Genomic DNA, 576,716 nt, shown 5'->3' on the forward strand with positions numbered 1-576,716 from the left:
CTATCTCAAACTCCCTCAGAGTCAGTCGCTTCTCCAAGCAACAAGTTGGTGGTAGATCTCTTTCTTCGGATTGTGCCTCTCTCTGGAACAGCCTCCCTGCCTCCCTGAAATTTGAGGAGAATCGTCTTCAATACTGGAAGCACCTTAATTTCCACTGGTTACCTGGTCACCCTCTGATCTCGGGCCCAGGGCGCTTCCCATGGCAGTAGCACTCCTGCACTGCCTTCCCGGCTTCCCCGGCACTTGGGGACTGGTTCTGTATCCCTACAGTCTCACCACCAGCACTTGACACCTCATGGCTGCACTTTGGGCCGTACTTTTACGTACTATATATCTTTATTTATTTTGTTTGGTTCTTATCCCATGTACTGCACTGTCCTCTTCCCCTTCTCCCTCGCACTTCTCCTCCTTCCCCTTCCTATGCACTTGCGCGATCTGAATGACACCTGGCCTAGTAGGATCAGTGTCTGTCCTCCCTTGTTCCCCCTCCCATGCCTCATCACGCCTTGAAACACTTGTGTATAGGCACGTTATAAATGCCATATCATATCATATCATATTCTCTGCAAGCAGGACACAGAGGTGTAAATACCACCTTAGGTACCTTACGCCGATATTTCTGGTGGCCACAAATGCCCAATGACGTCAAATAGTAAGTTTCAGCCTGTCAGGTTTGTGCCCAGAACAAGTCAGCTCATAAAAGGCCGGCTGGGATTTTACATCAGCCTGACCTCCCAGATTGTCCATGGGAAATGATTGCCTCCGACTTCATAGTAGACCTCCCACCATCGAGAGGCTGCACAGCTATAATGGTTACTGTTGATCTCTTCGCAAGGATGGCACACTCTTCTCCACTAGAAAAACTGCCTTCTGCCACACAGACGGCCATGGTTTTTCTGACAGATATCTTCGGTTTACATGGACTACTGTCAGGATTCGCCCCTGGATGTTATGGAGTACATGGTGACTCTAACTTGATTTAGTTCCCATTCAGGTCTAGTCCTCACTCAAGATGGCGCCCTTTCCTTTAAATCAGGACCACGCCCTTTCTCAGCGCGTTGTATCGGTTTCTTCTCAGCCGACTTCAACGCTGCTGCGCTTTTGGCTGAGTTTTTGCCCTCCTTTGGATCCTTCCTGGTCGCCTGCATTCCTTCCTGAATTCCTCTGCGTTCTGCTGTGCTTGCTCCCATTGTTCGTTATTTCCTTTCTTCCGTCTCTGTTTATCTATCGCTGTCTCCCCCTACGCCCCACCTGTGTCCTAGCCTTCATTGTTTTCTTTGCACCTTAACCCTACGCTGTCTTGTGTAATTCACTCTTGTGGTGTCATCGGCTCGTTTAGCCGCTCTGATTTCCTTTTTCCCTTTGTGGTTGCAGTATTGCTTTTACTTTCCCCACGCCACGGCTCTTGGTCTCCGCGCGTGGTCGCAGAGCTGCTTTCACTTTAACTGCGGCCGCGGCTTTGTTGCCCTCACTCCCCCCGGTTTCAACTGTTTACCAGGTATGTGGGACTCTGCTATTACCTCCTAGTCTGACTCATTCTCGCTCCCTTTTACCTCTCTGTTCTTACGTTCTCTTCCTGGAGCCTCTTCTATACCCATCTTTCCAGACATCTGTACTACTCTCCCGGATTCTACGGAATATCAGGAATCCTGTCTATGAACTGCCTCTAGACTGTCTCATACTTCAGAGGACTGATCACCCTTTCCAATACCTAAGCCTTCTGCAACTTCCGGCAGATCCAGCCCAAGGAAAGGATATTATCTGCACTACCAGGGTTTTTTCCGCCTATCGGGCTTTTTCCCTGTGATTCTGGGGGTTGGCTCCTCGGGGTTCCCCTTAGACAAGTTCCCACTCCTGTCAAGGTGGCCTCTGAGGAAGCCAGGCCTTATTTACACAACAAGAAGAAGAAACCTTACCAAACAAGGTTGACTACTGAACCCAAGAAATCCCGAAGAAAGCCGACCCTGGAAGCCAAGGACAGTTCATCAGAAGGCTCAGGTGAGGAGGAGGTTGGGAAGGAAGGGACCTCACCTGGCAGTCTTGACAACTACTGACAACCATTATCTCGGATCGAGGTACCCAATATGTTTCCAAGTTCTGGATAAGTTAAGTAAAATGCTGGGAATCCAAAGAGCTTTGTCATCTGGATACCATTGTCATGCTGAGAACCTGGTGTCTGCAGAAGCTGCTGAATCCCCGACAATCCACCCAAAATGTGGCACTCTGAGCTGACATATATATATAACTGCTCAGTTTACCTCACTTTCAGGGGAAAGGGGGAAGGGACAAAGAAACAAACACCAGGCTGGAAGCTATCAACTCGCTGGTTCTTCACCTGTAGTTAAAACATAAACATGCAATACACCTCATTACTCATGGGTTACTATACTAACCTTAAACTCTATATCCTTTACCAAAATAGTTTAAAAACCATACCTGGTACTTCTCTTCAGAATGCCCAGAGAAGTGATAAGCAGACAAGACTTCCTTACATGTGGACCAGAATCTTATAGATCATTCAGCCTTCTCAGTAGGTCCATGAATGTAATTTAACTTTGTAGTTATCTACTGAGTGAGGAACTTCTTGAGTGGGGACCTCATAAGGTGTACTCTCGCGACCCGTATGTTAGTGCTATTAAGGTTGGCAATGGTTTTCTTATTTTATTATTTTATTCTTGTGTTGCAAGGATGTAGGTCAACACGGAGACATAGAGTCCCTCAGCTCCGTTTGTAAAGTAAGCAGTAGTTTGTTTGTGCCTACACCTCTTTGCGCCAAATTTCTGTTGTAAATGAATAAAAGTACGTAGTCAAGTTTCTTCAAGTATATTTTCTTAATTTATTTGATATATGTTCTGCCCATATGGATGACACGTGTTTCGGCGTTTCATTGGCGCCTTTTTCAAATCCGGGCTGAATGCAAGCGTAACAGGTAATAAAACAAAACACAAAATATAACATATGAAATAGCATTTTAGCTTATTTTGTAACACATTTAGTAGTTAGAATAGTGACTTAGGCTGTGTAGTATATCCTTTTAGCATTCTCAAATTGCATGAACACCTAAAAGTGCAGCACCTCTTAGTTACCTCAAATGGTTAAAACTAAATCCATTACAGTGACTATGTTAGTTTTTTAAAATTAAATTTGTGCAATCCGAAAAAGTAGTAAGTATGGGATGGCATGGACCTAACAATTTTTGGCTGTCAGAAAAGCAAGTAAATTTGTTTTCTTACCCTTATTGAATGTAGTGCGAATCTCCCTTTCCTTATTTCCGGGAATTAGTTTTTAGTTGAAGTGTATCACGGTAGTTCCAGGGTTAAATCCCACCTAGAACAAATTTGGTTGTACTATTATGCTAACATTAGCCTTTTAACCTTCTATCGGATTGATTCTTTGTGCATGATTCCATGGCATATATTTAGACACATTTTAAACTCTAGTAAGCATGACTATTAACATCTTTCTCATTGCATTTATGTAAAAAGTGCTATTCATATTTGCAATCCTCCAATCGCATTACATATCCTTGGTCTCATGCATTCTGTTACTCTAGCGGTCACTAGGAATTACTTTTTCAGTTACAATGACTGGTAACCGATTTGCTCCCCATTTGTGTTTACCAAAACACCCTTTCGCGTGCGTTTGAAATCCCAACCAAAATATATTTTGTTTATGCTACTCGGCATCAAGCGTGCTGAATTCTACATTGAGCATGCTTGTAGCGGTGGTCTTTCCACCCCTTAAAAGTGCTTACCTACAAAATTCTCTTGCTCATGCCTCAAGCATCGGGGGTCCTGTTTTGTTTCTGGCAAATCCTTGTTCATAAAGAGTTACAGATTGCTAGTCCCTCTTTCCTTTTGTTCATTTACAAAATTCGGCGGCCATACTTTGGGCTGAGTTTTAGTACGTAAGTCCTTTTTTCCTTTTTGATGTTTAAAATGATCTGTTGCATTTGTGTTTAGTGTAACATTGATTTGAATTTAGACTTCCGTATTTATCTTGCACGGCTGATCTGTTACTTATTATTATGTCCAAATTTACAAAAATTAAAGTTAAAGGAGTAACTAATTTTTTCACTATGTTTATTAGTATTTTATTCCTTCCCCCCCGCAATCTCTTTATATTATGTATACCTAAGACAGTTTCCTGTTGGGAATGGTGCATTATGGTAATGTTAGTTTTCTTCATTGACCATTATTTTCTCACTATATTTTATTAGCATTCTTTTCACAATTTCAGAATAGTGCATTGCGGTACCTGTGGTTTGATGTTAATTTCGCCTCTCTCATCTGTTTAACTTTCATCTGATTAGCGGTTTCGCCCATATATAGGATCTCCCCATGTGTATATCTGAAGCATATGTTTTAACATTGCAGTATTCAATAATATTTTTCTATGCAACAAATTATAATTGAACAAAATAGAAACAGGAAAAAAACATTTTTGTAATTAATAAAAAAATTTGCAATATTCATAACGAGTCCTGTAAATTATCATTTTTTTGGTTTTGTTTCTGCTATTTCTCTGCTACTTCTCCAGCATCACAAAAAGTGAATCATTTCATTGTCTGAATTTAATCCATGTTCCAATGTTTGAAAATGACAGATTAATCTGGCTTCTTCTTGCCTTAAGCAAAGTTCTTGATTTCCTCCTCGTTTGCCCATTTTGATTCTTTTCAGTCCAATAAATCTAATTTCTTTTTTATTATGCATTTGGTGTTGGTTTTGCCAATGAACAGATAACGGGAGGTTTTTGTCTTGACTTCCTATGGCTGAAATATGTTTTCTAATTTTAGTTCTTAACTCCCGAATGGTGCTCCCAATGTAGAGCAGATTACAGACACATATCACTGCGTAGACCACATGTTTGGATCTACAATTAATTTGTTCCCTAATCTTTGTTTTGACACCTTCTTGGTTCGTAAAAGTAACTGTTTCTTGTAGTGCATAGTGGCACATCGAACAGAAGCCACATTTCCTGAAACCTGACTGTGGTTGTCGTAACCATGTTTGTGATCTTGTTTCTTCTTCTTCCTCTTCGGACATCATAGAAGGACTCAACATGTTTTTCAGAGTTCTGGCTTTCCTATAAATTATTGTTGGATAATCTTGTATGTGTTTCTCGATATGTGGGTCTAGTTTTAATAGATACCAGTTCTTTTTTAGGACTTTTTTAATTTCTTTGTTGTTTGGACAATATGCCGTAATAAAATGAATAGTACCATCTGGTTGTGTACTTTTGCTGCTTTGAGATAATGTTGATTGTCTGGTCATGTTTTTGGCTTTCATTTTTGCAGTCAATTAAAACTGCAAAAATGAAAGCCAAAAACATGACCAGACAATCAACATGATCTCAAAGCAGCAAAAGTACACAACCAGATGATGCTATTAATTTATTACGGCATATTGTGCAAACAACAAAGAAATTAAAAAAGTCCTAAAAAAGAACTGGTATCTATTAAAACTAGACCCACATATCGAGAAACACATACAAGATTATCCAACAATAATTTATAGGAAAGCCAGAACTCTGAAAAACATGTTGAGTCCTTCTATGATGTCCGAAGAGGAAGAAGAAGAAACAAGATCACAAACATGGTTACGACAACCACAGTCAGGTTTCAGGAAATGTGGCTTCTGTTCGATGTGCCACTATGCACTACAAGAAACAGTTACTTTTACGAACCAAGAAGGTGTCAAAACAAAGATTAGGGAACAAATTAATTGTAGATCCAAACATGTGGTCTACGCAGTGATATGTGTCTGTAATCTGCTCTACATTGGGAGCACCATTCGGGAGTTAAGAACTAGAATTAGAGAACATATTTCAGCCATAGGAAGTCCAGACAAAAACCTCCCGTTATCTGTTCATTGGCAAAACCAACACCAAATGCATAATAAAAAAGACATTAGATTTATTGGACTGAAAAGAATCAAAATGGGCAAACGAGGAGGAAATCAAGAACTTTGCTTAAGGCAAGAAGAAGCCAGATTAATCTGTCATTTTCAAACATTGGAACATGGATTAAATTCAGACAATGAAATGATTCACTTTTTGTGATGCTGGAGAAGTAGCAGAGAAATAGCAGAAACAAAACCAAAAATAATTTACAGGACTCTTGTTATGAATATTGCAAATGTTTTTATTAATTACAAAAATGTTTTTTTCCTGTTTTCTATTTTGTTCAATTATAATTTGTTGCATAGAAAAATATTATTGAATACTGCAATGTTAAAACATATGCTTCAGATATACACATGGGGAGATCCTATATATGGGCGAAACCGCTAATCAGATGAAAGTTAAACAGAGGAGAGAGGCGAAATTTACATCAAACCACAGGTACCACAATGCACCATTCTGAAATTGTGAAAAGAATGCTAATAAAATATAGTGAGAAAATAATGGTCAATGAAGAAAACTAAAGTTACCATGATGCACCATTCCCAACAGGAAACTCTCTTAGGTATACATAATATAAAGAGATTGAGGGGGGGGGGGGGGGAATACTAATAAACATAGTGAAAAAATTAGTTACTCCTTTAACTTTAATTTTTGTAAATTTGGACATAATAATAAGTAACAGATCAGCCGCGCAAGATAAATACGGAAGTCTAAATTCAAATCAATGTTACACTAAAGACAAATGCAACAGATCATTTTAAACATCAAAAAGGAAAAAAGGACTTACGTACTAAAACTCAGCCCAAAGTATGGCTGCCGAATTTTGTAAATGAACAAAAGGAAAGAGGGACTAGCAATCTGTAACTCTTTATGAACAAGGATTTGCCAGAACCAAAACAGGACCCCCGATGCTTGAGGCATGAGCAAGAGAATTTTGTAGGTAAGCGCTTTTAAGGGGTGGAAAGACCACCGCTACAAGCATGCTCAATGAAGAATTCAGCACGCTTGATGCCGAGTAGCATAAACAAAATATATTTTGGTTGGGATTTCAAACTCACGCAAATAGGGTGTTTTGGTAAACACAAATGGGGAGCAAATCGGTTACCAGTCATTGTAACTGAAAAAGTAATTCCTAGTGACCGCTAGAGTAACAGAATGCATGAGACCCAGGATATGTAATGCGATTGGAGGATTGCAAATATGAATAGCACTTTTTACATAAATGCAATGAGAAAGATGTTACTAGTCATGCTTACTAGAGTTTAAAATGTGTCTAAATATATGCCAGGGAATCATGCACAAAGAATCAATCCGATAGAAGGTTAAAAGGCTAATGTTAGCATAATAGAACAACCAAATGTGTTCTAGGTGGGATTTAACCCTGGAACTACCGTGATACACTTCAACTAAAAACTAATTCCCGGAAATAAGGAAAGGGAGATTCGCACTACATTCAATAAGGGTAAGAAAACAAATTTACTTGCTTTTCTGACAGCCAAAAATTGTTAGGTCCATGCCATCCCATACTTACTACTTTTTCGGATTGCACAAATTTAATTTTAAAAAACTAACATAGTCACTGTAATGGATTTAGTTTTAACCATTTGAGGTAACTAAGAGGTGCTGCACTTTTAGGTGTTCATGCAATTTGAGAATGCTAAAAGGATATACTACACAGCCTAAGTCACTATTCTAACTACTAAATGTGTTACAAAATAAGCTAAAATGCTATTTCATATGTTATATTTTGTGTTTTGTTTTATTACATGTTACGCTTGCATTCAGCCCGGATTTGAAAAAGGCGCCAATGAAACGCCGAAACACGTGTCATCCATATGGGCAGAACGTATATCAAATAAATTAAGAAAATATACTTGAAGAAACTTGACTACGTACTTTTATTCATTTACAACAGAAATTTGGCGCAAAGAGGTGTAGGCACAAACAAACTACTGCTTACTTTACAAACGGAGCTGAGGGACTCTATGTCTCCGTGTTGACCTACATCCTTGCGACACAAGAATAAAATAAGAAAACCATTGCCAACCTTAATAGCACTAACATACGGGTCGCGAGAGTACACCTTATAAGATCCCCACTCAAGAAGTTCCTCACTCAGTAGATTGTTACTAGGGGATACAGTACCACGCAGACCAATTTGGGAAAACGAATTCAAAAAATGGCAGAATACATGGAGAATAGAGAAGAAGAAGCAAACAAACTTTTCTCTGCCAAAGGGAATAACACCCATGCTTTCACTTCAAGTTTTCCGAAAAGAGAGGACCTCAGATATAAATTTGTAAAACTAGAGAGGGCCTCTCGCAAAGAAATTGATAAGTATTGGGAAATAATCTCTCTGAAAAATTATGTATCAAAGGACCAGATCCCAAGAGGACTTCGCATTTTGATCTTTCCAGATTTCAGTAAAGACGATGATAAAGATTTGGCTAACAATTGGGAAACAAACCTCAATCAATGTTCAAAACACATGTTAGAAATGCTAATTGAGCATGCACAGAGAGAACACAGACGAATAACTGATCAAATTGAAAATATAAAAAAGGAAATTAAAGAGGCAAAAGCCTTAGAAGTGACTAAAGAAAAGAACTTTTTGAAAATGCATGAAATTCTCAAAGAATATCAAGACGAGATAAAATTGAGAAAATTCTATCGTGATGACAGAGATTACCAAGAGGATAGAGTATACACTTTCCAAGAGAAATATAATAAAATCAAACCAACATCAAGAGAGACTACTCCCAACACTTCACCGTCCAGTTCAGAGGCAGAGGAAGAACCCGAAAATGAGAATGACGTGGAAACAGTATTAGGAACTGCAAAACCGAAGGGACAAGGATTTCTAAATCAAATCAAAAGATACAAACAAGGAAACAGAAACATTCAGACGAAACAAGTCCGTTTTCAGATCAGCAAAGCACCAGACACCTCACAGAAACGAGTCGGAGAAGAGGTAAGAGAGGATCAGGAGGACCCAGAACATCCAGACGGCTCAGACGCCTATCGACGATTAACACGGGCGGCGTCGAAAGAAGCTGCCAAAAAACAACAGAAATAAATAACTTGGTGATGAACATATCGAACCAAATACTAACTGAAGATGAAATTAATGTATTGAACAAAGGCCTATCATTCGCCCCGACAACTGAGTTTGAACCCATAGAAATACATGTGGATCTTTTCAAATTTGTTCGGAAATTAAAACTTAAAAATTTTTTTGCGACTCAAGTTAAAAAAAGGAAAAAAACATCTGAAACCATAACTAGAAGTGATATAACCATAGAAGAACTAAGCGGTATTCACCTATTACGATCCCTACAAGAACCAGGAGACTATCCAATACATCAAACCATTCATGAGTTAGAAATACAGCCAACTCCTTTTTCCATGAAAGAATTGAAACCCAAATCCAGGTTCACACCCCAGCTATCACCAGATAACATGGTGGACGCATTTTACAGAGCCGTCACACAAGATTTATACTACTTAAGAAAAAGACCACAAATAAAAAACAAGACTAATCTCAAAAATCTCACAGCAAATGAAATTCTTGCCATAAGAAAAGTACAATCAAATCATCAATTGGTTATCAAAGAAGCGGACAAAGGTGGCAACATTATAATAATGAATAGAGTGGATTACATAAAGATGGCTATGAACCACTTGGAAAATCCAGAATGTTATGAGAAATTAATAGGAAATCCAATACCGAAAATAACACAAGATTTGACAAGCCTTATTAATGCCTGGCACCAGCAAGGACTAATAACTGATGAAGAGCAGACACACCTACGGGTAAATAAACCTACAATTCCAACCATATACTTTCTTCCGAAAGTTCACAAGAAATATGACACTATCCCAGAAGGAAGGCCTATTGTAAGTGGCATAGGGTGGGCGACAGAACCTATAGCGGAATATATTGACAATATAATAAGACCTGAAGTACCTAAAATACTGGCATATCTGAAAGACACAACAGATGCCATTAAAATTGTAGAAGAAATTCAGTGGCAAGATACATACTTATTAGCAACATGGGACGTCAAGGCTCTATATACATCTATTAAATACGAATTGGCCCTGGAGGCAATGGACTATACTTTCAAAAATAGATCTGCGTCATTTTTCAACTCTGCATGCATGCTTAAAGAAATGCTCATGACAACTTTAGAGAATAATGTTTTCATTTTCAATAATCAGTTTTTTCGACAAATACGTGGAGTCGCAATGGGCGTTAAATATGCCCCAGCCCTTGCCAACATTGTAATGGGAATGTTCGAAGACCTACACATATACCAAATACCTGAGTTCAAGAACAAAATAATCAAATGGCTAAGGTACATCGATGATGTACTAATTATTTGGAACGGTACACCGGAAGAACTGGAGTCTTTACTAAACCAAGCAAATAACAATGAATTTGGCCTAGAATTTATTGGGCAAAGCAGCAAAACGGAAATTAACTTTTTGGATCTAACCATCTTTGTATCCACAGGACAATTACACACAAAAACATTCAGAAAAGAGACGGAAGTCAATTCAACATTGTATGCGACTAGCTGCCACCATAAACCGGTTATCTACAACATTCCGAAAGGAGAGTTCATTAGAGCACGACGTAATTGCACAGAATTATCAGATTTTGAGAGTGAATGTCAACTGTTATCAGACAGATTTAAGGCCAGAGGATACTAACAAAAATCAATTAAAACTGCAAAAATGAAAGCCAAAAACATGACCAGATAATCAACATTATCTCAAAGCAGCAAAAGTACACAACCAGATGATACTATTCATTTTATTACGGCATATTGTCCAAACAACAAAGAAATTAAAAAAGTCCTAAAAAAGAACGGGTATCTATTAAAACTAGACCCACATATCGAGAAACACATACAAGATTATCCAACAATAATTTATAGGAAAGCCAGAACTCTGAAAAACATGTTGAGTCCTTCTATGATGTCCGAAGAGGAAGAAGAAGAAACAAGATCACAAACATGGTTACGACAACCACAGTCAGGTTTCAGGAAATGTGGCTTCTGTTCGATGTGCCACTATGCACTACAAGAAACAGTTACTTTTACGAACCAAGGTGTCAAAACAAAGATTAGGGAACAAATTAATTGTAGATCCAAACATGTGGTCTACGCAGTGATATGTGTCTGTAATCTGCTCTACATTGGGAGCACCATTCGGGAGTTAAGAACTAGAATTAGAGAACATATTTCAGCCATAGGAAGTCAAGACAAAAACCTCCCGTTATCTGTTCATTGGAAAAACCAACACCAAATGCATAATAAAAAAGACATTAGATTTATTGGACTGAAAAGAATCAAAATGGGCAAACGAGGAGGAAATCAAGAACTTTGCTTAAGGTAAGAAGAAGCCGGATTAATCTGTCATTTTCAAACATTGGAACATGGATTAAATTCAGACAATGAAATGATTCACTTTTTGTGATGCTGGAGAAGTAGCAGAGAAATAGCAGAAACAAAACCAAAAAAATGATAATTTACAGGACTCTTGTTATGAATATTGCAAATGTTTTTATTAATTACAAAAATGTTTTTTTCCTGTTTTCTATTTTGTTCAATTATAATTTGTTGCATAGAAAAATATTATTGAATACTGCAATGTTAAAACATATGCTTCAGATATACACATGGGGAGATCCTATATATGGGCGAAACCGCTAATCAGATGAAAGTTAAACAGATGAGAGAGGCGAAATTAACATCAAACCACAGGTACCACAATGCACTATTCTGAAATTGTGAAAAGAATGTGCACTGTTAAAGCATATGTTTTAGATATACACATGGGGAGATCCTATATGGGCGAAACCGCTAATCAGATGAAAGTTAAACAGGAGAGAGGCGAAATTTACATCAAACCACAGGTACCACAATGCACCATTCTGAAATTGTGAAAAGAATGCTAATAAAATATAGTGAGAAAATAATGGTCAATGAAGAAAACTAAAGTTACCATAATGCACCATTCCCAACAGGAAACTGCCTTAGGTATACATAATATAAAGAGATTGCGGGGGGGGGAAGGAATAAAATACTAATAAACATAGTGAAAAAATTAGTTACTCCTTTAACTTTAATTTTTGTAAATTTGGACATAATAATAAGTAACAGATCAGCCGCGCAAGATAAATACGGAAGTCTAAATTCAAATCAATGTTACACTAAACACAAATGCAACAGATCATTTTAAACATCAAAAAGGAAAAAAGGACTTACGTACTAAAACTCAGCCCAAAGTATGGCCGCCGAATTTTGTAAATGAACAAAAGGAAAGAGGGACTAGCAATCTGTAACTCTTTATGAACAAGGATTTGCCAGAACCAAAACAGGACCCCCGATGCTTGAGGCATGAGCAAGAGAATTTTGTAGGTAAGCGCTTTTAAGGGGTGGAAAGACCATCGCTACAAGCATGCTCAATGTAGAATTCAGCACGCTTGATGCCGAGTAGCATAAACAAAATATATTTTGGTTGGGATTTCAAACTCACGCGAAAGGGTGTTTTGGTAAACACAAATGGGGAGCAAATCGGTTACCAGTCATTGTAACTGAAAAAGTAATTCCTAGTGACCGCTAGAGTAACAGAATGCATGAGACCAAGGATATGTAATGCGATTGGAGGATTGCAAATATGAATAGCACTTTTTACATAAATGCAATGAGAAAGATGTTACTAGTCATGCTTACTAGAGTTTAAAATGTGTCTAAATATATGCCAGGGAATCATGCACAAAGAATCAATCCGATAGAAGGTTAAAAGGCTAATGTTAGCATAATAGAACAACCAAATTTGTTCTAGGTGGGATTTAACCCTGGAACTACCGTGATACACTTCAACTAAAAACTAATTCCCGGAAATAAGGAAAAGGAGATTCGCACTACATTCAATAAGGGTAAGAAAACAAATTTACATGCTTTTCTGACAGCCAAAAATTGTTAGGTCCATGCCATCCCATACTTACTTCTTTTTCGGATTGCACAAATTTAATTTTAAAAAACTAACATAGTCACTGTAATGGATTTAGTTTTAACCATTTGAGGTAACTAAGAGGTGCTGCACTTTTAGGTGTTCATGCAATTTGAGAATGCTAAAAGGATATACTACACAGCCTAAGTCACTATTCTAACTACTAAATGTGTTACAAAATAAGCTAAAATGCTATTTCATATGTTATATTTTGTATTTTGTGTTTTGTTTTATTACATGTTACGCTTGCATTCAGCCCGGATTTGAAAAAGGCGCCAATGAAACGCCGAAACACGTGTCATCCATATGGGCAGAACATATATCAAATAAATTAAGAAAATATACTTGAAGAAACTTGACTACGTACTTTTATTCATTTACAACAGAAATTTGGCGCAAAGAGGTGTAGGCACAAGCAAACTACTGCTAACTTTGTAATTAGTCTGCTCAACCCTAAGATTCTTGAACAAGGTCTTCAAATAAGTTTAAGGAAGTTCTTTTAAGTTCTTGTATTTGTTTTTCATATTTTCTTTGTAGAGTGTCTTTTACTCAGGAACGAATTTAACTTGCGATGGAATCTTCATGTGGAAAGCCAGCACACGTGCTAAAATCCAAAACCGCGGGAAAAAAATCACACGCGCTTTTCTCCAAGTCGCGGGAAATTCGCACACGCGCTGACAATCCAAATCGCCGGAAAAGAAACACACGCGCTTTTCTCCAAGTCGCGGGAAATACGCACATGCGCTGACAATCCTATTCGCGGGTAAAACGCACTCGCGCTAAAGTCCAAGACGCAATAAAAAATTACACGTGCTTTTCTCCAAGTCGCGGGAAATACGCACACGCGCTGACAATCCAATTCGCGGGTAAAACACACTTGCGCTAAAGTCCAAGACGCGATAAAAAATTACACGCGCTAAAGTCCAACTCACGAATAAATACGCACACGTGCAAAAAACCAAATCGCGGGAAATAGCACACACGCTTTATTTTATCACGCAGAAAAAACCCTCGTGTAAACGAACAATAAACGCGAGTCCAAAGTTCACACTCGCACTTCACTCTCACGCGCTGAGACACACGCGCGGGCTCAAAGTAACGGGAAAAAACTCACGCGCTAGTTTGAATTGACACGTAGCGATAAAAACAAACGTACGCGCTTCAATCTTTTTAGATACAGATTTGCGATTTCAATCCCTTAAATAAATATAACCTTTTTACAAAGTTCAACAAAACTGGAAAGTCACTTATCTTGTGATTGAGACTTGAAAACTTCTTTTCTCAGAAAATTGGAAGTTTCTGACTCCTGTCCTGTGTCTCCACCAAACTCCATACACGACTCCTGTTATACTTTCAGATTTTCCGCTCAACTGCTAGAAACTTGTCACCCTTGACCAAGTTAAGCAGGAGCTACAAGGCACACGACCTCTCAGCTGGGCAAGGACGATGAAAGGCAGTTTAGAATGTTCATTGTCCTCCCTATAAACAATCTCCAGCCAATTAGAATTTAGACTGAGAACCTCCATCTTGGCTTGGGGCAATTTCCATAGACTGCAATGAAGGTTAAGGGCAAAATTGGCTGTTTAAAAATATAACCCATAATAACTTCCTAAAACCTTTCTATACTAAATATGTGTCTCCCCTGACCCAATGTAAATGAGTATATGATACTGTATGTAAAGAATATGTCACTCCAACCTGACAGTACCTGACAACCATCCACAAACCAAATGGCATCACTGAAAGAACAGATCAAACTCTGGAACAGTACCTTCGATGCTTTTCTGCACAAGTACATAACGACTGGTCCATTCTTTTGCCTATAGCAGAATTTGCTTATAACAATTCTGTTCATTCATCTCTTAACACTTCTTCGTTTCATTGTACCTATGGTTTCCACCCATCCGTGTTTCCCTCTTCAGATACCAGAATCTCAAATGTTCCTTCAGTCGATCAATGGCTCCATGATCTTCGTTCCACACAAAAAAGAAAGTCAGATACATCTAAAGAAAGCCCGACTAGCCATGAAACAATTTGCAGATAAAAATGAAAGCCTGGTCCTTTGTATTCTATTGGAGATAAGGTTTTGCTCTCCGTTAAATACTTACCCAAACATTTATCTCCTACGAAATGTTCACCTCGATTCTTCGGACCATTTACCATTCAATGGATAATTAACCCAGTGGCTTATTGAATATCTCTGCCTGCTACTTGGAAGAGGATTCATCCCGTCTTTCATACCTCTTTTCTAAAACCATACAGGTCTTCGCTTTCCGCTGCTGTATCTGTTCCGTCCCCGGGTCTTTCTGATGATCAGCACCTGGAATATGAGGTTTCCCGGATTTGTGACTCAGATTTCGACGGAGTTGACTTCACTACCTGGTTGAATGGAAAGGGTATCCCCACCCAGTGAAAGGACTTGGGAACCCTTAGGGAACATCAACGTCTCTCTACTTCTGCAGCGGTTCCATCACATGCACCCGGGTTAGCCGGGTGGAGCCGCTTATCGGAGGGGGCATACTGTCAAGGTTCAGAATCTGTGGACCGTTTAGTCTTCCTAGCGCCTCTCTCCCTGATTGTGGCATTCTGTGACTGCTCCCAACATGGCGGCTGCAAGTGCCATGCAACAGTCCAGCCTTTCAGAAGTCTGTGTCACTTCTACTTCCGCTTCCTGCTCTGGTTTGCCAAATACTAGCCTTGTGGAAGCCATTGTTGCATCTCAACGCTAGGATTTCTACCTAGCTCAGTGCTCCGGTACTTATTTCCTGGTTTTTGTCCCTCGTCCTGTCAGCCTGTTGTCCCTTGTCTTCCCATCTCCTTCCTTTCTCCTCTTTCCTGGCTCCCATTCTGTGCCTACCTTGCTCCGGTTGATTCCGTTGCCTGCTTACCTCTCTCTGCTGTTTTTTCCGATGTGCTCTTGTCTCTTTGTGCTGGCTCTCCAATCCTGCTTGTTACTTGATCTGTTACTCCCTGAAAGCTCCTATTTGATCCTGGATTCCACGCTGATCATTCGATTCCACGCTGATCATTCGATTCCACGCTACTCATCTCAACTAAAGAAAACATACCAACCACATTGAACTAGAGTTTTTTTCTGTTTTGTGGGGATTTTTCCTGTAATTCTTGGCAGTCTCTCCAGGGGGTATTCTGCTGGTATCCTTTTTCTGGAACTGGCAGGGTGGCTTCAGGAGAGGCTCGTCCCTATCTCCAGGACTCCCGGGCCCTGCGCAAGGCACGAAGCACTCCATCTTCAACCAGTTCCACCCGTCAGAAACATCAGATGAACCCTTCAACCCAGTAGTCCGACATTAAGAAGAGTATTCTCTGAATTTTTAAAAATGTAGCTCATGATTTAGAAGCAAGAGAAGTTGGTGCTGTTAGCGCCAAGGAAACCCTTGTTGGTTTAGGGTATTAGATTACTTCTGGTGATGGTTTCTTTATCTGAGATCAACCAGAATCCAGGTCTGCTGCCTTGTACACGATTGTATCTGCAATTTCATTGTGTACCACCTCTATTGAATGAATATTATGATGAGAAACAACACTGGTCACTTTGAGATCAGCATCCAAGAGGAATAAGATGTTCGTATTTAATACTTGTGAATGAGCTTTGGTTTCAACAGTTGTGTTTTTTTCCAAAAATGGGAGTATAGATGGATTTTTCTTTTTTTTTATTCTAATCACTTTTTTTATTACACTGAATTGAGGAAATTATCTTGTTGGCATTTTTCTTCTTGAATTTTGTTTGTTCTTTAGTTTTGGAGAGGATTTGTCTTATGGAATATTGTCAGAATGTGCATCTCCATGTAAGACCATTATTACGTTGGATTCAGTTTTCAATGATCTCAGAAACGTTGTGGAACTGCATTTCTTTGATTGTTGGGACTTAATTATCTTCTCCAAACATTTCCTTTTCTTCTGTTTTTAAGGTGACGGGAGTTAATTTGTATGCAACCTGATTGTTGTGGGGGCCTCACCTTCTTGAAGTTGAGGAGATAAAGTAGACAAATTCACATCAATCTGGTTCACAATCACTGGTCATTTGTCATCCACTGTAGAACCCTGGACAGCCTTGTTTGGACAAGAAAGATTCACTTGAAAAAGTAGAGCGAGCCAAAGATTCCAAGTCTCTTGTTGGCCCGCCTATTTCAATCAAGGAGATGTTTGATGGATTTTTTACAGTCATTTTGGTTGCGGGCTACCCCACTAACAGCTCAAGGTGACGCAAACATTTTCCAAAGTATGACATTTTGGACTCATGTTGAATATCGTCAAAGAGCTGGACTCTGGTTTTGAAGATGTGTTACCCTCTGTACCTGCAAAGACCATGGTAGAGTTGTTTTGGGAGGGTAAACATATTGAGGGAGACCAATTAAAGATGTATGGAGTTTTCAAGAGATTGCTATCTGAATTTGGGGCCCCTTCTTTCTCCATAACTTTGCAGAATTGTAAGGAGTCCTCATCAAAGTCGAGCTGTGTGACATTTCCCTTGTTAGAATTGCCCACCAGAGATTCTGAGATCGGAGTCGGATCTGGAGAATTAACAAGACTATTAGAAAGCACATTATGTTACAATTTGAAGTTCTGGCCACGAAGTTAAGTATTGGAGTTTGATTAGAACAAAATAAAACTAGAATAAAATACAAACAATACTAACACAGAGAGGTTTATATACCACTGTACAAAATATAAGATGTTCATCCAAGCACTATGTGCTTGAGAATTCCTCACCCTTGTAACATTATGGACATGGCATTCATGTGCTGGCATCAAGACCACTTATGAATGACAAGGATACACATAGAGGCAAAAAGACAGCCGCAGCTCATGTTCCTGTATCGGTTCCATCTCAGAAAGAGCTTGGAGTTCAAACAGTGTTGTTGAAACAGCCGTCTTGGGTGAGAGAGAAACAAGAGCAAAATTTTGAGGTGTCCCTTGCAAGTACATAGATGGTGCTTTTCCATCACCATTAGTTTTGCTTCATAGGTGGCTGCTTGGCAGCATCTAGTGAGGCTATATAATTGTGTCTTGCGGGTGGCACTTTAGCATTTATGGCACATAGTTGGAACTCTGGTGGCTCCTAGTGAGGATACATAGGTTTGGCCCCCAAATGCTGCGTTAGTGCCACCATTCATTTTGGCTTACATGTGGTGCCTTATTTGCACTTAGTAACACTACATCGTTTTGACTCACACCAGGCACTGAAGTATCACCTTTCGTTTCAGCTCCTAGATAGCACTTAGGCACCAAACAGAGTCAGGGGTATTCCCAAAGATATAATTGATGTGGAATGAAAGGGACAGTGCATGTTGAAAGACACAGGGGAGGTGGCTGGAATCGAGAGAGTGCAATTCTTTTCAGGGATGTTGCTTCTTTGTTCATGCAGGCCACCACCCTGGTCTGTTTGCCTGGGACCTAGGAGGGGGTCTCCTGAGATGGAGGAACCCCCTTCAGTAAAACCAAACTATTGGCTTTGCCACCGTTTGTTTTCAAAAGAAATAACAACATGGCTATGACAGGAAGTCTTATTTAAAAAAGTAAGCAGAACAAATACTTTGTATGCATAAATTAATTTCATAAGTGTAATGAACAAGTACAATGTGGAATCCTGAAAACACAGTGGACCTCATTATAGGTATGACAGTGAAGTAAAATTGAAGGTAAAGTACAGTAATTCTGTTACTGCCACTTCAACGCTGCATTACCACACCACACATTATCAGTTGATGAGTAACTAATACGAGGTGGCACTCTCCACCTCAGATTGATGCTAATCAAATGAGTACCGCTACACTGAATATGTAACCAAGTAAACTTAAACTATGTAGCTCTAACTAATGTGTATATAATATGTAATCTGTTGTTTTTCTTTTATATGTATGTACCTTGAATGCCACCAAAGTATATTTAAGATGTCTGTAACTACGCCGTGATACCTCAGGGTTTGGGCGTAAAACAACTGCAATAAATACATAAATGAAATAAACTGTATCATAGGTTTGGCGGTAGACTGGAGGGTTTGCCTCGAGAATTTTGCTGGAGGTACATCTGCATCTTTACTCCCAAAACTCAGCGACTGCAGTACATTGTATTTGCACTCATAGTAAATCCATTGAAAATCCCCATTGGACCCTATGGACTCAGAATATGGGGATTTACAGTGCCATAGCACCACTTGTAATCACGTGGTAAATCCACAGGACTGCTAGCAGAAACAGTAAACATGTTTGGCAGTAAATCGGCTTGTAACAATGCTCAATGTTCGACTGTTCACACCAGACCCATGAGCGGGGCTCCCTTTCAACATCATCATTTTTCCTGACACTGTAACTGATTTTACATTACCCGTTATCAAAGTTTTATGACTTGTGCAAAATATTAAGCGCTAGCAGATAATTTCCTGGAGAATATTTTTTTATCCTTTTCACGATTTCCAGTCTGTCTGAAGAGGGATATCTATCAGCCAGAAGTTATGACCAACAAGGCCAAAAGAAGTCCTAAACTGAAGGGGTGGTGCCTGAGGCCCTGAAATTATCAGACATAGTTCAGCTTTTAAAAAAGTCCTCTTTACACCCTGATGTGTTTAGTAATTTCCAATCGGTTGCTGTGCTTCCATGGGAAAACAAGATTTTAGAAAAAATTGTTAAAGGCCAATTTCAGCAATTTGTGGAAGGAAACACCTTGCTAGACGAACGCCAATTGGGGTTCCGACAAAATTATGAGACTGAAAACTGCCTTGGTCCCAGGGTGGGATGAAATTTTGCCCAATGCAGATAAAAAATCCCATGCTGTACTTGTTCATCATCATGTTTATTCGGATATGCATGAACAATCCATAAAAACAGTACGCAGTAAAAAAATATCTTAAAATGAATACACAATAAGATAAACATCCATTAAAAAACACAACAAGTAATAACATCTAAAAAAGATTATTGGTACAATTCATTGAGTAGTGTTTGTTGACTCGTTTCAGGGTACCATACTCATCAAACATTTCCTTTGATATAATGCTTTTTTCAGAAATGAAAGTAGCGACCAGTACCAAACAAAACCCTGTTCCTGCAATAAAGGTCGTATAAGCCACCTTCTGGCCTGAGCACAGACAGGGCAAAAAACGATCTGGCGCGCTAGGTCTCATAGGGAGCACTACATACCGGACCGGATCGGTCCCCTCCTACCCTGGACCATCCTGCCACCATGGCTCTAAGATGGATAAAGTTAAACCTTGCCCTGGATACCAGGACACGCCTGCAGGGAATTGTGCCCACAGCAAATAACAATGTACGCCCAAGGTCATTGGGGTCATCAGACCACGATTTCTGGGTTTTGCAATTTCGGATTCTTCTCTATCTAGTCTTACAGATTCAAATGGACATACTGTCCAATGATTTCTCTCTCTCCTGGGGAGTGTACTGCTTGGAAGGTACAAATGCGTGGTATTAATTCCCCATATTTTAATATTGCGCAGCCATGGGATCTTATCTCCCGGATTCATACCCAGTAGAAAGATTATCAGTTTGTGCGTTAAGGTGGCTTTGACATTGCCCCATAACCTCAGCCAGTGTAATACCAGGTGCAACAAGATCGTATCCCCAATTAGTGTGCAGTCTAGCTCCACGGGTACCCCAAAATTTGGAGCTGAGGTGGGCAACCCCAGCAAATTCTTGAAAAATTGATTTTCCAGTGTCTGGACCGCAACCATATTTGAGTCACCCTACAGTTGTATCCCAAATCTTGCCACCAATGCTGCTTTTTCCCTTGTATAACTGCAATAATGGAGCAATTGGTTTGTCTTTCAACCTAGACATAGCCCTAGACACCCCTGTACTTGTAATGTTAGATCTGTCCTCTTTCTTTGACACCGTGGACCATTATATTCGTCTTTCACGTTTATGGAATCCAATGGGCACCTCGCAGGTTGCTTTGAGGTGGGTCCACTCATCTCTAAATGCACTTATGCAACACGTAAATGATGAGACCATGGTTGTCCTTCAAGTAACAGGGGTTCCTCAGGGTTCCCCTCCATCACCACTATTGTTTAACATTTTGTGGTAGATCAGACATAGGAGACTAATAAGAGGACATGGTTCAACATTGTTTTTGTTTTTATTGAGAAAAGTAACCGTCTGTACATCCCATTTTTATACCGGTGTCTCGCTTCTAAAAAACAACAAATGGGTGCTCATCAGGATGTCTTCCAAAAATAATTTCTGTCCTCAGCCCAAACCTAACCTACTCTAGCCTAACCTCTGTCCTACCACTATGAAGAAAAGAAAGTTGAAGTTTTAACACACACTGGGATTACTTCCCCTCTTTACTGAGTTTAGGCTAGTTTTCTGACCCCCACCAAAGAGCTCTTAGATGTTCCTTCAATATGATAAGGATTGTCCAAATACCAACCAAAACAAAGTGTCTTTTGGTTTACCTTATTGGATTATCATACAATTCTGGTCAAGTTTTTCTTTATCTCTCCTCCTCGAAAAGCTCCTCCAGAGGAATTCCTTGTCACAGAGGAAACACGATTCACAGTTATTCCTTGTCAAACAGTTAACCTTCTCAGCCTCTTATAGGCAGAGAAATTTGGGTAGTCCGGGTTGCTATACTCTGTCCTAGAGTCACAGGTTCTTCGGCTCCGGTTGAGATATGGGCCTGCTCTGCCCGATTTATTTACCAGTTTTTTTTAACTCCTCCTTGGGTATTCATCTGTTTGGCACGACATGGCTTTTGGCACCGTTTAGGCGGGTCTGCTGCCTTGTTTCTCTCAACCTCTCCTGGGGTACCCCAGTGCTCAAGAAAAAAGAAGAAAAACTTGTTTCCTAAAGCACATCTATGAAGGCAGTGTTCTCAGTAAGTCTTTGATACATGAATTATGATAATTGAGGCTGCAGGTAATAACATCCCTGGCACATGTGGTGAAAATCAAATGTGACCTATATTAGTAACCTAGAATTACAGATAGTCCTGTCCCCTGCACACCGGTTAAACTGTTATCAGTCAGAAACTTGAAAGTGAATTTTAAAAGTTTGAAAGTTATTTTACAAGTTGAAATTGTTGTAGTAAGTAACCTTCTGTAAATTCAATCCAATTAAGAGTATGTGCCTTATCAAAGAAAATAATTATTAAAAAGTTTTGCTTGGTACTTGCAGAAGGGGCGGGACTTCGATTAAAGTTCCAGAGAGGGATGGGCTTACGTTTAAGACCCTGACAGAGCGTGCCAGTATATGATCAGTTCAGTGAGTGGTTTTATGTAAACTTCACCCAGGATACAAGAATCAGAAATCTACGTGGAGTTGGCTCGCCTGAGTTGAGAGCAGTCTACGGCAGTCCCCGCCGTGCTCGCAGTCTGTCCACAGTTGCTGCTATTTCAAGGGAGGAGCTGTTAAAACCCCTCACCTAACGCGAAGCGGCACGCAGAGTTGGCTCACCTGAGTTAAGAGCAGTCTACGGCAGTCCGCGGCAGTTACGGCCGTTATGGCCACCCCAGAGACTCTGGAATTATCCACACTGGCACGCCAAAGAGGGACCCACGTACAATCGGCCCTACCATCAACTCCCCTCGGCCGTGTACTACGCAGTCAGTACACCCGCCTGGAGCACCTCGAGCGGCGGAACAAAAAAGGAAAAGGAAACCTTCGACCCCATCGAAAATCAAGAAAGGGGGAGATTACACACCGATCATCATCTTCCTCGCTGTCCGCGTGAAGCCTGTCGGACGCCCCCTCCTCCCGGCGGCGGCACGGACAATTTCAGACGGTGAGGAGGGGAGCGCTGGGCTCCCCGCCCAGGACCTTGGAGCGGAGCACCTGACTGATGAAGTTTTCAATCAAGCTCCCTCTTCTACCCCGTCCATCTTGCACCCTAATTTCTGCGCAAACGTACCTGAGTGCATCACGGGGAGCGGCTTGATGACGACCTGGTGACGAGTCCTTCCGACCGGACCGCCTCCGCTGCGGTGAGTGGGATCGCTCCTGACGGTGCGGAAGGGCGCCGCCGGTCTGACCCCAGCGGCCCGGTCCCGGACAAACCACAGAGTGCTGATAACTCATCAGAGCCACCCGTACTGGAATTGCACGAAGAGCGAGGCATTCATACACCATCAGTACAAATTGTACACCAAGAAAATGAAATGACTCAGCATCGTGTTTAAACAGAAAAAACACCATTCATGTGGAATTGCATTTAAAGCCAAGTTCTTTGAAACCAGTTGACTATGACGAAAACACAGAGGCTCTTTTTGTCCAACTACCACACCCGCCTCCAAGTCCATCAGCACCAGAGAGGTTGGCAGGTCTACCGGCCTCAACATCATCGGGGGTGCAGTCCGCACTCCCCGCTGAAGTGACAGTACCATCAGTCCACCTGAAAAGACCGCCAAGCGAGCCTTACGCCCACCAAAGACAAATTGCTTTAGCAATATTGAAAAAGAAAGCCCTGCACCAAAAGAAACCACGCGAACATGGCGCACAAACGAGCGCAAAGCACCACCAAAGGAAACATCGAGCAACCACTAAGAAAACTGAGCCTGGGAAAATCTTACTTCCTAAACCCTTAATGTCCCATGCGCTAAAAGACTTCTTCGCCAGGCAGACAAAGAGAAAATTTGAGACTGAGGCGGAGCTCTCAGAAGCAGAACTACTGGACGCGGTGGCATAAATTCCCTCTGCCCCCAAGCAAAGAAAAACACTGGACGTCAACTTAGTGAACCTATCTTTAGACTGCCCACATCCTCCTCCAGCAAAATTGTTGGACGAATTGCGTAAACCCGACCATCCACATCTGAATCCTTTAAACGTGACCGTACAAGAGGCAGCTCTAGCTTCATCTTTAGCCTCCGTTGAGACGCCCGCTACACAACCAGTAGGAACTATTCATCCGGAACTAGACAAACGCAACCTATCAAGTACCATTATTTCGGATGAAGTACTTCGAAGAAACAATACGAATCTAACCATCTTAAGTCCTCGGCTCCCACAGAAAAGACAAAAACCGAACACAATCGACCAGGACTTATCGCTGTCACCAAAACAAAAGTACCCTCACAGAAGTACCTCCACTCCTGTAAGCGATAGATGTTTTGACAAGTTTTCACCAAATCAAGATCACGGGTCAAAAGGAAAGACCCCCCGACATGTTTGCAATGATGTCAGCAATTACGGTGGGCTTGACCCCCTTTGTAAAGCTATACGAATCAATCAACAATTCGATGAAAGACTTGTTCGCAATATCAGTCACGACAAATTCAAAAGTGATCTTCCTGGACGGTTTCATCACCGCACTTGACCACAAAAACATCGAGCGAGAACGCCTTTGGGAACAAAGAATGACCCGCCTAGAAGACCAAATAAGACACCAACGGGAAAAATAGTCGAGAAACGCAAACGATTTCTACAACTGAGCTAACAAAGATATGCGGTGACCAAAAAGACCATGAAACGTGGCCACAGGAAACGTGGCTCAACCTAGTAAAAAAACTGAACCTTGCGTCAACAACGAGAGGAACAAAACAAAGAAAGTGGCAACTAAACTCGCAAACATTTTCAGTTGTACCAAATCAGGTTCCGCTTCACAACCTAAAACAGTGCCACTTCATGGTGAGGTATTGAGCATACCGAAAGATGCACCAACGCAGGCGAATCAAACAATAATTGAGTTGGACAATTCACATACATTACTTCACACTCTCTGGTAGACTCATCCTTAATGAATCTAACAGTGCACTTGGACCAGGAGGAAGCCATCGATTCACATTCTATTTTGAACCATCCTCCAACTTTAATATCAAAAAATGCTCTTACCTCCTCTTCCACAATGGGTCTCATAAAAGTGACCTTGACATCACCTAGATCAGTCACACCGACCTTAACAAACTCGGTGCAAGACCCACTCCCCGAAGAAGTGTCTGGTAATAAACAACCTATAGACGCTGATAAGCCGATCCATTGTGAAAACAACCTTCGGTTAATCAACAAAGAACACATCCAAACAACGACCCAAACAAACTTGAAAGATCATAAAAGATCAAACCATACAATGCTTCATGCCTATAGCCAGAGACAAAACCGGCTTTTCAAAATGGAACTATCAGTAGGAAAGAATTTCCTAATTTTGAACAGAAAAACAGTCTTAACCACATTGGCCGAAGTGCCCAGCTTGACCCACCTGTCTACTACAGACTTTGGGCCTCATTACAGGGATGGCGGAGAACCATGGCGCTATTAGCGCCATGGTTCATGCCGGTAAAATACCGGCACCGCCTTGGCGGAAAGGGGAATTACCGCCCCATTCCAAGGTTGGCGGGGCGGTAATTCCCCCTTCCACCATTGCCCTTCCCCATTCCCATTTTTGCCCCATAGGGCATAATGGGAATGGGGAAGGCGCTAATTAGGGTACCGCAAATTGCGGTACCGTAATTAGCTCCCTGGGTCCCTTTGCGGGTTGGTTTTTAACGCCTGCAAAAAGCAGGCGTTAAATTCCCCAACCCGCAAAGGGACCTCGTAGTAAGGCGGTAAGAATTTACCGGTACCGGTAAAATACCGGTACCGGTAAATCCTTACCGCCATCCGTGTAATGAGGCCCTTTGTCTTAATCGAGCCTTATCATAGGCAAAAAAAGCCAAAGCATATTTACACGTGAAGAGTCTACCACATGAGCCAACTAAAGACACACTTGAAGCACTGAAACAACTCGGCTTTGGTCTTTTAGAAATGCAACTCTCCCAAGCTTCTCTAGCAACAGGTTCAACAACAAATAAGACAAATGTATCAAGTGAAAGCTACAAGCGAAATGCTCAAGCCCAAAATAATAACAAACGTCGAAGTCACCCAATAGAAACGGGTGAATATCATCAGGAAAGACCTCAACACACTCCACGTGTTAGGATAGGCAGAGCTCATCCATTCAGAACCGAAGACGGGGAAAATTGTAACAAAAGACGTCTTAGGTTAGACAGAACCCACGTAGAAGAGTCTCTCTCTAAACACAAAGAATCTCCGGAGCGATTCCAGAGACGAGCCCCAACAGGCCCATGGTCCTGGCTAAAAAAAGTTCTAAAGTCCAACCCTCAAAACTAGCAACGAAGCAGCAAAGACCTTCGACCTACGGACCACGTATCCCAACTATCAATTGAAGACGCCTGCCAACCTATCTCAATGTGCTCTTGGAACATGAGGGGCCATGATCACCTGCTAAATCCTGAAACTCAAGACCTAGCAAAATTCGACATAATATGTCTTCAAGAGACCTAGCTGAGGGAAAAGCCAGTCCTAGACGGATACAACACCGAAATATCACCAGCGATGAAAGGCATCTTAGGCAGACCGTCGCCAGGCCTTCTAACCTCAATCCGCATCGGGTCTGGAATTACCGTAAAAGCAAAGATAGCTGAAACCTACGGTGTGCTAGCTCTCCAAATGGAGTGGTGCCACCCAAAGGCAACTTTGAAGGGAAACCGAAAGTCAAATCTCGCTATCATAAATACTTATTGGAATCCTCAAAGATCCACCAACAAGGAATTCTGTGATAAAATTATGGACTTACTAGATAAATTCACAGCGGAATTGCGCACGGACCACATAATCATTTGCGGTAATTTGAACGCCAAGTGCAACTTATTCTGTCGCACTTTACCCACTACAGCAGCAATCGTGAGAGGAGATCTCTGGTTAAACCTGATGGACGCCAGAAACTTCCACAATGTGGCAAGGGTACGGGGCCAACTTCCTTCTTTCCCTTCATGGGAGCGAGTCTCTTCAACAGCGACACTCGATTACATTTTTATATCCCACGCCTTACTACCACACGTAAACTCATTAGAGGTACACAAAATGAAAGAAAGCGACCACAACCTCGTGGCAATGGCTTTCGAATCCACAAACGTCCAGAGGCCGATTTACACAGCCAACGTGGAACTGGCAACTAACCAAACGCAGGTGCAACTGACAGCAACAAACATCAGAGACCTAACGGAAAAATATGACGAAGATCGGAGAAACTGCAGTGGTGGCCTTATAAGGCCGAACTACCTTCCTCTTCTCCTACCACATAGGCAAAAACAAAAGAACTTCAGTGCCTCAACAAAAACTGACCATCACGAATATGACGAATTACTAGTGCAAAAAAGAAGAGAGCTGAGAAAGCTAAGGCGTACGTGTAGAACAAACAACAACAATATCCATAAACATCTGTTGAGCTCTGCCACGAGAGCTTACAGATCCTGGCTAAGACAATGGAGGGCAGCAACCTACCAAAAAGACGCAGAACAAATGCTGAAAACCTTATCCTCGAAGAGTGTAGGAGATTTCTGGGCTTTCATAAAAAAACAAAGGCCATTACACCGACAACCAACTCTCCAACTCTATACCTGAGTCAACTTGGATATCCTTCTATTCGGCGCAATTTGCCCCTATCTGTTCGCCAGCAAGCTCGGCCACATACCCTAACGAAACACCATGGGTAAACTTAGCAGTCCAAGAAGAAGTTACATCAGCAATCTCATGGTCTGACCAACATAGACCTGAAGCAACATCCAATCGAATGGTCCTTCCTGATAACCAAAATCTTCGAGGACTGCAGAATCACCAAACAAATTCCCGCAACATGGACTGAGGCGGTCATTGTCCCTATTTTCAAAAAAGGAAGCACAGATAACCCGGCAAACTATCGGCCAGTAGCCCTTTTAGACATCATGGGAAAAATATTCGCAACTCTACTCCTTTCAATATTCCAAAAGTGGGCAAGAACCTCTCCATCAACAGACCACTTTCAAACAGGATTCCTAAAGTCTGCCAGTACTAGCATCAACATCATGATCCTGAATATCATCAAGGAAAATATAAAAAAAATGGTGCACCGAAAGTCTTTCTAGCGTTTATTGATTTATCCTAAGCTTTCGACAAAGTAAGTCGGCAAAGACTATGGTCCAAACTGACCAACTTGAACTGTCCAACAGAAATCATGGATCCAATAATTGCTTTACATACAGACACAACCATTCGAGTCCGTTTAAACCGACAAGGCATGCTATCTGAAAATTTCAAATCAGAACGAGGAGTCAAACAAGGCTGCCCACTAGCCCCGGCCCTGTTTATCGCCTTCTTGGTGACTTCCAGTACACTCAACCATCGGTTAGAGCATTTCCACCTAAAGCAGGAAACACTCCAGTATCCAGACTGCTTTATGCAGACGACGTGATTTTGATGGACCAAACACAAATAGGTCTTCAGCGTCAGCTGACAAACCTGGCTAAATATATATCTTCAAATGATTTGGAAATAAACACTGAGAAATCCAAAATCTTGATCCTGGAAAACAATCGCTCGAAATCCAGTTATTGCGGTACCCGGTTCTTAAACAACGCAAAGATCAAGGCAGTTACAAACATAAAATACTTGGGCATAATGATTGATGAACTAAGATCCGAGAAATCAACGTACATGGCCCTTTGGACCAAAATAAAAACGCTGACCACACAAACAAGACTAATCGACCGCAAATATGGAAAATTCTCCCTTATACCGGCGATCCAGTTTTACAGTCAAAAGGTGGTCCCTTCACTAATTTATGGAATGGACGTGGCTCTCAACATCCAAGATTCAATAGGGCCGAAACTGGAAGGTTACCTTTGGAAAGCGGTCCTGGGCCTGTCCAAATCTTCGTCCATCTCAGCTATAACAGGCAAACTCGGCGTACTTTCGCTGATGGCCTCAATAGAACAAAGTCAAATGAGAACACTGAGGAAAATCATAAACCCAGATACACTTCCCATCTATAAAATGAACCAGGAAGAACTCTGCCTTGGCCGCTGCAAAGCTCAGATTTCTTGGGAACAGAAACTCATGGCAAAACTGAAAGATCTGGCCTGCACCCAAGAGGATCTAATACACAACCCTGGAAAAATCAAAACCAAAGTGGCGCAAGAAGACTGGATTAACACTGGCAATTTGGCAACTGCAAACAAACTTCTCGGCCAACTACCACCTACTACAAATAAACAGAACCTTCCGTTGAACTATTGTATCAAATTCCCAAACAAGACTCTGCAAAAACTCTTTATAAGAACAAGATTAAACCTGATGCCAACCCAAGAAATTCGGGCTATTCGAACCCGAACCACAATTAAAACCTGCAGACTTTGTTTGAACTCGGAAATGGTAGAAACAACAAGACAACTGCTCTTGAACTGTCCTAAAATGGACTACTTGCGCGAAGCCTTCTTACTACCACTATTCCACGATGCACCTCTGAGAGAAGAACTTACATGGTGGTACAGACTGATTGCAGGCGAAAAGACGAAATGGGCCCTAGTCACAGTCAAGGTGCTCGACGCGGCTTTAAAAAAGGCTACTGAGTCTAAAATCAAACCTATTTTAGGCTGATCTCAGGACTAACAACCCACGTTGCCATACTTTACTAACGTGACACTTCATTTTCATCTTGTAAAAATCAATTCTTATTATATTGGTTATAATCAAGTAAATAAAAAAAATAAAAAAATAAAGCTTGTTGCTGAAAAATTCAATCAAGTTTACAAATTTGTATTCCATCAATTTATTCTTGTAGATGTTCTGCTCAGCGCGTTTCGTGACAATTCTATTCCCTTCATCCGGAGCGAAATTTAATTGCTAAATAATCCAACATATGGATAAAATAGTTATATGGATTAAATATTATTCAAACATATTACAATCGCTCTTTAGTAAACAATAGTAAATGCAGACTTTTTAAAGGACAAGTATCCATATTTATGAGTAATGTTAATTCAACTTGTCATATTTGTATAACTATCTAATGGAATATTCAGGAAGGGTACATGATGCTTTCCTAGGTCAAAATTGTAAGTGTTGTGGATCAATCAATCCTTCTCTAAAGGTATCTGTAGGAATATAAATTATTGTTTAACTGAAGTAAGACTTGGAAAATACTTCAAATAGAAAATCTGTGTAGGGAATTAAATAAACAAAAATATGTTACCTCTTAATCCAATCTGGTAGTCACATTGATGATAAAATATCTTCAATATACCTCTGAAAAGAGTTTTAGTTATTTAATAGGACACTGATATGAATAGAATACTATCTCCAATTTAAAATACACCAATCTTTCTGTTTTAAGTATTTTGCAAGTCTTACTTCATTTGGCCTCCACAAATAAACCACAAAGAAAGGTTGTCAAGCAGACCAGGCCATAGTTTGCCAAGAATCTCTTCCTTATTCAGCATGACCAAAGATCCACACCATGTTTGGGTATGTAAATAGTTTAAAATTGAACCAGAGTATATGAACTGCAGAACATGTATAAAACTGTTTAATATCCTTCTTGAAATGTAGCAGAATCGTTTTTTGTATCATCATTTGAATGTCAAGGATACCGCTCAGTATATCATATTAACTTTTTTAACTTTTTTTATTAATTGGATATAGTTTATAAATAAACTTTACACATATAATACAGAAAAGAAAAGAAAACAACATATATAAAATAAATATACTACTTATCACAAACGTCATTACGTTACAAATCATCCACATTAAAATCTTCAAAGGAAGATAAGATTCTAATCAAAATATCAACAATTTATTAAAATTAACTAATAATCTAGACTTCATCATAGTCAAAAAGAAATGAATGTTAACTGACTTAACCCCAGAGAATATCAATTGTCTGTAGCTAGAGTTCTTCAAATTAAGATCCCTAGAAGGTTTTCAATAACTAACAATACATTGTACATTGCAATAAAGACCTTGATGCGAGTAGTATTGATACTGTGCCAACAAAAGTCTGCCTACGCTATATTTTCTTCATGATGTACGTATCTGCCATACTGGTTATTATATATTTGTACCATATTGGAGCACTTTGTCAATGCATGTTTCCCAGTCTCAGTATGTTCTTCTTTCTTGCATATTCGGCAGAAACGTTCAGTGAGCGGCAGCTGATTCATTATTCCAGTAATTGCTAGTACCGGCAAGTGGTTTAGTCTAATTAATAATATGAAGCGTCTTAACTTAACTGCCGGGCATAAATTTCAATACAGCTGCAATGTTTAAAAAAGTATACAGCATATATGACACATAATGATAACTCCTCAGTCTTTCAAGATAGGCGTAATTTTCCAACCAATCCCCATAGATCAGCTTTTTTTGATAGGGCATTTTTTGCTGCTAAAAAAGAAACCCCCACCTCGTGAACTCCAACCAATCTCGTTGAGGTAGTTAATTATGTTGTTTTTTTAGCTTTGTGCTCCCTGATCCGTCCCGGTTGTCCTTTCTCAAAGATAACAAGAGTTGATTATCCTTAGGGTCCAACATATTCAGGTACAATTCTTCCCTTTTCTTAAGCATATATCATATTAGCACATTGAAATAGTCATTGACCTCTTTTCAGCCACTCAGACTGTACGAAACATAGTCAATTGGGGTCATTACAAGTTAGGAGGTAACCATGCGGCTATTAGCAGCATGGTTACCGCCTTACCGGGTACCGGGTTCCTTGAATGAGGAATTACCGGGCCATTCCGACCTTGGAGGGCCTGGTAATTCCTCACTCAAGGAACCCATCCCCATTCGAGCCCCCATAGGGCTCAATGGGAATGGGGAGGGAGCTAACAACGGGTCCGTTATTAACAGGCCTGTTAGCACCCTGGTCTGCTCGTGGGACCCGCTAAGGGCGCCTGGTATAACCAGGCGTCCTTAGCAGATTCCCGCAAGCAGACTCGTAATGCAGCGGTAAGGGGTTGACGGCTCTGGCACCTTTACCGGCGCCGTTAACCCCTTACCGCCACACTCGTAATGACCCCCAATAACTTCTGTAATTGACTGCATTCCTGAGATCTGGGTTCAAAACAGTCAGGAACTGAACAGAAAGCTTATGTCCGCATTTAAAAAACAGCAATACAATGTTGGCGCAAGATTTCTTTAAATATGACGAGCCAACCTCACTTAACATGGTAAAGTAAAAGTAAAAATATGGGGCAAAGTTTTTTTTAAAGAAACCACGTTCACTTTAACATTGAACCTAATGTAAGCTCTGCTTAAAATGATCCCATTTCAACCAAGGTTACAATTGTATGCTTACCTTATAAAGACAATTTACGTATTTAAACATAACAAAACCACATTTCATGTAATATGTTTTGTGGGCTATAATCAATATTAAACAAACACGCTTTACTTGGCCACCCCAACTCTAAATCCTGTATTGCTATTACCAGCATATGGTAACAGCCTTATAGACCTCGGGAGGAGGAGTTATGGCTTGGGATAATGACCCATCACTAAGTTACAGCCCGAGGCAAAGTAACAGAAATGAAGCCCTTTCTTGTTGTACTAACCATCGAGGTTCACTCTGGGACACACAGTGCAAACTTTTCTCAAGTGGGCTGGTGTAGTGCAGCTTTAAAAATGGAACAGTTCAGTTTCTAAATTAAGTCGAGGATTAGTTAGCACATGTGTCAGCAATGGAAGATATGTGGTGAAACGGATACAACGGCCATTTTTAATGAACCATGCAAAAGGATTTACTGCTATCAGAGCACAACACACAAAAGCCGGCCTGTTTGCTTCACTGCATGACTGACCAGGTAAGTTTTACACTTAAAAACAAACCAAATATATGGAAGAGAACAAATGTACATAGTCCTGTCAAGGAGTAATGAGCGATTAACCCTGTTAAATGACACTAACACGTTCTGAACCATGCTCTCTAAAAAGAAAATAGTTATTGGATTTGCTGTTTCTACGGTGAAGGGGTACACAGTTAATTTGTTTCAAGGTTCATATGCGATTAAGTAACCCCTACTGTTACAATGCCAGACACCCCTTGGGCAGTGCGCAACTTTCGTTGGTATGGTTTTGTAGCTCATCTTTTGATTAGCCGCCGATTATTCTGCTTCGGGAGCAAGAAAGCTTGCATCCCCAGCTCTCACGTTGTTCCTCTTCTGTCCAAGTGAAGTTTGAATTGCAGAGATCAAGGTTGTTCCGGCTCTATGAGAGTGGAGCTTGCACTGCTAAGGCCCATGCTGTACCTGTACTTTGTAAGGGGAAACTGCTGAAACACGAGGGGGTAGGGGAGCTTTCACTGGTTCAGCAGATTGTAAACTCTTCTAAGAGAGTCTAGCATCAGTACTGCTAGTCATGCTGAACTGATCTGGGTAAGAGGGAGCTTGCATTTCCGAGGCCCGCAGAGATCTGTTGGATGATGGGCAAGGTTGCACTAAGGCTGACCTGTGGGTATGTGTTTTGCCGGGGTTTCTTGCGGGTGCATTGCTGCTGCCCATCGGGCACCATTTGCTTTTGAGGAAATGTTTCATGGAAACTGCTCAAGCTGACCAGTACCAGTGCTGTGCTTTTGAGGTTACCCCTCAGTGCTGGTGTCCATGCTGTGTCTGCTTTATGTGTGAGGAAGAGGCAGGTTGAGTTGCTCAGCGCATGGCCCAGCCTACATAGGGGGGCGCTAAAGAGACAGCCGGCATAGTGGCCCACCCGTCTGGCTCCCTGCGCCCGGCTCGCCTCCTCTCTCCTGAAGGAGGCAGAAGGGGCGTGGCCCCAGGGATCAGCTGGAGCCAGCTGGCCCTGAGGAGGCACATAAAATGGGCCCAGCTGCAGGAGTTCACCCTCTTTGCAGCGTGGGTATCAGCAGTAGCAGGATCATCGTTCCGATCTGAGGAAGGGAGCTTCTTCAGGCATTCCAGCCATCACAGGTATGAGTGAAGTTGAGGGGGTCAGTCGCGGGAGACGCCCACCATCACCAGGAGGCCTTTATGGCGACTGGCGCTTCCTCCAGGGTGTGGAGGCTTCGGGCTCCAGGTGGCTGCAGGGGCAACTGTGGCTGCAGTACTTTGGTATGCGGTTTTGTTGCGTCAGGGAGGATGGTGGATCGCTCACGGGATCGGATTGAGGATCTCTCGGGTGGCGTCCCTGCACAGCCTTAATGAGGAGTTCCTGGGCTGCGGCTGCTAGCAGGGTTGCCAGCAGTTCATGGCGCGATGCTGGTTGCCAGCGGTGGATGGCGCACAATGGCTGCTAGAGTTGGTTGGAGCTCATAAGCTGAAGAACAGCTAGACATGTGGGACACAAAATCTATTTGTACTTATCATACTAAAAAATAATACATCACCCAAAGACTTGTTTTGTGATGGCAATAAAAAGGCTGTGTTTTTTTTATTATACATAATACTAATAAACATAACTGAGTATTATGGATATTCCCTAAACAAACAGGTGTCCAGGGTCTTATTAGTTCTGTACTTTTGGGCACTTGGGCCAGAAACCGGAAGTTGCCCTTCCTTGCTCACAGGGTGCCCCTAGCGGGAGCTCACAGGTCTGTGTATTTGGGACCTGTAAATTGGCTGGTACAGCACTCATGTGGTTTATAGTGATAGCATTGAATGCAAAAGCATTGAAAAAAATGCATCGAAAAAATGAAATTTTTCATTTTTTTTTAATGGGGGGGTCCCCCTAACCCCCGTTTTTGTACCCCTTAAAACCCATTATAATAAAAATAAAACCTTTACCTTTAACCTTTAAAGAAATGTATTTTTTCGATGCTTTTGCATTCAATGCTTTGTATTCGATGGAATCACTGGATACCCACTCCTGTGCCTGATGGCAGATTCCTTCCAGACCCATGCCGCCATCTCTGTTCCACGAATTGTCAGACGTCCATTGTCCTGTGCTAGCCCAAATGCACCTTCTTCAAGGGCAGTTAGGATCTGGGCAAAGAAGTAGTGTTCTGGTTATGCAGAATATGTTGCACTCCGAACTGAGTGTTATTTATGCAGAGTTGCTCCAGCAGCCCTGCATTTATAGTAAAAATATGGCCTGTGGCCATGCATATGTCTGCTGGCTCTGGGCACCAATGGACCGGCCGACGTGACAGCCGCTTCACACCTAGGTGTGTGGCTTCCTATCTCCCTCCATCCTATTTCCTATTTGTTCTCTTCCCCTTTGAAAGGCGTGGGGAGATGCTGGGGGGTTTGGTGCGGGCACCCACTGCCCATTAGCACCTTTTGGCTCCCCTCCTAAGCCCATTGTTTCAGACTACACCTGAGAGCCAGCAGAGGAAAGAATGGCGTAAGGAGGCTTCTTGCTTTTCTGCCACCAATTCAGCTGATTGGTCAATGCCGAACGGCATTTTCCTTGCTTCTTTTTGGGAACCAGTACCAGGGGTTAGCAGATGAATTTGCTGAAAGGTGGGTCTCCCCAGGGTCCACTTATCCTACCCATCTATAATTAGATTTTTGCTCTTACTGCTTCTGTAGTGTTCTACGTACACTGTTATTTCTGCAGAGCTACTCCAGCAGCCCTGCATATATAGTGAAAATATGGCCTGGGGCCATGCATATGTCTGCTGGCTCTGGGCACCAACTGGCCGGAAGATGCCGACAGCCACTTCACAACTATGTGTGTGGCTTCCTGCCTCCCCCCCATCTTATTGCCTATTTCTTCTCTTCCCCTTTGAAGGGGCGTATGGGGAAGAGATGCTGGGGGTTTTGGTGTGGGTGCTCACTGCCCATTAGGACCTTTTGGCAACCCCTCCCCAGCCCATTGTTTCAGCAGAGGAAAGAAGGGGGGGGGAGCGGCTTACCTTTCTGCCACCTGCCTCCCTCCTTCCCCCTCAGTGTCCCAGCAGTCAGCTCCCCTAGCTTAAGGGCCTGTGCCATTTAGCTGCATGGGGTGCCCCCATCCCACGGCACCGGACTTATAATATGATATATGATATGGCATTTATAACGCACCTATACACAGGTGTTTCAAGGTGCGACGAGGCAAGGGAGGGGAACAGAGGGAAGACAGATAACGATCCTACTAGGCCAGGTGTCATTCAGATCGCGCAAGTGCATGGGAAGGGGGAGAAGTGCAGGGTGGGAAGGGGGAAGAGGACAGTGCAGTACATGGGATAAGAAAATAATAACAATAGGTAAAGTACGGCCAGCAGGTGGCAAGTGCAAGGGTAAGTGCAGACAACAGGTGTCAAGTGGGGGGTCCCTCCAAACAGTGGTAACACTTTCTCATGCCACCCACAATCTGCTTCATGGAAGTCCGCCATACCATTTGCCCGTAGAACTGCATTACGCTTCTGTTGGTAGTTGCCATGGAGACGCTGGTTCTCGAAACACGGATTGCAGCGCACACCGTTGAGCATGAGCCGTGGTCAGCGTCAAGTGACTTTATTTTCATTTAAGCTCCGCCTTCACTGAAGGTCGATGCTTCTGATTGTTTCACGGAGCTACCTTGTATCACGCATTTCTTGAAACTCGTTCTCTGTGTACCGACTTCGTTCTTGTTATACGGACCTTACCCTATCTCATGCCTGAACTAGTCTGTATATCCTGGTCTTCGATGCTGCTTTGTTTCACTGACTTCTTTGCCTCTTGCTTTGCACCGGGACGCTAGAACCCCTCGGACTTCTTTTCCCGGATTGCCTTCGCCTCTCATTCTGTCATTGTCGAATACACTTTTCCCGTTTGGACTGCTGGTTGCTCTACCCCTCTAACCCGCCATCTGTTTCCCACTTCCACCCAAATACAGTGCACGGACTAGAGACTGTCGCATGTGCATTTCCTTACCTGATCCAGATGTCCTCATGCCTGCGGGATAGTCTTCCTGGAGTTCTACAGACTGCAAGAAGGATCTTCACCATCCTCTTCTATCCACACCTGTGGTAAGAACCATCCCCTGTTGCCATCTTTTTCCTCCTTTGTTAGTGTTTTGCCACACTTACCTGGGTTTGTTTTTTACAGGGGACTGTACATATTTAAGAAAAACAAGGGCATAGGCTGCCCCACCTGTCTACCACTGGCCGGCGGTAGAAGCAGCACACATTTAAAACCTCATACAATGGCTGTTTTCATTTGTTTTTTTCACAGTGTGGGTTAGTATACAAGTTGACTTAGAATGTGGTCGTGATGACCAAACATCTGTCTAGTCTTGACTAGACAGATGTTCGGTCATGAAAATGAAAACAGCCATTGTATGAGGTTTTGAAAACACCGTAAATAGGGTGCTTCTTCAGTAACAAAAGGTTACGCTAATAGTCCTGCAAGGCTATTTTTAAACCACATGAAAAATAAAATGTTTTAATGTGTTACATACAAATTGGGTGTTGCTCTCTTATGTACATGTCATACGTGATGATGTGTTAAATGTGTGCTGCTTCTACCGCCGGTCAGTGTTAGACAGATGGGGTAGCCTATGTCCTTGTTTTTCTTAAATTGTTATATTTTCCTCATGACATAGGTCCCCCTTATTAAAAAAAGAGGATAAAATACCCCTCTATATTGAAAACGTCCAAGGGGACTGTACATATCCATATCAACAAGGCGCACTACAGGTATCCCTTTCTTGCATATATACCAGGTGAGAATCTTGGGTAGCCGCCACAGTATTGTCTCACATGTATTGTACCAGTGCTGATATTGATTTATTGTCCTTTCTTTTGCAGCCGATGGTGCTCCATTTGTGTCCTCACATCTTTCGATTAATTGAACCCTCTGCTGGTAATATTTAGCTTATCAGAGGGTTACTTTAGTAGGAAGAATTCTTCTCCTACACTACGTGTGCAACTACCAGTATCAGTATTACGGCATTTCCATTGGTACGGTAGGGGCTACTCTGACAGAGGGCAGCCTAGTAACGATTGCTCCATTACTGCCAGGGAGGTCTTCATTGGCTTGGCACATTCCAAAGCAGGTAAAGGAGTGCATTTGGGCAGAGGAGTATTTTTATTTGTTTTCATTATTGTCGCTGGAGGCAGTGGGTCTCGACATTCAAATAACCGAGGAGGACGATAGGAAGAGGCAGAAAGGGTATAGGCTGGAGAAGACGATTGAAAACTGGATCAAGGCATTTTCCTTGTTAGCTGCTGTAATAATGGAGACGTTCCCTGTACAGGGAAGTACAGGGACACAATTGTGGATGATCACAGGTGGTATGGTTCAACAGGTTGGGTTGATTATGCCTGTGATTTCAGGTCCAAGATGGCTCAGGTCCCTGGAATGACATGGGATCGAATGGACATGGAAAGTTGGGTAGCATTCACGGGGGGGTGGAGGGAGAGAGGTCCAGTCCGCCGAGGAGGGTAAAACACCCTGGCAGGCTTGGCACAGTAAATTTGAAGAGGAGAATAAAGAGCTGGCAGCCCTTTCGCCAGGGCAGGCAGGTCGTAAGGGGTAAGAGTGGCTAGCATGGTGCCGGCAGGAGGAGGGAATAGATCCTGCACACTCTTTAATCGAGGTTACTGCCACTGGGGCTCGAATTGCAGGTCTTCCCCCAAATATGGAAAATGTAGAGGGGGCGGGGGGGGGGGAACACACATTCACAGCATACCACAAGGCCCAAAGGTCCCAGAGGGGCATTGGACAGCCCAGTGGGGCACGATTAGGGGTGGCTGGTAAAGGGCACATCCCCAGTTAACAGGACTGAGCTTCACATATTATTAAATGATTACCAGAGGGAGGAGCATGAATTATTGTACAAGGGATTTTGAGACGGGTTCCGAATTCCTCATGAGGGGCCCTTGACAGTGAAGATGGCACAGAAATTGCCATAGGCAGACAAAGTACCGGGCATTGTTACTGAAAAAAATGAAGAGAGAGAAAGATCTTAGGAGGCGGAGAGCCTTTTTGCGACACCCCTCTTGAAAATGTCATTAAATCCCTGCTACGAGTGGTTCCTAAAAAAAAGGAACAAGGGAAGTACAGACTGATCCACCATTTGTCTTACCCAAAGTGAGAGTCAATGAATGACCAGCTGGACCCTGAATACTGGCCAGTGACACATGCTTCCTTTGACTAGGCGGTGGATTTGGTAGAGGAAGCGGGGAAGGGAACACTGCTGGTGAAAGTGGACATAGAATCAGCATTCAGACTGCTGCCAGTTCACCCAGAAAGTTTTCACCTGTTGGGGTTTCAGTGGCAGGGACATTTCTATTTCGGCAGATGCATGCCCATGGGCTATGCAGGGTCATGTACATTATTCAAGCAATTCAGCTTGTTCCTGGAGTGGGCTGCACACAGGAGGGGGCAGAGGTGGTGCACTACTTGGACTATTTCTCTTTGTAGGGAGGGAGGGGTCCGGGAAGTGCGCTGCCACACTGGCCTCATTTCAAAACTTGATGGGAAAGTTGAACATACCACTGGCCCAGGAAAAGACTCATGGCCCAGGAGAAGTGATCACATTTCTGGGCATTGCAACACCATAAAAGGTGCTTGCAGGTTACCCAGAGATAAGGTGGAGGAGCTGATGGCCGAGATTGACAATAATTTAGCGAAAGACAGGACCACCCTTGGAAAAAGTGCAGCAACTGCTAGGCAAACTTAATTTCGCAGGCAGTGTGTTTGCTAGGAGGTTGGCAATAGCAACAGCGGGTGTCGCCTTGAAGCATCATCACATCACGTTAATTACACCCATCAAATAAGACCTGCGCATGTGGCTAAATTTCCTGCAGGGGTTCAATGGCATAAGGTTATGGAAGGCCCCGTGCGCCACCAGCCGGGAAATACAAATGTATTCAATGCGTCATGTAAGGAAGGTTTCAGGGATCATTTTGGATCCAGAATGGTGTGCACAGAAGTGGCCTACACAAAGGCAAAAGATTGGGTAACATTATGGCTGTCAAACTCTTCCCAATCGTGATAGCCCTCCTGTTGCGGCAAGTTGAGTTGTGCAACAGGAGGGTGCATTTTTGGTCAGATAAGAGAGCAGTAGTGCAGGCTATTCATTTACAATCTGCCTCATGCCCGGTGACCATGGGTTGGTTAAGGAAGGTAGTTGAGGTTTGTTTGTACCAAAATATCGAGGTTAGGCCATGCCATGTTCAATGTTCATGGTGCTCGCTGCTCTTAAAGAATCGGGGAAATTGGAAGGACCAAGGAAAGACTGTTGCATGCCCATTGATTTTGGAGTACTGGTGAGGTTAATGGGGGCGCTGCAGGGGTTATGCTTCAATTGATTTGAAGTAGCACTTTTCGGGGCCGTGTTTGCAGTGGCATTTTTTGGGGCGTTCTGAGTGAGCGAACTTGTCGCAACAGAAAAGAAGATTAAATCTGGCAGGGCCCTTGCACCGGGGGAGGTGTGTTTCACCAAGTTGGGTGTGAGAATATGATTAAGAAGGTCCAAAACAGATCAGAAGAGGAAAGGGAGGTGGATAGATTTGTACCATGCATCGGACCAGGAGAGTTGCCTCACCAGGCTTCTTTCACGCTATATGGAGGCTAGGCCACGCGGGGGGGGGGATACATGCTAGCACACAAGGATGGGTACCAACGAACACAGTTTCAGAAGGTGCTGGTATGGTCATTAGGTAAGGTGGGATGCCACGGGGGAGGTTGGTCCTCGCATGGCTTCAGAATAGGGGCAGCCATGACAGCATTGCAGCAGGGAATGTCCCGAGCAGCGATAAAGTGGGATGATGGAAATCCGACCGGTACAAAATATACATCAGACCAGGGGTGCCAGACGCGAACGTGCTGGCCCCTCAGTAGGTGGTTCACAGGTGAACAAAAGGAACGTGGTGCAGCTCTGGAAGGGGGAGCACACAAATGTACATGGGATTTGTGAGAATCATGTGTGTGCAGTAATTTTGAAGAGATCCTTTTTAAGTGGAGAATTAGTAAATGTTGTTTGCACCAGCAGGCCGCACAGTATGAGTCATTGGCCACTGCATCACACAAGCACAGTTCAGAGCGCAACAATGGCCGCATAGAGGTGGCAGCATGGGACTGAGGAGCACCAAGGTGGTGTGGCTGGGCACACCGGGCATGCATTGCACCCCTGTGTGCGCAGGCAGCTGGAAAGGATGGCAGCACCAAGAGTACTCATAGTACGCCACAGGGGAAATTAATTTGCAGACCTCGGTAGAGGTTCTTACTAAGGAACATGCAGGAGGGGGATCAAGATCTTGGGGACGACGCTCCCAAAGACAGATTTGTTTGCTCAGAGGTAGTGCCACGAAGAGTGTTGTGAGGTGCAAGGTCCATTGTGGCCATGGAAACATCTAGGAAATGGGTGAACAAGAACATGGAGAGGTTTGTAAGTGATTTCAATCTAGCACTTCACCTAAGTCAATGCCTAGCGTGTAATGCACAACTGAAACCCTTATTTATTTGTGTTTAAAAGTTCTTTTATTCTGAACGATGTACCACTTATATCATGCCCCTCTCTTGGAACCCCCCCCCCCTCGGTCACACTGAACCAGGAATCAGGCTGGTTTGCAAAGTTAAAATATTTATTTATGTATTCACAATATAATCACACTATGTTTAATGGTTATACAATGATCACCAATGGGGTGAGGTAACACTAAGCAATCTCTTTAATTACAAGGAGTAATAGTGAGCAAAACAATCTAGCACAGAAAGAATACTTTTGTGTATGTTCAGATCAAATGACAATGTGGTTACTATTTTCCCCCTGCACACCCCTCAAACCTCCAACAAGCAATGAAAAGAGATAGAAGGAGAGATAGCAGGTATTCAGGAATGCAGAATTCAAACAAAATGCCAATCCCAATTTCCCCCCAGCAACACGAGAGAGAAACAGAATTGATTGGCAAACCTTCAAAATGGTTTTAAAGTTATCTCAGAATGGTATTTGGGTCTGGAAAGCTGTGGATGTGAGCTACAAGCAGAAGTTGAAATTTCTTTTCTAGCATGAAAATTGAGAAAGGTATGGGCGTTTTAGTGGAGGTTGTTTTTCTGAGATAGGCACAAGAACAGGAAAACAGGGAAACGCTTTCAAAAGACAAACGGGGTATTTTATACTGATTATGACTATAAACAACGAGAATGCCACACATGAATCTCCGTCAATCCTGGCCAGGGACCCTTCATATGGTAGATAATCAATTTCTTTTTGGGATTCAATTTATTTATTTATTCACAATACAAATGATTTATGATTTTAGAAAATAATTGAGAGAAACTACGCGCAAGAAAAGCTCTGACAATTCAACAATACTCCTAACACTACCGGTTCTGAATATAAGAGAGAATGGGTTTAATACAGGGATTCCTATGGACAGTACATAGGCTAGTGACGCAGTCCTATTCTATAGATACTCACTATATGTTTTGAATGGAACCGTCAGTGATTCTGGTCCGTCAAGATTTCTGGTCAAGAATTCTGGTTCTGGGACAGACTGCTGGGCACACCAGATTGGACTGGGTCTGCAATGGTTCTGGTCACAGCTCGGCACAGGACTGGATCGGGCATGCAATGGTTCTCTGGTCACAGCACAGCACACCTGGATGGGATCTTTTGGTTCTGGTAAGGATTCTTTTAGCAGGAAAGCAGTTACAGCACAGCCCGGCTGTTTCTTTTGTTCCCCTTGGATTTCTGGGGTTCTGGAATTTCAAGGCCTAGTTGAATATGGTTCAACTAATGGAATGGGCCTTTCTGCTTGCCAAGTTTCTGGAGTCTGGAGCATGGAGTCTGGATGGTTCTCCTTCAGGGTGCTTCGCCAGGATCAGGATAAGGGTGAATCTGTGTGTCCTTCTAAGTCCTCAACTTTCCCTATTTATGCATATGATAAAGGGGGTGTGTGCTGGTTTATCCTAAGCTCGCCCCTTTAGGCAGGCGATAAGCTAGAGTTTCTTCTCTCCCTTGATTGGAGAAGAAAACAGGGCGTCACCATGATGATGTGGGTTTATGAGTCAGAGGATCCTCCCCTTGTCCCTTTGAACATAAAATCTACTTCTAGTAAAATACATATTTACATGTGTGTAATCTCTATAACAATCATATATACAGTTTACATATTTTGTGTAGCATCCACTTCTCCAATCCCCATCGTTGTAGGATCTTGTGTCTGCTTTTGACAGAATTCTGCCCTTTTTGTCCGGAACACAATATCCAGTTCATCAGAAAATTTGTTCAAATGTGTGCATTGCATATGGGCATAAGAGTATGAAGTTTCGTGCTTTTGGCATGAATACATTTGGGTAAAACCATATTTTCCGCTACTACTTCCCACAGCATCCCACAGAGTTCTGGCATCTCTTAAACCGTGCATCCAAAAATCACATTAACAAATCTGTTGACATATTTTTCACAATTTTGCACAGTAATTTATCAGTCTTTTTAAAAATGTACTTTTGCCTTTGTTAAACAGCACATGATAGTTTGTCCCCACCTCCTTCTCCTTCTGGCAGCTCAGAAGCAATCTCCGCCCCCTTCCTTCTGGGAGAGGCCGTTTATGACTCTTCACACTCTGCATATCCTTTCAGCCAGAGGAAGTCCATTGTCCTCTTCCCCTGCAGCCCAAGCTCTCCTCCCCTGATCTAATCATCACAGAGGTGTGATTTCCTGGTGGAGCAGAAGGGAGATGCCTGGCCTTTGTGGTGGGAAGCTGTGGACTGGTTTGATTGTTTTTGGGCAGGCTCAATTTAAATGTCATTCTGTTACAATTTTTTACTTGGTTTAAAACAAACTTGCAATTTTCAAAACAAGCATCTAGAACACTTATTCCAGCTTCTAAACCATGGGATTTAAATAGCTACAACCTAGGTTACTCTTAATAACAGGTCACATAGTTTTCAGACATTTGATTTCAGTTGCACAAGTTTAAATCTTCTGAGGCAAGCTACTGACAGCTGTTATACAGGCGGCCGCACCCAGCTTTTGACAGATTTCACAGGCAGGAACATTTTTGCTGTGAATATTTTGATGAAAAATTCAGCTTTTCAGGACATTGTCTGTTCATAATGATTTCTTGAATGAAGTGACTTGTAACACCCAGCAAGAATATCGGCTGTTTTATGGTGTTTTGGACCGGCATTCTGCAGTTTCAGCAACCAAGAAAAAGATTTCAAAGCAAGATTCAGGATTTCTTTCAGTAAAGCACTGCTTTTCATGCACACTCCATTTTTACATGTTGGGCAGCCCAGTGACATGTTTCAGCAGTGAGGTCTCTGTTCCACCACTGATAACATGCATGGTAGATTTGGCAGCCATCTTTTCTTGTTGCAAAGCGTGATTTCCATACGTTTTGGCGCGCATAGGGGTTTTGCTGCCATTTTGATAATTCTGGCACCATCAGCACACAGTGATGAAACAGGGCAGTGCAGAAGTGGGTTGATACATCCCACAAACCCCCCCCTCACGACTCTTAAGTTTGACTGCCCGTCAAGGGGAAGTCGGGAGATATGGGATGTAAATCTTTCTTTTTGGTTCAAGTGGAAACATTTGTCTGCTTCTCCCATCAGTGCTGGATCGACAGGTTCTCCTCGCCGGTTCCGGATGGGAGTATGAAGTGATACCCCAGGCCCCTTGCGTCTTTCCTTCCGGTCCCCGAGTGGTCCTCCTTGGTACTTGCAATTCTTGGTTTCAGTGCTAGAAGACAAAACAGAGCATGTTTGTGGACATTTCCCCACCACTATTCATGTAGTGGGGCAGATGCATACATTTGACATAATTGACAATCCTTCCCGCCTGTAATTAATACTGATTTTAACATGTGGAATGGTTTTTAATAGTTGGGATTTTCTAGGGGTCCGGAATGTCCCCCTCTGGGTTTCCAGATGGCTCCTCTAGTTGCTGCAGAGTATGCCTAGGATGGCAACACTTCAGCTGGTTGATGTGGATCCACTTATCTTCCCCTTCTGCCAAACTGCCTTTGAGGATATGGATTTTGTAGGCGACTGGTGAGATTCTGTCTACAATTTCAAAAGGACCCCGCCAGCTAGGAAGAAATTTGCGCTGTTTGGCCTGGTTCCTTCGAAAATTGTACAAGTAGACCCGGTCTCCTACTTGGTATTCTTTTCTAGTTGTCTTAAGGTCATAGTGGGTCTTCATACTGTCTGCATATCCTTCTAGATTTCGCTGAGCATAGGCAAAAGCATGTTGAAGGTGTTTTCTCAGATTCTCAACATAACCATGAGTTGTGGAGGCATTTATCAAGGTCTGCTCTTGGGTTCTGTAGAGCAGATGCTGGGGAAGCACCATCCTTCGTCCAGTCATCAGCTCAAATGGTGACATTTCTGTTGCAGAAGAAGGGGTAGCTCAGATGGCCATCAGGACAAGAGGTAATCGAATGTCCCAACTTGGCCCAGAATCTGCCACAAACTTTTTTAATATGCTCACAATTGTCTTTTTGTATCTCTCAACTCCACCACTAGAGGATGCGGTAGGCAATGTGTAGTATCCTTTTGACCCCAAGTATCTCCCACATCTTTGTCATCACTACGCTAGTGAAGTGGCTACCTCGATCTGACTCAATCCTTTGGGGTAGTCCAAAACGCGAGATGATGTGGTTGATCATCAGGGCAGCTGCTGTTTCTGTTTTGCAATTTGGGGCCGGGAGACATTCCACCCATTTAGCGAACAAGCATGTCACAGTCAACATGTACTTGTTCCCCCTAGAGGAGCGAATCACGGGCCCGATAAAATTGACTTGTAAATCTGACCAAGGCAGGCAGTGTCATCCCCCTCGTTTGGAGGGGAGCGCAGTGTGCGAATGATGTTGGCTGAAACGTGAGTGCCCATCTTTGCAAGGCCCAAGGAGACAGGCCTGCTCCCAGCTTGAGGGTGAACCTCCTGGGAAGCACAGGCTTTTATTGGCAAGGTGGACTCCTCTACAGTGAGCCCACAGAAGGAGACCATAGTAGGTTGGTGGTTCCCCTTCATGTAAGAACCTTCCTCTTGCAGCTGGTGCATGAAGTCCCCCTTGCTGGTCACCTTGGCATCAAGAGAACCAAGCAAAGGTTAGCCATGCAACTATATTGGCCCAAGATGGGAGTGCAAGTAGAAAGACACTGCAGGAGTTGTGCCACATGCCAGTTATCTGGGAAAAGTGGCACAACAATCCAAGCTCCTTTGGTACCACTCCCAATTATGGGCGTACCATTTGAAAGGGTAGGGATTGACATAGGTGGTCCTCTTGACCACAAAGATCCTCAGGCAGTAGGATTTTCCTGGTGCTGGTCGACCATGCCACCAGGTATCCTGAGGTCATCCCATTGAAAACTAACTGCCAGGTCAGTTGCAGAAGCTTTACTTGACATATTCACTAGGGTTGGCTTCCCTAAAGAGGTTGTGTCTGATAGGGGCATCCAAGTATATGCAATCCATGTGGAAGGAGTGTGGGGTTACCTTTACATTTTCCTCAGCATATCACATCCAAACCAATAGCTTGGTTGAGAGGTTTAACAGAACCCTCAAACGCATGAAATAGCCCCAGAGGAGAAAATGGGATCTCCTTTTCCCATGCTTGTTGTTTGCATACAGAAGTGCTTCAAGAGGGGGTTGGCTTCAGCCCCTTTGAGCTTCTTTTTGGTCACCCTATAAGGGGACCCTTGGCTATAGTCAAGGAGGGGTGGGAGATGCCTACTCCCCCTAAAACTACCAATCATGTGGACTGCGGTACCCTCATAGAGAGAAGAGGTGCTTTACGACCCCTGCGTGTAGTCGCCATTCGTGTTCCTCTGGTAAAGGATCTCTGCTCAGTCAGCCAGAGTTGAGGTCGCCTGGAACATGGCGAGACGATAGGAATATCTTTTGTTTGAGTGCGCATCTCCAAATTTGTTGCACAAGCTTTGACAGATTTAGAGAACGTGTACCCCCCTGTTTGTTGATGTAAAATATTGCTGTAGTGCTGTTGGTTAGGACTTGCACCGATTGCTTCGCTAAGTGAAATTCGAATTCCTGAAGAGCCTTGAACACTGCCAGTATTTCCAGCAGATTGATGTGGTTCTGTGCCGCTGCATGAGACCACAGACCCGGAGCTGTGTGATGATGGTAATGAGCCCGGACCCGGCGAGTGAGGAGTCTGTCGTGACAATAGCTTGCACCTCTGGATCGTGGAAGGGTTTTCTCTTCAATAGATTTCATCTTGTCCACCAGCAAAGATTTTTGTACTAGTGTTGGCGAAACGACCACTAGATCGTCCCACTGATCACTTCCCCCGAGACCACTGTTTCGCCAACCACTCCTGCATGGATCGCAGGCATGCGTGAGGTACCAGGTACATGCAAGATGCCATCATGCCTAGCAAACGCATTGCTTTGCGTACGCTTATATGGCAGATGGCTTGATAATGCAGTATTTGTAGTAACATGTTTTGGATTCTTTCCTCTAAAGGAACGACCAACCCCTCTGTGTTTATAACAGCTCCTAGGAACGGTTTGGTTGTGCATGGCACTAGGCTTGATTTTTCTTGATGGAGAAGTCCAATTGAAAGGGAAGGTTGATAGTTCTTTGAATGTTTTGTCTGCAAATTAGGGGAGACTCCCCTGTAATCAGCCAGTCGTCCAGTCAACGGTACACTGGGATTGCCTACGTGCGCAGGTGTGCTGCCACTATTGCCAATACCTTCGTGAATACCCTTAGAGCAGATGCTATTCCGAAGGGCAGCACCTTGAACTGGTGGTGCTGGTTCATTATCTTGAAACGCAAGAATCTTCTGTGCGCTGGGAACATTGAAATATGAAAATAAGCATCTTTCATATTCCGTGTTGCCATGTAATCCCCTTTTTTAGCAGAGGGATTACCTCTTGTAGCATAGTCATGCAGAACTTTTGTGGCTTGACATTTGTTTGCACGACACAAATCTAATATTGGGCGCATTGTTAGATCTTTCTTTGGCACAAGGAAAGTTGAATAAATACCCTCGTTTACCTTGTTGGCCGGGACGATTTCTATGGCGTCCTTTTGGAGCAGCATGACCATTTCCCTCGAGGAGGATGCATTGGTCTTCTTTGGAGTGGGTTTTCTGGCATTGGGGCCGATTCCGAGGGTTGCTCGAGAAGTACTATACAATATCCGCCCACTACGGTGGACAGCACCCATCTGTCAGCGGTCATTCCCTGAAGTGGGATGCCACTGCTTCTGGGGTGGGGTACCACCTCTGGAGGAGGGACCCCTAACCCGACCGCCTGATCCTCTCCGGTAATTGAGAGGCTTGACCTGGATTGTTCCCCCAGGCCATTCCCCGATTTTGATTATAGGAACCCCTCTGGGAAAATTGTCCACGTGTGTGACGGAAATTGCTGTTTCCTCATTGGCCAGGTTTATTGGTCAATTGGCCCAATGATTTGAATGTATCATATTCTTCCTTGGCTGCCTTCAAGGCATCCTTGACGGCCTTGCCAAAGAGTACATTGGGCTTGACGGGCATGTTAATGAGAGTAGCCTGTGTCTCTGGCTTAAACCCGGATTGGCGTAACCAAGCGCAACACTTAATATGATTCTGCCGGCATTGTCTGCAGCATCAAGACCGCTCTTTAGCAGGCACCTTGACCCTGCCCTCCCTTCTGCAGCCACAAGTGCTAATTGAGTCTTGACAGGTTCCAGGGCTGACGAGAGTAACGCTGAGACTTTGTCCCATTTATGGCAGTTGTAACTTGCTAATAAGGTAGAGTTATCAGCAATCCTCGACTGGAATACAGCAGAAGAGGCCACCTTCCTGCCTATTGTGTACAGACTCTTACTTTGTCTAGGGGAGCCTCAGAGGAGGCTAGAGGAGTATCTGCTCTTTTCCTTGTTGTATTAACAACGAGCGAGTCAGGCTTTAGCTGCCCTCTAATGTACAGCGGGTCTGATGGTGCAGGTTTGAAAAGTTTTTCTATGCGTGGGTTCACCGGCCTCGTCTGATGGTGTCTCCAGCGAGGGTTGTACCTTTCGATGGACAGACTTTAGTAGTGGAATAAACTGAGTTACAGCCTTTTTATCTCCCAAGATTTCGTCAACGAAATCCTTGTCCTGTGGATTCTTTTGGGTAGATATTTGGCAATGCTCAGCCACTTTGATAAGTACCTCGTTCAGAAGAGGCCGATTATCTTTGGGTGAATCTATAACAGGGGTTTTGGGGGGCCTTGATCAACTGAGGAGCCCATGATGTACATGTCTGTATCTGGGTCACCTTCATCCTCCTCATTATCCCTATAATAAGGGTCTGCGGCTTCTTGGTCATACAGGTCTTCATGATCAGTGTCCGGGTCATATAGGTCAATTATAGTGGGAACTTGCAGGGAGAGACCTTTTAGCAGGGGATTCAACAGGGTTCTGCAACCCAGAGGCCGCTGTTGTGGGAGGGGTGGAGTGAAAACTTGTGAAGTAGTTTAGGGTCTTTCTCATAAAAATTTGCCATGAAAGAGTTCATTTTCATGACCCTATCTACATCTTCAGCTGACCATTGGGCAGAACTAGGTATGACCATAGGTTGAGGTGGGAGACCTAAATCTTCTGGAGTGGGTGGGATTACAGTAGAAGGTGAAGCCTTTTTCTTTAAGGCTGAAGACAGGGAATCCGTTGTCTGAGGTTCCTTACTCTTCGGAGGGGACCTATCCTCCTGTGTTTTATCCCTATGAGGGGTCTTTGAGGAGGGCTTTTTAGGCTCCCTTGACTTTACAAGGCCTTCTGGTACGTGCTTCTTAACTGAGCTAGTCCGGCCTGTATGGGCTTTTTTACCACTATTGATGCAGAATGTCGAATCTCGGCTACGGTCAGATCCGCAGTCTCGTCAGCAGACTCACGATCTTCGGGAATGTTTTTATCCGCAACGTCTGTTCTGTCTTTAGACAGTTGGGGCCGGTCATGTGGCGATCTCAATCTGAACTGCCCAGAGGACAGCGTTTCAACGGACCTCTCCCTAGACATTGCCGTTTGCTCGACACGTGTGTCTAGTCTCGGCGGTGGGTTGTATCTGGTGATGGGGGGGTGGGGGAAGAGGGTTTAGTGAGAGCACTTTCGCAGCTGGTGTTATTCCCCATAACATAGCCGCCGGCCTGACTGTTGGGGCCGGGTGCCTACGCTTGGGAAACCGAAGTAACCTCGTCGCCTTTGGATACTGCAGCGTTACTGCCGTCGCTGATTGCACCCTCCACTTCCATGGCCTCGAGTTGCCTGCCGTGGTGGGCCCAGCGTTTAGTTAAGTGGTCCTTCAATGTCTTGGGTTTGAAGAGTCTATACGCTTGACAGGAACCCTCGACGTGGTCCCGTGGGGCGTTTGTCAACCCATAGGAACTTTTTGTTGCACTTAGGGTACAATTTAAAGGGGGTCCGTTCCATAACGGAATGACACATCAGCTAGGCGAGTGTAGTGTATGAAAAGGGGTGTATACATTCTAAAATGTCCTCCCCCCCTCTCCCTACTGTGTTGGCCGAAGCCCAGAGCAGCCTTCCAAGGCCGGAACAGATCAATCGATGGGAGTCTTCAACGGTCGCTTCTTTTCTCCACCGCTGTCGGATGGTCTCAATAGTCGGTGGATATAAAGGATAGTAAGAAAAACTATTGTTAATTGTATAATAATAAATGGCGATAAGCCAAAAGGGAATCTCCACGAAATAGTGACACACCCTCAGATGGTTCTTCGCCTTGCAGGGTAGATTCCTCAGCTTTGTTTCAATCGCACCCCAAACCTCCTGTTCGCTCTGCAGCAGGTGGTTAGCAAGGCTGGATGTACCCTTAAATTCAGGAAGTGAGTTTGATATCCTGCCCGCAAAAGATGATCTTAAAAAAATATGCACAACAAGCTCCAGTGTCCCAGCATAGTCTCTGTAAACAGGTGTTTGGAATCATCCACAGCAAAGCCACCTTCACTTTTTAAAACACATCCTGGAGTGCTGGGCTCTCCCTGCTGCCAATGACTGCCCATCACCTCAGGCCCCGAGCGGGCACTCCAATGCCATGAATTTTGTTGTCACTTCATACCTTTCCAGCACCAGGGAGGGACGAGTCTGCATTAAACAGAGCACCAAGGGGATGCCTCACTCCTCTCAAGCACTCCAGAAAGGTCAGCATTAAAAGTTCATCAGTCCACTTCCATATGGCTTGGGGCTATAATGGCCACACGCCATCATCATCCTCTTTACAAACATGACCTAAGTGAAGCCTTCAGCTAGGATACTCAGTGACACTACAGCCTCAGGATTTGATTTCATTAAGGTGGTAACTGGAATTTCTGGAGGTCTGCAAAGGGGAAGACCCCATGCTGCTCCTTGATGAACTGTGGTTCCCAGAGGCCAGCGAAGGAATACTTGTGCTTGCTCACTCTTTCCATAAAGCAATATGGCCCTAAGGGGGCTGTTGCTCCACCTTGCTGTCCCTGTCTAAATGTCCTCCAGTTTCACACCAGGTCTGGCTAGATCCAATTAGCCAGGCCACCCGTGAGTGACCCTTCCACTGCTTCACTCCAGAATTCCACTTTGTCACCACACTGTAGAACACTCCAAATGTTGCCATTTTATGGCTTAAGTCTGTAAATATGAAAACTAACATTCATATCCATACATTCTCTGGAGTAAAAGCACTACTTCAACAGTGCATGTGTGCGTTTGTTTCCTTTTTTTCTTGCAACCATCGCATTGTAACCTCCAAAATACCAGGCTCATTTGAAGCCAGGGGTTTCATAGGTTTGTCAGGTTCAATCATTGACGGACTAAGCAAGGACTGAGTAGTGAGTGAACGAAAACTATTTTGTCCAGCACGAGTAAAAGGTGGGTCTCGTCAGTTTTGAGGACATCCATTAGGGGATGAAAGAAGTATAAAGCGTTGTTGTACAGCACATGGGATCAGTGCATTGGAGGATATGAAAAGAGCACAAGATAACTTCAGAGTAGTGGGTTATGAAGCAGATGAACTCATTCAAGTATGGGCCTTGTTTGTCCAAAGGTTTATAGGCAGACCTTGTAAATAAAATAACACGGTTTTGGAGCATCAAGTGGTCAGAATACAGTTATTTGAGGATTTCAAATGTCTGCCACTGGATCGTTCACGTGTGAAAAATGTGCTTCAATAGTTAAAGGAGGGAATGCATCATCTTTCAAGAGGCAGTGTATGCTTCACTGTGAGGTTTGTAGAGGCTACACTGCACATTTGCTTTAGTAAATTGTGTTTTTTTTCTCTCCAGGTACTGAAACAAAAAAGGGAAGATGCGCTAACGTGGTGGCTATGTACTAGATTACATTTGATGGAGACAGGATGTTGTAGTGGGAAACATTTTGGCACTCTCAATGTCACCATAATAGACTTCAGCAACTGGAGGTTATTTTTTACTGAAGAACATGCATTGGATATGCACATATGTAAAGCGCTCTTAGGAACAAGAATATATAAGGATTAACAAGTTACTTTCTTACCTGGTAGCGTTCTTTCGATGGAATACGTCGTCGGAACATCCCACATCTATGACAGGTAATCACCACAGCTGTGCTGCTTCGGAACATTTTTTGGCATCTGCGTTGATGTCGATACGCTGTCGTCGAGTGCCTCCGTCGAGCCGATGTCACCGGATGTTATAAGTAGGACACCCGTAGCCTCCGTTGTAGTTTTTTCCCACAACGTGTGGCACCAATCTTCTGCCAGAATGACTGCAGCTTTCGTTTCAGCAAGGATTTCTGTAATCGCATAAGAAATTATGTAGAGTGGCAGGTAGGGAGGGAGCGATGTGGAATATGTCGTCGAACATCCCATCGAAAGAACGTTACCAGGTAAGAAAGTAACTTGTTCTTCGAAGGGATTGGTTCCTCCGACGTATTCCACATCTATGACAAGACTCCCAAAGCAGTACCAACGTAAGGACGTGGGAAAGAATTTAGAATTTTAGAGTGCCCAATTAAATTGCAGAATAGAGGACCGCCTTGCCAAAGGCCAGATCTTGCCCATGGATAGAATCCAAGGAGTAGTGTTTGACAAAAGTATGGGCAGAGGCCCATGTGGCTGCTTCACAAATGTTACAAATGGGAACACCCCTCTGCAGGGCAGTAGAGCCAGCCACACCCCTAGTAGAATGGGCCCGTAAACCTACCGGAGGGTCCTTACCCACCAAGCGGTAACATTCAGAAATTGTCAAGATAATCCATCTAGACAAAGTCTGTAAGAGCTTGTCCCAAACGCCTTCCAGCGTATCCAATAAAGAGCTGATTGTCCACTCTGACCCGGGACATGCATGAGATGTAGAAACTTAAAGCTCACCTAGGATCCAACCTATGGAGCCTCTCCTCTTCCTTACCAGGATGCAGAGGAGGATAGAACGCTAGAAGAACAACCTTCTGGTTTAAAAGAAACTCCGACAACTTTCGGAAGAAAAGAGCGACGAACCCCAAGGGCAACCCTGTCCTTATGGAACACCGTGAAGGGTGGCTTAACAGAAAGTCCCTGCAACTCACTCACTCTGCGAGCGGAAGTGACCAACTAAAAATACAGTTCAAGGTCAACAGTCTCAAAGGACAAGAATGTAAAGGCTCACTCCGATGAGGAATTTTAGAACCAGATTCAAATCCCAACCGGGCACCTGGAAAGGTGACGGTGGAAACACATTAGTGAACCCTTTGAGAAACTGGGAAATCAAAGGAATCTTAAAATAAGAACACTCCTCAGACGAGCGCTTAAATATGGACAGCGCCGCCAGGTAACCCTTAATGGTACCCACTTGCAGGCCCTTGTGGGCTTAAGAAAGCAAAAAAGACAGAACCACAGGAATGGCACATTAAAAAGGATCCACATTCTTAACCCTGCAACACTGGCAGAACATTCTCCAACGGCAAAGGGACTTTGTTGCGGGCCTTCTGGCCGAAAGAAGCACCTCCTCCACGTCTTCAGGAATGTCCCAATCCTTATACCTCAACCTTTCAGAAGCCAAGCATGAAGGTTGAGGGACTTGACCTCTGGATGGAGAACCGGACCCCCCTCCCGTGAGAGCAGATCGTCTCTGTAGGGAAGACGGCGTGGAGGGCAGATGGACATGTCGAGAAGGTCCGGGTACCACGTTCTTCGGGCCCATGCCGGAGCAATGAGGATCATCCGGGAACCAAACCTCTGCAAACTCTGCAGCACTTGTGGAATGACGGGTACTGGAGGAAACACATACAGCAGTGGGAAGGACCACTCCACTACGAATGCATCTCCCCCCCCACCCCCCCCGAGGCTCCTCTTGGAGGAAATTCCTGCGAGTAGAATCTTTTGCACTTCCGGTTGGCACTGGTGGCGAAGAGATCCACTTGTGGGGTCCCCCAAATGGCGAAGAGCTCCAGGAGAATCTCCTGAGCCAGCTCCCACTCGTGAGACCGTGCTATGCCTGCACAGAGCGTCCGCCGCCACGTTTTCGTCTCCGGCCAGATGAACTGCCGAGATTGAAATGTCCTGCTAGATGGCCCAGAACCAGAGCTGCATCGCCTCTCTGCACAGAGGGAGACCCTGCCCCCCCACTTTTGTTGAGGTAGTGCATGGCCACTGTGTTGTCCGTCAGAATCAGGACATTCTTCCACCCGCACAGACGGCAGAAAAGCCTTCAGGGCTAGCCTGATGGCCCTCGGCTCCAACAGATTGATATGGAGTCTGGACTCCGGAGACCAACGACCGCTGACTCAACTCGTTGGCATGAGCTCCCCATCCCGTGAGGGACGTGCCCGTCACAATAGTTACCTCCAGCCAGGGTAGCCAAAATGGAGCCCAACACCCCCTCTCCATCAGATTACCTTTGACGGACCACCACAGAAGATCCTGGGCGACTGAGGGCGGCACCTGAACGGGGTCCAACATCCTGCCAGAGGACTGCGACCACTGGAGCTTGAAAGCCCATTGCAGAGATCGCATCCGCAACCTGGCCTCTGGCACCAGAAAAATGCAGGATGCCATGAGGCCGAGCAACCTCAAGAACTCGAACGCCGGGAGACTCTGGCATGCTGAAACTTGTGCACCATCTGCAGAATGCGATGAGCCCTCACCTGGGGAGGCAAACACTGCCCCAGGGATGTGTCGAGCACTGCTCCGATGTACTGGAGCCGCTGAGTTGGCGTCAAGTGGGACTTCTTTAAGTTGAGGGATAAGCCCAGCTTGTGAAGGGAGTAGCAGGTGACGGGACAGATTATCCAGGACTTGCTCGGGAGAGCGCGCCCTGATCAACCAATCTTCCCGGTAGGGGCAGACGTGAATCCCCCCCCCTTTCCTGAGATACGCTGCCACCACCACCATGAGCTTGGTGAAGACCCTCGGGGCGGAGGTCAATCCGAACAGCAGGACCCTAAAATGAAAATGCGAGTCGCCAACCGCGAACCTCAGGTACTCCTTGTGCTTGGGATGAATCGGCACATGAAAATAAGCGTCCTTAACCAATCCTGAAGTTGAAGGGCCTGGAGGCCTTGAGAGAGTAACCATCTTGAACTTGTCCTTCCTGAGGAGCTTGTTCAAACCACGCAAGTCCATGAACGATCTCAATCCCTCGTCCTTTTTCGGGATCGAAAAATATGGGGAATACCAACCCTTGTTCCTCTCCGCTACAGGCACCAGTTTTATGGCGCCTTTCTCCAGCATGGATTTGATTTCCTGTGCAAGGAGCGGATCCGGACTCTTCAAAGAGATTCCCCAGTGGATTGTCGCGAGGCCTCTGCCGGAAAGGAAGACAGTAGCCGTTGGCTATGATCTCCAGAACCCACACATCTGAAGTAATGGCACGCCATTCAACAAGATGCTGCGCCACCCTTCCCCCAACCGACGAACCATGGGACACGGCCTCATGACTGAGCTGAGGCGGCTGCGGAAGTGCCTGAGGGCAAAGAGGCAACTGCCTGAGCGGCCTTGGCATCTAGAGTACCTTGTTTTCCACCTCTGGCACTCCTATGGTGGCCCCTTTGACTTGCAGCACCCCTCGATCTACCAAAGGAAGAGTAGTATCAAAAGGAGCCTCCCCTCCATTGCTGTCCCCTAGGACGAAAAGGCAGAGGTTGGCGAACTGTAGCGCTCAACGACTTCGCTGCAGCTTTGGCGGTCTGCAACCTCAAGGCTCTCGTCAGCCTTGCTGCCAAAAAGATGTTTACCATCAAAGGGCATGTTGAGAAGCCGGGCTTGTACGTCAGGAGCAAACCCAGACTTCCGCAACCACGCAAATCTGCGCATTATGGTGCTCACCACCATGGACCGGCGACAGAATATGCCATGTCCAGACCCGACTGAACGGATTCACACATGGCATCCGTGCCATCCTGAACAAGAGCAAGAAAACCATCCTGTTCCTCCTCTTCGGGAATATGTTCAGCCGCCAAAGACACACAATTCCACAGAGTGCGAGTGAAACGTTCTAAGGCACATACGGAGTTGGCTGCCTGTAAAGCCATACCCCCTGAAGAAAACACTTTCTTCGCCCACCATCAAAACGCTTGTCGTCCCTATCAGGAGGGATGGTAGGGTATGATGCCTGGTTTGCTGGGGCCGTAGCACCACCAAACTCTCCGGAGTGGGGTGCGTAGTCAAGTAGCAGGGGTCGCTACTGGCTGGATGGTATTTTTTTTGGCAAAGACTTGCTCACTGCCAGGAGACTCTCCCGAGCAGTCACGCTTCTCTGTAAAGCCATATGAAATGGGAGCACCGTGTCAGTGGGTGGACCTTGGTCAAGGATATCCGTCAGGTCATCCTGCAGAAAATCCACTGGTGGTGCAGACCACACCAAGTACTCCGTCACCCTCGACATGAGTCGCCTGTACGAAGATTCGGCATGCGTACCAGGCTCAGGCCTCCCAAAGTCAACCTCCGGGGAGGTATCAAGACCACTGGCGTCGTGCAAAGACCAACGCAGGTCTTCCAACTGGCTATGACCAGATAACAGGTCATCAGGAACCTCATTAGGAACCAAACCTTCCTCAGACCCTTCCTCCACCCCCGAAATATAATCCAGATGCTGGAACAAATCCCTGGAAGAGGGCACAGAAAAAGGCTCAAATACAGGCCTTACCGACTTCTTCAGGGCCTTCCTCGGTGTTTCCACCGACACACGGGGTACCTCCGGTACAGCCTCCACAAAAGGCGTAGAGGGAGACGACGGATTCGGTGTCGACGTTGAGCGTGGTGCCAATGGCTTCGACACAGGCCTCGAGGGCGGAGCCCCGAGCGTGTCCTTTGACGGCCTCAGCGCCGATGGCATCGATGACTTCCTCGGAGGCAGAGCCTCAAGAGAGTCCCTCAACTGACATGGCGCCGATGGCATCGCCGTCTTCTTAGAAACTCTCACAGGATCCACCGGTCTCGAGGGCATCGAGGACCGGGAGCAGGCATGGCTAGAGCAATCCACCTTGTCCGATCGGGACATCGAAGGCTCCCGATAATCGCGCCGACCACCCGACCCCGAAGGCGTGCGAACGGTGGCCCTAACACATTCCCTGCTGGCTTCTTTTGAAGGCGTGGACAGAACGGAGCCCTGCGATTGGAAAATCGCCATCATCTCAGTACGAAATGCATCCCATTCCGCAGGAGAAGAATGCTTGTTGGGACAAGCAACCCGCCGACGGGCAGAGTCCTCGGATGAGGAAGGCAACCGGTGACGGCGCTTCCGCGAGTGCCTCGAAGAGGCAGAGGAATGGTGGGACCCACTCCGGGACCGAGACCCCCTGGACTTGTGCCGACAACATGGAGTCGCCTCTCAAATAGTCGGTCGAAAGCCCAGCGGATTTCGACTTTCGGGGCTTGGACACCCTACCGACAGAAAGCTTCTTCTTCCACTCCAGCAAGGCCTTCAATGTTAACGACTGGCAATCGTCACAATCATCCGTGGCGTGGTCCTCACCGAAGCACCAGAGGCAGGCGTGCGGGTCTGTCAGCGACATCTTGGAATCGCAGTCCCGACACTTCTTGAAACCCGGCCGCGGGGTAGAAGAACACAAAGACATGATATCTTCACAAACAAACAGTTCGAAGAACCGATACAAGTACTCAGAAGAACCGAGGCGCACCGAGATCTCCGAAGCGAACACGTTCGCGGAAAAAACGAAACTGAGGCTATGGGCGTTGTGCGTCCTACTTATAACATCCGGTGACGTCGGCTCGACGGAGGCCCTCGACAACAGCGTATTGACGCAGGACGCAGAAAATTTTTCCGAAGCAGCACAGCTGTGGTGATTACCTGTCATAGATGTAGAATACGTCGGAGGAACCAATCCCTTCGAAACAGTGTTACCAATTCTTTGCAACAAAAACACTTAAGCTAATAGGAATCGTTACATAATTTCAAACCTCATTTTGTGATCTTGTTTTTCAAAATAAAATGAGAAAATAAAAAGCACAACTTTTATACAAAGCTAGGTCCTTTACTTCCAATGTAACAAGAACAATATGAAAAAAATCAGCATTTTTTTTATACAATGTTCAAAAATAAATACAAATAAAATAAGATATTCATGTATTTGGTACAATGACCAAGTATTACACTATATGCAGCTATTGCTAAGACAATAAAAACATAAACGTGGCTCCACTAACAAAATGTAACTTAATACTCCTGAAAAGTGCCTAGCTATCAATCTACATATAAATTACAATGAACAAATGGTTGCTACGGTTGACATTATTATAATGATCAATCATTACTTCTTCAGTTGACAGCCTCATTGAGTTGTACATGAAAATTAAAGGGGCACTCTAGCCAACAGTTTAAGTTGACGACCCCACCTTCTCCCCCAAACCACACAGTCGTCTCGACTCTGGAGCCTAAATAAATATCACTTATGAAAGGATGTGCCATTTCACAACCTTGGAACGTTTACAGCTGGGTCATCTGTACAACATTTTAGTATCCTTTCTTTATGTTTTGGATGATGGGTGATATGCAAGTGGGTGGTATCAAACTTCCAACACGGAAGCAAATGCCATGCATAACGTCCAAACATAAAAAGCTTTCACCAAGGAGACACAGTAAGCATTTTTTAAGAGCATGTTTTATCTTCTCGTAGCCTTTGAATAAAAGGCCCGGGACTGGCCGAATGCCTGGATGAATAAATGGTGGCTGCAGTTTCTGTTGAACAGGAAATATTACAAATTAATGCTAAATACAATCTTATGTTCAAACACTGAAATAACTAACATAATTCCAAATCCCAGAAGGATTCCAGCATTCTGTAACAGGAAATATCCCCAGCGGCTACAGCCATGATCGCTGGCATCATTATGTAACATCTCAGGTACCTGAGTGGAAAAAAAGAAAACAAAAAATGAAACAGATATTCTTGCCATTTCTTTTATATACATTTTAAAAGTGTTCAAATATTTGTTTACAATGATATACACTGGGGAATTGTCTACATTTCTCGATAGTTTGCATTTTAAATCTTCACCTAGTTGAAAAAGTTTCCTTCAAAGATTTCATGGTACCCTTAACACACCAATTTACAAGAAAGCAATTGTAATAGATTGAAGGGCCAACTTCTGCCTTAGCATGATTAGGTAAAGCACGTTGCTTGAACAGTTGATCCAGCGTGGCTTTAAAAAGTGTATGTGAAGAATCCAGGAAGATGGTCACCTCTCCTGAAGGGGGAGCCATCCCCTTGGGACTGGGAGGTGAGCCTGCTACTCTTAACACCTCCTAAGGGACAGAGTAGGGATTCCTATGAAGGAGGCTCCCTCTTAGGAGACAGGAAGACCCCAGAGAGGGGCACACGTCGCCATCCCTCCCCCCGAGACCAACACCTTTATGAGGTGTGTAGGGGCTAGAATGTAAGATAGCCCTCTACTCCCTTTAACAATGGCTATCTGAGCTTTTGATGCAACCTATGCACTGTTTCCATGTGAGACCGCAAAAAGGGGAATTAACCAGCCACCTAGAGGAGAGTCATGGAAGAATCAATCAGGAGAGTGTCTGAACTGAGTCTGCAGATTAGACCTGTGCTCAGTGTAATGAACCCATGGTGGCAACAGTAAAGACAGACACAGGTGATCACAGTTCAAGGGTGTTTATTTAACTATGTGCAGGTTAGAGAAAACGCCTAATCTAAATCTAAGATGGGAGCAAGCTACGACCAACAAAAAAAAAAAAAAATAAGGCAGTCCTAGTGGCGTCATGTCAAATAAAAGGGCCTATACTAAAACAAACTATTGCCAATCCTTCCAACTAAATACAAAAAGAGTGCAGGATAGGATTCACAAGAAAGAAGTGTTTACAAATGATGTCAGGATGTGGTAGCCGGGGTCTCCCTACCCCACGTTTTGAGCACGGGACAAGGCGGGACTCCTGTGCACAGCACACGCTCAAGCTTTCCCAGCACGAGACAACAGTTCCTTTCTCACCTATCAAGACCATCGGTGGTTAAGTCCCTTTCTATAAAAAGTCTCTTGCCTCCAAGAACTGGTATGTTCAAAGTAACAAACAAAAAGTTACTTTCCATATGTACGTTGGGTGATGACTTTTCACACCTGGATCCCCTCTCTTCCGGGCTCAGATCCACAAAGGTTTCTAGCGATATCAGGAACTTTGGTGGTTATGTTTGTTGCATCCGAGGGCCTGATTGGTACAAAATAATAAAAGCACCTTTCTGCTTGCTCTAGGGTGATGGTTCTTCACCCCTGGGTCTCCCTCTTCAAGGCTCATACCCCTCTCGAACGTCAGCCTCCCTCCGTCAGGATGACTATGGCTAGCATTCAAAAAGATAACATCTGCTACATTTGCATGTCGTTGGGGGATGGCTTTTCACCCCTGGATCACCCTGTTCCGGGCTCAGACCCTTCTGGAAAGTTTGATTCCCTCTGTCAGGTTCACTACGGCTTGGTGTCCAAAACAATTTCACCTTTCGCATTCACAAGTCTTAATGTCTTTTTAAACAATCCACTGTGGGCATCCCTCTGTCAGGTTCAATCTTGTCAACACAAAGTTCATTGGAGCCGCATGCTTTGCCCCTTTGTCGGCATCCCTCCGTCAGGTTCATGTTTGCCAGCGTCTCAGTTTCTTCTAATCTCTTACTATGCAGGATTCACTTCCCTTGGTTTTCCAATGGTTTGTCAGTCAAAGACTTTCGACTGTACAGGGGATTTTGCTAGAACTCTGTATGACCACTTTGACCTTTTCTTGCGGCTTTCCCAAAGCCTTCTAGTATTGGCCTCAACACTAGGGAAATGAACCAGAGTCTCTTGAATGAGCACCCACGTGGTGCTGGACCCCTCTGTAGCTGGTTTTACCCTTAGAAGTTAACGGTTCTTTGATTTCCACTCTACAGTTCGGTTTCTTATCGGTTCTCCCCTCGACTCACCGGCTGGGATGAACCGCTTGGATCTTCTGGTCTATGGAGTCAAGTATGGTAGCAGGCGTCTCTCCCTGTCCTGATTTTCAGTGTAGGAGGGCTTTAGGTACCGTTAAAATCTGCTGCAACACACAGTGGCTATTGTTCATGGTTTTACGATGGGATAGCTGTCTCGTTGTGCGATTTGCCTTGCTCGTAGTGTGCTCTCGTGCTCCAGCTGTTATACTTGTGGGAAGGGAAAGGGCTGTCAGGTGTGTGTGTGCGTGGTTCTGGTCAATTGCCTGACCCTTATGTTGGGACATGTCAGGTAAACTGTTCTAGTAGTCTGTTGTGTCTTTCGTGGTGTAAGAAAGTGTTTGTGTCGGAAAATGGGGGCGGGGAGGGCTAGAGTCCGAGTATCCTACATGGCAGGATGGGGAAAAGGTTATAAGAAGGGGGATACCACGTCTCACCGTGTCCCACTTCCACTCCCCGAAGAACCCCCATCCAGTTGATCCACCTGCACTGGTCCACCCCCAGGAACTGGATCCAATGGCGATGGCTGTGTCCTGGCCACCTGGATGACAGATCCCTGGTAACTAGTAAGTGAGACACCTTCAGGTGTCTCACATCAGGCACCCATAGGAAGTGTGGTCGGCAGGAGAGATGAAACACCAGATGTGGCTTGCTGGCCAGCAGCGCACACAAAGTGTAGCAATTCAGAGCAGACAAGTGGCTAGACAGCCTGGAGGGGCGGCGAGAACAAGGAAGAAGTACCTCGGAAGGCCAAGACAAGCAAAGTCGAAGGAGGATATCCAGTGATATAATTGCTGGAAACATTGAGGCCTACTATTATTTTTTTTAAAGGCAGTATCCAACACTTTACCCAAATATTCTAGGACTGGAGTTTGTTTATATAATTGCATCAGTCCTAAAATATGTTGGGGAGGGTGTTTAGTGCCTTTAAAAAAATATATATCAAGTCTCCCTCAATATTTCCAGCGAGTACATCACATACAGCCACGAGAAGCTGCCTATACGTCCCCGCAGCAAGAAGATTCGAAGATAGCCAACGGAAAGTCCAGCTGATGAGTGGAGTAAGTGGCTCTGCGGCAAGAGGAGCGCTGAGCAGATGCCAAACCCATCCCAAGGAACACTTCAGCCCAATCAGGTACAATTTGTCTCCAGTGCAACAGGAGGCGGACATCAAAGAGAAGAGCTCCAGAGTGGGGAGAGAAAGAAGCCCTGGAGTGAGGAGAGCGAGAAGTGAACCTGAAAGAGGGGAAATTGAGAATAAGGAAAGCCCCAAGGTGGGGCAAGACTGAAAGACACCCAGAGTGGTAAGCGAAGCCCCAATGTTGAGAGAGACAAAGAAACCCAGACTCAGGACAGAGAAGGAAAGCTCTAAGGGGGGGGAGCGAGGAGATGAATGAACCAAAGAGACGGGAGTGGAAAGGAAAGAAGCTCAGATAGTGAGGAGCCACAAAGAGGCCTAGCTGGAATCCTGGGACGGCACTCCAACATGAGATGATCTGTGTGATTGGAACGATAAAAACCTAGGCAAGGAACACATGCTGCAGGCAAGTAAACCTGCTCTTCTGAAAAGTTCATTATAAATACTGCATTTAGGTACAGAGTTTCCCTTAAAACACCACCCCTCACAGGGGCCTGTCAAATCCAGGCCAGCAATCACATTAGGGAATTAGGGACAAAGGGTCAGTCCAACTGTTCGGCTCCTGAATATGCCACTCCACACAAACAACCCCCTCAGGATGTGATATGGCCAGCCCCATGGCCATAAACTGGTGCAAACAAGTAAAATCCAATATGGAGGCTGTCCCGTGGGCTCACAAAAAGCCCATGTATGCAGAGGAATACAGGCATCCCCACTCGGATAAAACAGTGCACTGAAGGAAAGTGTGGTGGGTCGGAAGGAGTCGGACACTCGGAAGACACTATTCCATTTCTTTTAATGAAAATTATAAATCGAAGGCCTAACGTTCCCCCATCACTAAAGGGAGTGCCCTACCTATCTAAAAAAAACTAAAAAGGTGCTTGTCCATTGTCAAAGTTCAAAGGAAAATATTTCCTCCGTCCAAACTACCCTACGTCACCCTGCAACTAATGGTAACTAACTTAAATAGGACAAGGGAATGATTCATCTTCACCTGGCCGCTCCTGCTGAAAGGGTACAGAAGAAGGCAACACTGTTAGGGTGCAGAAGAAGGCAACTGATCAGGAGGTGAGTCATGGTGGTTTGGCAAAGACTTATTGAAATCAAAACATAGCTATCCATAACTTAGAGAGGTTTCCCTGCCTCCAAATAAAAACGAAAGGGCTGTCAGAATGTCTAACTAAAGAAAGCACTGTCCTAAGACAAAACCGTATCTCTGTCCCTTACACTACAACTAGAGTCTCTCACCAGGAGAATTATTCCCTTCTCCTGGTGTCTTAAAAGAAAGCCTTTTCTGGACTCCAATCGATACCAGGAGGAAGGACTTTCTTACCCTGACTTCTCTGGTAATGTTCAAGCTGGACCCAGGGAAAAGCATCCCCTTTCCCCTTGATTTCAGTAAAGTTTCAATTATGTCCAGGGGGAATGACTCCCTTGCCCTGGATATTAGTTTCAACAAAGGTTTCAGTGAAGGACAGGGGGAATGGCTGCCTTCCCAAGTCTTCTTGGGTAACTTTCACAACAGTTCCATGCTCTCCTTAGACAGTCAGTGATATTTTCTTTACCACGTTTTGGATGCTCACCTTTTATTTTATTTGGGTCCCAGACCCGGTTCGCTCCTCCTTTGTCAGGCCCACTTTGTACACACCCCTACCAAGTACTGCCACGAGGAGGATGACTTGTATGCTCCTATCAGTTATTGTGGTTTGGTTCACAGACCCACATTTCTATTCTTTTATCGTCATCCATCCTTGTCATTACATCTCCACTGTAAGGTGTTTCTCAATCTTGTCCCGCTTCCTGGGTTTGGTAACTGGCGCAGTCACGTGCTTAAGAGGGAGGTCCAGGGCATGGGTTCCGCAATCTGCAGCATTTCCAGTGTTCCAGCGTGAGAAGCAACGTTTTGCCGGCCTGCCCCACCCACTACCAGGCTGCCTCCCGTGAAGGTGAAGCCCGTGGCAGGTCAAGGTCACGGGTATTAGCTACCCGCAGTCTGTTGCATTTCCAGTATTCCGGCGTGAGAAGCAACGTTTTGCCGTCCTACCCTGCACACTACCTGCCATTACCATAAAACACCTGGGCCTCCTCCCGTGAGGGTGAAGCCCACGGGAAGTCAAGTATGCGGGTGTCAGCTACCTGCAGTCTGCATTTAAAGTGCTCGGGTGTGAGAAGCAACGTTTTGATGGCCTGCCCCGCCCACTGCCATAAAAACCTGGGCCTCCTCCCACGCAGTTGAAGCCAGGGAGGCTGCTGGGTGTGGGAGCAGCCTGTGTGAGGAATGTGAGCGATCCAGTAGCTGTGCTGAGTGGAGCAGTAACACTTTGCTGCGTTGGGCTCACTTCACTTACTCTGGCCTTACAGCTTTTGGAGCCCAGTTTCTAATTTCCAGCAGCGGCCCAGGCCGGCCCTCGTGACCCAAACTGAACAAACTTGATTAATTTTGGACTCCTGGTTTTTTCCGAGGTTACTATCTCGTAGACCAGACAGAGCCGATGGTAAGGAGACGGATTAGGGCTGCCCCACAAGCTACTGGAGCGTGCCTCAGCCAAGCCCAAGGTTGCTTTTTTGCCTTCCGCTTCCTGATTTTTGCACTGAATTGAACCAGGACCCAAGCTCAATGCCTTATGAGCTTTGACTCTGAAGATATTATTTGGAAAACATTTGTGATTGTCATTTTCTTGATAACTTGCTCATTTGGTAGAATTTTCTAACTTTCTATTTTTCACATCAGTTGTTAACTTGCCTATATATACTTATATAAAAGTTATTGGGAAGGTTTTGCTTTGCTTTCCAATTTCTATCTTGCTGTGGGGTACTTAACTAGCCTATGCTACAATAGCAGTGAGTGAGCCCTCAGCAGTGATTTGAAATGGGGCCAACAGTGAATAAGGCCTCAAGAATCTCAGCGGCAGGATTGGCCTGGTATTCATATACCCATTGATCGCCGAGTAGTACATGCAGGCCTAGATGCCATTGACTGCCCCTGGAAGCATGGCCTGTCCAAGACACGCCGTCATCAATTTGATATCATGGAATATTGCACGGGCTGCCAAACACCTCAGAGATAGTGCTTGGGTACATTCTATGGAGGGATTGGATGTCATTGGCCCACAAGAAACATGGGCCATGGACGAGCACTATCTAGGGGTAAGCTTCATTTGCTGTTCGAGCTAAAAAGGGTCCAAAAGGGGAGAACGTATGTGGGATTAGTTACTAAGGTTAAGGCCTTCATGAATGGGGAGATTAGAGATTAGAAAATACTCCCCTGCTTTGCAGCAGCTGGCAATCAGCACGCCTGAGAACCGTCGCATCTTATTGTTCAATCTCTTTAACAGGCCGAAAGAAAGATTACACCCAAACGCTATATTGAAGCTCATAGAATGTCAAGCTAGCTGGTAACAGAGTGGTGGTTACTGTTCTGAGATACTTATGGGGATCTCAATATGCAGCTGGAACCCATAAAATAACTTGGGGGGACTCTGGGAAGACCAGGATGCTGCATTAGATATTCCCTAAGTAGTTGCAAACCCGCAAGCTAGAATCCCCAAAATTGTAATTGAGTCTCTGAGAATCCTACATAATCTGGGACTGAGGGCATGTAATGGTCGGTTCACATCCAACCAGTCTGCAAAACATACTTACCATGGCCCAAATGGGAGTTTGAGAACCGATCACTTCTTGGATCTCGCCCAGGATTGGGGACAAGTCCAGGTGGTTGAGCGTTTGGAAAGTGATAGTGATCATAGGCCCCTGGTTTTCTCCTGGCTGGGCCCAACCAAGGAGGAAACCAGGTGCTCCATTACTCTAGCTGAAGTTGCGATCACTGGATGGTGGGATGTATGGACAGAGCACGTTAGTCACTACGGTGAGTGACTTATAATTAGTCTTACGGCCCATCCCCTTTCCTCCATACTGTATGGGCGATTACAACTGAATGTAGCCCCTAGGAGGTGACCCTTCTTAAGAAAATAAGTTCCTTAATACTGCCTGCTCGCATGCCGTGCCGGACCTGGAGCCGGCATCCAAACAGCAGTGCTTACAAAAGGCAGAGGCCCATGTGGCCGCCCTGCAAATGAACTACCACGGAACGCGTCTTATGGAATGCAACTGCCATGGCCCCAGCTCTGACAGCATGGGCATGCATGTTTGCCGGAAGCGGCTTGTGTTGCCCCTCATATGCCTCCTTAATGGCTGCCACCCCCTTCATCCTGCTATGGAGGCCTTGGAAGCCGGATTTCCAGGCCTTGACCCGCCAAAGGTGATAAATAGAGCTTCAGATTTGCAGAGGCTCTCGGGCCTGTCCAGATAGAACTTTAGCGCTCTCCTAACATCTAGACAATGCAGAACCCTCGGAGCATAGCCCTTTGGGTCTGCAAAGCAAGTGGGCAGTACTATCTCCTCATTTCGGTGGAATGCCGAGACTACCTTAGTAAGTAACGCGGGATTCGTGCTGAGGACCACCTTGTCCCTGTGAAAGGTAGAGTATGGCTCAGTGGCCACTAGAGCTTGGATCTCATGTACACGACGTGCAGACTTAAGACCGACCCAAAAAGGCTGTCTTCATGGTGACCAGCCTGATGGCTGCGGACGCCATAGGCTCAAAAGGTTTATGCACCAAGGTGCCCAACACTATAATGAGGTCCCACACAGGGTGTGGCTTCTTGATGGGCGGCTAGAGCCTAGCGAGTCCCGTCAAATGTCCTTTAACCACCGAATTGGCGGACAAAACTCCTCCTCCGAATTCCGGTGGGCTCTGATGGCTGCTAGATAGGTGCGGCATGTGTCTATTCTGCACAAGAGTGTGCCAAGTGTGCAAAGGAAGGTAACATCGTCCAGTGAGCAAGTGAGAGGATCTGCCCCCTTGGACTCAGCCCAGAGGCAAAACCTACTCCACTCGCTTTTGTACTGGCTCCTAGCAGCATCGCTCCTGGCACCCTGAATGATGTCTCGTTTAGCCTGCGAGAGGCGCCGATGCTTCAGAGCGACCTGTTCAGGAACCACGCTGCAAGGGCTAACTTCTGTGGGGCAGGCTGTGTCCCCCTGTTGTGACAGTAGATGAGCTGGGCCCAGCGGAAGGTGCATCAGGTTGGTCCGACAGGCTGAGTAGCTCTGAGAACCATGGCCTCGCCGGCCACCACAGAACTATTAGACTGCTGCGGAGGGGGCGGAACTCTCTTATCTTGCGTATCCCCCAGTTTACCAGTGGAGTGCGAGGGAAGGCATAGGCATTCATGCTGTTCCACTGAACCTGTAACGCATCGCCCAGTGACCTAGACCCTGTCCCTGCCAGTATGCGAACTGAGGGCACTTTCTTTTGAACCAGGTGGCAAAGAGGTCCACCTGAGGATGACCCCATCTGTTGAAAGTCTGCTGAAAGACCTGGGCATTCAACTGCCATTTGTAATTGTCCGCCCCCAGCCTGCTGAGCTTATCTGCCTCCAGGTTTGAGTCCCCCGTAAGGTGGATCGCCGTCAGGTGAATATTCTCCAGGGCCCATTCCCAGATGCTGACCGCAAGGGTGCATGGCAGGGGGAGTGGGGGTCCTGGTACCACCCTGCTTGTTGAGGTATTACATGCTGGTTGAGTCGTCTGTCTGAATAAGGACCACTTTGTCGCTTATGAGTGGTAGGAAGGCCTTCAGCTCCAACTCATTGATATCTGCTTCTTTTTCCTGTCGGGACCAAACTCTGTGGACACTGGTTGTCCAGGGTAGATCCCCAGCCCTCCAGGGACGAATCCATGGGGATGGTAACCAGCGGTGCTTGTTGACGGAAGGGCCTGCCTATCCTCACATCACAGTCCGTGCTCCACCAGACTAGGTCCTGGTGTAGGAAGGGAGGAATGCTAACAAGTGCCACCTGCTGTAGTCACCTCTCTGCTGAGAAAGTGACCCCTGGCCCGCCTGATGGATGTGATCTTGTCCTCAGAGGGGAAAAATTTCCTCAGATGCCTTATCCTAGATGAGGCCCAGAAACATTAAGATTCTGCATCGGTTCCAGTTGAGACTTCTTGAGTTGAGATTGTTGGAGAATCCAAAGTCATGTAGTGTGTTTATGAGGGCGGAGGATGTGTGATGGACCGCCTCTGGGGATCTCGCCCTGACGAGCCAGTCGTCTAGGTATGGGAAGACATGTGACCTTGGGCCCTGAGAAGGGGTGCCACTGCGTTCACAAGTCTGGTAAAGACCCTTGGGGCTGAAGTGAGGCCCAAGGGTAGAATGTTGTACTGAAAATGGAAACCCATGATCCTGAACCTCATTAAGGACCGGTTGGGCTGCCAAATCAGGATGTGTAATAAGAGTCCTTCAGATCCATGGAGCACATCCAGTCTCCCCTGCACAGTGTCTCAAAAATAAGTGCTGGGGTAACCACCTTGAACCTTCGAAGTGGGAGGGAAAGGTTCACGGTGGAAAGGTCCAACACAACTCAGGCCAGCCTGGTCCTTTTCGTCTATGGCAATAATCCTGAAGTACAAGCCATAACCCCACTGGCAGGCTGGGATTTCTTCCATTACCTGGCTCTCTCCGAGCGATCAAATTTCAGCCAACAGAGTTGCTGTCCCAATCTGTGGGAGTGGAGGGGAGAGGAAGGGACAGGTAGGTGGTAGCCCATGGAAATTAAGGATCCAGGGATCGGTGAACCTTGCGCACCAATTGTGTGGGTGGAGAGCAAGCCTGCCCCCCCCCCCCCACCGGCGACACGTGGATCCGGAGGGGAGTGTCCTGCCTTCTTTCCCTCTGAAGGGGACTGAAATAAGCCACGATTCCCCTTCTTGTGGCGGTGTTGGCTCAGAGAGCGGTCGGGCTGCCTGGACCGTCGTTCTTGGAAGCCCCAACCCCTGTCGGAACGCTGGTGCATCTGCCTGCAGGTCTTGGGCGTGTACTTTGTAAGGATGGATAACGACTGAGGAATGAAGGAGGTTGCTACCCTCAAAATGGAAGGTCCAATACGAGATCCTGGACGTCTGGGTTAAACTTGATAGCCTGGAGCCAGGCCGCTCTCATATCTGTGGTAATAAGGTGGCACAGCCTGAGGAATAGATATGCCAGACTATGGACGCCATGATTTTCTTCACAGGCTGGTGGGGTGGCATGCGATATTGACTGAGTCGCGGCTGGCTGCTGGGGCTTGTGCATACTCTGCCTAGATGGTTGCTGGGGGGTACCTGCCTTGCGATGTAGAAGGATAAGCAGTAAGCCATGTACCTGGTTGAGACCAGTCCCACCTGGCATCTCGATCTCCTACCTGTTCCCCCAAAAAGAGTTTGTGTCTGATGAGCAGCCATCTTGTCTGGCGCAGCAGCCATCTCGTCAAGCTGCATGCCTCGTGCCTGCGTCATGGTGCCTGGCTTGCTGGGACCGGCCTCCTCCGGGACTCTTGGCAATGGATTTTGACTACCGTGGACTCAGGACAAGACCTGGTAGGCGTAGAGCCCTCGGCCGAAGCGCCGGTAGTGCTGCATAGATGCGCCCCTCAGACATTTTTCTGCTGTTGGGGCGTAGCCCCTCGGGTGGAAGCCCGGTAAAAGAAACTTGCGGTCCCTCAGCACCGTCTACAGGCGTATCTAGCGACCCCTCGGCCTGGTGGCCGGTATCTGAATGAGCATCGGTACGTGCGCTAGTGCGAGAACCTAACGGTCCCTCCCACTCAGATGTATCGTAGGAAAGGAATCGTCCTTGCGGGGTGCAATGGAAAACAGCAGCTGTGTCTTTGGCCTTGACTTGTGCTTGACAAAGTTCTTCAAGTCCTATGTAGGCGACTTCTCAAAGAGCTCCCTCCACCTTGCTAACCTGTTCTTCAGAGCTTGCAGTTTAATCGCGTTGCACCGAGTACAGCCCTCCCAGCGTCGTGGGAAGAGCCCCTCGCAGTCTGGATACCTGCTGAAGCCCAAGGAAGAAAACATGAGGACCGAGTACCTGTTTAAAGATTAGAAGAAAAAGATAAGAGTCCAGGGAAGAGCGCGTAGAATTACAAGGCCGAAGCCAAACCCAGGACCGCTGGTGGTAGTAGTCCACTCCTGTCGACGCGGAAAAGTAGGATTGGGAGTGAGAGTCAGGGGAACGCATGCTCCCAGGGTGCACCCCCACATGCGCCTCTAAATTTAAAGGGGAAGATTGTTTTCTGGTGAAAAAAGTTCCATCTCCCATCCCTAGGAGTAACGCCCATACAGTATGGAGGAAAGGGGACGGGACGCAAGATTATGGCTTTGATGTTGCAATATGCTAAGGGAGGGGATTGCAAAAAATTCTGTGTCTTTCCCTGATAGAGACTTCAAAGGTGACGTTATGGTACAAGCTTGCATTTCCCCCAATGTGTGGTATACCCACTTAGAGGCTATGTATCATTCCCCATGTGCGATTGGAAGAGAAGAGTCAGTATCTCAGACTACTGATGATCCCCTGGGAACAACCAATTTGGTACTTAATTTGGGTAAGGTAGAAGAGGCTAGAAGAGGCACCAAGGTCTAAAGCTGCTGGGAAGGCCCCTGGCAACATCCAGATTTGTTCAAAAGTAAGCCTGTAATCTGGGTGCTGATATGGACCAAGATTTTCATTTCAATTCTGGCCACTGGTGCGATGCCAGCCACATGGGATGGTGCAGTAATTGTTCCAATCTTCATGAAGTGGGATAGGGCTGTACCGTAAATGACCACCCTATCTTCCTCTTTGACGCAGCAGGCAACAATTTTGCCAAATCCATTCTGAAGCACCTACAAGCAAGGGTTGATGGAGCCTTGCCACTGAATCATCTTCAAGCAGGCTTCCAGGTGGGCATAAGCACGGTGGATCAGAGCTTTAGGTTCCATATGATTCATCAGAAACCTATACCAACAACCAAATCTAGGTTGTATGTGGTGTTCGTGGAACTGAAGACTAGACACTTTGGGCCAGGAGCATTCCAGAAAACCGTTTGACGCCTATACATCAATTGTACTCCAATAAGACTGCAGTTGTCCGATTGAGTCTGGAGGGGAATGAAACCAAAACCCTGTGGGTTGAAAGGGGGTGCACCAAGGATGCATTTTGTCCCCCCCCCCCAATTATTCTTTATCTAAATAGACTCCATTATCAATGGACTTCTGGCAGGTAACTCAGATCCACCTAGACTTGGAAGCAATAGGGTCCCTGCCCTTCTTTTCATGGCCGACGCTGTGTTGTCCATATTCCTGATGGGATTACTTTGAGAGCAAGTGTGATGACCTTGGGCTGGAGATCAACACTGGCAAGACCAAGTCGTTGATCTTCATTGCAAGGAATCCTAGAGATAGGGGTCTGAATGTCATGTACTGTATTGCAACACGTACAATGGTATGACTACTTGGGTACTCGCTTTTCATCAGGGGGTGGGATGGGTGGTTGGTACAGCTTTTGAAGGCAGAGACCACGTTTGAGAAAACCAATAGGGCTTTGAAAAAAGTTATTTTAGACATGGCGGAGGAGCAGTCAAGCTAGTCCATGCAGCGTACCATGCTCATGCAAGGCATCCACCATCTTTGGGTCTGAGGTTTGGGGCTGTGAAATTTCTGCTTCTCACAGTGGTCGAGAGTACATTTCTCAAGAATACTTATTTGTTCCACAAAGCACTCCCACAACAGCATTAAAGATGGAGGGTGATATAGGCCCCATAGGTGATGAAGTGGAAATTAGACTTGTTTTTTTACTGGACACAGTGAGTAGAGCACTTGCTTTGACATCCGTGCAGGGCTTGCTAACGCAGGTTCGAATCCCGGCAGGGCCAAACTCAGCCTTTCATCGATAAATGAGCACCACACACTGTGGGTAATAATAAGCAGCGCTCAGATACCCGAGGGTTCTCAGCGCTATCTAAATGCCAAATCAAATCGTAGCTGTACTTGGCAAGGGAGTGAATCAAAAGGGCTCAATAGTTTGTATTTTATTGAATTTATAGAGCGCCTTTCGCCATAGGTGCTGAACAATAAAAAAAACTTTAATTCATAAAGGAGATAAACCACAGAATTTGAAACGAGTGAAGATAAGAGATTTTTGAGGTTAGTTTGAAAGATATGAAGCAGAATTAAGTGAGAGGAAGAGTGTTCCAGAGTTTGGGAGCCTGAAGAGTAAAAGAATGGAAAAGACACAAAGCTCAAGGGAGGCTTAGGAACCGTTGGAAAGATATACATTCTGAAATTGTAAAGGGCGCACGTGGACATAGAACGAAAGTAAGGTGGAAATATGGAGAGGGTGGCGGGCGGGTGTGCCAGACCAGACGTGCATTTGAAAACAATTGCGAGAAAGTGATAAAGAATAACCAATTCAAATGGAATTAATGAAATTGAGAGTAAGGGAGGGTGTGATGGAAGACCAAGGGGCTAAAGAGAAAAGGAGACGAATAGAGGAATTGAAAATGGAGCGAAGAGGAAGAAAGTGGGAAGCAGGGAGACCAAGCAATAAGGAGTAGCAGGGGGTGAAAGCTAAGCAGAGATTTGCTACTTTAGATATAAAGTAGTTTGCAAAATCAGAAGACGATGGGGTCGAGAATGCAGAGGGATCAGGGGCTTTAGTAGAAAGTATATTGTGAAGGAGCTCGTGGAGGCGACAAGGATGGTGTGATAAAGAAAGTGAGTGCTGAGAAATGGGATTTCTTAGCAATAAGTAAAGCACAGTCAAAAGGGAAGAGTTCAGCTTAGAGAGCCTAGTGAGGTGATGAGGAGAGCAATGCTTTTTCCATAGCCGCTCGGCTTTACACACACTACGGTGAAGGGAGATGAGACCTGGAGAGAGCCATTGCTGTGAGATTTTGCGAGTCGGAGAGCAAAGGGAAAGGTGAGTCAAGGACTGATGGCACAGAAGAGTGTAGAATGTTGGCAGTTAAGTCGGGAGAAAAGCAAGATGGAAGGAAGAGAAGAGCTCAAAGAGGAGAGAAATATGGCACATCAAAAGAATAAAGATTACGAGTAAAGGTAGTCTAGGAAGAGACCTGGAGGGTGGGAGGGGCAACCGAGAAGGAAATAAGTAGATGATCGGAAGCGTAGAAAGGGTGAGGGGGTGAAGAGAAAATTAAGTCTAGACAAGAACCAGACTGATGAGGGAGAAGAAAAGTTGTGCAAGTGGTAAGAGTCAGCGAGTTGAGAGCAGCAAGGGGAATGAGAAATTAGCGCAGAGATTAAAATCCCAAAGAAAGGAGATTGGGTTTGGGGGATTTGGGGGGAGGGGGGGGGGAGAATAGATCAAAATGTTCGAGAAAATCAGTAAGTGGACCAGGGGGGCGATAAACTATAAGAGAGGAGACGGGGAAAGGGTTAGAGAAGGAAGAAAAGTGATATTCAAAGGAAGGAAAGCTAGGGAGATTAGGACTGGGAGGTAGAGTCCAGGAGGAATTAAAGAGAATACCTGCGCCCCCACGCCTATGTGGGTGGGGGCTATTCAGAAAGAAGTAGAGGCAGAATGAAAGGAAGCGGGAGTAAAGGAGTTATCCAGGATGATCCAGGTTTTGGTTAGGCAAAGAAAGTGAACATTAGAGCAACAAAATAAGTAAAAAAATGGTGTCATTTATTGCAAACGGAGCAAACGTTTAAAAGACCAAAGTGGAATTGGGTGTGAGCATCGGAAGAAATGCAAGGACAGGGAAAAGTGGAATCATTGCGTAAGCGAGAAGAGGATAGTTGGGGAGAAGTGCAATAGGTTATCCTTGATGGGATAGGAGAGGGCATGAAGATGAAGAGGAGTGAAGAGATAAGTAAATGAGTGAATGGCTAGTTGGGGCATGATCTGCCATGAGCAGGAGTGAATAAGGTCACCCTTTGAGTGCGATGCCCAGGGCTATAGGTGTCCAAGAAGGCACTTGGTAAAATAGCTGTTGAAAACCTTTATTCAGCAAGAGCCATCTGGTACAAATACGACATACTTAAAACACATGAATACAAAACCAGTATAGAATTCCATAAAAACAAATTAAGTGATTAAAAGTACTAATGCAAAAAGCAGATAGAATTCAGTTTGCCAAAATTAGCAACTTTTTCCTCTTATGCCATGCCCGTCAAATATACAAGGAAACAAAAAATACAATGCTACATTTTCAACAGGTTTACAGTGGTACGTAGCCCCCCCTAGTTGTGCTCACCCTAAGAAGAATAAGCAATGGAACCAAATAGTGTCTCATAAGCTCTTTCAGGCCTGGGCAAGAGGAAAAAGTGCACCAGATTTTCATTCATGTCCTGGATAGAAGGAACAATGGGCACTGCTCTAGGAGCATGTTCCGTGCTGGTCTTTTGGAAACTCGCCTTAGACCTTTTTCTCGCAATAAAAAGTGTGTTGTTGGGAGGAATAGTGGACAAGTATGACGGTTCTTCCAAGACTCTCCGTGCCTTCCTTGATTCGTGTCTAGTTCACTTCACCTTCAAACCCTACTATTTCTCCACTCCTAGAGCAAAGGTGGGTTTTATGATCTCACACCTCACTGGAAATGCATTGACTTGGGCAACCCCCCTGGTCAATTCAGGCGATGCCCTCTTGGATGACTATGATGGCTTTGTGAGAGCCCTTAAGGAAATGTTTGATCACCCAGAACAAGTGTACAGTGCTCAAGAGAGACTACTCTAGTTTCAACAAGGGTCCCGGGATATGCTCACCTATGTTACTCGTTTCAAACAACTTGGTAAGGAAGCAGACTGGTCTCCAGAAGCTAGTTTTACTCTCTTCCGCAGCGGTCTGAACGAAGAAATAAAAGATGAGCTAGCAAGGGTGGCCTGCCCAAGTTCCTTCCAGGCTCTTATGGACCTATCCTTACAGATAGATTTCCGAATCCAAGAAAGAAGAGCCGAGAAAAAGAAGTCTAAGGCGAGTTTCCAAAAGACCAGCACGGAACATGCTCCTAGAGCAGTGCCTATTGTTCCTTCTACCCAGGACCCCAAAACTATGCAATGAGGAGCCTTCCATGGACCCATTACCCCTCAAGAAAGGATGCGACGGATCCATACTGGTCTGTGCATGTATTGCGCCTCCGATAAACATCGGGTGAGAGAATGTCCTATTGCTCCTCCACGGCGTTCGGGAAACGCCAGCTCCCAATCCTAGATGGAGCACAGTGTCGGGAAAGATGTTTGCTCCACTTCAATTCCATCCTTGAACTCTCTTGGACTAAATAACCTTGTGGTTCTTCAGGCCTTTCTATCGCTTTCCAAGACAGAATCCTACCCCATCCTGGCATTAGTTGACTGCGGAGCCATGGCCGTATTTCTAGATCAAGATTGGGTCACTGCTCACAACATTCCACATGAAAGCCGAGTAACAATGCAACCAGTAGAGGCCATTGATGGAAGGCCTCTTTCCTCAGGACCCATTACCCTTCAGACTAAAGAGATTCTACTTTCTATTAATCACCTTCAAGAGAGGATCAAATTTGACCTCATTAAATCAGCCCATTATCCGATGGTTCTTGGAATGCCCTGGCTACAAAGGCACAATCCTTACATCAATTGGGCAGCCGGCTCACTGTTTCTTGGATCTGAATATTGTATGGCTCACTGCCTATCCCTGGATACTGTACCAAAGCCTTCTGAAGACTTTCAAGAGAACCAACAAAGTCCAGTCACCGTTTCTAACATCATCCAGATTCCCAGAGCCTACCAAGCCTTTTCTGATGTCTTTTCGACCGCTATAGTTCAAGCTCTACCTCCTCACAGACCAGAGGATTGTGCCATCGATACCAAGCCCTCTGCAGTGATTCCTTTTGGCAGAATGCTTATATTATCTAAACCTGAAAAGAGGGTTCACCTGGATACTAACATGGAAAATGGTACCATACACCCGTCCAAATCTCCAGCGGGCGCTTCATTGTTCTTCGTTCCAAAGAAAGATACCAAGGAACTCAGACCATGTTTGGACTACCGTGGTCTAAATCAGTGTGCTCTCAAGGACCGTTCTCCCTTACCCCTCATCTCGGATATCCTAGAAGCAGTCAGAGGTGCAGTAATCTTTACTAAATTAGACCTAAGGGGTGCTTACCATCTCATTCGTATAAAAGAAGGTGACGAATGGAAAATAGCCTTTAGAACCCCCTTCGACCATTTTGAATACCTAGTCATGCCCTTCGTACTTGCTAATGCCCCAACAGTTTTTCAACGTTTCATGGATAGGGTGTTCTCGGATATGCTATTCCTCTTAGTCATCGTCTACCTGGATGATATCTTGATCTACTCCAAGGACCTTCTAAAGCATGAAGAGCATGTTAAGGCAGTCCTACAACGATCACGTCACTTCTGTTCATTACCTAGGATTTGTCCTTAGTCCAGAAGGAATTGGAATGGATCCTTCAATACGTAAAGGCCATACTATCTTGGCCGGCTCCCACTTCCATGAAACAAATTCAATCCTTCCTGGGACTTGCTAATTTTTACCGAAAGTTCATACCGTCCTTTTCTGAAATTGTTCAACCGATCATTTCTCTCTTGAAGAAAGATACCACATTTCTTGGGTCCGCAGCCCAAGACAAGGCATTCCAACGATTAAAGACAGAGTTCACTCAAGCCCCCACCTAGCTCAACCCGACATTAACCGACCATTCCTAGTGGAGACGGATGCCTCCAACTACGCCATAGGAGCAGTCCTAAAACAGGAATATGAGGACAAATTGGAGCACCCCATTGCTTACCTTTCACGAACTCTGACTCCCAGTGAGACTCATTATTCCGTCTTGGAAAAGGAGCTGTTAGCCATCTGCCAAGCCTTTACAGAGTGGTGACATCTACTCCTGGGAGCTAGGCATCCAGTCCAGGTCCGTACGGACCATCGAAATCTTCAAGTTATACAATCCTTGGAGTGTAGGAACAGTCAGGCCCGTTGGGCCTTCTTCTTTGCCCAGTATCAGTTCCACATCCATCATGTCCCTGGATCACAGAATATAATTGCTGATGCCCTTTCCAGACGTCCCGACTATGAAAACCCTGAGGATCGGACCTTTCCAAAAATGTTTCCCCACACAATCTTTGTTGCCCAAGCACTCACATTCCTGGAGAATATACAAGGCCAAACTCGACTTTCAGACCTCTGGAAGGAGCACAAGAGAAATAACAGATGGAATCTCACAGCAAAGGACGGATATTTATTCAAGGACAATCGCCTAGTTATTCCCACTCCTGGACTGAGACAAAGAATCACAAGGCTATGTCATGATACCTTACATTTGGGACATCGTGGAATTACCAATACTCTCCATTTAGTACAAAGACAGTTTTGGTGGCCGAAGTTGAAGGATGACATTAGGATCCATGTCCAAACATGCGCCGTTTGCAATCAGAACAAACATAAGAAGCCGACCGGACTCCTACTCCAACCAGCAATACCAACAAGACCCTGGGAATTCATCGCCACTGACTTTATCGTGGAATTACCACCCTCTAGAGGCTACACAACAATCATGGTCACCATTGACTTTTTTTACTCATATGGCTCATTTTACACCCTTATCCAAACTACCTTCCTCATCAGATCTTGCCGGAATTTTCCTGGAACACATATTCCGACTTCATGGGCTGCCTTCCAAAATCCCCCAGTACATCTCAGTTTTGGAAGCAAGTGTGTCGTATTCTAGGAATCCAACGTGCCTTATCCTCTTGCTACCACCCACAAACCAATGGAGCCACGGAGCGTGTCAACCAGACTCTTGAACAATACCTACATTGTTTTGCCACCAAAGTTCAGGACTATTGGTCACTCCTAATACCTATGGGCGAGTTTGCTTATAACAATTCAGATCACTCAGCTATCAAGACCAGTCCCTTCTGTAGTCAAGGATTCCATCCATCTGTCCTACCCTCCGTACTCCCATATCCTACCCCAGTACCTGCAGTAGACTCCAGGATCGAAAACCTCATCACAGTCCATAAGGAGGTTAAAGAAAACCTAGAAAGGGCCCGAAAAGATGTCAAACGTTATGCTGACTCTAAGAGAAGACCTGGACCTCCCAATTCAGTAGGAGATAAGGTTTGGTTATCCTCAAAGCTCCTTCCTAGACACCTGCGTCCTAATAAACTGGCTCCCAGATACTACGGTCCCTTTTCCATACAAGAAATCATCAACCCAGTGGCCTTTCGACTTCGGTTACCTGAATCTTGGAAAAGGATTCATCCAGTCTTTCACACTTCTCTGCTAAAACCATACATTCAGTCATCCCGAACAGCTCCTAGATCTACCCCCGTTATTGTAAAAGATCAACTGGAATACGAGGTTTCCAGTATTTGTTACTCAAGATATCGACGAGGTCAACTACAATATCTGGTTGAGTGGAAAGGTTACCTTTCCAGTGAGCGTATGTAGGGAACCAGTGTCAAACGAATGCGCCCAGATTGGTTTGCCGATTTCATCTGATCCATTCGGGCAAACCCGGAGGAGTTGGTTTTCAGAGGAGGCATACTGTCATGAACCGTCATCTACGTCCTTTCTGGTCCTCCTGGTCCCTGACTCGCAGAGGATTGCATGCAGAATTCCTTCCAACATGGCCGCTCGGAACGGAACGCTTCGGATCAGTCTATGCGTTCTACGCTGCTGATCCTACAAGAGACATGCCCCCGCGGCTCTGCGCGTCTCACCGCTACCGCTACCTGTAGTGGGATGTGCTTTGCCAGAGTTCGACCGGGGCTCTCGCTTGATTCCTTGTTCCCAGCTCCTTGATTCCCTGTCCTATTCCTACCCTCTCCAATCTCCTGGAAAACCTTCTGCGCTCAAGTCACGGTCCTCCGTGCCTCCAAGCGTAACTTGTTTGCTCCCGGGTGTTACCCTGGACTTTCTGAACGCTCCTGGAAACTGAACCGCTATCCTCACGCTGGACGCCGAAGATGAGCGTTCGGGTCTATACAAATCCCAGAACGTAAAAAAGAAGAAATCCCAGAAGGTCGCAAGTACTCAACAAAAACAGGTGAGACGGGGAGAGACTTGTCACACATATACCATTACATGTGTTGGTGTAGGGAGTTTCTCATAGGAATGAAAGTTCTTGTCCCTAAAGGAGGAGTCGTAGGCTGGTGGCAGTTTTTAATCCCATCCTGTTGGGTGGGGGGAATTTGTCGAGTGGCAGATTCAGAAGCCACAGGAACCCCTTTGTCCCTTTCACTCATTCCCTAATGTGATTGATGGCCTGGATTTGGTGGGCCCGTGTGAGGGTTGGTATTGAAGGGGAAACTGTACATAAACTCAGTCTTTGCTGAACTTCGGAAAAACAGGTCCACTTAGCTGCTGGGGAAGTTCCAGTTTTCACACTCACTACTACATTTTGAGAGAGGCTTGGCTTTCTTCTTTGGTGGTGTTCTCACCCCCAACTTAAGGTTATGGGTCGTACAACACTCACAAGAGGCCTTAAAACAATAGAAAAATAAAACGCCTTAACATTGGTTAACTCCTTGGGAGCCACATTCAGATTGAATGGGAGCACCATGACTGATAATGCAGACTTTCAATGGCAAAATGGAGGTCATGGCCAGGAGATAGTCTTTTGAAACAGAGGTAAGTCTTCATTAGGTCAAAAGATGCTGACCCATCAAACATGGAGATCTGCAAGTTCTTGATCTACCTTGAATTGTATTGCTTGCACAGGATCATTTATCGAATACAGCTTTCACACAGTGCAATTGAAAATAAAAGGCAATCCGTCATATTCCCCTGTATGTGAATTCCTTGTTGACGCCGATTCTAGCATTGGGCTGACCATACAAAGCTTAAGGGTTTTCATAAATCCTGTATTGATCTCCAACTGTTGCAAGATTTTCCACACAGGTCCAATCAAGTTGGTCACATACTTTTTCAACCATCAAAGGGGGCAATGCTGTGACCCTTTCTGCCAGGTTACTGTCCTATACACCCATTGTGTTTGTATGACTGACAGATCCTTGGCGACACAGTATTAGCAAGCACTTTTGCATATCATTTAGCATCATCATTTTATAAGGTGATCGTTCTGTAAAAAGTACACAATGTTCCCTCTTAAAAAGATAAGGACCCAGCGTGTTGCTTGAGCCCAGGTTTCAGGTGCATTTAGTTTTCCTGTATTTGATTAAACAGGATGGTCATGATTTCAATTAGCTTAGTTTTGAAAGCTTTATAAAATTCAGTACCTTTAATATCCGACAAGTTCAGGCCTAATGGGGAGGGGGAGTGGGGGGTCGAGGTGTTGCATTCAGAGGAAAGACTGTCCCTTTCTGATGATATAGGTGCTTCCACCCCCTTTTCATATTCATATATGATACATTACTCACTGTAATCTTATATCTGATGCTTGTATCTGCTTAGATTCAGATGCTGTGCATAGGCCGGCATCTAGTGGAAGCTGCAGAGTATTACAGTTGTTTTTGAAACTCGAAAAGGGACGTCGACAGGGGGTGCCAGTAATACTATCCCTAGTGTGACATCCACTGTACCCATGGTCCTTCACACATTGAGGTCCCTCAGATTGTTTTGTTTCCAACATGAGGTAGCATGAAGTGTAGCGAGAGTACCGGTGTATTAAAGCAGATATGTATCAGATAAAGCTCAGGTAAACATCTATGCACCTTCTACTCCAAGGGGAGGAAGGGTGGGCGCATGTGAATCCAAGCAGCTACAAGCATCAGAAATATGATTACAGTGAGTAATGTATCCCTTCTGAGGCTTGTGGAATCTGCTTAATCACATACAATGCATAGATTAGCCAGCAGTGTTAGGAGAAGGTGGTGGGTTGTGAGAAGGTCCAGCGGCAAATAGATGTTTTAGAACCGCTTGTCCCACCTGTGTATCTGCTTTAGAATGAGTGTCAATGCAGTAGTGCTGAGTAAGTGTGTACTGAGCTCCATGTAGCTACTTTGCAAATATTGTCCAGCAGGACGTTTGCAATAAAGGCCAAAGTAGCTCCTGTACCCCTTGTGGAGTGAGCTCTTAGTGTGAAAGCCAGTGTTTTGCTTGATAAAGAGTAACAGAGCTGTATGCATCTGACTATCCATCTGGAGAGGGCATTCATGGAGATGCAGTCTCCTTCTCTACCTGGTGCTACAAATACAAACAGTTGATCTGTTTTCCTGAGCGGTCTGGTCTTGTTTACATAGTAAAAGGACCGCCCTCCATACATCTAGTCTATGTAGTTCTCTCAGCTGAGCTGGTTGGGTTCTGAAAGAAGGCCGGTAGCTCAATGGATTGGTTTACGTGAAATTTGGAAATTAATTTAGGTGAAAACCTAGGATGTGTTCGTAAAACCAGTTTGTCCTTGTGGATGACAAAGAATGGGTCTTGCACTGACAATGCTTGAAGTTCACCAACTTCTTATGGATTTAATAGCCACCAAGAAGGCGGTCTTATATGTGAGGTGTTTAAGACTTTAATAATGCATAGGCTCAAAGGGAGGTCCCATGAGCTTTTCAAGTACTACATGGAGGTCCCAGCCTGGCAGTGGGTTAGAACTAGGAGGGCAGAGTCTCTTTACTCCCTCCATGAATGTCTTAAAGACGGGAATCTTCCACCATGATACCTTATTTTGAGAGGTGGTGTAAGCTGATAAGGCCGCCAGGTGAACCTTTACAGAGTTAAATACTAACCCCGAGTATAGAAATTGGAGCATATATTGAAGAATGTGGAATGGAGTACATTCTATGGTGTTTATTTGTTTAGACTGGCACCAAATTACAAATCTTTTCCACTTGTCAAGATAAAGGTATTTGGTTTGAGCCTCCTTGAGGACATATATACACCTTTGTGGTAGATTTAGATGTCCAAACTCTGACTACCAAGTTCATTGACTGAGGTTGCGGGTGTAATGTTATTCCCCGTGTTGGGTCATCAAATTGGTCTGGCCCGGGAGTTTGATGGGATCACACATCGAAAGTTTGCGCAGATGTGGATATCATAGTTGTCTTGCACACATGGGAGCAACTAGGATGAGCGTAATTTGTTCTCTGGTAATCATGTTTACCACCCTGTTCATTAGAGGAGTTGGGGTGGAGGGGTGCGGGGGGAGCGTATGCAAATTTCCCTGACCAACTCATACATAGGGCGTTCACCTTGGAGTCTGGTTGGGGAAACCTGGACACAAAGTCTGGGCATTGCTGGTTTTCTCTTGTAGTGAACAAGTCTAGCATGGGGGTAATCCCCACTGTGAGAAAATGTGATCTACGACGCTTGTGTCGAGTCCCCATTCGGTCTCTTCTGGAAGGGGATCTCTGCTAGGGTGTTGAGTTCCCCTGGAAAATGTTGGGAGTTAAAAACATCCCCCGTTTGATTGCCCATTTCCAAATTTTCTGTACTAGCTTTGACAGATTGGAAAATGGGTGCCCCCCTGCTTGTTGATGTAGAACATTGCAGTGGTGCTGTCTGTTAGGATCTGTACCAACTGATTTGTCAACTGTGCTTAGAATGCTTTAAGCGCATTGAATACGGCTAGAAATTCTAGCAGGTTATTAATATAGTTCTGTGCAATGATGCAAGTCCACAGACCATGCGCTATGAGATGAAGGTGATGTGCCCCCACCCGGAGAGTGATGCATCTGTTGTAACTACGGCTTGCACCGCCGGATCATGGAAGGGTTTTCCCTTTAACAGATTCTTCTTTGTCCACCAGGAAAAAGCTTGTACTAGTGTTGGCGAAAAGACCACTAGATCGTCCCACTGAACGCTGGCCTGAGAACACGGTTACCACTCCTGCATCGGGCGCATTTGCAAACATGCGTGTGGTACCAGGTAAATGCAAGATGCCATCATGCTGAGCAAACGCATTGCTCTGCGTACGCTTATCTGGTGACCGGCTTGATACTGGGGTATTTGCAGTAGCATGTTTTGGATGCTTTCCTTTGATGGAAAGACTAGCCCTTCTTCCATGTTTGACAGCTCCTAGGAACTTTTTGGTCTTGTTTGGTACAAGGCTTGATTCTTTTCTTGTTTATTGAGAAATTCAATTGGAAAAGAAGGTTTATTGTTCTTTGAGTATTTTTCCTGCAAATTTGGGGTGACTCCCCTGCAATCAGCCAGTCGCCCAGGTAGGGGTACACTGGGACTGCCTCCCTGTGCAGGTGCGCTGTCACCACCGCCAGTACCTTGGTGAATACCCTTGGAGCGGATGCTATCCCGAAGGGTAGCACCTTGAATTGGTAGTGCTATCTTGAAACGTAAGAATCTCCTGTGCACTGGGAACATTGAAATATGAAAATAGGCATCTTTCATATTCAAGGTCGCCATGTACCCCCCCACTTTAGCAGTGGGATTACCTCTTGTAGCGTTGTCATGCAGAATTTGTGTGGCTTGACATAGGTGTTTGCAGGGCGCAGGTCTAATACTCCGCGCATGGTTAGATCTTTCTTTAGCACAAGGAAGTAGGTTGAATAGATACCCTTGTTAACCTGGTTTGCTGGGACAATTTCGATGGCGTCCTTAAGCAGCAGAGTTTCGACTTCTTCTAGAAGGATGCGTTGCTCCTCCTTTGTTGGGGAATTTTTGATGCGGGAGTGGTTTGAGGGTTGCTGCATTAACTCCATGAAATAACCGCCTGCCATGGTTGATGGCACCCACTTGCGTAAGGCGATTCCCTCCCATGCGTGGGTGAAGTGTGTTATATGCCATCCTACTGGAGAGGCATCGGAGGGGACCTGAAGCGGGTGGTCATTGTTTTGGAGGTGTTGCTCCACCTCTAGAAGTGGAGGACCTCCCCGGGCAGCGAGACCTACGCTGGCCTCTTTGGAAGCCTCGAGAGGCTCGTCCTCGATTGGAACCCCAGAATGAGCTTTGATTGTCGCTATATCCGGAAGCCCTCTGCGAATTCTGTCCTCGAAACCGACGAAAATAGTTTCCGCCTCTCTGGCCGGATGGTTTATTAGCGGGCTGGCATAAAGACTTAAGAGTGGCATACTCCTCCTTAGCACTCTTCAACGCATCCTCAACCGCCTTGCCGAACAAGACATTAGGTTCGATAGGCATATTGAGTAGCGTTGCCTGCATCTCTAATTTGAACCCCGATTGACATAGCTACGCATGGCATTTTGTAAGTGTCCTTTCAACGATGATCCTACCAGCATTGTCTGCCGCATCAAAGGTATTCTTTAGGATGCAGTTCGACAACGCCTTTCCTTCTGCTACTGTTTGAGACAGTTGGGACGTCAGAGGTTCTAGGGCTGAAGCGATTAAAGTTGCAACCTTCTCCCAGTTGTGGCAGTTATAACTTGCCAGCAAAGTGGTTTTTTTGGCAATTCTCGTTTGAAAAGCAGATGAGGTGGCCACTTTCCTCCCTAGAGTGTAAAGCTTCTTGCTCCTTATCGGTGGGGTGCTTCCGATGAGGCTGGTGGCGTTCCTGCACTTTTCCGTTTTTGTGGTCACTACCAGTGAATCTGGTTTCAACTGGCCCCTGATGTACAGTGGGTCTGTGGGCGCAGGGTGGAACATTTTCTCAATACGCAGGTTCACTACCCGCATTTGACTTGGAGTTTCTAGAGAGGGTTGAATTCTCCTTTGTACAGATTGAAGAATGGGTATAAATTGGGTAACAGCTTTTTTGGCCCCCAATAAGTCCTCTACAAAATCTGTGTCCAATTGCTTTTCCTGGGTTCGAATCTGGAAATGCTCTTATGAGCATATCATTATATCGAAGTTGGTTGTCCAGCGGTGAGTCGGCCACCGGTCGGTCTAAGTGATCAGGAGAGGGTAACAAACATTTTCTTCATCCTCGTCATAGTATTCATCCACCTCTTCTAGGGTATCGACATCCTCAGAGTCTGTATTTGGATCATAGAGATCCATTTGGACTGGTCTTGTTGAGGGGTAATTAAAAGGGTGTCTGGACGTGGCCTTTTTGCTGGGGTTTGTGAAGACGTGGCGCCACTAGTGGGTGGCGTGTTTTGTAAGCTTTGCATAGCCTGGGCATTTATCTCAAAAATGTTTGCCATTAATGTCATGCGTCTCACTCTATCAATGTCTTCAGAGGATCATTGAGAGGAGCTTGGTATAGTCACATGGGTGTGTGGTATCATTTGAGTAGGCTGCCCCTTGTTTTTCATGGCTGCTGCTATAGTATCCTCCCCTTGGGAAACACTCGCTTTCTCTTTTCTTATGTGGTGTACTAATCTTTTCCCTATTGGAATAGTAAGGAGAGTTTCTGGGACATGGTTTTGCACCAGATGGGCTATTTTCGAAGTCTTGGTGCTTTTTGCTGATTTCGACGTTAATGAGGAATGTCGAATTTCGGCAGACGGGAGGTCCGAAGCTGCGTCTTCCGACGCTCGGCTTTTGGCTGCTGTACTGGACACTGCGCCTGCGTCGCCTTTGTCTTGTGACTTTGGGGGCCTGTCGTGCGGAGATCGTGATCTCGAGTCCCCAGAGCACAGGGAACTAGTGGACCTACCCCTAAACGCTGTGCAGACGTTGTCGTCAACTCTCGGCCTTTGGGTATGTGCTTTGTATGGGCTGACTTGTGTGTGCTGCTGCCGCTGGGTGTCGTTCCTGTAACAGCAATGCCGGCCTGTCTGATGGGGTTCAGGGGCTAGTACACGAGAAAATCGGTAGGCTCCCCATCACCACCTTCGTCCAAAAAGACACCGATGTTGCCGTCGCTGGAGGCACCCTCCACGTCCATGGTGGCCTCGGCCTGCATGCCGTAGTGGGCCCAATGTTTGTTTGTTCGGTCCTTTAGGGTCTTTGGTTTGAAGAGCTGACAAGCTCTACAGTGGCACTCGTCGTGGTCCCTCTGGAGACAGGTTGCACACCCGGTGCTGGTCTTTCCAGGGGAACTTTTTGCTGCAACTGGGGCAAAATTTAAATGGTGTATTTCCCATAATTGGATGGAAGGGCAAGTAGGCGGAAATCGAGAGGGAAAAAAGGGGAATATGCATTCTCTTAGTGGCCTAAGAAATGCCCCCCCACCCCACTCTCTACTGTTCCAAGACCGAAGGGGGTGTCGTTGAGTCAAGATCTTTGTCAGACGACGAAGATGATCATTGAAGGTCAATAAAGGACAGAAAGTAACTAGCTCTAATAACATTATTAATTAATGGCGTTAGCCGAAATGGTACTCTTCGTTTTAGCGTCCGACAATGATGGTGGAAAGACAACAATCTGAGGGACCTCGAAGCGTGAAGGACTATGGGTACAGTGGACGTCACACTAGGGATAGTATTACTGGCACGCCCCGTCGACGTCCCTTCGAGTTTCGAAAACAACAACTAATGCTCTGCAGTTTCCACTAGATCTCGGCGGTATGTGCTTCTTAAGTGAGCTAGTCCGGCCTGTAAGGGCTTTTTTACCGCTACTGATGCAGAACATCGAATCTCGGCTACGGTCAGATCTGAAGTCTCGTCAGCTGACTCACGATCTTCAGGAATGTTTTTATGCGCGACATCTGTTCTGTCTTTCGACAGTTGGGGCCTGTCATGTGGCGATCTCGAGTGCCCAGAGGACAGCGATTCAATGGACCACTCCCTAGACATCACACGTTGCTGTGTGTCGAGTCTCGGTGGTGGGTTGTGTTTGGTGGGGGGGAAGGGGGCGTAGTGAGAGCTCTTTCACCGCAGGTATTCTCCCCATAACATGGCCGCCAGGCCGGTCTGTTGGGGTCGGGGGACTATGCTTGGGAAACCGAAATAACCCTGTCGCCTTTGCCGTCCGATATCGCGACGTTACTACCGTCGCTGAATGCACCCTCCACTTCCATGGCCTCAAGTTGCCTGGCGTGGTGGGCCCAGCGTTTAGTTAAGTGGTCCTTCAATGTCTTGGGTTTGAAGAGTCTACAAGATCAACAGGAACCCTCGACGTGGTCCGGAGGGAGACACAGGTTACACACAAGATGTTTGTCGACCCACAGGAACTTTTTGTTGCACTTAGGGCACAATTTAAAGGGGGTCCTTTCCATAATGGAATGACATGGCGCTAAGCGAGTGTAGTGTACGAAAAGGGGTATATACATTCTAAAATGTCCTCCCCCTCTCTCCCTACTGTGTGGGCCGAAGCCTGGAAAGGCCTCCCAAGGCCGGAACGGATCCGTCGACGGGAGTCTTCAACAGTCATTTTTCTTTACTGATGTCGGATGGTCTCGATAGTCAGACATAAAGGATAGTAAGAAAAACTATTGTTAATTGTATAATAAATGGCGATAAGCCGAAAGGGAACTCTGCGAAATAGCGTCCGTCTACGATGACGGAAAAAAACAATCTGAGGGACCTCGACACATGAAGGACCATGGGTACAGTAGGCATCACACTAGGGATAGTATTACTGGCACGCCCCGTCAACATCCCTTTCAGTTGTAATACCCTGCAGCTACCACTGGATGTCGGCCTACGCATAGCATGCGATCTAAGCAGATTCCACAAGCCTCAGAAATATATACAGGTATTAAACACTAAACCAATCCCCACACATATATATGGGTTGTAAAAGTGGGAGGAGGGGGGGTTAAGTTTTAAAAAAGGTCGACATGGTCAGGCATGGTCCACTTTGTACGACTGTGTGGGGTGTGCAAGGAAGGAGGACGTGGGATGGCATGAAAATTGAGGTAAAAAGGCAGTTGGCAGGGGGACGGCATCTGGCTACTGGGGTGCTGCTGAGGTGGAGGGAGGTATAGAGGTATGGGGGCTAGGCCCTCCCCCCCATTGAGAGGTGACATGGGGGTGGGATGCATTTCAGGCAGAGCCACTCCACCCCCATGACAGGTGGCATGAGGGTCGAAGAGGGTATGCGGACAGAGCACCCTAAACCAGGGAGAGGAAACCAGCAGAATGCATTTGGCAAAGAATTGAGGTCAGTGGGTGGGATTCTAAGAGTCTGGTGTGTGGACTCTGGTTTCAGGGTGTTGCGCTTTGGCACAACTACATAGAACAGTTCTTAATGGTAGCATTTGCTCCCTGTGTTGCTGTTAAAATGAATTACTAGAATCTGGCCTGGTGGATAGATTTTAAAAGGCCACCCTAGTCACAGTGAACAGGGAACTCTGAGATTTGCCAAAATCCAAATCAAGGTAAACGCAGAGAGCAATCAAGGCTATTCTCAGAGTACGAGTGGGGCAAGGGGTACACAAAGTGAAGCACACAATTCAATGCAGACAGGGATATAATAAAAAAACATTTATTCTAGGCCTTTGCACACACTAGAAAATGAAACTAGCAGGTGATTTCATATAATACACAATAATAAAAACATGCATTTACCATGGGTTCATAAAATGCATTTAAAGGACACTAAACGGCAAGTAAATGAATGCAGTAGAGAGGGAACCAAGTCACAAGTGAATTTCCCCAACTTCAGCTGTCCAATCCAAGTAGTATGGGTCCGTATGTCCAAAAGTCACAGTAGCCACAAGGATTCTCCTCAAAATTTAAGTTATAATTGTACTTTTGTTGGCGAGTTCAAAAAAGATATTCAACAAGGTTACTAGGTAAATTGTGTTCTTATCTTTCAGATGGTACTATCCAGGTTTGACGACCAAAAGGCAAGGCAATGGAATGTTGGATAAAAAGGGACTGGTTCCCAATGCTAGCCTATGGAGGACAGGGAGAGACCAATGCTTTGTGTTTACTTAAATCCCCCCCATTTTCCCAGATGACTTGATGGGTCGACTGGGAGTTGCTGGAGGTTGGAATTCCTACTGTTTGTTCCGGTGAGAGGTGCCCAGGAGCTGTGGGTGCAACGATTCTTCAGGCCAGGTCCAGATGCAAGATGCAGTCCCAGCCGATCAAGAAATGCAAGTTTCACTGATGCTTGAACTGTGGTATCCTGAAGAGGCCTGCGACTGCCACTGCACACAGACGGCAGGCGTCCTTCCAGTTGTGGTTGAAGATTCTCTAGGACGGGATCCCTTGAGGCTGGGACACTGAAATTGGCAGGGAAGGCGAATTGTACCACAAACTAGCGACCACCGAAATTACAGATGCAACTGCAGCACGTCAATGCTTCTGGTGAGGTAGCCCACAAGAGAACCTGTCAGTTCACTGGGTGGTCCAGGGACACTTTCAGTGAAGCCCGCTCAGGAGTAAAGGGCGCGACCGTTTCTGCTGTTCGGCTGGGACCCTGTTTATTGCTGCACTTCGTTTCCATGATCCCCTGAACTTACCACCTTATCAGGAAGAAACCGCTCCGACTCGCGTGAGTCTGTCAGCAGGAGCTGGCAGCAGTTCGAAGCGAGCGGCTCATTATTTCGAATCCCCATGTGACATCCGTCACGTGACTACTTTGGCCCCAACTCCAGGAAGTCCTTCTCCATAAAGGCAGAACAGCGCGACTCTTGCGGCGTGAAGCCCGCTCAGGAGTAAAGGGCGCGACTGTTTCCGGCAGGTCCTGGCGGTTCGCCGGTAAGTGCTGGGAGACTATAACTTAAAAATTGTTCAGTGTTCAGCTGCATAAAACCAAACAAGGAGAGTGGTATGGCATATCGTCCCTGTATCCACCCATCCTTAAATTAAAGTCAGATCAACCAAAAAAAAAAAATAACTTCAAACTAACATGAAGTTAGTGACGGCTACCCAGAGCGTCAAGGATAGCTGTCCGCTCCCAGGAGCCCCCTTATCGAACATCATCGATGAACCGGGACGTATACTACGAAGCGGCCTCTTAACAATAAAAAGCCCGTCTGAAATGACCACCACACACCCCATTGCAACATTGTCACCCCTAATCCTCCCTCTTCGATCCCCACAAAGATACAATCTACCTACTTGTGACATCGCATGCTCATCGGATACGCCTGGTCCTTCTGGGGAGCTAGACGGGAGCACATCTGGCTGCAGCGCCGCCTTGCCAGCGGCTGCCGGTGGAGGGGCAGGAAAAGGGTGCACGAATCCAGAATCAGGGGGGGGCGACGGGTGGTGAGAGGTTTATTGCAAGAGGAGAAGACCTCACAGATCCCGGGCTCACGTTCATCTGTGGACCAAGAAGAGGCACGACGAGACAAGACGGAGGAGGAGAAAGAGGCAATACCGGTCGGGCCCGCCAGAGTTCCACAGATAAACTCTGTATCTGTCACCATAAAGAATCATGAGACAGAGACCGGCGAAAAACACAGCCGGACCACGGATGACCTGAAACAAAAAAAACTCAATCCCTTGAATACAGCTAACTCACTACAACAAACCTTCCTCACAGAATAAAGTTTAAAAAACTCATCAGACCATACCTCTTCCAAAAACCAAAAAGAGAACACCACATGTCCACCCATTCTTAAAAGGCTGATCCAAACAGAGAGACACCCAGTGACAGCCAGGGCAGATCTATCAAGCCCTGAATTGAATATAACTGATTGGAGAGAAAACTATTCAATGAACGGAACCATATCATACTTGACAGATCAAGATGGACAGGAAACAGACGACACCAACATCTTGAGAGAACACAACTGGGCCCAACTACAAACATACCCAGTCAAAGACCCAAGTAACAAGATCTCGTCCCAAAAGGATTTGAATCTCTCACGAGTCGATCAGAACGACAACACGGGAAAAGAAAATACTCAGGAACCAAAAACCAAAGAACTTGAAAATAATCGAAACTCAAAAAAAAAACAGAAGTCAGCACTCCTGACGTTACTTTTTCATCAACTCCAATCTCCAAATCCACGCTGAAACTACACCAAATAAAAAAAAACCAAGGTAAAATGATGCCCCAGACCAACAACCCGATTGGAAGATTCTTTGAGAAGTTAGGGAAAACTCCCATTACGAATCGATTTGAACTTTCTGATATGGAAATATTAGAGGGAATCCCTCCATCCCCTCAAAGAATCCCATTCAATCAAATACCAGCAACGCACTCCCTTGAAATAGGAACTTCGACACCCCAATTACGATGGCACTTCGGCCAAAATGAGACCCTTCAAGATAAACCGGAAAAATCAAAACTGGACATTGAAACTTGCACAAGTTCAAAGAAATCGATTCAAAATAAGGAACACGAAAGTATTTTGGAAACCAAAGTGTCATTTAAAGAAAATGAGAACAATCGGAAACCGAGACAAAATCCAAAAACCCAATGCACGAACAACAAGGAGGTAATCACACTGACAGAAGAGATTTAAAAAAAAAAAACGCAACTGAAGAAACTAGAAAACCAAACCAAGAAACAACAACAATTGAGGCAAAAAAGAGCCATGAGAACATACAGAAACCGAATACCATCCGTGTAAGAAGCCAAGAAGAAATACAGCTGGCAGAGGCTATACCAAACTACAAAAACATGATTAGGCGTAGAGAATCGAATTCAGATCTGAAACCTATTTGTCAGCAAAGAAAAGATTCCTTGGTGGTTGCTCTGCGACCACTCTATTCGACCCCAAACAAAACTAAACCGGGACAAGAAACCACAAAAACAAAAGAAAAAAAACTCACCTGGAAAAAAGCCGGATTTACAACTAGTGATGTCAGCAGTGACAGTTGGTCTAGCACCATTTGGAAAATTATATGAGACTGTTAACGACACATTGAAGGACCACACTTCAATATTAGCATCTGTAAACTCGAAGCTGACCCACTTGGAAGGATACATTTTGGCCCTCGAATCGTGGAAGGCTAGTACAAGAAACCAAGGAACACAAACGGACAAAATAGATCAATTAAAGAAAAAAATCAATGAATAACAGCACTCAAACTATCCTGACGAAAACAAGTGAGACCAGTAACGGAAAAGAGCCACCAGAAGCACTAGAAAAGCATATCGAGAGACCAGCACAAAAGTGCAACAAAGACAAACCCAAGGGAGACACACGAGAATCAACCAGCATAAAAAAACATGAACCCAAGTGACAAGCTGAATGAAACTGAGACATTGACAAAAAGTGAAAGGAAAGCCGATCACTCCAAAATTCCACCAGAACTGGAAAATTCCAACGTACAACAGGCCCAGAAGAAAGTGGAAAAAACAACCAAAACAAATGAACTAATGACAAAATGGATAACCGTCACAGACAAAAAACCAACTAAGAAAGAAAACAGTAATATTCAGAAAAATCAAAACGAAGAAGAACTCAATCAGGAGCTAGATGAGAGTATGAATGATATATCTAACATCAGCACTTACTCAATTGAAAATTCTGAGTGTGAAATACCTCGATCTATGGCAAAAGAAAGGTATCATTTGCGGAAAACGAACCGCCAACACAAAACCGAAGGGAAAATCAATATAAAAGCCAAACGAGAAATGCAGAACAAAAAAGAGAAAATTTAGAGGATTCAGAACACAAAAAAGATCGGATCACCCCAGAAAGAAAAACGCTGTTCCGTCTATCAAAAACAAAGCTAAACAAATATGATTACAGACAAGGAGCCAATGAGGAAGCTCATCCAAAGTACAGCAAAAGAATGTTCGAAAATGAGAGACAAGAAGAAAAAACAAAAAGAAGTGATAGACGATAAGAAACTTCCTTGACCCCCATAGGACAAAAGGGCAAGGCAAGCGAGATAAGAACACAAAGAGGTTTGGTTATCGAGACATACAACAGTAGAAGAAGAGACAAATCTTCAGATAAGAGAAATAGGTCTAATCAAAGACCCTCGGTCCAGCCCCCACAGCAAAACTGAACTAGAAATTTGGCGATATTTAATCACAAAAGTAACTCGACCCGAACGCTAAAACTAGAAAAAAGATCCAGCTCAGAAGAAAAAATCATCCTGAATAGAAGAGCCATGTTGAAGCTCCTGGACAAACTCACAAATGGAGATCAAATCAAAAGCATAGACCTAAACATAGTAGAATTTGCGCATAAAGGACGGACAGACAGCATCTTCCTACATATTATGTCCCAATCTGTAAAAAAAACTCATGCTTCAGATGACAAAAGAATTTTCAAACCGGGGTTATCTCCTGCGAGAAACACTAGAAGAGAGGACAAAAGAGCCAAAAAACGAACAAAACAAAACAAAGGCACAGTTATGAAGACAAAATAAGTGAAACCAAGGACTGGATAAAAAATACTCCGAACAGAAAGTATGACCTGAAAGAAAAAATAAAATACCCTTCAAGCACGATGAATTATGAACATACGAGAAAAGCAGACAGAGAAACAACCAGTAAACTTTAAGGGTCCAAGCTCGACAGAAATTATAAAATAAATGAGAAAAGAAAAATCAAGAGAAGATCGCCACATTAAAAGACACTGGAACGACGACGATGAGGACACAGAAAAAATCAAAACCAGAAAAATAAATGGCCCTATCAGGCCGCAGGAGGGTACAGGAAAAGAAAAAAAACACAGAGAAACAACCTCAACCCAGATCTGATTAGATCTAGCGGAAAAAAGCTCAAAAAGATGGGCATGGCTCCCTCAGGCACTAACGCGCTATACTGGAAAATAGCACTCAAAGGGTTTCCCTTCAGGTGAAGAAAGGGATCAAACAAAGATGGCAAATGCTCTATGCAACAAAGAGCAAACAATCACTATCGGATCATGGAATACTAGAGGCCACATTCATCTGACAGAACCCGGTGAGATACACCCTTGGCGGATTCGACCTACTAAGCCTACAAGAAACTTGGCTGCAGTTGCCGCCCAGCATGGACGGTTACGAGATCCAACTGTCTCCTGCCCAGAAAGGCGAAAAAGGTCTCCCAACATTGGGCCTTTTAACGGCCATCTGTACGGGCGGATCTCTTCGAATAGCCCACAACCTGGTATCAGACACACTAATCCAAGCGATTGTCCTAGAATGGGCAAAAGAAGAAAACGCAACAAGAAAAAAGAACAAAGATCTTATCCTGTTGCTGAACATCTATTGGAACCCGGCCATAATCCATACGTCCGCTTTCTTAAACTTTGGCTACAACAACATTCGACGTGGACCACATTTTAATATGTGGAGTTTTGAACTCGACTTGCCCAATGGTAGACGATGTAAAAACTCTAGGAAATAAAACAAACCCCTGCTCAAAATCAACAGCAAGAGGCCTCGCATGGGCGGAGCTGATGGAATCCCGCGATTTGTATAATCTAAATTCCCGAGAAACAACCAGACCTAGGATTCCAACCTGGAAGGGGGAAGGAAATGCAAGTACCATCGATTACATTTTCGTATCCAGGGATTTATATCAACTAATCAAAAGCTTTGAGATAGTAGTATCCACCGAGAGTGACCACAACTTACTCAAAGCGACATGGCATGCCAACAAACGCCCGCAACTTAACATGTCAACCAAGATGGCTCTAAATGCCTAAGGAAACCGACTAAAAATCACAAAAGATGGCATTGACTCGATCACAGAGACCTACAAACAAAAAGAGATAGGAGGCAACAACAACAACACATTGAAAAACTTGGACTACTGCCTGCTGCTCACCCCTTTCCTACATCCTAGGCATGTAAAGAAAACATAAAAAAACCATCGTCACAAATACAACGAGGAAATTCGCTCAAAGAAATCTGAGTTACGAAAATCATTAAGGAAAGCCAAAAAATACCCCACACAGTTAAACTTAGACTCTGCAAACAAACAAAAAAGAAAGTACAAATCGTGGCTTCAAACAATCCGAAGAAAATGGTACCAAGAAGACGCAGAGACCATGCTTAGAGCAGTCTGCAAAAGGAACTCGAACGACTTTTGGACTCTACTATCAGGTCCAGTAAAAACAAGTACCAACAATGTCCCTGAAGACAGATGGCTAAAACACTTCAAACTTATTTGAAGAACCAGAGCCATCGGAAAAAAGACCACTAAAACACGCAAAAAGTAAATGGATGGCATGTACGGAGGAAGAGATTCGAAAGAAAGTCAGTAAATTGAATAACTCCCGTGCACCAGGTCCGGATGGGATCACAAACTTACACCTCAAACAGGAGGTGGAAACTTGGGCCCCGTTAATAGCTGAAATCTTTAAAAGATGTAGGACAACACGATCTATCCCGGCTACATGGCAAACAGCTAACATCGTTCCAATCTACAAAAAAGGGCTGAAGGATGACCCAGGAAACTACAGACCTAACGCCCTATTGGACGTGCTGGGCAAACTCTTCGGATCCCTGGTGCTAGAGAAACTCCAAGACTGGCAGAAAGTGGCAAAGACAGCAGATCCACTGCAAACAGGCTTTGAAAAAAATCTAGGCAACGCGGTCAACATTATGATCACCAGTATTCTGAAGGCCAGAGTCTTCGAGGGCTACCCAACAATTTTCATAGCTTCGATCGACCTGGTACAAGCCTTCGACCGTGTAAACAGGAGAAAACTATGGAGCAAACTGGAAAAACAAAGGTGTCCAACTTCACTCCTCAACCCTATCAAAGCGCTGTATAGTAACACCTCAATCAGAGTTCGCCTGAACGAAGCTGGGCTACTATCAGAAAGTATACAAACAGCAAGAGGAGTCAAACAAGAATGCCCTCTGGCTCCGGCCCTCTATAAGGCGTACATGGCTGACATAGTGGATGCAGAAATTGACGCACGCTCCTTTCCTCCAAAAATAGCGTCGAAAGTTACAAGACTGCTCTATGCGGACGATATCCTTCTGTTGGATCAAACATCAATCGGACTGCAGCGTCAACTAGACAGTCTTGTAAGCTACTTGAAGAATGATTTAGATCTGAACACTGCAAAAACTAAAATTATGATCTTGGAAAAATCAACTAGGCCAACTAAAAGATCACAATGGTTTGCTAACTCAGAGAAGCTGGAGACAGTGAAAACCTTCACATACTATCTCGCAGCCAAATAGAACTATCGATGCAAGAACACCTTATCCTAAAGATGAAAACATTGGCTGCACAAGCAACACTCTTGGAAAGGAAATTTGGAAAATTCACCATCCTCCCGGTACTAAAATTCTTCAAAGCCAAAGTCACTCCAGCACTAACTTACGGGGCTGAAGCAATGTCACATCTTCCTCCTACACTGTGGACAAAATTGGAAGGCACTTTTTGGCGCAAAGTCTTACGACTACCCAATTCAACCCCAACAGCAGTAATCCGAAGAGAACTATGTCTTCAATCACTGGAATCAGTAGTAGTCAGAAACGGTCTCTTGTTCCTGGCAAAAATTCTAAGAACTCCACGGCCAACTATTCTGGACATCATCTACCAAGAAATGACGAACCAAAAAAACAACATGATGACAAAAATGGTACAAAAATCTACTAGATCAGTCAGAAAAAAATCGGATGTTCGGAATGGGAGATAGAACGCACCCCAGAGAAAATCAAGAAAAAATTAAAAATCCATGATTGGATCGAGACCTTGGAAAAAGCAGAGAAGCACACATCACAGAGTCATCATACAATCAACATACAAAGTATAGACGAGACAAGGAATTACTTAAAACAATTCCCGGACAAACCTCTGCGTATAATCTTCCTGAGAGCACGTCTGAACATTCTAAAGACTAAAGAAATGTTATGCCTCAGAAAACAGGTTCAAGATAAAAACTGTCGGTACTGTGACACCCTAGAAATCGAAACAGTGCGACACCTACTCCTTCACTGTCTGGGTACAAACAGTCTCAGAACGACCTACTTACGATCACACAAAATGAAACATCTTACCACCAGTGACGAAGATTGGTGGAACATGCTAATGAGTGGAGAATCCACAACATTGACAGTAGCAACAGCCAAATTCTTCGAAGGTCTAAAACTGGAAGAAAAACCAAGCCGAGAGTAAACAAAGAAAAAAAATGAAAAACAAGGATTATAAAGAAATAAGCACAGAAAGGGGAGATTTTTAATTTCACCAAATCATGGATTCACAATGAAAACGTCCGTAAAACACAAGCCAAAAGAAAGATTTTATAAAAATTGTAAAACAAATGCAATAAATAAATAAATAAAATGCTTCTGGTGAGGTAGCCCACAAGAGAGCCTGTCAGTTCACTGGGTGGTCCAGGGATACTTTCAAAGGCTCAAGATGGCTGGGTCCTCAAGAAGGCATTGAGACTATTTGGTCCCGAAAGTCCAAGGGCTGACTCAGGGTCTTCGGGATCAGGTTGTTCAACAGGGATTCACCAGGCCTCCTCAGGAGCCTTCTTCGATCCTCAGTCGGCTGTTCAGCTACAAGAGATTCTTGGCTCCAAAGCTGATCTGAAGAAAAGGTTTCAGGAGTCCACTTATCCAAAATCCACGCTGGAAGCACACCAATATTAAGGATCTATCGCAGGGCTGAGGGCTGGCTGGGATCTGTCTCTCGCTGTGCTGAGGTGACCTTCCCCAGTATGATGCAACAGGGCGATGGCTGTGCCCCTTGTGAGCCAACGACTTGTTGTCGGCCTGTGTCATGATTTGAGGGGGCTGAAAGGGCTCTGGCCCACTGTGAAGGGACATACGACCGTTGAGGTAACATTGTGGGCCGCAAGGTTTGTTACATGCTGGCTGGCTAGAAGCATGTCACAGTAAGTAAACAGGCCTACCAATAAGTGACGGTTATGCGCAGTATGCAAATCCAAACATAATCACAAGCACCAGAAATAGGTTTACAGTATACGGTGCAACAACGTTGCCTCCCTGGAACGTCTGGCGGCCACGAGCCAGGCAGCCAGGTGCCCAGCGCAACGAGTTACAGAAAAATACCTGTACCATAATACCCCTCAGGAACAAAAACAAAACCAGGACCGGATCCGAGATGTCGATTTATGGACTGGGGGCAAGAGTAACCTGGCAAAATACCCATTCCTGTCACTTGAGGCAGAGAAGACATCAGAAAACCTGTCAAGAGCCCAAACAGTGAAATTGTACTCAAACTACCCTCAGATGTACTTCATCTCCCACAATGCCATTCTCGTCAAACCAGAAAACCCAGAATGGATTGGGGAAATTAAATGATACCTTCAAGGACAGTAAGGCTGTGGGGGAAGCCAAGCACTCAAAGCCCCCCTAAACACTTGCTTTCCCAGCAGCAATGTAGAAGGATATCCTCCACACAAGCAGCCTGTTCAGCTTGCCTATGCACAAAGTTTGTCACCATTTCTAGGTTTTGCCCAGCCCCTTTAGCCTGATTCCAACTAGCACGAAGTGAGGCAGCCCAGCCAATCCCAACATTCACACCTTTTAGACTCGTAGCTCAAGGCCATCAGCCTTAGTACCAATCATGGGGAGGGGGAATGCAAACCAAGCAGCTCAGTTCAGTGTGGTGGCTGACAGGAGCAGGTGCCTCCCATTTGGAAAAAGCTGGAGAGAGAAGATTGCTCAAGTGGAGAGGTGCTGAACAGACTGAAAAAAAAACATGCAGCAGAGGTGTTCTGAAAAGTGGCAGTAATTAAGAAGAGGAGGTGATCTCTACAGAAGACAAGTGACTATAGTTAATGGGGTGAGAAAAGGAGGTAGCAAAACCAGGAGTGGAAGTCGGTAGCAGCAACAGAGGAAAGGAAGGAGGAAGTAAGACCCAGAGTGGAGTGACAAGAGACAAGAGCAGAGGGGAGGGGGAGGAGAGGAGGAACTGAAACATGGGATGGAGTTGAAGGAAGAAGTAACTATGACCCTCAGTGGAAGGAGGCGACAACAGGCCAAGGTGGTAATTAGGAGGCAATGATGGATCAGCAGGATGAAAAGGGGCAAGCGAAATTGGAACTAAGGTATTGAAAATAGGTGAAGATCCAGAAACAGTAGTGGGAGGTCCTACACAGGTCTAACCGGTGAGAGGAGGTTCCAGTGGGTGTCAAGGAGCTGAGTGACAGTTTAGGAAAGAGGTGGAAAGGAGTAAATTGCTTACCTGTAACTCCTGTTCTCCAGCATTGGCCTCTTTCATAGATTCACATGCTGTGAATATTCCCCGATGTAAGGCTGTGAATCCTCGGTTACCTCTTGTTTTCCTTATAGAATGCACAGGTCTGTTGTGTATGCTCTATCCCCCTCATTATTGGATGATTTCAGTCCCATTCAATGTGGCATCGAGTAGTTAGTCCCTCCCTTAGAACCACTCTTCTGATGACTGTTCTTCCCATTCTTGCTTCTGCTGCTGTGTTTTGCCCTCCTCAGCAGTAGTGCTTAGTAAATGTGTGCAGTACTGCAGGTTGCTGCTTGGCCTATGATACAAGTCATTTATAACGCGCCTGTAAATGAAATACAAGTACACAAGTCTTTCTAGGTGTGACAAGGCAAGGGAGGGAAGACAGAGGGAGGACAAGACAAACTATCTTACTAGGCCTGGTCTCATTCAGATCGTGCAAGTGCAAGAACTAGAAGTGCAAGGGGAAAGGGGGGGAAGTGCAAGGGAGAGGGGAGGGGAAAACAGTGCAGCAATGCTCTGAGTAAGTGCCGCCGAGGCAACGCGGCTCTGGGTAGTGCAAGGAGGACAAGGGACTGCAGGGTTACAGTCCCTGAGTGTGTGGTAGGCCCAGAGGCAGTGCAAGGGTGACTGATCAAGAAAGAGCCTGGTACCCAGTGCAGGGGAGGGAGAGAAAGAAAGCAAGAGAAGAGGAAAGTTTTAGAGCTGCTCAGGGACTTCGGGTGGTCCGGCTCAAGTTTGAGAGGGGCATGGAGGCCGTTCCGGACAGAGGCACCTGCAGAGGAGAGGGATCTACCCCCCACTCTCTGCCTGGAGAAGCGACTAACCCCTAGAGAGTTGGAGGTAGCCCAGCGAAGGGCTATATGTCCATTAGGGAAATTCCAGACCACAGGCTGCTGAAGCTCTTGTGGAATGAGCATTAGCAGCTCTTGTTAACGGCTTATTCGCTTTTGCGTGTTAACACAAAATTGTTGATTAAATACACCTGAAAATTCCATGCTTAGAGTTTGCCTTCTCTTTATTTGAAGGTCCGAAGTCTACAAAAAGCTGCGTGGAACTTCTGGAAGACTCAGTTCTGTCCAGATAAAACATTATTGCTCTTTTTATGTCCAGGGAGCGCAACACAATTTCTGCAGGTGAGTTTTGAAAAAAGGCAGGCATGGTTGAGTTCTTGTGAAATTCTGTTGGGACATTGGTGAAGTGTGGGTTGGTCATAAGCATCGCCTTGTCTGTGAAACCGTACATACAGTTCCTTTATTGCTAGTGCTTGTAGTTCAGAGAACCTTCTGGAGTATGGGACAGCTACCAAGAATGCCACCTTACATGATAGATACGCGGTTCGTAGTAGTTAGCTGCTCAAACTAAGCTTTCATAAGTCCCTCCAGATCAGTATTTAAGCTCCTCTGGCACTGCCTTCCTGGTTGGCGGGAATGATCGAAACAGCCCCCACAGGAAATGCTTAGGCCTGTTGCTGAGTAATGGTGTACGCCTCCTCTTTCGGGTGTACCTGGAGATGGCTGCTAGGTGTACTTTAATGGACGAATGTGAGAATCCCCCCCTTTGGGCAAAGACAGCAGGTATGGGGGGGGGATCAGCTCTGGGCGAACAGTGTGGTTAGATATCACGATGTTGCGTACACCACGTACACTTCCACTTGAGATCATATGAGCAGTTGGTGGAGGGTGCTCTTGCTGCGCTAGGGATAACCTTGCATTCTTGTGTTCTGCTTAGACATCAAATTCTGCGAGTCAGGAGCCATGCGGTCCACTTGAGGGACTGTGGTTCACGGTGGAGTATTTTCCCTTGGTTTTGTAGTCTGATGGGCTGGCGCTTTGACAGTTGTAGCAGGTCCGAGTACCAAGTCTGGCTTGGCCAGTCTGAAGCAATTAGGATGACTTGACAAGGATACACTTTCACCTTTTTGCACTGTCTGGAGTATTATCGTCATTGTAGAAAAAGCAAAGAGATCCATCCATGGGAAGGAGAAGGTGTCCCCCCCATCAACCCTTCCTGTGCAGTTCTGCTTCGGAATCGTGCACACTTTTATTTGGTGGCGAACAGGTCCATGGACAGGGCACCACACTATGCGAATAATCTCTGGAGTTTGTTGTCCTCCATCTCCTACTCATGACATTGCGTTGATGCTCTGCGGAGGCTGTCTGCCAGAGTTCTGGATTCCCAGGAGGTGGAATGTCTGCTGGAAGATGTGGTTGGCAAAGGCCCAGTGTCATACTCTATGTGCTTCCTGGGATAGGGTTGCTGACCTGGTTGACAGATCTAATACATGGTGGTCTTATTGTCTGTGTGAATCCCGAGTGTAGACCACTGCAACACTATCCGGAACGACCGATGGGTCCATTGGATTTCCCTGAACTCTAGAATATTTAAGCAGTGTCAACTCTTCTGCCGCCTAGAGATACTTGACGTGAAGGAGGTTCCCCCAGCCTGACAGGGAGGCATCTGTGACCAGTGTATTAGCTCCTGCAAGTGACTCTTCCTCTTCTCCCGCCCATGACGTTGTGGCTGCGGTCCCACTGTTGGAGTATGCATGTGTGTTGTGGGTAACCTGTATCTTGTCTTCCCAAGACCACGGGGTCTGGGACCACAAACTGGTGATTAACTCTTGCAGGGGCTGCATATGGAGTCTGCAGTTGGGTATGAGCGGAACGCATGAGGACCTTGAAGAGAGGGTCCCTGGAATGGCTCTCATGTAACTCGCTGTTCGGTTCTGCACCGACTGCACCAATGTATCCTACATATGCAAAGAGATTCTCTCCAACTTTCTAACCGTATCCAATTGACGCTTCGAGGACACAGGTGCCTCAATATTGGATTAAACTGACTGATGACAAAGTCCTGCCGTGATGACGTCACTAGCGACAACACGACATAGCATTAGTCATGAAGCAAATGTGCACTCCTGCATGAAGATACAGACACACACAAGTATACATGAAGAACATGCTTATACCTTCCGAAGATAGAGGACAGATACATTTACATACTGTCAAAAAGCTTTTCTTTTCCTTTAGCCAAATGCAGAAACGCAAAAAAGCCAAACCTATGTGGACCAAGCTTGCAACCGCTTTATTCCAACTAATCATAAGGAGCTATAGGAACCTAAGGAACTTTTAGCGCTCTATCACGACTAACCTCTAAGAAGATATTAGAACACAGAGAAACCATAGAATGACTAGTGAACACACATGAGACCACAGGCCTCATTTACATGGAGTGCGAGATGCAGGCTCTGCAGCACGAAGCACAGAGATGGTGTTCGCAGCCAAGGACAAGTGCAGGTGGGAAATTCCTCACTCCAGAGGCAGTGAGCCACCTGCGAGAACTCAAAATAAAATCCTCATATTTGCAGATAGGCGGGCTTAGTTTTGTAGTCATCGCATACATGACCCAGCAGGGCCGAACAATGGCCATTTACTCATGGTGAGAAAGGAAGCAGTTCCCAGCGAAGCAGAGGAGATGGATACATGCGCTGCACACCAAAACTGCAACCTGCACACACTCTCTCCGGCTAGGTGATCAGACCAGTGACAACAATGGGAACACAGCTTTTCCCCCATTATCTTGAAAAGGTACACCGAGCACGGAACAGGGTCCCAGGCCTTGGAGGACCCACTTTAGCCAATCCAGATGCTCCGATCATAGGGTGGTGCAGAATGTTGCACAGGCCAATGGTCTTCGTGCGACCCTGCAACAAAGTAATAGACTCGAGCTAACCCTTTGGGATGTCTTAGGTTTTGAGATGGAATTGATGTTTGTGACGTCACCAGGGTACAAAACCGGGCGATACAGGCTTAGGAGCTGCGATTGACAAAGATTTGTGATTTCCTGTTGATCCCGGTCTATTTGAAAATAAAAGACAGAAAACATTGCCCCATGACCCCATCTTCCGTTTTGGCCAGGGTAGGGTTGCTCACACAGCCCGTGGGCATTGAGGCACTGTTACAGGAATTTTGTTTTTAGTGCCTAGTAGTTAGTCTTAGCTGCGCGTTTATAACACGCTTAAATACCCAGAGGTTTCTAAGCGCGGACCCGGGGATCGAACCTGTGTTGCTTCATGTCGTCTTGCTTCCAAGGCGAGCACGTTGCAGCTGAGCTATCCTCCCGGGACTCTGCTGGTTTGTGACATTATTGATCCGAATCCTCCCCAGCCCCCCGGCATAGTACAAGTAGTAGCAAAGGACGCGTGGCTATGATTGATCGGCACAATGCCGCCTCATCCCGTCACAACACTTGGAAAGCTGCGAGCTGACCCACAGAGACGAGAAAGACACGAGGTGTACACTGAAGAGGTCCTTGGGTACTGCTTTTGAGAAATTCCTGCCTGCTTTCCGTGGGACTCCCAGCAGACTGGAAGGGTGGAGTGGCAGGTTGGGGGGGGGGAGGGAAAGAGTCGGTAGCTGATCACCGACTGAAAGCATAGACGCAACCATACAGCACACAGGGGAAGGTGCGGACCGTTGTTGGTTGGTGCTGGGCACTTTGGGGGTGATCAGAAGTGGAGGTGGATGATATTGGTTTGCGGCTAGGGAATATTCAATCTTGGGGCAATCCGTTTTGGCAGCTGGCCTAGACTATTGGCTTAAGGGTACGGATGACCCAAGTTATGTAAATAGTGGATTCCCTGTGGGTTGGGCGTTGTAGCTAGAGTCATGGATGATGGTATTACCGTGTATACGACTTAGCAGGTGAAGCTAGCTTGTATCGCGGAAAGTGCTCTTCTGGTTAAGTCTCGCAGAGGCGTTTTATTTACAAGGCGACGCTGTAGGTACAGATTGAACACGTGGATTATTGGTTTCCCCCGTTAGGGGGCAGGAAGTCGGCCATGTATAGCTTTGTCTTTGTTGGGGTGTTAGCACGATTGGGAAATGTTTTGGTAAACACATTGGAGGGGCAGGTATCAGAAATGTCCCTTTCTCCTGTATTGTAGAGTTGATGTTACCAGGTTGTCGTTTGGACTTGGAGCGCATGAGAAGTGTAGAGCTTCTTGGTTGGTTGTGAACAATGATCAGGGTTTGAAAATGTTGTCGTGCTTTTAAGAACTGTTGGTTGCGCCGTCGAGGCAGCCAATTGCAGAGGGGCGCTGCGCGGAGCACTCCCGAGGTAGTGGTTGGGAGCCAGAGAGGCTGGTGATTTTTGTAGCAGGGAGAGCCATTTTGACGTTTGATGTTAAAGTGAAATAAAGCAAGTGTATTTGGTAAAGGTGGAAGTGTTCAAAACCCTAACTTGGGGTCAAGTAAGTATTGAGATAATGTATTCAAGTAAAAGGTATGAGGGACAGCCCTACAACTTGTTTAAGTCCCTTGCATGCTATAAGGATAAGATTTGTAAATAAAGCGCGGAATGGACACGACGCACAGAGGAGAAATTGCCAAAGCCATGGGTAAAAGAGGGGAGCTTCTCCAAATGTGTGCAGCAACCATTACATGCGTATATACACGAGGCTTATAAAGGAAAGAAGTTATGTAAACAAATGGCAATATTGGAGCTACGGAAGATGTTTCAGGATGAGGGGGACTTGGCGTGGCAACACTAGATGCTAAGCCAGCAAGAGGTCGTAGGTGATATGCTCTTGGCCGCTCCTCCCCCTCCCAAACACAAAAGCAAAGGCGCAGCAGAGTGGGCCCAGGGATTATACCCAGCGAGGGAGTTAAGCGCATCAGGAGGTTATACCAATCCCAGATTCGCCCCTCCAGCATATAGCAAAGGGGAGCGCAAACCGCAGGCGGCGAAGGCAAGGAGCGTAGCGAGATTCAGGCACGCTTGAAAGAAAACTATGCAGGGAAAGGGGTGGAAAGCGCTGAGGGAGAGGTACCGATAGTTTCGAACGAGTGGGTAGGCGGCGTAAGGAAGGAAAGGTATCAAACAGTGAAGACAGACAAGTGATCACAGTTCAAGGGTGTTTATTGAAATTCAATGGGTTGGTAAAACGCCTAAAAGGGCCTACACTAAGCAACCTATTGCCAATCCTTACTTAAATAAAAAATGGTGTGGGATAACGTACGAAAAAAAGTGTTCAAGAAATGATGTCGGTATAGTGCAGCAGTTAGCTTTCCTTCCCCCATGTTTTCAGCACGGGGCAAGGCGGCACGTGCAGGCTTCGCACACTCTAGCTCCTTGGCCACGAGGTAACAGTTCAACAGAGAGGCATCAGCGCCTTCCGACAAATTCTCTCTTGCAATGAGTCTCTTAATGCAGAGGGCCTGATGCAGCCAACAAAAATACAAAAGTTCCTTTAATTGTCAAGGTTTCACTTTCACAAGTTCACACCTGGTCGCCCTCCTTCAGAATTGGACCATGGATCCCCCTCGTCCGAGCCCCTCTTGATACCAGAATCGAAGATTTTTGAATGTGCGATGGGTTTTGCTTAAGCTGTCGCTGGACCACTTCGATTCACTTCACACAATTTACACTTCATATTGATCTTCTGCTTTTGTTTCCTTTTGTTAAATATACCACACAGAGACCTTCGATTGATCACATCCACAGGACCAGACCACTGTCAAGGTTATTGTATCTTTTCTTCTAATGTTCAAATATTCACCAGCAATTTAGCTTTACTCGCGTCCTTCACCCGTGTTTAACAATGTTCCTTCCAGCGCTCCCTTTACAATGTTTCCGCTTGCAACCTTGACTTCAACACAGACCGGTCTCCCCAACTTGTCCTAGATGAGGAATGATCTATGAGACCACATGTTTTACATTCAATCGTCCTGTAGCCTTATTACCAAGCGAATACATTATATTTGCCCATTTCTTACTGCCAATAACTGTACGCTGCTTGCTGCTGCACTAGTTAATTGCAGACTTGACTACTGCAATAGTCTCCTAGAGGGTACCACACATCTGAACATTCAAGTCCTGCAGGTTGCACAGAAAAATGCTATTTGGGCCATTCAGGGCCGGTCCAAATGTGCGCACGTTTCAGATGCTAGAAGGGCACTTCATTGGTTGCCTATACAACACAGGAACACCCACAATATCCTGACACTGTCCTGCAAGTGTCACTCAAATACCTGCCCAACATAATTTATAGATCGAGTATAGCCCCAAGTAGGGGGAAGGAAGCTTCGCTCCTCCGCCCATCCTACATTCATCCAGCCCAGATACAAGCTGGTGAGCTTCAGAGGGACTTCCTTTGAAACTCAGGCTCCGCTGCAGTGGAACCTACTTCCTGGGCATATACGCTTGGCTGATAATCTGGTGCTTTTCAAGAAGGAAATAAAATACTACCTGTTCAACCTCAACCCAGGCTGAACTTAGTCTGTTCACCCGATCTCCACTGCCTGATTTCTGACCCAGTCTTGTCTTTTGTGCGCCCTGAGGTCCATGGGCGTGTGGCGCATTATAAAAATTAAAATAAATAAACTCACTGGCTGTGTTCTCCGTCGCTTCTTTATTCTTGGAGCAAAAGGACGATAACAGTGTCTGCTGCTCCTCCCCGCCTTCGTCAGCTACGCGAGAGGACCCTCAATATCTGACACAATGCAGGATTATTTAGCCTGGTTTCCTGGTCTCACGTTTTCTGCCTTGAAGTTTCTTGAAAGTAACGGCTTCCTGTCAACAAGGTCAAGGGTGTTGACCCTCACAAACTCTTGTGCTTGGCTGTCTTTCTCCCCTCGTTCAACTATCAACTCAAAACTGCTGTACCTTCGTGTGCTTTGCCTCGCTCAGTGTGCCCTCATGCTTCCTTGTGGGGAAGTGTAATGGAAGTAAGGTGTGAGCGATTGTCGATGACTGCCTGACCTCACCTGACCATAGTATTGGGACAGGTCATGTATATGGCTCGGGGCTGAGTCTGAAGCGAAGCGTGTGGCATATTTGGAGGATATCCTAGACATAGATACCCCATCCAGAGTGCGTAATTATGCCCGAACTATGGTACTAAAGGAAGAGTACAATGCGTTACCAGTTACAAGGTAATGTGCCACGAGAAGACAAGGAGTTGTGGGTAAAATGGGGGTGTTCTATATCCCCCTCGGATGCCCTGTGGCATTAGGAAAGCACAGCCAAACTAGTGATGCCATTGTCATTAGTACACACTGCACTGACACAACTACACCATCCTACCCACATGGGGAAGGATGTACTTGCGGCTCACATTGGAGAAGACGGTTTGTCCCAATTTGGCAGAACAAGTTGCAGAATTTATGACCAGCTGCATTGTCTGTAAATGTTTCACAGCAGGCCATACATTAAAGTTAGTTATGGGAGCCATACCTCGCCCACTGGGTCCATTCCAAAACCTTTATGTCGACTACGCTGACATGCTCCAAGTAATCCGGGGCTACCGCTACATGATAGTGGTTGTGTGCCCATTTCCCCCCCCGATGTATCGAAGCTGGTCCTTCCCATCTTAATGCCCTTAAAGCTGCAAAATTCCTGGTTAGGGACATTTTCCCAAGATGGGGTGTATGTGAGGTCCTGCGGTCTGACAACAGACCTCACTTCGCCAATTAAATGTTTCACCATATTGAAACCCTATTAGCGGTCTAACACAAGTTCTCCTGTGCGTATCACCCGCAAGCGAACAGTGCGTTATAGTGCCTCAACAGGCTGCCTAAGGAGACAATTGAAAAACTAAAAGCAACCCTAAACAAAGGTTGGCTCTATTGTTGGCCTTTAGCTTTGCTCGCATTGTGCAATAAACCAGGGTCCGACCACCACTTAACGCTGCATGAGGTGGTTACCGGGTGGCGCATGTGACTTCTCCTGGCTCCTCCGACTAGGGCATTAACTGATGCAGAAAATGTGTAATGTATTGGGGGAAGGAAATTTACGATGTCACTGCTGCCTTGATGGCTAGTGCATCTTATTTCTCGCCAAATGCAGGCACAACGGGAGAGGTCCAAGAAGAGCGAAGAAGATAGCAGTAAAGAGATCAAGGAAAAACATCTTAAGCCAGCACAGCTCTATCCAGGGGACACGTCTGAAATTTCATCAGAAAATGGAACAAGCCCAGATTTACAGGTTCTCACACTGTAGAGGAAGTGATTGACAGAGCTATAAAGATACGGGGAGAGAAAGTTTGGAATTTCTTCGGGGATGTGAAACCCTGTCAAGAAGAGGCCTTTCCTAGCAGGGGACCAACTTCGTGCGAGAGGAATAACAAAGCATCCAGCCAAAAAAACAATCACAACCCGACTAACTTCAACCAAGGATCACACGCTCTAGAGCAAGAGAGATGGCGAAAGTACTTCCTACACATCCATAGTAAGGGGACACAGCCATTAATCGTGAAAGTGGTGACTGCTGTTTGTGTTACATGATTCCCAGGATCCCCAGCCCATAACCCATCAGGATCAATTTGTCCATTTTGTTGGAAGGCAACGACAAAGAAGACCATCTCCCAGTTTATTCTTTTGTGCCTTATTGAGCCACTTGGCCCAAACACATCCACGAGTTTGCTGAGGAAGTCCGAGTAATTGAGATCCTTTGTGACCCTAGAGTACACATTGCGTGGGAACGGTTATTTTTGTTAATCGCACTCGTACAATATTACACCCGCGGAGCTTGAGCGAATACGTACAAACAATATAACCACGCATTTCAAGGGAATTTCAGGCGGTTCATCATCACACTTGAAACTACACAAGAGTCTGAAGCGGAGTAAGCTATGGGTACCCTTATTAAAGATGTGAGAGTGGTGATGTGTGCTCTTTTCTCTCTCCATCTTTACCCTCATTTTTTGGCAAAGATTACTTTTTGTAGAATGGCAAGCTGTGACCCCTACTTACGTGGCCCCAGTTACGGCTACCATGTCAGGTGATAAGCACTGCCAAACCAGCAAAGAGAGATATGCGCTGTGCCGATTTAGATGTACGAGCCGTTGATTCTTAGCGGATACAGCTAGTGTTTCTAACATGTGGTACAAACACATGACCAAGGTAGGAAAACAAACGACTGAAGAGAGCCGCTACATCTGCTCCCCCATTCCATATGCCATGAGTGCCTCCAGAACGTTTGTAGCAAATGAAATACCAGCAGAAAGAGCACAGTGTCATGCACCTTTCAATGTGCACCAGAAGGGGAAGATTCCAAGGGGAAAGAGCAACCTTAAGGTGGATGTCTAAGACAATCAATCCCTATGAAGAGAACTACATAAAGACCCTAGACATGGACGATTCACGGGAAAGAGATCAGGCACTAGAATACATAACCGAAGGTCCACAAAAGGGGAGAACAAAAAACAATCACATGGAAAGAATGACCCTGTCCCAAGAGAGGACCAGCACAAATAGGGGGGGGGGGGGGGAAGAACCAGGATGCTGGAAAAGACCACAGATGCTAGTGTATGATCAAGTATACACAGGGGCAGATGGAAAGAAGGGGTGGTGGGGAGCAAGGCACATATGCTCCAAACAGTTCCAGTTCTTCTAGTAAAAGAAGAAGGACAAATGCTTAAAAGAATGGGAAGCAAGTGCAAAGTTACTAACATGGGTAGACAATGAAGCTGGGCCCATGCCCATAGCGCCAATCAAAGGAGCAGCATTAAGTTTCCAGAACGATGGCCCAGTGAAGGTTGGAGAAAAAGAATGCAAGGAGACAATGAAAGTTACAGGCATGAAAGTTGCAATGGCAGTATGAATGGATCACTATTGGGCCTGCGGATCAAAGGCGGATGAGAAGTTACCACCCAGCTGGGGAGGAGAGTGCTCACTGGTGCACATCAACATACCAGCACTGGTAGTGTCACAGAAGGACATGAAGGTCGATGGGTTTCCTAAAATGGACTGACATAAGGAAGAAGAGATCCGTAAAGCAAACTATATATCATCAAAAATGGAGTACTCTCTGGATGAGATACCACCCGAGCATAGGCTTTTCAGCAAAGCGGAAATCATTTTTGCATCCATTGTTCCTGCAGCGCAGACCAACACAAACGCAAAATGGCTCCAGATCACGAGGTGGGAGCGGATGCAGACCAACTCAACAGGCAAGGGGTTCAATGCAATTAAAGAAGAGTAAAAATGGCATTCAAAAGCATGAAGTAAGGTCCAGGACATTGCGCCTTATTTCAGTTTTAATTTATATTTATTCTCATTTTACAATTTTTTCCAAAAAAGTGCCCTTGTTTAATTACACATGTTTCGGCCACTGAAGGCCTTTTTCAAATTAGGGCTCATTTGTCAAACCACAATGGGGCTCATTGACTTCTTATTCATGAAAATATAATGGGTTAGATCCTGTGGAACAGTGAAGCCGATGCGTGTGATTTTCGCTACCTGCTAAATAGCAACGGGATGTAACCCATTATATTTTCCATGAATAAGAAGTCAATGAGCCCCATTGTGGTTTAACATATGAGCCCTAATTTGAAAAAGGCCTTCAGTGGCCGAAACACGTAATTAAACAAGGGCACTTTTTTGAAAAAAATTGTAAAATGAGAATAAATATAAATTAAAACTGAAATAAGGTGCAATGTCCTGGACCTTCCTTCTTGCTTTTGCATGCCATTTTTACTATTTTTGACGGCTTTATCTGTGGCTTACCGTCGGTCTAGTGATTTGCGACAGAAAAAATCTCAAGGAATAGAGAACTGTTGTATTCCAATTAAGTTTGAAGGAGTCGCCCAACAGACCAGCTGGAACTACAAGCCCAGCTTTTTTGTCCCAATTAAAGAAGAGCTCCGAGCAGTGAGGTTGATGGTGCTCCAAAATAGGTATGTTCTGGACATCCGGACAGCCATGGAAGGAGGGGGTCTACGCCAAAAATCGGGTCTTCTTGCTGTAAATTCATTCAACAAATGATGTGGACAACAGGACACTCACTGAAGCAGTCACCAGATTATCAGAGATGCATGCCAAAATGGAAGCAGAGACGGATTCTGCAGGCAAAGATGAAGGTTGGCTATCATACATCTTCTCATGGATAGCCAATGGATTGAAGGTTTTAGTTGCAGCATTAGTACTAGTGTTGCGGACCTTTTGCGTCATTACGATATGCATCAATCAATGCAAAAAGAATCGAAAAGACTGCAGGGATGGAAGTACTGGTAGACACAAGTTCCGACGATGACAAGATAATAGTAGCTCGAGAGGGCCTGAAAGCACAGAACAGATTGTCCTCTGTTCCTGACTGGGGTAATGTTTGAGGACCCCTATGACACCAGAGAATATTGGGGAAAATGGGTTTTGTGCAACCCTGGAGGAGATTGCGTTGTGACAAGGAGCTTGTATGACCATGCAAGATTCTATGGACACCTGGGGGAGTGACGAAGATTTGGCTCCCGAAATTGAAGCTGAACAAGTTTGGCGGAGTGATCGACAGGTCGACCAGAGGGAGGACTGGAGAGAGGGTTCCTGGAATGGCCCTCATGTTTCCTATGCAAATGTCAACCCGCAGAATGAAGAACGAAAGATAACTCGCTGTTTGGTTCTGCATCAATATATCCTACATATGCAAAGAGCCATTATCTCAGATGACTTTTCAAACCATATCCAATTGACTGCTTCGAGGAGCCGGTGCTTCACCGATTGATCAAACCGATTGATGACAAAGTCCAGTCGTGATGACGTCACTAATGACAACACGAAATAGTAGCGTTAGTCATGAAGCAAATGTGCACTCCTGCATGAAGATACGCAGACACACAAGTATACATGATGAACATGCTTATACCTTCAGTAGATAGAGGACAGATACATCTACATACTGTCAAAAAAGGTTTTCTTTTCTTTTAGCCAAATGCAGGAATGGAAGAAAGCCAATCATAGGTGGACCAAGCTTGCAATCACTTTATTGCAACTAATCATAAGGAGCTACGGGAACCTAAGGAACCTATAGGGCTCTATCGCGACTAACCTCTAAGAAGATATTAAAACGCATAGGGAAACCATAGAATGACTGTAGTGAATATACATAACACCACAGGCCTCTAATACATGGAGGGAGAGATGCAGGCTCTGCAGCACGAAACACAGATGTGTTCGCAGCCAAGGAAAAGGGCGGGTGGTAAATTCTTGATTCCCGAGGCAGTGAGCCACCGGCGAGAATTCAGAGTAAAATCTTCCTAATTGCAGACAGGAGGGCTTCGTTTTGTTATCGGACACATGACCCAACAGGGCCAAACAATGGCTATTTACTTGTGGTGCAGGAAGCAGTTCCCAGCGAAGCAGAGAAGATTGATACATGCGTTGCCCACGAAAACTGCAACCTGCAGGCACTCTCAGGTTAGGTGATCAGACAAGTGGCAACAATGGGGAAACATAGCTCTTCCCATTACCTTGAAAAGGTACACCGAGCGCTGTGAACAGAACACGGTCGCAGGCCTGGGAGGACCTGCTTTAGCCAATCCAGACGCTCTGATCATGCGGTGGCGTATAAGGAATTAGCCATATTGATCGGTGGAAAAAAAATGTATCGATCAAAATGGTACATTTGACCGATTTCAGTCAGTACCATTAGATCGATTTTTCAAAACACTGAACACAGAGGAGGGGTGTCCCCTCCTCCATGTTCAGTATTTTTGGATTTCAGAGGTACAGGGGTGTCCCCAGCTTCCTTAATATTGGATGCGGGGGACAAAAAAAAATATATATAAGAAATAAAGAAAAGAGAGACCCTGCGCACAGTCCCAAACACATACCACACACCCTTGACGGGCATGTAGCTGACTATGTTGAACTTCTGGACAGAAGTGTGGAACAGAGCCCTCCTTGCTTCTTTAGCAATACGCCATTAATCGGTTTAAATCCGGGTTCGTAGGGGTCAACAGCAATATTTATGCTGTGGTTTGAACCAACGGTTCACCTTCCTTTAGAATGGACAGGGCCTCTTTTCTCTTCTGGCAGGTGTTCTAGAATTGGGGGCCATTTCATGCCACATCTCCCTATTGTATCCTGCTATTATGGTCCGGGAGTTTGCCGCCTTGATGGTAGTAGCCCTGATAGTCAACACCTTTTATCCAAAAGGTGTCAACTTTCCAGCCCTCGTACTCCTGTTGGCACTGCATTTTTGTGTTTGCGACTGCTTTTCTTCCTGCTGCCGCCGATACAACCAACTCAGCAGTAGATTGAGAAGAGAAACACTTCGGTGTAGAATCTGGAGTTTTAAACTGCTTTTCCGGTCTACCTTTAATGGCTGGTTCAGTAAACGGACGTTTCATACGGAGTAGACCCCTCTTCCCAGACATGGCCTAGGATGGGAATGGATACCATTGATTTTCTCTTTGGACGGAATGAGACCAAACTCCTGGCATGCCCTGATGGTCATGGCATGGAACGCCCCCATTTCATCTCGAGGGGAGTGCTTAGGCGCTTCCACAGGAGGCTTGTCCACTGGTGTGTCATCAATATCCCAATCGTCACCTCTTGGTGGGGAGCCGGTAGTTGCAGTAGTCCATGTGGATCATCGGGTCTGTGTATGGAAGCTCACCTTAATGTTCCTCCGCCTGAGATGGGGAGTGCCCTGGCAGTGATCTTGGTGCTGTTGACAGAGACCTATGAGCCCTAGGTATTGTGCGTTTGGCTAAAGCTTTCCGATGGGGTTGACTGGGAGAAGTAGATCTCCTAGAATCCCTTGATGCGACAGGCGACGTTTACCTCCTTGGTGACCTGAACCACCTTGGTAGCAATGCTGAAGCGCCTTGTGGTGCCATCGGGTGTGCTGGTGGTAGCCTTGTGTTGAGCTGTGACAACAGACTCTGCAAAGAATACCTGAAGTGACAACACCTGGGAGTTGAGTAGGGATTGGCCTGGCATTGGAATTGGTTGTACCAGGGGTTGTCTTCGCCCTAAGACACTTAGAGCTGGAGTAGAAGGTACCCTTGGAAGCTCCTGAGGCTTGTGTATTTGTGGAGGCTGTGCGGGTCGCAGCAGCCTTGGTTGTGCCTGCTCCTCCAGAACGACCGACTCCTCAGAGTCTGAAAAGACCGGTGACTGTCCCCGTTGAAAGTCTGAATCTATCCGATGTTGTAATATTTCATCAGGCATGACAGGAGAGTAGGTGATGGGTGAAACTGGTGACCCAATTGATTATACCTCTGCCTGTACGTCCACCCAACCAATAATACTGGTTTTTAGTACAGTGGTTGTCTGTGGATCTGATGGTTTGCAGCCATCTAGATCTGCTTTCTGCTGAAGAGCTTTTTCCCTTTCTACAGGTTTATTTGGTGTAGTGGTCGACAATGTAGTCTATGAACGATTTGTCACCTGGGTGGACTGTTTCCATGGAAGAGTGCTGTCGAGAGAGATTGCGACTTTGTTGTGGAAGAGTTTAATGTTGTTGCCGGAGGCGATTTCATTGTTGAGAGCAAGGTCACCAGGTTTTTCGTGGACAATTTTGACATGGACGGTTTTACGGTTGTCAGCGTATGTTTTGTGGACATCTTAGTGGTGGTAGATGACAGATGTCGTTGATAGAGGTACTGACGTAGATCTCCCCCCCCCACAGCCCCCTCACCCACTCGACAACCAAGATTGGGACAGCTGACATAAGACACATCGTTTTTCTCTAGATATTTATGGACAGGGGTCTCACATTTACTTTAATGTGGATCATCAAGCTCAAAATGTATATTCCTTTCTCTGTCCATCATATCTTTGTGCCACACGTTTCTGGCCTGCTCTTCTATTGGCAAAGCATGTGGACAACATCACAAGATGTCCTCACCAGGATAGGAAATTAGGATAGTTGGCATCAGTTATCTGTTCACAGTATCTCCAAGTATTTGATATTTTGGTAGTAGCCCAAAGTTAGGATTAGAAATTAAAAAATGCACCAATACAAAATAGATTGAAGTAAATGTCTTCTCTGAATACATGGGTGCTCAGAAACGTGTACTAGAGTTTGAGTGATAAATATGGTCTGTGATTAAAGGCAGGTGACAAGATATTTGATAAAAAAGACCATTTCATTTAGAGTATTTAAGCAGTCCACAATACCATACTTACCATGTCAACAAGAGCTACGTACAAAAACAATCCAGCAGTAAGTGCAAATATCCACATTGAAACATTTTCTGCATAGTGCCCAATAAGAATGCCTGTTATCATGCCGAGATACGCAAGCATGGCTGAAAGTCCATTATAAAGCAGAGCTTGCCTGACTGTCATACCAGCAGTGAGCAGGATGGCAAAATCCCCTAAAAAGAAAAAAGTACACTTTAGAGGACAATAACATTTCCTTCTATGGTCACAGACTAACCCACCCACTTACAACTGCAAATGGTAACATTTAGATACTGGGGCCTTTTTGGCCCAGACTAACAGACAGATAACGGCCTGGTAGTCTTCAACCCCATGCCAAGAAAACTCCATGTGCTTCACTTTAATTGCAGTGGACACCACACAAAAATCATGCACCCTTGTGAGAAAAAGAGTAGAACAAGTTACTTTCTTACCTGGTAACGTTCTTTCGATTGGGATGTTCCGACAACATATTGCACATCTATGACAGGTAATCACCACAGCTGTGCCGCTTCGGAAAATGTTCGGCGTCTGCGTCGATGACTTCGATACGCTGTTCGAGGGCCTCTGTCGAGCAAACGTCACCGGATGTTATAAGTAGGACGCAGGACGCCGTAGCCTCAGTTGTATTTTTTTCCCAGAACGTGTGGCATCAATCTTCTGCCAGAATGACTACAGAAAGCCTTGCGGAAACGAAAGCTGCAATCGGATAAGAAATTCTGTAGAGTGGCAGGTAGGGAGGGAGCAATGTGGAATAAGTCGTCGGAACATCCCATCGAAAGAACGTTACCAGGTAAGAAAGTAACTTGTTCTTCAAAGGGATTGGTTCCTCCGACATATTCAACATCTATGACAAGACTCCCAAAGCAGTACCAACGTAAGGAGGTGGGAAAGAATTTAGAATTTTAGAATGCTTAATTAAATTGCAGACTAGTGGACCGCCTTGCCAAATGCCAAATCTTGCCCATGGATAGAATCCAAGGAGAAGTGTTTGACAAAAGTATGGACAAAGGCCCATGTGGCTGCTTCACAAATGTTACGAATGGGAACACCCCTCTGCAAAGCAGTAGAAGCAGCCACACCTCTAGTAGAATGGGCCCCTAAGCCTACCGGAGGGTCCTTACCCGCCAAGCAGTAACATTCAGAAATTGTTAAGATAATCCATCTAGTAGACAAAGTCTGCTTAGTAACAGCTTGTCCCAAACGCCTTCCAGCATCCTACAAAGAGTTTGTCGTCCACTCTGACCTGGGACATGTGTGAGATGTAGAAACTTAAAGCTCTCCTAGGATCCAACCTATGGAGCCTCTCCTCTTCCTTACCAAGATGCAGAGGAAGATAGAAGGCCAGAAGAACAACCTTCTGGATTAAATGAAATTCCGTCACAACTTTCGGAAGAAAAGAGGGACGAACCCTAAGGACAACCCTGTCCTTATGGAACACTGAAGGGTGGCTTAACGGAAAGTGCCTGCAACTCACTCACTCTGCGAGCGGAAGTGACCGCAACTAAAAATACAGTTTAAGGTCAGCAGTCTCAAAGGACAAGAATGTAAAGGCTCAAACGGAGCTCCCATTAGGAATTTTAGAACCAGGTTCAAATCCCAACAGGGCACCTGGAAAGGTGACGGTGGGAACACATTAGTGAGCCCTTTGAGAAACTGAGAAATCAAAAAGGAATCTTAAAATAAGAACACTCCTCAGACGAGCGCTTAAATATGGACAGCGCCGCCAGGTAACCTTTAATGGTACCCACTTGCAGGCCCTTGTGGGCCAACGAAAGCAAAAAAGACAGAACCACAGGAATGGCACATGAAAAAAGATCCACATTCTTAACCCTGCACCAGTCGCAAAACTTTCTCCAACGGCAACAGTACAGGGACTTCGTTGCAGACCTTCTGGCCGAAAGCAACACCTCCATCACGTCTTCAGGAAGGTCCCAATCCTTATACCTCAACCTTCCAGAAGCCAAGCATGAAGGTTGAGGGACTTGACCTCTGGATGGAGAACCTGACCACCCCCCCTCCCGTGAGAGCAGATCGTCTCGGTAGTTAAGAAGGTGTGGCGGGCAGATGGACATGTCTAGAAGGTCTGTATACCACTTCCTCCTGGCCCATGCCGGAGCAATGAGGATCATCCGGGAACCGAACCTCTAACCGCCGCAGCACTTGCGGAAAGACGGGGACTGGAGGAAACTCGTACAGCAGTGGGAAGGACCACTCCACTACTAACGCGTCCCCCAAGCCTCCTCTTGGAGGAAATTCCCACGAGCAGAACCTTTCGCACTTCCGGTTGACACTGGTGGCAAAGAGATCCACTTGTGGGGTCCCCCAAAGGGCGAAGATCTCCAGGAGAATCTCCTGAGCCAGCTCCCACTCATGAGAGACCGTGCTTTGCCTGCTCACAGCGTCTGCCGCCACGTTTTCGTCTCCGGCCAGATGAACTGCCGAGATCGAAATTTCCTGCTGGATGGCCCAGAACCAGAGCTGCATCGCCTCTCTGCACAGAGGGAGAGACCCTGCCCCCCCTTTTGTTGCGGTAGTGCATGGCCACTGTGTTGTCCGTCAGGATCAGGAAATTCTTCCCTCGTACAGAAGGCAGAAAAGCCTTCAGGGCTAGCCTGATGGCCCTCAGCTCCAACAGATTGATATGGAGTCTGGACTGTCAACTCGTTGGCATGAGCTCCCCATCCCGTGAGGGACGCGTCATCACCAGGGTAGCCAAAATGGAGCCACCCCCCCTTCAACAGATTGCCTTCAGCGGCTGACCACAGAAGATCCTGGGCAACTGAGGGCAGCACCTGAACGGGGTCCGACATCCTGCCAGAGGACTTATCACTGGAGCATGAGAGCCCATTGCAGAGATCTCATCCGCAACCTGGCCTCTAGCACTAGAAGAATGCAGGATGCCATGAGGCCGAGTAACCTCAAGAACTCGAACGCCGGGAGACTCTGGGCATATTGAAACTTGTGCACCATCTGCAGAATGTGATGAGCCCTCACCTGGGGAGGCGAACACTGCTCCAGAGATGTGTCGAGCACTGCCCAGATGCACTGGAGCCGCTGGGTAGGTGTCAAGTGGGACTTCTTTAAGTTGAGGGAGAAGCCCAGCTTGTGAAGGGAGTGACAGGTGACTGACAGATTATCCAGGACATGCTCGGGAGAGCGCGCCCTGATCAACAATCGTCTAGGTATGGGGTAGACGTGAATCCCCCTTTTCTGAGATACACTGCCACCATCACCATGAGCTTGGTGAAGACCCTCGGGGTGGAGGTCAATCCGAACGGCATGACCCGAAACTGAAAATGCGAGTCGCCAACCGCAAACCTCAGCTACTTCTTGTGCTTGGGATGAATCGGCACATGAAAATAAGCGTCCAAGAGGTCGAGAGACCCCAACCAGTCCTGAAGTTGAAGGGCCTGGAGGACTTGAGAGGAACCATCTTGAACTTGTCCTTCCTGAGGAGCTTGTTCAAACCACGCAAGTCCATGATGGGTCTCAATCCCCCGTCTTTCTTTGGGATTAAAAAAAATAAAGGGAATACCATCCCTTGTTCCTCTCCGCGACAGACACCAGTTCTATGGCGCCTTTCTCCAGCAGGGATTTGATTTCCTGCGCAAGGAGCGGATCCGGACTCTTCAAAGAGACATTCCCTGGTGGATTGTCATGAGGCCTCTGCCGTAAAGGAAGACAGTAGCCGTGGGCTATGATCTCCAGAACCCACACATCTGAAGTAATGGCACGCCATTCTACAAGATGCTGCGCCAGCCTTCCCCCAACCGGCGAACCATGGGACATGGCCTCATGACTGAGCTGAAGCAGTTGCAGCATTGCCTGAGGGTAAAGAGGCAACTGCCCGGGCAGCCTTGGCACCTCGAGTACCTTGTTTTCCACCTCTGGTACTCCTACGGTGGCCCCTTTGACTTGCAGCTCCTCTCGATCTACCAAAGGAAGAGTAGTATCGAAAGGAACCTCCCCTCCATTGCTGTCCCCTAGGATGAAAAGGCAGAGGTTGGCAAACTGCAGCGCTCAACGACTCGCTGCAGCTTTGGAGGTCTGCAACCTCTCAAGGCTCTCGTCAGCCTTGCTGCCAAAAAGATGTTCTCCATCAAAGAGCATGTTGAGAAGCCGGGCTTGTACATCAGGAGCAAACCCCGACTTCCGCAACCACGCAAATCTGCGCATTACGGTGCTCGCCGCCATGGACCGGCTGACACAATCTGCCAGGTCCAGACCCGACTGAACGGATTCACACATGGCATCCTTGCCATCCTGAACAAGAGCAAGAAAGCCATCCCGTTCCTCCCCTTCGGGAATATGTTCAGCCGCATTTCCACAGACTGAGTGAAACGTGCTAAGGCACACACAGAGTTGGCTGCCTGTAAAGCCATACCCCCTGAAGAAAACACTTTCTTCGCCCAGCCATCAAAACGCTTGTACGGTACGACGCCTGCTTTGCTGGGGCCGTAGCCGCCTGCACCACCAAACTCTCCGGAGTGGGGTGCGTGGTCAAGTAGCAGGGGTCACTACTGGCTGGACGGTATTTTTTCAGCAAAGACTTGCTCACTGCCTGGAGACTCTCCGGAGCAGTCCAAGCCGCTGCCACCCTTCTTTGCAAGGCCAGTTGGTGGACCTTGGTCCAAAATATCTGTCAGGTCATCCTGCAGAAAATCCACTGGTGGCGCAGACCACCCCAAGTACTCAGTCACCCTTGACATGAGGGCTACCTAACAACCTCCATAGAGGTGTCCAGACCACTGGCATCGTGCAAAGACTGACGCAGGTCTTCCAACTGGCTATGACCAGATAAGAGGTCGTCAGGAACCTCATCAGGAACCAAACCTTCCTCAGACCCTTCATCCACCTCAGAAATATAAGCAAGAGGCTGGAATAAATCCCTGGATTAGGGCACAGAAAAAGGCACAACCACGTTTTTCGACTTGGCCAGAGCCTTCCTCGGGGTTTCCACCGGACTCCGCGGCACCTCTGATAAAGCCTCCTCGAAAGGCGGCGAGGGTGTCAACGTCGAGCAGGGCACTGATGGCTTCGACACAGGCCTCGAGGGCGGTGCCCCGAGCATGTCCTTAGATGGCCTCTGTGCCAATGGCATCAATGGATTCCTCGAAGGCGGAGTCTCGAGAGAGTCCTTCGACGGCCTTGGCGCCGAAGGAGTCGACATCTTCTTCAAAGACCTCACAGGCTCTACCGGTCTCAAGGGCGTCGAGGACCGGGACCTGGAGCAGGAATGGCTAGAGAGATCCACCTTGTCCGACCGGGACCTCGAAGGTTCCCGGTGATCGTGCCGACCGCTCGAGGCTGTAACACATTCGCTGCCAGTGTCTTTCGGCGGCGCGGACAGAACTGGGCCCTGCGACTGAAAAATCACCATCTCCTTACGAAATGAATCACATTCCGCAGGAGTGGAATGCTTGTTGGGACAAGCAACCCGCCAACGGGCGGAGTCCTCGGATGAGGAAGGCGAATGGTGACAACGCTTCCGTGAGTGCCTCGAAGAGGCAGAGGAATGGCGGGACCCACTCTGGGACCAAGACCCCTGGGACTTACGCCGACGATGCAGAGAGTCGCCCCTCGAATCGTCGGTCGAAAGCCCAGTGGATTTCGACTTTCAGGGCTTGGACGCCCTAGCGACAGAAAGCTTCTTACGCTTCCACAAGGCCTTCGATGTCAACGACTGGCACTCGTCACAATCGTCCATAGCGTGGTCCTCACTGAGGCACCAGAGGCAGGCGTCGTGCGGGTCCGTCAGTGACATATTGGAACCGCAGTCCCAACACTTCTTGAAACCCGGCCGTGGGGTAGAAGACGAAGACATCAGGAAATCTTCACAAACAGGTTTGAAGAACCGATGGAATAACTCAGAAGAACAGAGGTGCGCCGAGCTCTCCGAAGCGAACACATGCGCGGAAAAAACGGAACTGAGGCTACGGGCGTTGTGCGTCCTACTTATAACATCTGGTGACGTAGGCCCTCGAGGACAGCGTATCGACGTAGGACGCAGACGCCAAAAAATTTCCAAAGCAGCACAGCTGTGGCGATTACCTGTCATAGATGTGGAATACGTTGGAGGAACCAATCCCTTTGAATTGAAGTTACTGTTTAAATGAGGTTTCAAACCCTTTCTGCAGCCCCAAAATCCCCACATGCCTATTTAATAGAGCATTTAACTTTTTTTCACGAATGTGCATGGCAAAAACATTGCTCAGAAGTGGTATCTATGAACACTAGATCAAAGTTCTGCAAGTGCCACAGCAGAAAATCAATAGAAGTCACAGATTGTAAATGCGAGACTGAATTGAAAACCAGGACACCATGTGCCTTCGTTTTTCAGCCTATTTTGGATTTTTTAACAAAGTAATCTCCACAAATAAGATCTTGTCCACCACAAAGAATCATGCAGCCTTATTTTAGACACATTCCCATGACGGAAAGCATAGAGGACAGTCAAACAAAGTGGCATTCATCAAACCTTTAAACTCCTTTGCTCTCTAAAGGATAAGTTGCTGCAATAGAAACAAAAGAACTGGAATTACAAAATTAATGATCAACTTGATGGTGTGATGAATCCTTTCCTTTCATAGGATGCAATCTAATCGATTACCAATAATTAACTGACCATCTTGCCAAATCTTTGAATTCTCTACCCTTCAAATTGACTTTTGTGCTCACTAAACATTAATCAGTGAACATTTGCTGACACTAGAACACAGATTAGGTGAGACTGGCACAAGCTTGGGAGCAAAGTGGATAAAACCATAATGAACAATTGGGAAAAGGGAGTAGGAAAAATACAAGTACATAATACAAACGACCTCAGTCTGCTCTTCCAGTAGCGTCAACATTCCAGTGTTCAATCATTAGTGATCATGTTCCTTCCTAAACATCCTTGAGAATGGGTCTCTTGCAACAAATTAACTTCCGTTGGTTCGCCAAACAACCCATTCGCATAAGGCCAAAAGCCAACTAGGTGGCCAAAATGATGCTAAAAAACCATTTATTGCATTCATTATTGCGGTTCTAAACAGCACAAAGTGATACTGATGTGGCCATTATCAGCAGCTTCCATATTTAGTGATAAGGATTCAATTGGTGAAAAGTGTTAATCATTAAATGAAATCACCTTGATGAACTATCATACAGAAGATCATTGTATCAAGTTGACAATTGGAATTTCATCTGTACACACAGCCCAAAGTACAACCGCAAGATGATTTTAGTGTGGCAAGCAGAGGCCAGCTAATGCACGTTGACACATGCACCAACAAGATTGCAGTTCACTCTCAGATACACATCAGACATGCATGCATAAAGCAATGTCAGAACAAAAAGGTCCACATCAACGATAGGAAGAGTAAAACTAATTTCAGCAATTTAAGAGCATTTCATAGCCCCATTTTAACTGTACTTTTTAATGCAAAAACAGAAATGAAACATGGCAAGAACAGTTGAAGAGTGGTAGCCTGAAAAACAGTAAAAGTTCTTCTGAAGGGGCCCAAAGAATCGGACACCAACATGGTTTGTCCGATACCACACGTTCAATGGGAGTCCTTGGTCGCTAATAATGTTAAGGCTTTATGGAATAGTGTGATTGAGCCCCACCATATTTACAATATAACTAATCTGGAGAAGTGGTTTGGATTAATCATTTTCAAGATCTGCAGGTACGGTTTCCGCTTCAAAATCTGTTTGTATGTGTTTTCCTAGGATGAGAGAGGTTGATGTGGCAGTTCTTATTCGGTCCTTCAACATAAGCAGCTCAAATGTTTTGAGCTTCCCTCCTGACACCAACATTGTTTGTCCGATACCACACGTTCAATGGGAGTCCTTGTCGCTAATAATGTTAAGACTTTATGGAATAGTGTGATACTAGAAGAGCCCCACCATATTTGCAAGATAACTGATCTGCAGAAGTGGTTTGGATTAATCATTTTCAAGATCTGCAGGTACGGTTTCCGCTTGAACATCTGTTTGTATGTGTTTTCCTAGGATGAGAGAGGTTGATGTGGCAGTTCTTATTCTGTCCTTCAACATAAGCAGCTCAAATGTTTTGAGCTTCCCTCCCACGAGCAGCTCAAGGTAGCAGAAAAAGTATACTATGTTTTGACTTACTGAATACTACAAATGGGCGATAACAAATTCAGCTGAGCCACTCAGTAACTTTTCGTTTGGTGTACATTTTGGAGAGCACTCGCGTATTAGAAATTAAGTGCCAATGATGTGAATGGTAACTATTGGAACACTTCTGCAAGCAAACTATAGGTAAAAAATGAAATTTAGAACATATATCCATATATGCTATGTTACCCTCTTTTATACCGCGCTATTCATTTGTCCTAGTTATATTATAGAATGAAATCTCATTTAAAATAAGGAAAATTATAGTTTCATATGAAATGCAAACTGCTAATTACATTTAAAGTAATGATCCAACAACTAGCTATAAGCTTTTCCAAGTAGGTCTTCTATTGAACGCGATCATATCTTTTATAAGTTGGATATCTCATAATCGACATTTGATCTTCCATTTGTAATTAACTTCTGGTTTTCATTTCCAGTGACATTACTAGGAATATGGAGTATCACATTTAGAATTGGATCTCAATATCATGTAAATTGATAATTCATATCCATACACTAACCAAATGTTCAATCTGTCCACATTTACGAGCATTACAGGGAATCTTACACAATGGCCATCTATTTGGCCCATTAAGGGCCAAGCCCTGCCTCTCCAATACCAAAGCCACAAGTTAAGAAGCCCCCCTTACATATGGCCTCCTCCCCCCAATATGAGCCTTATAAACAAAAGGGAGGTATAAGGAGGTTGAACTAATAAGCTGCATGTCAATCCCCCACTTCCAAAAAATATAGAGCGACTTACAATTTCGACCAGCCCCTGAATAGTTTGGAGTCCTCATACATGTCTGTGGCGTAATGAGCACCAGTTCAGAGGGGCAGTTAGAGTGCACAGGAGCAAATTGAAACCTTATGACGGGCTAAGGCGGTAGTACCGATACTATAATTAAGCAGCACTGGCAAAGGTGGTGAAGAGCACCAATAAAGGAACGATGACTATTCTTTAGGACAATAATGAGCCTGACAGGTGCCCAGTGTCACTCCCAAAAGGACTCAACTGAGTAGATAACAAAAGTGGTGCTTGTATGCATGTAATGTGCACCCTCAGGAAGGTACAAAGAGACTCAAAGATCCAGCAAGGTAGCCAAGCCAGGGTGAAGGAGATCCAGGTTTTGTCAAATAGTTATTGAAAAGTTCATGCTATTTAAACAAAGTAAATTGTACACATGATGGTAAGCCATACAGAAAAAGTGGAACTTAGAGGGAAAGAATGTGGAAAGGGTTGGTGGCGAAAGTCGCATGCAAAAAGCAAAGAGGCCAAATAAAGGGAAATTAAATAGGTAATATGGGGAAATCATACAAAATATGTCCAACAAAAACTGTTGCTGACTATGTGTTCATCAGTTAGGGTTCAAAGTTCATATTAAATGAATTTATCGGTTCCAAACTTTTACTGTAATTAGAGAAGGGGCAAGAAAGGTGCGAGGGCAGTTTAAAAAAGCTGAAATGCAGATAAGGGAGTGTGAATCTTTTTTTTATTAAAGCCATTTGAGTTGTCACTGCATAAAATGGTTTCACAGGAAATCATCCAATTTCACTTGTCCGGTTTATAAGAAAACCGTTGTAATTCTCTTTGTATGTAGGCTAAACATACCATGTACATGGAGAAGGGAATTGGCTGCTTCCAAATTGCAGTGATGACTTGTCCTGCTGATTAAAAATGTGTGATGTGTTCACAAGGGAGTGGGTCACTTTGCCATAGGAAAGATTCTGATGTAAAGGAATTTGCATCCAGTTCACTAGTTTTTCCCTGCTTTTCTTTTAAAACAAAATATGTTATAGCAACCACTATGCCACCTTTGTGTCAGTCTCGTACTTTTGCACCCTTAAACTTCGCTGGACAAATGTAAGATAGCCTGATAAAGGTCAAAGACATTCTGAAAGGCTTTGATAGAGCACAGATTAAATATATTTTTTTTCCCAGATATGGTTTGGTTTTGGTTAGCATGAGGCTGAATTTCTTGAGAAAGGCTTTAGACTCCACCCAGTTAGTGCAGAAGGTGCAGAGAAGGTATTCTGTGTCTAATAGACATTGGGCAGATGTGTTTCCATTAATCAGCTAGTCATCTAAATAGGGTACACATAGATGGCTAGCTATTTAGTAAATTAACTTATGGCACATTTCATCATAAATGGGATTACTTTGAAACTGAATGGTTTGCACGTGCCTAAAAAACAAAGATTTTCTGTGCCTGGGTACAACAGAATATGAAAAGCATCTGAGATCTATGGTGGTCATATAGGATATCATATGATATAAGGCATTTATAACACCCCTATACACAAATGCCTGTATCAAGAGAATGAGAACTTAAATTGTCATCTTTGCACAGCTGTCCAGATCCCGAAGGGGATGCAGTGTGCAGAATAATAGGTTGAATAGATTAACCTGCATCTTTGTATGCAAGATGAGCTCTATATTTTCTCCCATTTCTAGCAGAAAACGAAAATGTTTTAATCTTATGATTTTTGGTGCAGTTCCTGTGGCTGGTTTACACATTTCATACAGTAGCATTCTTGAACCGTATATGGCACCCACTCGTCCTTGATGTTCTCACAATTATAATAGCAGAATCGCAGTCTTCCTCCTAACGCGGTTCTGTGGTTGGAGGAAATCTTTACTGAGCCACTGCTTAAAGTGGTTAGTATTCCTGTGCCACTTCTCTTGTTCTTTGCCTGACCGATGGGGTGTAAAATGGTGTGCCCTGCTGCCACCCTGGCAGACCTCAGAGGATTGGGAGAAACACTGCTGATAGCTTTGGGTCAAAGATTAAAGGTATTTGTCCCCTTTCTCCGTTTTGACAATCCTACACTTATGAAAATAGCATGAACTCTGCAGTCTGTTTCCTTTGTAACATTATCTAGTATTTATACCCACTTCTTTCCCCAACAGTGCCTAGACATGAAATGGCTTATGAAGATTCTGCACTGATGATTCTAGTCTCAAATAAACAAACCATGAATGTCTACAATTGTCAACTCTGTAGATTCTTGCCTGCCTGGTGTCGCTGCAGCTCCACGACCAGTCACAGCCATGGCGTTTCATGCGATTCGCACCTACGATACAACTGTTTTTGCTCTTACTTCCTCAGAGTGGAACTTTCCTGACCCAAACCTCATTTACTACAATCCTAACTAATCAGAAATGCTGTACAATTTGCATAATCTGCTGCAGAGGTGATGACCTTTGTCCCATTGTGCACCACTCCCTGCTCGGTCTGGTGAAGTGGAAGACGTGGCAATTACTAACCTCATTCAACTATTATGGGGTCTGGCACAGGATGGCTAGTTATTACAGAATTATGTGGTGCAGGCTTGGCACTTTTCTAATCTGGGGTAAATAGACCTTTCAGGTTTTGGTATAAGTTTTGATTCCATCCATAATTTGTGTGATTCGAGCAACTATTGGGTAAGGAGGGATTGCTTGCTCTTGGAGTACCACATGCTTCCAATAGGAAATATCGCTCTCCTCACCCTGCATTGCTCTATACATCTGGACGCAGTGCTATTGAGAGCACCATAGCAGTTTGTCCAATTGTCAGGGGAGAAAAATATCCTATTGGGTGTTCCCTTTCCTTTGGAGAATGCATAAAGCATTTCTCTCAGACTTGTTGCTAGTCTTCCAATTATTTCAGCAACTGGCTCTACATTGAAAATCCCACAGTACCTTTAACTACAATTCAGGAATCAAACCAACACCATAGGAATTACAAAAGGTCTTTTATATTGCCAAGAGCCCTTACTCTCAAATTTGAGGTTATCCATAGCCACTTAAAATGACAGTTTCTACTGTGTTTGACACGCTAAACTGAATTCTAGAATGACGTCTCAGTCAGGGTCATAGGCTTTGGCAGGTATCTTAGATCTTGCATTATTGTTTCCTACTCCAACTACTGTTATTATTGATGTTCTTGGAGGATGAAACTTGCCTCCATGCATATGTCAAAATCAAAGTTTCATAGCATTTGTGCCCTTGTTGAAAAAAGGGATGGCTTATTTTTTGGCAAAACTGAATGACAATGCATTACTTACCGTAAAAGCATTTCTGATGGTTGTATCTGCTTAGATTCACATGCTGTGCATAGGTCCGACATCCAGTGGTCACTGCGGAGTATTGCATTTTGTTTTTCGTAGTCGAAAAGGGGACGTCGACAAGGCGTGTCTGTAACACTATCCATATAGTGACGTGCGTTGTACCCACAATCCCTCACGCGTCGAGGTCCCTCTGTATTTTTTCTGCCCTGAGGGAGCCTTCTATACGTGAGTACAGAAAAGAGAGAGATGTAGAAAGATGTCTATGTTCCTTCCATTCGAGCGGGAAGGAAGGGTGGGCGCATGTGAATCTAAGCAGATACAACCATCAGAAATGCTTTTACGATAAGTAATGCATTGTCTTCTGATGTTTGTTAATCTGCTTAGAATCACATGCTGTGCATAGACTAGCGAGCAGTCCCCGGAGTTGGCGGTTATGAGAAGGAACAGTAGAGAAAAGATGTCTTAATACTGCCTGTCCCACCTGGGAGTCAGATCTAGAGTGTGCATCTAGACAGTAGTGTTTTGTAAAGGTGTGCACAGATCTCCAGGTAGCCGCTTTGCAGATGGACTCAAGGGGAACATTTGCAATGAACTCTATGGAAGCCCCAGTGCCTCGAGTGGAATGTGCTCTTGGCTTGAATGGTAGTTCTCTCTTAGCAAGAGTGTAACAGAGAGTGATGCACTGAACAATCCATCTAGATACTGCATCTCCTTCTCTTCCTGCTGCCACCGAGACAAAGAACTGATTAGTCTTTCTCAGTGGTCTGGTTCTTTCCATGTAGAACATGACAGCTCTGCGTACATCTAGTGTATGCAGACTTTTTTCTCCCAAACTGGAAGGGTTTTGAAAGAACGTTGGTAGTTCTATTGACTGGTTTACATGGAATTTCGAGATGAATTTTGGTGCAAACCTTGGGTGTGTGCGTAGAACCACCTTATCCTTGTGAACTGTTACGAAGGGGTCTAGAACAGAAAGAGCCTGTAGTTCACTTACTCTCCTAATGGAGGTGATAGCTATTAGGAAAGCAGTCTTAAGAGTGAGGTCTTTAAGAGTTGCCTTGTGCATGGGTTCAAAAGGAGGGCCCATGAGTCTAGAAAGTACCACATTTAAGTCCCATCCGGGAGCTGGGTTAGCTATCGGAGGGTGTATTCTCTTTACCCCCTCCATGAAGGCCTTGATAACTGGTATCTTCCACCACGACACTAAGTTGGGAAGTGGTGTATGCAGAAAGTGCCGCCAGGTGGACTTTAATGGAATTGAACACTAGACCTGAATCCAGTAAATGGGTCAAGTACAGAACAATGTTTGTGGGAGAGCAGTCAACAGGGTTGATGCTCTTACCTCTACACCAGATGACAAATCTTTTCCACTTGCTAGAATAGCAGTGGCGAGTATTAGGTTTTCTGGCTTCCCTGAGGATGTCCATACATCTCTGCGGGAGTTGTAGATGTCCAAATTCTATGATCTCAGGAGCCAGGCTGCTAAGTTCATGGTCTGAGGGCATGGATGCAGTGTCCTGCCCTTGTCCTGTGACAGCATGTTGTACGGGCAGGGAAGTTTCACTGGGGGAGATAAGGACATCTCCATCAAGTGAGCGAACCATGGCTGCCGGGCCCACATTGGGGCCACTAGTATCATGGTAACCTGCTCCTGGTGCATCTTGTGCACCACCCTGTTGAGAAGGGGAGTCGGGGGAAAGGCGTAAACAAATTTCCCTGACCATTGAATCGACAGACCGTTCCCCTTGGATTGGTTCTGGGGGTACTTGGAGGCGTAACTTTGGCATTGTGAGTTCTCCAGAGTTGCGAACAGGTCTATTTCCGGGAATCCCCATTGCTTGAAGACGTCTATGACGATGTCTTTGTGCAATTGCCATTCGTACTCTTCGGGCAGGGGGAAGTCTCTGCTGAGTTCATCTGCTAGCAGATTGAGTTCCCCTAGTACGTGTTGTGACAGTAGGAACATGTGTTTGAGAGCCCACTTCCATATATTCTGGGACAGCTTGGACAGTCCTGGAGAGTGGGTTCCCCCCTGCTTGTTGATGTAGTACATGGCTGTGGTGCTGTCTGTAAGGACCATCACTGTTTTCCCTTGTAGGTGTTCCTGGAAGGCTTTTAGTGCTTTGAACACCGCCAGTAGCTCCAGTAGGTTTATGTGCTTGGATGCTACGTTCGGAGTCCACACTCCGTGAGCAGTTTGATGGGATAGGTGAGGCCCCCATCCTGTGAGGGATGCGTCCGTGGTTAGAGTGGCCTCCACCGCGGGTGTGGCAAAGGGTTTGCCCATTATCAGGTTTTCCTTTGTCCACCACCGTAGCGAGAGAACCAAGGCTTGCGAGACCACCACTAGATCGTCCCATTGTCCGCTGGCCTGACACCACTGGCTGTTGAGCCACTCTTGCATTGGGCGCATGCGCAGGCGCACGTGAGGTACCAAATAAATACACAACGCCATCATACCTAGCAATTGCATCGCTTTGCGCACCGTCACCTCTCGACCTGCCACATATTGGGGGATCTGAAACAGCATGTTTTGGACCCTCTCGTTGGAGGGGAAGACGAGGCCGTCCTTTGTTCGAATTAGAGCCCCTAGGAATTGTTTGGCTTGGCTGGGGTCTAAGCTGGACTTCTTCTCGTTGATGGAGAAGCCCAGTTGGAACAAAAGGTCTACAGTCTTTTGGGTGTTTGAGAAGCATGTCTCGTAAGAATCCCCTGTTATGAGCCAGTCGTCGAGGTAAGGGTATACTGGGATGGATAACCTGCGCAGGTGGGCCGCTGCCACTGCCAGTACTTTCGTGAATACCCTTGGTGCAGATGCTATGCCGAAGGGTAGCACGCTGAACTGGTAGTGTTTGCCCTCTATCATGAACCCGAGGTATTTTCTGTGCGCTGGCAACATTAAAATATGAAAGTATGCATCTTTCATGTCCAGTGTTGTCATGTAATCTCCCTGTGATAGCAGTGGGATCACTTCCTGTAAGGTCACCATACGAAACTTCTGGGGTTTGACAAACTTGTTCGCTGGGCGCAGATCTAATACAGGGCGCATGGTTAGATCCTTTTTGGGTACAAGGAAGTACACTGAATAAATACCTTCCATTACCTGAGATAGAGGCACGACCTCTATGGCTCCTTTTTCCAGCAGTTGGTCCACTTCTTGGAGAAGGATGGCGAGGTGTTCTGGTGTCATGCGGCGTCCCCTCGGGGGTCTGTATGTTGGGGAACTGTTGAACTCTATACAGTAGCCGCGGGCTACGGTGGAAAGTACCCAGCGGTCTGATGTTATTCCCTCCCATGCTGGAAGAAAGGATCTTAACCGGCCCCCGACCGGCGTTGCATGGGAGGGGACGCAAATGTTCGCGTCACTTGGTGGTCTTGTTGGCTTGGGAGCCTCTGGGGGTGGAACCCCGGCCTCTTCCTTTGCCACGACGTTGACCCCTCTGATTGTACTGGCCGCTATTACTCTGGTAGTTGCTGGCAGAGTACTGTTGTTGGTTTTGTTGCTGGCGTTGTCCACGAAAAAAGCGCTTATTACCAAATCCCCGCCTATTAGGGGGTTTAGAAATTTGGTCTAAGGTCTTTATTGTATCAAATTCTTTCTTGGCGTTCTCCAGCGCGTCATCCACTGCTCTCCCAAAGAGGTCGGACTCCTCTATGGGTTTATTAATAAGGGACGCTTGTGTTTCCGCCTTAAATCCGGAATTGCGAAGCCAGACGTGACGCTTCAGTAAAATTCCTTGCACCAAAGAGCGGCCAGCCGTCTCTGCTGCATCAAGGGTATTATTGACGATGCTTTGATTGACCAGAGAGCCCTCGTTAACTGTAGCCAGTAAACGAGTCCTTAGGGGTTCGGGAGCTTCTTCGATGTCCTGTCTCAGCTTAGCCCATTGAGCATCGGCGTAGCTTGCCAATAGGGTATTATTATTGGCGATTCTGGTAGAGAATGCTGCAGAGGTGGTGATTCTCTTGGCTAGGGCATACAGCTTCTTCCCCTCTTTATCTGGGGGTGCCTCGCTAGTAGATAGTGGGACTCCTGCCCTTTTCCTGGTGTTGGTCACGACCAGGGAGTCCGGGATTGAGTGACCCTTAATATATAATGGGTCTGATTAAGAGGGAGAGAAGAGTTTCTCAATCCTCGGATTGACCCCTCTCACCAACGCAGGAGTGGAAAGAGAAGGTGTAATACGTCTCTTAACTGAGGCGAGGATAGGTATAACCTGACTAGTGGGGGGGTTTTCTTTGATAATCCTCTCCACAAAATCGGTGTCTGGGGTGACGTCCCCAGTTTCGATTTCGAAATGTGCTGCTGCCTTCTTCAGCAGTGCATTGAAGGTGGGTTGATCATCGACAGGCGAAGGGTTCCTGACTGGTGTAGTTTCAGTAGACCTGATGACTATACTGCTACTACCTGTGTCAGTCGACCTAGCCGGTGGCTGCCAGGGATTTTGGTCGCCCTCGCCTGTGTCTTCATGGAATCCTTCCTCACATAGGTTAGTTTCCTCGTGAAAACCTTCCTCTTCTTGTTGGTCCTCAACATAGGTGAACTCATCTTCCTCTTGGCAGGTGTCTTCCTCAGTGGGATTGTAAGAGTTTATGTCCTCCTGTATGGGGTTATAAAACTTCTGGTATTTAGCCCTTGGACTCTCAAGGGGTGCCTCCCTTGGTCTCTTGGGTGGCCTGTCTTCTGGGATGGACATGAACCTATCTAGTTTGTCCATACAGGTCTGGAACCTTTCAAAGGTCCACTGAGGTCGGCCAGGACGGTCTGGGAAAGAAAAGAGAATTTCTTCCTCCTGTAATTGTCTGGTTCTGTCCCATAACGTCGAAGAAAGAGAGCCTCTGCCTTCTGAGTAGCCTTCTTGCTGGCTAGGGCCTTCTGTCGGCGTCGGGAACTGGCCTGATCTGTTTTCCAGTGCCTTCGGCGTATCTTTGGCCTTGTGCGCGGTTTTCGGCGTTTCACTCGCCGTACGTCTTTGGCCGTCCTTAGATGCTATGCGCGCGAGGCTTTAGGCGATCATTCTCTCTTCCGAGGGATCGGTCGCCGTCGCGCTATGGAGCATCGAGCCTTTGCTTGTCGAGTCCTTGGTCGTCGAGTCCTTGTTGGCAACGTGAGCGCTCTTGTGATGCCCTTATTTTTAGAGTGCCCAGTCGCCTGTCGGTGGAGGGGAGGGCTGACGACCCTTACGGTCGGTGGAAGACGTCGGTGGGCCTGGCGTCCCCGTTGGCGCTATGGCTGTCTTCGACGAATGTGTGCCTGGGGGTATGTGCTTTGGTGTTTTTCTGTGTGCGTCCTTGTCGCCGGGGTGTTCATCCCCATAAAATGGGCGTGAGCCGGGCTTGTCGGGTCCGGGGACGGACGTCGAGGAGCATGAACGCTCCTTTGAGAGGTCTACAGCCTCCATTATGGGGGCCGTGTAGTCTCTGTCCTTGTCACACTCGGCGGCAGCGGGCGAGGAGTCAGGCCTAGACATGGCGTAGGCCGCCCACCATTTGACCCTGCGGTCCTTTAGAGTTTTGGGCTTTAGTAATTTACAGGCCGCACAGCCGTCCTCCTGGTGATCGAGGGGTAAGCAACGGTTGCACCGTTTGTGCTTATCCTTCCAGGTATATTTACCCTTGCAAAGCGGGCAAAACCTAAATGGCATCCTCTCCATAGCGGAGGGTAATAGGTGTGACTACGACCTCGAAAGAGAGGGAGAGGAAAGAGAAAGGCATTCTTAAAGAAAAGAAATACCACAAAGCCCCACTCTACCTACTGTGTATGGCCGGTGAGGCCAGGCCACGTGTTCGGCAGCGCAGAAGGATCTCCTCCGCTCGTCCTTCCGTCGAAGATCTTGCTCGTCGAAGAAACGGCTCTGCGTCGAGGGAGGGATCTACGTTATTGATATTAATAACAAACGACCAAAGGTCGAAGAAACTATTTGGCAGTGTCTCTCGAGGAGCTCCGCATAAAGGCGACCAGTAGCTGGGCGGATAAAAAACAATCAGAGGGACCTCGACGCATGAGGGATTGTGGGTACAACGCATGTCACTATAGGGATAGTGTTACAGACACGCCTTGTCGACTTCCCCTTTTCGACTACGAAAAACAAAATGCAATACTCCGCAGTGACCACTGGATGTCGGACCTATGCACAGCATGTGATTCTAAGCAGATTAGCAAACATCAGAAACAAGATTTTCGCAGACTTCGATGCTGAAGCATCTCAAATGTGTTTTGACCCCAAAGACATCAGTACCATCAGTTGTTTAAGTTTGCCACGTTTTAAAGAAGAGTGTGCACATGTGGGGACCTTAAGGGAGACCGCTAGCCAGGGGCTGGAGGTCCTCACCTTCGGAGCTTTTTTGTGCTTTCATATTCAGGCCTCCCATTTTTCAGAAGTCCTGATGGACTCAAGTTCTTTAGGTTGCATAGTCTAATACCCCTTGTGTCCTCATCTTACTTGATCTTTCTTCTGACTGACATGGTCAACCATGCCATCCTGCTCAACCGTCTCTGTGATAAACTGGGTATCACCGATCAGGCCCTGGCTTGGCTGACCTCTTTCTTCTCTGATCGACCCTCCCAGGTCCAACTTGGGTCCTTCCTCTCTATCTCTACCTGTGGTGTTCCCCATGGGTCTAACCTCTCTCCCTGGCTGTTCAACCAATACCTGGCACTTCTTGCCCACCGCATTGCCGCTCTGTGCCCCAACGTGCAGTGCTATGCGGACGACTCAGTTCATTTTCAGGCTCCCTTCTGACACCTTCTCTCATCTCCGACTGTCCGCTATCCAGGAGTGGTGTGCCACCAATGATCTCTGCCTTCACGCCAGTAAGATTCTCCTCATCGGCACACCTGCTCCCTCCTTTCCTATCGCTCTCTGGCCAGCCTCCCTTGCCCTCTTCCTTCTACCACCTTTGAGGCTAAAAACCTCGGGGTCATCATCAACTCTACACACTCCTTCTCTCCTCACATCTTGGAGGTCTCCAAGAAGTCACAGTACCAGCTGCACCTCAGAGGTATTTTTCCTCTCCTTCCCCCAGAAGCTCACTGTCTCCAGAGCTCTTGATCTCTCTAGCCTGGACTACTGCAACAGCATCTTTCTTAATCTGCCTGCTTCTACTCTCCACCCTCTGCAACTCATCCAGGAAAGGACTGCAAGACTGGTCCTTGGCCTTAAACCCAGGGATTGTATCTCTCCATGTGAAATCTCTGCACTGGCTCCCAGGATTAAGTTTAAAACTTTCTGCATTGTCCACAAGGCCTTCTGGGGCCTCAATACATTCGAAACTCTTCCTAAATATCTTCCTTCTCGAGCTCTTCGCTCATTGCTCATCCGCTTCAAACTCCCTCAGGGTTAGTTGCTTCTGATCTCTTTCTTCGGCTGGGGCCTCCCTCTTAACTGCCTTGCTGAAACTTGAGAACCATCTCCCGTTCCGGAAGCACCTCAAAAACCTCAACTTTGCTTCTGCTTTCTCTCCTCCTCTCCCCTGCTGAACTCCTGGCTGAAACTGCACTGGTCACCTGGCTACCCTCCGATCTCGGGCCCAGGTCCCCTCCCCCACCAGTTGCACACCTGTACTGCCTCCCTGGCATCCACCGCACTTGGGGACTCTGTTCTGTAACCCTACAGTCCCCTCCAAGCACTTGACACCTAATGTCTGCACTTACCCTTGCAACCAGCTGGATGCACTTTTACTTATTGCTTTTATTATTCTATTTATTTTATTGTCGATCCCTTCCTATTGCGCCTAGACTGAGGATGTCTTCTGGTATTATCTCAGTAAGAGGACAAAGGATGACAAGATCCCTTAAATGCGGCCTGCACTGAGGGTTCATCATGGAATGGGGAATACCGAGTCTCACCAAAAGACATCCTCTCCTCAATCCCCAAGGACCCCAGGTGATCATCCCCCTCACCTCTACCCCCCCCAAGGTCAGGATACAAAAGTGATGGCCTTTCTCTGGACACCTGAGAAGAGTATCCAAGGGGAGTAGGTGCGAGGAGGACTCCTGTTTCTCACAAAGGGTACTTTGCCTTCAGATAGAATAAGACAGCAGCAGCGGATTACAAGGGTGGTACATCCCCAAGAGGCTCCATTTCAGCTTACACTTGAGGTATCCGTAATGAGACATGGCTCGAATATATATAATAAACATACACATTTAATAACTATGTAAACAGAAATCTAGGCATACAATAGGCACTTTAACACACCCACAGACACAGTCCCATGTTTGGGATTGGTAGATAGGACTGGCGAAATTCATAGGGGGCTTGGTGCCACTATCCACTCTGGAGTGCCTGCAGGAGGACAATCGAGGATCCCTCAAGTTACATCTGCAGCCTACAGTGTTCGTCCAGTCTCCCTGGCCTGGTCATACCACCCCCAAAAACCGCTAGGTTTAACCCAAGCTAGTGATACCTGCATGTCCTTGAGAATTCTACTAGTTAACAGACTCTTGTACAACAATGACACTGCTCCCTAAAGAGGGCTTGCCCCCCCCCCCTCCGAGTAAACAAGACATCACAAAATATAATGGCAGCATCAAGAGACCGCTCGTCTCTTCAGCCTTGGACAATCACAAATGCAATAATGGTTTGAATTATTGAAGGCGCAAGAGACAATCACTACCGTCCCTCTTCAAGCATGGAAGAAATATGGCCATCTGCTATAAAGCAAACTGGCAACTCCAGTAACAAGGAGGGTGTGAGCATCAAAAAATGGCAGCTGGGCCTCTTGAAGGTACGATCCCTGTATCTGCTTGATCCAATCAGGAGCCAGAAGGAAAAGTAGTCTAATGTAGAGAACCAATCGCTGCGCTCAAGGTTCTGACGCACGAGCATAGTTATGAGTTTGATAGCCCTGGGAAGCAGGTCTGCAATGGCATGATGGCGCCTGGTGCTCAATCCTATGCGAGGGAACTTGAGAAATGAAGGCAGCTGTAGCTCACAGCAGTGAGAGGAAAGCAGAGAAAGTGGCAGAGCGGGCAGGAGGGGAAGTAAGGAGAAGCAGCAGAGCAAAGAGAAGAGTAAGTAGTCAAAGAATGAGGGAGGTAGATGTATGGGGAGAGAAGGCATGGGGAGGAAGAGGAAAAAAAAGTGAAAGGGAGAAGGGAGAACAAATGCCTAGAGAGCGGAGGGACAGAAGGGAGAAGGAGAAAGAAGGTAAAGTAAACAGTGAATCAGGAAGGAAAAGGAGAGCAGAGCATTTGGGCAGAAGGAGGAAGGAAAGGAAAAGGATGAGAAGTCCAGAACCCTGAAGAGTACAAGTTTGAGAGAAAAGTAGAGGGCTGAAGAAAGAATGCAAGACAGAGTAAGGGAGGGTGAGAGAAAACACGAGGGAGAACAAGTAGAAGGAAGAGGATTGAAAGCTAAGGAGGGAGTTTAAGTGTCCCATTGGGGCGGAGAATCGAGAAGGAAATCAAACAAGTTGGAGCTCAAAGAAGGGGAGAAAATAGCTATGTCAGGAAACAGGAGGGATGTCCAGTGGCACCACATGGATAGGCTGCCCAATAATCCAGCACCAAGGGAACGGTGGTAGAATCAGTCTTCAGCAATCCGGGGCCTGTGCCACACCCTGTCCTAGCCCACTGAGGTTTGGATCCACTATATCCAGGTGTGGCACTGTGGAAGGGATCATCTGTGGACTGACCACTCTGCCAAGAAAGGAAAGACATGCAGGGGATACTAGAAGTCCACAAATGATTTGACTTTCATTTGACTACCTAGGGTAGGATCCCAATGTAGACGAGGATGACAGATGGAATTTGGTTCTTAAGGCAGCCGGAGTTGCTAATCGTAGGAGTCTTAGATTGTTCCCCAATTTTTCAGTCCACTGTAAATCTTAGTATTTGTTAAAAAAGCAATTTGAACCAAAATCCCAGTCTCCACACACAGGGAGAGAGTGTGAGTGTGTGGTAGCAGAACATCTCACCAGCGTGTCCAATAGTGGCATGAAGCGTTTTACAACCTACCACTAGGTATGCTTGGTATTCTGTAAAGATAGCGCTCCTGTGACCTATTCTCACCCTGCCTTTGGTATTTTAGCTTCACTGTAATGGGAGGATGGTTGGCAGGTAACTGCCCAGTCACCAAATATAGAAACCACCGCACTCCCGTCCCCCCGCACCCTCACAATCCCAGATTCCTGGTGCTAATGCAACACCCCAAAAAGGGGGTAAGAATGCATTCACATGGGTTGGTTAGACACGTATAAAAGGTGCATTTAAACAATTTCTTGAGCAGCAATGGTGATAAATCTTCTGTCATACCTAACTCATGTGGTAGTTCATGGCAGAAAACAGCCACTGAAGTGCTTAAACCACTTGATACTCCTTCAGTAAATGCAGCTCCTGAAAGACAAAAGAGATTGACATCAGTTAACAGATTGGGACCAATAAATCCTAAAAAGTATCTGTTGGCCAATTCAAGATACCGTCACTTCTAAACATGATGAAGGGACCTCTTGTTGCTATCCCTCATTAGTAGACAGAGCAAAATAAAAAGCAGCAACTACTATTGCCAGTTCCAGAATGATTTAAGCATTCAAGAAACGCTGAAGTCTACTTTATAGAGCTGGTTTCTTTCCCTAATAAATGACATTGATCTTTGAAGTTTTTCATCTTCAAGCAGTCTGTTTTTAAGAGCTAGATTAGACTTCGCTAGGGAACCTGAAACACTGATTGCCAAAAGACAATAGACAATTCGAGAACAATGGACTGTATCTAGGGAGAGGACTAATGTAAAACAGATACATGGTGCCTCAATTAATTAAGTTCAAAGATTGAAATTGCCACGAGAAATGCTGGCCAGAAGCTAAATACAAGCCATATCTTCCCATTCTAGACCTACCCCCAAACCAACTTTGGTGATACTCAGATTTCTTCAGGTTCACTGCCTTCTATCCAATTCTAGGATAACAAGCCTCTGGATCAAGCCAGTACTCATACAGCGGTCATAAATTGGGACAGACAGTTGGTCAAGAAAAAGTAATTTAGGGACAGGACTGTATGCCTTTGTGACCCTATGAGGACAGACGGGTGGAGGGGACTCAGAACATGTAGGTTAACTTAACCCCCTCACTCAGATTTCTCCAGAGACCAACGCTGGTGTTACAGTAATTCTTGGGGCACAATAATCTGCGCTTGGTCTGGTAGCGTAAGGCCCATAAGGCCCAGGGGTTGTGGGCGCAAGGGGTCACTTTCAGAGAGGGGGATTTAGTTTTGGTCAGTAGAAGTGCTTAGGAATTAGTTCCAGACAGTTTCCAGCAGAACACCCAAATGATGAATGAGGATTTCTGTGGGGCAGACCACCTCTAAAAGGTTGAAGGATGTTGCATCCGGAAGTCACCAAGGTCAGGCGACGACAGGTAATCTTCAATGGATGAACAAATGAGCAAGCTCAGCAAAGCTTTCGTTCATACAAGGAGGCTAAAAACGCAGGAGCAGGTGTCTTTACACAAGTTGAAGAACATCCAAGATACAAGAGCGGCAATGGCTGCAGCGAGGTGCCTTGGAGAGAGCTGGTCAGTCGGCCGGTTGGTCCAAGGACACTTTTGAAGGTTCTGAAGGTTCTGAAGGCGTAGACCCTCGAGCAGGTGTCAAGCCACGTCTTCTTGAGATCAGGAGCAGGGCTTCACCAGGACAACACTGCTGGTCAGCTGCAAGGGTAGTCATAAGGTTGGCAGCTGGGTGCACTTATTCGTAGAGGGACAGCTCCAATGATCTGTCAATTAGCTGCAGAAGCCCTCGTTGCATCCAACCTTTGGGCTGGGAGCATGCACAATCCCACCAGTGGCAAGGATCTGCACCAAACAAGTAGTGGCTATCCAATCATGGATAGCCACTGGTCATATCTGCCTAGCAGCAGAAATTCATGCACCAGGGATGTGGATTGGGACCAGACAGTGCCAGCTTCCTCCACACAGGGACGGACGGACGGACGGACGGACGCGCGCACACACATTTCCCTGTGAAAGGGATCCCCAAAACAAGGCATTCCTGACCGCAGAACGCAGGAAGAAGGCCAAAGATCGACATGGCCAAATAACAACCTTGTGGCACAGCCATGTTAGGGCACTATCCACCTTTAGCAGCCATTTGCGGTAAATGCAAAAGTAAAATCTTTCTAAAACCGTCAATATTAATGCTGCCACCAGCTGTTTTAGCACATTGTAAAAGTAACCAAAAAGCCATTATATAAAAGGATGATACAAAGTATCCTAACTGCAATTCACAGCAAAGAGTTGTATGCAATTGTAACAATATCAAGAAATTCACAAAAGAAGACAGTCTCCAAGTACTGATACTCTTAGGAACTAATCCATTATGAGCAAACATACAAGGGAAGTAAAGCAGAAGGCTTTACTTGCCTCCAAAAATTCATGGCACAGTTCAAACAAGCAAAAAGAAAGGTTGTCCCATAGAAATAAGCTTGTAGGAGGAAAGCAGCAAAAACATCTTTCCTAACACCGATTCTAGGAGCCAGATGTAGAGGCTGTGTAGACAACGGTCATGTCTCAGCCGTCCCCAATATCACCTAAGATCCTAACATCGCTCCTTAAAAGTGGGCATGAGAGAAAGGTTAAACAAACTCCAAAGGAAGAAATCATAGCTCAAATTTAACAAAATAGCATGGCTCCACAGTTGAACGATTGTCCCAGTAGATATCCAATGCAATCCACCCAATTCTCTACCCATGAGTCTTTAAAATCAACTTTCTCAGACAGAACAATTTAAGCAGATGAAGATAACAAAACATGGAACTTAAACTCTGGCTTCACAAATATGAAAACTATTCGGGAGCAGGTCTTTCAGCAAGCGAGATGCACAATCTGTCCATGGCTGCCACGAGTTCTATGGGAGCCTGGCTGGTCGAGGGACGTAGGGTGGACGGAGGCAAAGTAAGAGTTCCATAACTCACTGTGGAATGAAAATGCCGCTCAAAGCGCGAATGGAGCAAAGGACTAGTCATAGTTGCTTCACATTTATCAGCCCAAGACTCGCCAAGGCCATTGCAGCACTTTGCATTTATTTTAAGTAACGGGCTGTTGTACATTTGTGTGTTCTTGGAGTTAAATTTGTTTGCTGACCATTGTTTGTGGATTCAATGTGGACCCAACTCTAATGTCTGTGCGTCCCTTGAGCAGAGATCCCATGTGCTAGAGTACAAAGCTTTCCCGATTTAGCCGTAAATCTGGTTGATAGGCCACTGCTCAATGAAGCCAACGACAACAACCAATAATCCTCAACTTTATTACTAAATAAAATAAAAAGGTACACAATCAATTACCCCCTAGTCGCTGTCTCACCTCCCTAGCTGAGACTCTATTCCACCTCTGCTTCTTCTAAGATTGGTTGACCATTGGTAGAACTACTGTAATGCCATATGTTGCCATAGGGAGGCCTAAACTGCAATTGCCTTATCTGATTGAGACAGTCAGGGACTTCCTAGCGGACCAATCTGCTTGTCCTGGCGGCCTTCCGATGGCCGCCCCGTAACCTCCGCACTCACCAGTGTGTCCCCATGGTCTGAACCACCTATCCCTCTGCCTCCCTCTACATTTTCAGTTGATCATTCCTGGTCACTCCCTTCTCACTAAGTTTCCGGGTTTTCTCCCTCTCCCGTTTCCACTCTTCTGATCCCATCCGCTTCCCACCAAATCTCACTTCTCCTGACACTACCCTGGTTTTGCCCTCATTCCTCCTCCTGCCACTCACTTCCCCTATTCCTAACCCACCTCCAATGGTCTCCAAAATCACTTCCGACCACTGTCATTTGCATCCGATTGGCAACCCTTGCTTACCCCAAACACTGTACATAATGTTAATATAAATACTCACTCCTTCAAGTTATCCTCCAGCTGCTACACCCACCTCTCTGGTCCGTTGGTTCTCCCGCTCCTTCACTGCAACCTCACCCGTACACCTCAGACTCTCAACTGAGATGGCTAGCTTTTTTGATATCTCAGTCTTTGTCAAAGTCCCTTAGCTACAATTTGATCCCTACATCAGCTACTCCCCTGGGCCAATCTCCATCTGCTCTACACACTGCAGGCCGGGACTTCCCTTGGAAGTCTTCAAAAGCACATTCTGCCCCTCTCCAGTCTCAATTTTCCTGCAGCCAACCATGTGATCAGAAGATTTGCTTGCTTTTGGATTTTCTCCTGTCCTTTGTGAGTCTCTGTTCAAACAGGGTTTAGGGATTGTTTGAGTCTCCCCTGTAGTCCCTTGACCGATCCAGTTTTCCTGCTGTTGCCCTACTGCTCCTCTGTACCGAGTCTGGGGTTGATGTCAAAGCTATTACAGATTGACCATAGACAAATCAACCTGCCATGGAGCTCTCCCTTTTCTCTTACCAATCTCACTTTCAAGGTTGTGTCCCTCTCCCAGCTACCTTTGTGCGTGCCACTTTCTCAGTTTTCACTCCATCAGCTTCTGATCGGCTTGCCTGCAAAACAGCCCTTCAACAATTGCAAGAATGATCCCAACTGCCTACCATCTCCCCACACACATTCTCACCCATCTCGATTGCAGAAACCTCACACCTCTAGTGATTTACTTCATACTATTGACAATCTCCGGAGTTCCTTCTCCGCTCTGCCAATACTGTTCTTCAGGTACACACAGTTACCAATCCAAGCTCGGTTGTTTTATACATAAAGTGATAGACATTGGTAAATTCTCCAGTCTGACCAAGAGATGGGTTAATTGCAGACATGCACATTAAAGTCTTTTATCCAAAGTTAAGCGAATCCGGAAGATCAACTCATGAACGGATAAATCATTGCCCAAATATAAGCAATTATTCCTTGGAAAACCACAATCGGGACCTCTTCCCTGGTCACAGCTGCAGTTCTTTTAATAACACTGGACTAGATTGCTCATCTCAGGTTTCAAAATATCCACTAGCTAGTGGTTAGTGATCATGGACTCTTTAAGGTATGGTGTCTGTGTACATGTGGATAATTGAGGGGGCGAGCGACTATGCCTGGCTAGTAATTTAGAATTTACCCAAGGCTTCTCGTCTGACCGTACATCACAAAGATGATGCACTATATTACACTTTGAAATCTCTCTGTGGCAAGTCATAGATTGGATAAACCAGTTGCCATTTTAAGGATAGGATCACTGAACATCAAACATTTGCAACATTTATAGATGTTACATGGAAATGAGTTCTTCTGTTAACCAACAGTGGTTTTAAGGCATTGAAAACGTTTCTGCCCATCCACAAAGATAGTATTGGATGAATGCATCTTCGACAGCAAGAGACTTATTCGTTCTACAATTCATGCTCCTGCAAACCGATAGGTCTCAATGAGACAATTGCCTGGAATGTTTGTTTTTAGTGAATTTGCAGAGTTAAACTTGTATGCTTTTCTGGCATTAGCACACATTTGAAAATAATATTAGTTTTTATGGTCAAATGCACTTTATTTTATTTTGAGTGAATTACTTGGTTTTGAGGTAAATCCAAGAGAATCTCAGTTAATCATACAAATATGAAGGCCACCAGGGGGCGCACAGGCAATGGCAGCCTGAATACGCCGCTCCCGCCGTAACTGGGCTACGCAGAGGGATTGAGCCCCCCCCCGCTCCCCCCCACGGGACATTTACGGTCCGCGGAACCCGTGAACCTCGGGTGCCCCCCGGGGTGAAAGAGCGGCATCTGGGGACCCCCGGGTGCCCGAGAACGAGCTCTGCGGCCCAAAGGGAGGAGCCCCGGAGAGCCCCAGGCAGAGTCCTGACCATCGAGGGAGGAGGGGGGGGTGCGCGCGGGCGGCCCGGACTCGCTGGTGCGCCCGACCCCCTCATCACCCCGATCACGGAGCGCGCCGGCGCCCCGGCGGAGAACCCGCCGGCGACACCCCCGCAGCACAAGAGCAAGGAACCGGCGCGGAGGGGGAAGTCCCCGTGGAAGAGCCGGATGATACGCGGGCCGCGACCCGCTTAAGGAAAAGCGGCCTGCCTGCGCTCCCGAAATAGGACCCCAGGGGACCCATGGCAGGGCATGGAGGGGCGAGTCGGCCCTGCCCCCCCCCTGCCGAGCCAAAAGGAAAAAAAAAAAAATTTTAAAAAAAAAAAATTTAAAAAAGGGGGGAAAGAAGTAAGAAAGAGGAGGGGAAAAATGTCCCCAGTTCTAAAATTGAAATAGAACATTTGGAGGAGAGTATCCTTGAGCACATCACTTCCCCAGGTGGTGGCCCCTGGGTTCTTTCCCAGGGCGAGTGCCCGCCTGGGGGCTCTCACTGGAGGAATCACGCCTGAGAGCCCTCCAACAGACCGCTATCGACATCCATAGCCGTTCCCCCCCCCCCAACCCTAAGAACTGCTGACCAAAGATAGAGGACACAAGGGGGGAGGGGGTGTGAGGCCCCCACCAGAGGTCTGGTGGGGCGTGTGCCCGCCCACGGGTGGCCCCCCACGAAGGGCCATACCAGAAGGAGAGAGCGCTCTCCCCGACCGGGCTCTGTCCCTTGCCCCTAGGGGCGCACCAGCGGAGGGGAGAAGTAGGAGGACCGAATGAGTTGGCGCCATACCCTCCAGGAGTACCGCTATCAAGACACCAGAAGGGAGAACAGCGACCCGGACCGACGGACCGGCATGTCCCAATCCGAGACCCCACCCCCGCCCGCCCTCACCATGGAAAAGGGCTTTGCCTCGGTCCTGCAGGAGATTAGGGACATGCGGGCAGACATTGCCCAGAAAATGGAAAACATGAACCGCAGAGTGGACAAAGTCGAGGATAGACTGTCACAATTAGAGTCCAACCAGTCCTCAGCAGCGACCCAGGAGCTGGACACGACCCTGAGACTATCGGCCCTGGAAAAGAGAGACGAGGAGAGGGCAAGACAAATGGACGACTTTGAAAACAGAGAGCGGAGGAACAACCTCAGAATCTTTGGGGTGCCGGAGTCGGAGGGGGAGACGGAAAGAGACCTGACCCGGGTGGTGAGGGACATCATTACCCTCTTCCCGGATGAGATGACAACCGAACCGACGTTTGATCGGATCCATAGAGCAGGGGGAAGAGCTGGGAGCCCCCGGTCAATTCTGGTCCGCTTCCACTATTACACTGAGAAAGCGAAGGTTCTAGAGGAGGCCAGGAAGTCCCGAGAGATATCCTACAACAAGGCACAGGTGTCCATTTTCCAGGACCTCTCATCATACACGCTGGCCAAGCGTAGGATGTGTCGTCCGCTGACCCAGAAGCTGAAAACGAAGGGGGTGCGCTACAGATGGGGTACCCCTTTTCCCTCATGTTCGAATACGAAGGCCAACGAGTGAACCTGATTTCAGAGGAGGATATAAGGAGAGCCATACAGGAATACGCAACAGACCCGACCCCGCGGAGGGAACCCTCCGGGTTCGCCGCGGATGAAGCCGGTGCGCGCCGGTCACGAGGAGAGAGGAGAAAAAAGACAGGCCCACGGAAATTTCAAAAATTGAACCCACCGTCTCCATCGACGGACAGGAATGACACGGAACCCGGCCAGGGTGGAGCGGGACTGTCGGACCCGGGGGAGGGAGGGTGCTGAAGCATCTCACGGCAGGCGACAACAGTCTCGGGGGAACTGTGTAAAGATCTCACCACGGGGACTCAGCATCTGTTCCGGCCCGAAGACGAGCCGAACTCCAGGACCATGGGGTCCGAACTAATGTGGATCCTCCTGGAACAGCAAGTATGAGAGTTGCATTGGGGGAGGGGGGGGGGGCTCATGGAGGTTTTCATTTGGATATTCACCCAGCAGGAGGCGGTAGGCTGGTGGTCCGGCCAGTTACCAACAATGGTAGAACTGTTTGGCTGGACGCCGGGGTGGGGGGAGTGGGTTAAGGGGTTTGTTGATGTGGTTACGTTCACAGGGGGGACCAGGGGGCAGTTGGGGATAGGTTTAAGGACCACCTGGGGGGGGGGGGGAGGGAGGGGAAGGGAAACGGGGGATCAGAGGATAACACGAAAAGAGCTGGACAAGGAAAGTGCCACGAGTCAGCTATCCTGTAGCTGGTTAATCAGACAATGGCTGATGATCTGCCTACCCTGGGCGTGGGCTCCCTTAACGTGAGGGGGCTGAACACCCCCACCAAAAGATCCCTGGTCTGTAGGGAATTCAGGAGGGCTAAACTAGATGTGTTTTTCCTTCAGGAGACGCACTGGGCGAGGGGGAAAAGAACCGAGGCTACGGGGGGGTGGGGGGGGATTGGGGAAGTCCTCAGCGCCTCCCACAAGACCAAGAAAAGGGGGGTGGCCATAGTGCTAGCGAGGGACATTGGCTTTGAAGTAGAAGCCTCACTGAAAGACCCAGAGGGTCGGTACCTGTTGATGAGGGGCTCCCCCTTAACACTTGCAGTTGTGTACAGCCCCAATGAAGGCCAGGCGCAATTTTGGGAGGGAGTGAAGAACAGATTGAAATTATTCGTGCGCGGGTTGATGGTGGTGGGGGGGACTTTAACATGGTCCTGGACCCGAAAGTTGATAGGAAACGCTTGGAATCCCAACCCACCAGGGCTGCATTTGAAATTATTTCCAAAGGGTCAACACAGAGCTGGGCCTAGTGGACACCATTCCGACCCCCAGGGCAGAACACCTCTCCTTCACATACTATTCTGCAATCCACACATCATACTCCCGAATAGACTACATCCTGGTAGACGAGTCCCTGCGCCCATACGTCTCTGGCTATGAGGTTGACCCGGTCCCTTGGTCCGACCATGACCTGGTCCGTACCACCACTATAGGGGAATGGCGAGGTGGCAGAAAAGGGCGATGAAGTGCAACAACTCCCTGCTGAAGGACGATGTCCTGGCGCAGGAAGTGCAGGACGCCATTTCAGAATACTTCGAGCTGAACGACAATGGCGAGGTGGGTGCGCATGTGTTGTGGGACGCCTTCAAGGCGACCTTACGCGGGGTTCTCATAAGAATGGGGGCTCAGAAAAAAAGGGAGAGGGAGGCCCAAGAAAAATCCCTTAGGGGAAAGATCGCACAGCTCCAGCCGGGAGGCCCCCCGGAGGCACCCTTGGCCATGGAACAGATCACTGCCCTAGAAAATTACAAACTTCAATTGAAGGTTCTCTTGTTGCACAAAACTGAGCGCAACCTCCAGCTAGTGAAACAAAAATACTATGAGAAGGGGGACAGAGCCGATAAAATTCTGGCCTGGAAGCTCAGAGAGGTCCAGAGAGGTCCAGAGAAGCAGAATGGTGAGGGCAATCAGGAACGAACGGGGCTCACTAGACCATAGCACCCCAGACATAGGAGCGGATTTTCGACGTTACTATGAACAACTATATTCGTCAGAATATGCCGGGGAAGACACTCAGATTGAGGAGTTCCTGGACTCCATCCAGATCCCGTCCCTGACGGGCGAAATGGCAGAAGGTCTAGAGGGCAGGGTCACAGAGGAGGAGGTGGAGAATGCAATCAGTGGGATGAAGGGGGGAACGTCCTCGGGGGAAGATGGGTTCTCAGTATACTTCTACAAGAGGTTCCGGTCCATTTTGGCCACACACCTGGCGAGGGAGTTCAATGCAGTACTGGAGGGGGGCGCCCTGCCGGAAACGATGAGAGCCATCATAGTGGTATTGCCCAAGGAAGGAAAAGACCCCACTGACTGCTCCTCCTACCGTCCGATCTCTCTTCTAAATATAGATGTTAAGATCCTAGCTAAGGTGATGGGTAAACGGTTGGAGGGGATAATGCCCAAGCTAGTACACGGGGATCAAGTGGGGTTCGTGAGGGGCAGGCAGGGCTCGGATAATATCAGGAAGACTATAGACCTAATCCACTATGCCCAGGAATCAGATCTAGAGGCTAGTTTGCTTTCCTTGGACTCCGAGAAGGCATTCGACAGGGTCGAGTGGAGGTACATGCAACTCCTCCTCCGTCGAATGGGCTTTGGGCCTCACGTCAGGACCTGGGTCTCTGCCCTCTATGGAGCCCCAACAGCGAGAGTACAGGTGAACGGTGAACTCTCCGATTCATTCCCCCTTACGAGGGGAACACGACAGGGGTGCCCACTCTCTCCGTTAATCTACGTCCTGACGATGGAACCTCTGGCCATAGCAGTCCGGGCCCACCCCGACATCAAAGGGATCAAAAGGGGAGAAGTAGAGTTCAAGCTCTCCCTGTTCGCTGACGATATCCTGGCGTACTTGGTGGAGCCTAGCTCCTCGCCCCCCCCCCCCTCCTGCGTCTGATGACAGCCTTCGGGCAGTTCTCAGGACTAAAAATAAATGCAGCAAAGTCAAAGCTCCTACCCATGAGGGTCCAGGACCCGTGGCTGGACCCCCGGGACAGGTGTGCGGGGATTACGGTGGGGAAGGATTCCATTAGGTACTTGGGGGTGACCCTGACTAGAGATCTCTCGAGATTGGCCCCGGTGAACTATGGGCCTATCATGGCGGGGGTCACGTCTGACTTGAGGAGATGGGGTGATATGATTCTGTCCTGGTATGGGCGCATGACAGCGATAAAGATGAACATACTGCCGAGATTACTATATTTGTTCACCGCGCTCCCAACGGAGGTCCCCGCCCAGTTGCTTCATGATCTACAAGGGAGGACCCCGAGGATAGGAAAGGCCACCCTAACATTACCCAGAGAGGAGGGCGAGTTCGGACTACTGGACTTTCTCCTTTACTACCGGGCCGCCCAGCTGCGGGTCTTGCTGGAGCACATGGAGGGGATGGGCACCTACTGGTCATACCTGGAGGACATGGACGCCCACCCTCTGAAAGTGCGCGACCTCCTGTGGCTGCCGCGTAGACTCATCCCTAGCAAACTGAAAGCCCACCCAACCCTGGGAATACTTTGGACAATCTGGAGGAAGGGACCCACAACCTCATACCTCACGACGTGGCCCTCTCCAATGTCTTCGCTCTGGGGCCACCCGCTCAAACTAGGTAGCAGGGGATTCAGGAGTGCCCAGTCCTGGTCGGATGGGGGTCTGGAATGGGCGGGACAACTGTTCAAAGAGGGCGAGTTCCTCGAATACGAGGCCCTGCGAGATGCACTGGGGCGGGAGTCCCTTTCAATCTTTGAATATCTGCGCCTGAAAGGCATCCTTTGTGACCAAACATGGGGCCAGAACCTACGGAGACAGCTGACCCCCTTTGAAAAGTTCCTGGACACGGCCACGTCAAGGAAGGGGGCGGTCTCCAAAATGTACCAAATACTGAACACTGTTAACTTGGAGGGGAGAAGAGGGTTTCGAGGGTTTTGGGACGACCTGGCAGGAGAACCACTCACGGAGGAGGCGTGGTCCAAAGTCTTTAAGATAGCATTTCACGGGAACCTATTTACATCGGACATGGAGCACAACTTCAAGATTCTACAGGGCTGGCACAGGGACCCGTTGAAACTGTCCAAGATGTTCTCAGGAGTGTCCCCCAGATGCCCAAGGGGTTGTGGCCAAGTGGGGTCGAGGGGTCATATGTGGTGGTTCTGCCCCAAGGTGCAGGGGTTCTGGGAGAAGGTACGGGGGTGGATGGCCGAGGTCACCGAGGAACTAATCCCACTCAACCCCCTAACGATGTTGCTGGGCCTCCCCCCGGAGGACACTGAACTGTATAGGTACCCAAGAATGTGGGAGACGATGTTGCGAGCGGGCAGAGTGGCCCTGGCACAAAGGTGGAAGAGCCCAGAGACCCCACCTAAAGAAGACTGGCTTAAGAAACTCAAAAACATGTTCTTAATGGACAAACTGACGGCCATGGTAAATAACGAATTGAGCACCTTTCAGGCTAACTGGTATGGGGTCTACGGGGCATGGGGATGGGACCCCCACTGACAATATGAGAACACTCTGGCAGGATGGTGGGGGGGGGGGGTCTGGAATGCTCTACTCAGGGATGAAGGAGTAGCCCAGGACCCGGGAGACAGCGGATCTCACCCAGTCAATTTGGACGCGAGAGTATAGCATATCTCTGTGGCAATGTACAATGAGCAACGACGACAGCTCCAGCGGTTCGACTTTTGATGTGACACTGATCTGGGGGGGAGGGGTGGAGTTGGTGAGGGGGGAGAGGGGGAGGGGGAACCTGGGGGTTTGATAACAATGTTAAAAGTGATACCTACAACGCTCCCAGCGTTGCCGTTTGTATTTTTCTTCTAAAAACTGCCAATAAAACCAAAGTTTCAAAAAAAAAAATCATACAAATATGGAATTTGTGTGTAGCCAAATCATGTAATTGCAAGCTACATTTGTGAAAATCCCGAAGTATTTTTGGTTAATTCATTGATCATGGTTTGACCAGTGTTACAATATATTTTTACAGCTCGGTTTAATAGGCACATGGCCGAGGCACGCCTGTGTGCTCTTGGGGGTTTATGGTCTTTCCATCGAAAAAGTTTCCCAACAAAAGTTTTTCCATCAAAACTTTAGCAACAATTCTTTTTCCAATCGAATGCATTTTTAGCAATTTATTTTTGGGGTGGGGCAATCAACCCCCCTCACTGTTTTTTACCTTTAAAACCCCACCCCAAACAAAATGAACCCTTTATCCCACACATACATACATTCGATGGAAAAAAATGCGTTGCAAAACTGTAGATGGAAAACGTTTTGTTGGAAACGTTTTCGATGGAAAGACTGGATACCTTCCTGGGGATACTGAGGAGGTTCAGGGCATGTGTCACAGAGACAATAACTCATGTGATGGTGCCTGGTAATACAAGAAGCCTCCTGCATGGTGTCAAGTCCGGTGACTAGATCCAGTGAAAATCTTTTGTGGCGGCAAAAACATGGCCTTGTGACAGCAAGATCTTGACACGTCTTGCGCCTGAACACAGACATGGATGCACAATCATGTGGTCAGCTTGAGGAAGAGTGCTTTTTTCGTACTGCTGCCTCCTTGTTTAGGGGGTATGCCACCTCAGACCAGGATGCAGGTAAAGAGATTGTCTCTGCAGGAACGGTATCCTAACATTTAACCTGTAAGGCTACAGATGTAAAGAAGGGAAAACAAAGGTGTGTCATCTGTTCTTTTTCTGTTCCTGTGATGTAACTTCTACATGCAAGAGCTTGGAACTGACCTGCCCAGCCCCGGAAGAACAATACAACAGATCAACACATTCCATGTGCGTGAGGCTTAGCACAAAGGTGTGAACATTAACACCCAAGTTGGACATTTTCAATAGGAGTGCATGACTCACAAACGCTCATTCAAGACTTTTTTTTTAATTCTCTTTATTGAATTTTCCAACAACATTAGCAATCCCCATAACTCCCCCCTCCCCCAGGTGCTGTTCCAAAGTCTCCATAGCTCCCTGTCACCACCAAGTGTCTAGTCGGGGTTATTCCAGGTCCAGAAGTCTTAGACGTTGCGGGCGCCATCCAATCCTGAAATCGTCTGAGAAAGGAAAGGACCTCACCCCACTTGCCCGCAAATTTTTGTTTTGTGTTGTTCACTGCATAGGAGGCCCATATCGCTACTATCTCCCACACTTTACGCAGCCAGTCTTGAAACGTTGGTCTGATCAAACTCTTCCATTTTTGGGCTACGATTGTCATTGCTGCCAGAGTGAGCATCACCCTTGCTCTTTCCCTGCCCCTCGAGCCCGTCGGCCCTTCTGCTGGCCTCAAGCGTAGTAGTGACCATTCTGGTGGTATGCCTCCCTCTGCCCCAAACACTTGTTCCATCGCCTGCTTGATGTCTCCCCAGAACGGAACTATTTTTGGGCATCGCCACCAAATGTGTTCTGCTGTGCCCTCCTGGGCGCATCCCCTCCAGCAAGTTCCCGATGAGTCCGGGTAGATCTTGCGTAGCCGAGCTGGGGTATAGTGCCACCCATATAATATCTTATACCAGGCCTCCCGGGTTTGTGAGGCTCTCGCTAGTTTGGGGATTTTCCTCCAAAGATTTTCCCACTCTGTCTTCTCCATTTCCCTGCCCAGAATTTTTCCCACCTTCCCATGTATGCCCATTGTGGCCTCGGGGTAGCCTCATCCAAGATCTTGTAAAGCTACGAAATAAGGCCTTTTGAGCAGTCATTGGTGATCAGGAATTTTTCAAAAGGGGTCAGTGACCTAGTGGCCGCCTCTTTATTTATGGGGTGTAGAAGCCAGTGTCGAAGTTGTGAGTATCTCAGTCGTTCGCCCTCCCCCAGTGCAAAATCCTTTTTACAATCTACAAAAGAACTGATCACCCCTCCTATAAACATGTCCCGCATCCAACGGCAACCCCCCTCCCGCCAGTTCCGGAATGCCCCTTTTTCCAACCCAGAGGTGAAGTTTTTATTATTGAAGATAGGGGTGAAAGGAGACAGGAAGGTTGTAATTTACTTCCGTTGGACCAGTCTGTCCCAATTATCTGCCACTAGTTTAGTGATCGAGCTAAGGTACATATGGCCCGGGCAGTGCTGTCTGGGTAGCCACAGAACCTCTCCCAGTTCGTGTTGCGTAACCTCTCTATCCATCTGAACCCAGTGTTTTCCTTCCCCCTCCCTCAGCCATTCCCTGATCACCCTTAGTTGGGTTGCTTCGTAGTATTGACGGAAGTTGGGAAGAGCTAGTCTTCCCCCCCCCCTTTTCTTGGGGCCATAAATTGCATCCTACTCACCGTTGCCCTTTTTCCCTCCCATATGAAGTCGTTTGTTATTACCTGGAGCTCCCTGAAGAAGCTAGCTGGGACTGCTTGAGGGATAGCTTGGAAGAGGTAAAGCAGCCTCGGCAGGGTAACCATTTTAAGTGCCTCTAGCCTCCCCAACCAGGAGATCCGCAAATTCCCCCACTTGCGGAGATCTTTCTTAATTCTTTGCAGGAGTGGGGGGTAGTTTGCTGCGTACCATCCGCTCAAAGCCGGAGTGATTCTCACCCCCAGGTACGTGATTCCCCCCGGGCGCCAGGCAAAGGGCGTCATCCCCTTTAGCTCCTCCCTTGCCAATGTTAGGTCCATCAATTCGGACTTGTGCATGTTAATGCGTAGTCCGGATGCTTCCCCAAAGTCTTCTAGCAATAACCTAGCTTGTGTGCTCGACTCTATGGGATTGGTCAGGGCGAGCAACATGTCTGCAAAGGCCGCCACCTTGTGGTGCCTGCCTCCAAACGGCATTCCCTGTATTCCTTCCGATTCCCGTATTGCCTGTAGGAGGGGCTCAAGGTAAATTGCATATAGCAGGGGTGATAGGGGACATCCCTGTTTTGTTCCTCTTTGGAGTTGGAATGGTCTAGTTAGAAACCAGTTTACCACCACCGTCGCTTGTGGGCCCTGATAGTTCGCCTTGACCATCTGTAAATAAGCGCCTCCCAACCCCATCTTTTCCATGGTTTTAAAGAGGAAGGACCACTCCACCCAGTCAAACGCTTTTTCAGCATCTAGGGATAGGAGTGTTGCCGGTGTGCAAGTCTTTTCCACCAGGTGGGCCACCCTTCTGATATTATCCGCTGTCTGCCTCCCCTTTACGAATCCCGCCTGGTCCTGATGGATCAAATCCGTGAGGAGCCCCTCGAGCCTGTTCGCCAGGATCTTAGTGTAGATCTTTGCGTCTACGTTAATGAGCGCTATTGGCCTATAGGAGGATCTTTCAAGGGGGTACTTGCCCTCCTTCAGAATCAGGGAGATCTTGGCTTCTTTCATGGACAGGGTGATTTGCCCACTGTCCAAAAAGGAGTTGAAAAGGTAGGTCAGGTGTGGGACCAGCACGCCCGCATAGGTCTTATAAAAGAAAGCAGTGTACCCATCGGGGCCAGGGGCCTTACCCACGGGCAGCTTCCGAATAACCCCCCTCACCTCCTCCTCCGTTATCTTTTGTTGTAGACCAATCTGGGCATCCCCCTCGATTTTACGTAAGTTAACCCTTTCCAGGAATTTCTCTTGAGCTTGGCCGCAGGGGTGCTGTGAAGCATATAAGGTCTCGTAAAAAACGGCCATGGCCTCTTGGATGTCTTCTATTCGGGTAACCCTTTCCCCTTTTTCTGAGTTTAGCGCCGTGATCGAGTTTCTAGAGGCCGCTCCCCGAAGGAGGCGGGCTAGCAGGGCATCCGCCTTATTCCCTCTTGCATAGAATTTCTGCCTCACAAAGAGCATGGCCCCCTCTGCTTTTTTGGTCCTAAGGATCTCCAGTTGTCCCATTGCCCTCCTATAGCCCTTCTGGTTAATCCTGCTGGGGTTCGCCGCTACCCTGCCTCTCGCTTCCACAACTTCCGCTTCCAGCCGGGACTCCAAGGCCTGTAGCTGTTTTTTGTCTCTGTGCCCTAGCTGCTATAATTTCCCCCCTCAGTGTGGCCTTAAATGCGTCCCATCTTGTATCTTCCCTCGTGTCCCCTCTCTTGTTATTGTCGAAGAACTCTCTCATCTTGCCCTCCATCTCCTCTCTTACCACAGGGTCCCTCAGCAGATGTTCCGGGTATTTCCAGCCCCACAGCTCCCTTCTCCTCTTTTCGAGTTCCAGCTGCATTGACAATATTTTATGTTCTGCTATTCCCATGGGCCCAACCTCTCTCTCTTTTACCTTACCCAAAAGGTTGGCCGAGATCCAGATGTAGTCAATTCTGGACTGGGTCCCATGGACTTCAGAAAGGAATGTGTAGCCCTCCTCATCCCCCCTCAATTCCCTGCAGACATCCCTCAGCCCTATGCTCTCCACTTTGTCCCGGAGTACCGCTGAGGCTACTGCGCCTCCCCCATGGCTTTTGGTCCCTCCTGACCGGTCTTTAATCTTGTTCCAATCTATATTCAGGTCCCCCATTATGATTATCTGGCCTCTTGCCCAGCCACCTATTTTCCCCATGAGATCACAGAGGAAGGGGTCTTGTCCTGTGTTGGGGGCGCATAAATCACCCCTATCCTGTACGATTCTTCCACAATTGTGCCTTTTACCACAATAAACCTTCCCTCTTTGTCCCTTAGGGTGTCTTCTAAGCGGAAGTTCACCGTCCCCCTGATGGCCAGCGCCACCCCCTCCCCCGATTTTGGGGGGACCAGATGCCTGAAACACCTGATCAAACCCTCTTAGCCTTAAGCGACCCTGGTCCTTGCGAAGCAGGTGTGTCTCTTGTAACCCCAGAAAGTTTGGTTTTCCCCGCTTCGTAAATTGTTCCAGCTTTTTCCTTTTCAGTGGGGTATTTAGGCCCCTAACGTTGTGCGTTACCCACTTGAATTGTAGTTCGACAATTGACCCCGCCGTTCAAGACCCTCCGACAGTTCTCCACTCCCACTCCTTTGCCCCATGCCTGTTGCCCGGGTGCGTGGGCCACTTCTAGTTCGTCCCTCGTGCAGCACCTGAGGATCTCCCCCCCCCCTGTCCCCTGATGACCTTAAAACTTGGTCCTCCCGCGTCCCCCCCCCAAACAAGGCTTCCTCGCCCTTGATGATCCCATGATGTTTGCTCTTAGCACCCTCTCCCCTCCTGGTTTACAAAAATGCCTGTGTGTCCACCACCCCCTGAACTTATTTAAGTACGCGATTAGATCTCCTCTGGTCCGGCTCACTACACCGCCGCTGGTTCCGCATCAGTTCCCTTCCCAGGGGACCTCCGCCGCACGGGCCTTCTCCTTTTCCCCTCCCCGACCAGCGACCATTCCCATGGCCTGGCTCGGGCACTGCTCTTCACCTCAGAGGGGCCGCTCGGGCCCGCCATCCTCGATTCCTCGACCAGTTCTTGGTTCAGTTCAAGTTGGAGCAGGTCCGCACCTTCCTGCATCGTGGTTATCCGCTTCTGAGAACCAGCCCAATCGAATACAAGTCGAAATGGGAAGGTCCACTTATATCTGATCCCCTTTTCTTTGAACTTCAGGGTAAGGGGGCTCCATTGTCGCCTCTTGTGCAGGGAGCAGCTGGCGAGATCCTGGTACAGCTCGATACGTTGGTCATTAAAGGATATCGGCCCTTTTTGTCTAGCGGTCTTGAGTACTGCCTCTTTTTGAGCGTATCTTGTAAATGCTGCCAACACGTCTCGTGGCCTAGACTTCGGGTTCCTATTGAGGGAACCCACTCTGTGAACCCTGTCCAGTTCGATTAGATCCGGTGAGGACTCGCCCAATAGTTCCGCGAAGATTCCTTGAATCGTTTCCTTCAGGTCCCTATCTTGCACAGTCTCCGGCAGGAGCTTCAACCTGATGTTGATCCGTCAAGACCTGTTTTCCATGTCTTCCATTCGTATTTCCAGGTTCCGCGTCGCCATGTCGAGCCTCTCGATAGCTTCGCTGTTCTCCGTGGTCTCTCTGCCTATCTCCTGCAGGTTTTTTTTAGACTATGTCTGTTCTCTCCCCCAGTTGGCCCACTTGCTGCTTGATTTCGGCCAGCGCTTGGTTAATGTCGGATCTTATTAGTTGAAATTGCTCTTGAAAGGTTTTCCCCAAAGATGCTTGGAATGAGAGCAGCTCCCCGTGCAGGTCCTGGCGTGAGATTTGGGCGGACGCTTCCAGGGCCTCGCCGTGCTCCGGCTCCGTACTTCCCCTCTGTATGGCCCTGCGTTCCTCGGTTGCATCCTTGCTTGCCCAGAGGGCCATGATGGGGCCTGAGGCGTCCGGATGCGACTGGCAGCCCTTATTGGCCTTGCCCTTGTTTTTAGCCACCATATTTGTAGCTCGGAGGTCGGGGGATCCTCCCCAGTCCTGCCTTCCCAGGGAGTATCCCCGCCCGGTTCTGAGTTCCTTGCCTCGCTGTTCCCGACCAGGCCCGAGTCCCCGGCCTTGCCGTGCTTGACGCTGCCTGCCGGGGTTACGTGTAGTAGGGCAGTGCCTCCGTGAGGCCGCGCGGGACACCGCCGCACCAGTCCTGCAGCCTGGCGCAAATGTCGCCCGGGCCCCGCTCCCTTCGCCGCTCACCGCACTGCTTCGGTAGTGTCCTCTCGCCGCCCGGGGCTGTGCTCCACTTCGCAGGTCCGGAGTTCACCACCGCTCCAGAAGGCTTGCGCGGGCCCCCCGATCCGAGGCTCCTCCGCTGCTGGGCCGATATCAGGTCCACCGGTGCGTCCCGGGGGTGCCTCCTTTCCCGGGGTCTCCTCCTCCTCCCCGGCTCAGGCGGCTATGTCGCCCTCCCGGCGTGAGGACGGGACAGGGCTGCGATCTCGCCTCGCCTGGAGCGCCCCCTCTCCCGCTCCGCCCAGTAGGCCTGAAGCGTCTCCCTTCGCCCGCGGCCCTCTGGCGTGCACTGCAGTATTTTCCCCTGCTCCTGCTGGGCGAAATGGCAGCTACGAGTGGTCGGGGTGCGGGAGGGCGCCGGCCGCTGTTATCCTGAATTCCTCGGCTCACAAGGGATGGTGGAACCGCTTAAATGAGTTGGAGGCTCTGGAGCGCCGTCGACACACGTCTACCTGGTGTCGGCGGCCATCTTGGAATCTCCATTCAAGACATTTTTAAAAGGACATTTCTTAAATCACTAAAGGGTCTGCTAGATTTCACAATTTTTTTTTCCTCCAAAATAAACATTTTATTCAAGTATTAATCAGTGACAACAAGAAAAAGAAATTAAACAATAGACATCGGAGTTAGTGCATGATTGTGGTGTAATAGTTCATTGCAGTGGAAGGAATAGATAATAGGAGAGGGAATTTAGTATGCAACTCATTCATAGCAGTGTTTGGGCGGGAAAATGGCGAGCGGGGGAAAATCTTTATACTGGACTAGTCCGCATCCATGCGAAGTTCAGTTCAGCCAGCGGACGCTAGGCGGCTTTAGTGTAAGGGCCGGGTAACGGTCTGCGTAGTCCATGAATGGGGCCCAAGTGTTCTGGAAGGGATTGAGGTTGCCCAGGCGAATTGCAATGATTTTTTCCGCAGTGACAATGTCCCAACACTTGGCCCACCATAGCGGGATAGAGGGGCCCTCGTGGTGCTTCCAGAGACGAGCGAGGGCAATTTTGGCCGCCAATAATAGATGAGTGCAAAGGCGAGCAGCGTTTCCCGACATCGGCACATCCACCTTCCCCCGGGTCACCCAGCAAAATTATTCTGGGGTCCCACGGGATGTTCAGGCCTGTTATTGCTCGGACATGCGTCAGGACCCCCTTCCAATAGTGCGCCACCTTAGGGCAGTCCCATAGGAGGTGGAAAAGCGAGCCCTCTTGCGTGCACCCCCTCCAACAGTTCGGTGAGGGCCTTGCGCCCGCTTTATGCAGTTGGGTTGATGTAATATAGTACCCGAAGCATACATTATATCCCCCTTCCCTATTGGTAACACATTGGGTACTTTTATGGAGTCTTGACCAAATTGTGTCCCAGACATCAGGCTCCAGTGAGCGGCCCAAGTCCCTCTCCCAATCCAGCATGTACCTTTCCTTTGCTTCAGGTTTAGCTTTTTCTAGGAGTTTGTAGAGGGTGGAGATCTTACCTCTTGGAGGGGATGCGGTCAGTGATAGTTTGAGGGGAGTTAGGTCCCTGGAGCCACGTTCTCTGACGGAGCGTTGTGAGATCCAGTGCCGGATCTGAGTATACCGGAATCGTTCCTCCTCGGTGATATTGAACTTCGCCTTGCAGTCCTCAAAGATAAGCTGCTTCCTTTAGGAAGTCTGAAATTTTGTGGAGGCCGCCCTCCGGCCACTTGGCAAAGCTACGGATGCAAAGGCCAGGGGACAAGCCCCGGTTACTCCAGATAGGGGTTAGTGGGCCCAGTGAGGTTTTGATTCCCCATTTTTTGTTTGCAGCTTTCCAACTGTCTACTGTGTTACAAGTTGCTGGAAGCGGAGACATTGCTGGTGGGGTTTTCTGAGATTGGATGTGAGGCAGGTCAGAAAGGGGGGGGGGCGATTTACACCATGCTTCCTCCAATTGCAGCCAGGCTGGGCGATCTACTGAGCGGGTCCAAGTGTAAGCGTGCGCGTCGATATCTAGAGATGTCAGGGACCACCAGACCACCAACTTGTCGGCTGCGGATCATAATTTTCCTGGCAATGCGAGGTCTCCCCCCCCACATACATTTCATGATATCCCGTTGTAGAGAGGCAAGATCCGCTTCGGAATGCGAATTGGGAGCGTGTGGCAATGGTATAGCACTCTGGGGAGTAAATTCCTTTTTACCGCGGCGGCCCGGCCCAGCCATGAGATTTCTTGTTTGTCCCACCGTTTCAGATCTACGCGTAGTGATTTAAATAGCTGAGGGAAGTTGTGTTTGTAGATTAGTAGGCTGGATTTGGGGATCTGGACGCCCAGGTATTCCAGTGAGGTGTTAGCCCATGGGATTGGAAACTCTGGACATAAGGTGTTTCCCTTGCGCCTTGGGAGGTTGATCGGAAGGACAGAGGACTTGTGATAGTTCACCCTGAACCCAGAGCATGCTCCAAACGCTTCTAGTTCGAGTAGGGGCTGCAGCGAGCTGGCTGGGTCAGTGATGGTGAAAAGTACATTGGTATAGAGCGCAACCTTGTGTTCAGTCCTGCCCACCACCATGACCCACTTGATGTTAGGATTGAGACGGATTCTTGCTGCGAATGGCTCCATCGAGAGGGTGAACACCAAGGGAAATAGCGGGCACCCCTGGCGAGTCCCCCTGGACATAGGGATGCTCGTCGATTTCCTCCCATTGACTCGGAGTTGCGTTGATGGGTGTACATAACATGCCATTAACCAGGTTATAAAGTTGTGACCTAGGCCCATATGGGAGAGGGTGTACCGGATGAAGTCCCAGTTCACTAGATCAAACGCTTCATGTGCTTTGAGAGAGATTACCAAGTGCCTAGCTTTCATCCTGTTCGCGGACTCGATGATATGGAGTGTACGCCCGATATAGTGTGTCCCTCTGCCCGGGATAAAGCCTGTCTGGTCTTTGTGAATTAGCTCGGGAAGAATCCTAGCCAGTCTGGCCCCTAGAACCTTTGAGTAGATTTTCCCATCAGTATTCATTAGGGCGATTGGCCTATAAGAGGCCGCTTGCTCAGGGTCCTTTCCCGGCTTCTGCAGTAAGATGGTAGTTGATTCGGCCATAGTGTGCGTTACCTTTTTGCTAGATAGAAAGGAGTTGAATAGCAATACTAGTTGCGGGGTCAGAATGTGAGCGAATGATTTATAAAACTTGGGCGTTAGCCCATCAGGGCCTGGGGCGGTGTTCTTAAGCGATTTAATGGCATCTAGAATTTCCTCTGCGGAGATCGGGGCTTCCAGGGAGCTTGGGGGGGGGGGGGGGGGGGGAAGAGACTGTGGGGGTATGAAAAGATTCAAAATAACGCTGTTGTTGGACTCTAATCTCTTGAGATGTGGGTGGACCTTGCATGACCGCTTTATGGTGGACCAGCAGGATTTCAATTATGTCTGAGGTGGCAAATTTACTTATCCCATCAGACCCCTTAAGACTTGTGATGTTGTTTCTAGTGTGAGTTTTTCGTAATTTGTACGCTAGCAGCCGGTTCGCCTTATTGCTTTTGTGATAATAAAATTGTTTCGTGTATGCCAGCGCCTTCGCAGTGCGGTCGGCCAAGTGCATCTCCAGAGCCCTCCTCGCCTTTAGTTCCCTGTCCGCCTTTCTAGAATATTGGGTTTTTAGATCTTTTTTCTAGGGAAGAAAGTTTGGACTCTAGAGATTGTGTGAGGAGTTTGGAGACTCGAAATTGTTCAGAGGCAGCGCTAATAAATACCCCTCTTATAACGGGTTTCATGGTCTCCCATAACAGCTCAATTGGGGTTTCGGGGTTCAGGTTTTCTTTAAAGTAGTTGACCAATGAGTCTTCTGCCTCGCCCCTGATCATCTGGTCCAATAACAAGGAATCGTTGAGCTTCCAGAATCTAGGAGGGGGGTCTGGGCCTCCCGAGATAGAGAGGTCTGCCGAGACTGGTGCATGGTCAGACACTGTCCTTGTATGGATTTCGATGTTGCTAAAGCAAGGGAATAAGGTACTGGAGGCCAGTAACACATCGATTCGGGAATAACCTCCGTGTGCGTTTGAAAAGAACGTGTAGTCATGTGTGTCAGGATTGGCTACCCTCCTTAAGTCAACCGTGCCCGATTCCCTGAGAAGTCTAGCAAATGTAAGGGCTCAGGAGAAGTCGGGGTTGGATGGGGGTAGGGACTTGTCCTTTATGGGGTCAGGAACTAAGTTAAAGTCTTCACCGACTAGGAGATGTCCTGAGGTCAAAGTTAGGAGCGGGGGGTGGGGCGGGGGGGGCTCGGCTTGGGGGAGTAGCTCAGCTTTTAATTTGTCCTGATTTGCATTTGGGGCATAGATCCCAGCGATTGTGATTGGTTGGTCTGCAATATGACCCTGGATGAGAAGGTATCTGCCCGATGGGTCTTTTTTAACCGTGGGGTTGGATAAAGGGAATTTGTCACTTAAAAAGAACCGCCACCCCTCGCTTCTTCTCCCCACCAGAGGCAAAAAAGCCCCGTTTGAAGCGCTTGAATTTAATCGGTGTTCGTTAGCTGGCAGGAGATGGGTCTCCTGGAGAATTACTATATCTCCGTTTAGAGCTGCCAGCCTGTGCTCCACCCATTTGCGCTTACTGGGGGAATTAAGACCTTGGACATTCCAGGTCAGGATGCGGACCTCTCTAGTGTTTTTAGGGTCTATTACTTCAGGGCGCATAGCATGAATTGTGCAGGCAAGCTATGCAAGGGCTGCAGGGTTGTGGAACCTTCACGAGTGAGCATGGTATTGTGCTGCAATTACCGATGTCTACTAATAAAACTATAACCATTAACTGGGGATTTTGGGGAGTTGAACAGTTCTTTAAACCCAAAACTGCCCCCACCCACCCCAAAACTGTGGGAATGAGACCATAAAGCTCATTCGTGGGGTTACTGGCGGACCCCGCCGCCGGGAGTTGCATCCCACTAAATGAACAGAGAAGCCACCCGGGTCATGGAATAACGGATCCAGGGGCTGTGTAGAGCATATGGGCCTGGGGGTGTGTACTAGAATGCGTGCGCCTATTGCTGTTCCCCTGGGTATTGGATGTTATCACAGTATCTCCCGTGTAAGATGTGGGGAAGCTGGATAGCTAATGAAAATCGTGGGTTTGCGGGGGATCACCAAGAGAAGAAGACCTTAGTCTGGAGAGTCGACAACCGAAGGACGAGCAGAGACCTCCAATCAGTCCGGGTTATGCTGCTTCCGGGGGCCCCGGGGCCTGCGCCGCCCACCAGCCTGGGACCAGTGGTTGGATATGGGCAAGCCGGGCTGGGATTGAGAGCAGGTAGCATGATCAGAGTCCTCGTCTGCGGGTTTTGTTCCTAGGAATTGGCTTGCCTCCTTGAGGTTCCGGATTTTCCTGCGCACCCCCTCCCACTCGAAGCACAGAGATGTGGGGTGGTCCCATCGATATTGAACTTTCTTTTCCTGAAGCCATTCTGTAAGGTTACGAAGGGCTCTCCTTTTTTGAAGGGTTATGCTCGCCAGGTCTTGGAATAGTGCAATGTTTGCTCCTCTAAAAGTGATTTGTTTTGATGATCTGGCCTCTCTCATTTCCTCTTTAACCCTGAAGAAGTGGAACCGGGCGAGAACATCAGGAGGGGAGGATGAAGCTTGCCTAGGTGCCGTACGGTGGACTCTGTCGATCTCCAGCGGGGCACTGTCAGGGAGGGTTATAATGAACCTGAGCAGGTCTTTAACGAAGCTCTCGAGATCTGCGTTAGTGATTGAGGTGGGGATCCCGCGGATACAGATGTTGCGCCAGAGCAGTTCTCGCTGTCCTCCTGTGAGTTCGAGTGCGTCACATCTGGCTTCCAGGGTTGCGATTCTGTTTAGGCCACACTCTAGTTCGAAAGCGTTGTCACAAAGGCCATTCTCCACCTCCTCTGTACGCTTTTCCACCTCCTCCACCCTTCTGTCAAGAGATGCGATCTTCTTGGTGATTTCCTCCGTGCCCTTGTGGATCTCCTTGGTAAGGGCTGCTAGAAGGTCTTTTAAGTCTGTTTTGGTGGCGAAATGCTCGGCCTGCGGTTGCTCCGGTGAAGGAAGAGCGTTGGGTGTCGCGGTATCGGTCTGGTAGGTTTTGCCCGCCTTGTTCTGGCCAGAGTTGGACATCATTACTGCAATATCTGCTTGTTTCACCGATTTACCACTCTTTGGCATGGTCCTGCCGAGTGGTGGGAGTAGGGGAAGAGCAGCTGCTGCTGTACCGCCGAATCCAGTCAGATCCCGGGTCCAGCCCCGCCAGACAGGTTCAGTATCGGGGGGGAGAGTGGCGAGCCTCCCTCCGTTGATGGTCAGTTCAGACCGGCATGGGCGATGGGGATGAGTACAGAGTGGTTTTGTGAGCTGCCCGGCGATTTGTTCTTTGCAGGACCGGTGGGCTAGACTCTGCCGGCGGGGTAGAGAAGCATTGGGCGGATTGAATGGAGCCAGGTTGGAGGCGCAAGAGGAGCAGAGGTGAGGAAAGCCTGATCGAGGGCTGCTGTGGGCGGGCAAGGGTGCTGCTTTTAGATGAAGGAATGCTCCGACGTAGATCTAGATTTTCGGGGGCGCTCCACGCGGGTCCCGGCTCCAGCAATGCATGCAGGGTCCACTGGGGCGACGTGCAGAGGGTTCTAGGCGGGTACACTGGGGTCCGGATAGGAGGGTGGAGTGCCGAGGCCACTCCGAGCGTTGGGGAAGAGCTTTCACCGGTGTTAATCCGAGCCCTTGAATCCCAGGCGTCGCTGGCATGAAGCGGGTGTTCTCCAACCAGACACGGCCGAGGCGGAAGGTGCTCTTACCCAGAGAAAACGTTTACGAGGGGGTCCCCGCTTTGTGGTCCGCTGGATTGCCTCCCGGTTGGGGGGGCGCGCCCTCGATGAGCTAGAGGTCGTTCCGTTCAGCTATACTTCGGGTCCCGCTGGCAGTCGCCGGAGTCCTCCGCGGGGCGATGATGTGTCCGGGTTGGGGAGGAGGCTCCGTCCGATGGGACTTTTCCTGGTGCCTCGCCAGAAAAGTTGGTGTCGGCGTTGCCTGGTGGGGAATGAGAGCAGGAATTCCCCCAGGCTCGGGGCCCACGGGGGTGCAGAAGATGAAGCAGAGGGGTGCCCGTCCCCCACCGAGGCCTTAAGTGCTACGGGCGCCATTTTAGATTTTCCGACGCATGTCCGACGGGAGCGAACACGGCTCACCAGGCTTTCAGATGGCATATAATCGCTGCCAACTCCACTCGATCGATGCAGCAGAACTTCATAATGCTGTAGATTCTAAGATCGACTCGGTGGGAGCCCCAGACCGTGGGGAATTCACTCCGACGAAAGGGCCGTCCAGGAGCACCTAAGGAGCCATGCCGCACGGTCGGCTCCCGGCCACGCCCCCAGATTTCACAATTTTAAGCGGGAGATTAATACTCTATAAAAATGAAGACAACCATACCTTACTTTTTTTATTACAATGATTAAAGGTAACACATGCAAACAAAGGAGTATTCAGAAAACCGACATCACACATCAACACCGTACCAATAGCCCTGAACCAAAAGCATTCTTCTTACCCAACCATTTACCTCCACTCTAAACCAAGCTCATCCTCGTCTCGCCCACCTATTATTCACATAACCAATCCTCACACAGCAGAAATGCCTAAAAACACAATCACACCATCACCCTCTAGTATCATCACACCCCTTACACAAGCAGATTAGCAGGTCCTAGAAACACTGACCGCAAATGATCTACCTTTGGGGTCATCCCTCGGGCTAGCGGACATGCTCCAAGGCTCTCCCGGACAATACTCCGCTAGAATCATACTGCCACTCAAGTCTCAGGTACTTTTGGCTTGCACATATCAAAACTAGGATGTTTGCATCTGCCCCTTATTCTATCCCACTGACAGTTCCCCTGCATTATGGATGGAACAGATGGAGCGGGTGAAACACATGGAGCGGATCGAATGAATAGGAAGGCTGGAATGGATGGAAACGATGAAATGGGTCTACGGAATGGATGGAGTAGTTCTTGTGGATGAAGGATTGAGTGGATGGAAGGACTAGTAAATTAAATGGTGAACTAGACGAAATGGATGAACAGAAAGTGGAATGAACGGAAAGAGTGAATAAAAACGGATAGAATAGATGGTACAGATGGAGTGCTCGATCTCAAGCGCCTTACTGATAACCACCATACCACACTACCACGCTTACTCTTACATACCACCACTCAACTAAACACAGAAACTATGACACATTCGGTATAGCTGTTCTCATACTAACACTTGCCACATACTCATCATCCCAATTAAAACACAGCTAGCTGAGCACACACTGCATGTTTCCTCAGGCCTAACGCAGCCAGAAATCTGTATGGGTGTCAAACCTCCAGAATGAACACATATACCCAACCTCCCAACCACCACACCTACCGCTAAGAAGCAGCTATCATGCAACTGCCACACCGGCTGCACACATATCCGGTGCACCCATGCACCTTACGACTCTCTCTCCCTCTCTCAACTGACTTGAACTACGGTTCCCGAGGGCGTTCAACCTACCAGCGCTTTGAGATCATACCAATGATACATAAGGCGCTATATAAATGCAAAGTAACATAACATAATAAAGCCACATGCAGCGGGAGGGCCAAAATATACAGGACCATTTTACATTTGACTGAATACATCTGGAGTAACGAACCAAAGTTTGAGAACCTGCAGCTTGGCCCTGCCTACATACTTCGATAATGCCAGCCTATGGTTCTACTAATTAAGGCTATGAAAAATGTGTCCAATACTCACCTATTGCTAGCCCATCACTGAAGTTGTGCAAACCATCACCCATGATTACCATCCAGGCCAATGTGGTAATGCCGGCATCTTTCAGTTCTTCCCGCGAGTAGCGCTGGCTATGGCTATGTGGATGGTGGTTTTGATGGTGATGATGATGAAGTATATGATGATAGTCATGATGGTGATGAAGGTGGTCATCTGACTGGCCCAGTGTGTCATGAAAATGTGAATGGCACTTGTTCTCGCATCCTCTGGATACATATTCATTGTAGTTTTCTTCTGCATGAGCCTGTGCGATCATGAATTCTTCTTCCTCTTCCTCTAGGGCAATAGGTTGCGGTGCATGCAGATGAGAAGGATCCCCCATCTCAGGTCCTGGGAAACCTTCAAGTTCTTGAGAAAAAAATGCATCATCAATATTTGTAAAGGTACACAATCAAGTTAAACAAAATGGAAACCAACATTTTCAGAAATATTCTGGGGTAAGATTACAGGGTTAGAAATGTAGGTGAGCTTGGAGATTTTTAGCTCCTGCGTACAGCCTAAAAGAGCCTGGTGAACTTGACGCCAACAGCTACCAAGAGCTACATTTGAATCCCCAACTGATGCCGAACAAACACAACTATGTGAATTTATCTCTGTGGATTTGGGAAAATCTATACATGAACATTAGGACACATCTATATGACATTTAAAGCATAGGGGTTGTAAGACATGCATTACTTACCGGAATAGCATTTCTGATGATTGTATCTGCTTAGTTCAAATGATGCGCATATAGTCTAGTGGCAATCGCAGAGTATTGCATCTTGTCTTTCGAGGATCGAAAGGGGGACGTCAACATGGGTGTGCTTGTAACACTATCCCTTACCTGTCGAGGTCCCTCTGATTGTGTTCTTTCTGCCATGAAGGAGCCTTATGACTATTGAGTACAGAGAGAAAGGAGTAAGATGTCTATGTTCCTTCTACTCCAAGAGGGGAGGAAGGGTGGGCGCATGTGAAACTAAGCAGATCCTATCATCAGAAATGCTATTACGGTAAGTAATGCATGTGAATCTGCTTAGAATCACATGCTGTGCATAGACTAGCCAGCAGGACCCAGAGACGGAGTTGGGATGTGCGAAGGAAACTTAGTAAAGAGATATCTTAGTACTGCTTGTCCCACCTGAGAATCTGACCTAGAGTGAGTATCCAGGCAGTAGTGTCTTGTAAAGGTTTGTACAGAAACCCAGGTTGCTGCTTTACAAATGGACTCAAGGAACATTTACAATGAATGGTACGGAAGGCCCAGTGCCCCGAGTAGAGTGTGCTCTAGGCTTGCAGGGCAGATCTCTCTTGGCAAGAGTGTAGCACAGAGTGATGCAGTTTACAATCAACTTTGAAATATCTGATTTAGAGACAGAGTCCCCTTCTCTACCAGCTGCCACTGAAACGAAAAACTGGTTCCTTTTTTTTTTGAGTGTTTTAGAGTTTTCCATATAATATATGACTGCTCTCCTCAAGTGTGTGGAGGCTTTTTTCTGCCACGTTAGTGGGGTTCTGGAAGGAAGTGGGTAGTTCTATTGATTGGTTTACATGAAACTGAAATGAATTTAGGCGCAAACCGTGGGTGAGTGCGCAGAACCACCTTATCTTTGTGAATTGTGACAAATAGGTCTTGAACGGAAAGGGCCTTTAGTTTACCAACTCTTCTTATTGATGTGACTGCACCAGGAAAGCAGTCTTGTAACTGAGTGCTTTACGGCTACCCTTATGCATAGGTTCAAAGGGAGGTCCCATTTGTGTTGTTAGAACCACATTCAGGTCCCATTCGGGAGCTTGGTTGGAAATGGGGGATCAAGTCTTTTAACCCCCTCCATAAATGCCTTGATTACTGGGATTTTCCACCACAAAACCCTTTTCTGGGACATAGTGTAAGTTTAAAGTGCAGTTAAATGAACCTTCCAAGGAATTAAAAACCAGACCAGAGTCTAGCAGGTGAGTCAAATACAGGACAATATGTGTCTGTGAGCAGTCTATAGGATTGATGCCCTTGGAATTGCACCAGATGACGAAGCGATTCCATTTGTTGGAGAAGCAATGTCTGGTGTTAGACTTTCTTGCTTCTCTAAGTAGCTCCATGCATCTTTGAGGAAGTTGGAGATGTCCGAACTCTGACCTCAGGAGCCAGGATGCTAAGTTGAGTGTGCAGGCATGGATGGAGTGTTTCCCCCCCTTCCCCCTGTACTGTGATAGTCTGTTGTATGGGCATTGTAACTTCCCTGCAGGGGAGACTGACATTGCCATCAGATGAGAGAAACAGGGTTGGCGGGCCCACATAGGGGCCACCAGAATCTTTGTGACTGGTTCCTGGTGCATCTTGTGCACCATCTTGTTGATTAGGGTAGACCGGGGAGAAAAGCGTAAACAAATTTCCCTGACCATGTTATCCAGAGACCGTTCCCCTTGGAGTGGTTCTGCGGGTGCCTGGAGGTGTAATCTGGGCATTGTGCGTTCTCCAGAGTTGCGAACAAGTCGATCTCTGGGAAGCCCCAGTCTGCAAAGATGTTGAGAACAATGTCTTTGTGCAATCGCCACTTGTACAATATGAGTAGTGGGAAGTCTCTGCTGAGCATGTCCGCCAGAAGATTGAGTTCCCCTGGAATGTGTTCCGACAGGAGGAACATCTTGTGCTTGAGAGCCCCATTTCCATATTTTCGGAGACAGTTTGTATAGCCCCGGAGAGCGAGTGTCCCCCTGCTTGTTCAGGTAATACATGGCTGGTGTAATGTCTGCGAGGACTAGGACAGCTTTTCCCTAAAGGCCAACTGGACTTTGAATACTGCTAGCAATTCCAACAGGTTTATGTGGTTGGATGCTACTGCTGGGAATCAAACGCTGTGCACTGTATGATTAAGCTTGTGAACCCTCCGACACAGTGACGTGCCCGTGGTGAGAGTGGCTGTGGGGGTGGTGAAGGTTTTCCCCTATAAGAGGTTTTCCCCTTGACCACCACTGCAGAGAGAATGAGGGCTGCCGAGACAACCACTAGATTGTCCCATTGACCGCTGCCCTGACATTGAACCCTTTCGGAGGGGAAGACCAGGCCGTCTTTGGTCTGCATTAGAGCCCCCAGAAATTGCTGGACTTGGCTGGGGTCTAGGCTCGACTTTTCCTCATTGATCGAGAATCCCAGACTGAAGAGGAGATCCATCATCTTCTGTTATTTGATATACAGGTTCCGTTTGAATACCCGGTTATTAGCCAGTCGTCGAGGTAAGGATAGGCTGGAATGGACTGCCCGCACAGGTGAGCCGCTACTACTGCTAGTACCTTCCTAAACACCCTTGGGACTGAGGCAATGCCGAAGGAAAGGACCTTGAACTGAACTGATGAGATCCTTTTTGGGTACAAGGAAGAACACTGAATAAATGCCCTTGTTTACTTGTAGAAAGGGGACGATTTCTATGGTGCCCTTTTCTTGAAGGATCTGCACCTCGTATATCAGAATTTTCAGGTGTTTCGGTGAAAGGCGTCTGGATGTTGGTGGATACTATGGAGGTCAATACAATAACCGTGGGCAACTGTGTTGAGCACCCACTGGTCTGAAGTGACCCCCTCCCATGCGTGAAGGAAAGAGGTTATACATCCCCCCCGAGCAGGGAGGCATGGGAGGGGACCCGGACTGGCAAGTCATTTTTGAGCGGAGGCCAGGGAGCCTTTTCGGGTGGAGTTCCTACCCCTGCCTTTGCCCCTTTGTTGGCCCCTTTGTTGGTATGGACATGTGGCAGTGGTGCATTGTCCACAAAACCGTGATGCACTCCCTGTCCCATAATGGTTGTGGGGGGAGGGAACGTGAGAAGGATTGCCCCCGAAAGGAACGGCGAGAGTTACCTCCTCGCTGTTGATCGGGTCTTGCTGTTATTTGATTCAGCGACTTAAGAGTCTCATGCTCCTTTGCTGTTTCTAAGGCATCATCTACTGCCTTCTCAAACAAATTAGTCTCCTCCACTGGTTTGTTTATGAGGGATGTCTGCGTCTCAGGCTTAAAGCCTGGCCCGCTGGTTCAGCTGCATTTAAGGTGTTCTTCAGGATATTTTGGATGACCTGCCTCCCTTCCGAGACATCCGCCAGCAAGCGTGATCATACTGGTTCCGGGACATCTTGTAGGCTCTCCAGAAGTAAGTTCCATTGTATGTCACTATAACTTGCCAGCAGTGTAGTGTTATTGGAAATTCTAGTGGAATATGCAGCTGACAGTGATGTGCTTTCCAAGGGCGTACAACGTTTTACAGTATTTGTCTGGTGGCGCCTCTGCTGTCGACAACGCAGCCCTCTTTCTGGTAGTAGTGACTACCAGGGAGTCTGGGTACAGCGGGTCTAAAGGGGAGAAGCAAAAAAGCTACTACTCAAGGGTTGACCGCTCTTGTAAGAATTGGGGACAACAATGAGGGTGCGAGGTGCTTCTTGGAGTTAAGCAATGTTATCGCCCGACTTGTGGGGGGGTTTCTCTTAAAATGTCTTCCAAAAAGTCTGTGTCCTGTACTGCCTCTTGTGCGACAATTTGAAAATGGTCTGCAGCCCTCTTCAGGATTGCTTTGAAAGCCATTTGGTAGTCAATAGGTGAGGCTCGCCTCTGAGGAGGCAAGGAGGGAGGGTCTAGATAAAGGGCGCCTGGATCTGGAGTTTAGTGGGGGAAAGCCATGATGTTCCTGACCCCAGTCTGGGCACTGGTCTGGTGCCTCCTCAAAAGGATTTTCTTACTGACCACAGGTGTCCTCAGAGTTCTTCCGGTTCTGTTCTGAATTCTAAAACCTCTTCCTGGGGAAATGTACAGGAAAGTTTGTTCTTCTGAAAGAGTAAGGCAGGAATCCTCCTCCCTAGGTTTTTTTGGAGATATACATTTCTCAGAAAAGTCAAACTTTGAAAGTTTGTCCATATAACTTTCAAACCTAATTCTGGTCAAGAGGGGTATGGAGGAGGGGGCTCTTCTGGAGGACAGGGGTCCTTAATAGGTCGAGAAGTATCAGCCAATCAGCCATAGCCTTAGAGAAAGGCAGTGAACCTTCTGAATACACCGACGTTTGCCCGGGTCTTTAGCTTTATTTGCCGCCGAAACAATGGCCGCCGAGACTCTCGCATAGCTCCGGCGGATCAGGGAGTGCTTTTGATGTGCCTGTAGGCTTTGTCGAGATTTGTGGTGCCGCAGAAACCCTTAGCGCCAACACACTCTTATGAGGCACCTCAGTGCTCTTATGAGGGGCCTCAGCGCTCGCGTTTGGTGGCAACGCCCTTATGGGTGGAATGCCCAGACGCATGCTGTGACGACGGTTGTGGTGAGGCCGGCCGATCATGAGGATCGGTGGGCTTCGTCGAAACTTTTGACGGGCCCGTTGGCGTCTGTTGCTTCCTAGATGTATCCGTCGAGGAAGCTTGTGGGATTGTGCGTTTTTCCTTTTGTGGTGCAGGTGTGCCCCTGTCGCCGGGATGAAGTCTCCCCATAGCAGCACCGGTGGCCTGCCGGTCTGGACCAGAGATGGGTACTTGGGAATCCAATGGTTCCGCGGGAAGGTCAATGGCCTCCACATCTGAGCCATGGCTGCCGCTTGTATCCTCGTCACTCGGGGCGCCTGCACCAACGGGGAACCACTCTCGGCCTGCACGGCATAGCCCGCCAACAGCTTTGTCTGCCGATCTTTTAACATCTTTGGATGAAAAAGTTGTCAAGACTTGCAGGATCGCTCGTCGTGATCACAAGGTAGACACTTGTTACACCTTCGGTGAGTGTCCTTCCACAGGTATTTGCACAACTTAAAGGGAGTCCTCTCCATAGTGGCGGTAAAGGGCAACAGCAAGACCATAAGGGAAAAGAGGAGGGAAAAAGAAATGCATTCAGAAAGAATCAGACCCCTGGACCCCACTCTCCCTACTGTATAGGCCTGGTCGGAGGGGCAAGCCACGCGGTCGACTGTCGACCGAAGCACCAGCCGCTGAAACCCATAGGAGTCTTCGGCGTAGGGTCCAGAAGTAGTCGTCGATGATGAAAGGTCGAAGACTAAACGACCAACGGTTGTGGACAAAGAAGTTATAATTTTGCAATGTTCGAGCTCCGCATAGGGCTACCAGCTAGCTGGGCGGAAAAAAACAAATCTGAGCAACGCAACGCCTGAGGGATTTTGGGTACACTACACGCCAGGGATAGTGTTACAAGCACACCCATGCCGACCTCCCCTTTCGATCCTCGAAAGACAAGATGCAATACTCTGCGATAACCACTAGGTCAGACTATATGCACAGCATGCGATTCTAAGCAGATTCACAAGCATCAGAAATGATGGATACAATTATAGGTTTGCATTTTATGTGTGTGGAAGGTAGATTTGCAGAACACTAGGTACTAGCTCCTGGCGATTGCTGGATACCCAGGAGCTACTTGTAACTCCTGATTATCCAACCCTATTTTCGAGCCCCCGGGATTGATTGGTCGAGCACATGCTGCAGAGATGTACGCATGTATATAATGTGAAGGCATCATAAAGTAAGACACAGATAACACTTTTCCACAAAAAGCTTCATCTTACTTGATTTGTCAGGATGGTGTAAGGCCTAACTTGCCCTATACGAAGGTGGGATTTCCTTACCTCAAGAAAACTAAGGATAGTCAAAGTCAGTAATTTCAAATAAAAAGTCTTCGTCCAAACCCTAAGATTACCCTCACTACTAAATCTAGACAATGTGTATGGATGTTGGAAACAAAGTAAATGGTGTTCAAAAGTAAAGTTCTGAGCTTCTTCCAGCCCTTTAGCTTCACAAAGTTCAAGATAGTTCCAAAAAAGAAAAAGGTCTCTGGGATCCCTTCCCCAAGAGTTCAGCACAGTTCAACAGTTCCTCAAAACACTTCGATCTTAGTGGGCCACTCGGTCTAGGCGTAATTGTCAAACCATACGTCCACACATTACAGGTCACACAACCGATAACCCTGTGCACTTTGTTGTACCTATGTATCGTTTAGGCCTTAGTTAACACAGGTCACTTCCTCTCTCAACATGTAGTCTTGTGGACTCTTGTTTCTCACATCCACACTTGGTGTGCCCTTTTCTTGAACATCCTTTTGGCTTAGCCACAACTTGTATTTCATTCAGTTCACTCCGTGAGGGTTTATCCTTTATACCCACTTGCCTTCACTTCATTCAAAATTGATTACAATGGATTCATCATGGACTTTGCTTTGGTTTCTCTTCATACTCTATATATCCTTTAATGAATTCAGTGTTCAATAATGCTCTTGCATCCTTCAAAAAGGTCCTTCCTTGACTTTTGTAAAAACACTCTTCATATCGTTCAAAATTTCTACAGTTGCTTTGTAACCCGCTTTGTAACATGCTTGCGGTTCTCAGACATCTCATTTGACCTTCCATAATATATGTAACAAGATTCTGTACGTTCGGATTTCAAATCCCTTAGTTTTCCAGCCCTGTAGCGCTCCGGCATGAGTATTCCAGTTTTCTGCATTCGGCCAGCGTTTGCTCCTCCTTCGAGCTTCTCGTTTCACTTCTGTGTTGCGTCATACCACCCAGCGAGCCCACTCGCAGTCTCGGTCAAGTGGCAACCTTGCTCTTGCGCAGCAAGTGCTGTTGTAGCGGTTGCCAGCATCTTGGAGCCTTTGAAGTACCCCAGCCTATGCCCTGGATGACAGGGAGGAAGTAGGGCAGGAGTCTGGACCCTCTCACGGCCAATCGTGGCCCTGGCGTCCCTTCCGCTCTGCTGCTTGACCCGGCTTTCTTCCAACCGCTTTCTCTCCAAGCATGCTCCTGCTCAACATGTTGCGTCCTTTGCCAGCAGCTTCCCCCTTCTCGGCTTTCCACCTTTATACACCTGTGTATTTTGTGAAACTGATTAGTGGGACATGCCTGTCTGCTGCAGTTGAACTCCTCTGCAGTCCTCTTCCTCGTCCCAGTACCAAAGTGGTGTGAAGGCCGAGAAGTGTGCATAACACCTAGTTGTTTCCTCCTCACCCCAGTCTTATGAAAAAAAGACTGTGGGACATTTTGTTCAGAATAAAGAGTCAAGGGCTGACAATAGCCCAAAAAGGCTGGGGAAACACTGGATTCACTTGGACAATAGAAAGTGGTCCCATGTTTTACAAAAAAGGAAGGCGATTTCTTTTACTTGTTCTCTTCCTCATTGAAGTACAACTATGGTATCTGAGGGTTACTGTGAAAGGGCACAAAGCAATGAGGTTGACAATAACCCACAAGAGCTATTGGGGCAGAGGGTTCGCAAAAAGGGAATAAGGGATACCATGTCTCACCCAAATATGCCCACTCCCCAAGTTCCTTCCACCCAGAACGATGGCCTTTCCCTGGCCACCTGAGAGGAAGATTCTCAGGGAGTAGAACCGAGGATGCCCTCCGGCTCCTCACAATAAACAGCAGATTGCTGAATGTTACCATGGTGGCAACCACTCCCCAAAACAGTACCATGTGGGAAATACACTTCCAGTTGGGGCATTTGCTATGGAACAAACGTAAGTAAAACTAACAAATAAATGATGTGCATTCCTCTTTTTTTACAACCTACTGGACGAGTCCTCCAGGCTAATTCTGAAATATACAAGCCAGACACTGCTATAGGGTATACCCAGAAGATAAGGAAAACGTTCTTGGGGTCTGTTTCTGCAAGTGTGATTAAAGAGATTCAAGCTTCCACTCCCAGTGTCCCTCCTAAAACTTCTGCAAAGGAGGTCCTCTTTGGGCTCTTAGTCTACAGCTTGCCTAACTTCCTTGCATAGCAATGAAAGAATAAACAAACAGAACTTACCTTTAGCTTTTAGACCCTTCATTTAATACAGGCAGTGAGTCGCCTTGAGAGTAACTAATGAGGATGAGAGTCAGACAGCCATTTCATAATCCCAGATAAATATGGGCCTTACAGGAAGGTCTTAATTTATTGAACATCTGTATGGCACCTATACAGCACAAAGTGTTTCCAGGTGCCACATAACAAGAGGGGGTTGGGGGTGGGGTATAAGAGAAACAACAAAAACAGTCCGACCAGGCCTTTTGATATTCGGATCGTGCAAGTGCAATGTCAAGAAGTGCAAGGGAGGTGGGGGGTGGGGCAGGTCAGGCCTAGGGAGGGGGAAGAGGAAGAAGTGCAGGAGGGAGGGGCCCCAAGGGGCAGGATAAGTGCTAAAGGGTTCCAGGAGGGCAGGAGCCATGGGGAGCAGGGGTAGGGGTAAGAGTGCGAGGGCAGGAAGGGCTATAGAGGCTCATAAGGAAACACAGGTGTTCAGTTGTAACAGCAGTTGGAGTCTAGCAGGGAAGGAGCGGCAAGATGGAAGAGAAAAGGAAGGTCTTGCGAAGCTTCCAGAATTTAAGGAGATCCTGCTCAAGAAGGAGAGGGGCAGGGTGGGTGTTCCAAAGTGAGGCACCTGTCGAAGAGATATCTACCCACCATTCTCTGCTTGGAGATACGTCTGATCTGCAGAGTTGGAACTAGAGGACCGAAGGACTATAGCCAGGAGGTATTTAGGGAGAGAAAGTTCAATGTAGCAGGGTCCCAGGCCCCAGAAAGCCTTGTGGATAATGCAGAGGGTCTTGAATTTGATCCTTGCAACCACCCGGAGCCAGTGGAGAGATTTTAGGGATGGAGAGAAGTGGTCCCTGGGCTTGAGGCCAAGTATATGTCTCACAGTCAGATTCTGGATGGGCAGAGTGCAGAAAGAGATAGATTAAGGAAGAGGCTGTTGCAGTAAACAAGCCTAGAAAGAACCAGAGCTCTGGAGAAATTGGGGGAAGGTGAGGAAAGGGAGAATGCCCCTGAGCAGGTGAAGCCGATAGTGTGCCTTCTTGGCAAGGTCAGCGATATGAGGAGGTAAGGAGAATGAGGAGTCCAAGATGACACCCAAGTTTTTAGCCTCACATGAGGGTAGGGGGAGGGGGCCCAAGGAGGGAATGAGGGAGTAGGAGTCCCAATGAGGAGGATCTCAGTCTTACTAAGGTAGAGATCATTAGCCTGAAAGGCAATCAGACAGTTGGGAATGAGAGAGGAAGAGGAGGGAAGCTCAAAGGACAGCTGTGTGCCCTCAGCAAGGCACAGGAAATAAGGAGAGAAGGTGGAGATCAATTGGGCAAGAGGAGCAAGGTATATGTTGAAAAGACACAGCGAGAGGATAGAGCCCTGAGGGACGCCGCTATGTGAGAGTGAAGTAGAGGAGAGAAAGGGGCCCAGTTGAACTTGGGAGGGCCAATCGAGAGGAAAGAGGTTAACCAGTCCTTTGCCCAGTCTGTTATGCCGAGGGTATCACAAAGCCGATTTAGGAGGATGGAATGATTGACCGTCTCAAAGGCAGAGGACAGATAGAGGAGAATAAGGGTGGAAGGAGAATTTGAGTCAAGGTCTCAAAGCAGGTCATAACAGGTGTTCAGTAGACCAGTGTCCGTGCCTCTGGCTGCTCTGAAGCCAGAAAAGTGGTCATGAAGGCAACCAACAGATTCAGTGTGATTGATTAGTTGGGAGGTGACCAACTTCTCTAGGAGTAGGCCCAGGAAGGGGGTAGTGGAGATAGGTCAGTAGTTATCCAGGCAGGAATGTTCAGCAGCCAGCTTTTTTTTTTTAGGAGGGGATGCACAAGGGAGTGCTTGAGAGTGAAGGGAAAGAGCCAGTGGCAAATCAGAGGTTGCAGGACTCCGCTAAGGAGGGAGCGAGAGGCGATGTTGTTCTTGATCGTTCTAGAGGCGCAGGGAAGCATCTGTTTGGAGGAGACTTTCTTTCTCTGCCTTTCCCTTGTTCTCCCCAGATGAGGTTTCTAGACAAGTGTGTTCTATGCAAGTCTCGTCAAAACAGGTTCAACCCTGTTCCTCCAAATCCATCAAGGACCACATCGACTTCCTGGCTCCTGCCCAGGCCAACTTTTGCAACCACTCCTTCGCCACTGGAGTCTGGCCCACCCCCTCCCCCCGAAGCACTCCCTTGTGCACACTCTTCTTAAGAAACCCTTGCCGACCCATCCTGCCCATCTAACTATTGCCCAATCTCCATCAGTCCTTTCCTGGGCAAACTCTTGGAAAAGCAGTTAATCTAATCTTCACACTGAATCTGTTGGTTGTCTCCATGATCATCAGTCTGGCTTCATGGCTGCCTGAAGCACGGAAACTGCTCTCCTAAACATCTGTGAAGACCTGCTCTCCAATCTTGATTCCAACATACCCTATGTCCTTGTCCTCATCTTACTTGATCTCTCCTCTACCTTTGACACGGTCAACCATGCCATCCTGCTCAACCGTCTCTGTGATAACTTGGATATGACCGGTCAGGCCCTGGCATGGCCGACTTTTCCTTTCTGACCGACCCTCCCAGGTTCAATTTGGGTCCTTCCTCTCCCTCTACCTCTGGTGTTCCCCAGGGGTCTAACCTCCCTCTCTCTCTCTCTCTCTCTCTCTCTAGCTGTTCAACCAATACCTGGCACTTCTTGCCCACAGTATTGCCAGGCTCTGCCCCAACTTCCAGTGCTATGCGGATGACACCGCTAATTTTCAGGCTACCTCAGCCACCCTCTCTCATCTCTGTCCAGGAGTGGTGTGCCGCCAATGAGCTCTGCCTTAATGCCAGTAAGACTGAGATTCTCCTCATCGGCACACCTGCTCGCTCCTTTCCTGTCACTCTCTGGCCGGCCTCTCTTGGCCCTCTTCCTGCTCCCACCTGTAAGGCTAAAAACCTCAGGGTCATCTTTGACTCCACTCTCCTTCTCTCCTCACATCTCCGATGCCTCCAAGAAGTCACACTACCAGCTGCACCTCCTCGGAGGTATTTTTTCTTTCCTCTCCTTCCCCCAGAAGCTCACTGTCTCCAGAGCTCTGGTTCTCTCTAAGGTGGACTATTGCAACAGCCTCTTTCCAAATCTGCCAGCTTCTACTCTCCGCCCTCTGCAACCCATCCAGAACAGGATGGAGGGACTGGTCCTTGGCCTCAAGCCCAGGGATCATATTTCTCCAGTAGTGGCGTGATACGATCCCTGGGCTTGAGGCCAAGGGCAAGTCTCTGCACTGGCTCACAGTGGCTACAAGGATTAAGTTCAAAACCCTCTGCATTGTCCACAAGGCCTTCTGGGGCTCAATACCTTCAACTCTTTTTCTAAATATATTCCTTCTCGAGCTCTTCGCTCATCCGCCTCCAACTCCCTCAGGGTCAGGTTTCTCCAAGCAATGAGTTGGTGGTAGATCTCCTTCAGCTGGGGCCGTCCTCTGGAACAGCCTCCGTGAAACTTGAGGATAATCATGTCCGGTTCCGGAAGCACCTCAAAACCTCGCTCATTGCTTCTGCTTTTTCTCCTCCTCTCCCCTGCTGACCTCCTGGATGAACTGAATCTGCACTGGTTACCTGGCCGCCCTCTGATCTTGGGCTCAGCCCCCCGCCCCCGCAAGTGACACACACCTGCACTGCCTTCCTGGCAACCCCCGCACTTGGGGACTGTTTTCTGTATCCCTAGAGTCACATTACCAGCACTTGACACCTGATGTCTGCACTTGCACTTGCCACCTGCTGGCCGTACCTTTTACTTATTGTTATTTATTCTATTATCCCATGTACTGCACTATCCCCACCCCATTGTCCCCCCGCTCTTCCCCCCCTTCCCATGCACTTGCGCTATCTGAACGACACCTGGCCTAGTAGGATCGTTGTCCGTCTCCCCTCTGTTCCCCCTCCCTTGCCTCGTCGCGCCTTGAAACACTTGTATATAGGCGCGTTATAAATGCCATATATAACAGAGCAGACTGTCTTGGTGACCTCATCTGGTGTTATGGGTCAGAAGGAGGAGAGTAGGGGAAGCGTGGGTCCAGGGGTGGCCTGCATGCAAGTGGGTTGCAAGGAAGGGGTCTAGAGGAGAGAGGACAGGATGTCCCGAGATCTGGTTGTGAAATGGGTGGGCCAACACCATGCAGAGGGCGCGAGCAGGAAGAGGAGAGGTGGAGACTGCAGTAGGATTGGCAAGTTCCTTGCCAATTTTGAAAAGCTCAGCCGTGTTTGTGGCCCCAGAGATGCAGGATTGGATATGGAAGCGAATAGAGAGTCTATTGCCTTTGGAGAAGGCGTCAGGCCAGTTTGTCAAAAGATGCGCTAGAAGCTAGACACTTCTGTTCCGCAACTTTGCACTTGTGTTCCAACGAGACAAAGTGAGAGTTGTCCAAACTATTGCACTTGGAAGTAGGCTTCAAGAGGTTCCTCATGGCAGAGGCAAGTAGGTCAAGGGTGTTTGAGATGGAGCGGAGAAGGCAGCCATGGAGTAGGACGTGCTTCCTGAGCAGCTCCGGAGGATCCGACATATGATCTGTGAAAACTACCTACAAAAACGCGCTACTGGTTCCAGGATTGATTATACATGCATGGGAACGTGTGTTCTGCTCACTGTGTAAAGACCGAGTGAATCGTGTGTGTGGAAATCTGGAGGAATTGCTCGGCGAACGACGGTGGCTGCTCGGTCCATTGTCACACAAGATGGCCGACAACAAAGGAAACGTAACTGAAGCACCCGGAGCGGCAGAATAGAGACGGCAGCCGCGGGAAAAGAATGATGATGGCGATGTGGAGACAGAGCGAAACCCCCCCGGCGGTAAGCCTTGTGTCACGTTGGCCTGCGTGCTGACTTGGAAGGCAAGAGCCCGGGGGTAGCGGGGGTGCGAACAGATAGGCCGCGCCACGATAGACATATGATGCAATCGCTCGGCATCGATGAGCAGAAAGCCGCGGTGAGAGGCGGCGGACGGTGCGACTGCTTGAAGAGTACTACAATAGCTGATAAGGGTGGAAAAGACGGTTGGGGAGGCACGCGGACGCTGAATCGAGACAGTGAGGCCCAACGGTGGCCACAGAATGTCGGCGCGAGGGGCCGTGAGCAAGAACAAGAATAAGCAATCCACAATGGACATTTTTGCCAAAGCGCAACATTCTCCTGCAGCCATCGCGCCCAAAGGCTCGATGGCACGAGCGGAGGGCACCACAGTGGCTGATAACCATCAGATTTTAGAGGCCATCTTGGAGCTGAAAGACTCTTCGGGGGTTGCGATGTCAGACCTGCACACTTCCCTGGAGGCTAAAATAGATGCAGTGGGCATAGAAGTCTCCCTGCTGAGGCAAGATGTCAGGGGACTGGCGGAACGAACAAGCAGCCTGGAAGGTGCGGTGAAAACCAACACGGACACCAGCACTAACAACCCAAAGGAGATCTATGTTCTCAAACAGGTAGCTAACTTGGAGTCTCGAGCGGAGGAAGCAGAAGGGAGAGCAAGGAGGAACAATATTCGCGTGGTGGGCTTGCCGGAGGGACAGGACCTGACAGACTACGTTGAGAACCTACTCCTACAAGGAATTGGGGCTGGCAAACTCTCGCAGGGATTTGCAGTGGAGCGTGCACATAGAGCCCTTATAAGGAAGCCGAGACCAGGGGCCCCTCCCCGGGCTATAATCGTCAAAATATTGAACTACAAAGACCGTGAGTAAATACTGGAGTACTTCCGAAAAGGTGGAAAAATAGAAAAAGGGCCTCGAGCACCATCACGGCGTATCCGGACTACACTATGTTGGTCCAGAGGCAACGGTACAGCTATGTGGAAATCAAAAGGCTGCGCGCGGCTGGGATGAAATATATGCTTCTGTACCCCGCGAAATTGAAGGTGGTGCACAAGAGCAAAATGTATTTTTTTGACACTCCGGAAGAAGCAACGACGTGGCTGGATCTGCAGGGCTGCCCGGAACGAGACACGGAAGAGACCCAAGAGGGACGAGATGTGACTGGGATACGGTATGCATACTGTTAAGGCGTCGAGTGAGCACCCCAGGGGTGCCTAGATGAAGAACAATGGGCAGGGCTGTAGGAGGCTGATATTCTGATAAAATACCGCTGATTATAACGGACTTGAAGGACTGGAATATAGTAGCGTGTACATATATGCAAATTGTATAGCAATGTGTAGTTAACCCGAAGCGACATAGGAGCGGCAAGGCGAAAGCACCCTACCCCCCCGAATTATAGTTGTAGTAGTAGTAGGATGGCCACTAGGGCGGCCTCACCCTGCAGAGCTTCGAGTACAGGCGAGAGCCAGAAAGAGCTAGATGCGGGGGAGCCCGAGATCCAGGGATGGAGCTGGGCAACAGTTGGGGGGTGTGATGTTGGGGAAGGGACCGGAGGTGGGAGGGGGAACGGGAAGTTTGCTGTGTTTTTGGTTAAAGGGCATTTAGAATGGGATGCGAGCCTATACAGATTGGATTGGAATTCAAAGTCAGACTGCACCTGGGGGACGAGGAACGGAACTGGTATAGGCCATGGGGGACCTTAAGATACTTACATGGAACGTGCGGGGGCTCAACAGCTACTTAAAAAGGAACAAAGTTATGTTGTGCCTGCGCAGGCAGAAAATAGATATTGCATTGCTGCAGGAAACCCACCTTACACGAGAGAGGATGGACACGATCGCTGGGAAGTGGAAAGGAGTGTTGGTGGGCTCATCGTACTCTGCTTATGCAAGAGGAGTGCTTATTTGGGTGGCGCCACATGTCCCTTTACAGCGATTGCAAGTGGTGGCTGAGACAGAGGGAAGGATGGTTATGCTGAGGGGACTGGTGGAGAACAGGGAGATAAGCATTGTTAACACGTATGCCCCGAACCAGAACACAGCGGCGTACATTAGAACATTGAGTGCGAATTTGAGCGTATGCGTAGGAAGCGCGATGATCTGGGGCGGGGACTTCAACTGCGCATTGAACCAGAGGGTGGACAGATCGGATGGGAAGATGGATAGACCGGCCCCTGCAACCAGGGCGTTACAGACATTGCTGGATGACTTTGGTTTGGAGGATGCATGGAGAGTGAGGCACCCCCAGGAAAGGCAATATTCACATTATTCTGCCCCACAGCAGTTACGGGGTTGGATTAGGTCTTCGCATCACCCGAAATGATAGCGGAGATCGCACAAATAGAGTTCAAGGCCAGGGTCCTTTCGGACCACTCGCCCCCGATTCTCGCATGGCAATACTGCCCCCCGAGAGCGAGGATCCCGACATGGTGCCTACGAGCGGAAGCGTTGTGAGACCCCTTTTTTTAGGGAGGACCTGAGGGAGGAGATTGTAAATTATTTTGAAACAAATACTGGGAGCGTGGATTCCTCAGGAACACTATGGGAGGCCTTTAAAGTTGTCATGAGGGGGGTAGCCATAGCGAAATCCAAGGGCCTACAAGGTGGGGTTTTAGCTGAACTGCAGGAGACGTTAGAAAAATTAGAAGAGGCCTTAAGGGGCGGAGACGATACAGCAGAGAAGCTAGAATTTACACTTAGGCTACAGCAAAAATGTGCATAATATTGGGAGAGATTGTGTAACCTTAATTATAAAAAAATACGGATAGACAGCACGCGGGAGACTTTTGGCGTGGTTATATAAAAGAGTGAGACCCCCCCCGCCCACCCCCCCCAAGAGTCACAATCAGGACTATAGAAAGAGAAGACGTTAGCGCAGAGGACACCCAGGAGGGAGTAATCAAGCGGTTGTGGATTATTATAAGGTATTATACGGAGATGACAGGGAAAGTAGTCGCGCTATGATTGAAGAAACGCTTGAGGACATGGGGTTACCCAAGATAAGCGAGGAGGAGAGAGAGGAACTAGACACCCCGATCACCTTGGAAGAATTAGGGGAGGTGGTGAGGCAGCTGCCTACTAGTAAAACCCCAGGGACAGATGGACTCCCAAGTGAGTTTTACAAAGTATACATGGAAGAGGCCCCCCCCCACTCTTAAGAGATGTTAAACGAAGCGTTCGAGACGGGACGCTTACCGGAGTCACAGAGAGGCCGTCATAATACTGCTCCCCAAACCTAACAAACCTGGGCACAGCTGTGGTTCCTATAGACCCTTGTCAATGCTGAATCAAGACGGCAAGATATTAACTGCTGTCTTAGCAAATCGACTGAAGGTTATTGGCAAATTAATACACCCGGATCAAACGGGCTATGTCCCTCATAGAAACATTACCAATAATCATAGGCGACTCCAGAGAATCAGAGTATGGCAGAGAAAGATGAGGAAATGGCAATTGTGTCTTTGGATGCAATCAAGGCCTTTGACTCCGTTAAATGGACATGGCTGCTTGCAGGCCTGAAGCACTACGGGTTAGGGCCTGGATATGTAAGGTGGGCGAAAATTTTATATAGCAAACCGCTGGCTAGACTTAGGACAGGATCTGTGATATCGGAAAGGTGGCAGCTCAGCAGGGGTACTAAACAGGGATGCCCGTGGTCTCCAATGCTCTACATACTGGCCCTGGAACCTCTAGCAATATATCCGAGGCAGCAATATGACACCATAGGCATCGAGGTGAAAGGGGAGCGGCATCTGATCTCCCTATATGCAGATGACATGCTGCTGTATTTGCGATTCCCAGAAGAAACTCTCCAGTACATCCTAGAAGTGCTGGAGAGCTACGCTGTGCTGTTCGGTATAGCAGTGAACCCCCAGAAGTCCAGCATGTTCCCATTAGGGGGGTACATGGGAATTCCAGCAGAGCGGCTACCTGTATTGCAAGTGCCGTGGGTGGTTAGCACATTTCGGTACCTGGGGATAGATATATACCACACCGTGGAGGAAGAGCATAGGTGCAATACAGAAGTAGCCACTAAAAAAATTGAGAAGTGCATGCAATTTTGGGCAAAGCTGCCCTTGGCGATGATGGGGCGGGGAGAAATGTTAAAGATGGTGGTCCTGCCAAGTCTCCTACACTACTTCGGGAACATACCGTACCAGATTGCTAAGAAGTTCTTCACCAAATTGAACTTCATGTGTAGGGACTTTTTGTGGCATGGCACGCGAAATAGAGTGGCGTTAAGGAAGCTACAGAACTTCCATGACAAAGCAGGGAATGCACCTTTTTATTTGAAAGAGATGTGGGTACCCAGGGCGGAAATGGTGGGGCGCCCTAAAATGATGCTACTGGGGTGGAAGGTGTGGCACAGGGCATGTCAAATGATGGAGAACCCGTCCCCATGCTCACCGCAGATACCACTGGTTGCATTGACGGGGGCAGACGCGCAGCTATGAATGATACTCAGGAACCACTGGGAACCGGCTAGGGTGGCAACAATGGGTGATATTTGGCGGGAGGGCTCTGGTATTACTTTTGAGGGGCTGCGGGAAGAAACTGGGTTCACGAGTGCCAGTATATTACGTATCATAGAGTGGTACAGAGGATTAAGAGAACATGGCCTGAAACTGTGTTGGAGGAAGAATCAGATGCCACCATAGACGTGATATATGACATAGCTGAGGGGGGGTCGGGGGGTCATGAGATTTCCAGATTGTATGAAATGCTGATGTCTAAAGTGGGGAAGGAGGTCACGCAGTTGAGACTAGACTGGGAAATGGAGGTTGGAGCCCCGATGGGAGACGGGATGTGGGAACGGGTGCAGGGGTATCATAAGGTGTCTAGAAACGCGAGGCTGAAACAGATTCAGCTGTACATAATGCACAGGGCATATATGATGCCTTGGAGGATATCGATGTTTGAAAATGCAGGACGGCAGGCATGCCCCAAGTGTGATGAGGAGAACGCGGGTATGGTGCATATGTTCTGGTCACGCCCGATCATGGAGGTTTTCTGGAGGGGAGTGAAAGGGAAACTGGAAGGAAAAGGGGTCAAGATTGTAGTGGATACAGTGTGGGCCTGTCTGCTGGGGGGGGGTCCCCAGACCACAGAAGCTCAGGCACGTGAGTAGGCCGAGGGATCTGGCTTATGTGCTTGCAAAGAGGAGGATTGCCATGGGATGGAAGTCATGCCATGCGCCAAAGGTAGAGGTGTGGTGGAGAGATTTGCAAAAATGGGCAGAAGCCGAAACCATGGCATGGCGAGAAGCGAGTAGCACACGGGGAGGGGGGGGGGGTGAGATCGAGTCCCTGATGGCCTGGAAATCACTGATAGCCTAACTGTTTGGGTCATTAGATGACCCGGCGGAGATTGTAGAAGAGGAAAACGAACCACAAGATGCGGAAACTGAAGGTTTAACGCAATAGACTCGTAGAGAGGGGTGGTATAAGGGAAGTAGTGGTTAGAAGTTAAGAAAGTGTAATGAAACTGTTGGAACATGCACTGTTTGTTTGGTTGTTTTTATAATTCAATAAAATGTTTTAAAAAAAATAGTGGGGGGGTGTGAAGGAGGCGGCAAATGCAGCTACAGACACTCACTTGGAGACTGGCAGTGCGGGTGGAGGCTTAGCCAGGGAGCCCAGGAGCTCCAGACGGTAGGACAGCATGGTCAGACCAGGAAAGGGGCATAGTGAGAGGGTTAGAGATATCAGTTAAGATTAGCGCATCCAAGTATGCCTGGCTGAGTGGGCTGGGCCAGAGGGAAGAATGGTGAGAGTCGCAGAGGTTGCAAGAGTAGAGTGGCCTCATCAGGTGACTCAAGATGGATATTGAAGTCTCCAAGCGGAAAGCTTAGAGGACGTCATCAGAAGAGAGCAGGCAAGTTCGGCCCACTCAGAGAGGAAGGGGGTGATTGGCCCAGGAGTATATGGTAGCAAATGTGAGTGAGAGGTTAGGAGAGACACGATGCTTGCAGACAAGATATTCAAAGGAGGAGCCGGATTGAATGAGTATGATGGGAGCAGGGACCCATTCAGAGAAGACAAGGGCCACTGCGCCTCCAGACCGATTAAGCCTGGGCTTGGAGAGGATCTTGTAACCCTCTGGAAGGAGTGTCAGAGTCAGTGACAGAGCTGGCATTGAATCACAGCTCAGTGGGAGCATGGACGTCAAGGTCAAAGTCTTCAAGGAAATGAGTGTGAAGGGGAACAGATGGCAGGCCAGGTGGGTGTTGGGGAAACTGGGGCGAGGGCAGGAGCGGTTGGGAGCGGTGCTCCTCTACTTTTTTTTTTATTAAGTTTTACTGTTCCTATACTTTTATTTTGAATAGGAACCTATCCTGAATGGTTTTGTTTTAAATTAAGAGTAGGAAGCAGTTGACGGTTGCCCTTCAGTGCACTGCACTGGACATCCTCTTAATCAGCAAGCACATTGGTTTGTGGGTTTGTATTGTGCATGGAAGGGGGCGTGGCAATGGGGTTTATGGGGAGCATGGGCAGGCCAGCAGAGAACATAGTTCCACTACTTCTTTTCCTACACTTCGACCACTGTTTGGAAACATACACCCTAATAGAAGCTCAGCTGGGCTTCTGGTCGATTTGAAATACTGAGTTTGCTTTAAAATCCCCCTTTAATGACCTCAACTAGGTAACCAACCAACACTGGAGCTGGAATCCCAATTTCCCCCAAAATATTAGCAGCTTGCCCTGATAGAATATGCATGTATACCCTTCACGGGAAGAGTGCTTCTGACGCTTGTTGCAGTAAACCCAGTAACCAACAACCTTGCTATGGTTGCATTAGATGCCGGACAGCCAGCATTTTGACCACCAGCATCAGTTAGCTTTGTGGTTCTATCAAGAACAGAATTTTGACACCGTCCTAAAGTCTAGGCAGAGACTGCAAATTTTGGAAAAAGGTGGGAAGAAGGGACTTACTCACTGATGAATAAGGAAGAGACCACATTCACAAGGAAGGCCAGGTGAGTCCTCAAAACATACTACGTATGGTGGAGGGTGAGAAGACCTGAAATTTGCTTAACAGCCAACACTTGGGCCACTTTCCAAGAGAGGAAATGCAGGTTCATCCAATGCCAACTTGTCAATCAAAAGCAGACCGAGGACCCATACTGATTGCAGCTTTGACTGGAGGATATATAGTATTTATTTGGTATTTATAATTCACCTATACAACAACTGGTGTTTCAAGGTGCAACAAGACAACGGAGTATGGGGGGTGAGGTGGGAAGTAACAGGGAGGAAATAACAAAAAAGGTCCCACAAGGCCTGGTGACATTCGGATCGTGCAGTGCATTAGCAAGTACAACACGGAACAGAATAACAAAACTGGTCCTACTAATCCATGAGGCATTCGGATCGGGCAAGTGCAGTAACAAGTACAAGGGAGTGTAGGGGAAGTGCCAGTCAGAGCGGAGCATGCTATTGCCATTTATTGATTTTATTTTTATTTAGCATTTATAGCAGCGCCTAAGACCCTGAGGTATCAAGGCGCTAGTTAGTTACATTAAGTTCAAATTGTCAAGCTATAGGAAGCATGCTTTGGCAGAGCCACGCCCCATGGTATGTGGGCTACATCAAATAGACAGGTACAAGTAAGTAATGTGCAACATTAAGATGGGTGCACAAAATGGGAAAGCCTCCCATCATGATACGGGGGGCCTACATCAAATAGGCAGGAATATTAGATAGTACATTGCAGGGCTGAGTGTAAATCCAGCATAGAGCTGCTAGGTTACATCAGGAGGGTTGCAAACATAGGGAGTCATGTAGTCCGCATAATACTGCTAGGTCACATAAGGGAAGGTGCAGCACAGGCAATGGGGGTTGCAGGCAAAAAGTCAGAAAATGGTGGGTTTCAGTCAACGGGGTAAAGGCAAAATAGCACAGGGCTGAGAAAAGACAATCCAGTGGTTACAGCTCACCACTTGTTATGGGGCAACTTCTGTGTATAAACAAGACATCATTTGTTGACAGCAGCAAAGGGAGGGGGAACTGGCAGTGCTTCCTCTGGATAGTGAATGAGTGAGTAGCGCAGGGGGTGACAATATGGGAATCCAGCCACATCGATATCGTTAGCTGGGTCTAGTTGAGCAGCTTGAAGTGGCAAGGACAGGCGAGCAGGCTATAGGCCATTTGTAGTGAACAGGGAATGCAATGTCCCTGGTAGCCACTGGTTGCCACGGCTGCACCTGGAGATAGCGGAGTAATCAAGAGGGGTAGGGAATAAAAGGAGAGAAGGCACTGGATTATTTGTACTGTTGCGTGTGGACGTAGCAGGCTGATCCAAGGGGCAATAGTGTTGTGCTCAAGACCATAGGGTGTTATAGTGACAGTTAAGGTGACAATGCCAGAGCAACAGGCGGGCAGCTTGCCATGAGCAGCTGCGAGGGAATAGTATAGTAGGAAGGGAGAATAAACTAGGTAGGTGAAGGCACAGGAAACAGAAGGCCGCCTTACCTTACGATGTGAAGATAATCCAGAGCAGCACCTCTGATAGAAAGGGACCCTCATGTAGGGTAATGGTGGTGTTAACACAGGACCAACTAAGGCAACATAAGAGTGGAGGGTGGCTCCGCCCACACCCAGACAGGTCCAGAAATGGTAGGCAGAGACCCTTATAGGTGGCCCTTGGAGGGGGTCCGACATCACCTGTCGGGTCCTGGGCTTCAGGCAGGATATTCAAGCCGTAGCCTATCTGCCTTCTGCAGAGGCAGGCTAATTTAGTGTGCAGGTCTTTGGGTCGCAACAGCGGCTATCTTAGAGAGCGCTCACCGCTCTTAAGTAAGATGGAGCCCAGCAAGGGCTCATCAGCTGCAAGCCAGGATGCTCATTCGGGGGCACCAGATCTTCAGCAGGCCCAGACAGGGTAGGCAGAGGGTGGCCAGCATCAGGGCAGTGAGGGGTAGGTAATACATGTAGACTTTTAAAAGCCTCCTAATCACAGGAATGGATCTGGAGGGAAAGGACACAGCTATGCTAGGCACCAATGACTGCCAGGTAAGAGCAGCAGGAATCATTTGCAAAAAACTGCAAAGCACCAGATGAAGAACAATGCACAGTCTACAGAACATGAAAACTAATCACGCATTGATCTGCCTTTCCAGGGCACAATAGCAGAACTATATCCACTAGCTCTTGTACTGCAAGCGGGTGGATTGTTTCCTCGCCATCTGTACAATAGCTGTGGTCAGCAGAAATGCCCAAGTGTTCCTTCATTTACTTAGCTGCCAGGTTCCTGAATAATTGACAATTGGCGGGTCCTCGTGTTCAGAAAAAGTCAGGATCAGAGGCCGCAGATGGTATCTCATTGCGACGAGTGGTAAACCTGAACGCTTGCACTGCGAGCCACCGAAGGGCTCTCACCAGCTGTCTCACGCGCTTCCTGGAGGAGGCGGAGCTGGGTTGGTCACGTGACCTGGCACGTGACTTTTTGCTGCTAGAAAACACCGAGGCCACCAGCAGAGCGGTGGATCTCATTGCGACGAGTGGTAAACCTGAACGCTTGCACTGCGAGCCACCGAAGGGCTCTCACCAGCTGTCTCACGCGCTTCCTGGAGGAGGCGAAGCTGGGTTGGTCACGTGACCTGGCACGTGACTTTTTGCTGCTAGAAAACACCGAGGCCACCAGCAGAGCGGTGTATCTCATTGCGACGTGTGGTAAACCTGAACGCCTGCACTGCGAGCCACCGAAGGGCTCTCACCAGCTGTCTCACGCGCTTCCTGGAGGAGGCGGAGCTGGGTTGGTCACGTGACCTGGCACGTGACTTTTTGCTGCTAGAAAACACTGAGGCCACTACCCTTGCGGCGCTAAGCCCGACAGGTGCAAAGGGCGCCGGCTGTTCGGCGCTGACGGCGTGACCAGGAGTCTGCGGAGGGGTAACCTCATTGATCCTGGCCTGAATACAAAGCGCACCATACCCTGCGTCATCAGAATATATTATAACGGTACAGCAAAGGTATACATACTTGTCATCAGAGGAGCTGCAGCAACTGCCCATTTAACATCGCAGCGGCAACCGTGAACCACAAAGACATTCTACAGATTTAGACGCACGTGGTAAGTAGACACGGCGTAAGTAATTGATCTCTATACCGCATCTCCAGCGCTGTGTATGGATGAAGACATGCGCTTGCGAAGCTCCAAACAAGGGGAAGAGTGCCAAATCAACGAGGACATAAGGCCCGTTATAAAGCACGTCCCACGTCCTCATACCCCATGCACACCCAGTCCACAAGTGACGAGAGTGGGGGATGCCATCACCAGCTCCACCACCCCCCAAAAAACGGTAAACTGAGTGCCATCCCCATTGATACAGCATGCTCAGGGGTGGCTAAGGAAACGACCAGGGGGGGGGGGGGGGGGTATGGGGGGTGGGGGAGGAGAACCAGGTCACAGCTGAGATTACACGAATCAAAGCGCTTTCTGTGGCAACACACGGAGCAGTGAAACTGGCCGAGTCGCAGTCTCCCGGAGGGAAGACTAGACAAAACCTTACCTGCAACCCTGCGCACGCCAAGAAGCGCGACATAGACTCTATTGCTGCACTGGGCACGAGCAGTAATGCTCTTACGCAGTCGAACTGGAGCACAGAGTCCTCGTCAACCAGTGATGAGTGTAATGAATCCAGTCTTGAGCGCACAAAGCCGCAGCGAAATAAAGAAGACAAGTCTATTTCAGTACCAACACACAACACGAGGGCTCAAGTTCACGCCCACAGTGACGCCGACAATGCACAAGTCCCGTCAGATCAGATAGGGTCACTGCCAGAACTGCAAACAAGCACCTGTGCAGTCAACAAACTATCAAATGCTCACAATTGTAAAAAGAGATCGAGAGACAAATGCACAAAAAGCATTAAAAAAAGCTACCACAAGCTAGAAAACAACAAGCTATCAGAAGCGGCACGATCAAAAATGTAACATATACAAAACTTCGGAAAAATCATTCTTTGCAAATGTTGACTGATTTTTTTGAAATTCAGCCACAAGCAAAAACTAACATGTGCGACGAAATCTCTGACGCAGAAATGCTCGCAGCAGAGACTGACTTGCTACCCCCGGCAAAACAAAGAAAATTCGATCATAAAAGCAGAGTCATCCCAGATTTGTCAACAACGCTAGACCCTCAATCTGCAGACGCAGCGGTGCCGCAAATCATGGAAAAGCCAGATGCGCCAAACAACGTAGAAATAGCACAGAAATTGCCAGCCCAAAGTGGAACTCAACCAATGAGTAATGTCCAGGACCAGCACAATATGGAAAAACAAAATAAAGATGAGCATCAAAAGGTAAAAGGTCGGATTTTGGCTGAAAACACCATACCGACCAGTGATATCATACCCATAAGGGTTAATTCTATCAGGATTCCTCTGCTAAAAGAATCATTTCTAACAGAAACCCCGTTAGAACAAATTGACGGAGTACCAAGGAAAACAAACTTACTCCATCCCCCTGGCGACGACAACAGTGGGAATTCTAATGAAGGTGATCGACAACACCCCATAACCCATAATGACCTAATAGAAGCAGGCATCAGCATCGTAAAATCTAATGCCTCAACAGATGCACAAGTACAGGAGTCCAAGAAAGTAGCTGCCGAACTCACGACATCCACAGACGGATATGCAGAACAAGAGCACTCATTTGCGAATCCTAATGTTTCCGCGAAAAAAACTACGATCCCCAAAGGCAGGCGGACGTCGGCAGCAAAGGAAACCACATCTAATCTACATGGACCGAACGCAAGTCGACTATCGACAAATAACGCCACGTCGCCCTCGAATAAAGGAAAAGTAAGTCTCTCAACACAAACACCAAGTAAACGGTATTCTGCTTCTGGGCTAACGCACTACGAATGCACGAGTCAGCAACCAGTATACGCAGCACAAGAGGCGACCACAAAGAAAACAGATCTCCAAGGCATAATGTCAGTTATAACCATTGCCTTGAACCCCTTCTGTAAACTTTATGAAACAATGCACGAAACGGTGAAAGATCAGCAAGTGGTTCTAGCCATGATCCTCACAAAAGTGCTGTATTTGGAGACCTACATAACAGCAAAGGAAAACGCTGTAGGGCCAAAAGACAAGTTGGATCCACAAGTCCCATATTCAAAAAATAAAGGTGCACCACTGCATCATCATGCCCAAAAGCAAACAAGGAAAGAACACACTGCACACGAAATTGGAACACAAACCAACATAGTCATTGATCTTACAGAAGAAAAGCGCGTCATCGGCATGCGGGCAACGCAGACAATAGTGCAAAATCAAACTGACAAATGCAATTACAGGGGGAAGTCGCCCCTAAACTCAACAGGTCAGGCTCCCAAAATACTGCTAGTCCTAGACAAGGTACCTGCAAGTAACCAGGTTGAAAAGGACAAAAATGAATTAACATTCTATTTTCGAATCGACCAATTGCAAAGACAAACTGAGTCTTGAAAGTACATTGGCAAATGCAAACAGCAATTCGACTACGAAAAAGAACACCAAGGTGCGACAAAAAAGTACCCTTAACAGTGATAGCTCAAACAGAAGACAAGCACCGGTAAAAATACCTCCCACCGACTAAAAAAAAAAGTCAGAAGTTTACTAATGATAATGTAAACCCCTCAAAACTGAATGAAACAAATGAAAAACAAAACGCCAGAGGCAACTCAGCGGCAAGAAACTATTCAACTGATTCAGATTCAGTAGATGCACTATTAGATCTCCGCGTCTATCCTGCTGACGACTCAGGCTCAAACATAACACTGGAGCAAATCACAAAAGACAAGGCAAGAGGGTATTACACAAATCAAGACATTTCCGCAACCCTGGGAGGAAATAATAAAGACCCAAAGGAGCGCGACTTTGAAACCCTGGAAGAAAGGCGTAATCGCCTGGCATATCACTTTAAAACTAATGAGGCAGAAAAGTGCACGAGGAAAGCAAATAACACAACGAAAACGCCAGACAAAGAAACTACTCATAAGAGATCTAAAATTGATAATCACAGACCCGAGATGGACAAGAGACACAGGAGAGGGAAAGAAAAGATACTTAGGCAAAACAACGAAACTTGTGAGAAACAAAAGAAATTAGAACCATCACCCCAAGATTCACGCTTGATCTTCTGTGGCGATCAAAATAATACATACGACAGAAACACAACGAAAAAGCATCACGGGAGAGATGCAGACAGTAGAACAGACGAAAAAGAAAAAAATAGACCAAGATCCCGCACTCAGCTAAACCACAGGACTAGGGAACAAACTCCTAGAGACATGTACCGTAATTCAAATAAACATACAAAGTATAGGTGGCTAATAAGGATGACACAAAGACGCTCTAATACTGATGATAACATCTTAAAGAGAAGAACTGTCATGACCATATTTAGCAAAATTGGCAATTTACGTGAAATTCACACTGCAGATATAAAAATCGTGGAGCCATGGCATGACAGGTCAGGAGCAACCACCTTACTTCATGTAAATTCGAACATGGTACACATAAGAATCCTAAAACAAAAACTTGACATTTACAAACAGGGATTCCACATTGAAGATGCCTCGGTCCGTCAGCAACATAAAAGTCTAGACGCTCTATCCCGCAGACAGCAAAGTGCATCAAAAGACAGACATGGGAACCCCATGTACAGGGCTCCCATAAATCAAAAGGTGGAACGAGAGCATCAGAAAAAGTCAAATTCCAAAAAAAACAGTCAACCTAGATTCACAACCAAGCAAGGCTCAAAATGATACACATAAGGATGAGCAACAAAATTCAGAACACAACCTGGTATCGTATTATTCAAGAGAGAGAAGTCGGGACAGAAAAGAACAAAGATCAGACAACAGACATAAATCAAACAATAAAACGGAACACAATCAAAGATCCCATTATTCAAGGGAGAGAGGTCGGAAAAGAAAAGAGCAAAGATCAGACAACAGTCGTAAACCAACTAACAATGCGGTCTCGCAAACATTAGAGCTGCAGAAGAGCGCACAAACAAAGAAAGACACAACTCGAAATATCAAAACAGGACTATGGGCTTGGTTGCCGAAAGTGCTCGCTAACCATCGTACTCAATAGCCATCCATGAATGGAGGCCCATCAACATGCGACATACCAAAGGAAGGGCCAACACGACTCACCCTCTGCTCCTGGAACACCCGAGGCCACTCCCACCTGACGATGGCAGGTGGGCCAAACCTAGGGGAATACGACATCATTTGCCTCCAGGAAACGTGGCTTCAACAAACACCAGTATTGGAAGGATATCAAATTATCCTAGTTCCGGCCATTAGAGGAAGCAAGGGGCGTCCATCCTCAGGTTTGATGATAGCCTGCCGCAATGGAACAAGAACCCAAATTGAGAAAATCTTACTGACAAATCAATCTCTGCTAGCAGTCGTGATATCTGTGCAAGATCTGACCAAGCTAAAATCAGAATCTAGAAATGTCGTCATAGCTAACGGATACTGGAACCCAGCGGCAATCACAACAAAAAGATTCATCGAACTATGTGAGAACTTGCTTGGCACAGCAATGATTGATTACCCTGCAGCAGATGTCATAATGTGTGGCGACCTAAAAGCCACTTGCAAGGAGGCAAAGAAACCAACGGCAGCACAATAGGCATCAGCACAAAGAGGGAAAGAATGGCTAAAGTTTTGCGAGCCACATGGCCTTCATAACGTAGATGATACATTTCCAGCATCAGACAGGCCACCCACGTGGGAGCGTCCACCCGCGACAGCCACTATTGATTATATATTTGCATCGCAGTCATTATTACCAATCATTGAATCTTTCACGGTACGTCGCACATCCAAGAGCGACCACAATTTACTCGAAACAACTTGGTCTCTAAAAAGTAAAAAAAACATGCACTACACCACTCAAATGGTAACTAACGCACAAGGCTTAAGGCTAAAAATAAAGGCCTCAGACATCTGCGAAGTAACAAACAAGTATACCAAAAATAGACATCCAGACGACAACAATGGAATAGATTATCAACCATTACTGACTCCCTACATGCATCACAAGCGGGGAAACGGATCAGTTTCTGATCAAAGCACCAAGCATGTTTTTAACAAGGAATTGGTTGAGACAAGGCGCAATTACAGAAAAGCGATAAGAGCAGTTCGCAGGACCACGAATACAGACATACCAAACGCCATCAAAGATATAAAAAAAAGGTATAGGGACTGGGTCAAATTTCATCGGCACAAATTATATCAAGCGGATGCCGAGAAGATAACCAAAACTCTCGTCACTAACAGCCGAGATTTCTGGTCTCTAATAAGGGACACAGATAAAACATCAGACAATCAGATCTTAAATAATTTAAACCAGGTAACTTGGGTAAAGCATTTTACCAAAGTTTTCCAATCGGCCATCAGTACACCAGCCAAAGAGCAACAAGTAAATAGAGCAACTTGGGTCAATTTAGAACAAGAAGATGACATCCTCAACATCATCAAAAAACTAAAAAACTACAGAGCCCCAGGGCCAGACGGCATTTCAAATGCAGAGTTAAAATGTCATCCCAAAGAGTGGGCAAGCCTAATGAGTGCCATATTTCGGCGGTGCACCGAAACTCAATCTATACCACACTCTTGGACTAAAGCCATAATCATCCCAATTTACAAAAAAGGCAACATGAACAATCCCGAGAATTTTCGCCTGATTGCCTTATTGGATGTAATGGGCAAGGTATATGCCTCACTCCTTATGACCAAATTTCTAAAATGGGCAGCAGGAGCCAAGTGCAACGACCCCTTCCAAGCAGGTTTTAAGAAAAGCGCAGGCACAACCTGTAACATCTTAGCATGTAGCACGCTGAAAGCAAAATCACCACAAAGCAAGTGCCATCTATTTGTCGTATACATTGATTTTACTCAAGCCTTTGACCGGGTGGAAAGACTGACACTATGGGATAAATTAAAAGCGTGGCATTGCCCCGAGGAGCTACTCGCACCTATCCAAGCCTTACATCGTGACACCTCAATGAAAGTTCGTCTGAACCGTGATGGAATACTATCAGAAGAAATCCACAGCGAACGAGGTGTAAAACAAGGGTGCCCGTTAGCATCGGCCCTCTTCTTGACATACATCGGCGACATCAACTGCATAAATGATACAATCAGAGCCTTTCCACCAAAGCTGGGGCAAACGCAGATCGGACATCTTTTGTACGCCGATTACTTAACAATATTCGATCAGACGGAAATAGGTCTGCAGCGGAAACTTGATGCTCTTCAAATATACGCCATAAAGAATCATTTGGAAATCAACAGGAGTAAAACAAAGGTTATGATCCTTCAAAATAGTGAAAACAAAAAAAAAAAAAAAACAACAAAGAAACAACTTTAAATGGCATCTGGGACAAATCAATCTCGGGAGCGTTACACAATTTAAATACTTAGGAGTGATTATGGACAGCTCTCAAAGAGAAACAGCCATGCAGGCAGAACTTTATGCAAAAACTAAAAAACTAGCTGCCCAAGCCAAATTTGTGGATGGCAAATTCGGAAAATTCTCCTTAGTACCAACAATCAATTTTTATCAAATGAAAGTTGTACCGACAATTACGTATGGCGCAGAAGCAATGCCCACCATACCAACAGGATTGTGGTCCAAATTGGAAGCGCTGTTTTGGCGCACAGTATTACATCTTCCATCTTCAGTATCAGGGTCAGCTATTAGGCGTGAATTGAGCCTATTATCGCTAGAATGCACAGTCCTCTGCAACTCCATCATGCTGTATAGAAAATGTCGAATGGCACACAATAACGAAGTCTTCACATTACTAAAATGCGAAATGGACAGTAGAAAATGTAAAATGCTAAATGAGTGGCAGGATAAAAACCAATTGATTCTGAAGAACATCGCATCTGAAGATCAAGAGCTCAAACAATCCATGCAGAATACTAAAAAAATTGAAAGACAACGATTGGGCGCTGACAATAGAAAACGCCGCCAAATTGAAACTCACTCTGCATCTTCCCGGTAACGTGTTAAAAAGGAACGAGTTACAAAGATATGTAAATCAATGCCCAAGCAGATACATACGAAATGCAATCCTGCGAGCACGGCTGAACTTATACAAAACAAAGGAGATTCTACATATTCGAGGAAAGCAGCAACAAACCGATGCCGCTTCTGTGAAAACAATCCTGACCCTCCAAAAGAAACACTAAGGCATTTGATTATGAGCTGCTCAGCCACAACTATCATCAGGCTACAATATCTATCACCTATGGCAGGTTTTGACATCTTGGCAGAAGAAAAGACATGGTGGTGTCGACTAATAGGAGGCGAAAAAACTACATTGCAAATTGCAATGGCACAAATAATTTGATACATCGAAATCAATCTACTAAATGAAAATGACAAGCAATAAACAAAGCATTATGTAGAAAATCACCTGTTCCGTCATCAACCGGTTGAAATGGATGAAGTGATAGCAAAGATTAATGCTTGTTCGAGCCCAACAACTTTAATAACAAAAAATGAGAAAAGCCTTGGCAAAGTCCTGCCATGAGAAAACGATCTGATGATGATGACGAAAGAACTTATACTTTGTATTGTAAAATCTTATTTTTTGATTAAACAATAAAAAAAAAATAAAAAAAAATTGACAATCTCGGGGATGCATGTAGGATTCCGTCTTGCTGTTCGTGAAGGAGATTGTGACAGTCCAATAACCAAATGGGCTCCTCTGTGCAGTCTCATTACGTCTTAGAACCAAAACCAGGCTTGCTAGAATAGGGCAATCTGAGAGTTCAAGCTTTCTGTAAACTATGCAAAAACTGAGAATCATGAGAACTGGAGCAAATGCATAACGAGGCGTCCCTTGCCAGTCTAAAAGGAGCGCATGCATCAGCTATTCCTGAACTTCCCTATCACAAAAGGCAAAGCGGTGGCACTTGTGGTTGTTGGACAGATCAGACCGTCACCTTAGGTGCCAGTAGACAGTGGAAACATATGGCCCGGTTGACCTCAAATTTGTTGTTTGAATGCGTGAGTCTGCTCAGCCGGTTGGTTTCTCTGTTGAGGACTCCTTAGAAGTGGACAACTTGGAAGGGGATTCCTTGGGAAAGGGCACACTCCCAAATGGAGACTGCCTTACAGAAAGGACTTGATTTATTATATAAACATTGTGTTTTAAATGAAACATTGGGTTTAACTGTGCCTTGCGCTAACCAAAGGACATATGCATTCAGTTCTCAACGTGGCTCCCCAACCAACTATGGATGAGTGAGTTGTGACACACTGCGTGGGTAAATCCCTCTAACGGAACACTCCCACCTCCCCAACCCCTAGGCCATATTGTCAGGATCAATGCACTACTGCAGGTCTTCCAATAGACAATCAGTATTTGAAATGTGGTTAGCATGCCTCCCTGCAGAGCGGTTCCATGAATCAGACATTTGAAGCAACAGCCTAATTTTCAGGTGGGCCAAGTGCACACATCATACAGACTGCCATGAGTCAAAAATCCAGAATCGCAGACAAAGCCCAGGAAGGTGAGCCTCTGAGTAGGTATGAAGGTCGACTCTTGAAATTGGAGAAACTTGTATTGAAAGTGGCAATTTGCTATGGAGTACATGAGGAATTTCTAATGTGACATTGGAGGTATGCATCTTTCAGACTCGCTGTACAGAATCAGTCCTTGTGCAGAGCTCACAGTAGTCATGGTCACCTTGAATCTTTCGAAAGGAAGAGATTGAAAGATGTCCAAAATAACCTGTAGGCTAGTCTGCTGCATAGAAGACCGTAAATAAAATGCCCAGCCAATTCAGATTGAAAGAACTTTCTCTATAGCACCCATCAGAGGGTGGATGTTCGCAAAGAAGTGGAGTCAAATTGGACAGGGGAGGAATGTGAAGGTGGAAGCCCATGGCTGCTGCTAAGCAGACAGATCCTGCGAGATGGAGTGCCAGCATGCAAAAAGTAGGGACATCCTTACCCCTCACAGGACAGAAGTGAACCAAAGTCTCCCGGCCATTGTATTTCTGATTAGCTTTAGAGGAAGAGGAAGGCCAATTTCCTTCTGTGATTACTCGAGAGGGAATCAGGGTTTCTAAACCTCCTCCGTTGGTAGCCATGAAACCCACAGAAGGCTCTTTGCCGCAGGCATAGGCATAATGTAGCAAGTCTGGGAGCATTTGTAGACCCGCTTTGGTAGAACTGCTTGAAATGTACCAGTTCGTGTAGAGGTTATGCGCCTGTTCAATCCCTCAGCCTAGAGACATAGAAGAGAAGTTGACCATCAAAAGTCAAGTCCAGCATTCGATCCTGAACCTTACTGGTGAATTTGGTAGAATGTATCCATGCAACCCTCATCAGCGGCCAAGGGCATACCTCTAGTTGATGGGTCTATATGATGGACTGAGGTTTCAATCATGTTCTCAGAAATAGCTTATCCTCTGCCAGACTAGACTTGAAAGCTTGCTGCTTGGAAGAAAGATTGAAAGTCACCCAACTAGGTACACAGCTTTTGATTTTTTAATGCCAGATGACTTATCTTAGGTGGAGAGCGGTAATAGGATAAACCTCTCAACCATAAGTACCCAAAGGTTTGTTGTCATCCCTGATGAGCCCCAGACCCCGCTGGCTTAGCATGTAGAGATGCCGCTGCCACAACAGCCAACTGGGGGTAGTGAATAAACGGTCAGGCATGTTTTCAGAAGCAAGGTCTGTAGCAGGCATCTAGCCTCTTATTTGTCCAGAGCAAAGTGTGGGGCGTTTGCCATAGCTTTGTAGCTTCAGCCAAGATGACCTTTTGAATTCTAAATCCCAATCTGTTTAAGGACTGCAGAGCTAACAATTCCGAAAGCTCCCCCCCAACCTCCTGCCCATTTCCTGCTTAGGCTATTTTTTGAGCTGGGGCCCAGGAATTCTACCAGTCCACCCATCTGGTCAAAAACCGATTTGACTGTGTGGGATGTCCTTGTCCGCCTCATCACTTCAGGTATCATTGTTAGGAAAGATTTACCTTAGGTGTAATTTTCCCTCCATTTATGGATCCATCAAAGTTTGTTTTTGTTTGGTTAACCTAACATGACTTTTCCAGTGGCGCACAGCCTTCAGCTCTGCTTCTCTGTGCTTTTGCTCATCCGTTATGGGGAAACGGACACGCACTTCAGACTGTCACTACTGTTTCCCTTAGTCTTTGTTGCTATTTCTTGGTAACTTTATGTGTCGAGTACCTTACAGTACCGCGCATAGGGTTCTTTTTGTTTTATGGCCCTAGACACCCTCCAAGGATTTTTTTTTTTGGTGATTGTACAAGCATGCCTAGGACGAACTGGTGGCAGTTTACTTTTATAGTATTTTTACATCTTTTTAACAAACCATATCGTGTTTGGCTCAAGACTCTGGCCAGTGCCGAAAATGGCCTTGCCACGAAATCTTAGGTTCTTTGGACATTTTGTACCTTCCCCTTCCCCCAGGTAGTGCAGACCCAGGAATTCCTTATTTGGGCATGAGGTCTCCTGCAAAAACTGCAACTTTCGCAGGCTCCTGCACGTCATGTGTGCTAGAGCCCAGAAAGAGTATTGGGACTGTCTGGCCAAACCACACTACTGGTGCCAGTAGGTCATGCATTACTTACCGTAAAAGCATTGCTGATGATTGTATCTGCTTAGATTCACATGCTGTGCATATAGTCCGACATCCAGTGGTAACCGCAGAGTATTGCATCTCGTCTTTCGAGAATCGAAAGGGGACCTTGACATGGGCGTGCCTGTAACGCTACGTGTAGTTTTCCCAAAATCCCTCACGTGTCGAGGTCCCTCAGATTGTATTTTTTTGGCCGTGAGGGATCCTTATGACAATCGTGAGTTAGTACAGAAAAGAGTAAAAAGCAGTAGACGTCTATGTTCCTTCCATCCGAGCGGGGAGGAAGGGTGGGCACATGCGAATCTAAGCAGATACAATCAGAAATGTTTTTACGGTAAGAAACGCATGTCTTCTGATGCTTGTTAATCTGCTTAGAATCACATGAGGTTCATAGGCTATCAACCAGTACCCAGAGTTGGAGGTGGGTTGTGAGAAGGAACAGTAGTGAAAAGATGTCTTAGTACTGGTTGTGCCACCTGATAATTAGACCTAGAATGAGTGTCTAGGCAATAGTGTTTTGTAAAGGTGTGTACAGAACTCCAGGTTGCCGCTTTGCAAATGGACTCTAGGGGAACATTTACAATGAATGCAATGGAATCCCCCATGCCTCGAGTACAGTGTGCTCTAGGCTTTAAGGGCAGTTCTCTCTTAAAAATCAGAGTGTGATGCATTTGACAATCCACCTTGAGATAGTAGCTTTGGAGACAGGGACTCCCCCTCTACCCGCTACCACTGAAACGAAAAACTGGTTTGTCTTTCTTAGTGGTCGAGTTCTTTCAAGTAAAACATGACTGCCCTGCGTACATCATGTGTATGCAGGCTTCTTTCCGCCACGTTTGAGGGGTTCTGGAAGAATGTTGGTAGTTCTATGGACTGGTTCACATGGAACTTTGAAATGAATGTAGGCGCAACCCTAGGGTGAGTGCGCAGAACCATGTTATCTCTGAACTGTCAAAGGGGTCTAGAACTGAGAGGGCCTGTAGTTCACCGACTCTTCTTATGGAAGTGATAGCTATTAAGAAGGCAGTCTTGTAGGTAAGATCTGAGACTTGCTTTATGCATGGACTCGAAAGGAGACGCCATAAGTCTAGTCAATACCACATTTAGGTCCCATCCGGGAGCCGGGTAAGAAATGGGGGGATGAATTCTCTTTACTCCCTCCATGAAAGCCTTAATAACTGGTATCTTCCACCACTCAACACCTTCTGTTGTGACGTAGTGTAGGCTAACAGAGCAGTTAAGTGAACCTTTCACGAGTCAAAAACCAGGTCGGAGTCTAGTAAATGAGTCAGGTACAATACAATGTGGGTAGGAGAGCAGCCAATGAGGTTGATGCTCTTGGAATTGCACCAGATGACAAAGCGCTTCCACTTACTGGAGTAGCAATATCAGGTGTTGGGTTTCCTTGCCTCGCAAAGTATGTCAATGCATCTCTGAGGGAGTTGGAGGTGCCCGAACTCTGACCTCAGGAGCTAGGCCGCCAAGTTCAGAGTTTGCGGGCATGGGTGAAGTGTTTCTCCCTTGTCCTGAGATAACATGTTGTATGGGCAAGGTAGTTTCACTGGGGGAGAGACATGAGCGAACCAGGCTTGGCGGGCCCACATGAGTGCCAACAATATCTTGTTGAGTTGGGGAGTCGGGAGGGGGGCGTAAACAAATTTCCCTGACCATGTGATCCAGAGTCCGTTCCCCTTGACCGGTTCTGGGGGTACCTGGAGGTGTAATCTTGGCATGGAGTTGGGTCGATCTCTGGGAAGCCCCAAAAATGTTGGAGATAATGTCTTTGTGTAATCAACATTCGTACTCCATGGGTAGCGGGAAATCTCTGCCAGAAGATGAAGTTCCCCTGGAACACGTGACAATAGGAACATGGGATTGAGAGCCCATTTCCAAATGTTCTGGGACAGTTTGGACAGCCCTGGAGAGTGAATGCCCCCTTGTTTGTTCAGATAGTACATGGCTGTGGTGCTGTCTGTAAGGATCAGGACAAGTCTTTCCCTGCAGCTGTGTCTGAAAGACTTTCAGACCTTTGAATTTTGCTAACAGCTCCAACAGATTTATGCGGTTAGTTGCTACTTCTGGGGACCAAAAGCTGTGTGCAGTCTGCTGAAGCAGATGAGCCCCCCCCCCCCGCAACCTGTGAGCGATGCGTCCGTCATGAGAGTGGCTTCTACTGCGGGGGTGGTGAAGGACTTTCCCTTCAGGAGGTTTTCCCTTGACCACCACTGCAGAGAGAGAACGAGGGCGGCGAGTCAACCACTAGATCGTCCCATCGTCTGCTGGTCTGAAACCACTGGCTGTTCAGCCACTCTTGCATTGGACGCATGCGCAACCGCGCGTGAGGAACCAAATAAATGCAGGACGCCATCATTCCTAACAGTCGCATGGCCTTGTGTACCATCACCTCCCAAATGGCTACATATTGGAGGGATTTGAAACATATTTTGGACCCTCTCATTGGAGGGGGAAATCGAGGCCGTCCTTTGTTCGAATTAGAGCCCCTAGGAACTGCTTGACTTGACTGGGGCCTAAACTGGATTTCTTCTTGATGGAGAACCCCAGTCTGAATAAGAGGTCTATCGTCCGAGTGTTTGACAGGCATGTTCCGTAGGAATCCCAAGTTATAAGCCAGTTGTCGAGGTAAGGATAAACTGGGATGGATAGCCTGCGCACGTGTGCTGCTGCCACTGCCACAAGTACCTTCGTAAATACTCTCGGTGTTGGGGCAATGACGAAGGGAAGTACTTTGAACTAATCCATCACGAATCTGAAGCATTTTATGTGCGCTGGCAAAATTGAAATATGGCAGTAAGCATCTTTCATGTCCAATGTTGCCATGTAGTCTCCCTGTGTGAGCAGGGGAATTACTTCCTGCAGAGCGACCATATGAAACCTTTGAGGTTTGACTAATTTGTTTGCTGGGCGCATGGTGAGATCCGTTTTGGGTACAAGGAAGTACACTGAATAAATACCCTTGTTTACCTGTAGAAGAGGTACGACTTCTACGGCGCCCTTTTCCTGCAGGATCTCGATCTCTTGCAGCAGGATGCGCAGGTGTTCCGGAGTTGGGAGCCTTGATCGTGGAGGTCTGTATTGGGGGGGTCTGGCAGAATTCTATGCAGTACCCGTGGGCAACAGTCTTGAGTACCCACTGGTCCGTTATCCCCTCCCATGCTTGAAGAAATGATGTTAGCCGGCCCCCGACCGGGGAGGCATGGGAGGGGACCTGGATGAGCTGGTCATGTCTGACCCGAGGCTGGGGAGCCTCTAGCAGTGGAATTCCGGCCCCTTCCTTTTCCACATCATTGACCTCTTGGGTGGCATAGCTGGTACCCTGAGGCGAGGATCAGTTATTTCCAGAGCCATATTGGTTGTGAGGGGCTAACATCATTTCTTCAAGCATGGTAGGGGATAACAGACCAGTGGTGTATATAAATAAATGTATCCCATTGTTATAAATTGAATCGATTCTTTGTGTTTTCTTTGTGTCTTAATGTTATTTGGTAGTAAGATAGGTGTATGTTATTAGCAGTAATCTAGGAGTAAGTAACCACAGTGCACATAGGGCCTGATACGAATGCAGTCAAGGGGGGGGTATAGTGATCCATAACCCCCTAGGAGATTGTGAAGACCGGAGAGCGTGCTTGCCCAAAAATGGGGGGCAACACGACGGTCAGGGGTTTGATTTTTTCAGACTTCCAAAATGAAAGGGACACTCGGATCTTCACTGAATGCGGACCGATAGAGATAGATGTTTTGCAGCTGGTCTGCTGGCACAAGAGTCGAAGTTTGAACATCTTGTGCAACTGTGTAATTGTTTTTTGTTTTTCTGTTAGTTCGTTCGTGGGAATAGGGATTTTTGTTTTTGTTTCATGTTTTGTCTGTCTTGGTTATGTTATTGTCTTAGAGCATATTGTTTTGCAATTTCATTCGTCGTAGGAAGGGGAGCGTAATTGTTTGACCTTGGTAGCCAGAATTGGTTGACATTAGTTGACAAATGTTTGATGAATAAATGTATATTTAATTCACCGAGTGAGAGAAAGTTTTTTTTTCTTGAAGACACTCGAATAATTGAAACTGCAGAATGAGCTCATTTCTTAGTGACCTGAAGGCAGTAAGAAATCGGCTTAAAAATACACTTGCTTCTTGGGAGGTATCACAGGGATCAACTGTATTGAAGGTGAAAAGTGTAGCTACAGAAGGGAGCCCACATTTTGTTGATTTGCACTCAGTAATATATTGTCTCAGAGATGTGATTAGTAACTGGGAAAATGTCCCATTAAAAGCATCAGACCCATTGAATTCAATTTCATCAGCAGTGATGGGCAGGAATATAGCGTATGTTGTTCATGGGGAGAAAAAGTTACCTCGGAACAATGGAAGAGATTTGACAGACATGTGCAGTCTGCCTAGAGAATTGGCTAGAGGAATGCATAGAGAGTTTGCCTATGAAGATCTGAGGCTTTGTGAAACTGTCATTAGAGAGACGCCTGCATGAACAGAGTTATGTGCATGAAGGTAGTTATGTGCAGATCTTTGATTTGAATATTGACAGTTTTTGCAGCAGTGGTAACATCAGCACTTTGCCTACGTTTTCGAGTTAGAAAAAAATATTGGCCAATGACCTAGATATTTTGAGAACTGTACAAGACAACATAGATAAAAGGAATCGTGCTAAATTTGGATGTTTTGAGAGCTTGTATGCCTGGAATTTTTGTAGTTTGAATGTGTGCATGGAAAGCATGTTTGTTGACATTGGAGCACGCGCGGGACTGGCAGACTGTATTTGAAGCACGAGTTAGCATTGCATGTGTGAATGTGAATTGTATTGTATATGAGAGAGGTTTTTTGAATGAAACAGATTTGATTTTTCAACATGGAATAATTCAGCTTTGTGAATTCTTAATGAAGAAAAATCGGGAGAGTTGTGACATTTAGAGGACATGGAAGTGGCACAGCAGGAGTGAAATTGAATGCAGTGGTGACATTTTTGAATGTGCATTTCAAAGTGAAATGTCTGAAGTGGTGTCTAGTCAAATGGTCGACAGACGAAAGATCGAATTTTTTTTTTAAGTTATATATATTTTTGTAGGTTTTCGTTTAGGGAAAAAAAAGGGGTTTTTAGCCAAAAAAAAGGGGGGGTTTGGGTGGACCCCCCGAAAAAAAAAAGTGAAAAAAATAAAAAATTCGATCATTTGACCTGTCGACCTTTTGGTGTCGACCATTTAGATTCAACCAATTGACCTACAACCGTCTGAAGTATGTGAAATTGATTGTTTTGTTTTGAAAAGGATAGGGATGGAATGGCAGGAGTCATGCATTAAGCATGCATGCATTATGATGCAGGAGAGACAGGCACAACAGTAGTTATATGCACTGACACATTGATAGAACACAGAGTGAGATAGAATGGATTTGTCTTTGAGAGACATGGGAAAGAGTGTAGGACTAGCAGAGATGTGCACTTCAATGCACAATGAGAAATGCCGTTTTATTTTTGTTTTTGAAAAACACCCGAAACTGAGTAAGACGGATTCTTGCACTTTTGTTTTTCTTTGCATGAAATCTGGAGAGACCTTGACTAGACCGAGATCGCACAGACCGAGATCGCATTAATGACCAGACGAGATGGCATCGGCGCATGAAATGACCAGACCATGAGACAGCAGCATGACGCCTGAGAGCAGCATGTTCAGATGACCGAAATGACCAGAACTTGTTGACCGTCTGTTCGAGATCAATGATGGCTGACACCTTGTGACTTTGCATGACTGTTTTGAAGCAGACGCAGAAAGAGACTGGCTTTTGTCACAGTGCAATGTGACTTTGCTTCATGGCTGTTTGTTTGCAGTAATGTGAGACATTGGTATCTGACACTTACGCTTTGCAGCAGCACTTTTGGGGAATGCCGACCGACCGACCGACCAACTTGAGGCCTTAGGGTGTTGCCTTGTCCAATGGCTATGCTCTGAGAATGTACCCAGAAAATCTGCTTGCTACCCAGACTGAAGAGACTTTGTGGCATGACACCTATTGCCATGAGATGTGAAGAGAGTGACCGACGATGCAGAGAGAAACTTGCAGCATCCTGTGCCAAGTGATGAGAGAGAAGAGCAGTGAGAAATTGTTCAGCAGTGCAGCAGCATTGGAGGGAAGAGAAGAAATTCGAATTGCTTCATGAGCAGCTTTTGTAATCTGCAGCGAGAAGAGAATCCATTTGAATGCCTTTTGCACCAGACAAGTTTGTACCTGGCCTGAGCGGCAATGAGCAGGAAGACACGCTCTGAAAGCATTTCTTGCCTGATCCACGTTTGAAAGCAGTGAAGCTTTGTTCTCTTGAGTGAAGGAGATTAGCATATGGTGCTTTGAAAGCATTTGCACTTGCATTTAACGCTGGCTGTCCCTCATTTGAAGAGCATGGGACTGGCGGGCATGAAATGAAATGGCATGGCAACAGCAGGACAACAGCATGACCTGGCAAGAGAGGAGAGAATTTGAACCTACTAGAGATGGGCCTATGGAGAAGGGCCACACTGTGTCCAGAGGAGAGTAACCACCTGCATGTCTTGCAAACACTCTGAATGAGTGCACCTGTCGACTTTGTTCATGAAGTGAAGGGAAAAAGGGAGCGTAAGCATTGATTGGCATCAATTGAAAGTCCTGACACGCGGTTTTCCCTGTGCTACCTTTGAAGTGAAGGGCATATGTTGATCACCCCATGGGGACGAGTGGGGCTCATATGGTACCCGACGCTTGCTCCTTGATGGAGCTCTGTGGGAAAATCTCATGCTGCCATATATCAAGCAGGCCAACCTGAATTGCCTTGTACACGTTTCTGCTGCCTGAACATTGATTGCCTGAACAATATTGGCTTGAACACTTTGCTGCTTCACACTTTGCTGTTGTGGAGAACCCTTTGCAACCTGCAACCTGAACTTTGACCTTTTGCCGAACACTGATATGCTCGTTGTGAACACTTGCTTTGTTGACATTGCATCTTTGTTGACATTTCTTGGCTGAACCTTTTGCATCAGAATTGATTTGTACTGAATTTGTACTGTGCACGGTTGTGAGGACACATACCTCATGTGACTTGGAAATACCTTGGACTGGAATATATGACCAATACACTGCATGTATACACTGATATGTATGCATTGATCTATGGAATGTTTGTCCTGTTTGGCTACTGACATCTGTAATGACCTTTGACACCTGTGAAAGTGATTGGCATATTTTGTGCTTGACACATTGAAATGGAAACACCTGTATGCACAGTACTTATGTATTGATTCTATGCATTGCATTTTCGTTTTCGCTTGTAGAGACACTTTCACACCTTTGGCTTGTATTTTATTTAAACTTCTTTTTATTCATTTAGCGTGGCAGCAAAAAAACAGGCGAACATCGCCAGGCAAGTACAATACGAATACAAAAATACACAGTATAGGCAAGCAGGAGTTACATCGCAAATGAACACAGTCATTGGGCACTTTTATAACATGCGCAAGATGTCAGAAAGCTATGATCGGGGCGAGAGCCCGGGTCGGTGGGGCGAGGCGGCTAGAGGAGATGTGGCCTGTGTCGTATTCAGGTCTGACATATAAGATCGGAATCTGAGCCAGTTATTCCTGGGCTTAGAGTGGGTAGGTTGTAGGTGAGACCAGGCTTCCTCGGAGTCCGAGGCCCACGTGACCGCTCTTAGCCATTGGGCGTGCGTGAGAGGCGAGGGGCGAAGCCAGCACAGTAGGATGGATTGTACAGCGAGAAGCATGCAGAGGCCAGCTAGTTTTTTGGAGTTCCGGGGGAGGCCCGGGAGGTCATGGAAGCGGCATACCACCGGGGAGGGACTGATGAGATGGTCGAGCATAGCAGACACCGTCAAGCAGACTGCCTCCCAAAACTGTGAAAGATGGGGACAGGACTAAATCATATGAATTTAATCGGCAGCATCCAGGCCGCACTTAGGGCAGCTAGAGGGGTGATCACTGGACATGTGGTGCAATCTGATCGGAGTGTAGTGGAACCTATGTAGGACTATCAGTTTGAAGCGGGAGTTGAAAGACACCCGGTGTATGGGTTCCCACAAGTGTGCCCAGCGCTCATCAGACATTTCAACACCAAGGTCCGCCTCCCACGCCCGCCTCAATTTAGTGAATTCTAGAATAGATCTGGACTGCAGCATAGTGTATAGTCTAGATATTTTACCTCTAGTGGGTGAGGGGGAGGCGAGTTCCTCGATGAGAGGATCGACCGGTGGTAAAGCCGGGAACATCGGATAATTACGTTTGAGGATCCTGCGAAGGGATGAGTATTGGAGCCATATGCACTGGCCTCTCCTTAAGGACAGTGGGAGGTCAGGCCATTCAACAAATATACCCTGATCAAACACATCGCGCAGCAACTCATATCCGCCTCGGCCCAACGTCGGACCATGGCCGGTGGCACCCGTGGGACCCCCGGTAGGAAGTTCCAGAGAGGGAGGTTACCATGAAAGGTGTAAACAGTACCGGACAATTTCCATGTTTTGACAATGCCAGGGATGCGCAGGCGACCGGGCTCTGTGAGTCCAGCGCCAGAGGGGCCGGTTGTATCACCAAGGAGCGAATGTCACGGTCGCAGACAGCAAGTTTCTCGAGTCTAACATGGGGGGGAGGGGGGTCCGTTGCGTTAAACCAATGGGATGTATATTGGATTTGGGATACCAGCCAGTATTTAAGGAAGTCAGGGGCACCAAAGCCCCATAACCCATAGGGGTAGACAAGGTATCCAGTTTAAAACAGACCGCACCCGAATGCCAAAGGAAGGAATTGACCGTGCGGGTCAGTTCCTGGAAGAAACCACCCCCCCTGGCCACAGGAGGATGTTGGTGAACTTGTAGAGTAGCTGGGGCAACACCACCATTTTCAGTAGATCTATCCTGCCTGCGAGGGATATCGGGAGTTTGCCCCAGACTAGAACCCTAGATGCCAAATGTGTGAGATGCTTTTGGTAGTTCTCGTTGAAAGTCAGCGCTCGATGGCGCGTTCTCGATCCCCAGGTAGGTGAAAGTAGACTGGGCCCATTTGAACCCCTGGGTGTCAGGAAGGGGGAGGGGGGAGTGCATTCTGTAAGGGGGAAAAGTGTAGATTTCGAGCAATTCACCTTAAGGCCCGAAATTCGGCCAAAATGTATGACGTCTTCCAGTATTGGGGGTAAGTTGATGGAGGAAGAGCGTATAAACAGCAGAGCATCATCGGCATATAGGGACACTACGTCCGCCTGGCCCGCAGTGCGGAGTCTCTATGTGCGTGGAATTGGCGGAGCATATCAGCGAAGGGCTCTATTGCTATGGCGAAGATCAAGGGAGAGAAGGGGCAACCCTGTCTCGTCCCCCTGGCGATCCCAAAGAGGGGGGGAGCAGCGGTCGCCGGTGCGGACCCTAGCCACAGGATCAGAGTAGAGCAATTTAACCCAGGAGAGAAAAGAAGGACCAAATTTACAGCTCTCAAAGACCCGCCACAAATACCTCCATGAAACCGAGTCAAACGCTTTTTGCATGTCGAGTGTGGCCGCCACCGCATGTGTCTCGGGGTTTATTCTATTAATTATATTAAAGAGACGCCTAAGGTTCAGAGAGGTAGAGCGACCGGGGATGAAGCCCCCCTGATCCGGATGGATGATAGATGGCAAGAAGGGAGCCAACCGGAGTGCTAGTGCCTTAGCGTATATTTTGACATCGCAATTTATAAGTGAGAGCGGACGGTACGAGCCGCATTGTGAGGGGGATTTACCAGATTTAAGTAATACCGTAATTGTGGCTTCGCGAAGTGAAGGGGGAAATACACAGGCTTCAACCGATTCCTCCCAGAGAGCAATCAGGTGAGGGAGCAATAGTAGTTTATAGCGCTTATAAAATTCAACTGGGATACCATCCGAGCCAGGGGCCCTCCCCGAGGATAAGGAGTCAACCGCATCAGAGAGCTCCTCAAGCGTAAGTGGGGAATCAAGGGAACCCGCGGCCTGCGATTTTACAGAGCCTGCGTTTGTCTCAAAGAACTCCTCAATGGATAGCTCGAGTTCAGAACAAAACTCCGGGTCCAGAAGGGAAAGAGGCTTCAGCCTCCAACGTCAAGTACGGCTGGGATCCGGCCCACAGTCTATGGTGATGGCCACAGGAGAGTGGTCAGACAGGGTCCTGGGGAGAATCATTAACTGTATGACATTCTTAACTAGTACGTTGGAGATCATCCATCTGTCAATACGGGAATAAGAATCGTGGACCGAAGAGTAGAAAGAATAAACACGGGAATCCGGGTAAAAGAACCTCCATGCATCAACCATGGCGAGACGGGGCAGGGACGATAGTGCAGCATAGGCTGCTCTAGAAAGTTGACGAGGTTTGGACCCAGATCTGTCGAGTTACATCAAAAATTGTGTTAAAATCCCCCCCCCCCCAGAGGATGGGAACAAGGGGGAAGCCATCGAGAAGGGACGAGACCTGTACATAAAAATCTGGATCATCTATATTGGGACCATAAATGTTCAGCAGGACTATCTCCTTATTTTGAAGCATAGCATGAAGCAGTATATATCTGCCTTGAGGGTCTATGTGTGAGGAGATGAGAGTGAATTTGAGACTCTTATGAATGAGGGTCATGACCCCCACTGCTTTGGGAAGAGAAATCAGTGGAGAATCTGTGGGGGCCCCATGATTTGGCGAATCTCATACAGTGTTCCGTGCGGGCATGTGTCTCCTGTAAAAAAAGAACCTTGAATCCATGACGCTCAGCTTGCAGCTGTAGCTGCCTCATCTTTTTATAATTACCCAACCCCCGAACATTCCAGATCATAAAAGTCAGGTCACTCCCAGACATTGATACGGGGGCGAGTATATAAACAAAAATACCAATAACCAATGGGCCAGTTTAGCAGCCCTGCAGTAACAGCCATTGAGTACCACCTCGCGGTCCGTAATTGCTGCCAGCGCCAAGCTTTTTGTAACATAACCCCCAACATGTCCCGCCCCCCCACATCCCACCCCCAAACAGAGGGATGACAATCCCAAAACCCCACAACCAAAACCAAACCAAAGGCATCAGCGCCTGGGGGCCTGTAGGCCGGATTGGCCGCGTCTCTCCGGGCAGCGGCAGGTCCAAGTGAAATAAAAGGTGCCAACAGTGAGAGCTTGCACGTAACTTGGGCGGAGATGTTGCACATGTTGACGTGGCACATATTCGTAACAGTGAACAATCTGAACAGGTTACAGAATAGAAACCCAGTGTGACTCCAGTACAGGAAGGTGGCCGGGCTTGGGCCCTCCCCGACCGGGCTGATGGGTAGCTGTAGGGCCTTGAACAAGGGGGGGGGGGGGGGGGGGGGGATCAGCCTGGGAAATGTTCGTCCAGGAACTTAAGAGGCCTCTCCTGGAAGAGTGAAGAAGAACACCCGGTTGGCATGCGAAGTTTGGCGAGGTAGAGCATGGCGTATTTAATTGAGTGATCACGCAGCCTGCGCTTTACCGGCAGGAAAGTCTTGCGTTCACGCTGGACGGCCATCGAGAAGTCCGGGTAAAGGTGGATCCTTGCGCCACCCAGTAAGAGCTCACCCTTGAGCCTCGCAGCCCCGAGGAGGGCATCGCGGTCACAAAAATTCAGCACACGGGCTATGATGGGCCGAGGAGGAGCGCCAGGTCTGGGTTTAGCCGTTAAGGCTCGGTGTGCACGCTCTATGGAGAATTGCGGGGAAAGTTTGGGTGAATCAAGGAGCGTCAGTAGTGTGTGTTCAACGAAATCTTCGATTGATTCATGAACCTCATTCTCGGGAACGCCGATAATATGGAGGTTATTGCGCCTTGATCGGGATTCCAAATCCTCGTCGTTCTTCTCCACGTCAAGGACTCGGTTGGAAAGAGCGGTGACCTCAGAGCGCAGGGCACTCGATGCATCCTCAGCGGAGCCCACCCTTGTCTCGACCTCCGCCACCCGGCTATCCGTCCTCTCAGTATGGGCCTTGATAGAGGATATAGTGCCGTTCATGTCATCTAGTTTTGAGTGGAGTGCGGTGAAGCCCTCCCGAATGAAGTCCATCATGTTTTGAGACTCCGGAGCTGTGGCGGATGATTACGCCGTGGGAGCCTGCTCGGTGGTTTCCTCTGGTGATCTCACCGGCGTCTTCGCAAACATATTGATGGAGCTCTGTTTCCTTGCGGCCCCCTTGGTCATCCTGACGATGTTGGAGTTCCAATGGAGTAAGGGGGAAATCCCAGCAGCTCAAGAAAGAGAGGTGTGGGGACCTCAGGCCGTGCGACACGCAGGGCAGGATGCAAGGCGTGATGTGGAGCAGGTAATTTTTGGGGAGGGGGGTGTGGGGGGGGGGGGGGGGGGTCAGAGACTGGACCCGTATATGTGAGGCCTGTTGCCGCCGGTGGACCCTGCGGAGGTGCAGCCCGCCGGCAGTGCGGAAGGCGCAATCCGGAGAGTTCAGATATAGATGACACAGGGGCTAAAAGTGGTGGTGTGCGGTGGCCGCTGTGAGAGCTGTGATCAAGATATGGTAGTGCAAGCGAGCCTGTAGGAGGGATAGGGAAGAGCACCAACCGGCCCTATATCCTTCCGATGAAATGGACAGGCTGAGGCTCAAAAGCAGCAATGTGGGATGAACCAAACCCCGAGATTCCTCAGGCCAGGAGCCCCCCCCCCCCCCCCCCCCCCCCCCAAAGTAGGTGTGATGTGGGTGGCTGGCGTGGCCCAGAGCACCCCAAGTCAATTACCGGATTACCGGCCAATCTACAGAGCAGAGGGACACCCGGGTGATGCAGCTCCAGGGCAGAGCCGACTGTGTTAGGTGAGAGCACCAGCATCCAACGTGTGCCCCTTATGTTACAGAGGCGGGCACTGCCAGCACTCGGGCCGCGGAGTGAGGCGGCCCCCCCTCTCCATGCACCACGTACCTTATTGGGCAAGGGGCCCTGTGGTGTATGTCGGCGGGGGGAGCGCGGCACCAGGCGTGCACGGGTGCGCCGCAGCTCGACCCCCTCGCCGAAGTATCCTTGAGGGGGGGGTCCCAGCAGTCGGCGCCCCGGCGAGCAGGATCGCGGTCCAGGAAGGGCCGGCCGCAGCAGCGTTGAGGACGTCTTCCGAGGCGGCGTCGAATCGCGCCGCAGCCGTATGTGCTGCCACTCCGCAGCTGAAGAGCGCAGGGTCAGGGCTCCGGGGGAGGCCACCTCAATCAATGAGCCTCGGCAGGGGTGGGTGGGGGTCCACGCTGGAGCGAGTAGTGGCACCGGCGAGCAGAGAGGCCCGGCACGTCCCACAGCCGGAGCAGGACACTGGCGCGAAGCCGCCTCGCCGGTGGGGGAGGGGCGGAGAGATGTCAGGATCTCAGGGTCCCCGGCACCGTTTCGTGTCAGGGTTCGGGCCAGATGAACCCCGGATCATCCGCAGTCCAGTTGTGCCCTCTGAGGTCGGGTATAAATGCAGGAAGGTGCCGCAAAAAGGATCCTGTGACCTGCCTGCCGCGGAGAGTCACATTCAAGCGGCCATCTTGTTCGGCGCTCAACAGCGCCCCCCTCCCCCCCACACATTTGGCTTGTAGACACTTTTGAATTCTGACTTTTTGCTCGACTTTTGACATTTGGCTATGTTATTCTGATTTCTGACACATTTGCAGCTTTGCATTTGATATTTTAGCTTGCCACGGAAAGAGTGAAATGCCTTGCATTTTGAAAGAAGGGTTTTTTGCATCATGAAATATATGCTTTTTTCCTTCAGTAACTTTGCTTGGTATTAGCATACCACGATTGCTATGCTAGGTTTTGTTATGTTTTGATTTATTTAATGATAAAAGGGAGGATTGTGGAATTGTTATTATTAGAAATTATAAGACTGGTGGTCGGTCAAAAAAACCGAAAACAAAATATCGAATCACAAAAATATCGAAACCAAAATCTCGGGGGAAAAAAAAAAAAAAATCGCGAATTATTTATTTATTTATTTATATGTATTTGTGGGTTCAGTTAAGTATAAAAAAGGGTAAAATAAAAAAAAAAAGGGGGGTGGGGGGAACCCGCCCATTTTGAAATAAAAACGTATTAAAAAAAAAATTCGAGATTTTTGTTTGATATTTTGGATTCGAGATTTTTGTTTGATATTTTGTTCGGTTTTTTCACTATAAACCCATAAGACTATCTGTAGAGAACCATTACCCATTATTAAACTCACTGTTCGAGAATCATTAGAATTACCATTGCCTACATTGTTGCTATGGAATCATTCCATTATTGCTATTCCATTATTGCATTCTATTTAGCTATCCATAGTACATTGCTCAAGTAGACACTGTCCACATATTAGACTGTCACCTTTGTATGCATTTGCAGATTTGCTTATAGATTGATATGTATGCATATAGTGCTTGCCATTAGAAGAGAAACATGCTGCCACTTTGCCATTTGAAACAGAATGGCACTTGCATATATTTGAAGTGCCATGTAGTGTTTTAGAGACACCGTATATTTGACACGTAAAGATGTTTTGTGATATGCTATGCATTTATGTTTGCATTAGAAATAGCGCTTAGGCTGAGAGAGAAAATGCATTGCTTGCACCACACACACACTGTCATATTTGAAATGCACGTAAAGCCATTCACACATTGTTATGCTTTGTAGAGATATGTTTGGTATGTCATGTATGTATGTATGTTGAGTCACTTAAGAATGAGTCTGCATTATGTAGTGCTTGTATTGTGAGAAATCGTAAACGCTAGAAAGCATTAGGCTGGCATTTGAATCCATTTGCTGATGGAGAAAGACACTGAGCTCAGTGCAGAGAAAGGTTATGGTACACTGTTCGTAAACATTGGCAGAGAGGGAGAGATAATATGACTCTTGTCCGAGAAGGGAAGTTTATCAGCTTGGCTGGTGTGCTTCGCGGAGAGACTGCAAAGGTGGGGGCTGCGCCAAGGGAGTGACATGGAGAGAGTGCTTTTGTATGAGGGACGGGCCCTAAAAGTGCATTTTGTAATGCAGAGAGAGCCTACAGTGAAGGAGAGAATGGGTATGAAGAGTGAATAGATGGAATCAACAGACACAGAAGGCAGAGAGATATGAGGTCATGCTGACAGCACACGTAGTAACAGGACATGCCGAAACAAGTAACACGCAAGGAGACAGGCAGGCATTTTGCTAAACGCTGAGGGAGAGACATCCTTAGACATTCTGTGCGTCATTGGAGACTATAACCAGGAGGGCTGGAGAGAAAGGAGGGAGAGAGTTGTTGGAGGAGCTGAGGAGAGCTACGGAGTTCGGGGGAGTTCGAGAGAGTTGGACAGTTGGCTGGAGCTGGTGCTTGGTGCAGCAGACTGATGTGCCTTGATGAGATCGATGAGGCAGAGAGCGAGCTTGGCAGTTGGCAGTCTTGAGGCCTGCCACTGACTGAGGCCTGGCTGGAAAGACAGCAGAATGGGAAGTATGGGTTTGGCCTAGGCTTAAATTGATAAGGACACACACACACACACACAGGTTTGGGTGAAGGGGAAACTAGACAGGGATTGTCTAGAGCGTGGATGGTGTGGATTTACCCATGGAGGTGATGGATGCTAGCGCTTGCATTAGATTGCATTAGAACCACACACTCGCAGCACAGGCTTATAGTTATTGCATAGTAGCTTTGCACCAGAAGTATAAAAGGTGCAAATTAGACATAGCATTAGAACTGCCTGCATTGTTATGCATTATGCTTAGCTGTGTGTATATAAATACATGTATCCCATTGTTATAAATTGAATCCATTCTTTGTGTTTTCTTTGTGTCTTAATGTTATTTGTTATTGCCCACGGTAGTAACATAGGTGTAAGATGGGTGTATTTTATTAGCAGTAATCTAGGAGTAAGTAACCACAGTGCACATAGGGCCTGATACGAATGCAGTCAAGAGGGGGTATAGTGATCCATAATTGGAGATTGTCAAAGATTGTCTGAAGACCGGAGAGCGTGCTTGCCCAAAAAGGGGGGGGGGAGGGCAACGTGACGGTTAGGGGTTTGGTTTTTTCAGACTGACAAGATAAGGGGCTCTGCATCCATCCTAGGTCGATCACCTGAAGTTCACACCGAAATACAGAAGGCGCCAAGTATCCTGAAACGTTAAAGCAGACCTGTGGAACTGCCTGAGACATGCTGGAAGGTTTGGGACCCTGAGCCCACTGTTGTCTCATCGGACCCCTGTTTTTGCATCGATTACTGCAACAGCGCTTTGACCCCTTGTAAATTGTGGGAACAACTTTTCAGCATCGCCAGAGTACCCTCCAATAGAGCCTCTTTCTGAAGTGTTCCTGGGCCATCCTGTGAACGGACTAGCTCGAACCTGTGGGTATCGCCATCCCGTGGTCCTGGGCCCTCTCCTGCCAAAATTCAAGCCCCAAGAGTGCACCATGCCGTGAGCATTTGCCGTCGCCCTGCTGCAGCGATGGTCGTTGTAGGAGCCTTGCCTGCCTGCCTGCCCTCACTGTGCGCTGATATGTGCTGCACTGGTATAGTCCTCGTTTCTTCATCGAGAGCCGAGAAAAGGCTACTGATGTGTAACTGCAGGCGTTGTACCTACAAGCGACCTGGTCTAGACTGGCAAGGTTTGGCCCGGACTCTGTCTAGGGTTGGTGAGTATTTGCATCATTTACCGGTGGCCCCCTTGCACAGGCAATTTTTCTTTATGCACTAGAAACTCTAAAAAAAAAAAGGACACTCACCTTAGCTGGGCTAGCCTGTGCTCCCTAGCTGTTCCCGAAACTAGATAGTTGCTCTGCCTGCAAGGGTAGACCCATCCCAAATAGTAGGACACTGTTCTTCATCACCTCAAGCCCCTTCCTGAACTTCTACAGCTCCCTGAAGAGGACCCGCTTTCTCTCTCACGCACCGCCGCAGGTTTTCAACACACTACTGTACTTTTGAACATAAGGTTCCCTACTTCGTAGGGCAGGACTACTTAAGTTAGGGATCGATTCTGAAGAATTTCTTAGTGCTATATTTGTGTAACCCCCCCCCCCAGCCCCTTTCTGTTACAGGTTGTGGCTGTGTTTTCCCCCTTTACCTCATTAGGCGAAACATAAGGGATACATTACGCACTGTAATCTTATTTCTGATGCCATCTGCTTAGATTCAGTCTATGCAGAGGCCAACATCTAGTCCAGAAGGTTCCACTAAACTAGGGTGGCTTCTTAAACTTCCGCTCACCAGGTCAGAGTTTACAAATCCATCTCAACACCTTCCCCAGACTTCTATGGGATACCCATTCTTTTGGCTTTGTTTATACTCTGTTCCTGTCTTTTGGAGACAAGTAAACCAGTCTGCTTTAATTCCCTTGCCTTTTCTCATTGTTATAGGGAAACAGATTAGGCCATAAGACTATCAGTGTGACGAAACGCAGGGTTGTCACTTCTCCAAAGAGAGGAGCTTTTCCTTGTGAGGCTAGGGAGGTGAGCCCCCTACGCAACATTCTCCCTGGGGTAAACTGAACCTCACAGGGAGAGACTCCCTTCCCGTTAACAAGCTCCCTGAAACCCTTTCTGTTGAACCATCAACAACATCTATGCTTCAGAGAAGTCCATCAGAATAAGCTACTGTCTGTTTCTGTAATGTTATTTCTAACATTCATTTGGAAGCAGTGTCTGACAAAGCCACTGAGGGAAAGAAGAGAGATGGGCGAGTAATACAGATTGCTCCCTGTTCTAAAGTGAATCCAACTGTGATCAAGGAGCCCGGACGAGTAAGAGATTAAAGAGAGAAAAACTTTGATGTAACACTGGGGAAGATATAAAAATAGAAGAGGGATTGTACATAGAGAGTGAAGTCCGGGAGGTTCGAACCTGGGAAGAGCTGTGAGCTGTTGAGAATTTAGAGCGCATAGTGGGGAGGACCTGCCAGTGCGTGTACCGAAGAGGCACTTGGAAAACAGAGGTCTGTGATGTGCTAGGGAAAAGAAACACGAACAAAGGAGGAGAACTGAGTAAGCAGCAGCGTGACCTGGATGAGGTGGACTGTCACTCCAGAAAAAGTGCCGTCGGAAAAAAATCACAGGTAACCCCAAGGGCTCGTTTAGTCCAACGGCACCTTGGCCATGAAGGAAGGGTGCGCCCGCAGCACCACCCGTGTCTCGTGGAAAGTCAAGTAAGGTGGTTTACAGGATAGGGCCTGGATCTCACCCACTTGTCGCACAGAGGTGATGGCCATGAGAAAAGCGGTCTTCCACGACAAACTTGAGTGGGCCAGAATGCATAGACTCTAACAGAGCTCCCATGAACCTAAGTACCACATTTAGTTCCCACGTCGGGAACGGAGCGTACACCGGCAGGAACGAGCGGAATAGTCCCTTGATGAATTCCTTGACTAACCAGTGCGACCACAAAGAGGGTCGTCCTGGGGATATGGTGTAGCAGGAGATAGCCGCCAGATGAACCTCGGAGGCGTGAGCCAGCACCGATTTTGCCAACGACAGCAAATATTGAAGTACCCGAGGCACTGTGACCCTCAGAGGGTCGATCTTCTGGGACCGGCACCAAATTGTGAACCTCTTCCATTTGAGTCCGTAGCATTTCAAAGTAGATGACGCCCTGGCCTTGGCGAGCCCCTCCTTGCAGCCTGCTGGAAGATCGTAACCCCCGAACTCTAATGCTGCAGGAGCCAGGCCTTCAGGTTCAGAGATCCTGGGTCATGGTGCAGAATTGCACCTCCTTCCCTGGTGAGAGGATCCGTGACCACTGGCAGCTTGACTGGAGGGGACGCCCACATGCCGAGAAGGTCCGGGTACCTGATCTGCCTCAGCCACGATGGTGCGATGAGTATCCTGCACCGGCACAGTCCGGGTTGATTGATGACTCAAAGCAACAGCAATGGTGGGAACGCATACAGAAACAGGCCGTCCCAGGGGAAGGAGAATAGGTCTAACGCTTACCTTGACTCCTTGGGAGCGTAATGCCTTCTGGGCCTGTAGACCTGTTACCTGGGCACTTTTAGGATTCCCTTTCTGTATAAGCAAATACAACAACAGAACTGCTTTCTGAGAAGTTACTGTATAACTGTGCTTTTGGTAATCCCTCCCTTCTCACCTGTGTTTATCTTTTGTGGAGCTCTTAATCCTGTTATTCTTCAGGGGCACGTTGGAATGAAGAAACTTGGAAGGCTGAGGTGTTCAATAGAATCTTGCCTTTATAAGGTCTTGTTTTTCCAGAATTTGTCTTGGGTAAGTATCTGGAGAAAATACTACAGTCTTTTAGATTTGGAATAGTCTACAGTGGAGAGATCTCCCTTTCTAATATTTCCCTTTTTCTTGCAGGAGAGTAATGGCTGCGGGATCACTGTAGATGGAAATCCATGAAGACCTACAATTTGTTCTAGGAACACCTTTGCTACGACTGATAAAGTAGGAAGCCCCTTGAGGGCAATGAAATGCACCCTTTTGGAAAACAAGTCTACCACTACAAGGATTGTGTTATAACCCGAACAAGGGGGCAGCTCCGTAAAGGTCCATAGAAATGGTATGCCATGGTGCTGGTGGGACAGGTGACAGTTGAAGCAGTTCTGCTCGTCTCCGCTTTGAGCTTTTGTTTTGAGCCCAAATACCACAACCTTCTTGAATGCTAAACTTGCTTCCTCTTGACTTCCAAGCCTCGAACTCTGAAGTGATCATGTTCATGAGAATTTGTGCCTTCAAGTCTTCTGAAGATCCAGTGACTCCCAGCACCTTCTCTTCTGGAATTATATTTACAGGATCTGCTGTACTTTGGATCTCTTTGGTCTCTCCAATCCTTGACAAGGCATCCGCTTTGCCATTACGTACCCCTGGGCGATAAGTGCTAACAAAATTGTATTACACAAAATACGCCCAACGGAGGTGTCGGGATGACTGAGCCTTTGAATTGCGTAAATATTGCAGGTTTCGATAATCTGTGAAAACTGACAGTATGCCGGGCTCCTAATAAATGGTGTCTCCATTCTTTGAAAGCGTGTTTTATTGCTAGCAATTCATTATCTGTGATGCTGTAATTTAATTCTGTTGTTGAAAACTTCCTGGACCAGAATATAATAATATAATATAATGCAGTTATCCGGTTTCAGTATCTTTCTGGGATAATACAGCTCCCATTGCAGCACTGGACGCATCAGTTTCCACTACAAATGGTAGTTCGGGTTGTGGGTGTCTTAAAATGGGAGCAATGGTACATTTTTCTTTTAATGTCTGGAAGGTCTCTTCTGCTTCCTTGGTCCAGGAGAATGTCTTTCGCAGTAGCAAGGTTATTGGATGGACTAGTCGTGAAAATCATGCAACAAAGCCTTTGTAAAAAAATGTGCAAATCCTAAAAAGCTTTGGACTCCTTTCACTGACGTTGGGGGAAGGCCAATTCAGAACTGCGTCAACTTTTCAGTTATCCATTTGGATTCCCATAAGTGACAGGATGAATCCCAGAAATTCCACCGAGATCGCATGAAAGGAGCATTTCTCTAGTTTGACAAATAGCTTGTGTTTTGTCGCAGTTTCTGAAGTACTGCTCTTACATGGGTTATGTGTTCTTGGACTGAGTTTGAATAGATGAGAATGTCGTCAAGGTACACTACAGCGGCGTTGCATAGGCCAAAGGACATGACTTGGTACTCATTAGCCGTATTTAGCGCGGAAGGCAGTCTTCCATTCATCTCCTTCTTTGATTCTCACTAAGTGGTAAGCTCCTCGAAGGTCTAGTTTAGTAAACATTTTGCCATTCTTAACTTGATCCATTAACACTGGAATGAGTGGAAGGCGGTACCGGTTCTTGACTGATCTGGATGAGGACAAGGTAGTCTATGCAAGTACAAAAAGGTGCCCTTCCTTCTTGGGAAGGGCACAAAAAAACCCCGATGAGACGCCATTGGGGACTTAGAGAGCCGAATAAAACCATTGGCAAGGCAATTACCCAAATAAGTCTTCAAATTTATATTTTCTTGTTCAGTTGGGGCATAAATTCTGCTGCATGGGGTTTTGAACCAGGGATCAAATACATTTGACAATCATATGGCTGATTAGGAGGCAACACGTTAGCCTTTTCTTCTAATACTTCTTGAAAATCTTGATACTCCGGTGGAAGGGTTCCCATTAACCTTAAGGTGGGTTTTTCTCTTAAAATGACTTGAACTTCTTTTTCAAAGGTTCCGTCTTGAACATAGCAGGAATACCTGCATTCCTCAGTAAAAACTAAGGTTTTGGCACGCCAATCAATCTGTGGATTATTTATTTATATAGCGCGCAAGCAGCCCAGGGGCATTGAGGCGCTGTTACTTGCAATAACTTGGTTACAGGGTACGGGCATGATAGCGGTTGTTGACATTATGAATACTACAAAACTTCATACTGTTACAGATATTGCATTTGGTCATATATTACAACTTATATGATAGGTATTCGTGCTGGTGTGTCGGGCCTTATGTGAAGAGGGTAGTTTTCAGAGTTTTTACGGAAGGTGGTGAGGGAGGCCTCACCTCGGATAGTGGGAGGTAGGGCGTTCCAGTGAGTGGGTGCGAGATAAGTGAAGCTGGATCCGCCCGCTCCGACTCTTTTTACTAGTGGCACAGAGAGCATGTTGGTGTATGGTGATCTGGTTGGCCTGGTAGTGGAGACAGGGTGTATCCTTTGTGAGAGGTAGGCAGGAGCAGTGAGGTGAATGCACTTGTGGGTCAGTGTCAGGGCTTTGAATGTTTCTCTAGCCAAAGAATTCCTAAAATCACTTTAAACTGTGGAGCACTAATAAGGTCAAACAAGATCTTTTCTCAATGTCCCTCCTGGCAAAGCAAGGTCCAAACTTCAGTACACTGCGTCACTGGTCCGGATATTAGTGGAGTACCATCTACTGCGCTGACATTTTCTATCACAGCCTTTGGGTGCATACCAATACCCATTTTGCCTGCAAGTTCGTAATCCATGTAGTTCCCAATCGCACCACTGTCCACATATGCTTCCAGAGCATATATCTTGGAAGGTTGAAGGTCGCTACCTAAGATGACTGGAACAACGAAATTAGAGATCTGTATTTCCTTCTTCTGGCTGGGCTTTTGGATTTTTTCCAGATGTTCATTTTCTGTGATTTTCCTCTCCGCCTCGTCTACTGCTCCCACTGGTTTCTATGGTGGTTTCACTGGACAGTTTCGCAAATGATCACCCGCCGAACCACAATAGAGACATAAATTATGTTGTCTTCTTTTGTCTCTCTCTCTTCCTTCCTTCACATGGAACACTCAACACCTAACTGCATTGGCTCAGGGTGACTCGTCATTGGACGAGTTTCATAGTCTTTTGAACAAACAGAGTGATCTGGTCTCTGATCTGGCCCGATCAGAGCGCCGGTTCTGCAATCAGTGAGCCAGCTGTACTGTTATGGCAAAGCCTGTAGGAGGATTCACTGCATGTGCTAATATATCTTTTGAGTAATCCTCGATAAAAGTGTGGTTCTCATCTCCTCTGGGCCAATTGGTCTCTGCCACTAATCGATTAAAGGACGCTATATAGGCCAATAATTCTTGGCGTGTGCTGCAAACTCATCTCAGAACAGGTTATCATGCCATGTTCTTTCTGGAGAGGAGCGCCTGCAACCTTTTTTGCAACAATTCTTGGTTACCTTGGCGTAAAGAGAGCAGCTCATTATCAAAGCCCTGTCCCTGAGCAGGATGAGCAAAGAGTTTCTCTAACTCCTGCCGAAAACCAAGGAAATTCCCCAGTAATGGATTATCTCGATAAACTAAGGGTGTGGAGCAGTCAGCAGCATGTCCACCCAGATATGATAAACACAAATGCCACCTTGACTTGATCTGAAGGAAAAACCCTGTGTCTACACAGAAAGAATAAATTACATTGGTTAATAAAAAATCCAAATCGCCTTGGATCCCCTGTAAATCTCTCTGGGGCTGCTAGTGAAATGTTCCCGGGTAAAACTACCTGTAGGAGAGGAATGGGAGTGGAAATTTGACCTTGTGGAACCGCACTAGGAAATGGTGCTTGTCCCACTTGGGACTGTAGGAACTGGCGACCCAATTCATCAGTGCGCTCTCCGTTAACCACCAACTCTGAGTTGTTTCAGACCTAGCGGCATGGACTTCTGCCCTCAACTCTCCCAAAATCTGGGATAAAAATTCCTGTGTCCTCCATTACGCTCAGGTGGAGTATTTTAAGTACTGGCTTCACGTTCTGTAATGCTTACCTGGACTCCTCCGAAGCGTAATGCCTTCATAACATAGTCTGCATAACATTTTGGGTCAAGTTAACAATAATAACGATATTTTGTATTCTTATGTTGGTATGTTATATTCACTTGTCTTTTTATTTTTTCTCTTTTTTGTATATTTGTGTACAATTGTTGAATATTATTTGTGTATTGTTTTAAGGATACTAATGGAAATTGTTTTATTATCTGTAAAGTTTGAATTTACTTTCAATCTGTATCACATTAAAGAATAATAAATAAATAAATAAATGCCTTCTCTGCCTGTGGACCCGTTACATGGGCACTTTTAGGATTCCTTCTCTGTATAAACAACAAATATAACAATAGAACTGCTATAATACCCGATTTCTGAGTAGTAACTGTATAACTGTGCTTTTGGTAATGCCTCCCTTCTCACCCGTGTATGTTTTGTGTATGTTTTATGTTTTGTGTAGCTCTCCATCCTGTTCTACAGGGGCGCGTTGGAATGAAGAAACTAACTTGGAAGGCTGAGGTGTTCAATAGACTTGCCTTTATAATGTCTTGCTTTTCCAGAATTTGTCTTGGGGAAGTTTCTGGAGAAAATACTATAGTCTTTTAGATTTGGAATAGTCCCTACGTTGGAGGGATCGCTCCTAATATTTCCCCTTTTTCTTGCAGGTTCTCGGAATTCAGAGAGTCTAATTGCTGTGGGATGACTGCGACGTTACTCGGGATTGAGAAACGTTCAACTAGCACAAGTTGGTCTATGCGGAGTAACTGCAGCCTTTTGGGGAAGAGCGCAGCAACAACTGAGCGGTGAAAACTTGAAGAAACTTCAGGTACGTAAACTTATTTAAACTTTTCTTATTTTCTATTAAGTTTGTTCGTTAACTAAATACCTTCTTTGTATGCAGGTTTTTGGAAAGCTGAGGCAAATATACCTTCGGACGGAAGATGCGGTGGCTGCTGGGGGGGCAGGGGGAGACTTCTGAATGAAGGTACTGCGAACGATGAATGCTGCTTGAAGATGCTGCAGCTGTGAGAACTTCTTGACAGACGATGCTGCGGCTACGAACGAACAAAGCGGACTGAATGGAGATACCGAACCGAAGTTAAGTCTTTTCAATAACTATGGAATTCTGTTTCTTCTGTGACAACTAATGTCGCCAATATTTCCTTTGACAGGTTCTGTGAGGAGAGACACTGGTAGCGTTACCCGCTGTCAGCGGAGAGGACATGAAGCAAGCACTCCAGTGGAGGCAGGGCTTAAGTAGCTCCCTCTGCGTGCTGCAAGTTAGCAATGGATCTGGCAGCGGCCATGTTTAGTGTACGAGACCACTGTAAGCACTAAGACTATAGGAGCAAATGCTATGAATGGTACAAATGTCATGTTTGACAGGGTTGTACCTTCTCCTGCATGCCTGAATGGGAACTGTGCTCACTTACTGGGATCATGACAGCATCCCCCATGCTCCCCGGTTGGGGAAACCTGCTGGCGAACCTCCGGCACTTGGTGTTTGTCACCATCGCAAACAGATCGATCTGGGGGTTTGCCCCATCTGTCGAACAGGTTGTCCACTTGGTCCTGCCGAAGTTCCCACTCGTGGCAAGAGCATAGCTCCCTACTGAGGGAGTCGGCAACAGTGTTCTTTACTCCTTCCAGGTGGAATGGAATGAGGAAAATCCCCTGGGCAATGGCCCAGTGCCACAAGTCCTGCGCCACCCTGGAGAGCGCCGGGGATCTGGTGCACCCATGCTTCCGAATGTCCTGCTTCTGGATGTAAAACCTTGTGGTGGTATTGTCCGTGAAGACCGTCACCACTTTGCCCTTGAGGGACGGTAAAAATGACTTGAGCGGCCAAAACACCACCCGTAGTTCCAGTACGTTTATGTGTAGCGTCTTCTCTTCCGGCAGCCACCAGCCTCTGGCGTTGAGACGTTCGGTGTGGGCTCTCCAACCTTCCAGAGACGCATCCATCATGACGGTTTCCTGGTACTGGGGTCTCTGGAAATCCATGCCCCCCCAGCAATATTGGAGCGTATTCCCCACCACCTGGATCGCTCGTCAGAACTCCTCGTCGAACATGACCCTGTCCTGGAAGCTTCCGGACACCTGGACCCAACGGGCATCCAGGAACTCCTATAGAGGCTGCATCCGTAACCTGCCAAGTCGAATCAGGTAAATGCACCACGACATGCCGAGCAGCGAATGGATGGTCCTCACCGTGGCAATCTTCAGTGCCAACAGCCGTTGCACGTTGCCCAGGATGGCCGATATCCTTTCCTCCGACAGTGACGCCAGGCACAACACTGTGTGGAGCTTGGATCCCAGGAAAAGTGCGTCCGGTGATGGAGTTAAGCAAGACTTTGCATAGTTCACTGAGAACCCCAGATCCATCAGCAGACGGGCGGTCCACTCCATGTGTTCGACGGCGGCATCCCTTGACTTGGCCCGGATGAGCCAGTCGTCCAGGTAGGGATAAATGTGGATCCCTTGCATTCGCAGATGGGCCGCCACTGGTGCATCCAACGATGACAGAAAATCCCCCTCCTCCAGCAGGCCGAGCACGTGCTGCAGAGCGACAATGCAGAACTGTCACCGTAGGTCGGGAATGGGCATCCAGCCCCAAATCTTTCTTACAAGGTAGTACCTTGAGTAAACTCAGGAGCCCGGGAGTCGCTGTGGAACCAGCTCTATCGCCCCTTTCTGTAACATGGCCGAACCTCCAGCAGCAGCTGAGGGATGTGGTTTTCCTGCCGGGCCACCAGTGGTATTCGCAGACACTTTCGTTGGAATTCTAAGGTGTGTCCATGGGCGAGAGCATCCAGCACCAATCTGTCGGTGGAGATTTGTCTCCCACACGCCGACGGAATTCACCAGCTGACCTCTCACCGGGGTGCTTGGGTGGGGGGGCCACGACGCTCTGGCTGGTTCAATCTTGCTTGGAGGTAGACTGGCCACCTTGCGGTTCCCGATAATGTCCTGGAACTCCGGTCTAAAGTTGGTGGCCTTGAGCTAGCTAGGACGGCGAACACAAACTTAATTTCCAATCTGGTGGAACCCCTTGTCCGCGATGTCCAGGGCCACTGTGATGGCGTGGTCCAACACCATCTCATTTTCCTGAAGGATCTCCAAAGACGGAGAGGAAGTCCAGCAGCGGAGCCAGCTTAAACCACAGCTCCCGGTCGTATCTGTCCACGATCGCGAGGGATGTCAGTAGCCTTGACACTTGTCGCTGTAGAGTAGATAACCTTCCTATCCATCGAATCCAACTTCTTCCCTCGTTGTCCGCAGGGGTGAAGGAAGCCAAGCTCAACGACTTCTTCCTGGCGGCCACCGAGACAACCGGCAGCCGAGACCGTAAGCACTTGTCTGGCACCCTGTACTAATTCTCCAGCCAGTCTCTCTTTGCTGCGGCTGTGGAGGTATTCTTCAGCAGCGCCAACCCTTCGTCCCAAACATCGTCCAGGAGTGGGACCAAAAGGATGGTCTTCCTCTTCGCCTCCCAGCATGGATATAAGAAGCCTTCCTTCTTTTCCTCCGGCGTGAGCTGGAAAAGCTCTGATGCTCGGGCAATAAATCGCGTGGAAAGATCCTATCTCACCCGGCAGATCCGTGCCAGATGTCGCCGTGTCCGACTCAGTCTCCGTTGGGGGTGGGGAGTGTGGGGGGGGGGGGAAGGACAGTGGAGAGGGGGTCCGATGGGTGGTACGGAGGCATAGGAACCCTCTTCTTGGCTGGCGGTTTCCCCGGTGTCAACGGAGTGGCCGGTACTGGTGGTGCAGGAGGTGTCGCTGGCATCGTCCTCTGCATCTCAGACACTATTGTGTGTAGAGTCAAGAGGATGTCCAGTGAAAGGTCTCTAGGTGACATCCAGGATGTAGGAGCGCTGGGGTCCAGCTGTTGTCGGGGACCCTGTGGGCCCACCCCTACAGCCTTCGAAAACAAAGCCGCCACCACCACCACCACCACCACGAGGGAGGGTGCCGGTTTCACATGGTACACTTGGGCCTTCACAGAGAGGCTGGTTCTTATGTCCGGTTTGTCCTTTCCCTTCCTGGCTGCGTCAGTCACTTTGTCCTGCTTGGCCTTCTCCTTCGTGGCCTTGTCAGACCCCTTGTCTACCTTGGCCTTCTCTGTTGAGGGCGGGTCGGACACTGCACCCTGCCTGGCCTTCTCCTGCTTGGCCTTCTTCGGAGTCTCTCTCTTTCAACTTCCCTAGGGTAGTGGACTTCCTCTTGGACGACGATCCAGAGTGATGGCCATGCCATGAGGCTTTTGCTGGTCCTTTTGCTGCGTTGTTCTTTGGCCTGCAGAGGTCAGAAAATGTCATATGGAAAGCCTGTTCCTGGAGAAAGCTGCGGTTTTTGCAGGCAGATCGGAGTTTTATATGTGGTGTGATCAGGGATGTGGGGGACAGGACTGTCTGGTCAGAGTGCACATCCAGGAACTTCAATGTCTGTTGCTGCACAGATGTGGTGGCCAGTGGTTATCCAGTATGATTGAATGGTGCAGATCCATACAATTGGTTTCCAGTTCAAATTGTGGGGGACTCCTGCCAGTCATTCCCCAGCTCACCGTTGGTGCCAAGTCAACTACAAAGGAGCAGTTGACCGACCCTTGCATCTGACCGACACCAGTGAAGCTCTGGTTAAGTCCTGCTCCTCTGCCTGATAAAGAATACTCGTGTTCCATCGACCACTGGATCAGTAGGAATAAACGGTCGTAACCCTCGTTTAAGGATCTATGCCTTCTGAAGTGTAGACTGCTTTCCGCTAGGCCAACTCGCAGCAGCTGGCGCCGTTCCGAGGCTGCATCCTTGGAACTTAAAGGATCTTAAGTGTGTACAGCAAGATGCCTGCTCCTGCATTTTCAGCCTTCTTGCATCCACGGAAGCTATGCAGGACCTGCTCCTTGGTTCGTCCCTGGAAGATCCAAGGTCTCTGCCTGATCATTGTGACTCCCATAGCAACTCATCTTCCCATCCCGATGTGCGTCTAATTGGCTGATAGGTCCAGTCATAGGAGGCACATGTAGTAAAGCTGGGTATCACAGACATAAGCGGGAGGGCCATGAAATGGTGTGAGGTTGGAGGGGGGGGGGGGAGGGTGGGATATGGGAAAGTTGAGGCAGCGTATGACTAAAGCGAAAATACTGCTGCTGGTTTAGACGTGTACGGTTCCATTGAGCAGTAATAGACGGATGGCAGAGGCTGGTTGCAGGCGTACAAATGGGCTGGGCATGCCCGGCACGGACACACCCTTGTGTATGACCATTTGTAAAGGGATTTATTTTTGGTGGTGAAAACTAGGGTCTGGTCCCATCGCCATAGGAGAGGCTCCAAGAGTATGGAGGAAAGAGGATGTCTCAGAAGTATGTACCAAAGAGGTCATCCAAACCCTTCCAAATGTTCAAAAATCAAGTCCGTCATTGAGAGCCCACAAGTGAGAGCCTACAACTTTGCTGCAGGATAGAACTTAAAAAGCAGAAAGGCTATGCCACCTGTGTCTCTACATCTAGAGTGCCCTTTTGTAGATCTTATGGCAGGCGCTTACCAAATAAATTCCATGACCACCTATTGAAGACTGAAAAAATGCCACTCGGAATAGCTGCAGGCAGAGTTAGAAACGAATACAGAAGGCATGTTCATTTTAACAGACTATATACCCTAGCCATGTTCAAGGCATAACCTACCAGGTTATGCCATGATCGAAGCAGTTGGCGGCAAACAAAGTCAGTGTGTTAGTAATGTAAATTCAGCGATATTTGATCCTGAAGTCTGTCCATCGAAAAGGAGTAGTGGAGCAAATCGACTACCCCACTTCTGCCAGCAAGTTAATATCTAGTACTTATCTAAAGCCACTTCAAACCGGAGACATGAATGAAAGTCTGTCAGAGGTTGGAGGAGCAAGAGGATTTAAGATTTAGGATTAGTGATTGTGAGGCTGTTGCCAGCAAACAGTGTAATCTTATTTTCATTAACCCTATATTTGAGGCCCGATAATGATTTTGTTTAGGGAATTTTAGTTGCCAAGGGTCCTACCTCCAAAACAACAAGTAGGGGGGCTAGTGAACACCCCCACCTTGATATGATAATTTATAATGCGCCTGTACACAGTGTTTCTAGGCGCGACAAGACAAGGAAGGGGAGACAAAGGGAGGACAGAACGATCTTACTAGGCCGTGTCATTCAGGTCATGCAAGGGGAGGGGATAGCAGAAGTGCCAAGGGAGGGGGAGGGGGACTTGTGCAGTAGGGCAGAGCTTAGGTGGCCAGCTCCGAGTAAGTACAAGGAGGAAGGGGACTGTTGGGTTGCAGATACAGTGCCTAAGTGCTTTGTAAGCCCAGAGGCAGTGCGTGGGGCTTCTGGTCGTGAGGGAGCCTGGAGCCCATTAGGGTTCAGAAGGTGGCCAGGTGACCAGGTGACCAGATGGCACAACAGGCAAGTACATGCACTTAGGATCGCATATACTAATTATGCTGACATACTCAGGTGCTCCTTCCTTTAACAGGCTCATATCACCAAGACGCCACAGCCCTCAGGCAAATCTACACCACCATCCAAGCCTGGATGGCCACTAACGGTTTATGCCTTAACGGGGACAAGAAAGATTCTTATTCTTGGCCAAAAGTCCACTCTAGCCAAGCTAGACTTTCTCTATTCCAACTTCAATATTGACAACTGCATCATTCCAGTCCTATCCTCTGTCAAAACCCTAGGGGTTCACATTGATGCTACATTATCTATGAACAAGCAAGTCAGCGCTATTACCTCTGCCTCCGCCTTCAGTACTAAACTCATCAATGCCATCAAACCATTCTTAACCAAGGATAACTGTCTCAATAGCTAGAGCCACCATAGGGGCAAAGCTTGACTACTTTAATGCGCTCTCAGCCGGCACGTCATTAAAAAATGTAAAAAGAATCCAAATCACCCAAAATAACTCACCAAGAGCAGCCCTAAGCATTCCAAAAAGAGACCACATCTCACAAGCAAGACAGTCTGCTCACTGGCTCCCAGTCAAAGAACGCATCACATTCAAGATTCTCACGACAACACATAAATGCATCCACCGTACAGCTCCGCCCTATCTCTCAAACACACTCCACAGATCAATCTCTACCAGGCCTACCAGAATCTGCTACACCAACCAACTCACTGTTCCGCACATTAACAGGGCCAAAGCAGGAGGAATAGGCTTCCCATATTTAGCCCCAAAGCTCTGGAATGCGCTCCCCACTTCCCTCAGAGCAGAAACGTCTCTCCCTACCTTTAGAAAAAAACCTTAAAACTGCTCTTTAACTAATCGCTCGCTACTACTTGTTTTACAAACTGTCCTATGCAATTGTACATTAATTTTGCCTGCATGTGTTTCTTTTGTGTAACCAAGTTCTGATCACTCTCTGTAACAAGTGCCACGATTCCCCCGGGCTGCTGCGCGCTCTACAAATACGAATAAATAATACATCAGCAAGGGAGAGAGTGAGAAACTTTGTCACCCTATCCTCCTAGATAAGGACAAGGACGAGGATTGGAAGCCATTGCCTACCTCTTGTGCTGTTGAAGGTTATTAGCCGTCTCTGTGTCAAGAAAAGCAGACTAAACAATGCTCACTTAGTTATACACATTTAACTACCTTGAATTTCACAGTTGATGCACACAAACACGGGGTGCGGATTGAACCAATGTGTTTAACACAGATTAAAAGATTCTTCAGTGGTCAATCACTACTCTCCAAACTATACTCCCTGAAATACAACACCTACAAACGCCGTGCTAGACCGGCACAAGCTGCACATTTTAAAGAATTAACAGACCCATGTATGAACGGTTTGAACATAACACGATAAGCAATCAACGTGCCATGTGCATAAATAACTAGGAAACACTAAGACGCTAGGCAGAGGACACCACGCTGACAAACCCAATTAGGAAGACCATAACACATTTATACATCAGAAATATACAATCTGTGGCAAGGCACCACCCAAGACTCCGGAACCAGGGGATGTAGGGCCTAGATCAGCAACACTGCAATATATGGCACTAATTAATGAACATTCAACAATCATTGTTTACAGGGTAAGATAAATAAGGGATGGCAAGGTTAACGGGCAATGTGGGCAGGGACCTACAGGAGGATAAGGGGGGGGGGCGGTGAGGGGTTGATCGCCCTGATAGTAGGAAGGGACAGAGCAACCAATATGCAACACTGCCATAAGTGGTAAAGGAATAAATGCTATGTTCATACTCAATCTTTACTAAAGTGCTGTCTCATTTGCCCACCTATTTCAATTATGTTGTTTGGTGTTTAATAAAAAGATTTAACAAACACAACCAAAACAATGATTCTTCAGTGGTTGACATGCATTGCATCTTCTGATACAGAAGTGTACATGGTACCGCAGGAGATGAGAGAAGGAAAGGGACAGATGAAAAAAAAGAAACCCAAAATTCTCACATTTAATGCATTATTTTGGGATGGCGTTATACCAGAGCACAGCAATTTAAAAGCAATGCCAATAACAAAATAATGCATGTTCGCAAAAGCAAGAAAAAATGGTTTAAAACTTTCCCGAAATTAGGAGGGAATTTTTCAACAGCTTGAATATTTAAGGTGTTATGAATTGTAAACATGGCAAGTTCCATACACGCTGAAATGAAGATTACATAAGCCTTTATTCACACAAAAGAAATTATGTATTTCGGTTAGGCTTGAATCAGGCAATATTAAAAAATATACACTTTACATGATAACAGATTTGTAAAACTTACGGACAGAAACATCTGTATCCAACTTTTCTTCATCATTTGAGGGATGAGATTCACAGTTTGTCAGTTGCTTTTTAACTTGTAAATCATCATCATTTTCAGTTTTCTTTTGATGCTGAAAAAAATAAAATCCATGTGTTCACCAAAAACAAACCCAATAATTTGACAGAATCCAAAAAGTACACAGGGATGTAAACAGCTTTAAGCAGGGTGGTTTAGTAACTCACCACAAGTTAAGCCCAGACTAGTAGTTAAGAAAAATGTGAACACTTAGCAGCAGGCATTTGTTATAGTGTTGCAATCTTTTAGCATGTGAAGGTCTTCAGCTTATACAGAATGTTCTGTATCTTGAGTTCCTGGAATAACTTATTTGTATCTGCTAGATCATGTTAACTTGCCAGTATACTGGGTATGTAATTAAACTACAAAAGGACCTTAAAAAAAAAAAAAAGTCAAATGCAGAATGATCTACGTGTTAAAGTGCAACATAAAAAGTTACCGTAGAGGCACTGTACTCCTAATATACAGGCCCCTTTCTAAAACATACTATCTGGCTGCAGGAGACAATGGCATTAACTTGGAGAGCAGACGCTGGGCACATGTACAGACATGCCTCCAAAACAGGACCTCCCATGCCCTTTGTTTCTGCTCTAAAACGCAGTCAATTAATCGGTGGGAGTACTGAGCTCTTATTAGAGAAGATGTAGAGAAGACTTTCTGGAGGAAATGGTACTGTCGGAGTTACATTACTTGCTACAATTAGTAACTTACTTATTCCGCCAAACTATTGTGAAATCACACTACATAACGGGAGAATAGCAAACAAACACTTTAAAAGAAAGCTTGCATGAGTACCGGGCTAGGATTCAACTAAAAGAACAATTACTTACCCATTGGTAATTTTCCTTCCGATGGATGTTTCCTAAAGATTCCCCATTGCCCTTCCAACATGCCCCTCTTGGCTGATAGCTAGGACACCTTCATTAGGTTCTGTGGTCCCTTAGCAATACGGCACAAGGGGTAAAGAAGTAAACTGAAGTAATGGGCACAGATCCTCCAAATATACTGGCCCGATGTAATGTCTGGCGCAGGGGTGCATTCAGCATAGCAGACGCGGAGCTGCGCTATTCCCCCCGATGGCAGAAAAGTTTCTGAAGATCAGCTGCGCTGTAGATAGAATATCTTAGATGAGGAATGTGTGGGAGAAAGGGAGTATCCATTATAAATGTTCTACAGAACAACATGATCACTAGGCACCTGCCCTGGAATACAGTAATTATGATAGGAGGAGTGAAACGTAGACCAAGTCGCCAGGGACATGCCTACGGAAAGCTATTGATGCCAAAGGCCATGCAAACCTTTTGAGGCACAGCATCATTCCTGCAGCACTACAAAATACAAAAGGCTTTTACCATTCCGGCCTCCTTGGTTTAAAAACACACTGATCTCTCTTCATCTCTTCTGGCACGCCATGACGATTCAAAAAGCGACTTATAATTCTGTGACCGTCAGAAGCAGGGTACCAGTGTAAAGAGACGACAAACCCAGGGCCCCACCTGAGACAAGGGCAAGAACTGTCTGGTACACGACACCTGGAGGAAACCAACAAGGATGTACAGTGGTGTCAGAACACCCACATTCTACTGGCAAGCACCATCCCAGGAACAGTGGCACAAAACCCCAAGGCGGGGTGAGAAACATGAGACTCCAAGGAGGTGTCCAATAAAAGAAACCACAAGGCAGAGTGAGAGACTGAAGACCACAAAACTCGGAGAGAGAAACCTGGCCCAAAGACACGGTGAAAGACATTCATGGGACAGTCTTGAACAATACAGGAGATAAGCTGGTAAACTTGGTCAAGCTCCTGGCTCAGCCTTTACAAAGGGGCGAGGGGACTATTGAAAAAGACCTACAAAGTCAAGGGTCAGAAGGCAACCACCAGTCACTTGCTTAGGGCTTGGACCAAACTGTATTTTTGTTGAGTTTATGGAATTCTAAGTGGTAGGGTCAGAACTTTGGTAGCAAAGGATTCAGGACTGAGGATTTGATTTTTGAAACAGGCATCCTAACGAACACCCTTTTAAAATTTCTCTTTATAGAATAGGTGCAAGCACCTTCGAGATGGGGACAGCCTGGGTTTCTGGTGATTTAACAAAGAACATTTCGAAAACAAGGCCCCCCCATGTCTGTCTCCTGGCTTTGATCTAGCATAGTTTACCAACTGTGCCAAGGTAATAGTTGTTCAGAGTAAGATGTTCCAAGAAGCTAAAGACACTGCCTGGGAAAAAAAGAAATGTATTATTACATGGTTATTCCAGTAGCCGTAAAATTGGTAGTGCGTGGAAAATCTCATGCGTTTAATGAACATAACGCACAGCATAAATTAGGTTTACAAAAATTGATTAGCAGAGTTTGCCAACTAAAACATTCTTGATTAGCAATGTTAACGTCCTAGCTGGAGACTACGTGCGTAATATGGTTTTTACAGCTAGCTAACAACTTCAGGTGAAGATGACCCTTGACTAACTGGTATCAACTGTTTTCAATAGTGTTAAAAAAACCTGGGCAGAGCTAGGAAGGCCCAAGCACAGCATTCCAGTCCTGCGTGCCCATGAAATCAATATTTATTGCTATTGTCACTCCGAGCTGCCATCTAGAATGTGGATTTTTTTTTTTGCATTTTTAAAAAAAAAAACAGTCTCAGTTCCCTTAAAAAGAAATTACACTTCTCTGCGATTGGAAAGAACTATTTTCAGGACTAAGTCAAGGAAGTGCGCAATTGAGAGGTTGGGGTGAAATCGAGGTGTTTCACTGCAGTGGAGACTTAGCCTGCAGCACCACCTCTGAAGGCTGGGAAGAGGCGCAGCAGGCCAGCCTAATATGCGGGTGACTACTTGCGGGCTCAGCTTGCATTTCTGCCTAGAGAATGGCCAGCTCTCTCTCACAGGTGCTAATATATAATGCAATCAATCAGAGCAAAGCGGGCTCTGGAGGCCAACTACAGGGTATGGTATTGGAGTAGGTATGTAGCTCTAGACACTGGATGAACATTTTTTTGCATTCACATCTAGTTAGCTTTGAGTATTCATTATGGAAGAGGAAAGAAAGTAGACTAGGCAGAGTGGAGGGCGTAGCTGAAAGATCTGGGCAAACTAGGTTGAATATTGTATTTTGCCAACATCTCACTTTCAGGATAGCTGCTAGAATGCAAACAGGGTGGTAAGAGAGCATGTAAAGGATCAGCACATGGGCTGAGCACCAGTTGCATGCAACTAGCAGATCACAGAAAAAGGTTTTCCCCATCAGTATTTGGCCGTGTGATCATGTTCATTTTCAAAAGTGTTCACACGTCAATATGATGCGTCTTTCCCTAGAAAATGAAATATAGTTTACAATATCCCAACCTAAACTTTACTGAATCCCATTGAGATAATGCAGTGTTTTACAGTAGCAGTACTGTAATAATGCATTATTTAAAAACTTACATTTTATAAATGGAATTGCCAGACTGCCTTTTAAAAACAAAACATACTGCCAAACGGAATATAGTTTGATTAAAAGTATGAACAAGATTGCTTCTGAAAAATGTCTTAGCTAGCACTCCCACGCAGACCTAATCCAAGTGTCAATTTAATTAGCAAACCTATTGAATTACATAGCAAATTGCTATGCAACACTGCTTATTTTATACCTTGCATTGATGTCATTCATTTTCTGGGGGGAGGGCGTGTAATGTCATGAGCTATGGTTTTGCAACTCAGTGTAAAGTCCATCGTTCAGTGGCCCCTTGTAGACATTGAGATCATTTAAAGATTAGTAGTCCCGATAATAGGCGATTTAAAATTAGTTTGCTAATCTATGGGAATGGCAACTGCGGGAGTACATTGCACAATTCTGTTTTATTGCAGGGTGCAGGGGGAGCCGGAGGATTAAAGCCCCATCTTTGGCGGGACCGGCGCACATAAGTAGTGGCAAGCTGGGCCCCAGCGAGTCTTCCGGGAGAAGCCCTGACATGGCTCCCCAGAGCGCAGGGGCAGGAACAGGAATTGGGCCCGATTGCAGAGGGATCAGCTCCAGGAGCAGGGAGGAGGACTGCGTCCCAGGGTTCAGGGGAAGTCCAAGAAAGAGGACCCTTTTTGGATGGGTAGCTACTAAGTAGGAGGCAGAGTTCTGCCCTGGGGGCTGGAGATGGCGCTGTACCAGCAGGTGATGTTAAGATGAGAATCACGGGAATGCTGCGTACCTGTATTTCTGGATGGTCTCGACGGGGCAGCCAGGCTGACGGGAAGACTTGGTGACACAAGCAACCAGCCCTTCCTCCACCCTGAATGGGAACTGGGTGGAAGATGGACCGATTCCCAATGCCACAACCAGATTGCAGAGATGGCAGTTCTGCACAGCGTTGACAGAAGAAGTGGTTGGAGGGAATCCTTGAAGAGAAGTTAGGAGTCCCAAGGTGTGGAAGGCCACACCCACAGCTGGCAATGGGTGCTGAGAAGCTGAGTCCAAAGGTGTGGGAGGCCACACCCGTAGCAGGCAATGGGTGTTGAGAAGCAGAGTCCAAAGGTGTGGGAGGCCACACCCGTAGCAGGCGATGGGTGCTGAGAAGCAGAGTCCAAAGGTGTGGGAGGCCACACCCGTAGCTGGCAATGGGTGTTGAGAAGCAGAGTCCAAAGGTGTGGGAGGCCACACCCGTAGCAGGCGATGGGTGCTGAGAAGCAGAGTCCAAAGGTGTGGGAGGCCACACCCGTAGCTGGCAATGGGTGTTGAGAAGCAGAGTCCAAAGGTGTGGGAGGCCACACCCGTAGCAGGCAATGGGTGTTGAGAAGCAGAGTCCCAAGGTGTGGGAGGCCACACCCGTAGCAAGCAATGGGTGCTGAGAAGCAGAATCCAAAGGTGTGGGAGGCCACACCTGTAGCAGGCAGTGAAAGCTGGGAGGTAAAGAATCCAAAATGGCACAGGAGAACCAGGAAAATAGCCAGGCCAAGGGAAGAGAGGAAGGAGGACAGGGAACCAGGGCTAACAAGAGAGGAAACCAGGAGGGGATGAAGCTGGACCAGAGAATGAAGCCAGGAAGAACCCCGGCCACAGGAGGGAAAAAACCGGCAGTAGGAGAAGGTAAGGACTGGAGGATCAGGGAAACAAGGTAAGCGTTAACTGACAGAGCGGGAGAAGGCGAGGACACGATCCGGAACAGAACGCGTTGAGACGCGATCTGCTCCCGACCGCGTCTCTCCCTTTATGGGCCGCCGGCGCCTGCGAGGCCTGGAGCGCAAGCCCGATGGTTGCCAGGCGCCGGCGGCCCCAGAATGAGGCTTGAGCAGCAAGCTGCTCCACGCCTCGGCGGCCGCCCCCACGGCGCATGCGCGGGACCGTAATCGCGGTCCCCGATGCAAGCGCCGCGGAGCTGCCGCCCCTGTCCCTGGAGCTCTCCCCCCGGCGCCTCCCCAAACGCGGAAGCGCGGGTAGAGGCGCCAGGGAGGGGGAGCGCGAACAGTGAACCCCGGTCTCCTGGTAAGTGTGACACTATACCCCCTCCTAGGAAGATCCGGAGCCCCAGGCTTCCAGGGAAACCGCCGATAGAATTCGCGCACAAGGCGCGGAGCGTGCACATGCCGAGAGGGTTCCCAAGTGCGATCACAGGCCGGGTACCCCTTCCAATCCACTAGGAAATGGAGCACCCCCCTGCGATAGCGGGCATCACAGATCTCCTGAACCTCAAATTCGGGAACCCCCTGTACTAGAACTGGGGCTGGACAAACACTGGAGCGACCATAAGGATCTGCCACATAGGGTTTCAGGAGGGAAACATGAAAAACAGGATGAACGTGCCATGAACGAGGCAGCTGGAGACGAAAAGCTACAGAGGATAGACGTTTGACAATCCTAAATGGGCCAAAGTATCGGGGAGCTAACTTAACAGGTAGATTGCGGAGAGGCAGATTCCTAGAGGACAGCCAAACCCTATCACCAACCTGGAAATCGGGTTCCATCCGCCTCCCACGGTCAGCCTGAACCTTCATGCGGTCACGAGCGGCCGTCAAAGAGGCACGCGCCAATTCATGCTGTTGTTGGATTGTGGAGACCAAGGCGTCAGCGGAAGGAACCGTACTGGTTGGTACAGGGTGGAAAGGAATCAGCTTAGGATGTTGTCCCATAGAACAACGAAAGGGGCTGGTTCCGATGGACGAATGAAAAGAATTATTGTAGGAGACCTCAGCTAGGTCTAAATAGGTACTCCAATTGGTTTGTGTGGCATTAGCAAAACTACGGAGATAGGCTTCCAAGGTCTGATTAGTTCTCTCCGTGAGACCATTGGTCTGTGGATGATATCCCGAGCTTAAAGCCCTATGAATGCCGAGATGACCACAAACCTTACCCCAAAAGGAAGAGAGAAACTGAGACCCTCGATCTGAAATGATCTTCTCAGGAAGACCATGTAAACGGTAGATTTCGTGAAGAAAAGCAGTGGCCATCTGGACCGCAGTGGGAATCTTTTTAAAAGGAATGAAATGGGCATACTTTGTAAAACAGTCCACTACGACCATAATACATGTATGTCCTGCAGAAGGGGGAAGATCGACAATAAAGTTGGTAGCAATCGAGTGCCAGGGGTATGGTGGTAATTCAGTAGGAGAGAGCAGCCCTAAAGGATGTTGTCTGGGAACCTTGGATTGGGCACAGATGGGACAGGCCGGTACATACTTCCGAACTTCCTCAGCCCAACCAGGCCACCAAAACTGTCGTGATAGTAACTCTTGTGTAGCACGAATTCCGCGATGACCTCCAATGGGGGAATCATGAACACCATGCAGAATGCCATCGCGAATATCCCCTTTAGGGATGTATAGTCTCTTCCGAAAGAACAAGAGGCCATGACTTTCAGACATAGAGGGCCGTTGGAGCAAGACTGACCTCCAAGGATCAGACCGGGTAGCATCAGATATCGACTTTAAGAGTGGCGATACCGTCGACAGAAAACGATGAGAAGGAATCAGAGGTTGAATCTGACTGGAGGTATCTTCGTTCTTCTCTCTCTCCAAGGACCGAGACAAGGCATCTGCTCTTACATTCGAGGATCCGGAGATGTAAGTAATATGGAACACAAACGGAGAAAAGAAGAAGGCCCACCGAGCCTGTCTGGGTGTCCGACATTGTAAAGAGCGTAAATACTGTAGGTTTCGATGATCTGTACGGACCTCAACCGTAAAAAAGGGGTCCCAACAGATGGTGTCTCCATTCCTCGAAAGCTATCTTGATGGCCAATAGCTCCTTCTCAATAACTGCGTAGTTCCTCTCACTAGGATTTAGCTTGCGAGAGAAGTAAGCCACGGGATGTTCGATTGACGTAGCAGGATCCTTTTGTAACAGTACAGCTCCAACAGCAAAGTCCGAAGCGTCTGCTTCAACGATGAAGGGCAATTCATCCTGTGGGTGGCGTAAGATCGGGGCAGCCATAAAGGCTGATTTCAGAGCGTTAAAGGCTTGCGAAGCAGAATCATCCCACAGAAAAGTTATCTTGCTGCTTGTCAATCTCGTAAGAGGTGCTGAGATTTCAGAGAAGCGTGGAATGAATTGCCTGTAAAAATTGGCAAATCCCAAAAAGCGTTGCAGAGATCTTACGTCATGTGGTAGCTGCCACTCTTGAATTGCCTTTACCTTCTTGGAATCCATCTCAATACCGGACTGACTTATCACAAACCCTAGGAATTCGATCCTGGATTGATGGAAAGAACACTTTTCCGCCTTGACAAACAGATGATTATGGAGCAGCCGATCGAGAACCTCTCGTACATGACTTATGTGTTCCTCCTTAGATCGGGAAAAGATCAAGATGTCATCCAGATAGATCCAGACAGAGATTCCGATTATGTCCCCAAAGATATGATCCATGAGCCGTTGGAAAATCGCCGGGGCATTGCACAGACCAAAAGGCATAACCCTATATTCGAAATGCCCAAAAGGAGTCTTAAATGCCGTCTTCCATTCGTCTCCACACTTGATTCGGACCAGATGATATGCCCCTCGAAGATCTAGCTTAGTAAAAATCTGAGCCTGATGTAGGGTCTCTAAGATACTTCGAATCAGTGGTAATGGGTACCGATCCTTGATGGTGATATCGTTTAAGAGCCGGTAATCCACACAGGGTCTTAAGGAACCTTCCTTCTTCTTTACGAAAAATAGAGGAAACCCAGCGGGAGACTTGGATGGTACGATGTACCCCTTACTCAAGCAGTCCGATAAATAATCCTGTAATACTCGTCTCTCTTCCCGAGACAACGCGTATAGCCTGCCATGCGGAATCTCAACTCCCGGAGACAATTCTATGGCACAATCGAACGACCGATGAGGTGGCAGAGGTATATTACTTGGTTCGGCAAACACTTGTTCGAAGTCAGCATACTCAGGAGGGATCAGCAATGCAGAACAAAGGTGAGTCCCCTTGTCTCGGAGTTCCAGATTAGTTGAAGAAGCCTGAGTCTGGACAGGCAAGCTGCATCTCGAGGTACAAGAGGTGGAGGAGAAGGTCAAGGTATGAGTCCTCCAATTAATAACAGGATTGTGATGCTGGAGCCAAGGTAGCCCCAAGACCAACTTGTAGGTAGGTGACCTGATGACGTCCAAAGCAAGCCTCTCCACATGATCGGCGATCCTAAGTCTTAGTCCGATAGTATGCAGACGAACTGGTCCAGAGGACAAAGGAGTACCATCAATAACCTCCACAGGAAGGACTGAGTGTCTGGGCAAAAGAGGGATTTTATGAGTGCTAGCAAAATCCTCATCAATGTAATTGCCCGATGCTCCACTATCCAACAATCCAAACACTTCAAGTGTCCGGCCGGGCAGTTGAATCTGAATCTTCAAGGTTAATAAAACAGCTGGTTGCATGGGAAGAAGAATCGAGCAAAAGGCGGAAAGGTCTGAAAAAGGGGTGAGACCTGTCGTTGCCTCTCCTCCACACGACAGGTCCTCTAGTTTCCCGACTTCTTCTTTTGAGGCCGTAAAGGACACATTCCCAAATAGTGTCCGGCGGCTCCACAATACAGACATAATCGTAATGTTCTTCTCCTCCTTCTTTCTTCCTCTGATAATGGCCCTCTCACAGCACCCAACTGCATAGGTTCTGGTCCAGAGTCTGTCGAACCAAAGGCGCCGGCGGGAAGACTGGCCGTTCTGGGAGTGACTCTCTCTAGTCGACGTCTCTCGGTCTTTCGTTCGGTTAGTCTCTGGTCTATGCGAAGCACCTGGTTAATTAAGAGTTGGAGACTTTCAGGTTCAGGGATGTGGAGTAGTTCGTCCTTATATTCCTCCCTAAGCCCCCGGCGAAACAGGGTCTTTTGCGTAACTTCGGGCCATTGAGAATCCGTAGCCAGCAGGCGGAAGCGACTGATATATGTTATTATGTGTGAGCTGCCCTGTTTGATGTCCATTAACTGATTCTGCGCAGCGGCAGCCAAGTTTGGTGTCTGAAAGACCTCCAGAAATGCCTTCTCGAAAGCAGCAAAATCGTTAAGAATGGGACTGTTGGTAGCCACAAAAGGTGTCGCCCAGGCTAGGGCGTTTCCAGTTAAGTTTCCCAAGATATAACCGATCTTGGCCTTATCATTATTAAAATAGGTTGACCTGAAAAGGAAATGGATACGACAGTGGTTGCAAAATTCCGCCACTCGACGCGGGTCTCCATCGAACCTGATTGGGGCAGTATGGGCCAATGAACTTTCGGCCTGTGGAGCACCTCCGGTCCCTTGAGTTACCATCTGTCGTAGGACTTGATTTTCTTGATGAAGAGCAGTCATCTCTGCCCTGAGGGCTTGCAACTCACTACGCAGGTCCTGCGTGTCCTCCATATCCAAATCGGAAGGAAGGCGTCTCAATCTGTTAAGATGAGAATCACGGGAATGCTGCGTACCTGTATTTCTGGATGGTCTCGACGGGGCAGCCAGGCTGACGGGAAGACTTGGTGACACAAGCAACCAGCCCTTCCTCCACCCTGAATGGGAACTGGGTGGAAGATGGACCGATTCCCAATGCCACAACCAGATTGCAGAGATGGCAGTTCTGCACAGCGTTGACAGAAGAAGTGGTTGGAGGGAATCCTTGAAGAGAAGTTAGGAGTCCCAAGGTGTGGAAGGCCACACCCACAGCTGGCAATGGGTGCTGAGAAGCTGAGTCCAAAGGTGTGGGAGGCCACACCCGTAGCAGGCAATGGGTGTTGAGAAGCAGAGTCCAAAGGTGTGGGAGGCCACACCCGTAGCAGGCGATGGGTGCTGAGAAGCAGAGTCCAAAGGTGTGGGAGGCCACACCCGTAGCTGGCAATGGGTGTTGAGAAGCAGAGTCCAAAGGTGTGGGAGGCCACACCCGTAGCAGGCGATGGGTGCTGAGAAGCAGAGTCCAAAGGTGTGGGAGGCCACACCCGTAGCTGGCAATGGGTGTTGAGAAGCAGAGTCCAAAGGTGTGGGAGGCCACACCCGTAGCAGGCAATGGGTGTTGAGAAGCAGAGTCCAAAGGTGTGGGAGGCCACACCCGTAGCAGGCAATGGGTGTTGAGAAGCAGAGTCCCAAGGTGTGGGAGGCCACACCCGTAGCAAGCAATGGGTGCTGAGAAGCAGAATCCAAAGGTGTGGGAGGCCACACCTGTAGCAGGCAGTGAAAGCTGGGAGGTAAAGAATCCAAAATGGCACAGGAGAACCAGGAAAATAGCCAGGCCAAGGGAAGAGAGGAAGGAGGACAGGGAACCAGGGCTAACAAGAGAGGAAACCAGGAGGGGATGAAGCTGGACCAGAGAATGAAGCCAGGAAGAACCCCGGCCACAGGAGGGAAAAAACCGGCAGTAGGAGAAGGTAAGGACTGGAGGATCAGGGAAACAAGGTAAGCGTTAACTGACAGAGCGGGAGAAGGCGAGGACACGATCCGGAACAGAACGCGTTGAGACGCGATCTGCTCCCGACCGCGTCTCTCCCTTTATGGGCCGCCGGCGCCTGCGAGGCCTGGAGCGCAAGCCCGATGGTTGCCAGGCGCCGGCGGCCCCAGAATGAGGCTTGAGCAGCAAGCTGCTCCACGCCTCGGCGGCCGCCCCCACGGCACATGCGCGGGACCGTAATCGCGGTCCCCGATGCAAGCGCCGCGGAGCTGCCGCCCCTGTCCCTGGAGCTCTCCCCCTGGCGCCTCCCCAAACGCGGAAGCGCGGGTAGAGGCGCCAGGGAGGGGGAGCGCGAACAGTGAACCCCGGTCTCCTGGTAAGCGTGACACTTGAAAGAAAATCCTGGCAATACTGGGAAATTGATGTGGAAAGCCAACGCTGTACCCTGGTCCTCCGTGAGATGTAATGAAGAGCTAGCCCACTGGGAGGAATGTGATGCTACTCTACGTTTTTTTTAAAAGTTAGAATGGCAATAGAAAAAAAAAAAAAGAGACGCTGCTGTGAGTTTGGGAAATGGATGTGAATTTGACATGAACAAGGAGGACTGTTTGCCTGACTACACGTCACTCCCGTGTCTTGTGCACTCATAGCAATGGGGAGCCGTTTTAAATGGTGTCCTTCTCACAAGGTAATTGCAGGCTTTGAAGTTATGGGAGCCCGACAGCACCGTACTGTGCTTATCGTGCACATCATGTTTTTGGCTGGCTGGCGATTTATGAGCCTTTCGTGGCGAGGTCTCCTGGGAAGTGAACGACTATGAAGCTCTGCATAGCCCTGCTAAGCAGTAGTGACTGATGTCACATGCAGCAGGGGGAGATGGTGAAGCATAGAATGTTCTTTGGAATGTGCTATGGTTAGAGCTTTGTATTATAAGTGCTGTTTGCCCAGAGGATGTAAAAGGGAAAGTACTTTAAGGAATCTGACGTTTGGCAAGCCACGTGTCTTAGAAGGAAGGAAGCAAAATATGTGTGCAGCTATATTAAGGGAGGAATGAACAATGCTTACAACTTGGAAACCCTATGATACGAATCTGATCCAAGAGACATGGTTTGTTTAGGTGCCAAATGCTGTGGTCTCTGCTTGGCAAAAGAGACATTTACGGTGTATTGTGATGCTGGCATGCCGCTCCGTCTCAGTTAGTGAGGCGACAGGTAGCGGCCAACAAATAAGGTGATATTTTTAGGTTATGACAGTATGGTGGGGTATAGGCTTGCGCAGAGTGTAACAGCCATAATGTTGGGTAGTTTGGAACTTTAATATACCTATTTAAAACGGACGGAGCATTTTTGCATGTGCAGGATGGTGAGTGCCTTCGTGCGCTGTGAATCTGTAGAATGGGGGCACTGCGAGGATGCAAATGAGTTTGTGTTTATAGAAATATACATGCATCTTAAACAGCACTGTTCTGTTATGTAAATGGGTACGTGAAACGGTGACAATATAGTGTGGTAATATGTTGTATTGAAGGGTATTTAGCATAATTCTTTTGAGGAATTGCAGGTTGAGTGCTAAGCACCATGGCACATGGACACTAATGTGCATAAATCGTTGCCGTTAGTGTAAGATGGGTGGTATGTGTATGAGTGTGATAGCTTTAATCATTTTGAGGATTTTCAGCTATATTGCACATGTCAGTAGAGCCTGTGTAAATGGCTATGGACTCATAGGTTCGCTTAAGAGCCTACAAATGGCTATGGACGTTTTAGTTCATAAAATGTTAGTTTTGGGGATTTTACTTACTATGAGCAACATGGTTTTGTACTCAAATGTGCACAACGCAAATGTTTTCAATGCGGTTTATGCATTGTTTACAGCATATGGTTGCAGCATTCTATGATTTTGGAATGCAGGTTATGATGAATCTGACTCAGATAGGTTGGAGAGAGTCAGTGAGTGTTGGGTATTGGGTGAACTCACGTTCAGCATGGAAGTGTTGCAGTGTGAAATGCATGGTTTGAATTGTTTGGGTGATGTCGGTGGGGTATATAGTTTTCCTTACATTGTTTTGGTTTGGTTTGGTTTGGTTTGGGTAGTTACCCGTCGTGGTAAAAGTTGAACACCATGCGATTGTTCTAGAGTGAGGTAGCGCCTCGACTCTTTCATTAAGGATGTTAGGATTTTCTAATTTCATGTGAGGGGATTGGTCTGGTTATAGGGGTTACCTGATTCCGGTAAAGGTTGAACAGCGATGAGGTTGTTCTGTGAGGGAGGTAGCGCCTCCTCTAGGATTTTTTTTTATCCTTCTCATCACATTGGACAGTAGGTAGCTGGTGGTAAAGGGGTAGCTGGGGACGCCTGGTAATGACCCGTCGGTATGGAGTGTGGTAAATCCTGAGTTGATGAGTACATTGTTTTCTATGTTACTTGTGGTATTTATTGTGGATTTCGTTGTATCCATGGGTTCAACAGCTTGTTTTGGGTTAGGATGTTTTCCTTGCTATAAGACCGTTGAGTTTTTACCAGTCATTGATGTTGGCATTGGAAGTGCGTGGCCACTGCTCCCAATGGATTTGGAAGGTTTGCACAATCTGGTCTGGTGTAATGCGTGTGGCGTTGAGTCCATGGGTGTTTGTGGTCTCAGTTATGTTTTGTGTTTCCACTTTGTGAATCCCTGTTGGAGTGAGGTTGCGATCGTCTTTCTGGAGGCTTTGAGGTCTCAGTTCTCTAGAGTGGCAGTCTAGAGGCCTGCTGGGGTTCCAGAGTGGCAGCCTGGACACCTGCGTTGTTGTAGGCGGGGGCAGGTGGTAGGAGGTGTAGCAGTCTTGTGGCAGGAACAGGCAGATGGATGACAGTATTTTTGTTATTGGTACATGGAATGTAGTTTGTCAGGGTGTGATGTTTTGATGGTTGGGTTTGGCCGTGGAAGTGTCCGTCTGCCAGTTGAGTGTTACGTGTGCGTATATCTTGGAAGGTGGTAGTTGTGTTGTTCTGGTATGTGACTTGTTCTGTGCATGTATGGTTTAGTAAAGAAGGGAGGTGTGTTGTATTGTGCCTGTCTGAGGTGAGGTAGCTTGAGATGTCATGTGGAATGTTTATGTGTGGATGATGGAATATTCTGAGTGAGTGTTCTGTGTAGAGGCGGTTACAGCTGGCTGATGGGAGTCGGTGTTGTCACAGCTTATGTCCTTTATGTCTTCATGTGGATATGTAACTAAGAACTTGGAAATAAACTTACCTGAAGAAATCTTAAAGAGCCTGGAACCTGCCTTTTAACACTTTCCTCTTTTGTAATTACAGCATTTCTCTTCACATTTGAGATTGACGGATAGGAATTTATTGAATAGATAAGAAATAATTGAGCTCACCTTGCAGCGTGCAAAGGCTCAGTTTTGAATGTAGCACTTACTGGAAAAATTGGAAACAAGCACAAGAGTGGAGCTAGCTCTGCACGTCTGGGTATCGCATGGGGTTGGGAAAATATTTCAATTTTGTTGCTTTGCCTCCATAGACATCAAAGGGACACCCCACTTTCTGCCAACGTCCTGAACCTTTCCTAACTTTTGGAGGTAAATTTAGACTTTTTGCTTCACTTCCCTTGCGAATCTAGTCTGTTTTGGGGGCACTGATCTGTCCCTATGGCTACAAGTACAGGAGAACTCTATTCTCCATAGTAAAATTCTTCATTTATTTTTTCCCTACACAATCCCCTTCTGTGAAGTGCAGTAGAGAAACTTTGTCTCCAATTTTGTTTTTGATAAGTGTATGATTACTTGCATGATGTGTCGAGGATGGGCTAGTGCACTTTTGCATTTTAACCAGAATGGCATTTAGAGTACCGTACACTCTAAAATGGCAGTGCCTTAAGAATTTCTCCTGTTCTTTGGCCATCTTCTAATTGACATTCCTCCTGCCCTGGCCTGGCTGAATTTTCCATATATAGTAAGCCCTTTCCCAGGGAACGCTCCAGCCTTTGTGGGCAAAGTGACAGCTTGAATGTGGCCGGATGTGGGGATTAGTTCTGTCTGGATCAAATCCACATCCAAGCCAGAATGCCTGGCCGATGTAGTCAGAGGTTGGCCAGGATTGGAAAGCCCCTGCCAAGTTTGAATGTAACTCTAGCTGGTTCCAAAATAGGGCCGGTGGATGGGGGAGGCTCCTACAGCCATTCAACAGATCGTAGGAGCCAAAACGCCGAAGTACAGCAGCCTGCTAAATAGCAGGACCTCGTTGAAAGTTAGCCAGCAGCACTTTTTTAACTTGCCTAGCAAGGCCCTGCCTCTCTACAGATCTCCTAATATCTTAATCTATGCTTCTACCACTGGACCATTGAACCAAATAGTGCCTTCCTCTGCTCAAAGATCCAGCTGCTCGAAGAGCTCAAAAAGAATCCTGTGTCATCCGGCGAGCTACCCAGTTGTCCTTAGCTTCAACAATCGCTATTCCGAGTTGAGCCATGGGACCCTGAAGATCCTCAGTTTATGGCACAAGAAGCATTTCCCTGAAGTTGCAGCTCTCCACCATGTGGGTCGTGCAGGACCAGTTTTTGTTTCTGCCACTAAGGTCACTTTTTGCCCAGGTAAAAGGGAAAGAGACACTGTGTGGCAAGAGGATGACACACTGGCTGCCTAACCAGGACGACTAAGCGGGGAGAGGAATGTATTTTTTTTTTTAATTGTGTATTTGGTTTAAAGAAAAAAAAAAAAAAAAGCATAGTTCAGACGAACAAGTTACTTTCTTACCTGGTAACGTTCTTTCGATGGGATGAACGACGGATTTCATATCTATGACAGGTAATGTCCACAGCTGTGCTGCTTCGGAAAATCTTTGGCGTCTGCGTCCATGACGTCAATGCTCCGTCCCCGAGGACCTCGGCCGACGTCACCCGATGTGATAAGTAGGACGCACGACGCCCATAGCCTCAGTTATAGTTTTTTTCCCAGAACGTGTGCCACCAGTTTTCTGCCAGTCAGACACACAAGGCCTTGCGGAACGCAAGCTGCAATCGCAAAAGAAATTCTGCAGCGGGGAAGGCAGGGAGGGAGCGATATGGAATACGTCGTCGGACCATCCCATCGAAAGAACGTTACCAGGTAAGAAAGTAACTTGTTCTTCGAGGGGATTGGGTCCTCCGACGTATTCCATATCTATGACAGACTCCCAAAGCAGTACCAAGCAAGGAGGTGGGAAAGAATTTAGAATACAAATTTAGCATGCCCAATCAAATTGCGGAATAGAGAACTGCCTTGCCAAAGATCTTGTCCTCTGATGGAATCGAGGGAATAGTGACGTACAAAAGTATGTACTGAAGCCCAGGTGGCTGCACCACAGATGTGACGAATATGAACTCCCCTCTGCAGGGCAGTAGACTGAGCCACTCCTCTGGTAGAATGGGCCCGCAAGCCAGCCGGAGGGTCCTTACCCGCCAAGCGGTAACATTCGGAGATAGCTAAAATAATCCAACGAGACAGTCTGTTTCGTCACAGCTTGTCCCAAACGCTTTCCAGCGTAACCAATGAAAAGTTGATCGTCCACTCTGACCCGGGACATGCGCGAGATATAAAAGCTCAACGCTCTCCTAGGATCAAGCCTATGGAGCCTCTCCTCTTCCTTACCAGGATGTGGAGGAGGATAGAACGCCGGAAGAACAACCTTCTGGCTCAAATGAAATTCCGAAACCACCTTCGGAAGAAAAGAAGGACGAACTCTAAGGACAACCCTGTCCTTGTGAAACACAGTGAACGGTGGCTTAACTGAAAGTGCCCGTAACTCACTCACTCTGCGAGCGAAAGTAACCACAACTAAAAACACAGTTTTCAGAGTTAACAGCCTCAAAGGGCAAGAATATATTGGCTCAAACCGAGCACCCGTAAGAAACTTAAGAACAAGGTTCAAATCCCAACCTGGCACCAAAAAAGGTGACGGAGGGAATACATTAGTGAGCCCTTTCAAAAACTGCGAAATTAAAGGAATCCTAAAATAGGAACACTCTTCAGACGAGCGCTTAAATATGGACAGCGCCGCCAGGTAACCTTTAATGGTCCCCACTTGCAAGCCCCTGTGGGCCAAAGAAAGCAAAAAAGACAAAACCATGGGAATGTCGCATTCAAAAAGGATCCACATTCCGAACTCTGCACCAGTCGCAGAACTTTCTCCAACGGCAACGGTACAGAGACTTTGTTGCCGGCCGCCTGCCCGAGAAGAACACCTCCATCACGTCTTCAGGGAGGTCCCAATCCTTATACCTCAACCTTTCAGAAGCCAACCGTGAAGATTGAGGGATCTGACCTCTGGATGGAGAACCTGACCCCCCCCCTCCCAGGAGAGCAGATAGTCTCGGTAGGGAAGACGACGTGGAGGGCAGATGGACAAGTCTAGAAGGTCCGGATACCACGTCCTCCGGGCCCACGCTGGAGCAATGCGGATCATCCAGGAACCGAACCTCTGCAACAATTGCGGGATGACGGGGACTGGAGGAAACGCGTACAGCAGTGGGAATGACCACTCCACCACGAATGCGTCTCCTAAGGCTCCTTTTGGAGGAAATTCCCGCGAGCAAAACCTTTCGCACTTCCGGTTGACACTGGAGGCGAAGAGATCCACTTGAGGGGTCCCCCAAAGGGCGAAGATCTCCAGGAGAATCTCCTGAGCCAGCTCCCACTCGTGAGAGATCGTGCTCTGCCTGCTCAGAGCGTCCGCCGTCTCGTTGTCTCCGGCCAGATGAACTGCCGAGATCGAAACTTCCTGCTGGATGGCCAAGAACTCGAGCTGCATCGCCTCCCCGCACAGCGGAAGTGACCCTGCCCCCCCCCCCCTTTTTGTTGAGGTAGTGCATGGCCACCGTGTTGTCCGTCAGAATCAGGACACTCTTCCCGCGCAGAGTTGGCAGAAAAGCCTTCAGGGCAAGCCTGACGGCCCTCAGCTCCAACAGATTGATATGGAGTCTGGACTCCGACGGAGACCAACGACGGCTTACTGTCAGCTCGTTGGCATGAGCTCCCCATCCCGTGAGGGATGCGCCCGTCATGATCGTCACCTCCGGCCAGGGCAGCCAAAATGGGGCACCCTTCGTCAGATTGCCCTCGACGGCCCACCACAGAAGGTCCCGGGCTACCGAGGGCGGCACCTGAACAGGGTCCGACAGCCTGCCGGAGGACAGACCACTGGAGCTTGAGTGCCCACTGCAAAGATCTCATCCGCAGACGAGCCTCTGGCACCAGAAGAATGCAAGATGCCATGAGGCCGAGCAGTCTCAAGAACTCGGACGCTGGGAGAGTCTGGGCAAACTGAAACTTGTGCACCATCTGCTGAATGTGAAGACCCCTCACCTGAGGAGGAAAACACTGCCCCAGGGACGTGTCGAGCACTGCTCCGATGTACTGGAGCCGCTGCGTTGGTGACTTCTTTAAATTGAGGGAGAAGCCCAGCCTGTGAAGGGAGTGGCAGGTGACGGACAGATGATCCAGGACTTGCTCGGGAGAGCTCCCCCTGATCAACCAATCGTCCAGGTAGGGGTAGACGTGAATCCCCCCTTTCCTGAGATGCGCTGCCACCACCACCATGAGCTTGGTGAAAACCCCCGGGGCGGAGGTCAATCCGAACGGCAGGACCCGAAACTGAAAGTGCAAGTCGCGAACCTCAGGTACTTCTTGTGCTTGGGATGGATCGGCACATGGAAGTAAGCATCCTTGAGGTCGAGAGACACCAACCAGTCCTGAAGTTGAAGGGCCTGGAGGACTTGAGAAAGAGTCAGCATCTTGAACTTGTCCTTCCTGAAGAGTTTGTTCAAACTGCACAAGTCCATGATGGGTCTCAATCCCCCCGTCTTTCTATGAAATCAAAAAATAAGGGGAATATCATCCCTTGTTCCTCTCCGCGACAGGCACCAGTTATATGGCACCTTTCTCCAACAGGGCTTGAATTTCCTGCGCAAGGAGCGGATCCGGACTGTTCAAAGAGAGGTTCCCTGGTGGATTGTCGTGAGGCCTCTGCCGAAAAAGGAAGACAGTAGCCGTGGGTTATGATCTCCAGAACCCACACATCCGAAGTAATGGCTTGCCACTCTACAAGATGCTGCGCCAGCCTTCCCCCAACCGGCGAACCATGGGACCTGGCCTCATGACTGAGTTGTAGCGGCTGCGGCGTTGCCTGAGGGCAAAGAGGCAACTGCCCGAGCGGCCTTGGCACCTCGAGTACCTTTGTTTCCACCTCTGGCACTCTTACAATGGCTTCTTTGACTGCTAGCTCCTCTCGCTTTACTGAAGGACGAGTAATAGCGAAAGGAACCTCCCCTCCATTGCTGTCCCCTAGGACGAAAAGGCGGAGGTTGGCGAACTGCAGCGCCCAACGACTTCGCTGCAGCTTTGGAGGTCTGCAACCTCTCAAGGCTCTCGTCAGCCTTGCTGCCAAAAAGGTGTTCACCGTCAAAGGGCATGTTGAGGAGCCGGGACTGCACATCAGGAGCGAACCCAGACTTCCTCAACCATGCAAACCTGCGCATTACGGTGCTCGCCGCCATGGACCGGCTGACACAATCCGCCAAGTCCAAACCCGACTGAACGGCCTCACACATGGCATCCTTGCCATCCTGAACCATAGCAAGGAAACCATCCCGTTCGTCCCCTTCGGGAATATGATCAGCCGCTAATGCAACACAGTTCCACAGAGTGTGTGTGAAACGAGACAAGGCACATATGAAGTTGGCCGCCTGAAGCGCCATACCCCCAGAAGAAAACACTTTCTTCGCCCAGCCGTCAAAACGTTTGTCGTCCCTATCCGGAGGGATGGTAGGATACGACGCCTGCTTTGCCGGGGCCGTAGCCGCCTGCACCACCAAACTCTCCGGGGTGGGGTGCCTAGACAAGTAGCAGGGGTCGCTACTGGCTGGATGGTATTTTCGCAACAAAGACTTGCCCACTGCCGGGAGACTCTCCGGAGCAGTCCAAGCCGCCGCCGCCACCCTTCTCTGAAAAGCCATATGAAAAGGCAAAACCAGGTCAGTGGGTGGACCTAGATCAAGGATGTCCGTGAGATCATCCTGAACGAACTCCCCTGGGAGAGCTGACCAACCCAAGCACTCGGTAACCCGAGACATAAGGCGCCGATTTGACGAATCGGCATGAGTGCCAGGCTCCAGCCGACAAAACTCCACCTCTGGAGAGGTGTCCAGTCCACTGGCATCATGCAGTGACTGCCTCAGGTCATCAAACTGACTATGGCCCGAGATAAGGTCATCCGGAACCGTAACCGGAACCAGGCCGCCATCAGAGCCTTCATCACCCTCTGAAATGTACTCCATGCGGGGAGAGGAAGACCTCTTCCGACCAAAGCAGTGCCGGACCTTAGCCATAGCCTTTTTAGGGGCAAACCCCGTGCCACGGGGCCCCTCCGACACCACCGCCTCGAAAGGCGTCGAGGGCGCCGAGCGAGTCCGCGCCGGCAGAAAAGGCGTCGACGTCACCTGCAACGCCTCCAGCATCTGCGGCGCCGACACAGTCCTCGAAGCCGGAGCTCCGAGCGTGTCTCTCGACAACCTGGGCGCTGACGACCCCCTCGAAGATGGAACCTCGAGAGAAATCATTGACCTCGGCACCACAGGCGTCAACATCTTCTTCGAAGACGGCACAGGATCATGCGGTCTCGAGCGCGTCGAGGACCGGGACCTGGAAGGGGCATGGCGAGAACGGCTACCCTTGTCCGAGCGGAACCTCTCCCGCGAGCCGTGCCGACCACCCGAGCCCGAAGGCGTATGAGCGGTGTCTCTCGACCTGTGCCGACCGACCCCACTCGGAGGCGCAGACGGACCGGTGCCCTGCGATTCCAGAATCGCTAGCATCTGCTTCCCGAAGGAAGCCCATTCCTCCGGTGTCGCTTGCATGGAGGGATAAGCGACCCGCCAAAGGGCGGAGTCCTCGGAAGAGGAAGGGGAAAGCGACCTATGCCGGCGCTTCCTGGAATGCCTAGAAGAAGCGGAGGAGTGGCGAGACCGACTCCTGGAAGGAGACCCACCGGACTTCCGATGACGACGCGGAGTCACCCCTCGAGTCATCGGTCGAAAGCCCCGCAGACCTCGACTTCCGGGGCTTAGACACCCGACCTACCGACAGTTTCTTCTTGCGTTCTCGCAAGGCCTTCGCAGTGAGCGACTGGCAGTCAACACAGTCGTCCGTATCGTGGGCCTCCCCGAGGCACCAGAGGCAGGCGTCGTGCGAGTCTGTGACCGACATCTTGGACCCACAGTCCCCGCAGTTTTGAAGCCCGGACGCAGGGTCGAAGATGAGAAAGACATTGCCACGAACAGGTCTTCACACCAACCGAACAGGTTCAACGAACCGAGAAAGAAAACAGCAACTCCAACGAGTCGAGGCGTACCGAGATTCACGAAGCGGACACATTTGCAGAAAAAGCGGAACTGAGGCTATGGGCGTTGTGCGTCCTACTTATCACATCGGGTGACGTGGGAGGAGGTCCTCGGGGATGGCGCATCGACGTCATCAACGCAGGACGCAGATGCCAAAGATTTTCCAAAGCAGCACAGCTGTGGACATTACCTGTCATAGATATGGAATACGTCGGAGGACCCAATCCCCTCGAAAAACTGAATACATTATCAAGCATAAAAATCATAAAAATGATGTGATGAACAATTCATCGTTCAAACAATCAATGATCATAAAACAATTTCTTATATAATTCCACTAAATAAATCAAAGGCAAACACCAAATCTAGTTTCACCTATTTCTCACCAAGCCAAGTTTAGCAAATCTCCAGTACTCAGAGGTTTAAATAGTCGCTTTATGTTATCCCGACCTAGTAGCCCAAGTGCCTCCCTCCATACATAGTAGGCAGACGCGTAATCACCAAAGATTCTGCCCCATAGATTGTACCCCAAAACTGATCCGTAGTGATGGATTACGCCTTAACAGACCCCTCACCGCCCTTTTTTACTTCAGCATGGGGCAAGAAGTTATAAGGTGGCGGCTGGTTTCTACAGAGCACCTGCACAGACAGCAAAGTCTCTTTGTATGGAATTTTAGTCCAGCCACCAACATATTCATAGGTGGGAAGTGGAATAAAGCGCAACTAGATAATGAGCCTCAGTCTAGTCAAATAGGTAAATGGGGTATTTAAATTGAACCCTCACAAACTGTATTCGATATTATTTTGTCTCATACAACTTGCCTATGTTAGATGCTCTGTCCCAGTTTCTGGCTTTATTTTTTTTTTTATTTTAATAGTGCACAAGCCTTTAGGGGCTTCCAGCACCAAAGCCAGTGGTAGATCTAGGTTTACAAAATGGCTTAAACAGAGCTTTGGAAATCACGTAGAAAGCAATTACAACAATCTTCCTGCAAATGCTGGCAATCGGATCCAGTAGGGTGCCGAAATCTCTGTGGAAATGCCTCAACAGAAAAAAGCTTGCATCTTTGGACGAGCCAAAAGAATCGAAGTGAAGGTAGACCAAATTCAGCTCTTAACGCCTCCATGGGTACTGTATTCAGTACGCCCAGCAAAGAGCAAAGGATCTTCCCCTCCAGTCACTCAAGCCAGGTCACATGGCAGGTGGACAATGCCTCAAGACCATAGAAAGCCCCTGGAATAATACTGGTGCGATAGATGGCCACAAATCCTTGTACATTAGCGCTGCCCTTCTTAGTCACAAACGTTTTTATGGACATCTACTTTTCAAAAATGTAGGGATAATAATCTCACCTTAAGTGTAGGTCGGGATTTAATTAGGACACCTAAATAATTATAACCATTAACCACCTACAAGGAGGAACGATCCAAATTCCAGTTTAAGTTCAATTTACTAGTCGCTATTCCGCCCAACAGCATTATCTTAGTTTTGGGATTATTTATTGTCATAGTTATTAGCTGAAAATTTGTGAAGGGCGTCAATAGAACCATGCAGACAGATGGGGTATAATCCAACAGCACGGTATTGTCCTCAAACTAACCAGGACGTCGGTTTCCCGCGGTTAGGGGAGTTTTCTTGACTTCATAAAACTATCCCAATGGTATACAGGTCTGTACTACTCATGGAACATTAGTAGAGTGGCAGAGCAGTCAGGCTTATCATAAGAGGAAGATGTGAGCTGTAGATATTACATTGAACCTAGTTAGCTCACGTAATAAAACACAGGAATACATGTAAACACTTTTCAAAGGCCACTGCTTAGATGGTAATTGCTTGCGGTCACAACTGTTACAGCGTTTGAAACCAATGACAGTTCTGCCATATTATCGGTTATACGAAGCACTCGCGCACAGACAAAAGATATACAGCAATATATTTAGTTAGCAAAACCATACAAGATAAAGTCTTTCAGGAAGAAAAAAGGTTGGTTAGTATTTCTTTAGCAGAGCTTAAAACCGATTCCTAAACCTAGCTAAAAAGGTAGTTCAGAGAGGGCTCAAAGTCTTACGAAGCGGGGCGAGGGGGGGTGGGCAGCTGTTGAGAGGAGACAAGATGGCCATGTAATCTAACGGCTCCGCAGCCTGCTTAGCGTCCACGGCAATGATTACTGAAATGTTCCTCAGAGCTGTGTGAGGGGCTCCTCTGACCGGTGTCCGACTCGGAACTGTGGCGGTGTTCGGACTGCACCGTGCAGACGGCCCATGTGCCTGCCAGCTTCTGATGTGAAGACCCGGCTGGGTGTAGTGGAGCCTGCAACGGATTTTTCCTTGCTCACGTGACTGGACTGCTGCTGATGGAGGCTGCTGCCAAGGTGGGGGGGGGGGGGGGGGGGAGGGGTGGACCCCTGCTGCCGCCTACCCGCATAACACCCTTGTTCCCCCTCGACTCTTCTGAGTGCTGTTCTGCTTCCAGGCTCCCTGGCTGGGGGACGCGGACTGCCTGTGGGCAGCTGCACATGCAGCGAGTGCTGGCCCTGTAGTGCCCCCCCCCCTTCTCTGGGCAGTGCGGCCGCCTTGGCCCCGACAGCTACGTGTTCACCCCTGGCACCACAGTCATCGGAGGCTGTACAGGAGTGTGGGGTGAGAGCTGCAGTGAAGGACATACAGCCTAACGGCCAGAATCTCTGGCCCACAAATTACTGAAGGCGGCACCCTGTGGAGACTGGAGCGCTGCTGTGGCTCCGGAACCCAGGCGGCAGAGGACTGTTGCGGGCCGCGACCAACATTAACAAAATCCTATACCACTGAGAGATGTGCCCAGTAAGCTTTGCTGCCCCCCCCCCCCTCTCTCCCTGATAACATACTTAACCATACCACGTACCCTTGTTGATCCGCTCACTTATGGATTGTTACTGGAGACACTGTGACCCCTGTTGTGAACTAACAGCTCGGAGGACTGGCTGGCTGATACTGTGGAGAACTGCCGCAACCCGGTTCTGCACCTGGCTGACTTGCTGCGGCGGCCCTTGGCTGGACCCTGGCTCTATAGCTGGTTAGTAACGCCGACGACTGAAGGCCATCCAGCTCTGATTGGAGTGCTTGGGAGGGGCGGCGGATAGGATAGTCTTATCTGGGAATATACACAGCCTCCAGTTACCTACTCTATTAGAGAGATTCCCTGAGCTGCTGCCACATTACTAAACACTGGACCAATAGGCGGCAGTCCTCAGAGTTAATGAATCGATATTAGCACATACGAGTCCAGCCCCAGGAGAAATACTTCCGGTACGTCCTTACCTGCAATCAGCCAAGCCATCTGAGGTGCTTGCTGTCTGAACCCCTGATGGGTACGCCACAGAACACAATGCTATGAGACTCCCTTCACAATAGCAAATGACCTTGCTCCTCAAAGGGCGGAGTGCCACGACCCAGGGGACCTAAATATCCTTGTACATTGCTGCACTCAACACATCTTCCCAGCGGTCTCCGACGACCCTGTGGAAGATTGGGTACCTCGCACTGAGCTGGGGCAACGGCTCAACACTTCTGTACCCATTCTTGGAATTCCTACTCCTCTCCCCTCCCCTGAAGGGCTAGCTACATTGCTGAAACGCCTGTGGTGCTACTCTTTGTTGGTTGTATAGATCCACCATGACTAAAAGGGGGTAGTAAGAAACTAAGCTCCATGAATAGGTTTACGAAGGCTAACCCCAAAGAACCTAGGGGCACTGATGAACCCACATCCGATGCAACCCCCTCGAGCAGTGAGGAACCTACTGAGATACAGAAAATTATGGATTACATGCGTGAGGGAATCACAACCCCCAACACAAAGCTGGACGATATGAGCGGGACAATCAGCGCTATTAAAGGCCCGGATGCAGAAGACGGACACTACAGTAACCAGGGTCGAGTCCAGAGTCGGTGTGGCCGAGGATGATATTAGAACACTTTGGTCTGACCTCACTATGCTCACCAAGCAGGTACAGGAGGTCAACAAGAAATACAAAGATTTGGAGTTGATGTTCCGGCATAATATACGCATTATTGGCGTACCAGAAACGACGGAGGATTTTGTGGAGCGCACTCTATCCTTACTTGATGGTCCCAAACTGTCACCTCACTTTGCGATTGAGCAAGCACACCGCTCACCTATGACGAAGCCCAGACCTGGTGCCCCTCCACACCCTATTATCGCTAGGGTGTTAAATTAGCAGATAGGGATGCATTGCTGCGTGCCGCCAGAGCCAAGGTGGCATCAGGTTTCAAATGCTCAACACAGGTTGTTGGGACATCAGTCGATTACAATGTTACATGACACTATGATAGCATCAGCGACGCTTGGGCCAATGCTGGTCTGGGCTCTTCCAACTTCTGGGATTTGAACATGGCTGATGCTATAAACATTTATGAGCTCGAATATAAAAGGGGGCTGGGTAACTATGCCAAGATGTGCAGGCTTCAACTACATGTAGAACAGCAAAAGGCGCAAATCCCCCCTCCCCCCCCCCCCCATCAGTAGCCAAGCGAATAGCCTCAGATATCCTTTATTACAAAATTTGTTAATAAATATCTTACATCAGGGGTAGTACCAACGATCCTGAAGAAATCTGGTTACGCCATTGCTATAAAAAAATAAAAAGAAAAAAAAAGAAAAAAATAAATAAAGTTTAGATCCTAGGAATTTCCATAACTACAGACGAGTAGCAGGACAGTCATGGCCATCCAAAATCTTGGAAAAAATTGTGACGGCCCAGCTGCAGGAACATGTGGATCGAGAAAATCTGTTGGATCCGTTGCAGTCTGGTTTCCGACCAGGCTTTGGTACGGAGAGAGCATTGCTGACAGTATGGGATGATTTGTTGGAGACAGCGGTTATGTCGGACCTGTCCGCTGCCTTTGATAAGGTGGATCATGGGACTCTACTGAAACGATTGAGAAAAGTGGGTGGGGGAGTTAGCCCTTCATTGGTTTGAATAATTTCTCTCTAAAAGAGAACAAAGAGTCCGACTTGGAGATTTCCTGTCAGACTCAGTACTACTAAACTGTGGGGATCCTCCCTTTCCCCGCTGCTCTTTAATTTAGATGTTAAACTACTTATGGACACCCTTAGGAAGCATGGCATACATTTCCATACCTGTGCAGATGACACTCCGGTGTTCATGAGGATACATAATTTAGAGGAGACATGAGAAAGTTGAACAGTGCCTGCAGGAAATACAGACTTGGATGTGTGCCAATCAGTTATTGCTAAATACCAGCAAAACAGAAGTGACTATTTGCTTCCAAATACCACCTGCAGAGGGAGCAATTACAGTCCCCATGCCTCCTGGGGACACAGCTGAATGTTTCTAATAAAATTAAGAACTTGGGCTGTGTCTGGGAGGATAACATGGGAAGTGGAGCTCAGGTTAGCGTGAAGGTACAGGCAGCATTTCACTCACTACGCCTGCTGAAACATATGCTACCATTTATTGCGAACGATGATCGAGCAGTGGTTATTGGTACTCATCAACTCGCGACTAGACTATGGAAATGCACTTCTTTCGGGCATACCAGCCTATCAGCTGCGTAGACTGCAGGTGGCTCAAAATGCAGCAGTCAGGCTGGTACATGGGGTATATAAAAAAAAAAAAACTATCTGCCCCAACCTCTCATCTAAGGAGAGCCCTACATTGGTTGGCAATAAAGGAGAGAATTGAGTTTAAGGTTCTTTGCCTGGTCTACAAGTGTGTCAACAAGACAGGGCCAAGATATTTATCAGACAAAATTAGTAGGCATGCCCCTACCAGACAGTTGCTCTCAGCTGATCACAATCTGCTTCAGATACCACGTATGTGAGGGGATGATTACCCTAATCCATAGATTACTATCACTTCAATACACTCCCAAAGACACTTGCATTGATCCACTGGGGCAGTATGTGCTGCTCTATGGAATGCTCATTGGTCGGGAGGTGTTATTGCTGAACATATATTGACCCAACACAGACGAGTTTTACACACAACCGACTGACATTCTGGGCAGGTATCCCTTGGTCCTGATCCCTGGTGGGGTTGGGGGTTAGATTTCAACACCATTCTCAATCTCCAGTTACTCAGATCCGTTAGCAGGGCCAGATTTCCTTCCAGAGCGGCTTGCATGGTCCTAGATGTAATGGACTGGCTGGTCTTGGGCATGTTGGCGCATGGCGGTTGCTGCATCCGCAGTCTCGGGACTACACGTTCTACTCCACTGTGCATGACTCCCAATCCAGAATAGATCTGTGGCTAGTATTGGGAGGCCGATAAATTGCATAACCAATACTGATATACTCCAGAGAACGTACTCTGACCACTCTCCAATAACTCTGTCCCTTGCCTGGGTGGACTGGCAGCTCATGGGCAGCTCCAGGAGGTTTAAGCCCCAATCCCTCCTTGATCTGGTATTGAAGGCTGAACTGGGAGAACGTGTACAAGACTATTTTAGAATTAACACTGGCTCAGTGGACTCTCTAGCTGTCCTCTGGGGCACTTTTAAAGCATACATACGGGGCATGGCCAAAGAGGCTGGTATCCTAAAAGCAATACGAAGAAATATCTGCATTCGTGAGAACGCTGTGCAGCGACTTGAGATATTTATGCACAGGACCCACAGGTTATAACTCTGGGAGTCATCAGGGAAGCCCTAGATAGTTTCAGGGAAGCTGCGGAGGGGGAGCATAGATTCCTTGACAACCCACTAACTGCTAGACAATATGGGGAAGGTGAGAGACCGGGGTCCCTGTTGGTCAAACTCGTGCGTCAGGAAGAGGGCGGGTGTCACATCTCAGTCATTGAAGATCCGGATGGTAAATTGGTCCACGCTGCAGGCGATGTAACGCGACATTCTGTGCCTTCTATGCAAAGATGTATACACGCAGCGACAAAGCTCAAGTCACTGACGCAGAGGCATTCCTGGATGGACTACCTCCGTCTGTCCCGTCTGATGAAAGTAGGAATTGCGGAGATCGCCTTAGCCATTGATGCCTTACCACCCAATAAGGCCCCCGGACTGGACGGGCTGACCATCAATTTCAACTACAAAGGTCTCCTTGCCCCTCACCTCTCCACCCTGTGGGACAAGTCATGCCTTAAGAAAGAGCTGCACCCCCACGCTGATGGAGGCAGTAATAACGGTGCTGCTTGAGCCCGGGAAACTGGCCGCACAGTGTGGCTCCCATCGCCCTTTATCATTGATTAACAGCAACATTTAAATATTTGCCATGGTGCTCGCCCCTTTGGTTGGCCCCATATAGGGTCCACTCGATAAATCCTGACGAGCCAGGCTTCTTGCCTGGCTGCTACATGGCCCTAAACCGGCGGAGTTTATTCAACGTCCTATCCCAGATCGACCCCGGGGCGAGTGCAGTTGCGGCCATGTTAGACATACAGAAGGCGTTTGACTGTGTCCTGGCGGATTCTATGGGCAGTGATGTAGAGGTGCAATTTTGGGCCACGCTTTGTGTCCTGGATACAGCTGCTTTATACCAAACCCGTTGCATGTGTGCAGACAAATGGTCTACTCCCACCCCAGTTTGATATCTGTAGAGGGACCAGGCAGGGCTGCCCTCTGTCCCCTCTTATTTTTGCACTTGCCATGGAACCCTTTGCTGACTTAATGCGACAAACATTCTCAAAAGGGGGATAAGGCTCATTGGGGCACCTGAGATGATCTCCCTTTACGCAGACGATGCGCTACTGTATATAAAGGGATCCAGAGCGTAATCTTGCGCCTATCATTCAAGATGTTGCACACTATGGGTCAGTCTCCGGCCTTCGAGTAAATTGGGCTAAATCGGAGGTTTTTCCACTGTAGCCCCAAACAGATCTGATGGGATTCCTGTGGGCACCAGAGGAGCTAAAATGGCTCTAGACTTCGAGCTATATTGACTTGCAGCGCACATACTGGACAGCCGACGCTCCCCCTGCTAGGCACATGAAGATGTAGAGATTGGCGGCTGGATCGAGGGAGCTGCACTCACTCTTACCCCCCTTGAGGGGCGACTGTTATATCCGGCCCTGCATACATCACAGCTCTGGCCTGAGACAAAAATCAGGAGACGGATTGATAAGACCCCCACCCATTCCATCAAGCCTTACCACTTTGGAACTACGTTCCAGGATTTCCTCGAATTAGTAGGGCAGCAGTAACCGCTTGGGCAGCGAAGGGCTACACTACATTGGGCGACATATACGAACAGGGTTTACTTATTAGTTGGGCACCCCTTTGTGGGCGTCTGGGAAGACTTCCGTCAGGATGGCTACAGTACGCTGGCCTGAGGCGCGTGATTAAGAAGAGATGGCCTGAATTACCCACACAACCCCTGGATGATCCCCTAGTGGCGACCGTGAACAGTACAATACACCCCTGACTAAACTTTGTGACCTGGAGCAGAGACCTTGGTATAGAACTACCTGAGGAGAAGTGGAATAAATTGTATGTTGATAGCAATGCAAAGTGTAATATTATTATGGCTCCGACCTGCTATACTTATCAAACAGTGGCTTTCTGCCATGGTAACGCTAAAGGACGGTGTCAAGAAATCAAAAATACAGACCTGGCAGACAGGTAGTCTCCTCTTAACTGTAAAGATGCAGCAGACAGCTCTGGGGGCCTGGCTGGGGCGAACAGGCGATGAAGGAGCCAAGGGAGGTGCCCTGGCCTGAACCAGCACCTCTGGCAAGCCTGCCCTGGAGCTCCTTGCTAGGAGTGCTTCCTAGTATGGTGAATCAATCAGGGTTTGGGGAGAGGGGCATGGGGAAGGAAGGAAGGAATGGGGGGGGGGGGGAGGGTGAAGAGGGAGTCTTAAGCACTTGGATGGTGCGGCAAAGCTAAAGGCCCAGCTGGTATGGGAAGTAACCGCTTACCTATGGAAAACCTAGCCAAGGAGCTTATTACACGAGCGCAGAGGTAGTAAGAGCGTCCCTCAAGCAGACATCTGAGGCAGTGCTGCTTCCTACTATGCTGAAGCAATAAGGGGTCATGTTGGCGGGAGTGGGGTGGGGAGATGGGCAGGGGGAAGGAATGGGAGAGGGGAAGTCTGAAGAGTGTGGATGGCACCACCGTCTTCACACTCACTTTCTCAGTTTCCTTTCCACCCACAGACCATGGTCTGGCTGTTACCCTGGATGGGGGGGGGGGGGGTCACAATTCCCTTCCATTCGGAGGAGCCATCGAGGGTGAAGACCACTAAAGTGGTTATATGTGCAGTATAAAAGACGTAATGTATAAATATTTGAAACAAAACAACCTTATATTTTCATTTATCCTACACTCAAAGAGTAGAACTAGCAGTAGCAGACCGATTCCTCAAAAGAAGAGACTAGCTTTCATCTAGAATGCAAGTCGCCTGTAGAAACGCAATTTGAAGGTCAGAGAAACCGGTTTGCTTTTAACAGTGACATTCCGGCACTAGACATTGAACCACAAACTTACTAGAGGCATAAATGCATGTTTTCAGGGGTGTACAGCATAGTTCAATGTTTGACAAACTGGATGAAACAATTGCTTTCAACATCATTGTAATGATTGATAAAAAGGTGCTCGATACAAACTAAACAAGGGTCTAGGGAAAAAAAGGCAAACAGCTGGGTTAAGTACAGAGGAAGAGCCCACAAAATAAAAGTTGTATTTTAGCAATAGCAGTAATTTAAAAGTAAAGAATTAGGCATACAATATTGTTAGATGTTTCAGCTGCAGTGCATCCCAATTAGGAGTCTAATGGAGAGCAAAAGTCACTCAAGCGAAAACGCATTCGTACCTTTTGCTTCTTGTCTTTATATTGCTTGACCAATGTGATCAAATGCTCAACAAGAAACATGAAATACAGGCCTGCAAGCGCGGTCAGGCCCTTCCAAGTTGCATCTAAATGAGCAGGGGATTCCTCAAATGCACTGCCATGAATATGGGCGTGTGCATGAAACGGTTCTGTATGATGCCGTTTTGCATGAGACTAAGGGAGAAAAGTAACAGTTAATAACACAATTAATAGCCAGTGAAAAAAAAGATAAATTGCGCACAGGTAAATCAAGCACACATTGAGGGAGCAACAATATTAAAAGAAGGTTACACCCATACATGTTTCAGAAAGCCCATCTCCATATTGCACACCCTCACCCTGAAACAGTTAACCCAATAATTAAGTTATGCGGAGGGGATAACTGCATAAAGATTATCAAAAAAACAGATTTGTCAGCAGTTACTTGCTACTGTACAGTCATTGACTGCAGCAGACTGGTACCCCAAACATCGTTGAAACGAAAGTAGTACACAAGGAAGGCATGACATTTACATTACCCACCCTCTTCCCCTCGCCTGCCCTCTCCAAACATCCTTCCTGAAGCCTTTCTTCAAGTTGTTACAGGTTTTAGGCTACAAAATGTGCCAAAATATCTCAGTCTAAAATTAAATAGACAAAACACAGAATTCTAGAGTGACAATCTCAGCAAAAATGCCAAAGCCCAAACAGCATGACCTTCACAGCAGGATTTCACAAATAGGACCGTCTGACGAAGCGCTAGATGCCAAACATTGCTTCATCTGAGCTGACATCACAATTATTCCCCATCACACAGAAAGGTTTGTGCTGTTTCAACCCTTTTCATGGTGTACCATTATAGCCATATTTTGACAGCCAAAGTCAGCCTCGGACCAATGGAAAGTCCGAGAAAGATTCTTGACACATCAAATCTGGGCCAAAAACACGGCTTACCCTCAAAACAAAATTCCGGATGAAAATCATTCCTATTCTGACTTATGGCTTTGAGCTCAATATTAGGATAGATTGGAAGGCAGTCGCTAAGACTCAAAAGGTTTTATAATTAGATATTTGTGGCACTTAAGAGTTGAATTGGCAGTAATCTTTCCAAGGGTTCTGTTACGAATTCAGGGAATTCACCAGATTCCCCTAGGGGTAGCCATCCACCTGTGAGGCTGCAGAAGTGAGCCTGCTTAGCAAGACCCTCCCCCAGGGGTCTGGGAAAGTGGGACCTCGCTGGGATGGACTCCCCTCTACGGGACAAGTACTCCAATTCCTAGACGGAACTCCCTATGAAAAATACTCTCTGCATATATGAGAGTAGAAAAGACTGCAGTTGCTTTAGTTTTATATTCAAACCTTATTACTTCCATATCATTGGCTTATAATGCTGGAATCCCGTTGAATTCAGCAGCTGACAAAAAACAGCACGCTTCTTTGAAGTATGGCAGCGAGAATAAAGAGATCAGGAATCTTGAATGGAGGAGGAAGAATTCTAGGCAGAGGCGGGCCTCTGGCATGAGAACGTCCTGGAATGGCGTATCCATGCTACACTGCATACAGAGCCAGCGATCGCGTGGAGAACCGAGGAGAGGAAAGCTAAATGCTGGAAGGCCAGCACCGAGAAGGGCGACAGAAACGGAGACAGTGAAGATCAGTCTTACCTGGTGGCATGACCGTGCTGCAGCCACAATGCATCGGGATCCGTGAACAGATGAGCCCAGGGGACAACAGAGTAATGAATCCTCTATTAGTGTAGTGTAGAGCGAATAAACTGGCAGGGGACGGACCAGCTTACCTGGAGTGACCACGGTGCAACCGTGGTAATTCTGGGCCCGCAAACCGACACCAAGAGCAGGGAACAAAAGGAGAAACTACCCTCCTGCTCTTGATGCAAGGATCACCAAAACGGAAAGGAGAAGAGACATGTATGAGCCAGAAACGCTATCCTGCTGAAGCATACTTAAGGCAGAGAAGGTACAACGGTTGCCGAGGAGGAGGGAGGCGGGGAGTTACACAGAGAGAAATAAGTAATCCAAAAGGACCAGAGGGGCCTGGAGAGCCCTAAAGAGGAGACAATGATCCAAGAAGGGAACCTACAGGGTTTAATCAATCTATACAAGGCACAATATTAGGGTGGTGGGGAGGGGGGGTAAATTGGTGGAAACGGAAAAGGTATAATCCCTCCCCTTCAAGAATATGAGACATTTAATTTTTGTAAAGAGTTGCACATTTTCCTGAGGAATTTAAAAAAAGAGACTTAAAAACCTTTTTTGTTAACTATTAAGAATGATCATTTGTCCTAAGGTTCTGACTCGTTATGCTGTTTGTCCTAAAGTGGTAGGGCCAGATTTGGACTGAGGACTACTTTTGACAATTGATCAGCACCTTTACTTTGGAGGTAGGGAAAATCCCTTGTAGCAATAGGGACAGTTAGGCATTTTTTCCTTTTGAATTAAAATAAAGACCCTTGAAATGTTAACCTGCAGTCAGACTCCTCCTGGTTCGCCACAGTTCAGATAATGAAAATCTGATTTATGCTCTTTGCCAGGGTGTTTTTATGCTTGATCAGAATCTTATGACACTGTAGTGTGTGTGTGTAGGACTCTAATGTTTCCCTTACAAATACAGATTTTATAAAAACATTGAATGTGTCTTTGGAGTAGGACGGTGTAGGATTTTTTAGGAAAGTTATTGCCTAAAAATAGAGCTGTGGGACAGAGATTGTGATCACCTACTCTTAGAAATCAAACATTCACTATCAGATTATTTTTTTTTGTGTCCTGCATGAACATAACTGCAGGTTTATTGCAATAAATGCTACAGTTAGGAAATGGCTAGACACTCTGATGCGCTTGTTTAAATTTACTTCTTAACATGGGCAGACTAGGTGTAAGAAAATCCCCCGGAAAAGAATATCTATAAAGGAGTAGGCTGTATTGAATCTCGGCGGCATTTATATGTAGAGTGAGAAACTGCCCCTTTGAGAATGCAATTAGTCAATCTCTTTTACAAAAGACTTTAGATTAATCACTGGGGAGGCTTTTTTGGCAGCAACTTTATGGTTCTGAAGTTTCTATCATTGCTACAAGTTCTGGAGGTTTTCGTAAGTGCTACATTTGTGAATCTTGTATGCTTATTGCTCCTTTTGATTCTTTGTAGAGTTTAATATTTGCATAATCAAGGATTTTATGAAATAGTACTTTATATATGAATGTTGTACTTTTAAAAAATAATGTGGGCCATTAGGTTGAAACAGCCTCAAAGTAGAAATGACCGAACCTACTACAAGTACTAGAAGGTTTGTGTAGTGTACAACCACAAAGGGGCCCGAAAACAAAACGGCTAAATAAAAACCAAGCATTGGAAAATGCCTGGCTTTCAAATGTAGGGGTTAAAACAGGCATACTGGCTTTGCCATTGCTGGCAATAACATCAGCCACGATGGATTGCGAGCAAAGATTTATATCAAGTCATCCAATTCATTATGCCTGCATTTAACCACACAAACAGTGGCAGCCAAAGACTTTACTAATAATAATGGTCACAACATAAACTATGTAATGCAGCACAAAGGTATAAAAACACATCAATGTTTGCAAGCAGCATGGAAATAAAATTGGCTCCAAACAGCTCCCTAGTCAAATTTAACAGTTCCACCAAACGGCTACCACTGCAACAAAGCTTTCCCAGCGATCCACTCGTTCTGCATTGCAGAGCAGCCCTTTTACACTATGGTCTCTCCAATGATCTTATTCAGGCACTCTGGAAGAGAGCTAAAACTTCCTCTACCCGGATCAAAAATAAAAAATTAAACACAGGAATCATAAACAGCTAAAAAAAGATGCTACAGAAACGACCCTACACAAAGTATCAGTTACAGCAAATAAATGGACTCATCAGGCCTTAAAACATTGCTCTATATAAACCTTAAAAGCTCAACAATGGCATACTAATGGACTGCCCACACCCACCTCTTACTGAAAGTATTGGCAGAAAAACCTGGCAATTCAGATTGGTTATGTTTGGGGTAGAGCACTCAGCCTGAAAAAAGAAAACAACCCAGATGGTCTGAATTTTAACTACCAAAGCAGCCAAGGTGTACAACCAAAATCCAGCATCTACAGATCACACTCCAAACCAAACATACAGGCACTAGTTCCACTGCACATTCCTTAACTACAGTCCGCACAAGGCAATCATATTGCACTAGATGACAACCGCAGAACACTTTATTAGAAGATGGTTCAATTCTCATCTTCCAAAATCAAGTACATTCAGCATCCATTGCCCACCACTGCACCTCAAGTTAGGTTAGGTCTTTTTATCAATGCTCCACCTACAGCACCACTTAAATGTGTACATATTGCTACAGGACAGTAAGTACCTGTATTCAACGCTAGTCCCAAACCATGCATCCTCATCAATTGATTATATCTAGCTCACTACAAACTAACCCCTACTTTGTTCAAATTATTGAAAACTGGATCACGGCTTTTAAAGTTTAATTTCCCCATCCACTTCACTAATCCTCCAGTTTTGTTCACAAGATTTATTAACTCTGATTGCAACATGTAGGTTTAGGTTTCTACAGACGTACTTGACAGTAACAGAAAATAAGAAATTGATTATATGAATAAATGTGTGAATGAGTGAGATTTCTATAGTGCAGCACTACTAAAGTTATCGCCACTTGGCACAGATTAGCACTGCAAGGGAGAGAGCGTGGAGACCCAACTGTAAGAGGTGTTTTTTTTAGCAGCACTCTAAAATGGCGATGATTGGATTGCCATCTGAGAGCAAATCTCAAGAGTGCTCCAGTGTTTCGGGAATCATGCAGAGAAGTGGCGACTACTGCAAGATCTTACTCTAGGTACAGTGAGGACAACAGTATCAGAAGTCCCAAGGACTTTGCAGTGGGAGTAGCTTAGGATGTTCATGACCAAATAGACATGGAATTTGCCAGCCAGCAGCAGTTCTGGACTATACCCCGATTTAAAGACAGTACTGTGCTTCACATCCAAAGCAGTGCATAGATCTACATCCATATGTAATGTGGTCCATTTTTAAAGGACCCGGTACTAATCTCACGGCCACATTTTGTTCTACCTCAATCTTATCCATTGAGACAATGGGGATGCCCACATACAAGGAGCTATTACAATTAACCGCAAGTTCACTATGCCACCAACCATACAGGCTCAGTCTTCCACTGACATGGGGAGGAGGAGCAAGTCCACTCCAGGTTTGAAGTGGAAGGGAGCTATGAGCCATTTAGCTCCTGCTTGTGGACTAGAAGAGCCTGGTTAGCTGGACAACTGCTACCAAGAGCTACCTTGCCAGTTAGTTTCATACAAAGGGGTGCCTTTATTATTCTAAATTTGTTTTAGAGAGTAATCGGGTGGCATCTGTGATTTAGTTTTGGCTTCACCAGGGGTGGAGCCTATTTTACTGTGGTATGAGCCTAATGTACTTTCTGGTGGACAATAGGGTACCAATGTATTTTTAAAGGCATGATCTATTCCATTTCATTTTTGGGCTTTTGTCTGGGGAAGCCACAAGGCAGGCCTAAAAGGTCCTTGGGTAAACTTGGGCTCACTCAGGGACCAGCCCTATGCACTCTATAATAGGACTGGTTTAGATTGATCCTAGCTTTTGGCAACAAGTGCCTATTATTGCTGGGTTGCCCTAGGGCAGGGTGCACAACTGATTTTGACAGAGGGCCGAAAGTACCTTACATGAGGACTATAGTGGGCTGAAAAGTAAATGTGGGCGGGGCGGTGGGAGGAGGCTTTTTAAACCCCCAATTTGTATTGGAAAAAGAATGTTTTTGAGGGGTAACGATTTTTATTTGCATTTCAAACTTACATTTTGTACTACACATTTTCCATTGTTATAATTTATTTCTATTTAGTTATTGTATCGCGTCTGTTTAACTTATATATATTTTATTGACCCTAGATTGGACATTCCGTTATTTTGGACTGCTATAGTTTGCTGTTTGGGTTGCCCAAGAGGAGTATGGCCTTCGTTGAGTCAGGTTTCCTCAAAAAGCAAAGGATGTACATATCCTAACTGTGCCTGTTTTAGCTTTATTATTGGGTTCACTCTTGGAGTGCAACACTATGCCCCATGGCCCTCTCACCCCCAACCAAACACTATGCCCCATGGCTCCCTCAACCCCCAACCAAACACTATGCCCCATGGCCCCCACCCCTCAACCAAACACTATGCCCCATGGCCCCCCCAACCAAACACTATGCCCCGTGGCTCCCTCAACCCCCAACCAAACACTATGCCCCATGGCCCCCTCAAACCCCAACCAAACACTATGCCCCATGGCCCCCTCAACCCCCCAACCAAACACTATGCCCCATGGCCCCCACCCCCCAACCAAACGCTATGCCCCATGGCACCACCACCCACAACATTGTCCCCCATGGCCCCCTCACCCCCAACCAAACACTATGCCCCATGGTTCCCTCAACTCAACCCCAACCAAACACTATGCCCCATGGCATACTTGCACACACAAACCAGCACCCATACAGACCCGAACCCCCGACGCCCCCCCCCCCCCCCCAACTCCAAACCCCCCACCTCAGCACACACAAACATGCACCCATACAGACCCGACCCCCCCAAATCAGCACACACTAAAGCATGCACCCATACAGACCCGAACCCTCACCCCCCAACTCAGCACACACAAGCATGCAGCCATACACACCCGAACCCCCCTACCCCTCCGCCCCCCCCACTCCAAACCCCCCCAACTCAGCACACACTCAGGCATGCACCCATACAGACCTGAAACCCCCACCCCCCAAATCAGCACACACAAGCATGCACCCATACAGACCAGCACCTCCCCACCCCCAAATCAGCATACAAACTAGCAAGCATGCACACATACAGACCCTGCATCTCAGCATACACCGCACATACACACCAAAAACATTCCAATCCAAACATTCATACACATCCGACACCCCCCCACCCCCGCATCTCAACAAACACACAAAAAACACTCAAATCCAAACATTCATACACATCCGACACCCCACCCCCTCCCAACATACACACACAAACATACAGCAAAACAGACCCGACACACAAACACAAACAGACCACTTACCGGAGACGTGCTGGAAGGCAGGTAAGCTGGAAGTCGCTGGAATCGTGCTACGGCTGGCGTGGTCCAAGGCTGAAATGCCTTCCGGCATCAAGCCTTATGGACCATGCCAGCCCTAGTGCTGGCCCTCCATTGGTGAAGCGCACACGCACTACGTGGCTCGTAGGAGCGATGTGGTGCGTGTGTGCTGAGCCAATGACGGCCAGTGTTTTGTCCGGCCCGGAAGACAACAAAGACTTTGCTAATGGAGTGCGGCCGATGCTGCTTGCGGGCCGCCCTCCATTAGGAAAGTGTTTGTGCCTCCCGGGCCGGACAAAACAGCATGGTGGGCCGCAACTGGCCCACAGGCCGTATGTTCTGCACCCATGCCCTAGGGGCTCCCCTTTTAACTTTCTCTGGGTAACATTGTGAGAAGTACAGTTCCCAAGGGTTGAAAGGACCTTTGGATCCTGTTTGCACTATTAGGTGAGACCAGCAACCCCCCCCGCTCCCCACCTTATGTGGAATGCTGGGGAGATACAGAGTACCCCCTTTCTCTTGAGCCATCCCACTCCATGCTGTGACCTTGCAGGTGTGCAATAGCCCAATACCTTGGAACCTCGAGCTATTGTGCGCTACACTGTCTTCCAAATCTCACTGACGCTTCATGGGCATCCTGCTGAATCTCCAGATGCAGAATTCCATTCTGAAAAGTCCCCTCACCAGAGTGCTTGACCGTGCAACAACAAGAATCCAACCAGCGATATTCTGTCTTCTTCTGTGCTCCTGAAAAAGGTGCCAAATCCATAGAGCTGCATCCAGCCGCGAGGAAAATCTTGCCTAGAGCCTTCACTGTGCTCCTTGCTGCAAAGGTCCTTGTAGTGTCCTGTCTTCTGTCGTCTTGAAGGAATTCAACTACTGGTTTTCTGGCTGCAGATCCTGAAGTCCTGCTGCAAAATCTTCTGTACGCAGGTACTGTGCTGGCTTGCCCATTTACTTACCTTAGGGATCCCTGTGCATTTTCTTGGGCGTTTTCTGCGATTGGGAATCCTCTCGTCCAGTGCACCCAGGCCCGTGCTGGAATCCTCCTAGGGCGTCTTCTGTGAAGCCCTGAACCCTCAACTAACTCTAAAGTAAAGTACTTATTTGTTTCAACAGTCGTTAGGAACTCTGACTTTTGCTACTTAAGTGCCTATCCTGAACTGCCTGTTGGACAACAGACCCTATTGACCCTCCTTCTGCCACTGCACTCATGCTCAAAGATTAAGGGAAAGACTTAAGGATTGGGCCTTTTGCCTAGAAAAGAGAATACATGTTTTAAAGTTACTTACTTGCAAAAGAAGCTAGTTGGTAACTAACCCCGAGAGTGAACAGTTACAAAAGTTATTACTTACCTTAGAAATGTTCTGCCATTCTGAAAAGTATATGTAACATCTTTCTTTCCTTAGAAACCATTCTAACAAAGTAGATGTAAGGTTATATTACTCACCTGTTATTTGGTCGTGCCTCTTCCCAAAAGTAATGCTGTTAGTTTCACTATTCCCGTTGGGATAAACGTATGAGTGTCCACAACTGGGTCTTGCTTCCCTGACTTGCCGTTAGCCTGTCCAGAATAAGTCTGCATTAGGTTTTACCCAACTAGAATAACTGAGTCATTCATAAAGTGTAATACTGGGTTTTGCTTTCCCTGGTCTGTTGTAGACAGACACAAAAACAGTCTTAGGTTTATAACCACCTTTAAGTTGCTTATAGCGTCTGTAATAAGTGTATAGGTTTTACTTGGCTTGAGTACAACTGTTTTATTCTAAAATAAGTTAGAGTTATTGCTTCCCTTAGTCTTTGAACTGAAAAGAAAGTAATTGAATATTACACCCCAGGGTCCAACTCTCCTAGAAGAACTGTTATCCTGAATCAGAGTTATAGCTTTATACTGTTCCTAGAATCTGTGTTTTAGTAGATCAAAAAAAGTATATTGTCCAGTTGATATCACTGATTTCTTGCGAAGCGTCACGGTACAAGTGATGGCGTCTACGACCCTGGTAATACTGAAAGTAATCTTAAAGTAACTATTGGTTTTGACTTCTCTAGAACCCCTGTTAGGTGTTCCAAATAAGGTTATATGCTTTGGTCTGTGTACCTTCAAGCATAGTGTTGTGTTTTGTTTTTGTTTTTTGTTTTTACATAATGTGTTTATATAATCTGTGATCGTACTCATCTCACCCCCCCCTCCCCAAGACTTATCTGGGCCTACTTGTATTTCAATAAACCATTTATTTTTAGACTACACAGCGTTGCAGTGTTTCCTTGGACCATTTGTATTACAATTTCATTTAATTTGTACTGATTCTACCGCTCGCTCTCCCTCCTAAGATAAGACTGGCTGCTCAGTCTACGCTACCCTGAACTCAGGTGGTACAAAGAGTGGAGTCTTGTACTGCCTCAGTTGAATGGTTTTACGAAGGCCTTAGTTGGACTTCAGAAAAACTGTCCAAACAAAAGGCCACCTTCGACCGGATCCTGTAACTCACCCCGAAACAGAAGACTTTTATTGTTTCAGTATTCCCGAGAGGTGTTCGGTAACTGCCACCATGAGCACTTAACACCTGGGTCCTGCGCTTGTGGATATTTTAAACGTACCCTCTTCGGTAATGCAAGTCCATGCTAGGGGGTGTGCCATCAAGTTTCACCACGGTTTGCAATGGACTTCCATTGGCACAAATCCTGCTGTGCTTCCCTTCTTCCTAGGCCTGCAGGGTCTTCAACCTGGTACTGGAACCCTTTACAATGGTGGTCCCTGGCATCCTGTGTGGTCGGTTGAGGTGGTCTCCGCATCTGTAGGGTAGAAACCAATCAGACTTTTCTATTGTAACTGCCAACAGACTTGGCCTGAATATATCCTACGGGGACATTTTTACTAACTTGGAACTCAATCTACATTGGCATTTTGCTGCCACCACCAGGGGGGCCCCTTGGGTGTCATACAAAAGAATGGAATTTAGCATGTGCCCCTGTGCTATTACACTCACATCTACTGAAAATGCTCTGAGTTACATTGTGTAACTATTGGTTGTTACTGTATCTATTTTCCGGATGTGTAAAGAGAATTTATGGCTCTGGCATTATAATTCTGACCTAACCCTAACTTCTGGTGGCACTCTGGACTTGGCTGTTAAGGTCTTAACCCCATTCTCCCTTCTAGTTGTTGTACTTAAGGTATGGTGTGCATTTGTAGCATGTATTTTACAATGTGCTAGAGGTCTAGGAATTCTTGTGACATGTGTGCAATTTTGAATACTGATCAAAACTGCATTAATGTAGGTTTATAGTCTAGGGTTCCCTGTCCTTCTCTCCTATATATGAAGTCAGCCCTGCCGATAAAGGATTTATCGGTCACTTTTACTATGTAAAAATAGGCAAATGCACCGAAAAAGGAGTCCAAATACGTCCAAAAAAAAAAAGGAAACATATAGGGGCCCGTCTCCGTGCCTTTACCCATACGGCTCCATCCATAAGTTTGGACACCGTCGAGTTATTTCCTGGACGATTGCACCATCAGGTGGTAGCCAGGGAAAACAATGTTTGCAAATGGATATTGCAGATCCACTTGGTCTCCCACTACCGGTTGTGTCAGATCTTAATTGTGATAGTTAGAGACGATAAATTACCCGTATAGGCAGAAGACCAGGGGTCAGTATGGGACAGAGCGCCTTATGAATGTGGTCAACCAGAACATTAGATAAAAAGGCAGGCCTGTCTAAAAGCGCAGGAAGCGTTTTTTTTAAAGAAACTGTTCCATGAGACCCATTTAAATGGATTGCGGCAGGCATAAGATACGCATATTGTTCCATCTCAATCAAGGTTGTCATTCTTTGCTCACACTGTGATTATGGCATTTTTTCGAAGAGAAGAAACTGTCTTCTAGGGCATGACAGCATGCTCGGCGATGCTGAAATGGTGCAGTATCATTCATGGGGTTTGCACAATTGTTTGATCTTTTGAGGAGAACCCTCACCTTTCGAGGGGAGTATTACGTTTTCTGGTCAAAGTTAGTTAGGTACACTTTTGCTGCAGCTGCTTAAGCAGTGTGGTATGGTCAATATCCGATTAAGTCATCTCGCTTGTCACATAACCAGAGTTGCTTGGTCTGTCATGTTAGCAAAATCATTCTTAGGAGAGCTGTCAAGTTTTGACAGTCGCTTGCCACCTCCTGTCACTGCTGTGGATATTAGTGTTGCAGTATCAGCAGAACCAACTTCCATGCAGTGAGACACAGGTGCCATGCACGGTATTCAAGGAGGTGTGTGCAGGAGATAAGAGAGCAAGCACTTGTCCAATTTACAGAAGAACTGCAGCATGCCGTAAGTGTAGTGTGTTCAAGACCATTTGATGTACGTCATCTCTGCCAAAATGGATATGTCAATTGTGCTGCCTAGTTTCATAGTGAGAAAGTAAAGTCGTCATTCAATCAAGCTGGTTCACTTCAAACTCCGCTAGAAACAGTATTTTATCTCCACCCAATGGAGGTCCGATTTGATGTAGAAATTCCCCACCACTGTCGCAGAAGAACAGCCCGAAGCAACAGATAGATGCAATAATACCATCTGCACTGCATCAACCTACTGCATCATCCACAAAGATTGAAGTTCCAGAGATTTAATTTAAAAATAGGTCACTCATCGGTTACTGAGCTGCTGAAAGGGGCACACTCCAGTTAAATACTATTATAGATCCAACAGTAGGATCTACCATTGAGCGAGGCAAAGTGTCCACCTGACCAAGTATGGAGTCAGGTAATGAAAGCTTCTCTCCCAAACAAAGGGAGCTCAATTATTTATATTTACAGCATCCCAAACATCTAAGCCCAGCAGCGCTCCCTCTTCTATGATCTGGAGATGGAGCCTCCAACCCTGCCACATGTGGCTGCAGTGCCAGAGAAGGGTTCCCCGCTTGGCAGAAAGCATGCTGTTTTGGGCAGAGGCACCATGCGGGAGCAGATGGCACTCCTGCATGTTTTATGAAGCAATTTGACAGTGCGCCTCTAAGACATCCAGCATGTTGCCACCCGCGGTACGATTCTGGGATGGAGAGCTCCTAGCAGCCAAACTGCACAGAATGGAGGCTCAAGCCAGGTACAAGCTTAGATCTTGCTGCCATATCAATTGACAGGTAGCTAGAAGTACCATCCCTGATCAATGTGAATGCGCACGGCAAGTTGAAATCAGGTTGCAGGATTCACCTAAGGGCTGAGACACACTTTTTGGAGAAACAGGGCATGGCTTCAGGATCACAACCGGCACTGTTCATCACTCAGATATTCAAATACACCTAAATGAGAAGGGTAATAAGTATCTTGGATGCATCGGTTGCAGCGACCTACCAGTCATCTTCTTTTAAATCTTAGACAAAGGAGCACAAAAAGGTAGAGGATTAGTGATAAAGCATGCCTGCATAAAATATACACCAGCTTATTTTTGTTCATGCATGAACATGGACCCATGCAAAGGAAACAGTGATGGCATGAAACACATGAATGACTGTCAAACTGTGCCCGTCAGATCTCCTACAACAAGTCCAAAAAAGAGAAAAAGTAATTGGAGACATTTCTGAAACAGTAATTTAAGTCAGTAGATATTTCTATTCATTGAGGGTTTGGGAAGAGAAGGTTGAGGTGCATGGTTTACCATTAAGAGAACTATTTGAATCATTGGTTTGAGAGAGGGTCTTGGGGTAGTGGTACGATTTTGCTTCATACAGGACTGAGCGCTTTGAGGTTTTAAGGATGCGCAATTTGTAACAAAAGATGGTTTATAGTTCTTGCATAAATAAGGGTGGAGCGGTTTAAGGCTTTGCTAAAATAGCTTAGAGTTAAGCACGGCACGGAGGGGCTGCAAGTATGTCTGTAGAGCCTGCAGTCAAAATACTTTATTATTAAGCTGGGAAACACCACACATCTATTGTGTTAAACGAATCTTCACGAGATCGTGGGTTACCTCTTCTTCCTGTAGACCGTGGAGTTGAGGTTGCCAGTATGTCGATGTATTGATGGCTGATGAATGGGTAGCGCGAGAAATTAGCCCAATCCCCTCCTGACGATATAAGACAGGACGGCACTGAACCAACTCCCAACGCCACGGGTGGCACTTCTCAGAATTTGCGTGACGTCGGGACAGTGTTTCCACTGGCTGAGAAGGCTTGATGAAATCACCGATGATAACAGGGCTGAACTCAGGAACTTCCAAAAGGCACATAAACGAGCAGATACGTCAGCAGGATTGAGGGACTCCAAAATTGCAGGAAAGGTTTCGTGAAGTACACAGTCACGAGGACAACGTGTCGAAGAGAACACCAGGGAGCGAGCGGTCCAGTCGACCTGGGGATTGTGATACAACAGCCATGGTAAACCCAGCACTACCGGAAATGAGGGAGACTTGATGACGTCCAATGAGATTCGTTCGAGATGCCCTTCCACAGAGAGCCACAAGGGATCGGAGTGTTGACAAACCGGACCAGAAGACAAAGAAGAACCATCGATCACCTCGACCACTGTTGGTCGTTCCTTGTTATGTAAACGGATCCCATTGGCAATCGCGAACGAGGCATCGATGTAGTTGCCAGATGCTCCGCAATCCAGAAGGGCCCAGGTCTTCACACCCTTTCCTAGCCAGGCAACACCGACTTTCAGGATCAACAAGGGTACTGAGTTCATGGGAGGAAGGACGGATTCAGAAGGGCGGCCCGCTGCTGCCTTCGCCTCAAACAACGGGCCTGTTCGTTTTCCTTCTAGTTTTCTTCAGAGGACGTAGCGGACAGGTGCCTAGAAAATGGCCAGAACCACCGCAATACATGCACAAGTTCTTCCGTCGTCTTCTTTTCTTTTCAGTCTCGGACAACGGACCTCGAACGGCACCCAACTGCCTGGGTTCTGGACCTACATCGGTAGAAACAGCCGGTCCGGGGTTCTGTGCTGGAAGAATTGGTGTCAGATCTGCGGCGTTCACTCCGTCGTTCGGTTAACCTGTGGTCAATGCGCAAGACTTGTTCCACCAATGCAGGCAACGTTTCTGGCTCCGGAATGTGCAGCAGTTCGTCTTTGTACTCCTCTCGTAGTCCCCGACGAAACAAGGTTTTTTGAGTGATTTCGGGCCATTGTGAATCGGTTGCTAATTGTCGAAACCGACTGATGTAGTGGATTATGTCACCTGACCCTTGCTTGATCTCCATTAATTGATTCTGGGCCATGGCTGCCAAATTGGGCGGTTTAAAGACGTCCAAAAAGGCTTTCTCGAAGGCAGCGAAATCACCCAACAGAGGACTGTTGGTAGAGACCAAAGGTGCGGCCCAGGAGAGTGCATTGCCGGTTAGATTTCCAAGGATATACCCGATCTTAGCCTTGTCTTGAGCAAAATGAGTAGACCTGAATTGGAAATGGATCCGACAGTGAGTACAGAACTCTGCCACTCGACGCGGATCACCATCATACTTCATCGGAGTAGTGTAAGCCATGGAGTTCAGGCGGTGTGACAGGTTGTGCGGGATTAGCCAAACACCGATCCAACGCTTGTCTGAGGGTGTTGTTCTCCTGGCGGAGAGTGGTCATTTCAAGACGCATGGCACGCATTTCTTCACGTAGTTCCTGCATGTCGTCCATGTCGGGACTGGGGGTGAGACGTCTCAATCTGTTAAACGAATCTTCACGAGATCGTGGGTTACCTCTTCTTCCTGTAGACCGTGGAGTTGAGGTTGCCAGTATGTCGATGTATTGATGGCCGATGAATGGGTAGCGCAAGAAATTAGCCCAATCCCCTCCTGACGATATAAGACAGGACGGCACTGAACCAACTCCCAACCCCACGGGTGGCACTTCTCAGAATTTGCGTGACGTCGGGACAGTGTTTCCACTGGCTGAGAAGGCTTGATGAAATCACCGATGATAACAGGGCTGAACTCAGGAACTTCCAAAAGGCAGTAAGGCACAGGTACCGGCAGGGCACAAGACAGGCAAAGGAAAGCAGACTGCAAGAAAAAGCAGTACTGACAGGAGAGTCCCCACTACAACTAGGAACCCAGACAGGACCTCCTCTACCCTAAACCAGGGATAGGCAAAGTATCAGCAATAAAGGGAAGAAAGGGTAGGAGGACCAGGAAGCAAGAAGGAAATAAGGAGATGAGGCAGGACTAGGCAGAAAAAGGTAGAACAGGAAACTGGAGGGCTGGAAAACGAGCGCCAGGACTCCAGCAGCGCATACACAGTAACAACCGCGTTGAGACGCGTTGTTCCTGTGTATGCGGTGCCCCTTTATGGCCCGGGGTCAAAGCGAGGCTTGGAACGCATGTTCCGACACTGCGCATGCGCGGGACGTCGAATACTGACGATCCGCGCATGCGCAGATCCTCGCAAGATGGCGGCGTCCACGGCGCCCATCCGAACCGCGGGTCGGCGTGAGGAGAGACGCCATCGCGGGTACAGCCTCCATGAAGGAGGAGACCGCTGCGGCCGTGGACCAGGGACCCCAGGACAGGTAAGTGGCGCCCGCGAGCGAGCGCGCGCCGTGACATATTGTAGAGCACAGAATTAGGAGGAATCTGGCATTAAACACTGTATAAAGACATAATGAATGAACTATTGGTGAGAAGGAGTTGGTAATGCTTGGGTTGTCTAGGTGTCAGTTGTAGGTTCCTAGTAAGGCAGACAAACAGGTTACTTACCTGTGGTAACGTTTTTTCGACTAGATGTTCCTCCCACATATTCCTCATCTTTGATACATCCATGTCTGCTTGCAGTGGAAAACATTTTCATGCAGTCATGTGCCATGCAGTGTCGAGTCATGGCCCTCGACGGCCTCCGTCTGTCAGTCTAGAAAAATGGATACCTCTACTTTGTGACCGCAAATGTATTTTGATGGCCGTGGGCCAACAGTCTCATGCACGATATGACAGAATATAGGTTTCTGAGTTTGCCAATGAACGGCCATTTTGATACAACAAGAATCGCCATTTTGTTTTCTAACCATTGCTCATTGCTTTGTTCTTATTGCTTCGCAGTACATTTTCTGCATACACTGCTCGACTGTAAAACATTGTTGTCTGCACGTGAAAGGACAAGGTCGCAGGGCCGCGAGGATAACAAGAGTTTGTTGAAACACAAACTAGGCAGCGCCAGGAAGAATGCCCGGCTCCCTCCCGAATGTAGCCTTGAAGCAGAGCTGCAGGGGCATTTATTCATTTCGCAGCTGCCAGCCAGTCTAGTTATATGGTAGAATATGTTATAATAAAGCAGCTAAAGGCTTGAATTATGCTCTTCTTACGGCCCCCCCTTTGCTGAGCCCTGTTAGAGCGTGTCGGCTCCCAGGACACGAATAGCACTTCATAGATAGCAAGGTCTGGAATGCAACTCTCCCCCCGTATGTAGCTCGCTTCCAAGAACAGAAGCGCTGTGTTCTGTTCAACAACTGAAAGATGCCTGCGCACTCACAAATTGTGACTAGAATAGATATTTGAAGGTGTCATAGTTGTTGAAAGTGTCCATCACACCAAGTTCAAAGAAACCCAATAAAGGGGGGTGTTAAACATGTCATAGCTGATTGTTTGATATGTATTTTGTATATATATAACTGATGTACATAATTCACTCTCTTGCATCCCTCGAGGTCCAGAGATACACGTCGCGGGGCGTGAGACCGAGTTGGCCAACTGAGACTTGCTTTTGCAATAAACCCTAGCTTTGGGAATACAACCTCATGTCTGGCATATCTATCGTGTGTGTGTGTGTGGTGACTCACCTTGTTTCCATAGATGTAAGGGACCCCTAGGGGCCCCTTTCATGTCCTGTCCTCAGCCGTGATGTCAACGCTGGTATAAAGAGCGTGCAAGGCAACCGTTGCCTCAGTTCAGGTTTTTTCCCTGCGTGGTCTACCAAGGATAGACGAATCTGGTGCTGCGAGACAGGATGGTGTAACACGGAAATTCTTAGCAAGTAAGAGAGGAAGGATGAGAGGGGCAATGGGGAATACATAGGAGGAACGGTACCACGCGTAAGTAACTTGTTCTTCAAATGCATCATGTTCTCCCGTGTATTCCACATCTTTGATACACTCCCATAGCAGCATGGATGAGGAGGTGGGTGCTAAAAATTACTATTTATTTCCAGAGCCGAAGAAGCAGCTACTCCTCTAGTGGCATGCGCCCTCAAACCATCAGGCGATTCTTTGCCTACTAGAGAGTAACATTCATTAATGCACAGAACAATCGGCGGGAAATGTTTTGTGACCGCCAAACCTAATCTATGTCCCGAGTAAACCACAAAAAGATGGTCATCCTGTACGATAGTTGTCATCCTTGAAAGATAGTAACAATGCCCTTTTTGGAACGAGCAAGTGAAGTCTCTCCTCCTCTTTGGAAGAATACTGCGGTGGATAAAAAGCTGTTCAGACCATCTTTTGTGCCAAGTGGAACTCACAACTTTAGGAAGGATGAGCGCACTCAACACTACTTTGTCCATGAAAAAGGCTGTAAAGGTGGTTTTGATGACAGGGCTTGCAGTTCACTCACCCTGAAGGCTGACGTAATAGTCAACAAGAAAACAGTTTTGCGTGTTGGCATCCGGGGGTGTGTGTCGGGGGGAGGGGGGGGGACAGCAATCTAAATGCTTGAAAGGAGCTCCATTAGCTGCAATAACACCAAGTTCAAATCCCATGCCGGTGCAATGAAAGGAACCTATGGAATCAGGTTTGTCAAACCTTTAACAATTGTATCACAATCGGGACCTTAAAATAAAATCCTTTATCTTGCGATTTTAGAAATTGAAAGTGCTGCTAAATAGCCCTTGATTGTGGCTACCGGTAGCCCTGAATGAGCTAAATAGAGTAAAAAAAGAAAACCGTAGAAACCTCACACGCAAAGGGATCAGATTTCTTCTCCATGCACCAACTGCGACGCTTGTGTCAATGGCACAGAGATTTTGCTGCTGGCCTTCGAGCAGAAAGCAACACCTCCATCATGTCCTCTGGGAGAATCTTTGTCTCTCACCCTCTCAGAAACCAGGCGGGAAGGTTCAGTGTACTGATTTCTGGATGAAAGAGACCTCCCCCTGCTTGCAAGAAGTCCTCTCTTTAGGGGGAAGACTAATTGGAGGGCAGATGGCCATTTCTAGAAGGTCCGGGTACCACGTTCTCCCGGCCAATTTCGGAGCAATGAGGATCATGGTTTCCCCGAACGTCCTCAACCTCCTGATGACATGAGGAATGACTGGGACTGGTGGAAACACGTACAGAAGTGAAAACTCCCAGTCCACCACAAAAGCATATCCTAGAGCTCCTCTGAGGAAATTCCCTGGCGCAGAACTGTTTGCACTTCCGATTGACACTGGTAGCAAACAGATCCACTTGAGGGGCTCCCCAAAGCGCAAAGCACTCCAGAAGGACTTTCTGAGCAAACTCCCACTAGTGGGAGATCATGCTCTGCCTGCTCTGAGCATCCGCTGTGTTTTTCTTTTCTTCTCCAGCTAGATGAACAGCCAAAAGAGTTTCCTTCTTTTAGTGCCCAGAGCAGCATTGCCTCTCTGCACAGGGGCAGAGACCCACTACCCCCCCACCACCATTACTCCCTCTTGTTGCGGTAGTGCAAGGCCACTTTGTTGTCCATCATTATCAGGACATTTCTCCCCTGTATCGAGGGCAGAAAGGCCATCAGCGCTAGTCCGATTGCCCTCTGCTCTAAAAGGTTGATATGAAATCTGGACTCCGACAGACCAGTGACACAGATTGATAGGTCCTTCATTTGTGCCCCCATCCTGAAAGGGAGGAATCCGTCGCCACAGTCATCTCTGGCCATGGTTGCCAAAAGGGTTCCCCCCTCAATCTCTCGGCAGGCCCACCACAGAAGATCCTGGGCAACCTGCCAGAGAATTGAGATGACTGGGATCTGAGAGCCCACTGAAGGGATGTCATTCTCAGATGGGCTTCTGGCACCAGAAAAATGCAGGATGTCATGAGGCTGAGCAACCTTAGAAAGTCGAGGCCGGGAAATGTTGGTCCCTCCGAAAGTTTTAGAACATCTGCAAAAGAGGTTGATCCCTCAAGGTTGATCCCTCAACTCGGGTGGCGAGGCTTGTCCTGAGGCTGAATCCAGGACTGCTCCAATAAATTGAAGCTTTTGAGAAGGTATTAAGAGGGACTTCTTGAAGTTCAGAGAGAAGTCCAGCTCACGGAGGAAGTGGCAAGTGCGACTGAGGTGACCAAGCCTGTTCCGAAGAACAAGCTCCAATCAACCAGTCGTCCAGATAGGAGTAGAGGTGAAGACCCTTGGGGCAGAGGTGAGCCAGAGAATCCGAAACTGATAGTGAGAACTGAAGGATCTGTGCAAGCGTTTCCATCTTGAACTTGTCCTTCCTGAGGAACTTGTTCAGGCGCCTCAAGTCCAAGATGGGTTTCACTCCTCTGTCCTTCGGGATTAGGAACTAAGGAGAGTACCATCCCCGATCCCTCTACGCTGCAGGTACTGCCTCCATTGCACCTTTCTCCATCATCAGGGTAAGAATTTCCTGTTGAAGGAGCAGATCTGGATCCAAGACAGACCGGCCTTTTTGGGGGAAGGGGTTAATCTAGGGGGTTTAGTTCAGAATGGGAGACAGTAACCATAGGCCATTGTCTGCAGCGCCCATGCATCTAAGGTTATGCCCCGCCAACTCTGAAGATGCATTGATAGTCTGCCCCCCAACACAGTAGCGTGGGTAAGGGATTGGGATATTTTGCTGATCCAGCTGAGGGAAAGGGCGGAAGAAGCAGCATGGGGAGTCATTTCTCCTCTACCTCTGGACCTACGTTGGGCCCTTCTCTAACCTCTTTGAGAATATGGTCTTCTTCCCCTTGAGACAGGAGAAGAGGGTGTCCAGAAGATTGGGAAGGTTGGCAGACTGCCGCCCAGAGATTTTGCTGCTGCCCTGGAAGCTTGCAGCTTTTCCAATCGATCATCAGCTTTCTCTCCGAACAGCTGGGCACCATCAAAAGGCATGACCAACAATCGTGTTTGGACATCCGGCACAAAGCCCGATTTTCTGAGCCACGCCAAAAATCTGAACACTCTAATGGCTGCCTTTGCCTTAATCACCGAGTCAACTGCGTCAAGGCTGGATTTCAGCGATTTGTCTCAGGTCTCCTTGCCATCCTGGATTAGGTTCAAGAACCCTACCCGCAACTGCTGGGATGTTTTCTGCTGCCAAAGCGGCGACTCCCCATCGGGTATAAGTGTATTTGGCAAGGACACTGGTGGCATTAGCAGAATTAAAGGCCATGCTGTCAGCACTGAACATCCCCTTTCCCAGGGGATCTATCTTCCTATGATCCTTGTTTGCTGGAGCAGAAGGTTATGCTGAATTTCTAGAGACAGATGTAGCCGCTTGAACCAGACTTTCTGGGGTTGGGTGCTTTGTTAGGAATTAAGAATCAATAGAAGCAGGTCTATATTTTTTTGTCAGGGTTTTGTTCTCTGGCAGAATGAAATCCAGCTTATGTCAATTTTTCATGATTACCCTCAACGCGGTGGAGAATGGCAGTACTGCTTCTCTCAATGGTCCACTGTCCAGTATGTTTGTTAAGGCCATCTCTTATGGCAGCTGGTTTAGCCCAACCAAGATGCCGACACCTTACTGAATACTGACATTTATGATAGGTCAGAGCAAACAGCCACCTCAGGATTTCCAAAGTCAGTCTCGGGAGAGGTTCCCCCCCAAACTACTCTGAAAGCAGTTCCTCCACTAGAAGTTCCATACTCGTCGACCTCTTCCTCAAAGATTAAACTCATGGATATCTCTCTCTCTCTCGAATATTTAAGAGATCCCGATTAACTTCTTCAAATCAACAATTTGCACTGACCCAACATTGTCATTTTACCACAGATCATATACATTAATAGTATGCGATAGTGTGAAACCAAACAGTTTGTCTGGTGTGATGCTTGCAATTAGGGATTCCAAGGCTCAGAGTACCTCTAGTAGTTCTACAGCTGCCTGAAGAGTAGCCTATTGCTGCTTATGACAAGTATTCACACATCTAACCTAGTTAAGGCAAGAAGCAGTTTCCATAGAATTGTTCTCATACAAATAGTCATAGCACAGCTTTATTAAAATGTGAGTTAATTCCTTATGGTTTAAATTGTAAATCCCCGATTCATTGAGTATGTTAAGCTTGTTCCGCTGTCATCCTTACTGAATGGCTTGGAAATCATAGAACGTTACATTCAGATGTTAATGAAGACTCCCATTCAGGTCCACTTTAGAGCCATTTTCTAGTGTAAAATAAGGCAGGGGAAAAGTAGGCTACTAGCCAGCCAACAAAGTCACTTGCCACCTCAATTCTATATATACACACAGCACACTATTTCTTACTCGCCAATACTCCAATATCACTAGCCAATGACTAGTGAGAAGTGCACATTTTAACTTTTCCCAGATTTTGAAATTAGTCTTGTACTGGGGTCACCTAACTTGGATTGTAAACTAGTTAAAGAAAGACAATGCGTCTCTAAAATTCCAGCACCACAAACATTTCACACATAAGTATGCTGGAGGAGGTCAATGCGGCCTGCTCAAAATCAACATTGTTATTTCCATCAGGTCTATGGGTTCGGATATGCCTGCAAGGGTGCATTCTATGTAAAAGTTCTGAAATGTCATTGTTAAGACATGCATGCTTTCACGGGGGTGGTTTCTTGAAACTAGGTCACGATTTTTACCTCGTTTCTTTAAAGTCTGTGTCCTTTGCAGTACAAGTAGAGAATTTTGAGCAACAAGTACAATGTGCCAACATGTTCCTAAGACTAATTCTTTTGGACAGTTTCACACCCACATGCAAAAGGTTTAACATAAAAAAATAATACTCACGTGTGGAAGTAGATGCAAAAATGCATCCCCGCTCAGTGTTCCCACAGCCAATGCAACGAGGAAGCTCAGCATAAACTTGAAAAAAACACGATTCATCAAAGGCACTAAAATGATACCCAGCAAAGCTAGGGAACTGATGATAGAGATGGCTATGAAACCACCAATCCACGCTGTTAAGTAAAACACACAAATCTAGATTAAAATAGACAATGATGATACATTCTCGCTTCTCCCAACAATCCCCAGCATTTCATAATCATCTCAATTTAAACACACAGTGACACAGAAACGGAGGTAATGTTGGCTGCGTTTATCAATGGAAGCAATGGTGCAGCCTGGAGCGCCTTAATGGGCATCCGATCCAGGTAGGTTGCCCGGGACCAAGTAACATGCTCCCAGTATCCACCGTGCCCTTAGCTTATATGGTAATGGAAGAAAAATGCACCGGAAGAAAAATGCACTGAGCACTTATACACACAGAATACTGTTTATTGTGGCAATAATGGAGTCAGACTAAAGGCCAAGAAGATAGCAGATCAAGGAGCCGAGGGGTGACTAGAAACCAAAGAAGTTTTAAAAAAATTGGTGACAGGGACATGGAGAAAAATTAACTTAGGCTTGTCTCAGCTGATGCACTACTTGTGATTCAGATGGTTCTTCAGAGTTCACAGAATGCTAATGTTGCTTTAAGAAAGTCCATCTATCGAGTATTGTGTAGGACTATATGCGTTTCTTCATCTTTTTGGAAGCCGTAGTTTTTTGCCGAATTAGAAATTGCTTTGAAGTAATAACAATGGCTCAAGTGTTTGGTATGAAAGTGGAAGATGTTAGGGTCTCATCTTTTACCGTCCAGTGCGTAATAGGAATAGATTTTAAAGTGAACTTCAACTCTCTATTCAGAACTAATATTCAGACACGGTTTAGATTTTAATATAATTCTGAACGGATGTTTAGCAAAATACCCACAATGTGTTGTGGTCTGTAATGAATGATGGGTGTCTATAATGCTGCTGCTGGGCTGGACTGTGGATTGAGTGGTGCGCAATGTGTGGAAAACTGGAAGCCAGGATGCAAGGATTTGATGATGGCATAAGTACAACATTGTCCTGTTGGGTGTCTAGTCATGGTTACTACCTTATTTCATAGCCGTGCACCACTTAAAGATTAAACACCGTTTTCTTGTGACACTAGCTACAAGGGGCTTAGTATAAAAGGAAGATTTCTCACAACATACCCCTTTAACTAAAGGCACAAATCACTATGGTAGAAAGTGCTGTTGTGGTTGATGCGTTATAAATATTCTGTATGATAACGGTATATAAACAATCACAAAAGTAGTAGAGGTGCGAGTGAGTGGTTGGATGGGGTGTTTGGGGGGGGGGGGAATGATCTACAGCCTGCCATTGATTTGGCCTGCTTGTTTACACATTTCGCTGAAAAGGTCCCAATGCGGACAATTAGATGTATTGTTCAATTGTATTCATTTACCACCCGCTTTTAATTTCGCTCACAGGATTGCCATTATAACGCTGCTGGTTAGGGTTGTGCATTTGTGAAAGGATGCAGGCATGTGGATGAATAATCTATAGAAAGAAAAAAGTAAGACCATCAATATTGGAGGCTTTAAGCTTCAGACTGTCTACATCCAGGGCAAACACTCGCAAAAGAATACAGTAGTGACTGGAGGAATGCAACACACAGCAAGGCATTCTAGAACCATGGAATCCATGCCAATGTACTCCCGAAAGCAACAAGAGGGGCATAGGGTACTCGCTCTCCTCCTGGTAGCGACACCCCTACATTCCACAGGTAGGCAGCAACCTAGGACTTGCCTAGGGTTCTAGTTAGACTGGTTGCGTTATGGACTGGCATCTGTTAGAACTTTAGACTAAAATTAGATGTTGATATGGCGCCAGGGCATTATGGGGAAAATGGCACTCCAAGAGAACATATGAGAGTAGGGAATCCGATCCCCGGTGTGGGGGGACATACCATTTTGTGCATGGCGGCAGGAATCTCCATAAAACCTGTGCACAAAAGGCTGCATTTTTCTCTGGGATTTACAAGTATCACCGGTAAATAACTGCCTGTAACAATCTAGTTCCCTTGCCTCCTGCTTTTCGCCTTGCAATGCCAGCACTTAACCTCAATGACAGAGTTCGGTGTAAAAGAACATGACCTAGAACCCATGTCCTCATTAATGGGGCCGGACTGGGTGAAGGGGGACCCTTCCATCCTACAAGATACTGCTGCTGGCAATCAGCCTTTAATGCAGTACCTCAGCTCCTAGAGGAGTTTAAAGATCTGTACTACACGCTGCTACCCGCAGGAGAGTGCAGTAACTAAGACAGATGCATACAAAACCGAACAATTGGCAAAGCGGGGAAGATCACATGACGCAACATTCTCCCCTCATGGACGTTTTTGGGCTCTCAACTGTCATGCATGCATTCATTGTTCATTCCATTCGGGAGATATTTAGTCCCGTATTGTTTTAACTTTGCATTCTGGGACATCTAGTGCTGGATTTATAATTGAGAACTCAGGACTACAAGTCCCATAACGCAACCAGGACTGAACTTGTCTCTCGAATGGAATCGAGAATGTTGGCATTCATAAGCTATAGTAATATTTTTCCCCCACCTCCAACAAGCAATCTACATCCCTCCTGCAGCGTCTCAAAAAGCAGAATAGATAGGCATGTGCAGTAAACATAGCCACTTTTTCATGCTTTTGCTGCATGAGTTCCAGGCCATACTTTGCCATCACTGTCCAGAGTCGGTGTCGGCATTGCCTGTGCACACACTCAGTGATCCACCACAGCTCCTATGCAGAGTGATGCACCCTGCCATTTAACCACATTTGGTGCATTTTCCCCTCCAAAGAATGTTCAGTGTTCGCCAACAGATGACAATTCCGTGGCCTCTCCAAATTCTGGAAAGATCACTGCACACCCCTACGCTAACGATAGTTTCAATTAAGCTGAATCAGTTTTACAGTAGGTTTTCTGATGAACTTTCGTTCACTGGTAAAACAGCTTTGAGGTTTCTTATTCAACTTTGAGCACTACTCTGGAATGGATAGAAACCAGTCTGTCCCATGGAGATAATCTCTACTTCATGCCAGCGGCCAAAAAGGTACAGAGTCCTCCAGGTCATTCACCAGATCTCCCATGGAGATGGGGGATGTCCACTTTCATGTTAATCCAGCTCTTCTTACCAAGATCCTCAAAAGAGCTGTCAGTAGCCACTCATCCTCGAGCACATTGCCACCAAAAATCTCCTACAGATCTACCAACTTAACTTCAGACGCGGATGCAGCAGAAAGACTGCCACTCTTAAGTGGTAGACTGCTCTCTGCATCCTAGATGGGCACCCTGGCATCCTAATACTACTCAATCTTTCTGCAGCCTTCGGCAGAGTGGGTCCACAAGCCCATGTTGACATACTGCACAACCACATGGGAATCTGAAAAACTCTCCTCCCGTGGTTCACCTCATACTTCCATATCAGCCCCATACCAGTCACCTAGGAATCCCACGGGGATTCATCTCACCTTTCATCCTTAACCTCTAAATGGAGTCCTTGTGATCCCTCCTTGCCAGCACCAAAATCTGCACCCACCAATACAGATACTCCACCACAGGGTCTTCCATGAAAGACCACTAGCTTCTTGCCTGCCACACCCTGCAAACAAACAAATGTTCATTGCCTACCTCAAATTGAACCACACAACCACAAATTCTTCCTCCAATACCCACTAAAGGCACCCATAACCACACTTGGCTATCCACCATGAACCTAAGGCTTCGCCCTGTTATTAACACTATGCCCCAAGTGCCCGAGATTCCACAAGCAGGCATTACGCGGTTATAATCACAGAGCAAAGCAAGCCATGGAAAGCTTGGTAAACACTCTCGTTTTGGAAAGATCAAGCTCTTTCTTCCAGGCTAATTCAGATCCACAGTGCAGGTATTGACGTTTCTCACCTGGATGGTGGACACTGCTTACTCAGCAACCTTCTCCCCTCCACCCTGGCACCAATGAGAAGTGTCCCACATGTTGCACTCTGCCTTAAAGGACTAGAAACATGTGACCACATTACGCTCACACTACAACTATGCTAATGCCTCCATGAACATGCAGCTTTAAAGACCAGCTGCATCATTTACAAAACAGTTTGCATGCACCCTCCTGCCTAGCAAACAAAGTTCAACAACTCTGGCAACCAATGCACCACAAAAAGCCACAGTAAACAGGGAGCAAGCATTCTCGATCTATGACTTCAGGCTATGGAACCTCAATCAATAGACGTGTACCTTTCTTCCTGCAATAAAAGGAAGGATCTCAAGATACTCTTCTTTAAGGAACACCTTCAGGCACTCATCGCACCTGCCAGCCGAATCCACCCAACCACCAATTACCTCTTCTGTTACTCAATTGTAACGTGTTACCGTCCTGCTACAACTTGTGCCCTAAACTGTATTTTTAGTAACCCACGGTTGTAAAGCTCTCCACTGCTTCTTTTAGTTAGGTCTATGCTCACTGACTATCAAAATAAAATGGTCTCTGCGCTTCCCACTACATCATCCGCAAATTCATGTTTATCATCTCCCAATTCACCATTCATCTGGTATTGTTTAACTGCATTCCTTCTAAAGACCCCAGCCTTCGATCACTGGCAGCCAATATGCCCTTAAAAACTCAGCTTGCTGGCAATTTTACATGTAGTATATACCAGTCCCTTAGTGCTGCATTCTCATCCAGCACTTGACATTTTAAGGCTCCACCAAATAATTAGGGTTACCCAATAACCACCAGTGCCCATGATTAAGTTTAGTGATCTTTCATTGTATTTTCGAATAAGCCGTTTAGATGATTTGTATATGGCCTCAACGAAGACCTCGGTTTCATTTAAGCAGATTCATCTGACATCATGGGTACCCACTCAACCACCTCAAAGAGAGATTGTTGCCTTACCTATCTGAACAGAATAGCTGCTGGGTGGGGCTTCAGATAGCTTTTCTTCAGGTGCATGTACTATACAGGATTTGCTGTCCATCTGGTTAATAATTGCTGGGCAGATGTAGCTAAATTCTGCTGCAGTGAGGTGTATTTTAGTGCTGATTCCATGAGATAGCAGGAGTCTTGAAGCATTCAAACACTGAAAAAAAGAATTGATTCAACATTCAGAGTAAGGTTCTAGGCTTAAGGGAAAAATAAATAAATAATACAAAAAACATAGCAGCCAAACTCTCCCTTGCTCAAGCCATGCCCCCACCCAAGCCAAACAAAAACAAACATGCGCTTACAATCTGGAAAGGTTCCCTTCAGTTTTGACCCACTACAATGTTGCATGTTGACGGCAAACATTTTTGGAAAATTGGAGCAGCCTAAAAAGACTGGCCGAAAGTTTATTTCAGAAAGAAAAAAGTGTCGCCAAACCTTGGACGTAGCTATGCAGAAAAAAAAAAAAGGTGTGAAAGAACACTGCACCCTTCCACAACAACAAATGGGTGCTAAGCACCCAGGGGAAGCAAGGTCAGCCAGGCAGGGGAACAACAAAGATGAGCCCCCCCCATCCTCCAGGGGCTCAGACTGTCAGCTGGGGGCTGGCCTCACAGCCCCCACATATACACTACAAAGCACAGGGGCTACCCCTGGGTCCTATATAAGGAGCTGCTTTCAGATCAGAAAGACAAGCGGTTTGTGGACCCTACATGGGGACCCAAACATCCAGAGTTTGTTGTGTACTCAGTGTTTCTCTTTTTCTGAAAATCCACTGTGTACTCAGTGTTTTTTTCCCCCCCGTTTGCATCCATCAAAGTTTGCCGCGCATGCAGTGTCTTTGGCACTGTCCTATTGAACACAGCCCTGTTCAGAACATACTCTCTTTACGATGGTTATCAGCAACGGCGAAGGAGAACAACTTACGAGGAACGGGGCGGACGATCAGGCAGGAGATTTACAGAAGCACACGAGATCCTGGCACGGGCTGCAGCGTTCGCAAATTTCTTCCAAGTAAGTTAATGCTAGCCGTGCACCGCGGCTGCCCAGCAACAAGGCACGTTTACTGGTCGGAACAAGAAATTAACAATTTGCGCTGAGCTTTTGGAAGCAAGCCAACGCACAGCAACGTGAGTAATCGGAATAACAGATTTATTGTCAAAAATCAACATTGTAAGCGCTGCTCGTAGGTTATGAACTAATTTGAATGAAAACCGTAAAAACGAACAGGCTCGATAAAGTTTCAATTCCAACAATGTGGCGAACAGTTTCGGGCTCTAGCAGGGAACACCGAAGGAAGCAAATCTGATATTTATGAAGGAAACACGGCACAAATAAAAGTTTTTTTTTTAAATCTTAAAAAACATGCATTTTAGCTAGAATTAGAATCATGCCCAAGACATGGGCAATTAAGACATAAGGGAAGAACAAAGTTGGGACAGATTGACACGCTTGTTAAAAGAATACACCTTACGGTAAGAAGGGAACCTTCAGGCTAGCCTCATTGAAGACACACGGGTCAGAAACAAAACAACGTTTTCGGGTCCCCACATAGCAGTTACCTGCCACGGGTAACAACAAATGGGGAGGGGAGGGGTGGGTTCTTCAAAAAATTGCTTTTCTGGTCAAACTGTCACAAGGTGTCAGCCATTTACGTAGGCAACTTCTGATTTTTGTTTTCTAAAGAGCCAGAGGAGCAGGTCTCCCAAAAAGATTGCAGCTTTAGTTAACAAAAGTTTGTTTATTTCAAACTGGGAGAAACATGGCATCCAAAAGAAAGGAAGTGATAACGGGGTCAATTAAGGCTTGCCTAAGCCAGGGTAGCAAACGCCATCCCAAACCGTAAGGGCATAATGGTACGCAAGGGACGGTTCAATGGGGAAACAAGGAAAGAGGTGGTTGTGGTAATTGTAGTGGGAGTCCTAGTCATTGGACACAAGATGATGAGCTGCTCTGGCCCTCTGGTCAGGCACCAAACACCCTACCAATGGTGGAAAAAATGGGAGGGGTCTTTTACTAAGGTTGCCTGGCTGTGGACAGGGAAAGGTGTGGTACCTGTTTGAGAGGGGAGGAATAGGAAGTAAGTTCAGCTCTCTGCATGTGGTTAAATATATACCGCATGCGGTGTTAGCACCAACAGCCTACAAAAAAAGGGGGCAACCAACAGGGTGGTGGATTGATAACGAGAGGGGGATTGGATCTTGTAGTAGACAAAAGCGGTTTTGGGTACCATGTGCAGGTCAGAGACATAAGGATTTCTGCGACTTCTTTATTCACCCTTATGGCTCAAAAAACTCTTTACATGTAGGTGGTTGCCCACAGCAAAGCATATGTAAAAACTGTATTTTCAACATAATGTTTTGCTTTTTGCTTAAAAACGCACAGTCCCACTAGTCCATGGGGTGTGCTAACAAACCCATACTGGTCTGGGTTTAAAGTTCAGTTTGTCGGTACCCCCTCTTGGTCTTGGGGGTGCCGTGTGTTGTCGTGGAGGAGCCAAAACAGGTCTGGTCGACTGGTTTCAATGGTTATATGCAGTTGTGAACCATCTTCTTCAGGACACTAAAGTTATTCATATGGTGATCAAATCATGTCTGTCCTCGTAGTAGGGCAGCAAAGTCAGGCTGTATGGGATCCTGGATGGGGAGACACAAAGAAACATTGCAAGGAGGGCATGAGTCAACCTCTAATTGCAATGTCGCAGAGAGGCGTTTTTCCAGAAGGCTCAAATTCAAGATGCATGGCTACTGAATGCTGACAAGAAAAACGTGTGCTCATTTGATACAATGGAGCATTGTCACTGGTTGGTGGCTAAAAACTCTAGATAACTTAGCCCAAAGAAAAGGGAGAGGAGAGAGGGAGCATAAGAGGGAAGGGTTGAGGGTGGAGAACCGTCATGGCGCAGCCTATGGGTGGTCCCGGGGGGGAACAGTGCACTCAAGGCCGTGTAAATCTGGAGGTAGAAGTGCTCAGACGTGGAAGGGTGAAAAAACTGCTGGGTTCGGCGCCTACCTGCATGTAGGAGTGGTGAAGAATCCACAGGGCTGTGGAGGGGGAACGCTGTCCAGGTCTGCACCTAGAGTGAAAGGGTTAACTGTTGGTGAGGTGGCTGGATGGGTGAGCAGACGCAGGGGGTGAGTACTCTCTTGTTGGGTTAAGCGCATCTGCCGCTGCAGTCCGCTCAGTCAGGAAGCGGATAGCGTAGTGAGCGGGCTGCAGTGGCTGGAAAGTTCCGTGTGCGATGAGGGGGCGTGGCTAGGAACTGGGATCAGCGCAAGGGCCAATCAGAGGGTGTGTGCCCCGTGTTGGGCCAATAGTAGCGCGCTTAGTGGTGGGCGGGTGCTCCGGGTGGGTCCTGGCGTTGGGAGGCCCGCGCAGAGCGCCTGTGGCTAAAGGAAAAGATTTAGTGTCTCCCTGGGGGACGGGGGTGGGGGGAGCTCGGACAACGACATGATCGGGCGGTTAGACCGCACTGATGCCAGCAGGAAGTGGCGAGGAAAACAGATGGAAGCGCGTCAGCTGTCCTGCTGCCAGCTGCGATCATGGGGACAATAGCAAGACCAGAGGTGCGTCTGGGTGTGGTGGGCCCAGAACACCTGGAGGGGCAACAGCAAAGAGGGATTGGAAATGAATAAACATGAATGAAGATAGATAAGAGAAAGTGTGTGACTCAGGAGAAATGAGGAAAGCGGGTGAATAGTGACTCTAGCACAAGTGATGAACACATAATATAGTAGATCGTGGCATTGGAAAGGGAGCAGGCAAATGCCGAGAAGTGTGTGGTTGCAATGAGAATGCACATCAAGGATGAATGCTCCAGAGCTGCAGTGATGCAGGGTGCAATGGGAAAAGAAATGCAGTATGCAAGGGGAGAAGGAAGGAAATAATAGGCGGAGGGGAATGAAAAACAGAATTCAATAAGTCAAATACACAGTGTGGCAGATTGTCTATAGGGCCACATCATCATCTGCAAGGTACAGTTTGCAGATGGAAGGAAGGAGATGAATAGCAGCATAGATATGCTTCACAGTTGGAGAACAGCAAGCTCCTGCCACTGCATTGCTTCGTTCAGGCCTTGATTGCACGTGTCTAGGTGGAAAATCCACTTCTGTTCTTGGGTGAAGAGCATAGCATGGTAATTTCCTCCTAGTTTTGGCCCCTTAATATTCTCAAGGATGGTCGATTTGAAAGACTCAGCTTTGTGGCCTTCTGCCAGGAAATGGGGAACCATGGGTGCAGACAGTTTCTTGGTTCGAATACAAGATCTGTGAACTAGTGGTACTGTGCATTTTTAAGCAAAAAGCAACATTTTGTTGAAAAAACAGTTTTTACATATGCTTTTCTGTGGGCAACCACCTACATGTAAAGAGTTTTTTGAGCCATCAGGGTGAATAAAGAAGCCACAGAAATCCCGATGTCTCTGACCTGCATATGGTAGCCAAAACCACTTTGGTCTACTACAACGAGATCCAATCCCCCCACTCGTTATCAATCCACCACCCTGTTGGTTGCCCCCACTTTGTTTTTGTAGGCTGTTGGTGCTAACACCGCATGTGGTACATATTTAACCACATGCAGAGAGCTGAACTTAGTTCCTATTCCTCCCCTCTCAGACAGGTACCACACCTTTTCCTGTCCACAGCCAGGCAACCTTAGTAAAAGACCCCTCCCATTTTTCCACCATTGCTAGGGTGTTGGGTGCCTGACCAGAGGGCCAGAGCAGCTCATCTTGTGTCCAATGACTAGGACTCCCACTACAATTACCACAACAACCTCTCTTTCCTTGCTCCCATTTGCAAGTTGTTTCTCCATTAAACCGTCCCTTGTGTACCACCCAAAAGAAAGGCACAGGAGCCCAAAGCAGTGCCAAGAAAACCAAAATCACCACACCTGCAGGCAGCCGAGCATTATGGTTGGGAGTAGGTCAGAGGGCATTTATACGGGCTACCAAAAGAAGGGGTGACCCCACCAGGGGAGGAAGACCGCCCCCTACGAGAAAAGAGAAGCAAGACAAATGAAACCCCAAATAGAGAATGCCAATATTGTTTGAAAATATTAAAGAAATACAACAGATGATTTTGGAGATCACGGACAAGCAACAGGGCCCCAAAGAGCCCGAGGAGGTACCAGGCCAGAACATACCCGTGGAACCCACAGTAATTATAGATCACATAACTCACACGGACCCGCCGGCAGCGGTGGCCGCGCCAATAAGACCAGAAACAACAGGGCCTTTGAAAGGATGGGCAACGCCCACCCCAAACAGCACACGCTTATAGACACGAATAGTAACGCTGCCACAGGTATGATATTTAGCAGTGCGCAGTTAAGAGTTAAAATTGAAATCTTTTGGAACCGAAATAAACAGGTACAAAACAATCCCTGGCTTGGAATATCGATATAACAATCAAAGAGGCCATTTGGGCAAAATAATTCATTGAAATATTCTCGCTTATAGAGGCCGAGCACAAAAGGGAAGGATGCTTTCAGGGATCCCAAAAAGATCGAAGACAAGGCCATAGCCAGGGACGCCCAAGTAGAACAGAACTGGGACAATTGGTCAAAATCATTTGCCATTTTAGCAACGATGTTTATGGAAAAATTCCCGGAAGATGGAATAAAGCTATGGGCATATGCAGATAAAATCAGAGGTAAAAGCTGCCCACAAAGGGAATGGGTGGCTATCATATGACATAAGATTCAGAAGGAACATGTCGGGAAGACCAGCAATAGAAGGGATGAAGTTCAGACTGATTATATATTTTGAATGCCGAGCCTCCATCAGAGGAGGAAGTTGCCCAAGCAACCGGCAAGACAAAAAACAACCCACAAGGGGGAAATAGAAATAATGAAAAACATAGGAAGGAGGAGCAGCCGTTTCGGAAAAACCAGCCATGGGGGTTAGGACAAAACCCTGCGGGCAGCATAAATCCCACCACGCCACAAAATCCACCATCCCATGCAGGAATTATGGGAAAAACCAATTCTCATGGGGGAAGGAGTGCCGAGTGCTGGTATAAGCAAAGCTGCGCCAACTGCAACGGGGGAATCACCCAGCAAGCAGCTGTACCAGATTACCCTAAAAAATAAATAAAAAAAAAAAATAAAAAAAAAAAAGCGCAACGAAAACAGCCCCCACACCCCCAGGTTTGACAGCAGGCAGAAATCCCCATCAACCCAGATAATTTTTGCAAAGCATGGGCAAACTATCCTGACAAAATAATCAGCTCAGCAATCAAAAGAGGGGGTGGGGAGGGGAGGCTTCAAGGAAGGTTTCACTATTCCTTTCAAGGGAGGAGGGTCTCACAAAATCCCCAGGAATTAATCAGCTAGGGACAACCCCAAGGTAGTAAGAGAAAAAAATAGAGAAAGAACTACAGTTAAGAAGCAGAATTGGAGGCCCCTGGGAAAGAATGCCATTCCCGGGCTACCTAGTGTCCCTCGTAGGGCTGGTACCCAAAAATAAATAAATAAATAAAATAAAAACACAGGGAAGATGAGGCTAATACACCATTTGTCATATCCCAGGGTACACTCCCTCGACAACGGCAACACTCCCACTGAATCAGCAGTCATCTACACACAGTTTCAGGAGGCTTTAAGGCCAATACTGGACTGCGGCAAGAAAGCCCCGATTGCTAAACTGGATATTGAATCCGCTTTCAGGTTACTACCAGTCCACCCAAGCTCACAGCAGTGGCTAGGTTTCACTTTTGATAAAAAATATTTATGTGGACAGATGCCTCCTCATGGGTTGCGGGTGTCCTGCGCATTATTCATACAATTCAGCTCCTTTTTTCAATGGGCATTTCAGAAACCAGTAACAGGGGCCAGGGCAGTCCACTACTTCGACGATTTTATGGTAATGGGCCCATCACATTCTGAGGAATGCAGGGCACTGAACGAATTAGAAAAGAATGGCTGTGCAAGGGGGCATCCCATTGGCAGCAGAGTAAACAACCAAGCCATCCACAAACCTCTTTTTAGGAATAGAGATCGACACAATAGACGGGCTATGCAAAATCCCAAAAACAAAAATAGTTGAACTATTAGGGAAAATACAAGAGCTAAGCACAAAGAACAAGGACACAGTAAGAGAATTACAATCATTGGCAGGCAGCCTTAATTTTGCAGCCAGGATTATTCCATAAGGCAAGGTATTTTCCAGGAGCCTGGAGTTCAAAACCAAATCATGCACCAAACCCCACCTACACATCAGGCTGGGCAAGGAAGTGAAGTAAGATCTCGGGGCCACACTTGGCACACGTCATTGGACAAAGGGGTCCTCTTCACAGATGCAACAGGGAGCAAAGGCTTCGGAGCCATACTAAGCACTGAGTGGGTGGCTGGGTAATGGCCCAAACACTTTTAGAAATATTCCCCATCTGGCTAACCATACACATATGGAGCAGGCAGGTGGCTAACACGAACTCATGGTTTGGTGTGACAATATGGCAGTGGTACGAATTTTGAACAGAAGAAACACCAAATGCCATTTAGTGCTCAAGGTACTACGAGCCATCACAAAGGTCACACTGCATGAAAATATTGCCGATGCTTTACCTCGAGCTAGTGCCTCACGCCCAAGAAAAGATGACATCGATCACAGCGTAATGCTGGGCGATAATGGGAAGCTAGAATAATCTGCATCAACGCCTGCGCCCGAGGGCCTAGGCCGGGATGCACATTAACAACCAGGCACCTTAAAAGTGGGTGCCAGCAGCATGCTGCCCACAGAAAACACAAACCCTGCAACAGGGTTCCTAGAAAATATGGCAGAGAAAGCATTGGCAAGCAGCACTACAGCTCGGTACAAGTGCTTGCAAACGGTTTTTAGAACTGGTTTAAACCCGCCACTTCTGCTCAGCTGCTCTGCAACCTGCATTTCAAAGAGGCCAGTTTGGAGAGATCCCAGGAGCTACACTTGGAGGCAGGTTTCATGTGGATCTTTGACGGGGCAAGGATGTCCAGATTTCATATATAAACATCTGTGACAACTTATCAGCCCTGTTCATTATTTTCATGTCCATCGGTCCTTGACAACACCACTTGTAAAAAGTAAAACTAAAACATTTTTTTTTAAAAAAACATGTCCACCAAAATCACTTCTTCATAACTTTCAGTGAATTACTATTTCTTATAAGTTAGTACGGCTCTCTGTAAAATCGGAGCTGCTTTATGAAGGGTTCTCATATTTTTCTTGATAGACAAATAATTCTTCTACACATCTGCTGTATCAGATGCAATGTCAAATAATATTAATACAAACAACATATCTAATGCAAACATCAAATACTCAATATAGACAATACATAAAAAAATTTAAAATCAAAAAAAGCAATTCTAAAGTGATGCATATACCTCTCACAAACAGTCACACAACCCTCAACTAAACAGCACTTTCATCACAAAAAATAAACTAAACCAACCTCAACAAATGCATAACGAGTAGAAAAATCAAACACAAGCACCCATACCAAGTTCACCTATTAACATGATCCAACAGAACAAAAACAAAAGAAATGTAAAATTTAGAAAAAATGAAAAAAAACAGTTAAATACAATGACTCCCCAACTAGAGAAATCTAGGTGGTGCACATCATTAGATCGCACTGAATTTGACCCAAAAAAAGAGCCAACATGGTTCTTTCCATTAAGCCACAATCTTCTATCGTGTGTAATTTCTTCAGGGGTTTTGTAGCTTAGAGGTCTTGTGGGTATAGCACTTCTTAACAGTTATTGAGTGCCGGCAACGTGTACCTTGAATTTCACCTACACATAAAGATGCACAGTATTACTGAACTGATATCATTCATAGTTCAGGCTGCTCAACATGGCACAATGAGACATGGGTAGCTATCCAAATTAGACCTGATAAGAGAACTCACACTTACCCTATTGACAAATTATTAGTCATTCAGAGTAGTGGGAATCGGATTTTCCTCACAAAGCTGAGACTGTGTCATAGAAGCCAGAACATAACGAATGGAGGATAGACAGGACAACATAACATGAAAGACAAAAATGAGGAGAAAGAAAAACAAAAGTCATTTAACCCTTTCTCCGCAGCAATTTCAATAAGCAAGTGCAAAAAGAAGCACTAAACGCATTTTTTAGTCCTCTTTTATGACCCAGTACTTACACTAAAGACATCAAAGGAGAAACTTTGTTGACAGCGGTTCGTCTGGTAAAGATCAAGAAACTGCTTCCCAAGCCTAGACTAATAGGACCGCCACCCTTCCCAAGTATGAGTCTAAACCAAGTCCATCCTGTAATATAAAAAGGAACAGATGTCTACCAATCTGTCGGACAATTGCCTGTAGAAGACTACCGCTTATCTAACAAGATATTCCGAATACCAAATAAAAGGAGAAGCTTACTTTGAAAATAATATCCTGGAGTCAGGAAAACACGTCATCTCAGTTGCTCCTGTTTGACTAGGTACTCTAAATGTTCCTCTCTCCGGTATTTGACTCAGCTGTAGTCTCTCCAACGCCAAGTATAGACACAGTGCACATTGTCTTACTCTCATATATATGACCCATCGAGTGCATGAAAAATAATGGTGTCACACCACACTACATCCTTCAAATGTCATCCATATTCAATGTCTAGAGATCCGAAAGTTACTCTAAAAATTATGGACCGCAATTTCCAAACCAACAGGTCAATGTCTATCAGAATAGTCACTTGTACAGCGTAGTTGTAATGCATCGACCTTGGAAGGTTTGGAACCGATGGAAGTACACCTAACATGGATGCTGGAAACTTCGTGCAGCGGTCTATGCATTATCCAAGATGGCCATCAGCACGTATTTACGCACCAGTGCTCCGATGCGTTGTATCGTAGTACTTTCGTACCTTACCAGCGCTGTGTTGCTGAATATTTCACTACCAGTTATTGCTTCCTGTTGCTTTTCCTCTCTCTTCTTTCACTATTTTACACAGAGGTAAACATACTATTTTTGGGTAGCCTTTTTTCTCTTAACGGTTTGATCCCTGTTAATCGCACTTTGAGGTTGTTCTTAACTCCTCAGCCCCTGTACTTTTCCTTCCTACTATTACTTTTTTCTTTCTGACCACCATTTCTTTTCTATTCACTCCTTTTCATTCGCCTGGAATTCTCTCTCTAGTTTAAGGCTTTCTAGTCTTCAATTCATCAGTTTGTGGTATCGCTGCCTTGGCGTTCTCCTACCTATTGACCAGTTTCCTGTGCTTCTATCGTGCCTCAGTACCTTCGGCACCACCGGCTACCCGTTCACACCGAAGAAGGAACTGGACTCGCTTCTACTCTTCTATCCAACCCGAAGAAGACTATTCACACAGGGTTTTTTCTGCCTACGGCCTTTTCCCTGGAACAGCGGGTTGGCTCCTGGGATTTGGTTCCTATCCGGTCACGGTGGCCTCTGGGGAGTCACGCCCGTACTTGCATCAAAGAAAGAGTAAAGAAATCAAAAAGACACGAAAGAAGGAGTAGACGGAACGCCGAGAAGAATTCGACGGAGATTCAGGTGAGGAGGAGTTGGAAAGGGAAACCAGGGTTGCAAGTTTTGACAGTATACAACTCCCAAAGACAAAGAAGATGGCTACTCCAGAACAGATTCAAGAAATATGTAACACCATTCAAGCATTATGAGTCGATATGCAGAATTTACAGGCTGAAAATCAAGCTCTTCGTCAGCAGGTAGCAACTCGAGATGAAGGAAGAGGTGAACTACCACCGATGCCCCTGTCCATTAACAAATATGATTGTGACCCTAAGGGAATGAAGGAATTTCTCGACGCTTGTACCGTATATTTCTCTTTCAGAAGGAGGAATTTTGAGTCTGGTAGATCACGTGTTGGATTCCTGATAGCTAACCTAACGGGTAGCGCTTTAAAATGGGCAACACCTCTAGTTACCTCTGATGATCCTTCGGTTAATGATTACGACTTATTTGTTCGCAATTTCAAGACTAGGTTCGAAAGACCTGAGGTTCAGTATTCTACATATGAGGCCCTTATGGATGTAAAGCAAGGAAACCAAGACGTTCAGACATATGTTTCTCACTTTCAAAGTTTGGCAAGCTTAGCAGGATGGCCAGACACTGCTCAACAGACCATATTTCGAAGAGGGTTGCACGAAGATATAAAGGATGAGTTGGCACGAGTCGAAAGACCCGAGACATTATCCGATCTGGTTTCCCCTGGTACTCCGGATAGATTTGAGGTTGCATGAGAGACGCCAAGAGAAACGAAAGGGTCGAGGACTCCAATGGAACACCCAAGCTAGTGCACAACTCAAGGATCGCATTTCTACAGAGGAACCAATGCAGATTGGTGCAACCAGAGGACCTCTGTCTTCTAATGAGAGAAGACGAAGGAGAGAACACAATTTGTGTATGTATTGTGGGTCTTCAGACCATCAGTTGAAGGATTGTACAGTGATTCCATCTCGGCGTTCGGGAAACGCGCAACCCCGAGTCTACGCAAGGGAGACTACGGGGAAGGTGGCACAAACCCTTGCAACACCACTAACGCAGGAGAAGACAACCGACTGATGATATTTCAAGTATCACTGAACTCTACTAATGGAGTCTCGATTCCGGTATTAGCCATGTTAGACTGCGGTGCTGCAGGCAACTTTATAGACTCATGGGCACACAACAAGGGAATTCCGCTTAGGCAGAAGATAAAGCCCATTCCTGTGGAAAGTGTTGATGGACGTCCCTTGTCGTCAGGACCTGTTACTATGGAAACATTACCATTGCAGTTAACCATGAAGAATCATACCGAAGAGATAATCTTTGACACTATCAGGGCTGCTCATTTTCCAGTAATACTTGGCATTTCTTGGTTGAGACTTCACAACCCTTTTATTGACTGGAGTGCTAATCGACTGAGTTTTAACTCAGATTTCTGTGGAAGGAATTGCATCAAGGAGCAACGAGTAGAAGTCTCTGCATGCCCTATCAATCAGTCTACAGTTTCTATTTCTGCCATTCCCGTTCATTATCAAGAATACAAAGAGGTTTTTGAAGATGTTGTTCCCAAACTCCTCCCACCTCACCGACCTGAAGATTGCAGGATAGACTTAAAGGAAGAAGTCTCACTACCTTTCGGTAGGATGTATCTGTTGTACCAGCAGGAAAGGACGGTCCTGAAAGAATATATCAAATCCAATCTTCAGAACGGTCTGATTCGGAAGTTAAGATCCTCCGGAGGTGCATCACTTTTCTTTGTAGCAAAGAAGGGAACGAAAGAATTACGTCCATGTATAGACTATCGAGAACTCAACAGAATTACTGTTCGGGATCGTGATCCCATGCCCCTGATAAGGGACATTCTAGAAGCTGTTAAGGACTCCAAGATCTTCACTAAGATCAATCTACGCGGGGTCTACCACCTACTCAGGATCCATGCAGGCGATGAATGGAAGACCACTTTCCGAACACAGTTGGGTTGTTCGAGTATTGCGTGATGCCGTTTGGATTAGTCAACGCCCCATCGGTGTTTCAGCGGTTCATGGACCACATTTTCGCTGATATGCTAGGAACTTCCGTTGTAGTGTACTTAGATGATATTTTAATTGACTCTTACACTCTATCTGAGCATCGGATCCTTGTTAAGGAAGTACTGCAGAGACTCAAGGACAATCGTCTGTACGCTAAGGTTGAGAAGTGTATATTTGAGGCTACCGAAGTACCTTACCTCGGCTTCATCTTATCCTCTAATGGAATACGGATGGATCCGAATAAGGTAAAGGCCATTCTCAGGTGGCCTGAACCATCCTCTCCTAAGGATATTCAAAGATTTCTTGGCCTGGCTAATTTCTACGGTCGTTTCATTCCTCACTTCGCGGAGATGGTACTTCCTCTGACATTGCTCCTCAAGGAGGGAAGTGTTTTCGAATGGAATCCCTCCGCACAATCAGCCTTTTCGGACCTCAAGAGACTATTTACCACAGCTCTGGTACTTATTCAACCGGATCAGTCAAAGCGCTTTATTGTCGAGGCCGATGCTTCAGGCGGAGCCCTCGGAGCTGTGTTGTTACAAGAAGATAATGAAGAGTGGAACATCCCACTGCCTACTACTCACGAACACTTACAGTCAATGAACAAAACTATTCTGTACTTGAACGAGAGCCTTTAGCGATGAGAAGAGCTTGCGAGGAGTGGAGACATTCATTACAAGGGGCCTCACATCCATTTCTGATTCGCACTGACCACAGGAATCTGCGGGTTCTCCAGCAGATTGAATGCCGTAATTCCCGTCATGCCAGATTACATATATACCAGGTTAACAAAATGGAGTAGCTGACGCCCTTTCTAGAAGCTGGACGGAGGATCAAGGTATGGAGGTCAAATCTACTGAGAAGGAAAGGATGTTGCCTACCACAAGATTTATAGCAGTGATCAACTGCTTTCTTCAGAAGGTTAGGAAGGAATACAGGACATGGACTAGACAGAAGCTAATGTCTAAGGGTCTTCAAGAGAGGGATGGATTATGGTTCCACAATTCGTCTCTCTTTCTCCCTTCTTCACAACTTCAAGCCAAGGCGCTACATTTTTGTCATGATCTCCCATTAGCTGGTCATAGGGGACAAAAGGCCACCTACGAACTATTGGACAGACGTTTTTGGTGGCCTTCGATGAGAGCTGATGTTAACTCATACGTTAACTCCTGTTCGGTATGTGCTACTGCAAAGGTTTCTAGACAGAGACCTTTAGGACTTCTCCAGCAAGCTGATTTACCTTCTCAACCCTGGGAGAATCTATCCATGGACTTTATCGTAGAACTACCTCCTTGTCAGGGGAAGACAGCTATTATGGTTACGGTTGATTCCTTTTCCAAACAGGCTCATTTTTCCCTTTGCCTTCCGCTTCCGAGACAGCCTCTGTGTTCCTACGAGACATAAGACTGCACAGGTTTCCTCGAGTGATCATCTCGGACAGAGGAGTACAATTCACCTCTAAATTCTGGTCCATTCTGTGTAAGAAACTAGGTATCCAAAGAGCATTATCATCAGGATACCACCCTCAATCCAATGGACAAACGGAGAGACTAAATGCTACACTGGAGGAGTATCTGCAGTGTTTCTGTAACAAGGAACAAGACAATTGGGCATCATTGTTACCAATGGCGGAGTTCACATATAACAACACGGTACACACTGCTATTGGAATTAGTCCTTTTCAGTGTACCTATGGTTATGATCCACATTTTATACCCCCCCAAATACGACCGGAAGGACCAAAGCTCTGGCTGTAGACGAGGCAGTGTTCAAGATTCAACAGACTCATCAATTGGCTTTACAGACTCTAGAGAAGAGCAGAAAGAACTACAAGAGATTAGCCAATGCTAAGAGAAGACCCAATCCTCAATGGTGTCCTGGTTCAATGGTATGGCTATCCACCAGGTACTTACCTCGCTGGACACGTATGGGCAAATTTTCTCCAAGATATATCGGTCCATACAAGATTGAGGCTAAAATCAATCCTGTCGCCTACAAGTTGAAACTACCACCTCGATTCAAGAGAATACACCTGATATTCCATACTTCCTTGCTAAAGGCTTATGTGGAAGATCCTTATCAGAGGAGTATTAAGAAGACGAGTGTAGTAGATCCCGAAGAGACCAAGGAGTACGAAGTGGACGGATTGGTTGATTCACGTTATTGACAGGGTATCTTGCAGTACTTGGTACACTGGAAGGGGTATCCCAGATCAGAGAGAACCTGGGAGCCCAAGACCCATATAAGTGCTCCAAGACTTGTTCAGAAGTTTCACAGGTTGTTCCCGAGTAAGCCAGGTGGTGTTCGACATCGAAGGGGGCATACTGTAATGCATCAACCTTGGAAGGTTTGTAACCGATGGAAGTACACCTAACATGGATGCTGGAAACTTCGTGCAGCGGTCTATGCATTATCCAAGATGGCCGTCAGCACGTATTTACGCACCAGTGCTCCGATGCGTTGTATCGTAGTACTTTCGTACCTTACCAGCGCTGTGTTCCTGAATATTTCACTACCAGTTATTGCTTCCTGTTGCTTTTCCTCTCTCTTCTTTCACTATTTTACACAGAGGTAAACATACTATTTTTGGGTAGCCTTTTTTCTCTTAACGGTTTGATCCCTGTTAATCGCACTTTGAGGTTGTTCTTAACTCCTCGGCCCCTGTACTTTTCCTTCCTACTATTACTTTGTTTTAACTTTCTTTCTGACCACCATTTCTTTTCTATTCACTCCTTTTCATTCACCTGGAATTCTAGCTCTAGTTTAAGGCTTTCTAGTCTTCAATTCATCAGTTTGTGGCGTTCTCCTACCTATTGACCAGTTTCCTGTGCTTCTATCGTGCCTCAGTACCTTCGGCACCACCGGCTATCCGTTCACACCGAAGAAGGAACTGGACTCGCTTCTACTCTTCTATCCAACCCGAAGAAGACTATTCACACAGGGTTTTTTCTGCCTACGGCTTTTTCCCCTGGAAGAGCGGGTTGGCTCCTGGGATTTGGTTCCTATCCGGTCACGGTGGCCTCCGGGGAGTCACGCCTATACTTGCATCAAAGAAAGAGTAAAGAAATCAAAAATACACGAAAGAAGGAGTAGACGGAATTCCGAGAAGAATTTGACGGAGATTCAGGTGAGGAGGAGTTGGAAAGGGGAACCAGGATTGCAAGTTTTGACAGTAGTTCTCATGCCGATATCAATTAGACCCGAGTAAGTCTACATTCCAAAATCCCTTGGCTCCCACGAACCTGTATGCACACAGTTTTACCCGTTTGCAATGAATCAGCACTAGTCCCAATCGTAAAAAGGCTCTTACCAAGATTGTTGTCATATGTTCACATCGCACTCGCTCTATTACAATAGACTATGCCGGCAATAGCAAGCATATGGTGGCCATCTTTGAATGTCTCTGTATGACAGCGCCCTTTTCCATACTTGCTATACAAGCTTAATTAACAAACAAAAATATATAAAATAAAATTCAAGTCTCTGTGCCCACAAAAGACAGTTTGCTCATACCCTACATATTCATCCAACGATCTCGATATAATAATAGATTGTGTCTCCAATACCGCTCACAAAATGGGGGTAATTTAGTGTTCAACCCTAAAAACGGTTATAAACACAAAAGAGACCACTGTCATAGTATCACAAATCAAAAAAAATGACAAAATGGTCATCATATTTATCCCTTTACCTCCACCACCCTAAGGGAGCCAGTCGATCTGCTCATTGAGACCTAGGATGTGGCTTTTGGTAAGGAATATCAGCCTCATCTCTTCCTTTATTAATGTGTTTTATCTGTATTAATGTTATTTGTGGTGCAAAGTTTTTTTTTTAAACTGACCAAATCAGTTCCTCACATTTATGGCTGTTTGAAACAAAATGGCCAACCATAGGAGCTGTCATTACTTTGTTTCATACAACTCTTGTGCTCACTGATTCCGATTTTGATCTTCTGTTCTGTTTTTCCAATGTATAGCTTTTTGCAAGGACACCAAAATGGTATAAACCACCCCACTGGTGTTGCAATTAGTAAATGATTTTTGCTGCCGTGATCTTGTGAGGCCAACATCTACACTGGTGCTTCTATGGGTGTGAGGACAACATTTACATATGCCACATGGGACATGTCCTCCTGGTTTTTTCAAACCCCATTGTTCTGTAATCATTTGTTGAGTGTACGTATTCGAACCATCATTCGTAGTCAATAGTTCCTTTAGATGTTGTCCTCTTTTGAAGGCACATCTGGGAACCAGAACCGAATTTGTCCTTTGAGAGGATGTGCCAGTTCCTTTTAATACATTTTTATTTTACTCAGGTGAACCTGAGTTTTATCAAAATTTCGAACAAGCTTGGTATCTTCTCTGCTCATGTCCTCACCAGTCCGCTATCAAGTCCCTCTGTTTTAGCGTAAGTAGAACGACGATTGCGTCTTCACCATAATCACTTGATGGCTCACAGTTCGACTCGGCGATAGTTGAAGTCGAGGTCTGGTTAATCTGCTGGAATGCCAGTTCTATTAATTTCACCATGGCCACCGTCCATCTGGTAGTTTCACATGAGATTAATCTGTTCCACAGATACTTGTAGCATCCACGGATTTGTTATCAGCGGTAGGAGATATATGCTTCTGTTTTGTTTGGTTTTGGTGCAGTCTATCACCAGATGTCTCAATGTTTCTACCACTGCTGCGTTTTTACATAGGAATCATCCATGGTCGCTTGACGATCCCCGGATAGATATCATTTCGCGAATTGCAACAGATTTAATCTTGCTTTCATTAACAAGTTTCTCAATCTTTTTTCCGGGAATTTGACACAATAGTTTTGCAGTCTTTTCAGCTTGTTACAGGTCGGAGGGAGACGAGTTAAAAGTGTGTTACCCACTGCTTTCTCAATTGTGTGGATCCAGTCCATCTCCTCCATTTTTCTTTTAATACGTGGGGTTTTCCGTTCGCTCTTTTTCTGTGCAGGCTACTTCCGTTAGCTTCTCTTTTCTACTTTCTACCCATTTTTTAGGGCTTTGCATTTTCCTGTTTCAATTTCTCCCATGATGATGTTATATGTGTGTAATGTGTCGGCCATGATGATATTCCTGTAGAGTCTCATGGCACTTTGGTCAACCATGGAGGCTAGTGACACTAAGCCCCATTCCCGCCTGATGGCCGGCATGGAGGTCGACTTTGGCAAAACTAACACGGCTTTCCACACGTGACCCTTCAATTTGTTCCAGAGCGGACGTGTGATGTATAGAGAGGCTTCCATTCCGTACACCAATGATGGAACTACTTTTGTCTTAAGTTTATCATCGGAATTAATGAAAACTTCCCGAACTTGTTATCTACTGCTCTTGTTTGCGAAGTTAGGCATTTGGCTTTCTCCCACAACAGATCTTGCATAGACTTGTCCGTTCCTGAGCTGTCAATCTGAACACAATTTTGGTGTCGTCAAGAAATCAGTTCTGCTGCTGGTTTAATTTACTTGGTACTTTCTAGTTTTTATTTGGTTTATCGCAAGGTGGTTGTCGCCAATGTATTTCTCCAGATTTGATAGTTTTCTTTGCAGCCCAATTTTCGTCTTTTCTGTCAGGATGACATTGTCGGCATACAAAAGTCTCGGAATGGCCGTTTTCCCAATTTTTGGAGGAAAAAGCCCTTATTTTTACTTTTGCTTCTGAATGCTGGTAATCACCTAGGAACGCAATGAATAGGGCCGGGGCCAAGGGGCATCCCTGCTTGACACCTCTGTTCACCGTGATCTCTTCCAATAGAGTGCCCTGATCTTAGTCTGAGAGTGGAGAGCTTTTATTGGTTCGAGCACCTTTGTTGGGCAGTTCCAGCTGCGTAATTTCGACCACAGTGTGTTACAGTCGATCTTATCAAAAGCTTTCGAGAGATCCACGAACGCCTGATACACCTTTGGCGCTCCTTCCTTCACTTTAGCTTTCAGGATGTTTATTAGCATGATGTTGATCGCTGTGCTGCCATTTTTTTGAAAGCCCGTTTGCAGGTTGTCTTTTGATGGACCATTTCGTTCCCAGGTCCTAAAGTGATTAAGCAGGTGTGCAGCGTACATTTTTCCTATAATATCCAGTAAGGCTTTCGGCCTATAGCTCTCAGGTTCTTTTCAGCTTCCCTTTTTGTAGACTGGTACTACGACTGCTTTCTGCCATGTTTCTGGGATCAGTTTTTTCTTGCCACATTCCGTGAAGATCTTACTGATCACTTCCGACCACTCTTTGGGAAACTGTTTAAGATCCACATTCGTCAGTCCATCTGGACCTGGGGCTCTAGAGGTCTTCAACTTCCTGATTGTCATTTCTATGTCCTCAGAGTTTGATACATCCACCCAAGTTGCATTGAAGGATCGCTTCGTCGCGGACATAACCGAATTTGGGCCATCAAATTCTGTCGTTAAGTAGTTTATCCACTTTGCTTCTAAAACTGCGTTGCGCTGCTTCGCACTTGGTGTGATATTCAAGGTTTTTATCAGTGCCCAAAATGTGCTTGTTTTTTTTGTCGATATCATCTATTCCGCATCATTTTGGTATTGGGCTGCTCTGTGTTGTTTCCGCCAGCTGCTGTACCTTTTCACTTCCAACTGCCATTTCTCCCAATCTTCTTTGGCGTTTGTTTTCTTAGCTATTCTTCTCAGTCTCCGCCCCACTTTTCTTTTTTCTACCATTGCTTTGTCATAGGCGTGCTTGGAGTAATCTGGTTTCGTGGTTTTTCTTTTCCCGGGCATTTGGTATGCCAGTAGTAATGGCAGATAGTTTGGTCTTTCAGCAGTCTCGTTGGACTGGTTGCTGGCGACTCAAGGTCCCACGACATTTTGATTTTCTGAATGTCCGCTTCTGTTAAACGAAGCCGTGTTTGTTGGATGTTTACTTCAGTGACCACTTGATAAGTCAATGGTCTTCTTCCTTGCTATGTACAGGACAGTAAGTTGTGGTCACTGTGTTGAGTTCTTTGCACCTTAAAGCTCTCAATACCAGATGTTAGACTATTAGAGCTGAATATATAGTCTAATGTTGCTTTCGAGGACATTCGTTCCCAAGTAGGGATGTTATCTTGCTCCGGGAACAGCGAGGCTATATTTTGTACATTTCTCGATCTGATAACTTCGTTCCATGCCTTTCCTCGCTCTATAGTTGCTTCAGTTCCACCGGGCCGCTGGTCATCACCCAACGGCGCACCAGATGTGTCATTGAAGTCTCCGCATATGATGATTTCGATTTTGTCGAAGTCTTCATACAGCTGGTCTATCGTCGCCCCCATGTTGGAGCAAAAACTTTTTTTGTTGACATGCGTTGCTGGTTCCAATAGCAATTTATTATTGCTAGATGATTTGGCTGGCAACTTCGCTTCTTCACACTGCATTGTGACCATGTTGTCAGAACAACAAGCATTTCATATGCTTCTTTCCACTTTCTGGGTTCAGTTAGGCCCAAGCCTGTTTTAATTGCAGTTAACAGACCCAACGATGGTCTGCCTAAGAGGCCTTTCACTGCTGGCGATATTTCCACAGTAAACCCGTCGAGTGTGGGTTGATCCATCAGCAATGTTTCTTGCAGACAGACTATGTCATAGAGACCCAGGTTCACGTCTCCGGCTGTCGTTAGATGTACATGGCCTCTCGTGTTGCAAGATCCCAAGCTATATTTTTCATTTTCGGGCCGCTCCGCTACTCTTGTTGGTTCTTTGGGCTGGTCGAAGGCTGGCCCTGGTCGTTGCCATTTACCGCTGTTCTTGTTAGCCACTTCCATGGGCCTTTGAATTGAGGTGACTATCAGTTTCACTGGATAATTCACCTTTGAATTGTTCTTTTCCTCTTGTGATTTCTTTTCCGCTTGTGATTTCAAACCTGCCACTAATTGCGTCCGCTGCTCTTTCTGTTCTTCTCTTCGGCTTCTTGATGAGCCCTGTCCCTGATCAGGATACACCCTGTTGTAATACATCTGTTGCCGATTTTTTTCCGCTTCTTCCTTCCAAATTATGTTGCTGTGCCATCCCTTTGAATATAATGGTTTAATAATCTTATTGATTATATTTGATAAAGTATTATAGGTACTGAAAAAGACTAGACGGGCAGTTTCTTCTGTGGGCATTTTTCTCTTTTATTCAAACAAGGCTCCACGATGTTTATTAGAAGCCCACTTCAAAGATTTTTTTACAACTTTTCTTGGATACCCCCTACAGATTAAATTCCTACTCAGAGTTTCCGATTCCTCCAAAAATCAGATCCTTGCTGGTACTATTCCGTTTTAACCTAAGAAACTGCCCGAAGGACAAGTTTATCTCTTAAGGTTTTTGGATGAAAGCTGTCATATCTGAGTAAAGAATTATGATCGGTGGGTTTATGAAATGGTTTTACTTCCAAGATATTCATGTCTATGTTCACACTAATAATAGGGTCCAGAAAGTCAATCTGGGTTTTACTGTGACTCATGGTGAATTTAAGAAAAGGATTGGTCCCATTTAACCAATTAAAGAAGGAAAAAAGCTCTCATCTCCGTGCCAAATCAGCACATCATTGATGTATCTCTTCCATGTAGTTTGGTGATGTAAGAACAGATTGGAGTTACTGAATATTCAACTCTGTTCAATACAGTCCACGTAAAGGTTGGCTAATGTAGGTGCCACCGCTGACCCCATGGCAGTGTCATGGATCCGTTGATAAAAACCTGTTGAACATAAAGTAGTTCTCCATCAATTACATCATTGTACATTAAAGTATAAAGGAATTGGGTGTCAAACCAGTCTTTCTTTTAACAAGTAATTCCTCCATCATCTCGAGGGTGGGCATTTTTGTGTATATAACGAAACTTTATCAAGGGTCACCAGTATGCCATCTTCATTATTGAATGGAAAATTCAAAAAGATTATGACACTAGTAGAGTCTTGTATATATGATTCCATCTCTTTCACATATCCCATAAGGGAAAAATAAAATAAATAAGGCTAATTTAGTACCAGAGACTATGGGTCTCCCAGGTGGATTAACAAGAATTTTATGCACCTTCGGCAATATATACAATTTTGGGATGCTTGGATCAAGTTTTACCAAATATTCTGCTTCCTTTTTATTTATCCAATTCCGTTGCCTTGCTTTTTCTATTTTGTTTGTTCTGAGGGAATTAAGACGGATAGTAGGATCACCATCTAGCAGCAGGTAAAAAGTAGTCTCAGCTAATTGCCTATCATATTCTGTGATATAATCTAAGCGGTCCAATAATACAATGGCACCGCCTTTGTCTGCACTGCTTATGACATTGATTTATTGTTCTTATGATCACCTGCTGTTGTAACCTAGAAAAATTCTGAAATACTATTAGTCTTCTATAGGAGATCCAACTCAGATAAAACTCTGTTCGAACACAATTGATTCCGGACTATGACTTGCTACCGGAGGGCTGAAGTTCGAAGGGTTATGGAGTCCACATCTCGAAGGGGTTCTCCTTAAAATATTGGTTAAGGTGAATCTTTCGAAAAAAGTTGTTGGATTTCAAGAGAGGAATTAAAGCTGTCATAAGTGGAGGTAGGAACAAACCCAAACCCTTTCTCTAACACAGCCATCTCCTCTTTAGTAGGTACATAAGAAGACAGATTAATCAATAGGCTGTCATGCTTCGTGTCAGTCTGGGTTCGTAATCCCACGTCATCATGTCCCCGTCTAAGAAATTAGAAGTAGGAGGGCCCCCTGCTCCTCTGTGTCGAGCAGAATATTTGTGGTCTCCATATTGTTCCCATTGCCTCTCCCTCGTCCAGTACCGTGTGATTGTTTCCTTGAATTGGGATTGCCCATCGAACTGTCACCGTCTGAACTGAGCGAACTGTATGAGGTATTTGTAAAACGTAATTTTTTTCTATCGTCTCTTGTAGCTCCATCATACAAGCCTTTGACAGTAACATCCAAATGGTCCATGGTGTCACCTGAGGGCTCTGGGCGTCGCATCACTAGAAATTCCTCTATCTTCAAGAAATTCGAAGCTGGCACTCAGGGGTGAGGGAGAAGTCGCTAGTAACACAAGTTCACAGAAAAGCAGTTCTGAATACATGGACGGTGACATGGACGATAGCTCAGCAGCAACGTGCTCGAATTGGAAGCAAGATCACACGGAGCAACACAGGTTAGATCCCCGGGTCCGCACTTAGAAACCTCTGGGTATTAAGTACGTTCTACATAACCTATCATATCATGCACTCAAGAAGAGGTTGGCTGCCTGCAGCACGCCAAGGAGAGTGGTTGGGAGACCCACAAGGTGGATTGAGGAAATGGAATAGTTGATGTCGTTTTCCTTTATGTTAGGGCTGGGGGCGTGTAATGTTCTCTGTTTATGCTTAATGAGGGACACCTCGCCTGTCCCATGTCCGGATTAGGACACGAGGCATGTCACAGAAAAGGCACGCAGTTCTAGTTTACAGAATAAAGACGTGTTTTATAACGCTCTGTCTCTAGCGCCTTTTTTGTTGGGACCGCCTTGCAGGCCAGGCCCCCTGTACTTGAACATAACACCCGATTCCCCCCACCGCCCCCTCCCCAAGTCACGAATAAGTGACCAGCTCAAATTTAAGAGCATAACAGTGTGGGAAACTAGTTTCAGCGTTCAGACATTGACAGAGTGAGACATCTCTGCCTCAAAGTTTAGCACCTAGTAAAGAAAAGCAGCGATGGTAATATTTCAAGCCGATATTTGGCAGAATAGCACGTTGAGTGTAGTAGTTCAGGGCACGGTGTACTGCCGCCTGTTGACTTACTCAGTAGAGTACAACTATGGTAGAGGATGCAAGGAACGTATTGCATACAGCACCGAGGACAGCAACCTAGGGCTGGAGTTGGCGGATGCCGTACCTCTAGTAAACATCAAGTAATACAATTGGCAAGACAGTGTGATACATAATAAAATTAAATTAAATACAGCTCAGTACAAAGTGAAGACTGCGGAAGTAGGAAAAGTAAACAGCCTGGTGATACTGGTAACGATACAGCTAGCTCATAGGTGTCACACACTTAGCCTCTCACCTCTTGTCCAGTGCCACCGCCTAGTTCCTCTTCTATGGCAGAGCTGCTACTGTGGCGGCGTGTGCGGGACTCGGCGTGATGTTGCTGCTCCCGGGGATGCCCTGCGTGGGGCTGTGCAGTCCGCAGGCAGGTTGCACCTCCGTGGCTAGGAGGCGAGGTGTGATGCTGGTGCGGGTTCCTTTCCCCGTGGTGATGGCGATGGTGGTGGTGAGGAGGAGGAAGAGGGTGGTGGCGGTGCCCTTGCAGCGTGCGCGATGGCTCCACACCCAGGCTCTGCAACAGACGACGGAAACCTTCCGCGCTCAAAGTTTCGTTGTCTCCGTACCGCAGGAAGAGCATACGAAGCTGCTGTCGCTGAGTGCGCGCTGCCTCGGTCAGGGCAAGGACCGGTCTCGAGGTGGAGGCGGGTGTCGGGTTTGAGGCGGCTTCCGGAGTACCCCTACTCCCCCCAATGTCTGGTTCGGCAGAGGAGAGGGGATCCTGCGCACCACGACCTCCCGAGCAGAACAGGCCAGCGAGGATCAGCCGGACCAGCATGGCTGCACCGGGCCGCGCCGTGGAGTGGGAGGAAGATGCTCCACGCTGCATTCCATTCATGCTGGTCCAGGGCGGTGGGCAGCTGGCCCTCTTCTATGTCTACCACTTGCGAGTGGCAGCGTTGAAAAGCATGGTACGTCAGCATGCAGGGATTGGTTCGCGTGGGCGGTACAGTCAGAATACTACAAACAAGTCCCCAGTCAGAACCAGGCAGGCAGCAAGCCCTCGGACTTGCTATGCATGCCCAGTCCTCAATTTCAGGCGTGCTCCGTAAACAGCGTGATTTCTGTACGCCGGTCCAGAACACGCGTTTTAAAAAAATACTGCATTGATGGGAGCAGATTGTGGTTTATGAAGGAACCGTGGTTCGGCTGTGTTTGATAGGACACACATAGGCTCAATAAACTTTTACGCATTATAGTAATATCCTACTAGATGCACCAGCTACTACTAATACAACGATTCTCATGGGAGCGATTGTTGAGATAATTTGTCCTTGTAATTCAATAAGTTTTGTGCATTTTCAAAATGGCCGACAATTTTGTCGTGGCTTTGCGGATCAAAAGATAAGTGAATGGCCGTTTTTTTCCAACTCTTGAAGGTCCAGCCAGGCTGTTTGTTGTCAATGCGTAATTGTAAATGCTCGAGCTCTAATTTGAAAAGTGAATTTCATTTTCTAGAATATTTTGGAACTTTAAATTTGCTTAATCTGTTGGGAAATAAGCATGCAAAAAACAAGGGGGGTCCTGGGAGTCTCTCTGCCAGACATGAGTCCTGGTTGCCAGAGCCTTACACAGATTCTTTAGCTCACTATCTTTCACAGAGGAGAAACATCCCAATCATATCAGTCTTTGTTGGGCCCAGCACCGAAATGCTAGGCAATTTTCTGAACAAAAGTACTAACAGCAACCCCAGACACTGTCTTGGTCTGGTTGGACCTCATCAGTAGGGGAGGGTGAGCAAGGGGTCCATGTCTGGATTCCCCTAGTAACTTAGTGTGAGACCCAAAGTCACTTAAATATGCGAAAATCAAGGGGGGGTCCTGGTAGTCTCTATGCCAGACATGAGTCCTGGTTGCAAGAGCCTTGCCCAGATTCTTTAGCTCACTATCTTTCACAGAGGAGAAATATCCCAATCATATCCAGACATGCCAACCCTCCCGATTTAGGTGAGAGACTCCAGATAGTGAAATGAAAAGTATAGCAAAATATTGCTATTTTTCACGTACTCCTGCCTGAAATAATTCTAGCCCTAATGTCTATGGGGAAATTAATTTCAACCCGAATTTTCTCATGAAATCTCCCTCCTAGGTGCCTCAGAATGTTGGCATGTATGCATATCAGTCTTTGTCCTTGACATGGCAGTAGTTTTGGCCATCACCACGGTGACGAAATGTCTACTTCTGCAAGAGTACAAGGAGGAGAAATGGGTAAAACACATCCAATGTCAACCTTTTGAAAAAGAGGATTCTGTTAATGCTGGTAAGAGATCCATTGATACATATGGGCCAGAGGGGCTAACTTAGGAATTTCCCGGGGGTTGTTTGACTTAAGCCCCTTCTGGGCTCGTGCTGTTTCAGGCACGTGGCGCCTCTGAATAAAAGCGTCTCACGTCTCCCTGTGGGCCAGTCGATACCATCTGACCCTGCCTGTGCTCCTCATTGTAGCTCTGCGCCAGCGCCATCACTTAGGCAGAGGGCCCATTGCCACCTGAGCCCTTCCCATTAACGAGCCGGCACTCCAGGTCCCCATAACAGCTGGCCACGTAGGAACGAACAAGCCTGGCGTGCTGCCAAGCTGTGCTGGGACATGCAACCATGAGCGCCCGCCATGCAATGCGCGTTTGCTGGTCGGGCCTCGCCCGACAACCGTCAGTCTTCCCTACGAGGTCCCGCTTTAGGCGGGCGCACGCCCGGAGTCCCCAATGCGTGCCACGGAAGAGGAGGAAAAAAGAAAAAAGTTGGAAACACGCTGACGCATGGGGGAGAGAGTCGCAGCGAAGACCGAAGCCGCATCACTGCTCCATTGTGCACCTGCCTGAGGGAGAGAGGCGCGGCAAAGACCGCCACTGAAGCTAGGTACACTGCTCCTGCCTGGGGAAGAGAGGTGCGGCAAGGGCCGTCATGCCATTGAGTGGAAGTGAATTGCCTGGGGGAGGATGGCGCAGCATAGACCGCCGCCACAGCAACTTTCACTTTAACTGCCAGGCCATGCCTGACAACCGTTGGCCGTACCAACGAGGACCTGCCTGCATGCAAGCCAATGCTGCCAGAGAGCCCGGAGCACCCTTCTACAAAGACCTGCCTATCCTTTCGGCCCGCTGCGCAGCATGGGCCAGGAGCAGGTCCTGCTTTCTGTGTTCCTGGAAGGAGTCCTGTCACTTCCATGGGGTTTCCTACCAGATTCCTACAACAACAATGGCGTGGCCCTTGTGTATGGGGGGAAGAGCAGATTCCTACCATGACACTGGCGCTGCCCTTGTGCTCCCAAAAGCCCCAACAACTGGCCCCAACATTGTGCTGGCACTGTGGGTTGTCTGGGACTATGGCTTTTACAGAACTAATCCTGCAACGCAGATGTGGCCCCCGGTAACACAGGCGCAGCTTTGCCTGCATGCGGTCAATGGACAGTGTGTAGAAGGACTAATACAAATGTCACCCCTTTTGTGTGTGTCGCCAAGTGCCCAATGGACAGTGATGGACCTTGGTGCTGTGCTCCCGCCCGTCTAGTGGGCTTAAACTGGCTGCAGCCACAGTAAACGTTGGTGTCCACATTCATTTAACCATATAATGTATTGTGTGCAATTTTGTGTTTGCCTTTTTTGTATACTCCTGGCATGGGTTGTTGGGACTTAAGCCTCTCCTGGGCTCGTGCTGTATCAGGCGTTAGGCACATGTGGCCCCACCACGTGGTGCCTCTGAATAAAAGCGGCGCACAGCTCCCGGTGCGCCTATCAATAACATCTAACACTGCCTGTGTGCCTCATTGCAGTGCTGCACCAGCCCAATCACTTAGGCAGAGGGCCTGCCACCTGAGTCCTTCCCATGAGCGGGCTGGCCCCCCGGCCCCCCAAAACAGGTGGGTGGGGTCCCCAGATATAGGGAAGTGACATCACCGGAAGTGTTATCATCACATTTGCACTTAGTCACCAACTTGGTGAAAGGGGAGCGCAGTACAGTGGGAACATTGTCTAGCATGTCATGCATAAACTGAAGACAAGAAAGAAGGAGATGCAAACCTTCCGGTTGCTCCAGTAAGCCATTACTGCCCCTACTCCACCTCTCTATGATCATCCAGGTTGTAGCAGCCCCCGAAAGGTGGAGCAATATGACTAGGATGGGAGAACGACATGCTCCCTAAACAGAAGGTACAGCTGCAAGGGGGAGTACCACCACCACCAAAATATTTTTTCCCAATTCAAAGGAAAACAAGAACAAGTAAAGGCATTTCTTGATGAAAAGGACCACTGTGCTTTGCCATGATCTACATCACATGATCTACATCATACCCTGCATACCAGAGCATAACCGTCACCCAAAAGGTGGTCTAAATGCCCATTTTACGCTATGGTAGGTTTTCCACTAGACCCTATTGCTGTACCAGAAGGACGGCTCTGGAAGTTGGATCACTGCACTCTAGTGCAAGAGAAACTACTATCCCTGAAAACCGGGCAGACTTTCTACTGGACAGCAATATTGTTTTGGTCCACCTTCTGTGTGAATATATGTATTATAATTGTACATTGTAATTGTTTATTTATACAGCGCTTATACACAAGTGGAGCTTCAAGGCGGGAAGAGAACAAAGGAATGCAGTAGTCATTATTAGGCCTTGAAGTTTCCAAATGATCTAACAAAGAAACGAGCGTACTAGGCCTCACAGAATTTCTCCTAGTGCATGTGCATGAAGTGCTTCAGGCGTGACCAATCTGGTTTGGGGGGGGGGGCAAAAAAAAGGGAGCAGGAGGGGCAGGGCAAACAAACTTACTGGTCCTAGTACATTCAGGTCGTGCAAGTGTACAGACGGAAGTGCAGGGGAGGGGGGAAACAAGTGCGCAGGGCCCTGGGTTAAGTGGAGAGAGGTTACCCCTCTCCTGGAGCATAAGCTGCAAAAGTGCAGTAATGTTGAACATAGTGCAGAGGCCCAGAGGTAAGTGCAAGACTTGTGGGGGAGCCTGGGACCTGTAAGGCTCTGGAGGTGAATCAGGCGACCAGTCAGCAAGAAGCTGAACAGAGTTAGGGTAGAGAAGGAGGAGGGAGGCAGGAGAGAAAGGGAAGGAGGTTAGCAGGGGAGAGGGAGAGAGAATGAGGATGAGAAGAGGATGGTCTTGAGGAGTTTTCAGAACTTAAGGTGATCCGGCTCAAGACGGAGAGAGGCAGGAAGGCTGTTCCAGAGGGAGACACCTGCAGCAGATAAAGATCTACCCCCAAATCTCTGTTTGGAAAAACTGCTCACCCACAAAGAGTTGGAGGAGGACGAGCAGAGTGCTCTAGAGGGAGAGTATTTAGGAAGTGAGTGTTGTAGACAGTGCAGGCCCTGGCCCCAGAAAGCCTTGTGGATTATGCATAGGGTCCTGGACTTGATCCTTGCAGCCACAGGAAGCAAGTGAAGGGAATTCAGCTCCGGAGAGATATGGTTCCTGGGCCTGAGACCAAGGATAAGTCTTGCGGTTCTGTTCTGGATGTGTTGTAAAGGCAGGAGAGTAGCCGTAGGAAGATTGAGAAAGAGGCTGTTGCAGTAGTCCAGCGTAGAGAGAACCAGGGCTCTGGCAATGGTGAGCCTCTGGGGAAGGTGAGAAAAGGCAGAATACCTCTCAGGAGGTGCAGCTGGTAGTGAAACTTTTTTGAGATGTCAGAGATGTGAGAAGAGGAGGAGAGAGTGGAGTCAAAGAGGACCCCCAGATTTTTTGCCTTTTTTACAGGTGAGCGCGCAGGTCCCAGGGAGGCCGGCCAGAGTGAAAGTGGGAAAGCAGGAGCGGGGGTCCCATTGAGGACGATCTCAGTCTTACTGGCATTGAGGCAGAGATAATTTGCAGCACACCAGGACTGAATTGTGCACAGACAATCAGGGATGAGCGAGGAGGAGGAGGTTGAGGGTAGTCAAAAGAGAGCTGCGTGTCATCCACATAACAATGAAAGTTAGAGGTAAGGGTAGAGATGCAGTGGGCCAAGGGGGCCATGTAGATATTGAAGAACCAGGGGGATAGGTTAGATCCCTGGGGGACACCACAAGTAAAGAGAGTGATGAAGGAGAGAAAGGACCCAAGTTCCACCTGGGAAGGACGGTCAGAGAGAAAAGAGGCGAGCCACGCCAGGGCTTGATCTGTGATGCCCAGGGTATCATGGAGATGGGAGATTAGGATGTTGTGGTTTACGGTATCCAAAGCAGAAGAGAGGTCCAGAAGAATGAAGACAGAAGGAGAGTTAGAGTCAAGATTTGAGAGCAGGTCTTCACGGGTGTTCAGAAGAGCAGGTTCCGTGCCTCTGGATGCTCTAAAGCACATTGATGGTCATGGAGACAACCAACAGATGCTTATTACCCATGTGTTGTGTATATGATAAACATTAGATGCTATTAGTGTCTTCTCTACAGTTTCAGTAAACAACTTGGATTATAGTGACATTTATACTCAAATAGGAACACATTTCCTTGTTTTCAACATTCATTTTAAACACCTCTTATTCCCGAAATCAAGGAGTTAGTAAAATAATTACACCCCACTTATGCTTGATAACATCTTACCTTACAAGCAGCAAGCATGCACCTTCTTATACTGCCTTATTGTATTCACAACACAGAAGTCACTGTTTCACACAAGCATCTAGAGAATAAAATATGAAAGCACACAATGCATTGTTAACACACAGTTTGCATATCAACACATTAGACAATCACCGACTAGTTAGTATTGGTAAATAAAGAAACACATGTTTATGTAGTAGAGGTAGTCCGGGGTTTTCAGACATGCCAACATTTTGACTCAGGTGGGAGGGAGATTTAATTAGAGAAATCGGGAGTGACACAATTTCCCATAGGGATGCATTGGGGCTAGGAGTATTTTAGGGGGGAGAACGTGAAATATTGCAATATTTATTTCACGAAAAGTCGGGAGTCTCCCGCCTAAATTGGGAGGGTTGGCATGTATGGTGTTTTGGAATGCCAATGGCCCCTTCCCAGTGAGCTGGGACTTCACAGAGAAGAGGGACTCTCCATTAAAACTTGTGCCTGCCCAGTAATTAAAGAAACAGACCTGGTAAAAAACCAGTGGCCTGTGAAGCCATGTTATTAATTCAGCAAGACATGATACAAACCCTTTGACAGGTACCAGCCTGGGTGAAATACACTTAAAAAAGCACCCTTTCCCTTGTTTTCAGGGACGAGGATGCCTACCACACAGCAGCCTGAGACTCAGGCTCTGACTGCCACCACCGGGGGTTTGCGGTTGGTGGGGACTAGGGGAAGACAACATTCAGAAAATACACAAAAAGATGGCACTATGTCTGCGCGGCCGTGCTGTATAAATTCATAATCATGCATAGGGGGCACAATTCAGGTGTCTATGAGGTGAATGGGGGCTGGGAGGAGGTGCCTGTGCTACAAGCTTCAGCCACAAAGGGTCGCTTTGAGATGGGGTCTTGTTGAGATGTTTTGGGCATGAAAGTGAGGAGACGTCCCAGGCACTTTGGGTCTCAGTTTGGTGCCAGTGACAGCAGATTTACCAATAGGAATTGGTGCAGGCCATGCCTTGTTGGCATATTGGTTCTTGACGAGGAGCTTGAACAGGGTCTACTGACAATGGCCTCAAGCCTTGGCCAACGAGCTGTAGTGGTGTGTTTGAGGTGGCCGGGAATGGCCAAAGGCAATCCACTGAGCACATTGCCCTCTGGACATGGCTGCACTTTGCCATGCATATACTAATATACAGAATTTATTTTTAAAAAATCACGTAACTTTTTTGTTATCTATACTTATAGATAACGTACATTAGTTTAAAAAAAAGTACACATTCGCTTTAAAGACTGTATTTTATTGACACAAAACATCACTCCAGAATCACAGAAATTGAGAGTTTACTTTCTATGTCAAGTTGGACTGGGGGAATGGTGTAGGTGAGTGTGGGGGGCGCGATGATCCGGGAGTTTAGGAAGTGGGTGTGTGAGGTGGAGTGTCATTAAAGTGTGAAAAGGCCAGAGGACCGTGAAAAATAAAAACGAGGTTGGGGGGGCAAATAAAAGAACAGAGATCCAAGGGAAGGAAGGAGCAGGCTGAAATGAAATTTTTAAAAAAGCAAACAAAAAATACATAACTGCTCCTTGACTTCTCGGGCCATGTTCCTGTCTGTCTGGGCTGGTGTTGTGTCCGCTTGGTCCTGCTGCTGCCTTCCACCTCGTGTGACCAGGGACAAGTAGCTTCCGGTGGACTGTCCTTGAGCCCTCCCCTCTAGGCCTAACCACCAACATGAGGCCTAGAGGGGAGAGCCTATTTTGAAATTTGCATTACAGCGCAGCGCGATCAGTGCCTTGGCCACCGTAACTCACTTTGACCTTCTGGTGGCTAACGGGCAGAGAGGGAGACAGTACGGAGCCCGGAGCAAAGAGCCATCCATACTGCGTCTTCTCTCCGGCCCAGAGGGGGCGCAGTCCTAAATTCATTCTCTTGGCATGCGCCCAGGCCCCTGACCACCCACGTACGCCAGTAATTGAACAGACTCTAGGGTGGTTGTTACCCGCCAAAAGTGTAGACATGCCAACATTCTGGAGCATCTGAGAGGAAGATGTCACCACAGAAATCGGGAGAACGTAATTTTACCATAGGATTGCAATGGGGTCCTAATTATTTTAGGCAGGAGACAGTAAAAAAATAGCACTATTTTTAATTGAAAAAATCGGCATTGTCCTGTCTTAAGCGGGAACGTAGACATGTATGAAAGTGGGTGAGTTGTAGGGTGACCAGACGTCCCATTTTGCAAGGACTATCCCGGAATTAGGCCCTCTGTGCAGAGAGGTTTTTATATATAAAAACCCCACTCCGTTTTTTGGGAAAGTGAACACTGAAATATTCCCGGATGAGTGGACGACAGGCTCAACATAATAATTAAATCATATTCACATGATAATGTTATTTTAGTTTTGCACTACTGCCACTTAACCTAAGTCTTTTTCATCCAAGGGATGGGCTCGAATACACAACCTCTTGGGTAACAGTTACATGGAGTAACTGATTGCACCATGGGGCCGGCTGTGAAATGTACCCATAACAAAGCCTGTAATAGCAGTCAGAGAAAAACGTGTTTATTTTTGACATGCATATTCACAGACAGCCAAATTGGAAGTTTCAGTAGTGAGTTGGGGCCTGGGGGGGGGGGGGTTGTCAGGTGGAGATTGGGGACTGGGATTAATTTTCAGTGGGCCATTGGGAGGTGTGGTGTAGTCCTATTTTTATGTGTGTGGCTGTAATAACTTGGTACCTGAAGAACACCCGGACCAGCAGGTAAGTTATTGTAGGTTTATTGTAAGTTAATTGCCAGGAAGAAAAACATCAGCATGTCCCTCCATGCCAGCTTAGCTCTCAACTGTAAATCCTAGAACCAGTATTCAGAGCATAACATCCCCAACACTCCACACACTCTGACATCACTACATTCCATCCAACAGTGATGTCACCACACTCAGATACACATTACAACACCTCTCCCTCCTTACATTTTTTGAACAAGAAGGAATTCTACTAAAACTATCACTAACGCAATCCCCTACATACAGGTGGCCAGCACGTAATGCACCAACTAACCAGACTCCACTGACGACAAGAAAACTGCCACCTGGAGCTCACTATCACCCTCAACACATCAAATGATATGACACTAGGGAAATGCTTAGCAATAAAACCATGGAACATGGGACAAACATAACCTACATGGCACCCCAAGAATAGACTCTCTAACTGTGCCTCCAACAAATTGGACAACAAAACCAAACCCGTGTCAGCAAAGGCACACCCAACTCCAATTCCAACTCCACTCCACTCCTTCCCCACAAAACAACAAACAATGAGGAACCCACCGAAGTATAATAAGGGCTAACTCCTCCCTCACAACCAGAACTGGAAATACACTCGAGAAACGAAAATAATAAACTAAGCACTGCCACCTGTTTCAAGCTGCCCCTTGAAACCTAGGACCTGCCACGCCCCAGCGTTCCCAAAACTACCTAACACGCCAAACCATCCGTGCACAAACAACCTTCCACCCTAGTCTGCACCCTAGGGCACCAGTGCTGCCACCCCTGGGCACGATCCCAGCTCACCAAGAGCAACAACAAGCACACCATACCAACATCAGTCCACAACAGCGCCCTTACAGAGCACACCTAACACAACCACGAACACCTACAAAAATGCAGTCCAACTAGACTGCGCAAAAACACACTCCTTAAACGACCACAATACGAGACTCAAGTCCCGACCAACTGCCATTGACAGTACACCCACACACACCTAGGACCCCTAGTCCAGCCAAACTGCAACCCTGCAGCACACCAACACCACAACCCAGAACCCCCAGTCCTTGCCCAAAAATGCACACAACACAACACTGTTACTACGACCCAGGACCCCTAGTCCTTGCCAAACTGCACCACCGCAGCACAACAACACCACAACCCAGGACCCCTAGTCCTTGCCCAAAAATGCACACCACAGTACACTGTTACTACGACCCAGGACTCCTAGTCCTTGCCAAACTGCACTTGCAGCAACACACCAACACTACCACTAAGGACACTAAGTCCTAACCAGACTGCACCAAAAGCGCCAAATCACTAACCTACAGGACCCCTAGGTCAAACTAGGCTACCACTGGACACCATTATGGCACACTACAATTCTCGCAGAACACACCCCTCACAACAACAGGAATGCGCTGCATAATTCCACGCCTCACCCGCCACAGTCTCATATATAAGACGGGCAACACAATGCAGGAATACATATAATGACGATGTAACTATACTTCATCTCTGAGCGAAGAAAGTTCCAGTTCCAAATAGTTGGAAGTCAATTAAAAGGGCAATGTCAAACATCACCCCACAACCAAACCCACCCGTAAGTCTTTGAGTGGACAACCAAACACAACTGGAGCAAACCCACCCATGAGTCAATGTTAAACAAATTCAGTAATAAGACCCTCCTGCAACCTGTAAGAAAATCATGTTAGCATACTGCAATGGTCAGAACTCTACAATACAACTCGGAATTGCTGGAACCCGCCACCCACAAGTCCCAAATCCCACAGATCAGAGTCCACCTGTAAGAGAAACTCATTAAAAAAAACACAATCAGTTAAACACACCTAATCAATTCTTCTGCCCAACATTTCTTTAGAATGACACAGGCCACAACAAAAACACTCTCGCACATACTGGCCCAACACAACAACATAGTATCTAACAAATGAGGCCATAACATACACACAAAACACCATGCAAACAGCCTCACACACACCTACTGAAAGATGCCTTAATACTGCATAAGCTTCCTCCTCTTGAGGTGCTGCTCCCAGCTGCTCCAAGAGGCTACATCTCGACCGCTCCGAATCCTTGGGGAACTGCCTGAATGAAAATCCATAAAAACACACATGTCCGAAACTCCTATAAGACACGTCGACTCTAATTCCTTGCTGGCCACACAGTCCGAGAAAGGATCAAGAACCCTGCTCCGCACCACTCTGTCCACCGTTACGGTTACCCAAATCCAGGCCTCTGTAACACCCAACTCGCTGGTCCAGCACAAGACCAATTGTGCTGTGAAATCCGAACTCTGTTTCATAAACAGCACTACCACGGCTGCCACTTGACAGCGCGCACTACTTGCATCGCTTCGGAATCTCCTTATGCGTTCCAGCTCTTCACGCTGGAACGCATTGTGATGACCCTTAGAAGTAATCGACGCCATCATTCTGCCGTGGACGCCACACGTAGCACACCCGAATCCTCTTGCGTGTTCCAGCTCTTCACGCTGGAACGTGCTGTGATGACCGTCCAACGCCATGATTCCGTCATGGGCATAACGGGGGATGCATCTCTGCTTCTGCTCCCCATTCTTCACAGTGAACTCCACTTCCTCCACCGCACCGGGAACGCTCACCCCGGGGATTCTCCGCCGCCACTGCCACCCATGCAGTGAACACAGGCTTGAACCGCCACAGCCAGCACCACCCGGCCTGCTGGCACACCTCCACACGCCTCTCTTCACTCCGCACACCGACATATGCGCTTCTCTCCTACGTGGCACTCCTGAACCACGCAATGCAGGGGGCTACAGTGCGCTCCAGACACAAGCTCAGCACCATCTCCTTCCTCACTTCAATGCCGCCTGGCAAGACGCTCCTGTATGCCTCATGCAAACCGGGATGCGCACTGTCCAGGACACAAAACTATCAGCACGCTGGCCTGCTGAAGCCCCCTCCGCTGGGGCACTCGACCTGTTGCCCCTCCAGCACCTCACACCGGCTTGTGTGCCGACTCGACTCCTCTTATCAGCACCACCCGGCCTGCTGAAGAGGTATCTGGAGCCCAGTTAAGACAACACTGGACCAACATCTGCTGACACTTTCTTCATGGGACATGGACTCAAAGGAGGGCGATGTTTCCTGGCTCAGCACTGTCCCCTCCTCGACAGAATCCCATCCTCGTCGCCAGTGTAATAGCTTGGTACCCGAAGAATACCCGGACCAGCAGGTAAGTTATTGTAGGTTTACTGTAAGTTAATTGCCAGGAAGATAAACATCGGCATGTCCCTTCATGCCAGCTTAGCTCTCAACTGTAAATCTTAGAACCAGTATTCAGATCATAACATCCCCAACACTCCACACACTCTGACATCACTACATTCTATCCAACAGTGATGTCACCACACTCAGATACACATTACAACAGTGGCCATCCTGGTTTTTTATTTAAGAAATCTGGTCACTCTAGTGAGTTGGCAAGTACATACATGCCAACATTTTGCCGCAGCTGGGAGGGAGAATTTGCAACAGAAATCGAGAGAATGTAATTTTCCCATTGGGTTGAATTGGGGTTAGATATATTGAGGGAGGGAGACAGTAAAAAAGAGCACAATTTTTGATGAAAAAAATCGAAAGTCTCCTGCCAAAATCGGGTGGGTTGGTATGTATGCTAGCATGAAAACACTGTCAGCGGTGACACCCTCCTCCTCTGGTTGTTTGAAAAGATAAGTCATTATGGTTAGCTAATAGGGTGTGTGAAAAACCTGAAGGTGTCTCACTTACTAGTCCCCGGGGATCTGTCATCCAAGTAGCCAGGACACGGCCATCGCTATTGGATTCAATTCCTGGGGCAGGACCAGTGCGGGAGGATCACCTGGATGATGGGTCCTCGGGGAGTAGAGGTGGGACAGCGACGGGTGAGATACGGTATTCCCCTTCTTAAAACTCCTTTCCCCCATCCTACCACGTAGGATACTCAGACAATCTACTGCCCCCTTTTCCAACATGAACACCTTACACCACGAAAGAAAATGGACTAACACTAGAGCAGTCTACCTGACATGTCCCAACACATGGGTCAGGCAATTGACCAGAACCACACACACCTGACAGCCCTTTCCCTTCCCCACATGGATAAAAGTTGGAGCACGAGAGCGCACTACGAGCAAGGCCAATAGCCAGCATGTGTTGCAGCAGATGTCAACGGTACATGGAGCATGCCTACACTGATAATCAGAACAGGGAGAGACGCTGGCTACCATGTTACCGGCCTTGACTCCAGAGACAAGAAAAGCCAAGCAGTTCATTGCAACCGGTGAGTCGAGGGGAGAGTCAATAAGAAACCGAACTGTGTTGAAAGAAAGTCGCAAACAGCAAATTAAGGGAAGTTCAAAGAACTGTTGACATTAGGGGAAAACAAGCTGCAGAGGGTTCAGGCACCATGTGGGTGCTCATTCGAGAGACTCTGGTTGATTCCACGTGTGTTGAAACTACAGATACCAGAAGGCCCTAAGGAGAGCCGCAAAGAAAAGGTCAAAGTGGTCATACAGGGGTCTAGCCCCCCTGTATAGGTGAAAGTGTTTGACCTGCACATAATTGGAAAGCTAAGAAAAATAAATCCTGCATAGTGAGAAAAGAGAAAGAACTGTGTGATTAGCAAAAGTTGGCAAGAGTGAACTTGACGGAGGGATGTCGATGGAAAGGGGCGAAGCCTGAAGTCCCTATCAACAGTGTTTTGACAAAAGTGAACCCAACAGAGGGAAGTCTACAGTGAACTGTTTAAAAAGACATTAAGACTTGTGAATGCCACAGGTGAAATTGTTTTGAGGAAAAGCCATAGTGAACCCGACAGAGGGAGGCAAACATTTGAGATGTATCTGTGCCCGGAAGAGGGGGATCCAGGAGTGAAAAGCCATCACCCACCGACACATGAGTGAAACAGAGAAAATCTTTTGACTATAACCCAGAGTGAACCGGACTGAAGGAGGCTGATATCCAAGAGGGGTATGAGCACAGAAGAGGAGGATCTAGGGGTGAATAATCATCACCCAAGTGCAATCAGAAAGGAACATTTGTATATGGTTTTGAACCTACCAGGCCCTCGGAAGTAAGAGATCTAACCATCAAAGGTCCTGATATCGTGAGGAACGTTTTGTGAATATGAACCCAGAAGAGGGTGATCCAGTGGTGATAAGTCATCACCCAACGTACATTTGGAAAGGAACTTTTTGTTTGTTAATTTGAACACATCAGGTCCTCTGAGGCAAATTACTTTCTGTAGAAAAGAGACTTAACCACCAAAGGTCCTGATAGCTGAAAACTGAACTGTCATCTTGTACTGGGAAAGCTCGAAATTGTGCTGTGATCAGGAGTGCCGCCTTGTCCGGTGCCCAAAACGTGGGGAAGAGAGAACCCTGGCTACCACATCCTAACTTATCATTTGTGAACACTTCTTCCTCTCTTGTGAACACTATCCCACACTCTTTTTTTAATTTAGTTGTAAGGATTGGTAATAGGTTTTTTAAGTATAGGCCCTTTTATTTGAGAAGACGCCACTAGGACTGCCGTATTATTATTTGATGGTCGTAGCTTGTGCCCATCTTAGATTTAGGTTTAGATTAGGTGTTTTTTTCAACCGGCATATACAGTTGAATAAACACCCTTGAACTGTGATCACTTGTGTCTGTCTTTACTGTTGCTACCATGAGTTTCTTACAGGTGCTGGGATGGCATATTAATACACTGGGAGGGATTTTGAGTGTTAAAACACAACACTTCCCCTTTGGATGCCTTCGCCATGTCCATATATTCCAGGCACAAGTATTTATTCTATTTTTTTAAATATTGGGAGGGATTTTGAGTGTTAAAACACAACACTTCCCCTTTGGATGCCTTCGCCATCCCATATATTCCAGGCACAAGTATTTATTCTATTTCTTTAAATATTAGCCGACTTTGGTCAAGGGTTGTGCTCTGGGCGCTTGGCACTCGACAATGCTTGTGTGAGATCGTTAGTCGAGTTTGTACAGTAAGGGTGCTAATTTAAGCACTTTTGAGGTGTTTAGGCGCACTAGATGACGGACACCCAACCAACTTTATATCTACGCCTCTCGCTTTAGGAGGACGGAACTGGAAGTCGACATGAGGGCTGATCTGAATCAAAGCTACTGCATCACGTAATGCCAGAAAAATGTTGTAAGCAGATGATGAACATCGTTGAGGAGACAAGGCACCTATTGTTTTAGGGAGGCAGGAAATGATAGACTGGGAGGCCTCTAGAGACTGGGGCCAAGCGTCTGGAGGGGTACAAGGGAGGCTGACTTGGAGGGGTGGGGGTGATGTCAAAGTTTGGTTACGTGTGCAGGGTTAGGATGAGATGCTGTCCCGTTTTGACTGTGCAATAATAAAACCCTGCCTGATCATCCTCTGAAACCTAATCTGACTGGTTTTCTGTCACGTTCATAGATGGTGCTCGAGACTCTGACCTGTCGTGCAATTCCATGTGCTGCCGGACCCTGAGTTGCCTCCTGAAGAACCCTGAGAGTGCTCAAGAGAAGGTCCTTCTTAAAAGCTGCAAGGGGGATTTTCGCGAGAAAGATACCAGGGATGGTGAGCATCCATACAGGGCCGCGCCGCAAACCAAGACTCTTTTGTACAGACAGAAGGATGGCCAGGCAAAGTGTGGATTTATTTATGGGATGTGCTGAAATCGGTTTGAGGTTTTTGGGTTGGATATATCGCATCAGTTGTGGGGGTTTTACTGTTTTAATGCACTGATTCTAGTAACTGTTTTTCTTTTTTTGTGAAAGAATCTGGCAAAATACTGGAATTAAATAATTAGGCAAGCTGGTTTTAGTATATGATTTTTGGTTGACCGAATGCATTCAGATACTGGTAAGATAATGTCTCAGTAGGCAACCTCTCTGTATTATCTATATCTGTGTCACTGGTTTGGATTAGGGAACAATAAAAGGGGGATATTGGAAAACTGATATAATGAAGCCCGATTAAATAGGGACATATACATGTTATGCAGGGTGAGAGCTCCTATCACTGCCAGGACCACTCTGCAGGTTCTCTGCTTATTAGTCCCCTCTCTTCTCAGGACTGTGAAGGAGTGAAGTCAAAGCGTGAATGATACAGGGGCACCTGGGTAATGTGGCAACTGGAGATTGACAGAGTGATAATAGGGACAGAGATGGATAAAGAACAATCATAGCAGGCGGAGAACCCCTAAAGAGATCACCCACCAACCATATGTTTACCAATTTCAATAGCGCTACATGTGAGTGTTTTGGACTATTATCACTACTGGGCATGACAAGAAAAGCATATTCAGTTTCCGTTTGAACATACTTTTAATTTAGAAAAGTTGGGAGTAGGTGGGTGCTGATTGCACAAAAGGGGAAAGTAACTCCAAAACATTGGGGAGCATTTGCGACTTGGTTACAGACATGATGTAAGGGTAGAGGACTATGGTTCGTTAATGATAGACTGCAATGACAGATAAAGTACTTGAGGATGAGAGGAGCAATTGATAAAAATACACATTTGTGTCCCCAAATAGTGGAGGAAAAAGAGATGGACAAGACGGAAGAGGATCAGGAGCACCAGGATGGTGAATTGGCTGAGGATATTATTGACTTCTTTACTAGCATGCAAGCAGCAGTAACAGCTGTACAGACACAGCCCCAACAGGGGGCGCCAGCACATGATGGGGCTCAAGCTCAGCCTCCTTTACCAATTCAACCCTCTGCACCTGAATAGCCAGATCAGAGTGGACAGGGAGCAACTGCGGACATATGCTAATTTGTGCACCTCCCACCTACACCCTGTTTATGACAAGGGCAGGCATGATTTATGTCTGGGAACTTTGAGTCTTTTAGGCGCCTCTTAGATAAGTGCCAGCAGGTAACGAGGGCAACAACAAAACCTTGTTACAGTGCAGGTTCCAGGGACGCTATGAGATCTGAGTAACCTGGCAAAGGAATTCCCAAGCATTAGAAAGGAACTGCTGTGTTTTCTAGAGGAACTGCAGATGGCCCTACTGTGTCCTAATCCCTCCTAGGCAGATATGAATCAGCTCATGAGGATAATCATGCCACCGTAGGTGAGCCAAAGGCTTGTAGAACGTGCCCATAGCCAGCCTTAGACCCAGCCCAGCATCAGGGGAAGCATTGGTACAGGCTACGAAGAGGATAGTTTCTGCAATCCCTGATATATGTCAGCAGAAAACAGATTGGGCCAAGAAAGGAAATTGTAAATAAGAGAGTGTCTCTGGCAGATTATTTAGATAGGCTGAACGTTGTATTTACTCAACATTCTGGTATTGGCAAGCCAGATGACACTGCACGGGAGGCACTAGCAAATTCTTTTTTTACTGTGCTTTTACCTAAGGTCCTGGCACAACTTAAAAATGTGTGCATTGGGTGGCAGACTAGACCGCTGGCTAAGCTGGTGGTGGTGGTGAATCACTGTGTTGTGTGCCAGGAACAGAAGAAGGAGCTGTTTGAGAGTAAGGTGATGACTTTACAAATGCAAAGTCTGCAGATCCAAATGAGAGACAAATGGAGAATGCACAGGCACTAGCCCAGAGGGGGACAGAGCAAAAACAGAGGCTCGAAAGGTTCTCAGGTGGGACCAATGATACAAGGGGGCAGATGGGTGGCGACTCATCGCAGCAGACCTACCAGAAACAATGGGGCCTGCCAGATCAAAAGAGGCCACCAGGTTCATTAGGCCAACGAAGACCAGGGTTTTCGCCAAATTGGCAACCATGCTAGTCCCCTTAGTCTGTAACTACTGTAAGGGTGTGGGGCACTGGAAGAATGAGTATCCATACAAACCACAGAGACCGTATCGGCAAGGGGAATTTTGGACTGAGGGATGCCCAGGGATGCCCAAAGGGAGCTCCACCTCTATTTCCCAATCGTAACATCAACCTGTTTGTTCCTGGACCATCGAATACCACGCTGATTGATCAGATGCTTTGTGACTCCAGAAGAGTGGGGGATCCTGGAAACTCCTTTAATTCCAGTGGACCAAGTTGGCCCATATGTCCAGAGTCATGTGGAGGGGAATTTTGTGGCGTGTCTAGTGGAAACAGTGGCTAATAGACCAGCCCAACAAATAGACACTTTTCCGGATGTCCCTGTGCCCAGAGAAACTGAAAGCGGTGGTTATTTTGAACACCGCATTGTACACCAGGTCACAGGGCCCCTCACCATCACACTGGGATCCATTAGCGACCAACACACATTCCTTTTATGTCCAACTGCACCTGTGAATCTGTTAGGATGGGACCTTCTATGTAAGCGCAGGTTTACTATATGTTCAGAATTATGAGTCTGACACAGAGGTGGTATATTTGTTGGCAAATACTTTTATTAAAGATAAAGAAAAGGAAAACTGTAGCATTCTCGATCCAGAAGAATTCTTCTACTGTTCTTTACGCCAACTAAAATGTTCAGTTCTTAATTTTCAAATCTTGACAAGAAAACACAATCCCCAAGTAACGGGAGAGCCCTTTCCCCTCTTCTTCTTTCACTTCACTTCATCTGTTTCCTGATCCTATCACACTTGATCTGCAAGTCCTCTTGTTTTAAATGGTTGTACTTTCACAAAAACAAATATCACACAGCAAATCCGGTTTACTCTCCTGCCAGATTTGACTTTAGTTCTTTCTTTCTTCACCCGCAGTTGTGTCTCACAAGAAAAAAATAATCAAAAGCAAAGTCCACAAAATGTATCACCAAGTCTGGTTTACTCCCTTGACAGACTTGACTGTAGTTTTTGCTGTTTCAAAAACATGTTTATCAATGGCCCTTGCCCCTTTATTTCCTGCTTGTTGTATGGGTCCCAGCCCCCTCTGGGATACCTCAGAGGCTCCCCAATTTGTTCTGCATCTCCTTATCCACTCAGGTGGGTCCCTGACACTTTTAAAGTTTCTTGGGAATTCCCCAACTTCATATGTGCGTCCAAGACCCCTCAAGGATATCTTGTAGCCTCCGAGACATGCTCTGTAGCTTATCTCTCATTCTTGTGAGTCCCTGACCCTTTTAGGTTTCTCAGGGATTTGCAGAAGTGCCTTGGATCTCAGCACCTTGGTCACACACTTCCTTAGACTGTAAAAGGGTCCTTGACCCTCCTGTACTCTTCTCGTGCTGCTTCCCCAATTTCATATGGGTTGCAGACCCCTCTCTCAGGTTTGCCTTGCAGCCCAGCAGCCTGTTTGCATACTTCTGTAGACTGCAATGGGTCCTTGACCCTCCTGTACTCTTCTTGTGAGGCTTCCCCAGTTTCATATGGGTCCCAGACCCCTCTCTAAGGTTTGCTGTCCCTTTTTGCCAGGCCTGGTTCACTGATCTGCCAGGCACTGTTTCTCATATGTCTGCTTTTTATTTCTCCCCAGGGACTGGGATGAGTGAGAAGGGGTTCCTCTGCTTTCCCTCGACTGCCTTGTTTGCTCTTTTTGATCCCCACCTCCTGCTACCTAGTTGCCTTTTGTGGCATTACCGTCGTCTGCCTTGGGTGTCTTTGCGGGACCATCTCTGCATGCTGTGGGCTTCTGCGCCTTTTCCGGCTCTCTCAGCTTCTCCCCGCCGTACTTCCAGAGCTGATCTCTCTCGGGTTGCGCCTCCTGCCTCGGTCGTGTGGCCTGGCTCATGGTTGCTCCCAGACCTCTGATTCTCCTCCAGGACAGCTCTGAACACGTCCTGTGTTTGGCAAGGGTCTGCCAAGGTCCCCTGCTCTTAGCAGTAAACCGTTCACCAGCTATCATTTTCTCCAGTGAGGATCTGCCTTTGCGTACAAGCCTTCTTCCCTTTTTATTATTGGGATTGAGTTTGATTGACTATACCGCGTATGTTGGTTCTACAGTGGTCTTTTTCCTCTTTGCCCAATCTTCTTCGTGTCAGTAGTAAGCGGGACTCCAACTGGATAGTTCTTACTCTTCCTCATCACAGTATGTTCAAAGTGGTTGGGATTTCCTATCTTACAGCAATAGATGGACATCTGAGGAATTAAAGAAGGAGAACAGGGGTGAGATCAGTGAAGAACCAGAGAAGGAGGAGGTTGATATCATGTCCCCCCAGGATAGTCATCACTAGTCCCATGGAGGATTTCCCTCTCCATGAGATCTACCTGCTGAGTACCACCCCCAGGGGTACTATCGGGTAGCGGCCTCATCTCGCTGGTCTCATGGGTAGGTGCTATTCTGCAGTAGCACGACACTGGGACTTGAAAAAACATAATCTGTCACTGATAAGATTTCAAATACTCAAAGTGGTAAAGAAAAGAGAACCACACATGAATTTACAGCAGAGACTTGACCAGAGGGAATCCTTCTGGATTGACAAACTTGGAACATTAACACCAAGAGGATTGAATGAAGAAATTAATTTAGCTTGTTTTCTTTAACAATTACGTAGATTTGTTTGCAATGAATGTTGAATGTGGTTGACATATGAATTATGTTGATGATTTGGGTAGTATGCATATATATGCACAATACGTGTTACAGCACGGTTGCCCACATGGGAAGGTAAGAACACCTATGTACATGTGATTAGATTTATTTTTGACCTTTTGACCCTTATACTAGACTGGAGAAAAAGTATCTCACACCACATACGCAGGGAGAAGCTTTGTGGTTCTTTTGGGACCACTAGTGACTTGGTTATGCAAAAACATGGCTTTGGGAATATTTACATGTATGTAGTAAGAGGGACACACTACAGTTTTCCTATTACGTTAATATCACTTAATGCCCATGTACAGGTGTTTAGATCCATTTATGATCTTTAACCACGACTAGATTGGAGAATAACATACCTACCGCTTACACATAGAGATCTGATATTTCAATATGATCTTCAACCATGACTAGATGGGTGAATTACATACATAGAGAGGAGATTTGTAAATCCCATTGGATCACCAGACACTGAGATAGACGGCTTTCATCCTGCATGGGAGGGGAAGATATGCTGCTGGAGAGGTGTTAATATTAATATAACCACACAATCGCACTGTGCACGTGTTGTACACTGCGGCTTTAAGTATTCTAGACATTCTACACTTTTGCAGGCTTAGCCTTTTACTAACAACACGGGACGCCTCGTCCCGCCATGTAAAACGCCACGCTACTCTAAACTTTGTTGGAGTTCTCATTAGGATACAGCTACACCTCTGGGAGGTATAAGCTATAATGTTAGGTAATGTCCTCGGATCCGGGACGATTACAATTTTTCAAACACAGATTATCCACACGAGTGGTAGCCATGGGGATCATTAGTCCCACCCTCCCATTTCCATGGGAGGGTGGGACTGGAGGCGCGCCTTCCGCGTCCAATCCTGGGCGCGTGACGCCGCCGGGATCCCCATGGCAACATCAAAACTGAAAGCTGCAACAGGCGTGCGCACTCGGAACCCGTCTCGAGAGACACACGGATCGCAGCATTACAGAGGTGAACAAATTCCACCGTGCTTGGTGGTGGATTAGAAGTAAATCTTTGGAATCGTACTTCGCAGGAACTCATTAAACTTTTTTCAAAATAGGGAGTCTTTCCCCGTTGCACTGGATTGATGACAAGGCGTTCACAACTTCAAAATGTAAACTAAGGTAATCCTGCTGCACGGAGTCTGTGCGTTAAAGTAAATGTTTTCACAACAATTTTTCTAGCAATTCGGTTCAGGACACTAATGAGCACACCTTATTTTCCCCTTCCGTTACCCGTCTGTATGAATTGGCGCAGCATGCATGAATCGTTCACATGGTGGTATGTATATCTGAAATACATTTAAATATTATTTGAACATTTTGTTAATGTGATTTGCTCTTGATAAATGTAGCCCTGAAGATGGTGCTTTGCACCGAAATGCAATGGCAAACAGCTTATACTCTAAGTTTGGGAATTGCTTATTCACCTAGAAACATTGGGCCTCATTACGAGGTGGGTGGTAAGGGATTACCGGTCCCGCAAAAGGTCGGAATAGACCGGTAAGTCCCCATTGAACGGGACCGGACACGGTACCGGTATTGGAGGTAGTTATGGCGCTAATAGCACCATGACTACCTCCAACCTCGTAATGAGGCCCATTGTGTGATTAAAACACAAACTATTTATGAAACATTCAGAGAAATTGTCTAGAATTTCATTGCAACTCTAAACTCATGAAACTGGAACTTTACAGCATTTCAGTAAAACGCCTAATTGAAATATGAATACAAGCAATATATGTTTAAAATCATAGAGGAGTGAATTGAGCTCCTAACGAGGAGCAAGGAGGAGCAATGGGTTTTACAGGGTGGACTTCACTCTATTTCTCTTTTTGTTAGTATTTTTGCATAGCCTGAGTGTCATTGGGCTATACTTACCCCGGTAGCTCCAGATATAAGCAGTAAAATACCAAGAAACACGTAGTATACGAACTGTTGGTGAAACCTAATGTAACTTTTTAGTGGTGCCCACCTCTCCTCTGTTATTTATTTATTTATTTTTTTTGCTACCCTTCGATTTGTCACAATATATACAACAACAAATTTGATCTTTATTCTATGGTTTAATAATACAGGCTTACATTTTGTCGTGGATGCCATATGTTCAAACAATGTTAAGCAACTTTATAATTTGTTTTTAGATATATTGCATAGTCAAATTTAAGTTTCTTGTGCCCCTATGACAGGCAGTCAATCATCATAGTTATTGGCGACCATGATAGGTGTTGACGGTCAACTGCCTTTCCATCTTGTTAACATAACAGACTTTACAGCCCCCTCCTCTGTTCACCCTCCCTCCACCCTACCTTCCCCCCCACCCTACCTTCCCCTCGTTTGGGGTTCAATGTGCCTGTATCCTAGGCAACTGTTATTCCTTCTTTCAGTGTGGTTGTATGCAGGGGCCTCTTATGTATATGTTTTATTCCTCTGATCATCAACAGTGTAAACTGTTGTACTTTTGATTGATGTATCTGTCTTCTTCATCTTGCAACACTTGTGTATAGGCGCATTATAAATGCCATATCATATCATATCATATCATATCTGTACCCTTGAACTGGGATCTCCTTTTCAGTGTTTACCATCTTCTATGGTGTGTCAGAAATGGGAGACATTCCGAATCTACATGGGTATGTGTCTCTGCCAACATGGCTGTCATACTTTCCATTTCATATATTTTGTGGGCCTTACTAACACATTCTATTTGTGTCGGGAGATATCAGGCCTCATTACGAGTCCGGCAGTAACGCTGCTGGTGATACTGGCAGTTTTCCGCCATACTCGTAATATTTTACTGCCACCTGGCTTCCCGGTGCCACCGGGAGATTACAAGTCCAGCGGCCCGGGAAGTCAGACGCGGTAAGATGTAAGTCCCCATTCCCATAGAGTCCGATAGGGCTCTATAGGAGTGGGGACTCGGAAGGACCGGCACCATTGTTAACGGTGCCAGCGCATCTGTCAACGGTCTGCCTACCATGGCCGCTGTACCCGGCAGGGTCAGATTTGTCGGGCACAGCGAGCATGGCAGGCAGACACGTTTTTTGCCGGTCCGGAAACAAGGGTGCCGGTGAGCTTACCATCTTCTTTGTTTCCAGACTGGCAAACTTATAATGAGGCCCACGTCTTTTCCAGTGAATTGTTATAGATACCATGGCCGCGTGTCTGGTAGAAACAGTGGCTAATAGTCCAGAGTTCTGTATTCGTAGCCCAAAGCAGGAGAGGTGTTGGCCCACCTTTGATGTAAATTCTAAAATGGTGAAGGCCACTGATTTATTTAGGTTTATTTAAAAGCCTGATATGGTTCCATATCTCTCCACTGTTCCTTTAAACCTGGGCAATGAGGCTTGCAGGCTGGTTATGTAGGCTAAAATATCATCCGCAAAATGAGCCAGTTTGTACACCTTCCCATTTCTTTCTAACCCCTTAATTTGCCGTTCCCCTCATACAGATGCTGCGAGGGGTTCCAGTGTCAAGGCGAAGAGTAGGGGGGGCAGAGGGCACCCCTGTCTCATTCTTCGATTCAATCTGAATTCACTGGATGCTATCCCATTAACCACAACCTTTGCCTTTGGTGCTTCAGAGTGCTGTAACTCCCGTAACCCACCCCGAGACCAAGCCTATCTTCTGAAGGATAGATTTTAGGAAGAGCCATTGCATCCGTTCAAAGGCCTTTTCAGCATCCAATGATATCAGGATTGGTTCCCAGTCGTCCTCCCTAAACCCTGTCATGAGGTCTAGGGTTTTACAAATGTTGTCCACCCCTTGTCTACATCTTATAAAGCCTACTTGGTCAACGTGTATACGTTTTGGTAGATCCCTGCCTAGTCTTTCCGCTAGCACACTACTTTATATTTTTGCATCTACGTTCAACAATGATATTGGTCTATGATATGATATGATATGCATTTATAACGCACCTATACACAAGTGTTTCAAGGCGCGATAAGGCAATGGGGGGGGACAGAGGCAGGACAGAGACAACGATCTTATTAGGCCAGGTGACATTGAGATTGCGTAAGTGCAGGGAAGCAGGAAGGGAAAAAAGTGTGGGGGAAAAGGGGAGTAAAATAAATAAAAACACTAAATAAATAAAAAGTGCGGGCAACTGGTGGCACGTTCAAGGCTAAGTGCAGACATCAGGTGTCAAGTGCTGGTAGGGGGCTGTAGGGATACAGAAAAAGTCCCTGAGTGCAAGGGTTACCAGGGGGGCAGTGCAGGTGTGCAACTGGCTGGTAGGGGACCTGGGCCCGAGATCAGAGGGTAGCCAGGTAACCAGTGCAGTTTCAGGTTAAGCCAGGAGATCAGCAGGGGAGAGGAGAAGAGAAAGCAAAAGCAAAGAGGAAGGTCTTGAGGTGCTTCCGGAAACAGAGATGGTTCTCCTCAACTTTCAGAGAGGCAGGGAGGCTTTTTCAGAGGGAGGCCCCAGCAGAAGAAAGATCTACCACCAATTTGTTGCTTGGAGAAGCGAGTGACCCTGAGGGAGTTGGAGGCGGATAAGCGAAGAGCTTGAGAAGGAAGATATTTAGGAAGAGGGAGTTCAAGGTATGGAGGCCCCAGGCCCCAGAAGGCCTTGTGGTCAATGCAGAGGATTTTGAACTTAATCCTCGCCGCCACGGGGAGCCAGTGCAGAGATTTCAGTCCTGGAGAGATACGATCCCTGGGCTTGAGGCCAAGGACAAGTCTCGCAGTCCTGTTTTGGATGAGTTGCAGAGGTCGGAGAATAGAGGCAGGCAGATTTAGAAAGAGGCTGTTGCAGTAGTCAAGCCTAGAGAGAACCAGAGCTCTGGAGACAGTGAGCTTCTGGGGGAAGGAGAGGAAAGGAGGAATACCCCTGGGATGTGCAGCTGGTAGTGTAACTTCTTAGAGACGTCAGAGATGTGAGGAGGGAAGGAGAGTGTGGAGCCGAAGATGACCCCAAGGTTTTTAGCCTCACAGGTGGGAGCAGGGAGAGGGCCAAAAGAGGCCGGTCAGAGAGTGACAGGAACAGAGGGAGCATTTGCGCTGATGAGGAGAATCTCTGTTTTACTGGAATTAAGGCTGATATCATTGTTGTCTGCGAGGATAGCAGACCGACAGTCAGAGATGAGAGAAGGAGAAGAGGTGGAGGAAGGGAGCCTGAAAATGAGTTGAGTGTCATCCACATAGCACTGAAAGTTGGGTCTTAGAGCAGCAATGCAGGGGCCAAGAAGTGCCAGGTATTGGTTGAACAGCCAGGGAGAGAGGTTAGACCACTGGGGAACACCACAGGTAGAGATAGAGGAAAGGAAGGACCCAAGTTGGACCTGGCAGGGTCAATCGGAGAGGCAAGAAGTCAGCCAAGCCAGGGCCTGATCGGTGATACCCAGGTTATCACGGAGGGGTTGAACAGGATGGCATGGTTGACAGTGTCAAGGGCAGAAGAGAGATCAAGTAAGATGAGGACAAAGGTGATGTCGGAATCACGGTTGGAGAGCAGGTCTTCACAGATGTTCAGGAGAGCAGTTTCCATGCTCCTGGCAGCTCAGGAAGCCAGACTTATGGTCATGGAGACAACCAACAGATTCAGTGTGAAGATTAAGCTGGGAGATTGCCAGCTGTTCCAGGAGTTTGCCCAGGAAAAGAGTGATGGAGATTGGGAGATAGTTAGCAGGGCAGGAAGGGTCAGCAGAGGGTTTTTTAAGACGATGGTGCACAAGGGAGTGCTTCACGGGGGAAGGGAAGAATCCAGTGGTAAAGGAGTGGTTGCAGAAGTCAGCCAGAGCAGGAGCCAGGGTGTCAATGTGGTCCTTGACGGTTTTGGAGGAACAGGGGTGAACCTGTTTTGATGAGACTTTCATAGATCGGACTTGTCTAGAAACCTTGTCTGAGGAGAACAGGAGAAGGCAGAGAAGGAGGGAGGAGAGGTGGCCGAAGAACGGCCAGAGGAAGAGCAAGGAGTAGAGGGAGGAGGAGAGGAAGTGTGAGTGGACAGGATGTCCTGAGTTTTAAAGATGAAATGAGAAGCCAGGGCCGTGCAGTGGGCCTGGGAGGGGACAGGAGAGGTAGAGACTGCAGCAGGATTTGCCAGCTCCTTGCATATTTTAAAGAGTTTGGGCCGGTTGTTAGAGTCCACAGAGATGCTGTCCTCGATGTGGGCTCTCTTCTTGGTGCAGACAGAGAGACGGTATTGCCTTTGGAGCAGGTGGCAGGTCAGTTTGTCAGAGGGTGTGCCAGAAGCACGCCATTTCCTCTCAGCCACCCTGCACTTGTGTTTAAGGGTGACAAGGTCTGAGTTCTACCACGAGTTGTACTTGGCTTTGGGCTTCAAGCGGATCCTCATGACAGGGGCAAGAACATCTAGAGTATCAGATATAGTAGAGTGGAACATGGAAAGGGCTGTGTCAGGGTGCGAGTCAGCCAAGGGGCGTGGGGGTTAGAAAGTGGCGGCGAAAGCCTCAACTGACACACGCTTCATGGGTCGGATGACCGAGAAGGTAGGTGGCAGTGCTGGAGTAGGCTTGGCTTGAGGGTTAGAGAGGGTGAGCTGGGAGGAAAGGAGAAAGGGATCCCTCCAGGATAGAGGAGTGGTGACAGGGATCGAAATGGGAAGGTTTGAGGAGATCAGAACATCCAGAGTATGCCCTGCAGAGTCAAGCCAGAGGGGAGAATAGAGAGTGAGAGAGAGTCGCAAAGGTCGCAAAAGAGTCCAGAGGAAGGACAGAAAGCATCCAGGGGGTGTTAAAGTCTCCAAGAAGGAGGAGTTGAGTGGTCGAGACCAGGAGGGAAGAGGAGAGGTCCGCCCACTCATAGAGGAAGGAGGAGATCTGACCAGGTGGCCGATAGATGGTAGGCACAGTAAGAGAATGGAGAGAGAGAGAGAGCCTGCAGACGAGGCATTCGAAAGATGAGTAGGCCTGCGTAGGAATGACAGAGGCGGCAGGAATCCACTCAGGGAAGATCAGGGCTACACCCCCTCCAGAATGGTTGTATCTGGGTGCGGAGAGACTCTTGTAGCCGTCAGGGAGGAGAGTGTCAAAGCTTGTGACAGAGCTGGCCGTGAACCATGTCTCGGTGAGACCGAGGATATCAAGGTCAAGTTCCTCCAGGAGGCGGCAGATGTCAGAGGAGTGTTTGACAGCTGAGCGAGAGTTTAGATTGGCAATATGGAGAAGGTTGCCGTCCTAGAAAGACTTCCGGGGAGGGGTACAAATCAGAGGTATGCCCTGCGGAAGTGTAGAAGAAGCCTGGGGGTGGGCAGAAGAGTAAGGAGGAGAGGGCAAGGTAGCTAAGGAGGGGTGAGAGGGCAGGAGAAGAAAGGAAATTGATGAGGCGCAGGAAGCGTCTATCAAAGAGGAGAAGGTTGGCTTGAGGGCCTTGGACCAAGACGGTACCATTCAAGTAAACCTTAGTGATGACCTTCGAGGAGCGGAAGTAGGCCAGGAGGGCCTCCAACCGGGTGTCACCATTAATGGGAGAAGAAGAGAAAGGAGAGAGCACAGAGACCATATGTAGAGTCCATAGGTCTGGCGAGGGAACAACAAAGAGGATGTCGGTGAGGGTTTGCCTGGAGGAAGCACTGGTATAGGTATCAGCGATAGGGAGGCCTGGGTTGGAGACCAGGGTGACCTTTTTAAACTTTTTCCTACCAGCTTTAAGGAGGCAAGCAGAATAGTTGATAGAGAAGCAGTTAGAAAAGATAGGAGAGAACGAGAGCACCATAGAGTAGGTAGGGAGAGGAGAGAAGAGGAAGGGTGGGGGAGGGGCAGGGAGGATACTAGGGGAGGACACAGGGAGGGGCACAAGCAGACAAGACAGAGAGAGACGAGACAAAAGTAGACAAATTGGACAAGACAACAGGAGCTTATATAATGGTAGAAAAGTTTGCTAGATGAATGCTTTGCTAGGAGGCAAAAACACAGAACGGCGCTACTTCACAATCCAATGTAAATAATGGTGTAACGTGGGGAAAAGGCCTAGGTTTCACAGTGCAATTTTAAATACTTTCACAATGCAATTGAAATGATGGAGGAAAAACACACCTAAGTCTGAGAGTCCTGTAAAGTAGGGAAAAGGCCTAGGTTTCACTATGCAATTTTAAATACTTTCACAATGCAATTCAAATGATGGAGGAAAAACACACCTAAGTCTGAGAGTCCTGTAAAGTGGGAAAAAGGCCTTTACAGGATTCACATTTTAGCCTGTTCTTTCCTTCTTTTGAAATGACCACTATTCTTGTCTACAAGAATGATATCAGGGCCCCCTCCCCCCTGAAAAATGTGGTTGAAGAGTCTGCTCAAGAACAGTCTAGTACCTCCCCATGTCTCTTGTAGAAGGGTGGGGTAAACCCATTCGCCCCAGTGCTGACCCATCTTTCAATTTAGAAATTGCCTTAAGCACCTCTTCATTCTCTATTGTTTCCGCTAGCTGTTCCTTCACTAGTAGATAATCGGGCATAGTATTGGCCAAATCTCTGCATGATTTAATCCGGCCGAGTCAAGATCTTACCGTAGTCATCTATAACCTTATATACCACCTTGTCTGTTCTTTTTCCCCTGAGGAACGCCGCCAAGAGAGTATGGGTGATTTCCCGTTTTTCATAATACGTCTGCTTTCGATACCTAAGTAAACTAAGGGTTACGGTCTTACCCTTGCATAGATCTCTAAGTTTCTGCCTCAGTTACTTTACTTTCAGCAACGTATCTTCTTGAGGGGTGTTGGCTCTCTTTCAATTTCTCTTCCCTACCTCTAATAGTTTGTTCGAGGTCAGCCTCTCACAATGTTTTCTCCCTTTCATTTGCCAATTCTTCAGAGATTAAAAGGCCACGGAAGGTGGCCTTTGCCGCCTCTCTCACTATGGGCCCCAGAACCTCCCCTGCATCATTCAGTTAGAAATATTATTATTATTTTTTTATTTTTTAATTTTATATTTATTGCATTTAATTACACACCCAAACCCTTGGGTATCACGGCGTACAAATATCTTATACAAAACATCTTTGGTTGCTTAAGGATTTGGTTACATTCAATCTTAGTTCTCTTACATATTATTCTTACATTTTACTCTTGAATTACAGGCAGGGTAATTTTGTTACATAGTACAGTCAGGGCCGGTGCAAGGAATTTTGCCACCCTAGGCAAACTGTCAGATTGGTGTCCTCCCACCCCACTCAAGATCCTAACCGATCTCAACCAACCGTTCTCATTTTGTTACCGATTGCCGCAAACCCATTACCTCCACCTAACACATTGCTAACGTCTTCTGCTTGTGGATGGATTCCATTGCACTTTCCTCACCCTCACGTCCACTCGCAGTGTTAGGTTTCAGAAGTCAAATTAAAGCCTCTGTGTCTCATAAATACATGTTTATTAAACAAGTCAATGATACTATAGCAACAACAAATGTAATACTGAGGCATGTGGATCTAATCCTTTCTGTAAATTATATGTATACAATACAAACAGTAGGAAAACGATTTTGGTAATGCATATTAGACACCTGTAAGCACATAAGCAGCACTACCTGGTACAAAATACTAAACATGTCCCAATACTTACTACTTACTATGATATTTATAAATGCAGCAATACTTTACAATATGTTTCTTATTTTTAAAAGACCTAAAAAAGTGAAAAACAGTGAGTGACTCTCCAGAACCATGCAAAAACCCAAGAAACAGAACAGCAGAAGTAGAGGGCCACCTGTTGACAAACCATGAAACATTTGTCTGGGTCACTAAAGCCATCATGAATGATACATAATGGCTTTAGTGACCCAGACATATAAAACACACATGTGTCTAGGAATGCATGTGACTTTGTAGCAGATGTGTGTTAAAACAAGTGAAAATGCACATTAGAAATTAATTTTCCGAGCTTTCATTTTCGCAAATGTGGAAACAAGGTTCTTGATATCAATGTGTTGACCAATGTCACGCTCTATTGACAAGGTTGCGAGGCAACAAGTCTTTCTTGCATCATAGCAGATCGAATATAACTTTTGATCAACTTTAGCTTTGAAAAGCTTCTTTCGCCACTTGCCACTGAAACAGGCAGGGTTAAGAGAATCTGGAGAGCGATACATGTGTTGGGAAAACTCTTTGCCAGATTATTGTTGTAAACAAATGTCAGTACATCTCGTGGGGATGACCTATTTTGAACTCTTCTTGCTATTACTTGCAATTCATTGCACAAATCTGATGCATCAATGTCCTTCGAGTCCCCATGTTGTAAAGCTTTCTCTAGCTTCAAGCAGTGGTCAAAGATTTGATGTGCTGCCTCAGTATTCAAACTGTGTATGTTATAAAGGAAGCCAAACACAGAACTAATTTGATGCATTTGAGTAAATCTCTCTTCTACAGATTGAAGGGCTGTGTCAATGATTGCAAAAAAAGAAGTTAACTTTGAAATTTTCTTTGGGGTTTTCAATAGGCTCATCATCTGCTTCATATGTGAACTGCTTCTTCTTTCTTCGAACACGTACAGAATTATCAGGTTCAAAGCACGCAGGAATTTCCAACTCTTCTGCAAGTTTACGTGCATCGATAAGTACTTTCTCACACCCTTCATCACTCCTGCACCCACTAAGAAACTTCTTTGTTTCTTCCAGTTGTTTTATAGCATCACGAACATCAAGTGTTTTTGTCTGAAGTTGTTTGCTTGTCACATTTATCTCAAAGAGAATGTTATGCCACACAACAAGGGAAACTACAAACTTGAAGCTAGAAATACCCTTTGCAAGACCTTGGGCATCTATGCGAGAGATATTACCAGATGATCCTGTTTGCGTAGTTTCATTTGATATCTCAACTAGTGCATCATACACATCACCCAGCTGATATCGGAGCGGATTCAAGGCATGAATTCGACTTTCCCATCTTGTGTCACTCAGTGGTTTCAATGTAAGATTTTTAACATGGCGCTTTAGAACTTCCCAACGGCGTGTTGAACCAGAGAAATACACATAAGTACGTTGTACCATGTCAAAGAAAGCAGTTGCCTCCAAGCAACACTTAGCTGCATCATTAACTACCAAATTTAAAGAATGTGCACTGCAAGGAACATACAAAGCACAGGGATTTACATCCAAAATTCTACGTTGTACACCATTTTCTTTCCCCTTCATATTACCTCCATTATCATAGCCTTGGCCATGCAAGTTTTCAATGGGCAAAGACATTTCTTGTAATTGGTGGAGAATAGTGTCTGTCATACTAGCTCCAGTTGCCTCTTTTAGCGGCACAAATCCTAAGAAATGTTCTTTTATGCACAATGATCAGAATCCAACACTGACATGGTGGTCACGTAGCGAACTATCATTGTCATTTGTTCAACATGGTTGACATCTGGTGTGTAATCTAGAATGATTGAAAAGTACTTGGCAGCCTGAACTGAGGCTAGGATTTCCTCTTTAATAGTTGTGGCTAAAAGCTGAATCAGTTCATTTTGTATATCTTTCCCCAGGTAGTGAATGTGTGTCTTTTCGTCTGTTATTTTACGAAGATGCTCATTCATCAGTGGGTCAAACAAAGCTAGATATTCAACAAATTTCAGGAAGTTTCCATTACCAAATGTATGCCTTTTTTCATGTGTTCCACGAAAGGCCATATTTTGCATGCCAAGAACTCTTACTAAAGCAATCAGTCGTTCTAAGATTTGCTGCCAATACTTCTCTTCTTGCTTAACGAGACGCACATTTTCTTCATTAATTGTTTTCTTTTTTTTCATTTGCAGTGACAGTTCCTGCCACTTTTGAATATTTTCTAAATGCTCCTTACCTTCTTCATGCGCTGCTAGAATTGCAGACATGTTTTTCCAGTCCCTTGACCTTTTATTAGCAAGAGATGAGGCATTGGCTGGATTACTGCTAAACAGCTTACAACAGAAACAAAACACTGCGTCCTTTGAAATGGGATACTGGAGCCAATCACGGTGCACAGTATTTCTGTTGGGAAGTCTCCGTTTGTAAAAGTTTGCAGAAAACTTTCTTTTGTTTCTATCTTTAGGGAAAATAAACTGCATAACCTGTTCTGGCCCATGTTCTACCAGGATTTGTCAGACATGATCACTGCTTTTTGGAGGGAAATGTGTCCCAGGTAGCAGGATCACTATAGCTCACGCTGATGGAGGTATCAGCACTTTCACATCTTCTCAAATCTTGAACCGGCATTTCTTCATTCGGTTCATTTTCTACATTGAGAGTTTGCACCAATTCTGCTTCCACTTGTGAGGCAGTAGCTTTATCTGCCATCTCAACTTCAGTTTCAGGAGGATCCTTTGAACGATCTTCATCTCGATCTTGCAGTGGATCGCCTCGAAAATATTTAAGAAAAGACTCTGCCTGTTTTGCTTTTGCTTTTTCCCTTTTTCTTCTGAGTTTACTATACTGTGACCCAGACAATTTCCTTCTATTTGCCATGATGCACACGAGCTGAAAAAAGATAAACCCAATGGATTACTCAAGCTTCCATTAAATAAAAGATAACAATCCAGTGTTCTGCCCAGGTTTCTAAGAGAACATAAACACATAGCCATTGCTTACTGTGGAATGACATTTATAAAATGTATACACCACAGAGAGCCCTAGCTTCTCATATCTGCACTCATTAGCATTGCTACAAAGCAATATTTCCTATTCCGCCCAAATTTAGCCCCATACCCCACCTCCTGCAGAAACACCAGTACTTCCATTCATGTAGTGATGTTATAAACTCATTATGCTAATGATTATATGAAGGGAAGTTTTACCTTTTAAGATAAATTCCCAATATATCCGCATTCAGTCCATAAGGAAATTAAAAAAAAATCTCTCTGCAGTGTGAGTGGGTAGGTGGTATGGGAGAAGCACAAGGGTGGTTGGGAGAGAATCACAATGTATTTTCAAGTTGTTGACAAACTTGCAGCTTTCCCTCTGCAGTCCCCTGGAGGGCCTTGCTAAAGTAGTATTTAGCCCGTCCAACAACCTTACTTTAAGATTATTATGCAAGGTGTTGGGGGCAGCATTATTTGTGCAACACCTCCTACTCCATCATATAAATGTGCATGAGGGCTTGGCTCAGTGAAACAGTGCCGCAAAGTCCTCTACCATCCAATGTGATGAGCTGTAGAAATACCAGATTTGTGGCAGCTATCTACCAATTGTATAAATACTTTTTAAAACTTACCTTCCCACATTTCCTGGGAAGGCTATTGAAATCCCCCTCTAGTTTCTTCCTGCAGGCTGTTGGCGAATAGGCTTTTGGGAACAAGGTTGGCTAATCATCTACAGAAACTCCTAGAAATGCAACTAAGACATAAAGGTAAGCCATAAGATAGATCAATGGGTTGAGCACTCACTGCTACAATCTGTGTGTGATATGCTTGTGATCTGCAGGTACATGTTGGAATCCCGGCATGGTCAACTCGGCCTTTCATTGTTCCGAATTCAATAAATGAGTAGAAGCTTTGGTTGGGTGTAGTGCTGCGAGTCCATTGAAAGCTGCAGTTTGTTGCCAAAATGTATATTTCTGTGCCAGAACGTACACGTTTCTTACTCTAAACTGTAATTTTTCAAGAAGAGAGAGCAGGAGTTGCAGGATATTCATCTGTGCAAAGTGGTAACAGTTTAAAACAGCATTGGCAAAGGCAACAGTTGGGCTTTTATGTGGGCATGCGATAGGCTGAAAGTTGCATTACAACAACGTGACAGTCATACACTGGAGATTGATTAGGCAGTGGACTGTCACCGAGGATAAATGGAGTGAAGACGGAGAGGAGGAACACCATTCAGAGGACAGAAAAGAGTGAAAGTAGTGGAGAGGAAGAAAAGAGGTTCATTAAGTGTAAAATAAGGAGAGACAGGTTGTTGGAGTAAACATCAAGGGAGATTGGAAGGTTGTGAAAGGGCCGAATCAAGCCCGAGAAGACTAAGGTGAAAGAAGGTAGTGAAGAGAGAGATGAGAATCCTGAGTACAAACGGGGGGAGCCGGACAGGGCTAGAGGAAGGAGCATGTGGTGATGCGCCTAGAAGTACAGGGAAAACAAGAGGGGAGAGGAAGAGAGAGGTATAGGAATGGTTTCCCTAGGTATGAGCAGGTGGCAAGATGTTGTGGAGGAGGTTAATACTGGGTTTGTGGGAAGAAGTCAGGACCCTGAGACGGGGAGCGGGCACGAGGCCAACAGAAAAGCCTGTGGAAACTGTAAGGGGCCCTTCTGTTTGCTTTAGTTGTACCTTTGAGGAAGCCTGGCTCAGTTCTAGCATCCTGTGCAGAACCAACTGTCAAGTACAACCGTGGACCTGCCACCCTGGGAGGCGGTCTGCCCACCGTATGCCTGCTACAAATGATCCAACTAAGAAAACAGGCAGACTAACAACTACACTTCAACTCACGGATTATGAGTGAAGAGGAGAACGCAAAAATCCAATAGGGGATTTCTTAGCAACATATGTTTGCAAAGTTGAGAACGACAGGCCTTCCTGTTTGTTAGCTTGAGTTTCTTTGCATTTTCATTTCGGCCACGCTTTTAAATCTATCATTTTAATAAATGTCTGCCTGTGTCATGTCAAGACACTGGGAAGGTGCTAAGTCTCAGACTCGGAGAATGACAGAGACATTTCTGTTGCTTAGAGACACTTTGCTTACACCCAAAGACTACACGTTTAAACACTTGGATGGGACCATAACCCAGGGAAGAATACTGGCCTTTTGGAAAAGCTACGCTGACCATTAAGCTTACAGGATTTTCAGCCTTTTTATTATTTTTGCCCATAAGTGTAACAATACCCCAAATAAAGATCATTATACCTGTACATGTGGTTGACTGAGCTTTTCAATTGATCTCTGTCCACTTTGTGACAGTTTACAATCATCAACAAAAAGGCACCCATCAACAATATTCAGGTGACCACATTTCAGCGCAACACCCTCACATTAGCCCTGTGAGAATATCTGCCTATGACAATAAGAAACAGATTCCACTCTGAGGCAGGTTCATGTCAACGATCATGTATCATATGACATGCACCGCGTCTCTGTGAGGGGGCTTGTGGAGGAACTAAGCACAGACGTGCGGCTGTGCTGCCAAGCAGCAGGGGGGTTGGACGGAGAAACAGTGGCAGGCTCCCTGATTGCACAATATGGCCAGTGGATGTGAAAATCTGGATAGCTCTTCGTTCAGTTAATTGTGCGCGGGGAATATTATGGCCCACAACCCAGAGGGGCGAAGAGAGCAGAAAAGAGGCAGGCTGAAAGGGAAATGGACACGTGGGATGAAGAAGAGCGAAATGGCGAGGATGGGAATCAACAGGATGTGGATGGCTGAGGGAGGCACAGGATAGTGGAAACAGAAGAGGAGGAGTAAGGCACAAGAAGAAGGCGTAATAGCAAAGGGAAAGGAGAGCACAGGCATGGTTAGAGTTTGAAGGTCGGGGGAAGAGTAAAGAATCAGGGAAAAGGGATGATATAAGAGTAAGGAGGCAAGCAGGCTTAGAAGAAGTAAGACAAGCAGAGGAGGGAGTAAGAGTAGTAAGACAGCAGAGGATGGAGCAAAGAGGGGGAAGGGCACAGAGACGCCTATGGCTTGAAGGAAGGGGAAAAAAGTGGAAAGAATTTGGAGAGCCAGAAGGAGTAGGGAGGCAGAGGATGCAGCATGAGGGAAGATTTAGAAGGGCGCCAATGTACAGTGAGGAAAAAGGGGAGCAGGATGAGCAGAGGGACAGGATGGCAGAAGAATGAGTAAGAGGAGAGGCAGCACAGCAGGGTGGAAAGAATGCAAATGTGACGGTCACAAAAATAGTTAGGTTCCGTTCAGTGAGTAATTAATTGAATTTTATTAGAGCACCTCGCCTGCCGACTATGGGTTAGTCACTCTGCTGCAGCAAAGCAGGCCGCTCTTAGCAGAGCCTCCAGCCACAATAAATGATGCGTGCTCAACTGCACCCCTCTACTAGAAAAATTCAGCTGTCAACTTCTGGTTTGAGTAAACCAAATAAACGAGATTTGACTCCACCAGTGAGTGTCTTTATGCCCAAGAATCCTATTCAGTTTCCTCTGGCCCAGCTGAAGATGTGTGGAGGCCCAGTTCAACAGAGCTGGAGTGTTAGATGAGAAAGGGTGTGGGTGGAGGGAAGGAGAGAGCAATGACACAGGAATGAGGTAGGGGTATGATATGATATGATAGGTTATTTATAACGGTTTATAAGCGCAGACCCGGGGGATCGAACCTGTGTCGCTCTGGTTGTCTTGCTTACAAGGCGAGCGCGTTTCCCCTGAGCTATCCTCCCGAGTAGGGGGAGCCTATGTACTAACACACACTAACTCATGATAAGGTGGGATCAGGTGGCAGGGTGGTGTGAGGTCAGGCTTCTTGGCCTGTGCTGTCTGCTTCTGTGAGGGGGCCTGTGCTCTGGTAGCACAAGGGTCGGTTGGAGAGCCATGTGAGCCCCCCGTTCCAATCTCCCAGCAGCTGCGGGATGAGAGGTGGAGAGGAGGCATGACCGCTGGATAGGACAATTCACTGGTGAGTGATGTACGCGAGGTGGGGTTTGGGGGAGAGGGGGCTGCCAGACAGGGCTGCCTGATAAGCTTTTAGGTTGGTGGCGCAGGGTATACCCCTGAGTTGTGGACCCTGCCCCCAACCCAGCAGCTGTGGTTTGGAGTAGCGCATCCCCAGCCCACTGCCGGATGTGTGGATGGACAGATATCCAATATGAGAGTTTCTAATTTTACTGAGCAGCACATAATGCGTTTTCAGGACTGGTCTATATTGTAATGCCCCTCGGATGTACGTAAAGTCCTGGGCACTATTTCTTATCCGTAGTATTTACGATGATTCTCCACTAATACTATTGTTATAATGTGGAGATAAGTTCTTTCATGTATTTACTGCAAGAGTAACAAGCTCTGATGGACTGTACGTAAGTAAAGCTGCCTGGACTTTCCTACAAAGAGGCTCACGGCTCCGAGTGGGGGACTCTGTAGTGTTGACTAACAACAACAACATTTGATACACAAATAACCCTTTCGAGTCGAAAGGCATTAGTTGGGTGCCCCTTGTAATTAATGTACCACTCTCTCTTGCAGTTGTACATATTCAAGGAGGGGCATTCAATGCACCTTTCGTTGCAGTCTTCGTAGCCACCCTTGTAGGGTGCTGGTCCTCGCGGCTGGAGACTCTGGAGTGAGTCTGTCCAATCAAATGCATATTATTTAATATGTATTTGCCATATGCACGCAATTAGTTACGGTTTGCTAATTGCTCGCATAGCGCCTTTAAATGCGAGCACTCAACGGGTCTTGATGACTCCTAACACGTGAAGTTAGTGCCAGAATCCGCTATTCTGTGTAGTGTGACTTCCCTGGGCCCTACCCAAGCAACCCATGCCCCCCCCGTTGTACATAATATACATTTGAACAAAATGTGATGCCTCTGTGTGTTCTGTGGATCAATTCGCTACCAGCGTTTTTACCGTGTCCAATCTAACACTGCATTGTCACCTATTACCCCTCTCCTCGTACGTGCAACAGATAGGATATCCCTGGCATTATTCACCAAACTGCGGATAAGCCTCGGTGCTGGGATACCACTGCAGTGATGATAACCGGCGTAGTATGAAAGGCCATTTGGTTTTAAATATAAGTTTGGAACCCATTGATCTCTCCCAATGAAACCTTTCAAAAATATATATAATCTATGGTCTGATTTTTGCTAGAAGTGCAGTGGAGGTGTTGCCGGACACGTGTCAATCAAGCCATTTGGCCATGAAAAAGAGATGCCGTAGAACCCCGGTGACAGGGGAAATTATGTATTGGGGTCCTGCAGAACTGTTAATCTGAAAAACAAACTTTGACCAAATTGCACCAAGCTCAATATTTGGGACTTGCATGTTATATTTCCACAATAGGCTCGGGAGGATAGTTCAGTGGCAACGTGCTCGCCTTGGAAGCAAGACAACACGGAGCAACACAGGTTCGATCCCCGGGTTCACACTTGGAAACCTCTGGGTATTAAGCGCGTTATAAATAACATATATCACAACATGTCTTTAGCATGTACTGTAAAGGTGTGTCATTGCATGTTGATTCTATAAGTGGCTGCTTAATGGGATCCTTTAGTAGCGCCTCATCTAGTGCTTGGCAAAATACATGTTCTCGTTAATTTCGCCTTACAAAAGCGCTATTATTCATGAATGAATTTACAATGTTTACTTTGTGCACACGTAGGCATGCTGACCAGGGTGCATTTAGGAGAGTGCATTTTGGCATCTGTCTCTATCAGTGACATGGGACTTATTTTGGGTAGTCAAGAACTTTTGGGAGCATTTGGTTGCTGTGAAAGCCATCATGAGGCGGGTGCACCTCCAACAGAGTCTGACATTGGGTTGCAATTCCTTTCTTTGCACATTCTTTGTTTCAAGCAATACATAGCGCTTCTAGTACCAGCTTCACTAGATAGAGTGTACGAGTGGCCATTTCTTATGACAAGTTCTCACCCCTGTTAATAGTTTTGCAAAGGTAGTGGGCGCCCCTCTCTCGAAAGAACATACTTGATAACCTGTTCAGTGGTTATTAACCACTTGAGAGTTCGCAGCCACTGCTTTTACTCACTGTGCCTTTCACAGATGGGAAATATCCATTTGCATATCAGTCTTTGTCCTGCCCAGGGGCAGTCCAGCACCCCTGTTAAGTTTCAATGTCTGCGGCCTTACACTTGGATAGAACATCTGGTTTTCCAAACCCCCAATTGGCTTTTCAATCTGCATCGCCTCCTAAGTAAAACAAATCACAAAGTAAAACAGCTTCTGGTTGATAACGACTGCTTGTTTCATGTCCAAAGAACGTGGTTTCCTTTTTGGGCAGTTTTTTGGAACCTCAAATGTCCCACGTTGGGGGTGAAGGAATCAACTATGCTTTGCTTTTAAGCACAGAGCATCTTTCTTTCTGGTATTTGTAGTCCTGTATTTGTAATGTGTTCAGGCATGCCCAATGACTTGCAGTAACAATGCCTGAACTCACAGCACATGCTTTAAGGGCTTACTGTCTGCATATATTTGATAAACAAGAATGCTAATAAAGTACTGATGTTAGGTAAGAAAAGTGGCCAGTGGGTGGTCTGCATTGCGAGATTCAGCGGACTATAGAATGTTCATACTGTGTAGTTCTTTTGCACGCAGATTACTGCTGTGCTGCAGTGAATGTTGTTTCGTTCCTATAGAGCCAGCCTCTTTCCTCTAAAGTGTGCTCTTGACCTTTCATTGAAGGAGCTGATGTATTGTGGGGACTGTGGTTTTCTTGGAGGCAATTTCAACTGTTGGACTCACAGCCCAGTGGGCTGTAAAATGGCTGAGACACTGCATACTCTACTCTTCCCCATTGCTCCCGATAAAGGCAGGAAGTGACACTTCCATGTGGGCTAACCCGCCAGCACAATTGATGCTCTGCTCTGTACCCCCAATTCAATGTATCTGCATTGGTTGTTTCGCTAATGAAACATTGCCACCTCCCTGTCCTAGGAAAAGCCCCCATCTCTCCCCCACCAGTAACCCCAACCCACCTGTCCCCCAACAAAAAGGCGAAGTGCGCCACTGCCTGACTTTCCAGTGGCTTCCCAGGGACCCCGCCCCCGAGACCTCCCAATTCGCACCATCTCGCCCACTCCCCTCGTGTTCCCCTCTAGTGCCCCCTGCATTCTGGTATCCGTGTTTCCTTGGTCCCCTGGATGTGCTGGCACCAGGCCGCCCCACCCTCCATTTCCCCCCAATGATAATCTCGACAGACAGACCCGGTGAACTGTGATTCCTTCTTCGAGCCACGTCCTCATGCACACATTACGGCATGCCCAAGTACATTCTGGCAAGGCGGCCACCCATGCGCGTGCATGCCTTGCACTTAGAGGATAACCACGCCACCCGCGCGTGCTATTTTGTCCACTAATCAGTTGAAGTTGACCCTTCAACATAACCGTTTTAGTTCTGAACCCTACTTGTATACGTCGTTCCAGTTAGCGCAAGGTGCATTGACTAACTGAGCCTTCCCAGCTCAACTTTTAAGGGCACATATCCCTTAACTTTCACTCGCCCCTATATCAAGACCCAAACTATGTCGCACGGCCGACCCGCGCTGAGACAACCCCCCCCCCCGCCCCAAGGTCACACTAACTCCTGTTAAACACTTCCTGCCATCCAATAGCCAACAGCACTGCATTTACAGCAGCCCTGTTCCATATTCAAAATATACAAGCGCTATATTCTTTTTTGCACATAAGTTTTGGCCTAGCAAGCAAAGTTTATTAAGCGACCTCTGAAAAGTTGTATTCCACTCTATTTTAATAACCATAGGTTTGCAAGGAAAGTCCCCCTGGCAGGGCAGCCAGTCCATAAACTAAAGGTCAGCAAAGCGTTGGTAACACGGGCAGCAACACTCAACATGGCCCTCCCGCATGGGAGGCCCGAGGGCATAAACTGGGAGGGTGGGGGTTGTGTGGGACCTTCCGGGGCAGCACCTTGTAGGTGCTCGCCCCATTACCATGCAGGTGCCAGGGCGGGCGCCCCGTCACCACTACAATGGTGACCCAGACAGCCGGGCGCCCGCCACGGAAGAGAGGTGGCAGGGCAGGTGACGACAGGCAGTGCCTGCCCCTGACACCCCATCAAAGGCCCCGCTCCCATCCGGGCGGATGGGAGACAGGGGCCAGGCGGCCAGCTGATGCTTCAAAGGGAAAGGGGGCTGCCTGCCCTCGGGCCAAGTCTGATTTTGAAAAGCGAAAGAGGGATTGCTAAAAGGTGGTGACTTAATCAGCACCACTGGCAGTGTTTGGGCAATCATCCAGTATTGGCATTTCCACCTGTCATGACACCAGAGGAAAGGCCATCACTCTTGAGTTTTGCAAGTCACCCTGAGAGGCACAGGTTTGCCAAGATGTGGGCCCAGAGTTTGCTGTGCATGGAGACCCAGGAAACCCTAAATGAGGACTCCCCAAGTGGGCAAAACAACATGTTGGGGGGTGCACTTGATGTTGGGCAGAAGGGATGTGACTTCATTTTTGGGGTGGGCTCCCCCCTTTGGTTTGCGTATTGTCTTTCCCCTTCTGTAGTAGCATGGCAGAATGAAAAGGGTGCTCTGTGGGGTCGCCACGTGCAGTACCAGAGGTTTCAAATGAAAACGTGGTTATGCTTTTTTGTACCTGCTACAGTGAAAGCGCGCTGCGTCAAGGCGCAGTGAGGCACGGTGTAGAACGGGCCCCTCTGCGCCAGTGACCTCGAGTGACCTAGGAGAACATCTCAGGTTTAGGGGAAGGTTGCCTGCCCTATAGGTATGGGAGAGAAGGTGCGCTTTAATGCCAGCGGGGGATGGCAGAGAGAGGTTATTACAGAGTTGAGGTCCAATGGCCCGGATTGTTTTTCCGCCTTTTCTGGTTTTCCTGGAGCTAAGGCTCCTTGGAGATGTGCGCCGCTCTTTATAGTTTTCATGATATGGCCAGGGTCCAAGTTGGAGAAGGATGCTGCCCACCGATGAGGGCGAGGGTCCTAAAGGAAGCCTGCTGCTGTACTGGGATCCAGCGTGGGGCTTCCAGGACGGGCTGACCAGGATTCGAGGGCTCCCCCAGAAGCAGGGGGACAGGGACCTCTGAGGCTCGCTAAGTTATCCCTGGTAGGCAGGCCAGTCCCAGCATATTCTTTTGCCCAAAGCAAACAGCAAAGAAATGTACCTTGACTGTTGACTTTCCGTCCGTACTGCCGCCAGAATGAGTGGTCTGCTGGGCTGGCCGGGCAGCACACGCACAGCAGAAGGCATAGCTCTCAACTAACACGCTTTTGGCGGGTGTCACCCGCCTTGTAAACAGCAGACTCACCCGCCAAGCCTCCTGCACGCCCATTCTTTTCAATGGGCCTCTCACCCGCCAAAAATAAAAACGGGTCTTTTCACCCGCCTTTGCGACACAAAAGGTTGAGAGCTATGGCAGAAGGCTGCTGTGGGCTTGCATGCTGCAGCTAGTGCAGGGCCGACCCAGGACAGGTCACAGGTCAGGTCAGCAGCTGAGAAGCAGGCCGCCCATCAGATGGACGATCGGACCTGGGCTGGAGCAATTTAAAAATAAGAAGAGCAGACTGCATTCAGGACAGGGGGCAGTGGCATGTGCGAGGCTCAGTTTGTGTATCTTGTTACTGGATCTCTGATAATGCGCATGTGCCAGCAGTGCTTGAGCGAGCGCTACCACGCCCATGCCCACGCTGGTACGCTCATGAGTGACCCTTAGCCGACCCCTGTCATTTCACGAGGCCTGGTGCCGCGGCTGCTCTGCCTGTCATGCTACTACAGCCAGCCAGCTGGCTCATCCTGCAGGCTGCAAGACAGTGTGATTTACAGGACCGGTGCTATAACAGGCAGTGTTAGCGTTTTGCCGCTCTAACATTTGCTAATATAGGCAAACGCCTAACCCTGCCTAGTGATAGCACCGGCCCTGAGTACAGTTGAGTATTTGGCTTCTGCCAGGTGTTAGTATTTATTGTATAGCCAGGTTTTTAGCTGTTTCTTAAACTTCTGAAAAGAGATGTCGTTGGAGAGGTGGTTGGGGAGTGAGTTCCAGATGCGTGGCGCTGTTATAGGGAAGCTGGTATTGCCTGCTCTGGAGGTGGTGAAGCGTGGTATGTGGAGATGTGTATTGTCGCTGGACCTGAGGGTTCTGGTTGTGTTTTTGCAGGAGATGCTGTGGTTGAGGTAGATAGGGGCTGTGTTGAAGATACATTTGTGAGTGATGGTGAGTGGTTTGTGGATGATTCTCGCTTGTACTGGTAGCCAGTGGGCATCTCTCCTATGTTGGGAAATATGTTCTCTTCTGTTTATACCTAGTGCTGATCTAAGGGCTTTGTTTTGCAGGAGTTGTAGTTTGGTTAGGTTTTTTTTTTTAAGTGCCTAGCAATAACACATTGCAATAGTCTAGTTTAGTGAGAATAAGGGCTCTGGCTAGTGTTAGGCAGTTATTAGTGGAAAGGAGGGACCTGCTGAGTGTTATTAACTTAGCTGTACAGGCCGTGGAGGAAGCTAATGCTCTGATATGGTTAGCCATAGTGAGGTTGGAGTCGAGGTGAACTTCTAAGCGTTTGACTTTGTGTGAGATAGTGATGGGAGTCCCATCCATTAGGATGGAGGTGTAGTCAGAAGAGAGTTTGCTGAGTCTTGTTGGGGAGCCTACTATTAGAATCTCAGTTTTTTCTCCGTTGAGGCAAAGACTGTTATTCGCCATCCAATCAGGGAGTAGATTTTGTTGATAAAAGCTGCATCTTGTTCGAGGTTGCCTGAGATGGGGATAAGAATTTGCGTATCGTCAGCAAAGTTAGTGTAAATTACTCCCATGGCATCTAAGGCCGCCAAGATTAGCTTTGTGTAAGTATTGTATAACGTGGGGGAGAGACAGGAGCCTTGTGGTACTCCCAGTGACAAAGGGGTGGGATTGGCAGCTTCTTCTCTGAGGGCAACTCTTGAGGTACGGTCTGAGAGGAAGGATTTTATCCAGTTTGTGGCTTTCTTTGAGAAGTGGAAATTGGTGGATAGGGTGATGCATAATTTGTCGTGGTCGACTAAGTCGAACGCAGCAGAGAGATCTAACAGTAATAGGATGCCTAGTTTTCCAGAGTCCCTAATGGAATCCATCTGGTTTTTGAGGTTAGAAGGGCAGTCTCTGTACTGTGGCTGGGTCGGAATCCGGATTGTCTGTCTCCTAACAGGTGGTTCCGTTTTAGGTGGGTTTGCACTTGGGTGTAGGCTATTTTATCAATAATTTTAAAGAGGAATGGGACTGTTGTTATGGGCCTATAGTTCGTTGGGCTGGTGGGGTCTAGTGAGGGTTTTTTAAGTAGGGGTGTGACCCAAGCTGCCTTGATGGATGCTGGTACTTCACTGGATTTGAATGATTCATTCACAAAATTAGTGATGGTGGGTGATAAGATATTGGTGCAGTCTTTAACTACTTAGGCAGGGAAGTTGTCACCTTTACAATTGGAGGGATTAAGGGAGGCTATGGTTTTAAGGACTTGATCATTTGTGACTTGTTGGAAGTGAAATTTGGGTACGTCCGATCTTGTGGTGGTGATAGGAGGATGGGGGTGAATTTGTAGACACAAGGAGTTTATTTGTGAGGCTATTTTGCTTTGGAGAGTATTTATTTTAGTGGAGAGGGCGTCCTGTGTGGTGGTGCACCATGCTTTGCTGATGGTAACAGGGCTGATGGGCTGAATAGGGGATTCAAGTTCTTTGATGATGGTGAATAGTTCTTTGGTGTTAGAGGCTGCATTAGCAATCTGATCATTGAGTTCTTGTATATCTATCTTCATTTTTTCTCAGAATAGGGAATCTTTGAACAGTGTGTCATTACATGGCCAACGTTTATCTGTTTTGAGCCAAGGTCCCACATCTATATATAATCTTGCCATGTCATGTTCGGACCAACCCACTACTTGTTTCTCGGCTCCCCTAATATTATGTTCCAGTTCTTCATTAACGAGAATGTAGTCTATTTGTGTGTATGTTTTATGCGGGGGGATTGAAAGCGTACAATTGTCATTCTGGATGAACAATTCTCCAGGTATCAGTTATATAATACCTCTTCAATTAATAATCTCGGTTGTCCTCCTCTCTGCTCATGGGTCGTATCACACACTCCCTGAGTGAGAACCATTCCTGTGTGGGTTCGCCAACATGTTAAAGTCACCTCCACATGTTAGGGTGCCTTCCTTCTACCCCTCTAGCTGGTCCATTACCTCAGTACAAAACTTCACCTGGTGTTGAATCGAAGCGTATACCGAGCATAAGGTCACCATGGTGTCTCCTGAATTACTCTTTACTGCCAGAAGGCATCACTCCATTCCCCTTTTGCTCTATAACCCTCCATGCCCAACTGATTTTTGCACTATAATGCCTATCCTGGTCTTTTTGGAATCGCTTGATGCCCACAACACTGTACCTACGCACGTCCCTTTAAGATGGAATTCATCTCCCCTCTTATATTTGGTTTATGAAGAGGATATCCAAACAAAATTACCTAGACTCCCTTAATACCATAGACCTCTTCTGTGGGGAGTTCAGGCCCTAAAGATTCAGTGTCCCTAGTTGTATCACATTATCCCCTGTGTATCTGTTGGGGACTTCCACTTTTATTTTTAATCTATCAGGGCACCAGACTCAAGTATGTAAGAGTTTTAACAAATATCTACTTGTGGGAGAATGGTTAGCCCTCCCTTAGTGTAGGGAGGGGCTCTTGAGCTGGAAGCACTAGTGATAGCTGACAGTTTTGTAATTCAGATAGTGTGAGCATGTGTGCTTATCCTACACTAAGGGAGGGGTACCCATTTTCCCACAGATAGATATCACATTATCCCCTGACATAGCAGCCTCATTACGAGTTAGGCGGTAAGTGGTAAAATTGGTGGTGACTGAGTTACCGCCAGTTTTACCACTACGCAGAATTATGAGGTTGGTTTTTGAGTGGTGGATTTACCTCCACGAAAACCCTGGAGGTAAATCTTCCCACTCAACGCCAAAAAACTGGCAGAAATGGCTGAATTACTATGGCGGTAATTCCGCTGTGGTAAGTCTGCAAAAACAGGCCCTTTGGGTCCAATGGGCTCAAGGTAAACAGGGAATTACACTGCCACCAACACTTGTAATCAGGCAGAAATTCCTGACCAAGTGGCGGTAACAGTAATTCCTTAGGGCAATTTTTCATCAGATTTACCTCTGAATTTTCGCCTAACTCCTAATGAGGCCCATCGCTTTGTTTCTTCTTCCCGCTACATCCAGTTTGGTTTGTCTTCTGTGTACCCAGCCCTGCTGCCGCTATCTCCACGGCCCCTGATCCCCACACCGACCCCCAATTTGTTTCATCGTGATTACCCGGATTACACGTGTTTTCCCCATTGAGCCCCTTCCCCGTGTCCTTTCCCCCTTTCCCCTGTTACATCACAAGGAGTGCTTACTCCCTCATCGGAGATGCCCTTCAAAATAAGGACCTCCTGTAGGGGATCCCTCATCCATTTTAAAGATACAAGTATATTAGAAGAGTCTCCTCAAGAGGCTTCTTAACTCTGACAGGTATCAGCTGTGAAGGACCATGCCGTCCCACGCCACTGTCCTCTCATTCAGCTCCGTCATTTGGCTGCAATCTTCCCTTCCTTTTGACAGTTCCATATTGTTGGTTATTGCGTCCTTTATCTCTAGGGTGTATTCAATTTACAAAATGTCCTGGATCCATATTGATGACCCTTCTGTGGTTGGTAATTCGAACCTCTGCACATGACTCATGGTGCTCTATGCAGCTTTTCTGTCCTTGGCTCATGTCTGTCCTCTTTGAAGTGAGTCAGGGTACCTTCCATTTCTTTGGCCGATGCTATCCTGTATTCTTCCTGTTGATATTCGAAGCGCAATGCAAATGGCTATTCCCACCTGTATTTTATGTCGTGGTCCCTCAGCCGCTGAATCAAAGGGCAAAGTTCTGATAGTTTATTTAGGGTCAATGCAGAGGGGTTCTGATATACGTGGACCTTTGAGCCATCATAGTTGAGCGTACCCTACATTATACCTCTCGTCAGGATGTCAATTCTTTGCTTAAAGTAGTGGCATTTGGCCAGTATCGACATTGGGCCCCATGTGTATACGTCTACACAGTGTATCCTGTCAAATGAGCTTCTCTGGAGATTTCGAGGAGAGCTGCTATCAGGCCTTTAACTGATGTTTCTACTGATGCAGCCAATTCCCCCACTTTCTCCTGCTGTCCCATGTTGCAGATGTTACATCTCAGCACCCTGTTTTCGAGGTCGCTGACTTTCAATTCTCTCGATTCCAGGTCCTGGATTCTAGCATCAAACTTCAGCTCTAACAAAATCCACTGAGAGCTGGTTATTTTCAAATGCTTCAATCTTGCCCTCGACCTTACCCCACTCACCCTTTCATCTCAGTCATTAATGCTTGGATGTTGCCCCTCATTAATTTAATTTCTTCCAGGAGCAGGTGTATATCAGATTTGTTGGCCACCTCCTTCATTTTCCAGCCTGTTGTCGTGGTTTCTCCATCTCACCCTTCCTTTCCTCGCTCACCGTGCAGCGGAACTAATGGAGGGAGGCCAGTGTCTCTGGTATTAGTGTATGTCGGGCTGGTGCTGCTCTGGTTCAGTCAGATGGTCGGTGGCTGGGTCAGGTCTTGTATTGCCTCACAGAGCGGTCGCTGGGTCCTAGTTCATGCCCTGTATATCCGGTCCGTGTGTTTTGTGTCCCCAGGGCTTGTCCATACCCCTCACCTATTGTTTCCCCTGGGACATGGGGCCTCCGCTCGCCCTTCTGATGGGGGACTAGGTGATTATCACTGTAGTTACCACTGTGTTTTCCCCTCTATATTGCAGCTGCTTCACCCGTGGGCTCACTGTGTCTTTTGTGTCCCAGTGCTGGCTCACCTGCTCCTGATCTGTTCCTTCGAGCTTCAACGCGGGCACGCAACAGCGAATCCAGAGCTCTTCCGCAGACCCCGGCGCTTCTCCACCGGATTCTTCTTGGCTTTCCACTGCAACTGGTGTATCCCTGGGCCTCTGTGTGCTCTGTTGTAACGTGATCCTCTCACGCATTTAGTTTACAGGGAGAGCCACGTAGCTACGGCATGTCCTCTGTGTTATGGGCCATTCTTTCAGTTTTTACTGTTGGCACCGCTGATGTTAACCGTGACGATTGTTTCTCTTAACACTCTATCTCCGCTCGCGGCTGGGTCTATTTCTTGTTCACAACGCCTCGTGGGTACCGTCCCAGCAACCTGTTTCGTAAAGGGCTGTGGTGGACGACACTCTAGGCTGCCATGTTGTCTGTGCACCCTGGTGGTTTCTACTATATTTTTTAAATGTATTTATTGTAAAATGGTTTAAAAAACAAACCTTTCTCAAGTATCAAAAATAAAGTGTACACCATGTGGCATATAATCGACAAGTGATTAACTATTGTGCTAGCCAATAAAACAATATATCCTTATAGAAAACAATACATGTTGCTGAGCAGAAACAAGAATGGCTGCCTAGTTCGTGAGCTATGCACTCACAGATATCCTGAATGAAATATTCTGCTCCCTAAGGACCGTATTACTAGAGACGTTTGCATCAGAGGAGGCCGGAATACCAGGAGAAGACATGGAACGAATCACTGTGTTCCGCGTCCCTCAAATTCTTGGTGGAAAGGTACTTGGATCCCCCTCTCGGCCTCTCTAGCATGTCTCCGTGCGGGCCTGAAAGACACGCTGCTTGCGTGCTGAATACATCCGGAGCTACGACTGGAGCATACGTCGGAGGAGGTGCCCCAAAGCGAGGGTGATTACTGCCTTGGGGCGGGCCCTGCCAGACCGGTCTGGCACTGGATGGAACATCTGTGACCCTTATCAACGCTAAACAACCGGCATGTCTCCCCGGTCTGAGACACTGCAAGCTCCCGCTATACGGCACAACATTATTGTATCATGCGACCTGCAGCCCAGAACTTAACGACGAAGGAGAGGCAGTGGGTAAATACACTCTGTCTATACACAAACATTGCTATCTGTAATCCTGGTAACTCGAAAGGCCGGCGCACCGCACCATACTTCGCCCGGGCCTGCGATTGATAGGGAACTGCCAACAACCTTAGAAACTGCGTTCACTTCTGGGACTGTGAGAGCCCAATAATCCCATTGGCGAGCGTTGTTGCTAAACCCCCATTTTACTGTGCCACATCCTCACCCAGTGCAAGTTATTGAGGGACATGACCCGAGGAGGAGCCAAGGGGAGGAAGAAGGGCCCCATGGACGCCTTTGCTAACATATCTCGACCTAACACGGATCCCTCCTGTTCGCAGGTCCTTGCCCTGGGCATAAATACAGCCACAAATACGACCATGGACCCATATATGTCCATAATGCAGGCTGGTTTTGTGGCGGTAAATGCCAAGCTGGACAATGAGGCCGTAGACGGAAAAATGTGATTAAGTTTACCTGAAGCAGAGGCGTTTGCTCTCCACATTTCCACTGGGGGGTCCTGGCGTGTCCACCACACATGGAACGCAAGCGTTACCATGGAAGCAGAAGCGCCGGGACCACCATTGTCCATTTATAGTGACACGTCATTGCGCATTAACGTGATGATGTCTATAGTAAATAGAGTTGTGATCTTTCTGATCACGCACAATTGCCGGCCCCCAATAGGATCATGGGGGATGTAGTTTATAGTATAGTTGGGATCGTGTTGTGTAAATTACAGTTACTTTATGCAGCACTTGTTAACAACTGTCGTGCCTTGGTGTGACACACCAGTACATGGAAATGGAATGCTCCGCCTGAATAGATCTTCTAATATTCAATAGTGACATTTAGTCATGCTGGCTAAATATCCAAATATTAAGGAAAAAGTTGTTTTCATTAATATACTCCTTGCTCGTGGCAACACATACTGATTAAACGTAATCCTCATATCCACATTGAAGTGGAATTTCTGTATTGATTATCCTGGGCATCCTGGGCTATACATGTGAGAATTGTGGAATGTCAACTAGAGGCCACCACTAGTAACATACTCTTTCATAAACATCTATTCTTCCTGAGTGAACTGTATAGTTCCATATTACTATTGAATGCATATAATGTTATTGAATGCAAGTTTTCTTTTCACAATTACTCAATAGAAAATCCAACGATACCATAGCTTAGATAGCATACTGTTCCCAAAAACATTCTGCATTTGTACAAAATTATCCTGTTGTTTATAAATATAGTCGAGTTCTTCCTACCAATGTACTCCTCTGGATACCCGAGGTGAAACCCAGAGGAGTCAATTAGTCGAAAGATGGAACACCAGACGAAGGACCTAATAAGTTAGATGAGTTTTTCTAGTATGGTCTAGGAGGCTTCAATTCCCATCAGAGATTTTCACAATGGTAACTCTAAAGAGTAAACAAGATGCAAGATAAAGCTAAAAGCAGCTCACAGAAATCAAGGTAGAAGAATACTGTCGAGGACAGTGATTTACCAGGACGGGGCTCCTGCTTGATTTGGATAGCCCCACAGAGCAATTAGTGTATTATCTAACCCAACGGCATGAGGATTCTAGACGGAAACGAAAGTCTCTAGTCCAAGGACTATCCTGCCGGCACAAGGACGCCTAACGACCTGAGCACCAAGTAATGTGCAGTCTCCTGTTCGCAGCGCCTTGTAGAAATACACTGGTGCAGTGTGGAGATGTTTCAATGCAGCCCATCCAATGTGAGCGTGAGAAATGAAGCGTTGTCAACAGATCCAGGTATTGGAGCATATGTTCCAGTTGTTGATGTGAGCAGGTAAGTAACAATCCAGATTCAAAAATGATGACTGAAGTTAGTGGGATTCCAGGGACGTTCCGAGTCTGTTAACGTGCAGGCAGAGAGGTTTCCAATTCAGCCGGCAAAGGGATTCCCAGGAGAGTTCCGGCTCTGTCAACGTGCGAGCAGAGAGGTTTCAGTTTAGCAGGCAAAGGGATTCTCAGGGGCGTTACGGGTCTTTTAACACACGGGCAGAGAGGTTTCAGTTCAGCACGCAAAAGGCAAATCCTAATAGCGTCCGGGTTGGAATTGGAATACTGGAAAGCAAAACAAGGCACAAGATACAAGAATACAATACATAGTTCAAAAGAGTGCAAAGCTGTGATTTTTGCAAAATCAGAAGCAATGACTCGCACAACCCGGAAGTATTTTATGGGTTGACATGGAAACATACTCCTCCCCTCAAACGTCACACGCTGGAACGAGAGTGGATCGGATACCAAAGTCGCCATGACAACCTGTGTCCGATACATCGAGGTAATAGGTGACGGTGAAAACGAGATAGTGCCACGAGTGGCTTCGTTGACGCATCCTTCCTCCTGCATGCAGATAATCCCGTAATGTGGCAACTGTTTTTGTTTTCAGGCCATTCGTTAATACGTGACGGGATCCTGACACCTTTCTGTGACCATCATGTCCTTTTATGTTAATTTGTTCGTGCTTCATAGTTTAGAATGCTGATAGGTTAGGTGGTTCCCCAACTCCAATTCAGTAATACATTCATTGTCATGTCTATACTTAGTAAATGAGTACTCACTTACGTATTCCATCATTCCCACTCTTTCAGACGTACTCAGATCACTTTACTTTCATTTCAACAAGGTTGAAGAAAACAGTGTAAATCTAATTCCTCATTAAAACCATGTGGACACACTGTATCTAGTCTGCCAATCATGTGCTAGGTTTTTGGGGTTTCTGGATAGTTCCTCTATCAGGTTGTGTCTTCACAAGTAGATCCTTCAAATTGTTGATCCTCTTGAGTGCAAAAATAGTGTTTTCCGCAGATTCTGTAGCTTACTGTCATAGTTCAGTAGTGGCCAGTGCTTCAGTATTGTTTGCTTGATCTTGGTAGATTGGATTCTGTATTTACTTACACATACCAATGGACCATCATTTGCAATATTTGTTGTTGTAGGCGTCAGGAGAGTCTGTCGATCTTTAATATCAACCTTACTTTTTGCTTCTATCACTTCTTTTTCATGGTATCCTCTTCCTTGGAATTTACTCATCATTTTTGTGGATTCAGCTTCCCACTCTGTTTCTGTATTTACAATCCTTTTCACTCGTATGAGTTGACTATATGGTAAAGTTTTGATTGTTGATGGTGGGTGAAAACTCATCCTATGAAGCAAATTGTTCCTGTCTGTTGAATTGTGGTAGATATTTGTTTCAAATCCTGGAGCTTTCGGTAGAATCTGTACATCCAAAAAGTGTAGCCCTGGGCACCCAATTTTAGATGTAAACTGTATCCTTTCGTCGATCATGTTCATGTACGCAAGGAAGGTTGTCAGTGTTTCTTTGGTGGCATTCCATATCAACAAGATATCGTCAATGTATCTTCCCAGTGTTGTATGTATTTGTGCCAAGCAGGGTGATGTAATATATGGTCATCTTCAAATTTCAATATGAAAGAGTTCGGGTAGGCCGGTGCCATGATAGCTCTCATCATCGTTCTGCTATTTTGCAACTGAAACTTACCCTCAAATTCAAAATATTCATTTGGGATATGAATTCCAGAATAATCATGATCCAATCCTTTGAGGCTCCAACTTCTTCTTCCTTGAGTAGTATTCATTCCACTGCTTGTTGGCCTAAATTGTCTGGGATGGAAGTATATAAACTGCATACATCGATGGTTACTAGGATGTCACTTAGTCTGTTCAAAAAATCTGTGGTGTCTTTGATGTGTGATGGAAATTTCTGTATAATAGGTTGCAAGATCTTATCAATATAAATGCCCAATGGTTGTAATATACCATTAGGGGCTGCCACAATGGGGCGCCCTGGAGGTTTATGTAGGGATTTATGTATTTTGGGTAATAAATAAAAGTGTGGTTCATCCGGATAACGCGTTGTCAAGAACATTCTTGTTTTGTCATTAATCCATTCATTATCATATGCCATGTCTATCATGGATTTAACGTTTTCCATGATTTCCTTTGTTGGATTCTGGGGTAGTACACTGTATGGAATGGTGTCACTTAATTGTCTGTTTTATTCTTCTTGATAGTCTACTGTATTCATGATTACCAATGCTATCCCTTTGTCTGCTGAGCGGATCACTATGTTTTCATCCTCATATACGTTTCTGATAATGGAAAGTTCGCTCTTGCGCTTGCTCAAGTTCTTATATTTTGGAGTCTTAAAATATTTACTGACCCTGGTGTTTCTGTGTCTATGTTAGCAAAATATAATTTGAGTTTCAATTTTCTTATAAATTTAAATATTTCAATCTTGGTGTCAAATAATTTAGACCCATACGTAGGCACAAAGTTCAGGCCTCTTCGTAAAATGTGTGTTTCCGTCATGTTCAAAAACGTCTGTCCGAAAGGTTAATAACTAAGTTCTCCTGCTTGGGTATCTGCTCTGAAAGCCTGATGTTTCTGGTCTTTCTCCACCCCCTCCTGGTTCTTTTCTTCTATCGCTCCGGCCTAAAAAAGCTTGTTGTCTGGTTGGGGTTCTTGATCTCACATTTGGTTGTCTCCCTTTGTTTGTTTCTTATGTGCTAATACTCTCTGTAGTAGGTTGTTGCACAGATCTTTGTGCTGATGATGTTCCTACCTGTGTATCAGAGTCTGAGCTTGAATGTTCTGTTGAATTTCGTCGTTGAAGATAATGTCACCACACACTGTAAGGACATCGAACACATCAAGAAAGAACTCAAAGCAGTCCGTGCGAAGTGTGACGACCTGGAATCGCGGTCACGCCGTAATAACATCAGGGTGGTGAGCATGACAGAGAAGCCCCTAAACATCCCCATGGAATCTTTCATTGAGGATGTGTTAAGCTCCATATTTCCAGAAGCACAGTTCTCTGCTCAGTTTTTGGTGGAGAGAGCACAGCGCTCCCTGGCCCCAACCCCTAAACCAGGAGCTCCTCCACGCACAATCGTTGCCGACTGCTCAACTACCGCAACCTAATTCTCTGGCTCTCATGAGAAAAGGGATATTTACAGTTCGACTCAACCGGAATCCATATATATCCTGATTTCTCGACTGGTGTTCACGCAGCTAGGTAAAACCTTTATCAAGCCAAGCATGCCCTGCGAGACAGGAAAATCACAGATATCATGATTTTCCCTGCTAACCTCAGAATACAACATGCAAGCAGATCACCTTTTTTGGAAACACTGAAGGAAGCAACATCCTACATTGAATAGACCATTCCGATGCCTCCTGTCACTGACTGACTCAGTATAAATGGCAATCTGCCAACTGGCTATCCTGCCCCATTTTCAATGCTATAATGGGTCAATCGTATGTTGAGCTCCCCTCAACTGTAGGCCTTCAAAATGTTCCTTAGGATCTTTTTAATTTTGAAGTGCAGAGCGTGCAAGGATCCGCTCCAATGTTCTTGTTGATGCTCGCTGGGCACCCCCCACTGCTTAAGAAGGGGTTGTTTGTTTGGGGGAATACACTGGGCTGCATCACAAGTTGGGCGGTAGCCCTTAAATGCGTCAGTAACGCTATAACCGCCACATTTAAGGGTCCGCCCAATCACGAGTCTGGCAGCATTTACCCCCAGCTATAAGCTGGGGGTAAATGCACCAACTTAACGCCCATTTTTGGGCGCAATTAGCGCGGCGCTATTAGTGCACGCTAATTGTGCCGAAAATGTCCCATTGGGTCCAATGGACCCAATGGGGAATACCCATTACTGCCCAACCCTTGATCCAGCCCTAATAGCGCCGGGCCGGGTGGCAGTTATGCTATTAGCCAGGGCAGAATCCAGGCGGTAATACCACCGAACACGTGATGAGGCCCACTGTCCTGTTCGAGGTACAGTGAGAGTGGAATTTAGATGGTTGAAAAAACAAAGTTGACGGCAAACGTGGAGTGCATATTTTGGTTAACTGTTGCATGAACGGACTGGGAATAGATAACTTTATTGGGAATGATGAGGTGTGGCGGTCAATCAATTAGGCTACTCACATGGAATGTCCAGGGAGTGAACAACCTGATTAAGGCTAGGAAAATACAGTTATATGCCAAGAGGCATAACATACAAATTATGATGCTGCAGGAAACCCACACTCTGGCCAGGGTGGTCGAATCCTTCGTGCACAGTTGGGGCCCCCAGAAATTTGGTACCAATCTCATCGCAGTCTAAGGGGGTTAGCACCCTCATTCATCACATGCTGGGTTTCCAGGTATACAAAACTATAGTGGACCCACTGGGTAGATATGTGGTTGTTTGGGGGTGACATGCATGGACATCCCACTGCTCTCATTAATACATATGGCCCAAACATTGACGACTCTGACTTTTACTTTAAGATAGTCGAGTTGATATCCCCTTTGGTCGATACCCAGGTACTACGGGGCAGGGATTTCAACACCATTCTAGACATGGTAACCGATAGAACCTGCAGAATTCCCCATGCTCTGACAAAATCGACCCAAACCATACTTCAATCGAAATATCTACCCCTAATAGACATATGGCAGGAGTTACATCCCTGTGCAGAGGATTTCACTTTTCACAATTCAGGTTCACGTATTGACTTCGGGTAGTTACAATTGACTGGCTCCCATTCACTACAGAAAGCGCTATTTTCCCCACAGTATTTCGGATCACTGCCCAGTACTTCTTGCCATTCGGCCAATACAATGAAATAAAAGCCCCATGCTTTGGAGGATGCCCCCTGCCTTTCTAAGAGACACCAAGGTGGTAGACCCACTGTACGCAGAGTTGACAGACTTTGTTTAACACAATGATGTCACGGTGGGGTCTCTGGCCATAATTTGGGAGACCTTTAAGGTTTGGTTACGAGGTCACATTATATCCAAGATCCATAGTTCCCTCCGCACTATACGCCTTGACCTCCAAGAGACTGAAACCAGACTACGATCTCTTGAAAATACATACTCTCTGTCACCTTGTGAGGCAAGGCTAGGTCAAATCCATTCACAACTGGAAGGGTTTTACAGGCTAGCTGACCATGAGGTTTTGTATGTCGCCACACCCTCACGGGCTAGGAGATACTGCGGTGGGGGATAAGGCCAGTAAATCGCTAGCCAAACTGATAAAAGTTGAAAACCGTAGGCAGCCGATTGCCAGTGTTTGTGACCAAAACAGTGAAATCTGTGTGGGTGAAACTGCAATTAACAAGGTATTTGCTGAATTTTATTCTTCACTGTATGCCAATGCTGACACTGTCTCAGACTGTAATCTCTCCAATTACCTATATGCGGTCCCACTTCCCATGTTGTCAGCCGAGAAGATTGCTTCCCTGGAAACCGCACTAACTACTAATGACATTGTACAAGCAATTAAAGGCATAGCTGCCGGGAAGGTTCTGGGGCGGACGTCTTGGGCATAGACCTGTATAAATGCTATTCAACGGAACCTGCCCCCAAACTCCTCGCACTGTGCGATGAGGCTATTGCTACAGAGAATCTGCCCCCATCGCTGCGAGAGGCGGTCATTTCTGTGTTGCTCATGGCCAGTAAGCCCCCACAGGAGGCTTCCTCTTACCGCCCACGCTCCTTAATCCACTCGGGTGTAAAAATATTTGCCAAAGTCATAGCAACCCATTTATTACCCCTCATGAACCACTTAGTACATTCCCAACCAATCAGACTTTATTCCCACCAGATCCACCTCCTTGAATCTGCGCAGAATGTTTGCCATTATTGCTTACCTAGATCCCAAGGTCAAAGTACTTGCAGCATCTGTGGACGCTGAGAAATCGTTCAACACGGCCCCGTGGAAATACATGTTTGCTGTTCTTACACGGTTTGGGTTTGGTTCAAAGTTTCTGGGTGAAATTCAATTACCATACACTGAACCTATAGCCATGGTCCATACAAAGCATACCCTATTGCCTAAGTTTCCCTTGAGTAGAAGCACCCAATAGGAATGTTCCATCTCCCCTCTGATATTTGCACTTACAATTGAATTCATGGCAGTGCTAGTACGGTTAAAAAAATATGCATAAGGGGGTTATGATAAGTGGCCCTCCCCAATTGATCTCTTTGTATGCTGACAACACCTTGTTGTATGTCCGAGATCCCGAAGTTAACCTTGCCCCTATCATGAAAGACGTACATGAATTCTCTGTATACTCAGGCTACAGGATAAACAATACCAAATCCGAATTGATACCACTCACACCCGCCACAACACAATTGAATAATATGATGGGCTTCCAATGGTCCCCTACATCGGTCCGATATCTGGGAGTGGTTATATCTACAGTCTGTCAATCATTATTGGCCACTAATAACAACCGTACTTGCATCGACTGGAAGCCAAACTTAAAATTTGGAACAGCCTCCCGATCTCAATATATACAGGCAGATATCATTGTTAAAAATGATTGTCCTACCAAAACTGTTATACATATTTAGTAATTTACTTATATGGCCCGGAAGGGCATTCCTTTCTAAATTACAATCCATGGCCTCCTCATGTGTCTGGAAGAATGGAGCGGTTAGAATGAGCTGGGGGAAAATGACAGAACAATGCGACACTGGCAGCCTCTCAACACTGGATTTTGAGCTCTACTATATGGCTACTTAGACACAGTATGCGGGGCACTGGGTCGCTGATACGGATGACCTCCCGCATCTCTGAGTAGAGAGATATGCTGCCTCCCCCATTGACCTGCGATCAGTTTATTCATAGAATGATATGCCGAAACTAGCTCCATTGACATGGTTAGGAACACAGTGAATGCATGGTCCAGAATATTTAAGAGTTTTAACATCGCCTGTCCAAAAAATAACATGGCCCCCTTTGTGGTTTTTTCCCGGGTTAGCTCCCACATATGACCCATCTATCAAGATCTTGTGGGATCCCCACGGTCAGTGAACCCTGGGTGACATGTTCCCAGATGGGAAGTTTGTATTGCTTCCTGACTTTTTGTCCAAAATGGGCCATGGGGCCTCCAAGGCTCTGTCAATACCACAGGATGACAGTGGCATTTCGACGCCATTGGCCCTCCTTCCCTGACGAACCAATATCACACCCATTTATACAGGCCGTCATGGTGTCAAAGGGGATTAGTTGTGGCACTTCCAAACTATACAAAACGATACAAACTCATACCCCTCTCGTAACCTCATGAAAAATAAGTGGGAGCGGGACTTAGGTTTGACAATTGACGGGGTACAATGGGCCAAATGTTGACAACTTACCAAATCGGTGTCGCTTAACGCAAATCTAAGACTGATTCAATTCAAGATCCTAAACCACGTACATCTCACCCCCAAGAGAATAGCGAAATTCTCCCCTGAAACATTACCTGGTTGCCCTAAATGCCCAGCCGAAATGGTAGACTCATTCCACATGTACTTGGCATGCCATTTGAAACTTGAATTTGGGGGTGCGGTAGCAAGTACTGTAAGTGACATCCTGGATATCCCCATCCCTCTTGCCCCAATTAAATACCTACTTGATGATATTGGGAAGGCCTCCATCTGAACGTGCAGGCTGTTCAATGTGGCCTGTGCTGTGGCTAAAAGAAACATTCTTAAATGTTGGAAATCCAGGACAGCTCCCACTTTAAGTGGCTGACTCAAGGATGTGATTTATGTAAATGAATGTGAAGAAGGTTTTATCCAAACTGTTTCCCCTGCTAGCCAACCTAAAGACATCTGGGCACCATTTAGAACTTTTCTCACCAAATATGATCATGTATCCCCGATTTACCTTTGAGGAACATAATGTACTGAGAATGTACCTGAAATCCTTTATTGTGAATCACTGTATGTGCTAGAACCATGCCAAACACGAATTGCAATTGTACTCCATGTCTTTAATCGTCATATAAATAAAGTACACAAAAACAAAATAAACAATACATGAAAGATAAATGTTGAACCCACAAATATTGCGGATCAGCTACAAAAAATATTTGTATACAGCTGTTTTAAAAATCTGGTTAAATTTAAGACCAAAGAAAGTTGCTCTCCATCCATAACTCTTAGCAAAGGTGGCTCACTACTGTTGTTGAAACCTGTATTAACACATTCCAAAAAGTATGTGGTTCTCAAGCCCCTAGTTGCTGGACAAGCAATTAAAAGCAGTTTCATCAAAGAAAATGACAGACTCATGGCGGAAATTCAGCAGGGTCACAGTGTTGGAAAAGAAACCCATGGAGACACGTTATTCGTCCTCTGGATAAAATGTAAAAATGTGTGCTAGACAGGGGAAGACGGAAGAGGAGGGGGGAAACACAGGGGGATGGGAAATGGGAAGGAACAGAGTGGACATGAATAATGAAATGGGCATGTACTATCCTGCAAACATGTTGTTGTGTGGTGGATTTAATGTTGAAAATATTAATAAACAGTTGTATAAAAACAAGAAGATATTTCATTGATTCTATTAGACTGTTAGACTTGCACAACCTACAAGTTCTTTTAGTCCTTTGCAGACCCAATACCATGCCTAGGACATCCAATGTTGGCACTAAATTAAACCTCTTATAGATAGTTCGTAGTCCACTACACAGAAAACGGTATACATATTTTGAAACAGAGTTCCTTGACCTACAAAAAGGAGAGTACTCTTCGTAGAGAGATTATGAACCCAGTTTCTCTATAGTTTTCCACCAATCCCTTTCATAGAATTTTGTCTCTGTCTTCGAATGATTTGTGACTAATTGACAAGAATCTGAGCCGATGCCCTTTAAAGTTTCCTTGATTAACTTAACAAAATAGTTTTCTGAGGGTAGTATTTCTTCATCTATGAATCGTTTTATGTCCTCAATAGAGAATAGGTCTGCAGAAATCAGGCCCAATTCATGTCAGATTATACAATTGAGCAAGCTAAGAGGAAGAGAGATGGTGTTCTTCCATAGAATCCTTCCAAAGAGTTAAGAAAGCTCCCCAAATTATACAGAAAGATGTCCAAATCATAAATCAGAGTTATTGCAATCTTGATGGTATCCTATTGTATTGTAGGGTTTAAGGAATACCTGGAGAGTCTCAAATAAAGTATTTTCAGTCGTGCAGACATAGGTTTACTTTTGTGCCTAAGCACGGCCTTCATTTTATTTAGTGAACAAGAATTAGATAGAGAGAAGCCTAAATACAGTATAATCAGTAATTACCTATATTGTTGAAACCTGTCACCATCCTTTCATGTATTCCTCCTGAGGCAACCCATCCTCTCACCAATCCTTTTTAACCTTTGCATGTAGTCTCTGGGCACACTCCTCAAGATATTGGACTGGGATGTCTGGGTGGGCTCCCAACATTGGACTAGTGCATACCATGTTCCTTGCTGCAAAAGTAGTTATAGCTTCCTTCGGGAGGTCGTCAAAGTTACATAGTGAGGAGGATTGGTGGGCCTGTCTATGCTAGCAGCAGAGAAGGTTGTAGTTTGTGCTGAAAATGAGGCCCAGACATTTTTCCAGAGGTGGGGAACATTCTTGAACTATGCACAGACTCATAACAAAGACTTTACCTGTCCAGCTCGTTGTAGAGCGATGGGTCTGCTTGAATGCCCCTAGTGCAGGGACGTGTTTCAGGGGGCCTCAACGGACAGTCTTGGGGGAAGCTCATCCAGGGTGCTGCTGATGGACATGTACTCTTGCTCATTGCACCATTGTTGTAACTTTGTGGTGGAGGGAGGGATTTTGTTTCTATTTCGTTTGATTTATCTTAGTAGTTGTATCTGCTGCTCTTACCAAAACTTGGCTTGAGTTTTCATTGTTGTTGTTTAAAATATCAGTACAAAAGGTTTTCAAACCAAAAATAAAAACCGTGATATTGCCATCCACCCATACACAGATGATACTCTGTTTTAAATGAGAATAAAAAGCCCACAGGACATCAGATGTCTCCGCGATTACCTATCCACCATCTAGTCTCAGAGGTCGACTATCTACCTCAAACGCAACTGATCCAAGACTGAATTCGTCCTTATCTGTCTTCCACTAAACAACAACTTGTCCAACAATGGCTTGATGATATGCGTCTAGATGGATAAGACCCAAAACTCCTTAGGCTTCGCAATGGTGAATGGCCATGGACAGCAGCCTGTCTTTCCAGAAAGACAAAGCCAAGAATGCCCAAAACAGCCTGCCTCCAAATCTCCCCGTTGGCAAAATCAAACCCTTCATCACGCTGCAGGTCTTCCGGATTGTAGTGCAGGCCCATGTGGTCTCGCACATTGATTGGGGAAAAGCTCTCCTGACGAGGTTCTCAGCTGCTCACTTGGCTCCCCTAAAAGCAGTCTACCAAGCTACTGAACATCTTTTTATGGGCACGTGGACATTTGACCGAATCACCCCGTCTTACACAAACTACATTGGCTTCTCTAGGCCAGGATACTGCTCAAGACTATCATCTACAAAGAAGTGTGAGTAATCCTTAGAGAACGTCACTTCTCCCATAGGGGGAGCCCCTTCCCATGAGGCCAGGGTGGTGAGGCTGCTACCCAATAGTCTCCCCGGGGGTGGTGGTCAGCAGGAGGATCTCATAGGGAGAGACTCCCCCCCTCTAGGGACAAGGACGAACATCTAAGGGAAACACAGTATAATACACCTCACCCAACACATTTCCCCACTTTGAAAACCCCACTCATGCACCTAACCAGCCTATGTGCCTGTCTAGGGCCAAAGACCAGACTTTTACTGAGACGAGGAAGAGCATGGACTACCCAAGTGAGACTGATGATTTAAGTTTTTGGGACGAGGAGGAGGCACAGAAGAATAAAGATCGAAGGACCAAAGACATTGAACTGCTATTAAAATAGATGAAGGACTTCAAGAATGGAGACAGCCAACCAGCACAATACAAAATCCAGCTCTGGAAGTGCAAGGAGAGGACACCAAGGAAGCAGCTAGCAGCCCGCTCCACAAGTTCATAGGTTGGAGAGGGGAATCCTTGACCCGGTGGCGTGGGACAAATAAGAGGCAGAGCTGGAAGCTGAAGGGCAGTGGCGTGACCCGAAGTGGGCAGACCAAACAGTCGCGGAATAATGCCGTGACCACCAGCAACAACCTGCAGCAGAGCCGCGCAGGAGCGCTCCGAGCAGATGGAACCAGAGCGAGCAGAGACTCACAGCCCCGTCAAGAACCGGTGAAGAGCTCCTGGGAAACAGGTAATGGGAGAGAGACAGAAAGCATGGGTGGGGACGGGGTGTGACAGAAGTAATTAACCATAAGAGAGAGTACCTTGTGAATCATCTTCCTCGGCACAGTGGTTGGTCAAAGACCACTGCAGAAGCTAACCATAAGGGAGCGAGCCTTAGGAGTCATCTTCCTCTGTAAAGTGGTTGGTCAAAAACCACTACTAATGACAACAGTAAGAAAGAGTACATTGAAAGCCAGCTTGCTAGTGGCAGTTATGGGAAAGGAGAGTGAACCAGGTCTGGCAAAACCAACCCACAGACCCGCACCCACAAGAAAAGAAGATCACAAACCATCTTCCGTGTCAGAGTACTTCACAGGAGAGTGCGCCAAGTACTACTGGGGGAAGAAGCAAAACCTAGGTCTGGGACCTTCATCCCAATTGGATCTTTGCTTTGTGAGAAAGGCCAGGGGAAGGGAGACATTCCCCCTGGTGTTGTGAGCTGTAAGATAAAGCCTGAGAAAGGTGCAGGGGAAGGGAGACATTTCCCCAAGTGTTGTGAACTGTGAGTTAAAGCCTGAGAAAGGCCAAGGGAAGGGAGACATTGCCCCAGGTCGTGTGAGCTGTGAGAGCAAAGCATGAGAAGACCAGGAGAAGGGAGTCATTTTCCTGGCTATTGAACCGGTAAGAAGGATCAAGTGAAAAGTCCATGGGAAGGGAGCCATTCCCCCAGGGATACAAAATATTGAACATTCTGACACAGAGTATCAGAGGATCTGCAACCCTTTTGTTTGTCTATGAAGTACTAAAACCAGGGAAAGGGAGTCATTCCCCCTGGTGGAGAACCTACAACTTGAACTGTGCCACCCAGTCCAGGAGGAGGGAGCCATTCTCCTGAGCCAAGAACTTTGGTACAATTGTTTAGTTTAGCTATAAGTTTAAGGGACAGAGATGGGGACATTTTGACACAGGGTGGTGGACAAGTTGCTCAGACATCTTGACAGATCCATTAGAACATTAGTTAAGGCAGGGAAACCCCCCGTAGATATGGGGAGAGCTAGGTTTACTTTTATTTCCATCTCAAATAAAAGTCTATAATAATCACTATGCCACCTATGCGTCAGTCTCCTCCTTATGCAGCCTTAAAGCAGTCACTAGTAGCACAAAAGTGTGCCTGGTGGCTAAGCGCTGCATATCTGGTGGCACACGCTCCTCGCTTTGCAAATCGACCAACTGGCTTGAATCACACCTCGTCCGCAAAGAGAGGACCTGCCTACAATTCTTCTCTTGTCACTCACCTATCATTTTTCTCTTTGCCCATACATAAAATATTTGTTCACACGTTTGCATAAAGGAGTCCAGTACACCTGGACGAACTTACCACAGGGGTTCACAGAGTCCCCTACCCTCTTCTCACTGCAGCTGAAAAAGAATTCATATGACATAAAATTGCCTGGGAAGTCAGTACTCAACCATAAGGTAGATGACTTGCTGATAGTATCACCTACTTATGAAGCCCGTAAAAAAGAACACTCAGGCACTGCTAACTGATCTGGCTGAGAAAGGACACAAGACTTCTAAACAGAAGTTGCACTTGTGTGCATGGAGAGTTCATTATCTAGGCATAACATTATGGAACTGACAGCAAACTACACATCCCATTATGTAAAACCACAACTACCTGGGGGGCAAGATTGAAACCACTAACTATGAAAGACCTCACTGCCACCTTAGCATCTCTCAAGGCCACATTGTATGCGAACAACATCCTCTCTTGCCGCTGCATGGCAATCATCAACAGCTCCCTAACTCAAGGCACCTTCTCCTCGGCCCTCAAGACCGGACAAATCCTCCTCCTTAAGATACCAACATTGGACCCTGACAATCTCAGCAACGATTTCCTCATCACCCAGCTTCCCTTCTTAGGTAAGAAAGCAGTAGCTGTGCGACTCCTCCAAAACATCGAAGGCAATAAGCATCTTCAGTCCTCAAAATCTGGCTTCAGACCCAGATGCAGCACAGAAACAGCTACCATCAAGTTGGTCGACGATGCCCTTTAAATCCTTGATGATGGTGTGAGAAACCTTAGGGTATTCCTTGAGAATCCCTTATTCAGGTGGCCAGGCCGCAGCCATCACTTTTGGATCCAGTTCCTGTGGGTGGACCAGTGGGGGAGGATCACCTGGGTAGGGGAACCCAGGGTTATGCTTGGGCGAGTACCCCAGGTGAGTCGTGCTATTGTGCCAGAGGAGAGGAGGGCAAGATATCTGAAGCTTTCATGTACTGTATTGCATCTGCCCCCTTCCGCCCATTAGATCTCTCCAGCTCATATCCAACAACCCCTCCGTACATAATCAATCCTGTCCCAAACCCGGTAACACCCAAAAAGCCTAACTCCCAGAATCCTTGTTTCACCAGTCTCAATTTCGAATACTCCCCATCCTTCTTCCTGACCCTCTGATTATCATTTTCCACATTCCCAACCTGATCAGACAAAACACTATGATTCCCACAATCCCCTTTGTTCATGTCACAACCCCAGCTATTCTCGCTTACCCCACAAACCCTACCAATCCCGTCCCTCTGATTGTCATCTTCCAAAATCATAATCTACTATGACAGAATACTACCGTTTCCACAATCCCCCATGTTCTGTTCTTCATCCCTGTCATTCTCGTCCAGTTTGCAAACCTTCCCTATTATATCCCATAGGACAATCCGACAATACCTTTTCTCCATCTTACCCCGTAGGATACTCAAATTCTCTAACTTCCTCCCTTTTCCGATACGAACACCTTTGCACAATGGTCTTGTAATAAAACTGTTTGCCTGACATGTCCCGACACAAGGGTCAAGCAAAGTTAGGCAATTGACTTAAATCACACACCTGACGAACCTTCCTTTTCCCCACAGGGATAAAAGGTGGAGCAGGAGAGCACAATACGAGCAAGGCAAGCATGCCAGACAGCATGCCGGCACAGCTACGCAGGCGCGGCAGTTCAAGAGAAAGAGACAGGTGGCAGGAATCTAGAGGGTGGAGGGGAGAGAAGTGACCTTGCCCTTTTCATCCCTGGCCCACTGAACCTTTGTGGAAGAAAGCCTAAAACCGGGAACAATAGCACAAGTGTCTTGCAGTAGATGTTAACGGTACACGGGGCAAGCCTACGCCGATAAGCAGGAGCGAGGGAAGCTCCTGCAACCGTGGTCCTGGCCTTGATTCCAATGAAGAGGATAGCCAAGCAGTTCATCATAGCTGGTGAGTCGAGGGGTGAGACAATAAGAACTGGGCTGTGTTTAATTGATAATCACAAAGTGGCAAGTTGTGAACCAAGTTTGAGGAACTATGAAAGAAGGAAACGCCACCACGGCACGTGGGTGCTAACTCAAGAGACTCCCCATCTGAGACAAACTACAGATACCAGCAGGCCATAGGATAGCCAACAGAATAGGTAAAAGTGGTCATACTGAGGGTCATGCAAAATCTGTGTACAATCGAAAGACTTTGATCTACAAACTGTTGAAAAGCAAGGGAAGTGAATCCCGTAAACATTCAACTGTGTAAAAGTTGAACTGTGAAAGTGAAGAGGGGTCAGCAACCAGAAGAGGGGGACCTAGAGGTGAGCCACTATCATCCTGATCGATAGCCAAAGTAAACCCGGTGAAGAGAGGCTAAGCATCAAGAGGGGTTGGAGCCCAGCACAGGGGGATCCAAGGATGAAAAGTCATTACCCCAGGAAAAAGAGGTGAAGCTATCACTCAAGCACTAGTAGTCAAGAGGGGTCCGAGCCCGGCAGAGAGAGATCCAGGGGTGAAGCCATCACCCGAGTACCACCAGTCAAGAGGGGTCCGAGCCTGACAGAGGGAGATCCAGAGGTGAAGCTATCATCCAAACTTCAAGTAAGAAAAGAACAGACATACAAATTGAGGGATTACAATTGAGAAGGGTCAGCGCCAAGAAGAGGGGGACCCAGGGGTGAAACCATCACCCTATCTGAACTGTGTATTACAACTGAGAAGTGGCAGGGCCCAAAAGAGGGGGACCCAGGGGTGAAACCAGCACCCTATTTGAACTGTGGATTAAAATTGAGAAGGGTCAGCGCCCAGAAGAGGGGGACCGGGAGTGAATCATTATCACCCTAACCAACTTTCATTTGGTTAAAGGAACTTTTGTTTTTGTTATTTGAACATGTCAGGCCCTGACAGCAAGAGACTTTTCGAAAGAAACAAGACTTGGCCATTGACGGTCCTGAGAACCGCCATTGGAACTGTCAGCTCGTGCTGGAGAAGCCTGAGACTGTACTGTGCTCCAAACTCCAACCTTAACCCGGGCTCAAACCGTGGGGAAGGGAGACACAGGCTACAGCATCCTGACATATCATTTGAGAACACGTATTTCTTTTCTTGAAAACTATCCCACAACCTTGTTTTGTATTAGTTGTGAGGTTTGGCAAAAGGTTTCTTAGTATAGGCCCTTTTATTTGACACAACACCACTAGGACTGCCTTATTCTTCATTTGATGGTTGACGCTTACTCCCATCTTAGATTTAGTTTTAGATTAGGTGTTTTTCAAACCCGCATGCAGCATTCATTGTTCAATAAACACCCTTGAATTGTGGTCACTTGTGTCTGCCTTACTTGTTGCCGCCTAGTTCTCGTTGAACTCTCAGCAGCATTCGACACAGTAGGCCACCAGAAATTCACCAACAATCTATATCACTGCATGGGGATCAGCAAGATCGTCATCAGCTGGTTCAAATCCTACCTTGCTAATTGCCAACAGTTCATACAAATGAATTCTTCCAGATCATCAACTCTACCCATCAGCTGTGGAGTCCAGCAAGGATCCACCCTGTCCCCAGTGATCTTCAATCTTTACATGGAACAGCTCAGAATCCTCCTCACGCCACACAACATCAACCAATATGCAAATGACACGCAGATCTACCTCAAAATATCCTCCCTTGAGGACATCCACAGGCTCACGGCCTGCCTCACATTGATCCAGTCCTGGATGTCCAGTGCTTACCTGAAGTGCAATCCCTCCAAGGCTGCATTCCTACTGCTGACCAACAACACCAAACACCTGGACATCCAGCTCTGGCTCTCTAGTATGAACCTCAAGGGCTTCACACCCCAGCTGGCAACCTGTGCTAAGCCCATTTAGCTCAACCACGACATACACCTCATGTTCAAACAGCACTTACCAAGGTAGACACAAATGGCTTGTGTGAGAAACCAGAAGGTGTCTCATGCATTAGTCCCTGCAGATCTCTCTCTCAGGTGGCCAGGGTACACTCATCGCCTTTGGATCCAGACCCTGGGGGTGAACCAGTGCGGGGGGATCACCTGCGTGAGGGGTCCTTGGGGCTGGGAGTGGGACACTGGATAGTGAGACGTGGTATCCCTCTCTTTCCTGTAACAACTTCACCCCATCCTATCAGATAGGATGCATAGGAACTTTACCCCCCAAGCCCCTTTCCTGCACAAACACTTTCACACGGACAGCCCGCTCTGGGAGAAAACAGACTAACACCCGAGCAGTATACCTGACGTATCCCAATTCAATTGTCAGGCAAGGTCAGGCAATTACTGACCATCAATCACACCTGACTTCTGTTAAGCTTCCCCACACAGACAAAAGGCGGGGCACGAGAGGACACTTTGAGCAAGGCAAAGCACACGAGAAAACAGCAGTTTCAAGACAGCAGCTAAACGAGAGAAGAAAGATGGCAAAACAAGAGGGGATCACAAACAGGGAAGTTGCCTTGACCTTTCTGACAAGAAACCGTTACTTTCATGAACCCTCGAGATTAGAAAGCATAAGACCAGGAAACCAGGCTGAAGAATCAGATTGTGTGTCGGAGTTACCCGGGGTGCTCCCGCATCACTAATCAAGGCGGGGAGAAGCAGCAGCTGCCTTGGTACCGTCCTTTGCTCCAAGAACAAAGCAGCGTCAGTGAAATCAACACAGCCGGTGATTTGGGGAGACCGATACAAGACCGGTCTGTGTTGAAGCCAGGGTTGCAAGCAGTGACATTGTACGACAAGCTCTGGAATGAACATTGTTAAAACGCGTGTGATCAAAGATATAAGTATAGTTGAACTGCTGAGTGTATGAACCTTGATGAGACTTTGATACAATACCTTTGACAGAGTGGTCCTACACCACGTAGGTGCTCAATCAAAGGGCCCAGTAAGGTGTCCAGCTAAGAATTATGAATCGAAGTGGCCCTGCGACGGATCAAGCAAAATCCTGGGCACAGTCTTAGGTCTTCGATTTTGATATAGCAAAGAAAGTTTGAAAAATTTGGTAAATTTGGTCTGAGACCGGCAGAGGGAGACCAATTGAAGGTTTTGTGTTAAAGTGGGTCTGAGCCTGGCAGAGGGGGCCCGGGGTGAACAGTGAATCACCCGAGAAGTTGTGCATAGGAGAATACTAAAGAGAAAGGAATTTTGAATGTTTGTCGCATCAGGCCCTCTGAAATAAGAGACTTTGAATGGCAAAGAGACTTTGGCACAGAAGGTCCTGATACTGAGATTTTGAACGGCATCCTCATGGTAGAAAAGCCAGAGTATGTGCTAAGCTCGAGTGTGCCGCCTTGCCCCGTGCTGAAAACAATCGTGGGTAAGGGAAGCTAACGACTCAACTATCCTGACATATAATTTCTTGCACAGTTTTCTTTTGTATAACATTGTTTCCCACACCATTTGTATTTAGAAGTAAGGATTGGCAAGAGGTGTATTAGTATAGCCATTTTATTTTGACCAGACTACTAGGACTGCGTTCATTATTATTTGATGGTTGTAGCTTGCTCCTATCTTTAGATTTAGGATTAGATAGACGTTATTCAAACCTAATTGAAGTTCAATAAACACCTTTGAACTGTGATCTCTTGTGTCTGTCTTCACTGTTTGACACCATGCCTTCCTTACACTTGATATCAACTTTCTCTCCTGTGGTAAATCATTTTATTTCCAATCCATTTAATTTAGCATTAATTACTTGATGTTTCAGCGCAGAGCAATATTCTGACCATGCATTATTTACTGGATAGAAATATATTCAAATCAAACAATACCAAGAAATCCCCTGTGAGTACATTTCTGTAAGGAACACATATTTGAGTTTAGAGACATGGGATTCCCTGAGATCTCTGTTTTGTAAGTGTTCCAGTTGAATTAGGGATGCAAATTGGGCTCTTATTGTCTCAATATTTTTAGTTTTGGCTATTAGGTGGCGGTGAAAGCCCTACCTGTAAAGCCAAAACTTTTGCCATTAAAATAAGAGCTTTAACATGAGAGCTGGAAACAGGGGTTTTGGATGCAGGTTTGTTGTAATGCTTTTCAATACAGGTTGGCATATGAGGATGGATACATGGTATTTTGACTATGTGTCTCATCCATTTAACGCCCATCGCTAAGTGAAATGGATGTGATTTTCCTCGCCTTCCCGCCTATCTCCACCCACGACAGGCCTCTTTTTGCACTCTTAGGCTGACTTTCTACTGTGTGGTGGATTTGTTGGCTATGTTTGCTTCCAAATTGGTGGCTGGCATGTTTTCATGTTATAAAAAAGTTATTTCAGTTGATTGATGCTTTTAAAAATATTTACTGCATCTTTTCAGTTATGTTACATATTTTAATGTATTTGATTTTCAAAATAAAGAATTTACTGTTAAAGGTACGTGCTTGGTAAAATGGCTTTCAAATTGTTCATGGACTTGCTTGTGGATGCGGGTGTCTGGTGTTTTCTGCTGTAGTACCTGATTGGATCTCCATTTAGTAATTTCAGTATGATCTGATCTCTAGTCTGCGTTTGTTTTCCCCCAGGCAGCCATTTTATTTTTAGTATTACTAGTAAAGCTGGGTTACTTGTTATTAAATGGCTATTGTGTGTCAGGGAAGGTGGGATGAAAAAGGAAGTCCCTCCTGTATTCGGGGGGCAAACACAGGGCACACCTTTGGCTAACAATGCCTAAACAAATTAAATTGTAATCACGAAAAGTTTAACAAGGTAAAATATTTTGAGGTAAGGTAAGGTAAAATATTTAATGACGAAAAAGATATATTATGAATCATGACAATTCAATAATGGTGAATCATGCCAAAGAATGGAAATTCATTGCATTAATAAACATAAACATAAGAATTACACATTGTATAGGGCAACATGTGCTTTTTGGTTCTATAAAGGAACCGAATTTCATTACAATTCATTCAAGCAAAAATCGTAACTTTGTGAGGTTACATAGTTGGTAAAAACAGATCTCTCTTTTGAGAAGATTATAAAACTGAGATTGGCCGTTTACACTCAGCAAGTCTTCTTGGGTTCAGGGATATCTATGTATCTCTGCAGTAAATACAAATAACAGTAAGTCAACGATACTGTTCCTATTATAAATATAATCCGAACTCAATGAGCTGCACTTTAATGGCGACCAACCTGTGATTCGCAGGGTGTCATTAATTTGAAAGAAAGATGTATTTTCAATGTAAATTCTGAATAACCTCCTGTGGCTTTCTTCCTTTATCAGGGAAGGTGGGACAGGAGGGATGGCAGGAGGAGGGGCTCTGAGCTGCCAAGGAAATCACCAAGTTTCCAAGAGATCCAGTGGGCAGGGTGGTGGAGAAAGGAAGCCTGGGCAAGGCCTGTGTGGGGGACACCTATGGACTGCACTGGGACCTGGGACCTCTGCAGCGGGTATGGGCCCAAGGAGAAGTCGCCCTTGCGTCTTGCCAAGGGGGGTCCATGCCGCCGAAAGGTGGATAGATGTAGGGCGTGGCAGATGGCAGCACCGGGCAGCTGTCTTCAGGGGGTGGGGCAGCCACAGGTCAGGTCGGGTGCCTCCTGACATAGCATACGAGTTGCTTTTGCATGGGGTAGTGCACGCAGACCTCGGGAGAGGCTTCCTGCAACAGGTGTTGGCTCAGTGCCTGTCCCGAGCACGCATGATTTATTCCACCAACGGTGAGTGCCGAGCAAGGCCATAGTCACGGGCAGAATTCTGCCCGTTGTGTAGCTCATAATGAAAGAGTCGCCCAGTGCTTACTCTAGTGCTTCTCAAAGTGACAGGCAAACAGCTGCTGTCTGTGCTAGGGAGTGGAGACGCTCACAGTTACTGACACACCTGAGCATCCCACCGAGGCGTGCCACGGTGTCTTGTGTCAGAATGCAGGGCACATCCCGAATTATAGACACTGGTGGCACCGGACAGCATCAGCTTTTCCCCCTGGTGCCTGGGCGCTGCCGGACAGGCTGGGAGTTCAGGCCTCAGGGGTAGTGGTCAGTTGTCTAACACACAACAAAAGTTGGCCACCGCTTCCAATCTCAATTTGCCATTTCTTTTGTCAGAAATGGTTTCAATGGGAGCTGCGGCTTATTAATTTATTTTTGGCAATGTTATGGTAAAATGTACAGAACAAGCATTGACAATGCCAACAGTTTGGGCTTCTGTGTAGGCACAGCCATAGTAGTATTAACTGCCCATTGATGGTAGCAGGTTCAAAATGGTGCGAGTACATGGGCATTTAATAGCAGTGCCTGGCAAATGCCTAAAACTTGTTCTTTCATGGACACTGCGAGAGAGCTGGAAAACTCGCCACTGCTCACATCTACCTGTAGTAAGAAGGGGTAAATATGCTTTTAGTGCTAGTGCGTGCTATAAAAATAAACAAAGTTGACTTAAGTATTTTACTTTCTTATATCACGTCCCCCAGAACAGTGCATTCTCAGAGTGCTACATGATTCCCCCCTGTCTTTATGCTTTCCTCCTGTGACATCCAGCCCTGCCTGGATATATTCCATGTTGTCTTCAAATCCATCTTTTGCCACACACCTTTGAATCCAGTCCATCTCCTAGCCCCAAAGCCGGCCTGAGCCCATTCACCAAACCACTTCCAGCACCTTCTCTAGAGAAAGAATTCTCTACTACCCACCCCAATCTCCTCTGAGCGCATGGTATCTTCTCCCTTTAACAATGTGCTGTGACACACTTTGTGATGGTTGTCTCTCTGATTGCCCACAAGAGCCATCCATGTTGCCACACACTACTCCCCTACTCACTCTTTGATAACTCGGTATCAGGTAATATTATCCCCACCAAAAATATCGCCGTATATATGGTCGTTTGGACCAGTCATTGGCGACATTTCTGGGGGGGGTAATTTTTGGGGTTTTTGGGAGCAGGGGTGTCCCCCGCTCCTTCAAAAATAATGCAGGCGTTGCGGGGGTGACCCCCGCAGGTTCCATGCCTTAATATTGCAGCAAAAATATGGCGATATTTTTGTATGGCGATATTTTTGCGGGGAACATGGAACCGATTACTCCATCTTTGCTGAGTTTCTGTTTATATGTACTACCTTTGCTTTCTATTGGCACTGATTGCATTAGGTGACATAAGAGGTCTACTTTCGTTAAAAAAGATTAAACAGTTCAATCTTGCTGCAAAGAGAATTGGCCAATGCACTAAACTTATCCTGCAATGCGCAGTCAGTGAGGTGGCATCCATTTCCAAGGTGTTCTGTGCCCTGCAGCCTTTCCAGTTCCCCATTCATGTGTGACATGGATGCCCCTTTTGCCCTTGTGCCCAGCAGCTATCAGGGTTTGGCTGCCTAGAGATTTGCCTTTGCCCATCTGACCCATGCACATGAACAGCATCACCCTCTTTAGTCACCTTCAGGGTCTCATTATGCTCAAGGGGCCCTCTGGAAAAACCAAGCTGCGGCCTTTAAACTCTAGTATTTGTACTCTCGCCTCTACATTGGACAGAGTAAAAATATGAGTGAAACTATGATTACCAGGATATAATGGCTTGGCTGATATACTTTCACACTACTGATTGCAAACTAGTATGTCTGTATAGGGTGTAATTCATCTTTTACATATATTATTCTCTGGGGCTTATAGTTCTGAATAATAAAAAATACAAGTAACAATATATAATGTTCAAATACAAGATTTGTTATTATTATTATTATTGGAGTTTCTATTGAGCGCTGACAAAGGACATCAGACATGAGAATTAATGGAACTGCCTGCGAAGCACCCACCCCACCCCCACTCTCTGTATATAACCCCACTCACTCCCCCTAGCCCCTCTACACCCACCCCTCACCCCTGTTCTCATTCCCCACCCACCCATTCTCTCTCTCCCTACCCACCCTACTCCCACCCACCATATCCTCTCTCTCTATCCCCACCCACCCTACCGCCTCTCTTTACTCAACCCCACCCTACCCCCACTCTCTCTACCCCCTCCATCCTACTCCCAATCTCGCTACACCCAACTCCTCTCTCTAACCCCGCTCATCCTTCCTCTCACGCTCTTGCTTTATTTCTTACCCTCTCACACTTACCCTTTCTCGCTCATGTTTCTTCTTGCTCATCATCGATGGCACCTCTTATCAATGACTTCCTCCCTTGCTCTATTCCCCTTCTCATTCTATTGCACACCTGCACCCCTTATCACATCCTCCTTTGAAACTTTCCTTCGTGCACCCTGGTGCTTATAAATGCAAAATGCAAAGAACAGCAAATAGCAAAACTATTGGCTTTGCCAATGCTTGTTTAATCCGTTCCATTTCAAGGGGCAACGTGCAGTCAATTTGATCACTTTCTAACTGGGTTAATAATACTTGTATTGTTGTACTTATGTGATGGCAGCTAACTAATGGTTTACTTATTAAAATAATCTTATTTTAATGCTTTGAATTATCATGCTTATGCAAACCTACAAGTAAAAACATTGATAACAATATTACTATGACTAATGAGATGGCTAAGCTATCTCCAGCCCCTGCTCACTAAAACATTGTTAATATTCATGAGAAATCTGTCAGGTGCACAAGGATCAGGTCATAGCCACATAACTTCTGGGTCTACCGTAAAATGAGTTTGTATAAAAAGGGGAGCCCCACTTGGTAGGATCAACCCAAAATGGGAGGCCATCTGATAATGGGACTGGGAAAGTTCCTTTAGTTAAACCAGTTATGACCTTTTTTACTAGAAACACCCCCGGGAAGCTGCCTTTCTCATGTAAGGCCACAAAGCCTAATGTAGAAAGGATTGGGGAAAAGCGCCACATAGATATTGTTCAGGTTCTCCCAAGAGATTCACATAAGGAAGGTAGTCACATTTTAAGGATGCTCCAGTGATTGATTCAGTCATTGAAGGTCAGATTAACAGGCAAAGTTCAAGAAAAAAAATAACATTGTTCCTGCCAGTGACCATGAATCAAAGATTCATATGGAGGTTGGAACAGCTTCTACTGCTCTAAGTAAGCTAACAAAATACCACAATGTTATCACTACAGTGCAACCCTGGACTGAAAATGAATGACCCATCCCGGATCAAACATAGCCTTACCTGTGAAAAGCAGTGGCAGTGTGTTCATCTGGCTTGCCTAAACAGAAGGGCCGCAACCTGTAACCTACTTTAAGTCTAGTATGTGCGTGATCACGTGATCATGAAGATGACTAGGTAGTGGCTTTAAGGGCCCTTTGAGGGTGTCCTCGGCAGTGCCGGTCCCGTGTGCATCTGTAATCATGAAGATGACTCAGTAGAATCTGCAAGGCCACCGAGAGGGTGTCCTCAGTAGTGCCTGTCCCGTGTGCACCTGTAATCATGAAGATGACTCGGTAGAAGCTGCAAAACCCCAAGTGGGTGTCCACAGCAGTGCCTGTCCAATGTGCACCTGTACTCATGAGGATTACAGGCACTGCTGAAGTCACCCTCTCGGGGGTCTTGCAGCTTCTCCCGAATCATCTTCATGATTACAGGTGCACATGGGACAGGCACTGCTGAGAACACCCTCAAGGGGGCCTTGCAGCCACTCCCGAGTCATCCTCGTGATTAGGCACATAGTGGACTTAAAGCAGGTTACAGGTGAGGCCCTGAGATCCTCGCCACGTTCGGCAGGTCTACGGCAGACGTCATCAACATGCGAACAGTCAGGCTGCAGATGAGAACAGTGGGCGGACTCAGGTAGGGCGGAGCGGTGACTGGGTGGAGGGTGCTGGGCTCGAGGAGGTGGAGCGGATTCTCAAGGCTGGGGCTGGGGGTGAATGAGCTCTAAGGAGGAGGTAAGGATGGGTAAGGATGGGTAAGGAGAAAGGAAAGAAAAAGGAGGTGGAGGAGGGGGTGAAGAGGGGGAGGACGTTGACTATAAAATCTACATCTGTGGAAAGAGAGATGGAGGAGAGAGGGGGACAGGATCGCAGCAGATCCCAGAGGGATAATGAAGGGGGGCTGGCCCGGAACAACACTGGGTCGGTAATCCAGGAAAAGCACGTTTTGAAAGGGCTGGAAGCATCAGAGAGCGGTGGGTCTGGGGAGGAGAAAATGCAGGGTGACAGTGTGTGGAAGGTGGTGTTGAAGCCTGAGTCGAGAGAAGACGTTTCTGGGGGTGAATCCGTTGGAAATTGCTAGATGGGTGGAGGCGGCTGTGGGGGATGTTACTCGGGTGTTAGTGGTGGCTGGGGGCCGGTTGTTGGTGGAGGGGATGGATGCTGGTAGCAAGGCTAAGATTCTGGAGGTGCGTTGTCTGGGTAGGCATGCAGTGCGAGTGATTGATCAAAGTGGTGTGTCGTGTGAGGGGGTGCTGTATGGAGTGCCAGTGTCTGTGAATATGTCTGAGGTAGAAAAGGAATTGGCGGATGTGGGGGTGATGGAAGCATGGAGGTTGGGGAGGAGAGATGCACATGGAAATGTGGTATCTACGACTGTGGCAGTGAGGTTTGCGAGGACGGAGTGTCCGGAAGTGGTGGAGTTGGGATATCAGAGGTTCCGTGTGAAAGTTTATGTAGCGTTGCCCTTGAGATGTTATAAATGTCAACAGTTTGGACATGTGGCGAGAGTATGCAGGAATGAGAGACACTGTGGGAGGTGTGGTGGTGATCATGATATTAAGGAATGCAAGGTGGAGACCCCGGAGAAGTGTGTGAATTGTGGGGGTGTGAGGGGGGCATTCTACCGCGTATAGGGGGTGTGAGAGTCACAGGGTGGCGAGAGAGGTAGTGCAGGTGAGGGCGGCGGAAGGTTTGTCTTATGCGGAGGCTGTAGCAAGGGTGAAACCGGCAGGGGTAGTGAGTGAGGTGAGTGCGAAAGAGCTGGTGGTGGATGAGGCTGTGGGAAGGAAGAAAGTGGTGGGTGAGGTGAAATGCGTAGAAATGGTGATTGCCCCGAAGACTGAGTTTATGTGCTTCATAGTGAGTGTGCTCGAGCTGGTCCAGGGGAATGTGTCTATCAGTGTGTCGGATCTTATGAAAGGAGTGGTGGAAGCGGGGAGGAGGCTTTTGAGTGTTGTGGATGTGGCGGAACAGGATGTGTTTAGGATGGTTGCTAAAGTGCGGAAGCAGAGTCGGGTGCCGGGATGAGGATTTTGCAGTGGAACGCGAGGAGTTTGTTGAGGAATGGTCAGGAGTTGAAAGCGGTGTTGTGTGGGGAATTGAATGCTGACGTGGTTTGTATTCAGGAGACGTGGTTAAGGGGTGATCTGAGGTTTGTGATTCCGGGTTTTGAGTTGTTTCGTAAAGATAAGATGGAGGGGAGATGAGGGGGTGTGGCCCTAGCAGTTCGAAAGGGGTTGGTTGCAAGGGAGATTGTGGTGGATGGAGCAGTAGAGGCGATTGGGTCGGGGATTCGGGTAGGAGGATCGGAAGTATTGGTGCTGAATTATTATAATCCGTGTGAGGTGGTGGAGGTGGCCGTGTTGTCTGGAGTGATTAGGGGACATGTGGGACCCTGTGTTTTGTGTGGCGATTTTAATAGTGCCAATACGTTGTGGGGTAGTGACTGGACAGATGCGAATGGAGAACTGTTGGAGGACATGGCGGATGAATTGAGTCTGTTTTTGCTGAATGATGGTTCAGGTACACGGTTGGATGTGAGGACTGGGAAGTTGTCGTGTTTGGATTTAACCTGGGTGTCTGCTGCGATTGCGGGTGAATGTGATTGGGAGGTGCGTGAGGATGGGGATATGGGGAGCGACCACTCTGGTATTTTGGTGACTGTGAGGGGAGAGGTAGGGATCAGGCTACGGATGTCTGGGAGTCGGTTGAATTTTAGGAAGGCTGATTGGGAGGTGTATAAGGGAGTGTGTCGGGAATTGATTGTTCCTCGGGGTAGGGATGGGTGGGTGGATGAATGGAATGAGCATCTGGTGCAGGGAATGAGCGCAGCGTCTGTGGCGGCAGTTCCGGAGATTGAGAAGGGGAAGGGTGGGAAGGTCGAGGTTTCTTGGTGGTCGGTGGAATGTTCGAGGGCTGTGGCGGCACGTAAGAAGGCTAGGGCCAGGGCGGTGAGATCTGGAATGTTGGTGGATTTGGTGGCATATAAGAAGGCTAAGGCGGTGGTGCAGAGGGTGATTAGGGAAAGGAAGCGTGGGTATTGGAGGGGCTACTGTGGGTCCCTGGGGAGTGATTCTGGTGTGGGTGAGGTTTGGAAACAGTTCAAGCGGATGTCCGGATTGATGAGGCCGCAGGGTAGTATGTCAGTGTTGTTGAAAGGGGAAGAGGTGGTCAGTGAGGATGGGGAGAAGGCGAATTTGTTGGAGGGAGTATTTTGCAGGAGTGCACAGTTCAGAAAAATTCCCAGAAGCGGTGAGGCTAGGTATGGGTGTGGTTGAGGAGGAGATGCGAGAGTTATTGGCGGATGTTGGTCCTTGGGAGGAGCGGTATGAGGTTCCGTTTTCTATGGTAGAGTTGGATGGGGCGATTCGAAAGGGGAAGTGGTCTAGCCCAGGGGTGGATGGGGTCATGTATGTATTTTTGGAGAAGTTGTCAGTGGAATGTCAGTTGGAGGTATTGGCACTGTTTAATGAGATCTGGAAGAGTGGAGTTTTGCCGAGGCTGTGGAACAGAGCGATTGTGGTGGCGATTTTGAAGGGTGGCAAGGTTCCTACGGAGTGTAAGTTATATAGGCCGATTGCGTTGACTGTTGTGCTGTGTAAGGTTATGGAACGGATGGTGGTTGAGCGATTGGGGTTTTATTTGGAGTCGAATGGGTGTTTGAGTGATTTTCAGAGTGGGTTGAGGAGGAATCGGTCGGTGGCTGACCCGTTAGTGAGGTTGGTGACTGGTGTGGAGGAGGCGTTGTGTGATGGGGAGTTGGTGGGAGCGTTCTTTTTGGATTTGGAGAAGGCGTATGATATGGTGTGGAAGAATGGGTTGTTGGTGAGACTGTTGGAGATGGGTGTGAAAGGGAGGATGTTTCGGTGGATTAGGGCGTTTTTGGCTGATAGGACCTTTCAGGTGAGAGTGAGAGGGGTGCTGTCTGAGGTTTGGAAGATGGAGAATGGGACACCGCAGGGGAGTGTGATTAGTGCAATGCTGTTTAATGTGATGGTGGATGGTTTGATTCGGGCTTTGGCAGGAATCGGATGTCAGGTGGATTTCTTCGCAGATGATGGTGTGGTATGGGTAAGAGGGCGGAGTTTGTTGTTGGTGCAGAGTCGGCTGCAAGCTGCGATAATGCGTATGGAGGAGTGGTGTGGGAAATGGGGCTTTTCGGTGTCTGCGGATAAAAGTGTGAGTATGGTTTTCTCGAGGAAAAGGGTGCAGCAGGAGTTAGAATTGGTTTTGAAAGGTGTGAGGGTGAAGAGCGTAGAAGAGTTTCAGTATTTGGGGGTGATTTTGGATAGCAATTTGAACTGGAATTTGCAGGTGGATGGTGTGGTGGATAAGTGTAAACGTAGGTTGAATTTGTTGCGGGCGGTGTCTGGGAAAGAATGGGGTGCGCAGCAGAAGTGTTTACGAATGTTGTATAAGGGGTTGATTTTGAGTGTGATGGATTTTGGATGTCAAGTGGCAGTGGGTTTCACAGCGAGTCAGAAGTTGCGGTTGGATAGGGTGCAGGCGAGGGCATTGAGGGTGTGTTCGGGTGTGATGAGGTCCTCTCCAGTGAATGCGGTGTAGGTGCTTGTGGGGGAGATGCCTTTGGGGTTGAGGCGGGATGCGTTGAATATGAGGTGGTGGGTGAAGTGCAGTGCGAAGAGTGTGGCTCATCCGGTGCGTGAATGTTTGAAGTATAATTGGAGGTTTGACTACTACAGGGACCGGTGGAGGAGGAAGGGGGGCACTTTGGGGTTTCACATGTGGGAGAAGGGGGTGCAGTGGGGTATGGGCGAGTTGTTGGCTGTGACAGGCATGGATTTGATGAGATGGCCGATGTGGATGATGGGGTCTCCAAAGGTGTGTTTGGAGTTGGCGAGTGTGGTGTCGAAGAAGCAGGGTTTGCGGGGTGAGATCAAGGTTTTGGGTCAGGAGTATGTGGCAGGGAAGGAAGGATGTAAGGTGTTCACGGATGGTTCGAAAGATCCTGTGTCTGGGAGAGTGGGTATGGCATATTATCTGGAAAGCACTGGGGAGTATAAAGTGGGGCGACTGACCAATGATGTTTCTATTTGTACGGCTGAGTTGGTGGCGATTGCATTGGCGATTGATAGGGTGTGCGAGTTGGGGTATGTGAAAGTGGTGGTGTTCTCAGATTCATTGAGTGGGTTGCAGGCGATTGTGGCAGGGGATGGTGATAGGAAGGATGTGATTTTGGACATCAGGAGGAAGATTGATCGGTGTGTGCGTGGGGGAATGGATTTGGAGTTGGCGTGGGTCCCCAGTCACAGTGGCATTTTGGGTAATGAGTTGGTGGATCTGGCGGCGGGTGAAGGTATGAGGAGGGGAGCGGTTGATGTGAGGTTGCCTTTGAGTGTGGATGAGGTGAAGGCTGTGGTGGTGAGACGGGTCATGGATGAGTGGCAGGAGAGGCGGGTGAGTGGGGTGAAGGGCAGGTGGATGTTTGGTGTCCGTGGTTGAAGGTGGATGCAGGGAGTCTGGAATGGAGGAGGGGGGGAGGAGGTGATGCTGAATCGGTTGAGAATAGGACATGTGGGGCTGAATGACTGTCTATATCGAGTGGGGAAGCGTGAGTCGAGGGACTGTGCAGTGTGTGGGGTGCCTGAGACAGTGGGACATTTTCTGCTTAGGTGTGAGAGACATGTTGAGGAGAGAGAATTAATGAGAGTTTGGATGTCTGCGCTGGGTGTGGCTGAGCTGAGTGGGAAGGCTTTGCTGGGAGGTGACGGTGTGAGAGGCAGGAGGAGGAGCAGTGTGTTGTTGGATTTTGTGAGGCAGACGGGGCGGTGGGAGGAGTTATGAGATTGTGAGGGCTATGTGTATGAATTGTGGGGGTAGGTGCACATCATCCTATTGGATGGGGAAGCGCCTGCGTGGGTCCGCCCACACATTCAGTAATTTAGAAGAAGAAGAAGAAGTTGAGGCCCTTCTGTTTAGGCGAGCAGGATGAACACACCGCCACTGCTTTTCACAGGTATGGCTATGTTGGACCCGGGTTGGGTCATTCATTTTGAGTGCAGGGTTGCACTGTAGTGATACCATTGTGATATTTTGTTAGCTTACTTACAGCAGTAGAAGCAGTTGCAACCCCCATATGAATGTTTGATTCATGGTCACTGGCAGGAACAATGTTATTTTTTCTTGAACTTTGCCTATTAATCTATCCTCTAATGACAGAATCAATCAATGGAGCATCCTTAAAATATGACTACCTTCCTTATGTGAATCTCTTGGGAGAACCTAGACAATGGACCTCATTACAAGTACACCGGTCCGGAGTGAACGCCGCCGGTAAAACCATACTGGCACCGTTTCCACGTCCGCCCAATCATGACCCGCTGCCCCGGAAATAGCACCTCCCCCAACCGCCACCGGGGAGTTAAGGGTCCCGTAAAGCCCACCTGCACGGAAACCCCTCCGTTACCGGCAATACGTAACACAGCGGGCATCACAACTAGCGCAGACACGGAAACACTGCCAGAAAAATGGCGTTAAAACCGTGATCAGGGTGGCGGTACCGCCGCCACCGCGAACATGATGTTAAACAGTGCCTGCTGAACTGAATCAGGGCACAGGTGCCCCAAATCAGCCCTGCTGGACCCAGCAGCACACTGGGAGCCTACAAAAAGGGCCACACCCAGCCCAACACAACACAGACCCATGCAGGCAGCAGCTCTAGTAGCACTTGGACTGGGCCTACTCAACCAACAGGCAGCACTGCACATGATGGCAGTAATGGTGAAGGAGGCGGAGGCGGAGGAGGCGCAGGCGCCAACCAGCCAACCCTGCACCTATGGCAAACCCCATTGTCCAGCCGGCACAACCCCGCAGGCAGCCTGCAATACCACGCATCAGGGCCTCACCCTGGAACCTTACCCCAGGACAGATCCACACACTATACCGGCTGGACCGTCCAACAATCCTGTTCATGATTGAGGACAACATCAGCAGCCACTTAGACACCCCCACCGCCACCCCCCCCCGAAGGTTGTGTCTGTGCTGCATTTCCTTGGCACTGGCACCTATCAACACACGGTCGGTGAGCTGCACGGCATATCACAACCCTGTTTTTCAAAAATCCTGGTACAGGTACTGGATGCCCTGTTGCGCCATGTGTTGGAACACATAGCCCTACCCCGTACCCTCCCCGAGGTCATTGCCACCAAGTTGGCCTTCCATGCCATAGCAGGCATGCCAAATTGCATAGGTGCAGTTGACTGCACCCACATTGAGCTGACAGTACCATGTGCAATTGAGATAGTGTTCCGCAATAGGAAACAGTATCACATGTTGAATGTAGAGATGGTATGTGATGCCATGCTACTCATTACACACTGCTGCGCACGTTTCCCAGGCTCAACCCATGACTCAATGGTACTGCGGAATTCCACGTTGCCACGGTACATGGAACGCTATGCTGGACAAACCACATGGCTATTAGGTGAGTACAGCTGACAATGCTCCGACCCTGTTGAAGTGGTGTGTGTGTCTCCAGGCCAATGAGCAATGTGAATGTGCCGCTGTGACCGCACATGCATCACCCCCCCTGCCATCAACCAAATAGACAGCGAATCCCAAACATCACAAAGGAAGACATGACAGGTCAACACAGTGTGCCCGTACACACCCTGCCACATGACACACACAGCCGATACTGTCATTGTCCCATACACCTTGTGCCACTGCAAACACCCACCCACAAATGGAACACTGTCCTCCCAATGCACATGATGCCTGTAAATGAGACGTCCTGCATTAACTACTTCATTACAGTGGAGTGACTCTGCCATGTGTGCACATCATTGCACTATGCCATACTCACAATCAAAATGTCACCCGCAGGGCAGAGTACACATGCACGCACATGTGTAGGTCAATATCCATTTGGCTACATCCACTGTGATTGCCAATAAACACTTCCAACCACTGCATGGCACACATGCATGAATGAACAATGATACAAGATAGCACAGCTATCAGATGAAGACATGATACCACAAACACTGACACGTCCCCCCATCTACATCCCATGTAGGTGATGCTGGATATGCACTCACGCCATGGATGATGACACCTGTACGGAGACCAAGGAACAGGCATGAAGAGACGTACAATAGGGCACATGTCCGCACACGTGGAATGATTGAGAGGGCATTCAGACTGCTGAAGGCCCGGTTCCGCTGTTTGAGCAGATCTGGCGGATCACTGCTGTACAGCCCAGTGAAGACGGGTAAAATCACGCTCGTATATGCCATGTGCCATGATGCACAATCTCTGCCTGCGCAGGAACATCCCAATGACCCCAGACGCAGATGAAGAAGATTGGGATGGAGATGGAGATGGGGATGGGATGGCACCACCTCCCCCTGGGGGTCCACTTGATGGCCAAAGAGCACGGGATGAACTGATTCGCATTTACTTTTGAGACACAGCACATTCACAGCAATGCATGGACATGGTGATGACAATAAATGATTTGTTGTACTGCAAATGAAAGGATAGATGTCCACACATGTATGTTTTGATCTCAAATGATATATTGATGAATTAACAACAGAGAAGGAGGTGCAATGGTTAAGGAAGCTGTACACCCATGCCCACCCACCACCCGAACGTACCCACCCCCACCCAGGCCCCAATGTTCAAACACCCAAAACAACCTCCCCCACCACCCAAACGTACCCACCCTTCACACCCTTCAAGTCCATATGTGTCCTGCAGTGCCCCACACACATGGCATCACTTCCGCGTGCGCTTCTGTGCCTGTGCATCCTTGCCTGAGAGCCCCGTTAGCTGACTCGAGTGCCTCCTTGGACTGGCAGTAGTGGAGCTGGATGGGGTGGTGGTATTGGATGGCACAGAATCAGGTATAGATGGCATACGTGCAATATTTGCTTGTTGCCCAATCAACATGGACTCTATGAGCCTGGAGGTGTTGTCATTACCCTCCCGCACATGGCGTGCCAGGCTGACAATAGTGCTGGCAAAGCGTCCAATGGACCTTGATAGGCGACGCACTGACGTGCTGTAGCACTCCCTCTGCAGCCTAGATTCCTCAAGCTGCCTCTCCACCAGCTGGGAGAGGGTAGCCTGCTGCTCCTCCATCCGCTGCATGCGGGAATTAAGCTCTGCCATAGATGGGGTGGGTGACCTCATGGGACTTCGGAGTGATGTGGGGCTAAACTCCAGCTGATGGAAGGATCCCAGGTCATCAAATGTGGGCATCTCCCCCTGTGGCCCAGTATCAGAGTGCTCTGCCGGGGCACTGTTGTCACTACAGGCCGCCTCCTCTGCAGTGCAGCTGCCTTCTGTGTTGGTTTGGGTGGGCATGATGGGTTCCCGTGGCACCTGTGTTAACTCAGGCAGCGTGGAGACGCTGGGGATGTTGGTGTTGGTGGCCGTCACATTTGTTGCAGTTGGTACTGGGGGCAGAGATGCCGAACTGCTGGCAGCATCCTCTTGTGCAGGGGCGGTGGTTTGGACACGTGCCGGTGCAGATTGCCTGGCCTGTTGTGTAGTATCACTGTCACTTGATACGGCTGTGGGGACACAGAGGACATGCAATTAGTGTTGTGGTGGTGGCTGATGGGTGCATCACATGCATCATACAGGTTGATCATTCAATAGTGTTAGTTACATGCATCTGATTGTTGGGGGTATGCATTGTTGTGATATTGGTTGCCATACGGATCATGATGGGTCCTTTGGCCCAGTCATGCACTGCTTGGGGGGGGGTTGTTAATGGGTCCTTTAGCCCAGTCATGCACTGCTTGGGGGGGTTGTTAATGGGTCCTTTAGCCCAGTCATGCACTGCTTGGGGGGGGGTTGTTACTGGGTCCTTTGGCCCAGTCATGCATTGCTTGGGTGGGGGGTTGTTAATGGGTCCTTTGGCCCAGTCATGCACTTCTTGGGGGGGGGGGTTGTTAATGGGTCCTTTAGGCCAGTCATGCACTGCTTGGGGGGGTTGTTAATGGGCCCTTTAGCCCAGTCATGCACTGCTTGGGGGGGGGGGGTTTGTTAATGGAGTTGTTAATGGGTCCTTTAGCCCAGTCATGCCATCAACATATTCTCATGTGGCATTCATGTTTCACCACTTACCAGCATCTGCAGGTGGCCTCACTCCTGCCTCAGACTCCCCGATCCCATGGATGCCCTCAAGGTGGAGGACACTGCTGCAACGCTCCTCCCATGCTTGCAGCCTAAGTGGGGAAGGGGGTCCTCCACCTGTCCCACTGCTGCGTTGGCGGTGTGGAGATCAGGTTCAGAACCCTCAGCCTGAGGTCGTCCCACCGCTTGTGGCAGTCCTTGACGCTCCTCACAGTCACGCCAACAGCAGTGCACTTGCGTGCTGCTTCCGCCCACACTTCCTTCCTCCGCTGCTGTGTGGCACGCCGTTGATCGGCTCTGAACAGCATCTCTGCATGCTCCACTATATGCTCCACCAGAACAATTAGCTCCGCCTCACTAAAGCACTGTTTGCGCTGCCTCTGAGCTGGAATCCTGGCAGACATGCTGGTGGTCCCTTTTGCCTTCTCACAGTGTGGATTCTGCTTGTGCTGACTCTGGATGGCAATGGATTGTGCTTTATATGATGGCCGCCTCTCTGTTTCCTGTTTTGGCGATCATGGTATTTCCAGTTCCGTGTCCGTGGCGATGGAGGTCGGACACGGTTTTTGTGCTACTTGTGGCAGCGCTATGTCCATTTCTGTGGCTTTTTCCGTGATGGCGGTAACAACGTTTCCGCATCCTTGTGGTGCGCGCGACCGCCAGCACGTAATCGGACGGTCTTTCCGCAACCTTGCGGACACGGAAACTTTGTTACCGCCGTCACGGAATCACTGCGGTCCAAACCTGACAGGTTGTAATGAGGCCCAATATCTTTGTGGCGCTTTTCACCAATGCTTTCTACATTAGGCTTTTTGGCCTTGCCTGAAAAAGGCAGCTTTCTGGGGGTATTTTTTAGCAGAAAAGGTCATAACTGGTTTAACTAAAGGAACCTTCCCAGTCCCATTATCAGATGGCCTCCCATTTTGGATTGATCCTACCAAGTGAGGCTCCCCTTTTTATACAAACTCCTTTTATGGTAGACCCAGAAGTTATGTTACTATGACCTGATCCTTGTGCACCTGGCAGATCGCTCAAAAGCACTCATTGTTGGAAGTCAATGCATTGAATATTAACAATGTTTTTTGGGAGCAGGGGCTGGAGATAGCTTAGACATCCTTTTAGTCATAGTGATATTGTTATCACTGTTGTTACTTGTAGGTTTGCATAAGCCTGATAATTCAAAGCATTAAAATAAGATTAGTAAACCATTAGGTAGCCGCCATCACCTAAGCACATCAATACAAGCATTATTAACCCTGTTAGAAAGGGATCAAATCAACTGAATTTTGCCCCTTGAAATGGAAAAGCTTAAAAAAACAGGCATGAGCAAAATGAATAGGCCTCTGTCTCCTGAAAATGCCTTCAGCCTAGTCTGAACTGAAGGTCTGCTCATAGAGCATCAACATCAAAATGTCACCTAAAAAGTTCAGATTTGCTGAAATAAGTACTTATTACTATCTAGGAAGGATAGCTCACAGGCAACACATTTGTCTTGGAAACAAGCCACCCACCAATAAAGGCTTGAATCCCGATCCAGCGCTTAGAAACCTCTTGCTGTGATTAGACCCTTTTAAATAAACAATACAATACATAAAATTAGGGTAACAATAAATAATTGATCCTGGTTGCCTGATTGAAATTTCAGAAAGTCTACCGTAGCCTGATGTAGACTGGTAGTTCATGGGCGGTTGATGCTGCTCACCATTTGAAACTGATGGTGCAAGTTGGGGACTGATGCTTCTGAGCCAGAGTAGTGGCATATATTCAGTCTACTAGTGACAAGTAGAACTGTTGTTTGACAGGTTCCAAGCCAAATACTCAGCCCCAGGTCACCTGTACAGAACTCGTGCCAAAAATCCTGTACTCTTCAGACTGTGCGCCTCATCATGAGTTGGGCTGTAGCCCTTAAATGCGGTGGTAACAGAATTACCGCCACATTTCAGGGCTGGCCCTATCACGAGTTGTGCGCTAAATCAGCTGTTTTACCTCCAGCTTTTTTATGCAGGTGAAAATCCCTGTTTTCGGCTGTATTACAGCCGGCTGTATTAGCCCGCAGTATTAGCACCGAAAATTCCCCATTGGATCCAATGGACCCAATCGGGAATGGGGATTTACCGTTATGGCCTAAACCGTGATCTGGTGGTAATACCACCAGACCGGTCGGTGCTAGTGCTATTACAGTCTGCAGTATTACAGCCGGGAATACCGCCGAACTCGTGATGAGGCACTGTGACTCTATTGTAGTAAACTTTGCTCCAAACTAAACAAATATATAAAACTTTAAAAACTGCCCTTATTGAAATCCTATATGGCGCCACAGAGGTTAATTCAAGCCATAACAGTCCCATGGCCTGGTACACCAGACTCTGCCTTCAAAGACACATGGAGGTCCAATACGTATTTTTTTTTAATGGCCCCCAAAACACAGCTGGTGTCGCTAACTATTGTTGGGTGTGATAGCCATGTGTATGCACATGCTGACATTTGGTCTATTTTAGATCGCTGGAGCGACTGGAACTCAAAGGCTAACAGGCAGTGAATGCTTATAATCCATTCAGCGAGTGAAACTGGTATTTTCTTTTCTGTGTTATAAAACCCATTTGAGGAAGAACAGCAGGACCTTGACGGAGAGAAATGTTATGGTTTTGAGTTGGATTTTTCCTGCTAAAAGATTTTATGGAAACAAATTGTGAAACTGGTGTGTCAACTTTCCATGTGCACAGACAGAAGTTGGTAGAAGGTTCTCGATTGATGTTTTCATGTAATGTAGAGATTCTCCAATGTTAAACAGGACAGCGGAACAAAGAATGTGTACGGCTTGTCAGCATTCTATATATGTTAGTACCATCTATTAGGTGTGAATGGTCAATACGTTGTGCATATGTAAGCATCATATCGGGTGTCCTTTTGGCGCACCAGTGAATGAATGTAAACAGAGTGAATGTAAACTAAAAATTGATGTGTTGGGTCAGATACACTTTGCAGCTGTGAGCAGGGTGCTTACGACCATGCCGCTATGTAACCTCTGAGACGATAAGGGTGGTGCAGAGAATGCAGGAGAAGCTAGGCCCCCATCTGGCTTACCTGCCACAGTATTGCACTGATCACAGTGGAGTTTGTTTGAGGGAAGAATTATGACGGATGCAAGGTGTAAGGAGGTGAGGTATTCCAGTGTAAGGCGATGATTGGGAGCAGAAAGCAGAAGGGGAGGGAAGGAACAGATTCCTCTTGCTGTGCTCAGCATGTTATTGAAAGATTCTAAACTTTGAAAATCAAAAGAGAAAAAAAAGAAAAATATGGTTTGGATGAACAGATTGCTCCGACCAATAAGGGGGGGTAATGTGCCAGGTTGTAATGTGGAAAAAGGACACCAAATTCACTCACAACAAAAAGAGGAAGCCGTTACTGGGTTTGTCGGCACTGCAAGACGCTCAAGATTCATAAAATGCTTACAAAGTGTTGTCAATAGCACAACATTTAGCAAGCAGGTGGATAGTGTGAAAATGGGGGCAGCATACGATAGAGCAGTTACTCTCGGCACCACAAATAACAGTTCTAACTTTTGCCTCTACCACAGTATCACACTAGCCTGTTTGCTAAAAGTTGTGCTATGGGCACATACATGCGTTGATTGTTTAAGTGCATAATTGACATAGAATAGTGTTCATTTAAGAAGGCATGCAGAACAGGATTAATTAAAGCAGAGCCTAGGCAAAACATTCTGGGAGAAAAGCCAGGCGAGATAGCGTGACTTTGTAGTCCACAACACGGGGAGAGCACACTTTGCAAAGATCTTCCTTCACAGTTGTAAGATGTGAAAGTTTTGTTTTGAATATATTCCTGTATTAATGAGTATTGATGTATGTGTCTTTCTGTTGAAGAGTCAAAATCCGTCAAAAGAATGTGTTTGGAAATTATCTGTTCAAATAACACACAGTTAAACAACCAGAAATGCTTGCCGAATGCTTCCATAAAATAAGTAAATTTCGGTAGGGTGCAGAGTTTTTTAATTATATTGTTCATTTATAATAAACTTAATACCAGTGTTGTGGTTTCAAAGCGCAGGATCGGAATTCAAACCTCTGTGGCGCTGCGTTGTCTTTCTTCCAAGATGAACACGTTGCCCCTGAACTATCCTTCCTCCATGAGAGAGCAGAGAAACTTCCAAACATCAATTTGTTGGATTTAAGTCCCCCGATCATGTCACAGATTGCATAAGAAACACTCTGATGCTCAGAGAAACTTCAAGTGGTTTTATTTTTAATTATTTCAGGGCCCTAGCTGCGACCCTCTGTCATCTTATAAACGCCACAATAGCACCCTAACCCAGAAGTCCTTATGCTGGATGGGAAATTCCCAAAGGCCAATGCCTTATCTACCTAGCGTCCCTCTGGGACTTCCTAAATCTCTGTACACTATCCAGTTGTTAATCTTTATTGGTATTTGGGAATAGTGCCGCTCAGACACTCTGATTTGCTCTGGCTTTTCTCTCCTGCTTGCCCTAGTTTCTTGCCCCATAGTTTCATGTTCCTACTCCCTCCTCATTACAAATCCCTCTTCTGCGTTACAACTTCCTCCTCCCTACCTTCGTCTAAGCCCTTCTTTCACTCACACACACACTTCACATTTACCAATGACACTCCTCCTAGACACACTTGCCACACTTTCACGCACACTCACAATGCAGTACCACTTGCACTCACTAAACAATACCTCACCTTTTCCAGGAATCGCCACCGCAAACTGCTGCTCCTTCCGTTCTCCTGCTGGTCCCTTGGCCTGCCTACTCCTCGTCTGGAATAACCCACTCCTTCCGGCTTCCTGTGACCTTCTTTATAGGCTGTAGGTACAATGGGACTGCACCCCCTTATATTAATAGGGTAATATTCAAAAAGTGAGTTGGAATGGAACAGCCATGCTACCGTTACCCCCACACACAACCTAATTCTGGCACTAATTTGTAAAGATTAAGGTTTTTGACATAGGAACAAAAGCGCTCTCCAAGAAAAAAATAAATATCATATGAGATAATGATGTGGCAATTGTAAATATTGTGAAGTCATTTTATCACTTGTGGTTAAAACACACATAGGTCATGGTCTTGTCACTCTTTTCAAAGTTCTCAAGTACATCCATTCATCCATCACCACTGTTAAGTTTGCTCAGTAACGTAGTTATTGCATCAGTTATTTGTTGTGCTAATACAAATGCATCCTGGTTAGCCGACCCCATGGCCATGACTTTCGCCCAACCTGATGCAATAACTCCATAACTGAGCAAACTTAACAATGGTGGCGGATGGATGTACTCAAGAACTTCTTTATACTCTGTCTCCTCCTGCCATTGGGCCTTTTTCGCTGACCAGGCATTCCTCACCATGGAAGTGTTAGAATCAGCAAAGTTTATAAATAGTGAGTTAAGACCCACCCACTTTCTGCGCGTGGGCCCACCTGGGAATAGGGATGGTGGCCTGAAAGGCTTAATGTTCAAGTTCGTGTTAGGGGGCTTCAATCCCGGCTCTCATAGGGTAAATAATGTTTGTTTAGGGGTCTAGGTTCTCTGTCGGCAGTTGGGTGAATTTGCCACTGCTACTGAGAAGAGTTCTGCAGCTTCCCCTGTTGCTGCCTCAGGGGTTCTGATGCTGGGTCCCTCTTTCTTTTTCTTTCCGGTGGAGAAAGCTTGCTTCTGAAGAATGCCATAGTGTTGTTCTCAGTGAGCAGTGATCCAGGCTTTTCCTGATGTCGCGGGAAGCATGTGGCACAGAAGAGCTGTTCTACTTATGCTAGACTTTGTTCATAATAGGTACGCTGACTCTAGAAAAAACAGAGAGGGTCTTGTGAGCGTTTTGTTTCAGTGGCATGGTGTGAGACAAACCAGTACTGCACATATATAAGTTGGTACAATGTTAGAGGTCCAAACAAGACCGCACCCCTTTTCTCGGGCATACTGCAGCAACCTACATAGACAAGTAGGTATCTAACGGCCTGCCTTTATGGTGCACCTCACAACAGTCTCCCCCTTCCAAGATGGCCACTGACGTTGCTCAGGCCTAGTGCTTAGTAAGATGGCTGATAGGTACAGCCCTTCTGATGTCTTATGTGAGATCCCCAAACCTAGATGGCTGCTGGACACCATAGAAGGGGCGTTCATGAACTGGACAGAATTTCAATTAAAAGATGCATGACCCGCGACTTCTGCGTCTCGTGATCTGATTTGGTGATCTGGACCGATCATCATTGTTTTTTCTGGCTCAAGTATTTAGGTATTGAGCAAGATAAGTGGGGGGTTCACTGTTCTATTATTCTGTTTATTTTGGGCAGCTCTTACTTATATCCTCATAACCCTCACCTCCCGAGTTCATACGAGACCCAAGAGTTTAGGCACTTTCAAGTTGGGTCACTTTTTCCAGAGCACAGAGACAATTAAGATGTTAGTATTCTTCTCCTCAAGAAACAAAAGGTTCTTCCCTGTGCTCTATCAACGGAATCCATGGGTACATGGGTTAAAGCCCCTCTCTGTGATGTAACACAGAAAACATCTGTCCAGGTGGTTTGTACAAGGTGTACAAGAAGCACGGATAGGCTACAATATATCTACATTTGAATACAGTGGTATGAGGGAAACATATATGATGGGTTAATGTATTGTCCTTTCTCATCCTCTGTGGCCCCAGACCCGGTTGCCTGAAATGCCTATTGATTTATTTATTTACATTATTATAACGCCACACGCCCGTAGGCCTCAGAGCGCACAAAAAACAGACAGGGAAAGGGTCAGGGGGCTGGCAGATGGGGTAAAAAAAAAAACTAAGTTCAACCAGGATTGGGGTTGAACAGGTATGTTTTTATTTCCTTCTTATAAAAAACACCAGATGTTCTGCCATGAGTATATGTCCAGGAAGTAAGTTCCACTGCAACGGGGACTGGGTATCGAAGGAGGTACCTCCAAAATGCACCAGCTTGTGTCTGGGCTGGATGAATGTTGGATAGGTGGAGGAGCGAAGGTTCCTTGTGCCTACTTGGGGCTTTCCCCAATCTATAAATTATGCCGGGCAGGTATTTGTTCGGCATTTAAAAGACAATGTCAGGATGTTATGGGTTATCCTGTGTTGTATGGGCAGCCAGTGACGTGCCCTCCTAACATCTGAAACATGAGCACATTTGGGTAGTATCTGAATGGCCCGAACTGCTTTATTCTGCGCAACCTGCAGGGCTTGTATGTTAGATTGCGTGGTGCCCGCTAGGAGACTGTTGCAGCAGTCAAGTCTGGAATTGACTAGCGCAGTAGCAAGCAAGGGGCAGTTCTTAGCAGAGAGAAAAGGGCAAATTTAGTTTAACCGCTTGGTAATGAGGCCACAGGACGATTGAATGTAGGAAACGTGTGGTCTCATGTATAGTTCCTCATTGAGGCCAACCCCCAGGGTCTTGACTTTTTTTATACTGGGATGATGTTATTAGCAATGACGAAATTGCCATAAGCTGGGGCTAATTTGCCAAGGCAGGCTCTAGATGCCACGGCGAAATGCTCTGTCTTTTTACAATTCAAGGCAAGCAAGTTGCCTGCCATCCAAGCCTGGATGGTGTTGTAGATAGTGTTTATTTCAGCCAGGTCCTGTTCATACCTCCCACTGAGCTGAAAAACGACCAGGGTATGATCGGCATAGTTTGTATACCGGACACCCAGGGCATACAGCATATCTATGATGGGTCGAATGTAGATATTAAAGAGTAGGGGACAGACAGAAACCCTGTGGGACGCTGCATGTTTGGAGACAGGTTGGAACTTTCCTCACCTATGCACACTCGAACAGTTCGAGGACCAAGGAATAAGGAAATCCACTGGGATGCAAGAGTGGAACAGTGAGCAACCTCCCCCAAGCGTGTCACCAAAAGAGAGTGGTCCACTAAATCGAAGGCCGCAGAAAGGTCCAGTGCATCAGCAGGGAGGGATGACCATTATCCACCATGCCAGCCAAAGTGGACTTACGGTCCAGCATGGCGGGTTCCGTCCCGTGCTGAGCTCCGAAACTCGATTGACATGCGCCAAGAATCTTGTGATCTTCGATATGCTTTTGTAGCTGAAGATATGCCAGTTTGTCGGACAAAAGGCACATTTGTAATGGCCCGGTAATTATCGGTGACATGCGGGTCAAGACTGTTTTTATTAACAGAGGTGTGATCCAAGCTTCCTTGAGAGAGGAAGGGACCACGCCCTTGAATTGATAAGCTTCGTCATCCATGGTGCCAAAAATTTGAGTGCGTCATTAAAGATGTCTACGGGACAGCGGTCACCCAGGCAAGAGGTGGGTTTGAGGCTGCGAGCAGTGGAAGAAATTAAAGCATGGAACATTGTTAGTGTTGGAAGCAGAGACTTGTGGACAGGCCGAATGAATATCGAATTCCTGCGAATTAAGGGTGTTAATAATAGTCTTCCTGTGGGTAGAAATCTTCGTCAGGAAACCATCATGGATTTCCTGGCACCACGCAGAGTCCTTTATGATCCTGGTTGGAGGGGGGAGGGTCTTGGAAGTCCATCATGACCTTAAAAAGTTCACTGATGTTGGAGCAAGCATTATTAATCCTGTTGTTATAATATGTGGACTTAGAGGAGATAATTGCAGTCTTGAATTCCTTCACTGCTTGGTTGTAATGTAGCAGAGTGATGGTATTTTGATTCTTGCACCAGGCTCTTTCACGTGCCCTCTTCGCCTGTGTTGGCAGAGATAACATCATCAGAGAACCAGGTGTTTTGATGTTCCTCAGACATAATAGTTTTACGCTTCAGTGGCGCCAGGTCAGAAGTGGCCTGTTTTATGGAGGTGGTGAAATGTTCCACCAACGATGATTACTCAGAGAAACTAGTACGTGGTCTTAGGCTAGATGACAAATGAGTCGAGAGGTTGGCTGGAGGGACATTTTTAAAATTGCGTATACGTTTGTTACTTCGGGGTAAGGTGTTCATTTTAGCTGGGGGAGAGGGAAGATTGAGTTTTGCATGGATCAGAAAGGGATCAGACAAGGCGACACTTGCAGATGAGAAATGGATACATTTTGAGATACCGTCCAATCGAGTGTGTGCCCACCTTTATGAGTGGCCACCTCCACCCATTGTCTGAGCCATAGGGAAGTCTGGGAATCCGTAAGAGAAAGAACCTGTTTATCCAATGGGTCCTTAGCCCAGTAGTTGAAGTCACCCAGGATGATTAAAGGGTTTTTAGATTTAATAATGGGTGTAAGCAATTCCGAGAGCTGTTCCTCGAAGTGTGGTATATCACTTGGGAGGTCTGTAGAGGGTTAGCACATTTAGAGATTAGTTCTCAGAGGTCTTGACCTTAATCCATAACGATTCATAGTCGTCGGGACTAGTATGTGGGATAGTGTGACAATCAAGGTAGTCTTTGCACATAAGTGCTACCTCTCCTCCTTTGCTGTTTTCTCGATCAGCTCGAAAAATTGCATAGTTGGTAGGTGTAGATAATGTTGCATTGCTGGGTATAGATGGGTTTAGCCATGTTTCTGTAAGGCCAGATAAATCAGGACCACATTCAGACAGGTGGTCAGCCACCTCGATAGTAATGATCTAGTATTGATGAGAGAGACGGATAGGGCAAGGTTGGGTGCGTTGTTATTAGTGCACCGATCGTGAGACAGGAAGTTGTTACTTATATTGTTTGCTTCTATGTCATTGGGCTGACAAAGTCCCTTCGGAACAGACCTGGGGGGCTATAGGGCATATTTTGCTTGAGCAGGTTACCACCAGAATGAGGGACACAAGGCCTACTGTCAAGAAAGTTGTAAGATATTGTGTGGTCCAGGTGAAGCATGCAAATCGCACAGCCAACGGTGCCCCAGAAAGTACAAGTGACCGTAAGCTTACTAGTTAGGCAGTGCACACAAAACCCACCTTAATATAAGGAAAAAAAGGGGATGGCGAGGCGCGCACTCCGGTTTCCAGTCAAAATAGACCTGATGCAAAAAGTAACTGGGTTAGATCCCAAAAACAAATTAACAAGTAGTAACAGGGTTGGATCCCAAAAATGGAACAAGTATTAACAGGGTTGGATCCCATCTGCTGTTCAGTTGCTCTGTTTTTCTTCTCCTCCTAGCACTTTCTTGTCACAAAAAATCATCAGGGAGGCTGTGCTTATATTCAGGTGTTACCAATTAGTTGCTCTTTCAGTCTTTAGGGATTCTGGTAGCTGTAGTGTTAACATGTTACCAAATCAGGTGACCAGGAACCAACAACCCTCCTAATGCACAAGTCTTTCTCAAATTTGGGGGAGGGGAGAAAACCATCAATATGGCTCTCTAAAGTGGGGCACAGTAACCCCGGGGCTGTTGCCTCTGGAGCCTGGGACTCCCATAACAGGGGGAGCGAGAGGGGGTGGGAGATGGGGAGGGGAAGTGGGAGGGAGAGAACCCTTTCCCACCAGGGCCGACCGGATTCTGCACCTTCAAAAATCGAAAAATTGAAAAAAAGATAAATTAAATAAAAGAACAATAAAAAATGAAAAAATGAAAAAAGAAATGAAAGATAAATCAGGTGTGTGGAGGTGATGGCCCATACTTAAATCACAGGCCTGTTCCTGCATTCTCTTGCGAAATGCCCGTCTCCCCCAATACCAGCACTGTGATGTTCCCAATCCTCCTCCCTGGGGCCCTAACTCCCCAAAGGCTCCTGCTCTTGCTCCTTGAAATCCTCCTCTTCCCTTTGGTGCTACTTCATACTACCACTGTAGGTTGAGGGACTGTCCCCCCACCCCGTTATCCCTGTCATCCTGCTCCCCATAGTGCAGCAATTGTGGCATTCACAAATTGTTGAGTGTCTCTTGTCCTTTCCCCCTGAGCCGGTGCCGTCACTGGTGCTTGGATGACCACCTTATTTAGTTTCTTTTCCACTAGTTTTGCCTCGTCCGTTTGCCACTTCTGGGCTGTCTCACTGTCCTGCTCCTTGATACTCTTACAATTGTGGACTATTATACTTTGTATCTCTGCCCACCCTTTGGCTTCAGCTGCCACAATTGTATCTAGTGCCTTCTGGACCTCTTTTGGTAATCCCCTCTTTATGATAAAATACAAAAATGCTACTGAAGGGTCCTGTTGCCCTCCTGTCTCAACTCTCTTTCCTGTAGTTTAAGAATAAAGCCAACTGGGTCCTCATCATCACCCATTGTACATCGCATTAAAGAATGTAAGTCAGGGGTATCTGGGTATATTTCTTGTAGGGCATCCCATACCCTTGCCCTTACCTCATTAAAGCTGCTCCATCATGTTCATTATCTGCAAGATTTACCCCAGGGTACCCAGCCCTTGTCCATATGTCCCCAGCCTGGTCCCCAACTGTGGCGACCAGTAAACTCTTAAGGTCTCCTAGTGCTAAGGCTACCCCTGCTGTTTGTTTTTCTAATTCATAGATCCATTTACTAGCTCCGGCTATAAGCTGGGGGAGAGCTTTAATCAAATTATTTTTGTTCATTTGAGGCCATGGCACATAGTGCGTTATCCCTACTGCTTCATGTATAAGAGGCACCTGCATGTCTATTTTGTTTTCTACCCCTTTTTTAGTATTCTTCTGATCTTGTACTACTAATATTAAATATGGTCTATTTCTTAGTCTGTTCCTCCTCACTGCCTCTTGTGGCAGAGACGGGTTTCTCGCTGCCTCCTCTCCTTGAACTCTTTCTTGCCCTGCCTCTTCATTATTTCTTGCCACCTTGATCTTCCCATTCATTTTCCCTTGCTTGTTCTACTTCTTGTCCCAGGATCGTCCATACCCTCTCCCCATCATCTTTTTCAACACAAACATTTCTTATTGCCCCAGGGTTGAATTTACCCAAAAAATCCCCTGACGTCCAATCCCCTATTTTCTGCACTGGTACCCTTATTTCTGGTGATACTTCTTCAGGTTCTTGTAACCTGACCAATCTTTCCCGCAATGCTCTTAACTCATTTTTATATCTGCTTGTGGACCCTCTGGGTACACTGATGCTATGGGCATGTCAACGCTTGTGGATGGGTTATATGGAAGTGGAGGTGCAAAAGCTCTTGAGTTCCCTCCTAGTTGCTAATCCTGATAATCCTGTTGTTCACACTCTCTCTACCACTGGAAGCTTATCGATTGGATTTGTATACCCTACTGCAGGTTTAGGTATTACAGGGTATAGCCCCTTGCATGGGATCTCTTTTTCCATATCCTCGAATAATCGCCAGAGATCTAGAATCGCTTTTCTTTTTTGGATTTATTTCCCCTTATATTTTGCTGCTAAAAAGATCGAACATTTTTCTAGCATGTTTCTGTTATGGGAGCCTTGCTCAGACAAGGAGCAGGACATCCCCCCTTCCTTTGTTTCCACTACCCATTGTTTGTGATACTTATCTATCCTGTCACAATGCAGTGGCATAACCTTATGCATGTGTTCTATTGGAGTTTCTTCCCCCATAATGTTGCACGCATTCTTATTACTTCACTAAGAGCTTACTGCTATGCTGTGCACGCTGCTGCTTGTTACACAAAAATACAGATCAACCCACTTTTCCCCCCACCCCTTTTGATTTTTTTCCACTTTGATTTCACCCACGCACACACCGCGACTCATCCACCTTCCTTCCTTTTTCACCCCAAAAGACTACAAGAGAAAATATACAAAAATAATTGACTAAAATCCAGGCCCATTCCTTATACAGCCGCTACTTATTTTCCTTATATCCTTGTAATACCACCTTCCCAGCTTTTTTAATATGCTGAGGATCCCATTGCTTTTATCGTCATAAAAGAATAATGTGTGGTACTACCTTCTCAACCTATTATAGCAGAGGATCCCTTACCTCTCAGTCTTTATATGCTGAAGCTCCCTTTTTCCATTATAAAAAGTAGAAATTTCAATTTCAATATATAACCCACCTCCTATCCAATCTACTCCTTAAAACATCACCTGAAATCCTATTCTATCTATTCCATACCACATCACCAAAAGTCCTATTCAATCTATTGACCTTGTACTTTATCCATTCATATCAACATACTGTCATACATTCATACATACATGTCTCCTTGTGTTATCTCTTCCAAGAGTATACTCACATGTGCGTGTTTCACTCGAGTTTCCTCCATTTTACGAAGTCCCAATGCTGGCCTGTCTTTCTCTCTGGAGCCACGCCCTGCTTCAGTGAGCGGAGAGGATTTCTTTTAAAATGGCTCCTACTAGAACCGTTCAGGACACCCACGTTTTTTGATTTGGGGGACCGGTCACTGTGGATGGACGTGACTCCTTCCTGGTGACTGGCCTGGGCTTCGCAAAGTACGGGGGCCAAAACTGAGATCACGTCATGTCGTCACCACTGTAAGGCTAACCCAATTTATGGGAGTATCCCTAATTATAAGGGTACCCCTAATCACGCTCACACCAGAGTAAATGCACCCCTCTAGGGAAGTAAGGCCAAGAGTCTATCTTGGAAGGATAACAAGTTTATTCTTTAGAGAAATGCAGATGGCAGCAAAGAACTCTGCTCCCTGAACGGTCTCTTCTGTCCCTTACTGTTCCTTTCTCCTGCGGAAATGATGCCAGGCAGGGTCTTATATACTCTTGGCTTCGTCACTGGATATGGGCATGGCTCCATCCCAAACCGTCCTTCTTCCATACAAGGGATGCTGCAAAGTCATCCTTTCTTCATTGTCAGCGATTTCTGTCAGGACATGCTACTTTACATATTGCTACCTTACATAGGCACACACTGCAGCCCTGCAGACTTTTACAAACCTTGAGGCCTAGCCCCAGGAAAAATGTAATATTTCTATAACTAATTTTCATTCATACTCTACTCATTCTACTCATATTTTTATCTGGTCTTATAATCTCCTCGAAACCTTGTTTTCCATAATTCTGCATTGCGTGCTTTGAGCATGTTAAAATCCCCTTTTAGCATGCATGGGCTTTTGACAGACAGCAGACAGCTGGTCAGTGAAGTTGTGCTGCTAGTTCTGGCACGAACACCGCAAAGCCTGTAGTCCAATTTTAGCACATGCTGCATTCTTTCCGGCAGAGAACCTACTTGCATGTACCATGCTTTAAGATTTTAGAACTACATATGATTTAACATTTACAAATTTAGTCAGCTAATAGTTATTTGTACCTTATATTTAAATTATAACTGCCTTCTTTTAGTGCATGCCCATGTCTGTGTATATGATTATATTTGCATGAGAGAGCTTTCCCAGTGCCCCCATGCCTCCTGGTTCCTTGTAGTGCCTAGAAGCAGTCAAAAGAAGTCTTGCCTAATTCTAAAGTGCTTGGGGTGCAGGAAGGCACTAGCTCCTTCCCAACAAACTCCTTTTTGACTATGAGCTCATTAGTTGCTAAAAACAAAGAGGACATGTATAACAGATAAGATAGTATCACAGGAAAATGTACAATTTGCTATTTTTTGTTGACACTAAAAGATATTTGTAAAATTGTAGTATTTCCATTTACGCCAACTGTTTAGAGATGTCAAACCTAGTTCATATCCAATGACAGCAGATGATGCTACACAATGTCTTTCTCCACAACAATCCTTTAATTTTGCCTAAACCATCCCCACTCATGAAATGACTTAATTCGGACCCATACATGAGTGATGGAATGACTGTAGCTTTGTAAAACGTTAGTAATGGAGTTATCGAAAATCTATGGTATTTAAATTAATTCTCTTCATATGGGCAATTAATTGGGTGGCTTTGGCTGCAATTTAGCTGATATAAACATGTTATTAGGGGATGTAAAATAGTGGAATCCAACTTATTGTAGCTCATTTACCAGGCCTAGAGGTTTGTTACCAATTTTCTAAGTGTAAACAATGTTTTTATTTTTGTTTTTAAAAAATCTGATAATTTGTATGTTATACATTTATTAGCAAATCATTTTCTTTTTCCTTTATGATTGTTCTTTTTTTATAATTGTTCTTTTATAATGTGCTTAATACCGGAGACCAGTTTCTAAGCATGAGACCGGGATTTAACCCTGTCTTGCTATGCTTTGTCTTGCTTCCAAGACAAATGCGTTGCCCCTGAGCTATCCTGCCGGCATACCAAGTACAGTAAAAACATATTCCATGTGCGACAGATGGCCTGAATGAAGCACGAAGTTCTGAGGATGTTTCAAGGATTTTATTAATAGAATCACAAAGATATGGATGGTTCTTGGATTAAGGGTTAGAAAAGGCAATTAAAAAGATGCACTGACTGGAAAAAGGGAATGGGAAGTGGTGCTAGAGCTGTCCCTCTCTCTCTCACCTCCACGTGGGATCCCCACCATAGCTCAGGCATCTGTTACCCCAGGTTAGTGCTTTTGCTCGTTAACCCTTACTGTATGTTCGCTAAATTGCCCTAAGGCGGTGTCCCTGAGGCATTGGCTATCTGTCTCCTTCAGGTACTTCCTACCTATCCCTACACTTGCGATGGTTAGTGCTAGTGGGCGGGGTATGCGTGCCACCTGATCTCATCACCCCTTCTCTTTACTACTCTGCTATTCCCTCCTACTCCCCTCCATCCTACCAACTTTGCCTACCTTCCCTTCGCCACAACTCTTTACCTTATCCATGCTACTACGAGTCTTCCAGCGCTACTTCTTTTACAACAACTCATGAACTCAGGGATATGGTGCCCTGCTCACTTGTTTGCTATACAAGCAATCCCAGGGATATTGCGCCCTGCTCACCCCTTCACAATTCAAGAACCTCCGGGATGTGGTGCCCTGCTCTCAGCCCCTCCCCACCTCCCTAAAACAACCCACTGCTTGCACCCTATTCTACACCCTCCTTACTAGCCCTACTCTCTGATAACTATCACTCCCCCTCACTAACTACTATGTCCAGTCTTTCTCTATAACTCTAGACTCCCCCTCTACACTTCCTGCACTGCAGTACACTACACTACACACCACTGAGACCACTCTCTCAAATACACCACCGGCTCAAAATCTGCCACTCCAACACTTTGCTCTGCCATCCATCCTCCACCAGGTTTCTTGGTCTTTCTACAACTCCACCTGCAACCGCACCCATACAACCCAGTCTGTCTCTGCTCCTGCCTGCTTATAGGGTGCAGGAATCTGTATGCAGGGACTGTTTCACCTCCCATTGTTTTCAGAGCTAAGCTGATTTCTTGCACCAATCAGTGCCTGTCTTTTCCTCAAGAGGAGGACTACACAGCTGGTAGGCTTTAAAAACCTTTCTAAGCCCCTCCCCATTTTCCAGCATGGTTTTACAAGCAGTTTGGTGTTTGTCTGCTATGCTGTGGGATGAAAGTTTGATTTTCTGCATTGCTGGTCAGATTTCTGCTTTGCTGGGTTGTTGGTCTTTGTTGGGACATAGTACTGCATCACAGTCTGCTGGAATGGTTACAGTTCTGGGATTCATTTAACTCTGGTATGATGTTTCCTGGCTGCTGCATTGTGGGAGATGTAGTTCTGAAAAGACAAAAAGAGGACCATGGCGATCACCCGTATCGAGAGTCATTGAAAGCATATGAGTGACATCAGTGTTGTCCTTATTGGCACAAGGGGGGATTCTTCGGGGACCGGTGAGTCCATAACCCCCACTTCGCATACCTGCAGCAGAGCTTGTTTGGAGTTACATTTTAGAGAGCCTCCTGCTTCAGGCTGAGAAGAGTCAATCTTCACTCCCCTTTGACAGGGTCATGACCCTGACCCTGCCACACATGATTGACAGTGAGCATAGTGGCACGAGGTTCCATTAGGGTCATGAAGCGCAGTAAGGTCAGATACTAATATTCACAATTAGCATTGAAGGCCTGGTACATTTTTGCACCATAAGATCAGATACCATTTCTCCTAGTTTGTGAAGTGAGACCTGTTCTATTAAGTACTGTAAGTGAAGTAAGGTCAGATACCTGTACTCCCCATTAGCACAGAGAGGCCCAATTTCATATGGCCCAGTTTGCACAAGAAAGTTAGATAACAGTATCTCAGGTTAGGACCGTGAGTTCCGGTTCCTTTATGCCCGGTAAGGAAAACATGGCATTTTGACATACGCCCAGTTAAGCACATGTATTGTGGAGATAATGGTTCTACATCTCCCTGCTCACCTGTAACCAGATAGCCAAAGGTGTGACGTGGAGGCATAGCTCTCAACCATTTGTCTCGCAAAGGTGGGTGAAATCACCCGATTTTCTTTTTGGCGGGTGAGACGCCCATTGGAATGAATGGGCGTGCAGGAGGCTTGGCGGGTGAGTCAGCCCTTTGCAAGGCGGGTGACACCCGCCAAAGGCGGGTGAGTTGAGAGCTATGCGTGGAGGGAAGTAGCTCCTTGCAAACCCAGTGTCAAGGCCTTTCATTTTTTTCAATTAAAACTTCCCCCCACCCTCTTTAGGGGTGGAGGATCTGTGACCGACAAAGCTTAATACCTCTACTTACATGATAATTTGGGGTTCACCTCCCCCGCTGGCTGCCATTCTTTCCTCTGCTCTGCAGAGGCCAATAAGCCTGTCCCATGAAAACCTGCAATCATTCACCCCCTCTCTCGATTGCTTGATCCCACAGAATGAAGCCACAATCTGGGGCTGATAGCATATGCACATATTCCCCAAGGAAGAATCAGTCACCACAAACTAAATGTTTTCTCTCTTTAAATCTGCATTTGCTGGCCTAAAACAGACCTCCAAAAGGTGTTCAATGGTCACAAGTATATTCTACCCGGTTTTCAGCTCTTTGGTGTGGGACTGTGAATTTACACCGAGATTAATGGGCACCAAGGTGGCGGGGCTCATGCTTTACAAACACACAGATGAAACTAGGGAAATCACACAAAAAAACGGCATAAAATTCAAAGCCCACTGTAGCGTCCACAAATCAAGGTACGGACAAGGAGCCGAATTCCTCCAAGCCAAGATCACCCTCTACGACTCAGGAAGAGGCCCAAGATCAAGCAAGGACTTCTAGATCGAAACGAAAAATGGAAATTCCGAGGAACCGCATTCTCATGTCTTATTGTCAATCTATGTAACGCAATCCCAAAGGAGATAAGCACCACAGAAAAACACCTCACCTCCAGAAAAAAAGTGAAAACTTGGCTAATCGACTCATTGTGATTACCATAAACCGGAAGCTCCCAGCATTATCACTAGGAACCCGAGACCATCCAACAACAGCATGAACAATGGAAATAAAAATAAAAACAAAACCGCATCCTACCAAGCACTAACCTTACCCATTTTTCGCTCTTCTCCAGCATACCCACAAATATCTCACACACACAATTCTGAACACACCTAGAAAGCAGGCCCGCACAGACACCAGTTTCTCCTGTTTCTAAAAGCACCAACAGAAAAGCACAGCCTCTATCCTGCTTCCTCTTCCCCAACTAACCTACCCAACCCACTTTCTTACAGAGCCACGTGAGCGCCTGGAGACCATACTAATTGTAACAGTGCGCGGTCTAAGCCAACTTAACTTAGTATAACACGTTGCAATTTGCATTAGGAACCATATTCTCTTTCATAATCTGTGCAGCACACAGCTGTCCGCCGCCCCCAACCAATGTTCTTTACTATGTTGCACTGAGTTCTTCCAATTTCGAATATTGATTGTGTGATCAGTGTTGTGCTCCAGCGATACATAACTACAAGCGATACTGCTTTTGCCCCAGCGACGCATTTACCATTTTCCACTGACCGTTTACATTTGAAAACGTTACTATACGATCTGAATGCATTTTTGTTGTTTACATATAAAGACAGGTTTTCCCAGCTGTGCATAAGGCTCAAACGTCATTTTGAAAGCCCCCCCCCCCCCCACCACCTTCTGCTGGCCTTGGCAACTCGCTGCATGTTGTCCACTTGTAAACAAATGCACACATTACAGCTGTTCAATTGTATTTGCACAGTGAGAACAGCATGTGTGGACAAGGATCTTTGTTTAAACATTAGCAACAGGCCGCAAAGTGCATAGATCAGCGATGTCAGAGGAGCAGGGGAGAATGTTCCTGGTTTAACAAACTCTCGCTTATGTCAATGTCCTCCAAATGCACACTATTGCTGATAATGCCAAGCAGTTGGTGCTGCTGTGTGTCAGTAGCTGTGGTTGGGAAGTTAGTGTGTGTTATTACATGTCGCTTCAATCCGTTTTAAAATAAAGATTGCAATGACATTTAGTCTGAGGTTTGTGAAAGCCGAAGCATAACGGAGGGCTCTCGACATAATGCCCCCGCAAAAATCTCGCCATACACGAATGTCGCTGTTTTTTTGCGGAGACATTATCATAGGGAACCTGCGGGGAACACCCCCGCAACCCCTGCTCCCATTTACCCCATATATTGTCCCCATATATAATATCGCCTATACTGTATCCCAGCGACTATATGTATGGCGACATTATATACAGGGACAATATTACCTGATACTGGTGTAGCCTGCCTATAAACTACCAACCGGTGCAATTTGTCTCGAGAAAGGCTCCTTCTCAACCGAAGAGGCTGCAAAGTGCTCCCCAAGGGCTCAGAGAGCTTCCTGCAGTCTCTTCAGTTGTCAGGAGTCATTCTATAAAGAGCTCGCTGGGAGCAATGGGCACACAATGGAGGTTGGGAGCAGCTGTCAGCAGTCTGCGTGAGTTTCAGCCCTTTGTGTGTGTACGCTGAAACCAACCTGCATTTGTATGAGACTCATGCAAGATGCAGTGACTTGGATGTGGTCTTACAAGTCACTAGGGCCCTCAAAGGTGGGACATGACTACTGCATATATCAAGTGTACTTGCCTCTGGGGCTTGACAGCTTCCAGGCAGGCTTCTTCGTACTGCACTGCATGTCGAGAAGATCTTCCCATTGCTGAGTCACTGTTGAGACAAATCCAGATGGGCCCACCCCAATGGATCAAAGCAGTGTCAAGATGATGGGTTCCAGTGGTTCAAGTCTGCATTGAGACGTATCGAGATACCTCCCAGTGGTTGCCCTCGGTAATAAAAGCGTGGCAAGCCCAATGCTTCAACAGAGTCGAGCTGGCTGTCGAGTCAAGTCAAGCGACTGGCTTTTGTGGTTTGAGTCAGCATTGAGTACAATCCAATCTAAATCTCACATTTCCTGTTGCCATCCTGAGATCAGACTTGCCACAATCAGGCTGAACTCCAGGTGGTAGAGGTCATCTTCCACGCTAAGGAGCTGTATGAGAGCAGACAGTGCAGGATCTCTGCCCAGAGGAAGACTGCCATCTAAGCCACCATAAGGCACAAGGTCATGGCAGTGGGCATTGTCCTACAGGACAGTGAAGATTGCTGTAAGAGGTGGAATGACCTCAAGGCTAGGGTCCGCAGCCTCATCGTCAGGCACAGGAGAAAGACCTCAGCCACAGGAAGTGGCACCATGGAACCCTTCGCCCTGACTCCATGGGAGAAGAAGGCCAGCTCCATCCTACACATAGAAGGGATAGACGGGATCGACAGCACTGAAGTTGGAGCAAGCAGCCAAGGGGAGCATTACAGTCCTCACTCCCATGTGAGTGCACTGGCCAAAAGAATGTGTCCCTCAGCATAGATTTGCTCAATGGGAAAGAGAATGAGTAACTATATGCGAATCAGTACAGAGGCATTTTGACTACAAGCATGTGCTAGAGAAGGTGGGATAATGTTGTAATGCACATGCACTCTAGGGGAAATGTACATGTGAAGCCATGAGAAGCACACATGTGTGCTGTGATGGTCCATGTTGCCAAGTTAACCCCCTGTGCCACCACAACAACAAGCAATATTTGCAGGCCAACTGGCAACGTGCACATGCATGCACCGTATACACCCTCAGCAGACGCTACTCCCACCTAGCAATAGCTGTACTCATTGGCCAGAAACCAACCATGCCCATCATGGAATATGTGTGTAGGAAGAGCAAACTTCATGTTGCATGAGTGTCTTGCTAGCCCACTTACTACTATGCATGATGACTGAGTGCATGTCATTACCCACCCAACAGGTACACAGTCAACTGAGGCTGAAGAGGCAGGGCCCTCCACTGCCCAGGAGACCTCTGCCACTGACAGTGCATCAACCCGCACCCCTGCACAGGATGGACATGGGAGTAGCCAGAGGAAGAGCAGGAGGGAGGCAGCAAGGCCACATGAGAACGCCACAGAGTCAGCTGTGGGGACACCCACTGTCCCAAATCTGTGCCCAGTGGCCTCTCCACCAGCCAGGCACAGGAGGCACAGCACATGCCGCTGCAGGTGCTGTGTGTTATGCGTGCAGGTTTTCGTACCAGGCTACGCACGCTTCGTGCAACCAGGAAACGAGTACTTCAAAACCCGGCTTTCCGAGGCGGCTGGAGGTTGCCATGGAAATTAGGCAATACGTTGCTAGGGAGACGCAACGTACGTGCCGGGTCACGGCGCTGATCATGTGTTCCTGGTTATTTAACCCTGCCTCCCTGCTTGTTCGGTGCTTCTGATCAAGCATTTTTTGGAGCCTTTCGTTCTTGACCTTGTTTCCTGATTCCCTGGTTTCTTGACTCCCTGCTTTTGAACCCGACCTTGATTTTTGGATCTTCCTTGTCTGTTTCGGTACTTCGGTGATACCCTGGTTTTTTTCGACCTTCGCTTTCTGTCCCTGGATCTGAAATTGCCTACTCCTTGGTCTATTCTGCCTGTGTGGTTCCGACCCGGTTTGTTTAAAGGATTGCGTTATTATTGACTTCTTGTACTTCTTTGTACTGCAACGGCAACGTGGGAAGCGTTAGCCATCCAGCGACACAGCCTCCGCTGCGCCGTGGGACAGCCTCCGCTGCAACGTGGGAGGCGTTAGCCATCCAGCGACACAGCCTCCGCTGCGCCGTGGGACAGCCTCCGCTGCAACGTGGCACAGCTTCCGCTGCAACGTGGGAGCGTTTTCCACCCAGCGAACACAGCCTGCGCTGCTCCGTGGGACAGCATCGGCTGCACCGCGGGAGTGGTAACTTTCGGTTGATGCATTTCGTGTAAATCATATGGAGTTTGGTTTCCTCGTTTATCTAGTCTGTGTCAATGACTACGTGTGCAACGATATTGGAATTTCTGGTAAGAAGTTATTGTACAGTTAAAGTATTGTTGGCAGCCTTGTACTTAAGGGGTTGTAACCAGAAAGGTGGTTTGTTTTGCAGTATTTACTACGAAATACGACCCATGCTCAGAGATCAGCTCTTTCCTTGATCAGGTTAGTGGGGAAGGAGTGTTAGTAACTGCTTGAAGCATAAAAGTATACTTGGATACTAATTGTGCTTCTTTCCTTCTACAGCTACGTGGGTCTCGACGGGAATTCCATACATCTTTCAATTAATTGATCCCTCTGTATGTGTGATTGGTACCATTCAGAGGGGTACATTGGTGGGAAGAATTCATCTTCTACACTACGGGGTCAACCAGTGAAGAGGAATTCTGACATAATCCGAAGCCTTTAAACATGGACCCCAACGAGACCTTAACTAACCTCCTCCAATTAGTGGCAGATCTGAGAACAGATATGGCTAATGCTCATGTCACTACTCAACAACAAATTCTGGAACTCCAAACGGCTATACAGCCAATGCCTCAAGCAGCACCAGTACTACCGGCTGCCCCGGTACTGGAACCTGCACAGGCGGGGGCCGGGCCAGTATATGTTACGTCTCAATTTCCTTTGGCCCCACCGGAGAGATTCCATGGGGAACCAAAACATTTCAGGACGTTTCTAAATCAATGTCGCTTACGTTTTTTATGTCGACCTGGTTCTTTTCCTGATTCTGCAACAAAGGCAGCCTTCCTACTGTCCCATCTTGGAGGTACTGCCGCTGCCTGGGCTAACCCTCTTTTGGAAGTGGGAAGTCCTTTACTGTTCGATTGTGACGCCTTGATTGAAGCAATGGGGAAAGTATTCAATACTCGATACAAGGCCCAAGTCATGGAGTTGGAATTGTTGAGTTTGCAGCAAGGGGATATGACGCTCTTGTGTTATTTAGCAAAGTTCAATCAATTAGCGGCTGAGACGGGCTGGCCTGATGATAAGAAGGCCTCTTTGTTCTACAAGGGATTATCCGATACCTTAAAAGATACCCTTGCTATGGTTCCAGTAGTACCAGCTTCTTTTCCAGAATTACTGGAACTAGTCCTTCAGATAGACGCCTGCAAGGCTGCTAGAAAAGGGGAGAAACGAGGTGTGGCTCCTGACGTCCACACCAACCCTGCATCGTCTCCTGTTGCACCAGAACCAATGCAGATTGTGGCAGCTACACGAGGTCCTCTTTCACCAGAAGAAAGAGAGAATCGTAAGAAAAACAATCTGTGTTTCTATTGTGGATCATCGGAACATCTATTGAAAGCTTGCACCAAGAAGCCCTCCAAAAAACAGGGAAACGCGAAAGCTCGGCAATGAAAGGAGTCCAATTGCCGAGTAATTACGTTTCCAAGGACTCCCTGCTAGTTCAACCTGTTGAAATGGAGGTGAATTTCAAGCTATCACAAGACAAGATTGTTCAAGCCACAACAATCATAGATTCTGGCGCTACAGGAAACTATATTTATACCTTGTATGCCAGAGATCTGGGTCTTCCTATTATTGATAAAGTGAATCCTATAGCCTTGAACGCTGTGGATGGCTCTTCCCTGGTTTCTGGAATGGTGATCCAGCAAACAGAGGATTCGGCAATGGAGACTATAATGGGACATTCAGAAATTATTTTCTTTGATCTTATAACTGCACCTCAGTTCAAGCTCATATTGGGGCTTCCGTGGTTACGGTTACACAATCCGTCCATTGATTGGCACCTAGGCAGGATTGAGTTTATGTCAGAATATTGTGAGAATCTGTGTTGGAAGAACAAGCTTCCAGCAAATAGTCCTTGCCATTCTCTATTGGATATTGCCTCTACTGTTGGAGCGGTTATAACCAGTGTTTTGCCTACGGAATATTCTGAATTCAAAGATGTGTTCGATGAAGGAGGTGGTTCGGTTTTGCCCCCGCACAGACCCTACGACTGTCCTATCGATCTGGTTCCTGGGGGTAAGCTACCGTCAGGAAGGATCTATTCCTTAACCCACAAAGAAGATCTTGTTCTAAAAGAATACATAGATCAGTCTCTAAAATCAGGGTTTATACGCCCCTCTCGTTCACCGGCGGCTTCTCCTTTATTTTTCGTGCCCAAAAAGGAGGGGGATCTCCGTCCGTGTATTGATTATAGGGCTCTCAATTCCATCACTGTTAGGAATCAATATCCCATCCCTCTCATCTCTGTGCTCCTGGATCAACTGGGTGCGTCGGTTGTATTCACCAAATTGGATCTACGCGGTGCTTACAATTTAGTAAGAATCCGTAGCGGAGATGAGTGGAAAACGGCCTTCAAAACCAGGTATGGGTTGTTTGAATACAGAGTCATGCCGTTTGGACTCTGTAACGCCCCCGCTACGTTTCAATATTTCATTAATGATGTTTTTCATGACATGATGGACCAATTTCTGATAGTTTACTTGGACGACATCTTGATCTATTCCACATCCTATGAGTTACATGTAACACACGTTGCTCGCGTGTTGCATAGACTGCGTGAAAACAATCTCTTTGCTAAATTAGAGAAGTGTATTTTCCATGCTTCAGAAGTGGAATTTCTCGGGTATGAGATAACCAGTAAAGGAATTCAAATGAGTCAATCTAAGGTTAAGGTGGTTTTAGAGTGGCCTCCGCCCACCTCGTTGAAAGCTCTACAATCCTTTTTGGGGTTTGCAAATTTCTACAGGAGGTTTATTAGGGATTTTTCTACTTTGGTCGCCCCATTAAAAGCCTTAACAAGCAACAAAAGGTTTTTTTTTTGGGACAGGGTTTGTGGTCAAGCCTTCCAGAGTCTCAAAGCTGCATTTACTAGCGCTCCGGTGCTTCAACACCCTAATCCTGGTCTACCCTTTGTGGTAGAAGCTGATGCTTCAGACATTGCCCTTGGTGCCATATTGTCTCAGGAATGCCCGGAAACCAAGGGGTTGCATCCGGTGGCATTTCATTCAAGGAAATTGACATCCTATGAACAAAACTATACTATTACTGAAAGGGAATTGTTAGCAGTACGGGACTCCTTCCTGACCTGGTGACATCATTTGTTGGGTACAGCATACCCAGTTCAGGTTTTCACTGATCACAAAAATTTAGTAGCTTTACAGTCAGTTAAGTGTTCTACTGCCAGGCATGCTAGGTGGCATGAGTTCTTTTCAATGTTCAACTTCACCATAACATACCGCCCCGGTTCTTTGCACACGAAGGCCGATGCTCTTTCACGCATCCATGGCGAGTCATCTCCTCCAAGTACGGATGGTCGTCCTTTATTGCCATATCAGGTGATTTGTGCTTGTACCTTACAACCTACCTTGCGGGATGAATTACAGAAATTGGTGAGAGTCAATCCTACGGAAGCAGCTAAACTTAATATTGAAGTCATTAACGGTTTGCCTCATATCAAGGGTGTGCTGTTCCTTCCAGATGGTGGTATTCGTAAGAAGGCCGTCAAGTGGTGCCATGATTCGATGTTAGCAGCACACCCGGGTACGAAGAAGACCCTCGATCTTCTACAACGGTGGTGCTGGTGGCCTTCTATGGCTAAAGATGTTGCAGAACACATCGCTTGTTGCTATGTATGTGCTCAATGTAAAAGTCCACATTCCAAACCTGTAGGCTTACTTCAGTCTATGCCTGTTCCTGACTATCCGTGGTACATGATTTCCATGGACTTTGTGGTGGACTTGACCCCGGTTTCTGGTTTTAACACCATCTGGGTGGTCATTGATTATTTTACCAAGCTGGCGTTGTTCGTACCTTGTCAGGGTCTCCCTGCCGCCCCGGCCTTGGCGGATCTGTTCCTAAAGAATGTTTTCCGTTTTTTTGGCCTCCCTTGTATTATCATTTCGGATAGGGGCTCGCAATTTACGTCTCGTTTCTGGAAATCCCTTACCGCTTCTTTTGGTATTGATGAAAGGTATTCCAGCTCGTACCATCCTCAAACGGACGGACAGACCGAGCGCCTCAACTCAACTATGGAACAGTATCTTAGGTGTCTTACTCATCAGTATCAGGACACCTGGCTTTCGTTACTTTCTATGGCAGAATTTGCCTATAATAACTCACTCCATACGTCTACACGCTCTTCGCCATTTTTTGCTTTATGTGGTAGGCATCCTAGGTCGATGCCTCTCTCTCCGGCTCTTCCTACACGTCACCCTGCGGCTTCCACTTGTATTCAGCAGCTTGTTTCAATACAGACGCAGGTCAAACTACATCTCGAAAATGCTCAGTACAATGCCAAACGTTTTGCTGACGTCCGTCGTTCTCCGGCCCCTACATACGCAGTGGGGGGTAAGGTTTGGCTGTCCACGAAGAATTTGCATATTCCTGGTAGATGGGCACTTCTCCCATGCTACATCGGGCCATTTGTCATCACGGCGGTGATAAATCCTGTTGTTTTACGGCTGTCTCTTCCTGCCAAGTGGAAAGTACACCCTGTCTTCCATGTATCTCTTGTTAAGTTTTTTCATCCTGGTACCACGCTCCCTTCCCGCTCGCCTTCTCTGTCTGTGAAGGGTGAAGATGAGTATGAAGTCCACAAAATACTGGATACCAAAGTTTCCAGGGGTGTCAGGATGTATTATGTGGATTGGAAAGGATACGGTCCGGAAGAGAGAACCTGGGAACCTGTAAGTCATATTCATGCTTCTCGATTGGTATCGGAGTTCTGGTCCTCGAGGGGACGGGACCAGTCTTTAGGGGAGGGTACTGTTATGCGTGCAGGTTTTCGTACCAGGCTACGCACGCTTCGTGCAACAAGGAAACGAGTACTTCAAAACCCGGCTTTCCGAGGCGCTGGAGGTTGCCATGGAAGTTAGGCAATACGTTGCTAGGGAGACGCAACGTACGTGCCGGGTCACGGCGCTGATCATGTGTTCCTGGTTATTTAACCCTGCCTCCCTGCTTGTTCGGTGCTTCTGATCAAGCATTTTTTGGAGCCTTTCGTTCTTGACCTTGTTTCCTGATTCCCTGGTTTCTTGACTCCCTGCTTTTGAACCCGACCTTGATTTTTGGATCTTCCTTGTCTGTTTCGGTACTTCGGTGATACCCTGGTTTTTTTCGACCTTCGCTTTCTGTCCCTGGATCTGAAATTGCCTACTCCTTGGTCTATTCTGCCTGTGTGGTTCCGACCCGGTTTGTTTAATGGATTGCGTTATTATTGACTTCTTGTACTTCTTTGTACTGCAATGGCAACGTGGGAAGCGTTAGCCATTCAGCGACACAGCCTCCGCTGCGCCGTGGGACAGCCTCCGCTGCAACGTTGGACAGCTTCCGCTGCAACGTGGGAGCGTTTTCCACCCAGCGAACACAGCCTCCGCTGCTCCGTGGGACAGCATCGGCTGCACCGCGGGAGTGGTGACTTTCGGTTGATGCATTTCGTGTAAATCATATGGAGTTTGGTTTCCTCGTTTATCTAGTCTGTGTCAGTGACTACGTGTGCAACGATATTGGAATTTCTGGTAAGAAGTTATTGTACAGTTAAAGTATTGTTGGCAGCCTTGTACTTAAGGGGTTGTAACCAGAAGGGTGGTTTGTTTTGCAGTATTTACTATGAAATACGACCCATGCTCAGAGATCAGCTCTTTCCTTGATCAGGTTAGTGGGGAAGGAGTGTTAGTAACTGCTCGAAGCCTAAAAGTATACTTGGATACTAATTGTGCTTCTTTCCTTCTACAGCTACGTGGGTCTCGACGGGAATTCCATACATCTTTCAATTAATTGATCCCTCTGTATGTGTGATTGGTACCATTCAGAGGGGTACATTGGTGGGAAGAATTCATCTTCTACACTACGGGGTCAACCAGTGAAGAGGAATTCTGACACTGTGACAGCCATACCACAGCCGGCCCCTGTGGTGATCCCCAAGGGTCAACATGGTGCCATGCACACACCTGCACCCATCCATCTGCCCCCTGCGAACCCTTTGTCACCTGTCTCAGACAGGCATCACCAGTACCAGCCTGGGGCAGACCCAGGGACTGATGGCTGTCCAGAGGAGGAGGAAGAAGAGGAGGAAGACACAGCCTTCAGGTCGCCCTGCTTCAGCCCTGGCCCTCTCCATGATAAGATAGGTTATTTATAGCGTGCTTAATACCCAGAGGTTTCTAAGCGCGGACACGGGGATTGAACCTGCGTGTTCGTGTCGTCTTGCTCCCAAGGCGAGCACGTTGCCACAGCCAGTGCCACAACACTCAGTGGCAGCACTATTGGCGAGGCTGGATGCCATGGAACAGTGCCCGGTGCCCATTGATCACCTTGCAGGGCAGCAGGTGCAGCACTTGCAGGCAATAAGGGACAGTGTCCAGGGATCATCAAGGAGGATTTCCAGGTCCCTGGACCTCCAGTGCCAGCAGCTCGCCCAGTCTACTGTTGCCATCACCACTGTTGGGTAGAGGTTGAGGGAGCACACCAAGGGCATGTTGGACTTTGGTGAGTAACTACATTCCTGCATGCTCCTGACATTGCAGAACATTCAGGGCCAGGAGTTCGAGCCCTCAACCTCCGGCACCCCCATGGAGGGATAATTGCCTAGCACCCCAAGGCACCACTCCTTTTGCCATCTGACCTCAACAGGACCCGAGCAGGCTGGCAAGGGAAGATGCCACATAAGTGACCTGTCACAACATTCTTTTCATAGGCAGAAGAGAAGTGGGAGGGCATGGGTGTTGAGGCCTGGCGGAGGTGGGTGGGGAGTGGTGTAGGGGTTAGTGTGTAGGGGATGTGGTACGTGGATGGGGATGGGTGTTGGGGATGGTGTGTTGAGGACGGGGAGATGGGTGGGGGGGATTTTGGGGATGTATGTTTTTGACACTTCATTAAATATCAGTTCACTTGAAGCAATGCAAGCACAATCCTTATTGTGTAAATGTGATGTATTCAAGACATGACTATATACAAAGGTGAGCAGAAGGTGATTATCAGTGTGTTCAAAAATAATTGTCAATTAGTTCTTGCTGCACCAGACAATCATCCCTCCCTTCCTCCGGCTCATTGTGTGGCAGCACTGCACCAGCAGGTAGTGAATCGATGTCTTCTGGGGGTGGCATGCCCTCTTCAGGGGGCAGGGAATATTTTGCCTGAGGCAGATGTTGTGGTGCATGGAACAGGCAAGAATTATTTGTCTAACCTTCTCTGGCCTATACATCAAGTCTTGGGCGTAATTTTAGGGGGGCACACCATTTTGTACCCATTCATTTGGCTGGGGCAACTTTTCTTCAGATGTCATGTCCCCCCCCCCAACATTTTCCGCAAAGTAACACCACTGCCTCAAGGCCCCTCTGGTCTTGTTTAGTCACCGAAAATGGCTCTTCAGTAGGCCAAAGGTTCGCTCAATGCACATCCTGGTCCTGGTGTGTGTCTCGTTGTAGGCCATCTCCTATGGCGTAAGTGGATTGCACACAGGTGTCCTTAGCCATGGTAGCTGGGGGTATCCAGTGTCACCTGCAAGGGTAAAGGTCACAGGTGTCAATCACAGTGCATTGTGGATATTTTGCCTTTTCTAATTACATTTTGATGGTCAATCTATGCATGCATTTTCCATGTATTGTCCTACAACATGGCTGTCCATCCCAGTTTTCTGGTTGCACAGCCATTCATTATGTGGGCACAGCTCTTAGCCAGCAGCCATCACTCTCACGGTCTGTGATTGGCATTGTAGAGTACATGTGGCCCGTGTTGGGCCTGTACGTTGCTATCATGCATGTGTCCTGTGTGAAGGCATCATGAAGCACACACAGACATCAGGTTCAAGTTTGGTCCACAAAGTTTTATTAACTTAAGATGGAAGGTTGGATACACCCTAACTTGCCCTATACTAAGGTGGTATTTCCCTACCTAAATAAACTAAGGATAGCCTGTGTCAGTAAGTCCAAAGTAAAGGTCTGTCTGTGTCCAAAACATTTACTTGCTCTCACGTGTAATTGTATGCAATGCACAGGGATGTCAGCAACCAAACAAAAAGTGTTCAAAGTACAGTTCAGAGCTTCTTCCAGCTTGTGACTTATAATCAGTTTCTCCTTCCCCAAGTTCAAAATAATTCCAAAAGGCACAGGGGTTCCTTTCCCCAAGAGTTCAAATCTTCCAGCTTTTAAACAGCACAATTCCATGGGACACTTCCCAGCTTTCAGGAGATTGTCACTTTTCATTAATTCATCTAGGCAGTTCAGTTCCTTGACTTCAAAACACATAAGAGGTTGTTGTAAAACACAAGATCCTTTTCAGTGGCTCTTCCACATAGAGGTGTTCTCAGTCTAGGCGCAGTTGTCAGACTACAAGTTCCACCCACTACAGGTCACACAACCAATACCCCTTTTTGGCTTCTTTTCCGTCAACTCTATGCCACTGCTTCAACTTGACGGTGAGGTTTGGTTCATTCATCTGTGTCACACTCTTCAGACACTGTGTTGTGGCTTGTTTGGCCACCGTGCATTTGTCACACTTTCTTGCACTCTCCTGGCTGTTGCCAAGGCTTGGTTTTTTCATATAATACACAGTTTCTTGAATGCTCTTGGCTATTGCCCAACCCGCGTTTGCTCATACAATACACAGTTCCTTGTATTAGGCAAATTCTCAATCTTTCTTTCACTCTGCTCAAGGTTGAAGAATGCTCAAAAGCTTGCATCCACTCTGTTCAGCATTTACAAGTGTTTAAATTTGCTTTTCATGTCATTTGGTATCCAAATGTACTTGCTTTGCTTTACACCTCCTTCGATATTCAAAAGTACTTGCTTTGCTTTTCACTTCATTCGATATTCAAAAGTACTGGCTTTGCTTTTCACTTCATTGTAAAACCAGGTCCATTGCCTGATTCTTATATATGCTGGCCAACCCAGTGTTCCCCTTCTGGTTCCATTCACTGGTTAGTCTTACGGCTCTTCAGCAAGGTCCTTGACCACCACAGGGTTGCTCCTTACCGCGCGTGCCCTCGCTCTTTGTCCCAGCAGCTTCTTGCAGCGCCTTACGGCTCTGCTCACCCAGCGTTGCCTCCACCTGCAGCTCCGTATTCTTCCGACTGCTTTGCTCGGTCGAGCCGGTTTCCCTCTTGTGACCTGTTACCGGCTTGCAGCCTTCCCCCACTTTGTTTCCTGCTGAATAAACTCTGCAATCGTGAAAGGGTCCTGAGCGCTTCTCCTGCCACACTGCTGATCTGGAGCGTTCTGTCTGCACGTAGCAGTCCGTTTCATTGCCTCCATTTATAAATGGATGTCGGTTTTTAAAGGTCCCGCCACCACAATGAGCCCAGGAAAAATCACGCACCATTAGAACGGTAGTTCTGCTTTAGTCATGCTGTTCTCCTCCTCATCCCAGTACACAGCTGAGGCTGATATAGATCTGTATTACAAAAATGAAGCTGACATGTATTTGTATTACCAAAATGAGGATGTGTCTTCCTAGTTGGTCTCTTCCTTGTCCCAGTGTTAAGCTGGTGTTTCTGGGTGACAGTTTGGGGGTGAGAACAGGGAAAGTTTTGACCGTAGCCTACAAAGACTTGAGGGGTAGAGGGTTCATCACAAAAGGGAAATGGGGGATACTTTGTCTCACCTAGGGATGTCCTCTTCCCCACTTGCCAGGTCTCCTTCACCCAGTTGACCCTCCCTTGCATATCCACCTCCAGGGTCGGGATCCAAAAGCGATGACCTTTCCCTGGCCACCCAAGAGGGGGATAGAGGTGGAAAAGACTTGAGGATGCACGCAGGTTGCTCACACCTGATGGGTGATTTGTTGTTCTTGTGCATGTTTGCTGCGTCTGCGTTCCTTCCATTATGGCTTCACATACATGATTACCAGATGACATGCCATTACTTTCTGCCAGTATTGCATTGTCTATTTGCAGTGTTGAGCTGACACATTCAATGTGTAGGTATGCATACCCTTGCATTGTGGTTTCTGCAGTCCTCTGTGTGTGTATTGCTTGCTTGTTGGGGAAAATATGCATTTGTTGACATATTACTGCATTGTCCTGCATGTCCTAGTCCTGTGGGTTGGTGGCTGTGATGTGCAGGGTGAGAGGGCAGGTCCTACATGTAAGGGCATGCATTGATCAGTTGTAGTAATGCCCTATTGGTCCCTTTCACATAGCATTTCACTAGTGCTGCAAGGTCATTTTGTCTGATGGCACTTGTACTCACCCAGTATCCATATCCGTTGGCCTCTGAGGCTCTCCATGTATGCAGGCAGTGTGCTGTTCTGCAGGACCACAACATCCTGTTTGGAACCAGGGAAGAGAGTGCAGCAGTGTGTGATCACAAAGTCAGCATCGCAGGTGACCTGGACATTCATGGAGTGATACTGCTTTCGGTTATGATATACCACTCTGGATGCCTGGGGGGTGACTAATGCCACATGGGTGCAGTTCAGAGCAGCAATTACATTGGGCAGGTGGGCTGCTGCATAGAAACATGCTTTTGTGTCAGTAATCTGTGCCAAGGTGGTGGACGGGGAGATGTGCTGGGAGGCATGTCGCAGGAGCGCTTCTAGCCCCTGCTCAAGCACATATGGAAATGTGGGCTAGGATATGCCATGCAGCATGCCCATAGTGTGCTGGTAGGTGCCAGTTGCAAGGAAATGTAGGACCGGCACAAGCTTCAGCAGTGGGGGTAAGACAGATCTGATGTATGTCATCATGGATCAGGGAGAGTAGCTCTATAATGGTCTACCCGCTCAGCCGGTACAGGGTACTCAGCTGAATGTCAGTTCATGTCCAGGGAGTGGGCCTGACCCGGGGAACGTGTCCTCGCCTTGCATGGCATCTCGTCCTCCTCCTCTCTGCACCCTGTGCTGGTGTTCCAGCCTCTGCAGCTCAATGTGGAGCAGGAGGAGCTGCATGTCCCAGTTAGCGACAGCTAGTGGCAGCATGCTGTTGGGTCTTGTGCAGGCCTTTTGTAGTTTTTCAGGGTGGCTTGGGTGCACCTGTGACTTGTTGTCCATCACTTGCATGCATTTACTTCCACCTTTAAGGTGGAGGTAATTACACCTTTCAGGGGTTTTTGGTAGAATTACCTCCCATTTTCGGCAGTATTTCGACTTGTGGTGATACAACAGAAATACTTTTTCCACTATTGGTGGTAGTTCTGCCGCTGGAATTGCCACCAGGGCTAATTCAGCCAGATTTTGGCAATAATTCTGCCAGAGCTAATTATGTTGGCAGAATTAACACCAACTCCTTATTCGGTGGTGTGGTAAAAGTGGCAGTAATTCCATTACTGCCACTTTTACAGTATACTGTCAAACTCATGATGAGACCCTTAGTGTGCCAAAAGCAACACCAGTGGTATTTGAAGAGCAAGCTTTCAAAGTGTCTCAAGGCGTAAACAGGGCTTCTGGGCAACTTCTTGCTGCCGAGGTGATGGGAGGCCCAGTCCAGGGTCTACAGGGACAAGGTGAGCCCTCAGTCCTGCACTTCCACTCGAAGATGGTTGTCTAGCACCTGCAGGAATCCTTCACATCCAGTGAGCAGGATTCCAGTTCCATTACAAAGGCAGCAGATAGGTCTTGGTCCATAGCAGCATCACCCCAAATGCTCCTCTGGGATGGTTGAGAGCAAGAGATTGCCTCTTGATTCGAACAAAGTCTCCGGTCTTCATCTTTCTTGCAGAATACTTTGGAATAGATTCTATTTCCAACCAGGTTCAAGAGAATACTTCTTCCTTTAAGAGTCCAAAGATGAACCCACTAAGATATTAGCACTCCCCCCTTATAGAGGCAAAATGCCAAAATGCCTCCGCTGATTGTTCCCATTCTAGCCTTCTGTAATAGCTGCAATTAGGGTTGATGTGACAAATTCCCTTTGTCCTGTGATATCATACACAGGGTTACCAGACATTTCGTCGAAAAAAAAAGGTCGACAGGACATTTGGTCGAAACCATTTGGTCGAAAGACAAATGGTTGAATTTTTAAAAATTTTTATTTTCACTTTTTTTTTTTTTTTTTTGGGGGGTCCTCCCCCCAACCCCCTTTTTTTCTAAAAAAAACCTTTTTTTCCCTAAACTAAAACCTAAAAAATGTCTATATAAATTTTAAAAAAAATGTGACCATTTGGTTTTCAACCAAATTCCGTCGACCAAATGTCTTTCGACTAAATGTCTTTCGACGAAATGTCCGGACACCCATACACAGAGTGCTCTGTCTGCTGAAGGTTGGGAGGAGTCAAGAGGTTTGGGAGCACCAGTAAGATCCAAAATGGTAGAACCCTCCTGTGGACTGTAGCACTCTCCTGGGCTATGCTAACCCTGTCCCTTTCCGCTCTATGCCCACTTCCAAGAGTTGTTTTCTCTGTCAGCCCCTCTTCACTGACCTGGTATGCTCTGGAGTGAAGTGCTTTGTAGAATCTGAATAAAGATGGATTCCTAAGAATATGCTGGCTGCAGAGGGTGGTAACGGCCATGGCAGTATATGCCAAGGCGACCACCCAAGGGAAACCCTCAAGGGGAAGAAACCCCCTGGAAGGAAGGCAATGTTTTCAGGCAGTCAGCCTGTAGAATATCCAGAAAGAGCTGTACAGGAGGAAGGAATACGCTAGAAATGGAGTCCAGGACGAGACATAATATAGGCAGAAAATATACTATGATCAGCCAGGAACCAAGGAATATTCAAGAGAACACCACCAGGAATGGATTAAGCTAGGGAAAGGGGGACAAACACAGGAAAACATCAGGAGAAAGAGAGTCTTTTGGGGAGAGTCACTTTATCACCACGGGGCCTCCCTTAGTGTAGTACTAGTGATGCTGTGACAGTGATTTCGGATGTTGCTTTCAAGGGATCTAGAAGGCTGTGCATCTGGCTTCATCACAAATGCGTGTTGCTTAACAGAAGCCATCTAGGTTGTGACAGCTCTGCATATGCGACATCTTCCAACTTCCATCTTTGTTTGGGTAGTGAAGACCATTAGCACTGCCCGCGCACCAGCGTCTCCACAGGGACCACCGTGGAAGCGGTGTCCCGACAAGAGTCTCTTGCATACAGCAACCTGGTGAGGGCTGGCAAGTGTATCTTGGCAGTTTGCCTTTCAAATACCATTTCCCAGCTACCCCTGAGGGTCATTTCCTGCTCTCAAGAGGAGGTACAACCATTCTCAGGTGCATCAAAGGAGGACTTCCTGGACTACACCCAGATGGTGACTAGGTGAAATTCAGCCCAGACAAACTAAATACACACTCAGCCCTGTCATACAAGAGTCACTGCCTGTCAGGCTGACCATTAAATTACATCAAAGGGTTGTGTTTGTGGAACTGTGTAATTTCAGGAGCCACCATTTCAAACCAGATGTGGTTTATCTTTAGATATGTATCTGCCTTCCGGTTCCGAGGCCACACATTTATGACTTTGAAAGAGGGGCCTGTTATTACCAAGGTAAGACTACCTGCTGGAACTTTGGGCTCCAGCATGCTGCATTCAGGAATGCACATGTGACCTTTGGTCTGCTCTGTTGCCTCTGCAAGGCAGTTGCTCAGGGGCATAAGGAGACTGTCACACTCTGATTTTCAGCATGGAGCCTTTTTAAAGGTGAGTCTGATCATCAAAGCTCACCTTAAGAGTCAGAATTACCCACTTCATTTTATTAAATATAAATCCCAAAATGTCAGGCTATACCACCCTCACAGATGGCATTCTGTAACAATCACCATACTAAGCGCAGAGGTGGGGGGTCCAGAGAATTCATGGGTAAAGCTGAGCCAGGGAGTTTGTCTTCACTCCCACAGCCAAACACGAGCCACGCCATCAAAGAACCCATAATTTCCCCCCACACCTCTATTAACAACCATACGTGGCATCACAATTTTGCACAATAAAGCACGGTGATCAGCTAAAATGGTTTGCCCTGCTCACACGTTCTAGTTAAGAGATGAAAATGGGATTTGAGCAGTGTAATTGTTCTGTGCTTAGTGACCTTTTTGTATCAGTTTGCCAGAATGAGACTCCTGGGTCAGGAGGTTTCAACTTGAATAACATGTATTAGCTATATATAGGTCAAAGAAAAAGGGCACCTGGCTAAAGCCTGATATGCCCAGTGGGGTAGCTTTTAAGATACAAAAAATAATCAGGGTGTGAGATTCAGCAGCAAATTTTCTCTAAGTGTATTTATTTTCAAGTGACAACAGAAAAAATAAATCAACTTGTTTTGTACATATTTCTTCTCGAACAACATAGGACAGAAACTGACAGTTTTTTTGTTTTCACAGTTAGGGGTAACTATTAAGTACCACCCTCTAGAATGTCGAGGGAAAGCCTTTATACATATACACTGTCTCTTTGCATGTTGTACATACGTTTTGACAAAAAGGTGACAGCGTGTGCTCCTGGACTACTAATAGTCTCAGGGTTATAGAACATAACACACAACAACATGTGGGACACAAAATGATAAAACAGGACGTTGTGTCATAGATCGACACTGTAGTGTTTTGGCCACAGTAGCAGTAGATGGATGCTTGTTAGTGGAGTGGCCTTCTTCAGGATAGGGGGTGAGAGATACTCTCTGTCCGTTAGGAATCTGTCAGAGCGAAAATAGAAATGGGAGTAGCTGTTAAGGGGTGCTGAGATCTGATGAGTTAGTTATTGAATAATTCAGAATGGCTCATCGGTAGCTAAATTTGTATAGACTATGTAACCAGTGTTATACATAGATGGAGTCTTACCGTCTCAAAAATGGTGGTAAGACTTAGTGGGTGATTCTCCGACTTCTGTGGGGAATCATCTATGAGGTAGTGTGATCAGTACACAATCTCAAAGGGTGTCCAAGGGTCCTACTTGGTGGCCTGGGTCTTGAGTGGCGGCCAGGTGTTGGCGTCGTCAAAGAATGGCGAAATGAAGCCACTGTTCTGGGGAGGGAGAGGCAAGCTGTGTTATTGAAGAGTCCAATCAACTGTGGGGGCTCTGGTGCCTGTGCTCCAGTGTTCACGTGAGGTAAGCGTCATATATGATGGAACTGGTGCTTAGGGCCGGTGGGTGCGGCATGTACTATATCCCAAACCGTGCTGTTGGAGAAGATACGGTGTGGGTACAAAAGGTCTGGCATGGGCTTTGACCCCTATTTGTGCAAATGGTATGTCCGGTGGGGGTGTCTATATCGGTGCTCTGAGAGGCTGCTGTGGTGAGATCTCTGGGCAGCCGTTATTGATAGAAGCGGACCATCTTTATGTGAGGTGGAGAGGGGAACTAAACTATCTGTCCACTTGTTTGAGGCGTGCTGCATGTGCGTATAACTACACGGTATAATTGCCATAGTTGAGTCGGTTAGTAACTGAAGACACAAAGTGAATCTTAAAGCCTAGCCGTGAGCAGGATTGTGAGTGTACTTACTTGGCGAAAGCTGCGCGAGTCTGAGGCTCTTCCGATGATCGTGTAAGCCCCTGTGTTGCCTTGGCGACGAATGCTGTGTCAACATATTTTACTGGGCACGCCTGTGGGTGGAGTAGCCAATCAAACGGCGAGTGGTGGAACAATAGCGCGAGAGAGCGTACGTGTGGTGGCGTGTGCGGAAGAACACAAGAAGCGTGGGCCTATCAGCGCGCGAGTGATTTAGTCCAATAGGAAAGGAGGTGTGTCGCTGCGTATGGTGACGTAACAACATAGGGGCTTACACGATCATCGGAAGAGCCTCAGACATGCGCAGCTTTCGCCAAGTAAGTGCACTCACGATCCTGCTCACGACTAGGCTTTAAGATTCATTTTGTATCTTCAGTTACTAACCGACTCAAATATGGCAATTATACCGCGTAGTTATAAGCACAGGCATCACGCCTCGAACAAGTGAACAGATAGTTTAGTTCCCCTCTGTGCCTCACATAAAGATGGTCCGCTTCTATCAATCACGGATGCCCAGAGATCTCACCACAGCCTCTCAGAGCACCGATATAGACACTCCCACCGGACACGCCATTAGCACAACTAGGTGTCACAGCCCATGCCAGACCTTTTGTACCCACACCGTATCTCCTCTAACAGCACGGTTTGGGACATAGTGCATGCCGCACCCACCGGCCATAAGCACCAGTTCCATCATATATGACGCTTACCTCATGTGAACACTGGAGCACAGGTACCAGAGCCCCCACAGTAGATTGGACTCTTCAATAACACAGCTTGCCTCTCCCTCCCCAGAACAGTGGCTTAATTTTGCCATTCTTTGATGACGCCACCACCTGGCCGCCACTCAGGACCCAAGCCACAAAGTAGGACCCTTGGACACCCTTTGAGATTGTGTACTGATCACACTACCTCATAGATGATTCCCCACAGAAGTCGGAGAATCACCCACTATGTCTTACCACCATTTTTGAGACGGTAAGACTCCATCTATGTATAACACTGGTTACATAGTCTATACAAATTTAGCTACCTATGAGCCATTCTGAGTTATTGTAACGCTCACCTGATTCCCACGGAGGCGCCGACCCGTTCTGGACTGCTACAACTTCTTCCACAGTAAAGCGTAGTGCTTGGAAGATGGACTGGACTGGACACCCAAACCTCGTCTGTCTGGCCCGTAGAATAATCCTTCTGTAGATGGGAAAAGGGAGTTAACTGTCTGCTAGATTGTGTGTGTGATTCCCCCTTTTTTCCCCTTCTCACCCTCCTCGAACCCTAGCTGTGCCTTCCGCAGACTCTCACCTTAATTTCTGTATGGACGAGCTCTCCATCCTGCTTCTGACGCAGGGGCGCGTAGATTTCCAGTTACTTCACTGGATCTCGGATTTGGCGAGGGTTCGATGTCTGCTTGCCTTTACCAAAATGCTGCCGTAAGTATATAGTTCAAAAGATCAAGGCCCTCATTACAACCCTGGCGGAAAGTGACTGACCTGACCGCCATAGCGTAAATAGCGTTTCCGCCATTGCACGACGGAGTAAAGTGCGGCTAATTCCGACCCATCGGGCACGAGCATTACGCCATGGCGGAAGTGCAAAGTCCGCGATGGCGGAAATGTCCCCAAAACGCCCCTCACCGCCGTCGTACGGCGCCCTAGGTGCAATTCCGCCACCCATCTTAGCGGTCACCGTAATGAGCGGCAATCGGAAAGTACGGTGACCGTAAATATACGGAAACGGAAGTAAAAACATGGTCCCGGAACGGGAAACAGCACGCCGTACACCTAAAAAAATCAGAATTCCCACACAACCATAAAAAATACTACCCTGAGACACATCCCAACCCGTCATCCACCCTAGTGAAAGCAAAAAAAATGGGAAAAGTAGAGAAAAAAGCGTGCGACCGCAAGCGGCAGGTCCACTTCTCCCGTGAGGAACTCACCGTGCTCACAGAGACCCTCCAGGAGAATGCTGCCGTCGTCTTCTCGACGCAAATGACCAGGACGGCACTTGCGAACAAGAAGGCCATATGGGCCCTGGTGGCACAGCGGGTAAGTGCGGTGGGGACCGCACCCCGCAACCCACAGCAATGCAGAAAGCGATGGGACGACTTGCGGATACGCGTACGGAGCATACTATCCGCCAACCGTAACATTGCCACAGCTACCGGGGGAGGATCGGAATCACCCATCAAGTTGACCCCCTGGGAAGAAATCTGTGCCTCCACCATTGGAATGGAGAGTATAGAGGGAGTCGGAGGGATGGAGAAAGGAGTGCAGACATCAGAAGAATCAGGTAGGTGGCCCAAATAAAACAATGCTAAATCCACAATGTCCAATCATGTGAAGTACCATGTGTCCACATAGTGCAACAGAAACACATGGCCAGGAGAACGTCCACATACATTGGCCTGATAGCGCACTTTAAAAGTCACATTAAATACATAAATAATTTAAAATCCTAAAAACACCCTCTACACGTGCAGCAGGCACACCCTAACTGCAGGCTGCAAAACAACTGCATCCTCATTCCACACAAAAATGAAACCACCTCCAAGGCCCTGACCCAAATCACCTTCAGGTACCACCCCAATGCATGTGATACATTGCCATTCCAATTTCCACAGACCCATTAATAACGCTCGCCCTCCTTTACTCCACCACAGGGTCCGATTCAAACGACGAGCTCCAGGACACCCCTACCAGCACACCTGCAAAGAGGGCCAAGACCAACGGGCAAAGACCCTCCACCTCAGCTGCACGGATCAAGACACGGCAGCAGCACAAATCAAGTGGCAGCACACAGGAGGGAACTTCAACAGGCACCCCAGCAGCCAGCATGCCCACAACAGCACCACCACAGGTCCCCCCAATGGATGCCACAGAAGGCACTGCTTCTGGTGGCAGCAGCACCATAGGTGACACTGCATTAATGGCAGCATGCTCCGACACAGAAAACGGGGATGTCGATGTAGGATCCATCCATGACCTGTCTCAATCCCCCTGTTTGTTTCATCCCGTACACCATGAGGATACCACGCAGGGGCACCCACAAGACGACGACTGGCCATCCCCCACAAGCCCTGTGGCAAGGCAACATGAGGTGATCAGCCCCTCTGTGACACCACCGCAAATGGCCATGGCACAGCAGAGGCAACAGTCCCTCGACCAGGTGATCGTGCAACAGCAGCAACTGGCCACGCTCCTCAAGGACCATGCTGATGAATGTGGGGGTACTAAGGCAGCCATAGAAACATCAACTGAGACACTTAGGGCAGAAATGGAGAGAAGTACAGAGACACTAAGGGCACAAATGGAGAGAAGCACCGAGAGCCTGAGAGTACAAATGGAGAGAAGCACCGAGAGCCTGAGGGGGGAACTGCATGCGACGTCCAAAGACGTATGTGCTGAACTTGCCGCTGTGCGCCGTGTGCACACTGAGCTCTCACAAACCCTTAGGGACATGCATGGACGTGAGCAGGCAGAGACATCATCCGTTGCAAGTTCCGTCCAGGGCAGCCCCCAACTTAGATCTGGGAGGAACCTGCGCTCCACAGGCAGGGGTGCCCCTGATACCCGGAGAGGGGGCTTGCAATAGCGTCTGCCCACTGACAATGAGCATCTTTGGACACTGGTGTTCGGGGGGCAGGTAGGAGGGTGGAAGGGGTGTGTTGGGCTCACTTGGGTGGCGGGTCGATGGGGTGTGTAACATAATTTCACATATGCTATAAACATTGCACAATCATCCAATGAGATGTGTGGACATTGATCTTTGTGTACGAGGCCTTAATAGGCGTACAGTCCATATTGTGCATGTTCCAGACACACACAGTGCCACAAGTCCCGTGTCCATGTATCAGCCACCAGGCGTGAGTGCTAGAAGCATGAATCAATGAGAATCTGACGAATGTCACGGCCCTCCTGTGCCTCGCGGACTCCTTGAGGTGCTGCCACATCCCCACCCTCATCATGACCATCTTCAGGTGCTTGCAGTTCTGCGTCAGGGGGCATGGGCACATTTCTACGTACGCACATGTTGTGTAGCATGACACATGCCATGACCATTTTTGCAACCTTCTCATGGCGGTACAGGAGTGCCCCGCCAGACCTGCTGAGGCAGCGGAAACGAGTCTTCAGTAGGCCGAATGCCTGTTCTATGACTACACGGGTATGTGAGTGGGCATGTTTGTAGTCCTCCTCATGCTGGTTCTGTGGGTTCCGGAGTGGTGTGAGGAGCCATCTCTTCAGTGGATACCCGGCATCACCTGTATGTGGACAATAAAGGATGTTTGTGGAATGACATTGCTACGTACGCACCCCCCCCCCCTTCCTGCCAGGTCATTGCCGCATCACATACCCCACATTATCATGCATGAAATGAGACTCACCGAGTAGCCAGGATCTGTTCCCTGCGTGTCGCTCCATGTAGCGTGGTATTGTAGAGTTCCTCAAGACCATAGAATCATGGGTTGATCCAGGAAATCGGGCACAACAATGTGTAATGATCCTGTTGGAGTCACACACCATTTGTACATTAAGAGAATGAAATTGTTTTCGGTTGCGGTACTGGGCCTCCATGGCATGTGGGACGACCAATTCCACATGGGTGCAGTCGATGGCACCAATGCAACCCGGTATGCCGCCAAGTGCATGGAATCCCACTTTTGTGTTCGTAATTTCCTGCTCCGATCGTGGTAGAGGTGTAGTCGTCTGCGTGCTGCAGGAGGGCATCGAGCACTTGCAATAGTGTCCGTGAGAACACTGGCTGTGAAATGCCATGCAACTGTCCGACTGTGTGCTGGTAGGTGCCTGTGGCCAGGAAGTGGAGTACAGACACCACCTTCAGTAGGGGTGGGATGGCGGTTGGGCTATCTATCATGCTGACAAGGTCAGCCTGTGTCATGTCCACAATGGCGGTTATGGTGTCCCGGTCCAAACGGTAGAGGGTGTGGATCTGCTCATCCGTGAGGTTGAACGGATGTGCTCGGAGGCGTGGGATTGCGGGCTGCCTGCGTGGTGGTAGTGGCTGTGCTGGCGGGCCTTGCTGGCCCTGCCTTGCCCTCCTCCTCCTCCTGCGTCTCCTCTGTGCGGCCGGTTGTTGTAGTAGTTGGTGTTCGTCTTCTTCTTGAAGTTGGAGTACTTGCAGTGCTATCAGGTCCCCCAGGGCCAACATCGCTAGTCCTGCCGGTAGCATTTTGGAGTGGGTGTGGTTGTGGGAGGGGGTTGGGTGTGCAATTTATGTGTTTTCAGGCCGTATAGCCTCCACCTGTGGTGATTCATTCCACCTGTGCAAGCTGCAATCCCCTTTGGGCGAGCACGTCCCGCACACAACGCTGCAATTCGACGCATGGCATCTTGCTATTACAATCATGTATTTGATCCCGATGGCAGTGAAATATTGGTTCATATGTTCATTCTGCTATGGTCCCATTGTTTCACATACTATCTTTGCAGTCGCGAACAAACTTGTGAAGGGTCAGTGGAATGTAGTACTCGATTATCGGTGGACCCTCATGCAGCACTGTACCGAGGTTCACCGACGGGCGGGGCGTCCCATTTGTGAGTGAAGCCAGTTGCCATTTTCACACACTGCCGCACTACATGGATGAATTTGTGATTTCAAGCGGTCACAGATGCCTTTTCGACGTGATGTTGCAAATGAGGAATTCGAAGGACGGCGCTTTCGGTTTTCAGCTAGCGGCGAGGAGACGCCCACAGGTCTGACTGCAAATATAACGTTCTATTGTCTAATGTCCTTGGGACAGGGGCCATGGCGAGAATGCAATGATTGATATGAATAGTATGGGATGCGCAATAGCGTAGTGGACGATAAGGCAGGACGTTCCCAAATACATGTTACTTCACAACACTGGAATTCCGGCCTGGAGCACAGTGGATTTTGCAGACTGCATTACGCACAGACTCAATGGAAATTTCACATGTTATGTGAGTAAATAATCAGGCGTTTTCATTCCGGGATGAGGGAATGATGTATGGATGCATGGACAGATGATTTAATGGAGAGTTTGCCATGTACAGGGCTTTTTGGAATCTATCCACTTCCCCTGCGCTATGTGATGCAGGGCTGCCATAGTGGGACCATCGTCTATCTGCCCTTGTTGAACCCTCCCTGTCTCGACGCGCCTTCAAACACTTGTGTCTATGCACGTTACTAATCCCATCTAATGGATTCTGTTTTAACAGACGCATGCACACAAAGACTCGTTTGTAATAGTGTTTTGACCTCGATTTATATAGTTATGATTCGCAAGTGATTTTTGGGTGGAAATAATCCTTTTGAGTGGGCTAGCATGCATATGGCTGTAGATTTAGTGTGATCATTGAAGTGAGTAATTCAAATGAAGTTCTGATGCCCATACTATTCTTTTTCATTTCATTTGGGTGACAGGTATCTCCTCCCCTTTTGCCGCTGCCATCTGTATGCCACTCCTGCAGATGGCTTTTACTCCCGACACCTGCTGCTTCGTGTTAATCAGTGGAGCACCATTACGATCTTATGGGACGATCGCCAATGGGCCACATGCCCTTACGCAGTACTAGTGGCTAGGAGCAACATATCGACCTTTCAGCTGGACTAGTGCCTACCTAATGGGACGGCCCTGCGGTTCTAGGCGCTTCCATGTTGCCTTTTTGAACGTGAATGTAGCCCCTGTGTACCATGAAGGAACAGAGCGTCACACAAGAAGAAGCTGGTCATTTATTGCGGATGCAGCCCCCAATAATGAAATATATTTTGGAGTTCATGACCTAATGGCTGTATGGGCTTGGTGATTTTGTTGTGCATTAAATTTCTATTCTGATATTAACCGTGTAGCGTTCTTCTTTGCAAGTAATGTAGCATATTCCTATTTGTGGAGCGATGTATTGTGAGAAGATCTGCATTGGGTTCCGGCTTCTGAGTATAGTTGCGTGGTACTGTACTGGCTGCGTTTGCCTACGAAGCCCAGTGTGGTCAGGGATAGGGGCTACCATTATGACTGTTTTAATGATGTCATGCTCAGGGGCGGGTGATTAGCTTTTGTGTAACGGATGCCGGTCAGCCAGGTGGATTGGTGGAATGATGTGATTATCAGAATATGGCTGGTCACAGGTGCCTGTGTTTGCGTGCGTTTCTTGGAGGGAGACTGAGGTCATGTCCATTGGAATAGCTTCTGTATTCGTGCCATCTGTGCCCTGCAGCTCCCATTGGCCCCTCTTGAGATGAGCCTGGCTGCTCAGTCACTCTGCCAACTTGTGTGGTACATGCTTATGCTGATGGTTGGTTTGTTTACTGGCAGGAGTACAGGGCTGGTGCAGTCTCACTCAGGATACTGCTTTGAATGTTGCCTTACACTGGTGTCAGTCGATGGGGGGGCCTGTTTTTGTTTGTCTCATATTTCAGTTCATGTTGCTGGACTTGAACCTTCACATGCCTGTGCTGCATCAGTGCGGCAATGGTGCCATGGCAAATATGGATGGCCACTCACAAGGCACTTGGAGCCCCTAGATTCATTTGTTCGTTGGCATGCATGGGTGACTTGTACATTTCACTGGTTGCATTGTGTGACTTCATTGCACCTGCGAGGAGTTGTGCAATGTGGCCAGGGAGTGGTGTACAGGCACTCAGTAGGGCCTTTTACGGTTGGTTCGCGATGCCGTACTTCTCACCATGGCGGAATGGTACTTTCCGCCATGCTTGATGGCGTTAGGTACATGTCCGCTAGGGTCAGAATTTGCGTACCGTTGCGCCATGGTGGTAATTACGGTTTGGCATGGCGCGCGTGCACGTACTTGGTGCAGTTAGCGTTGGCGTTCACTACGGTGTCGCTAATGGCATCGTACTTTACGGTGACGGGTCATAATCGCACCGAGCGCTATTCGATGGCGGTATTGCATTTCCGCCATCGTTTTTCGATTTCCGCCAGGGTCGTAATGAGGGCCCAAGTCTTATTTGTCCCTTGGCCTTTGTTTAATTTTCAGGGACTAGGTGAGGAATCCGTGTGGAGGAATGGATTCGCCGAGGTAAGCTCAGGTGAGTACTTTTAATGAAGGTGTGCCGTAGTGGTTTGCTCCGACACCTTAATGAGTGTGTCTTATTTCCCCATGGGGGCCGGGGTACGGAAAAGCCAGAAAAGCCGCTCCGACCCGAAAAGGGAACTGAGGTCCCAACAAAATTCAGGTAAGACTTAAGGTGAGTAAACTGTCCTTTTGCAATTAGTTCGTTGCTCACCTTGTTTTGTCCTTTTTCTCCGTAGGTCTTGAATGCGACCGATGTCGCCTATGGACGCTGAAAAGGTTGCCGGCGCCACGTGAAGGTAAGTGGAAGTGGCGCGGCAGCGTGAGAAGCGGAGCGCTTCTAACTATTGTCTTTCTTTTCCGTAGGTGCTGGGATGCGGCCAATGTCGCCTATGACCGCTGAAGAGCTAGACAGCGCCACGTGAAGGTAAGTGGAAGCGGCGCTGCAGCGAGCGATGAGATGCGTTTCTAACCCTTGACTTTCTTTTGCAGGATCGATGGAGTGAAGAATCCGGATGCTGGATGAAGGTAGTTAATGTCCTAATGCTTGACTTTCTCTCTTTGCTGGTGTTCCAGGATTCTGGCGGGCGTGGCAGGAGCCAGGATGCAGGAGCCGACTCGGTGAGCGTCCTGCTGCAGATGCAGAATAACGCGAAGCACGTGTGGCCATCCGGGCGTGGTTTAAATAGCCTTGGAAGAGCTTCAGGTGAGTGTTCTTCCACTGGCCCCACCCGAGTAAGAAAAGAGTTCCTGAAAGAAAATAGTTCCTCCTAGCCTTAGTTGGCTTGGAGCTTCAGACAGCATGGTCTGCCTCGGGTGAGTATGCAGCATGGTCTGCCTCAGGTGAGTTCACCCAAGCATTACCATATGTTCTGCCATGATGAGCCTGGCGCCTATGGCCTATGGCGCCAGGACAAGGTCCAAAGAGCCCCTATAGGGGTTTGCTGGGTCCTGCTTGGTGAGTATGAAGTCTGCTTCCGGGGACGCTGGGCCTGACCTGGCTCCTCGGGAGCAGGTATCATGACAGCACTCCCCCCCAAGGCCCCTCCCAAGGTTGTTTTCCCCGGGGGTTTTGGTTTGTCTGGGAAGGTCCGGTGACATTTTTTAATTAACCGAGGAGCATGTACATGGTCATGGGGTTCCCATGACCTCTCTTGAGGCCCGTAACCCTTCCAATCGATTAGATAGAAAAGCCTTGATCTTATCATTTTAGAATATAAAATGTTCTTCACCTCTAACTCAGGTTCTCCCTCCACTTGAATGGGTTCTGGAGGCTTGATTAGTCTGGTTCCAGGTTGCACAGGTTTCAAAAGTGACACATGAAAAACAGGATGTATTCGCATATGAGCTGGTAAATCCAGTTTAACGGCCACAGGATTGATTATGGCCATAATGGAATATGGTCCCAGGTATTTGGGATTAAAAGTTCGAGGTCCTTTGAGTGATAAGTGTCTGGTAGCCAGCCAGACTTGGTCCCCAATCTGGTACTGAGGTGCCTCACTTCGATGCCGATCAGCACTTTTCTTGTATCTTTTCTTGGCTTGTTGTAAATGTTCAGTTGCTTCTTTGAAGGCTTTGGTAATTGCGGTATGCAGCTGGTCCACTGCGGGTGTTCCGAGATCATGAGGTAGATCCAGGTCAGAGGTTCGAGGGTGAAGCCCATATAAAGTGTAAAAAGGACTTTGCCCAGTTCCAGAGTGCACAGAATTATTATATGCATATTCAGCTATCCAAAGAATGTCTTTCCAGTTACTTTCAGATTGTTGCAGCATACAACGTAAATATTGTTTGAGAGTCTGGTTCATTCTTTCTGTTTGACCATTGGTCTGGGGGTGATGACTGATTGATAGTCTTACATCGATTTGTGCCAATTGACAACATCTATGCCAAAAGTGGGAAATAAATTGGCTTCCTCGATCTGAAATCAGCACAGACGGAAATCTGTGTAACCGGACAACATTTTCAAGGAATTCTTTAGCTAGAACCGAAGCTGAAGGTAAACCTTTTAATGGAATGAAGTGTGCCATCTTGGAGAATAAATCCACAATAACAAGAATAGTGTTATATCCTGAACAGGGGGGTAAGTCCGTAATAAAATCCAATGACAGGGTGTGCCAGGGCGATGGTGGAATGTCTAACGGTTGAAAAAGACCGGCTGGTCTTTTCTTTTGGCTTTTATTTTGGGCGCACACACCACAGACATCACAAATGATTTTACATCTTTTCGCGAAGAAGGCCACCAGAATTGTCTTTTCACCTTTTCCTCAGTCTTGGCAATGCCGGGGTGTCCCTCTATTAGGGTATCGTGATAACAAGAAACAACTAGCTTTTGTAAATCCGTGTGTGGAAGAAATAATCGTCCTCGGAAATAAGGTAAATCGTTATCTATAGTAAAATCAGATCCCTTTTGAACCCAGTCCTGCAAGTCTGTTGGGTCCAGGAGTTGTTTAACTCTAGTTTGGATATTTTCTAGCGATTGTGAAGAAGTCATACCTAAGATCCTCTGTTCGGGAATTATCGGCACAGGCTCTGGGTTAGTGACTGTGTCCCCCATTCCAATTCGGGATAGAGCATCCACTTTGCCATTCTTACAGCCAGGACGGTAGGTGATTATGAAATCAAATTCAGCAAAAAACAGAGCCCAACGGAGCTGTCGAGATGACTGAGCCTTGGCGGTTTTCAAGTACTGTAAATTCCAATGGTCGGTGATCACCGTGATGGTATGTCTTGCGCCAAGGAGATAATGTCGCCAGGCCTTAAAAGCAGATTTAATCGCTAACAGTTCTTTGTCCGTGATGGCGTAGTTAATCTCGGGAGCCGAGAATGTTCTGGACCAGAACGCAACGGGATGTAGTTGGTTAGTCTCTGGGTCCCTTTGAGAAAGGACAGCTCCCATAGCTAGACTGGATGCGTCAGTTTCGACGATGTAAGGGAGATCCGGGCGCGGGTCTTTCAATACGGGTGCAGAAGTAAATTTAGCTTTTAGTTCTTGAAAGGCTTGCTCAGCTTCTTTAGACCATTCAAAACGTTTATTTTTTCTTAAGAGTGCAGTGATGGGTTGAACCACCCGTGAAAACTCCGGAATGAACCTGCGATAAAAATTGGCAAAGCCAAGCATGCTTTGAACACCTTTTACAGAGCTGGGTGATGGCCATTTGAGGATAGCATCCACTTTTCGTGAGTCCATGTGGACTCCTTTAGGTGTCAGGATAAAACCTAGAAATTCGACTTCCGTGACATGGAAAACACATTTTTCAAGTTTAGCAAATAGTTTGTGTTGGCGCAATTTCTCGAGGACTGCCCTGGCATGGTTTTGATGATCAGATTCTGAAGAGGAGTATACAAGAATGTCATCGATGTATACGATAACACAAATATCGATGAGTTCCCTGAGGACATCGTTCATGAAATATTGGAAGGCAGCCGGTGCATTGCACAGTCCAAAAGGCATAACTTGGTACTCGAACAACCCATATTTAGTGCGGAAGGCAGTTTTCCATTCATCGCCTTCTTTGATTCGCACTAGATGGTAAGCCCCCCGGAGATCTAGCTTGGTGTATATGCAGGCATCTTTCACTTGGTCAAGGAGTTCAGGGATCAAAGGCAAAGGGTATCTGTTTTTGACAGTTATCTGGTTCAGTGCGCGGTAGTCTATACAAGTTCTGAGATCGCCTTCTTTTTTTGGTACGAAGAATAAAGCCGAGGATGCAGGAGACTTAGACGGGCGAATAAAACCATTGGCTAAGTACTGGTCCAGATATTGTCGTAAATGAAGATTCTCGGGCTCGGTAAGGGCATAGATCCTGCTGCAAGGGGGTGTTGCACCGGGTAGTAGATCTATCTGGCAATCGTATGACCTGAGTATTGGCCTGTTCCTTTTGGAAGACGTCTTGAAACTCTTGGTACTCTGGCGGTATTTGCAAACTGACAGGAGTTACGGTAGCTAGGCCAATGCTTGTATTTCGTGGATAGCAGGTTTGTACACACTCTGGAAAGGTTATCCTCTTTGCTCGCCAATCAATTTGAGGATTGTGTGTTTCCAAAAAAGGGATTCCTAGAATTACTTGAAATTGTGGAGCCTTGATTACGTCAAACACCATTGCCTCCCGATGCCCGTCTTGACCCAGCAATGTCACTTCTGTGGTGGAGTGAGTTACCGGCCCAGAGGCGATTTCGGTTCCATCCACAGTGGTGATGACATCTTTATTGGTTTTAGGGCAAAGAGGGAGGTTCATCCTAGAAACCAATTCACGATCCACGTAGTTTCCTATAACCCCACTATCGATGTATGCCTTAATTGCATGCAACTGCTCAGGCTGCTTTGGATTTACGAGGACCATTGGCATGGTGGAGTGCGAGGTCAAAGAGTTAGTTTTTAAGCTCGGCAAGCGGACCTCTACGCTTGTCGGGCGTGGTCGTTTCCCGGCTCAGATTCTACAAGATCTTTATCCGTGGCTCCTACCGCCTTTTTGGGCGGTTTTACAGGGCAGTCTCGTAAGAAGTGTCCTGAAGTTCCACAGTAGAGGCACAATTGCATTTGCCGTCTTCTTTCACGCTCCCTTTGGGTCAAAGGTCCCTTGACTACTCCAATCTGCATAGGTTCAGTAGCATCGACACCCTTGTGGTGAACCTGGGCTTTGGCAAAAACCCGAGTTTCAAACCTGGACCGATCTGCTTTTCTGTTTTGAAGCCTGTGATCCAATTGGACCACTAAGTCAATATAGTCCGAGCAGTCCTGGGGTGGATTTACGACCTGGGCCAAGACATCTTTAAGTTCTCCACGTAGACCTCGATGGAATAGCGTAATTCTCTTATCCTCGGGCCATCTTGTTTCCACAACTAAACTATTGAAGGTCGCAATGTAAGCTAAGAGGTCCAGATTACCCTGTCGTAGAGATAGGAGTTTGTTGTCCAGGGCCTGTCCCTGAGAATGCCTCGCAAAAAGTCTTTCCATACTTCTCTGGAAGGCTTGAAAGTTCTGAAGGATCTGGTCGTCTTGAGTAACCAATGGGATTGACCAATCAGCTGCGCTGCCGCTGAGATAAGAAAGTACAAAGGCTACCTTGGTTTGGTCATTCGGGAAGGCCCCAGGTCTGCAGAGGAAATGCAATCGGCATTGATTCATAAATACTGCAAATCTTTTGGGATCTCCAGCAAAACGTTCAGGCGAGGCCAGTGGCACGTTTCCAGGTAGATTGATTTGCACTGGATTAGTTGACGCCACGGGGGGGTGAAACTACCCCCTGAACTTGGTAGAGGAGTTTGACCAGCTTGACTCTGCAACAGCTGGCAGGCAAGATCATCAGTTCGTTCCTTTGACACAATTAACTCCCTCCTGAGGGCATTCGTCTCCTGGCGAGCGGAATGAACTTCGGCCCGTAATTCACCTAATAGCTGGGCCAGCTGGTCTGTCTCGGAAGTTTCCATGGCGCCTGGGTAGGAAGTTATTGGTAGGCTTCGCATTCTGTAACGCTCACCTGATTCCCACGGAGGCGCCGACCCGTTCTGGACTGCTACAACGTCTTCCACTGTAAAGCGTAGTGCTTGGAAGATGGACTGGACTGGACCCCCAAACCTCGTCTGTCTGGCCCGTAGAATAATCCTTCTGTAGATGGGAAAAGGGAGTTAACTGTCTGCTAGATTGTGTGTGTGATTCCCCCTTTTTTCCCCTTCTCACCCTCCTCGAACCCTAGCTGTGCCTTCCGCAGACTCTCACCTTAATTTCTGTATGGACGAGCTCTCCATCCTGCTTCTGACGCAGGGGCGCGTAGATTTCCAGTTACTTCACTGGATCTCGGATTTGGCGAGGGTTCGATGTCTGCTTGCCTTTCCCAAAATGCTGCCGTAAGTATATAGTTCAAAAGATCAAGTCTTATTTGTCCCTTGGCCTTTGTTTAATTTTCAGGGACTAGGTGAGGAATCCGTGTGGAGGAATGGATTCGCCGAGATAAGCTCAGGTGAGTACTTTTAATGAAGGTGTGCCGTAGTGGTTTGCTCCGACACCTTAATGAGTGTGTCTTATTTCCCCATAGGGACCGGGGTATGGAAAAGCCAGAAAAGCCGCTCCGACCCGAAAAGGGAACTGAGGTCCCAACAAAATTCAGGTAAGACTTAAGGTGAGTAAACTGTCCTTTTGCAATTAGTTCGTTGCTCACCTTGTTTTGTTCTTTTTCTCCGTAGGTCTTGAATGCGACCGATGTCGCCTATGGGCGCTGAAAAGGTTGCCGGCGCCACGTGAAGGTAAGTGGAAGCGGCGCAGCAGCGTGAGAAGCGGAGCGCTTCTAACTATTGTCTTTCTTTTCCGTAGGTGCCTGGATGCGGCCGATGTCGCCTATGACCGCTGAAGAGCTAGACAGCGCCACGTGAAGGTAAGTGGAAGCGGCGCTGCAGCAAGCGATGAGATGCGTTTCTAACCCTTGACTTTCTTTTGCAGGATCGACGGAGTGAAGAATCCGGATGCTGGATGAAGGTAGGTAATGTCCTAATGCTTGCCTTTCTCTCCTTGCAGGTGTTCCAGGTGCTGGCGGGCGTGGCAGGAACCAGGATGCAGGAGCCAACTCGGTGAGCGTCCTGCTGCAGATGCAGAATAACGCAAAGCACATGTGGCCATCCGGGTGTGGTTTAAATAGCCTTGGAAGGGCTTCAAGTGAGTGTTCTTCCACTGGCCCCACCCGAGTAAGAAAAGAGTTCCTGAAAGAAAATAGTTCCTCTCAGCCTTAGTTGGCTTGGAGCTTCAGACAGCATGGTCTGCCTCGGGTGAGTATGCAGCATGGTCTGCCTCAGGTGAGTTCACCCAAGCATTACCATATGTTCTGCCATGATGAGCCTGGCGCCTATGGCGCCAGGACAGATGCCTTTTATGAGCCTGGCGCCAAAGGCGCCAGGACAAGGTCCAAAGAGCCCCTATAGGGGTTTGCTGGGTCCTGCTTGGTGAGTATGAAGTCTGCTTCCGGGGACGCTGGGCCTGACCTGGCTCCTCGGGAGCAGGTATCATGACAGTTATTCAATAACTAACTTATGAGATCTCAGCACCCCTTAACAGCTACTCCCATTTCTATTTTCGCTCTGACAGATTCCTAACGGACAGAGTATCTCTCACCCCCTCTCCTGAAGAAGGCCACTCCACTAACAAGCATCCATCTACTGCTACTGTGGCCGAAACACTACAGTGTCGATCTATGACACAATGTCCTGTTTTATCATTTTGTGTCCCACATGTTGTTGTGTGTTATGTTCTATAACCCTAAGACTATTAGTAGTCCAGGAGCACACTCTGTCACTTTTTTGTCAAAACGTATGTACAAAATGCAAAGAGACAATGTATATGTATAAAGACTTTCCCTCGACATTCTCGAGGGTGGTACTTAATAACTACCCCTAACTGTGAAAACAAAAAAACTGTAAGTTTCTGCCCTATGTTGATCGAGAAGAAATATGTACAAAACAAGTTGATTTCTTTTTTCTGTTAGCTGTATATATGCACATGTTCTTCGATTTCCTTTTCTGTTCCTTGTCATTGTTGTTCACTTGGGGAATGTGCGTTCGATAATGTGGGTACTTCCATGAATTTAGTGTGACAGGGTACTGGAAATGACCCTCTCTCAACCTGGGGTAGCAGGCCTTCCAGGGCAATGCCAGAGCCAGACCTAGCCCCTAAGTGGTGTGGAGGAGTTAAAAGGGAACCCTGTGCCTGGCTTCCTAGAATGCATGGAGCCGCACATATACATTGGTCCCTCTGTCTTTCTCCTGATACCTACCAACCTCCGTCCTGCCAGGTCTGTTTTTCTACTCTTTCAGATGGTTCCCAAGAAACTACTGTGACCAGCATGAACCAGACTCTTCAGACCCTGGGATGAAGAATGGTTCACAGGAAGCAGCACCGTCTGGAGTAGCACAATGCACCTGGCCCCAAACGGACAAGACCTGGCCTGAACACGAGGAAGAGACAGATTACCCAAATGCAAAAGACTAGGCTAACCCATTCATGGGCCGAATGGGGGACCACACACCTGCCCCTCAAACCGCACACTGGCTATACGGCAGAAGAAGGTCAGCATAGCTGGAGCCAGCGGGGAGCTGCCCAGTTTGACGGTAGATCAGGGAACCCCCCCAAAAACTTTGTAGTCAAGGACCTACTTGATCCAGGAGGGGAACAGAGAACAAATTAACCACAGTGACCACGTGGACTGCATGGTAAAGATGGTGGCTGAAACGGGGGTCGGGCTAAAGGTCCTCATGAACACTTCCAGGGGATGTTCATGGCCACAAAGGGATAGTTTAGACAGAGACTGGCCCAAGGAAGCAGCTGACTCGGCTCACCAATGCGACTAGAGGGAAGCTTCTAGGCAGGTAGAGAAGGGTCATAAAAAGCCATCAGAGTGAGTTAACAGTGAGCGGTGCATGGGTGAGGCAGAGAGAATGTAAAGGAGGACTAAAAGACTGGAGAGGAGTGTGTAATAGTAGCTGGAAGAGGGCTTGGAGGAGACTTTGGAGTGTTTACAGAGACAGGAGCTAAGGTTTTGAGGGTGAGAAAGGAGTTTAATTGGATGTGAATGGGAGAGTGGGTGGAGATAATTTTGGAGGAAGAGTAGGCAGCAGGTTGAGATTAGAAGAGAGAGACAGAAGTGTGTAGGAGAGAAGAGGCAGAGTAGTGTGGGGAGGAGTGAGATCGTGTGGGATGCCGATAAGATAAGGCTGGATCTGGTTAGTGGAGGCAGGAGAAGTTATTGAGGGCCACCAAGACCAGGAGACGCGTGTAGAGAAAAGAAAGATCAGGAGGGAGCTAGAGAGTAGACCTAGGAATAGGGGGCGAGAGAGAGATAATGTCAGGAGATTGAGTGCCGAGAGGAGAGTGATCAGGAGAGATCTGGATGGTAGAGACAGGAGAAGGAGGGAGAGAGAAAGAAGACCAGGAGACAGAGTGCGGAGACAGCAGGTTGAGAGAGAAAGGAGAGAGCTGAAGGGTAAGGAGAGTGAGGAAAAGGTTGCGAGACAGCCATTCAGAGTATAAGGCTGCCAGGGCAATCAGGCCACCCTGCTAGCTGAGTTCTAAAGTCCCTGAGGGAGTTAGAGAGAACAGTCCATGACCTTTCGGCCTTCTCTAGGACATGAACAGACCAGGCATTAGGGGTACCATTGCTATAGTGAATTTGGACTTTAATACAACCTTTTGGAGTAGCAAGATTTGGCTACAGAGGTAAAGAGGTTTATGCCTCCTCAAATGTTGAGGTTGAGGGAAATGTGTACAGGAACCACACATGGAGTGCAAGCCCCAATTGCCTGTTTTTGTAACATAACTTGGATGTGTCTTGTGGCTCATTGAGCACCTTTTCACTGTAGCCAGATTTGACTATTGTGTTTTTAAGCGTTGAGCCATGGGTAAGTCATCTTGATTGAACTGTGTGATCATGGGCACGTAAGCATGGTTGCGATGATACCACTTGTATGGGAATTCTATTATACATTGAGTTGGTCACTGTCTTAGTCTTGTCATGTGATTGTTTTCAATGTGTATAATTATGTCCGTGCATATTTCACACTAACCTTTTCCCCTGTAACTAATATATAGGGACTATAATGTGTGAAACCGGTTTTGTGGCATATATAGTAATTTTCTGTCTCTATTTCTCGTGGGTTGATTCATTTTGCAGCATCAGGGCTTGAGTTTTTGCATGAATGACTCCTCTGGGGTGATTTGAGGTGGACTAGTTCAGACTGTGGGCTCGGGGAATAGGATATTTGGAAAGGTACAGCCACATTTGTGAAGGAAGGTGGCCATTCTGGTCATTATACAGCGGGAGCTTCCTAGAAGTATCAGGGCAATTGATTAATGTGTCAGAGACAGCTGTGCCAATGACACACTCGTCTGCCCATTTTATGAACCTGGCAGTGAAGGGATGGCTCCCCCCTAGACCCAATAGCCACGTTTTGCTTCTGGAAGAATTTTTGATGGTATTGTTTGTGACACGAGGGCTTGATCTACAAAGGTGGAGGCCAGGTGAGAGGGTCGGATTGTTGCACGATTGTTTCAGTGAGGGAACATGTTGTTTTTGTTGATTGTCTTGCAAGACGATAATGATTTCTCTGACTCTGCTGCAACTTTGAATGATTTAGTGAAGATGGTTTCTCCGACAATTTGGGGCCACGACCTGGACTTGTCGCTCTCTGAGGGAGCACCAACAGTTTGTGGACTGCTTTTCTCTGAACCTGTCCAGCACCAACTGAGAGGTAAGGAATGGTCCAGAGGAGGCTGCCCATAGGTGACGCTTCCTCACAGCCACGCAGGTAACCGATGGCTACACCCGCAGCAGCATCAGAAGGAGAGACTTGAGTTACTGCTAAAGGTCTCATCTGGTTAATAGGTTTGTGAACTATTCTGACTGGGTCCCGTAAAAATGAAATGTGCCCTTAAGTTGACCGTTTGTGTGGTAAACTAAAATTGAAATCAGGCTTAGGGTTATTTTATTGGTGATTTATATAAAGCATATTCACAAAAGTGTTTTAAAGCGCTTCAAGGCAGGGGAGCGAGCAAGGGGTAAATGCAATACAGACATTCCTACTAGGCATTGAGCCCATTCAGAAAGAGCAAGTGCTGTAACATTAAACAAGGAACAAGACATAGAACAGCAATAGACTGTTTTACAGGAGAAACACAGAGCAGGAATGTCGTACTAGGCATGGCTGCATTTCAGAGAGTGCAAGTGCTGTGACATAAATGAGGAGAGGGGGAAGGGAGCAGGAGGGGAAGGGACAGACAACGAGAAGGAGAGGTTTTAGACAGACAGGAGAGGCTAGATGTACACGGATGTTGGGCAGCCTAAAATTCGAATTTCACAGTAAGCACTAAAATCAGTACACATGGAGGAATGCACATTTGGAGAAACATGCCTAAATCCTCGGGACCCTTAATAAAAAACAGTTACGTAGCAGCCCTTGTAGATGCACTGATGCTGTCATGTGCGTTAGCTATTATGAAATGTGCTGCACACCAACTCTTAGTGATGATATTTCCGGCAGAAACACGTTAGGAGATGCTGCTGATTTCAGGATGAATATGTGTAACAAACAAAGTTCAACTCAAGCCACTGCTTTCAACCCACTAGAAGAACTAGCATTCATTCAAGATGCTGCTCTGGAGTCAGAAAAGGACACCTGGTCAGGGAGGCGTTGTCATCTGCACTCTTTGGCAAGATGACCATGGTTGCCTTGTCGCCACAAAGGCACTTTAGTGTTACCTTGCTCACATCTACCATGGATTTGCTCATTTGGGAAAGGGTGACATGATTTCCCCCACTCAGCCAAGTCTGGTATGTTCCAGATCATCCCGGGAGGATAGCTCAGCGGCAACGTGCTTGCCTTGTAAGCAAGACGACACAAAGCAACACAGATTCGATTCCCGGGGTCCGTGCTTAGAAACCTCTGGGTATTTAAGCGTGTTATAAATACGCAAATAAGACAAAAAACAATTACGCAACTAAAAAACAAACAATTCCTATAACTGCGCCTAGATGCACGCGGGCTGTGTGAGCGCTTTAAACACGCATTAATAAATATGTCTAACATTGCACAAGAGTACTGCAGACAGTGCCTATTTTTCCGCAAAATAATGTGGGTAAAAGCAGTGTATGCAACAACAGAAGCATATCCAAGGCCTTCTGGCCCGTTCGTCAATCTGCAAGTTGCCTTAATTCAGCTCCAGAAATGCAATAATTACCAGTATATTTTAGTCATTGTTGATACCTTCTTAGGCAGGGCTGAGGCGTATCTGTGTCACAGTGCGGCCACTGTGACAGTGCCTACGCTACTTATTAGAGACTTCATACCACGATTCAGAATACCTATGAGCACAAACAGTGACCAGGGTACTCATTGTAACCGGCAATTAGTGAAGGAACTGTGTGCCGGGCTACAGATACAGTAAGATCGCCATTGCCTCCACCATCCCCATTCTGCCGAAGCGGGTTAAATGCAAAATGGTGTGCTCATGAACAGAAGGGCCAAATTGTGCGTTGAGACAGGCCTCAAGTGGCCTGAGGCACACTTCCTTTGGTATTGTTTAGTATAAATGGCCCAGTTAACTGTAAAAAGGGTTAAGTCCCTATGGGATTTTATTCAGCTATCCAGTGATCCTCTCGTCATCACCACCTGAAAAGGTTAAAAGGTGTTAAAAGTTACAAGTTAAAAGTTACAACAGTGATACACATTTGTCAGGTGATGTCCAGCTTGAATTTTGCAAATTACTTATAACTACTGTCATGTGTCTGAAAATACAGGTCTGCGAGTTTCTACCCAATGATCCTGCAGAATCCTGCATCTCCATTCAACCCGGTCAGTATGTAATGATAAAGGAGCGTTAAAAAAAACAGCATCTGCTCTCAGGTGACAAGGCCTCTACCAATTGGCCTTGACAACCAACACAGCCAAAAAGATAAAGGAAATAGGCACTCAGGCTCACACTATCTGTTGTCATCGGGAGGATAGCTCAGGGGCAACGTGCTCGCCTTGGAAGCAAGACAATAACCTATCATATCATTGTAAAAGGGGGGTGCCACCAGGAAATGGATGGCATGGTGCAGTTAGCCTGCTGGCAGGACTTTGCTACTCTAATATGTTTCTTAATGAAGTTTCATTCTGGAACCCTGAGAATGAACTAGAACGCCTAGTCAGAAACCTAAAAAGAGCAAAAAGAGATAATCTAACCAACAATGTTATAACCTCCAAGATATAAGCATGGCCCTGGTGTCAGAGAAGAAATATCATGGTGTGGCAGGGCTCGGTGGGATTTGTGCTTTAGTGGGAAGTTGGAAGTGTGGGGTGGACATGTTTTTAGGATTAACTCATCACCTGGTAAACGCAAAGAAGAACAGGTTGTGTACACTTGCAACAATCTCCAAAACTGTCTGTCAGATGAAGACAGTGCCACCGCATTGGGTGTAGATGATTCCCCCCATTAACAGTAATCCCTGTTTGTTAATCTCCTATTCCCCTTGTTGCAACGAGTGAACCAGCTTCCCCAAATGAATTCATCTGGCACAAACCCTTGCATGTATCCAACTTGGCCCAATATTGTGTTTTAACTTGTTTTATTGTAGCTAAAGGACGGAATAAGGAGAAAATAATTGGTATCGAAATTATACAGTACAGGCAATGTCCTGGGACATAACACCTTTTGTGGTACATATATCTCAAAAATAGCTTAAAATAAAACTATCTGAAGCAATGGACATGGTGGCTATACTGGGTTATTACAACAAAGACAAGTAAATAAATAATTAGGATGGTCGTTATTGGCTGTCAAAAATGATACCCTAACATAGTGAATTTGCAATGATTTACCATGATTAAGGTGTTTTCACACATGTAGTTCCAATGATTTTTCTTGTTCAGTCATTCAAACATCTGTTTTCTCATGTCATGAAAGCAGTTGAGTTTAGAAATGTCCCAACTGTAGCCCTTCCGGAATTATGGTATGACACAGCAAATGGAGTAGATAGTTCCCGGTTCGGATAGACTTTTGTGCATGCATCTATGGAAATGATCACATATTCATTACCTCTGTCTGCTGTGACATCACAGTTTCCCAATTGCTCGACAGGATCAGCAATACATCTAGTGCAGCAGCAGCATTTATTGATGTCTCAAAGGAGTAAGCAGGACTTGGGGAATCAGGTGTGGGATGGAGCAAGCATAGCCCTTGCAACTAGTAGTGTCTATAGAGACCACTCTCTTATTGACCTCTAAGGCCATCTGGGAAAGGTGAATGGACATATCATCAGGGCACAGCTGACCAACATCAATAAATACATCCTTCAATAAATCTCCATGCTCCTCTCCCTCATCCTTCCTCCAACTCGTCCTTTTCTCCTCCTGCTCCCCCTTTACCTTACCCGAATGACCAACACCTTCCTGTTTCCTGTACTTCCCTTTAAACTCCCCATTCTCCCTCTATTGGCTCAGCACATCCCCTGGGTCCCCAGGCCAACTTCTGGCTGTTCATTCACCCGGGGATATGTTACAGACAGGCAAAGATTCAAATGTGATCGTAAGCATGCCCCCTTATCATGCAGGGCACCAGCATTCCCCCAAAATGGTAGTCAGCCAAAATGAATTTCCAAGTTTGTGACCACTTTGGTCATCTGGAAAAGGTGATTGGGTTTATCATTGGGGCACAGCTGACCAATACTGTTGTAAACATTGGAGAACTTAAGATCATTTTTCCTCTGAGTACTGCAACAAAGGAACTGCTGTCAAGTGTCATGTGGAATGGAACTTTACCTGTGCACAAGTTCAGGATTTCCTCAACGAACAACTCCTAAGAATCCATGATGACGTATGGCACCAAGCCCGGCTACGAGATAGCCACAACAAATCTGGAATGCCAGTCAATTTGGGGTCCTAGAAGAAGATGTCGAAATACAGCAGTTGGAAGTGTCAGTGAATGCTTTGTATGAACCAAGCCAGAGGGTCCATTAAAGGAGTCTGGGCAACAGCAGTCAGATACAGCATGGCCCATGGGCTGGATACTCTTGGTACTGGTTGATGCACTGTGACAAATGGCAGGTGCAGCCTCCAGGAAAGCCATCACGTTGTGATGTCCATGTGATCTCTGTCACGTGGGCAAAGGAATAAAGAGAAGCCCGAGCCCGCCAAACGGCAGTTCCCGCTCCAGCCACTGGCCATACCGTGTCTGTGTCCCTCTGTGCCAGCCCGCGCACAGAGCGCATAGGCCCCGCTCCAGGCCCACACCACACACGTTAAGGACTCTAGATGTGGGGATAGATTTAAGAACAAATTGGTTGTTATGCCTTCTCAAACCTCTCCAGCTGCAATGCCCAAGTAAGCAACTGTCAGGCCAAGAAATGTTGGTAAAATATAGAATCTACTGGAAAGGTTAGGCGTGAGGTATACCCATACGAGATACAGAGTTATTCACAGCTAACAGCGGATGAATTTGGCTTAGTGTAACACCCTCTGTGCACATACACTTTACTCTTAAAATGCAAATCATGGTGCAAAATATTTTCTGGCCAATGGATAAGACTAGGCTGGTTGGTTTGGAGTATGAAATGGCCCTAGATTGTTTAAGTATGGTCCCACGTAGTTTAGAAAACCAATTGCAACTCTAACCACATGTTCAGAAAATCACTGATGTAAGCTTTTTGATGAGGAAAAGAAAGCATTTCAGATCACTCACCGTTATTCCACCATGAGCACTCCTTCTGATGCTGCATGCATGATAACTGAAAACATTAAGGATGAAACGGCGTGGCCAAGCAGCCATGGAGTAGGCTGCACTATCCGTGAGCTCCGCGATCCGATGCGGTGATCCGAAAGAAAAATGCACGCTTTAACAGAACATCTTAACCTCAGAGCACATGGATAGATGTGTGAACGGTTCAGGCACAGTCTGAGCGCACCGGCGGACTGCTGAAGTTACTGTAGCGGAAGATGCGCTACTTTGTATCGGGAGCCGGCGCGGCGAAACGGTAAACAACAAAATGGCGGCGGCAGTGAACAAAGGAATGCCCGGCGAGCAAGTGCCACGGCCCGCAACGGTATAGATGGGCTGCCCGATGGCGGTTTAAGGAAGCCCTGAAGTGAGCGGAGTTGCGCGCGGCCCCGTGACAGATGCCCAGCACTCGAATCCCGGCGATAGTGGAAGACTTCGCCCGGGACGAGCAGAGGTGCCGATGGTAACTTTCTGCCCCCCTGCAGTGAGGACCGGGAGGCATGAGAGAGAACGGGCACGTGACATTGGAGCGGCAGAGAATGATCGGTCCCGCACTATGAGCCGGACATCTGAGTGAGCGTGTGAATGCCTGGCGTGCATGGCATAACGGGCTGCTAGAAAGCTATGGATACTTTGTGCTGTTGAAAGTTGGACACTGCTGGTGTGGGGCGCCACGGGAAACTTTTGGGCTTAAATGAGCACATGCGGCGCATGGAAGGGCATATCACGGCGAACTGAGGTAATGCAGTAGGCCCCGGAAGGGTCTAGGGCCTGCAGTGCGAGGACATAGGCACTTGTGCAAGCCTGGCATCCTGACACCGGGTGTGAAACCACTTTGAAGGGGATGCTGTAAGTGTTCGCTGGCCCGGAAGATAAGCCATTGCAACAGAGAAAAGACACGGGGGCATTGAGCCAAAGCTGGGCATAATAGCTGTGAATGGTGTGCGGTCTCTTGGACGCAGTGGCACGTCGGATACGTGGGAGGACACAGCCCACTCGGAACTTGCGACCCGGGTACATAACGAAAGCTGCAAGATGTCGGGGCGAGGGGCTGGGGTTAGAACCAAGATTAAGCAATCCACGATGGAAACATTCGCCAAGACACAGCAATCTCCGGCGGCCGTAGCGTCTAAAGAAGCAGAGGCACCAGGGGAGGGCGCTGCGGCCACTGACAAACAACAGATACTAGCGGCTATAACGGAGCTGCGAGACTCATGGGGGACAGCGATGTCGGACCTGCGCACTTCCCTAGAGGCCAAAATAGACGCAGTGGGCATAGAGGTTGCCCTGCTGAGGCAAGACGTGAGGGGGCTGGCGGAGAGAACAAGTAGCTTGGAGAGCGCCGTGAAAATCAACACGGACACTAGTACGAGTAACGTACAAGAAATCCACGTGCTCAAACAACAGGTAGCCAATCTGGAGACTCGGGCGGAGGAGGCTGAAGGGAGAGCGAGGAGGAACAACATTCGTGTGGTGGGCCTGCCGGAAGGAGAGGAAGGACGGGACCCGACGGACTATATTGAGAATCTGCTCTTACAAGAAATAGGGGCTGCAGAACTCTCGCAGGGGTTTGCGGTGGAACGTGCGCACAGAGCCCTCATGAGGAAGCCACAACCGGGGGCTCCCCCCCGGCCTATAATAGCTAAAATACTGAATTATAAGGATCGTGAGAAGATTTTGGAATACTTCCGCAAAGGAGGAACCATTAAGAGGGCGTCGTGCGCCATCACGGCATATCCAGACTACACAATGCTGGTCCAAAGGCAGCGATTCAGCTATGTGGCGATCAAAAGAAGGCTGCGTGCGGCTGGGATCAAATATATGCTGCTATATCCCGCGAAACTGAAAGTGATACATAAGAGCAAGATGTTTTTTTTCCACACGCCCGAAGAAGCGACGACCTGGCTAGACCTGCAGGGTTGTCCGGAGCAGGAGGCGGATCAAGCGCAAGAGTAACACGATAAGTGGCGGGGGACATTACATGTAGCGTGACAGGATGTGCAAGGGGTATCCAATAGAACTGTGGGGGATGGCTATGGCTAAGGGGTAGTGCTGGGTACAGGCGGCGCTGGAAGCAGATCCCATGGACGTAGGCGCACACGAGGACTTGAATAGAGTGAAGTGCATATATATGTGGTAATTGCATAGTTAAGCGTGTAGAGTTTATAGCAATCAGGAGCGACAGGATGTGGGCACCCTATCCCCCCGTATTAGTACTAGTAGGCCAGCCAGTAGGGCGGCCTCACCCCGCGGGGCATCGAGTACAGGCGTTGGCCAGGAAAGTGCTAGATGCGGGGGAGCCTGAGATCCAGGGATGGAGCTGGGCAACAGTTGGGGAAAGGGATATGGGGGTTAGGTGGGAGAATGGGGGGAGGGAGGTGTGGGGAGTTGGGTGTGGTTGGGTGGGATAACGGGAGGGGAGGGGTGTTTGGGGTGTGTGAAGTTAAGGGGAGTTTGAATTGGGATACGAGCCTAAATAGACGAGATCGGGTACGAGCAGTGGATTGCGCGAGTGGGATGGAGGCGGAAATCATAACAAGCCATGGGGGACCTTAAAATAATTACGTGGAATGTTAGGGGTCTAAACAGTTATTTGAAGAGAAATAAGGTCATGCTATACTTGCGAAGACAAAAAATAGATATTGCGCTGTTGCAAGAGACCCATTTGACGAAAGAGAGACTGGAAATGATTAGGAAGAAATGGAAAGGAGTGGTGGTGGGTTCGACATACTCAGCTTATGCTAGAGGGGTTCTTATCTGGGTGGCCCCGCATGTCCCCTTTCATGTGTTACAGGAAATTGCTGAAGCGGAAGGGAGAATGGTCATACTCAGGGGCATGGTAGAGAACAGAGAGATAAGTGTAATAAATACATACGCTCCCAATCAGAGTACGGCAATGTATTTCAGAACCCTGAGTGTTCAACTTGGTATGTGCATGGGAAGTGCGGTACTCTGGGGGGGGGACTTTAACTGTGTATTAGATCCAAGGGTGGATAGATCAGATCAGAAATGGGAAAAACCTGCCCCGGCGGCACGGGTGCTACAAGCGCTGCTCAATGATTTTGACTTGACTGATGTATGGAGAATGAAGCACCCCCAAGAACGACAGTATTCTCATTATTCGGCCCCGCAACAGCTGTCCACTAGACTGGATTATGTCTTCGCTACGTCAGGCCTAATAACGGAGATGGTGCGGGCGGAATATAAAGCGAGAGTCTTGTCGGACCACTCGCCCTTGGTTGTTAGCTGGCAATATCGCCCTCCAAGGGCAAGGATCCCGACGTGGCGGCTCCGAGCGGAGGCGCTCAAAGATCCTGCGTTTAAAGAAGAGGTGAGGGAGGAGATCATAAATTACTTTGAAGAGAACACGGGCAGCGTAGATTCGGCGTGCACGTTATGGGAGGCCTTTAAAGTGGTGTTGAGAGGCGTGGCCATAGCAAAGTCCCATAGCCTGCAGGGAGGTGTCCTGGCTGATTTACAAGAGGCTGAGAGGGACTTGGAGAAAGCGCAAAAGGAGGGGGGTGATACTGGTTTAAATGTGGAGCGGGTACTTCAACTTCAGCAGACGTGTGGAGAGTGCTGGGATAGGTTGTGTAAACTGAATTATAAGAAATACATAGAGCGGCAGCACGCGGGTGGGGACAAAACAGGACGGCTCCTGGCATGGCTATATAAGAGCGAAACCCCCAGACCCACCATCAGGGCAATAATGAGGGAGGACGGAAGTGTGGCGGATACCCAGGAGGGAGTCAATCAGGAATTTGCCACGTATTACGGAGAACTGTATGGGGATGTTGAGGAGGATATCCAAGAGAGAATAAAGGAAACGCTTGAAGACATAGGTCTGCCCAGGATAAGTGCTGAGGAGAGGGAAGAGCTGGATGCACCAATCACTTTGATGCGGTGGTGAGACAATTGCCAACTAGTAAAACCCCAGGGGCGGATGGGTTCCCGAGCGAGTTTTATAAAGCATACATGGCAGAAGTGCTCCCTCCGATGCTGAATATGCTAAATGAAGCGTTTGAGGTGGGACGGCTGCCAGAGTCGCTAAGGGAAGCAGTCATAATACCGCTCCCTAAACCGAATAAGCCTGGGAACAGCTGTGGCTCCTATAGACCGCTATCAATGCTGAATCAAGACAGCAAGATACTAACGGCTGTTTTGGCGAGTAGACTGCGAAGAGTCATAGACAAGCTCATACACCCGGATCAGACGGGTTATGTTCCCAACAGGAACATAACTCACAATCACAGGCGATTACATCGAGTCATTGAATGGGCGGGGGATAAGGAGGGTGACATGGCGGTAGTGTCCCTGGATGCTGTAAAGGCCTTTGATTCCGTCAAATGGCCATGGCTACTGTCGGCTTTGACGGAATATGGGATGGGGCCCGGATATGTCAGATGGGCGAAGATGTTGTATAGTGAGCCGCTTGCCAGAGTTAAGACGGGAGCAGTTATTTCAGAGGGATGGAGGTTAGGCAGAGGTACCAGACAGGGATGCCCATGGTCCCCTATGTTATACATACTGGCATTGGAGCCTTTAGCCATATACCTTAGACAGCAGTACGACACTATAGGCATTGAGGTGGGTGGGGAGCGACACTTGATCTCTCTATATGCAGACGATATGTTGTTGTATCTGAAGTATCCAGAGGAGAATCTCCAGTATATCCTGGAGGTTATGGATCGGTATGCGGGGTTGTCTGGGATAGCTGTGAATCCTCAGAAGTCTGTAATTTTCCCGTTAGGTAACTATAGGGGACTCCCCGTAGACCAGCTGCCGGTGTTGCAAGTTCCTTGGACTGTTGCTACCTTTCGGTACCTTGGGATAGATGTGTATCATACGGTTGAACAAGAACATAGACACAACACGGAAATAGCTGTGGGGAAAATCGAGAAAAGCATGCAATTTTGGGGGAAGCTGCCGCTAGCCATGATGGGGCGTAGCGCAATGCTTAAGATGGTGGTTTTACCTAGGCTCCTGCATTTTTTTGGAAACATTCCACACCTCATACCTGGGAAGTTTTTTGCCAAGCTTAATAGTATATGTAGGGACTTTTTGTGGCAAGGAACCAGGTGCAGGATGGCATTGTGGAAACTGCAAAACATTTATGAAAAAGGGGGGATACGGCTCCCCAATTATGAGGCCTATTATATAGCGAGCCAATTGCAGTACGTAGCTAAATGGCTCTCGGATGAAAGTACCCCCGAATTCAGATTGTTTAGTGCAGACTGCGCCCCATTTTACTTAAAGGAAATGATCTGGCTATCTGAAACAGACATGAAGGGGCGCCCCAAAATGATGTTGCTTGGGTGGAGGATCTGGCGCCGCGCGTGCAGGATGATGAAAATCCCGGCTCCGTGCTCCCCGCAGATACCGCTGGTGGCGCTGGCGAAAGGAGATGAGCAACTGCGGAGGAGAATTAGAACCCACTGGGAATCAGCGGGGTTGGCAACGGTGGGAGATGTTTGGCGGGAGGGAGCCATCATAAGCTGGGAAACGTTGGGCGAGGAAACAGGTCTACACGTAGGTCAATATATGACATATCATAGATTAGTGTGGGAAATTAAGAGGGCTTGGCCCAAAACTATACTCGAAGCAGAGCCGGATGGTATCGTGGACACTATATATGATATGACAGAGGGAGGGCACGAGATTTCAAGATTGTATGAAATGCTGATGCTTAAGATTGGTAAAGAACCAGTACAACTTCGATTAGATTGGGAAACTGAGGTGGGGGCCCCGATGGAAGATAGGATGTGGGAGCGGGCTTTGTGGTATCATCAGAAGGTGTCGAGAAATGCTAGGTTGAAACAAATACAATTATACATTACGCATAGGGCGTATATGACGCCCCTGAGGATATCAAGGTTTAAAAATGCAGGCAGACAGGCATGTCCCAAGTGCAATGAAGAGCAGGCAGACATGACACACATGTTTTGGTCCTGCCCTGTGGTTGGGCGCTTCTGGGGCGAGATAGCGGCGAAACTGGCGGACAAAGGAGTCACGCTGGTGGTAGAGTCAGCATGGGCCTGCCTATTGGGGGGGTTCCCTAGATCGCAAAAACTGAAGCACGTTAACAAACTGAAGGACTTGGCATACGTGCTGGCTAAGAGGAGGATTGCCATGGGATGGAAGGCTTGTCATAAACCACAGGTGGAGATATGGTGGAAGGAATTGCAAAAGTGGGCGGAAGCAGAGACCGTGGTATGGCAGGAGTCCAGTGTGGTGGGAGGGGGAGAAGAGGTGGGAACCCTGTTGGCTTGGAAATCATTGATATCGGAACTGTTTGGAACGATGGCAGATTTGGCGGATTCCAATGGAGAATGTACCACACCGCGCAGCGCAAACACAGAGCAAACAGACTTGATGGGCTCGTAGGGGGGGTGGGTTTGGGGATTGGAGATCAAATTGCATACGACACACATTCAAAACTGTATTACGGTATTTTGTATTGTATATTTGGTCTGTATTGTTTGTTGGTTGAAATAATAAAAATGTTTAAAAAAAAAAAAAAAAGGATGAAACGGTCACAGCTGTGATTATAGGCTTAACACTTCTTTCTAGGGTAGTGTAATTATCTTTGCAACCATACCTCCAGTTACTACTGTAGATGATGGTATATGGAAAGAAATTGACAGCCTGATTAGCATTGAACTTTGGATTGCATTAAGGGGATTAATACAGGTCTGTTCCCACAAAACTCTGGTGCTATGCAAGCAGGAGTAGAATAGTTTTAGATAAGTAGTGTTTTTCTTCAAAACAAAAGGGGAAGTGTGTGAGAACATTTTGTTTAATGGCTGTTTTATTCTTGTCGCATGATTATTTTGTGTATATTTCCGTGCATGTGTCACATGAACCTTTTTCCTCTAGCTAATATATATGGACTCTATTGTATGACACTATGTCAAGGCATACATTGTAATTCTCTGTGGCTATCTATTTCTCTTGTATTGATTCATTTGACATAATCAGGACTTGAGAGTTATTGGAACGACCTTCCTTGCGAGTGATTCCTCCAGGGTAACTTGATGTAGATGAGGCTCCGATTGGGTCTCATGAATTGGACGGTGAAAAGGTACAGATAAGTGTGTTTGTTTGTTTTGTTTGTTTATTTTATTTCTATAGCGCTCCGGACCCAGGAGTATATGGGCGCTTAGTACAAGGTTACAAGGCACAGTACATGGTAATAAACAGTGAAGCTAGAACAAATTAAATAGCAGTTATATACAGGCAGTGGGGGTGAAAGCACCCAATAGTAACATAAGTGAGGCAATACATTATATAGCTAGGTCTGACTTCAAAGTTGACTATTTGTCAGAAGCCACCCAATGACAAGTTTCCTGAATGACTGGAAGGAGTTGGATGATTTTATGCTCAGTGGCAAGGAGTTCCAGAGTTGGGGGGCGAGGACAGTAAAGCTCGAGCCTCCGGCTCTTTTGGAGTTAAATCTAGGCACTGTAAGGCATAAGGTGTTGGAGGATCTCGTGGTTCTAACGGACGGTTTTATGTTGGATGGTGAGCCATCTGCATGTAGTTCTGGTGGCCGCGATGTGCTCACGTCTGGGGATATTTAGCGCTGCCCGTAGTGCATTGTTTTGAAGGACTTGGAGCTTGTTAATTATCACTTGATTGGCACCTAAGTAGAGACTATTGCAATAGTCTAGTTTCGATTGTATAAGGGCTCTGGATAGTATGAGGCAACTGTTAGGGGAGAGAAATGGTCTACAGGCTCTAATGAGTTTTCCGTTATATGCCGTGGCTGAGGCGGTTGCATTAATTTGTTTGGTGAAGTTAACGTTGGCATCAAGATAGAAGCCAAGTGTTTTCACATTTTTGGCAACCGGGATGGTGTTGCCATCGATTATGATGTTAGAGTAGTTGGGACTTTTTGTAGGTTGTTCGGTGAGCCAACAATGAGCAGTTCGGTCTTCTCGTCATTGAGGCAGAGGCCATGCCTGAATGACGGAGAAGATTTAATTGATCCTGGCTACATCAGTATCATAGTTGCCAGAGATAGTGAGGAGTATCTGGGTGTCATCCGCGTAGTTTGTATAGCTGACACCGAGGCGGTCCAGGAAGATGGTGATTCAGGATGCCATTCGATGCAAGCTTTCTAGATGTATCAGATCAGGTGACTCATGTGAAAGAGGCCGCAATATTTACTCTCAGTGATGGGAGGCCTCCTCCCTAGACCTAACAGTCACGTTTAATGTCTGGAAGAATATTGGATATTTTGAGGGATTGACCTAAACAGGTGGAGGTCAGGTGTGTGGGTCATGGCATGGAAGAAGCGAGACTCGCTACCTGGAGGTTCAGAGGCGGGTACTCTGACCGAGCAAGAGGCTTTGGTCAGAAGAGGGACAGAGACGTAAAGAAAACTGTTTCCCCTGGTGGAGCGACCAGGGATTATATAATTACGGCACCCTTTTTGCTGCGACCCCCCAAAATGTTGACTATCTTTTGAATTTCGACCCCCTTTTCACCTCATATATATGTGGTAGGATGGGTACAGTATAACATGGATATTGGGGGTGTGGGGGTCTCCCACTGAATATATATTGGGTGAAAAAGGGATAAAAATTAAGAAAATGGACATTTTGGGGGGTGGCAGTAAAAACGGTGCAATAACCACATAAATTCGTGCAACCACTAGGGAACAGTGGTGGAACTGGCGCCCGGCAACCAACACCGAAACCAGTTGAAGGAAACAATCCCGGGTCCCCGAGTTCCACATAGCAAGTGCCTTTGCAGACTAACCGTGTATCAAGAGCGAAGCAGATGCTCCCAATTAAGGTCACCGGAGTGGGCTATGAACTTCAGTTTAAAAGAGTGCCGAAGTCGCCAACAGTATGAGAGCCGGAGGGAATGGCAGGGGCACTCCACCCAGGTAAAACTGAGTGAAAGAGATATGAACACTGTATTTCAAAGCTGGGGAACCTGCCAACAGTATGAGAACCTAAGAGAACCAAATGGGCACCTGACCTATGCACGAATGAGTGAAAGGAATACTTGTGCTTTGTGTCAAGGCTGTGAAAACTGACAACGAGGAACTGATGAAGTCAGACAGACATACGACCTAAAAGGAACAGTTCAAAAAGAGTATGAATGCTCTACAACGAGGCTAGCAAAGCCAACTGAACCTGTAATACCTAAGCGGGCAGATTTCCTACGTTTATTTAAATGCGCTGAGAACCAATATACCTATCAAAGAGCTACAGAGACTTTGGGGAGTCTCAAGGCCGTGAAGGTGGAATACAGCGAAGTGTGTTTAGAAAGGATCCTCAAGGGATTTGACCACTGGTAAACTCTGGGAAAAGTAAAGTAAGAAAAGAATGCAACACTGAGGATATTAGTATTTTTTAAAAAACAATTGTATTGCCATTATGTATAATAAACAAATAACAAAACATTTCCCTTTCCTTCCCCCCCAGTGAGAGCCGCATACTACAATGAATTCTTATCTCCCGTGCCCTAAGTACATATCCCACGCACATCCATATGATTTTAAATATACGCAGGTTTTTGCGGACACCATTGTTTCTTATAGTCGCTTTTGAGGTAGGCCAGGACACTCCCCCAGCCTTACTTACACCGCACACTCTCTCTTTGGATTCGATACTTGACCCATTCTATTGCTTGCATTTTCCAAATTTTCTAAAGCCAGTCAAACTCTGTCTGTAATTGTCTTTGCCTCCTCTGCTTCACACGTACCAGCCAGGCTGCTATCAACAACATCATAGATGCTTTCTTCTGGGCTTTGGTGGGCAAATTATTTTCGGGATAGAACAATTCACACATCCACTCTCGTGCAATCAGGGCCCTATCAAATGTGTTCATTGTCTGTATCTGGGATGTAATATCTGCCCATAATGGTGATATTACCAGGCATTCCCACCATATGCGGGCCCAATCCACTGACAATCTCGCAAGCACTCCTGCAAGACTTTAGAGTACATGTTGTGCAATGTTGCCAGAGTATAATGCCATTGCAGCATAATTTTGTACCGGGTTTCCCAGAGTTGTATTGACCGTGTCAGGTTTGTAATGTTCCGCCACATATTTTCCCAATACTCCACTGGGATGTCAGTACCTAACTTATTTTCCCACTTTGTCATATATGGTCACTGTTGTCTTGTCATGGAGTCCAGTAAGATCTTATAGAACATGGAAACCAAGCTCTTGGATCTTGTGGGTTTGGTGATAAACTTCTCAAACATTGTCAGCTCCCTATATGCAGCTTGTTTAATGGTAGTGTCCGACATCCAGTGGCTCACCTGGTAATATTCCATTTTAGCCCTCTGTGTGAGCACTATATGATGTTTACATGAATCGAAGGGTAGTATTTCCATACCCTGCACCATGTCCCCAATTTTCACACAGCCCACCTTCTGCCATTGTGCAAAGGCTCCCTGTGCCATCTCAGTAGAGAACTGCAGGTTCTCAAATAGCAGTGTGAAGGGGGAGGGATTTGTAAAGAGAGCCCCCTGGTCTAATAGTCTATCCAAGATGTCACAAACTAATGATATAATATGACTTATTCAAGTGTTCGTGGGTCTATCAGGTCTACATAGCCATACAATCCCCTCCCATAGATTCCCCACGACTGCCCTGTCCATCCTTACCCATGGTTTAGATCTATCTCCGGAGAACCATTCTCTCTCCATCCTCAATTGTACTGCCTCGTAATATTTAAGGACGTTCGGGAGCCCAAGGCCTCCCCTATCTCTGGTGGCCATCAGCATCTGCAACGCAATCCGGGGGTGCTTATTCTGCCATATAAACGTTGACAGTATTTTGTTTAATGAAATGAAGAAGGATTTTGGGACATGGATCGGTAAGGCCTGAAAATAATATACAAGTCTCAGGAGCGTAACCATCTTTATCATCGCCATTCGTTCTAGCCATGATATTGACAGCAAATTCCACCTCTCCATATCCGCCTTAACCTATCGTGAAACTCCTGGATAGTGATGATCAGACATCTGAGGTATAGTTTTAGCAATGTTTACCCACAGATACCTTATACCTCCATCTGCCCAGCTAAGGGGGAGTGTTGTGCCAAATTGTTGGTCTGTTCCGGGGTAAGGCACAAATCCATAATTTCTGATTTTTTCATATTAATCTTAAACCCTGCCACATGTTCAATGTGTCGAAGCTCTGTTATCAGGGATGTTATGGAGCTTGCCGGTTCCATTAGGGTTACTAACATGTCAATCTTATGCCCTCCCCCTAAATATAATGCTTTTTATACCCAAGTTTTGCCTCATTCTGGTGAAAAGAGCCTCCAAATATAGAGCGTAAAGTAGCAGGGACAATGGACATCTCCGATTCGTTCCACAGAGGATAGGGATGCATCTGGATAATTGGGTATTGATTGATAACTGTATTGTGGGATTCCTATAGTTTTCTTTTATCATCTGTAGAAATTTACTGCCGAAGCCCATATGTTCTAGAGTGTAAAAAAGGAATGGTCATTCGACTCTGCCAAATGCCTTTTCGGCATGGCAAATCCGCCTAGTGTCATCAAAAGTTTGTCTTCTGGTAATTATCCCCGATTGGTCAGGATTAATCAGTGTTGGGAGGGGACAGCCGTTTAGCAAGAAAACCTGTATAAATGTTCATGTCAAAATTCATTGGCGCTTTGGGTCTTTAAGACCTACAGCTCTTCGGGTCTTTGTTGGGCTTCCGGACTACCACCACCTTACCTTCCGACTTTGACTGTGTAATCGTTTCCTTAGAGGCTATGGAATTAAATAATTTCATGAGTCTTGGGACCAACTTCGCTTTGTATTTCTGATAAAACACCTGGAAAGCCATCGGGCTTGGAGCCTTATTCATCGGCAGGGATGTAATCCCTGTCTCGACTTCTTCTTCCTGTATGTCCGCCTCTAGTTTCTCACTTTCCATGGGGGTCAATTTCGTTAAGGGGGACGAATTGAAATAGGCTGTTACCACACTGTGTTCAGGACTGGAAGGGGAGTATAGGGTTTCATAGAAATCTGCAAATGTATCAATGATGGATGCAGTATCAGTTGCAATTGATCCATCTTTAGTGATGATTTTAAGAATGGTTTAAACAGCATTAGATGCTTTTAACAGTTTTGCTAACAGACGGTCTGCCTTAATGTCTTTAATATAATGCCTCTTTTTTGCACGTAGTAGGGACATTTACACTCTGTGTACGCAGTTGATCTCGTTGGCCTCAGATATGTTTAGTGTCTTTTGTAGAGTCCTCGTCCTCTTGTCAGCTAAGGCCAGCATGACCTCACCTTGTGGACTCTTCATTCCCCCCATTATCTCTCTCCCTCTGAGTCCTTAAAGCATTCAATGTACCCGCAGTACCACTTTAAACATGTCCCACACCTCTTCCGACTAACTTCCTGGGTATCATTGGTGTGGAAATACTGATCTATTTGCCGCAGTTATCACACTATCCTCCAGTAGCTCTGCTGGGAATATCCAGCCCCACAGTCCCCTATGCTTCCCAGAAGGGTGAATGTCGACCGATATAGGGGCATGATCCGAGAGCGAAATAAATCCCACCACCACCTCCCTCAGATCTCCCATCAACCTAGCCGATACCCACAAATAGTCGAACCTGGACAGTGAGTGGTGAAAACGGGAGAACCATGTATATCCTCTCTCCTCCCCCCTCTTGATCTGCCATACATCCCAAAGGGACATATTTTCAAATCTAGACAGTAGGGAGCACAATGGGACCGGTATTCCCTGTTGTGCCCTTGAACTCCTATCCACGTGAAGGATCAATGCTAGATTGAAATCCCCAGTTAATATGATTTCTCACTCTGCAAACTGCTTGAATACTATTGTAACCAAAGTTCGATGAACTAACTCAATGTTGTACCTGTGCGCACTCTAAGTGAGAACAATCTCTAACAAATAAATGTAATCCAAATACCAAGAGTCCGATAAGTATGTCTTTATGTACAAATTCAAAGGTGCAAAAATACATTCATCAGAAATAATTCATAATAAATCATATAAGCACAATGACTAATTTTAAAGATTAAAAAAACAATCACAAATGTATATATCAACAATCAAGTGAAATTATCCACAAAGGATAAGGGAACTGATGCTGGTGTACATAACTATTTCTATGTGAATAAAAAGAACAAAAATACAAATATATCCTGGATGTCCAATATCTGCAGGGATTCTCATAGGTCTTTATGATCAACAAGTTGACATTGACTGGAGAGATGGCTCTGCTGGTACACTATGCGTTTCGGGATATGGGTGCTATGGGTGCATACTGACCGGGAAGGGAGTTGACATTTTATGTTCATACAGAACTCTATGTAATAATTATTTAATTTGTTGTGCACCCTCTCCAATTAACTCCAGCTTTGGGCTACACAAAGGGCACTGCACACATTCTAAAATAATGAAAGAAAATCATATTTTAAACACTAAAATAAATAAAGAATGTGTCCTTTTCTAGAATAAAGGGTCTGACAACAAATAGAGCAGAAACTTTAGCCTTTTCGAAACAAGAGTCTGTTCGCATTTTAAATTTAACTAAAACAACAGGGGAAGCATTGAGTCACACCAAAAGACCAGAAGAAATGATCTCACAATCAGAGAGATTAATCAGAAGGGAGATTACTCAGCGACTACATGCAACCACGCTGTTGCAAACACTACGAGCCCAGAGGATACCAAGAGGGTTAAGAGTGGAATTGGAGCCAACATTATGCGAAGATAGTCCAGAATTCATTACAAGATGGAGACAGATCCCCAAAAAATGCTCATTTGATTAATACTGTTGACCATACTGTTGAAGAGCTATCCAAATGCCTTAGTTCCCTTGAGGTGGACATTGGGCTCACTAAATCACTATTAGAACCTCTTCTGTCAAAGGGCGAGATCACCTCTTTTTTGAAGGATACCAATAACAAGTTGGACAAATATAAAAAAGAAATAGAAGCAAGAAAAGTCAGAATGTTTCGTAGAGACACTGTAGACTATAAGTTAGACATTGTATATACATGGAAATAATGCTGCCGGCAGAGGGGGAGTACATTTAATCAAAGAAGTCAAGGTAAATTCAACAACATATCTCAATCAGAAACATCTACCTAAGACACGTCGAGCACCGAACAAGATCATACAACAGGTATCATTACAGAGAAGACGACCTTAGCTCAACAACCAAACCTTGCATCAGGAGCTACACCTTCAACCTTTTTTTTAGAAAGGGTCAGAAGAAAAAACCCATGGAGGAAAGTAACCTTTCTGCAAAGGAAGACCTAGTGGTCAATATTTCATCATACAGTCTCTCTAACTTTGAGAAGAAAACGTTACAGAATGGGATTTCCTTTGTACCTTATTACAGCAGTACATTACTTAAAGAAAAAATGTACTTCCTTCGCTTAGCTAGAAAAATGAAACTAAAGGTATTCTTTGAAAGTATAGAGATACCAGAAGCTGAAGAGGAGTCAAGATACCTTGAAGTAAGACCTAAGAGTACATTTTTACCACAGAAACACAACCCAGTAATGGAAGGTTTTTTTTAAAAAATGTTTTCGTTTGCATACAAACTTTTCCATCTGCGTCTTTAGGATGTGATACGAAAGAAAGAAAAAAGAAGTAATGGTAGCTTTTCAGAAACAAGTTCTGGATGACATGAAACAAATCACCTTTCAGAAGAGACAAAAAGGTAATTTCTCCAACCGTGAGCAACAAGTATTAGATCATTTATGGAACAACAAAAGACATTTGGCCTCATTACAATGTTGCCGGAACGGAAACAAGGGTGCCGGTAAGCTTACCGGCACCCTGGTTTCCGGACCAGCAAATTACAAGTCTGCCTGCTGGAGCCACTGTGCCCGACAGATCTGACCATGCTGGGCGCAGCGGCCACCATTGCTAACAGTGCCGGTGGTCCTGTGTCCCCACTCTCATAGAGTCCCATAGGACTCTATGGAAATGGCGATTAATGTAACGCTCACCTGACTCCCACGGAGACGCTGACCAGGCCTGGGCTGCTGGCCTGGGCTGCGGGTGATGCGCAGGACTCGGAACACTGACTGGGCCGGACCCCCAAACCTCGCCTGTCTGATGCGTAAGAAGATCTTTCTGTAGATGGGGAAAATGATTTTAATCACCTGCGGAGTGACGAGTCGAACCTCTCCTTTCCCCTTTTACTCTCTCTTCAAACCACCTCTGAACCTTCCCGTTAATTCTCACCTTAAGATTTGAAATGACGAGCTCTCCATCCTGCTTCTGGTGCAGGGGTGCGGTAGAATCCAGTTACTTCACTGGTTATCGGACGGGCATTCAGGTCCAGTTGCTTCACTGGTTTTTTGGATGAATAAGGCGCTTTCGTAAGTATATGACATATCAAGTTCAAGGGTTGTTCTTCCTTCCTTTTTGGCCTTTATTTTCAATGGTCTGCTTTTAGTCTTTTAGCGCAGGTGCAGAGCGAAGATTCCACGTAGAGAAGACAATTCTCTGTGGATAATTCAGGTGAGCTTATGTTGGGGTGGTTTTTCTAATGTCTGTATGTTCACCCACTAATGCGCATGTTCTTTTTTCCCCATAGGGGCCGGGGCGCGGTACTGCCAAAAGGCGTGCCGACCCGAGATGAGGAAGGATTCTCCCCCACCAATCGCCAGGTAAGCCTTCTGGCAAATTAGTTTTTTCCCAATGTTTTCTCTGGCTCACCTTTTGTTCTTCTATTTTCCTTCCTAGGTGCTGGAATGCGGCGGAACGTGCGGATGGTCGTAGGAGTACTGAATTCTTTGTGGACAGGTGAGTTGAGCACAGCGCTGCAACGAGCAACGCGAGGAATCCAAAAATAATGTATTTTCCTTTAGGATCGTCGGCGTGTTGGCTCCGGATCCCATGCAATATCAGATAATGTCCTTTATTCACCTTCTCTTCCCCTCTTCTTCCTTTTAGGTGTTCCAGGACTGAAGCAGGCGTGGCTGGAGTCAGGATGCAGGAGCAGACACGGTGAGTGTCCAGCTGCTAGGAGCAGAGCAACGCCAAGCGTGAGCTGCTGTCTTGGCGTTTTTTAAATAGCCTCCAAAGAAGTCCCAGGTATGTATCCTTCCCCAATCAGGTATGTATCCTTCCCTGACCAAGCCCGAGTGGCAAAATAGTCCCACAGGTAAAGTAGTTCCTTTCAGGCCTCAAAGAGGTCTGGATCTGGCAGCATGGTCTGCATCAGGTAAGTCCACCAAAAGCACTCCCTTTATGAGCCTGGCGCCTACGGCGCCAGGACTGATGTCCAAAATAAGACTGCCGCCTACGGCGCCAGGACTGTGTCCAAAGGGCCCCTATTTGGGGTTGCTGGACCTTCCCTTGGGTACCTGATGTGTGCTTCCGGGGCTGCCGGTCTTGGACTGGCTCTCTGGGAGTATGCATCATGACAGCACTCCCCCCCCAGGCCCCTCCCAAGATCGTTCTCTCCGGGGGTCTCGGTTTGTTTGGGAAATTCCGGTGGAACCTTTTGACTAACCGAGGTGCGTGCACATGGTCACTAGGCTCCCAGGATCTTTCTTGAGGCCCGTATCCTTTCCAATCTATTAAATAGTACAATTTGGACTTTGACACCTTGGAATCCAAAATGTTCTTCACCTCGAACTCGGGTTCTCCATTTATTCAGATAGGTTCTGGTGGCTTGATTAGTCAGGTTCCAGGTTGCACCAGTTTCAAAAGTGATACATGAAAAACAGGATGAATATGCATATTAGCTGGTAGGTCAAGTTTGACGGCCACCGGGTTGATGATGGCCGTAACTGAGTAGGGCCCCACATATTTTGGGTTAAAAGTTTGAGGTCCCTTGAGCGATAAGTGTCTGGTAGCTAACCATACTTGGTCTCCTACTTGGTATTGAGGTGCTTCACTTCGATGTAGATCAGCATTCTGCTTGTACTTTCTCTTGGCTTGCAGTAAATGCGCAGTTGCTTCCTTGAAGGCTTGAGTTATTGTAGAATGTAGATGGTTTACGGTGGGCATTTTGAGGCTTTGAGGTGAATCAGGGTCTGAGGTCCGAGGATGATGTCCATATATGGTATAAAAAGGACTTTGTCCAGTTCCCGAATGTATCAAATTATTGTATGCGTATTCAGCAATCCAAAGGCTATCTTTCCAATTACTTTCGGATTGATGCAACATACACCGTAGATATTGTTCAAGGGTCTGATTTGTTCTCTCAGTTTGACCATCGGTCTGAGGATGGTGACTGGTCGACAATCTTACGTCAATCTGCGCCAGCTGACAGCACTTTCTCCAAAAATGCGAAATGAATTGGCTTCCTCGGTCAGAGACTAGTATGGATGGGAATACATGCAAGCGAACAATGTTTTCCAGAAATTCCTTAGCTGGGACTGAAGCTGGAGGCAAGCCTTTTAATGGAATGAAGTAGGCCGTTTTAGAAAATAAATAACAAGGATAGAGTTATATACACAGCAAGGAGGCAGGTCCGTAATAAAATCCAGTGACAAGGTGTGCCAAGGTGCTGGTGGAATGTCTAAGGGTTGAAGAAGACCAGCTGGTCTCCTCTTTTGTCCTTTGTTTTGGGTGCAAATACCACATGACATCACAAAAGATTTAATGTCCTTCTGCCAAGAGGGCCACCAGAATTGTCGTTTTACCTTTTCTTCCGTTTTGGCATCCCTGGGTGTCCTTCTATCAGAGTATCATGATAACGAGAAATAACTAGTTCTTGTAGTTCTTTGTGTGGCAAAAATAGGCGCCCTTGGAAGTAAGGTAGGTCATCCTTAAAAGTAAAGTTAGATCCCTTTAAAATCCAATCTTGCAAGGCTGTAGGGTCCAGGAGTTGCTTAACTCTAGTTTGAATGTCCTCCAGAGTTTGTAAGGTAATCATACCCAGAATTTTTTGTCCGGGAATTATTGGTACTGGTTCTGCGCTTGTATCTATTTCACCCATTCCTATTCGGGAAAGGGCATCAGCTTTACCGTTCTTGCGGCCAGGACGATAGGTGATTACAAAATCGAATTCAGCAAAGAACAAAGCCCATCGGAGCTGACGTGATGACTGAGCTTTGGCAGTTTTCAAATATTGCAAGTTCCGGTGGTCTGTGATCACCGTGATGGTATGTCTAGCGCCAAGAAGATAGTGCCTCCAAGCCTTAAAAGCGGATTTAATGGCCAGTAACTCCTTATCGGTGATTGCATAGTTAACATCAGGTGCTGAGAATTTTCTGGACCAAAAGGCTACGGGGTGTAGTTGATTAGATTCGGGATCTCTTTGAGACAGAACAGCCCCCATGGCTAAACTGGATGCGTCGGTCTCAAGTATGTATGGAAGATCCGGGCGCGGGTGTTTCAGTACTGGTGCGGAGGTAAATTTGGCTTTCAGCTCCTGAAAAGCCTGTTCGGCTTCCCCAGACCATTCGAAGCGTTTATTTTTCTTCAAGAGTGCAGTGATGGGTTGAACGATCCGCGAAAATTCCGGGATAAATCTGCGGTAAAAGTTGGCAAAGCCAAGCATGCTTTGTACGCCTTTCACAGAGCTAGGCGATGGCCATTGGAGGATGGCATCCACTTTTCGTGAATCCATTCGGACTCCTTTAGGTGTCAGGATGAAACCAAGAAACTCGACTTCTGTGGTATGGAAAACACACTTTTCAATTTTCGCAAATAGTTTGTGTTGGCGCAGTTTCTCGAGAACTGCCTTAACATGCCTTATATGTTCAGATTCCGAAGAGGAGTATATCAGAATGTCATCGATATATACGATGACACAAACATCTAGGAGTTCTCGAAGGACATCGTTCATGAAGTTTTGGAAGGCAGCAGGGGCGTTGCACAATCCGAAAGGCATTACTTGGTACTCGAATAGTCCATATTTGGTACGGAAGGCAGTCTTCCATTCGTCGCCTTCTTTTATTCGCACCAGATGGTAAGCCCCCCGGAGATCTAACTTGGTATATATGCAGGCCTCCTTTACTTGGTGAAGAAGTTCGGGGATCAGGGGCAGAGGATAACGGTTTTTGACAGTTATCTGGTTCAATGCGCGATAGTCGATACAAGTTCTGAGGTCGCCTTCTTTTTTTGGCATGAAGAACAGGGCCGAGGATGCAGGAGACTTTGACGGGTGAATGAAACCATTGGATAGGTACTGATCTAAATATTGTCGCAAATGAAGATTTTCAGGTTCCGTAAGAGCATAAATTCTGCTACACAGGGGTTGCGCACCCGGCATCAGATCAATTTGGCAATCGTATGACCTGTGAGGGGGTAGCGTGTTGGCCTGTTCCTTCTGGAAGACGTCTTGAAACCCCATGTACTCCGGCGGTAGCTGTAAAGTGACAGGGGTTACTGTAGCCAGGTCTATCTTTGGATAACAGGTTTGTGCGCAATCAGGAAAGGTTATCCTCTTCGCTCGCCAATCAATTAGAGGATTGTGTGTTTCTAACCAAGGGATTCCTAGAATTACTTGAAACTGCGGGGCCTTGATTACGTCAAACACAACAGCCTCCCGATGCCCGTCCTGACCTACTAGTGTCACCTCTGCAGTGGAATGTTTTACTGGCCCAGAGGCAATTTCGGATCCATCGACTGTGGTGATGACTTCTTTAGTGGTTTTTGGACGAAGAGGGAGGTTGATCCTAGAAGCCAATTCATGATCCACATAGTTCCCAATAGCTCCACTGTCGATGTATGCCTTTATAGCATGTAACTGTCCAAGCTTTTCCGGATTCACAAGGATCATTGGCATGATGAAGTGCGAGGTCTGAGAGTCAGTTTTCAGGCTCGACAAGTGGACCTCTACGCTTGTCGGGCGTGGTCTTTTCCCGAATCCGGTTCCTTATGATTCTTATCCGCGGCTCCTACCGTTTTCTTGGGTGGTTTCACCGGGCAATCTCGTAAAAAGTGTCCAGAAGCCCCACAATAAAGACACAATTGCATCTGTCGTCTTCTTTCACGTTCCTTTTGAGATAACGGTCCTTTAACCCCTCCAATTTGCATAGGTTCAGTAACATCGGCATTCTTGGGGTTAACGTGGGTCTTGACTAACACGCGAGTCTCAAACTTGGACCGATCTGCTTTTCTATTTTGAAGCCTATGGTCTAATTGGACCACTAAGTCTATATATTCCATACAGTCTTGGGGTGGGTTTACAACTTGGGCCAGAACATCTTTAAGTTCCCCACGTAGACCGTGATGAAATAACGTGATTCTCTTATCCTCTGGCCACCCAGTCTCCACTATCAACCTATTGAAGGTTGCGATATAGGCTAATAGATCCTGGTTACCTTGTCGTAAGGACAGAAGTTCGTTGTCCAGGGCCTGTCCCTGAGAGTGCCGAGCAAATAATCTTTCCATGCGTGTCTGAAAACCTTGAAAGTCTCGGAGTATCGGGTCGTCTTGAGTGACCAGTGGAACTGACCAATCTGCCGCGCAGCCGCTGAGATATGATAATACGAAGGCTACTTTGGTTTGGTCGTTAGGAAAGGCCCCCGGTCTGCAAAGGAAGTGTAATCGGCATTGATTTATGAATACAGCAAATCTTCTGGGGTCCCCCGCAAAATGTTCAGGTGGGGCCAATGGCATATTTCCCGGTAGATTAATTTGCACAGGGTTGCTTGAAACCATTGGGGCGGGAATACCCCCAGAACCTGGTAGAGGAGTTTGTCCAGCTTGACCTTGTAACAACTGCCTGGCAAGGTCATCAGTTCGTTCCTTAGATACAATTAGTTCCCTCCTGAGAGCGTTTGTCTCCTGACGTGCGGTATGCCCTTCGGCCCGTAATTCCCCCAATAGGTGGGCCAGCTGATTGGTTTCGGAAGTCTCCATAGCGTCCGGGTGGGAAATTGTAGGAAGTCTTTGCGTTCTGTAACGCTCACCTGACTCCCACGGAGACGCTGACCAGGCCTGGGCTGCTGCGCCTCTTCTAAGGTGATGCACAGGACTCGGAACACCGACTGGGCCGGACCCCCAAACCTCGCCTGTCTGATGCGTAAGAAGATCTTTCTGTAGATGGGGAAAAGGATTTTAATCACCTGCGGAGTGACGAGTGGAACCACTCCTTTCCCCATTTACTCTCTCTCTTCAAACCACCTCTGAACCTTCCCGTTAATTCTCACCTTAAGATTTGAAATGACGAGCTCTCCATCCTGCTTCTGGTGCAGGGGTGTGGTAGAATCCAGTTACTTCACTGGTTATCGGACGGGCATTCAGGTCCAGTTGCTTCACTGGTTTTTTGGATGAATAAGGCGCTTTCGTAAGTATATGACTTATCAAGGTCAAGGGTTGTTCTTCCTTCCTTTTTGGCCTTTATTTTCAATGGACTGCTTTTAGTCTTTTAGCGCAGGTGCAGAGCGAAGATTCCACGTAGAGAAGACAATTCTCTGTGGATAATTCAGGTGAGCTTATGTTGGGGTGGTTTTCTAATGTCTGTATGTTCACCCACTAATGTTCGTGTTCTTTTTTCCCCATAGGGGCCGGGGCGCGGTACTGTCAAAAGGTGTGCCGACCCGAGATGAGGAAGGATTCTCCCCCACCAATCGCCAGGTAAGCCTTCTGGCAAATCAGTTTTTTCCCAATGTTTTCTCTGGCTCACCTTTTGTTCTTCTCTTTTCCTTCCTAGGTGCTGGAATGCGGCGGAACGTGGGGATGGTCGTAGGAGTACCGAATTCTTTGTGGACAGGTGAGTTGAGCGCAGCGCTGCAACGAGCAACGCGAGGAATCCAAAAATAATGTCTTTTCCTTTAGGATCGTCGGCGTGTTGGCTCCGGATCCCATGCAATATCAGGTAATGTCCTTTATTCACCTCCTCTTCCCCTCTTCTTCCTTTTAGGTGTTCCAGGACTGAAGCAGGCGTGGCTGGAGTCAGGATGCAGGAGCAGACAAGGTGAGTGTCCAGCTGCTAGGAGCAGAGCAACGCCAAGTGTGAGCTGCTGTCTGGGCGTTTTTTAAATAGCCTCCAAAGAAGGCCCAGGTATGTATCCTTCCCCAATAAGGTATGTATCCTTCCCTGACCAAGCCAGAGTGGCAAAATAGTCCCACAGGTAAAGTAGTTCCTTTCAGGCCTCAAAGAGGTCTGGATCTGGCAGCATGGTCTGCATCAGGTAAGTCCACCAAAAGCACTCCCTTTATGAGCCTGGCGCCTACGGTGCCAGGACTGATGTCCAAAATGAGCCTGGCGCCAAAGGCGCCAGGACTGTGTCCAAAGGGCCCCTATTTGGGGTTGCTGGACCTTCCCTTGGGTACTTGATGTGTGCTTCCGGGGCTGCCGGTCTTGGACTGGCTCTCCGGGAGTATGCATCATGACAATTAACAAATGTACTGGCGCCTGACTTTCCAGCTGCCAGACTTGTAATAGCCTGGTGGCCCCGGGAAGTCAGGTGCCAGTAAATTATTACGGGTCTGGCGGCAACACGCCGGTAGCACTGGCAGGGTTACTGCTGGACCCGTAATGAGGCCCATTGTGTTAAAACCAGCGGACAAGGGTGGAGTCCTTGTAATAATGGACACAGACAAATATCTGAGAGAAGTCGAATTACATCTAGCTGACAAAGATACATACCTTGAGGTCTATGGAGATCCTGCAGAAAAGGTGAGAGAGATCATTCAACCGGTATTGAATGAAGCAGATGAAAATGAACACATTACCCACCAAACCAAAGCTTTCTTGACTAATTTGCATCCGATTATGCCAGTAACATTCATCCCCCGAAAATTTATAAACACCTTGAACATCCTCCAGGGCGTCCTTTCATAGCCGAAAGTAACAGTTTACTTGAACCACTAGCTCAATACATTGACAAAAATATCCAGCTGCTCATTCAGTTGACAAGAACCTACTTTAAAGACACTAATGATTTCTTAATGAAAATACAAGCTTTAAAATTTGATGGGATAACTGACATGCTATTCACAATGGATGTAACCAGCTTATACAGCAATATCACCCACCAAGACGGAATTGAAACATTGGAATGGCTTCTGTTATCATCAGACCAATGCCAGGCCGACAGGGTGTTTCTGCTAAGCCTATTAAAAATCAAACTATGTAACAATTATTTTAGTTTGGAAGACAGATTTTTTTGTACAAATAGCAGCTACCTCTATGGGTGCTGCTATGGCACCAGGTTATGTCAACACTAACATAACCTTCCTTGAGGAGGAACATATATTTACCAACACAGTGGAACAATAAACTGAAGTGTTTATATAGATATATAGATGATGTCTTTGGAATTTGGTCAGGATCATAAGACCAATTACTGTGCGTTTTTGACCATATGAACAACATGTCTCCAAGGATCAGATATATCACAAAATACAGTACCAAGTATTGATTTATGCAAAGAAAGGACATCCTGAAACACTTTACACTAAACCAACATACAAGAATAGTGTTCTATTGTCCTTCAGTTTGCATCCATCCACAAAAATAAAAGAACTATTATAATTATAATTAGTTATAATTATAATCCACACAGGACAATCAAGAGTATGCCCCTTTAGCCAATTCCTACGCTACAGGAAAATAATCTCAGAAGAGAGCCAATAAGGGCAAAAAACTATGAGAGAAATTCTTGAAAAGAGGATATTCAGGAGAACATAAAGCAGGAACTGTTACACATCAATCAGCCTTTACACCAATGTTGAAACAACCAAAAACGAATCTGGTGTATGTGACCACTCACTCACAACAGAGTTATACAGTCAGACACATTTTGAAAGAACGATGGAAACTTTTAGACCTGGATCCAAATTTGAAGCAATTGTTCCCAGATGTACCCACATTTGCTTACCAGGATAGTAACTCAATTATAGACAAGGTTATAAGTAATTGTCCTAAGAACACCAGTACTACCTACAAAGGGACTCTTCTGTGTAACAATTGCCAACATTGCCATAATATAATCAATGGCAATTCTAACAATCACCCACATACTGGCAATGCAATCAATTTGAAACACTCGACAACCTGTGACTCTGCCAACGTTTTCTATGCAGTTAAGTGCCCTTGTGGCATCATGTATGTGGGCATGACCACACGCAAGGCTAAGACACATTGGACAGAACACAAATTAAATATAAAGACTGGCTCTAACAAATCCTCACTTGCCCAACATTTTATAATAGCAGGACACTGGGTTGCTGAAAGGAAATGTATTTGTATTTGTATTTGTATTTTGTATTTGTATTTGGTTTATTTATAAAGCGCAACCAGGCCCCGGGGCATACGGGCACTGTGTCATTCTAGAGGGGCTACAGGCTCCCCATAGTGGTGGAGATGTCAAACGTCTGCTACAAAAATACATATTCTGGTTCGATCAACTGGACAACCTAGCACGCAGGGGTGTGCATGCAGTTTTTGATTTAACCTGTTATCTGTAAGACATTTCATGAGTATGAGGACATCTGGTTTTCTCCTGTATTCTGGCCCTTAAGTTAATATTCACAATATCTGTTACAACTTTGAATCCATTACCGTGTACATCTTTGAGCTGTATCACATATTTGTACTTAGTATGTTTTTATGCATACAGGACCCCGTAAGTGCCAGGCTATTATTGAAGTCTATGTAAAAAGGACGAGTATACTCGTCCTTGGCACTTAAAGGTAAGCGTTGTTTTATTTCCAGACTTGCTTTGAATTTGTACTGCTGTGCAATTATAGGACTGACATGTTTTTCCCAGCATCTGCAATTGGACATATTGTATTGTATTTCTCTACGTATCAAGTTGAATGTAGACATATTGTATTGTATTTCCCTACTTATCAAGTTTGAATGTAGCAACCATCGTTAGGTTTTAGCATCTGCAATTTTGACATGATTTATTGCATTTCGAAGTTTGAATGCAGTAGGCTTCATCAAGTGTTCACCCTGTCCTGATAATGTGACAATGGAATAAGTAGGTCTTTCTATTTGTACTTCCATGGTATTAAAGAGCAGACATGTTTTTCTCTGTACCCAGCCTTGCAAACGTGACAATGAAGTAACCACTATTTGTTGCATTGCCCGCTATTAGAGGTCAGACATGTTTTACTTTTTAATTTGTACATGTAATTGGACATATTGCTCTTGCACTATTATAAAAAAGTGGAAAAGAGCATAGTAGGGTATGTATGCAGAACTCTGCAGCATACATTGTAAGCAGTAGCACCATCAACTATAACATATTGTTGAAATGATGAACATCATTGAATATGCTTACTCCTTGGAGTTTGCATTCAGAATGTACCACAGTGTCCTCATTCCATTCTGGGTAATAATATAAAAAAATGCATTTGTGGCATTCACCAACTACACATGTGAGTCCAACAGTATTACCTATTAGCACCTAGACCGCAATGTTTAGGGTTGACATAGTTTGGCCCATCATGCACATTTGAGACAACTGTTACCATCTTCAAGTGTTATTGTAACATGGCGTACGTCATGCGGAACGCACAGGCATACCGGCAAGAAGGATTTATTTGCGTATGTCCGCGATCACTTTAAAGTGACCCTAATTGATAAATGAAGTCCTTTATTTATATTCACACACTTTCGCGCAACATCACCATGCCGGCGGCCGTACGGCAGGTGTCATTACTTACCTGAAGAATAGAGTGGAGCCAGGCGCAGGACGGGAAGTTGCTTTCCAACCTGCTTTCCTTCCTGCATCCGCTCCACACTTCTTTCTACAGTTGAAAGGTGAGTTTTTTCTTAAATCATGCAGTAAATCCAGACAAATGCTACATTGTCTACTTTTGTCCACTAAACACTTGATGTATCCAATATAATGTTGTTTCAGACTGCAGGTTACATCATTCAGAGCTCTTCATACATGTGGGGCTTTTGTCTCCTGCCCTCCGCCATTAGCAGGTGCTTGACATTAGCAGAACAAATTGAAGTAAGTGGACAAGTCTATCAGTATGGGTCTTTATGACTTTTGTAAAGAGTACAACAGTTGTGGGTAGATCATAGTAAACATTGGGTTTTTACACTTTTGTGTAACAATCAGTATTTTGAACTACAACTGTCAAATGAAGAGAGTTGTACACGGCTTGAATACCCCGAATTGAGATAATTCTAGAAGTTTGTACACTTCAACTCCCATACCGGTCAATACGATTCTTTTCTTACATACCCCAAAAGTCGAGCTTTATTTCACTAGTTAAGATCATAATTATATTTGCTATATTTTAGGGAGTTAGGATGTCCCACACCTGACAAAGGGAGCACTCATATCCCGAAATGCATAGTGTACCAGCAAAGCCCTCTCTCCAGACAACATCAACTTGTTGATCATAAAGACCTATGAGAATCTCTGCAGATATTGGACATCCAGGATATATTTTTATTTTTGTTCTTTTTATTCACATAGAAATAGTTATGTTCATCAGCATCAGTTCCCTTATCCTTTATGGGTAATTTCACTTGATTCTTGTTATATTTATTTGTGACTGTGATTTATTTGTTCTTTACAATATTACTATACTTGTATGATTTATTATGAATCATTTCTGATGTATTTTTGCATCTTTGAATTTGTTCATAAAGCCATCATTGATACTTATGGGACTCTTGGTATTTGATTAAATGTATTTGTGAGAGATCTTTCTCGCTTAGAGTGCACAGGTACTTCAGTGAGTTAGTTAATCAAACCTTTGTTATACAGTTGTGTTGTGTCTCGCCAGCAGAATGTCACCTGAACACAATGGATGATAACACTCGGAAATGAATGACCAGGTGAGAGAATTGACAAAAGGAGAAACACACTTTGAAGATACCTGAACAAGAAAACATCTCTAGAAGGAACTTGCACATTGGTGCATTGCCAGAACATTTTGAGAAAGATAACCCTAAAGACTTTCTGCAGAAGAACTTGGTTAAGATACTGAATTTGGACCCAAAAATGCCATTGTAAATTGAGAGAGCTCATCAATCTTTAGGCCCCAAACCAGCGCTTGGACAAAGACCCAAGCACCTTCATAGAGAAGTTCCTCAGATTTCCAATGAAGGAACTAATTCTGAAGAAAGCAAGTGAATGGAAAGATCTGGCATGGGGAGGTAACAAAATAATGTTTTTGTTGATTTGAGCAAAGATATTTTAGAAAAGAGGCGTGCCTTTGACAGAGCAAAAGAGAAGGTGAGCACCAAAAATAGAAATATCAAATGGTATACTCTGCAATATTCAGGGTTGTATTAGAAGGCCAGCTATACTCATTCACAGACTACAAATGTGCTAAAGCCTTTCTGACTGATCTTGATTTGGATCCAATGGAGCGTACCTTTGCTATAACAGATAGTACCAAGACATCAAAAGACAAGGTAGAAAAGATAAAGCTGACCAAAAGAAAGAAACTGTTTAATTAATATTCTTCTTGTTTCACTGACCATTTACAAGATTGTGCACACGGCCTTTATATTTATATTCTAGTTAATGTGTTTAATATTTTTCTTTGACTTTTTTAATATCTGTATTTCATTTCATGAAATGGCCGCCGGAGCTTTACCATTGAATTTTTTGGTTTAGAACTTATGCTGCTTATATTTGAGAAAATATGTAACAGTGAACACAGTGTCCATAGATATTAAAAGAAAAGAGCACCCAAGTAAAACGTTGAGCAACGTCATCATGTTGCGGTCACATTGCGAAATGTGTGCACATAGGGATCGAATCGGAATGGAACAGGAAATACGGGAAGTTCTGATGAAAGTCTGGTGACCCTGAGCAAGGAAAGGAAACACTCAGAGCGTTGTATGAAATTGACGCATTGCGGCACTGTGGGAAGACGACCTTATACAAGGAATCACAACAATGTGCTTATAGACTGGACGCCAGAAAAATGTAAACGTAGCATCAGCGTAGATGGATGAAGCGTGTGTACTGCTGATGTGCTGAGCTTGCCAGGAACAAGTGATCTGGATTGACTAAGGATTACGGAGGTACCGTTAAGAGGCTGAATTTTAATGTATTGCTGAATGAAGCGCAAGCTTCATATGTGAAAATCTGAAAAAATAAGGAGAAAATCTGAAAGGTTTATGTATAAACCAGCTGACACGTCACTGGTATCCAAACTAGATCCATATTCATAATGTTGTCATGCACTATATATGGTCAGCCACAATTTCACCTTTTATATTATTATTTATTTTCGTGTTTTATTTCCTTTTAAAATGTATTATTATTGAAACACATAATTGCATATGATTTGCCATACTGTGTGGGGCTAATTAGAGATACTATTTTCTTATGGTCAGTTGCAACATGTACTTTTGGGAAATGTGTATAAAAACTCACCATATACAAAACCCTAATACATCTGGAAAATGTGTCCCTAAACAATAGGCCTGAAAAAAATGGGGACGACGTAGATACAGGTGAAGAGATGTGACATATGAAATTTAACTATAACTCCGATATTGTTGTTTCTTGCACTCTACATTGTTGTCCTGGGTTGGTTACACATTGTCTCCTCTTTAAAAATGAAAAAAAAAGATTCAGTTTAGGTAATGTTTACTTGCCAGGATTTGGTATATTGTAGACATAGTATGCCGCCCGGTGGCTGTTTTCTTCAAACATGTAACATGGTTGACATATGAGGTTGATGCACCTGGCAGAGAGGCAATTCACATTCTACTCAACCTGTTCACAGTTCATATTCACATTTAGATAATTGTTTGATCTCTGATAGGCTGATTAATCAGACTACATACTGAGATATAAGTGAAAGGGGGATTTCAGATCATGCAATAGTGAAATTCCAGTAACTCCCAAGTATAGGACCTGCATCAAGGAAATGGAGATTACACATGGGTATACTTAATGATTCAACATTAACTACTGGCATTGAAACCTTTATTGAAGTTTGCTTTAGGGAAAATAAAGAAACTGCTGATATAACAAAAACCGGGGATTGTTTTAAAGCATTAGTGCGATGTGAATTAATTAGCAGGTCTTCTTAAGCTAAGAAAAGAGGACTGAAGAACTTAGATTTAATGGAAGAAAAACTCAAACGGCAACAACAAAAATATGCCTTATCAAATTCAGAGAGAGACGGTCTAAAAGTAAGAAAAATAAAAGAAGAGCTAGAAAGTGAGATAGAAATACTGACAGAGAAAGGAATTTTCTTTTGCAAAACAAAAGTTCTGGGAGAGCAGGAATAAAAGTGGTAAACTATTAGCTAGAAAACTCAAAGGAATGGTGGAGAGAACATGTATTAAGTGCATAGAAGCTCAAGATGGGACCAGTTTATTAAAAGATTTAGAGATTTGTAACTGTTTTCAATCATTCTATAGTCAGTTATATAGTGAGGATACATTTCCAAGCGAGGTGGATTTAGAGGTTTTCTTCAACAAGATTGAGCTTCCAGTTCTGTGTGCTGAGCGAAAGGGCAGAATTGACGCTAAATTTGAAGACACTTAGGTATTAAATGCCATTAAACTATGTAATGCTGGAAACTCTCCTGGGCCTGATGGTCTGACATCTGAATTGTATGAGTTCTTTGCAACCCAACTGTCACAAACCCTATGTTGCTTCTTGTTGATGGGTATTCTATGCAAAACAATGAGGGAAGCCTTATTCATCCTGATCCCAGAACCAGATAAAGACCACATACCATGTAGTAATTATAGACCAATATAATTACTTAATGTAGATTTCAAGATTTTCAATACAATTCTGGCAAATAGGCTGAATAGATGTATGGGGCACTTGATCGATGTGTCATAGGTGCGATTTACGTCGGGTAGATTTGGCTATGATAACATCAAGGTAATTTTGGATGTGTTAGGAACACATGGTAATGAGGTGTCAGACTTGTATTGGCTTTCTTTGATGCAGAGAAAGCATTTGATAGAGTAAACTGGAAGTTTCTGAAGTACACACTGTAGAAAATGGGGTTTGGCCCAGTATTTGTAAGGATAGTCATAGCATTGCATTTGGATATATATCGGCAAAGGTGCAAACCAATGGTTTCATATCAGACTCGTTGCCGCTAGGTACTACACAAGGGTGCCCATTGTCACCATTTTTATTCAATATAGCGTTAGATCCACTGACAGCTTATATCAGACAGAAGAGAAGAATATGTGTAATTCAAGTAGGAGACAAGGAGCTGAAGATTTTGGCGTATGCTGATGATATGACAGTACTTATTTCCAATACATCGGAATGTTGCTCGTTGCTGAAATCTATTTTCGAGGAAGTTGGGAAATGATCAGGGCATAAAATTAATTGAGCTGTGTGTCATCAGCATAACACTGGAAGTGAGGAGAGAAGGAAGAGATCAAGTGGGCCAGAGGGGCACAGTGATAGGATAGAGCCCTGAGGAACACCGCAGGTAGAGAGTGAGGTGGAGGAGAGGAAAGGGCCCAGTTGCACCTGGGAAGGTCGATTAGATGGGAAGAAAGTCAGCCAATCCAGTGCCAAGGGTATCACAAAGCCGGTTAATGAGGATGGAATGATTGACTGTGTGAAAGGCAGAGGAAAGATCTAGGAGAATGAGAACGGAAGGAGCGTTGGAATCAAGATTTGAGAGAAGGTCTTCATGGGTGTTCAGGAGAGCAGTTTGCATTACTCTGGATGCTGGGAAGCCAGACTGGTGGTCATGGAGGCAGCCAACAGATTCAGTGTGGTGGATCAATTGGGAGCTGACCAACTTCTCCAAGAGTTTTCTCAGGAAGGGGGTAGTGGAGATAGGGTGATAGTTAGCCAGGCAGGAAGGTCGGTAGACAGCTTTTTTAGGAGAGGCTGCACTAGAGACCTCATCCAGTGCTATGGGCCGGAAGGAGAGTATGGGGGAACGAGAGAGGGGGGCCAAGGTAGGACTGAGAACAGGAAGGGGCCTATGGGGGAGAGGGGGGACAGGATGTTCTGTGTTTTAGTTGTGAAATGGGAGGCCAGTGTAATACAGAGGGTCTGGGATGGAACAGAAGTGAAAACTGCAGTAGGATTGGTAAGTTACCTATAGATTTTGAACAGTTCAGCCGTATTGTTGGTGGCCCCTGAGAGGCGAACTTTGATATGGGCTCTCTTCTTGGAGCGGATGGAGGGACGGTATTGCCTTTAGAGCAGGCGGCAGGCCAGTTTGTCATTGGATGAGCTAGAAGTCTGCCACTTCCATTGAGCAGCTCAGCATTTTCGTTTCAGTGAGGCTAGGTCAGAATCATACCAGTTGCTGCACTTGAAGGCAGGCTTCACGCAGATTGACAGGGGCTAGGGTGTTGGAAATGGAGAGGTGAAAGTTAGTGAGGGCTGTGTCAATGTTAGAGACAATAGCAGGGGTAGGAGGGGGGATGAAAGTGACAGCAAAAGCAGCTACATCGGTCGAATAACAGAGAAGGAGACGGGCAGTGCGGGTAGCGGCTTATCCAGGGAGCCCAGAAGCTCCATTTGAGAGGAGAGCATGGTCAGACCAGGAGAGAGGTGTAGTGAGCGGGTTAGTGATAGGGATGTTTGCTGAAATGAGCGCATCAAAGGTGTGTCCGGCTGAGTGAGTCGGACCAGAGCGAAGAATGGTGAGGGAAAGAGGATCACAGAGGTTGCAGAAGAGTACAGTGGCTGCTTCAGGAGGGTCAAGATGGATGTTGAAGTCTCTGAGGAGGAGAAGCTTGGAGGTAGAAGTCAGGAGCAAATAGGAGAGATCAGCCTATTCAGAAAGAAAGAGGGAGACCGGCCAGGGGGCCTGTAGGTGGTGGCGAGAGTGAGCGAGTATGAAGGAGAGACATCAAGCCTGCAGACAAACTCATTCAAAGGAAGAGTAGGGTTGAGTGGGTATGATGGTAGCAGGGACCCACTTAGGGAAGATCATGGCCACTCTGCTTCCAGACTGGTTGGACCTGGGTTTGGAGATGTTCTTATATCCCTCTGAAAGAAGAGTGTCAAGAGCAGTAAAAGAGCTGGCATTGAACCACCTCTCGATAAGGGCGAGGACATCAAGGGTAGCTAAGTGTAGCTGGTTGTCCCCTTTGAAGGATTTCCGGGGAGGGGTACAGGTGTGATACGCCTATTACTGAATGTAGCCTTAAAAAAAATGCTTCATAAGCAAATATGACTAAGGAAAACACATGCATTTCGATGGGAGCAAAATTTTATCTGGAATTTGAAACATTTTATGCATTGACTGGAACAGGACAGACTTTTTTTATGTGAAGCTCAGTGGCTAAAAGGAGGGTGTCATTGGCTACTGTGCATCAACAATATTGTCATAGTTTTCCAATTGTTGTAACACTATCTTCAGGAGCTGTTCTTTGTTATGAACAATGTCCTATACTCAATACACGATCCACATGGGTCCAAAGTCAGTAGATTATTTTGACATCATTTGAAAGTGCGAGAAAGAAAACACAGAACAGGTTATCATGCCATGTTCTTTCTGGAGAGGGGCGCCTGCTACCTTTTTTGATACATTTTTGCAAGGAACTTGGGGTTGGTCACCCTGAGTTACCTGTGGGAACCCAGATGTGGCCTCCCTGCTTACTGTGGTCAGAGAGGCACAGCTCCACCTCACTGATGAGGCCCAACAAGGCTGAACCACGTGTATGGGGTTGCTGTTGGTACTGTTGTTCAGAGAGGAATTGCCATAGCATTTCGGTGCTGGACTGCCCATGTGGGCGGGACAAAGACTGATATGCAAATGGATATTTCCCATCTGTGAAAGGTACAGTGAGCAAAAAGCGATGGCTGTGAACTCTCAAAGTGGGGGTAAAAAAACACAGAACAGATTATCATGCCATGTACTTTCTGGAGAGGGGCGCCTGCTACCTTTTTTGATTTTTTTTTTTTAGGGATATATGCCTACAAAAAGAAGATCTCTTTGATTTAAACAGCACAGACAGATTTTCAATGCCTCCTGCTCGAACAATGTATGCCTTACCTTTGTTACAATACGAGCCAGATGTATTACTTCTGATAATGATCAGTAGATCAACACCATAAGCAAACATGATAAGAGGTTTCATCCGGCCTGTTTATCCACAAAGAGTTTTGAAATCAACAGCTTTTAAAACACAGAACATTGATCACACTCAGGCATTAATACCATCCGTCAAAAGAAATATCACATCCACAATCAGCTGCATACTCATGAAAAGGCCAGCAGCTCATGAGATCAACAACAAAATTCGACTACATTGAAATCTTTTGTGACAGATGACCAGTGTGAAAAAAAAATCTTGCATTTGTAGAATCATGCAAAGCCTGTAAGCATCTAGGTGCTTGTTGCAGTTAAGTACAATGAGATAAAAACAGTAAAACACCTAGTAAGGAGAGGTTAGTTGAACAGGTATGTTTTAAGTTTTCTCCTAGACAAGTAGAATGAGGGCTTGCCATGCAGGGGGAGGGTTAGGCTGTTCCAGAAGGTGGCAGCGTGGACCGGGAAACTGGAACCCCATCCTCTATTGCGCTTGAAACTAGGCATGCTGAGGCAGTGGGTGTGGGTAGAACGGATCTGGCCGTGGCGTGCCTGGCAAACCTCCAAGCAAGGTATGAGGCGCATTGTTAGATAGACAATGGTGGGTGGTGGAAAGAATTTTGAATGTAATTCTTTCTTTAACAGGAAGCCAATGGGCGGCGCTTCTAGCTTCAGACATGAGATCATGCGTGGCCAGGTCCAAACTCCAACCTTTCTATACACATTTAATGCTAGCACTTGCCATTGCACAAGCTGCTCATGCTGTTGCAACATTCAGTCAGGAGATTATTTTTGACACCCCATCAATGTCAAAAGAAAAGTGTTATGACTTTGCCACTTGCCTCACTGCTGACTGCGTAGGGCAGATGACCTGACGATTCAAAGAAAGACTCACAGAACACAACACAGACATTTGAAATAACAATGTGAAGTTGAGTGTCGCCAGATATTTTGCTGAGTGTTATCACAATTTGGGCTCATTACGAGTTTGATAGTATCTGGGCACTAAACCCACCCAGCTACCACCAAATTGGCTACCACGTTACCTCGAGCTCATGACTGGAGGTAAAATCTCCAAATTTCCACCAAACCTATAGTTGGGCGGTGCGATAATGCAGCGATATATGGTAATATGGCAGCATTTTGTAATGATGTCCTGAGACCAAGATATGTAGCAATTGCAGAGAGACACCCTGGCTGAATATCCCTCTGACTGAATCCCTGCAAGGGTTAAACAAGGTCAGAAACTATCAGATGTCTAGTTGAACAATGGAGTAGTTCCATAACCTTTATATGGCATCTTTAACATTTCTTCATCACGTCTCAGTCTGTCATCGGGCCACCAGTAGGGCGTATATTTTGTTTTGTAATACTTGGAATTGGTTATTTATAATGCGCTTAATACCCAAAGGTTTCTAAGAGCGAACCCGGGGATCGAACCTGTGTTGCTCTGCTTGGTCTCGCTTTCAGAGCGAGCACTTGCCCCTGCACTATCCTCCCGAGTCTTAGTATGCCCACATCCTATGCACTAAATACCATAATGATCACTGCTTAGTCATATGGTTATTTCACTCAGAATCAATATGCTTGAGTTGATTTGTATTCAGTGCTTTGAAGTCCTAGGTGAAAATATTCATTCTGTCGTCTTTACTTTTTATATGTAGAGGGATTTTTATAGCATTTTGAATACAATATTGGAGTGTGAAATTGAGAAGGTTTTATGGTTCTGTGGCACTTGTCAAAGGGGATTTGTATCTCCGAAACATGTTGTGCAAAGTAAGGACACAGTAAACAATTACACCATTTGGACGTTGAAGGATTGCTATCCACTTAAATAACAGTGAAATAAATCATTAAGCGCTTAAGGAGAGTTTGGATCATTATTTGCTTCTGTGTTCACATGTGTTAGGCCGGATGGCCACACACAAATAAAGGACGCAACACCGGAGCTTTTCAATGGACGTCTTCTTTATTCAGACAACATGTACTAACTAACTTCTTCCTTCTCCCCTCCCCGCTCCCACGTCACTCCCACGTGGTCGCTGCCTCTTCTGTTAAAGGGGCAGTGGCGCTTAACATCACCCCTGGACAAATGTCCTGTTGCAGGCCTAACACACCTCGACCAGGCGGGATGGCCTCCTGATGATCCAGCGGGGTATCTCACTTCTCTCATCATCGATGGATACTCCTTCTGCTGCCGCTGGCTCTGCTGCCTGATGATGACCCATCACCGTAGGGGAAAATCACTGATCGTCACTTGGTTCTCGCGCCAGGGGATCAGGATCCAGTAATGGAGGTCCTTCTTCTCTCTTTAGCTAATGCTTAAACTGTGGGCTATTTCTCATTACTTCCTTGTCTTCATTATCTGCTGTCACCATGGTCCCTTTTATGGCTGTAATGCTGAGCGGCTTCGGAGCGAAGCGTGCATCGGTTCTTGGAGGTAGCTTGCTGCATCAGCACTTCATACCCTACTTGAAATTCTTTGGGCTTTGCCCCTCTCTTCAAATCAGTGTCTAGTCAAGCTTGCTGCTTCCGTTCCATATCTCTTTTAATGACTTCTGGATCACTTTCTTGTGGGGTCATTGGATGTCTCACGATGTGAGTGCGTACCTCATATCGCATCATCAGTTCTGCGGGTGCCTTGTCTGTGGCCTCATGGGGGGTGTTCCTATAGTCTCGAAGCAGACGGCACAGCGCTTGATGAGGGTCAGTGCCTTTGATGCAAGCCCTCTGCATTGTCTTCTAGATGGAGGCCATAAAACGTTCGGCCATCTCATTGGCTTGTGGCCACCTAGGGGTGATCTTCTGGAGGGTAAACCCCATGTGGTTTGCGAATGAGGTGAACTCATGTCCGCTGAACGGGGGTCCGTTATCAGACTTTATTATGTCCGGGATCGCCCACTCACTCACTCACTCAGTACTTCCTCAAAGGTTGCCGCCACGTAGGTGGAACTTCTTGACGATTGGAAACCTTGAGTGTTCGTCAATAAATAGGAGGAAGTATTCTCCTGATTCCATGGGTCCGTAAAAGTCGACCGCCACCCTTTCCCATGGTCTGTCAGGGATCTGCGTGGGCTGGAGTGGGATAGGTGGTTCTGCTCTGGTGGTGCATTGGCATGCTACGCAGTTCTTGACCCATCTGTCAACCATGGAGTCTAGAAACGGGATTCAGACACTGCATTGGAGCTGTCGCTTGGTGTTATCGGCTCCTCTGTGTCCCTCGTGAGCTGTCTTTATCACTTCTGCTCTGAGCATTGCATGAATCACTAGCCGGCATCCCCTCAGCAGTGTTGCATGGTCCTTCACAGCTAGCTCGGTGTGGACTTTGGCAAGCCTGTACATCTCTTCTCTGCACACCCCCTGGTGGTTTAAGACAGCACGTCGAAAGTCTCTCCATCTGTTGTTTTCAGTGAGGCTGATTGCCAGCGCCATGGAGGGTTCCGCAGCGGATGAGGTGGCGACCATCTGCAGGGACACCGCTGGTGGGAGTGCATTGGCAGCCACATAGTTTATGTATTCTATGTCACCGGATCTCGCAATGGGTTCGCGTGACAGGTAGTCCGCTGGGTTGTTCTCACACCGGGCCTGTGGACGATGTTAAAATCGTATTCCTGCAGCCTAATGCCCCAGCGTTCAATCCTGGGGGGCATCTTGGTCTGAGGGTTGCCAAACAAGGACAACAGGGCCTGATGGTCCGTAACAAGGGTGAACTTTTTCCCAATGATGAGGTTGTGAAAGTGTTCACAGGCCCACACTGCAGCTAGTCTCTCTTTTTCCACCTGGGAGTAGGCCGATTCAGGTTGGCCCAGGGCTCTGCTCGCATAGGCAACGATATGCCTTGGGTGAGTGTCCTCCCCACTTGTCTGGGCCAGAATCGCTCCTAGTCCCACCGGGTTTGCATCTACCACTATTTCAGTGTGCCAGTCAGGGTTGCAATACGCTAGACAACGGGCCTCTGCTAGCGTAGATTTTATGGAGTCCAAAGCCTCTCAGCACTCGGGTGACCATATGAATTTGCTGTCCTTCTGCAGGAGACAGCGCAGTGGTTCTGTGATGGAGGCATAGTGGGGGATATAGCGGGCACAGTATCCTGCCATGCCCAGGAACGAGCGGACATCGGCCACTTGTGTGGCTCTTGGAGGTTGGAGATGGTGTTAACTTTGCCGGGGTCATGCCCTCTGCTGAGAAGATATGGACGAAGAACTTCAGTTTGCTCTTGCTGAAGCGACACTTGTCGATGTTGAGGGTCAAGCCTGCCTCCTGGACAGCGGTGCACGTTGCTAGCAGTGCGACATCATGTTCTTTGCATGTCTTGCCGAATAAGAGAATGTCATCACTGCAGTTCAGTGCTCCTCTTACCATTCTGATGACTTGTCTTATTGCCTCTTGAAAGATTTCAGCAGCCGAAGAGGAGCCAAAATTCAGGTGCCGGTAGCGAAATAGGCCATCGTGAGTGGAAAAGGTGGTAATGCCCCTTGAGTCAGGGTGAAGTTCCATCTGGTGGTAGCCCTGATTGAGGTCGAGCTTGGAGAATAGCACAGACCTTTTTAGTTGGACAATCATGTCCTAAATTTGCGGGCCTGGGTGCCGCTTCCTCTGAATGGCGGTGTTGGCAATCCGCATGTCGATACAGATTCTTAGGCAACCTCCTTTTTTGGGCACAATGACCAGGGGCGAGACCCATGGGGTCGGACCCGACGCCGGTTCAATAATGCCGTCGTTGAGTAGTTGATTGAGTTCCTACAAGACTGCGGCCTGTAGGTGGAATCCCACTCTCCTGGGATGTTGGGGGATGGGTCGGACTCTTTCTTCGATATGGAGTTTGACCGGGGGGGTCCTTTTAACTTTCCTAGGCCTTTGCAGAGAAGGGGGACTCTTGACATGATGGTTTCCTTTGTGATGAGGGTTTTTGGTTGGCTCCCCTCGTTTACCACGTAAATGTTCTCGCTCGCGGTACCCGTCGGCGCTGCTGTCTGTATCACATCTCCTTCCTGGACGTGGATGTCGACGAGCCACAGCCCGGCTGCCATGTGGTAGCTCAGCAGGCAGCGTTCCTTGGGTAGGGCTGCGGATGACGTGAATGCTTGTGGATCTGGTGAGTCCTTTATTCATCAGATGATGCTTGAAGAGTCCGATGGAGTGAAGGGGAAGGTTCGTGCCCCACTGGAATATCTTTGCGTGGGACTTGGACAGTGCCGGTCTGTCGAGTATCTGAAGGAATTCCTGCTCACCCATAATGTTGATGGTGGCGCAAGAGTCTTCTAGGAAATCGAACTGTCTGTCGCCGATGTTGACGGCTATCTAGGGCTCTTCCTTTGCTCTGCCGTCATCCTGTATGAGGTTGACGTATTCATCTTGAGGATATTGATTATCGCCATCTCCTCTATATGGGGGTCCGTACGGTTGCTGTCGGTCGTGCCAATGGTTCGACTGGGGTGGTCCGTCGTACTCATGTTGGAGGAGTGGAACCTGATCATACGGATCACAGTCCTGGGAGAGATCTTCAGGTAGGTGCTCTAATATATCATCTCGGCCCCTTGTTGGTATGGTCTTGGTTGGTATTGTGGGGTCCGATTTTACATCCTCTGGAATGGCTGTGGTGACATTTGCGGGTTGGGAAAAGGTCTGCCTTCTCTGCAGATACATTGGAAGTGTCCTTGTCTGCTACAGTTGCTGCACCTCTGAGAGAGGACAGGGCATGTGCTTGAGTGGGGAAATGCCTTGCCGCACCTGTAGCACTGCCTTTGCGTTCTGGGGCCGGGTGCGTTTCCCCGTCCTTGGGTTGAGTTGCCCCTGTCTGCGGGTCATTGGATTACGGCTATGAGTTCATGCTTTTCCCCTTTCACAGGGTTGCTTCCAGACATCGTTGCTGCCTGCTCGTTTACCCTCTCGAGTCTCCTGGCCATCTCACTTACTTCACCAATGGTGACCAGCCTTTTCAGTAGTTGTTTCTTGAGTGCATGGGATAAGCATCCTTCGATCACTCATAGTCTTATTGCTTCATCTAATGAGAAAATGTGGAATTGGCAGTGCGCCCCCTTGAACCGCAAGCGAGTGATGAATTTGTCCACTGTTTCTTCATTTCGTTCCGTACATTGATTGAATATGTATTGTTCGTAATCATGATTGGGTTCAATTACAAGCTGTTTGTTGAGGGCGGTTATTAATGAGGCGTAGTCTGGTTGTTCCTCTGGTGGAATGGTTTTTATGTGTTTTTATCTCGCTGCCAGTAACTTTAATACGGTTTGGAGAATTGTCTTCGCCAGCCGCCTTGATAAAGTTGTTGAAGTTGTCCATCCATTGGACCCACTTCGGGCCTTTGTCTGCCTTTGTCCGCTTGCAGGGTCATAGTGAATGGGGGTGGTATGCGCCATGCGGTGGCCGTGGATCTAGTGGTGGGTGTTGTTGGTGCGGGATCACTCATTGTGACAAGTACGACGGTTGAGGTATGCGCCCTGGGTTGGGTGTGGGCCCTCTAGGCTGGCGGTCCAGGTGGAACAGGGGTGGTCTGTGTGCTGTGAGGTTTGCTGTACTGGTCACAGTGCACATGGCCTTGGCTGTCTTTAGGGGCTGTGTGCTTTACTTAGCACCTGGTCGCTGTGTTGGTTGTGCCCTATGAGCCCTGCTGGTGACACCTCCCCCATGACGTGTGTCTGAATGGTGGAAGGGCCGGGCCAGATGGCTCACTGTGGTGCAGCAGGGATGAGCTACGCGGGCACTCGTGTTTGTTGGTGTTTCCTTTTGCAGAAAGAATGCTTCGTTATTATTATTATTTTTCTTTTCTCCAAAGCACGTGAGGGCATGCAGGGCCGCCACAAGGGGCGCTGCTATTGGGCCGTATGAAAAAAAAACAGACATGGGTGCAGGTGAGGCAGGCACCCACCTGGTGTCTGCGCGCGTTTGCTCTGCCACATGAAAATAACGCTGGCCGCCGGCGGGCTGCTGCACGGCTGACAGAGGAGCGGGCTTGTGCTCTGTGCACTGGCAATTACGGGCTCTGGTGTAGTCCTGCTTGGAGCCCGGTGTTGTGTACTGGGTACACGTATTACGCATGCGCAAGACTCACGGAGCTCGCGCATGCGCTGTAGAAAAATAAAGGCGGTGCCCCGGCAGTTGGAGCCGGAGACCGGAGCCATCACACGTCTCCGGCGTGTGTCCTTGGCGTGCCTGAGTGCGTCTGAGTGCGTGTGCCTGTGTGCGTGCTGGATGACTCGCGGAGAGGCCCGCGAGCATACAAAACTGGTGACGAGGCGGGATGTGAACCGCCACCTCGTTCTGACAACATCGCAGGAACGGAGTGCAGCTCCGCAGTCGCGGACCCGCTCGAGATAGCCGGCGGCCATTTTGGGCGCTCGAGTGAAAACATCACACGCAGTGGTTGCGGCCCGTTCTGGGTGCTCGTGCGCCATCTGTTAGTCATCAGCAGCTAAAAAAAAAAATAATTTTTGGACACTTCACAGCCCAGCTGGAGCAGGGCTGTGATAGACAAAGCGACAAAAGACAACAAAGAAGATTTTTGTCACAGCTGGGAGCCGGATCACCCATTTTCAGCCAAGACTTTACTGTGAGTACCCAGGGAGATGGGTGATGAGACAGAAGAGGAGGGTGCCACCGCCCCAGTACCACGTAGAGTGCGCACCACCCTAGCGCCCATGGCTGAATTTGACACTACAGGCCCCCCATCAAAACTCGGCCCCAAATGGCTCACATGGGTCAAAAGACTGGAAATGATGTTCAGGGCCTCGGGGGAAACAGCAGATGAGGCAAAGATTGCCATCATGATGTACTCGGCAGGCACGGAGGTCCAGAAGATATACGACTCCCTTGACATTCCAGTGGCGACATATGACGCAGTCAAGCAAGCGCTAAGGGATCACTTCCTACCATTAGCGAATGTCGATTTTGACAGATTCGTTATGGGGGCTGAAAGACAACGCAGCGACGAATCACTAGACCAGTTTTGTGCCCGTCTGAGACACCTGGCGAGCTCCTGCAGGTGGGCCAATGAAGAGGAAATGGTCCGAAACCAATTGTTGCAAGGATGTTGCTCTGGCAAACTCAGGAGGCAAGTCCTGAGAGAACCGGGACTAACCCTCCGGCAGATCCTAGACATGGGGAGGGTGCATGAACTGGCGGAGGCCAGAGGGTCGAAGATGGACGCAGCCACTCATCCCAAATGTGAGGAAGAGGCACTCGCTGTCAGGCGTTTTACGCCGGGAAAGGCCAGATGGACACCAAAACCGGAGGAAAAGACAACGAGATCAAGCTCCCCTCAATCGTGCTCATACTGTGGGTACGATCTCCCTCACAGGGGTGAGTGCCCAGCTAAGTCAAGGACATGTGGCAGATGTGGGGTCGCCGGACACTATGCCAGGATGTGTAGGGCCACTATGCCCGTGGCAGCCAACAGGGGGCCAGAGAGGTTCGTGAGGAATGGTGCCCGCACTGTGAAGGGTATATCTTCTCTGGAACAGGAGATACAGGATATGAACATCGCCGAGGAAGAAGAAGAAGAAGAAGGAGAAATATTCTGTATCTCCAGCATAGCAAGTGGCCCCGGAGCTCGACGAAAACCCACATGCACCGTGAACATTGGGGAAGTTCCCACCCCGGTCCTCATCAATACGGGAGCATCGGTATGTGTGCTCGCGGATAGACACTACAATGCACTTGCGGGCCCGCCGGCACTTTCGCCATCCAGAGCCCAAATATATGCGTTTGGCGAAGATACCCCTCTACCCATCCAAGGAGTGTTCATAGCCCCAGTATCCCACGGCGGGAGCAGCATCAAGGCTAGGTTTTTCGTTACCAGCGTGAGCCCGCATTCATTGCTGAGTTGCGCAGCTTCGGAAGCGCTCAACCTAGTGCAATTCACATTCGCAGTAAAGCAGTCGGATCTGAACAGTCTGTTGGCACACTTTCATGAACTCTTCAAAGGGATAGGGAAGGTAAAGGCTGAACCTGTACGGCTCCACATCGACAAGTCAGTCAGACCAACGGCACTAAAACATCGTCGTATTCCTTTTCACTTGAGGGCCCAGGTGGAAGAGGAACTACAACTCCTAATAGAACGAGACATTATCGAAAAAGTGGAAGGGCCGACGCCTTGGGTTTCCCCGATTGTTGTTGCCCCAAAGCCCAAGCAACCGGGGGCTGTACGCATTTGCGTCGATATGAGACTGCCCAATCTGGCTATAAAAAGAGAGCGTCATATCACACCAACTCTGGACGACATCGTTGGCGAGCTTCAAGGAGCCAAATTCTTTTCGAAATTGGACTTAAGAGCAGGGTACCACCAGCTGGAGCTCCACCCGGAGTCCAGATATATCACGACCTTCACAACCCATCAAGGGCTGTACCAATATAAGAGGCTCAGTTTCGGAATATCCTCCGCGGCTGAGGTCTTTCAAAGTTCCATCAAGGGGGCTCTGTCAGGGTTGAAAGGGGTCATAAATATGTCGGATGACATTCTTGTATTTGCCAGGTCGGAGGCGGAGCACATCAAGCGCCTAGAAGACACTTTTCGCAGACTGCACAGCCTTGGGCTAACACTGCACCAGGAGAAGTGCGAGTTCATGAGGGACAGTTTAGAGTTTTTTGGATTCATTTTTCACGCGGGGGGTATATCACCCGATCCGAAGAAAGTGAAGGACATCAGGGAGGCATCATCACCCACGTCCCCGGCGGAAGTTCGCAGCTTTTTAGGCATGGTGACATATTGCGGACGCTTTATTCGTGACTTGGCCTCCATCTCTGAACCGTTAAGAGCTCTCACGAGGAAGGAAGTGGCATGGGCGTGGACTGGAAAAGAGCAGAGAGCGTTCACGGCCATCAAAGAAGCTCTGTCTGAACTAGACACCATGGCGTACTTTAACCCGGCCCGGGAATCTGAGATAGTGGTGGATGCCAGTCCCGTGGGGCTTGGGGCAGTCCTTTTGCAGGCAGATCAACAGGGGGCAATGAGGCCCATCGCGTATGCCAGTAAGGCACTGACCAGCACCGAGAGGAGGTATTCTCAAATTGAACGTGAAGCCCTCGCCATATTATGGGGCTGTAAACACTTCAGGTTATACATCCTAGGGAAGCCGGTTGTAGTTGTGACGGACCACAAACCACTACTGCCCATTCTAGGTGGTGCCTCATCCAAACCACCACCAAGAATAGAAAGGTGGATGTTATCCCTCATGGAATACTGGGTAAAACTGGTATACCGCCCAGGGACCCAAAACCCTGCCGACTACTTGTCTCGTCATCCCAGCTCGGGACAGTCAGGGGATACCACAGAAGTTGCAAGCTGTGCGGACACCATTCATTTGGTTGTCGAGTCGGCACTTCCCATCGCCCTATCGAGGGAAGAGATTGCCAACGAGTCCAACTCTGATGAGGCATTTCTGAGAGCGAAGGAAGCAGTGGCCTCAGGAGCATGTAAGGACCTTCTCATGAACAATGCCAGGAGGAATGTGGAGGTGCAAAAGGACCTGCAGGCATTGTGGAGTGCACGCCACAATTTGTCTGTGACGACCGATGGACTACTGCTGAGAGGACACAGGATCGTGGTTCCCAGATCCCTCACAGCAAAGGTCCTTCAACTGGCTCACAATGGGCATCAGGGGATGACCAGGATGAAGGCACGCCTCAGACTTAAGGTCTGGTTCCCGGATTTGGAGAAGAGGGTTGAAGAATTTGAGAGGGCATGCATCCCATGCCAGGCCACCAGCCCAGCGGAAGAGGTCCACCAGTACAATCCATGGCAAGAAGTGAACTACCCTGGGGGACAGTCCATGCCGACTTCGGCTCCACCGGTCGGGGTCTGTACTTCCTGGTTGTGACCGACCAGTGGTCCCGTTATCCCGAAGTGGAACTGGTCGAATCCACGGCCAGCGATCACACCATCACAGCGATGGACAAGATTTTCGCCACCCATGGTTTCCCTGTGGAATTGTGTTCGGACAATGGGGCACCTTTCCAGGGGCAAGTGTTTGCCCGATATTGTGAAGAAAGGGGAATAAAACACTGCAAAGTCACCCCGTTATGGCCAAGGGCCAATGGCGAGGTAGAGCGCTTCATGCGCACCTTAAACAAGATATTTCGCATATCCGAAAATGGAGGAGAAGACCTCCGAAGGAACCTGTTTGAATTTCTCCGAGAGTATCGTACAACTCCACACCGATCCACGGGAATTGCCCCGGCGGAAGCGCTTTTTAAAAGGATACCGTGAGGGCTCATACCTGAGTCCGAAGGGCGGGAACCAGGTGTGATAGACAACGAGCAGGTGCAGTCGGACAGAGTGTCCAGGAATGAGAGAGAGACAGTACGGAGAAGGCTCCCCGAGAGGCAGATAGCAGTGGGGGATACCGTATTAGTACGAAATAGAAGGTCGGAGGGCAAGTTATCGACAACCTATGAGACTCAACCGCTTGGTGTAACTCATGTGAAGGGTACCATGGTCACAGCAGCCAATGCCAGAGGTACTATCACACGGAATGTATCATTCTTCAAGCGTATCAAGACAGCAGGAGATGATGCGGCAGCGGACCACGCTCCGGAACAAGAGAGTGGGGCAGAGCACGAAGAGGGCCCTCCAATGGCAGATATGCAGACGGCGGACGTCCCGGAGGAGACAGCGCCACGATACCCGAGCAGGGCAGGACGAAGGCTACCCCAGAGGTTCAGAGACTTCATCATGGACCCAGCCCCCTAGAAAGGACATTTTTGGCTGTTCCTGTTCCTGACAACAAGCAGGTTCTATTTTGATGTTTTCATGTTCAAATGTTTGTTTCTGGGGGAAGAGGAGGAGTGTTGTGTACTGGGTACACGTATTACGCATGCGCGAGACTCACGGAGCTCGCGCATGCGCTGTAGAAAAATAAAGGCGGTGCCCCGGCAGTTGGAGCCGGAGAACGGAGCCATCGCACGTCTCCGGCGTGTGTCCTTGGCGTGCCTGAGTGCGTCTGAGTCCGTGTGCCTGTGTGCGTGCTGGATGACTCGCGGAGAGGCCCGCGAGCATACAAAACCCGGGATCGGGAAGCAGGATGGATGGCGGGATCGCCGTTTTATGCAAGGAAGTCGGTGCAGAGGTGCACTGGATGCCGGAACAGCGAGGGGCAAGGTGGGATCACCCGCCTTATGTGGAGGAGGACTCTGAGCCACAGGAACACAGCCTCGTCGCCAGTTGTTTGGCCGGATGACCACACACAAATAAAGGAGGCGACACCCGAGCTTTTCAATGGGCGTCTTCTTTATTCAGACAACACGCACTAACTTCTTCCTGCTCCCCTCCCGCCCCCACGTAACTCCCACATGGTTGCTGCCTCTTCTGTTAAGGGGGCAGGGGCGCTTAACAACATGGCACGTGTTTGAGCACAGGAAACTTAATGGCGCTTTACAGTTCAATCATCTCTTTTTTCTTTCCCACTCTTGCCTTCTCTCTGTGTCACCTCGGACTGAACTTCTCGCGGGACGGGGGGATTCGTCCTCATCCCCCAGCTGTTTAATGATGGCTCGGTCACTCTCCTTGGATTCTCCATAGTTCCTATGCTCCGACCTGCAAGACAGTGTGTTTCTGACTCCCCGCTCACACCTAGCAAAGACTTTGTTACAATGATAATCTTTTTAGTTGCTAGAAGCCTTTCTTTCTGGGTGAGGTACCACGTGCTGATGATATGACTGTAACTTATAAGTAGGTATCCCCATAACTCGCATTAAACCCTGGGGGAGAACATGTAATATCAATCAACAAGAAAATGGAATAAGCGGGATAAATTAAACTAAATCATTCTGTATAACTAAATCAATATTCAATAAATGAATTCGTCTGAAATATAGACAGTTGAAAGATCCCAAATACTCAGCAGTTTATGAAATAACAAGTTCATCACAAATATTGCAACAAAAAAATCCCTTTAATAAATAAATAAATTCTATACATTTTTTTAAAAAACGAAAGTGCAAATACAGCTATAAAGTGCATAAGGATTGCATCATTCAAAGTGCTTTGAAATATAATTTCCTGCATTTATGCAGAAATCCATAAACACTTAACATAGAAAAAACAAAGCACTCGAAATCCAAAGTTACATTTATGGCCTCATATGATCAAAGTAATCAAAGTAACAAAGTAACAAAGTAACTAACAACGTAATCTATCGGATGCTTCTATTGTAGAAGCCATAGAATAACAAAGCACACGTCTACTAGCTGAGACCTAAACCCATAAGCCTTCCAAGAGAATCTATTGGTCAAATCTACTGTTATTTTGACTCTGAAATAATAGTTTTGACAATCAAATCCCAACAAATTCTGGACACATTGTCTTCTTCAGAACATGTAGGCCAATTTTGCACTATTCGTGAAAAAAAAAGAAACACATTTTTTTAACAACTTGCCACCAGTGATTGAGATTTCCACTGTGTTTAAAACAAAATATTTTTAATGAAAATAAATCTACCTTTTCGCAAATCAATCCCAGAGGGTGTAAAGAATGGTGCACGCTGAATCATGCTAGAGCTTCACCATTGACAATATAATGAAACATAGTGTTATACACTCAATGGATGTCATGGCTAAACAGAATATGATAACAAAGTTAATTTACAATGCAAAACATGCTGTGAAGTGGTCTCACAAAACGGGTCTAATAATTGTAACACTGTATATTTGTATCATACAAGAGAAGGTACAACATCCACTCTTTGACCTAACTGAAGGTTAATTCTCATAAAATGTCATTACTATTCACCTGAAAAACGTTCTCAATGTTCCAATATTGTTTGTCTGTACGTCCATGTCTGAAGATTTCCATCCCAATCTTATACAGCGAGTCAGATTCACGTCTGTTGTGAATGAGTTTACGGGAGTAAAAATGCGTGAAATGGCGTGTCATTTATCTAAACGACAGAGAAAAGATGAGGAAAGTAACTATCCTCATTAATCCAAAAGGGGAGAGAAATTCTCCTAATATATAATCAGGTGAAAAGTAAGCGTCAGCTTGTTTTACTTACTGATATAACCAATACTGACGCACATTGTTGTGTAGCTCTGCGGATCACATGGATCATTGTGAGCGTCTGCGCTACACGTTCAAAATGCTTGGATACATGTTCATGTTAACGTCCGTGATGTGGCCGCTCACAAAGCACTAGAACGTGCTGTATATAAAAGAGGGCACTAATATGGGAGACTCTCTTGTGCAGTGCATTCCTGCACAGGACAATCAAACACACTGCAAACACTCATGACCTGCTAAATCAGTCAATACTGTGAGGGGTCGAAAATGTGAGGCGAACAACTTGGTAAAGGGTATCCCTAACCTAACAATAATTTCCCTGCTTAACAAAATAAACTACAGGAAACACTATAACAAAAGGAATCTGTCCTTCACACTTATACATACATCAAACTCATAACGGGATTAAATGGCAATTCAAATGTAACAGAAACAATAGTTAAGTTCAAAACAGACCCAATAACTGTGTATCCGTGTAACTTGGGTCGGTTTCCCTTGCCCAGATTCAAAGTCGGATTCTCACTCAAATGATCAAATAAACCAGTTCCTTTTTGTATCCAAGTTTGAATTACAAAGTTCCTCTTGCTCCAAAAGTCTTCCACTTGGACTTTAACCATTATTTCAATTAGATGGCAAGCCTTTGTATTTCCACGTCTAGCAAAAGTTCAAAACAAGTTAATCTTCTTTAAGACAAAAGTTAAACATAACTTTTTCCTATTGAAATATTAAACACTTTTATAAATCTTCTGTAGCAACAACAACGTTTGTTAGGATGATTCCACAACAGTTCAGAAAACACTGTACTGACTTTGCCACTTCTTCTTTTTGAGAACACTTCTGCCACAATCTAGTACTTCAATGATTTCTCCCTGCTCCACTAACCTGCCGTGTCTACCACTAAAATGTCCCAATGTTGGTATACGTGCCTGCCAGGACAAAAATCTCCTATTACAACAAGTATTCTGGTGAGATTAACTTCAAACCTTTAAGAAAGTCTTTAACTTTCAGCCACATCAACAATCACAACTTCTTATGGGAAAATATGTTACACAATAGTGCTGTTTGTTCCACTCTTGGTTTTGCCACAGGCAATGCAGGTTTGGCTCCTCTCCTCCTGAAAACTCTATATCAGGAGGGTCCCCCTCTTGCCACTTCTGTTTTCCGACTTTCCCATTAACAAACCTTTGATAATGTATCCTTATCCCATTAGCTTTTATTTGGCTTAGGCAATGCTTGTTGTTATTTCGCTTAACTGTTGTATCTTTCTTATTCTGGCAACAACAGTTATAACCCTTCTGCAACAATGTTTTTTTGTCATTCAGCAACATATTTAATAAGTGCTGGAAAGTGTTACTCTCCTTCCCCCTCTTTACTTTGGCATTTATGGTTTTGGTCAACTTGATTCAGTATTGCCCTTTATTTATTTAGGCACTGTGGTTGGCTTTTATAACAAGGTTGGTCGTGGATGGTTGGTTAGCTGCAACACAGTGAAAATACAATTATTACCCAATGATAAAAGGGACTGTCCAGTCAAGGTTGCATACAAATATCTACTTTGTTATTATTATTATTATTACAACAGACAGTTCTAGCACACTAACAATACAGCCCACCCTGTAAAGGAACACAGAGGACAGACAGTTTCATGAAGGAAAGAGATGTACTCTGGATACTGACAGGAGGGTAGGCTGTAAAGTAATCAGTCTTAACTGTTCACGGTTATTGGGTTTCAGCACCAAGGGAGCAAGGGATCGTAAATGTCACTAGGGGCCTTTGGAAAAGAATCAGGGGGACAGAACCACAATATACCTGGTGCTTGAGATGATCTTGATGCTCGACAACGTCGTGTCAGTTCCAGGACGCTTTGCAGCTCCTGTGACAGAGTTCAAGATGGGAGACAGCTGCGGGTATCAAGCGGCAGGCAGTTCGGCAAGCGAGGCTGGATGACGGCTGCAGGCTGGCCTACACGGCGGCTTGCGGTCAAGAATTGTCTCTATGCTGGTTGGTGGATCTGGAACGCTGGTCGAGGCGTCTTGGGTGGCTTTAATGACTGCAGCGTGACAACAGTCATTGGTGCAGCTGGTCGCAGTTTGAGGGTTCGAATCCCTGGAAAATGTCCTTAAAAGATGGATGCTGGTTGATGCTTGTTGTGGCACTCCTCCTAGCTTCTTCGCAGGGCTTGTTTTGTCTTTTAAGGCGGACGGCTCAAAGCTGAGGATAGTGATTGCAGGCAGCGGCCTTGGCCTTTGTTCATAGACTCTCTGGCACTTCCCACCTAGGACGCTTGTTGGCAGAACCTAGCAGGGCATGCTGTGTGCTGGCTGGGTACCGGTTCTGGCACTGCTGAACAGGTCCTCCGAGTCTGGTATCTCTCTCTGTTCCCTGGGAGATGTTTTGGGGTGGGATCTTGCTTCCCTCTTGGAAATCCTGGCCTTCCTTCACTGGTGGAAGCTGTATGGCAGACTGAACCTTCAATGAGTCCTTCTTATTACTCCTTTCAAATTCGTCAGATGATCTGCTAAGTGAGGGGCTCAGCCCTCTTTTGAAGCCAAATGGGCCCCAGTTATTGGTGCAGGCTAAGCCTACCTTAACAAACCAATCCTGGGTCCTCACCAACAATCTTCTGTTATGCGTGAGGTCAGGACCACAGTGCTTTGCAACAGGAAAGGTAAGGGGTGACAACATGTACTCCTATGTCCCACCTATCTGTTCTGCGACCAAACCTGTCGCAGGCCTGTTTCAATGAACTCTTATCAGTATCTGCTGCCACCAGCAGATTCATACAATAGAGAGGCAGATCCATGGAGCCTTTGATATTTTAATTAGGCTGGCCATGGCCGGAGGAAGGTGTCGCCTTCCCCCTCTGAGATGCTTTTGATGTACCTGTGGTCATCACATTCCAGCTGAACATGACAGGCGAGGATGGCGCCTATAGGCTGTGTCCTCCCGGAGTACACTCGACTATGCATTTGTTGTGCTGTGAGCAGGGGAAATGTGTCCGGAATAGCCTCACACATTTTTAGAGGTTGATGTCCCATCATTCATTTTCATTTCCAAAATTCAAAAAATCCCAGGCGAGTGCGCACTCCACGTGCGGATGGACGAATTCCTCTCAAAGCGATTGTCTGTTGCAAAGATATATAGTTCCTCAAAATTAGCCATATATAAATTGGTAAAATTAGGGACAAAAGCTGTCCCGGTAGCTGTTTTGTAAATAAACATTGCTCCGATATCTGAAATGATTTTAACTTAAAACACTCTCCAATAGTTAAAGAATGAACTCTGTTGGGATGGCGTGTGCCATTTCCCTCTTGTTCCACTAATTCTTCCTAATACGAATACCTTCACATTGTGGAATGTTAGAATAAAATGCCTCCACATCCAGTGAAGGTTTGCCTTCATTGATATGGATGACATCTCTGGAGTCTGCCAAATATGAGGAAGTCAGGGAAGACAGACTGTCAATTCACCAGGGCCATCTTAAGCACTTTTGGGGCCCTGGGCACGGACATCTTTGGGGCACCCCTCCACCAAACCAAAGGAATGAAGGGATCAAGAATACTAGTCACACCCCCCACAGTCACACTCACAACCTATAGGTTGATATGCTGTCTCAAGGCATAATAAGCATGTTTACTCCCTTTAAGTCCCCTTGCCCTCTTCATTCTTGCTCTAATCAGAATGTTAAACAAGTAGCATTTGAAGACCAACATTAGCAGTCTACAAAGGGGTTACTGGTCTAGTACATACAGGATACTTTTCATCAATAACATCCAGGAAGGTAGATGTAGTATTAATGCAGGACCATATGTAAAAGGTACATGTAACCCTTAATAGACAGAGAACCCAAATTAGCTGCCTCACAGAATGCAAAAGTGCTCATGCATGGATAGAGACCACCAATTGGAAGGAAGGAGAATGCTACACATACCATAGCATGGATAGTGGAGGCAGATTAGAAGCTACCAGGAAGGTGTCTTTATCCAGACAGACTGAGATTAGAAGTGGGATATGGTTTTCAAATAGTGTTGCCATTAAATATCAAAGGAACAAATGCCTGTGGTGTGCGATATAAATATGCTCACTATTAACACAGTGAAATCATTAATTTATTTATTTATTTGTATCGCGCAGCTTGCAGCCCGGAGGCATCGAGGCGCTTTTACAAGAATATGAAAGAGGTTTGTCACAATCATGAATAAGGCTTTTATGAAGATCATACCATGAGAAGGAAATCACTCAGAAGGGCTGACAATTTTGAAAGGTTATTGGAGTGGCAATATTGAGAGGTTAGGCAATACAAGATTAAATGAAATGCAAAGGATCACACATTGCTTATGGGGTGAAGGGGTGAAACTGGGATTTGTGCCAATTCTGCAATTGAACACTTTCTTTTCCAGTTCTTACCATGAACTAAAAAAAACTAATTTTTATTAAAAAACGAACTTGGAAAGTCGACAAATCACATACCCAACAACACAATTTTTAAACAAAATATTAAAGAAGGGTGTTACACAAAATGGGAATGATTCTAGCTTCATTCTTTCCATCATCAAGGGAAGTATATAAGAACCAGCATGCCAATCGATGTGATTAAACAAATTTAATCTGGGTTTGTCTTTTGTATTTTAAAGCTTTAAATACTTCCAAAACAATGGCCTATGATATTTTCATTTATAAACGTGCATAAAAAGCTGTGACTTTTACCAAAAAGCAAACCATTTTTTGTGTCAAACAAGCAGACCTTAAAATATGCTTGCCTGAGGCCTGCAACATATGGTCCGCTCTCGTCTGTCTACCACCCAAATGGCCTACATAAGAAGAAAGATCAAGCAATGGGCTAATCGATACCAGCAGCATGCAAGAAGGCAAACCTCAAAGAAGGCAGCACAGTAATGTAAAATATATTAGATGATTTGACCAGGACCACTGTATCGTCTGTTGGCAAATCCAGGATGCAAACATGAACGATGTTGTTACATAGTCTTGAATACATAGTCTTGAATTTGGATACTTATTCACCTCTTGGACTAACAGTTTATGCCATAGTTGGAGGTGATTGCCTAGGCTTTACAACACCCCATCTGAACAGACAAATTTTAGACTTTCCCCATATGGATGATATGTTAGTTTTTATAGCAACCCCTATCTGGTACAGGTATATTGCTGATAATATGAGATGTTGTTCTGCAAAACCAAGTACATAATACAGACCACAACTGTGATTTAGATCAATAGTGCATGTTCAAGTTCTAATCTTGAATACATGTTAAGGCTTGATTTCACTGTGCCTATTAGCTAATCATTGGCGTGGTTCCCAGAACAATGCCACAATCTCGGTATTACTCAAAAAGACCCAACATGTTTGTTACTCTGCTCTACTCTGATGTACAGGCTATTATGGGAACGTCTTCAGGGGTAAAAGACAATATTGACGGCCTGGCTGGCCTATCTCATGGTGACTGTGTGTGGCACTGGAGAGACTCAGGGCCTCATTCCGAGGTCGGAGGTAGCCATGGTGCTATTAGCGCCATGGGTACCCCCTTACCGCATACCGGGTCTGGGTTCGGGTTCCCTGAATGGGGAATTACCGGGCCATTCCATCCTTGGAGGACCCAGTATTTCCCCATTCAGGGAACCCATCCCCATTCGATCCCCCATAGGGCTCAATGGGGATGGGGACCATGCTAACAACGGGCCAGTTAAAAACGGGCCCGTTGTTGGCATACTGGTCCTTTAGCGGCTCCCACTAAAGGACCTCGTAATGCGGCTGTAAGGGGTTAACGGCACTAGCATCCTTACCAGCGCTGTTAACCCCTTACCGCCCACCTCGGAATGAGGCCCTCAATGTCATTAAAAGTCTCTAAGCTGTGTTGTGAGTAGCAGCATGGAGCAGCATATATCGCAGACACCGATGTGCTCTTCATTTTGTTTCCTTGATGATCTCCTCTAGACCATAGAAGAGGAGAGAAAGGAACCCTATTAATTACGGATGTTCCTTCATGCGGTCAACAATACTGGTTAGTAGTATGTGTAGTGTGAGATGGTTACCAACTACAAATGTGGTTATGCACCGATTCTGGCTACAGGATCTCAGTTTGACTGCAGCTTCACCCTAAAAGACACATATATATCTAGTGTTTGAGCCCAATATGTAAGAGAAGTTATAGCCTTTATAAGTCTTGTCAGTGACTTAGTTATTCATGTCAGTCATGCTGTCCCAGAAGACTCTCACGGGTCAAGAAGGTAGCGGTCTGCTCATGAGTGGAGATATGGAGGGGGACGCTTGAGTAGTGTCACTGCACCTACAATAAAGATGGAACGTGTGTCAGGTATCTCTCGGTGACTAGCTATGTATACAGTCAAATGTCTAGTGTAGTTCTAAGACAGCAACGGGAGTGACCCATATGGTATCGCGAACAGAGTAATGGTATAAAACTATGTAAGGTACCATTAATCAAATATCGCGAGCGAGAGGTACTTACTGTCAGGCAATCGTATGTCATGCTCATCGATCTTGGTGATGATGTTGCGTCCTCATTGACACTTAGTTAGATTGTGTCTGTGCTCGCTTTTCTAATAGTGGGCGTCATTCAATGGTACTGTTTATATAGTCTGCCCTTCTCGATATTAATGAATTATCAAGTGGCTTAAAACAACGTGATCAGTAAGAATGTGTGTTAGACAATGAAAGGAGTGAACTGCACGTCCTGGTTAGGGGCGGCGTGGCAGACATGTTGGAAAGGGGCGCACAAGGCTCATCCGAATGCAAGTAGTGCATGCTTGATTGTGTGTGTGGGGTGTGCATTGTCATGCAATGCCGGCCCCCCGGCAAAGGACGAACACATCCACTGTTTAGTTATAATGTTTAACCATTATAATAATTTCAGTATGGATGTGTATTATTGGTTATTGCACAAGGAGTGCTAGGGTTTTATGGTCCAAAATCACACAGTTGTGGTCATGAGTCAAGTTTAATCTTGATGAAACATTAATACAACCCAGGCAGATCATCGGTGGAGTTAAGTATAGAGATCATTCGGTCTCAAGGTAATAACGATCTTGGTGTCATAGAAATATACTCCAATCAATTTCCTCATTCAGGCCAGTCTCATTACTTTTAGTTAAAGAGATCAACTGTTGTTCTTGAATTGATAGTGTATGTTTATCATTAGCTGAGTTATTGGTTGGCCCAACTTTCATAATGACCGTCCATCTCAGATCTTCTGGTTTATGATCCAAAGCACTGAAGTCCCCTACCAGTGGTGCATTAGGTACTTTGTTTCATATACAGCTTTTATGATCGCCAATCCTTATTGTGACTTTCCTTTCGGTCTTCCCGATATATAGGCATCTGCATGGGCACCAGATTGCATAAATCACCATTGAGGTGTTACAGTTTCTTAATACTCTTTGTTGCCAACTGTTTCTACTACATTGCTACATTGTCCACACGGGCTATGGCCGATCAGTTTATTCATGCCCCATTGTTGGGTAAGCTTATGTTGTGTGTCTGTGTGGTCATATATATCATTTTCTGTGGTCAGTTCTTTTAAGTTCTTACTTCTTCGAAAGGCACATATGGGGTAATCTAGCAGCAATCACCTCCCTTGAGTATGTGCCAATTGGTTTCACAATTTTGCTGACTTCATTAGATAGAAGATTAAATGAACTTACAAATGTTATTTTATCTCCTTTGTCATTTTTTGGCCTGTATTCTTGCAATGACGCTCCATGGTTATTAGAGGCTCATTTGTAGGACTTCCTCACAATTTAGTTAGGGTACCCTCTCTGAGCAAGGTTTTTAGTTAGTGTCCTATCCGTTTTTGTCATATTGTTCCTTTTTAATCTGAGGAATTGACCAAACAGTACATTCTCTCTCCTGTGTCTTGGATGTGAACTTGAGTATAGTAATAATTAGTTTTTGTCTGTGGACATTGATAAGGTTTAACCTTCAGCACTTTCTCTGAGTTATCAACATAAATTGTTAAGTCCAGGAAGTTAATGGCTTGTTCATTATTTACAGCAGTACATTTCAGAAAAGGATTCTGATCATTCAGCCAGGAAATAATGTTTCGAAAAGCGTGATGTTGCCAGACCATAGTACTAGAATATTGTCAATAAAGCGTTTCCACAACTTGGTGTGTTGTCTGTAAAGATTAATATCAGTTAGAATCAGGTTTGTTTTCATTGTTTCAACATACAGATTCACCAAGGTGGGTGCCACTGCTGACCCCATTGCTGTTCCGTGTATCTTTCTGTAGAATTTATTGTTGAGCACAAAGTAATTCTCAGTAAGCGAGAACTCTGTGCACCATAGTCTGAACGAGCTGGGCTGTCCTGTCGTTCTTTTATTCAGTAGTATTTCTTCAACCATATTTAATTTAGCTATTTATGGAATTTTAGTGTAGTGATGCAATATCCAACTCAATTAGTATGTCTTCTTCATCAATTGGGTATTCTTATATTATTCTAATGACTTCAGTTGTGTCTTAGATATTAGATACCATATATTTAACGTAAGGGTTCAGAAAGCGATCAGCATATTTAGCTAAGGGTTCCAAGACAGAACCAGTGCTCAAGACTGTAGGTCTCCTGGGTGGTCATAGTGGTCATACACTGAACATTATTCACCATTAACCCTCCATAAGTCGCATTTTCTGTAAAGTTGTGAACTGACGCGATTCACGGATGAGGATTTGAGGGCCACTTTAATTTAGGTGAGGGGCGGGCCTCTTTTATTTTAGGTGCCTGGCCCTATTTTTTCTCCCAGTTCCACCCTGACTTAAGCTCACTTACACCTGTCTCCCATTCAGTTCAGTATGACCATCCCCCAGCTACACTGGGAGGGTGCAACATTGCTCGCAGGGGACCTCTTAACATTTGTGTTACACCACTGCTTGGGATGAGTGGCGCAGCATGAATATCTAAGAATCTCGTGTGCATAACGCTGAAGCATGAGGCTCTAGGGCCCTGGAAGATTGATGGAGCATACATCTATGAGAATTCTGGGAAAAGCAGTGAAGCTTGAGGCTCTGAAACCCTAGGACGAATGTGAAACGAAGTTCTGGGAAATCTAGGAACGCTGGAGACGTAGGACCTTCTGAGTATCTCTGGAAGAGTGGGCGGTGGAGCATGAATCTCAGCAAACCATGAGCAGAGTGGTGAAGGATGAATCCCTGGGACTCCTGCGATGAGTGGTGAAGCATGAATCCCTGGGACTCTTGCGATGAGTGGTGAAGCATGAATCCCTGGGACTCCTGCGATGAGTGTTGAACCATGAATCCCTGGGACTCCTGCGATGAGTGTTGAAGCATGAATCCCTGGGACTCCTGCGATGAGTGGTGAAGCATGAATCCCTGGGACTCCTGCGATGAGTGTTGAAGCATGAATCCCTGGGACTCCTGCGATGAGTGGTGAAGCATGAATCCCTGGGACTCCTGCGATGAGTGGTGAAGCATGAATCCCTGGGACTCCTCCGATGAGTGGTGAAGCATGAATCCCTGGGACTCCTTGGAAGAGTGTTCAAGCATGACGCTCTGCAAACACTGGGAAGAATGGTGAAGCATGCACCTGTAAGAATACTTGGAAGGATAACCAAGCATTAAGCTCTAAGAATCATGGGAAGTGTGGCGATGCAAGAAGATCTGGCAAGTCCTGGAAGAGTGGAGAAGCCTGAAGCTCTGAGATCTCTGGAAGGAGTGACTCAACACCCTGGAAACTATGGAAATATATGCAAAAACTAAAGTTAAAGTTAAAAGCCCTGTGAAGAAGATGCAAATCTTTAGATTATTTAAATCTCTGAAGCTATGTGATCTTTGAAAAGGCCATTTGAAAATGAATAACTCTATGAACTATGAATAGTGTTGGTAACTCTGAAAAGTGCTGTGTACTGTGAAAGACACTGGAAACCAATAAAGTTGTCATGAGCTCTGGTCAGAACGGTGAACTCTAGTGATCAAGTTCAAGAAGGAACATTCCAGAAACTGAGATGAGAGCTGTGTAAGTGTCCCAGAAGTGGACACAGACTTTCTGACACACTGACCCAATCCTTACAACCTTGTTCCGTTAATCAGTATTGCATATGTAAATCTGGCTGTGGTGCATTTTATGGGATTCAATGTAACCTAGTGTTCTTGTAGGCGGATTCACGAGGGGGAAAATGGAATTGACTGGGTATTTCATGGATTTCCAAGGCACCAGGCAGCGTATCACAGCGAAGGGCCACATAAGGTGTCGCACAAGAATGCCATGACACACCTGTATGAGCTAATGCATCGCCTAGGATCCAAGAACAAACCGTAGTGCTAAAACGCCACCTTTGACCCAAACTTCGGTTACCACATTGGGTGCTGCTAAAGGGCCACCAATGAGACAAAATGAACGGTGAGACTAAAGCCCCAGCTGTGGGCCAGTATGAAGCAACCTCAGACCACCTGCACGCTTGCTCTACATTATATATGCCCCCCTTCTCTCTGCAAACTGCAAATCAGCATTTTTGCCTTACTGGAGCCACCTAGGTCTAAAAGTAAAAATGATTGACAGCCGCTTCCACTGACGATAGATTGTGCTGCGTCACTAAAAAAAGATCAAAATGCAAATATCGGTGAACCACAACCCAACTCACCACTATCAAATGTGTGTAGATGAAACAACATAGAACCGTCCCTTTGAGATATTGATGTTCAAAGGATGAAACTATCTTTGCACAATTTCTTGTCTAGACTCATCTGCATTTTAGTCTGATCATGCTCTGGCCACAGACAAAAAAAAAATAAAGGGTTGGTGAAGCCATAAGTTTCAGGTGGCGTGGCAAATGGAGGTGGAAAAGAGACGTGTAATACTTTTCCACTCCCTTTAACATGCCGCCCCATTCTGATGCAGGGAAGAGGAGGAGGAGGAGGAGGAGGAGGAGGAGGAGGTAGCTAGTGGAGATACGATTTGCGCCGTGCTGACCTCCCTCGTTTTGGCAGTGCGTCTCGTGTATCCCTGCATGAGATTTTCGTGCAGGCGTACAGCAAATGGATTCCTATTCTAATTTATAAAATGTGTATTAAGCGCTGACTCGCCCGCAGGCCTCAGAGTGCTGACAGACAACAGAAACACAGTGGATGGCTATAGGCTACCTGTCAGTGACTAGGGGCAAGAAAGGGAGTAAGGCTTAGATGCCTCTGCCATCAAACACATGGGGTTTTAGTTCTTTTTGAAACTGAGCAAGCGAGGGAAGCTGCCTGATGGATAGGGGTAGGTCATTCCAAACCCCTATGAAATCCGTCTTAGTTGTGCACCTGGCCAAAAGCAGGTGGATTCCATAGCAATTTGTGAATAAATCCTGCCCGCAATGCATATTTGCAGGCAGCGTTTATTTTTTCACACGATGGACTGGGAAAATAGAAGAGCAAAAGCGAGCAGGCCTAGCTTTTCCACTTTCCTTCTCCACTCCACCTTGCAATTGTGTAAAAATGCATGTAAGGACCCCACAGCACGAAAGTGCTAACGTTGGTAGTCCCATGCATGCAACTTGCATTTCCTGCAAAAGGAGGGTGTAAGTGAGTGTCGTTTGTAAGGGTATCGATGTGTGTATTAGTGAGCAGGTGGATTTCTATTTGGGGTGGGTTTTTTTTACACACACACAGTTGGGGTATAGATGACCGGCCAGAGTGAAGCAAACATTTTTACTGGGGTCAGAGGCGTAGCCAGGACTCTATAACAAGTGGTGGCAGAAGCTAATGTAGTTGGGCCCACCGCACTGACATTAGCATCTGTAAATGCACACACAGCGCTGCTAAGTAGGCATTTACCGATTTCGAGTAGCCCTCGCCCGCTCAGGCCCTACCATGTCTACGCCTCTGACTGGGGTCCGTGATCTAAGCAACCTGGTTGGTTATGAAGAAATGGAAGAAACACGTCTGTGCGGTTTTGACAATTGCAAGCCTTGAGAAACAACACCAGCAGCTGTAAACAGCGTCTGTGTGCGTCTAGAAACCTGCCCAGCGTTCAAATGGATTTGCAAGGATTGACTCGCCTCCCTCGACGTAATTTGTGTACTTTGCAAAATTGCAACCTTTGTGCCGTTTAAATACTTCTCTTAACACTAAACTACAGCCCTACATGTCTACAATGCCTGCAGGCTTTGAGAAAAAAAATCTTTTTTAAGTAGTAGCCTTGCGCAGTAAAGTACACAACCTGTCATTTGATACTCCCTGCAGGCCCTTTCTTGACACGCATCCATTTTCTTTTTAACACATAACATTGTGCATGAAAACATGCCGCAGTTGTGTGCGTATTAAAGCATATCACTACATTTTTTTATTTGGAGTTATTTATATAGGGCACATTCCAAACAGAATTAACTGCATCTGGGCGCAGATGTTCAAATAGACTCAGGTAGGTTTCTCTTGGCATAGGCCAGAAGTTACTTCACCGCCTGCCATTCTAAGTATATGTTATTCAAAAAGATGTGTCTTGAAAGATTTATAGATTTCTGAAATTGTAAACGCGTTTCTGTATTCCTGAGCTCCCAAGGCAAACGCTTCCATAACTTAGGACCATAGACTGCAAAACGTCTGTCTCCCCTAGAAACACAGCGGGGAGAGGGGACTACAAACAGCAGTTTATCTGCAGAACGCAGCCATCGATTGGGTTGATAACCGGTCGATTGTTTTGCAATGTATGTAGAAGCCAGAGTATACAGACGTTTAAAAATCAGATCAAGAATCTTGAAGTCCATTCTGTCCTTCACTGACAGCCAATGAAGAGACCGCTGCAATGGCTGAAATGAGAGTTGATTTTAAAACTTAAAAAATTAATCTAGCCGCTGCATTTTGGGCTTTCTACAGCCTATTCAGGTGCTTCGTTGGAATGCCTGCCCTCATTATGAGGGACCCTTCTGGAAAAATGTGCCAGTAACAAAGGTTATCGGCACTTTTTCTGGACCGGGTCACTCCGAGTCTGCCGGTAGGTGTCGTGAACTACTGGCAGAAAAATCACTTAAGTACCAGCACTGTTACTAATGGTGCTGGTGATTCAGTAGTCCCATTCCCGTGGAGTGGAGTGGGAACTTACCGTTTCTCCGCCGCCATGTGTTACCAGGATATCGGGTGGTGGAAATGTTAAGATGAGGTTGCGGTTAGGCCGCCGGTATGGCAACCTTGTAACGAGGGCCACTGTTTCCATAGTTTAGTTGGGAATTAATTAATATCCCAACTAATAAGGCCTGATCGTTGAGTGGAACATATGGCAAGGAAAGTCAGAGCAGTTGCAGGGAATAGAATACTGACTGTCATTTCACTCCCATCTGGCTTTCATATCCGAGATTCACCTGCCAGATGCAACCGAGATTCTTAATTTTAGAAGAAAAATGTATCTTGAACCCAAAAAGCACAACGAGGGAAGACGCTTCAAGCAGAGGCATAGCCAGGATTGTCTATCAATTGGGGCCTGAAGTTAACTTAGTTGGGCCCACCGCAGTGACATTAACTTCTGTAAATGCCCACACACCGCTGCTAAGTGGGCATTTGCAGATTCTGGGTGGGCCTTGCCCACTCAGGCCCTAACCTGTCTACACCTTTGACTTAAAGTCCTCTGAAAACAGGTGTTTAGGCCCAAGCATGGCCACTTCCATCTTACTGGGATTAAGCTCTAGCCAATTCCAGGACATCCAATTTCCTACTTCTTCCAAACACTGATCTAATCTAAGCAAAGAATACTCCAAATGGTCCAGCTTCAAAAAATTCGAGGTATCATCAGCATATAACTGAAATCCGATGTCATGTTTCCTCAATATGCCCATTAATGGTTGCATATACAGGTTAAAACACGGAGAGAGTGGCGAGCACTGAGGTACGCTACAACTCTTTGCAAGGGAGTCCGAATGGAACCCCCCCTACCATCACCTGCTGGCAACACTCAGACAAAAAGGAACTGAACCAAAATCTGGAACGTTTGAAGATTTTCCCAACCGTCTTCAGACGATCTAATAGAATGCCATGGTCCACGGCATTACATGCTGCAGACAGATCGAGCATCACTAATAGTGACCTCTCACCCACATCCGATAGCTGCAACAATTCTTCCCAAACCGCCATCAGGGACATCTCTGTACCAAACCTGGCCGGAACCCGGATTGGTGAGGATCGAGCACGGCATGCTTATCTACATGTTTCTGAAGCTGGGCAGTAACTGCCTTTTCCAGTATTTTTCCTAGCCAAGGGAGTCCTGCCACCCTGCGGTTATTTTGTAGTTTGTTGGGATCCAGATTAGGTTTCTTCAGAAAGGGACATATGATGAATCGCCTGAGCTTGGCCGGGACATTACTTTGTACTAATGACTGATTGTAATTAAATGATATTTTATTTATATCGCGCTCGTACACAAGTGTTTCAGAGCGTGACCAGGCAAAAAGGGAGGGGAACAATGGAGAGAAAAAACAGAAAAAACAGCGATCTTACTAGGCCCAGTGGCATTTAAGAAAGCGCAAGTGCATGGGAAAGGAAAATGGGGGAAAAGTGCGAAGCAGAGGAGAGAAAAACAAATAAATATTAAATAGAATAAATAATAAATAAGGGCTTTAAACCATTGTAGTGCAGCCAGCAAGTGGCAGGTGAAAGTTAGTCAGAAAGGTGTATCTGATAAGTGCAGATGAAACGTGGGAGGGGGACTGTATGGGTACAGATACAGAACCCTAGTGCAGATGGTGGCCTGGAGGCAGTGCAGGAGGGTGGCAGGTGAGCAGATACCTGGGCCTGAAAGAACAGAGGGTGGCCAGGTGCACAATGCCATGAGAAGAAACAGATCAACAGGGGAGAAGGCGGGCAAAGGCAGAGGCAAAGAGGAAGATCTTGAGAAGTTTCAGGAACCGAAGATGTTTTTCCTCAAGTTTCAAGGTGGCCGGGAGGCTGTTCCAAAGGGAGGCACCAGCCGAAGACAGGGATCTACCCCCAGCTCATTTTTTTTCCAAAACGACTAACCCTGAGGGAGTTAGAAGTGGAGGAGCGAAGGGCTCGAGAGGGGAGGTATTTACGGAAGTATAGTTGAAGTTATATTGGACCCAGGCCCCAGAAAGCCTTGTTGACAGTGCAGAGGGTTTTAAATTTAATCCTTGCATCCACTGGGAGCCAATGAAGGGATTTCAAGGCTGGAGAGATACGATCCCAGGGCTTGAGGCCAAGGACAAGTCTCGCAGTCCTGTTCTGGATTAGCTGTAGAGGGCGGAAAGTGGAGGCAGGTCGATTTAGGAAGAGGCTGTTACAGTAACCCAGTTTGGAAAGAACCAGAGCTTGGGAGACCGTGAGCTTTTGAGGGAAGGAGAGGAAAGGTAGAGTACCTATAAGGAGGTGAAGTAAAAAGTTAGATTTTTGGAGACATCAGAGATGTGTGCGGAGAAGGAAAGTGTAGAGTCAAAGATAGCCCCAAGGTTCTTAGCCGCGCAAGTGGGGGTGGGAGGAGGGCCAAGGGAGGTCGGCCAGAGAGTGAGAGGAAAGGATGGAGATGGTGTACCAATAAGGAGGATCTCAGTCTTGTTCGCATTTAGACATAGATCATTGGCGGCACACCAATTTTGAATGGCGATTAGACAATCTGAGATGAGGGAAGGAGGGGAGGAGGCTGAGTGAAGCCTGAAAATGAGTTGGGTGTCGTCAGCATAGCACTGGAAAGTTGAGCAGAACATTGAGATGCAGTAAGCAAGAGTTGCCAGGTATTGGTTGAAAAGCCAAGGCGAGAGGATAGACCCCTGGGGAACACCACATGTGGAGAGGGAGATAGAAGATAGGAAGGACCCAAGTTGTACCTGGGAGGGTCGATCAGAGAGAAAAGAGGTCAGCCAGGCCAGAGCCTTATCAGTAATACCAAGGTTGTCACGAAGACGACTGAGCAGGGTGGTATGGTTGACTGTGTCAAATGCAGAGGAGAGGTCAAGTAGGATAAGGACAGAGGGAATGTTAGAATCGAGGTTGGAGAGCAGGTTTTCACGGATGTTCAGGAGAGCAGTTTCCGTACTTCTGGCAGCTCTGAAGCCAGATTGGTGGTCATGGAGGGAGCCAACAGAGTCAGAATGGAGATTAAGCTGAGAGATGGCCAGCTTTTCCAGGAGCTTGCCCAAAAAGGAAGTAGTTTGCCGGACATGACGGATCAGCAGTGGATTTCTTGAGGAGAGGATGCACAAGGGAGTGTTTAAGAGGGGTGGAGAAAGAGCCAGATGCAAAGGAGAGGTTGCAGAAATCAGCAAGGGCTGGCGCAAGGGTGTCAATGTGGTCCTTAATGGTTTTAGAGGAACAGGGAAGGACCTGTTTTGATGAGGTTTTCATAGATCGGACTTGTCTAGATATCTCATCAGGGGAGAAAAGAGGAAAGGAGAAGAAAGGGGGATGAGGGGTAGCTGAAGGAGGGTCAGCAGGCTGAGAAGGAGAGGGAGGAGGAGGGGGAGCGGAGGAGAGGGTGGACAGGATGTCCTGGGTTTTAGAGATAAAGTGAGAGGCAAGGGCATTGCAAAGATCCTGGGAGGAGAGAGGAGGGGTGGAGACTGCAGCAGGGTTGGCCAGCTCCTTGCAGATTTTGAAAAGTTCATCCGAGTTGTTAGATGCCGCAGAGACGCGGGCTTGTATGTGGACTCTCTTTTTAGTGTGGACAGCAAGTCGGTATTGCCTTTGGAGAAGGGTTTGGCTAGGTTGTGTTATGAACCTTTCTGAAAGAGTGTTATAGTGCTACCATTAGTTCTTTATTTTGTGCCACTCCACTGCCTCGTTCAGACCTTTTTTGTCATGAAAATCATTTCTTGTTTGCTTTTGAACTATTTTTCTCCTCTCATTTGTTGGTTTTGTCCTTTCACCACTTGTAGCACTGTCCAATCAAAATCTTCTCATCCATGATTTTTAGTCATGAAGTGCTTACCATCAGGGCTTGCTCAATCTTATTTTTTAGACAACTTCTTGGTTCTATTATTCGGGTTTTAATCTTTCTGTTGGTTTTACCCATATAGTTGAGGCCACAGGGGCATTTAATAAGCTATATCAAGAAAAACAATGTTGTTTCCATATTTTATTAGTTCCAATCTCTATCTCTTTAGATTTATTTAGTGACTTTGCACATACTACGCTTTCCACATGGATAATGTCAACTATGATATGATATGATTTGATATTTTATTTATATCGCGCCCATACACAAGTGTTTCAGGATTCAATCCCCTTGAAGATGTAATGCTTGTAACGGGTGCTCTTTTTAGTCCTAATTTACTTTTGCTCACACAATTACCTATAGATGTACTCTTCTTATAGACAAAAGTAGGTGGCTGTTAGTTAAGTTGTGATGATCCAAAAACTTTCCAATGTTTCTGGATGATATTCTGGATAGCTAGCCTATGGTTGGTAAATGTATTGACGCAAACAATGTGATCATCTTCAGGTTTGGGTATTTTTTGTTCTAACATGCTTCTCTGTTATTGTTATAAGCCCTTTTAGCAGTTTTTTTCACTAGATTTTTAGGATATCCTTGATTAAGTAATTTAGTGAAAGTATAATAGTTTCTTGTTCAAAAGCTTCCTTTTGACTACTGTTTCTTTTTAAATGTAAACATTGTCCAATGGGTAGGTTATCTTTAAGGTGTTTTATATGATGGCTGGTATAGTCCAATAGTGAATTGCAGTCTGTGGGTTTCTGGTACGGGTTCACCAATAACTGTAAATGTTCATGAAATATAGTTATATCCAAAAAATTCGAAGAAATATTACTTGTATTCATGGTGAATTTCAAATGGCGATCTTGGGTGTTTAGCACTTTGAAGAAGTCATTATCCATTTCTAGTGAACCCTCCCAGACAATCAAGATACCATTGATGAACCAAGTCCAGAGTTTAATCTGTTGTCTAAATGGATTGCTAGAGGCATACATAGTCGCTTTTTCAAAAGTCTCTACATATAGATTGGCTAGGCTCTGGGCTATAGTTGCCTCCATCACTGTTCCTTCAATTTGTTGAAAGAATTGACCTTGAAATTCAACCAATTGCAACTTAACCATAGCTACACTAGAGCCACAAACAATAATATGGTCTATACAGTGAGTCTGCTAATGGGAAGGAGTAATGCCTAATGGCCTTAGATCATGACTTTTTAGTATCTCCCATAACTTAGTGGAATCTGGGGCGGATAAATCATCCAGCCAAATGTTAGTCACAGACACAGACCATCTTGTGATACTTAATTCCTGTAGAGGAAAGTAATTAACCAACATTTTCACAAAATGTTTTTGCAAATGCCCAGGGGTTTGTGGCCGATCATAATTTTAATTGAGGTGGTAACTGAGAAGCATCCATCATAAGGCCTACCTGTGACATATCATCCCAGCTCAAGGTTTCCAGGTGTAGTACTTTCATGCTAGCTTTATAAATAATGCCCACTCCTCCCCCCCACTTTGTGGTTTGATTAATTACTTGGATTGCATACCCCGGGGGGACAAGTGCATGGTGCATTGCGTGTGACATGTCGTTAAACCAAGTTTTGGAAACAAAAAGTATGTCCAATCTAAGTTCTTCAAGAAGATCATTTAGTTCACAGGCATGTGATACCGCAGATCTAGCTAGCATTTACCTATCATATTCTACCAAGCATTGGCATTCCAACCTGTTTGCTTTTAAAACAAATGTTTGATATTTTTACTGCTATATATTTTAGCAGAATGGCGACAGACCACATGTAAACTTGCTGGAGCTAGCCTTACTTTTGAACCATGCATTTTCTTCACCCCTAGAAGTGATGTTGTGTTAAATATTATGCAGTGCCAAGTGACGGGGAAGTAGTGGTCTTTCTCTCCACTAAAATTATTACCTACACCATAAAATGTCCAATGAACTACAATTAATGCACCCACTAGGGATGTGGGTGATCCGGTGAACTGTAGATATTTTCGTAGCCTTGAAAGATGAATTTCGGGAGACAAACCCACTCTTGCATGGTCACTTCTTATGTGAGGTCTTTGGAGGTACTTAGTAAAAATCTACAGTGGCTGGAGGTTCTTCAAATTCGTTTTTTTTGTCTTCAAATGTATTGGGCATAAACGTGTGCCATCCTGCCTGTAGTAACCTAGTTGTAATTGCAATATGGTCTTACACAGCTAGATAGAGCACTAGTGTATGTCTTCTTCACAACATCACTACTATATATATATATATATATATATATATATATATATATATATATATATATATATATATATATATATATACAGAGCTCTGTAGCTGTTCCAAGCTAGAGCCTGAGTAGCTCATCCAGATCTCATTAGTTTTGGTTTTTATCTGGAACTGAAGGAAGTGAAGATAGGAGAGAGGTGGGATGTGATGAGGGACACCCTGGCTGTGGGTATTGTTTTATTTCTATCCACCCATTGACTGTTCATGGCCATGCTAGTCCTTATGGGCATTCCCACCCACTACCAGCTCCTCTGTGCACAAAATGCATCCACACCCAGGATCGTCTTGTGCTACCCCTTGTGCTTTTAAGAGGTTACCAATGTTATTTCTAAGAAGCCTTCTGAAATGCAGTGCCTTAGTTATTTAAGCTGTAAACCAGCTCCTGGTTAATAAAACTTTCTTAACCAGGTGTACCTTGAGCCTCTTGATTCATAAGCAATATGTGTCTCCTTGCACCGAATTCTTCTTAATAACAAGCATTGCCAAAGCCAACAGTTGTGGCTCTTGTGTGTAGAATTTAGATAGACATTTTCTAGGCACCCCTGTAATCTTACGGCCAGGTAGTACCATAATGGCAGTGCCTCGAAAAGGCCTATCCCATTCATAGTGCAAAACACACAACTCTTGGCTTGGCCAATGCTTGTTGTATTCATGTAATTACATGCCCTTGTTGCAGACTCGGCCCCGATTCATGGAAATATTTGCAGGGAAAATCGGGTCTTTGCTGCCATGCTGGGCACAAAAACCCCTTCGTTGTTTAATGGAATCGACTTTGCGTGGACTTTGTGCAGGCCCTTCATGTCTTTGCGAGTGGTCGAGCGCCTTGCGCGAGACTCCTTGCAGAGTGTCGGTTGGGCCTATGCAGAGACCTAAATAGGGGGCAGAACATGCAGAATGAAGAAGAACAAGGGAAAATGTGGGCGTGTCGGGAGATGACCCGAGTGAGGAGATTGTATGCCCCTAAATGCGGCCAAGCATATTCATGGAACTAACCGCCCAACACCATGTTGGGGGAATCAGCACACAAAGCCCTGGATCACACTGCCACCTGAAAGCAGGCAGGGGTCTGTGTATGCAGAGTAGGGGGTGCAGGCACGGTTTACAGGGGTTTGCACACAGATTGAACAGGTAATTACTTGAGTTACGGTAAATGGTATGCATATTATCGGGGTGCGGTTAACAGTAACGGGGGACCCTACGCAATGTTTCCGGGGTGCTGGCTTGGTTGTGGGAGACCCCATGCAGATTACCAGGGTACATGGGTTTGCGGCCGAGGAGTGGGCAGAGGTAGCTATTAGTGGCTATTGTTGGCGTTCCTGCCGCGATTTGTGCATAGGATTACTTTGCGAGTAACAGTCTGTGAATACACGCAGCACACTCAAACCTTCTGCACGCAGGGACTCGCAAAGTCAATCTCGCTGCGTGAACTTTGCGGGATCTATGCAGACTTTTCCATGAATCGGGCCCGCAATAGAGAAGAGGACCAAGGATGTAGACGCAGAGGTAGCCTTGAGCTGAGACTCTGTTTGGAAAGTTGTCTCTATTATGGTGGGATTGTGCAGCTGGTGCTTTCTACAGCTCTAACTTGTCTCCTTAGGGACTACTTCTGAGAGCAATGGGAAACTGTGCTCATGGTTAAACAATGGCCTGTTGACTTTAATGTATCAGCTACACATCCTACAGCAACAGCAGATTAACTGAGAGATAAGGAGGAAGCACACAATTCGGGACCCAAAGAATTCTGATGTACATGTATTACTCTGCTGGACGAAATGCAGTCAGCATTCTGCATTTCTGCGTGCCAAGTGCTTCACATGAATAGCAATAACTGCAACTCACTGGGATAACAACCTTCCTCAGACACAATCAAGCTCCCTTAACCATGCCACCTTTTTCAGCAATTGGGCAACACATGAGCAACCAGGTGGAGCCCTGCCCCCGGGCAGACCTGGTTACACCTTTCATTAACAAGGAAATGGCACAGCGCCATGTTACATTGACAGTTGTAGCCAGGTAACAACTTACCTGATTTTCTTTCTCACATTTGCTGATATTGCACTTAAAGGCACCCAATTTAGCTGGTGTCAGGTCTGTCAGGGGTCTGTCTGGAGAGCACAGGGCAAAAGCTATATCTCACAGTCTGCACTGTAGATTCGGGAAGATTCCTGAGTCAACGCTAGCATATAATAGAAACAGGGGACATACCAAGCTGATCTGAGTTGAGACGGGTACTCACAGAACTGCAGGGGCTGGAGCTGGCTTGATGTAAAGAGACAGAGAGAAAGCAAAGGCAACCAAATATACTTGGAGACACAGATTGTACTGGAATACGATAATGGGTTTCCAAGGATTAGGGAAAGCCCTTGAGATAAGTAGCAGCAGATTACTCTTAACAACGGTCATGCAGCATCATCATGAGTTAGGGGTGCTGAAGAGACTGTTGTACTCAGTGCAAGGGTAAAACTGGAGACCATATACTGAGGCAGGTAAGACTTCAATGGACTAAGCAAAGACAACAGAAGTATTTCCCTTATCTGATATGAACAACAGTGGACCGAGATGTAATACAGGTAGAAAGCAGCGTTGAAATAAATAACCAGGTACAGAACAGGGTAGAGAAACAAAATAGCAAAGCAGAGACTCGAATATTGGAATATACAGGGCAAAGGACAGGCTAGATACGGCACTTCCAGCACAGCGAATATGAGAGATTCAGGAAACTCAGAGTACTTAAGAACAGGCACTAGAAACTATGGACTGAAGACGGGTAATATCGCAGGCAAGGAATAAACAGGAAAACTAAAAAAGGCTGGGGTTGAAGAGAAAAAGAGAGAAAAGCAAGGCAAAAAGAGAACAAGTCTTTGGAGCAGAAATGCTTACAGAAAACAGCGTGTTTACAAAGTCAGAAAGGCAGAAAATATATCAGTAAAGAACTGAATGTCTTTAACAGCAAAACAGGACAAGGTTTCAGAAGTCAAAAGCTCAAAATCCAGGAAAGGTTAAATAACAGACAGACTACAAAAGCAGACCGGAAAAGGTGCTGCAAAGCAGCAACAGCAAACGGGCTTCAAAAGTCAACATTGAGATTTTCAGGAAAGGACAAAAACTGGTCACAGGAGCACACACGCAGAACTCCCAGTGCAAGCAGTTGACTGACTACTTCTTCTGTTCAAAGTGACCTTGTAAAGGTCCTCCTAGCCAACAGAGTGGAGCTGATTGCAGTCTCTGGCAGCTGTGATCAATTAAACCCAGCCCTGGCTTCAGTAGCCTGCAGCAGTGGTTTGTAATGACTAATACCCCACACTAGCTTGAGAAGGGGGTTTAGATTCTATTAAAGACAAGGAGGCGAGTATTATGCATTAGAATCTTTACTCTGAAACCACAGCAGCAAAGAAAAAACTTTTACAAACAAAAAAGTTGTAAAATCAGAACTAAATAGAGTTCAATGTCAATGTAAGGGGGGTTCCCCAATCCATCATGGAGGACAGGTAATTCCCTGCAGGAGACCAATGAGCAGGGACCCTCCCTTATATAAGTCCTTTACTCCAAACCCAACTCCTCTTTCTGTAGCTGTCTTGAACCAGACGTCCGATGCACAGATCAGATGATGAAGACAAATCCAGCGAAGCTCTCGTATCACGCACTCTCCACATCTCGTAACTGTGAGCCACATTTCTGAGCAGAACCTCAGCTCATAGCTGTAAGAACAACAAGCAAAGAAGGGTGGGTGGATGGGAAGAACAACAAACCAAAGAATGTTCTCTCTTGAAACACCTGTGTATAAACGTGACACAAATGCCATAACGTATCAAGGGTGGGTGGGTGGGATAATACTTGTCTCCTTGTCTTTAATAGAATCTAAACCCCCTTCTCACGCTAGTGTGGGGGATTAGTCATTCTATGGCAAGATAGGAGGCTCAAGAATTTTGAAGCCCTTGTATCCCATTAGTACAACATGATCAATACAATAGTGACAATACAATAAAAATAATAGGAGAAGCAAGTGTTTTAAATGTTTTCATTTGATCAATCAACTTTATTCCAGAGTATTACCCAAGGCTAGGCTGCCTGAATAACTGTCTTATAAGGCATAGCCAAATCCACTGCCAGAAACAAACTGGGAAGATGCGCCAATTCCAGCGTTCCTCACAGGCCACCAAAACCAACTGGTTAAAAGAGGGAGGGGGAAACACTGAACAAAGTCTTCCTATACTAATAGGTTAGGAAAAAAACATAGGAGTAATAAACTCCTCCGTTGTCCAATCAAACATTTAAAACACTTAAATTCATACCATCTTTTGGAAACCTAGATAGCAAACAAAAGAAGTAAAACACTTAGCTCTCCTGGAGATAAAGAAGAATACCCCCCCACGGGGTGAAAGCTTTGTAGGTTCCAGTTAGAAACAGGACATGTCACATAACTACACTGGAAACCGAGTGGGAAAGGCAATCTTCATAAAAATTAAAGCGGGAGTAAAAGGACATTTTATTAACATGTTATAGGAAGACCTAGCTCGAGTGGAGCTGAAAAGCAACAGACCTGCAATAGACCTGGGCCTTGTGTACACAGGAAAGTCTACTTCAAGCCCTGTCCTTAACACACCATTGTCCCCAGACATATGTGCATACTAAGACAGGTATGTCTTCTGGAGGCAGGAGCAGAATGGAAGAGAGGGCCCCACCTGTAACCCAGCAGCTAGCGTTAAATAACATCCAGACTAAGAAAAGACCCACCAGGGGACCCTGATGACAAAGAGATGTTCCCGAAAAAATCCTTGAAACACCAGGAAGAGTTAAACCTGCCAAACCGCCAAGACGGAGACCCTCAGACCTCCTGAGCTCTTGAAGAAGGACTCTGCTACCATGAAAAAAAGGAAGATATTTACAAAACCTGACCCTTAAGAGACCGAACTTGGCAAAGAGAAAAGATGTATCTAACATCCAATCGCTTACATTATAGTGATACCTGAATCCCTTTGAAGATGTGCCAGGTGCTTGGACCTTATCCCCTCCCCCATGGTTGATAAATCCCTTAGAGGATCATAAACTAACCGAAGGAGGACCCACTAAATTCCATAGTCTTAGTAAAGACTCTAAACTGCAAAGAAACAGATCACTAAACAGCTAAAATGCAGTTGTTTACCAGAAGAGGACTAACCTCTATTTTTAGCAAATCTGAAGAGTCTTGAAACCCCCAGCCCCCTCTGCTGGCACCTTATTGCAAGCAATTTCCAGTGAAAACCCAAAAGGTCTACCTGCCATGCAGGTGACTAGGCCAACCAAGTCATTAACTAAATATATATTCCAGCCCTCTGGCAATTTCACAGACAGACACCTACAGAGATGGTCAATGTAGAGACGTTAGAACGCCCTGTGATAGAGGGCTGCAAAAACTTGGATGGAAGATGAGGAGCTCTCCCAGGCCCCTCTATCCCCCTGAGGTATATTGTGCCTTCCCATAGGAGGAGATAAACCCTCCTCCACTTATCTAAGGAAAACCTAGCAACCCAGAAGAAGGCTACCTTGAGGACAACACTAAAGCAGTGCTTTACACCTTTAAAATAAATACACTCTTGCACTTCTAACCAACCCCTCTGCCCGTGGAAGGGGGCTCCGCTTAACTTAGTGAAATACTAGGAAATTGGTGCAAACGAAAGTAAACTGACGGGAGGGAAATGCCCAGTGCGAGTTTTGCACTGGTCATGAGCCAGAACTCCTGTTAAAGGAAAAACTGAAACCATCAAGTGTTACTCCAAGAGGTGTAACATTACGATGCAATCCCGCCGCAAGGATGGCGGTGAGGGAATGAGGGGCAAGGTGAGGGGGGGGAGGATTTTGGGATAATTATCATGCCCCGTAATTGAAAGGTTGTGAAGGAATACTGGGACCACTGTCCCTTCAAACACTGAGGCCCGGGCCTCTGCATGCATGTAAGGCTGACTGGCCTCTCTGGGGATCAGGGGAAGGAAAAAATTAAGCACATTGCCCATAGCAAAATAGCATTTAAATAGTGCTACGAACCCTCAGGTATACGAGTGCTGCTCATCATTACTACCAACGGTGTGTCGATGGGATCAGTCTTTCATCCCATCGATCTTGACAGGATGAAAGACTGATTTAGACCCTTCCAAAATTAGGAACCTGCATCAGTAGGCTCTGCACAGATTTGAAACCAAACACTATATTTGCTGCACTGTAGGAAAAATATATAATGAAAAAAACTACACAACTCTCTTGAGGATACAGAAACCTGCTTGTACTCCTTGAGCAGAGGAGCAATTGTAACACACCGCTAGACGATTAGCGGAAAAACAGGCCAAGCCTTGGGAGGAAAACCATGGGGCGGGCACCAGCAAGTTATTATTTGGTAACCCGTCCCTCTGATATCAGCCAGTGTTTCCAAACACTCCATCCAAGTCAGAATTCGGTTGCTCAACGTTGCCATGCAACAAAAACTGAACCGTTACCCGTGAGCTGACCTTGTCCCCACCAATATTCCAAATTGTATAATGAATGTCATATTGGGACAAATAGTAAGGGAAACACTCCACCCTCTAAGGCAGTGGTCTTCAAACTTTTTGACCCCGAGCCCCCCCTAAGAAAAAATTCTCCGACCCAGGCCCCCCCTATACACATGGACTCCAAAATTGTACTCGGTTCGAACGGTTATCGTGCGCTGGAGTAGAATGGTGCCCCTAACGAAGGAGTGAATGCCAAACACCACGTTGCTTCAAAATCATTGCTTGCAATGATTCAAATCAGATTAGAGGACAAATATTTGTGAACAAAGCATTCCGATTATTTTGCTATAATACAGAAGACAAGACTAAAAATAGTGTTGGATATTTATTTCACACAAACGAAAACACCCAATATTGCTGTCCTGTAGTAAAATTTGCTATGCAAGTGCTGTAACAATTTGTTTCTCAAGTACAACAACGTACTGTTAATGATGTCACTTGCAAGTTGGACAGTGGCATACTGGAGAACTAGTGTGAACGGTGGGCCTGCCTTTCACCAGCCAGCCTGTCAATATTGGGTTCAATTTTTGCAATAGCCAACCGCAGGCTTTCTTCCACCTCCAGCTTTGACCGATGTTTTGCCTTTAGGGCTGCAAGTGCAGAGAACCCAATTTCGCACAGGTATGAGGTGCTGAAAGGTAACAGTACACTGACTGCACATTCCGATAAAGTTGGAAACTCTGCAGACACATGTTGCCAAAATGCACCCAAAGACAATTATCTGAATTGGCTCTCTAGTAGGCGGTCACTTTGGAGATCCATTAGTTCCTCCTGGAATTGTATTGGGAGATGGGCTCCTACGTCAGCTAGGAAAGTCTGAACCACCCAGCCATTCATGTTGCAATTGTCGTCAGGAAAGTACTTTTCGAGACTAGTTCTCAGAGCATTTAAATTGTTTCCTATTACTTCAGAAACACATGAAAGATCATACTCCGTCTCCTCAAGAGCATCATCTAATAATGGGAGCGCATCGGCAATGCCAATATCAACCCTCCTCCTCCAAAGCTCCAGCTTCTTCTTGAATGCCGATAGTCTTGCATTCATGGCAAATGATGTGGTTTCTGTGCCTTGCAGGGAGAGGTTTAGAAAATGTAGCTTTCGAAGATGTCGCCAAGGTAAGCCAACAGTATAAGCCAGCGTGGATCACACAGAGGCTCTGCTTTTGTCTGGTCTAACTCCAGGAGAAAGTCTCTCACTTCGTTTCTGAGTTTATAGATGCGATTTAAAACCTTTCCCCTGGATAGCCACCTGACCTCTGTGTGAAACAGCAAAGCATCATGGTCAGCTCCCATTTCTGCACATAAGGTGGCAAACAGACAGGCTCTTGTGGGGTGCATCTTAACAAAATTTACGATCTTTACAACAGAAGTCAAAACCTGTGTCAGTTCATGCCCCATATTGCGCACAGCCAAAGCTTCTCGGTGTATCATGCTGTGTGTCCACACAATGGGCCTCATTACGACCCTGGCGCTAAGTGAAAAACGATGGCGGTAAATGGTTACCGCCATCGTTTTCCGCCAGGTCCAATCATGACCCGTGACCGTTAACTACGATGCCATTAGCGGCATCGTAGTTAACGCTGCCGCTAACTGCGCTAAGGGTGCGCGCACGCGACCGGCCACACCGTACTTAGCGCCATGGCGGAAAGGTACGCAAATGCCGACCCAAGCGGATATGCACCTAACGCCATCACCCAGCCCGTTAAGTACCTTACCGCCATGGTGCTAATTACGCCATCGCGAACCAACCGTAAAGGGCCATGTAAAGTGAATGCAGCTGCCACAGGTGCACAGAAACAGCACAGGTGAAGGCAATACAGACTCAGGAAGTACAAAAAGAGCACACCCCACCCCTTCCCACACCCAGTCACACTCCACAATGATACCAATACATCTAGCAATGTTGGGGCTGGAGGACCTGATAGCAATGCATGTGCTACAACAGCAACAACAACAACAGGCAGCACAGAGGAGACGCAGGAGGAGAAGGAGGGCAAGGCAGGCCCAGCAAGCCCCACCAGCACAGCCAGTGCCACCACGCAGGCAGCCCCCAATCCCACGCATCAGAGCCAATCCATTCAACCTCACTGCTGAGCAGATCCACACCCTGTACCGTTTGGACCGGGACACCATCACCGCCATCGTAGACATGATACACAACGACATTGTCAGCATGATAGAAACTCCAACCACCACCCCCCCCCTACTGAAGGTAGTGTCTGTACTCCACTTCCTGGCCACAGGCACCTACCAGCACACAGTGGGGCACTTGCATGGCATTTCACAACCATTATTCTCACGAACACTCATCCAAGTGCTCGATGCCCTCCTCAAGCACACAGACGACCACATCTCATTACCACGGACTGCCCAGGACATTGCAAACACCAAAGTGGGTTTCCATGCACTAGCTGGCATACCAGGTTGCATTGGTGCCATCGACTGCACCCATGTGGAATTGGTGGTTCCACGTGCCATGGAGGTACCGTAACACAACCGGAAACAGTTCCACTCAATCAACGTGCAAATGGTCTGTGACTCCAACAAGATCATCACACATTGTTGTGCCCGATTCCCCTGATCAACCCATGATTCTATGGTCCTGAGGAACTCCACAATACCACGCTACATGGAGCGACATGCAGGCCCAAGATCCTGGCTACTCGGTGAGTCCAATGTCATGGAAGTGGGCAGGTGAATGACGTACCGATGCATACTCCACCTGGCTGAAAGGGGGGGGGATGATGCATACTCCACCTGGCTGATAGGGGGGGGGAAGATGCATACTCCACCTGGCTGAAAGGGGGGGGAATGATGCATACTCCACCTGGCTGAAAGGGGGGGGAATGATGCATACTCCACCTGGCTGAAAGGGGGGGGGAATGATGCATACTCCACCTGGCTGAAAGGGGGGGGAATGATGCATACTCCACCTGGCTGAAAGGGGGGGGGGAATGATGCATACTCCACCTGGCTGAAAGGGGGGGGAATGATGCATACTCCACCTGGCTGAAAGGGGGGGGAATGATGCATACTCCACCTGGCTGAAAGGGGGGGGGAATGATGCATACTCCACCTGGCTGAAAGGGGGGGGAATGATGCATACTCCACCTGGCTGAAAGGGGGGGGATGATGCATACTCCACCTGGCTGTGAGTAACACAGAGAACGGAGACAGAGGATGGGCACTCACAATGCACTCAACCCCTCTTCATACATTGGGTGACGGCATGCAAAACAGCCCATGGGAGCCATGAGCATATACTGGTTGCATTGTGTGAATCAATTAGTGCATGTAGAAGTGAGCCGAAGTAACAGTTGGATGCAAGCCATGGTGGCACATCATGTTCTTGATCAGACGACATGACTGACACATACATTCTCGCCTACATACAGGTGATGCAGGCTATCCCCTGAAGAGGTGGCTCCTTACACCAGCCGGAACCCGCAGAACCAGCACGAGGAGGACTTCAACCGTGCACATACACGTACTCGTGTGGTCATAGAGCAGACATTCGGCCTATTGAAGGCACGGTTCCGAAGCCTCAGCAGGTCTGGTGGGGCACTCCTGTACCACCATGAGAAGGTGGCAAAGATTGTCATGGCATGTGTCATGCTACACAATATGTGCGTCAGACGGAATGTGCCCCTGCCCCCTGACGCAGAACTGCAACCACCTGACGATGAGGATGAGGAGGGTGCAGATGGGGCGGCACCCCATGGAGGAGGCGACGCACAGGAGGGGCGTGCAATGCGCCAAAGTATCATCGACCACTGCTTCTAGCACACACGGCTGGTGTGAATCACATGGAGACTGCACTTGGGGCACTGTGTGTCTCTGGGACATGCACACTGTGGACTGTACACCAATAAAGCACACATATGCAATGAAAATGTCCACACATTTCATTTTGGGAAAGAAAAAAGTGTATTTAAACTATGAAACGTCGTGACACACCACCTCCCCCCTCTCCCCTGCACACCCCAACACACCCCCTCCCCCCTCCCCCCTGCACACCTCAACACACCTCCTCCCCCCTCCCCCCTGCACACCCCAACACACCCCATGTAGGTGTCAACAGATGCCTGTGACAGGGGCCACAGGCTGTTACAAGCCCCCTCTCCCGGCCCCCGGGGCACCCCTGGCTGTGGAGCGCAGGTTACGTCCGGAACGTCGGACGGGGCTGCTCTGTGCAGAACTGGCAGTGGAGGATGTCCCTGCCTGCCCCCGTGCATGCACGTCCTGTAGGGTGTGGGTGAGCTCAGTGAGCGCACGACGCAAGCCGGCAAGTTCAGCACAGATGTCCCTGGACATGGCCTGCATGGCATCCCTCAGGGTGGCAGTGCTCTGTGCTACTTCGTCCCTTAGGGTCTCCGTGGCCTGTTCAATGGTTGCCCTAGCTCCCACACATTCCGCGGCATGCTCAGCCAGCATCGTGGACAGTTGTTGCTGCCGTTCTGTGATGTCCTCGAGGGACTGCTGCCCCTGCTGGCCCATGGCCAGTGCTGGTGGTGTGATGGAGGGGCTGCTCCCCTCCTGTGGACTGAGGACTGGGCATGGGGTAGAAGGCCACTCCTCTACCTCTGTGTGCCCCTGTGTGTGATCCTCATGGGAGCTGGCGTCTGACAAACAGGGGGAATGTAGTAGGTCAGTGGGGCTTCTGACTTCGTGCTCCTCAATGTCTGAGTCTGAACATGCAGCTATTGCAGCTGTCTCACCCATGTTGCTGCTGGCCGCTGACCCGGTGCCTTCTGTGGCAGGCAATGTTGGTAGAAGTGGAGCAGCTGCTGCTGGCCTGCTGACTACAGGGGTGCTTGCCGGTGGGACGTCCGGTATGCTTGCAGTGGGTCCTGCTTGTTGTGGGGTCTGCCTCACTGCAGCTGAGGTTGAGGGTGCGGGGACGGTATTATTGTCCTTCTTGGCTCTCTTCGTCGCAGGGGTGTCCTGGTCCTCGGGGTGTGAATCTGTGCCTGTGGTGGAGCAAAGGAGGGAGGGCGTTATTGATGGGTCTGCGGACTTTGGAATGACAATGATAGACATTATTCTGGTCAGTAGATGAGGCAGATTTCAGGCAGGGCCATACAGGTTGTCTCCTTTTAGTGTGGAATGTGGATGCAGGTATGCGGGTGCCAGCAGTGTATACAGGGTGGTGCTCGCATGTGGCTATGGGCAGTGTGGAAATGTGTTGCATTTACACTCTAGGGCAACCTTGTGCTACACATGAATGGACTGCAGTGACTATGGCATGTCTTGTTTGAGGCACCTACCTTCATCGCCTGATGTCGGAGCTCCCCTTTCCATCCCTCCGACGCCTTCAATGGCTTCCATGCCAATCGTGGTTGCACAAATCTCCTCCCACGGTTGGAGTTTTAGTGGGGATTCCGACCCTCCACCGGTACCCAGGGCAAGGTTGCGGTTCGCAGAGATGACGGCTCTGACCCGTATGCGAAGGTCGTCCCAGCGCTTCCTGCACTGCTGTGGGATGCGGGGTACGGTCCCCACCGCGCTGACGCGCTCGGCCACCAGGGCCCAGATGGCCTTCTTTTTCCCTATCGCTGTCCTGGTCATTTCCGGGGAGAAAATGACAGCTGCGTTGTCTTGCAGGGTCTCCGCAAGCATGCAGAGTTCCTCCCGGCTGAATCTTTCCTGGTGCTGGCGGTCACATGCCTTCTTAACAGCTTTAGGCATTTTTGGGTAGTTGGATGGGTGGGTGATTGGTTGGGACAGGTGTCAGGGTTGGATCTGGTGTTGTTCGGTAGGATGGCAATGGATTGTGTTTTTAAAGATGGCCGACGTGCTGTTTCCCGTTCCGGCGCGATGACGCTATTTCCGGTTCTGCTTTTTATGGCCGCCGCAAATTATGGTGGCCGCTAATTACGGTGGCCGCTAATTACGGTGGCTGCTACTTACGGTGGCGGAAGTGCACCTTGCTAGCTTTACGATGCCGGTAGGGGCCTTTTCCGCCATGGCGTTGATTGCATTACCGCCATGGCGTAATGCTCGTGCGCGATGGGTCGTAATGTGGCGCTCTTTACGCCATCGGCCCACGGCGTAAACACTCATTACGCCATGGCGGTAATGACGGAAGATTACCGCCTGGGTCGTAATGAGGCCCAATATGTGGAGCTACTGCCAATACTTTTGCTTTTAGCCCAGCTTTAGCACCACACATTGAAGGAGCACCATCCGTGCAAATACCAACACACGCCCCCCACTTTAGGCAGTTGGAACTTAGGAAGTTGTTTAAAATTTCAAAGAGTTCAGGCGCAGTTGCTCTGCCCTTAATTTGCTTACAAAACAAGAAGTCCTCCAACATCTCCTTTCCATGGCAGTACCTCACATAGTTTCGAAATAGGAATTGCCTTACTGCTACAGGTTCTACAGGCTAAATATAATGGAACAACAAAAATGAACCTGGGCGAAATGAGATCAGAACATCTGTACACATTTAAACAATACCAAGTCTTGTCAAAATATATATATATTTATTTATAAGCTTTTTGCACAAATATTTATTGTTCTCACCATCCACATTTAAACACCACCATTCATTCCATCATTCATTCACAATCTCACTATACATGTCAATATTCCACACTTGTGGTACTAGGACCACCTAGAACCAATATATTAACATAAATTTCAACACCTCTTGGTGATTACAGTAAGTGTTAATACAGAAACAAATAGCATATTACTTATTTGCTGTAACTCCACATATGTTTCGGTCGTCTACAATGTTCAGGAAGGAAAAAGACACTGCGATGTACAGCGAACTTCAAGAATTGCTAAAGAAGCAACACGATTTGGAAGACACTGAGTAAATAGTGAACCTCCTGTTTGCTTGTGTCCCCGTTCAGGGTCCACAAACAGATTGTGTTTACTCTGAGCATGCTGCTCTCATTTATAGGACCCAGGGAGGCCCTAGGTCTTTGTTGTGTATGTGGTGGGGGCTGCTGTTGTCGCAGCCCCCGACCGGATAGCCGACTGTCTGACCCCCTGGTGGGGGCAGATCTTTGAACCTGGGCCCTGCCTGATCCCTTGAAGTTAGTGATGAGAGCAGACTTCATGTATCCCTTAAATCACATACTTCTTCCCTCTGAAAGGGGTCCTCTCTGCAGGGGTTGCCTATGGTAAATAGTGGACCGAGACATGCCATTCACTGCCTTTCATACAGATGGGGTAGGAGCTAGCTTCAAGTTGACACATTGCATATCCAAGAGGTGTTAGTCCTGCCGCCCTTTTATCTGTTCTGCGACCAAACCTGTTGCAGGCCTGTTTCAATGAACTCTTATCAGTATGTGCTGCCACCAGCAGATTTATACAATAGAGAGGCAGATCCTGATGTTTGTTTTCCTTATGGCGCTTAGCAAATTGCTGTTTGGAGGAAGGGTGCAATGACTGTTCTCACCTTACCCTTCCGTGGCTTTTGTGCTGCCGAGACTGCGTGTCTCTGTAGCTGGGGGGAAGGAGAGGAGCGGGTGCGGGGAGGTTGGGGCTGCCCCTCTCCCAGCTGCCGATGGTAACAGCAGTTATCCTGCCTCGCTTGTGGGATGCCCATGCAGCATTGCCCAGAAGTGGTGGTATGGGAGATATTCACGTTGTGGAAAACACATGGCCCATCTTGGAGTTTTAAGGTTAACATGACACATTTTGGAAGCATTTTACCTTGCATAACCTAGCTGGTTTCCGACTATGAGATTGTTGCAAACATATGTTTAATATAAAGCATTAACCCATGATGGAAAGTATGCTAACATTTTGGTCAGCTACCAAGAGGATCTGAGTTTGGTCAGAATAATTTGTATCCTCAGACGAATCTTGTTTTCATTGGTGTTGTGGTGCCAAGAGCTCCAACAAGGGATTCTGTTTTTGTTAACAGCCCTAGTGGTTATCGATTTGTGCGCAGCGGGTGATTGACATTGAAATAAATTAGGCAGGCCGGCCAGTGGCTGACGTCACAACCTCATTAGCATGCAAGGGAGGCGAGCACTGCAACAGATTGCTTGCATTTATCCTGAATGGCTTGGAGATTTCCCTTTTAAAGCTGCCTGTCCTAAAAATTAAAGTGGGGGGCCTTGTCAACAAACACAGTCGGATGTGACGTTACTAGAAATTAGCATATCAAGGTGAAATGTGCACATTTCATTAAATTGGCTTTGCCTAACCACCCAAATTGCACAGGGCATATGGCATTTGCCTTTTCATAAAATCAACACACACAAAACCAAGAGAGGATATTTCCTTCTAATAGTGTTTTTGAAAACTTGGGTCATTTCACCTTTAATTGTTATTTTTCATCAGGTTATATAGCGCAGTGAAGTGTCCTACAAACCTGATGACTGTGATTTGATCCCTGAGGTTGGCTTTTATTCATAAATTCAAAGAGGACATTCCATGTTTCTCATTTTAGCTGGGGGGGGACTGAGTCCACCCTCTGAATAAAGTGGGTGGACTCCATCCCCCACATGTACCTTCGACTTGAGCACTGCTGCTAGGACGCGAGTGCACGCAGCCTCGGTGGATGCTTTGCACGGCAATGTTCTGGTGCTTGAAAAAAGGCCTCTGGCCTAAGCCCACTGCTCGCTTCTTCCATGTCAGTGGCTGGGAGTGGCTCTAAGGGATAGCATTGCCATTGGTGGTCAATGGGAGAGTAACAGTGACAAGCCGCGTGTCCCTCCTCACAAGTATCTGCACTTCTACTGCCAAATGTTTCGACTTGCACTTGCAGGGCCACATAGTGTTAGATACGCCTCACGTCCCGCATGTGCGGTAACGTGAGGCATACTATTAATAAAGGGCTCACCCTGCCGGAAGACAGGCAGTTCCGGGCATGAGCGAAAGCAAGCGTGTCATGTCCTTTTTCTGCTCCCCAGCTGGGCCACGAGGCAGGCCCTGATCATCCCTCCCTCCGCCGGCTGCACCGGCAGGGAGGAACACAACACTGGCGACAAGATGAGGGAGCTGAAAATGTGCACAGCTGATTACAGGCTGTAATGTAAGTCAGCCCACACGCCCATGACCCCGGCACATTTTTGGAGACATGGTGGGGGTACCATTCCCCACCCAAAAAATAAAAAAATAAAATGTTCCCCCAAAAATTCAAGCATCCAAAAAAAGAACCCAGCAACACAGTGGATGCCACTGGGGAAAAATGTTTTTCTCTCTTTTTGCATCATTGCCAAGCAACCCAGAGGGAGCCACTGCACCACCCAAGGAAATACTTAGAAGCTGGCCAATCATCGATGCCACACCAACTGACCGGCAAACAAAGGTGAGGAGGAATCCATTGCTGCCCACATACACACGGGGTGAATATAGCACCAGGGCAACATGGCAACTGGCCTTCCCACGCCCAGACCCAGTACACCGGCAAGGAAACCTGCATCACATTGACGCCGCCAGCGCCGTCTCCTCAACCTCATGGAGGTGCCACAGCTGCGTTGGGGCCTTTCGACCCCTACACCGATCCATCATCAGTGGGGCCCCGCTGGTGCTGTGGATCCAAAAGTTCGAGTAGGCAATGAACTGGACATTACAATGCCCAGGAAGATGAGGTCACACCTTCTGCTCAACGTGGGTGATGACGTCCTATGCCTTTTCAACACGCTGGTCATTGACAAAGGTGCGGACATATACCAACTGGCCAAAGGAAACTAGCACTCTTGTGTGAATTCGACAACGTTGAAAAAGAAATAAGGCGCCAGATCATCAACGGTATGCACTCAGAGAAACTGTGCAGAATGGTGTTGGGGCGAAAAGGACATCATCCTAGCCAGGATCCTTGAATATGGATGCCAAAGAGAGCTGTTGCACGGGAGGGCGGCACACATGGGCACCACGCTACAGAAGCTCCAACTGGTGCCAATGACAATGGTGATAGCACAGATCGCCAACCGCCAAGCACCAAGGGAAGACTACAATGAGGCGAACAATTCACCACGGTGGCAACCTAGAAACCCCAGGCCTCCCGCGGATGGTGCGGTGGAGCATGCCATGGAAGGAGACATTGCCCAGCACAGGGAACCACGTGTGGGGCATGTGTCCAGAAGGATCACTACGCACATGTCTGCATATTCTCAGGGCAGCCTCAACGCCCACAACCACAACATGCTAAAGCGTTCACTAAGAAAAAGAAGCAAGCGGAAACACGCCACATAGCGGCTGACAACTCATCGGCAGACGAATCCAGAGATGACAATGGCGACACAGTGACTGATGTGGGGACTGGGAGAAGGAGGAGAAGGAGCAAGGTTCATCTGATCTCAGCACTTAATCACAGAAGCACGGAGCCGAGGAAAAGACAGAGAAGACACAAATGCCTTGTGTCCATATAGGGCCAAGAGACACTCATGAGGATAGACACCAGATCATCAGTAAATGTCATGCCATCGACAGTGTTCCAGACACTGCGTCCTCGACCTGACCTCAAGTCAACTGAAACACTCCTGTTCCCCTACGGAAGCAAGACGCCACTACCAGTGGAAGGACAGTTCAGAACGGTACTAAACAGAGACGAGACAGTAATCAAATCAAAGATATATGTTGTCAATGCTGGAATCGAATGCCTGCTTAGTGGGGATGCAGCTGAAGACCTAGGACTGATCCGGTTTATCTGCAATGTCACAGACTCAACTGACGTCGCCGACCTACTAGAGAAGTACCCGGGCATCCTCAATGGCATCGTATGTTTTAAAGGCAAACTCATAAAGCTTCACATCGACCAGACGGTGCAGCCCCAGGCGGTACGCAACAGGAGAACCCCATTTCATATGAGAGACCTGGTTGCAAAGCAGTTACACAAACTCAAAAAGGCTGGCATTATTGAACAAGTCACAGGACCAACGCCTTGGGTTTCGCCTATGGTGATGACGAAGAAACCAAAGCAACCAGGGAAAGTAAGGATTTGCATTGACATGCACCTACCAAATGCAGCAATCAAAAGGGAGTGACACATCACCCCCACGCTAGATGAGATAATTACGGACCTCACAGGCTCGATTGTTTTCTCGAAAATCGACCTCAACGCTGGATACCACCAGCTGAAACTACACCGTGACTCAAGGTACATCACAACATTCTCGACCCATGTGGGTCTGTGGCGGTACAAGAGACTGAGTTTCAGCATCTCCTCGGCTGTGGAGGTGTTCCAGCAGGCCATTCAGGAAGTGATCCAGGGAATCGCAGGCGTGCTGAATGTCAGTGACGACATCCTTTTCCACGCCGGCGACAGACAGGAATACATGCGTCGCCTGGAGATGGTGATCAGCAGGCTGGAAACCGCAAGCCTTACCATCCACTGGGACAAATGCGAGTTCCTGAAAGAAGAGATACTATTCTTCGGGTACGTTTTCAACAGTGAGGGGGTGTCACAACAGGTGGCGGACATAAAGGAGGCCTCCCCTCCGACAACACCCACACAGGTACGCAGTTTCTTGGGGGTGGCAGCCTATTGCAGTAGGTTCATCCCCAACCTGGCAACAATGTCCGAGCCGTTCAGGGAGCTCACCAGGTCGAACACCAAATGGAACTGGAGCTCTGAATTCCAGGAGGCGTTTGAGCAAATCAAGACGTCTCTGTCATCGGAAATAACAATGGCATATTACGACCCAACGTTGACGACTGAGCTATATGTCGATACTAGCCCCGCTGGCTTTGGGGCCATCCTGGTCCAACTATCACGGACAGGTGAAACAAAGCCTATCGCATATGCCTCCCGAGACCCTCACGCCCACCGAACAGCGATACTCACATGTCGAAAAGGAGGCCATAGCAGTGCTCTGGGGCTGCCGTCATTTCCACATCTACTTCTATGGACGAAATTCAGGGCCTACACAGATCACAAGCCACTCATCCCAATCTTCACAGGGTCATCAGCACACCCCCCAGCCAGAATTGGGAAATGGCTGCTCCACCTTCAGCAGTATGAGTTTGAGTTGGCCTACCAAGCGGGCACGGACAATCCAGCAGATTTCCTATCCAGGCACCCACGGGCTGCGACATTGGAGGAAGTGAGTGAAGCAGAGGAAACGGAGGAGCACATATGCCAAATCATACACACCATGAAGCCCAAGCCGGTCGGCATCGAAGACATTGTGGAGGCCACGCACAATGACCCTTGCTGCGACATAGTGAAGAACACTATCATATTGGGTGATTGGAAATCATTCCTCCACAACGTAAATAACTGTACGTCAGCAGCCAGAGACTTCCTTACCGCTATATTCCCAGTAGGACAGGAATTGTCCGTCACCAGCGAAGGGCTGATCCTGAGGGGAACCCGCATAGTGATCCCCAGCAGTCTGCAGGACAGAATTGTGGTGCTGGCACACGAAGGCCACCAGGGAATGGTCAGGACAAAGGCCATAATACGACACCGGGTGTGGTTTCCTCACATTGACACCAAGGTAGAGTAAGTCATTACCTCCTACCACCCTTGTAAAATTACAGGAGCACCTCCAAACCCTGAGCCTATACAGTTGGCAGAGCGTGGATAATCAAGGTGGGACGCCATCTGCGTTGACTTCTGCACAGTGCAGGAGGGAACATGCCTGCTGGTGGCCATTGACAACCACTCACGATACCCAGAACTGGAGATCATATCCTCGACAGCAGCAGAGACCGTAATACCTGCGCTCGAGAAGATGTTTGCAACACATGGCCTGCCAAGACGCATCAGGAGGGACAATGGACCACCATTCCAGGGGACGGAGCTCAGGAAATACCTGGACGATTTGCACATCAAACATCACCACATCACCCTCCGGTGGCCACATGCGAATGGCGATGTGGAGAGATTTATGCAGACAATCAATAAAGTGTTACGCATATGCAGTGCTCAAAACAGCCCCTCGAGAGCAGATCTATACAGATTCCTATGGAACTACCAGGTGACGCCCCACAGCTCCACCAACATAACCCCGGCGGAACTCATGTACGGGACGCTGGTAAACTCAACCATACCACACGACCCGAGCAGGGGAGTAGACACGTTTGACAGCGACCGCACCTAATGAAGGAGAGTTGCAGCAAAGGAATACATGAGCGACAGGAGACATGCAAGAAGGTCGAGACACAAAGTCGGCAATCACGTATTGGTTCTGTGAAACCCTACAAAGTCCAAGCTGGAAGCACAGTATGACTGCGCACCCTGGACAGTGACCCCAACGGAAGGAACGATGGTGACAGTGGCACAAGGGCAACAGATGATCGCCAGGAATGCTTCTTGGTTAAAGAGGCTGCCCCAGCAAATGTGGACTGATGGAGACAGACAGTCCCAGACAGAGGCAGAGCTGCCACCAGATGCTTCGAGTCACCTGGGTGAGGGAGAAGCGACGCCGAGTGGAGAGCCCGAGGAGCAACCAGAAGGATCTGAGGGGGCATATCCAGAAGATTATGAGCCAGAGGGGGGACCTAGCCCTGAGACAGTTTCCCGGCAGAGACCCAGCAGGTATGACCTAAAGGCAGCCCGAAGGCTCCAGAGAGGCTAAGAGGCTATGAGTGGTGAAATGACAAAGTGGAGAGCGCAAAACTGTGCCAGACTAGATTTGCACAGGAAAGTTTGTGATGTTGTTTGATGTGGTTATGTGTTTGTGTTTCGTTGTGTTTGGTTGGAAAAAAGGAGGAATGTTAGATACGCCTCACGTCCCGCATGCGCTGTGACGTGAGGTGCACTATTAATAAAGGGCCTGCCCTGCAGGAAGGCAGGCAGTTCCGTGCACAAGTGAAAGCAAGTGTGTTGTGTCCTTTGTCTGCTCCCAAGCTGGGCCACAAGGCAGGCCCTGATCATCCCTCCCTCCGTCTGCTGCACCGGCAGGGAGGAACACAACACCTAGTAACTAAAGCCAAACACAATATGAGAAAAGCACCTTTAATTGCCAATCAAAATATTGGGAAAGTCCTCCAACCGCTCCTTTTTTCTTTATGACCATGACACAAAGAACAATGACTGCTGAAACGGTGCTGCCCAGCTTCTCCGTGACTGCAGCATATGAATGCAGCATAAATCTGTTAGTTCTGCCTCCTTATAGAAGCAGTAACAATCCCTCCAACTGAAATCGCTTTAATTTGTGCACTGGTGCAAACTTGGCAAAAGACCCTTTTGCCTTACCTCATACGTGTTCCCGAACAGCCAGTCCGGTTTCGGGCCCAGGGAAGTGTGCCAGCACTTTCAAGAGTTCCGTGCAGACCGCTTTCTAGAGCACACAGGCAATGCACAGGGCGATGGCAAGGAGGGCACTGGGCCCCACCCCCAGGGTCACGCTTTTTCCGACTCACCGGAACGCACTTCTCCAGACCATGAATTCTGTAATATGTATAGTTTTTCTCGATTCGAGAGCCAAAAAAAAGCCTGGCAGGGATCCGTTTTGAAAGGGTGAAGTCCTCTACTGTCAGCTACAGTTATTACAATGTCACTTCATGTACAGACACTTCTCAGTGTTGGCTCTACTGTGACACCCCGACTGAGCTCACACAGCAAAGAAGCTGCCACATTTCCCACCTCCCAGAACAGTTTATTTTCTTAATTTTATGCTTACTATTAAACTTCAAAAGTAAGTAAATACAATGCTCTGCGAGGTGAGAAACAGTTGTTAACAGGGCTGCACCACCACCAGCAAACGTGCAGAGGACAAAAGCCTTCCCAGGTGATATCAAAGCAGGCAGGTGGGGTGAATAAATCTACACACAGATGAAGGCAGGGCCACATAAAAGAGAACTCACTGGGTTAATGCTCAGGGCTGAGTGTACACCGCACATGTTTGAAACCGCCCCAAAATTAGGGTGACCAGACGTCCCGGTTTGCATGGGTGGGTTGCTATGGTCCCGGTTTTTGCCAGGACCTGATTTCAAAATCCCAACATCGGGCCAGCACAAATCTGCCTGCATGTGAATGGGGACGTGAATGCTTTTCACGCCCTCATTTCCTCCCTCTTCCCCTCCCCGGGGCTCTCATCCAATGAGAGGAGTGTGCCTGTGAGCACACAACCCCTATCTCGTGCAACAGGCAAGCGACATAAAAGTAGGACTACAGTTGTATGTGTTTATTTTAGTCCTACATCTATGTCTATAGCATGTCCCGTTGTTTTGTTTTTAAGCTGGTCACCCTACCCAAAAACAACTCTGCCTTTCGACCTACAGAGTGGGGGTAAATATGGTTATACAGCACTGGTAGAACAACCTAGTGCAAACTGCTAAAGAAGCATTAATGTCTACATTCACTTGCAAGTGCTATGTGTATCTAATTTCATATAATAAGACGGCTTGCTACCGAAAACGATAAGGGAAATTGTAATGATCCATTTTATAGTGCGCTCCTATTATCTGGGCTGTTTTTTCATAAAAGCTCCCTGCAGCCTTTATTTCCACCTCAGTTGCATATTTCCAGTTTCGATCAGGAGGTTGTTCCCTACTTCTGCACGGGTGTACTTTCAGGAAGGGGCCTTCTTGAATCGGGGAAGCGCTTCGCACGGCAGTTGCACCCCTCCACCGGAAAGTAGAAAGGTGGGCATGCTTGCTCAGAAAGCGGTTTGACGTCCATGTTATTCCGCTTAAAAATCTAGTCAACCTGCAAAAACAGAATAGAGGCAAAAATAAAATGTTGTTTGGTCTTGGATAAATTCTGCTCGAGGAGGAAGTACGTCATACATGCCAACATTTTGCCAGAGCTGGGAGGGAGATTTTGTGACAGAAATCGGGAGAAGGGAATTTTCCCATTGGATTGAATTGAGGTTACAAATATTTTAGGAGGGAGAAAGTAAAAATAAGCAACATTTTGGAAGAAAAAATCGGGAGTCTCCCGCCCAAATCGGGAGGGTTGGCATGTATGAGTACGTTATCTTCTATTTCTCCGTGTGTACAAATATATATATTTTGTTTTTCATTTTTGGCCTCTCTACCTTGACCCAGCCTACCGCCATTCTCTATACCCCCACCCACCCTTCTCCCATTCTCTCTATGCCCACCCTACCCCCATTTTCTCTGCCCCCACCCTACCCCATTCGCTCTACCTCTACTCACCCTACCCATTCTTTCTACCCCCACCTGCCCTACTCCCACACACCCACCCTCTCTCTACCCCAGCACTCCCTCTAACCCCACCCGCCCTACCCGAACTCTCCCTACCCTCACACACATGCCCTACTTAAACTCTTTCTACCCCCACTTATCAAACCCACACTCTACCCCACCCACCCTACCCACACTCTCTGTATCCCCACCCACACTACTAGCACTCTATCCCCACTGAACCACTCTACCCGCACTCTATCCCCACAGACACACCCTACCTGCACTATCTCTATCCCCACCCACCCTACCCGCACCGTCTCTATAAACCACCCACCCACCCTACCTGCACTATCTCTATCCCCACTCATCCTACCTACACTGTCTCTACCCCCACCCACCCTACCCACACTTTCTATCCCACCACCCCACCCCCACACTATCTACCCCCATCCACCTGACCAACTCTCTCTACCTGTACTGACCCTATGGTTACATATAAATTAAATGCATGGAAAATGCATTAAAACAGTAGCATTTTAAGCCCTGGCATTTTCAGCCGTGACATTATCACATAGAACCCTCAAACCCCAGCCCATCCCACCATCTCTCTCCCACTCATTCCCCCGCCCTAGCCCCTCTTTCCCTCTACCCCATTCATCTGCCCTACCCCCTCTCTCTACCGCCATCCATCCTACCCCCCCTTTTCTACTCAACCTCACCACCTCTCTTTACCCCACTAACCCACCTTACACCCATTATTCTCCCACCTTATCTCCTATATTCCCCCACCCACCCATCTTACCCCCTCTCCCCTCTTATAGTGCTGCTTTACTTATTACCCTCTGACTCTCACCCTTTCACGCTCATATTTCCCCTTGCTCAACGATGGCTTGCTCTATTCCCCTTCTCATTTTATTGCATACCTGCATCCCCCTTTCCTACTTTGCACTCACATCCTTGCACCCTGGTGCCAGCAGAAAACGCCAAAGCAATTGGAAATGCCAATGCTTGTTTTATTATTATTATGGTATTTCTTGAGCGCTGACCTTGCTTTGAGAAGCAACAGAGCGCTTTAGAGAGTTATACAACAGTACAGATACATAACGCAACGCTTTTCAGAGGTAACAACAGAACAGATATACAGCCGGGATAGGATACAGAGGGGCACAGAGGAGGGGTACAGCTGTACTGGTTGTTTGGGAGGAGAGGAGTGGGCAGCATCTAGTGAGTCAGGTGGCGCGAGGGGCGACATGATGGCCTAGGTTTTGAGGAGGATAGACTCCTTGAAGAGGTGAGTCTTGAGTTATTTTCTGAATTATAGGAGCGTGGGGGGCGAGTCTGATGCTGACAGAGAGGAGGTTTCATAGTCTTGGGGTGTAGACAGAGAAGGCTTGTTTTCTAGTCCTTTCCCTTTTGCAGTGGCGGATTTGAAGTCTACACATGTCCTGGCTTCTGGTGGTGCGCTGTCCACCGAAGATGCTGAGTTTCTCCAAGAGGTAGCTAGGTGACTTGAGGGCAACTGCCTTATAGATGATGCAGCAAGACTTGAATGTGATTTGTGCGTGCAATGGGAGCCAGTGAAGGTCGATAAGGGCTGGGGTGATGTGGTTGTATCTGGGTAGAGCCTTGATGAGGCATGCAGCCACGTGTAGGACACTTCTCAGGGACACAAGGGAGGACGTCGGGAGGCCTTCGAGGAGTGCTTGAACGGTGGATCTAAAGCTGTCCGGAGGGAGGAAGGGCTCGACTTTTTGCAGGAGGGAGAGCTGATGCCAAGCTGTCTGAGTTTTCTTAGCTATATGTGTCTTGAAGGAGAGGTGTTTGTGGATGTGGAACCCAAGGGACTTGGCCCAGGAGGTGAGCTTGGGTGTGAAGCCCTCAGAGTTCATGGATGATAGCCAGGTCTGTATGTCTGGGTGTTCAATGTTGTTGGTGAGGAGTAGGAATTCGGTCTTGGAGAGGTTGAGCTTCAAGTATGCACTGGACTGGAGTTTATAGAGAGAATGACAGAAATTGCATGGTGGTGCTCACGTGCACTTAAATGCACATGGATGAGGTCCTTCTGAGCAGTTTACATTAAAAAAAAAAGATTCCCAAAGTGTTTCACTGCAAATGATCTTCCATGCAAACTCTGCAATTATGATTACATCGATTGCAATTCTGAGTTTGCCTTGGATTGCCTGTGTTATAAGGTCAAGAGTCATAGAATGCATCCAAAACTGCTGAGCACATCCCTGCAGTCAGGAAGTGAAATGCTGCATAGTCAGTGCCTATTCGATTTGCCCAATATCATGGCAGCAATCTGGACTTTCTTTAATGGGTGTGAGTTATATATCAGAGTTACGTTTAATTCTACGTTTTCTGTTTAGAACAAAATGGTGGGTCTGAATATGAATGAAGGAAAGACCACACCTATTTCTAGTTGAATAGTGCATTTCTGTTGTCTCCTTATCTCCGCCTTCCCATCCTGTTAGGGCACCATGACATAGTTGCCAACATGATCTATGCCGCTCTGTAGATCCTTTTGCAGTCCTGGCTTTTCTTTGCATTCTGGGACATGTAATCCGGGTTTTATAATGGGAAAGTGAAGCTACAAATCTCCCAGAATATAAAGAAAAAAAACAGGACTGGATAAGCACCTACAGAATAGAATGGATCATGTTGCCAGCTATGTCGTGAGTTTGGCGGTAGTGGTAAAGCATTCGATATTTTTGAATCCGGAATATTTTACTGCTCCTTGCAATTCGGATTCACATACCGCATGTGCAAACGTCGGACGTGAAGTGTGCGGATGTAGCACTGTGGGAATTGCCCGATGGAGAGACCTGAAATAACGGATGCAGTAAATAGGGATGATCGCAAGTTTAGATTCCGGGTAAAATAACACATGAAACTCCGCCAATATTTACCTCCTGCAAAAAGGACGTGGTAGTGGCTGTTAGGTGAGGGAAAAGAAGCAGAGGTGCATGCCATTCATCAAAAAAAGAACAATCGACCACCCAAACCGCACTCAAGACACATACCACCATGCCGGCTGCCGGAGCACTACTGCTGTATCTTTGGGCGCTGTTCCTACTGTTTGAGGGCAGGAGGAATGACTCAATCGGGCAACAAAGGGAAGAAAGGAGGGGTGTGCGCAGGCCACCTGTACCCATGGTCAGGTTGCACTCATGGGGCCTAACTGACTCACAGATCCCGAGAACATATTTTTTGCACAGGCCCACCAACAGCTCATTGAGGCAGCGGTTGAAAGCCAAATCAGGATACACACAGCCATACCCCTTCTATTGATGCTATAAAGTACTCTACTTTTACTGTTACCCCAAGTTTGCCGGTGAACGCGCAATAGCAGGGATGCTGAGAACGCAGGTGGTCTGGGACCTGTCCCCCCATCCCCCAGGAAAGGCTGCCACTGGCCCCTCCAACCCCCGCTGGAAAAAACCAAAAGTCTATGCCCCTGCGCAATAGTATCCAATGGGCCTCATTACGAGGCTTGCACTGACGGAATGAAGGGGGCCGGTACGGGACCGGCCCCCTTCATTCTGTCAGGGCTGATTACAAGCTTCCCATCGCAGGACCCGGATCGGACGCCTGGTAAAACCAGGCGCCATGACTAGCACCAACCTCGGAATGAGGCCCAATGTCTCTGAAATTGTTGCATGTCTCCTGGTAATTACCTAACTGTCAATTACAAGGGGGGCCATTACGAGGTTGGAGGTAAGGGGTTAACAGTGCCGGTAAAGGTGCCGGTGCCGTTAACTCTTACCGCCGCATTACAAGGGGCCTCATTATGAGGTGGGCAGTAAGGTAATCCCTTACCGCCCTACTACGAGTTCCCTTTGCGGGTCCTTCCTTAACGCGTGGTTTTACCAGGCGTTAAGGACGGGACCCGCAAAGGGATACCGGGGTCAATAACGGTACCGCAATTTGCGGTACCGTTATTGCCGCCTTCCCATTGAGCCCTATGGGGGCTCAAATGGGAATGGGAATGGCTCTGGTGAATGGGGAATTACCGGTCCCGCCGACCTCGGAATGGACTGGTAATTGCTCCATCCACCAGACCGGAGTCGGAAGGATTTTGGAGGCAATATAGCGCCATGTCTACCTCCAACCTCGTAATGAGGCCCAAGGTCCTTTAGCGGGTCCCGCTAAGGGTGGCTGGTTTTACCAGGCGCCCTTAGTGGGAGCCGCTTAAGGACCAGCATGCTAACAACGGGCCCGTTATTAACGGACCCGTTGTTAGCATGGTCCCCATTCCCATTGAGCCCTATGGGGGCTTGAATGGGAATTGGGATGGGTTCCCTGAATGGGGAAATACCGGGTCCTCCAAGGTTGGAATGGCCCGTTAATTCCCCATTCAGGGAACCCGGACCCCGTATGCGGTAAGGGGGTAGCCATGGCGCTAATAGTGCCATGGCTACCTCCAAGCTCGTAATGGCCCCCAAGGTGTTTTAACGCCAAGCGCTTAATAAATAAATCAATGAATCAATGAATCAATCAATAATCAGGCCTTAAATCGCAATGAGTGTTGGAATGGAAGTGGCAAAAGAGTTGGAGACTGTTCGATCTCCATTTTGTACATTAATTGCCTTGAGTATTAACAGCACATATTGTCAATTGCTATGTGCACATGCTCCACTCTACTCATGTGTACTACTATTTCTAATTTAAATGTTGTTAATGTCCGCTTGGTGCAATGTCGGGTCTGGTTAATCCAGGGTATTAAATGAACAGGAGGTGGTTCTGTTGCTTTAAGGCAGGGGACATATGAGTAGGAAGGGATGGCAAAACGCATGAAAAGGCTACGCAGGCGAAATGCCATGTCCAATTAAGTTGTAATCTGCCCAGCTGTTTGCTTTTCATGGGCTTGTGGACTGAAGCGGTTGCCTCGTTGAAGAGGCAAATAAAACAAAGCAAACACACAGAGCTATGTCTGCAGTCAGCGGCCTCTTTGTTTTGGCAGACTGCTTCCTCGTCATGCTAACAGATGTTTCAGCGGAGCCAGCTGATCCCTACAGTGTTGTAGCATCCAGGACATCGGACAACTTTTCTTTAATGGCGAGACAGTTCCCCATCTCACCCGTTCTCTCTTCCCTCACCTGAACCCTTATTCTATCATGCCTATGTCCGAGTGCCCGCAAATCTCACCCCCCCCCCAACACACACCCCTCCTGTAAATTGTCCATTTGATATGATAGGGCTTAATAACCAGAGGTTTCTAAACCCGGACCGGGGATCGAGCCTGTGTTGCTCCTGTCGTCTTGCATCCAAGGCGAGCACGTTGCCCTTTGACTAATGCAGACAGTTTGCTGTTGGAAGAGGGGCAGATGCCATGTTTTGAGCCATTGCTCTTTCTGGAGTGCACTTTTCATTGTTGGTGTTTTTCTTTTTGTACATATGTATGGTGGGCCATTTTTTCCATTTTATATTGACTGTTTTAACTTATTCATTTGTGTTTTCCTGTGGGCAAAAGTCCAGATCCCTCTTCCCTCTGGCATGGGCAATTATCTTTTTTTTTTACTATGACCTCTCCCTTGAATACCCAGTTTCTAGGATATGCACCCTTTTCTCTATTGGACTTTCAGAGCTCCTTAGAGTTGATTGTGTCTTTTTTCTGTTTATACATCATCAGCTTTTTTCTTTTCTTACTTTTAGCCTGCTTTGCTTCCTGTCTTTCTCTTTTTGTTTAGTTTCTCTTTCTTTTCTTGTGACTTGGTACCATCTCATTGATTATTGCATAGCGCCTTAGTGGAGGTGCTCTGAAGATAACTTCAAATGCAATATTAGCAAGGTTATATTACTGTTTCCTTGCAGAAAACAGTATTCTGCCTACTAAAAGAAGTGCAAACAGGGATTTCTTTCAGTTTATTATTGCTGTCATAGTTGCATATGTATGTTTATGTCTAAGGCGACTCTAGTGTTTTGTCCCACTTACTCTAAGTTCACTATTACTTATAGTAGCAATGTACTCAGGCAAATACCCTAGAGGGCAGAGGAATGCACAAACATGTTCTAAGGGGCAAAAATGTTCTGTGTGGCCTTTACCTGGCCAAATAGAGGCAGAGGGGAGGCACAATAATGACTGTTAAAAAAATGTGTTGTTTTGTTTTAGTCAAAAACTTAGCCTTTTCACAAAACAGATAATCATTGCATATTAAAATAATAACTATAATAGACATAAAAGAAAAATAAAAGAGAAGAGAAAAATACGTGTTAGCTCATTAAGCCATCTCATTGATCATTACAGGCACAATTGACGAGATTTTAGATCAACAACCAAAAAAAAGAAAACAGAAGAGAAAGAAGTATACATTTCGTCTGGTCGGTTACAGTAGTAGTAGAGCTGTGCAAACAATTATAACAATAAATAGAAATATAGGGAGATTGCGCTCTTTTACCCGGTTCAAGTTTGGAGACTGGTCAGATTTAGCTCTTTTGACAGTTTTACTGTTTGCATTGTTAAGAGGGTTTCATGACCTGAGACTAGCTTCTCCCAGAAGGGGACAGATGATAACCACCGATTCATGACAACAAATCGTGACATTCTGCTCACCCTCCATTCACTCAGGAGATGTCTCAGTGTAGGTGGGCTAGTACCATCACATAAGGGGCAAATGTTGTCCCCAAACTCTTCTTTATATCTAATTTGTAGGATTTCTCTTGTGGTTAGGAGATTGAGGTGAAATCTCAAGACATCAGACCTCATCGAAGGGTCCGGACATCTCCTCAACATGTGGCCAACCACGCTCGTGGTTTGTCCACACTTAATATTGATGGACACACAGTGCAGGACCGCATTGATGCTATCGTCTTGATCCAATCAGCCCTTTTTATGAGCTCTTTCACTTTCCCAGGATTTTGTATCAAATCTGTTTCTGAGCAATCACACCTTGTGAGAGTTTCCAGAGCCTTAAGGTCATTCAGATAGCGATTATTAGAGCAACCCTGTAAAGAACAGCCAACATCCTCGTATAGTGAAGATTTTGGGGGAACCAGGATCAGCCTGTACAGGGATACCCATTGCCATTCTATCAATAATTTCATAGAATGAAGACCCATTTCATATCTCAAACTGGCAATAGGAACACAGTTCGGAAGATGCAATACACATTGCCACATTTTGCCCTCTAGTCTATACCAAAACATTAGTTTTGACTGTGTATTCGCATCTAAACCAAATAGCAGAGACGGGATGACTTGCCAATGTAATATTTAATAACCAGACTCAGTGAGAATGTACAGAACTTATTTATAATTTTCTTTGAGATCCGAATTGAAGAATTTTACCCCCCAAGATTGCTTTAAGATGAACTTTAGTTGGGAAGGATCTAACTACTGAACCCAAGTATGTTACTTCTTTTGCAGTCGGTATGGCTTGGTCACCTAGGCACCATGAAAAAGGGTGAGTAGTTTTAAGTGGTCTCTTAAATATCAGAATTGTTGATTTAATCCTCAAGTCATTCGACCTTGCATACCCATCAAGTGCATTTAGCATACATTGCCGTCCAATCTGGGTGTAATCAAGTAGCACAATGTCGTCCCCGTAGGCAAGCCAGTTAATTCTAACTTTCCCAATCTCGGGACTTACCAACGCAGACCGCTCTAAGTTCTTTGCCAGGTCTGATAGATAGAGGTTAAAGAGAAAGCGGGCAATGATACATCCCTGTCTGACCCCCCCCTCCGTCATAATGGGTCTGGACAATCTCCCTATTTTATCAAATCTTATTTAGAGTTTGGAATCCTCATGTAGTTCCACCATTATGGCTAGTAGGTTTTCAGGTAAACCCCAACTCCCCAGTTTACCCCACAGATGTTCTCTATTGACAGTGTCGAAAGCTTGGGATAAATCAACTCAAGCCACTTAAAGCGATGTGCCACACCTTTAGGAAAGACCCATAACACACTGTGATCATTACCAAGCCATTTAGTAAGAGTGAAAGACCCCTGCGAAAACCCACCTGGTGTTTTGTTAGGATACCCTTCTGTTTTGCACATTTCTCCAGCTCTTTTAGGACCAAACCTGCAAAGATCTTTCCATCTACGTCTAGGAGGGTGCTCCCCCTTTTTATAGATTGGTAAGATGTTTACTGCAGCATTTAACTCGGCACTCATGGTGTTCTTTCTTTGCACCTTAATAAGGGATGATCCAGCTTCTGACGTTCTCTGCCTTTTAGAATAGATAACCAGTCTTGGCTGCCTTCAGCCTTGTCATCAGGCCAGACAGCCCTTCTCGCTTCTTCTAAGCTTCCAGCCAATTCTTTTCTGCGACACATCTTTCCAAGTTTACTAATATATGACACGAATGTCCAGCTTCTATATAATGGCGTCTTCGCCTGCGGTCTATTCACTACGTATAGCCAGCTTCTATGATCACTTAATCTACTTGTTGCTGCATCTGTACAATTATTGAACAATTAGCTTTTTCTTCAGTGCTCTTCATACGTACAAGCTTCATTTCACACATAAAAGCTTACTGGATTCTTTGCTTTGTCATCAGCATCTATAAGGTTCATACATTCTCTTCTTCAGCCAGTCTTCTCCGTGCGTCACACTCATTTCTTGTCACCAACTACTTTTTGTCTCATCTTCATATTCCTTTGGGCACCTCTTCCAGAAGATTATCATCTCTTTGAGGATACGTAAGGTACAGTTTTCTTAGTGGATACCTTTTCTCGAAGACTCGACGCAGAATCATCACAACTGCTGGTGTTACGCATGGCACAATTTCAGGCTGCCAGCATATAGGTAGTATGGGGGCGGGACCTCCTGCAGAGGCTTTTGGCTGCTCCTCTACACTTACCAGACTGTTAAGTAACCTTTATACTTTTGCTTAAATCACTACTCTTCAACATTTTAAAACAACAAATATGAGCACCCACCATCAATCACTGGTCAAGCCTCTAACTTCAACAGTTTACCTATTTTCTTATTCAATTTATCTATTTGTTTAATTGGCTATATCTATATTCTTGATTGGCGCCAATCACTTCGCTACGCTCAATCACTGTTACTTCTATCATTCTTCGATATTTTTACTCAACAAACAACATTCAGACTAGTTGACATTACACATTTACAAACCCTCTGATCAACTTATTTCTCCCGCCTTTATTTTATACCCTATACAGGGTTTGAGACGTCACCTTATGTAATCCTGATTACGTGTTATGTGTTTCTACTCTACACCCTTTGGGATTTGAGATGTCTCCTTCTGAAACTCCCTTGAGTCAGGACTCTTAGGCGCTACCTTTTCTCTTCACAATATTTCCTGTTACTCAAAATAATCACAACCCCATGCCCTTTATTTGCCATTACCCTTAGTCTACTCACCATTCGTTAATCGACTCAAGGCCTTCGGTATCGACTCCTCCTTCAATCCGACCACTTCGCCTTCCGTCCACAGACTGCTCGTGGAAACCGTGCAGGGATTTCGTCAAAGGGGGACCTGCCCACCATCTCGGTTCTTCTTGCAAGTTTATTTCTATCGGCCGCTCTCCACAGGAAACCCTGCAATCTTCCGGCTAATGGCGGAGGATGCCCAATCATCCGAAATACTGGAGACAAACTAGTTTGGATCTTTTTCAACCATCCACACCGCTGCCACGTGAGCATATGGCCCTTTAGTAACATGCATGCAATGGATGAGATTGCGGAGTAATTCTGAGTCCAAATAATTGAACCAACTCAGGAAGATGGCAAAGGTACTGTTTTATTAACAATTATCTAAAACAGGGAGGTTAGAAACGGACGTCAATGGACGTTCACTCAGGCTCTCAACACTTTTCTCATAAAAACATCCTTATATGCAAAAAATAAGTCAGAAGTGACATCATACTATGTGGCAAATAATAGAAAACATATCAAAGGCTGTGATAGGCTTAAAGGGAACATCTAAGTATACATTGTATACGGACTAGGATTGTGATTGGCTGCCCACTGTCAGGTGGATAACATATGCCTACCTCTAAAAACATGTAATCTTTAACACTATTAAGTACACCGTTTATTATTGGTGTTCACACTATAAGGTCGTTATATGGTCCTCTACAATTGGTTGGCACGCTTGTGCCATGTCTGGAACATTCGGTGGACTTGACTTTACCTCCCCACCCAATTAGACAAACATCTCTCATCACCCATTCCTTCTGCCCTGAAAATTGACTGTGAACATAGCCTTGCAATGCATCCTTGTTTGTGGGAATATATGGGACTATATTGGAATGCAGGCTCTCATTATCGTTGTTCTACTCAACTCTATTTTCATCCCTGGTTCACATGACAGGAGACCATGAATTGATCCATTTTGCAGCATTTAAATGTCTTAAATTAATACAACTTGACACGCTTGATGTTTTGTCTTTGCACCTTAGCACAGTATGATTCATCTTTCACACATTCACTGCTTTCAAAAATAGATAACCGACCTTGGCTCCTTCAGTTTTGATACCAGGCCAGAAAGCCTCACTAGGCGCTTCCACAATCTCAGCTTATTCTTGCTGCAACACCATTCTCAGCCTTTCCTCTTCCTGGGTTACGGGCTTACTAAATTCATGACACCGATGTCCAGCTCCTATACAATGGCGGCTTTGCTTGCAATGTAATCACTACATATAACCAGCTTCTATGATAACTTAGTCTACTTGCGTTTCAGCATCTGCACAATTATTGACTGGTTGACTTTCTGCAGCACGTTGCACACGTGCAATCTTCTTTTCACATATGAAAGTTTACTCGATTCTTAACTTTGTCATTAGCTTCTGTAAGATCTATGCATTTTCTCCAGACAGTATTCTCGGGGCGTCACACATGTCCCTTGTGCCATCAATAACTTCTTCTCTTTGCTCCTTTTCATATTCCTTCAGGGAGTTCTTCCTTCAGATTGTCGTCTCTTTGGGGATACATGCGATAGGGTTTTTTCAGTGGATACCTTTTTTCAAATATCCACTGAGTTATTGGCACAACTGCTGGTGTCAAACATGGCACAATCTCAGTCCTCCAACATATAGGAAGTAGGGGGTTGGGATTTCATGCAGAGGCATGCTCCGCTACAATTGCCATTGGTTTGGAGTTGTTAACCATTAGATCAACATCCATGCGACACTTCTTCGGGGCTTCCAGTTGCTTGGTAATACCTGTAGGTGCTTTTGACAACAATGTTGCGGTGCCTGCATAGAGCAGAATGCCTTCTGGATCTGTATTGCTAATTTGTTGAAATGTATTTAAAATAAAAAAAAGGACCAAAACACAGGCCTGCCAATCCCTAATGCTTACTGGGAGAAAGTCAGTGCACTCACCACTTTGGCCATACTAGACCCCTGCCTTGTTGCCTGCATGCAGAAACTTCATTGCATTCCGAAGGGATTTTGGTACCCAAGATTCATCAATCACCTTCCATACCTTTGAACTGTCTACAACATTGAATGCTGTTTTAAGATCCACCAAACATATAAAAAGGGATTCCTTTCTAATATGTATTGACGTTTATAACAACATCCCATACTTGTGTGACTAAATTAAGTTTGAAACTTTACTTCTTGTTTTACGTGTTTTCTCCCTCCACCATAGTTCATAGTTGGTCAAATACACAGAGAAAAGATATTGAGAAACTGAACTTAAAAATATACATTAAATATTGACACTTTTAAATCAGAGATACTGAAATGCACCAAGAAAGTGAACCCAAGTAGAAACGTTCTATAAAGCAATTTGAAAACTCTGAATGCATGAAAGGAGAAAGGTTGCATGCAAGGAGAAGGATGTATGCAATAAGAACGTTGCATGCAAGGAGAAAGTTGCATGCAAGTAGAAACGTTGCATACAAGCAGAAACAGTGCATGCAAGGAGAACATTTGCACGCAAGAAGAAACATTGCATGCAAGGAGAAACATTGCATACAAGAAGAAATGTTGCACGCAAGAAGAAACATTGCATGCAAGGAGAAACGTTGCATACAAGGAGAAACATTGCATGCAAGGAGAAATATTGCATGCAAGGAGAAACCTTGCATGCAAGGAGAAACGTTTCATGCAAGGAGAAAGGTTGCATGCACGACGAAACGTTGTATGCAAGGAGAAACATTGCATAGAAGGAGAAACGTTGCATACAAGGAGAAACATTGCATACAAGGAGAACCGTTACATACAAGGAGAAAGGTTGTACACAAGAAGAAAGGTTGCACATGCAAGGAGAAACGTTGCATGCAAGGAGAAACATTGCATACAAGGAGAAACATTCTATACAAGGAGAAACATTGCACACAAGGAGAAACGTTGCATGCAAGAAGAAACATTGTATACAAGGAGAAACATTTCATACAAGGAGAAACATTGCACACAAGGAGAAACGTTACATACAAGGAGAACATTGCATCCTCAAAAATGAGTCGGAGTACCTACAAAACATTTTGAAAGTGAAATCAAGGTGAACTTTACATGCTGGCACTTAAAGCCAGAGTTTGGCGAACACAGTGAAAAGGTAAACCCAAGGAGAGATGTTGCCTAATGGAATTTGAAGCTAGGGTTTCTGAAAAGGATATTGCAAAATTGAAATTGAAAAGAAAAAAATGATTCTAGAGCCTGAAAGAAAAGTTCATTGAACCAAGCATGTAAAAGAAAAAGAGACAGAAATAACTGGAATGTGGTAAAACAAAGGAAAGATCCTTAAAATGTCAGACTACATGACAATCCTGATAAAAATGCAACCGTTGTGGCAATGCCCTTTTGGAGGACCTTCTGGCAATTACCCTGAGACCACGGAGATGTGTCCTGCCTGCTGCAGCACGACTCATCAAATAACTGCATATTTGACCATATCACCTCCGACCATCATCAAACTGCACTGGCTCCCGCTGCAAGCCCATATCAGTTCCTGCTGCCTTATCTACAAGGCTGTCACTCAGAAGTCTCAAATCTATCTCACTGAGAAACTCAGCATCTCCAGAGGTCTACGATTCAGAGAGGTAAGGATATGTGCAGTCTTGATCCCCGTCGGTGCAGGAAAGAATGAATCAGAATAAAGGCCTTCTCTGACTACGCCCCTATACTCTGGAACTTCCTTCCGTTCACTTTTACAGTTCAGGAAGGAGCTCAAGATGCTCCTCTTCCAGTAATGGCTCCTCGCTAACACCAAGGTCCACACACCCTCCACCTCCCAGCCTACTTGTCACTGGGTGATTTGATCGCCAACTATTCTTCTCCTGGTTGCTTGTAGATCCCTTGCTGATAAATTGACTGCCTTCCCCCTCCCCTGTTCTTGCTTCCCGGAGTTAGGTCTGCGCTCAATAAATACACTCATGATAAGAAGACCCACCCTGGACTAGGGTACGAAGGAATCCCTACCTACATTTTACCCATGACAGATATAATCATCAATGTTTTGGCGTCCAAATGTAAATGACTAACCAACATTAGAACATAACTTGATAGAGCCTGGTATTGCAGTTTCTACTGGCTTCCACTACACCGGATCTGAAGGCAGCGAGAGTAGGGAAAAAACATACTACTACTCATTTGCTAGTGAAGATAAAAAATAAAAGACACCACTGATTGTTGAGTACTTGCCTTACAAATCAAAGGAAGAAACAATCCTCTTCCCTCTGGAATGACTTGCCAAGGGCAAGAGCGCTCCGCTACTGAATAAGGATGAGCTAACTGCCCCATGCCACAGTCAGAGACACACGATTGTAACTGCAGGTGTGAAGTATTGTTTCTAAGGAACATTTTGTATTTATTGCTGGTCTCTCCTTTCTAAACTAATCTGCTAAATAATGTGTACTGGCCACTTTGCGACAACTAGCCATCTCTGAGAATCACCCCACCAACTTTTCTACCTGATTTATTTGCCAGAAAGACCCATTGCTTTGAAAACATGTTTGTTTTGCATCCCTCATTATATACGCGCTTGGTTTGCTCGGAGTGTTTTTATCGGTGGATATGTAACAGTTTTAAAGTACCGTTATGCGTTTTTATTTGTCTTGGAGGCAGACTTAAATATTCCCTCCTTATGCTCTTCTACATTCCCTTTTTCATACAATTTTAATTGATTTAAAATGAAAAGGTTTGTGTAAAAACCTTACGCTTAAGCCATAAGAGAAACCAATGCCTTTGCACCAACAAATTGACATTTCTTTTAGCCTTTTCTTAATTTTATTTTTTTATTTCATTTAATTGATTCCAATTTTTACAAATTTACAAACACGTGCAAAACAGTCCAGTCCACACTCTTAGGTTCACCAAGTTTTTTGTGACTTTTCTCATCAACATCTTTTGAACTTTCAACCAGGAAGCCCGATGCCAATTATTGCTGAAAGCTATAGCAGATACGAGGTAGAGAATCCAGAGGAGAGGGAAAGGAAAGAAAAGACGCAAAAAAAGAAAGAAATAAGGCAAAGGGTACAAAAGAAAGTCTATCTATACACCGCCCTGAACGTGCAATTCATCCGTAATTCTCCTGTTGTTATGTTACAAGGTCCCCGTGCCTCAATTCCTGCAGGGAGTATGCTACGTATGAATGAAACTGCAGCTATCACCCAAACTGTCCTTTCCCCATTCATCAAGTTGACCCACAGATTATCCTGATCATAAATCTGTAGGTTTACCACCAGAGGTGCCAGGTACTTTTCCCTTTCCTTGGTTAGACTACAACAGTGAAGAAGTAGATGTTTAATAGATTCAACTTCCTCACCCAAAACAAAGAATCTACAGGGGTTTCTTTCAGATTTGCCTCGTACAAGGTTGATCTCATTGGTAGGGAGAAAGTTCAGTCGCATTCTTAGGTACATTTCTCGATAGGGTCTACTTGGAAACTTTGATAGGTAGCTCCTGAGTTGATTACATTTTTTAGTATTCACAGGTAGTAGTGAGCCTGGAATACTCCGCTGAGTCCAGGGTAGCAATCCAGTCACGGTCCAGAAGTTTCCTTTCAACCCTAGTTGGATTAGATCTCAGATCTAGTTCCGAACAACCAAGAGTAGTGAGCCTGGAATACTCAGCTGAGTCCAGGGTGGCAATCCAGTCACGGTCCTGAAGTTTCCTTTCAACCCTAGTTGGATTAGATCTCAGATCTAGTTCCGAACAACCAAGATGCTCCAGTTTTAAACCAATGTTGGTCAACCATCGAGTATGGACTTTGCTTGACCCACGCAAGAGTTCCTGGTTCATGATTTGAAAAATTGCAGGACTTGAAGATGACACGATTAGCCTTTTTCGTTTTATTTTCAAAAATTTCTGGTTTGCATATTATTAACTTGATTACACTATTTTAAGAATAACATGCATGTACTTACTGTGTACATTTTTATGAAGAACACTTCTTCTAGGATTAAAGATTTCTACCACTACTGAAACTACTACTAATACTACTATTATAAATACAGGATTATAAGTCCCAGAATGCAAATAAAAATCACATATTGGCAAAACCAACAGTTTGGGCCTCATTACACGGTAGGCGGTGAGCCATGGCGCTATTAGCGCCATGGCTCATGCCGGTAAAATACCGGCACCGCCTTGGCGGAAAGGGGATTTACCGCCCCATTCCAAGGTTGGAGGGGCGGTAAATCCCCTTTCCGCCATTGCCCTTCCCCATTCCCATTTCTGCCCCATAGGGCTCTATGGGACTGGGGAAGGCGCTAATTACGGCATCGCAATTTTGCGGTGCCGTAATTAGCTCCGAGGTCCCTTAGCGGGTTGGATTTTAACGCCTGCAAGAAGCAGGCGTTAAATCCTCCAACCCGCAAAGGGACCTCGTAGTACGGCGGTAAGGGTTAACGGTCACCGTTGCCATTAACGGTGACCGTTAATCCTTACCGCCGTCCGTGTAATGAGGCCCTTTGACTTTTGCGTAGGCATGGGATAGATATTTGCTAGGCACTGACATAATGGTACTAGCTGGCCATAAGATCACAACAGCTGAAAATAAGAGTGATTACCTGGACATATGATGGAAGTACCTGGCAAATGCCTATCTAGTACCTCACGCCAATACTGTTGGCTTTGTTATTGCTAGTTTTAACGGGATTTCAGAACATGGAAGAGATACAATCGAGTAGCTGAAGGCACACTTGGTTAAGACATTTTTATTACCCCAGAAGCCGTTTGCACCTGGAATTAAACCATTAATACCCAGCAGACCGTGTAGAAAGAACAGTGACAGCCTAAAGTTTGGTGCTATGTCTTGAAAGGACGAGTTCAAAGAGTTCCCAAGAGGATGTTTTTTGGATGTGGAAGGGCAGGTAGAGGGTGGGCATAGCCATAGGGGTTAGAATAGCCAGGGGCAGTCAATGGATGGGAAATTAAAACACACCCACAAGCTGTGTGTCACTCCTCGCATGTCATATCCCCTACGTGTACTTCGGTTTATAGGTGGCGCTAGCCAAAACTAACAAGGCCCTTATAACTATTCACGCCTGACATAGGGTAGCTCTGCGTGTACTATATTTGTAGGGTGATAACTTACATGCATTCGTGGATTACCAGCCATTGAAATAATTAACAAAGCACTCCCAAGCATCAACTTTTTTTTAAAAACAGTGATGTCATGACTTTATGAGTTGTGGGGTTAAACAGGTACTGAAACCAAAATAAAGCTCAAAGATTGTTATTGGGGGAGAAAGAATAACTCGGAGGCAACGCGTTTGTCTTGCGCAGAGCAAATCAGGTTCGAATCCTGATCCCGCGCTTAGAAACAAGTCACTGGTATTAAGCACGTTATAAATGAACAATAATATAAAAATGAAATAAAATAAAAGTAAGACATAATAATGGTGCTTGACAAATGGTTCTGGGTGGCAGTAACCTAGGAGTCCTGGGGGTATTTATCCCCTTGGGTTCAAGAGTTCGAGATAAAGGAACAACAAACTACACAATACAAAGTTCCAGGCAGGCATCCATCTTGCTTGGCTCGTTTGAGTGTTCAGTTATCTTTCCCTCTATTGGGGACCGCAATGGATTCTTTGCCTTCGATGGATTCTGGAATCCTTCCCTATTTATAGAGTACACATTTCTCCTCTCTTGTGGGCTTGAGGGTTCCTCCTCTCCTGTGCTCACTCCTCTCTTTAGGAGATTAAGAGAATCGCCCTTCTCTGGTGCTCACTCCCTATTCTGTAGATTAAGGGGTTTGCCACCTCTACGGTGCTCACCATCTCTTCTGTTGCTAAGGAGCTCTCCCATTCTCAGGTGCTCACCAGCTTCATCAGTGAGCTCATCCACTTAGCAACCAAAGTCAGCACCCTCCGCTTTATTGGCCTCTAGCACGTTTCTCTGTTTTAGAGAGTGTCACTCAATCTGCAGTCAGTGCTGGGAGTTGGTGGAATTTTGTGCCTGGATTACATGTTGCAGGGAAGGACCCCAATCAGTGCAACACTAATCTCTTTCAATTATCCTCTGGGTGCGGAGTGTCGTGGGGAGTGTCAGTTTGCGGTCAGTGCTTGGAGTTGGTGAAACTTTGTGCCTGGATTGCTTGTTGCAGGGCAGGACCCCAATCAGTGCAATGTCAATCTCTTTAAATTAGCCTCTGGGCACAGAACATCATGCAGAGTTTCAAGGAAAGTGTCATTCTGCGTTGGTGCTAGGAGTTGATGGAATGCTGTGCCTGAATTGCCTGTTGCAGGGGAGGGCCCCAATCAGTGCAACACCAATCTCTTTAAATAGACTCCGGGCGTGGAGTGTCGTGGAGAGTGTCAGTCTGCGGTCAGTGCTGGGAGTTGGTGGAACTTTGTGCCTGGTTTGCCTGTTGAAGGGGAGGACCCCAACCAGTGTAATGGCAATCTCTTTAAATCAGCCTCTGGACACAGAACGCCACGTGGAGCAGTGCACAGAGTGTCACAGAGAGTGTCAGTCTGCAGTCAGTGCTGGGAGTTGGTTGAACTTTGTGCCTGGATTGCCTGTTTGCAGGGGAGGACCTCAATCAGTACAACGCCAATCTCTTTAAATTAGCCTCTCGGTGCAGTGCGGCACGCAGAGTGTCATGGAGAGTGTCAGTCTGCGGTCAGTGCTGGGAGCTGGTGGAAATGTGTGCCTGGATTGCCTGTTGCAGGGGAGGACCCAATCAGTGCAAGGTCAATCTCTTTAAATCAGCCTTTTGGGCGCAAAGTGTTGTGAGGAGTGTCAGTCTGCGGTCAGTGCTGGGAGTTGGTGAAACTTTGTGCCTGGATTGCTTGTTCCAGGGGAGGACTTAATCAGTGCAAGGTTAATCTCTTTAAATCAGCCTCTCGGCACGGAGCATCATGTGGAGTGTCAGGAGTTGTGTCATTCTGTCGTCAGTGCTGGGAGTTGGTGGAATGCTGCGCCTGGATTGCTTGATGGAGGGGAGGACCCCAATCAGTGCAATGCAAATCTCTTTAAATCAGCCTCCGGGCATGGAGTATCATGGAGAGTATCAGTCTGCGGTCAGTGCTGGGATTTGGTAGACCTTTGTGCCTGACTTGCCTGTTGCAGGGGAGAACACCAATCAGTGCAATGACAATCTCTTTAAATCAGCCTCCGGACACAGCGTTGCATGGAGCACTGCACAGAGTGTCATGGAGAGTGTCAGTCTGCAGTCAGTGCTGGGAGTTGGTGGAACTTTGTGCCTGGATTGCCTGTTGCAGGGGAGGACCTCAAGCAGTACAACGCCAATCTGTTTAAATGAGCCTCTTGGTGCGGAGTGGCACGCAGAGTGTTATGCAGAGTGTCAGTCTACGGTCAGTGCTGGGAGTGGATTGCCTGTTGCAGGGGAGGACCCCAAACAGTGCAATGCCAATCTCTTTAAATCAGCCTTTGGGTGCGAAGTGTCGTGGTGAGTGTCAGTCTGTGGTCAGTGCTGGGAGTTAGTGAACCTTTGTGCCTGAATTGCTTGTTCCAGGGAAGGACCCAATCAGTGCAAGGTCAATCTCTTTAAATCAGTCTATGGGTGCAGAGCATCGAGCAGAGTGTTGTGGAGAGTGTCAGTCTGTGGTCAGTCCGCGTAGTACGCACACAGGGCATGCCTACTCTGCCTAAGGAGATATTGTGGTAACAGTAAATGCATTTTCGCTCTTGTGTACAGATCATGTATGCTTATGCCCTGCGCAGCAGATTGATGTCCAAAATGGTTTCTCGGCCGGACACTTTCCTAGAGGCAAATTTGCCAGTCACGTTGGTGGGTTCACTTCCGCAGGCCTATAATATGGATGGTGTCCCTCTCAGTACTTTAACGCATGACACGGAATACGCAAGTATTCCGTCTGCCTCTTCCAGCAGAGGGAAGTTGTTGCATAATAATCAACATCTCATAGGAGACTCTTCCCTCCTCAAAGCGGCTGCGGAGGACCTAAGAAATGAACCTCTGGTGGCTGTCCCTGACAAGTTTGTGTGTAGTGTAAATCTGGTCTTCCAGACAAACGCTCTTCAGCACAACCGCCCGGTCCCTGTCCTTTTGCAAAGAAGTTGATCATTAGAGTCGCGATTATCACGCTCTGCCATCGCTCTATGCTTCAGAGAGCTCTAAAATATTTGAACCTTTGGCATTTTCATACAAACCCAAACCTCCACCAATGATTACTCCCAACCCAATTCCTGACTACACTCAGTGGCGTAGCGGAGGCCCCAGAAGCACCTACGGTGCAGCGGGCTCGCTGCCATATGTTCGGGTGGGGAGCCCTCTCAGACTTCAAAAAGAAAGTTTTTTTTTAAGTCACTCTGACGTCATAAAGAAATTATTCCTGATACGGTCCAGTAACGAAAAAAAATTGTTTCTGAAGGCAGAAGGACTTCAAAAAGAAACGATTCTTTTTGAAGTCATGGGTGCCCCCCGAACTCCTGCTCCGTGCATGGAATGGAGGTTTCCAGGTTGGAGGCCTCCATATCAAGGAGTGGGTGGAACCCTATGACTTAAAAAATAAATTGTTTCTTTTTGAAATCCTTCTGCCGTCATAAAGAAATTATTTCCGATACTGTAATTGGTCCTGTAATGGAAATAATTTCTTTTTTAAGGCAGAGCGACTTCAAAAAGAAAGTATTACTTTTTGAAGTCATAGCGTTCCCCCGCACACCGTGACCTGGAGGCCTCCAGCTCCATGATGGGAACAAACGTTCTTGCTGCAGGGATCTGAAGCCTCGTTCCCTGTCATGGATCAATGGATTCATAGGTAAGAAAATGTATTTTGTGTAAATGTGTGTGCGTGTATGTAAGTGTGCATATATATATAATGTAACGAGTGAGAATGAGGGAGTGCATGATGTATGGATGGCTGCCTGGATGTTACTTGTAATCTTCATTACTCCTCTACCCACTCTTCCTAGTCCTAGAACTTACCTATGAAGCAAGGTGCCTCATAGGTAAGTAGTGGGACGAGGAAGGGGGATGTGGAGGTAATGGTGTGTGCTATTATTTAATGGCTGAGTTACTTATTGGTAATCCTCATTACTCATAGCCCTACCCTGCCTCGTCCCAGTACTTGTATATGAGGCACGTTGCCTCATACACAAGTACTTGGACAAGGTAGAGGGACGTGGATGTAATGCCTGGCTTAGTTACGTGTAATCTTCAATACTCCTAATCCCACTCTTCCTCGTCCCAAAACTTGCCTATGCAGCAAGGTGGCTTATAGGTTACAAGTGGGAAGAGAAAGAGGGATGTTTAGGTAATGGTGTGTGCTTGTGTGTTAATACCTGGGTTACTTATTGGTAATCTTCATTGCTCATAGCCCTACTCTTCCTCATCCCAGTACTCACCTAGGAGGCCAGGCGCTCATATAAGAGTACTGGGACGAGGAAGAGTAGGACTAGGAGTAATAAAGTAATGAAGAGGGATGTGGAGGTAATTCTGGGCCGAGGAGCTGATTTTAGCATTTGGGGTGGTAGTGTAGGACAGCCCAGAGTGTAGAGAGACCCCTGATTATTTGGGAAGCGTTGAGGTGGGGCCTTCAGCAAGGCTCGCAGGGGGTCTATGTCACTGACTCCACTATTGCGAGTCAAGACTCTGCATCAGCACTACTTGCTGCAAATTTTGCCTTAACGTCCTTAGTAAAACTCCCCCACTTTCACACCCAAATGGAAATGGGGTGGAGCGAGATTATCCAGTGAGCATTCAAGATCCTTCAGTTGTTATTGTTGTAGCTAGGAACTCAAGTGCTTTATTGACCAGTTCTGATGATCTGTCGACAGCTCCTGTTGTGGAAGTCACTTGTATCATCGAAATGCCTGCAAATCTGAAAAATGTTCTCTTGGAGTATAAGAAGTAAAAAATCCTAAAGAACAATTCTAAACCAGAAATTAAGGGTTCGCGTAAATTGCTTAGATGCGTCAAGCTTGGTCTGTCTCATATTAATGAGGATGTGGCTTTGCCAACTGATGAATCATCGCAGGATGTAAATGTAAATATAATTGATGATGATTTACAGAATGTGTCGGTACCTACAAAGGAAAAAAAGGGCGGTAATCTGCAAAGGCGATAAAAGAACCAGTGGAAGGGAATAACTTGATAATACAATTTCTGAAGCCTCTGAACGTCACTCATGTGCCTAATGAAGTGGATTTAAATTTTAGTATTCTTATGGCGCACTCATGTGTTGGCATCGATACATCACCTAGATCTGTTGCTTCGATGGCTATTTTCGATCATGGAGTTGCGAATGCTGGTGTGGCAGAGCCTGCTAAAATCGTCTTATCTGATGCAATTGACATAGATGGTTTGATGCCTCCCTCTTCCCCCGAATTTTTCACATTAGAAGAAAAAAGACAGAATTGTAGCAAACTTGGGTACTAGGTATGTTGCTGCAAATTGTGCTGATTGTTTCTGTGGCGGCGGTGGTAGAGACAGGCTAGACCATTCAAAGGAATCTTTCTCAAAGTCTGTTGTGCTTTGTTGCACTGAAAGTTCGAATATGGTTGCATGCACAGAGGTTAATGATAATTATACGTTCAAATTGGGTGACAGGGGTGATAATAACTTAAAGATCAATTTTGTTCAAAAGAATTGTGCATCACAAACGACAGAAATCTTCTCTAACCATGGCTCTGCAGACTTTGGGTCGAGATACTTCGAGATCCTTTGCAATGTATGTCGAAAGCATTTTTGGAAATGAGACTACCATTGCTCTGAATAGAGAAAATGTTCTGTCTCTTTTGTATGATATTCCTAGGTTACGTTCGATCACATCGGCAGACATATTGCAAGTTGAATTTGTGTTGGAGTATTGTACTGACCTAGTGATGATATATTTTGCATCTAATATGTTTAGATCTATATTTTTAGAAGAAGCTTCCTCTTTTTTTATCACTGGGGTATGATGTTTTATGACATTGGGAGATAAACATTTAGTAGGTATTCAACCAGCGACTTCCAAAACTTTGCTTTCTTTTGGTAAACATGTTATTTTAAATGAATTGACAGTAAGCGTAACGGTCGATGGGAATTCGGAACATCAGGTTATCTTTCCTTCTAACTCGCAGTTGTCTGGGAGGCAAATCTCGGATTAGTTGCCAATTCTGAATACTTTGCACATTAATAAGTCTGTAACAGCATCAAAGACTTGAGATAATATTGAGCCCCAACTATGTTTTGCCTCGTGGAACAGCCAGGGCTGCTCCCATCTCTTGACAAATTCTTTTTAGCCTATTCATGGTTGTTCTTCTTCTATTGTTTACAGGAAACATGGCTGCTAGATTCTCCCCTTATAGACGGCTTTACTGTTTTACATGTTTCTGCTGAAAAGGGGAAGCAAGGTCTTTTGGTGGCCTATTAATGGCGGTGCACAATAACATGGGGTTTTAGAGGAGGATTGGGAAACTTTGCGGCCTGATATTCAGGCTGTAAAATTAAATTCGATTAACCCTTCGTCAAAAGAACAGGAAAATTGACTACTGTTAAATGTGTATTTCAACACAAAAAAAGTGATAGCAGGGGTATTTATATCTGAGTTGACGGACATTTTGGCCAAAAGGCTCACAGTGTGTAACGGTCACATGATGGTAATGGGGGGTTTTAATAGTGAATGCTTGGATCCAGCTTTTCACACTGAGCATCTCCTGTGTGGGATCAGATCCTTCTGAATCGTCGAGCCATGGGTGATTGTCCTCCCCACTATTCCTGATCGTATTCAACTCTGGACTACACTTTCGTCTCTAGCTCTCTGTTTGCAAGCTGCTCTAGATTAACAATAAGAGAGCAGCAGGAAAGTGATCATTGTTTATTCAAACTAGATCCCAAATCTTTACGTATTCCATGTCTACTGAGAGAGTACATTTGCCAGTGGAAATAAAGGCTGGCAACAGTACAGTAAGTAGTCTGGAAACCAGACATGGACCGGCTGAACGCAAGCATTATGAGAATGATGTTCCATAGTGATTCAGAGGCTACTGAGTTAACGAAGCCTCGTAGCATTTCTGGAACCTGTCAGGGAATACTGCAAGGTATGTCCTTACAATGCATAGGTCGGAAAGTCAACCCACATTTTTCCCATATGCACTTTTATGATGTTGCTATTGAAACAAAACAAAAAAAGAGCTGCGTTGGAATATTAGACATCTGTGCTGCAATTCGAAAATATCATATAAGAAGAAAGTAATGCACCTTAAGCATGGTTACAAAAATGGTCTCAAAGCTCATACATTTTTAATGCTCCATCGAGATTATGAAAATATACTTAGATCCATTAGTATCTGTTGCGGGTTATGACAAACAAAACAAATGCACTGATTGGTGCGTTAGCAAGCCTTACCACATGGTAAGCTTGCACATGTTCTTGCACTTCCCTCGTGCCGGTCTTCGGTTGTTTTTTCATTTACTTTAATGGCTGCCATGGAAAGGAAGAAGGGATTACGTGTAATCCCTCCTCCCCTCCCATGGTGGCCATTTTCTTTGTTTACTATGGCAGCCACGGAAAGGGAAAACGGACTAAGTTTCCAGTCCGCGGCTGCCATTTTTTAATTTTTGCCTGCGAAATGCAACTCGTCTTGCAAGCGAAAAAAATACCATTAGTACCCCGGTCTAACGGGCCGTGCTACTAATGGCAATAAGCCCCTCGCCAGTGGGCCATTACTGCATTCTGTAATGCCCCCAGGGCCTTCGTTAAGGCCCTTGCTATGCTCAGGCGTGTAACTATGGGGCCGGTGGCATTACCATACGCGGTAATGGCCCGCCGGCTCAGGGCTTATTACCTAATTATAAGTAAGGATACATGCACCTTCTGGACCTTGATTTTAAAAAAAAATACTTTTACTACTTGTGCTATTTGGAAGCAAAAGCTGTTTCTGAGGTTTGTTGGGTGGACTATTTTTCCAAATTAAACGGGAAAATAGAGAACACGAACTATAATAGCCAATCTACTGATAGGGCTGAATGGAGTCTACTATGCTCTATAGAGGATATTATAGGCATCATTATAAGTGTAAACCCTCTAGGGCCCCTGGGCCGGATCGCCTTTCAAATGCGACATTTAAATCTTACCCTGATTTATGGGCTTCAGTACTGGTAGCCTTGTTCCAGAATATTATAAATGTGCACTACATCCCCGTGTTCTTGGAAGTGTGTAAACATAATTCTAGTGCTCAAAAAGGGAGATAGACTAAACCCTGGTAATTTCAGACATATCTCTCTTCAGGATGCATTCAGTAAAGTTTTCTCTGGGCTCCTTTTTAACAGAGTTACAGACTTGTGCTTTTGCGGCTGGAGTAATGCACAGGAACTAATCCGGCTTTACGAAGACGGTGGGAACTTCCCTGAACTGTTTTATATTACAACTCTTGTCTCAGCAGGCAATTTTAGTAAAATCTCCGATACATGTAGCAATTCTGGATTTAACACTGGCATTTGACTGGGTAAAGCCTCACAAACTTTGGGTCCAATTACAACAAAAAGGCTTCCCGAGCAACCTGTTAAATATTTTAGTGGCTTTGGACTCTGATACTAGGGTTAGTGCGACTTGACCAGGAAGGAAACTAGTCCTGCTTTAAAAATACGTATTTAGGTATTCTGGAAGGATGTGGCCTAGTGCCTTGATCATTCCATTTTTATATTGCCTATCTGAAGTGTTCCTTGTCCACAGCAAACGCGTGCCTTCCCCGACTGGGTTTGTTATTTATCCAGTGTGTGGCCTACGCTCATGACCTAGTTTTGTTTGACCAGGCACCTGTTGGTCTTCAGAGATGATTAAACACCATGGCCAGATATTTAGAAGATCTGGATTTAGAGATTAATGTTGTAAAGAGTAAAATCTTGATCTTGAAAGGGGCTATGTGGTAAAACCTTTAAAAAAGTTATTGGCACTTAGAGGGACAAAAGATCGCAATTGTGGACATGTTTAAGTACATGAGAGTTTATTTCTTTTCCAAGCAAGATCATCAATAACTCTACTAACTTTTACAACCTGTAATCAAAGTTTATGCAGCCCAGTTCAAAATGGTGGAAAAGAGGTTTGATCACATTTCCATTCTTCTGTTAATTAGATTGAAGAAATCCAAAATTCTTCTATCTTATGGGGCTGAAATGTTGACTTCAAGTTTGAATTGGGAAACATTAGAGGCCTTCTTATCGTGGAGATGGTCAGCTCTCTCAAATGGGGTTCCTATTAGTGTTATTAGGCAGGAACCTTCCTTTTATAATCTGCAGTGGATTGGAAAAGGATGCAGCTATTCTATAAGGCCCTTTCTCCTCCCCCAAATTGTCTTTTTAGTGACCTTCAGGTTTTAGACATAAATAAATCTTGCCAAGTATTTAATCAATGGTCGTTGGCCTGTTCTAATCAATTGTCTTATATAGAATTGAGTGTAGAGGAATTATTGCAGAATCCAGATAAAATCAAATCTAAATTAAGCACAAGGGCCTAGATTTACAACAGAGAATGTCTTGTGAAATACCATTTGTTTTATCACTCTTGGGTTGAAGTGAAACCTTTTCATGAGCTCGCTATTTAGTTCAATTTCCATCCAGAATTTTTAGAAATTATTTTATTAGATTAAAAATGAATATATTTTTAACAAAGGAAAATATAGGTGCCTGAAATAATACGCCAAGAGCAGACTGATTATGTGGTTTTTGCAAAACTCATAGCGAAATCTTAAAACATTTACTTACTGAATGGTGTGTTCTATCTGCTCAGCATAACAATGGTTAATCAAATTCGTACATAATGAAACAAGTCTTCAGACAGAACACTTTTGGAATAGAATACTCTGCTCACAACAGATTTCATTGTCGATGGCAGTTTTAGCCTTCTTAAAATCAATTTTGTGAAAAATCTAAATTTAGCAAATGTGAATGTGGTGATTGGGGATTGTTGTTATTAATTGTATTTTAAAGTGTATTCTAAATTGTATTTAGAATAAAACAAACCACAATGAAACATTTTAAGTGCTTTTCAGAAGTGGCGAGGGGAACAGCATTTCTTCCGCTTTACCACCTTAACCACAGATACACCCACACTGGGAAGACACTGCTGGAAGGGCAACACTAGGGACCACACAGAAGGGAACAGTCACGCACACATGTCAATAAAAAAGATGAAAGTCATATCATTCAATAAAAGAAGCCCGTAACAAGTCAAATTCCTCATCAAGCTCTCCCCATTGATATACTACTATTTCTCTCACCCATATCATTAGTAGGCCCTGAATCCAGTTCTGAATGGTCGGGTGAGAACATTGTGAAAGAAGGGCTGCTCCATTCCACACATCCAGAACATGTGAGGAGTGGCCCCCTCTGTTTCTTGCAGGCACTTGCATCTATGCATCCTCAGAAGTGTCCCATGGACGTCTAGTAGTGTACGCCGATGCATCAATTCCAAGTGCAAATCAATGTTCATCATATCCGGGTTTGAGCAAATCTGGAGAGGTGTAGGGGTGCCCAAAGCCACGTCCCACATAGAGTACTGCAGCTTTAATAGAGAGGGTGTAACTGTTCTCTGGAAGATCTGCTGCTCTGTGGGTGAGGGGGAGGCTTCTCCCTTGAAAGATCCATGTCTGTTGTCTAGGATTTCTCCATGGGTGGGGAAGGTGAATCCCTGTTAGTAATTCCTTGACCTGGGTTTTAGCATGTTGAACATAGTGCATTATGGTAGCTGCAGTCCAAAACATCTTCACCCCTCAAGGCATAATGGTTATGAACAGCCTGGGCTCTCAGGATGTATGGGGATATTCTGAACCTCTTGGTTCTTTTTTTGAGAAACCCCTAAGTATGACTTTTGAGGAAACTCATGTGTGCAGGATTACTTGCTGGTCGAGTTGGGGCTGGTGTTAGGACTCTGTCAGCCTTACACTCAGCCAGGGGTGTTGCTAGGTCTGGAAAAGATCCAGGGCTACGACAATGTCAGGACTGTCGGAACTTGGGGCTAGCTAGCTTTTTGGTTGTAGCCGCTGAGCTTCTATCAGGGGCTACTACCAAAAGAACCCAGGATATAGCCCCTTCAGCCCCCCCCCCCCAGCAAAGCCTCAGTCAGTTGGCAGTCAAGGCATACTGCTGGCATTGTGACTTTATCACATCACGTATTGCACCTTACAGAACAACAGAATTGTAAAAAATAAATAAATTAGTCCCACAAATTAGCCTTCATAGTGGCTTCTCTGGGAAATCTTTTCCACTCCCGATTTTGTTTTAAAAACAAAGATTATTGCAGCCTGTCTCCCATAGCAATATATCTGAAATAGATTTAATTTCACTACACTTCATAGTGGAAGAATGTGTTTCCTGCAAGTCATGATCTTTATTTTGCTAACAAAAAGGGGAGTGGGATTATACCCACAGCCCTTCCATGGAGTTGCTTGTGAGCCAAATTCGAGTGTGGGCCTTCGTTTAATTGCGCCCCTATGAAACCATGTGGGGGTGGTGTGTTGAGAGAAAATGGGCACGGGTGACGTCACCTGCTCCTTGTCTTGGTGGGCAGCCCCCATACATGCATGTCTGTGCCTTCACGTGCCAGTGTGCTTTGGTAAATGAGGGAGAGGGAGTCACGCTTTCACCTAACACATTAAAAAGTTATTTGGCCAGGGACATCATTTCACCAAAATGCCACGAGTAGCGGAAGTGACATCACATGACCCTTGGCCACTGAGGACATCACAGGAAGTGGTGTCATTTGACCTCCACCCCCAAGTGACATCACATGAAGTGAGGACAAACGACCTTTCAGCCCTTGACAAAACAGGAAGTGGCAACATTTTCGAATACATCAGAAACATGAGGCCACAGACGAAGATGCGATCGCCTGGAGCAATATAATGTCTGCTGCTGTTGTAGACGCCAGTCCTCCTATCAATCTTCGTTCCCTGCCTTACCCTCCAACTCCTCTGCCTGCTCATTATACTATCTTCCAATCCGGATTTCCCCCTACATTCAGCGCTTATTCCAGTCAGTCACGCATGTACTATGAAATCTCAAACTCACGTCTCGCTTATGGTGATCAGCCTTAGGGGCACAATATAACCTAAATATGCGTAGGGCTAATGCTTGAAATGTTGGGAGATGTGCTAACTTCAGAGACGGTGGGGGAGGGGCAAACTTATTTGTGTGGGGGCATCTACTTTACACATTCTAATGATACTATTCTAGTGCAGCTTCAATGTCACAAGCAGTTAACTCTCTCCTTTAAGTCTGAAAGCAACCACTTAAGGACTGCTGTGCGAATAAGCAGTCTCCGGTCCCCTCTCTACCCTTCCAATCACTTCCCTGGCATGCAATCGGTTTTGTAGGATGTAGGGTAACTCATGAAAAAAAGTACAATAAATGCAAGTCACCAAAAGTGCAAAGGCGCCTTTCTTAATGCATTGTCATGCCAGTCCCTGCAATATATTCCAGTACAGTATAAAAAAACATTTTCATGCTGGCTGTGCCCAAACATTTCCATGCTGGCTCCACCAACATATGCTAGTATTCCCATATAAGAACATACTCATGTTCACTTTGAGATGTTTGTTATAGTATCATTACTGACAATAGGCACAAAGCTGGCTCTGTCAATATATGCCAGTACTCCTATGTCAGAAAATACTCCTGTTGGTTTGGCCATTAAAAGGGACATGTCACAATAAGAAAACATGTCCAAACTGGTTCCAATGTAAGCCAGTCTAAACCCATAAGAACACGTATCATGCTTGCTTCATCATAGATGCTCAGTTATTAAAGAGTCATGCTACAGTAAGACATATACAGGTCGCTAAACCAAAACCTCAGTCCAGCGAGGCAAAACTACTTATCATGCTTGATTTATTAAATATGCTGAGTAATAATGTCATGCCACAGTAAGCAGTGGCTAGACTGGCTGGACCAAAATTCCAGCCTAGCCAGTTATTGACACACAGGACCTTGGCTTTGCCTGTAAATACCAGTAAAACATACAAAGTCAATAAAGGATGTGTCAAAAATTTCCTAGTGATCCCTAGTTTTCCAGGAAATTATATACACACACACACACACACACACACACACACATGCACATGCACATGCACGCACACACGCATCCCCTTTCACCCACCGGTCACTCATATATCTCCTCTCACATTCATTCTGTGACAAATCAACTTCTGGGGCACCAGGGGTTCAGGGCTGAATATCGGTTTCTAAACCATCAATCAGCCCCACACCTTTAGTACACCAGAAGCGATCCGAACAGATAGGAACACAAGTAAATTATAAACCTCTTTGTCCAATTTTTGGTAAAGTGGATGGAACGGCAGGCTTAAAAGCAAAAATACAATTATTACCCAATGATAAAATGGTCATGGTTGTCTAAAAAGATCTACTTTATATTAAAACATACAGTTCTAGCAGACTACAAAATACAACCCACATTGAACAGGAACAAAGAGTACTGACAGTTTCACGAAGGAAAAGGGAGCACTCTGGATACTGACAGGAGGGTAGTTGGTAAAGCAATCAGTCTTAACTAATCAAGGTTATTAGGTTTCAGCACCAAAGGAGTAAGGGGTCGTAAATGTCACTAGGGGCCTTTGGAGAAGGACCATGGGGACAGAACCACAATGTACCTGCTGCTTGAGATGTTCTTGATGCTCGACAGTATCAAGTTGGTTCCAGGATGCTTTGCAGCTCCTGCGACAGAGTTCATGATGCGAGACAGCTGCTGGTATCAGGCGGCAAGCAAGGCTGGTCGGACGGCTGCAGGCTGGCATACACGGCGGCTCGGGGTCAAGAATCATTGGCTCTGTGCTGTGCTTTGCAACAGGAAAGGTAAGAGGTGACAGCATGTACTCCTAAGTCCCACCCATCTTCCTGTCTGCTGTAGATCAAAGAGTCTCTCTTGTTAACTGGGCCCACTGTGGCTCTTGATCAAAGTGCAGGTCTCCCTTGAAGTTTGTGAAGAGAGCAGACTTTCTGTCTCCCTCAAATCACATACTTCTCCCTCTGAAAGGTGTCCATTCTGCAGGGGTTGCCTACAGCAAATAGTGGACCCTGACATGCCGTTCACTCTCCTTCATACAGAGAGGTGGGAACTAGCTTCAAGGTGGCACATTGCATATCAAAGAGGTGTTAGTTTTCATGCCCATTGTTAAGTTCTGGGACCAGGCCTATTTGCAGGCCTGCTTCAATTAATTCTCATCAGTATACGCCGCCACCACACAGAATTAGACACTTTAACAGAGCGGTTCAATGGAGCCTTTGATATTTAATTAGGCTGGCCATGGGAAGAGGAAGGTGTTACTCTTCACCTCTGGATGTTTTCGTGCATCCCTCGCTGTCACCTGTCAAAGAACCGTGATAGTGTCATGCACCTGCCTGCTTGGAGACTATGGAGTACTTGTCATGTCCGCTGTCCTTAGGAGCGCCACCAGGCTTTATTCCCTTCTCTATACTTTTACTTCCTGATCTATAGGGTTGTTTTCAGGTTGTCCTTTTTCTATGTTCTCTGTACTGTCCTCTTCCTGGTTTGCGGGTCTACCTGTTTTGTTGTCCTTCTTCTCTGTATATCTCTAGTCTTTTCGTTTTTTCTCTCTTGTCCGTCTTCTATTGTTAGTGTTTCCTTTAACAACACTTCCTACCTTAGCGTCTTCGTGTTGCAACCCTTTCCGTTTTTGGTGTTTTCGGGTTTACACGCTAGTTTTCCCTTTAGACTCAGGGAGTCTTTCAGCTCTCTGCCGACTGCTTTCTCCACTCACCCCTCTTGCCATTTTTTTCCCTTTTCCGCATCCGCAGTTTCCATCCCTCATCCGGGTCCAGCCCCGGCGCTTCTCT

At 46.7% G+C, this 576,716-nt stretch overlaps 1 protein-coding gene, 2 long non-coding RNA genes and 1 pseudogene across 4 annotated transcripts; 1 reads left to right on the forward strand and 3 right to left on the reverse strand.

The window, feature by feature from the left end:
• Positions 1–36,034: 36,034 nt before the first annotated feature.
• On the forward strand, positions 36,035–327,799 carry LOC138497279 (uncharacterized). The gene is made up of 2 exons (XR_011278556.1): positions 36,035–36,588; positions 327,416–327,799. It is a non-coding gene; the product is annotated as an uncharacterized lncRNA (long non-coding RNA).
• On the reverse strand, positions 57,912–312,728 carry SLC39A6 (solute carrier family 39 member 6). 2 transcript variants are annotated; one of them, XM_069620630.1, is made up of 9 exons: positions 311,909–312,728; positions 288,371–288,554; positions 283,392–283,561; positions 261,406–261,597; positions 230,411–230,522; positions 164,221–164,604; positions 136,940–137,020; positions 114,484–114,674; positions 57,912–58,806 (listed from the first exon to the last, which is right to left on the reverse strand). In XM_069620630.1, exons 1-9 carry the CDS (start codon positions 312,503–312,505, stop codon positions 58,654–58,656), a joined length of 2,064 nt encoding a protein of 687 aa, XP_069476731.1. In that variant the 5' UTR covers positions 312,506–312,728; the 3' UTR covers positions 57,912–58,653. The 2 variants fall into 2 exon arrangements, with proteins under 2 accessions (XP_069476731.1, XP_069476732.1); XM_069620631.1 differs by lacking the exon at positions 261,406–261,597 and having other exon boundaries at positions 311,909–312,563.
• A 14,545-nt stretch (positions 327,800–342,344) lies between the features above and the next one.
• Positions 342,345–343,617, reverse strand: LOC138498226 (zinc finger MYM-type protein 1-like; annotated as a pseudogene).
• Positions 343,618–526,403: 182,786 nt separating this feature from the next.
• Positions 526,404–544,456, reverse strand: LOC138498554 (uncharacterized). The gene is made up of 2 exons (XR_011278742.1): positions 544,293–544,456; positions 526,404–526,749 (listed from the first exon to the last, which is right to left on the reverse strand). It is a non-coding gene; the product is annotated as an uncharacterized lncRNA (long non-coding RNA).
• Positions 544,457–576,716: the final 32,260 nt, after the last annotated feature.

The sequence above is a fragment of the Ambystoma mexicanum genome, chromosome 5q (assembly GCF_040938575.1).
Source record: "Ambystoma mexicanum isolate Mex_15411 chromosome 5q, UKY_AmexF1_1, whole genome shotgun sequence".
Lineage (NCBI taxonomy): Eukaryota > Metazoa > Chordata > Amphibia > Caudata > Ambystomatidae > Ambystoma > Ambystoma mexicanum.

Bases quoted from the DNA above. Each gene is read 5' to 3' on its own strand.
- SLC39A6 (XM_069620630.1), bottom strand. From the start codon at position 312,505: ATGAATGGAATGCAGCGTGGAGCATCTTCCTCCCACTCCACGGCGCGG. The intron at 230,523-261,405 runs GTACGAATGCGT...TATTTTTTTCAG, and splicing joins ATAAAGACAAGAAGCAAAAG to CATCAAAAGAAAACTGAAAA. The intron at 164,605-230,410 runs GTAAGTTTTACA...TTTTTTCTCAAG, and splicing joins GGATACAGATGTTTCTGTCC to AACTTGAAGGTTTCCCAGGA.